This window comes from Oreochromis niloticus, linkage group LG10, assembly GCF_001858045.2.
Source record: "Oreochromis niloticus isolate F11D_XX linkage group LG10, O_niloticus_UMD_NMBU, whole genome shotgun sequence".
Classification (NCBI taxonomy): Eukaryota; Metazoa; Chordata; class Actinopteri; order Cichliformes; family Cichlidae; genus Oreochromis; species Oreochromis niloticus.
In genome coordinates this window covers 21,764,108-22,296,833 of record NC_031975.2, presented here as the reverse complement: position 1 = coordinate 22,296,833, position 532,726 = coordinate 21,764,108, and the positions used below count along the sequence as shown (strand labels likewise).

The 532,726-nt window shown below is 39.7% G+C and overlaps 17 protein-coding genes and 3 long non-coding RNA genes across 44 annotated transcripts; 9 read left to right on the top strand and 11 right to left on the bottom strand.

Annotated features, from left to right (window-relative positions):
• Nucleotides 1-123,013: 123,013 nt before the first annotated feature.
• LOC112848053 (uncharacterized) lies at nucleotides 123,014-124,674 on the top strand. Its single transcript, XR_003221958.1, has 2 exons — nucleotides 123,014-123,349; nucleotides 123,461-124,674. It is a non-coding gene; the product is annotated as an uncharacterized LOC112848053 (long non-coding RNA).
• Nucleotides 124,675-129,359: 4,685 nt separating this feature from the next.
• On the bottom strand, nucleotides 129,360-205,846 carry rapgef6 (Rap guanine nucleotide exchange factor (GEF) 6). Of its 8 annotated transcripts, XM_025910946.1 has the most exons (27): nucleotides 204,856-205,843; nucleotides 203,570-203,587; nucleotides 172,253-172,384; nucleotides 167,972-168,152; nucleotides 166,123-166,259; nucleotides 163,392-163,550; nucleotides 162,289-162,441; nucleotides 160,876-161,040; nucleotides 159,434-159,541; nucleotides 158,553-158,756; nucleotides 156,496-156,604; nucleotides 156,118-156,361; nucleotides 153,212-153,223; nucleotides 151,219-151,376; nucleotides 148,765-148,779; nucleotides 145,384-145,624; nucleotides 142,318-142,485; nucleotides 141,747-141,962; nucleotides 139,425-139,636; nucleotides 138,825-138,948; nucleotides 137,839-137,862; nucleotides 136,358-136,578; nucleotides 134,687-134,860; nucleotides 134,217-134,363; nucleotides 133,913-134,029; nucleotides 132,092-132,356; nucleotides 129,360-129,620 (listed from the first exon to the last, which is right to left on the bottom strand). In XM_025910946.1, the coding sequence occupies exons 1-27, from the start codon at nucleotides 205,426-205,428 to the stop codon at nucleotides 129,371-129,373; spliced, it is 4,527 nt and encodes a 1,508-aa protein (XP_025766731.1). In that variant the 5' UTR covers nucleotides 205,429-205,843; the 3' UTR covers nucleotides 129,360-129,370. The 8 variants fall into 8 exon arrangements, with proteins under 8 accessions (XP_025766731.1, XP_025766726.1, XP_025766729.1 ...); XM_025910941.1 differs by lacking the exons at nucleotides 129,360-129,620; nucleotides 132,092-132,356 and having other exon boundaries at nucleotides 132,372-134,029; nucleotides 204,856-205,846; XM_025910944.1 differs by lacking the exons at nucleotides 129,360-129,620; nucleotides 132,092-132,356; nucleotides 137,839-137,862 and having other exon boundaries at nucleotides 132,372-134,029; nucleotides 204,856-205,845.
• A 5,023-nt stretch (nucleotides 205,847-210,869) lies between these two features.
• Nucleotides 210,870-262,017, bottom strand: LOC112848052 (rap guanine nucleotide exchange factor 6). Of its 2 annotated transcripts, XM_025910950.1 has the most exons (6): nucleotides 261,489-262,015; nucleotides 229,753-229,823; nucleotides 228,775-228,831; nucleotides 224,390-224,473; nucleotides 211,348-211,417; nucleotides 210,870-211,007 (listed from the first exon to the last, which is right to left on the bottom strand). In XM_025910950.1, the coding sequence occupies exons 1-6, from the start codon at nucleotides 261,561-261,563 to the stop codon at nucleotides 210,912-210,914; spliced, it is 453 nt and encodes a 150-aa protein (XP_025766735.1). In that variant the 5' UTR covers nucleotides 261,564-262,015; the 3' UTR covers nucleotides 210,870-210,911. The 2 variants fall into 2 exon arrangements, with proteins under 2 accessions (XP_025766735.1, XP_025766734.1); XM_025910949.1 differs by lacking the exons at nucleotides 210,870-211,007; nucleotides 211,348-211,417 and adding an exon at nucleotides 214,590-215,272 and having other exon boundaries at nucleotides 261,489-262,017.
• A 2,456-nt stretch (nucleotides 262,018-264,473) lies between these two features.
• fnip1 (folliculin interacting protein 1) lies at nucleotides 264,474-301,535 on the bottom strand. Of its 3 annotated transcripts, none has more exons than XM_005456122.4 (18): nucleotides 301,326-301,535; nucleotides 288,431-288,560; nucleotides 284,855-284,992; nucleotides 284,389-284,489; nucleotides 283,990-284,064; nucleotides 283,735-283,826; nucleotides 282,687-282,770; nucleotides 280,656-280,727; nucleotides 279,310-279,445; nucleotides 277,776-277,977; nucleotides 277,316-277,401; nucleotides 272,400-272,546; nucleotides 270,434-270,603; nucleotides 267,913-269,629; nucleotides 267,648-267,813; nucleotides 267,094-267,294; nucleotides 266,857-266,972; nucleotides 264,474-266,610 (listed from the first exon to the last, which is right to left on the bottom strand). In XM_005456122.4, the coding sequence occupies exons 1-18, from the start codon at nucleotides 301,415-301,417 to the stop codon at nucleotides 266,532-266,534; spliced, it is 3,804 nt and encodes a 1,267-aa protein (XP_005456179.1). In that variant the 5' UTR covers nucleotides 301,418-301,535; the 3' UTR covers nucleotides 264,474-266,531. The 3 variants fall into 3 exon arrangements, with proteins under 3 accessions (XP_005456179.1, XP_005456180.1, XP_005456181.1); XM_005456123.4 differs by lacking the exon at nucleotides 301,326-301,535 and adding an exon at nucleotides 292,817-292,997; XM_005456124.4 differs by lacking the exon at nucleotides 282,687-282,770.
• A 301-nt stretch (nucleotides 301,536-301,836) lies between these two features.
• Nucleotides 301,837-306,720, bottom strand: LOC102081985 (uncharacterized). Of its 2 annotated transcripts, none has more exons than XM_025911114.1 (8): nucleotides 306,386-306,720; nucleotides 305,920-306,023; nucleotides 304,753-305,053; nucleotides 304,529-304,663; nucleotides 304,197-304,236; nucleotides 304,055-304,110; nucleotides 302,924-302,955; nucleotides 301,837-302,798 (listed from the first exon to the last, which is right to left on the bottom strand). In XM_025911114.1, exons 1-8 carry the CDS (start codon nucleotides 306,480-306,482, stop codon nucleotides 302,442-302,444), a joined length of 1,122 nt encoding a protein of 373 aa, XP_025766899.1. In that variant the 5' UTR covers nucleotides 306,483-306,720; the 3' UTR covers nucleotides 301,837-302,441. The 2 variants fall into 2 exon arrangements, with proteins under 2 accessions (XP_025766899.1, XP_005456178.1); XM_005456121.4 differs by having other exon boundaries at nucleotides 304,735-305,053; nucleotides 306,386-306,712.
• Nucleotides 306,721-310,913: 4,193 nt separating this feature from the next.
• Nucleotides 310,914-346,459, bottom strand: acsl6 (acyl-CoA synthetase long chain family member 6). 2 transcript variants are annotated; one of them, XM_019364017.2, is made up of 22 exons: nucleotides 346,412-346,459; nucleotides 346,137-346,227; nucleotides 332,453-332,673; nucleotides 331,025-331,139; nucleotides 329,431-329,495; nucleotides 326,887-326,988; nucleotides 326,631-326,730; nucleotides 325,852-326,030; nucleotides 324,729-324,761; nucleotides 323,227-323,278; nucleotides 321,537-321,610; nucleotides 321,254-321,331; nucleotides 318,488-318,622; nucleotides 317,937-318,071; nucleotides 317,124-317,219; nucleotides 316,888-316,960; nucleotides 315,186-315,274; nucleotides 313,405-313,521; nucleotides 313,147-313,290; nucleotides 312,877-312,978; nucleotides 312,704-312,775; nucleotides 310,914-312,235 (listed from the first exon to the last, which is right to left on the bottom strand). In XM_019364017.2, the coding sequence occupies exons 3-22, from the start codon at nucleotides 332,654-332,656 to the stop codon at nucleotides 312,095-312,097; spliced, it is 2,106 nt and encodes a 701-aa protein (XP_019219562.1). In that variant the 5' UTR covers nucleotides 332,657-332,673; nucleotides 346,137-346,227; nucleotides 346,412-346,459; the 3' UTR covers nucleotides 310,914-312,094. The 2 variants fall into 2 exon arrangements, with proteins under 2 accessions (XP_019219562.1, XP_003451433.2); XM_003451385.5 differs by lacking the exons at nucleotides 346,137-346,227; nucleotides 346,412-346,459 and adding an exon at nucleotides 345,077-345,679.
• Nucleotides 346,460-354,992: 8,533 nt separating this feature from the next.
• On the top strand, nucleotides 354,993-358,859 carry irf1b (interferon regulatory factor 1b). Of its 2 annotated transcripts, XM_003451380.5 has the most exons (10): nucleotides 354,994-355,146; nucleotides 355,756-355,848; nucleotides 356,329-356,428; nucleotides 356,527-356,694; nucleotides 356,838-356,878; nucleotides 357,099-357,225; nucleotides 357,324-357,425; nucleotides 357,556-357,584; nucleotides 357,773-357,896; nucleotides 358,125-358,859. In XM_003451380.5, the coding sequence occupies exons 2-10, from the start codon at nucleotides 355,762-355,764 to the stop codon at nucleotides 358,232-358,234; spliced, it is 888 nt and encodes a 295-aa protein (XP_003451428.1). In that variant the 5' UTR covers nucleotides 354,994-355,146; nucleotides 355,756-355,761; the 3' UTR covers nucleotides 358,235-358,859. The 2 variants fall into 2 exon arrangements, with proteins under 2 accessions (XP_013130618.1, XP_003451428.1); XM_013275164.3 differs by lacking the exon at nucleotides 357,773-357,896 and having other exon boundaries at nucleotides 354,993-355,146.
• A 1,233-nt stretch (nucleotides 358,860-360,092) lies between these two features.
• LOC102081840 (uncharacterized) lies at nucleotides 360,093-385,899 on the bottom strand. The gene is made up of 2 exons (XR_266689.1): nucleotides 385,731-385,899; nucleotides 360,093-361,137 (listed from the first exon to the last, which is right to left on the bottom strand). It is a non-coding gene; the product is annotated as an uncharacterized LOC102081840 (long non-coding RNA).
• A 7,289-nt stretch (nucleotides 385,900-393,188) lies between these two features.
• slc22a4 (solute carrier family 22 member 4) lies at nucleotides 393,189-400,503 on the bottom strand. Of its 2 annotated transcripts, none has more exons than XM_005456119.3 (10): nucleotides 399,985-400,503; nucleotides 398,210-398,313; nucleotides 397,982-398,136; nucleotides 397,442-397,613; nucleotides 396,024-396,150; nucleotides 395,654-395,754; nucleotides 395,337-395,551; nucleotides 394,272-394,454; nucleotides 393,831-393,966; nucleotides 393,189-393,733 (listed from the first exon to the last, which is right to left on the bottom strand). In XM_005456119.3, exons 1-10 carry the CDS (start codon nucleotides 400,411-400,413, stop codon nucleotides 393,652-393,654), a joined length of 1,704 nt encoding a protein of 567 aa, XP_005456176.1. In that variant the 5' UTR covers nucleotides 400,414-400,503; the 3' UTR covers nucleotides 393,189-393,651. The 2 variants fall into 2 exon arrangements, with proteins under 2 accessions (XP_005456176.1, XP_005456177.1); XM_005456120.3 differs by having other exon boundaries at nucleotides 393,189-393,730.
• Nucleotides 400,504-400,632: 129 nt separating this feature from the next.
• On the top strand, nucleotides 400,633-403,830 carry LOC102081638 (uncharacterized). Of its 3 annotated transcripts, XR_001224975.3 has the most exons (4): nucleotides 400,829-401,266; nucleotides 401,873-401,985; nucleotides 402,360-402,553; nucleotides 402,941-403,830. It is a non-coding gene; the product is annotated as an uncharacterized LOC102081638 (long non-coding RNA). The 3 variants fall into 3 exon arrangements; XR_001224974.3 differs by having other exon boundaries at nucleotides 400,633-401,266; nucleotides 401,873-402,025; nucleotides 402,360-403,830; XR_266687.2 differs by having other exon boundaries at nucleotides 400,865-401,266; nucleotides 402,360-403,830.
• An 18-nt stretch (nucleotides 403,831-403,848) lies between these two features.
• On the bottom strand, nucleotides 403,849-409,624 carry slc22a5 (solute carrier family 22 member 5). 2 transcript variants are annotated; one of them, XM_005456118.3, is made up of 10 exons: nucleotides 408,828-409,622; nucleotides 408,632-408,735; nucleotides 407,960-408,114; nucleotides 407,690-407,861; nucleotides 407,454-407,580; nucleotides 406,323-406,411; nucleotides 405,953-406,167; nucleotides 405,684-405,866; nucleotides 405,275-405,410; nucleotides 403,849-405,015 (listed from the first exon to the last, which is right to left on the bottom strand). In XM_005456118.3, the coding sequence occupies exons 1-10, from the start codon at nucleotides 409,215-409,217 to the stop codon at nucleotides 404,910-404,912; spliced, it is 1,677 nt and encodes a 558-aa protein (XP_005456175.1). In that variant the 5' UTR covers nucleotides 409,218-409,622; the 3' UTR covers nucleotides 403,849-404,909. The 2 variants fall into 2 exon arrangements, 1 of the variants encoding a protein (XP_005456175.1); XR_003221976.1 differs by having other exon boundaries at nucleotides 405,003-405,015; nucleotides 405,275-405,413; nucleotides 405,686-405,866; nucleotides 408,828-409,624.
• Nucleotides 409,625-412,504: 2,880 nt separating this feature from the next.
• On the top strand, nucleotides 412,505-423,927 carry slc22a21 (solute carrier family 22 member 21). The gene is made up of 10 exons (XM_005456117.4): nucleotides 412,505-413,366; nucleotides 413,761-413,864; nucleotides 415,076-415,230; nucleotides 415,334-415,505; nucleotides 415,748-415,874; nucleotides 417,646-417,743; nucleotides 419,725-419,939; nucleotides 420,123-420,305; nucleotides 420,820-420,955; nucleotides 421,920-423,927. The coding sequence occupies exons 1-10, from the start codon at nucleotides 412,887-412,889 to the stop codon at nucleotides 421,981-421,983; spliced, it is 1,734 nt and encodes a 577-aa protein (XP_005456174.1). The 5' UTR covers nucleotides 412,505-412,886; the 3' UTR covers nucleotides 421,984-423,927.
• A 7-nt stretch (nucleotides 423,928-423,934) lies between these two features.
• Nucleotides 423,935-431,514, bottom strand: LOC100708369 (solute carrier family 22 member 5). Of its 3 annotated transcripts, none has more exons than XM_005456116.3 (11): nucleotides 431,111-431,514; nucleotides 428,073-428,255; nucleotides 427,854-427,957; nucleotides 427,058-427,212; nucleotides 426,791-426,962; nucleotides 426,478-426,610; nucleotides 426,176-426,270; nucleotides 425,393-425,607; nucleotides 425,015-425,197; nucleotides 424,722-424,857; nucleotides 423,935-424,446 (listed from the first exon to the last, which is right to left on the bottom strand). In XM_005456116.3, the coding sequence occupies exons 1-11, from the start codon at nucleotides 431,315-431,317 to the stop codon at nucleotides 424,377-424,379; spliced, it is 1,653 nt and encodes a 550-aa protein (XP_005456173.1). In that variant the 5' UTR covers nucleotides 431,318-431,514; the 3' UTR covers nucleotides 423,935-424,376. The 3 variants fall into 3 exon arrangements, with proteins under 3 accessions (XP_005456173.1, XP_025766737.1, XP_019219641.1); XM_025910952.1 differs by having other exon boundaries at nucleotides 431,069-431,191; XM_019364096.2 differs by lacking the exon at nucleotides 431,111-431,514 and adding an exon at nucleotides 430,015-430,033.
• Nucleotides 431,515-431,729: 215 nt separating this feature from the next.
• Nucleotides 431,730-442,329, bottom strand: LOC100708099 (solute carrier family 22 member 5). The gene is made up of 11 exons (XM_019363473.2): nucleotides 441,989-442,329; nucleotides 440,404-440,586; nucleotides 439,727-439,830; nucleotides 438,964-439,118; nucleotides 437,080-437,251; nucleotides 436,576-436,702; nucleotides 436,220-436,320; nucleotides 435,583-435,797; nucleotides 433,354-433,536; nucleotides 433,075-433,210; nucleotides 431,730-432,068 (listed from the first exon to the last, which is right to left on the bottom strand). The coding sequence occupies exons 1-11, from the start codon at nucleotides 442,193-442,195 to the stop codon at nucleotides 431,999-432,001; spliced, it is 1,653 nt and encodes a 550-aa protein (XP_019219018.1). The 5' UTR covers nucleotides 442,196-442,329; the 3' UTR covers nucleotides 431,730-431,998.
• A 3,576-nt stretch (nucleotides 442,330-445,905) lies between these two features.
• Nucleotides 445,906-482,796, top strand: LOC109203939 (uncharacterized). 2 transcript variants are annotated; one of them, XM_025910960.1, is made up of 7 exons: nucleotides 445,906-446,573; nucleotides 454,916-454,975; nucleotides 455,127-455,186; nucleotides 455,358-455,450; nucleotides 481,290-481,583; nucleotides 481,853-481,975; nucleotides 482,077-482,796. In XM_025910960.1, exons 2-7 carry the CDS (start codon nucleotides 454,921-454,923, stop codon nucleotides 482,133-482,135), a joined length of 684 nt encoding a protein of 227 aa, XP_025766745.1. In that variant the 5' UTR covers nucleotides 445,906-446,573; nucleotides 454,916-454,920; the 3' UTR covers nucleotides 482,136-482,796. The 2 variants fall into 2 exon arrangements, with proteins under 2 accessions (XP_025766745.1, XP_025766744.1); XM_025910959.1 differs by having other exon boundaries at nucleotides 455,127-455,450.
• On the top strand, nucleotides 464,850-468,337 carry LOC109203799 (uncharacterized). Its single transcript, XM_025910958.1, has 4 exons — nucleotides 464,850-465,100; nucleotides 465,308-465,413; nucleotides 466,021-466,750; nucleotides 467,744-468,337. Exons 2-4 carry the CDS (start codon nucleotides 465,311-465,313, stop codon nucleotides 468,087-468,089), a joined length of 1,179 nt encoding a protein of 392 aa, XP_025766743.1. The 5' UTR covers nucleotides 464,850-465,100; nucleotides 465,308-465,310; the 3' UTR covers nucleotides 468,090-468,337.
• On the bottom strand, nucleotides 469,777-474,779 carry LOC102080603 (uncharacterized). Of its 4 annotated transcripts, none has more exons than XM_025910957.1 (13): nucleotides 474,610-474,779; nucleotides 473,673-473,799; nucleotides 473,228-473,328; nucleotides 472,827-473,136; nucleotides 472,635-472,717; nucleotides 472,417-472,460; nucleotides 472,228-472,261; nucleotides 472,056-472,117; nucleotides 471,649-471,732; nucleotides 471,055-471,266; nucleotides 470,697-470,809; nucleotides 470,307-470,479; nucleotides 469,777-470,032 (listed from the first exon to the last, which is right to left on the bottom strand). In XM_025910957.1, the coding sequence occupies exons 2-13, from the start codon at nucleotides 473,791-473,793 to the stop codon at nucleotides 469,792-469,794; spliced, it is 1,578 nt and encodes a 525-aa protein (XP_025766742.1). In that variant the 5' UTR covers nucleotides 473,794-473,799; nucleotides 474,610-474,779; the 3' UTR covers nucleotides 469,777-469,791. The 4 variants fall into 4 exon arrangements, with proteins under 4 accessions (XP_025766742.1, XP_025766741.1, XP_019219697.1 ...); XM_025910956.1 differs by having other exon boundaries at nucleotides 470,950-471,266; nucleotides 474,610-474,778; XM_019364152.2 differs by having other exon boundaries at nucleotides 470,697-470,878; nucleotides 474,610-474,778.
• A 3,351-nt stretch (nucleotides 482,797-486,147) lies between the features above and the next one.
• Nucleotides 486,148-493,939, top strand: LOC102081016 (uncharacterized). 2 transcript variants are annotated; one of them, XM_025910969.1, is made up of 6 exons: nucleotides 489,287-489,551; nucleotides 490,510-490,567; nucleotides 491,018-491,335; nucleotides 492,153-492,419; nucleotides 492,719-492,850; nucleotides 493,093-493,939. In XM_025910969.1, exons 1-6 carry the CDS (start codon nucleotides 489,426-489,428, stop codon nucleotides 493,173-493,175), a joined length of 984 nt encoding a protein of 327 aa, XP_025766754.1. In that variant the 5' UTR covers nucleotides 489,287-489,425; the 3' UTR covers nucleotides 493,176-493,939. The 2 variants fall into 2 exon arrangements, 1 of the variants encoding a protein (XP_025766754.1); XR_266686.4 differs by lacking the exons at nucleotides 489,287-489,551; nucleotides 490,510-490,567; nucleotides 491,018-491,335; nucleotides 492,153-492,419 and adding an exon at nucleotides 486,148-486,519.
• A 17,069-nt stretch (nucleotides 493,940-511,008) lies between these two features.
• Nucleotides 511,009-513,598, top strand: LOC109203800 (relaxin receptor 2). Its single transcript, XM_019363528.2, has 3 exons — nucleotides 511,009-511,147; nucleotides 512,924-513,142; nucleotides 513,312-513,598. Exons 1-3 carry the CDS (start codon nucleotides 511,033-511,035, stop codon nucleotides 513,575-513,577), a joined length of 600 nt encoding a protein of 199 aa, XP_019219073.2. The 5' UTR covers nucleotides 511,009-511,032; the 3' UTR covers nucleotides 513,578-513,598.
• A 6,496-nt stretch (nucleotides 513,599-520,094) lies between these two features.
• Nucleotides 520,095-532,475, top strand: LOC109203783 (uncharacterized). Its single transcript, XM_019363496.2, has 6 exons — nucleotides 520,095-520,272; nucleotides 521,509-521,568; nucleotides 521,830-522,153; nucleotides 530,829-531,107; nucleotides 531,384-531,500; nucleotides 531,602-532,475. The coding sequence occupies exons 2-6, from the start codon at nucleotides 521,514-521,516 to the stop codon at nucleotides 531,658-531,660; spliced, it is 834 nt and encodes a 277-aa protein (XP_019219041.1). The 5' UTR covers nucleotides 520,095-520,272; nucleotides 521,509-521,513; the 3' UTR covers nucleotides 531,661-532,475.
• The last annotated feature ends 251 nt before the right edge of the window (nucleotides 532,476-532,726 follow it).

Sequence of the window (532,726 nt, the reverse complement as noted above, 5' to 3'; positions counted from 1 at the left end):
GGGGAAAAGAGAGAATAAAAGACTTCCTGGAGCCAAGCAACAGTGAGTTAAGTGAATCTGATCACACAATTACCATCCTGTTCACACCTGCTTCAATTTCCTATGAATCAGAAAAGAAAGGAAGACACCATCGTTTATCCGACTAAGACCACAAGAGGATTATACCTCGCACGCACATCTGCAAATAATGAGGATATGAGGGAATTTTCTTGATATTTATAATCTGATTCCAATATTGTCTGATGTCTAAAACGCATTTTTAAAAATATTTTCAGCTGCATTTAGATATCAGCAAAAGTGTAAGACTACACAAATCTAATTGGTAGCTGCATTTGATTTCACTGAAACAGCAACACTAAACTCACAGTTGCCGTTTCAAGTGACTGGTATCTGAATCCAGATAAGACTCAGCTTCCAAGCTGATTACAATCTGTTTGCAAAAGACATGAATATCAAAACAGATGACCCTAGCGCAGTCCAGAGGTTGATGTCAATGCACCTGGATCTGAATCTGACTTGTGCAAAAAAAGAAAGAAAAGAAACCAGGAGAGTAAGTTACACTGCTAATCAGTTTTGTTACAGGAATAACAGTTATACAAACACAAAAAGCCACTATTTCATTATCCAGTAAATTAAAAGGTAAAAGTAGAAATTGGTTTAGGTACATTGAAACTTCAAGACCTTTTGCTCTATAGCAGATTTCAATGCTTATTCTGTATAATTTCAGATGCCTCATCACATGGATCCCATATTTACAGCGGTATCAACAGCATAGAAAATAGACTGACAGACCATACCTGCTTATAATGAATTTCAAGGCCCTGAGGGACACTTCGAGCTCAGTTGAGTCAATATATACACTATTACTAAATGCACAGCCTATAAGTCATGATAAAATTTGTTAAATAAGCAGAAGACTGAAAAGATCACATAGCAGACTGGAGTAGTAAACTGCGTGTAAATTGGAATGACACTTCAGTGTGGATTGATCTACATTTGATCAAATGGAAAAATCTGTTCAGTGAGCTGGATGACTGACAGAGGAAAACTTGTGGGTTGCCCTTTAGGAGGAGTAAAGGTTCTAAAAATGTCTTGGAAAGATGGATGCATTTTACACCTTTCAACATCTGGTTAGGTTCTGGTCAAGCCACCTCCGTTGGTGGTTAGAGATGCAGTCTCACTGACAAAAGATATCTCAGTCTGTCCTAAATGTTTTTTGAGGCAATTCAAAGAAACTAAGTGAAAATTATAGAAGTTACAAATACTTCTACTTAAAATAATCTGTTTTTAAGCAGAAATGAGTTTATAAGAAAAATTAACTGGTGTCACAGATGTGCACTGCATATTTTTTGCACTTAAATGTTTCAAATTAAACAAATTTTAATATTAGACAATGACAACCCAAGTAAATAAAAAATGAAGTTTTTAAATGATGATTCCATTTAATAAGCGAAAAAGGTATCCAAACTTACATGGCCCTATGTGAAAAAGTCATTCCCCCTAATCACAAACTAACTGGGATTAACCACATTTTAGGAAGGCTGAGTTCAATTTTACCAGCCACACCCAGGTCTGATTACTGACAGACCTGTTAAATCAAGAAATCACTTCAGCAGAGCCTGTCTAAAAAAGTGAAGGAGGGTAAAAAGATGTCAAAAAGCAATGAAACGGGCTACAGTCTAAAGAAACACATGAAAAACAAAGTCATTGACATTACTCTGGAAAGGGTTTTAAAAAAAAGCCATTTCTAAGGCTTCTGGATGCAAGCAACTCACGGTTAGAGCCAATTTCCACAAACTGAGAAAACCTAGAGCAGTGATGAACCTTCCCAGGAGCCAGCCTACCAAAATTGCATCAACCACTCATCCAGGAGGTCACAAAAGAAACCAGAACAACATCTAAAGAACTGCAGGCCTCGCTTGTCTTGGTTAAGGTCAGTGTTCATGGTTCAACAATTGGAGAGAGACTGAGCAAAAATGGCATTCAGTGGAAGAGTTACAAGGCAAAAAACACTGCAAAAGAACACAAAGACTCATCTCGCATTTGCCAAAAAACATCTTGATGAAGACTTATGGGAAAATATTATGTGGACTGATGAGACGAAAGTTTTTTTGAACTCTTACTCGGGTTAACTTTTTCTAACATTAAAATTTGTTGGGTGATCTGAAACATAACGTGCGACAAATATGCTAAAAAATAAAAACTCTGAAAGGGGTCATGCTTTTTCACTGCACTATACACAAAACTTGCCACTCTGTTGTGTCAGTATTATAACAGATTTGACATATATCTACCATTACCTCTGGCAGTAACCTAAAACTCAGTTCAAGTAAGTTGTGGTACCATAACTTGATCTGTCTTGTATAACTAAACCCAACCATTATCCCAGTTTCAGGATCAGATTTTAAATTTTGCCTTATGGTGGTGCTGGATGAACTGTTAGGAGATCACAACAGTTATGACAATTTTTCCTAGAGCAGACATAAAGTAGCCCTACTGGGATTTGTAGGTCAGTTCAAGTTCCCAAAGCATTGGCATGTAATGGAAACTTATTTGAGTCCAGATGTGGTGCTTACATCAGTCTTCTCCAAGCAGGTGCTCATCTTAGAGCTGATGGTCCTCTCTGGGAGGACCACATTCACTGTCCAACATCTTGATGGTACTCGGCATCACAGGGACTGCAAAAAAGAAAGCATTCAAGTCCACCGTGCAGGCACAAAAGGACAAAAGATCTCTAGATGGCTTTGGATCAGGATAAATGGTCCATGTGCCAAAGCTAAAGGTTAACAAGTCAAGGCCTGATCAACCAAAGGTTCCCTGAGTAAGTATGGTGTATGATGTATGTATGTATGATGTTGCAAATCCCTAAATATCTAAAGACCTTAGGTCAAGATGTGTCTGGTCACAGCCTAGGATTTATCTTTGACTTGACTATGTTCAAAACTTTCTGGCAGCAAACAAACCCTGGAGATAAGCCCCCACTGTCAAGGCTACTGGGCAGATGGACTCATGCACAGGACTCAAGAGATCAGAGTTCACTGCAAGTATTATACAGTAAAGTAATACATATATACAACAATCACAAGGTAACAAGGGAAACTGTGCTCCAGGGAGGAAGGAAATCTACACATGCAATATTTACATTTCACACTCTCTCTCGAGTCAGGGTTAGGATATCCACAAACGGGAAGGGAATCCAGAATTCTGTGCTCAGGAAACAGACGGTAAAAATCCACAGAGGCAGAAGCAGAGAAAAAACACATAAAGAAGCAGGAGCCGGAGTTTTAACAGGCTGAGGGGGCGGTGCGGTGTGGCAGCAATTTTTCACACCAGTCTATTAATTAACGAAAGACCAAGACAGACTTTTAATTCATTTGAAAGCCTGATGCTTAGCCTCGTCCACCCCAGCTGTAAAACTCAGAAACCAGTCTTACTTGTTATCATCTATCGTCCACCTGGGCCTTACACAGAGTTTCTCTCTGATTTCTCAGACTTTTTATCTGATTTAGTGCTCAGCTCAGATAAAATAATTATTGTGGGTGATTTTAACATCCATGTAGATGCTAAAAATGACAGCCTCAACATCGCATTTAATCTGTTATTAGACTCAATTGGCTTCTCTCAAAATGTAAAAGAACCCACCCACCACTTTAATCACACTCTAGATCTTGTTTTAACATATGGCATAGAAACTGAACATTTAACAGTGTTTCCTGAAAACCCTCTGCTGTCTGATCATTTCCTGATAACATTTACATTTACAATAATTGATTACACAGCAGTGGAGAGTAGACTTTATCAAAGTAGATGTCTTTCTGAAAGTGCTGTAACTAAGTTTAAGAATATAATCCACCCACTGTTATCATCTTCAATGCCCTGTATCAACACAGAGAAGCTACCTGAACGCTACTCCAACAGAGGTCGATTATCTTGTTAATAATTTTACCTCCTCACTACGTACGACTCTGGATACTTTAGCTCCTGTGAAAACTAAGGTCTCAAATCAGAAGTACCTGACTCCGTGGTATAATTCTCAAACACGTAGCCTAAAGCAGATAACTCGTAAGCTGGAGAGGAAATGGCGTGTCACAAATTTAGAGGATCATCATTTAGCCTGGAGAAATAGTTTGCTGCTTTATAAGAAAGCCCTCCGCAAAGCCAGAACATCTTACTATTCATCACTGATTGAAGAAAATAAGAACAACCCCAGGTTTCTCTTCAGCACTGTAGCCAGGCTGACAAAAAGTCAGAGCACTGTTGAGCCAACAATCCCTTTAACGTTAACTAGTAATGACTTCATGAACTTCTTCACAAATAAAATTTTTATCATTAGAGAAAAAATTACCAATAATCATCCCACAGATGTAATATCGTCTACAGCTACTTTTAGTACCATCGATGTTGAGTTAGACTCTTTTTCTCCAATTGATCTTTCTGAGTTAACTTCAATAATTACTTCCTCCAAACCATCAACGTGTCTTTTAGACCCCATTCCTACAAAACTGCTCAAAGAAGTCCTGCCATTAATTAATGCTTCAATCTTAAATATGATCAACCTATCTCTAATAATCGGCTATGTACCACAGGCCTTCAAGGTGGCTGTAGTTAAACCTTTACTTAAAAAGCCATCTCTAGACCCAGCTGTCTTAGCTAATTATAGGCCAATCTCCAACCTTCCTTTCATATCAAAAATCCTTGAAAGAGTAGTTGTCAAACAGCTAACAGATCATCTGCAGAGGAATGGCTTATTTGAAGAGTTTCAGTCAGGTTTCAGAGCTCATCACAGCACAGAAACAGCTTTAGTGAAGGTTACAAATGATCTTCTTATGGCCTCTGACAGTGGACTCATCTCTGTGCTTGTCCTGCTAGACCTTAGTGCTGCGTTTGATACTGTTGATCATAATATCCTATTAGAGCGATTAGAACATGCTGTAGGTATTACAGGTACTGTGCTGCAGTGGTTTGTATCATATCTATCTAATAGACTCCAATTTGTTCAAGTAAATGGAGACTCCTCTTCACACACTAAGGTCAATTATGGTGTTCCACAGGGTTCAGTGCTAGGACCAATTCTGTTTACATTATACATGCTTCCCCTAGGCAGCATCATTAGAAGACATAGCATAAATTTTCACTGCTATGCAGATGACACGCAGCTCTATCTATCCATGAAGCCAGGTAACACACACCAATTAGTTAGACTGCAGGAATGTCTTAAAGACATAAAGACCTGGATGGCCGCTAACTTTCTGCTTCTTAATTCAGATAAAACTGAGGTTATTGTACTCGGCCCTGAAAATCTTAGAAATATGGTATCTAACCAGATTCTTACTCTGGATGGCATTACCTTGGCCTCCAGTAACACTGTGAGGAACCTTGGAGTCATTTTTGACCAGGACATGTCCTTCAACGCACATATTAAACAAATATGTAAGACTGCTTTCTTCCATTTGCGCAACATCTCTAAAATTAGAAATATCCTGTCTCAGAGTGACGCTGAAAAACTAGTTCATGCATTTATTACTTCCAGGCTGGACTACTGTAATTCTTTATTATCAGGATGTCCTAAAAACTCCCTGAAAAGTCTTCAGCTGATCCAAAATGCTGCAGCAAGAGTACTGACAGGGACTAGAAAGAGAGAGCATATTTCTCCTGTTTTGGCTTCCCTTCATTGGCTTCCTGTTAAATCCAGAATTGAATTCAAAATCCTGCTCCTCACATACAATTAGAGCACTTCGCTCTCGCTCTGCAGGCCTACTTGCTGTCCCTAGAGTATTTAAAAGTAGAATGGGAGGGAGAGCCTTCAGTTTTCAGGCCCCTCTTCTGTGGAACCAGCTTCCAGTTTGGATTCGGGAGACAGACACTATCTCTGCTTTTAAGATTAGGCTTAAAACTTTCCTTTTTGCTAAAGCATATAGTTAGGGCTGGACCAGGTGACCCTGAATCCTCCCTTAGTTATGCTGCAATAGACGTAGGCTGCCGGGGATTCCCATGATGCATTGAGTTTTTCCTTTCCAGTCACCTTTCTCACTCAGTATGTGTTAATAGACCTCTCTGCATCGAATTATATCTGTTATTAATCTCTGTCTCTCTTCCACAGCATGTCTTTATCCTGTTTTCCTTTTTTCACCCCAACCGGTCGCAGCAGATGGCCACCCCTCCCTGAGCCTGGTTCTGCCGGAGGTTTCTTCCTGTTAAAAGGGAGTTTTTCCTTCCCACTGTCGCCAAAGTGCTTGCTCATAGGGGGTCATATGATTGTTGGGTTTTTCTCTGTATTTATTATTGTGCTATCTACTGTACAATATAAAGCGCCTTGAGGCGACTTTTGTTGTGATTTGGCGCTATATAAATAAAATTGAATAGAATTGAATTAAAATTGAATTAACTAACTGAGTAGCTCAACGAAGACTGATCCTCAGCCAATACCTTAAGTAGTGACTTGTTGGCAAGATCATCAGAAAGCACAGGTGTGTTCGGCCTGAGGCGGGATTCGGTGAAGAGTCCCGCCCTCAAACACAGACACAAACAAACAGGTACAGAGAGACAAGAACAGAGAAAGACACAAAGAAAGAAAAACAAAACCTGGAGCTGACAGCCAAGGACAACTGAGGGACCACGACACCTACATGTATACTGAAACAATGAAACAATGTATGATAAAGATCTGCTTGAATGAATACAGTTAATTTGATATAACTCGAAAAAATGATTAAACTTAGGCTCATATTTCAGACATTTGGGATTTTTTCAATATAAACATTGCCTGAGAGTCTTTCTAATCACCCTAAGGAATAGGGAAAAGATGACTGAAATAGTCTGGGAAACTGTCCATCTTGCTACAGTATGGGAAAGATCCTGATCACATCACAAAGTCTACATCTGTTACAGTGTTACACTGTTTCACATGAGCCTCAGGAAAAAAGTAATAAAATCATTTTACTCCTGTTTATGTGCCATGCACAAGGCTAAACTAAAATCAGCATTTAAACTGTGCATGCCTCCTCAGGATTAACCGGGGCTTGATATGGGTACAGTTTAAGTATATAGTTACTATTTGCAAACAAAGAAAAGCAAATTAAAAATTTAGTTGCCAAAGCTACAAATCACTATAACATGGTGAAACAACTGTAGTGCAGATATTTACATTAATGATTTTCGATAAAGACATTTAACTTCTTTATTCTTTGTTTTAGTTGTTTTATATTAAAGTCTTGGATGTCTCTTCCTATGTGGGAAAGTCATAATCGTCAGTGTGCCTTCATGAGCTCGTGAGGGCCAGCAAAGCTTAAATTGCCTCAGCAGACTCATCTGGATGAATTTCATTCACACTAACAAGATTGCAAACGCCCCAAAGCAATCCCACAGGAAAACAGGCCTGGGTCAAATATCACTCAAATATCACCCCACTGCATGGGGTCAGATATATTTGTCTGCCAGTGAATGGTGGAATGTGGTAGATGTGAGTTAGAACAATCAGATTTTTTATTACATAGTAATGCAACTCATGTTCATTTTATGTGCAGTGAAGTTTGTCAGTAATGTCTCTCCATGATCCTCCCCCCATACTCCACAAGAATCCAGTACTCATCATCTCTTCCACCACTTGGTCCATACAACAAGATGCCAATCAAAGTTCTACCTCCAACAACAAGTGTAACTTGATTAAGCTGATCTAGCGATTATTGCAGCTTTCGAGAGAGTCCACAGTCTGAGGTTTATTTAAGCTAATGTGACAAACTCACAGTATCATCCTTAACTCCTTAAGGGTAATGCAATCCCAAAACAGATTTAGCCTTGATAAAGTAATAGACAACCGCAATGTAGAGCAATTATTTTTAAAGCAATCAAATTATATAGCAATTTTCTTCTCAATTTGTGCTCAAAGTGCTTTCTTTACCCAAGCACCATTGTGTATACCGTATTTTTCTGACTCTATTGCGCACCGGATTATAAGGCGCATTAAGTGAAACAAAACAGTCAGATAAGTCAAACTTTTTTCAACTCATTCACAATAACTCTAAACATTGCAGGTCATCTTCTTGCTTCCTCCACTTCTGTACCATTGATTCATTAATGTTGAATTCTCTTGCAGCTGCTCTATTCCTATGTTCTCCTGCGTGACTGATAGCCTTGAGTTTGAAATCCGCTTCGTAAGCATGTCTCTTAACAGGTGCCATTTTGGGGTCCTTATACACACACCATAATATTATGTTGAAGCACAGTACGTATCACTCCGCGAGGCTCCTGACTACGGTAGCCGTAATGCTCCTACAATCCATCGAGCGGTGCGGCTTTGTAGCTTACCAAAGTTTTACTAGAACATTTTGACAGATTTTTGAGCGCCATGTACTACATAGAATCGGTTCGAGGTCAGTAAGCACAACCAGAATTAACACATAAGGCGCGCCAGATTACGAGGCGCGCTGTTGATTTTTGAGAAAAAGAAAAGGATTTTAAGTGTGCCTTAGGTACCGTCTTTTTCAGAATATAAGTATCTTATGCCAAATATTTACACACACACTCTGAGGGGCATCAGAGGCAACTTAGGGATCAGTGTCTTACCTAACAACACTTTAGCATCCAGACTAGGAGAGCCAGGGATTGAACCACCAACCTTCCCAATCCACTCTACCTCCTGAGCCACAGCCCCTCCCAGTCACAGCGAGAAGAAATCAGCAGTTTCACACGTATTTTCCACAAATGACAGTGCAAGCTCAGGAAGTAAGAGTAATATATTTTCCAGCATGTCTATTCCCATTGAAGCTTTTCAGAAAAGGCAAAAAATTTTGACCAAATAAATAAATAAAGTAAATATTTATGGATAAAACTGAATTAATTTAAAAAATGTATAATAATAAACATGGTTAGGCTCATATTGCCTTAATACAGTAACAATTAAGCTAAATGTTTGCTTGATTAGATATTGACTGGTTCATTGTGCAATCAACTAGTTGTTGCAGCTCATACTTGTTAGGTGTAGGCTGTGTGCAGACAGGAAGAGGACCCAAAGTGCAGACTACGGAGACAGACGTGAACTCAAAACAGCTTTAATGCTGAACCCAAAAGTGTAACAAAACTAAGAATACAAAATACACTTACGTAGACAAAACACACAGCAAGTTAAGGGTAGATCGCGACAGAGAGCACAGGAAAACACAGGGCTTAAATACACAGAGGGAGCAATCAGGGAATGGGCAACAGGAGGGAAACACAGCTGGGGCAAATCAGGACTAACGAGACAAGGAGAGCAAAACCAGATACACTAACATGAGACATGGACTTTCAAAGTAAAACAGGAAACATAACACAGACTCACAGGCAGGCATTATAACAAAGGGAACAAAGACGTGGGACCAGGGCAGACACAGACACTGACTGGACGTGGGGATACAACAAACAGGGGAGACAGCAACTCAGAATCACAGACAGAAAACCAGAACACTAAAACTCTAACAGAACCCACCCAGAGAACCCAAACTAAGAATAATCCAAAAACCCAAAAAGCAAAACTAGAATATAATGAAATAACAAACTCAAAGAACCAAAACACAAACCACTGGGTCGATGACCCAGGGATCCTAACAATACTAGAAGTACTTGATTCTTCATCTTGGTTGTTATTCCCACACTGAACATAATCTATAAGAGATCTATAAGAGATCATAAACCCAGTTTAAGCAGAGACTCGCCTGTGATGTGAATGAATCGTTAACCCTAGAAAAACATGATGAAATTTAAGGATGCTCCCTCATAAACACCGGCAACAACGTGGGCAACATTTTCCCAAACAGTGTAATTTAACTGTCAAATAAAACTTTTTTGAGTTTGAGAAAGTTTGAACATAATATTCTCCAAAGAGCCTATAAAGTATTAATGGTTCATCTTTTTTCAGGCGTATGATATGGTACCAAGACAGGGCACAGTAAGGGAAGAAAAAGGCTTTGGGGCAATCTCTCAAAACTCTGGTGGAGGGATGGGATAGTGGAAACATATAAAAATACAGTTTTGATTGTTTTCTGAAGCGGAAAAGTACAAAGTAATGTCTATGTTTGTGGATGGATCAAATATCTAATGTTCAAAATATTGATTGTTGTCCCTTTTTACTTGTACTTAATCACCTTTATATTATTTACCTTAATTTTAAAATATTCAGTTGCTGTTCTCTTGTCTGTTGTGATTTTGTTTTCTTCAACTCTTTATCAGCTTTAATTGTGATGCAATTTATAAAACAAATTAAAATTTAAATAATGACTTATAACTTTAAATTATCACCAAAGTGGTCATTAAACCAGTCTGAAGAGGGTTTACATCCTGAAAAATTAAATTATGCAGAAAATTAAGTGGAAATTAAATTACTGTATGTTTCATAGTAACATTGTAACTTAAAATTAGTCACGTTTAGATAGGATTAGATTAACATGTAGGCTGCTAATGTGGAACACTTTTAGTTTGGGCGAAAACATGGATGAAAGAGTTATTGCTCCTGATTGTGAACATAGCCACAGAAGATCAACACTCTGTATAATTTCAATGGTGAAAGTATTTCTTGACATCAGCACAGTTTTTGATTTGGTATTATTTTGCAAACGGTAATAAACATAGAGAAAAGACTGCCAGGCCACTGTTTTCAATGTTACAACATATGCTGGGAAAGGACCTCTAGGATGTCCAGTAAAGAGTCCACAAAACACACAATAATAACATTATAGTATCCCACAGAGTACTTTACTCTCTGCACACTTACTAGTGGCTCCTGGAGTTTCTAAAACTACAATGGGAGGCAGAGCCTTCAAATATCAGGCTTCCAGTTTGAATTTAGGAGACAGACACCTTGTCTATAAAAGCAGTTGTTTTGGCAATTAGCACATCTGGAGCCTCCAGGTGTGCATTAACACAATGCCACAATGCTTCTAAGAATGGATGTTCTAGCAAATTCTGACCAAAATCAGATGCTGCTCAGATTAATTTTTAAAGCTACATCTCAGACTCTACCGCATGGAAGCGAAGAAAAATTTTGAGTTAAGTCAACTGAATTCTGGCCAACAGCCTCGGTTAGCACAACATAGATTCTGACCTGTGCTTACATAATAAAGTTCTTCTTTATACCACAACTGTTGCTGGAGCGTTAACCACTTTAGACACTGAAAGAAAAAGCCTTTTCGCAACGTTTCCAAACATGGCAGCACAGCTTAGGTTTGCAAAGCTGCACCTAAACAAACAACAAGAAAAACAATATCCTTTGGACAGACAAGGACAAAGTGGAGATGTGTAACCATAGTGCACAGCATCAAAGCTGGCAAAACCTAAACACAGCATATCAGCACAAACACCTGATACAACCATCAAGCAACATGGTGGACATGGGAACCTTGCGGTCACTGAGACAACCAGGAACTCCTCTGTGTACCAAAGTACTCTACAGGAAAATGCAAGGCCATCTGTCCAACAGCTGAGTCATGCAATAGGACAGTTATCCCAAGCACAGCAGCAAATTTACAACAGAATGGTGAAAAGGCTATTGCAATGGGCCAGTCAAAGCCCAGAACTCAACCCAAATGAAATGCTGTGGTAAGACCTTAAGAGAGCTATACACAAATGAATGCCCTCAAACCTCAATAAACTGAAGAAATGTTATAAAGAAGAGTGTGCCAAAATTCCTCCAAAACAATGTGAAAGACCGATAAAGTCATACTGAAAATGATTACTTCTATTATTGCTGCCATAGGCAGTTCTACAAGCTCCAAGTCCTGCGAAAATTTTCTTTTTCACTACTGTCTCTGTGTAACACACCAAAACATGACTTTTTTTATTCACTTTATTTCTTCAACTTTCTCATGTTTTTGACAGCAGTTAGACAGTCCTTGAATTGTGCTCTTGGATACTAGCAGTAAAAAGGTTGTTATAAATAAGTACAGAGTACTTCATTGTACTTCACTGGTGTCACCTACCACCTCTGACTGCAAGTAAACAGAGCCTTTGTCCCTCTTGTCTATTTATGTTATACTCTCATTTAAAAAATGCAAGCAGTAAGAGAATGTCACCGCAGGTCATGTTTTGCTTCAGAAAGTAAATATAATTCATTGTTTGAGCGGGCAACAGAGAGTGAGAACTCTTTTTCCAAGGGAGGACAGTCATTATCTCCACAGACGAAACAGCTCACTTGTCAGGCAACTGCAAACATTAACTGTTTGAACAAACAACAGGCACTGTTGTTCTGCTGAAGACGGTCCAAAGCAAGTGCTAAATGCCAACCAATAACTGCTACACTGAAAATCTAAGAATTGGCACTTTTTATGCAGATCAGGGAATGTCTGATCGAAGAAATACATGAGATCAAGTGTTCCCTGCCAGCTTTTGAAACTCACCCGATTGCAGTTAATATGCTAAAACATTAAATGACATATATTACACGACAAAGGTGTTTTTTTGGTTTGCGGTTGGCAAGTTGTGACCAGAGCTGAGAAGGACAGATTTTACCTACAGTCAAGGCAGCAGCAGGAGTTCGGATTCACACTCCTCCTTGATTCTGTGCTGAATAAATATTTTATCGTAGCTGAAAAAATAACTTTAGATCAGTACAGTGCAGTCAGTTTCTGTGGGCTGCTGATGCAACATGTGGCCAAATCACTAATGAGAGACACCACTGTGATACTTTCGTCACAAGTTTTGGTGCTTACGCAGCAGATAAAAGAAATCCATATTATTTCAGGTTTGCCATTAGAGTTGAAAGTAAAAAAAAGTAACGGCTATAAATGTAAATGTCACACATCTACATTTTTTTTGCAGTTTCTGTTAGTGGCTAAAGTGAAGTGCAAGCAAATTACTATCATTGCAGCAGAGGCGTAAGTAATAATGACAGGTGTTAGGGCTCATTCTGTTGCTGGTTATAATGAAGAGAGTGTCAGAAGGTATGCTCAGCAACTTATGTGCAAGAACCTAAATTATTCATCAGAAAGGAATAAAATCACTTCGTAACACTGACAACAACAAAGAATAAGAAGTGTCAAGTTTTAGCCCTGTAACCAGATAGCAATGGGTATGGCATTTAAATTCTAGATGCCTATATCACGGAAAATAATCCAGCTATTGATCTTAGTGTTTTGTGTGTTTAGTTTATTAGGCTTGTATATGTAAATATCAGCAGATTTTCTTTGCTTAAGTACAAGTAAAGATACCTGTGTTAAAAAATACTCAAGTTTCTTCAGTACTTTACTGAAGTAAAAGTGAAAAAGTAGCAGCCCTGAAATGTGCACAAAGCAAGAAAGTATACAGTAGCTCCTTGAAGGACAATTCTAGGTAATTGAACCTAGTACTATATTAATGTAATACTAAAATAATATTAGAATACATGAGAATACAATATATAGTACACCTAAACAGTAAAATGAGAACAGGCAGGAGTTAAAGCAAGAGGGGGAACACTAAGATCTGTGAGGTGCTTCTTAGTCCACATGCTGTGATCAGCTGACCTGCTGCTCTTTGTGGATTTACACAACTGAAAACAACAAGATGTCAGCAGATGTTTCACAGCTATCATGGCTGATTTCCATCCTCTACACTGACAGTACACTGTCTTTAGACTAGACTGTATACAGTTAGTATAAACTTGGAAGTGAATGAATCTAAGCAGCATCATCTTAAATGCAACTTTTCTGCTACACTTAATGTAAACCTTACTCTGAGCCTGAGCACCACAGCCACTGTGCACCAGTCGCACACAGTGCTCTAATGCAAGCTTACCTGTTTCTCCTGCACAAAACTAACCAGAATTGTCATGCAAAATTTGAATAACATAGAGTTAGTATAGTCAGTTTGTTTAGCAGGATGTCTCGTAAAAATGAAAATACGTAATATATTAGAACACATCATAGTTAGATCCAATATATGATTAAAATGATGACACATTACATTTGCAGTTTATCAAGTGTCACCCAGCTGTCCTTACCTTTAAATAAAACCTCTCTTCTTCCTCTCCTGTTCTGCCTTCCTACATCGTTCTTCGAGTGAAGTTGGCTCTCGTACTTTTCTCTCCCTGTGAAATACAGCAGCTGAGCCTTTAACTAGCAACACACTGTGAGCAAAACTGCATGCAAACAGTTTGTGTGTTTGCTGATGTTTGTTAAGCTGATAGAAAGTTTGAATATGAAATTACCTGCCACTTTAAAAAAAAACCTCACTAACTTCAGGCTTCCTCCTCTTCTGGAGTGCTAACTTGACGCTGAAGACACGTGAACAGATTGTCCACTCTTCTAAAAATGTCAGCATCATTCTCATCTCCTACCAGTTTTCACTACATAATGCTTTTTTTTCTATTCTTTTTTTTACACTTTTACACTGTCTGCCTATTATTTTTAAATTGATTTAAAATTCTTATTAATGACTCTTAAAGAACTAGATGACTTTGGTCCCTTATGTGCGAAAGTGTTTAGTTAGATTGATAAACAGGCCTCTGCTGGTTATTCCAAGATCTCCAAAATCTTACCATTGAAATCAGAATGCCAATATCTTTATTTGTTGTCTGTTCGTTTATCTGTTTGTTAGCAGTCTAGCATCCACAGTTTTCAAGATATCTTTTTCAATTTTTGTGCGATGGTAGATACCAATAATAGCTCTGGCTGATTTAATTTGTGAAAATCCGTAAAACCTGACGTGTTCATAAGTTGTCTAAGCATTTGATCTTCATTGTTAGCGCTCAAGGTCAAAGATGACCTTTAAAAAAATTTCAAGAAACCATAGGGAGTAATATATCATATGCAAGGGTATGAAGAGAGCTTTTTCAGTACAGTGCCCCGAGACATCACAATGACACCATAAATTGTGCAAAATCACACAGCAAACTTTAAACTTTAAATTCAAACTTAAACTCTAAACTTTAAAGCAATATATCAGTCATTATGAGACATAAGCACTTTCTTTATTTGAGCTCTTTAAACACAACAGTATATGAATTCACAATTACACAAAAAGATGAATATACTTCACTAGATTTCCATATTAACAATACATCAGCATAAAACGTCAACATTTGGAGTAGCTCTTGCGCTTAACAGGGAGCTTTTAATGTGTTTTTTTAATGTGTAATTAGTTCTTTCAATTAATAATATTTTTAAATTTTCTTTCTGTGAAGCACTTTATACCCTGGTTAATAAAAGTTCTATTCATGTCCAGTAACTCCAGTTCCTCTATTTGTGTTTGTGCATTACATGGCAATTATTTACAAACCTTTATCAAGCTTGCGAAGGAAAGCAGTAGCCCAGAAGTGGAGGGTGCTGCACATTCAACCTCTGGGCGACCAGTTGGTTGCCTCAATTACTTGGAACTGGTCCCAGACCAGTTTGGTGCATTGACTTACCAACCATGCCATTTTTCCTGGTTTTTGTCCTATATGCTGTGTGACTGATACCTTGTAATAGAGGAAAGGGGTTTAATCTCATCAGTCTCTTATTCACTGATGTAGTGAATAACCGAGGTGCTAACATCCTATGCACACTGTCTATTTACTGTCATGGCAAAATTTTAAATATTATATATAATTAAACAAATTATTAGAAATGGGATACTGATCTCTTATAAAGACATCATTTCAATTGAACTTTATTCTCAGGAATTGTGGTCCATTTTTCTTTTTCTTTCTGCCTCAGTTGGATACGAAAAAAGTTCCTCTTCGGCCTCCTTTCTAACTCTGATCTCATGTGTGTGATACTCCCGAGTTGGGTGGGGGTAATTGATATGTTGCCTTGTGCCATTGCATAGTCTCCATGTGAAGACATGCAACACTACAGTTCAACTAGAAATCATTCAGCAGCAGCAGCAGGCAGGGAAGAGACGACCTTCTCACGCTGCGCTCTCGAGCAGAGTGAAGGGAATAAGAATCAAATTTGCACCAATGAACCTGTGCGACCACTGAGACTGCAATCCCTCTTCCCTACATGATAACAAGAGTTTTTATGGCCCAGTAGAACGCCGTGTTATGTTTATCTTTTAGCCTGTCTTCAGAGGCATGGGTAAGTAATAGCTGTTAAATCACAAGAAAGCAGCACGTTTTGTCTTTGCCTTTTAGCAGTAGAGGCAGCAGGGGTGTTTGTCAAAGCCACCCTCCTGATGGTGTTTCACAAAGGCACAGATGATTAAACTGCAGATTTCTGTACTTAGAGCAGATATGGAGATATGATGAAAACACTGTTTACTTTTGAGGCATATACCTAATGATGCTGTCAAGAGCAATTTACAACAATTGCCAACTAAATTGCATCCATTATCCCTCATAGCATTTTCATAAGTATTTTCCAATATGTCCCTAGTTTAAAAATATCTAAGGGATATAATTTAATTTTAGTGTATCTTTTAGTGTATGCGAGTCTCTTGTGCCCATTTATACTTTCCACATGTGAGTCATTGCTTAGTCCATAGATATTAGCACTCAATATAGCATCCTACAACCTGTAAATATTCATATCTGTTTAACTGGCAGATAAATGTAGAGTGGTGGATTTTTTCATATCAACTTAAAAAAAAAAGTTTCCACATTAACTTAGGCAACGGTGAGTAACTCAAGGGAATCTTTATTAAGAAGCTCCATTACTACATTCAGGCACAGCTCAGAAACAGTTATTTCAATTTTTTCACTTGCAGATTCTCTTGGTTTTTTTCCCTAGCGGTGCTGACTTCTCTCTTTTCTGCTTTTCCCACTTCACCTTAAGCTAAAATTGTTTGCTTATATGGAGAAATGGGGGCATGGCAGTATTCAGATTACAGGTAGAATATGTTTAGAAGTTAGAAAGGTAACATACAGATGGTTCACAAAGGCCAACAAAACTGGCCAGTGCAGACATTTCATAAATGTGATGGTAATTTTGCCTGTGCACTGTTCTTCTGCAGGGTAATTATTTCTCCACACATATGGTATCAAACGATGCCTAATGTGCCTATGCCCTAAATCATCTTCCTAAACCCCTTTGCCCCATGTGGAGATATTCCAAGCTATGTTTTTATTAATTGTCTTATTGCTGTGCTACTCCTATTCCAAATTCTCAGCCTCAGCAAGAGGTCATCCAAAATTTCTGGCAACTACCCTTGACCTGTCCAGATTTGGTGTATTTATCAGGAGTTTATGCTCCTGCTGGCATAACTGTCTGGGTCACAGTGCTAAAGTACACAGGTCACCACAGCATGACTAAAAAAGGACCGAATGCTCCCACATAGCATAAACGAAAATAAGTTAAAGAAAGATGTGATTTTTAGGGTCAGGGACACGCTTGGTCAGATTTTCTGCTACACTGTATTGGCCCATCATGCAAAAAGTAATACAATGGAATATTAAATAAAAACATTTTAAAAAACAGCTCAGACCATAGACTTTAATAAATAAACTCTGTATTGGTTGGAAACACAGTCAGAGCATTAAAATCAAACAATTAGAAATGAACAAAATACTTTACAATTTCAATTTTATATATAATATGCAATTTCAGCCATTCTTTCAGCTGCAAACCAGGCAGTGTTAAATAATCTCAGAGAATATACTCTAAAAACATAATTTAAATGCATTTAAAATTCCTCGCCACCAGGAGAAAAAAAAAGCAAATTTTCTGGTGGTCCTATAGATCGTGTCATCGAAAGGCAAAGACTTTACAGTAGATGTTTACTAGAGAACCTCTTCCCATCTATGCACCAAAGCACACAGGATCATCCGATAATGATGCTGCCATTTACCAGGTGTTTCGTTACAGTGATTCTGTACATCTTGAGCTCTTATCTTAAACGTAACCTGCTTAAGAGCAGCCTCCTGAGCGGGTTAGGTGCGCAGTATAATTTACCATGATATCGTACCACAGGAAAAGTGACCCACCTGTAAATTAGTGAATTAGGTTATAAATTAGATTTTAAAAAAAGATGCTTTTATAAGGTCATAGCTGTATAAACACTACAGGTAGATCATTTTAGTCCTTTGGCGAGTGGCTATAGCAACATTATGAAACCATAGTGTGATGTAGATAAGAGCCTTCAGGAGTCTAATACGTGAGCCAAGTTTTGTTGCTAAGCTCCTGATCATGTGGAAGAAGTTTGCAGACAGACAAACAGACATAGATTTAGTGTTGTATAGTAAAATATGTTGCATACTCTACGTCACGCCTGTGTCTAATGTTTTCCTTTTAGGGAATTTTTGTTCCGTGTCATGTAAGGGTAACAGTGCACTATTGCAGAACAAACATCAGGTCAGTCTGGATAAATTGTTATATTGTTATGCACACACACATACATGTAGACAAACTGTGTCCACTGTTTCAGAGCAGGAGTTATTATCATTTTCACAGTAGCAGTACCTCAGTGGCTTTTTAAGTTCAGCGAAATGTCACTACACTTTGTCTCACTGCTCACTTCCCAATTGTGATGCCCCTCCAACAGTCTTGGAGGCAATCCAGCCCTACCTTAGAGGGACACTGCCTGACATGAGAGGGTTGTCAGCTAGTGCAGCTCACTCTGGCTCTATGATTCTCTCTCTTCCATCCACCTGGCATTAACCTTCCTTTGTGTTTGCACCTTCAACGGCCCCACAGAGCATATGACACACATCGATCGTCTGCTTGCATTGCAAATATTGTTGACCTTCACACTTCCTCTATTTAGTTTAGTTCAGTTTCACTAAATTCAATTTTATTTTTGTAAATCTCTTGTGTGCACGTCCACTTCTAACTGTTCTTGTGCCAGTTTATGACTGTAAACAGTGGAGAGATTCACAGTCAGTGATAATGCTGATTTTCTGAAGTCAGTTCAAGTTTAAGTGTTTTTTTTCTATTTGCATCTTTAGGCTACAAATATTTTTAATGCATTTTGCTATTACTGTTGCATATTTTAAAATGAAAAATGAAAATAAAATTTTAAACAGGGTATTTTAAAACTTATTATGATCATATCTTAAACTGTAAATGAATTGAGTTGTAAAGGAGCAACTCTGTGCGCGCATTATGTGTTTATAATGTCTTACCAAGACAAATCTATCCACTTTATGCATTTTAACCACAGTGTCTTTGATTTTACTCTTCCTGAGAAAAATAAATTTCCAAGTTTTTCTGCAGATGATGTAAAACAGTCTGTGTGTATCTTGCAGTTTAAGGCAAAACTCAAAAATAACAGTAACAATGCTCTGCAAACGGCATCCTGCAGACACAGAAATGTGCTTTGCAGTGGCACTGGCCCAAACCGATTTGGAACTACTGAGGCTTCTGGTTTATCCCACTTCAGTAGGCAGCCATCCAGAAAGAGAGTGCCTTTATACACAGCAGTCTACTGTGAGGTTCGTAGGCGGGAAGAAGCAGACACATTGGGTTTAATACATACACACAGAGATACTTGAAAAACCAGTAGACCCACATAAAGCATCCTAAAACCCAAAATAGGAAAAAGATGAGTCCACTATAGTTTTAAAATAATTCAAAGTGGTGATAATTCAGTTTTTAAAACTACAATACTTACATTATTCATCAGTCTATTCTGGACTTCACAGGTTTTAGAAAGCAATGTTTGAAAGGAGAAAAGCTTTACAATCCTCTGTAATGCTTCTTTAGAATCAAAGCAACCAACTGCAGTAAGAACTGTTGATTGTAAGTACTCCAAAAGTGAGTGAGTGCTAAATCCTTCTTTACTCTCTTTTACGAGTTACATTTACTACATTTATTTTTATTTCATTTTTAGTCAGAAATCAAAGCTGACTTTGATTATCACTGAGAAGAAACAAAATGCCAGATGTTTGGGTCTTTTTGGTGATAGTTTGATTTTCCCTCCATGTCACCATGGCAATGCTGTTTTAATCAAAAACTCTTTCATAATTAGTGAACTGGTTGCTGTTTGTTTTCTAGATATTTTCTAAATCAGTACCTGGCAAAGTCTGATTATGATCCAATACCTGAAAACCTGTCATCTGTGCTCTGTATTGGTTATTCATCAATGTTAGTACTATAAAATGATAACATGGTAAATGCTGTACCTGCTAGGCATCTGCATGTTATATTGTCACTCTGAACATTAAAACATCTGAGCTCAGTCACAGAGCTGCAAGCAAGTCCATGATCTTCAAATCACTGACAGTTTTTCTGTCTGTTCTATGAGTTATTTTAAGGGCAGAAAATTATCCATTTTAATATGTTAACATGTAATGTTATTTTTATCAGTGTTCTTGATTATGTCCCATACATGTGTAGACCACCTACTGACATGTTTATCAGCATGCAGCCCACATACCAAACATACCCGTGCATAATTCAACTTTTGTCACCCAGGCAAAATGATAGATATTTTTATGAACTCAACTTGTACTCGTTAATGTGATATAGAAACCAAATAAATCTGTTACATATAAATGGTCTGCACTAAAAAAAAATCACTGTTATCACGTCAGTCAATTTTCTGATTGCTTTTTGGCAATTAATGACAGAAAGATTGCACCACATTAAAGTAATGTGAGTACCACAGTGACCTTTCCTATGAATACACCCCAAAGGTAATTGCATTTTAAGAACTCCTCCACCCTTATCCTGTGGATAAGTGAGGTATGAAGAAAGTGTACCTCCTATTTTTTCCATTCTATGTCCTTGTTTACTTTAGCTAATCGACTTTGAGCTTGTTTTCTTTCATATCCTAATAAATAATATGTTAATCCAGCTGGGACAGCAGGGTGGAAATGAGCACTGAAAGAAATTAGCAAATGACATTTTAACAAGGATGTCTGTGGTGATATAATGGGGCCTAATGAAAGTAATGTTTTCATTGATGTGCTGACAGCATGGCATTCTCCCAGCTGTACCTCTGCCTTTGCCTTGTGGGATGTGTATAACAAAAAATAGAAGGGGACAGACAATGAAAACATAGACCTGTTTGTCAATATAAATTTGTGTGTGTGTATATGCGCAAACGTGCCCTTCGACTAATGGCAAGAGATGATGCAGTTTAGGCAAATTATACTACATGAATAAAGATACATATGTCAAAGCTGATTGCTAGAATTATTAGTCATACGTCAGATGCTTTCTGAGACCAAGCATTTAGTGCAACCTACTTCTTAAAACATTTTGGAGAAGTGTGTTGGAAAACAAATCCCCGTGAAGTATGTGGTCCTGATAGCTTGTTGATGCAGTGAATATTTGTGGGTGGTGAAGTGGCCACATTTGGTTGTGGCAAATTGTATTTGCAGTGAAGTGGGAAAAGCTCTATTGGCTTTACTCATTTGGCAGCTTATGTAAAACTAAACATTCTGCACTGCCAGTTTGACATCCAAACTTGCAACATTTTTTAATCTCAGTGTTCATAAAAAAAATGCCTTTTGGTGTTGCTGTTCCATCTTTTTAAGAATTTTTCAGATTGGTGATTTGGGCAGTGCCTTAGTTTTTACTGTCTTGCTGATATTTTGGTTTTTCAGCCTATTATGGCCTCCTCCACCTTCATCGATAGCACTTCGGACCTCATATTAAAAGTTCAAGTGAACAGCAAATGCAAATTCAACACTTCAAATCAACTCGAGACTTTTTATCTACTTAATCTGTCATGCAACAATGAGGGAACAGGCCTCTCATGTCCATGATACTGCTTGTCAGTCACTTGTCTAATTATTCTTGAGCCTTGGAAAATGAGGCACTTTGGTATGGAAGTGTCTGGTAAATTCTTAACAAATTGGTGAATGTACTTCAAACCGAGAATCATGAGTTAAAAATCAACCCCGAAGTTCACACTTCGATTAGTAACATTTGGCTGTACAATGGGAGTGATGGCCAGTGTTAGGTAAAACTTACAACCAGTGTTGGGTAAGTTACTTTAAATTAGTAACTTAGTTACATTGCTAGTTACTTCTCTAAAAAAGTAACTCAGTTACTTCAAGTTACTCGTTACTTTCAGAGTAACTAGTTACTAGGGAAAGTAACTTTGGTTTTACTCAGAATTCTCTTGTTAATGTGTTGCTTCCATAACTGGATACCCAGCCAGACTGCCAGTCTTCTATCTTGCCTACTTGCCACAAGTGCACTGTGCCACCTACCAATAGAAAGGAAAAAATAATGTGCACATTTCCACGAGAGAAATCCCACGCCTGGACCGTCGTTGACCACCGCCATGATTCTAGCCTGCTTTTTACATCCAACACAAAAACTGCAGTCGTGGTGCTTTTGATTGTACTCAGAACTTGGAAATTCTGCCTTCTGAATAGGAAGATGTAGGTAACACCAGACTGCAGATGAGCTGCATACAGAGCTGGACTGGGACAAAAAAAATCGTCCCGGGCATTTTGACTAGAGACCGGCCCACCATTATAGGAAAAATCATAAAGCCTTTGAATGAAAACAAACACTGTTGTGACAGTGATGTACACTGTTCTGATGGTATATATGTATCAATCTATCAATTGTTTGTTGTAAGACTCAGATAATTATTTTTTTAAAAGCTAGACATTTTAAATGAGAATAATAAAGAAAAGTATTTCCTTGTCACCCCCTTTCCCTGTTAATGCCCTACCTGGCCCCCTGGCAACACTTTGCTAGATCCGCCCCTGCACAGTTACCAGCTGTCAGCTACGTAGAAAAGAATCCTGGTGTTATTTGTCTCTCAGAAACAGTTCATAACTTCCCTTCAACTCATTCATGTCACCTAAAAGGTAAACCTGTTTCTACATCACCTGTTCAGCTCTGATGATTCAGTAAGGACATCTCCTGGTTTCATCTGCATGTTTCCCTCTCACCAGATAACCAAACTGATATCATGACCAGCAGCTTTACAGCTGTGGCTCCAGCAAACATCAGCTGATACTAGAAATTAATATTAAATAAATTCTAACAACAGCTGATCAAGCTTAAACGTGCTGCTGTTGTTTAGCGCGACATCCGCTGGTTTCCTCTTTCTGGCGCAAAGTGGGCGATAAATAAACAAGAGAGAAAAGCCGATCAGCTGATCATTGATCAGTTTCGTGATTGAAGTAGAAACGGGAGAGAATGAGAGAAGAAGAGGCAGCTGTGCAGCTTCAGCTTTGTGTCTTTTTCATTGTAGCTGAAGTCCGGGACAAACTGTGTTCCTTTTCACCTCAGTACGAAACGCGTAATATTTTCTCTGAATACCAGACGATTCTGTTTTTTACAGGACGGTTGGCAACTCTAATAATTAACCATATGAACAAAATAAAGTTCAGCATCAGTAACATAGCACCCACACAGCTGTATAGAAACTCCGTCATGCTAGCTAGCACGCAGTACGAAAATGTCAGCATACCGAAAATAAACTCCACCTAAACTTGGTTTATATCTGACTCCGATAGACTGCAGGTCATAACTTCTTACCTGAAGTTCAGTTCACCTGACACGCGGACCGGCGGCCGCTTCGGGTCTCTCCTTTTGCCTCCCCTTTCCTTCATCCACCTGCTGGCCTCCACCACTTGCTAATGTTACTGAATCTGTGGAAGCGCCGCGATATCCACCACACGAAGTAACGAGTAACGAGCCTATCTAAATCCCAGTAACGAGTAACGCGTTCCTGGTTTTGGCATAATAACTAGTTACCGTGCTCGTTACCACAATAATAACGTAGTTACTGTAACGCGTTACTTAATAACGCGTTAGTCCCAACACTGCTTACAACATACAAAGTAAAGCATTTATGTACCGTAAATCCCGGACTACAGAGCGCACCTGATTAAAAGCCGCATACTGTAATTGTAGAAAGAAAATCAATTTTGTACTTGTACAGGCCGCACCGGATTTTAAGCCGTATGCATTTCACTTGTAATATGAGATATTTACACAGAAATATTACACGTGAGGATTTTTAATGTTTAATTTAATCCAAGGTAACATAAACATGGTAACATAAACGTTATGGTAACATACAAAAATACATACTGCAAATGCTTTTTTTCCTCGAACAGCGCCTGTGGCTACCTTTAAGTATACGTACGTATTGGTAACACACAAATTACGTTGCTTATGGTTTTTTTACGGAACAGTGCACAAACAACATTACAACGTCTCTTAACAACCGATAAAAATATATACCGTATATATACTACTTTATCATTTTGATTGGTCTACTGTTACCAGGCAAAATGTTTTTGGCCGCATGAAAAAAAATATGCATTAGCCGCACGTCAGTATAAGCCGCAGTGTTCACTGTGTGGGAAAAAAGTAGCGGCTTATGACCCGAAAACTATGGTGATCACATTACATTTTCAGCAGTAATGTAATGCATTCAGTAATTACTTCACAATTACAATTATGTTGCTGCCTGCATTACAAAGGCTCTGCAGTTAGCTGCACACTGGGCAAATAGAAAGATTTTTTTTTTTAAATTAGTTTTTTTCTTCCTGTGCACTTGCACTACAATCAACTGATTTCAGCTCATGTCTATTGTGGACATTACTTTTATTTTTCTTGTACAGAAGGACACGAGTGTGACAGTAAAGTGCAAGACTGCAACCAGGACAAAAACATCTGTGTTACACTGCTAATACAACTTCAGGTTCTTGCAAGCATCTCTACATACAACACAAACAAGAACCCAGAGTGATGATAAAGCTGAGTGGAAGCCCACCCGAGCCCAGTGGCCAGATCTCAGAGTCTGATCTTCAACAGGAAACAAAGCCAGTGATGAGCAGTCAGGCCTACAGCCTCTGTTTCTACCTATTCATGTTTCTACACTCACTGTGGTGATTGCTTTAAAGTCTCTTTGGGCTGGTTTTCAATTTTGCCTTGTGTTGTCAGCTTTGTTCAAATGTAAATCCTAAAAATAAGATTGTATGTGTGTCCTCATTAAAATATAGATTTGTGGTGGTGTGTGGGACTTTAGACTTACAGGTTTATATTCTAATTATGTGCATTTTAGGTTAATTTATGGAGTAACAAGAAACTAATGTAACACGTGGTGTAAGAAATTACTTTCTCCATAAAGTAATTAAGTAACTGCATTACTTTTAAGAAAAGTAGCAAATAATGTGTAATGCTATTTTTTGAGTAACAATCCCAGCGCTGGTGATGATGAGATAGAATATTTTTTACATCCTCAATGGATTGACATCATTGTGAAGTAAATACATTAATGTACCCCATTATTCCAGTGTGCTGTAGTGATATAAAGAACCTTAATGTGATCATCTTGCTTACAGCGTAGCAGGCTCACCTGTCTCAGGACACGGGCCACCTATTGGATGATGGTATGCAGTCCTGTGATTTGGGAAAAGGCATATCTTGTTTACATAGAAGCCATGACATGGCCCTACCTGTGGCAAGGCAGAGAGAGTGCTGTAGCCGTGTGTCTCTCCAGCCTACCTGGCCAGGATAAGCAGGTCATTATAATTCCCCATATAAGCCATCTCTGGCTACGAGTTGTCTGCTATGCAGCTGGCTAGTAACCAGAGAAAGAAGCAAACCGAGGCTTCTGACCTCTGTCATCCACCCAAAGTTATGACACGCCAGCCATCGCCAACCCACCCTAACTGATTTTGTCAGGGTTAGGTGGGAACTTTTTTCACATTTAACTTAATTAAGTTAATTTAGTTAAGTAATATGCCTTTTTCTTCTTAAGACAGATTTTTCATACTCCCACAGTATGTGTTGTTTCAAAAAAGGTGTATACAGGTTGCTTAAGAAAATTAACAAATGCTTAATATGGACATTTTCACGCATTATATAAAGAATCTGGCCCTTAGCACATCATTCTTTCATCATTAGACTACTGTGATGGGTCTCTTTAATGGACTGGGTGGAAGTGTTAGAGGGTGATGAAGGGACCAAAGTGGTGATGCAGACTGAGATAAAAACAGACTGGAAGCATATATAAGGAAAGCATCAGCAGACAGATAAGAAATAAAAAGACTTATAGAAGGATATTGTGCAGAAAGCAAAAATAAATTATAACTTCTATATCGGGACTAATCGAACATAGATACAGGACTTTCTGTCTCAATGTACCTGAAATAGCAGGACATATTTTCAGATCTGCTCTCACTGGTCTGACAGAGAAACAAGGAACAACAGCCGAGAGGACAGCTGAGAAGACTGAGGCAGGGAAGATTTGTGTCCTCTAATGGATTTTATGGGAAAAAATGCATTTGGGGCACACTGAGGTATAGCACTTAGACATCCCCAAAGAGTTGCACAGTGATGCAGGTAAGTTCAGAAGGTCTGCACAAAAATTGAAACTCTTGACTTGCTCATGCTTTCTGCATCCACAAAAGATGGAGTCATGTTAGTTTTGCCAGAAAAGGAAATGAAAGAAAATTTATTTGAAATCTTACATAATTAACAGAAATAATAGTCTAATAAAAATCTATGAAATGAGCTGTAATTACTTATCTGGTTAAGTCGAAAAATATTAATATATCTTTCTACAATATTCCTAAACAATCCACTTTTTCTGCAGACTCCACGCCAAGATGCTCAGATAAATATGGTAAATTTCATATTAAATTCAACTCCCTCAACAGTGAAATGAGAAAAGAAAGCATCAAACACCCTGAGATCTCCTTGCACTTCTTTTAATCTTCTCATAAGTTCTCAAAGTGTTAAGGGGGAGGATGTCGATAATTGATGATGATGTTGTCTCTAGACAGGAACTCACCATAGCAGCTGAAACAACCATGTCTAAAAAGTGAGGATAAAGTGGTACTTAAGTACCCCTGGATTTGTCAGACACTCTCCAACAAAAGCACTCAGAGCTGCCAAAAAGAAAAGTCTTGTTCCATCTCCGCAGCAGAATTTGACTAGTTGGATGATGACTGCATAGCAGCCAAGAAAAGCTGCGACGCATCTCCCTGTCAGGATCATCACATCCACATGTTTCAGTTCTGACATTTCAGCATAAGCAGGTGTAATCTTCAAAGTGAACCCTGCTGCAATTACACCCAGCGAGTGTTTTAGCATGTCAGCAAGAAAAAGAAAGTGAAAGTTTGACTTTCAGTGCTGGCTAAAGTGTTCTGTGAAGTTTTAAGAGCATATTTTCAGCAGCTGAGCAAACTAATTACAATTTATTTTTAGCTGTTTGCTACCAAAGGTGTGACATCTACATGGTGGGTTCTAAAGAATGTGTATCACCAAGATGACAGACGGTTTACTTTGTTTATTTAATTTAGTGAAACTCCAAAACTCAACACATATGTGCGCCATAAATAGATATAACACATCACAAATGCTAATTGTTGTATCAACTGCAGTCTAGTGTTAAATGCAAAGCTTGGTGCTATGTTACAGTAAGTAGATATGACTTACATGGGCTTTATCTGCCAGCTAAGAAGCCATCTCTTCCCTACAAACCATTCTGCTGTGTTTCTTATCATGTTCTCACCTTCTGCAAAACAGAGGAACATATGCGGTATGTTTATATTTAGGTGTTATTGTAGATTGCATTTGGCAAAAGGCAAAAGGTAAAAAAGGTAACAAACCTCCACCAAGGCAGATTCTTTTCAGGGTGCAGTATTGGATGTTCTATATTTTCATTTTGCCTTCTTTGTTCTTTTGAAGCATACTTTAAGAAGTTAGTTCAGTAAAAACAGGTTTTTGTCATTTGCCCTGTTGAAAACTATTTTAATATACAGTAGTACTTAATTGCCCCTTGGGGATAAATAAAGTCTTTCTGATCTGATCTGATCTGTACAATTACTTTTAATATTTTTAACGTATAAATGTCATAAATAAAGTGGAAAAAAGTTTTCAGTGATTTACTTATGTTCACATATTGTGCATGTATTCAGATTGTTATGTATTTAAAAGGTTATAACCTGTTACTGTAATGTACCTAACAAAGCCATAATACAATAATGTATTTACAATCCCCGTATATCATTCCCTATTTACTGTAACTATATGTTGTCAATACAAACAACAGCAGTAAAACAAGATGTTTTAAAAAGCTTTATATAGCCTTATTATAACTTCAATATAAATCTACTGACCTTTAAATAGAGGTCAGAGTTTAAATGTGACATGATATTTTAAATCTTTATATCATACTTTCTTTATATTGACCAGGCACACCTCACTTGTAAGAGTCATTTATAGGTTATATCACCTTTTGTCAGTTTTTAACCCCAAAAAAACATTAAATTGACCTTGGAAACCTTAGTGGATGTAAAGCAAATGTAATATATTGTTAACATGATCCCACTCTACACCCCTACAAAGTTTCGTCAGAATTCATTCAAAATTTTTTGAACTGTCGTGTTTACAGAAAGAACTATGACACACATGCACACACACTACCAAATCATAACATCCTTGGTGAATGTAATAAATGGTATTCTCAAAAGGTTGTTGACAACAGGAGGTCACTGACAGGGATAAAACTGCATTCTTCCCAAGATATGCATGTAATACACCTTTTGTGCACCAGTGACAGAACTAAATTGGAAAAGATACAAGAGTTAGATTTGTCGGGCATATGTTAGCTATCAGTGTCAGCTGATGTTAATTCATTAAACTAGTGTTCTGTATTCAGTGCTCAACAGATGCTAAAGTGGAAATTGCATGTTAACATATAAACCTGTTCTTTAAGAGCTAACCATTCACAGGTATAGTCACATCTTGTTTCCATTTTCCATGAAATTGGATGTCAAATTCCGTATTCAAGTCTATTATTAACAGCAGGTTTGCATTAGTTGATGGACAGCATATCATATCTGCCTGAAATGACTTCATTAAATGTTGTCATGATTCATTTAGAGGACTCTGACAGGACAGACTGGACAGGTGTCATGTACAAGCAATGACATGAACACCTAATTCCGTGCTAGCGCTTGGCTGATTATACCTCAATCAGAGTATGTTTATTTGCACAATCTCATTATTTACTATCCATTTAACTGGTGTGTTATACAGTACATCCTTTTTTCTTTATTTTATGATAATTTGCTTCTATTGTAAAGTCTGTTTTGTTTGCTGCAATTCCCCCACACAAGCTTTCATTCAGCAATCTAACAATCCCCAACATTGTTTTGTCATTACCCTTCTGTAAAAGCATGAGAACCTTTGTGTTGCAGCTGGAAAAAGGACTGAATGACAGCAAGCAAGAGTGAGAGGACAATGCCCACCTCAGGAAAAGGATGCAGTTGACTGGGGAAGGACAGAGCTGCTTACCAGGGTGGTTAATGATAGAAGAAGAATGTGTGCTGACAAGATAAATAGGTAACCGAGAGTCCTGGGTTGGGGTTGCAAGTGCTACGTTGAAGACAGATTAGATGTGTCACTAGAGCCAAAGAACATTGTAGTGACAATGTCAAGAAATAACACTGACAGTGAGCAGTACTAAGCCTTAAAAGTGACAGCCCTTTAACCTCCTCACTCAGAGTTCCAGTAAAGGAGTTGGAGGAGTTAAATCATGTGTTTGAACTTTCCTCACCCAAAGTTAGTTGATCAATTTAACAATGTCTGCAAACAGCAAAGTCAGTCAGTCCGCTTTCTTGTTTGAGAATTAAATGTAGCAACACTTGATGGATAAATAAATAAATAAACATAATGGAGAGTTTACAGTTCCAGCTCTGCCTTTCACCCTTTGACAGCTAGAACAGGATATATCCCCCCTGAATTGGATAAGTAAATGCATGGATGGATCAGAGAGGATCAGGCTTATCCGTTTATGATTTCAGCTTTTTGTGCACCACCATCAGGTCAGCATTTGTGGTTTGAGTAAGACTTGTTGAGAATACGGAATATGGATAGCCCTAAAGTATCCTAGTAACATGGTAAAGAAAGAAGGTGACAAAAGTTAACATTATTTGTTTACCATGAAAAATGTGAAGGGCAACTTCCAGAGCTGAAAGACGAAGACAACATGGAAGTGCAGCTCCTCTCTGTGGCACTGGAGGCTGTCAGACCAATTTTACCATTTTTTAAAACTTCTCCACTGTAGTGGCAATGGCTGTTTTGATTGAAAGAGGCAGCTGGAGCCCATCAGTTTGCTAGACTTCACCTCCACTACGTTGAGTTATTTGCAATTTCTGTAGCCTTTTTAATCTTATATCTAACAAATAGCATGATTTGTTCTGTGTTACACGGTCTCAATTAGCGCTTAGCTTCTTACTTGGCTCTAGCTGGCCAATATGTGTGGCCGTGTGTTCCACCCCTACAGTTTGCTAACAACATAGCAAACATTAGCTGATAACTTGCTGGCAACATGGCAACATGACAAAATGCTAACATTGATTGTTATTGTAAGCATGTACCATGCTGGCCATAGCATTAAGTTTTGTTGTTTTTTAAAGCCTCAGGGCTATTTCTAAAAACCTGTTTACTGACTACTTAAAACTTATGAGTTGAATTGATCTTACTCTTCTACTCTCTAGCTTTTAATGAACTCTCTCGACCTTGTAATGAGCACAACTGTGCCATAAATATTGAGCCTAATTTTTGGTTCTTGCAAATTTGACCATAGTCCTCCTTCATAAACCTTACCAGGCCACCGCTCTGTGGGCCTAGACAAAGAAAATGTTAGCACCTTGTAAGTGGAAAAACAAAACGAAATTTGGTTTTATTGATTCGCTGATGTGAAGACAGGCAGTCAAAAGAGTACCTCAGTATAGCAAGAATGCTCAGATCAAAACGCACTGAGTGGACTACAAAAGAGTGTTGGTCATGCTCGATGCACCTTTTCTTTAGATTTGACCTCTGTAATTGAATTTGAACAAAGATAATCCATGTTGTCCAGCCTGCCATGTAATTACAACAGCTTATGATCTCTCTGGATAGTTTCCAGGAAGAGGATGTGTCAGCTTATACTCCGTTTGAATAAAGCAGTCAATAACTCATCAACAGTGGCGAGTGAACGAGTGAACACAGCAGCATGTTCTTTCTTACAGACACTCCTTACTCACAAATTATACACTGCCTCACACACACACACGCACATACACATACACACACACACACAACTAGATACATGGGAGAGGCTTCAAAATGCAGCTACTGCATTGCATGTACACAGGAAACATGAATAATCTCCGAATTATCAATATTATTATTATTATTATTATTATTATTTTACAAAGGAGTCAAAAAACAATCAGTAGCTACTTGATCCACAGACAGTAGCTCATCATCAAAAGAGTTTAGCAATGTGCTGTGTAGTACAAAAATGTCACAGCCAAAGGAGAAAAAAAATTGGTCTATTGATTTTTAATTTAAATTTACGTTAAAATACACAAAAGGTCTCTAAAAGCAGCTTTAAACAAATTTCTTTACGCACAAATTCTTTCAATGACATTTAGGAGGTAAATAATGATTTAATTCAATGCTGAAATACGTTAAATGTGTTACCTTTGTTATTCATTCATGTGAAGAATGACAACATATTCTCTTACTTTTTCACAATATTCACACTTCCTTCACCACTATTATTAATATGGAAACTGTTTTCTTTTTTCAAAAACATTTTTATAACCTGTAGCTGCATTTACATGATGGGGAGGAAAATTGATAAATGCTTTTGCTTTTTATTGGAATAACTGTGCTAAAGTCGCTGAATTATGGACCTCTGATCAGACAAAAACACACAATTTAAGGCGAGGAAACTGTTAGCTTGCAAAATATATGAATTCATCACATAAATATTCAAGAAATTAGCTGCACCACTGATCATCACTGATCCCTATTAGCCCAGTGAATTTATTCAGTGATTTATCACTGACATTTTATGTTATGTTGATAAAATGTTTATATCTTATACCTTTATAAAGTGGGTATTAGAACACCGCCATGCTCCCTGTTAAATCCTGAATTGAATTCAAAATCCTGCTCCTCACATACAAGGTCTTGAATAATCCAGCCCCATCTTATCTTAATGACCTTATAGTACCATATCACCCCATTAGAGCACTTCACTCTCCCACTGCAGGCTTACTTGTTGTTCCAAGAGTATTTAAAAGTAGATTCGGAGGCAGAGCCTTCAGTTTTCAGGCCCCTCTTCTGTGGAACCAGCTTCCAGTTTGGATTCAGGAGGCAGACACTATCTCTACTTTTAAGATTAGGCTTAAACTTTCTTTTTTGTTAAAACATATAATTAGGGCTGGATCAGGTGACCCTGAATCCTCCCTTAGTTATGCTGCAATAGGTGTAGGCTGCTGGGGGATTCCCATGATGCACTATTTCTTCTTCAGGCTCCTTTCTCACTCACTATGTGTTAATAGACCTCTCTGCATTGAATCATACTTGTTATTAATCTCTGGCTCTCTTCCACAGCATGTCTTTTATCCTGTCTTCCTTCTCTCACCCCAACCATTCACAGCAGATGGCCGCCCCTCCCTGAGCCTGGTTCTGCTGGTTTCTTTCCGTTAAAAGGGAGTTTTTCCTTCCCACTGTCGCCAAAGTGCTTGCTCAAGGGGGTCATATGATTGTTGGGCTTTTCTCTGTATGTATTATTGCAGGGTCTACCTTACAATATAAAGCTCCTTGAGGAGACTGTTGTTGTGATTTGGCGCTGTATAAATAACACTGAATTGAATTGAATTGAATTGAATTGAATTGAATAAAAACTGATAAAGCTTCTTGGCTTGATTGAAACTGATTTAAACACAGCTTTGAGATGCACACAGGACTGCTCTGAATCCTTTTACAGAAGCAACTAAACCCTTATTAAGCAAGTCCTCTTGGCCTCTTCGACAACAGAAAATCCATACAGGAACAGCCAGCCCTCATAGCTTTCCTGTAAGATGATCCTTTTTCAATCATGACAAACAGAAAAGCTCCAAATGCAGAGGGGCTTAGGTTAGGTCAATATTAGCCTATCACAAGTCACTTTTGTGACGACCATAATGAAAAGAAGATTATATCCATCTATATACATGTATATGGTATGATTTTGTTCTGTCCTGAGACCCCTCTGTTCTCACATTGTCATACTAGGGAAGCCCAACAGCAATAAGAACCATGTACAGAACAGTGAAGGCATCAGTGACAACTTATATGGCTCTAAGTTACACATATCTGAAAAGATAAGGCTAGACTGAAATTTTGGTGCAAAAGAACTGACGATGCACAACAGTTGTAGGCACCTTAAACATTTTAAACTCCTAATCCCAAAAGCCTGGATACTGTGTAAAATTTGAATGCAATGATTTGCAAATGTTATAAAAACATACTCCATTCAGAATAGAACTTAGAAAACACATAAAATGTTTAAATTGAGAAAATATATTGTTTTAAGAAAAGACAAGCTTTGATCAACACATCCCAAAAGAGTTGGGACAGGGCCGGGGTTTAGCACTCTTCTTGTAACATTCTGTCGACATCAGTGATGTGTTTTTAAGATTTTCTTTTACAAAACTGAAGCTCTACCGCACAGAGGAAGAACACAAATCAGGTTTTGAAATTCATTAATAATCTCATCCTTTGAGATTATGTCTGCGGTGAGCAACATTAAATTTGAATCATTTTCAGAAGCAGAAGCGTTTTTATTTTATTCAATCATTTTCTTTTTCTTTTTAAATTTCCCCTCCTTTCACAAAAAATAAATCAATGGCTGGGAAAAAAATCACAACAAAGACTAAATACAGGTGTCATTTACGTTGTCTAGGGGATGAATGATGAATGCAGTTCAGTTGCTATCCAATTTTCCTCCTCCGTTGGCTTCTTCGGGCATTTAACGGTTTGACTGAGTGATGTATGTCCTGAGTGTGTCACGCCAATTCCTGCTGCTGCTCACAGGATTGTCAAGACAAGGAAATGCTGCAAAAACATGGTGAAAGCAATTTGTTTATCAAAAGGCGAAGACGATTGGGAAAAACAATTCACCGCTTGTCAGACATGAAGTCGTAGATATTGTAAGACACATCATAGACAGACTGATGTAACCATGTCAATGTGTGCGTAACCTTTACAACCAGATATTTTATGGTATGCTTACCAAATCGCAAAAAAAATGCTGTCTTCCTGCTTAAAAGGAAATGTGTCAACTTTTTACTGTCATAAAGCATAAAATGAAAAGAACACACTGTTTACTCTAAAACCATAGAGTGACACATTTTCTCACAGATATTGAAACTCTTTAACTTGCACTAGTGACCTACTATGAGCCAATATAATATTTTTAAATGCAGACTAACCACATTGTGCAATTACTTTCAGACACAATACAAACATAGAGCTACACCAAAGTTTGCATCAAATTCACAATGAGTATTACTTAAAAAAAAGAAGAAGAAGAATTTGTCTTACTGTCATAATGTATTTATGTTTTCACTGTGGGTATGAATAATCTGTAAACTATTATAATTTTATTTACATTTTATAGAATCGCCACGTTTTGAAAAAATAATTCTGTAATGAATACATTGTAAGCATTCATTTTTAAAAATTACTGCATATGGAGTTCTCTTGAACTGTCACTAGTATTGTTATCATCCTTGATTGGTATTTTCTAAACTACATTTAAAATAATATATATAACATATTATAAAGTATTATCCCTTAGTAGCCTGTAGCAACAATATGCCTCACAGCTTGCTATGAATGTGAAATGATCTTTCTCTTGCAGATCTGACAGTCACTAATTCAGACCTTTTTTTTTTTAAATTATTTTCCTCTTGAGATTTATACCCACAGCCACTTTATTTGTACATATGTTGAACTCCTCATAAACACAAATGTCTAGTCAACCAATCACATGGAAGAAACTCAGTGCATTTACTCATCTAGACAGGTCAAGATCTACATCAGAATTTAAGTGGCTTTTCATGGCATGGTTGTTAGTGCCAAATGGGCTGCTGCCCTATTGGGATTTTCCAATGTAGAATACAGCCATAGAAAGATAACATTAACTAACCACTCATTACAACTAACCATTTCTGAATGCACAACATCAAAACTGAAATCTCAATTTCTGGTGACACCAATGCACGCTAGTGTCAGCATTTCCCTGTCTTACTACCAACTGAACATGATTTAAATTCCTCATCTTACCTGAGTATTGTTGCTGACCATGTCTATCCCTGTCTATCCCACTCTGTACCCATTTTCTGATGGCTGCTTCCAGCGGGATAACACGCCATGTCTCAAAAGCTCAAATAATCTCAAACTGGTTTCTTTAACATGACAATGACTTCACTGTACTCATTGGTCTCCACAGTAACCAGATCTCAATTCAACAGAGCAACTTTGGAATGTGGTCGAATGGAAGATTCACAGCATGGATACGCAGCCGATAAATCTGCAGCAACTGTGATGCTCTCATCCAGCACCTTGCTGAATCTGTGCCACAAGGAATTACGACAGTTTGAAGACAAAAGGGGGGGCTGATACTGGGAGTGTGTGCCTAATGAAGTGGCCAGTGTGTGTATATCTCATTATGGTGTACATTTAATTCAATTTTCATCTCTCGTGTTATGGGAGATGAAAGAAAAACTGTGAATATATAAAAATTAGATGTGCAATTATAATTAAAAATATAATCCCATTATAAAGGACAGCATTTTACCTGATCAACATAGAGAGCTGAAAACAGTCAATTATAATGAGTTAAAGTGGAGACATTGCAATAATCTTTACTTCATTTTTATCTTTAATTTTAATCTGTATCTTTAAAATTGTGAATAAGTTTGAAACAAACACAGTCACTTGGTTATATACCATACACTGTCCATGAAAACTACTGGCACAGTAGCTCGCTCTATATTGAATCCAATATTCAATTCAATCAATGAAAGCCACTGAAGAATTCATACAAAGGCCACTAATTACAATCAGCCTACAACAATAACTATTATACTGCAGGTCAATACTGTCAGCGCTAACAATAGTTAATGAGTGACATGTCTAGAAAGGGACAAAAGATGTTTTTAGTCAAAAGACATAAATTAACAATGAACCACACCACACTTAGAACAAGATGGATTGATTGTGATAGATTTTTTCCCCCATTCAGAAGACTCCTGTGAGGGCTTCAGGGCAGATCTTTTGGATTAACACGTCTGAAGTTTAAGGAAGCTGTCTTATTCTTATTGTTATCACTTCCACACAAGCTCAACCTTAATTGGCACAGTGCTATAAAACTCTGAATTTTGACTGTATAAATTTAGATACCAATGCTAAGTCACGGGTCTCTTGCGGCATAAAGGCACAGAGCTACTTCCTTCATGCATTTTAAGTATGTGTTGTCAGAAGGCAAAAATCAGAATTTGAACATTTTGGGGGGGTTGGTTTACTTTCTAAATAGAGAGATTGGTTGAAATCTGTCAACAGCAACAAGATTGAGAGGTCCCAGGGACAACCCACAGTCTGTGTCCAAATCCTGTGTACCACCGCCAGAACTCAGAATCCCCTCCAATTAAGCCTAGCCAACTGACAGATTTCAGTCTTCTGTCACTTTCCCTCCCTTCATCCTTTTTTGCCATTTTCATTCACTTTCCATTCCTCTAATCTTTTACTGTCCCTTCAATAATATTTACTTGTTTTTCAGTTTTAGTTAGTTTTTTTTAAATATATACCTGCTTCTCACATGGTGGCATAGTGGCATCCCCAAGCAGAAGATGTGGACATTATGACAAGAGTGAGGGGGGGAGCTTGGTGGGTCGATCTGAACTTGCACACAGCAAGCCTCACTTGGTGCCAGGGCCTTACTGGATGCCAAGTTTTCTGTGTGACTGTGTGTATATGGACTCTTGGCAATCATTGTTAGCCAAAAGCCAAAGTCTGCCTCTGTGCAGACTTCTGCATGAATCTCTCCAGGGGCTCGCAACCTTTTTTGGCAGATGAGCCCACATTGATGGCGAGAAATTACAACAACGTATAAATGACTTAAAGACTGCACTTTAATACTATCTTGGACATATTCTGTTTCTTTTCCAGCTGCAGTTACTCTTGTTATGTAGTAACTATAATGATTACTTCTCAAGCATCACATTTACATAATGACCTATGACACAAAAGAGACCACATTAAAACGGAGGAGGAAATAAAATACAAAAATTAACGTAAAATCACAAAATCAAAAAAGAGTACAAAAAACAAATATAAACACCACAAAAATGACAAATCACAACAGAGCCATATTCACTCCAGTTACCTATTTGTCCTGCCCATTTTCAGCACAATAGGCTGTTAAACACAGCACTTAAATATTTGTTATGAAAGGTCAAATTGAAAGAAGGGAGAGATAAGGATTTGGTGTACCAATGAGGACATAAAGCACCACCATAAAGCATTACCAGTATTTTAGGTAATGTTTCTGTCTTCTTCACTGCCCTCTTACAGTGTCTCCCTCATCACTTCATCGCTCTACTCTCTGTCACACAAGCACCCTCAACCACAAGTACAAACACACTCCAGAGGAGCGAAGGTCAACACTCACTCACAGATGTGCATCTGTAGATGGCGGGTGATCTGAAAACCAGTGACACAGACTGGAAGATTTGAGGCGACTGGTATAAAAATCCACAAAGCTGCAGTGGTTAATCTTTGCTTTGATCATAAACAGTGCAGCCACGCTGTTTGGATTTTCTCTTCTTTTCTTTTCCGTACAGATGCTTATTATAGAAAAGATTGCAGTCTCTGAGATTAGAGCTGAGTGAATGGAGTAAATTGAATGAAATCTCTGTGGGCTTCGTAAGTTTTCATACCTTCCCCACTGTGGATGAAAACACTTCCAGTATCAGAAAAACTTGTGTTTCTCAGAGTGGTGCAGTTTAGCTGATAATCATTACTGAATACTGTTTTACTGTTTCCACTTTTTTAGTCATGCGTATGTGTTTCATGTCATATACACGTATCAGTTGATCAGACATTTGATAAAAATGTAACAGAACAAAACGGATACAACCTTCGTGAACAAATTTTAAATTGTATTGTAGATTTTATTAACTGTTATTTTCTGTGAGTGTGATAATACACTGTAGCATTTCCACACAAAACCAACCTGCTACACTACAGCAAAAATAGAGCTGGCAGTATGGCAAGGCTCGTTACTTTATATATTGCAGAGTCTTCCTGCACCCAGTCTTCAAACACATGATCTATCTGTGGCCTTTTAAGAGGAAATGTCAAATCAGCGCCTATGATGAGGTCTGGACGAGAACAACCGATGGGGCATCACTTTACGCGGAAAAATAACAAGCGCACCTATCCTCTGCAACGCACAAAAACGTCCATCGTCAGTCATTTAGTCTGGTATTGATTCTTAAAATTGTTTTTTGAGTCAGGAGATGATAGCAGGAAGCATTATAAATCACTCCACTAGTGTCAAAAAACCTTACTAAGTAAGTTGTGGAAGTTACGGCATGGATGGTAAAAGTGTGGAAAAAATGATTTTGGGATTATTTTTAAGTACAGTTATTTCTTATTATTCACCATAAAATAACATGATGTTTAGAATCTCCAGATATCTTTCTCTGACTTTATGGAGTCAATACAAACAACGGCAGTATCTAAAAGAAACTGTTTTAAAAAGCTCTATATAGCAATATGAACGCTTTGACCTTCAGATCAATCTATTGTTATGAAGGAGAGGTCAGAGGTCAGATGTGACATGATGTTTTAAATCTTCCTATATGCTGTCAATGCACACCACACTTGTACGAATCATAGTTTCTAGGTTATGAGGCTTTTTCGTCAATTTCTGAACAATAAATCATGATGTTACCCTTGAAGACTTTGGTGGATATAAGCCAGATTTGAATGGATTGTCAACATGAACCCACTCTACACCTGGTTTTATCCAAATTCATTCAAAACCTTTTAAACTATTGTGGTTTTGACACATACACAAAACCAAAAACATAAACTCCTTGGTGGAAGTAATGATGCAATGACAGAGCCATATTTTATTCTCAATATAACACATACACACAGTGATAAACACACTATGTCCTACATGTTGCTGCCATTAAATTCAAAGAGAGCAAATATTTTTCCTAAAACAGTCTGATTTTATTTATGTTTTATAAAATATATCTACTTCTAGACGTAAGCATGTGGTGCAGCACCAGCAATAACTGTGTAAAATTATAAACATAATTAGTGTACGTAGTGTAAGTATTTGTAGTGTACGAAGGATTATTATAATTGTAGAATGATTCTGACATCCACTGTGTAAACAGAGGATAAATTGAAAAGTGTAAAAAAAAAAGAAGAAGAAGAAAGAAAGTGAATAAAGTCCAAACTTTATTAAGCCTTTCATCAAAGTGAAATTTAAAAAACTTGGCCAGCATGTCCTCTGAGCTGCTTGGGGCATCCACGCACACACACAGTGAGGCAATGTTTAGAGAAAATGATGAAGCAAGAATGAGAAGGCAACAAGCCAAGCACAGGAGAATTGGTATGGTTTACAGTACAGTGTCCTTACAAGCCACTAAACTCTTTTTAAGGTTAGGGTTTGTTTATATACTTTAGAACATATCCAAAACCTGGAATGTTTAGAGTTCAAAATAAGGTCTTTCAGGTGTATTTCCTATTTCAAACTCCACTATTATCATAAAAAACAGCAAAACACAAGTGTTCTGGCAAAGAATATTATACTGGGTAGTTATCTTTATACTTAATTTACAATTCAGCAGTTGTGTCTCTTTGCATAGGTATTTGCCAGAACAGATGAATACAACACATGTACCCAGGAGCACATAGCTTGATGTAGATGATGCCGTACATAGGTCAAATGCTGACTGGGCAAAAAAAAGTGGACTGGAACAGGGAAAGGAGCAACAATGGGACTCACCTTAAATGGGTAAAGCACTGAAAAAACCCCATTAAAGAGTGAAAAATATAGCACAATACCTACAGACAGTGGCTGAAATGTACTTGAAATGGACACTCAGTTTCATTTCAGCTCTTTCTATGTTACAATTTCACTCTTCCCTGCAGCTGGTGAGGACCGACAGTAGCACAAGCAACGTCAACCCACAGACACACTCACAGTTGTTTGTGGCACTGCCACCCCCCTAGTGACACTAAGCGGCAACAACATGTGGATGATAGTTTGCAAAGATCTCTGCAGGGTGTGAATAGAACCATATTGGAGCCCTCAGGGAGTCCCCAGGACTGTCAGGTCTGAAAGTGGATACAGAGAAACATAAAGCCATCCTAATGTAGGAACTGCTCAAATAACAAATGTGTCAGAGAAACAGCCAATTAATTCAGTTTGTTGCTTGTGGAAGTGAAATGCATTTAAGTGGCAACAAACAGCATCTGTGCATGTATACACCAAACCCTATAGCATCATCTTTTCATTTCATTCCTAAATGTTGACCTGAATAAGGCCCAAGACTTCAGTGTGAAAGAGAAGAACAGAATAGGCAAAAGTGCTTTTTCAACATACTTTCATTTATCATAAAGCGCCTTGAAGGAAAATATAAATTGCAGAAAGAGAGAGAATAGAACTGCTGTTGGTCCAACAGCCAAGCTCAACCTCATTCAATCATACCAATGTCTGTGTTTAGTTTTTCATCTCTCCTTCCCCGCACTATTTCATACTCTCTCTCAATCTCCTTGCCTGAATACCTTCTGTCTTTTTTACCTCTTCTTTTTCTGTCTATATCTCCCTTTTTCGTTTTTCAGACTACACTACTGTGTGACTGCACTTTCAAATATATCCAAATTACAGGAAGAAAAAAAAGTTTGGTTAGGTCCAACAGCCTGGAGATGTGGGGCTTTCTCCTGAATTATGCTATTTGTTTTCTCTCATTCCTGATGGCCTGGTGGGGCTTGCTTTCAACATTTTCATACATGTCCTGCAAAGGCAAGAACAGAGGGGGTGAATAAAAGAGCTTGTGATGGTTTGAGGGGAAGAGAGGGACAGATAGAGTGTGAGAGAGAGAGTATCATTTGTTTCTATCCTTATCGAGAATAAGTGTGGTCACAAAACTGAAACAAAATCCTCTAAAAAGTAAGACAATTTGGCCAGGTTGTTACTTTAGACCAGGTTTACAAGTTCGGTTAAGATTACAAAGATTCTCACTAGTTGTATTAAAGATTTTAAATGCTATCCCTCTGCCAGTGATTACAAAAAATTATAATCCAAGGCAAGAGGATATTTTGCCAAAGATTTTGGCAGAGTTTGCATCACCAAACATCCTATTTGCACCAATTTTGCACCATTTTTGTCATGTTTTTAAATTAAAGACACATTTGAAAAAGGGTATTGTTTTAGATTTTTGAATAATAATATAATATTATCATTTGATTATCTAGGGCATTTTAAAGTTCAGTAGTTATTTGAAGAATACTGTATAAATGTGGTTTGGTTAATAAGGAAACTGCCACTGTTTTTTTCTTTCAGTTTTGTAAAGATTTCACATTATTTACAAAGATTAAGGAGCACATTAAAGGCCCAATCTGTCAATAAAAAGAAAAAAGCAAGAAAAAGTGCTTTTATCCGGATGCTCAACATGAAGCTGGAGCTGGCAGCTTCAATTGGAAACAGATAGCATGGCACTGTTCAGCCGTAATCAGATTTGATTTGCCTACCAGAACCACTAGAACTCAACAGTTATCACATTGTGTTTCATTCATTTAATTCATAAAAATAAAAAATGCACGAGATGTCCAACCAAGAAGTAATCCCACATATAATCCCAAAAAATGGCACAGTGACTTTTTGGGATTTCTGCTGGTAGCCTAACACTCTCACATTAATGACATGATTCCAGGAAAGAATTAAGATAATAAGCCACCCTCTGCAGTCTATGTGTGTGTATCTGAGTGTGTTTGTGTGTTCCTATTTGTGTGTAAGTTTTACTACTTTACTATTTCCGTATTTAGTCTATGTGGAAAATCTGATTATCCTGCCTTTTATCCTCTCTTCTTTGTTTTGATTCATACATGCATTTCAAATATTGTTTTTCTGGTTGTCTAGCCTGCACTACTGAGAAGAACCTAGAAACGCAATAAAAGTAACTGAAAACAGAAAAATATCCTTGATTTTTAATGTGTTAACAGTAGTTGCAGACAAGCCAACCACCAAAAAAAGTGAAAATAGTGCCATTGTCATTCAATATCTATCCTTCAGACTGGGTGGTAATTTACTGAATGTGTGTTTATGCAGTCACCAACCAAGTTACTACGAACACCTTTTCAAATTTTGGTCAATCCAAATATCTATTCAGCCAATCTTATGGCACCAACATGTTTATGTGACCTTGAACATTGGTGTTGGTGCCAGATGGGCTGTGCTGCTGGTCTACTGGGGTTTTCCCACACAACCATCTCTAACACTTACAGAGAATGGTCCAAAAAAGATCAAATATCCAGTTTATTTATGCCAGAGGTTAGAGGACAATGGTCAGACTGCTTCAAGCTCATTGCGAGACAGCAGTAACCACTCATTACAACCAAGTTACGCTAAAGAGCTAATCTGAATGTAGGAGAGGGGCTACAGCAGCAGAAGACCACACCAGGTCCCACTCCCATCTGCAACAAGAACAGGAAACTGAGACTACTATTCACAAGGGTTTGCCAAAATGAGATAATTTGAAATTATATTTGCTGTCCTGATGAGTCTAGAATTCTGTTGTGACATTCAGATTGTAGGATCAGAAATTGGCATAAGCAACATGAAAGCATGGATCCATCCTACCTTGTATCAACAACGGAGGCTGGTCATGGTGTAATGGTATGAGGGATATTTGGGGTGCTTAATGCCAAATGCCAAAGCATTGTTTAAACACCACAGCACTATGTATTGTTGCTGGCTATGCCCACCCCTTTATGATCACAGTGTAGCAATCTACTGATGAATGTTTCTAGTAGAATTATGTGCCATGCCACAAAGCTTAACTCATTTCAAACTGGTTTCTTCAACATGATGTTGAGTTCACTGTACTCCAGTGGCCTCCCTAGTAGAATGCATCATGCATCAAAAATCTACAGCAACTGTGTGATGCTGTCGTGGGCTAATATCTCTGAGCAATGTTTCCAGCACCTTGTTGAATTTATGGCATTAAGAATCAAGGGAATTGTGAGGGCGAAACTACGTCCAACCCAGCAGAAGACAGGTATACCTAATAAAGTAGGTGATCGTACAATGACTACTGAAATCTTTAAAAACACTGCATTAAAATAAATTTCTCTCACAATTATGATTAAAGGTATTTCCATTTCCCCCGCTGTATCATTTTAAACTACACAATGAAAACAAGACAAAGAGTCAATAGGGGTGTTGAGTGTCTCTATTTTGTTACTGTCACAATCTTTCACAAAAATGGATTTTGCAGTGCTGTCATTACTGTGATAAACATACACATATGAGAAAGCAAAACTCTATTTTCCACAATACCTAGTTAACTCCCACAGGTAACACACAAACTATGTTATCCTTAGACCTCAAGCAGACAATGTTTCCTTTCTCATAGCTGCAACACATGCCCAGCTTTTTGATTTTAAGCATGGCTGCCTTGTGGGTTGCCGGTCTATAAAGGTGAAGGCTGGGTAACTAACATTAATTTATGAAGCAAATCACATTTGCTAATTAATCCAAATTATGTAGCAATGTTTCTTTTAAACCCCATGTAGGCCACTCCATTTCAGTGAGTGAAATGGAGTAGAATTATATATTTTGAGTGGTGTACCACTTTTAGTTTTGTAACAGCATGATGTAATATTGACACTGAAAAGAAAATACAGTCTATAAATTTTAATGCCACCCACTCCTAGTCAAGAGTCACACCAGCAGACTAACATTTACTAATTTGCAGTGAACAAGTGCTGAGGCTGGCAGCAATATTAATAATTTTGCAGGTACAAAGTATGTGACAAAAGTATATTTTGGCCTTACAATAGCGCTAGAAATTTATTCTAAATCTTTTTTTGGCCACATGGATGTTAAATATAAGAGAAAATACACTCATAAGCAGGAACAAGGGAATCACCAAAGTCATAAAGATCCATCCCCTGGGAACCAAGGCAAGCTGTGTCAGCTGTCATGGTGACGTCTCCGGTAGCTGCTGAGAAATTTCACTTACAAACAAAGATTTTATCTCTGATGGGATTTTTTTTTCCTAATATTATAAATAATGATTTAGTATGATCCACCATCTGCAGAATCTGTAGCTCAATATTGCAGCAAACTGTTTAAAATATGTATCTATAATCACATGATTGACCAATCTACACAGCTACCACATCCTTAAAATATCTTATTTTTATGATACTAGTCTTTTTATTCAAGCTCTACTAAAATAAACCAATGATAAAACATAAATTTGAACATCAACTGTCAGTGACAGATATAAAAATATTTTTTTAAAAGACTGTACATCTTATGACTGCGTGCATAAAATTTATGTGATTTAGTGCAAAAAAAATGCAGTATGCAGTAACTTTTTACACTGTGTCCAGAGTGTATGTAAATGTGTGTATTTATGTGCGCAAGGGCATATGCTAATGTGAAGTGTGTGTATTTTTGTGTGTGTGCTAGTCCCCACTCCTCATGCAGCGCTGTCACCCTGACTCACAGCCAGACACATATTTCATGGCTTGATGGTTTCTCTGTGTGATGCCAGGGCCAGATAGCTTATCTGTGAAATCCTCCTCACTTGCCTGGAGTTTAGTTCAATAAAATGCGGGAAAGAACAGCCATTGACAAAGAAACCCCAGAGAGGAGAGAAGATCAGATACAGGAGCCAGATACACTATTCAGGTTGGGAGACTCAGGTCAGACTAGGGCATTAAAGAGGCAAGTAAGCGATAAAAGCAACATGTAATAAGTGTACAAAGCATTCATCTACATCACGCTTTCTGTAAAGTACTGCAGTTTTGCTTTGTTTTTTTTGTAGAGAAAACAAAAAGGAACAATGATTTCTCTGTTCCTGTAATTTTCAGATTCATCTCCAATTATATTTCAAAAACAATGTTTACATTGTGTAAAAAAATAATTTCATATATCATCGATGGATGGATGGATGGATGGATGGATGTTCTGAACTATCTGAACTATTCGCTTTTTGATGATCTCACCTCCATCTTTACTTCTGAAAATCTCAGCTTAGGTTTTAGCTACACAGGTCCAGAAACTGACACATGACCCTTTGTCAACTTCCAGTTCCTTTTGAAAATGTATATTTCTCAACAAGTCGATGATAGATTGCTGGAGGCGGCTGGATGTTGCTAGGCAAAATCGGTTGCAAAGACGATGCTGCATCGTAAACCTCTGATTGCTTTGCTTGCTAGCAGATTGCCAAAGTGGCCCATAGATTGCATAGAAGATTCCAACGTGTCTGCAAACCTTCTCACTCTAATAAAAAAGAAGACAAAGTTCACCTCAAAGTAAAAGTTGTGCTTTACTGCTAAAAAGATGCAACGTTAAAGGCAAATGTTCTCCATTTCTAGTTTGTATTGCACTCTTCACAGTTTCACTACCACTTCATCAAGTAGTTTGTGAGAATTTAGAGACAAGTTGGCATCTTCCATACAAACTACAGTAAACTGCAGCAATATTCTAGCATTTTATACCTTCTGTGAACAATTTCATCTAGCAGCAGAGAGCAACTGCCTGTAACCTGTAACCACTCGACAGCCGGTCAAAATCAGTGCATACTTTGAAAACAAACCCAACCCGCTTTTTTTGTAATCTGTCATGTATGAAGACATTTCAATTAAAGTATTAGCGGCAGAGAATTGTGGAGTGGACCAGAAGTCCACCATTGACAAGGTGTTGAGGAATGTGTTTGAACAAATTTGATCTGCAGCAGATTCTCTATGCAGCTTACACAGCTTAAAGGTTCTGCTGCTAAAGGCTTTGTGCCAGATACCACAGCGCACTTTTAGAAGTCTTGTAGAGCTCATGTTTCATTGGGTCGAAGCTGTTGGCAGGATACACTGGAACAATAGCACATTAGAAAGGGATAGTCAAAATGTTTTGGCATATCAGTGTATATCTCGTGAGTTTGTAAGTAACTATGGGCAAAAATATGCAACTCTAGAAACTAAAAGCTCAAGAAGTATACTAGAAGACCAGCGGCAGGGGGATGCATTTATGTCAGTCAATGCAATCACTGTATTTATATTTTTTTAAATAAATAAAAAATTTGATCAGGACACAAGAAGTAAAAGCAGGATAGTGAAGGACAAATGAGTCATGTTTTGCAAATGAAGGGCACTGAAGAGGTATAAATGACTCTTCCTTTAATGAAAATAGATGATAAATTTGCCATAATGTACCACTTATTCTCCTATTGCCATCTATTTTGAAGGATTTTTGGGTCAACCTTATCTGTGTGTGCACACACACATACACACATACACACATACACACACAGCTGGAGCTGAATAAAACTCTGCAGCAACACACACACACACACAAACAGAGAGAGAGAGACATACAGGAATTCAATATCACTGCTTCAGTTGCTGTGAGATGCTTTCCCCACTGGTGTGCACACACACACACAAACACACACACACACACACACACACACACAAAACTCCAGCCAACTTCTCAGGGTGGCATTGTTCAAATACACAACTGCCCTAGCTATGATTAATTCATTATAAGACGAAGCATAGTATGTTGTCTGTGTGTGTGTGTGTGTGTGTGTGTGTGTGTGTGTGTGTGTGTGTGTTTGTGTGTTTGTGTGTGTGTGTGGAAGGGGACAAAGAAAAAAAACTGTAGGGGAGAAGAGAAAAAATGTGAAAAAGATGGAAAAAGAGAGGGAGGAATGGGGAGAGAGGGGAGATTCAGATATGTAAAAAGTCAGCGTATAAAAAAACAGAGACAGAAAAAAAGAGAGACAGAGGGCATGACGGGTTTGGGTTATTAGTGCTCCCTAGTGGTCAGCTGGCGGATTTATTCATTTGATTTATTACACTGTCCCTGCTCTGGGATTTCATGTTTGCTCCCACTCACATTCTTCTCATTTTGTATTTATCACGTGTGCAACTTTGAAATTGCTGCTGCCATCGACTTTGAGCCTCTTAAGTAGGCTTGATATATACCCATCCCCACTCCACCTCCATTCCCACACCCACAACAAGAGTCCTCTACACATCATCAGTTCCCCACCAGCTCCCCTCAAGCCAACTCAAACATACAAACAACCCAACAATGAATTCTGAGACAGACTAATAAAGGCAATTGCGTTGATGTATGTAGCTGTTAGGCACGGCTACTGTGCGCCAATGGACAGTATTTCGCAGACTTCTATCCCCATTGTTCCATCTGAAGCAGAGTTAGGAAAACACTCCATTTATCGTATGTCAAACAACGGCCTTGTGTTTTCATATAAATGTTAATGCTCTCTCCCCGTGCACACTGTTTAGTCCAGGGGGGTTCTCTCAATAAAAGGAAGAAGGAGCTGCAGCCAAAGGAAGAAAGACTACAAGGCAGCCGAAGAATAAAAAAGTAATCCAGCTTTTCACTAAAATCCTGTTTTTCAAAATGTCACATTGGATTAATAAAGGCCTTACATGGTCATGTAGTTTTGTTTTGTCCAGCTGAGGAAATAGGGGCGTGAATGAGAGGATTACAAACATGGCTGCACACAATTTCTTAAATAAAAAATGTATTTTTTGTAGAGTTCATAACTCTACAATTCTACCACTAATGCAAATCAAAATATATTAAATACAGGGGAAAAACATTACAATTTTGCTGTACCTGCAACTGTTATGCAGGTAATACTGGTTTGCCACAATGACGACTTAAGTTTGACTTAAGTCTAAAGGTTTACATGCTGATAACCTTTACAGCAGTCCCATTGTTTTTTATACTCACTGGCAACTTCATTAGGTAAACCTTTTTAAGTCCTTATTAAAGCAAACCTCTAATCATCCAATCATATGGAAGTAACTCAGTGCATTTAGGCATGTAGGTATATACCCATCTTCTGATGTTGCAGGGTAACAGGCAAAAAGCATCATAAAGTTCATATCTTCTCATATTGGTTTGAGTTCAATCGACTCCAGTGACCTTTACAGTAACCTGATCTTAATCAAGTAGACTGCATTGTGTATATGCAGCTGAAAAATCTGCATCTGTCATGTCAATATGAACCAAAATGTCCGATGAACATTTCTAGCACCTTGTTGAATCTATGTTATGAAGAATTAGGAAATTCTGAAGGCAAAAGCAGATCTAACATGGTACAACCAAGGTGTACCTAACAAAATGGCCAGTGAGTGTATGTAAGTCCAGACCTGTTGGGCTTCATCACTGCCTGACACAGATAAACACATCAAATTAAACTAGCACTGTGATACATCATAGTAGTTCTATTTTCTTTCTGTTGATTGGGACTAGTTCGGCTACTTGTAGTGTAGCTATGTGGGACAAAATCAATGTTTACTACAAGTGTAAATTAATAAAATTATTGCTTCAATCATCTAAAATTTCTAAAAAAAAATAAATAGTTATTAATCATTTTAAATCCATTGAGCTGGACTGTGTGGATGTCCACACCCAAAATATATTCACTGCACTGTCTTAGAAGTTTAACCACCTATTTTGATGAAAGGTATAATGTTAATTACCAATTATCAGAATAATTTGCAATCAACGTTTTGAGATTCAGTGCATTTTTCATTTCATAATTTCATTTCATTTTCCATCATTTTCCAACGTTTCCATCCATTCTGAACAATTAAGAGGAAAATAAATGCAAACTAGCGCATATTTAATAAATTTGGTGTTCGGTTTGTCAATATTATTCATAATCTGATTTATATTGAAAATTTTACTGATAAAATCATGGTCAAAATTTATTTTCTATTTTCAAAACGTTTCAAAATACCTTTATGACATCCAAAATCCCTTCTGTAAAAACTAATATACAGGGAGTGCAGAATTATTAGGCAAATGAGTATTTTGTCCACATCATCCTCTTCATGCATGTTGTCTTACTCCAAGCTGTATAGGCTCGAAAGCCTACTACCAATTAAGCATATTAGGTGATGTGCATCTCTGTAATGAGAAGGGGTGTGGTCTAATGACATCAACACCCTATATCAGGTGTGCATAATTATTAGGCAACTTCCTTTCCTTTGGCAAAATGGGTCAAAAGAAGGACTTGACAGGCTCAGAAAAGTCAAAAATAGTGAGATATCTTGCAGAGGGATGCAGCAGTCTTAAAATTGCAAAGCTTCTGAAGCGTGATCATCGAACAATTAAGCGTTTCATTCAAAATAGTCAACAGGGTCGCAAGAAGCGTGTGGAAAAACCAAGGCGCAAAATAACTGCCCATGAACTGAGAAAGGTCAAGCGTGCAGCTGCCAAGATGCCACTTGCCACCAGTTTGGCCATATTTCAGAGCTGCAACATCACTGGAGTGCCCAAAAGCACAAGGTGTGCAATACTCAGAGACATGGCCAAGGTAAGAAAGGCTGAAAGACGACCACCACTGAACAAGACACACAAGCTGAAACGTCAAGACTGGGCCAAGAAATATCTCAAGACTGATTTTTCTAAGGTTTTATGGACTGATGAAATGAGAGTGAGTCTTGATGGGCCAGATGGATGGGCCCGTGGCTGGATTGGTAAAGGGCAGTCCGACTCAGACGCCAGCAAGGTGGAGGTGGAGTACTGGTTTGGGCTGGTATCATCAAAGATGAGCTTGTGGGGCCTTTTCGGGTTGAGGATGGAGTCAAGCTCAACTCCCAGTCCTACTGCCAGTTTCTGGAAGACACCTTCTTCAAGCAGTGGTACAGGAAGAAGTCTGCATCCTTCAAGAAAAACATGATTTTCATGCAGGACAATGCTCCATCACACGCGTCCAAGTACTCCACAGCGTGGCTGGCAAGAAAGGGTATAAAAGAAGAAAAACTAATGACATGGCCTCCTTGTTCACCTGATCTGAACCCCATTGAGAACCTGTGGTCCATCATCAAATGTGAGATTTACAAGGAGGGAAAACAGTACACCTCTCTGAACAGTGTCTCGGAGGCTGTGGTTGCTGCTGCACGCAATGTTGATGGTGAACAGATCAAAACACTGACAGAATCCATGGATGGCAGGCTTTTGAGTGTCCTTGCAAAGAAAGGTGGCTATATTGGTCGCTGATTTGTTTTTGTTTTGTTTTTGAATGTCAGAAATGTATATTTGTGAATGTGGAGATGTTATATTGGTTTCACTGGTAAAAATAAATAATTGAAATGGGTATATATTTGTTTTTTATTAAGTTGCCTAATAATTATGCACAGTAATAGTCACCTGCACACACAGATATCCCCCTAAAATAGCTAAAACTAAAAACAAACTAAAAACTACTTCCAAAAACATTCAGCTTTGATATTAATGAGTTTTTTGGGTTCATTGAAAACATGGTTGTTGTTCAATAATAAAATTATTCCTCAAAAATACAACTTGCCTAATAATTCTGCACTCCCTGTAGTATTATGAAGCTGATTTTCTCCAGTTATAAATTATTTTTATAAGCACATTAGTTTAGTTTTTTTTTTATTACATCACCCATTTCTGTTTTCTTAACCACTTGGGTTAAGGCAGTAGGTGTTGTACACCCTGGACAGGTCCTAGTCTACCAGACACCTAATGCAGACAGAAAACAGACACATTCACAACTAGAGTCAATTTAGGATCACCTGCTGACCCAACCTAATGAGAGAAATGTCACATAACATTTCAGAAATCCTGTGATGCACAAAGTTATTTATTTACTCTAATCATGCAGGGAGGCTTCAAATTGATCTTTCTTTTTTGATATCCCCCTGCGTTCATTTCCCAAGTTTTGCAGCTGTCTCATTCCCTGAGTTCTTTGTTGCAGCTATGACAGCTGTTAACTCCTCTCGACAAACCATTATCACATTATTTTATACTTGTCTTTCCTGAAAATGCTGCAACAGTAACAGTCTTTAACTTAATCTTTTCATAGAGAAGAAATTTTCACCTGTAGTTGCACCTCAAACCTGTGGAGAAGCCTTAAAATTAGAAGCTGCAAACAAACTTTATAGCAAGAACACAGCCAGCGAATGTTTCTGCACATATTGAGCACAGAGATCAAGACAAGCTTGAAGAAAAACAAGCAACCAATCCACAGGGATTTCTCTCTCTGTATTTCTTTCTATCTCCTCAGTTCCATAACTCCTCTACTCATCTTGTGATCTGTTCCCTTCATTTCTTCATCCATCCCTCTATATTTCTTCCCTTTTTTCCTCCCAAAGGTGTGCAAGTAAAACTTCTCTCATTGGCACCTTGGAGACGGTCTGGCATGCTAGAATAAACATCTCATAATGGAACTATTGATTTGCTGTGGGTATTTTTTTATTGCAGGTAAAAGTATTCTCAAGGTGATGGGGTAATAATATGAAGGGCTTTTTTTTTGTTTATTTATTTATTTTATTCAATCAATGAAAGCCGGAGAAGAGGTGAGAAAAAAACAGATAAAGGAAGAATGAAAACAACAAAAACAAACATTGTCAGTGCATTTTAATTTTAAAATGACCAATAATGTCATATTAAAACCATGTGAAGAATCTTTTAATCTTAATAAGCTTAGGGTGAGTCAGTTTATATGAAAAAAATCATATAAAGATGGATAAAATAATCACTGTGAAAAATAAATCATTTGGTATGAGTCTGATTCTTTAAAATCAATTGTGGTCTGGCAATTGTTTGTTGAAAAGGAAGAAATATTTTCAACATAGCAAAAGGAAAGCATATCAAGTCACAAATAAATAAATTATATCTGTGCTGCCCTGCGCTGTTAGTGTATGTCGATTTTATTTCAAAACCTGCATCTTTAATATTTTTTTACATCAAAGGTACAGTGTGTAAAATCGCTACGTCAGTAGATTACAGTCAGCTGAATTCTGCTTTCTTAGCCCTCCCTGCTCAAGTCTATAATTCTAGTTACGGTGGCAGCTGTAGAACAAATAACTCCCACCTACACTCTAGTGAGTGTAGGCTGTCAGTTTGCTGTTTACCTCAGCTGTCAATATGTTGGGTGTCCATGTCTATTTACTCTAAAGGAGCCTATAGAACTTTATGAAAGGAGGGTGGTATGAGATGATGACTCACTGAAGCTCACTTCTCTCTGATCACAGCAACACTGAGGTGAGTTGTTGAGGATATCCTGACCTTTTAGGTTAGCTGCTGTTAGCCAATATTAGTCAAAGTTTCTTTGAAGTGGAGCTAGCATCGTGTTTATCAGACTGTTAATGAGATGGGGGGACCACATGTCAAAATGCTGCAATAAGTAATTGTGAAAATATCAGAAATACATATTATTACATATTACAATACAAGCATGTTTATGATGCTTATTTATTTCTATTGCTGATGCTTGTGTTTAAGATGATGCTTGAGATCAAGATAAAATGCACTCTAATGAACTCTTAATATTTATCCCATAGATTTATCATTTGTTATTTTATTTGTAATTTTATTTGTTTGTTTGTGTGTTATCAGAGCATTCTGGTGTATGTATGTGGTACATTAGTGGTCAGAAAACATTTGACCAATCGTAACCTTTAAATAGAACAAAGTCTTGTGTTGCTGCTGGCAACAGCAGTGCACCCAAAATATTGCCCATTGCCATCTAACGCTAAGTATTCAAAGGGCAGCAAAAAATAATACGCAACTAGAGCAGAAAATACCAAAAACTACACAATTCCAAAGATCTGCAAGTAATTATTCATCACTTAAAGTCTGGAACTCCCCACAAACTCTTCAAATCTGTAACTTATAGATTTACAGAACATTTAGTAAATGTTATTAACAACTCTTTACAGAATGGCATTTTCCCTGTTTCTCCTAAATAAATAAATAAAAAAAACAACATGTGAAGAGAATAACATGACATAGTGTTCTCTTTATTATGAGCTTTAATGATCATGGCAGACACATCTTTAGGTTTTCACTACCTTGCAATGGATAGCTTAAGTCTATGACGACAACCTCTTACAGCAGGACACACGAGACCCAGAAACCTCAAGTGGTTTGGGAGGCCACATTAAAGCCTACTAAAGAAAATGAATTCCCTTCATCTTTCTCTCACTCCTTCAAATTTTCTCTACTATCTCACTTGAAAACATGTTTCGCACTATTGCACCCCCTCACCATTTTTTTCTCTCTCTGTCTTGAAAACCCTCTTATTCTCTTTCTTATGCTTCCCAGCATTGTGCTTTGATTTTTCACCCCGCCCCACCTCTCTCTCCCTCTATTTCGTTGTGTAGTTTTACAGGCTCTCAGGGTGCTTTGTATCCCCCAGACACAATACCATCCATTCATATTACATCAAGAGACAGTGACACCAATTATTTGAAGGGTCCATTAGGCTGCACAACCCCATGATCCAGAGGATGAAGGGAGAATAGAGACAGATGGACAGAGAGCTGGGAGAAATATGAAGGAGATTTGAGCTTAGTTTAGGGTGAAATTAGATGTAGAAGGTCTGGTGAAGTTTTGAGGGAGGTAAAAACTTCAGTGGACCAGCACTTGAAACTGTCAGATCATGATAATTAATTGTCATAAAAAATAACTTTATTTGCCAGTCTGAACTCCAATTATGACTTTGATGTTTGCAGCATAAACTCGTCAATGGAAAAGCTAAAAGACAAAACCAAGACTGCTGCCTCTAAATCTTGTTTCTAGTCATTATTATTATTCTGCTCTTATATCCCGTTGCTACAGTAGGATTGCCTCAGGCTCAAAATTTTCCCTTGTTAACTCATAATTTTTAGTTTAAGTTGTGAATTGACAAGGCTTTGTTTCTAATATTATTATCTGAGCATTAAAAAAGGACTGCATACGTGTAAGTATCATTGCCAAGTGAACCTTTACAATACACTTCTTAAAGGGCATGCACAAAGCAAGCTGTCAGCTAGCACCTGCAAAACCAGCAGAGACACTGTCAAACCTTAGCACAAGAAGAGTTCCCCAACATTAGCCAGTTCACCTGATGGTTGAAGTTGACAAGTAAATTGTATGTGTTTTGCTTTAGAGTGTGTTATTATCAAAGGTTACAATTCTTTCTAAATTTACCTATAGTCTAAATTTACTGCTAACTAAGGGCAGAGGCAAGTTCTTGACTAGACATTTAAATCTAGCTGCCATTGCTGGTTGTGGACAGAATTATAGTTGGTTAAACATATTATTCTTATTGTATTAATGTGCAATGGCAAGTCCTGGTTTAAAGATGAACACTCCCCAGGCCTGTAGCCCTGTCAGACAGCTGCACCATCCTCTCTTCTTCCATTGTTTGTGAATTGAAGATGTAAACTAGCAAGCGAAGTAAGCATATGAAAGCTGTGCTAAACCGCACTATTCTGTTTTTTTAAAGCTAAAAATGTAATATAATATTTAGATTTTGTCAGAATAAACTGGAATGTAACCAAGGAACCAAAGCGTTGGGTAACAATATGCTGCATCGTGACATAAATGTTATGGAATAAAATATAAAACCTACAAAGGCAAACCAAGGCTACTGTGCTAGCACTGCTAGGATTAGCCAAAGTCTGCAAACTAAACTGACACTGTGTGTTTGGAAAGTTATACACAGTTCAAAGTGATACACATTTCAGCAACATCTAAAACATAAATTTATTGATTTTTTCATATAGCTCCAAAAGCACTGACAGTGTTTAATTTTTATTCTCTCATTTCAAAGACTAACATCCCTACTGCTAAGGAAGCTAGCCATCACATTTGACAGAGGCTAAAGTATGGCTAATGCAACAGTTTTAATGACGATTAATTTACTGTTGGCTTAATTCTGGATTAGTACTTTAATCTTGTTACTAATACTTTTGTGGAGAGGTTTAATTGCTTTATTGCTTCAATTCATGGTTCACATATCCAGCTGCAAACTGTTGTTAGACTTTTGCATTTACTATAATCAGGGTAAGTAATGATATATTGTGCAATATACATTTCCTAGATGTCCACTCCCAAAAGATGTTAAAAAAAGGTGCACACATGATTAAAGACCTACAACGCAAGGAGCGCCCAGATTACTTTCCTGCACATCTGTAATGACACTTGTGATCCATGTCGACTCAAAACTTGAGACTCAAGTTGTGCACAGGATCATCACAGCCACAAATATTAGTAATGAGGGGAGAAAGAGTAGTGTTTGTAAATCTAAAATTGAACAAAAACATATTTAAAGTAGATAAAAATATAGAGAGGTCATATGTGAATGTATGTCATCAGAACTGAAGATTATAGTTTCTGATTTCAACCCTATACTTATGGTAAATAACCAAATGAATTGTAACCATGCAAAACACTGTGTAGCCTGAGAGATTAAATAACTATTAGTTCCACTTTTGGTTTTTAACTTTCATACGGTAAGAAAAAGCTCCGCTCTTCTTAGATTGCATCATCTTAAAGAGCACACATCCTCCTCTCTTCTATCCTTTCGCAGCATATTTATCACTCAAAGTTTGTTCTCTCTCTCTGGACTTGCTGCTCCATTTCTCCCATTTTGTGTGGGCACTAAGTTTTCCTCTGAGGCCACTGTCATTGTTTTCCATTTGGGATGACTCTAAACTCTTCAGGCATCTCCACACAGCAGAGAGGGAGATGGGAAGACAGGGAAAGGGATAGAGAACAGGGGCCAAGTCTGGGAACCAAGGATCCGTAGCCAATCTACCATGATGCTTCGGTCTGCAGTTCTGGGAGCGAAGTCAATCTCCTGCTTTATAATTTCGTTACACACATTCAAGCTCAGATGTACATGGACACACACAGCCGCAAGTCCTACTTTTTATTACACATGTGTTGAAAGTACTGCGACACACGTCCACCCCCTCAACCTCAGCTGAAAATGTCAGTTTTTCTTCTCTTTTCCTTTGGAAGTTAGAGGGCTTAATCGGCTACAAGTTTGGTGGAAGTTTTAAAAAACTGCAGAAGTGAGAAAGAGGGAAAACACTGTGGCAAGAAGGTGTGACATGGGGGATGTTATCTTTGAGTTGATTTAAAGTTGGTCTAAACATAAGAAAATAAAATAACCCTCATTTGGGGCATCAAATAAATACTGTCAAACACAACAATGTTTGGAGATTTTATCTTAGAAAGTAACTGATTATCAAAACTATTAGTGATTATTTTCCTATCAGCTTTGGGGGGTAATAAATAGGGTTAAATAACAACACATACATACACACCTCCAAATACACACAGATATATATGGAGGATCCATATACACTTTAATTTCCACTTTTTTTTCACCCTTTCAAAAGCTGAGGAAATACCTATCTTTGATGTACAGTCTATGGCAAGAACAGAAGCAAGCACATACACACAGACATACACATAAATAATAGGCTACAAAAACACCCCATGCTGCAGGTGCCAATATTGTAGGTGGCAGGTAGCATGTGGTGTGCGTCTGTCAGACACTCACACAAATGACAGTGTGGGACTTTGTAGAGCAGTGCTGCTGATGCTTACAGCATCACCACACAGCATAATTATAGAGCAGACTGTCTCTAAGCTGTTGCATCTCTTCTCTCTTTTACATGCAGGTAAAAAAAAATCAGCCTTTGACAGCTTTTGTTTTACAGTCGTTTATTTTCAAAGCCAGAAGCTGCTTGACATCCCAAAAAAACTATAATATGAGGAGTTCTGTTGGAAAATCCCCCACTGTTTTGGGTTAAGTTAGATTTAACCCAGCTATTGAAAACAGTCCACCAGACAACAGACAAAAGCAGATAAAAATGATGCATCAAACACAGCTGGTATACCCCCTGCAAATACACAACCTAGTAAATCTAATAAGAGCCTATTTAATGGGTCAACCCTATGATGGGGTTCATGATGTATGGGGCAATCTTCTGCTCGTTCGCACCCTGCAGCGCTTAAGCCCTTTTGACTGCTTCCACAACATCCATAAGGACAAACTCAGCCTGAGAGCCGCTGGCCTGGATGAAGTCGGAAAGGGTGGAAGTGCGGTGGGGAAGAGGAGAAAGTTAATGAAAAGGAGGGAGAAAATTTTAGATAACATCTGTGGTTAAAGAAAATAAGTTTACGACTAGCAGTGGCAGGTATTTCCTTCTCCCTCAGTCGTTCAATAATGGATTTCTAAGGCACTAAAACGCCAGTTCTAGAGCCACCAATTTTGAGGAGCAATGCATAACACTGGAATACTGCAGCTGAACTGAATGTGGCTGGAATTAAAAAAGTATAGTTGCCTCAGGTTCAGACCGCCAGCTGTTCCATCCCCCTCACAAGTATTTGCTCAGTGATTGGTATTGATCATACACACTATCAGCCCCCTGCAGGGGTAAGTTTGACTCAACTGAGATAATTATTTAGTGTTAGAAGCAAGCAAAAATCTTTATCTTTTTCCCTCAAACTGAAAATCTATCTTTCAACCTTACAAAGTCGACTAAAGCCAAACTCAGGTGTTTACTAAGGAATTACCAGTCTGAATTCACCTCTCTACTTGTCTATGGTGTGCCACTCCTCTCACCCTATGACAACTGGCACAAGCTTTGTTTGTTGATGTATATCTTTAACATCTCCTGTTCGGCAGCATTTGCAAGCATCAATATACCCTTTAAGATGAATGTTATACACCCATTTTAGTATAACTTCAGACCAAATCATAGTTTTTAAAATGGGTCAGGGTTAAAAAAAAATTCTATCAAGTCTGTTTAATAAGGGGATTTTCTATACTAATACATCCAGGGTAAAGTCACACTGCAGCAGTTACTGCACATTGCCTCATGGTCCTTTTGGAGTTCTTCATGTTTAAAACACTCAAATCTCCATTCTAAAGCAAATCAGTTATTGATCATTAATTTAAACCTTGAGAATGAATTTTAAACAAGCCGTGGATTTTCATATTTCTGTCTCATCCAGCTTAATTTTTACTCCAGCCATACTTTTTAAACTTTTCCATGGACTGATATAAGGCAGTCTGGGTGAAGATGATGCAAGGACACCTAAGTTTAGATCTCTTTTAGTTTTCACTCAATTCTTTGGGTAGTCACTTTGTGACAAATTAATTCCACATAAAGTAGTTATTTATTTTCAATTTTATTGTTTTCATCTATCGTGTCTATTCATCTATTGCTCATCAGAAAGTATAAATACATCTCACACCGACTTAGTTAATTTTATCATGTGATCACAGGTTATATTATCCAAACAGGCAGACACTAAAGAGGATAAGTATAAAATTTTTTGAACAAACTACAAAAAAACTAATAAAAAAAATGCTTGATATCGCAACTTAGTCATCTAAATGATCTTAAATGCAGTGGTATTCTGCTGGGCAAGCAAGGCATGCAGTGATTGCCTTCTCAATTCTAAAGAGGGACATAAATTAAAATGTACCAAAGTAAAAAATTCTCTCTCCTTTCATCTCAGACAGCACTGTCATAAAGCTCCTTGCCTGTTTGTATCCGTCCTTTGAATTACTGTGGGCTTGTGGGTATTGTTGGTAAAAGCTTATTTCTGCTAATAAGAAACTGTAGCTCTCTCTGTTTTACGGGCATGTATGTCTCCTGTTAATGTAGCCTGTGTGTGTGTGTGTGTGTGTGTGTTACACTGGTTTAATGCATTGTGTTTTGGCATTAAAGCATGAGGTAGGAGACAATACTGGATCTCTGGATTCTTTAGTATCAGTCACTGCCATACAGTAATGCAGAGAACCATGAGCTGTGTGCGTTGCGCGTCTTTTAGGCCTGGCTCCCCTGATAAAAACACAGAATGAATGCCTTTAACCAAAAACACCAGAGATTTCTTTTGCTGTTAGTGATCAGGCTAACGTATCATGCTAGCATTACAGTTGTATCGCTGTTATATCACTTCGCGAACTCAGATCTCTGCAATACTCACATGATCAAGCTTTTTTTCTGCTAGTTTGTGCATATGCATAGTGGATAAACCTATGATCTTTCACAGTAAACCGATGAGAGACCAGCGTGTGAGGCAAGCTGCTGGTGGCTCTATGCACTGACATCAGTTATTGTCTGTACTTTGTTAGCAAGTGGACAAGCTTCAGTGATTTGTCAGTGTAACAGATGAGTTTCCTCTTGCTAACCACCATGGCCATGTGATGTAGAAAAGATGGAGTGTGTTAATAACTCATTTAATACTTTATCTAGGAACACTGATGATGATGATGATGATGGAGAGTGGATCACAGCTCTGACCATGTCTGGCATAATAAAACAACCAAATTGACCAGGTGCAGCCTCAGCATCACTTTCAGATTAGCATCTATGAGAATGTCCGAATGTAATATTTTTGACCAATTGTTTTGGAAACACTTCAACTTCATTTTTCATTTATATTTTTAATTTTCCCTGTAGATATTCACAGTCACAAACTGTTAAGCCTTTTAATTCAGCTAATTTTTTATATTAACACATTTTAATATCCTTTTTTTAATGAAGGCGTGGGTCACTGCAAATATTTGTTTTATAAAATATGATGTTGGATTATAGAAGAATATAAAGTATTAAAAATGAGTCCCAACTTAAACATATGCAGTAATAACATTAATCCATTTAACGCTGAAGGGAAACCGTTTTCATTGCATTTTTAATTATATTTGTTTTTGATTTTTTTTATGAAAAATCTGCCAATAACACTGTTTCAGGTGTACTGAGGTATGTGCGTGCAGGTGGATGTATGCCAGTATGTGTATTTATGTATTCATAAATCTATTGTGTGGTGCCCAAATTATACCAGCCTTGCTGAAATAAAAACTATGAGGCAATGTGGTGATGAGGACTAAAAAGCAGACCAGTAGTTTGATGTAAAATGAATACTGAGGAATGGGCAGATCACAAAAAGTAATTTACTTTCTTTATATTAAAACATTAAAACCTATTTAAAAATATTTCATTACGTAAAACTGTATGCATCACATCATCACAGTGCAACAGCATAAAAAAGAACAGACTTACTTTCCAGCTAACACAAGTAGAATCTCACTATTTCCTGCTCAGCATTGCCTTGAAAGTGATCGCACAGATATCTAAACCCACTCACTTTCACACAGTCAGACAAATCCAAGCACCTTCCTTCATGTGCTTACTCAGATACTGGCCACTCAGTGATGTATGTGAGGTCAGCGGACTAAACATTTTCACTCTGTGGCCTGCAGGCTGCAGGGGTCTGCTTGGTCAGCACAGAACTGCTCACCCTTATCAACAGACAGGGAATACCTGCAGGACTGCCTCAGTTTGAAAGTCATGATAAGTGTGTCTATATGGTTAAGTGTGTGTGTGTGTGTTTGTGTTTGTGTGCTCCTTTACCTCCAGGACAAACAGAGAGAGGAGGCTGCTGGAGTGTGGGTTGGTGTGTGTCAGAGTATTATACAGAAAAAAAAATTTCCTGCTGGTCTGGAGTTTGTTGTGTTATACAGCAAAAAATAAAATAAAATTCAAATCTTTCAAATCCAATGAAAGCAAGTCATCTTGACTATCAAAAGGGAGCTGACAAGGGATTAAGGATAATTTTAACATTGTACTGGTTACATTATCAAAATGTCATATAACAAATCCTGATTCTCTGCCTAGAACAGATCAATTTGTTGTATTAACCATGTCAGATCTGGTATAACACTAAACCCTCCTAAAGGCTTTGATACAACAGAGGCACATCACATTTATAGTAAGCGCTAAGGATATTATGGGGAAATATAATTCCTCAAATTTTTCATTTATCATTGAATATATGTGGATGATATTCTAAAGGGCCAAATAACAAGGAAATCCAACAACACCCTAATAAGTTGCTGTAAAATAATTATTAGATCAGTAATACACTTAACTTTTTAAAAAATGTCTTTTTTAATTCCTTTAATTAAATTTGGTTGTGACGCTCAGCCCCCCTCCCTTGGGACCAATTAGTCAGATCATCTAAAAAAAAACAAAAAAAAACTCAAATCACTTAAACATCTATTTCAAAAACAATTATCAATCTCGGTTTCATTTCCCATGATTAAATTATGGCTTTACAGTAAACCCAAAAAATACATCAACTGGCTGATATTATACTGGGCAATACTGACTTATCACAGCCAGGCCCATATAGGTTGTTTTCTTATATACTGTGATATAAAACCTTTTTATTTTTACAGAACATAATGCTGAAAAAGGCTGTGGTGGTTTTCAAATTGTGTTATCTCATAGTTTGTCCAGAAGAGAGGCTTCAACGACATTTTAACAGTACTCTCAGCACTGCCTGCAGCACATATAGCAGAAAACCGCTTTTTCCTTTTCATGGCAACTCTACATCAAAGTCTGCCCCACATATTGTTTCAAGACTCAGATGGGACTCTTCACCCGGGCAACCTAGAAGAGAGTGACCTGGAACTTGGAAACAAGTTGTAAAAACTGCATTTTAAACCAAATGATGATTTTTTTTTTCATAAACCTAACCAAATAGCTCAAAGTTGTGTACTGTAAACTGAGATTAAAGAGTTAGTGAGATAAGTCGAGCTTAAAGTGAGAGTTTTTAGTGTCATGAAGATGGTTCTTTCTTTATCTGTCTAGATCACCATGGTAACTTATAAATGTATAACCCATGGTCCTGAACAGGCTGTGTTCATTTTCAGTTTAAAACTGTGACCACATTTTCATTAATTATTTTATTTACAGTATGCTTTAAGTGTGATATAAATTCTTTGCTGAAGGAATGTTTTATATATGCGATCTGTTAATCCATATTTTACTAACACCACTGAATAAAGGCCAGAAAAGCTCAAACTGCATGTATTTCATTGTCACTAGAATTTGCTTTCAATCAGCTAGTGATGCAAAAAATGTGTAAATGTTTTTATGCTTGGTCTTTATCACCTGCTCTTTTACACTGCTGGAATTACAGCTACTTGAACGCACATTAGGAAATTGATCTGTTCTAGAATCATTACCACCAACAATACTTATCCATCAGTAAAATTTATTTCACTTTGATCTAGCAACAAACCAAAGTGATTTTCAAGCCTCCTTCACTGAGCTGTGAGAAAGAGTCAGACATGAAAACGCAAAGTAACCTTAAATGGTCCAATGTCTCAAAAGGTCATTATCTCAAATGTGCAGCAGTAACCCGCAGCACTGAGAGCACATAGAGTGGTATAAAGATATTTTTGTCCTGAGGTGTGTATAATATACCTGGAGATAATATTCTTTTTTGTATTAAGCACTCACAAGGTTAACATTTTTCTGCAGCATCTTATTTAATTTAGCTTCATTTTCTTTATTTACAGCAACAGTGTTGCCTTTCACAGCTATATTTTTATAGTTCTTATAGATCTCTATCACATTGTCGTCTATGTTAAACTGTCTTCACAGTGCTGGTGGCTAAACAAAACAAAACAGCACCAACAAAATTACACCTTACAGCAAATGCAACTTGAACAAGGAGGCAGTCAGGTCAATTTTAAAAACCTTTTTTCATTCATTAAAAATGTTATAATGATCGCATGTGAAAGACAAATTAGCATCATGTGTCATATTTTGATAGTGATCCTTCTTTTCTTATCCACTTAATTGTGTTTTTAATATTTCTCTAACAAGCTGGTGTTCTCTGAGTAAAGAAAATTGATTTTATCATAGTGAACACTTTAAAGGATAAACCTGTTTATATTCTCTTCTTCTTCTTGTCTTCATAATCCACAAAAACACAAAATTCTGTATTTCTTCTAATACTGTCAGGATTTGTAGTTCTTACCTGGTTTAAAAATAATAATAATAATAAAAATAATAATCCAAAAACAGCAGAAGAGTAGTCTTTATTAAATACTGTTCATACATGAGTAAATAGTGTATTTGTTGCCAATATATAAACCAAAAATTGGACATGTTTGATGGCATGGTAGATACAATATACTGTAATGTAACTGTTTCGGGTGAATAAGGCACAGACTAAAAGGATGCCCCTCTTGATTTTTGTGCAAGAAACAAACTATAGATTATCTGTGAGTCTTAAAAAGAGTTGCTAAAGAGCTGAACCGCAAGAGATTTCACCTCACTGTCGATCATATCCCTGTGGAGAAAAGCTTGTCAGACTGGAACAGGAGATATATGTAAATATTTAAACATCCACATGACACCAAAGCTGACACCTTCAAAAGCCAAGAAAAAGCGATTTTAAGATTTCCATCACAAGCACAGCTTAAAAATAACATTGAAAAGGAGCATGTGGGAGTTGTACTGCGCAACTTTGTTCTGCCTATTAACTGTGCCCTTCTGTGCTTGTTTTCTCCACCACAGAAGATTTCTCTGTCCTCCCACTGAAGATTTTATTTACTGGGTTGACAATGTCATTTATATGACAAAACCACAGTGATTTTTTTTTCCTCTCTGTGGCACACCTCCGTAAAGTTTATGGTTGTGTGAGCAATTATTCACATGTGGTTTTACTGTGAAGAAGATAACCTGGTCTGTCTCATAATATTTAGCAAAACCATAAGTAGAGTTTTAAAATGTAAATTTTATGCAGAGACTGTGGGAGAAATCATTCTGTATCAGAGAAAAACAATATTTGAGTAGACACATCTTGAAAAAAAGTTGAGGTTTGATAAAGTTTTCAGTTAACTAAAATAAAAATTTTAAAAGGAGCAGATGGCTGCTGTTTACATGAGTTTCCCAGTGAATCTCTATATAGATAAAAGAAAAACTGATATTTCCACAAGAGGAGAACTAAATATTATTTTTAGTATAATTAACTTTCAATAAGTGTTGTAATCATAGACAATTAGAAAAAATAGAAAAAATAGAATGTAGCTTTCAGGTTGGAAAAATGAAGCCAATGCTAAAGTCCCAAAAAGCCTGTTTTCTATCTGAAGGCCACTCCATGCTGACAGCGAGCTGCAAAACGATTTTCGGTCTTGCAGATTTTTTGAGGAAAACAGCTTTCTGCCTTGACTTCTATAAACCTGTACCTGCTGAGCTTCAGATCTCAGTCACCCATTCAAAAAAAAATTGAAAACGTTTTTTTATTGTTATTTTGATCATATTATGTTTCCAAATGGAAAGTTTTCTGTACTATGAAACCACATGCTCATTGCCTACCTCATCACATCTTTTATGCAATGAAGATGGGAGTGAGAAAAAAAAAAAAACAGGTGACATTACAGTAGATATGTCTTTTATACCGTCTCTGGTTGCACTGTCTAATGTGTAATCTGAGCTTCCCTGTTTTTTGTTTTAGTAGCGATTCTGGTCAAACATGCACATTAATGCAAATGATTCAAACCCTTAGAAATCCTAAGCCTTTTAAAAAGAGGATAGTTCTAATAAAAGTGAACTTCCAGACTGTAGTCTGGAGAAAAAAAACAAAGGATTTATCAAAGATTTTGTTTATGTTGTTTACTTAATTTATGTGCACATATTTTATTATAGTCTCTTTTTGCTGCTCCTTTCTGTTCTGTATTTAACCATATGTGTGTGTGCACATGTTTTTATTGATAAGATTTTCATGAAGATGAAAATTATAATAATAAAAGTTTTCCAATAGCTGTAATGCTTCTTAGGTCTTTACGTGAGGATGACCAATGAGTAGCAAAATATTTCAATTCCACCAGTTTGATATATAGAAAACAGATGGTCAATTACCAGCCATTTCCTGATTGATTATATCCCTCTTCTTGACATGTGCATAACTTCAAATTGCTCTCTCAGTTTAGAAATGCACATCCTACAGCTGCCTTTGGTATCGAACCTGCAGTTCCAGAGGTCATAATGGCTCACTGGCCCTTTTTGCCAAAAAGGGAAATAAAAAACATAACAATGACAATGAAAACATTAGTCTTTATATTCGTAACTGTTTGAATGTTTTTGTTAAAAAGGTTAGAATATATCATTAAGTAAAAATGTTTTGCTCTACATCAATTACCCGGGCTTTATTCTTTTATTTTTGCAATGAAACTGAAACTTTTTTCTCTTTTTGTGTAACTAGGTTCAATTACACAATTACACTAACTGGGTGGTCCAAAAAAAAAAAGAGGATGGCTCATTACAGGTGGCTCGAACACAGCACACGACAAAAGGGATAGCACGTACATTGGCTAGCTAAGCTAGCCAGTGTACAATGCTTTGATGTGACTGTTTTAGCACTTCACTTAAACTTAACAAACAGCTCAAAGCAGAGATTTATAGTGACTCTGTCAGGCCAGGCCTAAATGGATACATATTAAATAATCATAAATAGACTTCTGAGCAGTGGTAAATATTTTAATTATTTATGCTTATTAGGGATGTCAATACGCTATTTTATACTTACCAGGCTGTGGCTTCATTATAAGACTTAAATATGTTTTGTGTCCAAAAATGTTTGTTTTTGTTGGTAAAAAAAATCTTTCAAAAAGGGCTCTTTTCTTGGTAAAAGTTGTCAACACATTCCCTATGTGGATACAGGTATTTAACTCCTACATTTAACGCATACCAGACACAGAAAAACTGTAAACTACTTATTTTTATTGTTTTTTCGAATCCAGATAAAATTCATTATTACAGACAGGTATGTGTGTGCTCATTACGATAACAGGCATCAGGGCTCCTACAAACCACAGAGAGACTGAGAAAGGAGCAACATAATTAATTTTATTTCAAGCAATTATGCAGATCATTTTTTTTGCGTATAATGGTCTATTGTTGTTTTAAATTAGCCTTTTTTTTACATATTACATAATTCATCATTATAATTCATTATCAGTCTGTTTCAGTGCTTAATGCCCTGCACACAGCATTTTTGCTTGTTTGTATGCTACATTACCTTTCAGTTTTTATACTTCAACATAAAAGAAAGAAAACACTATTTGCCTTAAATGTTTTTAAGATAAGTTTCATTGTGTGCTTTTTAAACGCACAAGCAGTCAAATAGCCTTTGTACATATTTAAAATATCTGCATCAGTATTGCACAGACCACTGGAATCTTTGCATATCATGAATGAAACCAAATATTTCTGATCTTACCATGTTCCCATATTCACATCTCGTACCAGTGCACTTCCAGCCAAACCAGGATAAGAGAAGCATACATCTGACTAGAAAGCATCAAAACCTTGCATAATCTTGCTTTCAGAATACGAAACCTGTAAAAAATGTAGAATGACATCCCTTCTATCAGCCCTACGGTAATGCTATCGCAACCGGTGCAAATCATTAAAGGTAAAAGGTCATGAAGCAGCCTTAAGGCTATCGCCTATACTTGTATTCATTCTCACCTTTCTAGAGTGTGGATATACAGGTGAAGCTGCTAATGAGGATTTCCGCTGAGGCCAATTAGCACATGAAATGTTTTCTCATTGTGAGAACTCGAACATGCCAATTAAATTGTTTAAACATATAGATATATATTTATATATATAATACATTTTACACAAAAGTATCATAGTTTATGAGATCTTGTTAGTACATGAACCCAATGTGTTATTCATTTAACTTGATAATAAGATAACATAAAACACATATATTATTATATTAGCTATTCTCACCACCAACAACACGAGTACAAGAAAAGGGATGAGTCACGAGATGTTGGAAGGTATGAGCAAGGGTGAAAATAATGTTGGGTGATGTGGGGCACGGATGGCAGGAAGGGGCCAGCAGGACTCATTATCGAGTAGCAACTCTCCTGGCTGTATTCATATGTGTTGACAACAGTACAGAGAGGAGAGCTGAGAGGAGACAGAAAACTAAAGTATTATTGGAAAATGACAGGGTGGGGCAGAGCAAAAGATAGAGATAATAGGGAAAGGGGATGAAATAAAGTCTTTAATTAAACTTCTAGTAAGGATGATGCTAATTTCTTAAGTTAATTGTTTCCTGAAAAATCTAATTCATCACTATTTTCTACTTTTTTAATAAAATACATGGCCACTATTACATTTAAACTGGCATTCCATTGCTATAATGTTGAGATGAAATGCAACAAAAAACTGAAGCAGAACTTACTTTGAATGTGAACACTGTCTATTTCCAGCTTGCGTTGCTCTTTCCACAGTTTCCTTATAACTTACGAGTAGTTGGCGAGTGTTTGCAGCCAGCAACTGACAAAAACAGAAATTGTGGGCAACAAACTGTGGGCAACTATGTGCAACCAGCTGCCAAACCATTTGCAAGGTTTTCATACCTCTTCGCAACCAGTTTCCCATAGTGACAACAAACAATGTCAAGCAACCACTTGCCAACTGGGTGGGGAACACATTTTTCCCTAGCAACTGACCAGTCTCTAGTCCTGTGTAAATGGTGCTTTAGCAATCAGTTTCACAGTGAGGGCAAGCCACATCCAGCAGCCACTCACATCTGATCAGGGAATATTAATTTTTTTAGGGGTCCGTGGTTTCTCAAGCCTAATACAGACGATGATGCAAGCCGTCAATGGTACAATTATTCAATTCATAAAATTCTTATAAAACATAAACATACAGGATATGTAATGCTATATATCTAAAAGTATTACATACATTTCTATTTCACACTCTCACATATAGTTCTTTTGCATTTGTAGTGGAATCTATACTGTCTGACAGAGAGCTAACTGTAGAGGTTGGATTAAAGAAATTTTTGTTTTGAAACACAACTAAAGAACTGAATATCTTCAATTTAGTCGTCTTATTCAATTACAGAAATTTTAACCTTTGGAAGAAAACATATTTGCAAGTTAGGAAGGCCTATTATCACTATCAACATTCAAATGAAGCAATGCCAAGAAAGGCAAGTATGAGCAAGCAGCTCATACATCTTCTTTTCAACACCAAGAAAAACACAGGATATAACTGGAAGCACCTTTGAGGGTGAAATGAGAGAAATGGAAAAAAAGGGAGGTGCAGTAAATCAAATATGAGGATAGGGAAGGAGAGGTGATAGAGATATGAAAAGGATAAAGGAAGGAGGCAAGAGAGGTAAAATCAGGTGTTTTCTCTGCCCAGTGCTCAAGTGGAGTTTGATTATCCTCCTTCAGGGTACATTGTACATTTATTAGATTGCATTACAAAGAATAATGTTTTTTTCTGGTGTACAGTTAATCTTACAACAAACAGGTTAAAGGTCAAGGTGAATACAGTAGGTACACACAACACGGCTGTATATTTTATATTAATATTCAAATATTAATCATTTATTATATGAATTACAATATGTATTTATCATAGTGGTGGGTATGGATAATTGGCAACTCAAAATTACCTGTAGTAGTAAATTTGTGTCTGTGTTAGCCATGTGATTGATTGGCAACCCATCTAAATGACCTAATTTCTTCAGTCTTTCAACAATCCTTATTCTAAAGTGTGTATTGCTCGTGGATGGATGAATCCATTGTAGTTTTGTGTCTTGATTCAAAAAGAGAGTGACACCCTGGGGTAAAACTAGGTGTGCAGCTTCAATGATGCCTTTCTATGGGTCACTGGATGTTTTCTGAGACAAAAACCATGTTTGATATTTAGAACAGCAAATGTTGAAACCTTTGTGGAGCAGTCTAAAGGTTCAATCACCACTGTGTTTTATCAATAAGTGACAGAGGGTAGCAAAACAGGAATTAATTTATGTGAAAATGTCATAGATTATTGCTTTTGCAGGGTTGGTTGCTCAAATCATAAAACAATGCAGCTGTCACAGTGTGCATGTGTGTGGCGTGTGCCACCAAGTGACACAGATTGTTGCACAAACCCAATTATATGCTGACATCAAGAAAACACAGTTTCTACAGTACAATAAAATCAGCAGCTACAAAGTCACCAGCAGAATTATCTGAAGCAGTGACATGGAAATGGAAATAACATGGAAATAATCAATAGATTTAAAGATGTCACTGATTAAATGATTAACATTTTGCAGGAGAGAAAGAAGAGATTACAGTACATATTTAAAGCCTTGATAATACTTTTTCATGTCCATAAGTCTATTAGGGTCTGCTTTGATTAAAGCCTGTTTATTCTTTCCACTCTGTGCCTGTGACAGAGTACAATCAAGCCCTTATACACCTGGACAGCTGGAGCTCAGACGCCAAATATTCATTCCTGTTATACTTCTTTGACGTTTCCTACCTGGGGAGTCTGTATAGTCAGTGCATTGTAATGTCACAATAACAGGCATGTACGTGTATGTCCACATCCACCATCGCTCTCGCCATGATGATGAAATTTACATCACTCTTACCCGAATGGACCATAAAATTTATGGCACCACAGACACATCTGCAGAGAGCCTCAACCTGGCCTCACAGCACTGCATGCTATAGTCACAACCTTTAATCTCTTGATTTGTTTTGTAGGACATTCATTTTCCATTTTTTTCCATGTTTCTCAACACAGTTGTCCCAGTATTATTTGTATCCCTGAACATGACTTTTCATCAGTCTGCTCTTACATGTCATCATTAAAGACAAAAAAAAGAAAAAGTCAGCATTTTGATTTTATGGAACAAGGACGTCAAACTCATTTTACATCTTGGGTCACAAAAGCCCACTTTGATCGTTAGTGGGTTGGACCAGTGAAACACCTTTTTCTAGTAGTATTAACATGTTAACTGCACATTTAATCCCAGTATTAGAACAAGTAATGAAATATCAACAATATATCAATTTTTTCTGAAAAACAAAGAAATGTTGCTTTAGTACAGTAAATGAAAGAAATCAGTTACCACAACTCTTTGGGGCAGAAAAAAAAGAATTTTTTAATACAGTGGGGAAAAAACCAGGAAGTTTTCTGTCATGTAATTGTTTATCTATAACTTTCGTGTATGAATGGCATAAGGGAGGGTTATTTTTGCATAAAAATACAGTTAAAAGTCCAAAATGTATGCCCTCTTTCACATTTATTATAGCTGTCCAGTGGGCCGGATTAGAGTCTTTGCCGGTCGATCTTGGCCCCTGGGCCTTACGTCATGGAGGATTAAGTTGCATTGAGTTTAATGCCAGAGATCCATGTTTGAGTCATGCATATCAGAGATTTTCACACATCATTTTTATGATTTTTAATATGTTATTAATTACAAAAATGTCACTTGTTTAGGTTTAACCATGAACAATTATTTCAGTGAATATCAGAGTACTTTATTTAATCCCTAAGGAAATCATGTGGTTACAGTAGCTCCAAGACAATAAGAACAGTAACAGACTGAACTAAATGAAATAATGCTGTCATGGCGAGTGCTGTGTGGTAGGCAGGAAGGAGGATCCAAATGCAGGACTCACGGACGGAGGGTTAAACTTAAAGTGCAGCTTTATTGTTGGGAAACTTGAATACAGAAAACAAAAAGCGAAGCATAATAACTAGAGCTAACAAACTCAGGACTCAAGGAATAGGAAAACAAGAAATTTAATCTAGAAACTATACGCAAATAGCTCAAATGTAAATATCTATAATATTACAGAGATGAAATATCGAAGGGTCTTATATCAAACAGATATTTTGGGAGTCATTATGGACTCAGATTTTAAATGCAACAAACATGGTGTTGCAAAAAAGCTTTTTCCAGTTGAGGCAAATAGCTAAGCTAAAGCCAGTTTTGTCAAGACGTGACATGGAGAAGTTAATACATGCCTTTATTTCAACACGGCTTGACTACTGTAATGCACTTTATGTTGGAGTCAGCCAAGGGTCTCTTGCACGTCTTCAGCTCATTCAAAATGCTGCTGCCCGCCTCTTGACTGGTACCCACAGGCATGAACATGTCTTCTCTTCATTGGCTTCCTGTTCATGACAGAATTAATTTCAAAGTCCTAACGCTGGTTTATAAATGCCTTAATGGTCTTGCTCCCCCATACCTTTCCAAGTTACTTCAGCCTTATATTCCTTCACGGACCCTCAGATCAGCTGATCAGCTGCTGATGGTTTTCCCAAAATCTAGGCTAAGATGTAGAGGAGAGTGAGCCTTTTCAATTATGGCCCTCAAACTTTGGAATACGCTGCCTTTAAATATTAGACCGCCATCTTCGTTTCCTGTTTTTAAGTCGCTTTTGAACACACCTTTTCTCTATAGCGTTCAGACTGGTGTGAGTTGATATGTTTATTATATGTATTATTATGTTTTAATCTGAGTGTCAGTGGTTTTATCTTGTGTTTTACCCTTTTGTTTCTGTACAACACTTTGGGCAAACCTTCTGTTTTTAAATGTGCTATACAAATAATTTGGATTTGGAAATATATATGATTGACATTTTACTCTAAACTGTAAAACTGTAAACTGTAAAACTTTATTTGCATCAGGTTAATCATTAAAAACTGAGAAGGTAGATTTAAAGAAAATGCTGAGGTTTGCAACTGTTGCTCATCTTTTAAAATTTTGTTTTTTTGGTTTCTATAGTAACACATCCCTGCTTTCTCTACAAAAAAATACCTGCTTCTGATATGAGATCATTTAATACGGAAATGTTATTCTATTCTATTCTTAGCAATGCCAAAAAAGGAACAATTTGTGTCCATGAACACCAAGAAACATTAATTTTTTCCTGAGTGTTTCAAGAACTGCTGTGAAATCAGGCTAAGAATTTACATCAATCCGCCAACTACGCATGAACTCCAGGAGGTGGACATCGAACAGACCTCAAGAAAGTGTAACAGTGACGACTACTCGGCTGTCATGTCTCCAGCTGTCACTGTCCCTGTCCGTGACAGAGTACAATCAAAGCTTAAGAATCCATGTCACACTTTATTTATCAAAATGACAATACAGTGAAAATCAAACATACACGTATGTCTGCAAACAATTATATATTTAGGACAAAAATGTATACATCCTCCAAATCCAACAGCCTTTATTTTACAGTAAGACAGCCCGATAGCAAATGAAGTTAAAAACAGAGCTCCTGCAGTGTCTGAGATTCTAAAACCTGCAGATTAGTCGTAATCTATGACCCTAAATAATACCAATGAGAAGAATCATGAGGTCATCATAACCAAGTATAGATGCAAAATTTGCACAGGGATTCAAGGAGAAATCATCATTAGTCAGTCAGTGGTTTAATCTTTCTTTTTTTGACAAAAAAAAATGTTCCCTGCAAGATCCCAGAAGTCCAGTAATGACTAAAAATAATCAAGGGAGATGCATCCATCCATCCATCCATCTATTTTCTGCTTATCTGGGGCTGGGACATGGGGGCAGCAGCCTTAGCAAGGATATCCAGACCTCCTTCTCCCCAGCCACCTCACCCAGGTTATCCAAGGGAACCCAGAAGCATTCCCAGGGCCAGCCGAGAGATATAATCTTTCCAGTGTATCCTGAATCTGCCCCTAGGCCTCCTTCCGATGGGAACACCTCACCCAGGGGGCTTCTTTTTTGGGGACTTCAGTGGATTTCACTGCTACACTACTTGGAGCATAATATATACATGGAATATATTTGATAATACATTCAATACATTACAATACATTCTTCATTTGTCCTCTATTTTGATCATCATCACCTAATAAAATAATCCATTTTCATGCAATAAAAAAATATGAACTAATCATGAAGGCAGGAGCAGGTTTTCTCCTCTGTGCCAGAAAAAGCACTTGGCTGTGTCATTTTCTGCCATCTCCAATAGCAGTCAGCATATTTGGAAGCTTGAAACTAACAGTACATGTTTACATTTAAGGCACTTAGCTGTCACTCTTATCCAGAGCGACTTACAATGAGTGCAGCGGGGGAATAAATTATCTTGGATCAACACGATTGTAAACAACCATTTCAAAAAAGGAAAGAAAAAGAGTAAGTTGAGTATGCCTCATGCCTTACTGTACACACGATCTGTATTAATACAGTAACAGGCAGATGTTAAATATTATTATAACCTTATACCTTAACACCATTATGAAAACACTAAAACTATGTACAGAGATTCCCCACACTCCCTTAACACATGGCCTCTCCCGGGACCTTTAAATGGTGTCTGGAGCCCCAGGAAAAGATTTTGATGGCGGTAATGCACCATTTTGCTGTTTGCCAACCGCCAATAAACAATTTAAAGAAGTAAGAGGAGAAAAAGATTACCCCAAACACCCTGGAGAGGACACAGAACAGACAGGCGAGTAATCACATTTCAACAAGCAACTTCTTTGCACCAACGCTTTTAAAATAATTTTATGAAATAACTGTCATCAGAAAGCCCAACAATGTCCTCTCCTCCCAAGCAGACTAGTATCACTGTAATTTATGTTTACCTACACGTAAATTATGTCTAATTTGTTGCAACTGTTGTGACTTATCTGGACTGTTAGAGCTAAATAAGGCTATACTTTTACTTGACTTACTCTCTCAGTCGAGAATGTGCTGTGTTGCAACGTTGTTTTCAAAGCTTTGAGAGATGAAAAGGTAGCACTTTATAGTACAGCTCGTCATGGACTCACCCATTGGTAAACTGAATGTTGCCTCCCAGAGAGTTAACATTACAAAATTTTGTTAAGGTAAAGGGATTTAGACCATACAAGTTATGTAAAATTACTTGGGGAATGTCTAAAGAGGCGTTCCTTTCGCTGTACTTCATACAGTTCTATGTTTTCAGGAAGGGCTTCTTGGCATCCAGTAGAAGAGTCTCTGTATAATCCATTTTCTTTAAAATTGTTTTTAAGAATGACATGAGCAGCACACTGAATGAAATGGCAACATGATGGTTGTCCTGCACTTGACATTGCAAGGTGCGAGCACAGCGAAACAGCAAAATGCCTTGAACTACTGTAGATAATACTTTTTTTCTCACTGTAACAGTCTCGCACATGTGTTAAAAGACTTGATTGTTTAGTAATTGGAGATAAAGTATCTGAATTTCAGGAGCGGGACCACACCTCCAAACACACCCCTTCTGTTTCTTATCTATATATGATCCTCCAGTTCTACAAGCTGTCCGTTCTCATTTTCGTGCCCCAGCCTCCCTCTCCTTTTTCAATTCTTTCACTTCTTCACTTCTCATTAGTACATGGGGATCTGCCAGGCCCGGGAGCCCCTGCCAGTGCCCTCCAAGGCCTTCCCCAAACCGCAGCCAATTCATGTTTAAGCCATTCACCTTTATCTACTAAAAACGCTGTCAAACCTAAAATGAGGACGTGGGCCCAGCTAGTGAATCTATCTCTCTAGCATGTTTTTAAAAATGGTTATCAATTTTACTTTAAATGGGACCCCTGAGATAGACTTAGGGCCTTACCCATGGTATCCCTGGCTTACACTGTCTGACAGCTCCAGCCATGGATGAATGGAGTTTAAACGGGTAAGATAAACACATAAATGTAATATGTTTTGTAATTATTGCGTATATGCAATATATTATGTGATAGTCATCCATGCAATGACAAAGATTTAATTTATCAGCACTTCCTATGCAAAAAGAATTATCATGGTTCTGAACTACAAAGGGAAAGGATGAAGGAAGAGGAGAGAGCAGAAATAAGCAGAGCTCCAATTAAAGGTGCACTATTGAAAGTCACACAATACACTGCATCATTCAAGGTGTTAATGGTTTCACTATTAGAAACACAATGAATAGCAAGAATTCTGCATATTGCCTATTTATTTGCCTGCATCAGGTTTGAAATTATTTATTACAAATTGTAATGATTACAACAATTTGTTTTAAATATATAAAAATTAAAAGTCAAGCCTGTTACTTTGTTTGAAACACCAGTCAACAGTGTAGAAAACAGAGCAGGTGAGCAGGACTCTGCAGGAGTCTTGAAGGACATGAACTCCTGAACTATGGTACTAGAAACATCAATGCCACTGGAGGAGGACCAGGAGGAGTAGTGTGTCCTTGAAATGGCTTTGGCACTCTTGCCGGTGATGTCTGCACACTCCTCCTCTGTCTGTGTGTGTATCATCTTGCTCCCTATTACTTTATATTTATCCATCTCCTCTTTTATCTGTCTCTAATAGCCCATCTGTCACCTTCTGTCCTTCCCTCTATCCATCTTTCTCTTGCTTTCTCTCTCCATTAGGAACTATCCATAAAGTCTTTTGCACTAACTGACCTCTACAAACTTTTCATTAATGCCCGTGTCCCCTGATTGCTTTGAGCATGTGTGAACATTATGCCAACACAATTATACTGTATACACTGTATATGCATGACATCCATAAAATGTGTTTTTGCACAAGTGCAAATACACACTAGAGTGATAAACACAGAAACACACGTACTGCATACATTCACTTGTTGATGCACTAACATGCGTTACCATTATTTCACTGATCTGAAGAAGTGGAGCATAAAGGAGCAGAAGGTAAAGTGCTAAGGTTGGTTTGTTCTCCTCCAGCCTTGGTACAACTACTAAACATGCCTCCCGGTGAATTGTGAGCTACTAGCAAGAGAACAGCCAAAAAGGATACTAAAAATAGCACACTGGGTTGTTTTAGTCACAGGAAGTCCATCAGAGTTGAGGAGATTTTTTTCTTAAGGTAAGCTCTTCATCGTGGACTGGGTCTATTTTTCTATGACTATATATTGTTATACAGTGAGGGGAAAAAAAGATCTTGCATGTTCCTACTTTAAACAGCCTTCTACTACAAAGATCATCCCTTCGATCGCTGATGCATTAGTCTCCATCTTCTCCTCCTCACACAATCTTAGAGCTCTGCTGCACTCGTGGGAGCTGGAAGGCGGCATTATTTTTATTTATTTATTTATTTTACACATGACAAGGCCATGAAATATGACACTGACGCGCAGAAGCTGGTGCCTGTACAGATACAGAATATAGAACGGGGTTTTACAAGCCAAACCGTTCTGACGTGAAGGAACTGCTGGCCATCGCAGCTGCTGGGGAGATGTTAGGTAAAGATGCCAACTCTGTCACGCCACGCTGTATGTAAATGACAGCCCATGTCAGTCAAGCAAGGAGAGCTGAAGAGATTGAAAATGAAGGGAGGTGTGAGGGTGTAGGCAGAAGGAGAGGGGAACACTGACATACTGGTCAGTGCTTTTTAATGTCAATTAAAAAGCAGCACCATGACAGGAAACTTGCCATAAAGCCAGGGAGCTGTGACGGTGTGACTAATGGCAAGGACAGACCAATGCCTCGCCTACATCCCTCTTTGCTCCATCTTGTCTTTATGCGCTTCTCTCTCATTTTCTTTCCAACTAATTCTAATACTTTCTCTCATCTTGCAGTTACTCTCAGTTTCTTTCCTTTTCCAATTCCTTGACCTCTTTGCACTCTAATTTCTCTCCCCCACCCTCAAGGCCAAAGATGTGAAGAACATGGATATGGATGTGGCCTTCACATGAGTCATGATAATGGCTGTCCCTGCTATTGACCCCTTCACCTCACCTTTCAGGTCTGCCGAGAAAAACCAAATGCCAACTCTAATTAGCATAGAGCCCATTAGCTTTCCTCCAGTAACTCGAAGAAGAGAGACAGGCTCTGAGTCACCTTATTACACACAGAGTAATTGGGGATTTGTTTCTGGGCTTCACACCTCAAGGACCTCAGTTCTAAGGCTCACATAGCTGCCCTTGGAAATATGTTTAGCTCATATAGATCATTGTAAGTGAACAAACACACAGGTCATATCACTCAAATGTCTTTTGAAGTATTTCATGTTTATTCCTTTAAATGTCTCATTTCTTTGTTCTCCAGTGTTCCAGAAAGAATAAATAATATAAAACAGATGTGCATTAGAAAGATTTTGGCTCATTCTATAAATACTAACTAGTAGTTCTGAAACACTGAGTCTTATTTTAGAACATCCTAACTTATCAGAGATACACTGATGTTGATCTGTTTTTAAATGCTCTTGGTAATTCTAGAACACAAAGTCTTGTTTTTATAGCCATCCAAAATTATTGCTCTCACAAAGAAAAATGCACTAATCTTCCAAGATCAACAGTCAGAAGCTTGATGTCCATTTTGTTTCTGACTGAAAAATGTAAGTGGCTCAAAAGAGGAGATTTGTCTTTTTGGGAGAGGTAGCAGCATCGTTGGAAGGACAGGCTAATCATGCCCCACTATCAAAAGAAAGCGAAATACTAGGATTTGATCAAAGCTCATGTCAAAGGATTGCAAGCATCCTTAGTCCCTATTGAGAGCTAGGCTGCCGTGCTTCCCCAGCACCATAAGTGTGGTGTTATTTACAGAACAAGTTTGAAACCCAAACAGCTAGAGAAAACCACCAAGGAGATCACAAAGGCAGCAGAGATCAGCTCAAAACAATTGTAGCTGACAAGAGTCCAAAGCTGAAGTGCTGCTGGAGGTAAAAGCTAATTTAGTCTTCAGTGTCCCACTCAGGCGAGCCATACAGATGATATCTGCGGATAATGCAGAGAAATCCCATTAAGGCGAATACTCAGCCTAAGAAACATAATTAAAAGGAGGAAGTTACAAAACCATATCTTAAGTAGTAGTCCTACAAAATGTCCTAATAATTTAACTACAGTGGGACAATCTAGAACACGGGTGGCCGGGTTATATGTGGTGTAATCCCAAGGCACTGAACTGAAACTGCTTAAATACATTTACAACATTTATAATGAAATAATATGACATTAAAGGCATTAGAGTTTCAACAACTCTGCCTTAGGGGATTTTTTTAGATCAACTTTCAATCAGACAGAACTAATGCAAGTGAATTAAAGAGCCTTTCACATACAATGCAGCAGCAGCAGCACTTTGGCTTTTCTATACCATACACTGCTCAAAAATCGTGCAACACAGTGTGATGTCCCATACATCACACAGCCTATAGAAAGGCATAATAAGAGGGTGCATATAGCATATGTGAGGGACATGACTGGCCAAAAAGTGAGAGTACAGGCCACCTCAACAGAATTTTTAGGCAGTTCACTCAAACTAGCAGTCAGTGCAGCACGTGCTGCTTTCTGTATGAAAGGGTCTTAATGCTAGTAGAAGCATGAAGGACAGGAATTCAGTGGATTATAGCCACCACATTGTGAGCCAGGAAAACTGATTTATGAATGCATTTGTTTGCAAATGCAAATTTGAATCTTTACAAATGTGTCAGATAACCTGAGGAATGCAGCAACACAGAAGTAACAATCACTGTCTGCTTTTGAAGGCATGATGGCAAATAAAGTGACACAATCTTGGACAGAAAATCAGCAAAAGAGCCCCTCAGTGTTTCACAACCTCAATCAAACACAGCCACACAAGGGCTGATCTCTCAGGTTGTGGCAGAATTTATTTCACTTGGTGTTTTTCTGTTTGTTGTTTGTTTTTGTTTTGTTCTGTGTTTCAGTGTCATTTCTCCTCAGTGTAATAGGAGATATGACAACAGGTCGGCATGAAAGAAGCTCAGACAGGATGGCCCCTGCTGCCTCGCTGCTACAGAAAGCAGACAGAATGAAAAGATGATTGGTTTCTCTGAAAAATCTGAAGATGGTTCGGCGCGGTGTTCAGGTAAATATTAGATTACAAGTGAGCATTCTCAGTGGGCTTGTGTGAAATGTATCCACTTGTAAGGAAAGGGGTCATTTGCACTAGCATAAAGGAAATTTGGCGAATGAGTGGCTCTTGATACAGATGAATTTCTGACAGTTTCACAGTAGATGAAGGGACAACCAAAAATAAATCTAAGGAGGGATTGGTCTTAGGGGGTAAAATTGTAACATTCTGAATTTTCAATGAATCGATTGCTTTTACATAGTCTGTTGTATAAAAATCACATGTTGGTCAGTGAAAGAAACTAAATGAAAGTTTAAATTCTGGAAGCAGAAAAAAAGGACAAAGAAAGAATCAGGGCTGCTCTGTGCTAAACTACAGGACTGGAACATCAGCTACATGACAAATTATATATTTTCATGGGCCTGTTTTTCTATTGGCCATTGTAACAGCACTAATCAGTGCAATGCATTTGTCTTATGTACAGGTGATTCCATTTGCAGCAATATTTTATACATATACAATACATATTCAAAAACTGAGGACCAGTCAGCTGCTTGCATTGTCACATGTGCCGCAGAAGGAACTGAACAGCATAAGTTACAGTTCACATTGGCACACATCTAAAATGCACACAAGGATACTAATAATATATCCACTTCAAACCTGAATATTTTGCTGACATAGAAAGAAAAATCTTACATCAACAGATTTAGATTGATCCTCCTCCCACAGATATCCCACTCTATACTAAACAGACTACAGGAGACATTATAGGAATGAAAGCAAACCTTTGGTGTGGGCATTTGTAATGCAGAGCTACTGAATTATTAAACATATAAACTGCTTCACTAATTTTCATGTGAGCTAGATGTAAGTTTTTATTGTGGGGAGTCGTTATGTAGGAAAAATAACAGTAAACCTGCTGATATTAGACTCACATGTTCAAGCAATAAAAGCAACAGCATTTTGTTTTTAGTTGGTTTTTTTCTGTCACTTTTAGGCTTTAAAGACTGCAAGCTCGAATATCAAATTCGCGCATGGTGACATTTTCTTAAATGGTGGTTGACTATCTAAACAGTAACAGTGTCTTATGCACCAGATGGTTAGTTAAAGTGGGCAGCTGAAAGAGGGTCCTCTGGGCCAATCAGTCACATGGCCACAAACATTAACAGCATTCAATCACTTCCACAGTAGCTTAGAGAAGGAAGCCAGTTGTGAAATAAGCAGTTTGTCCAAGATTAGGCTTCCCACTCTGTTGCAGCACACATCAAAACAAAGTTTTATTGTTTCCTCTATGTTTACAACATAATTACAGTAAGATTTATGTCATGACTGTCCTCCAGCTTTGTCTTGAGTGCAGAATTTGGGGTAGTTGGGTGTCCTTGCAGAAGTGCCTTCTGCCTGCACACCTGGCAGAGCAGAAGAAACAGATTAGGACAGCATATGCACCAGTTATTGGCCAACCTCTGTAAATGTCTGTCTTGGGACGGGCAGTAAAACACTGAAGTAATCTAGTCACACACTATTACTATTTACACATGTTGCCTAAACACACACACACACACACACACACACACACACACACACACCCAAGATTCTGGCACAGATAAGAAAAAGTACTTAAAATTTACGCTAACAGTTCAAATCTTATAAAAAAAAAGGCTTTTTGGTCAAAATGATACTATTTTTGGGTAACCATCATAACCCATCCAATAGTTTTAACCATATTTGTTTTTTTTCCACTATTTCAAGATGTGCAAAATAATTTTCTATGTTTTATTATCATCATCTTTACCATTACAGTCTCCTTTGTTGTTACAGATGGATCAGACATATTTAGTGATATAAATCAGCCACAACAGCTAGTGGTATCGGCTAGTGTGAAATCTGTGGGACATGAACGTTTTTAACCACATTTAGCCCTCAGAGAATGTGCATTTTTCAAAGCTAATTTACTTAAATGACAGTAATAATGGCTAAGAAATTCCCTCCAGTTATATATAGGTATGGTGACATATACATAGTGAAAATATGGCTAAATTACCTTCGGCTCTGCCATATCACAGCCATCTAAGCCACTTAACTTTCACATGCAGCTCAGAAATACAAGCTATCTGTCCTCATCAAGAGTAATAGTCTGTTTCTTAAGTTGCCTTATGGGGTTGACCTTTTCCACTATACTGAATGAGCAAATTATTCTAGATTCTGTAACCTTTCTTTCTTTTTTTTCTCAGCTTCTTCAGAAAAGAAAACGTTCTGCAGCACACCAAAGCCCCAGTCAATTCCACGCCTGTGGAGTCATACATCATATTTTGAGTGTATGGATTTCTAATATCTCGGTACAGCAGTCAAGATGATGTAACAGATATGGACTCTGAGCACATATCAAGTAGATTCCTAGAGGATATTCAATATGGCTACTATGGAGCATTTGATTGGATTATTAAAATAGATAACCTGATATACCTAGAATTATATTGTGAAATTTTAAACATGCTACTGGGAGTAATTACAGAAGGTATGCCATTCATTAGGAATAAGGAAATAAGACTATAGGAAATAGGACTAAGGCGTTACACCTGATTTAATGAGATTATCCCACTGCTCTCTTTTGCATCCCAAATTGAGCTCAACGTTGCTTCCACCAGCAGAAGTTGGGGGGGAAGAAAAACATACGGCTGTATGAATAACCCACGGCTTAGACAGGAATGGAAAATATAATGTAACTAACAACAATGCAGAAGAAAACTTCATTTTCCCCAAATGACCTGAACAGTCCGATCTTTTAGCATCCAGTGATTTAGCCAATCCCCGTGTCTTGCTTAGAATGAGATAATATGAAACTACAAACTAAAGCATTTAAAGGGCTGCAAGTGAAACAGAAGCAGTTTGTATCTATATCTACACAACTATTATCTATCTGTGCTCAACCACCCACTATCTGTCTCCCTGAAGTTCTGGATAAGATGATCTGCCCCATAATAATCTGTCACTTGGGATGAATTTGCATAGGGAGACTTAATCTGCAATTATTGCCCCCAACAACACAACTCTGTCTTTCCTCCATCAGAAGGTGACCATTCATCCACCCTAGATGTTAATGCTTGTGTCACCCTCAACAATAAATAAACCAGTTTATTCATCATCAAAACAGCGTCCCCAAATGCACTGCAAGACCTAAGAAAACCAGGAGTTTTATTTATTAATTTATTTCATAGCTGCTTTATACTCATAGTTTTACATCCTGAGCCTCACTACAGGAAACAGCACGCTGTACCATGTTGATCCAAAAATGTATAAATGATGATTCACCACCCTGACCACAATTTCCTGCTTTGTGTGCCAGCTCAAGTCACAGTCACTGGGAGCACACACACTTACATGAATTCAAGGTGAACTAAAAAAAAAAAAAAGCCAGTGGGACATAATGGTAGGCTTGAGGAGAGTGCAAATAATCCCAGGTGGAATTTATGTAGTGGCAGGATGTGTTGCAGTGACTGTGGGACCAAGGGACAAAAGCCCAATGAGGCATATGAAAAGGAAGCACTGAGTATGCTGAGTCAGCAGTAGAGCACCAGGTTTGCTCTGTAGGAGGTATGACATTTAACTGTGTATGCACAGCCTTTTTACCCTTTGTTTTTCAAAGACAAACATTTTATTTGTGTTAGGAAAGCACTGGAGAAAGTATAATTATAACATTATATTTTATATTTTTGGTGCAGTATATTGTACATTTTAAAAAGTATATCCTGGAGCAATTTATATTGTAGTACATGCTGCTTTTATGGACCAGTATTTGTACAGTATTTCTATAGTCCACAAAAAGGTAACAAATAAAATTGTATAAAGTTATAAAATGATATATGTACATAGAATTTTTCTAGACTGAGTTTGTTCTGAACATGTGGGATCTACATTCTTGTTTTTTTGTATAATTTAAAAGTAAAAATGAATCCAGATGCTGGGCAAACAGCAGCTTTCTTTGACTGAACACACTCAAAGAGCAACAGCACATTTCCAGTCTGTTTCACAGTTCATGATGACACATATATGAACTAAAAGTCAAAGGCTCCCTCAGTAAAACTCTGCCAAACAAGTTGGGGCCAGGTGTGCTTCTGAAGCAAATGTTCCCAACAACAAATTCTAACTTTAAATCCTTTCATGGCGGAAGTGCATGTGTTAACTTTGTTTTGAGGTTTGGGGTTTTGTTTTTTTGTTTTTTGTTTTTTTCATTTTTCCTTCCTGGGTTTAATAACAGACATTTTACCTTGATGCTTTTATAGTTTTCCTGACAATGTATCTTCACCGCTCCCCACCTGGTTTTATCCGTGTGACGGCTCAACTTGGAGCACAGCAGGGGGGGTTTAGGTGTGGGTGCAGCTCACTTTTCTAAAATGCAGGCCTTTCAAATCCCATATCTGCTTCTACCTACAGTCAGCACCAGCAGGTGGGAAGGTGGAAAGACTGAATGAGAGACAGAAAAAGAAAGGGGGAGATGGTGGGAGGGCAAGAAAGATACTGCCACAGCAGAAATCCCTTCACTATGGCAATCTAAGGGAGAAGTGAGTGGTGGGATTCAGTCTTTTTTTTTGTTGTAACATTTGAAGAATGCGTTGGGGAGTGGGCGTCCTTGGTTTTTGTGAACTCAAAGTGTTTAGCTCACCTGTCATCCCTTGACTCATTTACTTTCACTCCAAATAGCCACTTCAGCATCTAATACATAGCCCCGGGGTGAGTTTGGCCTCTGCTGTGTGCAATATTGTGTTGTGTTTGCTTTTAAAAGGCAACAGAGCTGGCGCTACATTAAAAATAACAGCTACTCCTTTTCCAGTACATAATTGCTGCCCAACGAGGGGGAGGTAAAAGAGACAAGAGCAAGAGAGACAAGAAAAAAAAAAAAAGGATATGAGACTGGATATCATGAAGTGGTAGACTGGCAGAATAGGGGGGAGGAACGGGCCAAAGTCGCTCTCTAAACTCCCACTGGGTTTTTATGTTAGTTGAAACTCCATTAGCAACGATTAAAAAGCCATCGCACTAACAGCTTGTGAACCTAAATAATCACAGGGTCCTGTTTCACTGACGACTCCCTCCCATTTCCTGATGAGCCGGGAGTGTTCAACTTTTGGTCCCATAAGGACTCCAATTGCCACATGTGAGGGGGACCTGAGAGCAGATCTGGTCAAGGAGTTGAGGTGTGCATTGGCACATTTGTTTATTTATTTCACTATTTGCATGTTAAGCCTTTAGATTGTTTACATACTCACCAGTCACTTCATTGGTTACACCTTTCTAGTACTCGGGTGGATCCCTCATTAACTTCAGAACTGTCTTAATTCTTTGTGGCCATAAAGGGATGGACCACCTCACTTTACATTAATAGTAGATCCATGCTTCCATGTTGTTTACACCAAATTCATATCCCATCTCATCCTCAGACCAGGCAACATTTTTCCAATCTTCCAATGTCCAGTTTTGGAGAGCCAGTGTGAATGTAGCCTCAGTTTCCTGTAATTAGCTGAAGCCAATGTGGTCTTCTGCAGCTGTACCCCATCTGCTTCAAGCTTTGGTGATGCTCTTCTGCATACTTTGGTTGTAACAAGTGGTTATTTGAGTTTCTTCTTTGAGTTGCCTTCCCCTCACCTCATAGCAGTTTGATCGTCCTACTCTGGCATCACCAAGGCATTTTTACCCAGAGAACTGCTGCAGTATGTGTGTATATAATTGCCAGCAGTGCTTTATTTATCCAAAGCCTAGGTGCTTTGGATAAATAAAAACACTGCTTTTAACCAGGCCCAGCTTTTTACTGTTTGTTTATAACCTTGTGTAACCACGAATTTCCTCAAACCCTCACATCCATCAACACATATTTTCCAGTTAAACCACTTGGATGGCTGCAATGTCACCAAGAGATTAATTATTTCTGAGCAAGAAAACATAAAAGTACAAAAGTAACAGCCAAAACTAATAATGAGATTCCAGGAGTGAGATTTCCTGATCCTGAGCCAGATTAAACAGTTTTTACTGGCTATAACAATCTTACATTTCTGGATGTTTATTAAAATGTCATTTGGCTGATAAACTAGGTGGTCTTGTTGTTCTATCCCACTGGCATCCTATGAGTCAAAAACATTTACTAGATGCCAAAATGAAGCTATGATGCTTTGTTTTGTTGTTTTTTAATAAGCACATCCATTTGCAACATCAACCAAACGTATTTCAGCCAGTTCCGCTATAATCTGAAGAAGACTTTTTTTCCCCATCTACTGTTAGGTATACTTGGCTGTATGGCTATGTTCTGTGACCTTCCTGATATTCCACATGGATTCGAGAGTACATTTACCTGCAGCTTCCATGTGCATACACACGGAAAGCTGAAGGCAGGGAAAGCAACTAAAAGACCCCAACACCAAAGACAGCGGTCATCAGTGACAGCGGGAATGGTACTGATTAAATCATACACCACATAAAAGGAAGCCCTAAGCAGCTTGTAGATATGCAGTAACTGTGGGACAGCTAAAACAGATTAAACACCCTGCCTTAACTAAGACTTACCACTTGGATGTATGGAAGCTTTTCCATCAGCTAATGTTAACTGGCCTTGAGATCAGCTGAGCTGGCGAGATTGTAGCTGAGGCTTAACCTTATGTCCTTATTTTAAGCCTTTGCTGCTATGTTCAGTGGTTTAATATAGAAAATCACAATTTTGAATCAATAAGACAAAAATGTAAAATGTTGTCAGGAATGTGTTAGAATAAAATTCAAACAGACATAGAATACAATTTGATTTAACTGCATTCTATGTATTCATTACATTGGTTGCATGAGTAATGTGATGCAGTGAGGTGACCATTATGATCCCCATAGTTAGAGCTTAATTTCATTACTTCCATCCATGCTATGCTTTACATATTCTCATCTATATTTCCGCTGCAGTTATTTGTCACAGCTATACTTTTTTAATCACACAGATACAAATGAGTTTGATCACAAAGTTATAAACACAGCTTAGAAACACACAGAATACGTTTTTTAAAGAGTCTTCCACATGGTATGCATATTCCAGCTGTTTGCATTTTCTGTTTTTACAGCACAGTAAAGGTAAAAGCAATTTTTTAAAACCATACACCTGTGTATGCTCCTTAGTAGCTCCTCTGTCAGCCTATATCCCCTCCTCTGTTCTTCTGATGCATTGTAGGCATTGAGACAACTTTCAACACGGGGGTTGTGAGACTGATTTCCAGGTCACAGGCAAAGAGATGGACAAGAAGGCAAGAAACACTGTAAAGCATAATACAATAATTCTTTCCGTCAAAGCGTGTCCCACACAGTACACACCGATAAAATACAATCAAGAATGCTGACTCTCATTTACTTCACTTTTACCACTTAATTTTGTACCTCCCCAAATTATTAGAGGCCATTATGTTAAAGGGAAAGATTTCCACCCTGACATTAATTGGTGTTGTACTGCCCACATCAAGTGATGTAGACACCACTCACTTAGGTTGAACTGATGATGTAGACATCAAAGCAGCATGATTTTAATCCAGCAAGAGCAGATAGAAGCTAACGCACAGGCAAGAATTTTTGATACCAGAGTTCCACGCCTTTCATGGCCATCTAATCACAATCCCATTTGAATAGTTCTGATATGCCATTTATGTTCACTGGAAGAACAAGGCAAGATAAATTGTAAAAAAAAAAAATAATAATAATAATTTTAGTTTAGATCCATAATCATTCCTTAATTACTGAGAAAAATACTGAATAAAGTTGTATTTCAGTATACTTTTACTATTGTTTTCTGCCCACTGTCACATCAAAAACTGCAAATGCAAACTCTGCATATTGTATACATTCTGATTTGTATTTTGTTAATGCACGTCTATCCTAGTTATTGCATTTCTCTAGTCTCTGACTATTAACAGTTGTGTTGCTGCAAATGTTGGAAGCCTGCAATTTCTCTACAACCACAAGTGTAAACAGTTCTTTTTAGCTGTAACAGAAGATTTATGAAATGACTACTTGAACAAACACTGGTTTCTCTGGTTCCTTTTCTCCTTGGGAAAGGTATTGTTACTGCCTTGCTTAACTAGTTCAATAGCAGCGGATACAACAATCGACTCAAAAGATTATTTGATGTGAAATTATTGACTGAAAACAGATAAATGTTGCACGACTAAAAACAGCTGCCAAATGAAATTACTGAGAACAAGTGAAGTGAAGTTCTCTGTACTTAAACATCTTCTGCTCTGTTACATTTTATCTTTCTACGTTTTTCATAATGTCTTTTAAGATTGAATTTTTTATTATGTAGCATGCGGGTCTAGATGTGATCTTACTGGCAATCTATAATGCTTGTGTTTACATTTACACATGAAAAAAATCAATCTGCATTAAAGTAAATCCTTGCATATCTGGAAGAGAAACTGAACACAGGAAACATGCATGCAGCTCTCCCACTGCCTAATCCTAGCCATTAGCTAGGGTAGGAAAACATGCTGTGTGTGTTCTGGTGAAGCTTGAAATTCTCATGTATTGTATTTATCTATTCTCTGTCCCATCAGCTGCATGCACATTAGATTAACAGGAAGTGATATGACAACCATCTTTGATATTACATGATCATTTATCAGCGATGCTCTTAATTAGGTAGATGATTGGCTTTACAAAGTAAATGTAAAGACCGCTCCATTAAATAAATAAATAACCATGTTTTCCAGATTTTTTTCTACATGTTGCTACATGAATTTGTTAAATCTGAATTATAACAAAGTTTTTTGACTGGCTCTGGATCTTGGGGATGTAACTTTTTGGAAAATGGTATAGTGGACAAAAAAAGACTTGGAAGACTGGAAGATTGGCAGTAATACGGTACCATAAACCTATTAAAGAACATTTCAGAGAGCATGGAGAAAGTTTATTTTTCACACCACCTGACCTAAATAGATGTTAATAAACGTAGCATTTGTAAAGATTATAAGCAAGGTGGTAAACTTTGGAGAGGGAGATTACTTATATTGCAGTAAGCAAAAACCAAAAGATTAAGTGGCATTAGTTGCCACTGTTTACGTCACATTGTCATAAAATACTACAAATGGAAATGTTTGAAAGCCAAATACTGCCTTGGATTAAGACTTTTTCTTTCTTTCTTTCTTTCTTTCTTTCTTTCTTTCTTTCTTTCTTTTTCTTTTTTACAGGAGGTGAGAAAAATTGTGATTCCCAGAAGATCAGCTTATGATCTTTTGGCCACATTACCCACCCATAACTCACACTATTAAATGCCACCTCCAGCCACCCCAGCTTTTCTTTCCTTTTTTTTTTTTGCTTTTTTCTTTTTAAACTTCAATATTGATCTTCGATGCCAGTGCAGAAGCTTGCAGTAATTGAGTCTTATCTTGATGGCTGTAAGTTTAATGAGGATGGTTGTGGCCACAGACTCCCATGGGTTGGTGAAAGGGATGGATAAAAGGGATGCAAGCATGGAGGGAGGGAAGGGGTAAGTAATAGAACATAAGGTTCCCTGTAAGAAGCTGGCCAAACAAATGACTAACTCACACGATCAAAACGCGGTGTAAAAATCACACAAAGTATGATAATAACTCTGCTGTTATGTCATCTCTCAGTCAGCACACTGGGTTGTTATTAAACAAGTGAGAGCACAAGAAAGACACACAATTACACAGATAAGAAAATCACTTGCTTCCAATACTGACAATTATGGGCTTTTCAGACATGCATCCCTTTAATCTGACAGAATCTGAACATTTTGATCTCTTGACTGAACTCATGCCCAATATTACAATCTTACTTGTAATATCTACATATAACTTTCATCATAGCATACATCTCAATTGCATAAAGGTGAATGAATGGAGAATCATACACATGATTATGATTGCCAGCTTAATTAAATATATTTTTTGGAGAATGCACCAAATAGAAATAACATGTAGTGAAAGAAAAATGAATGCACAACTGTCCAGAACAATAAAAATGGGCTCCTTAACTTAAACAGACTGACAGAAGCACGAATGTTAATCCCTTGCCTGATTTTTAAGCATTGTTTATAATGGTAAAGTCGATACCAGCAATAATAAGGAAAGATTTGTATTCATTCTCCTTGGATGCTTAAAGTCTCACTGAAACAAATTCCATCTATATTCTAAAAAGCTCGCTAAATACCGAGGGGTTCAGTGGTTCAAAAGAAGGTCAACATCTGTTTTCATTTAGTTTATGCATAAAAATCAATTGCTCATGAGGAAAATGAATTTAATGAGTTCTGATAACAAGTGCAATCCATTTTCCCTTGATACTTCACAAATTGGCCACAAAAATGGCAAATGCTCAGTGACTTTGAGAACATTTTTTAGCTCTGTGCATTTCAATGTAAATGCAGCAACTTAGGCAAAACATGGTCAGCTCATTAGAGATCCCCCTGCTTGTTTGCAATCATCAAATGCTTGCTGAGGTAACGTGACTGAACACAAACAGGAAGTCTGTGCAGCTGACTGACAGGTGTTCAGACTGTCAACCTGCCTCTTGAGCTATCTACCTAAATCTCCATTACTGCACTGCTAAACCGAGAACACTGAGCCAGTACACATAATGAGGGGAAGTGAAGCAGCGACGCATGAAAATGCTCAAAATATCGAATACTTCTAAGAGTCAGCCATCTCTTCTGTGCTTCCCATGGACAGCCACCAAGGGGCTCAGTGTCATTTGGAGGTGAGAGCAGCATGAGCCCACCACTGAAAATATTACTTTTATTCAATGGCTGTGATATGATTGACAGCCTCGAATTGCTTTGCCCACGACCTTGGAGAACTGGTGCTCAGACTGAAGTTAGCACTTTGTGTGCATTTGAAACTGTGGGCTTTGCAGTCAAGCCTCATACTGATGGAGGTAATCGCCTCGGCTTCATGTTTTAAACTCAACAGCATATATTCAGATACAATAAATGTAACAACAGTGAGTGCTGGCATTTCTCATGATGTTCTAATGACTAGGTGAGAGACACAGCGTGATGCTGGCTCCATATAGACTATTTAAACTGATTCAATTCTATCTGCTGTTAATTATTTGGCACGTACGTTTATGCTGACTCATTAACTCGTATCATTTTATCAAATGTCTCCCCTTTTCTCTCTATGCTGTTCCTCACCATCTCAACCAGTGACAGCAGAGGCCAAAGAGGCTGGTGAGACTCATCCTGTTAAAATTGATTTTTTTTTTATTTATTTTTTTTTTTCCATCAATTGCTTGCAGTGGTCTCTTTAAAATTCTGGGGGTTTACCTTATAATATAAAGCACTTTGAGATGACCTTGTTGTGAACTAATGCTATATACACTTACTGATCATTTTATTAGGTACACCTTACTAGTACCAGCTGGGACTCCCTTTGCCTTCAGAATTGACTTAATTCTTCATGGCACAGATTCAACAAAAGGTGCTGGAAACATTCCTCATTCCTCGGTCCACATCAACATGACAGCATCACACAGTTGCTGCACATTGTTAGCTACACATCCATGATGGGAATTTGCCATTCCAACACTTACCAGTCTCAAATTGGATTGAGATCTTGAGACTGTGGAGGCCATTTGACTGCAGTGAACTTATTATCATGTTCAAATAATTCATCTGAGATTATCTGAGCTGATCTGAGATTATCCGAGCTTTGTGATTTAACACATTGTCCTTCTGGAAGGAGAGATCAGAAGATGAGTACACTGTGAACAGACTGAGGCCCAAAGTGTGCCATGAAAATAGACTCCATACCATGACGCCACCACCACAACCATGAACTGTTGATACAAGGCAGGGTGGATCCATGCTTTCATGTTTTTTACACCATATCCTAACCCTGATACCCAAATGTCACAGAAGAACTTGAGATTCATCAGAGCAGTTGACATTTTTCCTCTGCAAACTATAGCCTCGGTCTCCTGTCCTTAGCTGACAGGAGTGGCACCTAATGTGTTCTGTAGCTCATCTGCTTTGATGTTCTATGTGGTTAAATGTGTGTATTCAGAGAAACTCTTCTAATACCTTAGTTGTATTTTCAGACCATTCCCTGTAAACCATGGAGATGGTTGTGCAGGAAAATCCCAGTAGATCATCAGTGTCTGAAATACTCAGACCTGCCCATTTGGTAGCAACAACCTCTCCTCCCCACTCTGATGCTTTTTTTTTAACTTTAACAGTTCATCTTGACTACATGTCTACATCAATAAATAAACTGAGTTGGCCATTTAATTGGTGGATTATTTGGATGGATTGTAGATTATTTTATTAACGAGCAAATAAACGTGTGTCTAACAAAGCTGCAGCGGAGTGTGAATACAATTTAACAAGTTGTGCTACCATTGTGCGTAAAGTATGCTAAGGATTCTGACATTGTGTCTAGTCTGGACCCTTCAACTTACTAAATATTTTGAAATAGACGTTCATTCTGTGTCTTAAAGTTCATGTTATAATTTTACACAGCAGGGACGGTGAAACAGCTAATACAGTTCAGATTATTTTTGTAAAATGACAAGACAAAACACCAAAAGTGGCAGATTAATTATCTACCCAACTAATAGTTTCAGCTGAAAGTGGAAAATGAGAAGCAAAAACTGTCATTTAGAGATCAAAATAAAAAAAAAGCTTCTGAAAAGCTGTATTTTTGTGATAAGCGACACTTTGCAAAAGCTGTTTTGTTTGTTTTGTGATAAACATGTGATCTATGTACAACTTCAAAGAAGGACACTTTGAAAGTAAAGCTGTTAAAGACATTACTGTTTTAGGTTACAGGAGTAACCCCAAGTGTCAGTCAGCATGAAGAGCATTTTGTCTTTCCAGTTTCTCCTACAAAAGATTGTGAAGCCATCTGTAACATGATTTTATTGTCACAAGCTGGTAGAAAATCATCTGTCACAGATACCAGAGCCTGAAGCAAAAGAGCTCTCCCCTGTGTTCTTGCGCCTTGAGGCGACTTTTGTTGTGATTTGGCGCTATATAAATAAAATTGAATTGAATTGAAATTGAATTAAGCCCCGCCTACAAAACGCACACAGGTGCTAAAATGAATCAACGCTGAGCCCCAGCTTTACATGTGAATCAAGCTCTGCTCTTTCCAGGTGATGTCACTCTGCTTAATTCATGCCAGATTTTCTAAAGCCCCAAAACACAGCCCGAATAGGAGCAGGGGTCTAAAAATACTGAACCATGACTCCAAATCTGAGATCCATACCAAACTGGGACTTTTGTGTTCTGTTGTACCACTACTATGTATTTCATTATAAACTCACAACTGCAAAAGAATACGTATAAGTCTTGATGTCCGTGCTTGACTCTCTGTGTTAATGTGTATTCGGTTTCTTTTGACATTGCCTTCTTTCCTCTTCACCCTCATTTACCCTTCTCCCCTTTCTTCCTCTCTCCTTCTGATGCCACATGCAGACAAAACAAGCACTTCAAGACACGTGTGTGTGTCTGTGTTGTGAAAACATCTATCCTCATGAGAAAATGTCCCAAAGGTCTTAGCCAAGTGAATGTGGGCTGATGAGGTGAAAGTAATCTAAATGGTGCTCATAGCTGCAGAGGTGGCATGAAACCCAAACACAGACACACACACAAACGCAGTCTCTCTCTCTCTGATGGGAAATCGTATCATCTCACACCCATTGAGGCATATGGGCCTTTCCAGAGACCAGCATTGCTGCAAAGGGGGTGAAACTACCAAATGAGTTGAACCTCCACTGAGAGAAGGAGGTCGCTGCCTTTCTTTTCTTTTTTTTTTGCAATCTTCCATCCATTTGTCTCAGGGGTCAGTAATTGAGCGTCAGAAAGTGAAGAAATTGCCACAAGTATTAACAAAGTCACAAAAAAGCTTTATTTTTTTCAGTTATATATGAACTGGGGAAAAAGCCAACTGGGAACAGATGAGGAGGCCAGAAGGTGGTTTTATGTCTTTCCATGTTTGTACAAAAAGAGTGTGCGTGTGTGTGTGTGTGTGTGTGTGTGTGTGTGTGTGTGTGTGTGTGTGTGTGTGTGCAGACTGGCAGCCATTTCCCTTGTCATATGGTTGTGTTGGTAAAGATGCTCTCACTGGTCCCTGAGCTGGTTTCCAAATGTAGAGCAAAGCCTCTCCTGACACACAGCTGCTGCTTGGTGGCTAAGTGAAACTTGTTTTCAACTTCAAGGACAAGGTGACCCTGTGCCACTGACGCTAAAAGGAAAAAATTGAGAGCATCTGATCTTCTGGGGATATTACACAAGACAAACAGGCATCCTCCGATCGGCAGTGCAACAAAGAAAGGTGTGTGATGCAGTGTGAAGATATGGGAAAACCTGCAGTTGTTGATATTGTACATTGCAAGGTGACCACATTGTGCACAACGAGAAGTCGAACATTATGCAGTTTTTAAATGCATTGTTAAAATGCATTATTCTATACTCCAGCCAACACTGAGCTGGCTGCTTTGTTAGCATTCCCCGTATAAAAGGGGTTTCTGTATGTGGACGTGAAGAGTGCATCATCCAACGATGGCATTTTACGGTGGCCCTGAGGGGCCAAACTGACTGCAACTTAAGAAAACACCAGCAATAAGAAAAACCCTGCAAAAGCACACAAAACACAATGGAAATAGGAAAAACGGAAACGGAAATAGGAAAAAACAGATTTCCAAAAGCACAAGGAAAGGGTTTCTGGGGAGACAATAACCCAACGGACCAGTTGCAGGAACCAAAACATGCTAGGTAAGTGTGTTTTAATCTCATGATTCATATAATAGTGATGATGGATTTTTAGGCTAATAGTTAGGCTAACACACTTACCTCTCATCTTTTCTTTCCTCACAAAACCGATAGATCCTCCACTTCTTTTAAGTGTCTCCCAGTTCCAAGTCTCCCAATTCTTAGCATATTTTGGTTCCTTCAACTGGTCCGTCGGGTTATTGTCGGGTTATTCCGTTGTGTTTTCTGTGCTTTTGCAGCGTTTTTCTTATTGCTGGTGTTTTCTGAAGTTGCAGTCCATTTGACCTTTCAGGGCCACCGTAGCATTTCCTTGTTGTGCAGTTCTTACTAAAGTGATCCCAACCGGTGTGAAAGATTTTAAGGTTCTCCCTTTTTCCCCATTCTCTACCTCTCAACCACGTTTCATGACATTCCTCTCAGTAGTTTCTGTGTAATCTGGCCTTCATGCTTGACTAGACTTGACTTGATGCAAGTCATTTTGGAAATAGAAACAACACAACACTACAACTACTAGAATCTCTCTTTGTTCTGGCTCAAAACAAGTATAGGGGACAGAGGTGGGTGGATCAATCCAAATATCGATAGTATCGACACCTACACTGGTACTGGTATCGGATCAGTATTAGCACAATCTGATCAACACATTGTGTTATGACATGCATTGGTTCTTTCTCTTTAGCACCCTCTGCTGGTCATAGTGAGAATACTCACAAGCTTATATTTTGGTGGGGGGTTTTGTGTTCCTGTGGGTAGAGGAAACGGGAAGCTGGTTGCTTGTTAGCCTGCAGAACATGCTGTTTGTCGCCTTAGATGCTCTTTAAAGCATTTCTGCCTTGGAGAGTTATTGCTTGTGAGTATTAATGTACAACATGTTTTCAAGTTTATTTGGTGCATTTCTATTACAGAGATTTGTTTAGAAACCAGTTATTTCATCTGTTATGTTCATCTTTGAGGAAGCTGAACTCGCTAAGTTGTATTGTGATCACTACTGAGTCGCTGTTGATTACGCATACTATATAACAGTATAGTTCATATCCTAGAAGTGTGAGTTAAAGGAAAAGACATCTTGTAACATTTACTTTGTGTTTGTTTTTTGTTTTACGGGAAGAAAAGGATGTCAATCATTGAACTATTGACGAAGTAAAAAGCCTTAAACTTACTTCCGCCGCCAATGTTCATTGAAGCCGTTAGCTGTCTGTCAAGTTGGGCAAAGGGACGCACAATAAGGACATAACACATTGTTTCTATCCTCGGAGTTCAGAATTTAGCCCACTGCACTGTGTTAAAAAAATTAATTTAGAGCCACATTAACATTTCAGCTCTCTAAAATCAGTTTCAAAACACATGTAAAGCTGAAAGGTTTACATGTGTTTAGTAGTTGTGTTAACTAATTGTTGTGGAAAATAAAATTAAAAAATCAGTGATTTAGTGGTCCTTAAAATTTTTTGAAAATTTGCAGATTGATGATGATTCATCTCCCTGCACTTCCTTGGTATCAAATTGATTCCAAAATTTGCATGATTCCACACCACTAATAGGTGAACTCAGAGGTTTTGCAGCTTTTTGTGGTTCACAAACAGTAGTGACTGATGGTGCATTCTGTCAGGCCTGCTGACCAATCGGAGCAGACTGGGCATTACAGGAGGAAGGGTTTAGAAAGACGGGAGCATTCAAATTTATTTTAGCAGACTCTGAAATAAAACCATCCGCTATTAAATCAGCATAAAAGGGGAACCTTAAAACTGAGATAATCCTTTTACAGGAAGTAGTAGTAGTCATACAAATTTGTACTCTAAGAGAGAACTTGAACATTGTGATCACAGTATCAACAATTTATTATCCCTGAATCTAAGATAAAAGTTGGGAAGTAGATTTATTATGTATTTTGAATCTAGGAAAGAGATGTATTAAGATTCACCATTTTCACTTATCCATTTTTAGGAGAACGATTTCATTTTGCTTTATCCATCCCTGGGTTTGCTGATATATTCATAGAAAACAATAAGTGTTCTTTCGAATGCATACAATCTGAATCTTGGCAATTTCTTTCCTCTGGCTTTGCCGCATCTACAGAAATGTAATCTTTGTGTCTGTATTAAAATTCATGAGGAAAGATAAGAGGAGACTTTCATTAGCGTGGGATTTCAAAGCTGGTTGTTCCAGGCAAAGGCAAAACATTTCCTGTACCACTCTCTAGGATCACATATGAGGTCAGAAAAGTGGGGTCAGTAAGATTAGGGATCCTAGCACATGATTCACTGGATTACATGTTGCTCTCCACTTTTACATTTGAACATCTGTAACATGTTGCACCATTAACATTAACCATTCGTGATCATTTTTCCCAGAGAGTTTTCTCAAAGCACAAAAATGGCTCACAGCAAAAGGATAACCAAGTCAGATTTCTCGTAGATCATTCTGAAACCTGCTATCGGGTTTTAGCATAGATCGTGATCGATTCTTGTGTGCATTATTTCTATTTATAAAGCTCTTACTGCTTTGGAAACCTTAAAGCATCAGGCCCAGTGGAGCCTTCCAGAAGCATGATCATCTGGCCATCTTTGCTTTGTCATCTTCTGTTGTGCCTCTGTGGAAGCCTCAAGGACAGTCTGACTTATCTGGAGGGGAGGATAGATGTAGAAACTCTGCAAGGGTAAACAGCAGAATGAAAACGGTCTTACCTGCTGGAAGTTGTGCGCTCTCGCTTCCACTTACTATCCAGTATTTTCATATATATATTTATTTATTTATTTATTTTTTTTACATCTGTGTAGCCTGAAAGATTATTTCTGCAGGAGGAAATGTGGTCTGACAAAATTTCCATAATATGGATTTTCAGTAAAGTGAAAAAGAAAAAGGCTGGTTTAAATATGACCACAGGAATTCACAACTTTATACCACTTTAATTTTCATCATTACTATTATGCACAATATGGCCAGAATGTTGTGTTTATGTATGTGTTTATTTCTCTGGGTAATGCAGAATCTTGACAGATTACATTTTCTTCCACTGCAGCTGAGCCAGCTCGAGTTTTGCTGCTGTACGATGCTACGCTGGCACTGCACAGGAAGCTAAAGATCACTGTGGCCTTACTGCTCCAAAGTCATGTTCAGCCAGTCCTGTTATGATTTGTACACATTGCAGAGAAAACAAGCGCAGATAGCTGAGCACACATTTTGATGGAGAGAAATTGCGGTGTTAATTAGATACAAATACCGAACCCTAGGTGAAAAATAAAGCCATTAGAGTCGGACAGCAGGATACTTGTTAAACAGTTAATTGTGAAGAGCAGTTTTCTACTGTAGAATATTTTTTATAAGCTTTTCTGGCATTTCCATCAGCTCTATTGGCAAGGAACATGCACGTTCATGACAGACTTGTTGCCACATGCTCATTACCGAACAGCTGCACTTATTATCCACATTAAATTATGTATACAATGTAACAAGCATAATTGCATAAAAAACATTAAACCAAATAAAACTGGAAATAAAGTTTTGGGGGGGGTTCATAGTAATAAAGGGCAGTTTTGCCTCCTACTCTGACTATATAGATTTTCCATTGTGCAAGAAAAGAATGGCCACAGTTTGACACTTCTCCTTACCTCAATGAAAAACTAATCAGTTGCAGGTGCCTGCACTCTTTGTCAACAGTGTACACTTGTGCCTTTGACGCACCTACCGCTAATTAATAGAGAGGACAGACGTGAAGTGCCATGGTCCTCTCTGTTTTAAGTGTATCTCATGCTGTCACCAGAAATTTGTTTTGTAGCGGGGCTAGACTCTGACTGCATGTTTCCTGACAAGGCTTCAGGTGCCTGGTTTCTAAGCACCAGCTGGTCACTTATTAGCTCTGGCATGCATTGGAAGTGCTATTGATGCACAGTTAATGGAGAAAAACATCCCCAACTCCTGAGCCCATTTTCTCAGTCAATAGCCAGACCTGGCAGAGAGTTTCAACTACAGGTTACATCAGTTAAGCCTTGAAACTTATGTGGAAAATATTGGAATCTGGAATATGTGAAATAAAAAATGTAGTGAGTTATGAAAGTTCCAGTTATACCTGTGAATATGAATACATAGTTTTATTCAGAAGGGATGCTGGAAGAAAAACTATCACTCAACCGGCTGATGGTTTCTGAGGCCTCCCAGCAATTTACAATCATCAGTAAACCCCTCATGTATGGAGACAAGCCTTTGGCGGTGACTAAAAGAACAATTTCACAGACAAGCAGCCAAGATGATATTTATCGATGGGGTAGCTGGTCTAACTATGTGACAGCGTAAGAGAGTTCATTAATTTGGAAAGCCCTAGATATCAAGCCACTGCTCTTGTATAATGAGAAGGAACCAGTTAAATTTGGGTAAACACCAGGGATTCTCCCCCTGCTGCCTCCCTCTGAAAGTATTCCAGGAGGGACAATTAGGAAGGAAAACTGAGGAAGAATGGAACTCTGTGGAGTAGGAGTGTTTGGGGATCTCTCAGCAGGACTTGGAAGAAAAACATTTGGCTTACACACCACTGAATCCTAACCACAATAAGCAACTATAGGCAAATAAGCAAGAAGCACAATAATCTAATGGATGGACTAATGGTTTTGTTTGTTGTTTGTATATTCTGCAGTGTACATATGACAGAATTGTGCACTAAACTAAGAAAATACAATAAGGCCAAAATTTCATCTTTCCAAAATATCATTCCACAAGATGTGCCTCAGGATAAACTAAGGATTAAGTGTTGAACATAAAATTGATAAACTGGACACAAGTCAGATCAAAGAAGACTGTCCCCTTCTGCTCAGAAAGCAATCTATTTAAAATATATATAATATAAAATATATTTCAGGAGGACTGAAGACTTGAACTAAGAAAAACGCATTCTTGCAGATCTTAAAATGTTTTTCCAAGTATCAACAATATACAAATTTATATAAGTCTGCCAATAGGTTCCCCCTTTTTTGCTCTTCAAAGGGACACAGGGCTCAAAATATCAAGTAAACAAATAAGTCATGTGAGGATAATCATTTGTAGTGAGGACATAGGTCACGCCACAGACCAAAACAAAACAAAAAAATAAATTAAAAAAATCAGACTGCTCCTTTAATTGCACTTAAAATACAATCTGATTTATCTTGGTGTGTGGTAGGTGGGTAGATAGGTTTCCATAGGGATGTGGAATAGGCAACCCCAAGAGTGTTTTTGAATTTTCCTCATAACTAAATTTCCCACAATTAAGATGCTTCCATCTTGTACCTTTACCACTTTATTTTAGGTTTCATTTCTCCTGCAATCAAATGTAATTCCAGTTTGTAACAAGCTGCCCCTCAGGGGTTTTCACCTGACATTTTGGCTTTTAATTAGAATGACCACTTATTTTATTAGCCAAGCTTCTACTTATATTCTAGTTGAAGTTACTGAAGAAGCTTTCACATTTCACCTCTGTAAAGCTGACCTCCATCTTCCTCTGCAACACACACTAACAGATCTGTGCCCCGCTGTGATGAAGGATGACTATGACAGTAGAGCAGTGGTCTCAGGTGTTTCCTATGCTCTACTGTCGTTGAAAAAAAAAAATGCTGCAGAGATAAATAGCAGCGAAGAAAACCACAAATGTGTGCATCTGTCAGAGAACTGCAAGTTAGTTTTTTGTGCATAGCCAAGAAAGATGACAAAGGATTAAGGAAAAATACAGAATCACAATAAGGTTGAAGACCTCTGTCATTCTCCATCACCTTCTCACACAAGCTGTCCTTTCTTCTCATTGTTAGTGAGCTAAATTCTCACACAAACCTCTGATGTAACAGAACATGTAAATATACTTTTCCTTGGGAAAAAATGGTAGATCTTTTAAAAAAACTTACATTATTATTGTTATTAATCTTTTGCCGCCATATCTATCCTTCCTGTTATGTTTTTCTAGCCTCGCCTAGTTAACCTCTCCCCCCCATTACTCTCTCTTTCTTACAGTTAGACCCTCGTTTTCCTGCTGTCTTGTCTTCCTGAACACCCCGTCTCTCCCTCTCACCTCCCATTCTCTGTGTGATGACAGCAGTTTGCCAGTCGAACAGCTGTGCTCACCTGCCAAGCCGAAAACAAAGTGACAGACTTGGCACCACGAGGTGGTGGGGAAGAGACCGGGGTCTCTCACATTCTGCTTCCTCGTTATATAGGAGACCGAAACAAACATCCGTGTGTACTTAAAACTTTGTGTCTACGGATTACGTGTGTGGATTTTTAACTCCTCTCCCAAGTGTCTTTCTTCCATTTCTGCTGGTGGTGATCAGCGTTACTGTGCCCCTCTGACATTTTTTTGGGGGGATGCATACATAAGCACACATTTTTTGTGCACACAGCTGTATACAACAGTTGCATGCCATGTAGCATTTATGCACCATTTATGGTAAAGTAAGCAATTGTGCCACAGTGCAACAGTTCCCATCCTCTGTTTAGCAATATCTGTTCCTTTAAACGGAAGAAGAAGAAGAACTTTTTCTTAACTGCTGCCAAAAAGTCATCTGGACTGCCCCACTGCAAACTAGACGAGGCCTCCCACTGTTTCCGTCACACTGGCCGTCGTTTGATCTCGCCGGACCCACTTTGGCAGTGACAGGCGTATTTCAATAATGTAGGTGGTGCAGAGTGTGGAGCTGTTGCAGGGGAATGTGAACTGCACTACAGTGGTGATGGTATGATACTGTATGTGCATAATTGTGCGAAGAATTTTTCTCAGAAGTTACAACTTTGGTTTCCTAAAGGGAAAAAAATTGACAAAGGAGAGAGCGAGCCCTCTTTAATTAATTAAATGCAACCACATGGAAGGGGCAATAAAAGTGTTGCCAATTTCTATTTAAGCATCATGCTTAAATATATATCCTTGTCTCTTTTCAAATGATTTTAAGGATGAGCTTTCCTCCTCTCTATTAGATTTAGTTTTATTTTTTTCAATTTAAAAAAAAAAAAAACTCATTTTCTCCTAATTGGCAGATCTACAGTGATGTAGCACAGCCTGACCTCACCACCTGAATAGAACACAGCTATTAATCATTGTAGCACCAAATCAGAGTCAGTCAAAAAAAAAAAAAAAACTTTTATTATAAAGGTGGGGGAGCATCATAATGCAGGCTGTTTTTAATGAATAGTGGGTACTTGAAAACACACACTCCTGTAGCATCTTGTGTTTGAGTTTCAAAGTACCTCCTCCTCTGAGTGAGATTTACTGGCGGTCTATTCTGTCTGGCACAATTCATAACCTGCCAGTTAAAATTTGATTAGGGGAAGTCTGGGAAAGATGAAACCCTGCTGTGTGTTCTCTTGGTTCTGGAAAATAAACTGGCAATCAAATTATGCCGGCAGATATTTGTGAACTACTTACTCTAATATGTCTAGAAAGACATTCATTTGAATTATTCAAAGCATTTTGAATAACTTCAGTAATAAAGCCTGGGAAAATAGCTCCTACACTCTGACACATCTAAGACTCTCTTTTTTTTTGCTACTGAGAGCTGAATATTGTATTAGCTAAGGCGACAGGTAGCGCATTTATTTTTATTAAAACTTGGGATATGGCTTCAGAAATGAATTGTCGCCAAAAAAACTCTTCCCAAGGGATACCGATACAGTGCGTTCAACTGCTTCCAAGCTGTTGGGCATCAAAGACGTAATTCAAATTTTGATAAACTGTCATCTCATGTTCACATTTACACTTCTTGTTGTGTGTGAAAGAAAAAAGCTATCATAATTAAAATGAAAATAACATTTTCTATCCCACAAATGAGACAGGTGAGTTGTCACATGTCAGATATGTCACCCAAGTCTTACAATTAAATGAGTCAACCAAAGCAACTAAAAACATACTGTACTGCAAATGTTTGTAAAAATTTAATTCGAAATGAAACATAATTAACAGGTTAGGTGATCTCATTGCCAGCTGACATCATCTGATGGCTTAGCCGATACCCTTCAAAGCACCCTACTGGCAAATTGATGTGCATCTGCAAGCCACTTTGCAACCCACCTACTTCACTCTAGCTTCTCTTCTTCCCGTTTTATCTGACTTAATTAATAACATGCTTTTTTCCCAATAAGAGTAGATTTATGCTTCTGTGTTACGTCTACGCTGTGGGCACATCGTAACCTTTTCTTATACCTTATGCCATCACCTGACTTGTAGCTTCCTAGAAACTGCATATCTTATCCACACAGTCTGCACAGATAGAAATGCTGGGATTGGTGTCAGCTGCTTGTGTACATTGTAGGCTGTATGTAGATGAAGTTTTTGCTATGTGTGCTATTGCTATTTATGGAAGACTTCCTGTAGTTAGAATTACTTTAGACAGTCACTATTACATTAATCTACTTTAACTGTGGTTAAGGCTTCCCTAACTTTACATGAAGGTAAATAAAACATAAGCCAAGCAACTGAACATAAGCATACTGAAACAAACATCGAGCAACTCTGCATGCCAGGACATACAGAACTATAGTATGTGGCAGACAAGCAGATGGATGGCTTACCCTCCTTCCTATATTCCGGCATGTATTTATTAAAATAAAGAATAAATACATCCTTTGAATACAACACAACAATAAGGATTTAGTACTCCTGTCCCCAGATAAATTAACTGAGTTTTTCAATATAAAAAACAGCTCATGGCAACTTTTAAAACGGTGCCCCTTCACAATATGTTCATGCACAGTGCTCTGTCTCTGCTTTTTTATGCTGCTTAACTTTAACATCACTGCTGCGGATTAACTATTTAATGCAAAACTTCAGCTTCAAGTTTATTACTGCAGACAAAAATGTCTGCATAATTCGCAGGTTACTGTAATGTGTGAACTGTAGAAAGATACGTTTTCCTATCATTGGTTGGCTGTATGGTACAAATTAATAGGAAAAACAAACCAGACCCCAGACCTTGAGCACAATTTGGATCAATATTTGCATGGCCTTCCTTCTATTTATATAGAGCAGAAATTAAAGCTGAATATCTGCCTCACCCTATCCCTGTATCCTCTTCTGTCACACCAAACCTCTGTATGTCATCAACCACTACATCCATGAACCTCCTATGAGGTCTTACTCTTTTTCTTATTCCTGGCATCCTTTGTCCAGTGTATCCAGGACTGCTCCAAAGCTTCTCAGCCTTGACTTTGTTTGCCAAACAGCTCAAGCTGAGTTTTCCCTCTGATGTACTCATTTCTAATCATGTCCAGTCTGGTCACTTGCTTTTATTTTTTGCTGCTATCCTTCTGTCCATTGCTTTGGATGGTAGACCTGAGTACTTGTACTCCCTGCATTTATACCATGCTCAAAACGTGAAATGGACACGCATGGAAAAGTTGCATTAATGCATGGAGAAATTGCTTTACCAGCAGGGGGGAAATAATATATTTAAAGCCATGAAGTCAGTAGTGAGCAAAAAACATATGAAGTACATTCCAGGGTCTTTAATCACCAGAAACAATTAAGCTAGGTTGCTAATGTGTATATACACTTGTAAATGTGTTAATAATGTCTGTTTAAACACTTTTCCTGTGATCATTTTAGTGTTCGCTTGAAATAAAAAATCTCTCTCTGCTGTTATTGGAACTTACCTCAACTTCTGCCTGTGTGTACATTTCACAATTTGGAGAGGCAAAGTGTGAAATGGACACGGTGGACCAACGTGTCTATTACACGCTTTGCCGTGATATCAGGTTGTTTAAAAAAAAAAAACAGAAAACAGTGACAAAAATGACTAAAAATAAGAGAAATGTGACAACTTCATCAAACTGTACCTTCTTCTAACCTCCGTTCCACTCTAACATTCAATCTAGGTTTCTAATAAAGACCTCTCCTGATACAAAACATGCTTATCTCAGACCTTGTGTACTGGTAACTACCTTTGTGATTCATTTATAACAAGACTGTCAGCTCTGTGGAATACACTACGAGCCTGACAATGCCTCAACCTTTCCAATTCAAGGTCATGGTTTAATTTCCCTTTCCACGGCCCCATGAGCATTCTAGTATTTGCTTCATGGCTCCATTTTAAAAGGCTGCAAAGATTTTATTTTTTTAATTTTTTTTAAGGGAGCAGAAACGCATCTATACGAGGTGTGTAATGAGCACATGTCATCTGGAGATTTCTACAGTCTGGATCACTGGTTCAACCTTCTCTGGTACACTCTGATCAAAACCATTAAATCTACAGCCATAAGAAATTATGAACTTCTTGCAAATGTCACACACAAACAAAATATTGATTGGTTGGAAATGTCACATAAGACCAGTAGACAAGAGAGGTGGCAAAGTGGAAAAAAGTTGCTGTTATTTTTGATGTCTTTTACGAAACAGCACTATATTTCTATAGAAGATAAGCATTCACTAAAAAAAAGGGAAAAAACACAGAAGGTTTAACAAATGCAGTTTTACCAGGGTGTATGGATAAATTGGCTGAGCAACAGAGAATATAATCCTTTAGGTAGTACAGGTGGGGTTATTAATCTGATGTAGGTGAATCCAAGTAAAGCTAAACCCTTAAGAGCTCAGCCTTAATACTCCTGAGAGTTAAGGTCAGTTACTGCCTGGAAATTCAAACAGTAGAAGTGTAGGAGGATCTATCTTTGATCCCACGGTTCACAAATGTCAGATTTACAAGCAAGGAAAAACACTTTGATGAAAAATATTACAATAACAAGAGCAAGTGAAGGAGACTCGACCCAAATAGGGAGTGAAGAGGTCACTCAGATCAGAGAGCTGAAGGTCCGATAAAAGAAGGTGGATCCTAAACAGGGTCAGGGAATATTTGTAAGCTATACAGCAATTAATGCTGAAGTACCCTTGAGAAAAGTCAGTTCCTAAGTATGCTTGTACTGTATAGACCCAAGTGAAGAATTTAAGCAGGGCACTGCTAAACAACAACTTTCCTCAGCCTGAGATAAACAGGGAGGTGAACGGAAGATAAACATGTGGATGTGAGAGTTGTCTTTGCCAACCTGTCCTGGGTGGACAATGCATTTCACCCATTGTTAGCTGAGACCCTAAAAAGGTGGAAGTATTCAAATTTAAAGCCTAGTCCACTCCAGTCATTTAGTACTTTAGAGTGCGCATGAGTTTCACTACACAGTTGCTGTTGCAGTACAGACAGAGCCAGCCTCCCACAGGATTCTGGTAATTTAGCAGGTAATGAGCAGTCCAACTGTCGCACAGCAGTTCTCATAACTAGCAAAAGAAATACCCATGCATGTACATGCAGGCGCATTACAATAATCTTATTCTGTAAAACGTTCCATAAACTGTTTCTGTGTTATCTCACAGAAGTGAGACATATACTGCAGACTGTTTGTGTCCCAACACGAAAACATCTGCATGCAAAAATCCCAAAGGATTAAAATGACATTAAATCTAAAGTGTGTTTGCATTTTAATTAGCAAACCACTTCTTTAAGGCCTGAAAATACATTTAATATATTAACCAGTGGCAGCTAGTAGTGATATTGGGTGGGTGGGCATCCATTATATAGTTCACACTACTAGCAGCAGCATCACATCCTTGATACCACATTACAGCACCAAGACCTTGTCATAGCAACACTAACAAAACCAGGAGGAATACTCAGAATTTCAGTCACACACACTCTCACAGGCCTTTTGACTAGTTGTTTCTATACACATTAACACATGCCTTTTTTTTGTTTTTACAAAAACAAAAGATGCAAAAAGGAAGAATTTCAGCTGAATGATCAGAATGCCAGAAAAATCTATTCAAGTTCCGTTGATGCAGCCACGGATGTACTTAAAAATGTAAAATCTGCCAATAGACTACAATTGCAATATCACTACTATACAACATACTGACTCAAACGACACGTCACCAATAAAAGGAGTTGGTATCCACAGACAAAAATATTGATCTTTAAAGAAGAGTAACAGGTAACAGGAAAGAAGCATGTTACCTATTTTAAGGGGAGAGGGGGGTGAGCTTACCTTATTCGAAGAGAAGATCACATCGTTGAGTTTTCTGGGATGCAAACATGTTAATCACCCGGTCATTGAAGTCAAATAACACCAGGTGCTGTGCTTTCTCAAAGCGTGCTTTTGACTGCTCCATCATTATTTCATAGCACTGTGCTGCTACTGATGTTGTCAGCCCGCCACATCCTGCGCGGCCTTGCTGCAGCTTCAGCTGCATCTGCCTCTGGTAATGAAGGTCACCTCTTCAGTTCACCAATGGAGTAGGAAAACTTCTCCCGTCTGGTTCTGAAAGGATCCGTGGTTCGTTTTTGAAGATTGTTGTATAAAATATCAACAAGCATGAAAACAAGATAAGAAAAAGTGTGCATCCCCCACCAAAGCGGACGTCCAGAAACACACCTTGCTGAAGGGAAGTCGGAGATTCGTCTTATCCCCCGTAATGACCGGGTGATTAACATGTTTGCATCCCAGAAAACTCAACGATGTGATCTTCTCTTCGAATAAGGTAAGCTCACCCCCCTCTCCCCTTAAAATAGGTAACATGCTTCTTTCCTGTTACCTGTTACTCTTCTTTAAAGATCAATATTTTTTGTCTGTGGATACCAACTCCTTTTATTGGTGACGTGTCGTTTGAGTCAGTGCCCCACAAAATTACAGTCCACAATCCGTGATAGCGGATGCCTGTTTTTTTTGTTGTCGTTTGTTTTTTTACTAGCTCGTTGTGTCTCTGTATAGCAATGCCGTGTCCTTCATCCAGTTGACAGGCGATGTTAACTTTAGCAAACATTGATAGTTTTACACTATTTCCAATGTGACTTGTGCTGCACTGCTGTTTCCTAATTTAGTCAGATAAATGCTTCAAATTCACAATTCCTTGTTGAGTCCAAGTTGTGTGTCCTCCAAAAAGCAGGCCAGGGAAACAGTAAAGTGAATTCCTACTTAACACTTGCAATTAGCCAGTCCTTTCGTTGAAACCACGTAACACAAAATTTATAATTTTGTCGTTTGTCCCGTTGTGTTATTTGAACATCGTTTGGATGATGTTGTCCCATTCTCTTCACTTACACTTTTTCCTTCAAAGACATAGAAGGAAATGGACAACTAAAAGTAAATAATCCACTTCGTTGGTGCTAATGCTCACCGGTGCCGCCATATTGATTTCGCCTTCGAGACAGAAGACTCCTTCGCCAAAGTTCCTGCCTCTGGGCTGAACTAGCCCAAGCGGAGCATGGGCTGTGAAAATTAAGCTCATGTAGCTAAATCCTGTTTTTCTTTTTTTTTTCTTTAGACTATTTGGTGTTTGGTGCTGCACTTCGTTACACCAGCGTTTAAGCAATCTGTTCTAAGATGATTTTAAATATCTATACAAACATATATATATATTTATTTATTTATTATTAAAAAGGATAGGGAGGGCTTAGCCCTGTCAGCCCATTCATACCAGCCGTAACTGATATTAACAATGAATATTGCAGAGAGAAGCTATTGAATCCAGCATCAGAGCCCTCTTTGCCATAAGTGCACAGGGCAGTTCATTAGGTCCATCTCACTAGCACTAGGCAGGACCCCCTTTTCTTTCAAAGCTGCCTTAATTCTTCATAGCATAAATTCATCTAGTGCTGGAAACATTCCTCAGAGATTTTTGACGTAACTTCACACAGTTGCTGCATATTTGTTAGCTGGACATTCATAATGGGAATCACCAATTCCACCGTATCCCAAAGGTGCTCTGTTATATTAGGATTTGGTGGATATGGGAGCCATTTGAGTACAATGAACTCATTGTGATGTTCAAGAAACCAGCTCTGAGCTCTGTGACATGGTGTGTTAACTTACTGCAAATCCTCAGCAACAATACTGTGGAGTTTACGTGATGTTCAGTTCATACTAAAGAGCCCTAAATGTGTCAGGAAATATCCCACACACCATTACACATCAGCAAAAGCCTGAACCACCTATTCAAAATAGGATGGATCCATGCTTTCATGCTGTTTCAAGTTCTGATTCTACTATTCAGACTGCACAAATCACGACTAATCAGACCAGGCGATATTTTTCTGTCCAAACTGTAGCCACAGTTTCCCCCAGTGTGCTCTTCTGCTGCTGTTACTATACGCCTTACAGTATGGCCTCTTATGCATTTAGAATTACTCTTCTGCATACTTTGGTTGACCTCCTTCTCCCAGAGAGCTGCCGCTCAGTGCATATTTTCTTCCAGCAGATCAAATTTTCTGAAATACTCAGACCGGTCCATCTGAAGCTCAGTTTGACCTTAAGCAGGTTGACCCTGTCTACAGTGAGACGTTACGACAAAAAAAAAAAAACAGCACAAACATCAAAATAAAATCTAAAAATAATCGGCCTAGTGAGAAGGCTGCAATGTGTGCATGAGCCACCTGTTGAGAATTAATTTGTTAAGCTGATCTTTCACAGGCCAAGAAAAGATCGTTTTGACTTGTCACGGAGAAATCGCAGTACTAATATCGTTAATGAAGGGCTCTGTTCTCTTCAAATGTTCCAGTGAGGCCCGACATTGTGACAGTGCCCCACCATTCACAGCCATTCATTTTATTATTTACACCTAACATGACCCAAATGTCTTCTGTCTGGAAAACCTAATGAATATCCTGTGATTAATATTTCAGTGCTGATGCATTTATTATTTTTGTAATTTATTTTGCTGACAAGCCAGGACTGTGGTTTAGTCAAAGCTTTTCTATCAGAAGACTCGTTCCTTTTAATAACTCCTTAGCTCCTAACAGAGCTAAAAATTATACCTCAACCACTCAAATATTTTTGCCAACTCACAAAAACTCTGCTTATTTCTAATAACCTTTTGTATGCTGTCTTTACTGCTTCTTCCTCTCCACTGCAGAGGTGTAAATGATCTTACAGCTGTTCCAAAAATATTTCCTTCACACTTAGAAGAGAAAGGGAGAAGAATATAAGGACAGCCACTGGCATAAAAGAGAAATGAGGATGCTGAAAGAATTGTTGTTGGGTGTTAGGTTGGGTGGGTCGGGGGGACACCAGGAGAAGGAGCTAGATTACCAATCAGAAGTCAGATTGCAGAAGATTGTTTGCACCCTTAGGCGGATCAACGGCTTTTGTATCTCTGAAAAAGGAAAAAAAATATATTTTCACTGCAATTACTCCAAATAGCTGAATGCTATACACAAGCCACTGATGGGCTGTGTGTGTGCCAGCACAGAACTGTCCTAGCCACAGGCACATAGTCTGCATTCGATTAAACAGAGCAAGCCGAGGTAATCAGTCACCTCCACTTGCCCTTTTAAGGTCTCACATAAAAACATGCGCACACTTAGGAAGGGTGAAAGAAGAAACACCTATCAGAGGTGCCATTACTGACTCCTTTTTGGAAGAGCATCAAGTCTTTGATATATCACCCAATCCCCCGCGTTTTTGCCCCACCATCATGTATTCATGGCAGGTTCTGATCACAGATTGTGCTGGTGCCATGCTGAACAGCTCTTTAGCATCAGGACTGCATCTGTGTAAAAATGAACTGAGATGATTAGTTTTCAAGCCTCTCTCACAGTAAAAATAACATGTAGATAAAGGTACTTTCATGGCAATAGCACCGCTACCAGGTAAATAAAGACTGTGACAGTGTGTTTTGGCATCACAATGAATGGCACAGGTCACAAGATGTCCACCAGATTCTTATTTCTTATGCCGTGCAACTATTAAAAGTTCCTAATGAGTGAATCACTGTGGTATTGAATTGATGGATGTTACTGACAGTAATCATGGTCAATTCACAAACATTACTACAACCCACTTATTAAAAGAAGCGAAATTAGAAGTGAAACAGGATGCATGTGTTGGGTAATGCTAGCAATTCATTCAATCCCAATCCCACCAAAACAGAGCAAAATAGAGATTTTTTTGTTTTGTTTTTTAAATGTATTCAAATTTTGAATTGAAAGCTGGCAACATGTTTGTAAAACTTGAAGCAGGGCACGTTTACCACTGTGTTGCATCACCTTCAAATCTTTCTAAAAGTGAAATGTTTTCTTATTCTTTGATATATCATTTCATTTGCTCAACAGTTCAGGGTCTCCTTTGCCTTTTATATACAGTGTCAAATGTTTCAAGTAGCTGACAGCGAGCTGGACTGCATCAAGCAAGTTTAGAGAGTTTACTTCTTCTACCATAAAACCGTAATATTTTGAGAATGTGGTTCGTCTCTTTTTTGACCATCTTTTTTCTTCTTTTAACTTTTGGATGAGATCGGTGTTAATAAATACCTTTGTGTACCACCTTTCTTTAGAAATGTGGATTTACATGTTAGTCTGTAGGATTCAGTGTTTGTTTTTATGTGTCGTCTATAATGCCGTAGAAAACTCTTGAGCCATTTCTTTAAATCACACTTACAAAGAGGGACGCTTGTTTTAAAGTGGGCTTGAGCAGCAGTTTTTCAGGCTTTCTGAAGGTCTTTTCATCAATTCTCAGTCTAGTCCTTGTACCTGGAATTTTAATTTTTTGTTTAATTTACTTAACACTGACCTGTGACTCATTCACACAAAAAACCCCCACTTAACTCAAGGGATGAACTAATCTTGTCTTCACACATAAAAGACAACTTATCAAGGAACTGGTTTTAAACCAGTTTTAGTTTTAGGCACTTTGTTACTAGCAGCCTAACACAGAAACTAAACCCGTTTCTTTAGCTGAATCTATAAAACATGATTCTAAGAAAATAAAACACACTTTGACAGGCATAAAATAGGATTTTTGTACCAAAGAGGTGATTCCCAAAGAACTATCGGCTTAAAACTTGGCATGTCTTGGCATGGTGTGCGGTGTATCCTTAAAAAATTCAAGAAGATGTGTCAACCCTAAAAATAAACTATCTACAGCAGATGAACAGTATCTGAAAGTCATGTCCTTAAGAAAGAAGGGGAGAAGACTGAGAGCTATCTACTGTTAACTGAAGCCTCATCAGAAATGATCTCAGTGGAAGGACGGCTGTCAAAAAGCAAATCTTAAGGAAGGGAAACAAGGAGAAAAGAATGAACAGGAACAGGACTGAAAATCAATGGCAACAGGTATCATGGAGAGATGAATCCAAATTTGAACTGTCTGATTCTTCAATATGTACAGAGGAGGTCAGGAGGGAGGTACAACAGTGTCTACAGTCATCTGTCATCTGTAAAACATGGTGGAGGGTCTGTAATGATTTGGGGCCGCTTTTATGAATGCAAAAAAGCACAGTTTGGTTTTGACCCAACATGTAATACCATCTGGAAGCATTGTTAACAGAGAACAGAACAAAAGGCACCTAACATCCAGAGAAGAGGTTTGAATGTCCAAAAGGAGAACTGGAGTAATAATAATAACACTACTAATAATAATAAGGCATTACTTGCATTAAACATTCAAAAGTCCAATATACAAACATGTAAAACTTCCCAAAGTTATCTTCCAAATGGTTTTCATCAAAGCCACAGTCTAAACCTCAGATTTATCTCACAGGGAGAAGCAAACTTTTCTGCTTGATAAGGTTTTTTTTAATCAGTTCAAGTAAATTAATTTTTCTTGATAGACTGAATTCAGAAGTAAAAGAGAGGCTTTTAATCACTCAGCAAGGTCATAACTGTTTTCACTGCTACCACCTGAGCCATCACAGAAGCACTCAAGAGCTCAAGCACTGCCTCATGAATCACATTAAGGTTTTTGCATTTCCTCCGAGCAAAGATTATGGTATCAGACAGAAAAGAGTCAACAAACAAGGAGTGGGAGGAAGAAGAAAAGACGTGGAAGAAGAGGAGGAAGAGGATGTGGTAGATGATGAGGAAATAGCATGTAAGCAGCGGCTGATCCATTGTGGCAGACAGCTCTAAGATCGTGTACAGGGCTACATCAATCACCACTGTAATCAGGACCCACTGCTACTGCATACCAACTAATACAGCCCGATAGCTAACTGAGATTCTATATGAAGAGCAGTTTTACAAACAGATGCTTACACGGACATAAAGGGCATTGAGAAAATTTGCAACATGGAGATAAATAAAGCACATCTTACCTTAAAATAAACACAGGTGGTTAAGGTATAAACAGCATACTGACCATGTCACAGTCTGCCTGCTAATGAGGTACAACATATTATACCCTCCTCACAATACTAAGGGATAGCAGAGGGGAGCTCTGCATCTCAACAACACAGGCCTGGTTCAGCTGAAAACATAATTCTTTCCCAGTGAGGGGAGCGTGTTTGAGTCAAATTAGGTTAGATACACACACCCACCCACACTGCAGTCATTGCGTATCTCTAGGAGGTCCAGCAAAAGCAGAGTGGTGGTGAAAACCAATGGAAAAAAAACCCCAAAACAAAACAAGGTTGAAGTCTCCCAGCGTCATTATGCATGTATGCACTTGTGTATGTGAGATGGTGTCTTCTTCTAAATGATAGGAAAGCTGGGTGGAGAACACAGACAGACTTGTAAGCTGAAATAGTTGCCTGCGGGCACTTTCGGGATCCATCAATCCGAAGTCACACTTATATCATACATTTATTCAGCCTTAAAGGGAAAGAGGGGGAAAGAGACAAAGAAGTAGTTTAGAGGCTGGTATCAAATAAATGAATCTAAGATCGCCGTGTCCTAATGTTGGGATCGTTTTTGTAATTGCCGATGCCAGCGTCTCCCATACCTCTTTAAATTTTCAACAAATGACTTTCCAAACTCGAAAGCACCAGAAATTGTGAAAGAAGTTCTAATCTGAAATGAAAGCTTGGGAGCTTTTAGAGCAAGCAGCATATCACAGGTTTTACCTCCATGTATTATTAAAGCTTACGTTAAACTGGCCACATGCTTTAATGAAAGGATGGAGCCATATCTGAAAGGAGAGCTAAATGAGACAGAGAGACTGCAGGGGAGGAAATAGACTGCTTTTGGTTATAATGATGAGCTATTTTTTTTAAAGTGCATGGTTACGCCAAAAGGCAGCTTAAATATTATCATCAGACTGACCTGTCAGTCCCTGCATGCAAATAAGTACAGCACAACACTGGAAAGCAAGCACAACCGCAGTATTTACGAGTCCACTATTCATCATCATAGCATGGCAGAAACACTAAACCACTTTTACCCTGGGGAAACTACACCCTGTATATATACACTTATGAAGTGCCACTAAGACTTGCATCACATCAAAAACCAAGTGCACCAACAAACAAACTTAGATGACATCGAAGGACATTATCTGCCGTCAGCGTAACTTTTCACCTGTGTACCTACAATCGAAGCAGTGGAGGCTCTCAGAAAATGCTATACTTCTATTTTACCACCACATATTTCAAATGCAGCGAGGGTTTCTACAGACAAAAGTATGAATGTGTCATGGGCTACCCAATGTGACCCATTATACCCAACCTTTACATGGAGGAACTGGAAAGTAGAGCTCTGGGCTCCTTCAAAGAGATAGACCACCTAGTGGTACAGATATGTGGATTACTCCGAGGTCAAAATCAAAACCCAATAAGTAGAAGCCTTCACTGATCAAATGAACTCAGTGGGTGCAAACGTAAAGTTCATCAGGGAGGATACCAAGGACTACAGGTTACCACTGTGGACTGTGCAGCGCTCACTGAGAAGGATGTGAGTTTCCTGGAAGCCCACACACACAGACCAGTACCTACTCTTTGACTCCCACCACCCTCTGAAACACAAACTTGGAGTGATCAGGACCCTGCAACACTGGACAGAAAAAATTGCCTGTAAGGCAGAAGGAAGGAAAAGGAATGTAAAGACTGCTCTTAAAATATGTGGTTATCCCAGTGGGGCCTTCATCAAATCAGCGGAGATGCACAGGAAAGAAGGTCAGACACCAACTAGGGAGAAACAGAATGATAAACAGAACAACAGTGTCATCCTGTATGTAGCAGGTTTGTCAGGGAAACTCTGGAGACTTTTCTTCAAGCACGACATCCCCGTGCACTTCAGACCCAGCCACACCCACAGGCAAAAACTGGTTCATCCCAAGGACAAAACTCCCAAACGCAAGCTAAGCAACACAGTGTATGCTTTGAAGTGGAGCGAGGAGTGCTCGGACCTCTGCATTGGAGAAATGAAACTGCCACTCCACAAACACACGGCACAACACTGAAGAGCTGACTTATGATGCCGCCATCCACCTACAGTGTGGCCTTGAGATCCATTCCCAGGTGCTTCAACCCCCACTCACACCTTGTCTCAGTCAACAACAACTTCCAAAGAGGGAAACCCAAACATTGGGCTCAGTACCTGAGAATCTCCACCCTTTGTTTTTATAACAGAAGAAGCCTCTTGGATGAGAGGTGAAATGTCTTTGCAAACTTAAAGACGTCCAGGTGTTCAAGCTGTTAAGACTACTATGACCTGGATGACTGCAAAGCTACAGAGACAATGCAATGTGAGTATCAAAGCTGAATGTTGCCACAACTGATACTAAGAGTCATTCTTTACTGTCCCCCAAATGGGACAATGTTTACTGACATTTTTTAATATCAAATAGCCTACGGTACAAAACAAACATAGATTATACTGACTAACATCTGTTATCACAATAATATTATCAGAGCACTCTGTGTTCTTCCTCATGGAAGCTTCTGGGCTTTTTTTGTTTGCTTTCGGGGGGGGTCCAAAGTTTGGTCAAAATAAGCTGTGACGTGACTGAAAAAGTGAAGATTTCTTTCTCTCTTGCTCACTCGTTGGCTTTCACTGTCATTATGTTCAGTCAGAGTCTTTATCCGAGATGCTAGAAGGACGCTGGTTTGGTGTAACACTCGTTGCTATGCTTACGTTAACGTAATGTGTTGTCAGCGTGATTAATTATTTCACTTCAACTGCGTCCTGTCAGTTTCACACCTGTCTGTGAGAAGGAAAAAGGAAAAATTACTGTGATAGTAAATGACAGCAGTTTGAGGCCTAATGACTCTCACTTTCATCTGTAATAAGACCGGCGCAAATAAATTAGTTGAATAACGATGACAGATTTATTTCTTCGCTGCATTTTTCCTGTTTTCATTTAATCAGTTAGTTCTTAGATGTATTTATATTTTACATTTTATGCTAACAAGCACAGAAAGTTGTTCAAGTTGTCTTAAAGGTTAACGAATGATTTAAAGTCAGGTCATTAATTTAGCACTGATGTCACTTTCTCTGTCAGATGTTTTCCAGCTGCGTTACTTCCTGTTTTATTTTGGAATTCCCTGTCATCTGTGTTTTGTTTTACTTTCTTTGAATGGATTAGCTTAATTAGACTCGCCTGTTCTTTGTTCCCCGCCTGTTTTTCTCTCTTTCATTGCCCTCTGTGCATCTATGTGTGGATATATAGTCTCAGTTTTTATTTCTTTGTTGAAACATATTTTAATCTGTCCTTGTGTGGTCCCTGTTGCCTTGTGCATCGCTTCATAAACCATTATTAAAAGAGTGCTTTGAGTTGTATCTTGCCTGTTTCTGATGCTGAATTTCGTACACATGCCTGAATTTAACATCGATACTTCATGCCAGTAGAAGCCACAGATTTTCCATCTATTAGTTGTCAAAAAAACCAACTTTTTGTACTTTCTATTTGCAAAATAAAGACTATAATAAATGTCTGATGTACCCACCCTGACATCACTCATGGGTTTGTGGATTCTTTTTTGTTTTGGTTTTTAGAACATACACATTTTAAAGTAATCTAACTATATTTTGCAATAAAAAATGTTTGTCATATACGTTTAAAAAGTCCTGATGAGTGTATTTTTTTTGTTTGTTTTTTGTCTTTCCACGCACAAAAGGACAAAAGCATTTTTGCCACATACAGCAAAGACAATTTGTCACATTTTATTCTTCTTTTATTAGTTTGTTGGAGCCTCATTATCCAGGATCACTGAGGGAAAAAGAGTATAAAAGTGCTTTAAGTGCAGTTTAAGTAATGGGAAGATTTTAGCTTGTATATGGTAATGTTCAACAGCACCAGGCAAATCTTCCTTTATTACGCCCACTGAACATGTTTGAGAAATATGAACGGCTTCTCAATGACACAGCCAGTGAGCTCGCCGAGGACTTTTATGTTGAAGTTAATCTTGTGAAAGCAAAGCTTTCTATGCCGGGTCCCTTATCGTTACTGCACCTCAAAGAAAACAAGAGTCCCTGCTGCAGAAACAATCAGAATCTGATGCCAATACATGCTGTGTATTCATGTAAGATGATTTTGATACACCGTGCTAAAAAAGAAAAAAAACATATATTCATATTAACATACATTTTACTGCACTAAATGCGAACAGTTCAATATGAAAACTATTTAAGGTTTGGGATTATTAGATATACTTTCAAGCTCAGATAAAGCAGGGGATACTTCAGAAGAATCAGGCCAGTCATCTGTGAGGACACATACGATGGGTCAGTGTAGGAGGGTAGAATTTGCTTTAAAGCTGAGGTATGTTTTGATAACCTTGATTTCTTTTTCTTTTTTTCAGTGGGATGGCTCAAGAATCAATTTGCTGTCTTCAAAGAAATGGTCAAGCAGGAGAGGAAAAAAGATGGATTTTGTGTGTTTCTCAAGAGCAGGGGAAGGTCTGAAGATGCTTAACTGTTTGTTTGCACACTGTGACCTGTCTTAGTCATTGCTGTGATTCATATACAGCGTTTCCATCTGCTGCATGCTCCATGAAAACAACACTAATGCCAGATGATGCTTCAGCTGTGTGACATGGTTTCCTATATAGATTATATTCACATAGTGATCGGCCAGCTGTGGATGTGAGAAAGTGAGCATGGTTTGAACTTCTCTTTCATGCCTCTCTGTCACTGTATCTTTAATTAATTAAGGTGCAAATGTTTAAACCTTCTGATTGGTCCACAGTAAGACCAGGTCATCTTTTGTAACCCGTCACACCTGAAGCTATTGGGAAAATGAAATAAGTAAGCTGCTCGAGTGGGAAAACTGTACGTTCATTCATTTACTTGACATGTTATATTTCTGAGGCATTTGAAAGGGGCCGGTGTATTTGTGGGCCAAACTTACCTGCCACTATCTGAACAAATAGCAAAATTTGAACATTTAAAAGTAAAGACGAAAAGAGAGCAAACACCTTCAACCGTGTTATGAGTGTTGAAGTTGCATAGTTTGTCCAGCAGAGGGAAGTTTGCAATTTCCCTGTTGGTGACACGTGTTTCGAACACCACAAAAACAACGATAAGCTGATCCAAGCAGGTACAGTGTCAATAAGTAATCCACAACATTTTGTGACTATAAAAGGAGCCTATATGTCGGATTTTCAAATCAACAAATATCGGTATTGGTCTAAAAATTCTTTTTTTTTTTCTAAATTTGTTCCACGTTTCACTTTTACGACACTTGTGAGGAACAAAGGGAGAGATGACTGTCAGTAGAGGTGAACCCAAACTCTAACCAGTAGATGTAACAGCTACTGTCATGGCCTCTTACAGGCAATGCAGGTCACTTCCAGCTGAAACTACTTGTGAATCTGTGTGAATAACAACTCCTGTGTGCAATAAATTCAGGAATGCACCTTTAATCCTGTGCATCAGACTGGGAGGGTCTCCTACAGTGGAGTTAAAATGAAGTGCAGGATCAAAGACCTGGCTGCAGCTCAGAGGCACCGGAGGAGGTTAGACCTTCAGTCTCCTCTCTTCTCCTCTCCTCTCCCATTTTTGCTGGAGTTGCAGAAGTGTCTTCTTTATATATATATATATATATTATATATCAGTCGCTACTTTCTCTCTCTCTTCTCTTTAACGCCGTTGTGATCGCTCGTCTTTAATCTGCTTTGAGATGCCTTCATGCCTCCTGTCTCTCTCCCTCGTTCCAGCTCTTTCTCTCTTGACGTAAAGTTCAAAGGAGGGGCCTCCCACTAAGTACCCCCCGTCACCCCTCTCATCCATTTCTCTGTGGCTTTTCCCCAGTTTCCTCAGTGGGGGGCATTTAGATTTTCCTTCTCAGCCTCACTTTCTCTCCATTCATCTCGCTCTCGCTCTCGATTATGTCTCTCATTCCCAATTTTCTCTCTGCTGCTTCTGCTTCTTTTACCTGTCGCTTTCCCATCTTAGGCTTAAACTATCTAAAGTCTTCAGTCACCCATTTAAAAAAAAAGGTGTTTTATTAAAAACTGGCAGTTACTCAAAACACAGTTTGATGCATCTGTTTTCATCTTATTCTTTAAGCAGATTTTTAAACAGGGAATTTTACAACTTTAGAGTAGCTGTGTTTTACTTACTCAATGAGCTGTAACTGTAAATCAGAGAGCTCACACACACATATCTCTACTCTCAGGGTTCTGCATGTGAAGCCAGCTGGTTGGTTGAAAGGTAGGTCAACCTTTTGTCTCTTCCAATTTCCTCTTTAATTACACATTTTAAATGTCAGTGCAGCTGATCACAGGTCCCTGAGGTATCCACTCTGGAGACAGCTTTTGAAAGTCTCACTCTTTTGGTGTCACAAATGCCAACCTAGTGTGTACAGAGGAGCCAAATGGAAAGAAAATGATGCATTTCCAAATGCGGCTGTCTTAAAGGGCAAGTATGCTACAACAGAGGTGCCTGCCAAATGGTCAGACTGTAGAAACATCTTTTTAAATACTTCAAGATATCTTTTCTCCTGCCTCATCCAAAAACCTTTTGGTGCAAACTAATCGCACACTGACAAGAATGATTGCAATCTTGTTCAGTCTTTACCTTTAAAAAAAAACTGCTTCTCTACCTGTCCTTTGTTTCTTTCTTCATCTATTTCTGCATCAGACGCCTCTGTCTGACCACACAGATACGCACACCCACAAATCAACTCCTATCATCTCCCCCTTCCTTCAGCATTTCCCCTCTAGTCTCTCTCCATTTCCCTTCACCCTTCACTACTCTCCACTTGCTTCCTCTAAAAGATCCATTCGAATCTGAGTTCATGTATGTGTGTTTCCGTGCACGAACATGGCAAAGTGTGAGTAACTCATGCAGAGGAAGCATCTACTTGAGAGGGGAAAGAGGCTAGAAGGCACTTTCTGATAATGAAGCGAGCCAAATGGTTGCGATGAGAAGGAGAAGGTCAAGAGTTTGGATGGGATGGTTAAACAGATCCACAATATGTTTAATATGTTTACAGTGCTGGGAAAAAATATTTGGCCTCTTCCTGTTTCATTTGAAACACTTAAATGTTTCAAATGAATTTTAAAATTACACAAAAATAACCCGTAAATGCAGCTTTAAATTGTTATTTCATTTATTAAAGAAAAAAAACATACTCAAACCTTCCTGGTCCTGTGGGACCAGGAAGTGCAATCGAGCACAAACAGTCAGGTTAAGGTCAATCTGAATTAAGTCCAGACTTTGGCCCAGCCACTACAAAACCTTCATTTTGTTTTTCGAGACATTCAGAGGTGAACTTCCTGGTGTGTTTTGGATCATTTCCCTGTTGCAAAACCCAGGTGTTCTTGAGCTTTAAGGCAAAACTGATGGTTGGACATCCTCCTTAAGGATGTGACAGCAAGCCATCCAGGTCCTGAAGCAGCCCCAGACCATCACACTACAACCACAATGTTTAACTGTTGGTATGATGTCTCTTTCTTATTGATAAATCATGAACTTTGACCTTAACTGAGGCAATAGAGTCCTGCAGTTCTAGGTTGTTGTTATTGTTGTTCTCTCTCCCCAACCAGTTGCGGCAGATGGCTGCCCCTCCATGACCCTGGTTCTGCTGGAGGTTTCTTCCTGTTAAAAGGGAGTTTTTCCTTCCCACTGTCACCAAAGTGCTTACTCATAGGGGGTCATATGATTGTAGGGTATTTCTCTGTATGTATTATTTTAGGGTGTAGCTTGCAATATAAAGCTCCTTGAGGCGACTGTTGTTGTGATTTGGTGCTGTATAAATAAAACTGAATTGAGTTGACTTGAAGTTGTTCTGTGTTCTTTTGTGGCCTCCTGGATGAGTCGTTAATGCACTCTTGGAGTAATTTTGGTAGACCGGCCACTTCTGGGAAGATTCACCTCTATTCCAAGTTTTCATTATTTGTTGATAATGTCTCTCACTGTGGTTCACAAAGCCTTAGAAATATCTTTGTAACCCAATCCAGATTGATTGATACAATTTCTTTAGATTGTGGCATGATGTGTAGCCTACTTCACTTAGTCATACAGGTGTTATTTGAGCCATTTCTTGATTCTGGCAGTAATCGGGGGTTAATCACAGCTGCGGGAGGATGCCAGAATGACATCATTTTTCCAGACTAATCCGGTGCCAACCTTGCTTAAAAAAGGACAATGGAAGATATGAACTACAGCTCACCTTCTGTTCCAGACTAATGATGTTTGCATGTGTGGAGGATGACAGGAAGAGGCACGATTTTAAATATGACCTTGTAAATTTAGAACACGGAGAAAGAGAAAGTAAGCAGCAAAGTTTATTTATGCATTTGCGTAGATGGATCACTCTGCTGGTTAAGGAGATGATGATGATGATGATGATGACGAGGCACTTATGTGCAGCGGCACAGTTAGGGAGTACAGATTACACTCCCTAAAGACTTCTCTCGCTGCCAAACAAACTCACACATGCACAAACACACAGGCCTAATCAAAGACATAGAATGACACGAATCTATTCAGACACACACTCTGCACACTCGCAATTACGTTAATGCAAATGTCCTCACACACACGTACAGCTACGTATTGAAAACAATTAAATCTCAGTATACATGTGTGAGTGTCGGGACTCTTTAGGAACCGGTACTCAGCAGCATCAGAACAAAAAGCAATAGCTATCGCCTGAACATAAGCAGGATTGATCTAATGCAGACTGTGTGTTGATAATGTTCACCTTAACAGGATAGCCACCTTTCACGACTTGTACCCATTGGTCTGAAGTTGTGCTATTGTGAAGGGAGCCTTTCCTGTAATGCAGCACTGCTCCCTCATGGCTCTCTGTGGAACAGCAGCAGAGAAAAGGATCATGGCCATCGGAGTCGGCCCTGTTGTTTGAACTCTTTTAAATATTAATGTTTTACCCGCTTTTATCTTCAGAAATATAAAACAGGGGAGACTGTATAATGCTTGTAGAGGAAAGAATACATAATAGTTACAGCTGCACTGTAATATCAGATGAAACTTGCATATTGAAATAAAATATTTAAAAGCTCCTCCTGAGGTGTTAAAGAGGCTGCAGCTGTGCGAGGGATTTAGAAAATCTTTTGTTTTAAGAAAAAAAGGGGAGGTTTTTTGGAGGATCAGTCGGACCATATGCCACATTGTTATATTCTGAATAGCTCTTTTATTTGTTGATTTGAGAAGTTTAAAAAGTGGGGCATAACAGCACCAAGTCTGAGGTGAGCATCAAGAGCGAACATTTCACCTCAGGAAGTTTCAAGTAAACCACACCAGCGCCTGAATGTCATGAAAGAGGGAAATCGGATAAGAAAAAAAGGGGTGGGGGGGCTTGACGGATTACTTCTGACCTTTTAAACACTGGGTTGCAGTCTGCGGGCTTGTCAGGTCATTTATCTGCGCTGCACTGCTGACATCGCTGAGGACAGTTAGATGCAAGGACACTGACCTTAACCCTTTTTACAAGCTGCACAATGCCTTGAGGACCGATGACAAATGGCCAAAGCGACCCTGGAGAGCGCCACCTCAAAACGTGACGCAGAGCTCCTTGAATGGCCCAGCACTGTAGACGTTTTCCCTTCTCTTTTCAAATTTGTGAAACTGTAACTGTCAGATATTTATTTTTGTGTCTTCATTATGAGACACGAGGCTTTGTTGCACAAACTTCGCTAACACACCAGTAAGTGTAGCGACTGTGTTGACATTCACAGGTCGAGGTCTCGCGAGCGATCAACGGGAGAAGCTGCTAATTAAGCAGAATCTCACCTTTGTGGGAGAAGTGGAATCAAAAGAAGAAAGGTAGCAGATGAAATACATATATCTGAAAATAAAATCGAGCATGATCCTGGCAAAAGCACAAGATTTATGAGGAATGAATTTATATACTTGATGTCTGAGCAGGTGAAGAACAAGAAGGTGAAATATGGCGACGACCCTGCTACATGTCGCCTCCATTCAGACAGAAAATTGCTGATTATTCTCTGACCTTGGATGAAATTTTACTGTAGCCCATCAAACCTCTGCAACAGTGGACCAACACATGCTAACAAGGTCCTTCACATAACAATAATATGTAGCGTGCTAAAGGGAAGTTCTGAGCCTGTGAGATGAGCTGTATAAGTTCTGGTGGTGGTGTAGGCGACTCCACCAAACTCCCTGTCACGGCAAAACCTTTCTGCAGTGACTGACTAACAATTAAGCGTCCAAGATTTCAAGCATGATGACACCGCCTGTAGCATGCTTGAGCTGTTGAAGGTCAAGGCTTCCATCCTCATGACTTCGACGTGATAACTGAAAACCAGTTTACACACATTAACCTGTGAAATGCAGTGAGCTACAAAATCCTTGACACTCTGGTTCAAAAAATTAATTACACACTATATAGACAAAAGGATTCGACATACCTCTTTTTGTATAAAAATCAAGCACCTAACTATGCAGATAGGTTTTACAACTGTGGGTCATTTTTAAAAAGCTCATTGAATTCCAGCAAACTTCCAGCAAAATGACAGTTTTCCTGTCAGGAACCATTTTTTCCCCCCAGTTGAATGATGAAACTTTTAAAGTATTGATAACAAACTAAGAATATATTAAAATGATGTAATGGTAAATGGATTTGATTGGTTGATGAGTTTTTATCATTTCCCCTGGAAAAAATGTATCTTGGACAAATGAGGGGAACATCAGATATATGATAACACATATACAAACTCATCACGTATTACCATTCAGTAATTTAATTGATAACTGCACTAAATCAACATAAAATTTTTACCTATTTAGCTTTTTCCTGAGGGCATCGACTCTGGTACTGGTTGCGTATATAGATCTGCATTGCAAACTGTTTATGATAAACTACTTTTTGCCTCTTTCGAGACAGAGGTCTTTAAAGAGGGACAGGAAGTAATCTCCTCTAAGGCCTCAAAGTTAGTAGAGATAAGGTTATTTGAAGATAATAAAAAAAAAGTTGGACATATGAACAGTTTATTTAAGCAATCATGCAGAAAAAACAAGACATGAAAGGTTGATGACTCACGAGGAAATCCAACTTATTTTTCATTTATGTATGTGAGAGAAAATGCCCGTGCACACACACACACACACACACACATATAGACATGCTCAAGGGCAGTGCTGAGACTGTACAGGTGACGGAATATTTTCCAAACTGTTTTGCTTCACAAATTTTCATTTAGACAGGAATATGCTAAAAGCCACCCCCATGTGTGCGCACAACCCTCAGGTGGTAAAGTTTCAGTTTTCCCACCTCCTGCTTTTGGCTTCCTCTGCTGACAAAGTCACAACTTCAAAGTCAAAACAGAGGAGAGGTGTGACACACACACACACACACACACCAGAGCACGTGCATGCAGGCCACACTTATTTCAAGACCCAGTATTCCCCGTTTTTCCACATTTATTTCCCTGCCTCCTTCGCCCTTTTGTGATGTATAATTGAAGCTGTGTGTAATTTTACCAGCTCATTTCCAGCTGAATCCCTCTTGAAGCTGAACTTTCACTTTTCTTGTTGTTGTGGAATATTCTCTCTGAAGTGGAGAGTTCAGCTCTTTGAACATGCTGGTTAATACGCTTTTCCTCCCGCCAGCCTAACCCCGTCTCCATTACCCATCATTCTAATTTTATCACAGAAGCAAAAGTTTACCCAGCATCACTTGAATTTGTCTTTTCTTGGTCATAAAAGTGGACCTATTTATCCTTTCTTTCTATTGAAAGAATTCACAACTTTTCACGTGTTCTTGTCATCTTACACCCTATTTCAATGGATTAACTTCATTTTTCATCTCAAAATTCTGCCCAGAATCCCCTCTAATGACAAAGTGAAAAAAGATTGCTTGAAACTCTTGTAAATTGATTAGAAATTCAAAAACAAAACTATGCAACATGTACACCAGTGTTCACAGCCTTGGCACTCAAATTGAGCATTGAGCTCAGGTGCATCCTGTTTCCACTGATCAGATGGTTCTACAGCCTGATTGGAGTCTTGATTGGAGTCCACTTTGGCAAATTCAGTTGATGAGACATGATTTGGAAAGGTGCACACCTGTCTATATAAGGGTCAGTAGTTGACAGCGCATGTCAGAGCACAAACTGAGCCATGAAGTCTGAAGTAAGTAGTTGGAAGTAAGTCTCTCGCCCATATCAAGGGGCCCTACATGACTTCTAGCCTGAACCGTTAATACAAGATAGGATGGATATATGTTGTCATAATTTATGTCAAATACTGACTATATCATTCAAATGCCACAGCAGAAATGATGCAACATTTTATAATGTACAAATGCATAATTTTGGTGAGCCTGTGGAGATCACAGCCTCAGTTTTCTGTTCTTATCTGGGAGTAGCAGCACCTGGTGTGGTCTTCTGCTGCTGTAGCCCAACTGCTTCAAGGATCACTGTGTTATGTGTTTAGAGATGCTCTTCCTCATGATGGTTTGTAACAAGTGGTTATTTTAATTAATGTTGCCTTCCTGCAGTCTGACTTCTGTCATCAAACTATTCTCACTCAGAAAATTGCTGCTCACAGGATACTTTGTTTCTCAGACCATTCTCTGTAAACACTAGAGATGGTTGTACAGGAAAATCCCAGAAGATCAGCAGATTCTGCCTGTAAGGCACCAAGAACCAGGCCATTTTCAAAGTCACGTCAATCAGCTTTTATCTCCATGTTGATGCTCTGTTTGAACTTGAGCACATCGACTTGACCATCTCTACAAGCCTAAATGTGTTGAAGTGCTGCAGTGGGATTGGCTGATTAGATGTTTGCTTTAACAAGCAGCAGACATGGCCAACGAGTGTAGATGCTGATCGTATTAAACTTAACTGAAAGGAAGTGAGGCACCACCTTGTAGTGCTTTTCAGCTACTGTGCTTTACAAGTTAATTATCTTCTGAGCTGAATTCTCAAAGACGCAGACCACTACAGTATCAAAATAAATCAATAAAAACCAGCATGCACCTCTGTGTGACACTAAACCTTTAATGAGTAATAAAAGGAACCCGACCTTGCTCTCTGCCCTGCTCACATCTGATGGAGTGCTTAACGCAGCAGAAGGCCAAGAGGTAGCAAGGACATCTCAGCAGCACTAGGAGAGGTCGGGTCAAGTACATCTCTTAGGAGATGTAAGGCAGTTTGGTGTGACTTAAGGGTGTGACTTTTCATCCAGTGCCACCATGAGGCTGACAATGATTTTGAGTGAAATATGTTGGAAGTTATTTTGTGGATTTTCAAAACATGACTTAAAGACATTCAGCCTCCCTGGAAGATACATTGTTGTTTTTGTTCATTTGTGTCCAGTTTGTGTAATGCTTCAAGGCCAAAGGTCATACACCAGCGTGACGTTATTAAACATCTGAGGTCTCTTATCCTTTATTTTTTGAGCCTAGAGGCGACAGTAGCACCAGGGCTCACTGATTCACTGCCAAAAAGAAAAAACACACAATTCTTTCTTAACATTTTATTCATTGTCCAAATTCATATTCTTCCTTTTTTAAACATTCTCTTAAACAAAAATAGAACAACTATTTACACTTGTAAAAAATACATAAAAAGCGTACAAGCCAAATCAAGTTGTCTTTCTAAAAGACATAAGTTCCAACAGCTATTAAGTGTGAGACAAAAGCAAACTTTAAGCCACAGACCGAGTTAATACCTCTTTGTACAGATTGTGCAGCTCACTCACCACATTTAAGCTTATTGTTGTGCATTTCTGCTGTAATGCCAAAAGACGTCGACATAAAACACATTCACATCTCTTATTGCATTCCACAGCAGGAGACGAGGTGGGGGGGCTAAAACGAGGAGAGGCATTTCCAGGTGAAGGAGGTGGCATCTGCCTTCCTCCAGTTTTATGCAATTAGGAGCACTGAGATGCTTTTTTTTTTTTTTTTTAAATCTAGCTCTTCGTATCATTTTGGAAAACTATTGGCAGTAATACAAGCTGCTGCTGTGATTTAAAAAAAAAAAAAATCAACGGTGAACAATAATAACAATAATACTGATTTGTGGTTAAGAATCTCAGGGATCTTGTGCAGGGAAAAAAAAAAAGGGGAAAAAAGAGAGCTGTCAGTTTCTGACAGTCTGTTTCAAAGTTTCAAAGAAAAAGGAACCCGGGTGAGGGTCACAGTGGATGCTCTTGAGCAGTGGAGGGAAATCCATTAGAGGAGCCGAGTGAGTAAAGTGAGGAGGGAGGTTAAAAGTTTAAAGTCCTGCTGAGCTGATGGGGCTGAGAGACCCTACACCACACAAGGCATCGTAGCAGAGCTTGTTCAGTTCAATTCAAACAGAGAGGAATATAATAACAAAAAAAAACCTCATTTCAATCATCGTGTCTGAGAGGGAACGAACTCGCCTCGTGTCGTGAAACTGGCAGCGAGAGGCTCACAAGGGGGCCACCTTTCTGCAGGCAGAAGCAATCAAAGCAAAACCGCAAACTAAGAAGGGCTTTTGTTGCGTTTGTCCTTATGTGCAGCATCCCCAGACTGAATGGAAATGGGATTTAAAAAAAAAAGTTGATCCCAGCCTCACAAATATATAATTCCACAACACACACACACACACACACTCACACACACTGCCATATCCCAAAACACAGCAGCAATTAAACTGAAAGAGCAGAAATGGCACTTAAAAAAAAACAGAGGGGAGAAAATAACAAAAATTCCTTGAAAGACTCCTGCCCTCCAGAAAAAAAAATAAAAAGCAGGGCAATCACCACCTTGTGTTATTTCTCATAACAAAATATTCAAAAATAGCCTTTACAGAGGACTCTCTTCTGTCATCATAACATTAATTTATGGCAAAGAAACAACAAAAATATATATATATGTATACTTTCGTATGTATATGCCGTGTGTGTGTGTATATATATATATATATATATTAGCATCAATCATTTCAAGTCTTTGTGTGGCAAAAACAAAAGAAGCGTCACAGAGCGCGCGACAAACAGCCGAAGGAGAAGAGCATCTAATTCCAGTTACACCCCTGCCGAACTGCGAAGAAAAAAATCAAAGTACAAATGGAAAAAAATCAAAACATTTTTCGTTTGCATGTACAAATTTGCTTCTTGTTTTCAATACAAATAGACAATTTTCAAGCACATCCTCTTTAAATAGTCTACAAAACACACTATGGACAGAATGGAGGTGCGAGCTACGCCTTAAAATATCCGCCGACTTGTTTGTGACGCTCGCGCTTTTAAATAGGAAGAAAACAAAAAAACAAAACAAAGAGATGAGAGGTACACTGTGAGCACATAATCCAAATTTATGCTGCATCTGCATATTCCTGCTGCATTATTAACACATTTACAAGGTCGGCCGAACCTGGAGTGTTTGCACTGACACTCAGCGTGTAATTCAATAGACAACTAGTCTAATAAACACTGTAAACAAAATGTGTAAGCACTGGTGTAAACACTGTCTTTATGCACACCAGCGTGATTTTGGTGTGTGTGTGTGTGTGTGTGTGTGTGTGTATATATATATATATATGTATATATATGCATGCACATCGTGTGACCACACAGTGCTAATTTATCATTTTATTATAGCTGCTGCAATTAAATAACAACACATTTTTATTATTCTACGGTAAGCAGCAAGTCATTTGTTCTTCAGCTCATTAAAATCAAGTTATGATACAGTTTTTATAGAACATCCAGGAGGCAGCATGCCGCTAAAGTACCTCGCGACAGACTAAACAAGCAGTAAGAGAAGCGGCTGGCGGTGGGGAGCGCAACACGGAGCCACGGGGAACTGCCTGAGATCTGCAGTTTGTCTTTTTTTTCCCCCTGTAAAGCTCAGCAAACTACAATAAGCGCTAAACATAAACAGACGTGCCTTCTGTTGTTCCGCGGGTTTGATTTCTCATTTGTCACCACCTAAGGAGGGAGCGTGGGAAAGAAAAAGGCAACGGGCTCCTGAGGGGCTTTTCTGACCTCCGATGCAGTCGAAGTTTAAGTACTGCAACTGTTCTGTGTATTTTTTTCGGTTTTTTTGTGCATTTGCTTTGTTCGCGTGGGATCTGGTGTCACCTGTGTAAATTAATATCATCAGTGCCAGGGCTTGTCTCTTTGTTTCACATTCATCTCCATTGGAGCGGACGACAATCTTGCAAACGTCAAAATAAAATGAGAAGACCCACACAAAAAAAAAAGAAAAAGAAAGAAAACACCCCCGTGAGTTCATGTTTGTCCACGATGCTGCTGACTACTTTCCATCCCTTTTTGTCCTCACCATCCTCACATAAAAGCTCAGAGATGCAACTGAAAGAAGAAAAATTAACACTTTTACAAAAAAAATTAATATAAACCACTGTACAAGATTTTAATTTAAAGAAAAAACAACAACAACAACACGAAAAGTGAGCTTGAAGCGCAAAATGGAGGTACACGGTCTGTTTCTGAGGAGGCTGACTTCTTCGCATGACGCGTCCTTATTGTCGCTCTTTCCTTCTTTTATTTTGTTGGGTTTTTTTAAGTCTATCTACGGCGGCGTGATCCCATCACAGCGCCTTTCTGCTTTGTACAGAGTTTTTAAAAAGTATCCAAAGTCTCTGTTTTCTTCTTTCGATTTCTGAAACGAGTTTAAAAAGAGGTGCTTGTGTGAGTCCCGGGAGTTGGACAGGGGTCACCTGAGTGACTGGCCAGGTTCACGAGTGGTCTGCGGTGATGCCACAAGGGGCCTTGGGAGGGGCTCGGACAATGTGCTCTGACAGTTGACGGCAACCAGCTGACTGGCTTAGTCCAAAGCCAGATCAACACGACAACAACACCGTTACACCGCTGAGACTTGCTCATCTGGAAAAGAGAAGATAAATATATATACCTCATGTTCACATTGTAGAGTAAAATTTATCTCTATCACGTCTTTGCAATTCTTTCCTACATATGGGAATCAAATCTGATTAGTTTCCTACCATCCTCACTGTCAGCCAGATCCTGTGGCGGGTGGCAGATGCTTGGCGGTCTGGAGTGGCCCGGCGTGGACCCGGCTGTCCGTGCGTCTTGGTGTTGGAGGTGAAGGTTACTCGCCAGCCTGCGCGCCTCAGCCAGACTGCCGGCAGCTCCGGGGCTCTGCAGGAGTTTGCTCCTCTGCAACGCCACGCTGTAGTCCGGAGGTTTGAGGTGAGGAGGCCTGGGGACGTGCCCTCCTGGCCCACCTATTACTCCGTCTGCGAGGCCGAGGTCCCCCAGGGCCAGGCCCTGGTAGCCTGGAGGGGTGGGAGGGGGAGCTCGGTAACGCTCATCCTTGGCAGGGAGGTGACACAATACACTGGATGCAGGTGGAGATCAAAAAGAAAAAGGGTGGGGATGGAGCGAAGAAAAGAGGGGGGGACGAGGGATGAGGAGTGAGGGGAGGGGGCGAAAAGGTCGCCGGGGAGAGGGGGAGGGTGTGCAGAGGGTAGAAACGAAAGAAAAAAAAATTAATGGGAAAATTAAATCAATGCGATGTCACCAACACAACAGGCAGCTACACATGCACCACAATGTGTCAAAAATGAAAAGAAAAACACAACAGATGAGATGGATGACTGCAGAATACAGACAGAACTGGAACTGCAACTGAGAACTGATTTCAGCACTGATTAGTTTGCCGGTTATTCCCAGATCAATCGATTAATCGCTTGGTTCTTAAAACAGTGAAAATGCCCATCGTGATGATCTGATATTTATTGTGAGCTAAGAAAAGAAATAGCAAATTCTCACATTTGAGGTGATGCAGGCGAGAGTGGCCGACTAGAGCGATTAATCGATTGTCACAGTTGCTGTCAATTAAAATCCACACCAACGACTCAAAATCTGTCCTAAAAATTGCTTTAAAAAAAAGACGTTTTGCTATCCTTATGATAGTAAACTGCTATCGTGTTAGCACAGCAGGAGATCCAAAAAGAGGAATTGACTCTTGGCAGGATAGAAAGCTAACAGTGAGAAGAATGAGCTCGGACTCATTCTTATCAAAGTGCAGCAAATTCAAGCTGTTTACTGGAGTTTAAATCAAAATATGGTTTGGCGCCAAGAAAGATTTTTGGGGAAAAAATCAAAGTCTATAGCCTCACAAGCAAATCTAGGATGGCAGAGCGTATTTTCTTCTTTTTCTCAACTTTTTCTCCTGACCACTGCTACTCTGTGCTGTGCTTACAGGGAATCAAACTCGCAAGCTGTTCCCTCACCTATCAGGCCCTTCTCTGTGCTTGATGTCACCGTTTTGTAGGCAGGGTCTGTGCTTTGCCCTCCTTCCTCTTTGGCTGGTGAGGAGGGGTGCTCCGAAGTGTTTCGCCGCTTTATCGTCCCGTAATTCCCCTCGTAGGTGTCCGAGAGCGAGCCGGACGACGCCCAGCTCTGCCGGCACTGATTGGACAGATCTGAACTCGAGTCTCTGGAGTGCTGCCTGGCACCGCCGTCGCTCGCCCACATGGGCCCGGCAGCCTCGGCCTCCGCTATGGGCCGGGTCATCTGCGTGTGCTTGAAGTGGGACAGAGCAAGCGGGTGGCCGTGGATGCCGTGGTCCCAGGGCCGGCAGGAGGAGGGGGGAGGCTCTGGAAGGAGTCGTGGGAGTTGGAGGAGCAGGACGTCCAGCTGCCGCGCCCGCTGTCGGCCACCGAGTCCAGAGAGGTGTGGTCGTGGGTCAGCTCCTCTGTCGAGATGGAAGAGGTGAAGGTGGAGACTCGCGTTGGGTATCCCCGAGCTGACGAGGAACCGCTGTAGATGAACGAGAGTAATACACAGATGAAAATCAGCACAAATACCAGCTCTGATTGATGTTTAGTGCCCCCGTGAATAACAGTACCTTTCTTCTGATAGAACAGTAATTATGTCTGCATGTCATTTTTTAAAACTATCCACCTCCTATTACCAGTTCAAATTCACGTGTTTTACATAATAAAATACATTTATATAAATGTGTAACTTCACATGTTATTTCAAACCGCATTTCCAGAACGCCTGCGTAGCAATCACGATTACAGTGTAAAAAACTGGCCTGTTAAAAATAGTCAATAAAATATAGTCTGTTGCGCAGGACTGTTCAGCGGTGGTAAAGGTGGAGGTAAGTCATAATGAAATGAAGCGACAAGAAAGCAAGAGGGAAGAAGGGAGGGGCGACAGGAGAGGACAAAGGAGCTTCATCAACCATAAAACACTGCTGAAGGACACCTCGGTCAGAGGATCACCAGCACGAAAGACAAATGGACAAAGGATGAAGTTCAATGTTACACAGATCACAAAATAAACCGCACTCTTTGTTTTTATAATGATTTCAGTACCTGTAAAATCAGCTACTTTGATTCTGCACACGTAAAAATCACAAAGAAAATATGACAACGTTTCCCTGCAGCCTGGCTTAAAGCGAAACATAAACTTTTCCTCTTCACCTACTTTGTTTGTTTTTATTCACTGACACTGTTTTACTGGACAAAACAAGCCACTCAATGAAACCAAGCCATATTTCATAAAACAGGTGCGTGTTATACAATGAGGCTGCCGAGGTAATATATGATCAGAGCGGGGACACGGGTTATTGAGTCTCCTCTTTATGAGACACAATGGCCTGATCATGGAGGAATAATAAACAAACAGCAGACAATAAAAAGAAAGCCGTGTTGTTAACTCGGCCAGATTAAAAAGCCGCCCGCGTAGAAACCGATACGCTGTTAATAGAGAAGAGGAGGAGAGAGGAGGTCAGTAAATGTGGGATGCTAATAAAAACCCGCTGTGTTTTAGAGCTTCCTGTTTAATGAGGGAAGGACGTTATTGGAATCCAGCTTGCTGAAAAGGTGGCAGCAGACAGCGTGTGTCTGTGCGTGTGTGTCGAAAGGCGAGGTTTCTGACATGTGCCTTATAAAAAGACTTGCTTGCATTTCGGTTGCCTGGTGGAAAATGTTCCTGTTCAAAAAGCCGGCTCCAAAAACGAGTCAGGCTGCCCGTAGACCCCCATGTTAACTCTTTCCTCATAAAGATGACATTTAGCGACCGCCCCGTACCTTTAATGGCGAGTTTTGACACCTCAGCATAGCTCAATCAATATGGTTTTACAACCATTTCCGGGTTTTCCAAGAGTAGCTGCAGAGGCAGAGACCACTCTCACTAACGTCTGATGCAAGCCCGGTCGTTTTGTTCTATAATAAGGCTTAAAATGTGACAGAAACCTCTCAGTTCAGAAAAGAGCTTCAGGTGTTGCTCCTAGTAGGCTGAACAGGAATAAACATGCTCACAGCCTCATCTCTATATCTACTGTTCTCTGTGCATCACTAATATAGAGCGCATGCTTTTTTAATTAGATTTAACCCATTTAAATGTTATTAAAGCCGTAAGTTTTAACTATTGCACATTGGCTGTTTGAGTACCAGGTGGTGTGTGCAAGACTCCTCAGCTTCACATCAGCTAATTGGAGTCACTGAACTGGACCTCTTAACCATGTTTGCCGTGTTGATGCTTTTTAAGGTAATTATCTGGCAAATGAGATGGCGTGCTGAGTGGTTAATTGTACTAACAGCTTTGGTGAGTTGCTTTCTGTGTCTGTGCAAAACACCCAAACAATCTACAGATGCATCCAGCTAATGAAGCTGGCCAGAATTAGGTCTTGTGCTCAGATACGGTCTCTTCTGGCTACAGCTGAGACGGCAATAGCATAATGCTAACTCGAGGCTTCAAAAGCCACACAAGCCTCGAGACCCGTCTGTGATTCCAGGCAACACAATTTGATAGGAAAAAATATGTATTTCAACACTGTTTGGTGAGTGGTTATAAACACCTGCAAACTACTTGTTAAGCTGTGGTTTGGGAGTCACCTCAAGCAAGTTTCACTACTGCTCAGCAAGTAGTTGGCGGGTGTTTACAGACAAGTTGCCATCTTGTCTATCAACCTGCTAGCAACCAAAGCAGTCACAGAGAAGTTTTTTGGTGCACTGTATAGCTCCTTGCAACCAATTTGACCTATCCATTACCAGCAGCCTCCAGCAACTACTTGGAGAATATACATGTTTCCCTAGCAACCAGAGATTGCTAGGGGGGTTGCTCACGGGTCTCTAGGCCTGTGTTACTGAGGCCTTATAAAACATCCAAAACAACAAAACTATCTTGTCAATCTATATTATCAAAATAAAAGCACTTCTTAAATGTAATCTAAAGAATTAATCAGACAGATTAGACAAACTAAACTGAAGGCAAATTACCTTGTGCTGGGCTGGCTGTAATCAGCATTTACGTGGGAATGCATTCCTGCTGTGCTCTCAGGAACCGCAGTAGCTATTGCAGGAGACGTCGTAGTAGCAATAGTGGCAGTAGTAGTGGTACAGGTCCTGTTGCTGCTATTACATCGGTCATCAGGCCCAGGAGCAGGCACAGAGTCGACCGAACAGATACTGGAGCGGGAGGAGATCTCGCTGTGACTCGAGTCCGACAGGTTGTCAGCTTTACCGGGCGGTAGGAGGGCATAACCTGGACAGAGGAACATTTCAGATATTTACATTTTGGAGGTTAAGCTAAATTTTTATTAAAAATGAACAGAGACTTTTAAACAAAAGCTGAGTGCAGTGGTACAAATGCAGATCATTTTACTGGGTTGCAATGATGATTACTGTAGCCAAAGTACGGCAGTGTTAATGTGCACTGTACACAAATGATACTCTCTTTAGTGAGTGACTGCATCCTGATGAAGACAAAGAGTAAGTAAAATTAAACTATGAAGAGACGACTTTAAAATTTCGGTGACGCCGAAATCACAAACACTATCAGAAAGCGTGAGGCTGTTGTTTGTGTTATTTGTAGACTGAGACTATGAATTGTGTAGAAATTACTGTGAAACACACACCTGTGGGAGGGGGTGGGTTCATAGTTTAAACTTTATATCACAAAAAAACAAATAAACTGACTGTCAGGAAACTAAATGAACATTACAATTAAAATGCTGCATGCCACAGAAGAAATCCATATACCAAAAACAGAGCCTACAACCAAAAACGAACAATAAATTTAATCATTTTAAAATTCAAATTCGGGAACGAAGAATGTTTCACAGCGACAAACGTGACTGTCGGCTGCTCGGTGACATCCAAACAGCTTTAACACAATAATTCATAGCTTTAACCCATGAATAAAAAATGTCGAGAGAGCTGCGAGAACACACTGAAATGCTTTTCCATCTGCTGTTACAGCCTCAGATGTACTCTTCTCCTATCTGTGTCGCATCATCTTCTTCAAGTATTCACAGCGAAAAACTCTCAGGCGTCACATCTCTGTGACTCACGGTGGATCTGAAGCTCTCAAGCAACAAGCAGAAAATGCATTTTTTTTTTAATGTGATGGACTCTTAATAAATGCAAATCATCAACAACAAAAAAGTCTCTCTCAAATACCACTGTGTCCCTTCTCTTTATTGTTTTTGCTATAACTGTCTCAACGTGATGTCTGTTAGAGGGTCTTTCTCCTGGAGTCTCTGTCCCTGCACAGCCAGAGGAAGGGGTTAGGGCTGACTGATCTCCTGGCTCTCTGCTCTGTCTGCCTTCGTGTCTCATCCTGAGGTGAGGAGGACATACGCTCTGCTGTTTCCTCCCTACTGTTCAGGTGTAGGCTGACTGCTGCTGGCCTCTCCCTGGACTGACTCCTTTTCCTCAGTATCCTGAACGGTGACATGAGCCTCCTCCTTATGGGGGACTCTGGGGGTGTGGGTCTCATTAAAGGAGAGTGGGAAAATGGAGTTGGAAAACTGTATGGAGAGTCACTTTGGACCACAGGATGATCTCCATCAATCCTTTTCCTTTTTGGGGCTGGACTTCCTCCTCTTACCCTCAGTGACGTTTGCCCTGCATCTGCCTGTGCACCCTGGCTGCTCTGCTGCCTGGATCTCCCTTTCCTTTGCTCTGATGAGGGGAACAAGCCTCTCTGAACTGCCTCTGTCTCTTCCTGCATCTTCTCCTCTTTTTCTCTCTCCCTCCAACTCTCTTGGCTACTCTGCCTGGTCATCAATAGGATCCTCTTTTGGAGGAGGGTCCCACCTATGCCGTAGCTGCGCAGACTGACGGTGGCCTTTGAGCTAGCTTCGCTGGTCAGCGACGATGAAGATCCTGACAAGTTCATCTGGCTGGAGTTCTGGGACTTTGCCACACCTCCCACTATTAAAAAAAGGCAATGATAGAAGAGATGAAACCCAGAAAACACAAATTTTATCATTCATGCATGGTAAGTCTAATCCCACCACACTAATATCTCAAATCAGTAAGATTATCATTTGTATTTTACAGCTCTATCCTTCAGGTGAGTGTTTCACTATATCTACTCAAACCAGTTTTGGTTGCAAACCTTTGCGCGGGGAGCCCTGAGGCGACACCGTGGGGCTCGAGTGAAGAGAGGAGATGGTGGAAACTGTGTCGTCACATGTTCTCTTTGTGCTCCACTCCTCTGACGAGTTCACTGGTGGTTTCTTAACCACCTGAGGTGAGTTGGAATCTGAAGAAAAGAAAAAAATAAAAGGTCACGAAAGTCGCCAAACCAGGGATCTGGTTACACTTCGTATAATACAGAACACAGAAATGTAACATTTCTTTCTGTCTTTGCTTTAAATAAATAAGACGACAACCCCGACTGTTTTCTCAGAAACAAGTTTGAAATCATTTTGAATTTTGTGCACGACTGCAACTTTACAGTAACCATAAAACTAGTTACTTATTAATCTTTGAAACACAAAAGTCTATTAAAAAGTTAAGTTCCTACATGACGATAAAAAGTTACATTACATGGCCTAATGAGAAATAAAACAGGCGTGTACTCACTAAGTGAGGCTATGTCCTTGGCAGTGCTCTTCTTTCGTAGAGGGTTCAGTGGGACCTGGACCTGTAGGACTTGTGACACCCTGTTTTGTGTTTTTCCGGAGGGCAGAGTTGACCGCAGCGAGACTGGAGACATATCCGACTTAGTGGATCGCCTCTCATTCAAATTCTTAGACACTAAAATCACAAGAAGGCGACAAAAATAATGTTATAAACAGTATATATGTAAAATAATAATAAGTGTACATTTTATAGTTGCAATTGGCAGGAAATATCACAGTCATTAAGGCAAAACTGCATCCAACATGAAGCCAGTGTAATAAAGCAATAATAATGTTTAGATCAACATCCGATGTGGGCTTTTTATTTGAACCTTTAGTTACCTATACCAAGAAAATTCCCAAAATAGATGATACTGACTAATAATCCTGCTATTTTTGACAACATTACCAAAATCCACTAGATGGCAGTGCAGGACATCTATTTTTATTTATTTATTTTTTACATTATTGAACAGGACAGTGGTGGAGAGTAAATAAATAATAAATAATAAATAAATAAATGTTTATTTATATAGCACCTTTCTAGACAGAATCACAAAGTGCTGCACATAAGATAACAAGTCATAAAAAGATTTTTTTTTAAAAAGACAATATAAAACAGGCAAAAATTAACCAAAAGCAGTTTTAAAAAGGTGAGTTTTGAGTTGTTTTTTTAAAAACAGCTATTGAGTCCACAGTTCTTAATGTTAACCTAGGGGACACGGAACCTGCAGACGATCCAGAGAACCTTTGCTTAGACACATAAACAGCGAGTTACAATATTTCAAGCGTGAGGAAATAAATGCATGTATAGCAATCTCCAGTTCAGAGCGAGATAAAATCGGGCTTAACTTAGCTACATTTCTTAAATGATAAAAACAAGACCGAACCAGAGATTTCACATTACCATCCAATGTGAGAGTCGAGATAAACAGTAAAGTAGGGAGAAAGCGAGAGGCAGGGAGACACAGGAAACAGTCCAGGGCGGAATCAAACCCGAGCCCCTGCTTCCTTTCAGCATGTAGGTTGCCGGCTTGACCAATGAGCGGCACGTGGTGCATAAAAGGCTGACGGTGCCATTGCTTGAATAAACTCAAATCCCATCAAACAACCCTGTCTTTTACTTCTTTAAATTCTTTTAAAAATCCAGCATAACTTCCATAACTTCTCTGAGCCTCACATATCTAACAGTGTAATAAAACATGCGTTAATCTTCTCCACATTAGTCACATTTCCCAGTATGGCTTTTCCTTGTTGAGCCAGCTATGTGGGTCCACAGTGGATAGCTGTGGGTAAACTGTGGGGGTGTGCGGACGGAGCAAAGCCACAGTTATCTAGTGCAGGGATGCAAGGTTGACCCACAGGCGGGGCCAGCGAGAGTTTCCTGTGGGTAAGACAGCTATTGGTTGCCCACAGAGTTCCCTTTTGGGACCCCAAAGCACAAAACTGCTGAGGGCCCTGTGTGGGTACACCCACTTGGGCCTCCATGGGAAAAGTGTGGGTTTGCCCTGCCCACACAGCTCCTGTGAATCTGCATGGGCATGCTTGCTGGGATAATAGCACCCTAAATACTTTTTCTAATTAAAACAAAAAACTCAAATAGCGAATCCTTCTCAGTTTTTGATTTACTCACAAGTGTTGTAAGACGGCTCGCACTGCAGGGACATGATCTGGTGTTTCTCCTCATCTGTCTCCACTGTGAGGTTGGAGAGGTACTGCTTCACCTTTCTGGCCATCTGAGCGTCTTCATACAGCTTCTTAGCATTGAGGAGCGAGCTTCGGCGTACTCTCTTCTTGTGCGCTCCGCCTTGCACGTCCAGCATATTGGAATTAGTGCTGCCCTGACTCAAAGACCTAAAAGATGACAGGAGAGAGGCAGAAAGAGGAAGGAAGAAAAGGTAGAGGAATAATAAAGACAGTGAGAGGAAGAAGAGATGGAAGAAGTGTGTTGAATTGAACAGAAGTAACAGGAAAAGGTGGAGGAGGATGGAGCCGCAAAGAATAAGAAAGAAGGAAAGGAAGATAAATGTGTAAGAGAAGAAAAAGGACATGCAACACAGTCAATTTAATCACCAATAAAACACGAAGGTCTTCCGTCTTATCAAATACAGCTTTTACTACAAAATCTGTACATCTGCCTCTGTTTTGGAGCATAGCATTTTAAAAAAAGGACCATGCAACTGGGAGGGAGGCAGCACTCCCTGGTGTGCCATGCTATCACAGTACAGAACAGCAGAACATTTTGTCAGATGGAGGCAAAAAGGGTTAAGAAACAAACAACGCACAATATTCGATACTGGGAATATTATGCCATGATGCAGATATGAACAAACGCCAAACCTGAGTCAAATAGTATCACTAAAATGCACATTGGTGCGTTTTACGTTGCCTTTTTTTGCAGCGAGGTGGAGTTTGTTCTGTAGGATTGTGAGCTGAGGTACAAAGGTGATAAACTGATCCACCCTTAAGTGCTATTTTGTTGCTGTCCTTATGTTTTCGATCGTACTACAAGAGCCACATCAGCAGATGGAGTTTGTAGTTGCTATGGAAGCGTAGCAGTTTTTTCCAGTTGATTTCAGCTGTTGTGCATTGTTATGGAAATGTTACTGAACAAACTTCACCTGCTGATGAAGACAATCAGATATAAATGAATGCTGCAGGACAGGAACTTAATGGAACAATGAGGTCTAATTACTCTCCTGCTGTTTCCAGGCAAGGCAACCCTGGCAAGAAGCTGTGCATTATAACTATCTACTTAAATTCCACTTAAACTTGAATCTGCAGTTGAATGGCTGCAATACATCATTTAGCCAATTTTCACTGGTAGCTGCGAATGTGTTAAGAAACGCTGGGCACCATTTCAAGCTACTATATGACTCAACATACACTCTCGTCAGTAGGGTAGACAATTAATGGGTCAATAAGGGACTTTAGTGTGGTTCATGTGATGCAAACAGAAGGGTTAATCATGAACAAGCACAGGCAGACACATGAACGCTCATATAAAGCATGGCGAGACATGCAGAGTTTATGATGACAGGGATGCAGGGAGGATTCAAACTTTTGCCGGCCCAGACCGAAACAGGATGAATCTGGTACGCAGGACAAACTTACCCTAAACTCTTCCACCTCTTCTTCCTGCAAGCAAGAGGCGTGAAGATTGAAGCGTGACTCAAAGACAAGTTCAAGGGTCAGGGGAGAGGAGGAGACAAGACTATGTAGAGGTCATGCCGCAAAAAACAAACAAACGAACAGGAAATGACCGGAGATGGGAGGACACCAAACAGTGGACATCTCCCCATGTCAACCTGAAGAGTGTGTGTTATGACTTTGTATATGATGCATTTGGCACATTGTGTTGTGTTTTTTTTTAAATATGTGACTTATGTATAGAAATGAAGTTTGCTCTATATTTTGGATTTGCAGTATGAAGGGAGTGTCTGCAGGGGGCAGTCATGCACCGTAGCAGTGACAGACTGTGATTAAACACACACACACAAACCGAGTGATAACAACTACACACTGCGGCTGGCATCAATTCTACCTTCATTTCCATTCAGTCCATAACTTGGGTCATTGTGTGCTTACATTCCAGCAGAGGAATGCAATCCAAACACAGAGAGCCATGAACCGGACAGGAAGTGAACGGGAATTGATTGAACCAGACCTTCAGTGCGTGCCTGATCCTGTTGGGTGAAGGATCCAGGTTGGCTGGTGGAAGTATGGTGGTGCGGTTCCCTTTTTGCCAACATTGTAGCCTTCGGTGGGAAAGTCTTTTTACACGTTTCTGCTTCAGTTTTGAAGAAATATGAGGGAAGTTGTGGATTCCGTACCACTTGTAAAAGCACATTAGCTGAAGGTTATCACACTAAGCAGTTTGGCTTGTTATTGTGCACTAGGATGCTTTTTTTCCTAATACAAAATTCAATCAGATGCTCCCCTGATGAGGATGTTTTTTTAAGTAAGAAATTCTACAATCTAATGTATGAAAAGAATAGCCATATGCAAATACATATAAAACTGCACAAACAGGCTTGTCATTTCATCACAGACCCGGCTCCTAAAATGGTTAATCGTGCTGCAGTGTCAAACCAACCGACCTTTGCCTAAACATGAGGGCAGGGTCCATGTTGGCTGAGGTCATCCGCACCACATGTCTGATCTCCTTCGCGATCATCCTCAGCTTCTCAAAGTTCACAAGGCCATCAACACTTGAGTCATTGCCTGAGAGGACAAACAGAAGTAGAAAGTGAGAAGTCGCCCGTCAGCAATGTGGTGGAAGGAAATGATTGACGTTGTGGACATTTGTAGCAACTGATGTACAACGGTTTTTCCATATCACATTAGTAAAATCTGAAATTCCCTCTATGTAATTTTTTGCTATTACTAGTCACACTGCTTAGTTTGAGGACACAATGAGGGCAACTTTTCATTTTACACAAACACTTTTAAGAAGAAGCCTTTGAGTAGAAGTTGGGCCAGTTTTTAGTCAGTTTTAGGTTAAAAAAACTGAAAGAAGAGGAAGCCTTTAGCAGAAGTAAACCTCGTCAGTGAGTGTGACATGACCTTTGGCACAACACAGAGGAAGCTGGGAGATTAAATTAAACTTCAAGAAACGGAAACAGTCTTGTAGCGTATTTAAGAAACACGAGAGTGAGGATGCAAGTAGATAATCTGCGAAGGCACACAAAGTCTTCTACCTTCATGTAAGAAGGTGAGGTCCTTCTTGACCACTGGGAATAGCGGGATGATGGGCGGCTGCATGCTCTGGCTGCTCAGCACGTTTCGGTACTTGGCCATGTTCCTGGATGGGTCGAAGAGATCTTGCAGGTCCCCAAAGAGCTTCTCGTACTTACTGGGCAATTTTTCCCAGGAACTCCGCAGTCGAGCCACCGGTGCCAGGTTCAGTCCGCTGCGCGAGAGAGGAAAGAGGTGCAAAGAGGGCGGGGGGGAAGAGAGGGAGCGAGGCAGAGATAAATAGGTTACGGCAGACAGAAGAGGGTGGGGGAGAGGGGAGAGGTAAAAATGAGGATAGATGAAACAAGGGTAGAGAAGAAAAGGAAAGGAGGTTAGGTTTAATGTGAATGTTTCATGCTGTACTCTTCCTACTCTTTGAGCTAACTAACTTCAGTGAGTGGGGTCATCTTTTCCCACAGCTGAAAACCCCATGAGGTGATGTCAGCTCTGACCAGACAGCTGATAACAATGAATGACACAGCATTTCTTTTCTTCTCTCCTCTTACATTGATTTGTTCATGCAGCTGGCACAGTTTTCTTTGTCATACTAGATCATGTGATTCAAACACTACACTACTGGATAGATGGCTTGGCTTTCTCCATATTTCGCAATCCTGCATGTCTAACACCTTCCCCTTTTTTGCTATTTGCACATGGCAGCAGCCGCCACCACCGCCGTGTCCCTGTCAGCAGGCAGGTTGTGCATCCATATGTGTGCAGACGCCCTGCTGTGAGCAGGAATGTAAAGGGGCGAGAAGGTCCGGCACTTGGGCTTTAAAGCGCCTTTTACAGCGGCAAACAGAGCGTCTCCATACGGCTGAGCTCTTTTAACACGAGTCCAGATCAGGGAGTGGACACGGGTGCTGCTCGTCACACTGAGCAGGCAGCGTACTGCTGTATAAGAAGGGTGCTAACATTTATTCTTAGCTCAGCAACACAGAGCAAAAAACTGTATTTAGTTCAAGTCATCAAATTTATGCGACATCTACATCAGTATTGAGCTCAGTGCAACTTCTTCCTGCACTGATATTTAAATTTATGCCACATTAACAATGCAGGCAGTTCCTCTTATTATTTATCACGTTGTTTACCGTTTCACACCGCAGTGTGCTTGTTCAAAAGTTTCAAAGCTAAAAAAGGACTTTAAAACCAACATGGAGTGAGAATTTGGAGTGGTCCGGTGTTATTTCACCTGCAGGTTCGGACACAGTGTGACAGTGAAGACACCATGATGCCCCATTTTTTGCCTCCTTTCTTATCTTAGTAAAGGAAGCTACTTTCGACTGCTCCCTTAATCACAAGGAGTTGCCACATCACGTAGCTCTGCATGTGTGATCTGGCAGATTTTTAAAAATAAATGCCTGATGCAACTCCCCAAAAATGACTTGTGTCTTCTCTTGGGATTGAACTGGGGACGAGTAAAACCAGATTAAAATGAGCAGGAGCATTTTGGGAAATCTTGAAAAAATGACTTGGTCTTAGAGTTGAAAATGCTTAAGCTTCAAAATGGTGTCATCTGCATGAAAATGAAACTCAGAAATGAGAAAAAAATACGGAGAAATCCAAAGTGTTCCAGGAAACAAACGCTGCAGAATGTTAAACGGGCACATTTTTCAGCCACATGACACCAGATCCTCCGGGGCTGGGGAGGAAATTAAATCTACAATAGTAAATGCTCTGGGGTGGCCATTGCGATTTTCTGATCATGGGGAAACAGACAGTCCTGTGCATCTTTGTTTTAAGAGGGTAAACACATTATGTGGGACTGCATTTTCTTTGAATAAATGTCATTATTTCATGGACCTTAGGCTTGTGTTTTCAACCTGAAAAGTTCTTATTAGATCTTAGTTAAAAGTATTAAGGATAAATCCTACACAGACAAGCTTCTGTGCAGAAGCTAATATGCTTAAACATGAAAATACTGGTGGATTCAAACTTACGTCCATCCTTAAACTAAAATACACTGACGCTATGTTTAATACTCCATAAAAGCTCAGCTAGAGCCAAACCACATAGGCCAGAGGGACTCAATCATTGTAGCAGACAATAAGCATAACTACTGCTGTGAGACTTGTTTTAAATGCTGTGCAGTTTCTGTGCGCTCTGGGAGAATCAGGGCTGATTACAGGAAGGAACAGAAGGGGAAGAGGGGAGGGGGTTAGACTGGTTCTCCTGACGATGTGGGGAATGGAGACCCACCATCAAAGCTCATCTGCCAGCAGAGGTGGAGTAAATGCAGAATAAAGGGTACAAACAGTCGAGGGGAGGTGCTACACTGAGCCAACCTGATAATAGCGAACATGGAGTTGAAGTTCTTGCACTCTCTGCAGTGAAGGGCGATCTTGATGAAGTGTTTGATGGTTTTCATCCTTTTCAGAGTGTTGGGCTCCTTCAAGATCTCTGTGGCCACCCAGAAGGTCTCCTGGTTTATCACCTCCTCAAACTGTTTCAGATTGCCACTTCCCACAGAGGAGTCTAGTTTAAACAAGTCATCCACGTACCTGAAACACGTGACAGAAGAGTTCAAAACTGGGTTAAAAGGCAGGATATTATCATCTCAACAAATTGTATTTCAAAAAACTGTTACTGTAACTAATATTCAATCATAAAAATATGGATATCCTCTAGTAATATGCTTCAACCACCTATCTGGCACTTTCTGGGTTCATAATTCCATCAAGTTTAACAAGATTTCCACACCAATGGCTGAAAGCCTCAGGCCACGAGAGAGCCTCCACCACGTTTCTAGACGAATGGCTTCTTGACAGCCACCCCTCCACTAAGACCATTTCTGATGAGGCAATATTCCATCCAGTAGTTGTTTTATGAAGTGCTGCTAAATTAAAATCTACATACTCTGTGGACTCGATGTTCCTGAAGAGCTCAAAGTCTCTCATGGAGAGCTGGGCCGCAACCTCCATGGTGCTCAGCTGCAGAAGTGAGATTTGACTTTCTCTGAGGAGATCCTGGGCGTCCTCGTCTGAACACAGCGTCTCCGTCTCCATGTTGTTCTTCAGGTAATACCTAAAGAAGAGGGAGCAGGTGGAAGATGGATAAGTTTAATAATAACTTTGTTATTTTATTGAAATATTTTTTTAAGCTTTTTAAAGCTGCGTTACACTTGAGAAACAAAAAAGAAAAGAGGAGTTAAGTCTCAGCCTCTGAATCTAAAAACCTGGAGAGAAATTAACTGACAGTAATTATATTTAGTGCGAGAAATGCACGATGCAAAACACTTTATTGGTGACAGCTTACTTAGCATAGTATGCACTAGACTGCAGTTCCCTCCGATGCTTTAATATAGGCAGACAAGTGGGTGGACAAGATCAATTTTTCCAGGCTGATAAAACTTTCTGGACCTGATAAATTAAATGTTCCTTTCAGTCTTATTTCATTTTTAAATGGGCAAATTTTCTCTCTGAGAGCAGAAATTAGTTTCAGGAAAAGGCAAAAAAAATGCTCTGATGCTGCTGAAAGATTATGTACGTATTTTACCTCAAGGTAAAGAAGGGGAGAGAAAGAGCGAAAGCAGGGCTCTTGGCAAAGAGAGGTTAAAGAAAGATGACAGGTGCCTGAGTAAGAGGAAACAGGAGCCATTTCTCTTTAAGATTAGTCTCTAAATGTTTTCTGGGAGACTCTTTCACGCTAATGGAGCTGTAATGTGGTCATCTAGGAATGCTGAACCACAAATCAGAGCATTATAGGCCAAGAGAGGGCAACCCTCCGGGGTAAAGTGTTGGCATGGATGTACCTCTAAACCACGCTCAATTACTCTGTCAGACAAGCTCAGACAGGAGCAAAGATAGGCTGTGAGATCAAGCTGAATTTATATTTAGGATAAAACCTGAGACCTGTTTCACATTTAGAAGAGACAGAGAAAAACTCCCTCAACATATTTAGATTCAACACATTTTAGGAATCTAATCATTTATGAGAATCTGCACACGCTGAAAACACAGAGGAGGTGATAAGATAAAGCACTCGTGTAATGCCTCTGAAACAGAAGGAGGCATTAGAGGAGCAAAGACGACATAAAGCGAGAGAGGAGTCGGAACGAGTGCAGATGAAAGAAGAAGAGAGAGGAAGAGGAACACGAAGGGAGAGGAGTAAAAGGAAGTCCAGATGAAAGGAGACGAGAAGGGACGAGAGGAGCGAAGGAGAGGACGCGGGACTAAATGATGTCAGAGGAGAGAAAGGGACAAGAAGATGGGAGGGAAGGAGTGAGGGGAAGGAGATGAGCTGTGAGCAGGGTACTTAAGGGGAAGAGAGGAGAGGAGTCTAAATTAATGATGGACAAAGTGCTGCTTAATAGAACTGGGAGAGGGAACGTCACTGGAACCAAGCCATCGTAAACAGCTACGGGCGGTGTTTGGGTGTGCGATCTGTGCTTAAGCGCTCAAGATCCCCTCAACGCATCTATATGTATATTTTGGCAGCATGATTAAGGCTTTGTGTTGGCTTAGCCTGGACCCCCCCGACCATCCCCCCTTCCCTTGGACCTGCTGTCAATCAGCAGCTGCAGAGAGGAAGAGACGGAGGAGGCGAGATATGGTGACAGAGAACCCAGGTGGAGATATATTTGCCTACTGCTCCAGATAAAAAAAAACTACTGCAATGTGGACTGCCGATTGCCCTCTTACATATGTATACAGGTTGAAAAAAAAGACAGCCACGCTAACAGGAATAGCAAGTACAGGGAAAAGATTTACTCAAGAAACAGGAAAGCATAAGAGATTATATACACACACATATATATTCGATTTCAGTTGTTTAACCAGCATAAAAAAGGTCTATATCTGCACAGCTACATACCTATATCTTGCTATGTGTCTGTATGTGCGTGCGAGTGTGCGTATGAATAATTCCAGCCGCGGCATGCTGTCTGCAGAGGCCTCCGCCCCTGACAGAGGATGAAAAATTCATGCTAGGCTAGCTGGGAGGAGACCGATGAGGGACCACAGGAGACGAGAAGAGAAGAGGGAGAAAACTGTGGAGAAAGTCACTGCAGGGCAGACTTAACGGCTGCAGTCCAATTATCCTTCACGTCTTAATTTCATCTTGAAAGGGAAAGTGACTAGCACAGAACTGTGATACAAAACAACAACAAACTGGGGGAAAAACCCTACACAGACACAAAAATATACTCAGTAAAAGAAAGAAAACGCAACATCCACAAAATGATGTTGGAACTTCTTCAAATAAGTGGAAAAGTTGCCGTTTTCTTCAGAAAAAGGAAAAGCCTCGACTCTTTGGGTGTGCTGCATATCACTACTGCATTTTCTCAGCACTTTACTAGAAACTGTTGTTTAAGTCATGCATGCCAGGCTGTGTTAAGTGAATTAACTACATCACAGAAATACTACCCCGTATCTCCAAGCAGGACTGAGGAGTACTTCTTTAGTAGGATATTCAAGCTTTTCTCAGTGCTGATTTAGAAAACATGTGACACTCGATGGATTAAACCGTTGTACTTAGCAAGCCTAGAAATTATTTGAGAGGATAATAATTGGTGCAGTTGTACAAAACGGTGAGAAATGTGTGAACATTCACAAACTGGAACCCAGAAATAATCAGAAAAAAGAAAAAGGAGGAAAATCCCTCAGTTTCTGCATTCTGGGTTTGGAGTCTAATAACTACAGGCTGGATAATTCAAGATTTAAGTAGATATCCTTTTTGTTTTTGACAACAACAAACTCCCTGGACCTGCAAGTGTTGTTTCTGGCTTTATTCTGGGTTGTGTTTGTGTACTTTATGTTGCAGAGAGAGAAAAACACTCAACTGCTGAAGTTACCTATAAGAAAATAGCACTGATAACCATTATGTAAGATGGGATGGGTCAAATGGGTCATAAAACACAAATGCAGGCTGAGTATTAGATTTTTCCACAGCAATCAACACCAGCGTAACAGTTGTGATTCTTACCTTCCGTTAAGCTGAATTCGATCAGCCAGTTTGGAGAGCTGATCAGGCAGGCGGCGCTGTTTTATGACTCCCTCTGGGCTAATCGATACCTCGCACAGGGAGTAGGTCTCGGGTGCCGCGACGAGTCCAAACTCATTGACAGTGTGCGCGACGACATCCTTGGCAGTAGTGTCCTTACTGATGATTATGTAGCAGCTCTGCTGGTCGGCCTTGAACACTCGAATTACCTGGTCTGGGATGTCTGAGTGGAAGAGAAAGGAAACAGACGAATTGTGTGATGTTTTGGAAAAAGTCGGCTTGGCCAGTAAAGACAGGAAATTACTTTTATTATTAACAAGTTTAAGTTGGAAAGACTCTGCAAGAAACTTCCAGGAGAGACTAACTCTTCTGCCTACCTCAATACCTTGAGTGTAAAATCCGAATTCAATTTTATGTATCGCCCCAAATCACAATACATTCGCCTCAAGGAGCTTTATATTGCAAGGCATGAACATTACAATAACAAAGAGAAATGAGTAAAACAATCTGACCATCCTCTATGAACAAGCACTTGACAACAGTGGGAAGGAAAAACTCCCTTTTAACAGGAAGAAGCCTCCAGCAGAACGAAACTCAGACAGGGACGGCCACCTGTTGGTGGTGAGGGGAGGAAGACTGGATGAAAAACCCACTGTGGTGAAATCTAAAAGGGATAAGGGTTTACGTGACTGTGCTTTTAATGTTGCAGTATGTCACAGGGCTCTCTGACAGTGCACAAAGGCAGATACTTTTAGCACATGACACGTTTATTCTGACTCTGTTCATCAAAAACAAATAACATAAGAGATATGCATATATACAAGCTGGATCTTCAAATAGACTACAGTCTATTTGAAATACAGCCTCAAATAACACTTAAAAAGTGAACAACAGACGGGGAAAAAAGAAGAGGACGAAGCATGTGGAAAAACATGCATGCATGCAATGCAAGGGCAGCAGAAATGACTGCAGAACACTTTCATTTCTTGGCAGATATATTGGGCTCAGGCTGCCCTGCATTGACCTTGGATATGCACATATTCATCTTGAATCATCTCTAAATTTATCTCTGTGATGTGTCCTGCTTGTAAGTTTGTTCTTATATCGTCATATTTTCTGGGTTAAGCGTCTTCTTTTCACCTTAGCACTCTATTTCCCACAGCATGACAGAACTCTGTAATTTTAGATCGCTGCTGATGAGACTGAAAATCCAGTAATTTATTATTTAAACCTAAATGGTTTATAGAAACATTTTACATGGAGTAAAAGATGAAGCCACTTCCGCGTCTGTTATTTGTTGTTAAATAGTCCATTATAAAAGCTTTAAATGTTGGTGATTACAACAGATTCCCGAGGCTGCTGATACTGGAGCAGCTGCACGCGACTTACATGGTGTGCTCTGTGTGTGTGTTAAATAATGGAAATGTTCCCCCTGAGTGAAATCCTGCATTAACGATCCCTGTGTTTGAGTAAGGAAGAGGGTACGGCCCATTAGCCACAGGCGGGCAAAGAACTTTAAAAGAATGAATTATGAACGCTGCACAGTGACAACTGGGAAGAGAGTCCGACAACCAGATGAAGCTGTCACACAGCTGCAACATGAACCTCAGCGTGTGCAGGTTCGTGCAATCTTTGCGTTTTACCTTGCTGGAAACAGACGGGGATCGTGAGTGATGACTTTCTTGTGCACACACACACACAGATACACACCGGCTTCTTTTTGTTTATCAAGCAGGTACAGGGCAAAACACAAGGCCAGCCCTTATTTGCATGGATATCTGATCGGTCTGTGGCTGTGGGTGTGTGTGAATGGTGTTATCTGTACACAAGTCAGTGTGCGTACTTTGGATTCAGAGCTCCAAATTCAACATAAAAAGTTGGTTCTCTGTATGCATCTGATGCAATGCTGTGGTCGCAGTCACGGTGGGTTTAGGCTGAGGGATTCAGTTTCCCCTTTTTAAGTTTAATTTATGCGTAGCATTTTGATAAGTCATTTTTCTTTTTTGCTTGTTTTGTTTTTTGTCACCACGTTTGTTTCTAAAAGCGACCAATTCTTTTCTATTTCCTGTAATTTCTACTTGCTGATTCGGCTGAACTGTACCTGCCACCGAGCGTTACTCGTGGACATCGAGTGCTTATTTATAGTCTATTCATGAATCATTGCTTAATTTGAAAACAGGTTCCAGATGTTTCCCTGCACTGTTTCACAGATTTTTAGCCAGCTTTTTTTGTTGTTGTTATTTTCCATTGAACCGTATCGACATATTAATGTTTTGATGTTAGCACCCCTTCTTGACCTCTTTACTGACTGTGCGTTCATCGAGTGTAAACACGTACATAGACACTTTTATACTCATTCAGATGATTGCTGACTTTTATGCTGAAGATGGAGCTATGTACGCTGACGCTCTGCTGGCAAAGACTGCATTAGAGAGTTTTAAAGTGCAGCTTTTCCTCCTCCCTCTGTGGTGCTGCAGCAGAAGAGAGCTTCTCTGTTTATGTGCAGCACGGTGTTGAGAGAAGGCTGACTGGAGGCTAAATGCTTTGTGTCTCATTAGCTGTAATTTGTGATTAGAGTGTGGAAAGCCCTCAGATAAATTGCTGGCTATCATATCCAGGGGGCCTAATCGTGTTTAATCCTCTTGATGAGCTATGACCTGGCCTGCCACACAGGAGGACAATAGTGCCCACCCGGCCGGACATCCAATCAATTACCATCTTTAATAAAGTATTGTTCATTTACATAAACAGCAAGAAGCCAAAGAGGGTTTCTACACAAGAAGGAAAGGCGTGGGATTTCGCAAACACAGCACTTCCCGCAAGTCTGCGCCTCCTCCTCCTCTTCAGCCTCCTTTCTACTGTTTGCCAAAGCTTTTCCAAGTCCCTCCATCATACAGTCGGAAGTCATAAATCACAAGATAGCAGAAGAAAATTTGCAAAGATTGCTCAGGTTCCTGAGAGGAGAGCAGACTAGCTAAGGTCAAACACAACTGTTTTATGCCCAAATATCCTCCCAATCACACACCTTTTCTATTTTTTGCTGTTCAACAATATGACTACTTGGTTTTGGATTTAAACCAAGAGTAACTGTCAACTGAGGCCAGCATTTCTCATTAAGGCTGAATTTCAGTATCTTACGAACATGCGTCCTTCACCCCAAAGGTAACTGCTTAAAAACAGACTGACGTGTCCTTCCTCAGACACTCGGAAGGTTTCACAACAACAAACCAAAAGAAGAAGAAGAAGCAGCAACACGCAACAGAGTCCAGACGCTGGAGAGCGCCATTCATGGATACAAAGACACGTGTGTGTGTGTGTGTGTGTGTGTGTGTGTGTGTGGCAATGAAAAATCCTTATACTTACAGTAGAGTCCCAAAGCTTGGCAAGCAGAAAGGAAAAAGAGAAAACACAAGTAATTACAAGCACAAGAGAGTGTGGGAGGAGCACAAAGAGACACAGCAGTTGGAAACATGATGACAGAAGAAGAAGAAAAAAAGAAAAAAGAAAAGGAGGGAAGACCAGCTGAGTTTCTAGTGTATCCTGAATCTGCTCATGGGAAACCAGAGAGGCAGAGTATGACTCAACATGTCGACACCAGAACATCTGTTTAAAATCACAGCAAGAGACACGCGAGAGGAGAGAGAGACAGTAAAGGACTGAAGAAGTGGAGGGAAAAAAAGAAAAAGAGAGACCGAGAGCGGCACAAAGACACAGAAGAAACTGAGCATCTGTGGGTTTAGCTTCACGCAGAGCTGTACATCAGACACGCAGACACAATGCCACTTTGCGAAATGAGACAAGACATAAACAGCAGCCACCAGAGAAAACACTCGTACTCTACCTCTAAAGCAATTCAGGCTCTGCCTCTCTAACCGATTCAGCCTGTGATGTCTGAAGCAGGGATGTATGGGCAACATGAAGTGCGGTAAAAGTTAAACAAATACCTGGCAAAAGCAGGGCTGTAGTTCATCTCCATTATGATTATTGCCTGCTTTTGTTTACTAACTATTGATTATTAATAATGATATTTGTTTTAAACTCCAAAAAAGCCTCTCACATAAAAATGGGCGGTGACTTACAGGGCAAAATGGCACAAAATGAATTTAAAATAGCTTTTCTATTACAAAGAAACATTTCTAGTAAAGAAATTCTATAAGTGCAACTTAAATGGTGCTATAAAATAAGCCAAGAAAAGTCTAAAACCATCAAATTGAAAACCGTTCTGAAACTTAATGAGACAAAACAGATGAAAAAAATTACAAATTTTCCTAAACACTGGCAGCCAGCACTTTCCATTAGACCTACTGCCCAGTATGGACTTGGGGAAAGAAATATTAGTGCATAGGCAGGGCATTGTTGGGGGTATTACAAGCTCTGCAGAGCATCTGGAAAAGGAGGTTTTTATTTCTGCAAGCTGTTCTTCATTCTACGATTAGAGCTAATGGGAGGCCGCAGGACCGAAGGAAATTTGATCTAATGGCGGATGATTAATGTGGCACATTGTGTGTTTGTACTCTAGTATAACACAACCCCATGTGATGTATAGGTCTGCAAACTACAGCGCGTGTGCACGTGTGTCTGTCCGAGTGTGTGCGGCTCACTGACAAATGGCTAGTGAAATAAATCAAGACCATATTCTGTCTCGGCCTCTTTCCGCTTTCCCCTTCTTGTTTCCCCTTCGATCTTTCATTGAATGTACACATAAATAACACACAAATCCACGGGGAGCGCTGCGTGTTAGTTTAAATAATTATGGGCTCAGGAACTCGTCTGAGTCAAGCAGAGGTCAGGTCTTGTCAAACAGCCACAATTCTGCATGTACATCTCAGGATGTGTGTGTTTGCTTTAAAACTCCTTTGTCAGCACAAGAAAATGTTTTGAGGAGTTTGCCTGTTTCTCAAGGTGAACAAATAAGAGGAAAGGCTTAAAATGAACCCACCCTCAAAGTGCACTCGACAACACTACACTTGGCAGATAGATGCTTGATGCGTTCAAGGGTGACAGGCTGTTTGCTCAGTACTCAGCAAGCACCCAAGTCCTTCAACTCCACAAGCGGCTTATACGGTTCAAAAAGGCCAGGGTCACGGGTCAAGCCTCCTCATACAAGCAGCCGCGAACTCCGGCCGAGACAACTGAAATTCTAAGTGGCGTCTCAGGCTGCAAATATATGACAATACTTTTCTTTTATGAGTTAAAGTTTTGTAGCGAGACGTTAACTTTTCTGTTTCCCTTTAAGTGAACGGCCAGACATGTTTTTCCTCGAGATATATGCACATCATCAAATGAATTTAGTAGGACGGCACACCCTCCCACAGCTTTCTCTCTGAGACAATACAGAAAGCTTGTTTTGAAAGATGGCTTTTTTTTGTTTCTCTCCACATTATCGCCATCGCCACTTTCATTTATGCTTTTATTGAGAAAGATGAGAAAAGCAGAACTTTTACAACACAACAGAACTTTGATATAAGTTGTAAATCAAAACAAAAAGTGAGTGAAACTGACATGTCAGTAATAATCCATCACTGGAAAGTAAAAGAAAAAGTTAGCTATGTGACAGTCCCAAATTACGCACTCATTTGAGTATGTGGTGTCTTCATTACTGTATCATAGTGAGTTGCATAAAGCATTTAGAGGAACCGCTCACAGCTGGAGACTATTACAGCTAAATGTGAATGGTGGGAAAATGGTTTCATAAACACCCAGAAAATCCCAGGAAAAACATTTTGCTAAGGATTAACTGTGATGGGCATTTACCGTGGAATCATTTTATTGATTTTATTCAAGAAAATGTTTTTATTTTTTATGTGTTTTTCTTACCTGCAGGGATGGAGAAGTCCAGGACGCTGGTTGCTGGCTGCAGCAGGTCTGGGCTACTTGACGATAGGTTGCCAGGAATGGGCATGATGGCCACGCTGTGACGGCACTGCTTTGTACCCACAATGCTGTCATCTTGAGACTGAACTAAGCCACCATCACTGGAGACAAAATTCAGGAGCGGTGCAGAGTGGGAGAAAAAGGTTGTAGGGAAAGGAGAAGGAAATTAAGCAAAAGGGGGGAAAGAGAGAAACATAAAATTAGACTTAGTCCATTAAAGACAAAACTATAATTAAAATATAATTATAACAAAAGTAAAGTTTTATTTTGCTCAGCAGGCATTTAAAAAAAAATGTTATGAGTTGTAAGCATAGGTACTAGTGCATTCCCCGTCATCTTCAGGGTATATTAAAAAAAAAAAAAATCATAACTCATACACCGTGGAATACAACACAGATTTAATCAAAATGTTTACTCTTGCAAAATGAAAACACAAAACATCAATATCATTACGTCCACGAGGAGATTTTATGAATGGCAGGAACTGATAAGGAGCATTCACGGAGAGCGAGAGACGCACAGCAAATGTTAAAACACACAGACGCACAGAGAGAACAGTGACAGATAGCTGGCACAGATAGGAACATTTCAGAGGAGCACATTTGAAAGTCGTGGGGATTTTTTGGTCAGTTATATAATTACCGTTACTTTGCATGTGTGTAGGTTGCTCTGCTTTTGCAGACAAGTGTTAGGATTTGGCTTCTTTAACTCCTCCTATGTGTGTTGGGTTGGACAGATTGCAACCCTGCACTGAGTCTGAGAGACTTTACACTTTGCTCCTCAGCTACACTCTGGGATAAGCGAACTTTAACCTTTATATTAACAACCTCATTCTGGCCTTTCTTGATTGGGAAGCATGTGATGGAGATGGTAACTCTTCAGACACTAAAACAGAGGTTGGGTTTTGGGTTTCTGGAGGCTAAATCCAACCTCAAATGAAAAACGTGTCATCTGAAGCTTTGAAGAAAACCTGTACACAGCTGTGGAAGCTTCGACTGAAAGCAGCAAATTTTAAAATGCCGCATGCTAAAAATAAGAACCAAAGCAGGGATTGAACATCGTGCAGATGACAAATGGATCTTTCTGACTTTGAGAAACTGTAGTGTCTGACAGCGAGAGTTCACCCCAGTCTGCCTGCATACTAATCGCAGCTTCCCTCTAGGTGTGAGTGTCTGTACAGCATGTACGGAACACGGTGCAGTAATGCAGAGCTTCCACTAACACAGCTGCACGCTGCTGTAGCAAAGCCTCTGTAATCTTTGGATCACCCAGCCGACAGGCACTGCACCGACACGACGGAACAAAGGAGAGTCGAGACGGAGAGACGGGCACAGGTGGACGAAGAACAAGCAAGAAAAGGACAAAAAGATTTAGGCGGACAACGGTGACATTGAGACAGGCAGTGATAGGATTGGGTTTAAAAGACTAGACTAAGACTTTGATGGCTCTTTAGTTGATTACAAGTGTAGTTGTGACAAGCACCAATATACAGAAATCTAAATTATTTTTGGCCTGAGATGATGATTACAAAGTTACAAAATTAAGAAGTTCATTAGTTTATAGCACAAATACTCATCTGCTGTATTTAGATGGCAGCTGTTCTGACTGTTAAATGGACCAAAACAGTTTGTAGCCATTAACGTGTCTGTTTGTAACAACCCTAAAAAATACATTTGGCTGTATAACATATTGTAACTGAGTTCAATATGTTAAAGCCCTGAACATAAATGTAGCTGCAGAGTTTGTTTGATTAGGAAAATTAAGCGAAGGCTGGCATTCATGCATTTAAGGAATTAAACCTACAAATGTAGTCCTCTAGTCATGTTGCTGAAGGTCAGCAGTGCCGGTGAAAATGCGGCTGCCTGCTGTGCGCAGGTCTACAGATGGATACTGAATAAAATGGTTGGAGGATGGGGAGTTACGCAAGAGGTCTTACCCAAACAGGCCCCTGAAGCAGCGGAGGCAAACGGGAGAGAGACAACATTGAAAAGTGTGAAAAAGTAAAAAACAAACAAACAAACAAAACAAAACAGATTTCTGCTGAAGTGATTCAGCAATGTCAGTGTAGCAGTGAGACAATGCCTGTGTATGACAAGGCTGCTTTCTTCACACAAACACACGGCGCAAACAAACATGTAGGCTGACGGGACACACAACAGCTGAAGTTTAGACACTGACAGGTTTGCTGAAATAAATAAGCAGAAAAATGTCAACAGCAACTTTCATAACGCCAGCACAGATTTATCCACAACATGAGACGTTAGCAAGCAGCAGGACACACGAGGACCACTCATATGTCAACCAGGTTTGATATCAGGCTAAATAATAGGATCACCCCTCTATCTGATGTAATGCAGTTTAACAGCAACATAAACGACACATAGTTTGACATAATTTAAAAGAAAGGTAAAGAAAACTAATTTTGGAGACTCATTTTTATTGTTGCCATCCATTTCTTTACCAGATGAGCACAACATGTATTAGCACAATGTATGCTAATGTATGAGCACAATATGCATTACTGTAAAGCACTTTGGTGTACCGCTGGTTTTAAATGTGCTATACAAATAAAGTTGTATTGTATTGTAACATCACTGCTACCAGCATGTGTTTAACTGCTCAGCAGTGGTAGAGCCGGCCTCCTCACGTCCTCAGTCTTTAAATGATGTAAATACTAAACAAATGATACACTAGCACCACTTTTCACTGAATCCAAAAGTGCAGTCCCAAAAATCAACGGTCAGTCAACCAAACCGCACACCTAAATATCCATCCAATCCAAAAAAAATCAGGAAGTTTAGATTAGATTAGATTAGATGAAGCACTAGTTTACTAGTTGTTAACAGTCTGGCAACAAAAGCTAATTCTCTAACTAGTCCAAAACATTCTTCCTATTGTTTAATCTGCTGTAAAGGTAAATCAGTATCTGTGAGAGTAATAATGTCCTGGACAATTTACAGTAAAGCCCTAACTGCAAAAGTGGATGTCATGGCAGGCACAATCGTTAAAAAACACGCTCATTGTTGTGGTCATATCATATGTTAGCAAATGTAAGTGTAACAAAAAGAAAGGGGGATGCAAATAGCAAAGACTTGAAAGACAAATTGAATAGAGGCTAGAGGCTAAAACCTCCGTGTATTGCTTTCCAATCTAAGCAATGTAAATCATCTGGGGTGAATAATATGGGATGTGTATAAAGGCAAAAGGCTGGACATCTTCATTTGGCAGAGAGACAACGTGTTTACTGCCTGCGTCCCCTTGTCATATAAAAATCTACTCTGCAGTGGAGTACAATGACGTCCAAGATCAGAAGAAGCAGCCGCCGTGACGATCACTTCGTAAATAACCCAGTTTGGCCAGAGCACCGTTGAGTCTTAAAACACAAGGTTGTCTGACTTAACTGTAATTTGTAAGAGTGTGTGCGTACTTGTAACTGCACATTATAAATTGCACTGTCCTCGGAACAGCCCGTACCTTTCTTATATAGGCATACAAACAGACACACAAAATGTAGACAACTTCACATGATGGCCTCCCCTCAAATTTTCATCCCACAACAGGCATTGATGAATCATGATTGACCCAAATCACCAGTCTCATCTCCATTCTCATCTCCACTCCCTTTAATCATCCATCTATTCCCTTGAACCAAAGGCTCTTTTGAATGGTGCCAACTTGCATAGAAAAAAAACATAAAAGAGGAAGCAATGAAAGTCCTTTTTTGCTTTGATAGCACAAAGTCGGTTCAATAGCCGTGTGATAGAGTGTTGCGTCATGAGACAGAGCACGTTTACTTTTCGTGCGAACTCTGTGGCTTTGTGGACATCACTGCGTAGATGGAAACTGATAGAGCGGAGACAGCGAGACAGAAAAGTTGAGTGAGCCGGCTCTGTAATTAACAGAGAACAGCGTTCCTGTCTACACAGTCACAGTACGGATTTAAATGAGGCCTGGAGAGGCATGAAATGATCAAATGAAATCAAGCCTGTTACGGGAGGAGTACTGAATGTGAGCCTCATCCGCGCGATTGCCGCAGATGCTTGCCAGTACAATGGCTGGTTATGGATTGGCAATGCTTATGAGATAGTAATTTTTTTTTTGCGTTCTTGTGATTTGCCTGGAAAAGATCTGCATCACACCGGCAGTAAATACGTGAAAGATTAGGCTGATTAGACTGAGGCTAAACCGCCAGGCTTCTCAAGCTTGTGAAACTTCCAGAAATGTAAATTCCATGTAAATACCCAACAGTACCTGGAAGTTTTCTGTGCTGGTCCTGTGAAAGGCTGTACACTTCCACAGAAAATTCAGATGAAAATCTGACGTTTCATGCAGCTAAGGTATCTTTTCAGGAAGAGGTTCCTGTAGTTTGTGTTGAATTGGTTGGACTCTGAACCACCACTTATCTATAAATGTGTGCAGGCATTTTAGTCGTCATCAATTTCCTACTGTCACGAGCTGAAAGAAGAGGGTAAAATGTGCTACGCTGATGCTTTCTGATGAGCACCGAGAAACGTCACAATTCCACACCTGCTGAAGGAAATGATGTACAAATAAAACCACCAATGGAAAGGAAGTGGACTGATGCAATCACACCCTGTCTGAAGCTGTCAAGGAAAACCACCTTAGCTCACCAATGTGCTAACACTCTCCCATAAACCATTCGATTCATGGCATGCTATTTTTGTGACAAATTACTACACTTTTTTGCAAACATCAAAAAATCCTCTCCCCATTTTTGCTATTACAGCCTTACAGCATTTTCTTCTATACTTAATTTTACTTTAACCTTAAACAGGCAGCAGTTCTTCTCCATTTTTCTTTTGTACACACGTGTACGCCTACCTGAACGGTTTAGGTGGCAGTATACTGAATCGCGTCTTCTCCAGCATCTTCCTGATCTTGTTTCGTCCTCCAGACACAGTGTTGGCTTTCATTTTCCGGGTGGCCTTGTGGTCAGTGGGGAACTCCATGTCTCCGGGAAGGTCGGCGATGGAGAAACGATTGCCTTTTTTCTCTTGGATCTTGGGAATGTGAAGGCCGCCATTCTTCTTCTCGTGCGCGATCCTGCTAAGGAGCTCTTTGAAGACTGAATGGGTGGAGGAACAGAGAGAAACGTAGCTTTGTTTTATTTTTATTTTTTTTCACGTTCGTGGGTTTTCTACCATCTTTTACAGCTCGTGATAGGATGTCAAAAACTGGCGTGCAACCAAATGTACTCACCAAAGATGTTGGTTTTAACTGTGAGGGATAGGTGCGTGTTATTTCTAAGGATGTCTGCAGCTTTGGAGAGGGAGATGTTCTCAAAGTTCTGACCATTGATCTCCATGATCTGAAGCAAGATAGATTAAAAAATGAAAAACATGGCAGCAAAGAATCCAAACTGCCTGAAGCACAGCAGGGGTGACCACTAGTCTCCTAAGCACAAATCAAATTACTGTGACAAAAAATATAATGTAGATCTTGGACTCAAATCTGAAACACAGCTGGTATTATTTTTATTTCTCTTAACTCGGCGTATCTCTTAATAAGGTGGCTCTGGTCCTCTCTAAATGACTCAGAGCAGGAAGAAACGGTTGAGAGTTCATTTCATGTCACCTTTAGAGGAGGGGAATCTGCTTCAAGTGAATACTGTGCAGTTTATTTTTAAAATGCAGTAAGTCAATCAAAAAAATGTGAAAGCAGTTCACCTGCATCAAGTATAAGAGTCCTTACAGTGAGGTTGTGAAAAAAAAAAAAATACAAAAGATAGCGCTTTCATAAACCACAAACTATTCCAGTCTCATTCACTGCGTCCCTGACAGCAACATGAACAGTAAAGGGTCCCAGATTAAAATAGCTCAGGGCTAACTGTTTTCTCACTGTGACATGTTCAGCATAAGAATATCTGATCTGTAACTGTTTCAACAACAAGCACACAGGCTAGCGACACAAATACAGAGAAAATGAGTCATTATGAAGTTCTTCTGATGTGCAGCTACAGGAAGCCAGACCTTCACTTTAACCACAGTTGCAACAGAACTGTCTTCTTCAAATACCTTCATTAGTTATACTGCGAAACTAAATTCCAGCTGGTAATGATATCTTTTTGAATGACAGTTGATGGCTTTAACACTCAGATCATCTTAATCTAATCTAGTAATTATTGCCATTTAAGCTTCAACTCCCAGCTGAGTTGATGAATAAATTTACATTTGGCCCTCAAAGCCACTCGACTTCCGTTTTAATGAATGACTCTTTGTCCAGGTTTGAGGTAACGAGAGCTGAAGGGGAGATACATGTAAGGACTTGGCTTTATTGTTTCAAGTTCCTTTTTCCGTTCCCTAAATACTGACCAGCCTCCAAGCTCCTGCTTGTTATGCTGAGAAATAAATCTTTACTCCAGTTTGACTGACTATAAGGATAGCACTACTGTTTTTACTTCCCCCTTTCATTCCCTGAATGCTGACCAGCCTTTAAGAAGAAATGCATGATTCTGTCAACACTGAGATGATTTTTCAAAGTCACGATTTGCATTTTTTTGCCTGATCAGACCAGACAAAGAGCTTCTTAACATCCACTCTACATTAACGATGTCCACTACGTGCACCTTTGTCTCTGAGGTCTCAAAATACCTTGTTTCCCCTCCCCCCCCGGAAACCTTAGTAGACATCAAATAGCATCTTAACAATTTAGAGAAGTCACTAAACATGATCCGACTTTCTAATTAACGGGCTGCAGTGTGTTGACGAAAGGCTCATTACGCACCGGCAATGGGAAAAATCTGTGACAGACCACAGTACAGTAACCACACTGTCACATTAGATCCTCTAAATAAGACTGCTGACCTTGTAACCGCTGGACAAACCAGATCATGAGACTATGCTGAAGTGATATACTGTGGTAAAAGATCAGTACTCCTGCTGGGAAGAGCTAAAACTTGAACGATTATAATAAACATATATTTATTATGATTTTTAAGTTGATCGGGGTGGATGAGATCACACAGAACATTTAATTATGTGACTGCATGCCATACAGTCCATAATCATCTGGGAACTAGTTGACTGAAGCGCTGTGATGGTCCTCGTTATAACTGTTTAATTAGGGACTAATTAACATCTAGGGATGCATTTAAATGGAATAAAGTACTTGCCAGGATTGCAAAGTAAAAGTAATTAGACCTATATATGTACCGCTCATGTTTTCCTACATATATAAACTATAAAAACATTAAGATTGTTCATTTCCTGCAGCGGTGTATGTATATTTCACCACACTATTCCTTACTGTCCTCTTACCTGATCCCCCCTTTTGAGTCCTGCTTCTGCAGCTTTGCTTCCTTCTTCCACCGACTCGACAAAGATGCCAAATCCTCTCTCACTGCCGCCCTGCACGCTGAAGTGGAGCGGTGATTCCCTAGATGCCTTCTGCAGAGTGATCTGTCTCCACTTAGCCTTGGCTGCACATGCTATGTTCAGCAGCCTCAAATGGCCCTTCATTTTCTGACGATGAGGTAAAAATGAGAAAATTATGAACTGAAACAGACCTGCATTTACATGTGCGCTCGCATCCTTAGGCTTGCAAGTAGTTTTGGATAAGAATAATAATTTTTTTAAAGAGAGGTAGAATATAAATACTGATACATTAACTGTTTGACCTTATCTAGCATTCTGCTCCAGGGAATCTAGACCATAAAGAGTTATCATAATACACCAATAAAACTAGAGTGTGAGGCTTAGCTATGGCCATGATGATTTTATTATTTGAAATATATTTTACATTTTCAGCAATAAAAGCTGAGGAAAAAGTGCATAAATAATTTAATGAGTTCACAGAGACAGACTTGTTACTTTCAAGAACTTGTTGTTCTGAATTAGCATTTAAATAATTATTGATGTCTTTGTTATTGCATGCGATGAAGGATTTCTGCTAGAGGGCAGGGAGGTGTTGAGTGTTTATGAAAAGGCTAATCCGAGAACTTTGATGGAGAAAATCAACGAGCACATCAAAACAAGACATTGTGCCAAAACGTGGCCAATTACACAAGCGTGCAGCTGAGGTAAATAAAAGCTAACATCACTATTACTATTCGAGAAAACGCTGATGGCTGTTTAACACAATTTCTGAGCTTAAATGCACTGAATTGGAAAATAAGTTATCAGTCTTTATTTGATCTTACTGTGGCTTCTAGATGTTTCTCGAAGTCCTCCAAGAAGCGTGTCATAGCCGGGTCGCCCTCGAAGTCGTTGAAGTGGTTGTTGACCCACAGCAGCACTATTCTCGTTACCTGTGAAACAGCGAGGCAAAGCACACAAAGGTAGGTCTTGTGAATGTGTTTTCACATTTCACGTTCTCCAAAGTCCTTCAGCTGAGCTTTGACAGGAAATGTGACTGATAAGTATGCTGCTTGCTAAGGTCAGAGATCATCTTTAATAGACTTTCAAGGACACATTGGGAGGCGAAATGCTTGGAAATGTGAGTCCGTTAATTACAACCTATAGCTTCAGATTAAAAATATGACTGTTACCATAACAAAATGCAAACTCAGTTAATTCTTCAGTCCAATTATAGAGGTATCTATCTTTAGCTTCTGAGGAAAGAAAGAAAAACCATAGTAATTAGTAACGCATAAGAAACGGAGGCTGTATAATAACCGGCATATGGCTGCAGAGAAAAGCTGTTAAATACTAGTTGACGGCTTAATTTCTGCCACAATAATTAGAAGGGGAAAAAACGGCAGTGGGAAATAATAACATCTGTAAATTTACACGGGTGGGAACATTGTTCTAACCTTTGCAAAAGGTCAGAGTAGAACACAATGCATCAATAAAGAGGATCGATGTACACACTCCGCTTTTCACTCGCCTTTGTGCGAGTGTTTGTGTGTGTGCGTGTCTCCACGGCAACTTATGCTCATGCTCTCTTTTCTTCGTCTTCCATATTCTCTCTCTCTCTCACTCTGTGTTCGTTCTCTACAAGATTAGTTCCTCTTTAAGGGGGCTGAAGATTATAAGCCTGAATGACAACCACATAAAGACTATCGACTGTACAAGGCTAATCTTAGGTTAACGTAGCCGTGGACAACGGCAGTGTCAGGCACGCCCGAATCGCTACAGTGCTCAGACAGCTGAGCTTGCTGAACTTGTATTGATCGGCGCGCCAGTGGCACAACACGCGGATTTCCATCAACATGCATGGATGCAAAACATCAAGAGGGCTAATATAAGCACGGGACCACCATTTAGAGAACCACTGCATAATGAATGATTAATGTAGACCATTTTAACTGTATAAGCATTTTCACCTTTGCAGCGTCTACACATGCTAATGCTTTGCCATTTCCATTAAAGTAAACCAGACTTTGTGGCTTTTTACATTTTTCACACCGACTGATACTGTGTGAAAGCATTCACACATCTCTCCACACACCATGCGAAAGTATGAGAAAGCTCCTTACCCACATCGTAACCATCCCAATTACAACTGCCCAACGCAACCCCAACGGGCACAGGATACCATCCTTTCAAGTGATCGTGCTCATATAGAAATCTGAAGGTGCGCGAGAAAGTGACCACCGGCCACAAGATAGTCGTACATGCCTGCGCACATACACACACTCACCGTGTCACGAAGGCTGTCCATCTGGAACCACTCCAGCAGCTTCTTGCCAACCTCCATGGGACTTGAAAGGAATGTCCTGTAGGTCAGGAGGAAGTCTTCGATGTAGGTGGGGTCGACCACTGACGGTTCCTCCACCAGGTGCATGATCAGACGCTCGGGTGTTCCCTGGGGTGAAAAATACACACACACACACACAAATATATATACATAAGGATGAGCTAAGAAAAACATAGATACACATGTAAGACAGTTAAAGTCCAAGGGCATGAAGGAGCTGAGCGGCAAGCACACACCAATTTGAATAAGCTGTGTCGATATCAATCAGAATAGTGACAAGGACATAAACTATAAAGGTGCAGGTATTGAACAGAGCTGTCAGTGTCCCATCAATAAAAAAGACACACACACAGAACAAGTATTTTACAAGTGCAAATGCTTTTTTTGCAGAATTACTGATAATTTAGATTTGTATATCCGAGGCTACATTCCTGATTTCAGTGTCTAGGGGAATTTTTTTTCCCTAAGCAGCAGACTTAATGACGTATAAACGCCACTGTTCTTGTTTCTGTGAGTTTGTTATTGTTAATGCCACCATAGCAGAGGTTTCTCGGGGGGGGATGTTTCATCTGACAGGGAACAGAAACTAGAAAAGAATCCACTTTTGTCAGACACAAAAAGAACAAAGCCAAAAACAGAAGCAGAAATGCTAACACTTGTGAATCGACTCTTATCCGCTGGACGTGATTCAGAGCCAGCAGCTTTTCCTTGGAGCAGCAGCCAAGAGAATCGTTCGGGCCCATTATCCGATCAATACCTTGGGCTGCCTCTGGAGATTCAGGGAAAGGATCAAAAGGCTTTAGGAAGGCATTACAATGTAGCGTAAAAAAAAAAAATGCTCTGGCAAACACTAATAGTGCTAACGCTGTCTCTTAACAATCACTGAACAACACCGAGCTGCAACACTCGTGTTTTTGCAAGATGATGCATGTGAGGGGGATGGTCAATTTGTAATGATGATGTACTCAAATCAATCACGAGGCATTTGAGTATTTGTTTAGCAGATGATAATGTGTGAAACCTTGACTTTCTGGTTTCAGAAGCAAGTCATGTTACATGTTACATGCTCAGGGTGAGATTAAACGTGCTTATTAGCTTCTGGCATAATTATAAGCTTAACCTTGACCTTGAGTGTTAATCCTTCAGCGTGTCTCTGCCTGTCTCATCTTTATTAGAGTATTTTCTTGCAAAAGGTTAATTGTATTTTGGCACCGAGTCAGTTAAAGAAAAACAAAAGTGCCACTCTGTCTTGAACCTCAAACATCTTTTGGGGTTGAGGTTGGGTTCACACAAAAAGCAAAGCAGGCTCTTGCTCTGGGACCCCTCTGCTGCTCTTTAACATTTTAAATCACTAACCTTGATGACAATGTGCCCTTTCCTGGTCCCGCTGCGGTCCAGCTCCCGGTGTTCCTTCACCATCACAATCTCCCCCTCTTCTTCCACCTTGTGCGTATTCCTCTCCACATGGTTGAGGATGCGCCAGTAGTCCTCCTGGGCGATGCAGACAAACTGGTCGAGGATAACATGAGGACAGCGGGTGAACTTGTAGTAGAGCAAAATACTGCTCTGCACCACATTCGGGTACTCAAACAACAGCACAGAAGTAGAATTACGGATGGTAGAGAGAGGCATGGGAGGGACAAACGGATGAAGGTAGGAACGTCCAACACTAAGAAAACTAAACCCGATACTATGGCTAAATTTAAAGTACCTATGGTGGTCCAAAATCATCTCAGCTAGCCATTTTGCAGAAGCATCCTTTGCTATAAATTAGACACCAACTAAACTAACCTCCCATTATACCACGCTGACAAGACGGCGCGAGTCTTTACTACTCTAAAGCATCGTCTCTAGCTATGCTTTCCCTTGAGTAAATCATCAGTTTCTGCATTTGCCTAACCAAGCCCTACCTCTGCAACTTCCTTTGCATATAAAGACAGGAAATGATGTGTGCAGCAGAGGAACTGGCCAGTGTGGACAGAGGCAATGTTACTGAGAGTACACGCTAGGTTTCTTCTACCTTTCGGGTTCCTGCTCTATATTAAGACCACGTTTCTCTGTGAAACCCACAAGGCTGTTAGAAAGGCTGCTAGTGTATGTGATGTGAAAGATATGACGCAAGCTACGCCTGTGTCTTCACAACTAAAATGCTGTATTAAATTTGAACTCTTTTTATTTACTTATTCCACCTTTTTATAAGAAGATTATGAAAGAAGGGAAAGCGTAGTTTTGACACGTAGATTTCGCTGTGATTGCAAACCACTACTGGGCGCTTGAAAGAAGAAATGAAAGCAGGACTTCACTTTGTGATTCTTGCACTGTGACACACATTTTCCACAAAATGCTTAAACACAGCAAGATTTTAAAGAAAACACAAACCCCTCACAGAGTTTCTCTTAGTGTATAAAAGCAATGATAAAAAGTGTAATTATAACAGTGTAAAAATCAGTTATTTTTACCTGGCAATCATCCCCTTTGGTGCGAACCTCTCCATTCATGTACTGCTTATCCAGTGTGGGTGAGATGCCGAAGCTGTTGCCCATACAAAGAGTCTCCATTCTCCCATCGTGATGGCTAATTTCGACTGCTCCGTTCAGAATGACATACCAGTGGTCCAGCTACAGACGGAGGGGTAGAAATAATAGAAATAATTTTTAAAATGACCAAAAAATAAACAATGTCATACTGTTCTTTTAACAAAACAGGGTAAAATGGGTGCATCTGTTAAAACCAGTGTTAAATACATACTGGCTCGGCTGCAGACGAGCAAAAAGGAATCATCATAGTCGCTTGGCATGGATTTATCTTGAATCATTAGATCTACAGACCTTTACAGCTTCACTAGAACGTCTATTAAAATGGCAATATATTACTAAATGACATGTAGTAAATTGTGAGCATAATGTGCTTTGTGTGAGGTATGAGTAGGCTGGTGAAGAGGTATTGTGTCTCTAGTGGTGGCTTTTGAAAAGGAAATGCTGGCAGGCATAATATAACAAGCCATTCTTCCTGAGTGTGAGCGGACAGAGGGCGGGTGAATGAGCCCTGGGCTCCCTCTGCAGCAATAACTGATATTTCCTCCTCATTGCCTTTTCATTCTCTTGCTGTTTCTCACCTAGCAAATCTCTGATTCTACCCTCTGTGCTTCACAGTTTGGCTCCTGCATCGCTTTCTTTCTCTACCAGTGAGCCTGTCAATCTCCTTCTCAGCCATCAGAAAATGCTAATAAGGTGGGCTACGATGATCCGCCACACATGCACTGTGAACAAAAGTTGTCTTTTAAATAAACTTTACACAAATATAATGCTTCTTGTAGGATAGACCCTCTGAATTTATTGCTATGAGTAATGAAGCCTGCACGGGTAGGGAAAATGTTCTTATTTCCTATTATCAATCTGGAGTGGCGTTCTAACACCTCCAGGGAATGAGTAATTAAATCTGAAATGCGGGCTAATACATATTACTGTGGGATGAGTTAAAATTTTATTGCTTCCAGTGACCGCACAGACACATGCTACGACCCGCTTATACCTTCAACACCTCTCTTTTACCTTTGCATCCCTGTGATGCGTTCATGGTGCAGATGTCAAGTCGCGCTTGCAGGTATAAAGTATCTAGCAAGCCCTACTGAAGAGGAGCGTGCATAAACAGAGGAACATCTTTTTAAACAGCTCATCAAAAATCGCCAAACACGCACGTTGGTTCCGTGCAGTTTGTCACACAATGTGTCTGTTAGCTAAAGGTACAGTTCACCCAGCAAGAGAAAAGATACAATGTAACCAAGTAGTTGGGTAGGTTGCAAGAATGGAGCTCATTGTGTTTGTTAGCAGTTAACTCATTCTATGAAGAAATATAGAAGTGTACTATAAGAAGTTTACTTATTTTGTGTTATTCAGAGGTAGCATGTAGCAGTACAGCTAATTACAGTCTGTACACAAAGAAAAATCTACTGAAGCTCCCATAACAAATGAATATGCAACGTATTTTCTAAGTCACTCTTTTCCTCGAGCTGCACTGAGGTTTCTCGCGTGCAAAATCCCACTTTAACCCCTGATCATAAGGACAAATTCTCCTTCTTCAAAAGCGTCTTTCCATGTGACAGTCTCTCGACTCCCTCATTGTCCATTTTCTCTTCCTTTCCGGCATATGGAGCACTTTCTCTCTCTTTTCTACATCTGTAATACCACTTTAGACTCTTTATTTTCCTTTCCCTCTTCACACTCGCTTAGCAAAGTCATGCTCACTTCCGAGAAGGGCCAAGTGCTTCTCTTTGACCTTCAACACCGAGTCCACAGAGAGGCAGTGGAGTGGAGGAAAAATGCCCATCAACTGCCTCGACACAGACGGTACGGAGTTAGTTATACAGACGCACATCACATTTTCGTGTATTCTTTCCACTAAAGTGCGTGTTTATGGTTTTGCCCTGCTGATGTGTGTTCCCGTCCTCCTCCGAGCTCGGCGGCTGGCAGTTCATTGCCATTTATCACCCTGTCAGTTCTAATGCTGCTGCATGTAACCAAACAGCCATGACAGGGCCCCCGTTTCTCAGGCATGTAACTTAATTAATTAGCTGTGTAGCAGCTCGAGTGATTGACGGGGCTTATATGCTGCGGTGACTTTGCACATACCAGTTTTGCCTCGTGAATTAGGATGGTGAGGATGTGTGTGCACCTGTGCACGGGAAAACACACGTTGCTCCGTATGTGTTCTTCTTTGGTATGTGTGAAGGGCTTTATATGCTTCCACGTCTACATCACTACTTTCCATAATGGGTACGTTGGCGTGTTTGCAACTGTTTAATACTTGTGCAAACTTATGTATGTCTTTTCAAAGATTACGCCACTGTTCTGCTCGATAACAAAAGGCAAAGTTAAGATTTTTTTTTTCTACTGTGATTACATTAATTGCCCAATTAAGATTCAGCAACTCAGCAAACAGACCTTGTGTCAGACTGAGTAAAGATAAACACTCATTTAACTGTTAAGGGAATTTAGTGTGTTATTGAAGCAGATATAATAAAAACATATTTTGCATGCCGTAATTACACTGGAAGCAATTAATCTAAGTCAGTAAAGTGGCAAAAGAGGACGGTGAAAAATGAATACCACTAGTTGTTGTTGAAGAATTGAATTCTGAAGGTTAAATAGAACTTGTTCAGTTTCTGTGTGTCCCTTTTCACCCTGTTCATACCTCCTGTTTGTCGTGCAGTATGACTGTACCGGCCTGCTCCACCACTTCGAACATCATGACGCTACACAAGTCCCTCCGCACGGACATGGTCATGTTGGCAAAGGCAGGCAGCTGGTGCATGAACTCCAGCAGTTGCTCTGTGTTGCACAAAAAGAAAGCAGCAGAGAGAAGAAGTCAAATGAAAAAGAAGGAGGAACAAGCATGAAAAGACCGTGCACTGACTAAAGCAATGTGTCTCAGGTGTTCAGGGCAAAATGCACATTGATTTTTTTTTCTTCCCCCACAGACAAACTGCAACATTTCCAAAACGATCTATAGATTTTTAAATGGTCCTTTCTGCAAGAAAATGTTACTCATATACTTCACCAGAGCAACTGTCAATTTCAATACAAACACAAAACATTTTAGGATACTTGTCATCTCAGGCCTTGTGCTCAGAAATGCTGCAAAAACTCATGATTAAAAAAAAGAAAAAATCATAACTAGAAGAGGGCTCGCAGAACTCCAAGGACAATGCTGCATTGCGCACCAAAATTTTAATCTCTAAATCTTATTAAATTGGGCTTGAGCGTTAGCACACTGCTGCTGACAAACAAACAGCAAACATGCCTCCACATCAGCTCTTAAGTCTTAAATCTAACCCCTCCAAGCAGAAGTGGATCAGCGCGTACTACTAGTTTTTATGATTCCTCAGAAACATTTACAATTTCTACCTTTCCTGCTCATCTTCCCTCTGCCTCCTCTGCACTGTAGCTGAGAACACAGTGACCCAGCTCCAACCTGCAAACTATGCTGCTTGGCTCAGTAGGTCCTTTTTATTCCTCTTGGTGTTAACACCTCGTTCAAATCTTCACTTTTCTTAGTAAAGAAAAGTAGCTTAAAGTGCAATGGGTATAGAGTTTTCCATGGGAGGAAAACAATCATAAAATGTAGATTAATCACATTTAAAAAAAAAAAAAAATAGGAGTTAAGCACCAAAACTCTAAAGGGTACCAGAGGGTACCACAACCTTATCATTAACATTTTGATGACTGCTAATGGTCCTTAAATCTGGTTTACAGACTTTCTATCTTGTGATACACTCAAAAAAAAAAAAAAAGAAGATTATATCAGTTATCCCTTTATCGTAATTTATTACATTTTTAGGGGCCAACAGAGGTGAAAAATGTAAAACAAGTTCAAAAAAAGAGAGAAAAAAACAAAAATCCTGATTTTAGAAACTATAAGTGCCCTCTCCTTCTTTATTTTGCTTTTAACCATCTCATCAGCCCCAAGGATGTATTCATCAACCGCCTGGGAAAAATGTCTTTTTAAACCCCTGAAAGCCCAGCGAAAATATTTTTGTCTGTTTATTCAGGAAAATTCTTTCAGAGAGTTTCTGGAGAGCATTAAAAAAGTAGCTAATGACGTGAAATAGAATAATAAAAGTTGGTTGAATTTGGGTTCAGCCTGTCATCCCTTCAGTTGCTCTCTATGTCAGGTATTTCCTCTCAATGAGCTGTGCTTGTAATGCTGAAGGCCATGAGAAGGCCAGCCTCCCAGCAGGCACGCAGCAGGCCAGGTCTTTGCTTCTCTCAGCTCTCTGATGCAAGCACCTCCTTTAGGACCCCACTGGGTTCTGTTAATGAGGTTGCCTCTGATTGCCTGCTTGAAAATACAGACTGGAAGGGCACTGGTGTTTGGGGACAGCTGCAAGGGGTCTTTTTGAGAGAGGGACATTTGTATATCACTCATCTCTCATTTCTGTACTCAATGAGTCTAAAAATAGCAACTGAGAAAGCCTGAATCTGTCAGTTTATTTTAGGTCACTTTTATCCCAATTCAATCAAATCAAAGTTGTCAAACTGACCGATGTCGTCGTCATTGCGGTCGACAGGATCTTTTTCTAGACACTCTCGGACCAGATCTCGGCCTAGGAGAGTGTCTGAAGCTCTCTCCAGGTCCTCATCTTCCTCCTCCTCCTCTTCACTGTCCACTGCAGCCTCTGGAAGTCCAGATAGGTCGACATCCCCCAAATCACTCTCTGTGGCCTGGGAGCAAAACACAGAACAAAAAACTGAATATTGGCCAGTTAGTAACATAAAAAAAGGAAGGAAGAAGTCTTTGAAGTCCATCATGTCTCATTTAAATGACAAATGAATTGAACATTTTACATATTAAATGTGAAGGCTCCTTTCTTATGGGTTATGAAAAAGATTAAATTATGAAATTCAGTCGCTTTTGATGGGGCTGAAATTGCCTCAGTGTTAAATGGCTCGACTCTCACATCAATCTCGAACTACTAATTCCCAAAATAACGTGACCTAGAAATTCAAATTGAGGGTATTGATATTTACAATGACAAGAGTCCTCTCAGGCCTTGTACGGAGGACAGTTTAGAAAGTACAACACGGTGACCAATTATTTGCAATTACTGAAAAAATGAAGAGCATGAGAGACGTGCGACTGTGACAACATAAAGACTTTTAAAAAAAGCCTTATTGTTCATAATTTCTAGCATTCATGGCTTTTTAGTAACAATTTACTCGCACGAAACATAAAAAAGGATAACCTTGGAAAAAGCAGCTGTAGCTGCGACCTAGAGCTGCACCCAGACACCAAGTGCCAGACTACAAAAAACCAGGCCAACAGCCAAATATTTAAATCCATTCACTAATAATTCATATTTCACAGCATTTCCCTGTGCGAGGCAGACAGATGGTTGGAAGAGTATGGATCTAAAAGGGCATAAGGCTATTCATGTCAGTTGGGAATTGAACCGTCACCTAAAGGTGAATCGAGGAGCTCTCTGGTGGTAGTGGCAGCGTTACCGGCCGTCTGTTAGCTTTTTCAGGTGGGCCTAAAAAGTCTGGAGAGCTAAGCCTGATTTTACCCCTGCTTCTGTCTGCTTTCCAAAATAATGTGAATGCATGTGCTTATTTAGGCACATAATTCACTTAGACCTCCAGCATTTATCCTGTTTACTGAAAAAGAGATATTTTGTTAAATAACCACTCGTTACAACTAAGGTATGCAGAAGAGCACCTCTGAACACATGCTGAACCTTGAAGCAGATGGACTACAGATGAATGCAATTTCTGCGGCGACGTTAACATGTCAGAGTCAGAATTTGGTGTAAATGTCATGAACGCATGAATCTATCCTGCCTTGTGCACACTTTGGTCCCCGTAGTATCTGATCTTTATATCCATATTCTAATTGATGCTTCTAACAGAATAGCGCTTGAACGTGACAGTGAGAACACTTTACTCAAATAGCTTCCATAGTCACCAGACAGAGAGCCCCTTGGGGGTGTGGTGGAATGGGAATTGCATCATGGATGTGCAAGCGACAAATCTGCAGCAACTCTGTGATACAACCAATTCAACATGGACAAAATCTCTGAGCAACATTTGCACCTTGTTGAATTTGAGGCAGTTCTGACGGCCAAAGTGGTCATACAAAACTAAATGTAAAGTGTACCTAATAAAGTGGCCAGCAAAATACATATTAATTAGCCTTTGCTAATCCCAACAATACTACTCTAAATTTATCAGTAACTATTGTGCTTTTATGTCTTCATTTGCTCAGCCACATTATTCGTTTTCTCTTCATCTTCATTCTTTCTACATTTTGGATTTACAGTTGAAAAGACAGGCAGAGATATATTAGCTGTTGATATCTGGTGGGGAAAAGTGAATTTCCTAGTCTATAGCTTGTAAGATGGCCTCGCCAGCTAGCAATACAATCAAGCTCTTAGGCTCTATGGATAGTTGGGACATGGCCAAAGTGTTTTTTATGTTTTTCCAACCCAAGGGTATTGAGCTAATAGTCCATTCAAAGTTCAGGCCCGCTGTTGTTTTTCTAAATTAGGTTGAAGAAGCCATTTAGAGGACTTTTAAAACACACCTGCTCCTCAGACCTTTCCTGTTCCCGGATAGTAGATGAATTTAATCTTGTTGAATATAAGATGGGAAAAAAACAAGCCAGGAAACATATGCGAACATAAGGTGTGCAGCCGAACTTTTAAAAACATGCTTTCCTCCTCTTGTAATAGTTAAATGAAACGGCAGTATATGGAGCATCTTCAACACATTGAACTGTCGAAAGGCTGATTTTTTAAAATTAGATCCAACATAGAAAACGTTATTTCACTTCTAATTATTAGTCCATGCAGTTAATATGCCTCACAATGTCATTGTAGACACTAAGAAAAAATGCAAAAAGCCTTTTAACAGAAATATTCTAGGAAATGTGGGAGAAAAGGGGTAAAAAGAGACAAAAACTCATTCTCGTCCTCCTCACCAACTATCAGTCAGTGCTTCTGAGAGCCCAGTTCATTCAGAATGCATCGTCTGCCCTTTCAGGCCAATACCCCTGGTCTCAGAGCAAGTCTCAGGCAGGAGGACATTTTTTAGAAATCAGTGGCATCAGATCTACACGAACCACTGCATTTTACCACGTCCCAACCCCAGAAAGGAGGCACAAAGGTTCAGGATATACCACGGCCAGGAGACGAACAAGCATAAGAGAGGATTACGAGGAGTTAAAGAAAGTGATGAAAAGATGAGGAGAAAGAGGGACGTGAGCTGCTGAGTGTTAAGCCAAGATAAAAGAGGGAGTGGAAGGAGGAAAAACAAAAAGAACGTGTAAGAGAAAACCCACAACAGATAGCGTTTGCTGCACTGACAGCTGAGGATCACAGCTGAGTGAAGGGTCAGCACTTTAAGACAGCTGTAAACAAACACAGAGCCGGGTCAGCGACAAGTGATGGGATCAGATGCGTGTGATAAATATCTAATCTGAGGATGAACAGAGTGGGTCTCTGTGTTAAACGTTTGACCCGGGCCGACCTGACTTACATCAATCTGCAGTCACTCACAGACAGCCTGAGAAGGAAAGGGGTAGGATTTCATTTTATTTATTTTTTTAATTCAGCAAGTCTCCCCCCCCTGCTCACAGTAATTTGTGGCGATTTCCTCAGTTTGTCTGCTTTGATCACTCTCCCATGTTACCTAACCTTATCGTTCACCAACGTTATCTTGTTGGCGAAAGTTTCGTTATGCGTTGTTGTAACATTTACAGTATGTACTGGAACCTGGAAAAAACATAAGATGCATTAACATTCCTGAGTGAAACAAACAAATTAGTTTTGTGGCCAGCAGAGCCCACAGATCGCACCAGCACATCAACTAGCTCATTAGTGTGTGGCAAACAGGCCACGCTGGTTCCCATTAAAGCCAGCAGAGCTAACAAGCCAGCGTCAAAAAGGACGTCTATACACATATTCACAGACGTGTGCAGAATATAGCGTGTAGGTTGTAAAGTGGGGGGAAGATAAAAGAACAGTCACAGCTGAAAGACAGTGCTGAAATGTTACATTTAGTGCAACTTTCTGTGTAAAGAGGGGGGATTAGGAGAGCTAAGGGATTAAAATGATTAGATGGAAAGCTTATGTTTGCTTTTATGGGTTACTGATTTGCAATCACTCATACAGTCTACACTTAAAAGCTTGCTCAACTGCCAAAAATGTTGCAGAAATGTTAGACAGATACAAAGACAAAGGCTCTTCTTTGGCTATTTTACTTTTACATGTAGGAATTTACCTTTTGTAGATTGAGCTGTTCTACCTGCTGTAGCTCAGTTAAAGATGAAGCTATAAGTGTTAGGTTCATTTTCTACACGTGACCTTTAATCTGCTGCAGGAAGTACAGAGGGAGACGAGTCACCAGGACGCACAATAATTAGAGAGACAAAAAGGATCAGAAGGAAGGTGGGTGGAGGGTTGATTGATAAACTGAGAACACGTGAAGATGGAGAGAATTCACCTTTCAGCAAAACACACGACCAGAAACAGTAGACAGGGTTTTGTCAAAGCATGAGGATATTTCAAGTAATTTGTGAGACAAGAGTAGTTTTAACTGACTGGCTGGATCCTATTTTACATAATACTGACTTTGTATAATGAATTTGAACAATTAAAGGAAAGAGAAAAGGAATTTGGCAAAATGAAAGGAAAAAACAACTCAGCTTTGTGGAAATTCGTATCCATAAATCCATATTTATTTACTGGGAAAATGTACCATTTTAAGTGTGGGTTTATTTGCAAATAAATACAATAAACTTTTACCATAAACAGGGAGGTACCCACCTGGTAAATATCTGAAAGGCTGCTGCTACCCGAGTCACTGGCGATGCTGCATCCTGACTGGCTGGGCGGCATGTGCATCACCTGCTGGTGGGCATGGTCTGTTAGGTGCATCTTATTGAGATCGGCAGGAAGCTGCTCAGACAGAGAGGAAGTAGGAGATACAGAAGAAGACAAACAGAGAGGGTGAAGAGGATATGAGTTCAGCTGAGGCAAACATGCACAGGGTTCAAAAGAGGCAAACACACACACGCGCAGACACAGTTAACAGTGACAAACACACACAGCTGTTTCATCAGGCTGAAAGCCACAGCTGGTTTCACATGCTCCGGGCTAATTAACCTGAAGACGACGGAGCTCAGGATATTTCACATTGCAGTGAATTATGAGCCGGGGTGCAGACAGATACGATATCTGGTACACTGTGAAGGTTTGGAGGTTGCTTTGATATTTTTGGAGTGACCTTAACAAAACAATTAAACAGTAAATCCTGGTTTCCTCGTTGCACAGACAGCTTACACATGTACAGAGTACACACAAGGACACAGATGTATACTCAAACTTCAACAGATGGAAATGTATTTATCCCCCCAAAAAAGAAAGAAAGAAGCACAAAAGCACATGCATGAAACTCCAAGTTAATCAGTTAAATCAGAAAATACATCTAGCAGCAAAAAAGACAGTAAATAAAGTCTCCTAAATAAATAAATGTGTCTACTTCCAGAGAAAAAGATAATTTCTGCAAAGATGTTTGAGCTTTGATGCAAACAAAATCCATTTGTTTTTATTTCGTTATCACGTTCGCTGAAAATTGCCCACATACACTCAAAATCTGAGCTGCTAAGAGCTCGCTCTCCAATAACACTAAATCCAGATGCAGAACGAGGTAAAGCTGTCAGTCAAACAGTCAAGAGGCTTCCAAAGGCAAGAGCATCAAAGTGCTGTAGTGTTAACTGAGTGCAAAGGTGCAGAACCAGCAGCCACACCGGTGTAACCTAGAAACATTTGCGTAGCCTTCAGTTTGCACTGAACCGAGACGCTTCACATACCACAGAGCCACAGAGGGGGACGAGTCACGAGTATCCATATTGTGAATTCCAATTCTCTTTAGAGAAATTGCATTAACTGGACGCCAAAGAACTACCAAATACACATGACAGTACACATCAGTAGGAAACCTGCTTCAAAAACAACAAAATGCCCCTCAATGTAGAGATTTTCAGGGAAAATAAAATAGAAAAAGTTCTTAGTGAAGTTGAGAGTGGCGCCACTCTTTGATCAAAGACCGTGGAGCTCGGCAAGACTGGAAACAAACTCCAGTGTCTGAAATGTCAGGTGCTGATTTTACTACAAATCTATTAACTCAAGGTTGGAGAGGCTCAGAATTAGAAAACAAGTGTTGCATCTACTAAACAGCTGTGGAAAAAAAGACCTACTCTAAACTCAGATAAGGGTGACAGAGTGTGAGTCTGAGGAATTAAAACATTTAGTTAAACCTGTTTAACCTCAATTTGATGTGCAGGTGGACCAATGTGCATGCTCCCCTCTCTGCTCCAGGAGTAACCCAGCAATCTTTAAAATCTCAAGCCTTACCAGTTTGGGCCGGGACAGTGTCAGGGTGAGGGAGGACGTCCTCCTGCGATACTTGGCGAACCTACAGCACACCTCCTCCATCGGCACATCAGACAGCACTTGCCTTCCAAAGGCACACATAAACACTCATTTTAAGTCTGCGCGTATAACCTATGGTGGGAAAAGACTCACCAAGCCAAACTGAAGCTAGGCGAGGCTGCACGGAGTCATGGTGCCAACATGCAATATTAAAGACGTTGAGTCTGGGGGTACGCCACCCCCCACCTCTTCTAATAGGCCTGCTGGCCTGTACAACCACTTTCATATAGAGGGGTGGAGTTTAAAAAGGCTTGTTCTTAACTATTTTTTGAGGGCTTTTATTCTGAAATTTCTTGTTTTATCTGGATGCTTTTTAAAATGCCATTTTGTGAAATATGTTTGCTATATTGTGAACTTAAAAATCAAACACTCATATGTTTCACTAGAGCACTACACTGTTTTGTTTTTTTACAATGAGAAACCGTTCTCGCAGAAAACAGTAGGTACATCGTAAAATCACAGTGTCTTGCAGACAAATCTACCTGCCAGTTCTTTACTGCATTTTAACAGGCAAATTAGTTTCAAGTGCGCTTATTATTCTGCATTGCACTCCACACAGTGTGCCAGCCTGTGCACAGCCACCTTTTTCCCTGAACCTGGAATGAGAAAGAGCTCATCCTCAAAAACTAGAGCTACAGATGGTAGTGAAGCAAAAGCGATTTAGGAAATTATTTATTATTTATGCATGAATTCTTGGACTAAAACCTGGCCATGAGAGGAAATCAGCCCAATTAGGTCCAGTATTAATCCATTCACTTTTGTTTAACCCTGTTAGCTTTGCCCTACAGATTCCGTCTCCCTCACAGACACTTAAAAAGAATCTGACAACACTCGACTGAAGCACTGTCTAAAACTACAGAACCATAATAAATTTGTCGCAGAGCGTTAATAGTCCTATTAGTGACACTTAAATAGCAGGATTCTAATTACAAAGTGTGCTTTTGTATCATTCACATGCACATAATGAGTCAGGCCTGAGGTTTAAGTCGTGACTAAAGGAGCATTTAAGTGAAATCCATTTCCTATTAAGTACAGCTATATAAGCATATTGACCCGTAGGCAACATGTATTCCATGTATTAAGTCTGTTTTGATGCTATTGACTAAATTCCACACAATCATCCATAAACAGAAGGAGAATTCGCCAATCTTATTGTTCAGCAACAGTCTTTGCTGTTTGTTGTGCTTCTTTGTGAATAAGAAGGAAGAGAAAAAGTGAGAGGGAGGACAGAGAGCGATTGCTAATTTCATTACAGATAAATACTTATTGATTTCTGTGTGATGGAGCAGTTATCAGCCAGTGACGATGAAACTCCCACCCTCATTCATTCAACAGATTTCACACAGAGGTAGAAACTAATGTATCAAACTGCTCACCGGATCGAGACTCACAAACACACCCTAAGAGGATATTAATGAGGAAAAATGTTGATCGCGATCGATTAGCTGGTTAAGTTCAAAGGGGTCCAACAAAAAAAAAAAATTGATAAAGTAAGTTGTGACAGCAAAAACTTGAGAAAACTCAAGACTTGGCTGTGACTTTTAATTAATCACCTTTCAGAAACATCAAATCAGAATCGATACCTGTCCTTCTGAACTGCACAGTTTCACAGCTTGAGAGGAAATGTTGGCTACTTTAATTATTTTGGCCTCGACTGTCTTCAGTTCATCAAAAATGTTGCATTTTTTTCCCAAGAATGCTTTAATATGGCATACTGTATATGCTGAAAAAAGTTACCGGTCACCATGGTTTAATCCTTCTACAATTCAAATTAAACTTAACTTGGAGTTTAAGGTGTTTGTCGTGGCTATTTGTCGTGCAATAATTTAGTACATTTCCCTCTCGATGACGCTACCCTTTCAACCACAAAAAGACCCTGTAACTTTCTGCAGTGCTCACTTAAAGAACATCAGCACAGAATCTTTGGCATCTTTGGCACAGAACTGCAAGCTACTACAGTAGCTATTAGAGTAGCTGAAGTTAAATGTCACCACACTAATGCACTGGAATGACCGACTAATCTCTATAAACAAATTCATTACTTGAACATGAAGAACCTGTCAACAAGGAGGTCAATTTTTAGTACTGCAAATTCTCCACTTCCTGTCTTGTAGCACAAGAACCAATGACAAATCGCATTTGAGCAACCTTTGGCTGCATACGACCAAAGAAGGGAAATACATTAGCCGAAATGTAATATCAAAACCATAGGCCGTTGTTTGGCAATGATCTGCTTTTTATTAGCTTTCAAAAATGTTATCTGCAATTGTAATCAACGGCCAGTACAAGGAAAAATGCTGGCTGCTCCAGAAGCCCTCACGCATTGGCTGGTGTCCCACAGCTGAAGGATGCCCAGACTATAACCTATTGACTCTCTATATCAAGGATGCAAAGAAAGACGGATGATTCAATCATTATCTGATAACACGCAACTTAATCTGCAGGTGAAATTATTCACCGAATAAACTTTTACAGGCAAAAAGTTTAAATTCTCAGTAAAAAGTTCAAACTCATCCTTTGGTTCTGATGTGTTTTAGAACGTACAAAAACACGAACACGTGTCTTTGAAGGTTTTGCAGAGAGACTAAACGGTTAGACGGGGGAAAGTTGACTGATGGTGGAAGTGAATAATTGTGGAGGTCTCGTGGCTCCCATTCACACAGACTTAATCCTGCTCTAATCCCCCTCCTTTCCTCTCCCAACAGGCCAAACCACGAGTTAGGGGGATGGGGTGTCGGGGTCTCCCATTCTCCTCATGCATTAAGGATGAGAGTTGGGAGATTAAATATAAATGTGAAAGGTTCCTTCAGCTGTACAATTCTATCATGTCAACGAGCGGGCACAATCACAGGAGGCTCGAGCAGACTCTATACATTACCAAACAAGCCGAGCTTTCACATCAGAAATTATTTATAGAGCCCGATTAACTTGAGAGAAATAATGGGTGTAACGCAGACGTAGTCTAAGTAAGAAGCAGTGGCCAAAGATGCTGAGAATTCATGAGGAGCTCCCAGATCACCAGCACGTTGTAGATGACCAACAAGCCAACAGAATTCACCCGAGTTGACCACTTCATTCGTGCATGAGTTATACTTATGATGACGTTCCAACATTATCTCCATTTAAAACTTTCAGTAAATGTACAGTGTTGTTGTTTTACTTCTCATAAAATCACCCAGTAAGCCATAATAAAGACTTTGTGGGTAGAAACTAATATAACTAGACTGCATTTGAATAAAAGCCAGTGGTTACATAAAATCATAGCTCATTGCAGTCTAACCACCTAAATAAGGGCATTTCCTCCAAAAGGGAGAAAAATACATGATCAACATTGAAATTATACCTCTGCATCTTAAGCCGTCTTTATAACTACATTTGTCTTTCTGGAGACCCACTTAAGTCCCCGAAAGCAAAATAAAGCATTCAGAATATATTATGATGGTTTCTTCTTTCCCATCTTCTAGAGACCCCCCCCCCCCTTTACTTATTGCATCCAGTTTTAACAATGAGATTAACTGTTTGTGAGCATGACTGCTCTGTTCCACCTATTACCTCAGTGGTAAAGTGGGCTATAAAGCTCAGACTAGCCATTTGCCAGCAGAGACCAGAGACTGGCTTTCTTAAAAAGCATTTTAGTGCTGGAATTATCTTTGCTAGGTTGAGTTTGAGAGATATGTTGGGGTCTCGATGGTTTTTGGAAATCCTGAAGACATCAACGAGTGACATGGGCTATTTAGCATAGTGCACTGGTTGATTTGAAATATCATAAAAGCGCCAGAGAATATGCTGCTTATGTTTTGCTCTAATAAACTTGTGATTTTTGAACTCAACATTGTTTATTTCAGAGTACGCAAACGCACCGTATATGACAACTGAATGGCAGAAGACTCCTGAAACTTCAGTAAACCACTGATAATCAGAGACTCCTACACACAATCAGATACCTCAACAACAACAACAGAAAGAAACAGAGCAAAGATCAAAAGAAATGCACCACAGAATGAGGCAGAGAAGCAGAGGTGAATATATGAGAACATTACACTGAGATGAACAATGTAGAGGACGAGTAAGCAATTAAAGAAAGTGTGATGAGGCTCATGAATCTTGATGAGGGTGACAATTAAAGTGGGTCCAAATAACAATGACACAAACAAAGCTCGATGAATATTTAATGACATGTGATGTGTTTGCAATGAGAAAACAGAAAGACAGCTTTTTGCTAAAGATCAATGGCAAATCCTTATTTTAGCCAAGTCGTATGCATAGTCTAGGCTGCAGAAAAGAAATGAGGCAGGAGCAATCAGTATATTCATGTCTCACTAAACTCGAAGAGAGAGGCAAAGAGTTGCCCAAACCGCCTTTGCAAATACAGTGACACAAGCACCATTTAATGCCTAACGTTTGTCACTGTCCTCGTTATTAATAATACCTGAATAAACCAGCCAAAACCACACGTAAAAGTTTATAACTCACTGCTGTAACATCCAAAAATATACAACAAAAACAGGCCATGATGGTTCTTAATATAGACGGAGAGGGCTGAGCCTGACCGAAGTCAAGACTCAAGTGCCATTAATCATCCAGGCAGCCAGGCTGCCAGCTCATTTCTACCACCATGCAGAGCTCAAAGTGCCAGCTATACACTACTCATAACCTCGGAGCTGACTAAATACAGCATGGCGACGCATAGTGAGGTCACCCGTGGGGTATCTGACACTTAACGTGGTTGGCCTGTAGGTGTCAGCAGTGGCAAACAGCCTTGACATGACCCGAGGTGTAGAGCCAAGCTTGACATACCAAATGTATATAAAACTATACTAGTACTTTAATCACCTAAAAATGACTTTTATGAGACTTATACACTTAGAAATAAACTCGTAGGTGTTTATATGTGTAGGTGCTCTTCAGCTGCATCACAAGTGCAAAAATCATGTAAGTTCACCAAAGTAAATCAAGACGAGTTTAGCAATATCTTGCTGAACAGAAGCTTTAGAAACCTTCATAATTCTTCCCCCTTACTATTTAGTGCACAATCCTTTAAAACAGGGAGCCTTGGTGACAGCGTGTCTTTGACAGATAACAGCTATAACCGTGCAGACTTTGGTGTCAGAGAAGGCTGTTAAACCAGAAACCACATCAGAGACGACAGCAGTGCATCTCCGCACCGAGAAACAATGCTGCTGTCACGCAGCACAAACGGCTTATAATTTCTTTGATGTAACATTTAACGCAAACCCCGAATCAGATTTCCACCGCTTTTCTGCTTTCTCCGCTTCTTTTTCGCCGTTTATCACCACCGGCTCGCGTCTTCGTCTTGTGGTTTACACCCTCATTACAAGAGCCGCTGTCTAGTCTCCCTTGTCGTAGTTTCTCACACCTTCTTTTCTGGCCTGAACCCATTTGCTGCCTAGTTTTTGAAGACTCTCTCCAGTCTTGCCTTTTTTTCCCCTCTGCTGGTTCAAAAACCCACATTCAAATCAGCTTCAAAGGGAGCAAGGAGGAGTAAAAAGGCTGCGAGTAGCCTCATCAGACTAGCTAGGTGAGAACATTGCCTCTGATGTCTGGACAGGGACACAGACACACAAGTACACACATACATTTTGAAGCTGTGGATTTCGCCCTGTAGTGCCGAAGAAAGCTTTGATCAATTGAGGCCACTGTTAGCTCTAAAGCTGTAACTGGTGGACAGACAGATGGAAAGAGAAAAATACACGCACATATATTTATGCATTTATTTATGTACACTCAGACAGAGTTTACGATACGCAAACGGCATGCACCTATAGGCTTCATTTAGGAGAACTAAGATTACCGAATGGGCTCAGCACACAGCCATGCTCTACTCCATTACTAGCAAACCCACAGACGACTGGATTAAGACACAGTGGAGGAAGACAGACTGAGACGTGGAGAAAATAGAGGGACCTTAACTGAATGCGAGCGACAGAGACAAAGGGAGACCGGGTCAAAAGACAGAAGTGCAAGCGAGAGTGAGAAAGGCAGAGTGCAGAATATGATTGAAACTGAAATGAGTGTGTATATGTGCCTTTGTGAAAGAGAGAGATAGAGCAAAGGTAGCAGAGTGTGAGGCAGAGAGTATAAGATAAGACTGACAGTGTGGGGTAGAATGAGGATGAAGTCAAAGAGTGGGAACTGATGGAGATAAAAAGTCTCCAATATTCTCTTAAGAATCCAATTCTACCTCAGTGCAGACTTCCATATCTCTGGCTATGTGTGTGTGTGTGTGTACACATATGCGTGAGACAGTGTCTGCACCAGCTGGAGCAAGGGAAGATTTAATGAATTGAAGTTGAAATTAGAGGTGACAACTGCAAAGAAAAGCATGTAACATTGAGAGAAAGAGAGTGTGTGTGTAGTTATGGACCAGATGAGGAGATGAGGACTCGAAGACTACATGTGAATGGATGGATTCCCTCTCGCTCACACACAAACACACTGTCCTGCCTGTCTACGTTATCTCCATTCAGCTTTACTTTCTAAAAGCTCTTACTTGTGGCAAGATAAACCCTGAAATTAATGTCCAGATTGAAAGTGTGTGTTGCTGCCGGACCATATTATTCCCGCCGCACCACAATTTAACATTAAACTCCTGGAAAAAGATAAACTAATCATCCCAGGGAGAATAAAAAGGGATAGTAGTTTTGAAGCCAACATGCATCATCTTAAACTTAATGTGATTAGACACAATATACTGTTTAGGGAAAGAGGAGGGATAATGTTTTCCTTATATAATTATACATCATTTATGCGGTGGTTAGCTCAAGCTGCACAATCTTTACAAACACGATCTTACGGATGCAAAAAACATTCTTCATTTTCTGTCAGAAACGTATGCTAAAAATGTTCTGGAAAGAGAAACTGGGCACTAATCGCTGGAAACTGAAAGTGGGACAACATGAAGGACTTTTTTTTTCTCTCTGAAATTGAGCTGGGAATTCTGCATCCATCCAAAACTCTCTGAAATCCATTAATTCTCAGTTGAGCAAAAAGAAACTGCATCCTGTGATTTGGCAGGCATAGTTTGCGAGGTACAAGGTTCAACAATCATTGGTTGGCAAGTTCTTAGCTTGGGCAGACATTGGCTGGCAAGTTTCTGCGGTGGATAAACAGCCATTAGCTGGCAGTTTCCACAGCGTGTGCTGCCAGCATTGTGACAGACGGGAAGCGGAATGGCACCAGCGCTGCCAAAGGCCCGTGACTTTTGCCCCTGTAGTCCCTCGAAAGAAAGAGACATAGAGAGCATGATGACAAGAGAAAGGAAAGATAAACAGGGTAGAAAGTGTTCGCGCGTGTAATGTCGTCATTTATTAGATAAATCATCCGCAGAGTCGAAAATCCTGAACACATTACTGTATTGCCAAAACAAAGAGATTAACCTCTGAACAATAGAAAGTAGGTTTTGTGTATGCGTGTCAGAGGGCTTTGTGAGTGTGCGTGACTATTAAGTACGGTGGTGGCAGAACCACCTTCAAATAAAATTCAAATAAAATCTTGCCTTGGAATTCCTCTGCCAAGGCGAGAGCTGACCACTTTCATTAAAGCTGCAAAGGAGGAAAAAAAGGCCTTGGCAGAGGGTGTTCTGTTTAAAGGCTTTCAAATAAGTCCACACAATAATGACAAATCTAAAAATCACCAGGGGGAATGGAGTCATTGTTTTGGCTCTGAAATCCTAAGCACCACTCCAAAGCCTAAGCGCTAGTTTCTTTTGCAATATTCGTGACTTTTAGGGGATAACATGAGCTATTAGGAGTGATAATAACAAATTACTTATCCGCCTTCCTCCCTTGATTAGTGTGAACCTCAGCAGTCTGGATTTTCTTGGAATGAGATGGCTCTACATGCTAAGTCATCCTACACAACTTTTACTAGACACAGTCATCTGGTGGCTTACACAGTGAAGGAGATAATTAGCATGGGTCGGCATCCCCGCAGTCACTTTCTCTGGCGGACTGGAAGTATTACAACCAGGCTTTAGTGGAAATTCCTTCCAGCTGGCATCTAGCGTGTCGTGTGTGTGTTGCGCGAGCGCGTGCGTATGTGTGGCAGCGGGTAGCAGACGGCAGTCGCTGCCCAAGAGCTGGTTGCTCCTGAAAGGACAGCTCAGCCCAGCGCAACCCATCTACCTCCCTCCTCCACCTGCTCCGATACCTGGGTGGAGGGCGCATGAGGAATCAGAAGCTGTGTGGATTACTGTTTTTCCCTGATTAGGCGACCAGGATGAAATTATTTGGGTAAAGCCTAGATCTTCCAGGTATCACTGGATTATCTGACTTTTCCCACCTTGGAGAGAGAGTTATTTTAAGCCTTTTCTTTGTCATCTTTCATTATATTCCTTTCTTTCTGCTATAGTTCAAATACCTGTACCAAAATAAAAGTTACAAAAGGAACATTTAGTCTGTAGATTTGGTATAAATGAGTTAAATGGCACTGATATTTACTGTCTGAGAAGCATTTTCACTGGTGCTACTAAAGTTTGTATGCATTCTGCAGGCTTTGTACAGTATATGCAACTCATATCTCTCAAATGGATGCTATGAGGGATTATTTTCCCTATCTGTTGGTCAACAAAGTCTTTCAGGGCGAAACACTACCTCTCTTTGGTTTCGTTTGAGCACGCGTATCTGTGTGTGTGCGTGTGTGTGTGTGTGTGCAAGCGCACAAAGTTATGTGTGTCACAGGAAGCTACAAGGCTTCTCTGTCTGAGCCCCTGAGGAAGGTGGGCCATGGCCAGGTCTGCCGGATACAGGAGGGAAGGCAAAACACTGGGCTTTAATACTGATACAAACACACGTGCACTTAAACATACACGCGCACAAAAATATACCATACTACCTCCTGGCCCTCCTGAATTAACAGATGCTTCCTGCCCAGCAGCCAAATCCACAGAGCTTCACACACACACAAACACACACATACAGCATGGCCCTGGCACCCCTACAGGTTGACCCAGAGGCCACTCTAAGGGGGCAGCTCCACCCGTGGTTCTCTTTTGGTGTTTTTGTTAATGTTGGATCCCGTTCCACTCTGTTGGCTCGCACACACCTCAGCCAGACAAACAGAACTAACTGCAGTTTTAGTACCGCAGGAAATTTATTCTACCTCACAAAAACAATGCTTAACAGTAAAGCAAGTACATGCAAGGACCTGCACTTAACGTCTGAAAAAGTTATTCCCGTTTTTATATAAATCTAAAATCATTTGACTCCATTCTCCTGCCACAACGCAGGCTACAGATGTGGATTTGTATTTTAGAAAAGGGTTTTTACATTTGTTTAAATATTCAGTGCCGAAATGTTAATGTGCAAGGTGGCTGTAACAATGCCTGAAAGCAGAGGGTGGGGAGAGAAAAAAAGAAAAACCTTAATAATTCAACTGAAGTTAAAAGAAATTAAATGCACAAATGTCAAGTGTTACTGTAGTTTTAAACAATTTAACTCCTACAAATTAGAAATGCACAAAGGAGGAGAAAATCTTCCATGATCGGCCTCATCATATTTTTTTTTCCCCATTCAGGGTTCCCATTTCCTAATGCTTCCCTGCACTCTCCCCCCTCACAAATTCACAAAACAACCAACAGCACATAAAAACCAGCCACATGGCAATCACCCATTTACCCCGTGTTGCATTTACAAATGCCCTTGAAAATTATCCAGTAAAGGCTCTCTGGATCGGCAGGCGGACGAGGGGGATGTGGATCAATAGCAGTGAAATAATGGGAGCAAGTGAAATTGAGTGGGTGGGGGCCATGAGTGGCTGAAATATCAGCACTAGAGTGTGTCGTGTGTGTGTGCTGAGGGTGTGTAGTCTGGCAGTTGTAGTTCTGGTAGGTGGAGTCTGTATATATAAAATGAATGTTTTTGCATATCTATTGTATGCGTGTGGCTACTGTTCTATGCATTTGCGGGTGTTAAAATGCATACAAGAGTGCAAATCTGCTAAGTTCAAAGGTCACATGCACAGCTGTAGATGAGGACACGTGATAAGTGTGTGCGCGTGTGTCTCTGTGTGTGGATTTTATGCACAAAGTGTCTCACTTTCACTCCTTTTAATGCTGTAATGTTGACCAGCTTGGGCCAGTGAATGCAAACAGGGCCTGAGTGGGCTTTTCACTCTAAAATTTCAGCCTATCAAAGCTAATGGACAATAATTACACCATTCAGGATACAACACAGGCCCTTTTATGCCACTAACTACTAAAACATTCAATCCCAGCGCGCGCCCCCGCCCCGCTTACTATTACATGAAAAAGAAAAGTGTGGTAAACTACTAAGAAAGCAAGTGCTTTATCTTTAAGCTGCTTCACAACAGCTTCAACTTTAACACCACACTGTGGGGTGTCGTCATAACCATATCCTGCAGTGCCAAAAGGTAAACAGCAGCGACAGTGTGGTTAAAAGCAAATCAGTAAATTGTGAAAACTTGACAAGAACAACCTACCAACCAAATCCGACTTTAAAATAGCATATAAGTGCAGGCGAGCAATCACGCCCTCGTCAGTTGTTTCTGAGTGAAAAGCTATAAAGATGTCAAACTCAACGAGCATGCTTAGAGTGTCAGTTTGTACCTGGGAGGTACAAAGTCCTTTAATGTTCCATTGGAACAAGTCGGAGCTGGTCCTCAGATACACCAGCTTCACAGCTTTAATGACAGTGAACAAGGCACATGAATGACACATCCAACTGCCTACGAGTCCTCGCAGTGTACGTCAATGCAGAGATAAGAGTCCATTTGAACTCTTGCAGTGACACTGGTGTCGATGGGAATGCCACATTATCAACCAAAACATCTATTTTTTGCAGAGAAACAGAAGCAGACTGAGTGCAAGTGTGCAGCCTATCTAAATATCCACAGAGTCCACATACGGCTCAAGCTGAGTGACCATTCTGACCAACCGAGTAATAAAACATGTCATTTTTATCTAATCTCAAAAAAAGCCAAGAGATCCAAATGCAACCTGAAACCTTCATTTTTCACATAGAGGATGATTCAACAGCATGATGAGGTAATAACACTGTACAGTGCCTGCAACTGCTGCTTGATGACGTTTTAGTTTTAAGAAATCTTCTAGATTTCTATGAGGCACGCTCATGGAAATGAGAAAGAAGCAATGCGTGTTTTTGTTTACAAAGGACTGAAGAGTAATTTATGGCTTATGGGAGGTGAGTAGGGCATGGCTTGGCTTAATGCAATCCATATTGATCTTTATCACCCCTACTTCCTGTGCATATGATATTCTAGACCTCCCCTGGTATGCTAAAAGCTGACTCTCTCTCTATTGTTGTCTCTGACTCCAATTCTCCCTCTCCCTCTGCCTTTGTCCCATCGTCTCTCGCGCTCTCTCTCTGTATGCCCCTCCTCCCCATCTATTAAGGCCACATTACCTTGACGGCCTGTGTGAATTCTGTCAGTTCGTCTATTAGCCTGTCTGCGGGGCGGAGGTCAGGGTAAATCTGTCAAGGCCAATGTGAAGAGGCAATGGCATTACCTCACCTGGCAAAGGTCATCCTCTGAGAGCACAAAAATGGTTTTGTCAACATATTCATGTACCAAGGGAGCCATGGCGCATCTATCGAATGCTTAATATTTCATCTGCTGATCTCATGATGCAGAGGACCGCAGTACAAAGAGCTTTTTAATCATCGACGGCCATTCTGACTTCAACATGTGGGCTGGAGGATTTACTAAAAATCAAATATTTATTTAGAAGATGCTGAAATTTTGGTCAAAAGTCATTAAAGTCAAGTCATTATGGGAAGTCTTTAGAAACTCGTCTCTGCAAAGCATTTTTATTTCGAATATGACACTAAAAACGGTGTTAAACTGATTTTCCAAGTTCATATTGATACAGGGTGGTAGAAGTGCTGGAGCCCATCCTGGCAGTCACAGGACAAAGGGGAGGACGCACCTCCAAAAGGCCATGAGTCTATCACATGGCTAACAGCGAGACGAACAACATTCACACTCATCCCACCTAAAAACAATTTTGAATCACAAATATATCCAACAAGCATGTCACTGGGCTGTACGTAGAAACCAAACCCAGAAAGAAGCCACACAGGGTGAAGATGGGAACAGGGGAGAGCAGGACCTTTTTGTTTTTGGGGACTGTGCTAACCACTGCATTTCTGTTTGTTAAGAATTCATACCGTATTTTTGGCCCTCGAAGCAACACGTGCTGCACCTTTAACAAAAAAAGGAAAAAAAAAGAGGAAAGAAAAATGTTGGAGGTGCTCAGTTCCTAATCAGCCTTGCACGGATGTCTGGGCATGAAGCCACAGCACTAAGCAAAGGGTCAATAGACTGCACTGAAGAATAATTAATCTCCGCATTCCACTCAATAGAGTTTCAGCAGTTTAATATAGCCATCTATCCAGTCTGATCTGATGGTGACGGCAGATCAGTAACTGTAGCTAAAACATATATCATATAAATCTTACACAACCTGCAAAGTATTTTGGAAGGTCTATTTACATCAGTTTAAGGTCTTTCAAATCTAATTTGGACCCTGTTAAATTCTACTAAACCAGCCATTCACTTGATCAGTCCCATCTTGCGTGATAACGAGTTAGTGCAGTTTTCCTGTTATTGCTGCAAGTAAAGTATGCCAGATGCTTTGTCTCCCTACCTGTCCATCTCCCTGACCTGCCTCGCCTGGGTCTGCCTGCTCTGGCACTAAATCCATCATCCCACGCTGGCTCTCCCCTACCAATGCTTCTACAGCCCCATTACTATTCGACCCAGCATGGGTCCATACAAGCTGATTATGTCAATGTTCAGCAAGATCCACTGATTGCTGAGTGAAGCAAATGCAGCAGTCTGGGTCAGCCACGAGTCTGGACCTGGTGGCCTATGCCAGAGAAATCTGCAGCTGAGGGGGAAATTACTTTCAACCTAAGTTATGCGCTTGTTTTGAGCATGAATCCTCTTATCAGACATTTCCTGTTTCAATAAGAAAACTTATCTCATCTAGTACAAGTAAAAGAAGAAATATATATATATTAACTTAGACACGTGGAAAGAACTCTTAAAAATAAGTGCCTCTTATAAATAATTCGTAAAGAAAGAAAAACCAATTAAACACCAACCTGAGGTTCCTTTAAAGCAGCTAAGACATACAGACCAAGTCCATTTTATGAAGCACACTTGCCACCATGCAAAACTGCAAACTATAAAATACATTTAAATAACAATACTTGAACCAAATTCACATATTTTAAAGATTTTTAACATTTCAATTTGGTTAAAGAAAAAGCAGACATTTCATTCTTAGGCACACAGCACCTATTCCACAAATCCGAAGGTGAACCCCTAACTATCTCCGATGCAGTCATCGCAGTGTGAGTGAGCGCATGATAGTTAGAAAGCGCTTAAAAGCACAGAATAAAGTGCTGTATGAATGTGCTTGTGAATGGGTGAATGTGACTTACAGTAAGAAGTGCTTTGAGTGCTCAGTTAGAGCAGAAAAGCACCGTGTAAGTGCCAGTCCATTTACCACAGAGATGATAACTCCAAAACTGGGGAAATCACACCACAACCATCCAGATGGGTAAAACGGCACTAGTTGGAGGAAGCATGAGTGAATCTGATTTTGAGCGACGGCAAAAAGGAGTCGAAAGGAACTACGAGGCATCTGGAAGGTTAATAAGTCATGGGTGGGATTTGGTGCAGAAACAGAGAGCAGAGGTTGGTTTTGGAAGGAGTTGGTGTGATTTATAAGACACGGAGGTGCATGTGAGTGAGGATAAAACCCAGCATGGTAGCAACAGAAGTGGCAGCGGCAGCATCAGGATGACAACAACAACAACGGGCCCCGTTATTGACGTTTTAATAATAGATGCAGGTAGAGGGAGAAGAAGAGGTGGACAGGCAGAAGAGGATCGAGTCCCTGAGAAAGAAATGAAAGGGGCAAGAGGAAGACATCAGGAAGTCCTCTCGCTAACAGAAATGAGATTTAAAGATACAGTGAGAGAAAACACAAGAGACGAAAAAAACAACAACAAAAAAAACAGAGGAAGCTGAGAAAGCCCAACAGAGAACTCATGTAAGCAGCAGGGAGGTTCAGAGAGTTCAGCAGCAGAACATTTTGACAAGTCTTCCAGCATCGGGAGGATGTAGACTGAGGTTGTGTTCCGCTGGGATGAGCAGGATGTGATTTAAAGGGACAGTTCATCCAGAAACACCGTACAATAAAACTATAAAATCCAAGCAAGACTTTGAAAGCCTCTTATAAAGCATACAACTAACTGCCTTCTAAAGGCGACTATGCCCCCCCCCCCCAAAAAAAGACCTCAAGTTTAATGTTCAGGGTGTTTATTGGAGTAAGTAAATAAATCTAGGCCTTGATCCCTCAGAAGAGAAACCCTCCTGGCACCACAGAACAGCTCCACTGGCCTACATTTGGCTGCCTGTCATCTGATGCCAAATTTCCAGCCACTCAGTCAATATTTCAATAACTAACCCTCTGATGTTAGAAGCTGGAGTAAGTGAGCATGGTAAGAGCTGCTGTTTGGAATAATACTGAAAAAAAAAGACACCTAACATGGCAAAATAAGCTGCTTAGTTTTCATTGTAGCTCATTCACAGGGGTTCTTCTCCAAGTCTGTAGTAATCTAAGCTGGAGACTGTAAAAGCCAGCTGGCAGCTAAGTAAACCAAAGTGATTTGTTTGAATTAAATAACCTACGCTATGTTTTTGGTCTCTTAGATCTTTCGTGGCAGCCCAGCTTGTTCAGCTTTCGGGGCTGTAATTGTGTTTAGGCAAATTAAAATAGGGACTCGCCGTAATTCACTGCAAAGCTGCATGGACTGCACTGGTGCTGTAGAGGCCGGTGAATCATTCGAGATGAATCCGAGATCACAGCAAGGAAGGAAATCGCCAATCCCAGCCTGTTCAATCAAGCCAAAACTTTTCAAAAAGAGGCTCGCTTCCAGAGAAAAATAATTGGCCGCCTTTCTGAGAAGGACGTCAATTATAAAATTGTGAAACCCTCTTGTGGACCAAAATTACTTTCTTATACTCACTGAGTTATTCTCCTATCGCTCTCTCTCTTTCTTGCCTTCTTTCTTTCTTTTCTGGCTGTCTTCTTTATCTTCAAATCAAGCCCTGCCCCTTTCCTCATCCCGTCCTCCCTGAGATCTCACGATGAATGAAATTACACTGTCATAAGGAGAGGAAAAAAAACCCCCCACTGGAGTCCACGCTAACACTTTTGATTTGCTTCTGTTTCCTTTAAACCCCACACGGCCGTGTCTGTGCACTGCAACTGCACCTTCAGAAAGAGCAGTAGTAATAAGAGGAACCAGGGAAATTTAATTAACCTTTGCAAAAGGTGGGCTCATCACAGACGCCGACCAATTAAGTACGGACTTCAAACGGGCCACGCTGGATGAAACCTTAACAGCTGTAGATGGAGGATAAATTAGCTCTGCATGTGCAGCCCGTAGAAGGAACAGTAATAACATCCAGATAAACAAGCTCAAGCTAAGCTGCTGCGAAAACAATGATAATGAATCCCTAAAATGCTAATTAACAAATATTTGATTAAAGCAAGAACCCAATCAGTGGTTTGAATGAGTAAATAAACTTCAAAAAAAAAAAAAAATCACCTTAAGCGTGATGAATTTGTTACACTTACTACTGATTCATTAATTGTGACTAAAGTTTAACGACTATATTTGACTGATCAGAAACAGACTTGGCAGGATACCTGACATTAGACTGAAAAATCCCATTTGTTCAATTCTCATATAATACAACCTAATGCACAGAAAACTATGGGAAATTTGAAAGTGAATACGATGCTGCCATTAAATAGTGTTTACATGGCTGCGGGGGTTGAGCTATCATAATGTGAAAGGAGCAAAAAAGGAAAAAAAACCCCTCCAGAATTAGATTTTAGGTTTATATTCAGCAGAAGATACATTATACCTTGTAATCAGCGAGCACTCCGTGTAAAATTTGGAACACACAAGGAAGGAAAGGCAATAAAGAAGGGTAACAAGGTATTTAAGAGTTTGTTCTGTACTATGTGTGGTTCAGATTTAATGTGTTCTCTTAGACTTAACATCTTCTCTCTTTATCCCCTTTCATCTCCAGGGACCTAATTATTACTCATCCAACTGAAAGCATCTACACACACACATGCACACACACACACACACACACAATGAAGACAAACATCGCTGAGGCTTTCAGCACCTAGACTGTTGCTCCCAAAGAGACAGACATATAAGGTAGAAGGTACAGTCATTCTGCTGTGAACAGAGACATCAGATGACCCTCCATGTTCTTTTTTCAATTATTCAAATAAAAAAGAGAAGAGAGAAACAAACAGTAGAACAGAATTGGTACTAACGCTCCTCACCAAGAAGTTCACCAGGAACAACCTCCAGCCAATTATCTTAAGAACTTCAAACTAGTACATGTAATTGTTAACTATACAAACAGCGACATCATTATGAGTTCAATGCTGACATCAGGGAGGCAACATACAGACCAGACATGTCAGATCAGATGGCTAACAGGTATGCCCCAACTGAAAGAAAAGCACCAATGAATGTCATTTTGCACAAACCAAGGACTCGACTGCTTGTAACTTTACACGGAGAGTTTTTCGCCATAAAGACAAACAGTTCAAGGTTTTACAAATAGTGCATGTGCACTTTCATGTTTTAAATAGTGCAGTCTAGCTCAACACCTTTGCCCCAACACCTGCAATTATGACATAAGCAAAAGTTTAAAAAAAAAAAAAAAAAAAAAAAAAAAAAAAAAAAAAAGTGGTATCAAAACACATAATTCATAGCAGCATATTTTGGAAGCCCCTCTGATCAGTTTGCTCTTGTTGTTGCAGCTGCCGAGAACAATTCAATATTTGGTGCAAAGCCAGAAAAAAAGCCTCCAACAGATCAAAGCATCAAATGTAGATTAACATCAGGTTCATTCTCCTGGCTGACTGAACACTGTCCAAGCAAAAGGAGGCATATTCCCACATAGACACAAAATCGTCTTATTTTTTGAACTACTGACACATTTTTTTGCTTTATTCTGTGCATATTATTAGCTTTTAAATTCCTCCTTGAAAAAGCTTTGGCATGGTGCCAGCAGTTGTGGCTATCAGTCATTTTCAGTGCAGAACACTGGTTAAAATTCAAATTACAGCCACATGCACAGCATGCAAGCGTCTCTAAACAGATAAAATGCATATGCATATGAATCGAGCTCAGTTTCTCTCATCCACACCCCATCTTTCTCTCAGTAACACACACACACACACACACACACACACACACAGACGCACATGCACACACAGAGGCGGCAGCATCCTAAGCCAGAGGCACTGGCCAAAAAAGGGATTACGACATCGCTTACTTTGGAGGACCACGGCTGCAAGCAGTTGGCATAGCAACGGACCAGGAAAGCCATTTCCACAGGAGGGAGGGTGCCAGCGAGGGGAAGTTTCCCCTCGTTCACCAAGAGATGAAGAAAAAAAATGAATAAGTAAAAGAGAAGGGCAAAGGCTGACGCCACGCTCTTTGCTGCAAGGGGAGAACTGTCCAGAAGGAGGTTTATTTAAAAAAAAAAAAAAAAACCCTTCCTTGATTTGGCCGTAAAAAAAACAACAACAAAAAAACGGAAGCCTCGCTGGATGACTGTCAGATATCACTACAGAAAGAGACTTTAAGTCAACACAGATCCATTCATGTGTCACGCTTTCTCCCTCCCTCTCTCTCTCTCTGTCAAGAGACTGCAACAGAGACACTGATAAACCTCAACGAAGAAGAAAAAAAATCTGCTGAATACACAAAACTGAATCCAAAGGAGAAGAAAGTTGCATGGCCAAAGATAAAGCCATCCAGTTCAACATGCAAGTTTAGCAGATTTTTCTGTCAAAAGTTCAGAGCAAAAACTCATTAAGTCAACTCTTCAAGATTTCTTTTACTTCTTTAAGAAGCTCAGATTTCCCTCCTCAGTAGATGAGCCAGTGTTGAATTTAAGGAAAAAAATGTGAAAAAACGGGAGGGGGGGCTTGTTTGTGCATCTGCAGCCCCCTGGGAAGGAGCCTCTTGCCCGGCTTCAAGTCATCCAAACAATGCCCCCTTCACCTCCCAAAAGCCAGGACCGATGCCTGCAGCTCTCACTGATCTTCATTCACTGCCTGTCAAACTCCTCTCTCTGCCCCTTGCAACTCTTTCCTGCCTATAAAGCTCCAGCGGTGTAAGTGTGTGCCCAGCAGTGCAGCTCCATGGCATGGGGCCAGTGATCCTGCTCCTTGTACCCCAGCTTTAAGCTCTCCTCCCGGGTTAGCGCTCACACCTCACACCGGCATTCCTCATCCCCCTCCCACTCGTGGAAAAGAAGCTACTGTGGATAGATGCTGCGCTTTGGAGAGCCAGACGCTAATGGGGAACGGAGGAGAGAGCGAGCGCGAGGGGAGGGAGGGAGAAGGGAGGAGAATCCAGCTGGAAAAGAATGACATCACCTGTGCAGCGAGGGAGGGAGGGAAAGGGAGAGAAAGGGATGGGATGGGAGGTGGCAGGGATGAAGATAGCAGAGGGAAACTGCATTAGATGTATTGGCTGCTGAGCACATGTGGATGAGAAAGAGAGAGAGAGATGGACAGAGAGGGAGAATGGGAAAGACAGATAGAGAGGAAAGCGAGGGAGCATCTTTATTGATCTGCTGGTAACATAAAGCTGAGTGTATTGAGGCAACCCCCTCCCCTTTGTGAGCATGCCGCATAAATTACACAAAAAAAAAAGAGGGGGGTGGGTATAAATCACAGAGTCCCTATCAGATACAACAGACAGGCACTGGCTGTATTTTGCCGAATGTGACACAATAGCACGAGGCGATAATAGTTGGGGTTTTTTTTTCTTTTACCCCCTTTAAAAAGCCCCCGCATCTAGAAGATTTGTGATACAGTAGAAAGAATTTGAGTACAAGGAAAGACACATTAATCACAGATAACTCACTCTAATACAGTACACTGCTGGCCAAATATACTGAGGTAATAAAGGCATTAGACTGAGCAGAACCGCAGCTGTAAACAATTTGAAGCAGACCTGGTTCTGACAGGAACTACAAATAATCCTGAGTGGGGTTTATTCTACTATGCATCAGATGTGGGATACCACCCAAGAAAGTTGGACTGACACAAGTATTTTTTCAGGTTCTAATCCAAAGGCGTACAATACATGCAACCGCAACAACTGGAAGCCTTTTTTTTTTCTCCAAATCACCAAATCAGCTCCTAATTAGAATAACAATGCTTTTAATGACAGCAAATGAGGTGGAAACTTAAGAAAAACAAATTGAAAACCCACGTCATGAAACGGCGCTTTGTTTATTTTGCGGGTTTTTTCCTTTTCATATTTCAATAGTTATGACCCAACACCTCAGGGGTACAAAATCCTGGTTTTCTCTGGATTCTGAAATGTTTGCATTGAGTTTCTATTTCTATTTTCCTAAAGGACACAGTTCAAAATCTCATGATCTAGTTTTCTTTTCATATTTACATGCATCTCCTAAGGAAGCTGCAACAAGTTTAAGTGCCCCGAGCATAATTTTTAATAGTCAGAAAATTTAAATAAGTTCAATTTTTGAAAAATAAAGGTCCATACAAATTCAAAAATACAAACTCTTTCTTTCTACTCCAATTTATTTATTTTTTTGAACCTTTTAAACTATCCTATAAAGACACTTTTTTAAATGGTTTTAAAGAGCAACCGCATGTTCTGCAGGATCAAAGATGTCAATAATTTCACATGCAACATTTGTTTCTCTGAGATCTGTGTGTTTATCTGTGTTTTTCCACACCGCTTTTCTTCTCTTTGCTCGTATTTCTCCTGCAATATCAGCGTGTATACTGTACTGTTTCTGATGCACAAACAACGATGAGCCAGCGGAGGGAAGATTTGAAAGCAGGAGACAATAGGAGCTGTCTGGCTGTCTGAATGGCCGATTCTCCTCGAGCACAGGAGAGATGCCAGCTTGCATCAGACACATCAGAGAGCTGAGAATCTTTCTCACCATTTCTTCCTGTCTTTCTGACCTTCCTCCCTTCATTATGCTGTTTGTTTGTTTTTTTATGTCTGTCTACATCACCCACTCACTCCCTCTCCAGGCTCCTATTTTTTGCTCCCTCTGCTCGCTGCTGTGAACCAGGATTTCTACCCTCAATTCTCCCTCCTCTGTGGGTGTGCATAGGAGGCGAAACACACCTCCCAACTAGGAATGACATCATCGTTTTACTCGGCAGCCAATCGGATGGGAGCACATGGAGCCCAGCCTTCAGAGGAGCGTTATGTACACAAGAGAGACAGAAAGGAGAGGGGGAAAAAAGAAAGCTTGAAATGGATAAGTGGGCAAACAGAGGCATATACCGGGACAGAGGGATAAAGACAAAGAGACAGAATTAAGCCTGAAGTGGACTAAAAAGATGAAATACACAAAGAGACACAGAAACGCACAAATAGACACACACCCTTTAACCTCCACCTCTCCACATGAATGAAATTACCGAACACTGAATGGATTAAAGACTCTGGGACTAATGGAGGGCTCTGTCAGTGAGTGTTTACAGTGTGTGTGTGTGTGTGTGTGTGTGCGAGCAAGAGAAAGCCATGATCCGACAGCATGTGTGTCTCAGTGTGTACGAGCTGCAGTCTATCCCCTTTTGAAGGGTAGCATGTGCAGCACTACATCATCTTCTTAGCTTGGCCTCAAAAAGACCGAGCACTAATTAACACACACACACACACACAGCTGCAGTTATTGGTGTGTGTGATGAAATATAAATTTTCTTTGTTTAAGCTCTCGTGGGTGTGACGGGACACCGTGAAGACAGTTTCAGACAACAGTTAGAAGCAGTTAGCACTGTTGCCTCACAGCAAAAAGGTCCCTGGGTCAAACCCCAGCTGGAGGCTTTCTCTTTGGAGTTCGCATGTTCTTCCCCACACCTGTGTGGGTTTCCCTCCGGCTTCTCCTCATAGTCCAAAGACATGCATGTTAGAATAACTGGTGAGGTAGATAAAGTGTTGAACATCTACAGAATAAAGAACTGTTTGACGGTAGGTTAACATTTTTGTTAGGAGCCACCGGGTGGGACAGGACTAGAAGTAAGTATATCATAGCGAAACCTCAGATAGAGACAGTTTGGACACGTGCAGAAGGGGGAAAGGATAAAGGATGCTGAAGAAGGAGCTGCCAGGCAAGAGGAAAAATGGAAGACCACAGAGGAGATTCATGGATGCAGAGAAGGAGGACATGCAGAAGGTGGATGTGAGAGAGAGGAAGATAACCTGCTTAGAGGGAGCGGCCAAAAGGAGAAGAAGCAGAAGAAGAAGAAGTAGAGAAAGAAGAGGAGGAGGAACAGTTTAACGTGGCTTGTAGTCTGAAGTGGTTTGAGTGGTCAGTACAATAAGAAAAATACTACACAAATGCCAGTCTAGTCCACATTTAGAGCAGAAATACAGATTCATTAATAATCATTAGCTAAGTCGCAACTAAACTTTTGATGATGTGTTTATCAATAATTGAGGGAACACATTAATTCTTATTAATAAGTTTATCTATTCCATGTAAGTCAGGAGAGGAAAAAAAATCTCTGCTGCTCACTGAAAAATATCAGATCAATCTTACAGATGTGGGTGTGGCAGTTGTGGTGTGTGTGGTGTGTTAGATGACACAATGGCAGGAAAATTAAAAAAAAAGTATACATAAATGACAGTAGCATGCAATAAAATTCAAAAAGAAACTTTCCATGAAGGATGCAAGAACCTGGAAACTGCACATAAGTCCTACAAGTCAAAGGATGCAAGCTGAATGTAGTAAAGTAATACTCGCTATTCTGGAGATTTGATAACCTGGTGGGTTTGTGAATGAAGATAAATAAAAATACATCCACACGTTTGGAAAGACTTTCATAAAACTTTCATAACAAGAAAAAGTCCCACACTGCAGAAGCACACCATTACGCACTTTCAAAACAACACAAGTTCAGAGGAGTCATTCGTCTCGCCGTGTGACTAATTCAGTTCAAACTGAAAAAGAAAAAGTGAAGACACGCGCTGTAGTCTGAGCACGGCTTCTCAGACGGCCGTTTACTGTAACTGTACATAGATGTGGAATGTGTCTTCAAAACACGGAGCAGGAAACACGTCACACAGGAAACGCTTCCTGGAACAGTCGGCCTGCGACTGAGTGTCTGTGCGTGTGTGTGCAACTGTCTGGTAAGGTAAGTGCTTTATGGACGAGGCCCAGAGAGAAAAGTGAGACAGAAAACAAATAATGGGATGGATCTAAAGAGGCTGAAGATGAATGAGTGAAGACTAGAGAACGATGCAGAAGGATAGGGGGGGGGGAAGCAACACGGAGAAAATGAGAAAATAAGAGATCAAAGATAGGAAAATAGTTCTATATCTGGAACATATGAGTAACTCAAGCACTGACTAAACACACTCACAGAGGCGCCGCATGGATCAGTGATTACCGAGCAGGGCCCTGTATCTGTTTTATCATTCAGTGTGATGCTACTGAGAAAAATGCCCCCGTGGGACACCACACACTAATTTGTTTACACACGCATCCTAACACAGAGCGGTCATCTGCATATATTGTCTCCAGCTAGCTTGTGCTCACAGCCAATCAGTTCTGCCAGTCTAATTAAAAGGAATCCATTGACTAAAGCTCCTACAGCTCTTTAACACACAGACGTGTTCACAAAGAAGTGCTGAGATATTGAAAATTATTGGTCGGTGCAACCAATCAACACTGCACAGAAACATCAGCGATTAGTTCACATTGACTCTGTGCCTTTAGTTGTTATTATAATGCCCCCTCACACCAGCTAACAGGGCTGCGCCACTGCTCGAAATCAAATCTGATCCCTTGCTCGTATTCAGCAGGACACAAAGCACAGCAAGTCGCTTGCAGACAAACAGACACACGCATTCAAGTATGCTACACAGAGACTCAATTAAGAGAATCTGCCTGCTGCAGTCATGCGATCATGTGTGTGTTGCCATGCGTGAGCACTCAGCCCCGTGTTTGCGTGCCTGTCAGAAAGACGGGACAGGAATTCCTGCTATTTAAACCGGCCCTTCCCTTTCCGACTTCTCCCTGCAGAGAGAGGGCCGACGGCGATTGCAGTGTAGAAAGCCTAGGTGCAAAAAAAGAAATACCAATAAAAGGACAAAAACTGGAGTGAAATCATAGAAAGTAACTGCAAGAGGTAAACTTACAAATGTGCCAGATAAACACACACACTTTGTTTTGACCTTTAGGTTCACTGGGGCTGTGAAACCTTGAAGCGGAGGCTGATGCGACGTACACAATAGGCAAGCATCATCATCATCATACAAAGTAGGAAACGGAAAAAAAATAAGAACTCGAAGGTCAGTACTAGAGACATACTGACAGCAACCAAGAGGAGACAGTGAGTCAGAGAATAGGACGCGAGAGGAAAAAAAATGTTTGAGTGTGGGTGAAAGATTTAGACAAACAGGAGCGTACAGAGGAGAAGGAAAAAGGAGTTGCCAAAAAGACTTCACGAGATTAAAAAAAAAAGAACTGAGGAAGAGTGAAGCCTTTGTTTTTCCTCCAGAATGTAGGTTGTGTTTTATTTTAGTGCTCGGCACCAATTTATTTCTACTGCCAGGACACTTTGATTCTGTTCCCCTGCTCTGGCGGGGAACCTTTTAGACAAAATGAACTGTAGAGAGGCTCAAATGTCCTTCAGCTCACACTGCCTACCTTTACACATTAGGATTAAATTATAAACACTCAGATCTAGTGAGAGCTGATGAAAATCGAAAGTGTAGCTTGTGTTTAATTTATAGGAAAGCATAAAAAAAGGGAAAGGCCCCCAGAAAACATACACAGTAAGGTTAGATGGGGCGAGGACGAGCAAGCAGGAAAGATGATGGAAGTACGAGGGGAACAGGTAAGAAGAGAAGAGAGAAAGGAAAGGAAGGGAGGGAGGAGAGCTGGAAGGAGGAGGAGGAGAGATGAAGCAGAGAGAAATACAGCGAGAGAGTTCAACAAGGTTGTCATCTTAGTGCTGCTGATGTAATCCCTAAAATTAGCAGCAACAACAGCCGCAGACAGTGCCCCACTGGTACACTGTGCTGCCCAGCATACTGTACTCCGCATGCACACGATCACGATGTCCGCCGACGTTCGAAAGCCAGCTGAAATAAATGCTTTGTATTTTTTGTGTCATGCTAAGAAAGCGGGCAAGCAGCTCACAGAAAACCCGTGTATTCGTGTGTGCTCTGTGCATAACAATGAGTGCAGCAGGACTCCAGCAGCAGCAGGAGGGCCGGGGCACCATTCAGCTCGTCCAACAGTTAAGTGAGTATTTTGAGCCGGAGTCAGATTTTGAGGACGTAAACACAGGACTGCTGCACCCCGACGGCTATTTGTGTGAAAATATGTCACTCATTAACACTTAAATAACTTTGTCACAAATCATGTTTACCATTTAACCCAGTTAGTCTTCTGTCATCCTCTAGCTCTCACTCCTTTGGTGTCTTGTAAAACCCCCACTTCTGACCTTGCTTTCCCCTCACCCCATCCTCCCACTTTCTTCACTCCCATGTGACCTTCCCACAACCTTACCTTTCTGCCTCAGCTCTCCATCCCCACAACTTACCGCTCCACCTTCAGCTGCAAACCCATTCATCTTTTCCATAACCCGTCAACCCCTGTTTTCACATTCCTTGTTCCCTCCTTAACCCCTCTGCTTCATTTCAGCCAACTTCTCATGCATATATACAAGATCTCACAACATCTTGTTTTAGTCCCTGTTAACTTATCATTCCATTTGCTTTTCACCACTTCATGCTTGTCATCTTCTGCCTACTTCTATTTTCCCATTCTGCTCCATCCTACCTGCCCTCCCCTTTCCCCTCCCTCTTAGGTATTTTTTAAGGTTGCTGTTATGGCATCTCTGCCTTACAAAATGTGCGAGAGTGAGAAGACATTTGACATCAAAATAAAGCTGTCACTCCTCTCGTCAGGAGGATTCTCTTTCCTTGGCTGCTGAATGCCAACAGGATTTTCGCTTGCCCTTTACAATCCTGTCCTGCCGATTATTTATTTTTTGATACTTTACTAAAGGGAAAAATGAGGAGCAAATGTAATGTGGCAATTATCTGAATTATTACAAATAATTTGGCATAAGAGAATGCAGGTATCGTGTATTTTTATGCCTCATTGATATGTAAATGGAAAAATATGTCAGCATATCAAGCTAAATAGTTTGCATTGCAAATATGCTCTAGATAAGAAATCCATGAAAGTGCCATAACGAAAGTATTCACATTTAAATCCACAGATGTGAAGCAAAACTGAAAAGCCAGACATCCCCGAAACATTATGAATTAAGCATACACATGGCACATGTGTGCTTTGCGAAACCACGCACGCAAGCACACTAATGACAACGAAAACCAAGCCAGGAATATTATCGGAAATTTAACAACTTCATCGGTGTGCGATGCCAAGCAAAACTCTCCTTGGTGAGCTAAAACCAGTCTGTTGGAAGTTAGAGAAAGTTTCACCAGCCAAAGAGAAAAATCAGAGAAACTCCCAGGCCTGGTTAGCAGACTCGTCTGATCAAAAACAGCAACCAAACATGAGAAAGCATCTTTCTGTCGCCTCATCTTAGTGATTTTCCAATCTCAGGGGAAGGTGAAGGATGATGCAGAGTAATACTTCTCACATCCCCAGGTTGACTCTGCTATGACAAAGCATGCGTATGAGTCACACCTAGTCACCGCATGAGGAATGCAACCTTAGATTTAACCTGATTCTAAGCAGTGAGGTAACCTAAGTAATGCAGCTGCATGACAAGCACAAGCTCATCAAATTGAGTTAAAATGATACAGCAGAAGACGACATCACCGCGATAAAGTCACTCCTAATGGACCCTTAAACGGAAACTCTATAATATAATGTAAGTGTTAAATGGGTAATACAATACAAACAATTTAATCAAGCTTTTAAGCAATGGGAGGTGTGTTTGTAAGAGACAAAATTTGTTTTCCTTACGGACAAATCACACAATCACCAATAAATTTAATAAAAATTAAAAAAAATAAGGCCAAGCAGTCAAAACTGCATCTGTAATTTTGTATGACACAAAATACTGATAGAGGTGTACAGTCCCAAGTGGTGCTTGTAGTCCACTCAACCAGTTAACAGTGTAAGAAGAGGAAATAAATAACATTCATTCATGTCTAGCTACACGTCACGCTCAGCGTGGGTTGCTGCAGTTCAGGAACAAGACTGGTGCGATTTGCTCCTTCCTGTGTGCAGCGCCTTCCAGTAAAGGCAACCTGACAGTGGAACGTGACTACAATAGTCTTAAATACAACTTTAGGCTTCAGGAAGCTTTCAGTCTTACCCCCCATCTAGAGGAATTAACAGTAATAGATCAGTGCACTATGTTTCTCATTAGTAATGCCGTTTTGCGTACTTGGCTCATTTTTAGTGTGAGATTAAAAACAAATGCTAAAGTGTTTTGTAGAGTGGAAAGAAAAGGAAAAAAAGAAGAAAAAGCAGCAGACGTCAGACGTTTTGCCTCCAGGATGTTAAGTAACCACAGCCGTTGCAAGAGACAAGTGTTTCCGATCTGTTGTGTAGCGACACTCAGCAGCTGAGAGGATGCTGCTTCATGCTCCGAAAGCATGGTCACAAATTCACACATGTACACACTGACAAACGAGCCCCATAACAAAATGTTCAAAACAAAGATTTTGAAAGCAAATCTAATGTGCAAAACACCTGCACATAGCAACCTGCTTTTATTTTTTCTGAAAAATCATGAGTTAAAGTGATAAAGTGGCTCAACTGGTGAGGAGAAAAGAAAAAAAGCATAACAACACTCTCCTGATTTTATTCTAGTGGTGAACTGTGCAGATGGCTGAACCTGCATCATGTTAAATTAATGATCCCGGGGTTACATGGAGTAGCCTGGCAGTAAAAAGCCCATAGAGCAGGTTTCCCCTGCAAGGCAAATGAGGTGATGGGTTCATCTATCTATCCTGCCCGGCAGGAGAAAGGCAGTAACCCGGTGAAGCATCTGATGTCTAAATGAAGTGACTCTGTATCTCTGCAGCATGTGAATATGTGTGTGTACACGTGTGTGTGTGTGTGTGTGTGTGTGGGGGGGTGTGAATCTGAGTCATCAGTAAATCCCAGTGGTCTGTTATAGTAATAAGAGTGCGCAGGAGCTTCTGTCTAGCACCTCGCTGGCAGAGAGGAGTCAGGTTTCTGGATCAATCGCAGCCGTATCAGTCATCACACAGAATAAAAGAAGTAACAGTGGGTAATAAAATAAACATCGATCTCACAGACATTTATCTTTCTCTGCCTCTGAAACTTTAAAATTTAAAGCCAGCAGACCAACTCATTGGTTTGATTTATAATAATTACTGTAATTATTGTGTTGTATTCTCCGTTTAGGAGAAATACCCCTTTTGGGTTTTTTTTTGTGAATCATCTTTTTGGGCTCCTCATAATTCATAGCTTCAGGAACTTCATTCACTCCAACAGAAGCTATTAAGAGCGAGCAAGACACACCAGACACCAGCACAGAGCAGCGATAATGGATTACTGATGTTATTATGGTTCAATAAGGCCTCTAAACAACATCCTCTGATCCACTGCCAGAACCACAGCGCTGCTTTGAGCGTGTGTATGCGTGCATGTACAATATGCATTTACAGAAAGGGGTTTTATCCTCATGCTGTCACTATATCATCGCAAATGGGAAACCAGAAAAAAACGGAAAACAAACAAAAAGAAACGGAATCCCTGTCTCGCATTTGTAAGCAGCCACCAACTAATCAAGTTAGAGTATATATCCATGTCTGTCACGGCTTGACCTTTGACCTTTTAGATAAATAGTGTCAGCAGTTTATCAAGTTTCCCTGTGAGAACAGGCGTTGGCAAGCTTTTAACACTTAAAAGAGGCACTTTTGAGCAAATTTTGACAAGAATACTAAAATACCAAAATAAAAATCCTAACAGACCAGCTGCAGATAAAGCATATCGACGAGCGTCGTCACAGCGTTGGCAGTGAAAGCAAAGAAAGCTGTCCACACATTTTTAAACTCTCTATTTACCTCTTCAAACCTCTTAGGACTTTTTGGAGTTCAAAGTCAGCTGAATTTCGGACGAGCTATTTAAGTGAATACATCTATGTTAGCTGCTGCTATTGAGGTTCAGCAAACTTAAAAGGCATCAACTGATGGATGTGGGCTATGATGCAAATAATAAGTGTGAAAATATAAATATCAAAACCTTTTTTTTGTTTTTTGTTTGTAAACTAAAGAGCTTTACAATTTCAGATTGTAGAGAATTACTTACAATGCTAATTACAAATGATCAATATCGACCTTTGTTTACGTCTTTGTTTATCTGTCAGTGCCACACAAAGTCACTGGAGATGGGCCAAAGAGGCACGTGCATGTTCGAGACCCCTGTTATAGACAGTTGTATGCTAGCATGTGATTTGATTTGTGGCCACAAATGTGTTGACATTATCATCATTCTAACCAGTAAGGCTCAAATCCAAGTGGATGTTTGTGCCCTCGTAAAAGGAATCCCTGTTGTATCATATACATAACAATAGGAATGACTTGAGGTCACAGTTACTCTGACCTTTGAAAACCAAAATGTACCCTGAAGGTGTTGCTGAGATGATGTGTTCGCACAAACGGAGTGCACGGAAAGACAGATGGATGGACAGACCACATGAAAACATTACTCCTCCGGCAACGGACATCACCAGCGGAGACGCATTAACATTACACTGTGTGCGTCTCACAGGAAAACCATGGAGGATTTTTTCCTATTAGCCCAGCTGCTTTATGAAGGGAAAAGTATCACCTTTAAATCCTGACCCAATGATCAATCAGCAAATCAATAAACCTTGTTCTCCACAGCAGCAGACACAGAACTTAAGCTAGGAAAAAAAGAATTTAAAAAAATTAAAAACATCTCTGGACGACTTTAAGTCAGAGTCAGAGACGTGTCTGTTTCATCTGAAGCCAAGTAGAAGCTCAGCACACAAAGCAACTCCTTTATGTGACAAATGATGACCGATTTGATCGGACTATGGGGGCATAATAAGCAGGGATTTTTATTTTTATTATGTGGGGTAATGTGTGGAAATTTACAACTTGTGCCACCAACAGCCCTCATCGCACAAAACAAATCACAAGTTTCCACTTTTGAGGGATATGTGCCGATGATGTGACTTCCATCTGAGGGGGAATCTGAAACTTGCACTATTACATTAAACCCATCACTGCCTAGCAAGGCAATGTTGTTCCCGGCATGCATCTGTTAATTCCTCTGTCTGTTTATTGCTATCTGCCACCCACAGTCACAGCAGACAGCGGAGTGTGCATGTGTGTGGCAGCCTCTAAATATGACGACAACCACCCCCCCACAGGACTGCCGCTTTCTAAACAGGTGCCTGAACCCAAAGTGACTCATATAAACAACCATGCATGCTCAAGCACACTGATCACATGCATGACAGAGACACGAACACAAAACACCTGACACAGACAGACACACAGGCAGAAAAGTTTCATGTCTTGTATTTCATCCTACCTGGTTGTTGACATAATCCTGAGCGGATGCATGAAAAGGGAAGAGAAACAAGAAATAGTCACAACAGCAAAATATGCAAACTACGTCTTGTCAAAGTGAAATTAGCACAACATAAGACATCATTGTATTCTTAATGAACAAAGGCAAGCGTGCCACTCAAGCCAAGTGCCACACAGTCACCTCACAGCAAACAGTGCAACACATGTCAAAGAACAACAATCTCTTGTGTCAGTTGAGTCTTTGCTGTCCAATATTGCTCCAATTCCATGGACTCCTAAAGTAATTCTCTATATTTCTCATCTGTTTTAGTCCTGCTTCTCTGGAGCAGCGCTGTGCTAGCACATCTGAGCAGATAGCCTTTACATAATAAAAGGCAGTCACAGAAAAGAATGGTGTGGGATTCGGCGACGCTGAGGGCCAGAAATGTAATTTTAAAAAGTGGAACAATCACCGTGAGACCACAGAGGCAGGTAGGGTCGACAGAGGACGCTTTAAACTTTGCATTAAGCCCCATCGCAATGCTCCGGGGAGCTTTGCATGAGCTGGGAAAAGTGTGCATATGACCTGAGTGTGGAAGTTTGTTTGTGTGTGCGCGCCTTTGTGACTGTGTGTGGCAAAGCGTGGCTTCTAGTGATTAGTTAAAACTGTAACTGACACACTTCTGGCCATAGTGATGCTATCGCAGAGGGGGAAGTTCCTACACGCTCAGCTTTAATACTTTTCCTACACAACTTTGGTTCAACAGACCTTCAGAGAAACGTTGTTTTTCCTAACAAAATTCAGCTTTATGCACGTTAGATAGCGATGCCTCAGGCATTTGTTTTCTCTGTGGCATTGACAAATAAGTTAAATACCAGAGCAATGCATGCAAGCTGCGAAACAGTGTTTCCCCATACGCTTTACCATCCCCCTCTAGCTTTTTGGTGCTTTTGTTATCTTATTCTTTAATTCATTAAACCAAAACTTTATTGAGAATGAACTGCTCTCTGCACACTGTGCACATCACAAGATACTTTAAAACTGAAACTAATGATTATAGTTGGGATGTCAGCAAGCTTCAGAGAACCAAATGTGTGAACATCTTTAAAGGACCCTCAAAAGACAGTAATTGTTTAAACATATGAAACCCAACCAGCCATGTCTGCTCAGTGTAAGCGATCTACTGGAAAGAGGCAAAGAGTATGTTTTGATTCCATTTCCACTTACACAGAAGCAACATGTCAATACTGTAAATACTGAGGGTGGTTAGCATTAGCCTTTGCTGTTAGTAAAGCTTTTATTCTTACCGTGTTGTAGCTGGCGGGGTCTTGGCCGTCTGTGATCAGTTCCCGCTCTCCCCTGGGGTTGACCCTTCTGAAGCGTCGTCTGGACCGCCGTTGGGAACCCTCCCTCTGCAAGAAGCTGTCGTCCCCCTCGCTGCCGTTATCCACCTGCAATATACAGGGAACACTCTGCTCAGAGCAGAAACTTTGACGGGACTTGTCCCCACAACCTTCAGGTGTCTGGGGGTAGCTGGAAGATCGATCCTCAGCGTATGTGACCTGAGAGCACGGCTCAGAACAGCTACGTTTCAACAGTTCAGACTTCTGGATCTTAGGGAGTGTGTTCAGATTGTTATATTCCACATTCTGGCTGTCAGATTCGGATCTCTGCTTCTTATAACCCAAACTTTGGGTCTTAGATTCTGTGACGCTCTCCAAGTCTGAGTTGTGATCCTTGAATGTGTTCCCTTTCTCCCTCCGTGGCTCTGCTTCAGGCCCTAGGGCTTCTGGGATCTGGTCCTGCTCTTCTGCTGGCTCCTGGTTGAACATCCAGTTCTTCCAGAGCGCAGAGAGCCGGTGCCAGCGGAGCACACTCATCTGGACTCAAGGAGGGGACCAGAACAACACATAAAAGCAGGAAATACCACGAGGGGGAGAAGGGAAGAAGAAGAAAAAACAGCGGGGAAACCCTTTTATACAAAAGATGAATAGAAGTGCAGCGTCCAAAATTTAACACAAAGTCCAAAATCCTGGGGGATCCCACGACATTTCATCCTCTGGGTCACTCCTCCAGAATAAGAGAGAAAACAACGCAAGTGTATCAAATGAAGAAACAAACAAATCGACGACGAGGGCAGAAGAACGAGCGCCGCATCTCCTCCTTTCTCAAACTTGGCGAGAGTAGTCCTCCTCGAGACAGAGTTCATCTGCTCGACATGTTGCATACTGACAGGCTTGCTCACATGGTCGCTCGCTCGCTCTCTGACTCTGTTTGACACGCGCACACAGCACACACTGAGCCACCAGTTTCCTCCAGGAAACCGTAAATACACAAATATCCTCATCAGGCAGGAAGAAAAAAAAAAAGAAAAACAGCAGAGCACACAGATTCCGGCCATACAATTCATTCCCCTTAGACTTTTTGTGCGGGTCTGTTGTTGTAAGAGGAATTTGTTTTCTTTCTTCGTTGCATAATGCTAAGTGAAGTCAACAACCTTATTATCCCAGCAATGAACGGATTTTTTCAATAAATAAATGATGTAACCCAGCTCCTCTGCCTTCATTTTTTTCCCAAGGCTCTTGGATCTGTTTTTAAATTAGCTTTTTAAACGTTTTTTTTTTTTTTAATTATCTTGTATTTAAGTATTAGTTTTGTGCTAGGTGCTCCGAGTCTGACACTCTCTGGTTATATAACAATGTCCAAGTCATGGCAGCTCATGGATCAGAGAAAATTATAGTGTTTTCGATTTTTTCCTTGTCAAAATGTGTGGTCATGTGTGGTCCTGCCATACTAATATTAGCCTGAAGTCAGGACAGATCACTTCCCGCACCTAAAGATTTAAGATTTAAGTTTTAGCACCCCCTAAAGTGGGCAGCCAGAAGCAAAAGAAGCTCAACAGTAGCTTTGTTTACTATGTTTTCATGCGCTCAAGCATAAAAAACATTTGTCAGAGCATGCTGGCAAATACAGTAACATCAATCCATTGCCTTTACTGTGCATGGATAGAGTGCTCAGACCAACAGTCCCCAAACAAAGTCCTAATTCCTGGCTTTAGGTTTTGTTGTGACTTTGTCATCCTGTTACCACCATTTTTTTTCCCCACTTTATCCTGACTAAATATTATGACACCTTTAAACATGTGTAATGTCCTACTGTCAGCAAACCTGCCCATCTAAGAAATCAAGTGTAAGATGACGTTTTAATGTGTTTAAGTGTGACCTTCTTTCCATCCATCCCCCCTTAATCCTAATCTTTAATATTTCACTTCCTTATTTGTAACTTTTAACAGACATCCCCCCCTGCACGATTTTTTTTCCCCGGGTAGGATTACATAATAATCTGAAGGACTGTTAACTCGTAAGTGCTGCACATGCATGTTTGCATGCATTCTCGGACTACACGTGACAGACAACCTAGCAGACAACCAAACTAACTTTAATTTATATCTTCAGGCCTGTCAGAAAAAAACGAGAACAGGGAGAACAGAAGAGAAGGATGGATGATTTATCATTTTGTTACTTAAATTTTTAACTTCTATTTGAGTGGTTGTCATGAATTTTCCAACAGCGTGCATCATTCATAATGAACGGCACGACGCGCTACACTTTTTGGATGTTAATTTGTCATATTTTAGTAACAAGGGAGAGATTTTGACATTTAAAAGTTTGCAAATTTAACTTGATATCTGAGTGTTTCTTCGTTTTAGACGAGTCAGTTAGTCACATTTTTTCCCATTTTAGTTGACTATGAAATCCCTATTTTCAAGCCCATTAGAGCTGTATAGGCTCTGCTATTATTTCTGTATTTACTAGAAATAATTTCCATTTAGGTTTACATGTTTCAATAAATGTTTCAGTCTTTCATCTCGCAATAATAATACAATCAGAGATTTCACCATAGCGTATGTACACCACAAATGGCGTCTTTGTATGTGACCACTGTGTGTGTGTGTTTTTTTCTCCCTCTTCAGGTCAGTCATGTGTCAGTCACTGATACAGGTCTTAATACAGACCCATGATCGACCGCAAAGAGCGCCGGGGATGACTACAGCTTCTGTGCTGAGAAAAGTGGAAGAGAGTTAAAGAACAGCCTTAAGCGACTGCCGTTTGTGCTGTTAGCCTTCATGTAGTCACATAGAATAAAAACTATGACACCTCAAAACTCTGAAGGGAAACGCCACAGAGCAGTTTGAGTTTTGACAATCTTGTAAAACAATAAGAACACTTAAAAGACTACTCAAATAGAAACAAAGCGAAGACTGACCCAAAGATTTTCTGTCACAGTAGAAAAGAGACTCAACAGCTGCTCTGGGTTGTAACACACAGAAGAAAAACCTTGTCTCAGGGAGTTCTGCTCAGATATACTGAGTAAAAACTGGGTTGTGGGTAGTTTAGCTGTCATGGTCTCTAAAACAACTGCGTGAAGGATAGTTCAGCAATAAAATACCAAATAACAGTTGTAAAAGGAGCCTGGATTGGTATCAATGTGCCCCTTCTCACGGTGAAAAATGTCATCTCGCCTCATTTTAATGAGGCTCATGAGACAGACAGCCTGAAGGTTATACACAAAAAATTCTGGAGGGGAAGGTTACACTTTCACATTCATCCTGTGAGCCTGTAATACACATGGCTCTCTGTCTCCTCGACTGATTATAACCCATTCTGTCCCATGACCACCAGTTATGTTTCTGACCGACAGTCACTTCTATATTAAGTTTCCCGCTTCCTCTAAACATTTTAATATGCCTGTGTGACTAACTTCATGTCTACTCATCTCCCGGTTTACATTCCACTCCGTCTATCTGATCATTTGCCTGGCAGCATGCATCACCAGCTTTTTTTTCCCTCCACTTTTTCATTCCTTACTCTCTTTTTCCCGCTGCGTGCTTCTTTTTAATTTCATCTATTCCCCCCAACCAGACACAAACACACACACAAACAACCCCACCCTGTCAGTCTTTGAATGTCAGTCCCTGTCATCCTGTGACCAGAGTCATGACGAAAGCTACAGATTATATTCTCTCTACTATTCCCATGGTCCTAATTAGCTGATTGGCTGCAATGCAGTGTGACTGGACCGCAGTCCTTCTGCCCACTTGTGTATTTACCCATGTGTGCATAAAAGTGTGTGTTTCGATTAGCATTTCTTGTTATTTTCAATACAAAAAAGTGGTTATTCAATAATTTTTAGTTTTAACTTACTGAGGTCCTTTTGAACAATGCTTTCTATATATTATATGTCAATCACTGTAAAAATGGTCTTGTTTTTTTTTTTAAATTTCTCTTTGAATTGGCATACAGACATACGTTCTTTCTATGAATGCACTGGGCCGCCAACAAATTAAACCTATAGTAGCTGTTTAGCCTTGGAAACCCATGTCACGAAGCTCACAGCACACAGTTTTTTGTGCTGATGTTAAAGTCAGAGAAAGGTTGGAACTCTACAGTTATCAAGTGAAATGACCCCACTCTGTGACTTCATGTGGTCTGACACTTCACGGCTGAGTTCCTGTGGTTCTTAAAAGCTTCCACTTTATCATGGAATATCTAGGAGAGAAGGAATCTGGCATGCTATTAAAGCACCAAGCTCGAATTCAGCGAGCTCACTGATTCACAAATGTTTGTAAAGGCAGACTGCGTGGCTAGGCGCTTGACTAAACAAACCTAAATTCAAAGGTTAAGAGGTAAGGCCAGATTCTTTTGTCTATATAGCTTTTTTTTTTCCAAGGCAGTGCTGTTTGTAACTTAAAAACAGTCATATACAAAGAAGCAAGAAAACTTGTATCCTTTCTAAGGTTCTGATAAGCTGGTTCATTTGGTCTCTTTCTAACCCTCACCCACCTCTCTTCACACACACAGTGAACTGTTTAATTCAGTGATTTAATTCAAAGGCCAGTTTAATTCAAACCAATTTTATTCCCTCAGCCACAAACTCTTCTTTTCACAATTAAATTGAATTTGAATTTATTTCTCGTGCCCCGGGCAAATGAGTGGACTAAATTCACAGGCTCCTCTTCACAAACTATCACACAATCATACCTGGAAGACTGTCAGTATCGCTGCTCTCTGTTACCGTAGCAATCACCTCTGAATGGGCCCATGGGTGTAGTTCAAGATTAAGCGTCTTGCTGAAAGAGCACCTTACTATTGTAATCTTTTTTCAATGCAGAACATTTCCAGGAAAGTTCTGATGTCCCTGAAACTATTGGGGCAGGGTTTCCAAAAGCCACAAAGAACATGTGAGTGCTGAAAGCTTTTTTTGTCATATGATAATACCCTTCCCACCACTCTTAAAAGAGCCGAGGAGATAAAGAGAGCCACTGGGTGAAGCCGAGGAAGGGCAACTATGGGAAAAAAACCAAAGTGGCACAGTTGCTGCTTTGTCACTGTTGCACAATTGTTCTGTTCTTTATCTCTGCAAAACACAACAGGTACTTAAACTTCTCGATTGTAGTTGCTGAAGGGCTAGTTAGCTGAACTAGGGGCTGGCTAAAGCTTTGTTTTGCACCATTATTTAATATACAACATCCACCAGTTTTTACATGTTCTTTCTTTAGAAACACCACACACAATCAAAGCATAACTGTGTGTTAGCATTAGCTTAATTGGCTTGATAATTATTTGCTACTTACTTAAATCAACTGATTTCTAGTCTGAAATAATCCAGTGTGTTCTCTGCACATCCACCACTGTAAGGCTTGGATTAAACACCAAAAAGGACAAGAACAGACTAAAATGGAAAGACTGCAAAAAAAAAAAAATAAGTGCCCAATTACTCTCTTTTCAGTAATTGTAAATCAGGAAATAGACAGGTATCATGACTGCAGACCCATCACACCCTGGAGACAACCTGTTCCAACTCTGCTACAGAACACTGTGCACCAAAACAACCAAATATCTGTGGGTTATCTGGGGTTAAATTTATTTAGTTTATTTCTTTATTTCCTGTTCAATAGCATCAGTGGAACTGGTGTTACCTGTCCTCTTTTTGTATAAAACTTTGCAGCTTTTCTCATCCCATCGTATCCTTCTAGTCCCTCAGACAAAGCTCAGGCAAAAGAGGAAAATGACAGCAGGAAGAACAATTAGGTAGGAAGCGGACAGAAATTTGTACGCACTGCAACCTTGTGGAGGCAAACAAAAACAACATTCTTATATACTAAATGTTACGGCAAACTTGACCTGAATGAAGTCTTTGTGATATTGTCAGACACTAAATTAAAACCACAGACAGGTGAAGTAAACAGCATGGATCCTGGTGATGCACAACATGCAATGGAGTGCTGGGTAAACCAAAATTAACTGGACAAACTTAAATTGTTTTAAATATAAGAAATCTTTTTAATACTGCCTTGGATACTTCAGTATCTCTTTGCCTTGAGAATCTCTTGGGTTGCTTCTGCAGGATGCTTAGTCTCATTATCCATTTGCACTGTTAAGCGCTGTCCAATACGAGTCTGAACAGAGAGTGTATAACCTTCTAGATGTAATATCAATTAAAAATATGGTCCTTTATAATACTGAAGATGTAGATAATGCTTATGCTATAAGAAAATGCAGAGAACAGAGAAGGAAGAACAGAAATGGGCAAAAAGAAGATGAAAAGGTTGATCAGGACAATGACAATGGAGGGGGGGAAAGGTACTGCAGACATCAAATAAAGACAGAAAAATAGAAATATTATCAAAGCCCAGAGATGGGAGAGTGCATGGGAGGATAAAAGGGCTTGGAAGAGGGACAAAAGACAGACCGAGTCTAAAACAGAGAGGGAGAACAAGAGACTGTGTCTCTACTCACCACGATCATTTCCGATGGCTCCAAAGTGATGCATTCACAGCCTCGTCTACCTCCCAGCTGCTTACCAAAACTGTGGGGAAAGGGCAGCGACACACAAAAAGTGAGTGTTAAAACAGAAATATACACACTGCAGAGATGACACAAATATCACAAGTGAGAGTAGAAACAGATGCAGTTGATCATGTCTGCCCAACCACAGACAGTACCAGGAATACAGGCCGATGAATTTACAACAGCAACTTTGTACAAGACCCGGCTTATGGTTAAGCTTTGCTCTGACCTTAGATCAATCCAATACAACTTTTATACACAAATAAAAGAAACAAGTAGGCAGAAGAATGTGCAGTGACAATGTGTGCACCTCACACATACTTCAAACCAGATAAACTCAAGTGTACCAGAAATAGCTGTGGACAACACGAGATGTAAAAGGAAATAGTGTGAGAGATCGAATGTCAAATTATAGCTTAGGGTAGTGACCGGTTTTACAGTTTGTTTTCACATGTTTAAAGAGAAAGCAAATAATACAATTCTTTGTTGCAAAGGATGATTTTTAAAAAATTATAATAATTTTACCATTTTTATTGATATCTGATCAATCCCTTCCATGTGTGAATATTCTTTATACATAATTTTGAAGCATTTTTCTCGGTGAGTACCAGCTCCGGACATTAAATAAAAACAACTTCCAATGCAGTTTTCAAGGGCAGCCACAGCTTTGTGTAATTTTATGTGTAATGACAGTTGCTCAGTAGACGCTAGCTGGCAACCCCACTGATAGGGCGCCTTTGGTGAGACTCTTTTGCATCTCACTTCACTGCGTGTGGTAGAAGAGCTAAAATTAGTTATAATGACAGCATAATAATAGAAAACATTAAGCTCTACCCCAGTGGGTGTTTGTCAGCAGCAATGCAAGCTTTGAAAAACAGCTTTCCAGTTTGATTTATCCATTTTATCTGGGTTTGGTCTGTGGGTGTAGCAGAGAGACGTAATCTCTCAAGCATGTCCCGTATCTGCCCTGAGGTTTCTCCCCAGGTGGACATCACATCCACCGCTTTTACAACCACACCTCATGTTTATAGGTGAGCGCAGGAACGTGCATTGACCAGTAAATGTTCGGCGTCACAACAGATGCAGCACCAACCCGTCTGTCTGTCAATCTCCTACTCCGTTCTCCCCCAACTCTTTAATAAGACCCCAAGATACTCAAAATCTTTGACTTCAGGAAGTAACAGCTGGAGTGCTACTAGGTATTTCAACTGCAGTTAGAAGGAAAATGTAAAAGCTAGTCTCACTACTCTGTGAGATGGGTTTTAGCAGTTCAGTTGTGTCAGTGGTTTGTGGCAAAAGTTCAACCGCTGAGAGAAAAGAGAAAGTCGCTAAATAAGCATTTGTGTTATACATTTAAAGGTACAGAGAGACTAAAAAGAAATAAATAAGACTCTGTTTACGCTTCTTAGAAAAGTACAAGGACATCCTGCATTGATGGTATTTTTTTTGTTATATCTGGCCAAATTTGTACCAGGCCACATTGCAGAGTGGTTACACAGATCAAATTACTTCGGATCTTGGTGGTTGTTTACACTTGTACTGAGTGATGTGACCACACAGGACAAGTGTAAACACAGTGTATGTTAATGAAAAAGCATACAGACTGCTTACATCTCTTATAATGGACGCAGAACTTTTGTGCTTCTCTGTCAATTAGGAAAAAAAAAAAGAGCTAAATGCAGAAGATCAATCTGGATCAGGCCAACCACACCGTTACAAGTAAACAGTCTCTCTGCAGTCAGCTGGGTCATTTTGTCCACTGACAAGCAGGAGTGGAGCAGCTGATGCTGTGGCGAGACCACGTGGGTGAGTTTGGCCTTTTCTTCTCCATGGAGATGACTAAGGATATGTTTGGTACAATGAAACCTTTGTTACAAATAAACTCTGCTTGACTTTGATGTTATAACATTGTAACATGTCAGCCGCCATTTACATTCTACGTGCAGCTGATGCATCTTCATGCTGACATCTAGACTGAATTGATGATTAAATGAATTCATCATTATGATCACATGGATGTTGAAAGCTTCCTGTTGGCACATATGCTCTGTAAGTGTGTGAACAGTGTGTGAGCTTAATCCTGAGAACACGCTGCGCTGAGAACACGTCTCCATGCTAAAAGTGGTGCCTCAGCATTGTTTGAGGACCAGGGGGGAAGAGGCTGGTTTTAATCATGGAAGCGTGCTGAGCTGGGACAGAACAAACTTTCACTCCTCTCCGATTTCATTCTCACACTGTCACACGGTGGCGCCCATCTGGTTTGCAGCTTTTTGCTTTCCTCACTCATATCCTTCTTGTTTCCATAATACGTCTCTCTTTGTGCTTCACCTCCACCCCCTTTCCCTTCTGATCATCTTCACCCTTCCAATGACTCCATTTTTTCTTTTTTCCTGTATCCATATTATACCACTTGTAAATAATTCCCTTTAACTTCATGTTTCTCTTCCTGTTTTTATTCATTTGCTTCCTTTCCAAAGCCAAATCCATCTCAAAGCATCTCTCTCTTTTCTATATCATTTTTTTTGCTTTTGCCATTTTCCTCCCTTCTCTCCTCATCTCATTCTGTATTCCCTTTCATCATTTCCTTCACTCCTTTTACTGCCGGTCTTTGCTTCCTCTAGGTCAAAAAAACAAAACAAAAAAAGAAAACTTTCATCTAGTCACATCTTAAATAACAGCTTCTTACTGACACAAACAACACTCTGAATTTAGGCCTCACATAAAAGTCTGTCTTTGTAATGCGTTCTAATGATAGAAACAATGATGAAAGTCTTCCATTTTTTAATCATGCTTTTCTTCTAATAAACAGATTTTTCCAGGATATATTAGCTGAAGCCATTGTGAAGAGGATGTGAAATCAAAACTTTAGTGCCTAAAACTGAGAGAGGAAATAAACCTACAGCCACAAAAGATGGAGGAAGCTGTCACTTCCATGGAAACCTCTCTTTTAGCAGCTAAAAAAGGCCAAAATAGTGGTGTGTGAATTTATTTGGCACGTACCTGTCGCATACACTCAGGCCACTTTTATCTTTTGGTAGCACAATTAAAGCACAAAAGCATTACATTAGGTTTTCCATAGAAAACTAAATTATTCACTAAGCCTAGAAAATATGAGGCACTTCTTGTTTTCATAAAGTGCTCTGTTCAGGTGAGTCTGGGGACAGTAAAACCCATTATCAGTTCTATTGATTTTCTCATTTTAATACCATTTATATAGCGCTGACAGTTGGAGAAGGGCTTTAAAGTTCAAAGCATGCCTTGAAAAGGTGCACGTTGCATCTTTGTTTACTGGATTTGGATCAATTAATAATAGAAAACTTTCTTGTTCATCTCTCGTGATTTTGAGCCGTTTCGTGCATCCCTGCAGGTAAGCGGCACAAATCTGCTGCAGAAAGCATTTCTACAGCTGCAGAGTGTTTGCCCTCGTCCATCAATGCCACGCAACACATGGGCCTGACCACTGGGTCCAGTTTACATTCCCCAAATTGTTTCACACCACAGACTGTTCTTTTTTTTCACATCTGCAAGTCTGTATTGTTTCTTTAGATGTTCTGAACTGATTTTCTTATAAAAACAAAAACTGACACGCACAAGGGAATAAGCAAACAAACAGAAATGATCAAAATCATAGACTATCTATACAGTCGCTCCCGGCAGAGCATAAACTCAATTGTTCCCAATGAGGAATGCAGTCAGCTGGGCAGGGAGTTTGTTCAGAGCCCTTAGCCTGGAGGTCAGTCTGACTCTGACAGGATCTCTCCACACTCCACTGAGGCGAGACGCCTGGTCCCTGTCAGCGCTACACAAAGCCTGCCAAGCCTGTCTCCTCACTGTGTGTGGGTGGGTGCGCGCAGGGCAGAGAGACAGGTTGTGCCTGAGAAATACAGGAGAGATGCAGTTTGATGCTAAAGGAGAAAAGATGTCAGCCTTTCACATCCACAGCATTATACTGTATGTGCTTTATGTGTTTGTGTTGGCTTGCTCAATATTTTTTCTTCTGTTTTGACCTTACTGCATTTCCACAAAGAGCACAAGAGCCAAATAAACTTGAGTCAACTGTAAGTGAGTTTACGAGGTTATGTGTGGGCGCACATATTTGTACCCACCAAATGATGCTGCTGCCCTCACTGAACTGAAATGTGATAACAGTCTGTTGTCATTTGGTGTGAATCTGTGCCTCAGAGGAAATTAGACAGCCTTCTAAAACCACACTATGGCCAAACATTAGCCTTCAGCCTTACGAGGTAAAAGTGGATTTTAAGTTTCATGAACTTAAAATCCAAAAAACATGCTGACAAACACTGCTGCACCGAACATTTATCCATACAATGCTAGTGTGCGTGGGGCTGTTTAGGTCTAGCTGCACTCTAATTCTTGGGTAGTTACTCTTATGTCTGTATGAATAGAAGCTGATGGTTTGCATTGAAGATGCTGAGCGGTGGTGAAACCTAAACAAGTGCAAAGTAAAGGAGAAATGGAGAAGATTCGCCTCCAAAATAAAAACTGTCTTACCGCTGCAACAAATACATTTCTAAGGGCGCAACTTTTACTTTGAAAGCAAACAGTTCGAGTCTGCTTTGAGTCTCACTTTTCATTGTTCTCCTCAGCAAGCAGTTGTTGAGTGTTTGCAAACAAGTTGGCAAACTAAGGGCGATCGCGGCAACCTGCTAGCAACCAAAGCAAATTTAGACTGAGGTCTAAACTAAACACCTAGAACTAGTTTTTAACAAGTGAAAATTTCTTGGCTATTTTGGCTTAAGTAATGCAGCGGTTATAAGAAAACGTGTACAGCACTGTCCAAGTAAGTAGAGGAAGTGCAAGATGATTGGCAAACTAGGCAGATACTAGCAAGCTAACAGATTTCTCAGTATTGGTTATAGTTACTACAGACATAACTGCTAAGTGTAAATTTCTTGTAACAATAATAATCTCTATATTACCAAAAATAGAATTGTGGTGTAGCCTATTGATTTTAGAGGTGTTAACAGATGGATCTCATTCAGATCTCCATAAAATATATCAGACTGACATTGACTGATGATGTCATGACAGGAAATTACCTTTCAGATGCATTCCTGCAATTACGGAGCAGAAGCATCAATAATGTATGCTGTATTAATGTATGATGTATGCTGTTCTAAAGATAATACTACACACAGCACAAACCCTTATCTGCCTCAATTTATCACGACAGGCTTCAATGCTCCATCCATCCATTCATCCATTTGTCCACAGACACCAACTGCTTATGCACGTTGTTAAAGAAATCACCATTAGTATAACCAACCTGTATGGTATTTTAAAGGCTGGAAATTTATTATGTCTGCGATGCACTTGCTTCAATAAATTCCTCTCGCGTTAGTAAGTGAGGAGTGCTTCTACAATAAATCAACTTTAATCCCCATCATCTCTTTCATCTTTTAGGAAGGGAAATCTCGTCCCTTCGAACTTTGCTGGATTTCAGCAGGTGATGATTTCTCTCCCGTCCTTTTCCAGCAAAAACAAGTTGTCGGCAGAGCTGAGAACAGGTTCAGTGCCGGTTCAGTGACAGCTGCAGTGCCCTGGGCAATAAACCATGACAGCTGGTATAGAAACTGACCACACACACACACACACACACACACACCCTGAGGTGTCTATTGTCTGAAGCGTGGAAAAACCGACAACATTCTCAATAGTGGAAAAAAATATTAATTAAATAGCAAATAGCTCTCTTTTAGTTTTACTGAGCACTTCAAGTATATTTACAGTGCTCTAACCTACCATGCACACACACTCACATGCTCATGGATGCATCAGGGGAAGGTTGGTTCAGTATCTTGTCAAAGGACACTTTGACACACAGACTCGAGGAGCACAGGATTGAACCAGTGACCTCCCGATTAGTAAACGATCCGCTCTACCTTTTGAGCCTACGTTAAAGTTGCGGTTTGAGATGATGAGACGATTAACTACATGATGCACTTGCGCAGTTTGCAAAGATTGATTGGCATGTTGTGTACCATCATTTTCTCCATGCTGGCGACGGCGTCGGCCAGTCTCGTAGTCTACATCACAAGCTTTGAGAAGATTCAACACAGAACGATAAATCAAGCTCAAGTTGTTGTGTAATGCAGAGAATTCCGACAAGATTCAAATCTGTGTTTGATAACAATGTAGGATGTGCCAGGCTTGACCTGCTGCATTTTTTTCCACGCGGTGTTATTGCCTCCGAAGAATGCCAAAAATGATCTGCTCCCTCCAAAGTATGCAAGTATTCAAAAAATGAGTGCAGGACAAAAAGCAACAAGTCTTTCCATGTTACGTGTATTCTCACTAGTGGAAATGTTCTTGCTTAGACGAAGGTTGGTGCCTGGGTACGGCATATACGGAGGGTAGGAAGGGCAGGACATGACGCACATTCTCTCACTGTGAACTACCTGTGCTATTCAGTCATTGGGCTCTGAGATTAAACAGACCCATAGCTGGCAGAGGCCCGCTGATTATCCAGTTCGACTGATTCATACATTTGCAGTCTCACATACAACTTTGCCACATGTGAAAATGAATCCAGAAAAGTTTCCACAAACTTCCAAACTGACAACCTAAAGTCTGAAAGAAATGCATTAATTAAACCCCAACAGAGGTCAATGGCCATTTGGCGCCCAAGCTTCCATGGTAATAATGACAAGCAGTAAAGACACAGTTTACCATACTTAGAAATCTACTTCTCAGTCTCCCTGACCATTCGTCTTCTCATTTTTAGTGCTTGGTTGGCCAACACTGACAGCTCTGACTCATATTCAAAGAAGACTGAGGAGCTGACCAGCAGCGAGACCACCAGCACACAAAAAGACTGCCAGACAGACTCCAAGTACTCCAAGTAATGATCCAGTAGGTCATTCAGAAAAACATCACAACACATTCATGTGGAAATCAGCAATCAGTTAAAAGGGTGACCTCAAATGTATCCATATCAGATTTTAAAAATTACAATTAAATAAGCACCATTAACAGCCACTGCTCAACTCCAATGCAGTGATTGACTTTTTTCCCTCCACATCTTAGGGAATGACAAAACTAACATTCATTCATTCCTCTGCTGCGTGTGATGTCGTTGTCGTTCACTTCCTCCTAGGACAGCAATGTTCCAGAAAACATAGGGAAGTGAGCAGTTTTGTTTGAACTCAAGGAGAAGAAGTACAAGAAAAATAGGAAATCTTGCAATAATCTCACCAATAATTTTGAATATTTTACTTGGATGTTTCACTTTTGAATGGGGACAATCTTTCCTCCGTATCTTTAGTTTTATATATGACGAGTTTAGTAACAAACTGAATTTTCTGCTTTTTTCCTTTGCGTTGGTCAAATGTATTAAAAAAGAAGCACTACATATTCTATTTTAGTCAACATACTTGTTTAAAGGTGTTGGCAATGTGAGAATAGAGGACTGCCTGTCTTTAAAAAAGCCATTGTAAATATGTATGAAAACACACAGGACTCAGTAGCGTGTTTTTTAGAGCAGTGCTAAGCCACAGTGCTCTAGGGAGAGCCTGGTTGTCCAGCTGGTTAAACTATGGCAGGCAGGCAGGAAATGAAGCGTGCTGGGCTGAAGAATGCGTAAAGAAATAGCGAGGGAGTTTTGAAAAAGAAAAAAAAAAAAAAACTCCAGAATTACCCCGAAATCCCCGTCGCCTTTTAGCAAGTGTGTAACGAAAAGCTTTAACACTACTAACCAGGATCAGGAACACAGGGGGTCCACTCCTTTGGATTCCTTGTATGTGAAATATTATCCAACATATTATCCGCAATGAGGAGGGGAGAAAAGTTCATTATTTAGATAATCCAGGATTAGATCCAAGTGTGTTTGTTTTGTACTCCAGAGTGTGAACTAGTGAGAAGTTTCCGCAGAAAGAAAGCAGAAGAGGCTTTTAGTTAAACTGAAGGAGAAGTGTGTTCTCTCTGTGTTCACTTCTGTCTGTCTGTCCGCTGGCTCCAGTGAGGTTTCTATTTGTCAGTGTGTGTGCGCGCGCGCGTGTGTGTGTGCGTGTGTGTAGTCTGCTCATTTCCTGCCTGGATGTGCTTTTGGGCTCCAGGCAGGCAGGCTGCTCAGGAACACATGGCCATCCACTGCTCTGCCAGGGGTTCCGCATTCTTCGCTCTCTTACACACACACACACACACACACACACACACACACACACACACACACGCACGCTCTCTCTCACTCACACACACACACACACACACACACACACACACCCTATTAGCTCTCTCAGTGACCCCTTCCAAGCCCCCTGCTGCTGCTGCTGCTGCTCGTACTCCAACACACAGACACACCCTCCAGTCCTTTCCAGTCAACCAACCTACCCCCCATCCTACCCTTCACTATGTTATCAACTGGGTCACAATGGAATGACACACACACACACACACACACACACACACACACACACGTTATTGATACTAGTCCAACAATTCTCTCTGTCACAGTTGGTCACTTGGCGCTTTGTGTTACAATTAAAAGAAAGTCTCCACAACTAGAAACTGCACCAACTGTTGAATTGAGGTTTCAGTTCTGCTTACTATGCCAACACTCTGATCAAGAGTAACAGTCAGCCAACAAAAATTGCTGGAGCTAGTGATTGCTATTTTTTTTTTTTTGACCTTATGCCATGCAAAGGCTGCAACATTTACTTGATGGAAAAATGACCTGTAAGCATTTTAATATTTGTTAACAGGACTTTTCTAAGACCAGCTGTGTGGTTTAGTAATTTCATTTCCTAATTTTTAATCACATTTTTGTGTCTGACTTTGACTCACGTGCATATTAAGGTTCTCTTAGCTGTTAACTTATTTTTATGCCTTTATTTCATCAGCGCGGTGGCGCAATACCCAGTATAAAACATGGACCTAGCGTTTTGGGTTGAAGCCAATGCAGAAATACCTTAAGTAGGCATTCAATCTCAAGGTCATCAGATGACAAAAGACTGACAGTATTATTCTGGTTTTGCAGACATGATTGCTACCTACGGAACATTAACTTATCAGCAATTTGGGATGTGTGATAATCATAACGACAATGTGGGATCAAGTGCATAAGGGCCCAGTCACACAGACTTGGATACCAGTCTGAGACCATCTAGCAATCACCAGCCGTCAGGAAAAAATAAGTATTCCCCAACCGTGGTTTCTGGAGGTTGACAGCAGTTGCTAGAAAAATGATTGCTAAAGATTCACTTGTCAAGTCAAGTCAAGTCAAGTTTATTTATAAAGCACATTTAAAAACAACCGAGGCTGACCAAAGTGCTGTACAATAAAATTCAAATATAAAATACTATAAAACACAGGTACATAAAATGCCTCACAAATAAAACAGTAAATTAAAAACAATAGGTTAAACCTTGCTAAAAGCCAGTGAAAATAGGTGAGTTTTAAGAGCAGTTTTAAAAGTTCCTAGGCTTGTGGAGAATCTGATATGAGGGGGTAGACTGTTCCACAGTCTGGGTGCAGCCACAGCAAAAGCCCTCTCTCCCCTAGTCTTTAATCTGTACCTGGGAACATCTAAAAGCATCAAGTCTGCTGACCTCAAAGATCTCCTGGGGCAGTAAATGCTAAGAAGCTCTGCCAGGTAAGGAGGTGCAGTGCCGTTAAGAACCTTAAACCAGCAGTAAAATTTTAAAATCAATCCTAAAAGCAACTGGGAGCCAGTGGAGAGAGCAGAGGACCGGAGTGATGTGGACTCTCTTTTTGGAACCGGTCAGCATGCGAGCAGCAGCGTTCTGCACCAGTTGGAGGCGATGCAAACAGGAACGATCTAAACCAGCATAAAGGGAGTTACAGTAGTCCAGCCGTGAAGTGATAAAAGCATGGACCACCCTTTCTAGATCGTTCCTGCACAGATAGGACTTGACTTTAGCTAAAATCCGTAGGTGATAAAAAGATCCCTTGACTACGGAGCTGATTTGTTTATCAAATTTAAAAGCACTGTCAAAAGTAACACCGAGGCTCTTAATAGAGGAAGTACATTCAGAAGTTAGGGGTCCCATAAAATCAAAAGAAGAGTTAGGGTCTTTAGGAAGCCCAAACACAATGACTTCAGTTTTACTTTCATTTAGATGTAGAAAGTTAAGAGCCATCCAAGTCTTAACGTCCAACAGACAGGAGAATAACGGCTGCAAAGAGTCCTTACAGTCTAACCTCAGTGGGAGGTAGATCTGAATGTCATCAGCAAAAAAGTGAAAGGACACATTATGTTTGCGCAGCACATCGCCCAGAGGGAGCAAATACAAAATAAACAGCAGGGGACCTAGAATGGACCCCTGAGGTACACCACAAGTTAAAGGAGCTCTGGGAGATGACAGTTCACCGAGGTGAACAGAGAAACTCCTGTTATCCAGGTAGGACTGGAAAAACTTTAAAACAGTACCTTTCAGACCGACACAGTGTTCTAGGCGGGATAACAGTATGTTGTGATCGACAGCGTCGAAGGCTGCTGTCAGGTCTAAGGTTACTAGGACAGCAGCACGACCAGAGTCTACAGTTAAAAGCAAATCATTAAAAACTCTCAGTAAGGCGGTTTCAGTGCTATGACGAGCTCTAAAACCAGACTGAAACTTCTCATAGAGACTGTTGTTGTCTAAAAATGACTGGAGCTGCCTGAAGACAACTCGTTCCAATACTTTGGACAGAAAGGGCAGATTGGAGATGGGCCTATAATTAGAGAGTATAGATGGATCCAGATTAGGCTTTTTGAGGAGAGGTTGAACAACAGCATGCTTAAAAAGTGTTGGGAAACAACCAGAGCTGAGACAGGCATTGATCAGGACCAGAAGGAAAGGTCCAACTGAGTCCAGGACCTGTTTCAGAAGACGAGAGGGAATAGCGTCAGTGGAACAGTTGGTGGACTTGACCTTACAGACTGTTTCATGCAGCTGAGAAAGAGAAATTAGCTCAAACTGATTAAAGGCAGATTGGCATGGGAGAGAAACACAGGGATTTAAAGGTGGAGGTGGAATGACAGACTGCAGAAGGGAAATCTTATTAACAAAGAAACATAAAAGTCATTGCAAAGGGTGATAGAAGGTGTGAGGCAAGTGGACGTATGAGGATCAACAATGGAGTTTAAAACACGAAACAAAGTCATGCTGTTCAATTATTTATTTTTTTTGCCCCACAAACTTGTATTACATTGACATATCAGTCAATGTAATACACTTGTCACTACGAAAAAAATGTGTATTTCCCAAACAGCTGGCAAAAGCCTCCTTGTGATTGCTTTGGTTGCTAGTATATTGCTGTGGTTGCATTTTTATTCATTGGACCATGGACCATTTAAAAACCACCGGCCAGTTGGTCTCCGAGCTGTATCAGGGTTAGTGAAAAGTGCAACATAAAAAGTAAATGTGGACCATTTGCCTGCAGGCAAAACTGAAGGCAACTGCGGAACTGCTAGTAAGTACCAGCAACCTCCAAGAGCCACTGTCAACTAGTTAGGAAACTAGCAACCAGTGGCTGTATCCAATCCAATATGGTGGACAAATTTTTAGAAGTATGCGCAGCATATCACACAAGAAAGCTATTAATACCTGTAAACAATGTCCTCATGTGCTTATATGCTCATTCACATATTCTTGATGATACTGAATAAAGAATTATATTGATTTTTAAAAATCTTGGTCATACTATTATTCGTCGGATTATCCATGGTATGAGGGTTTTACAGTCAGACTCCTTGTCACATCCATTTATTTCTTTTTTTTGGTGACAGAAGAAATGGTCAGAGGATGGAAGATGTGCTTTTGAATGGAATCCTTACAGTTTTCATCCAAGTCTGAAATGTTCTCACATTGTAAATAATCATTAGAACTGCAGGGAATTGCTTGGAAAACTACAGACTGATGCCAAAGGTGCAAGAAACATATGAATGTATGATCCCATTTAAGTGCTGTGATTGTCAGTTTGTTTAGCCTAGTCTAAGAGATAAAGCAGTCAACCAAAAGTCAGACTTTGTTTCGTTTTGTTTTGGGGGTTTTGGAGGGGTTAGATATTGCTGTCCTCTCCTTTTCATTTCTGGCATGTGTTGCTTCTGTTTCAGTCCAACTACAACAGCAGAGGGAAAGGTAAACATGGAGCGAAGGCTCGGCCTCCAGCAACTGCTGTCACAGCTTTTTCTATTACCATCAGTTCCAGTGTTTAAACAGGTGCAACGGCTCTGTGTAAAGAACTGCAATTTATTTTGGCAGTTTGGCTGCTCTAAAGACGAGGAGGACTTGACATTTTTATATGATATGGGCTTATTAAATCGCAAATGTTACTGATGAATCTCCGCCCAGATATAAAACCTAATCTCTCACTGATGGACTACCGGCAAGCTTTCTTTCTTATATTTGGCTCTGTACTTAGGTCAGCTTGAATAGATTCAAAATGATTTTTCAGCACTTTCCCATTTGATTTCACATAATGCCCATTATGGATGTACATTACTATAATATGTGTAACACACATGAGCAACTCCCTGCCAAAGAGCAGCAATTTAGAACTGTACAATTATGATAGATATCCGAGTGGAAAATCTGAAATCCCTGTGTCCGGGCACGACAACACAACAACCATCCATAAAATTGTTTTTTCCACAGATAAAATAGAGAAAACATATTAGCGTCTACAGAGTTGTAACTGCATGAGCAGGGGGCTTGGAAAAAGGAATCTGCTCTGTGTTGTTTAACATAGAATTACAAGCATGATATACAAGTATGTGTCTTTGTGCGTGCACAAATACACAAACAATCCCTTATATATCAGTAGGCGCCATCTTTTCATAAATCACAGCTCTGCCATTTCTATTTTCTAGCGTAAAGATGGAGGCGCATATATACAGACATCTTGGCGGCAGTCATATGGAGTGCGGCTGTGTAATATCTAATCCCACCTCATCTCCCCTAGACTGATCGCCACCTTGTCTCACCCCCATCATATTGTTTTTCTCTTTTCTTCTGTGAGTGATACATACCAGCACCTTGCCAGGTACATGTGCTCCTTGACGAAGACTGATCCTGAGAGCAGGATGTACCAACAGGTAGCAATGGTGTCTGGGCTGCAAGAGAGAGAAAGAGCACATGTGTCAAACCCAGTGGAAATGGTTTATTATTGAAGGCTGAAGTGTACACCATGTGAACCTTCAACATCATTTCAGAGGTTTTGTTACATTTCATGAATATGAATTCATTAAATTGGTGCTTTTTGAAGGTAAGTGGATTGGTTTTCCCTGGACTCTTCAAATGGACTCGGCAGTTTTTGGTTTCTTTTAACGTTGGTTTTCTAGGTTCTTTCTTCAGTTAAGGGCAGAGGCTCCTGGCGCAACTTCATGCACTTCACAGTGAAGAGCATAAAGTCTGAAGGTTTTTAAACCTCTGTCAACATGTAGAATTTGAATGACCTGTTTCGGCTTGTGGCCTTCACCACATAAGACATCACAGAAACCATTTGAATAGTGTAGAGACACTTCATTATTTATCACATAGAAAGGAGAAGCTTTAAAAAAAAAGTTATTGGGTGAGCTCAGACAACTTGTATATTTATGGCTAAAAAGAACAATTTGAAACAAGTCATGACACTTGAGGAACTTTTTTTCCCCTCTCAAGACTTTGAAAACTGCGGGAGTGTTGTCTACAGAACTCAAGAGTGAGAGCATATAAAGCACAGTTGCACTTTGAATGCTAAACGCTGAATTTTGCATTAGCATCAATGTATTCTTAGGAAGTCAAGCGTTATAGAATCATAATAATGAGACATTGCTGTGAGATGGAGATAATCCATTAACATCAGGACTGGCAAGTCTGACAATCTTGTCTGCCATTTACAAAAGCTGCAATATAGAGTTATTTCACCTAAGAATAAACACATCTCAAATATGTGCTATGTGACTTTCCATGCTGTTGCACGCACACTGTATATATATGATATCCAATAACGCCAAACACAAGTCTAATTAACTCCGCAATAACAGGGTGCTCATGTCAGCAGCAAGCGTAGATGCAGTCATACATGAAGAGGGGAGCCAGGGGATAAAACACAGTATCTGTGCCTGTGGGTGTGAATGTGAAAGAAGAGGGTAGAAAAAAAGAGAGAGAGAAAGCACTGTTTGAAGAGTGCAGATGAAAAGATGCACCACTGAGTGAAGAATTATAAGAACATATTATAAAACACATGACAGTCTGATGTACAATATACATTTAAAACAAGAATTTCTGCAAATTTCTTTGATTATATTTATTTATAACATTAGACATTTTTCATCTGCAAGTGGTGACTATGGAAAATTAATAAGCTGGAGTTTATATTCAAAAACTAAACTGCTATAAAAAAAAGTAATTTATACAGAAAACTCAGCTTAACAAAAAAAAAAATGGTTAGATAAAAATTGCAGGCTGGCTAGATCGAGTTTTTTTTTTTTTCAATGATAAAAGAATTTTAAAATGTCCTACTCTGTGGCCTAAAATTTATTTACATAATAAGAGCATGGATCATGTGTTCACTGTAATTCTCTATCTCAGCACCTTGGTACAAATGCATGCAGTCAGGTTTTCAGCATTAATTAGCCAAATTTATCATGCCAGCTTCTGTCTGAACCAAGTGAATTTAGATATGAGCAATACCCTCAACCAATAAGTGATCACTTTCAGTTGCAAGCAGATTACACAGATCCCTTGGAGGAAGGCAACTTGTCTCCAAACAACTGTGATCAGACTTTGACTGGCTACAATCAGTCTCAGACAGGTTGCTGAAGTTTGCAAATAAATGCTGCTTAACTTATAAACGCAGACACACTGCCAACACATTGTAGCTATTGTGGGTCAGTCAGTCTGCAGAGGTTAAAAATAATTCCACATCTACACTGTGTGTGTTTGCAATAGGAGACTCGACGCAACTGGTTGCCAACTGATTGTATTCTAGTTATATTAATATGTAAAAGTGAAGGTTGCCAAGCAATTTTGCAGTGAAATCCCTACCCTGCAGCAACTACGTCATTACGGCTCTGTTTCATATGTATGAGGTTTTGGGTTGACTCTAAATTTCTGTTTATGTAGATGGCAACATTGGCAATTCTCACATTCTCATATTATCAGAAACAGACTGCATGCAATTGCCAACTTGACTCCATTCAATGCTATATTGATAACACAATAACTCGGTTTTGTTGCAGTTTTAGGGCCATCTTGTTGTCTTCAAAGCCACTTTGAAGACAGGGATTGGCTGTCCCAGACCTGCTCCCTGTCTTTGAAGCAACCATTTCAAAAGTAACAAGACTGCAAGTTCATTGAACACGTTTGCAATAATTCTGGCCATGCCACCGTTTCCCCTACTGTAACTGTTGCATTAGTCTTTCTGAACAACCTTGGATTCAACTTTCACTTGAATCCACACAGGGCCTGAAAATTATTATTATCGATCTGCCTTTATGTGTTTTCTTTTTATTATGCACGGCTCATCATCTTCATGAGCCTCACTATTTCCCCAACACAAGCTTGGGGAGATCTGATGGGAGAAACATGATTTCAGGTTGGCCTTCACATGATGTATTCAAGTGAGATTCTACGATAAATATTGTATTAAAGTAGTAATTTCTGTAGTGAATGTGTGTTCATTCGGCCTGAAAGTGGTTCAAAGCCTTCACATTTGTTGCAAACACACAGTCTTGGGAACAAGACTTAACAAATGCTAGGACATGCTATTGGAGGTGGTACATTTGATCCATTTTGTGTAACTGGAGCGGATCTCTTTGTACTACAGAGGAAGCAAGAATGGCCAATTCGGTGAAAAAAAAAACAAAAAACAAGGAGAGAGTGTGACACAGAAGCTTAGAAAACAACAGTGGTTCAAATTGTTTGCTTTATTTCATGGTAAATTGAGTTTTGTCCCCTGAAGAAACCTCGAGCATTTTTAATAATTTTCTGGCCCTGTTGATTTAATTCGAGAGACATTCGGCAAATTGGACAAAAAGAATCATTTGGTGCAGCCTTAATCTCATCTGCATCATATCCATTCCTCCGCAGGTCGTTCATTTGATGCTTTTGGTATTTTTCAATCAATTTTCATTGAGTGTGGCACAAGAAAGCAGGTATCCTAAAAATAATTATGTTTAAAAAGCAGACAGAGGAGATTCATTTTTGCATTGCTGGGTTTAATAGAGTTTAGCATTAGTAACTTTTATTGCGGTTTCATTGCAGCGACCTTGATTGCTTTCATCTGCAGCCTTTTTAGCGCATGTGTGTGCGTGTGTGTAACAGAAGACTAATTGGACATGGTCTGGGTTAAGGCACTTACGACAAGCCTCTGGTAGAGAGGCAATGGAGTGTATCAGAGAGAGAGAGAGAGAGAGAGAGAGAGTTTTGTGTATTTATTTGATGCTAAATGAAACCACAGAGTGCTTAATGTGATTCCAGTGAGCATGATAATACATTAATAACAGGTGAAGGTTATCCCTCATCCTTTCATTTGTCTCTGTCCTCCCTCCATCTTTCACACTTCCTCTACATTCCTCTCCTGCTTTGTGCTCATTCACTCCTGCCTTCAATTCATTTGTCATCTCCCTTCCCTCTTGACATTGCTATCCCTTCCTCCTTCTTCCTCTTTAGCATATTTACCTCTTGTTTTCTTGCCTTCTCAGCATGCACTCCTCAAATTTTAATATAGCTCCTTAAACCTTTTTGTTTACTTTTTGCTACTCCCTCCTCTTCTCATCACCTCTGTTCATTACGCTGTGAACTCTGTCCTCATTTAATCATCCTATTACCTCTGCTTTCACGAGCCTCTTGTTCATCTCATTTGTTTTCTCTCCTCCTACCTCTCCAGCTTTCCCATAAATCCACCTTGTATATGATGCTCAAGTCGTATTAACCATCAGCCTCAACCATTTCAGTATTTATTTCTACACAACGCCATGACAGGAAATAAAAAATGTTTAAAAAATGAAAGAGGGCAGGCTGTCAGCGATTGGTGCTTTAAATCTGGATAATAAAAAACTAGAAAAAAGGAGGAGAAGCATTTAGCTTTTTGTTCATATAATGTTTATGTGCTGTGCTAATGGGCCCCAGTGCACCTGTTTAAAGGAATTGTTATTCTAGGCCAGTGGTTTTCAGCAGTTGAACCAAAACCTTGAAACTGAGATGTGCAAACACTGCCTACCACCACCAGCATCTTTACACTGAAAACCCTTTTTCTAGGGAGCCATTAAGTGTAAATGTTAAGGATTCTATAACTGTGAAACACAGTAGAAGACAATCACATAGAAAAGTGCATGAACTCAGCAGATCATAGCTCTTGATAGTCACGTGAGAGCAAAGATGGAGAGGTAAATAACAGCATTTCCTGCTAAGAGCGAGAACATGTACTTACTAGAACAGGACGTGGTTAGCCTCATGTTTTTCATACCTGGCAGACGTGCACATCGACCTGAGAGAGAGAGAGAAAGAAACAGGTGTAAACATTTTCTCCATTTAAAACCTCAGCTTACACTTTTCTGGCTCTTCCAATCCATCGTTGCATCCACATGTATTTCTCAGGCAGCAACAAGTTCCCAGATTTCAGGCACAATTACTACTGGCCGCCAGCGTAAAATGTTAAGGTGACCCGCTTCTCTAAAGCACAAACTTTGCACCTGGTCAGTGAAACTTGGTGTTTATACATTCAAGTCACATATGCCTTATCTTGAAAACTGGATAGTCTCTTAGATGGCTATGTGAGTCTCTGCATGTCCCTGAAACTCACACACTTACAAGCTGCCCCAGAAAGTGATTTTAACCACAGCCAACCTAAAATCCCTAGAAGGGAAATGAAATTATGTTTAATCTTTTTTTCTTAAAGTTTGGGATTTTCATTTACTTTAGCATAACAGACATTTATCAGGATCAACTGCTCAATTTCTGTCAATTAACACAGATCCATTGCCTTTTACATTACATGGGCCGATCGTGTGGGTACGTGGATGTCTTCCTCTTCAAAGGACCATCGTGAATTAGGTTAAGGAGTTGAGGAATCAGAATCACTTTTCAATGCACTTCCTGCTGAACCTGTATCGAACTAGCAAGAATAACATTTAAGCTTGTTTGGTATCAGTAAAGGAAGCTTGACTTGAAGTTGGTATGAACGGTGGCCAGGATGGGGAAAACCCATCTTGGGAAAAAAACAAAGACATTTGCAGAAACAATGTGTAAAAACCTGTTTGGGTAAGGTGTGCTTAATATAACAATTCAATGCAACTGACGTAAAACGCAATGTTATATTCTGAAACTGGGACGGGCTCGTCGCCTGTCAGCGTTGAGTGAAACTTGATGTTATTTATTTAAGTTTGGAGGTAAAATGGAAGTGGCTCACCTTAGCTGGTGTTCTCTAAGGTGTGAGAGAACATCCATGTGGTAGAGGTGGCAGTAGATGGTATGCAGGTCCTGGAAGATGGAAATGAAACCATTACTGAGGATTATCTCACATTTCAGAATACACAAGAGTTCAAAACTATTTCTGCAGACTATGACGTGGCACATGCGATCTAGTGACAAAGAAGTTTATACTGTATTTTCAAATGATTTACAGTGTATTAACGAACGAGTCTGTGTAAACTGCAAACTGCAGGGACGATGCTTGAGAATCGAAAGCTTTTTAAAAGATTAGCTCATTGTTTAGAGTGAGCATAAATTGTGTAAATCACATCTAGTGCTGTGATTTGACAAAAGCCACTTGAACTACGCCGAACGCTGTCCGTCAAACTGACACTCTGCAACCAAACAGACAGGCGTAATACTTGTGTTTGCACATGACAGCACTGAGACACCCAGATATATCTTACCACAGCCTAAAAATAGAACTCCATCAGACCAGCTGACAAAACATTAAGAGTGTGTGTGTGTGTGTGAGTGTGTGTGTGTAGGAGCAGCTTCTGTGGGTCAGGACACAGGTTTCTGGTTAGATACACACAGTCACACACACATTGTCAATCAGCACGTTGACTTGTGTGAAAATACACTTTGCCTGAATGCCTAAACTTAGACTAGAGGACTACCCTGCTGTCACCCTGATGTTGGAACAAAGCCTGAAAACAACTGGAAACAGCCTTTCTAGTAACAATATCTGCCTACTAGATATACATATACTTTTATTGAGAACCCTGAATAGAAATCTATGGAAGAGTTATGCAACGGCAAAGGTTAGTAAGATTTCAGCTGTATACTGACAAACATGCAGGCTTGTAAATAGTAAAAAAAATGCACATAAGTGTACTTATTGTGCTTCCTGACTTACTTTTATCCAAAACATCAATTAGCATGGAATATACTTGCTGCTCTGGGTGGATGAGCAAAATAAGCAGAGATGTTGATGATGTTTGGACTGAGGTTTCAATAAACCTGTAATGTTGTACAACTTTATTAGTAGAAGTAGAAGTACAGGGGGGAAATGCCTAAAGCCTATTTTCGGTAACATTTCCACACTCAGTTGAATTCTGTTCATTTCAATTCTATTGTATTTATATAGCGGCAAATCCCAACACTCACCGCAAGACACTTTGTATTTTAAGGTAAAGGCCCTACAATAATACAGAGAAAACCCCAACAACCAGACGTCCCCCTATGGTGACAGTGGGAAGGAAAAACTCCCTTTTAACAGGAAGAAACCTCCAGCAGAACAAGGTTTAGAGAGGGGGAGTCAGACAAAAGACATACAGTGGAAGAAAGGCAGCTTTTTACTCATTTTATCAGGTTTGACTGCAGATTTTATATCCATGTGACCATTAAATGAAAAAAAAAAAAAAGTTTTATCCCAATCATTTGGTTGGTCTTGTTAGCCTAAATCCCAAATGACTCCTCAGTCATTGGTACTCGCCAGTACCAAGACAATTCCTAGCAGCATAAATGGTTCTACAAGGAATTTGTGTACAAGCACCTCTAAATTTCACCACTAAACAATAGGACACACAAAAACAGTGTAAAAATGATAGCTCATCGCTACCTCAGGGCAAAGCTAAAACACAGCTGCAGTTCAGTGAGGATACTCACTCACACACACACACACACACACACACACACAAAAAACTGGGACAGCTTCAAAGCCACAATCTAATCTACAGTAATAATCTAACAGGTCTACAGAGAACAAAAAACTAACGCACTGTGTTGTCTCACTCCTGTTTTTTTTTTCTCCAGTCAGTGATGTACTGTAAAGCAAAACTTTTATGCATGCATCTTAAAGTAAATCCTCTCCAAAATAAATGCAGATATGATGTTTTACAATGTAAAGATCTGAACACTGAAAGGTGTTTATGTTACATCAAATAGTGAAATCTGAGCAGACTGAACATTACAGTTTTGTGAGCAGATTAACAGACAGTGCTGAAGCATCATAGTAGCAACACAACAGAGACGGAGACCAAAAGAGGAAGGAGTATAGTTTTTTGAAAGAATACTGTAGTCTCTGGTGTGTGCCGGTAAATTGAGTCAAGCAGTGGGAGCCAGCGGAAGCACGGAACAACACTGGGGAATGGGGAGGCTTCAATGCGATGGACCAAAACACTGCTGATGTGTTGTTAGCTCAGTCTATCACAGGAAGGAAGGAAGGTCTGGGTGAAAGAGATGGAAGAGGAGAAAGAAAGCAAGCAAAAGGAGGAAGGGAGAGAAGGGGTGCCAGACAAAAGGAAAAGACCAGCAGAGGAAGGCTGAAACAAGCGGGGGCAGGTAATGTGATAAACTGTATCAGGTGAATCCCCGTCTGCAAGCTTTGTCCCATACACGTTCTGAAATATTGTGGTAAAACCCAATCAATAACTTGTCACCAGTAATGTCTGAAATAAATATAATACAGTCTGCTTCCTCTACTTCTTACTGTGTGAATGTATTGAGCCTGACATCTGGAAATGTCTCAAGGTTGTTAGGAAACCTCTGCCTAACCTGGGGCAATCCCAGGGCTTAAATCGGGTACCTACATTTGATCCATAATATGATGTCATCAAATCATGTCGACTGCTGCTCTCAGGATGGTTTTAGCAACATCAGACAGACGAACCTAGCAGAATTCATCCTCCGGCCAAATGACCTTCAAATAAGAGTTGCCCAGTTCTGCAACACCCATTCATTAAATATGATATATATTTACTGGCATGCAAGCTTAAATTTTGGTAAAAAAGTAGACCCATCAGCTGCATGTTTGCCATTTTGGCTATCACTGGTTGATTAACTGTGCTTAAATACTCATGAGTCAAAACCTGGCATTCACAATCTCCCCTGAGGAAAAGCACAGTTATCTCCATCTGAGAGGTAAATTCTGATGGACAGAGGGCTTGACCTGGAAAGCCATTTACAGGGAGAGATGAAAACCTCCATTTACTGAGAGACAGTGAGCGGAGAGCAGACATGGAAAAGCCTAGATCACAGCGGTGAGAAAGTGGAACTGTATTGACTTCAAATCACAGTTAACTGGGTTAGTGAGCACAACAAACTGCTGCAGTAAGCACTGCTGTCATGCTGTTGAGTGTGCGTGTGTGTACGTACAGCAGGAGTGTGTACGTTAGGACATACAGCCCTGAGGCGATAGCTACGAGCCAAGCCTCAGTACCCACCTCACCCCTGCTTGATAATGAGTTCCTGGGTTACGCCTAATACCTATAAATGCATAATAATGTGCCCTGCATATTAATTTGGGAATATTTTTGCTATTGCAGATGAACCCACCCGGGTTCTACTGTTCTACTGGAAGGATTTTTCCCCATTTATCTGTAAGGAAGGTACAAGTACAAAAAAGTATTTTTATATATAATGGATAGCGTTTGGTAGATTTTACAAGGTAAGATAAGAAGCTGAATTAAATTCAGAGATGTGCAAACTTTGTGGAAGAGCTGTTAGATTTTCTTCTAAGTCTTACTGAATGCTGGTAGAATTCCAGAGACAAAGGCTTACAGCTCAGCAAAATGTAGTCCCTGACCCTGGGTCACCGGAAGATTCAGTTAAATCCATCGAAACTCCGTAATGATAAATGCTCTGGGTTAGTTTTCTGTTGTAAAGCTCATCTGGACACCTCACATTTATTTACAAACAGCCTTATTACACTGGACACTGAATCTTCTACTACTACTACTACTAGTACTACTCACAGCCATGAAACTAAATGCCCTTGATTCATTCATGATTGTATTGATTAGTGTAAACCAGGTCATCAATAGACCCAGACAGATAGATAGCAGTCATCCGCATGTCTGAGGATGCGATCTCCGCTTTGTAGTTTTAGCCTGTGGACTCCCAGAGAGACAAAAGTAATGTGATTACTGGCAATCTCTCTCCATGCTCTCAGTATGCACATACACTGCATTCATCTGAACTCAGGATGTGGTGGTTATGATGTGCCTGAACAACACAACAAAAAACAACAAACTCTCCATTTTAAATTGATGGTTACAGCAGATGGCTCCCCCTCCCTGAGCTTGGTTCTGCTGGAGGTTTCTTCCTGTTTAAGTTTTTCCTTTCCTCAGTCGCCAAGTGCTTTATCAACGAGGGTTGTTTGATTTTTGGTGTTTTCTCTGTAATATTGTAGGCCCTTTACCTTACAATGTAAAGCACATTGAGGCAGCTGCTGTTGTGATTTGGGACTATATTAATAAAACCGAATTCAATTGAACATTCAAAACTATTACAAAAGCCCCCTTTGAAAAAAATCTTGTTTAATATGCAAAAGATTCAAGTTCAGCAACTGTTCTTTTTTTCATGCAACTGGGATCAGCCCACAGTAATTGTTCTAATAATATTGGCTTTTCCTTACCAATTAATCGGTTTTCACGTGCAACCCTAAAAGCTATATCCCAAGTGGCTTGTAGCTTTACTGTTTTTGCTCCCACATGACACCACAGAGCAGCGGTGCAACCCTCATCAGTGACTTCTGACCTCTGTCCTGGCCTCCCTAGAGGCTCCTACATTGTGGCCTGATGACCCCATCTGTGATTAAGACATCGCCATCTCAGTGGAAACATCCATTAACTCATCACCAGCTGAGACTGCAATCTTTCATTCAAACCTGCCTGACATAGTCAGAATAAGATGCTGGAAAACACGGAAACCATCCGAGTTCCTGTGGATTATACACCATCTGAATTACGTGACAGGCTCAAATCACTTTTTTAATCAAAACGATGCTGTGATTATACATGTGTTGTCTAATATTCCCATTCATTCATGTTCCATAATGTCCACCTTCTCACTACATTTACGTGACCAGGCACCTTGCCCACGTCTACATACCTAAATTCATCGAGTTGCTTTTGTGTGACTGGCTGATTTAACATTTGTGTTTAAAAGCAGCTGAACAGGTCCACTTAAACACTAGAATTGTATTAGATGTTCAAAGGAAAGATTTTAATGCACAGCTGTAATGGGAAGTCCATTTTCCATATTTTATTTGACACTTTGCATGCCTTCAAAGCACTTATTAAGAATCAGTCAAGAGGAGAAAAAGCTGTTTTTCAAAGACACTAAAAATCCACTCTTTGATGATGCAAGCTCTCCAACTGGCTGCAGAAATGAGCAGCTGTATCACTTTTAAACTAACAATAGGATAAACAGAGCTGATCCACAGAGCTAATCACTGATGCACGGCACTCTGCACTTGACCTGCTGTGTAAGGGTGTGCACAGACGCGTTTCAATCAGGTATCTACAGTGCTGCTGCTGCCACCTTCTGGCAGAACGCCTCAGCACTGAATAGACTTGGTTCAACAGATATTGCACATCTCCCTATTGGCAACTGAAACTAGTCTGAGAAGGATTAGTTAGATCCTCCCAGATGTCAAAAGAGCTGTTTGATGTTAATGAAGATGTTGCTTGATTATTTCATTATATTGCTGTAGAGCAGTAGAGAATAAGTGAAACCAGCTTGTTCTTATGTGTAACACCGGCAGAGATAGACCCCGACTATCTGCTCAAATCTTTTGAGGCTATTTAAACCACACATTACAGTAACAGTAGGTATTTGTAACCCAGACAGGAAATTAACATTTTGACATGCGGCTGAATAAAGTATGTCTCACACATGAACAAGCTGCGACAGAACTGGAGCCAGTCATACAAAAGCAAGTTGTTGCAGGACTCTGCAGAGGCCCTGTGTCCAACCCACCGCGTTTCTCCTTTCTTATCAACAGATGGCCCATTAACACAGAATCCATTATATGCATTCACTCCCACACGGCAAAGAAAATGCAGGCAATATATAAAAAAAAAAAAAGCTTCAGACTCTTTCCTGATGAGGCGTGTTTTATATGCCTAAAGCTGAAAAAAAAAACCTGATAACATGCAAAGTAGCTGGTGTGACTGTGTGGGGGTAAGTAAACTATTCCAAACATTTTGCTGAGGTTAAGATTCTTTCGCTAAATGTCATTTTTCAGGGGGAAGCGGGTCTTTGCTTCCAGCAGCGGCTGCCTCTGTAAAGGATTCAATCAGCCACCAGCCCACCCTCGCCTCCACCAGAATGTACAGTATGCCGGTCGCGTCTGTCACCGACACAGAGAGGATGGTGTAGACGATACAACGCTTCCATTCAAGCTGCAAGAACAAACAGCTTAGCTAACTTTGTGCATTCAAAACCAGCCCTGAGCATTTACATTACACAGAACTCCCCAAGACTCTGTGTCAACACTGCACCCAGATAAGGCATAACAGTTAGAAACTAGGAGCACAAAGACGTTAGTGGGGGGTGGAATTTAATTTAATTTTTTTACGTGTTTCAACACTTGAAACGGGTCAAGTCTAGTATTCAGATGCAAGTACTCCATTTCAGTGACAGTAACGAACAAAAGCACTTCAAACAGGCCTTAGCAGAATTGTCAGGAGCTGCATGAGATGGTCGTTTCATCCGAGTGCTCTCCTGTCAGCTACCGTGCTATCCAAAAGCTTTAAGCTACCCATCATTTCTCTATATTTTGCCAGGAAAATGGGAAACAAGTGCAGTAATTTATTGCCTTTCGTTTTGTTCACTGTCAGAAACTTCCTACTTGCACCAAAAGAGCAGCTCCCATTCACTGTCAGTCCTGTTCTTGTGTAATTTGGATACCTCAGCTTTTTTCCCCACATTTCCCTTCCTAAAGAATGGCTTCTGACAGCCAACCGTCCACTAGGACCGATTCTGATGAGGCTTCAGTGAACAGTAGATGGATCAACTCACGGGCCAAATGCCTCTCAGAGGTCCCGTGTCATGTTTTTGCTGGACTTTTTCCCTCCTCTTTTCAAAGGACACGACTTTCAGATGCTGTTCATCTGCTGTAGATGTTTTTTAAGCCTAACACTGCTTCTTTTGTCCTTCACTTGTCTAGTTTCTTCAAAATTCTTTTCGTAAATAGGGACACCATGCTAAGATACGCCAAGTTTTTTTGGCCATCTTAGCATGGGGAATCCCCTTGTTGGTGCAAAATTACTACATTATGCCTGTCAAACTGTTATCTTTGGCATTTTTCATACATTTGACTAAAGACATGTGAACAAAAGGGTTTCTTTGACAAGGTGCTAGAAACTAAGTCCCTTAAGATGCCAAGTTGTCTGTTATGTAAAGACAAAACTTCAACCTTTTATGTCTTAAAGCAAACTTGTGACAAGTAGGTCTACTAGTTCCATTTCAGCAGATCAGTAATATCCAACATTAGGGATTACCAAAAACGTCATGTGTCCTAACCAAAAAGCAGATGATCCAAGTCATTTTTCAAGTACCCTGATTTTACAATACAAAAATTGCGCTGCTGATTATGATTCAGACGTATAACAGTTGTCATTGTAAGATACTGGAGAAAGACACGATTATTCTCGATAAAACATCAGCACTTGGAATCAAATCAAACACCCGAAGCGGAGAAACTAACAAAACCTCATCCGTTGACAAATGTTTACATAGCTGCGCAATCTCCTTAGAACAAATTTAAAGGCTCAAGGAGTTAATGTTGCTAAAGCTCTGATGGTTTAAACCTGAGTGCCTGTAAGGTCAACTGTAATCCCATGGTTATGATACCAGACTCCACGCAGGATGGATCATGATTCATACAATGCAGAAGCTCCCCTATAATCCCAGGCTGCACTGTGCGGTGCGCCCTTATCACTGCCAGAATTGGTGCGAGGTTTCAAGCACACTTGCTCCAATTAGATCTCAAATCCCCTCTTTCTGCTCACGGCTCAGCCTCTCCTCGACTTAACAAAAGAAACTATTTTCAGGAACAAAGCCCAGTCGGAGAGGAGGGCTTGACACAGCTGGCACAAAAACAGTCAAATACCTTTTTTTTTCTTTTTAAAGCTTTCTCTACAGTGTGAATCTCCAGAATTAAAACTCATACGAATCTGAAGTAAATCACTTAATGCACGAAGCGAGCGTGAGCGCTGAAAACAAATACGGTGAGAGTCCTGGATCGGGAGAGTTTCCACACTATGAAAACTGAGGACTTGGGTTCATAAAAAGCCTGGTGACGACAGTCGTGGTGTTGCTGACGGAGCGGGCTATGGAAACAGGCGTACGATGGGAGGAAACGGGGACGGCGGCAGTGGAGGTTACACTATGTGTCGAATCAACAGCAAAACCTGTGGACTAAAAACAAAACGCACAAAGTAGATACACAGTGGGTTAAGTATCCCACTTTGCAGAATGGTTCACTCCGTGCCTCCTTGTAAGGATGCCACATGAGCAGCAATGCATGACCACTTTGTGCAAAAACAAGTTCACTCTGACACTTTCCAAGCACTGCACCAATAAGTTGTGACTCTGTATCAGGCTCTGTATCTCCCTCTCTTTACTCCTCCTAGAAAAGCAAGAGGTTGGATTGAGAGTCTAACCCAGAAAGCACCGCACCAGCTGCCATTTTTTCCACTTACCAGCCAAGCCAAACAGCCACACACAAAACTGCTGCCACACACAGGAATGGAAAATCTGAGCCTTTATTATAATCTTAGCTGCAGTTCTTTTTCCTTTTTTTGAAATGCTGAAATGAATGAAGTAGTCAGAGGAAGTTTCTTCCATGCCTGAAAAGGACTGGTTTTTTTTTAGTCTTTTTAATTTTTTTTATTCTGCTCATGCTGTATTTATCATTTTTACATTTCTACCCTGTCACTACACAATCCCTTTTTTTTAAATGATTTTTCCTCTTGGGTTCCGATCTGGGAAATATTACCTTGGAAAAAAAAAGGCGGGGGAAGGGGGTATGTGTGCATCAACTTGATCAATTTTTTGTTTTTGTTTTTTTGTTAAGCACATTTTATGGTTTTGTTCATTACAAATTATAATTCCCTACCTAGCCTTTGGGTTAGCAAAATTTCAAAGGCATCTTAAAACACCATTAAAAAAAGGAAAAGAAAAAGAAATGTTTTCCACTCCCCTCGGCTACCTCTCGCTCCATCTCATTACCAGCTCATTTTGCTCTCATCTATCATTTCCCTGTGTCGACAACAGTACAGTCTGCACCTTTGTTAAAGGCTCCCATTTACTCAGCTGTAACCATTACTCCTTGGTTAATCCTAATTGCTGGACCTATAAGTTTTCAAGAGTTTGACGCTTACAGCTAAGGAGCTCTTCGTCACCTGTGGTTTTCAACCCATTTGTCTTTTAACCCCTCTCAGAGATGGCCGACGCTGCAGCCGGGCAGAGAGGTTCGGGTCTGTTCAAAGCAGCAGATGTTAGAGAGCGAGCACACGGTAGTAAGCTGAACTCTGCTGCTGAAGGTTCCTGCCAGACAACAGCCCAGCTGGCAGGCAAAGGTTTGGGGGGAGGGTGGGTCGCTAAGTTTAGACAGGCGCACAAACAGATATGTGCAAACATGAACATGACGAAGCACGTAAATGAACACTGCACCTCCGGTTTTCTGTGGTAGTCGGTGTAAACTAGACAGCCACCTGGCCTAAGCGTAGCTGTCATCTGCATGGCCTTACAGCCACAGGCGGGCTGTCATGTAGCCAAGATATGGAACCGATAGCCCAGTCTGTTCAGACAGGCAGCTCTGCTCTACTTCTCACACTCTCACTGCAGCGCCATAAATCATAAACGGAACCATGCAAGCAAAGCCCGGCGCCTTCTCCCTATTTTGGACTGCAAAGACAAATAGCGCAGAGTGTCCCACAGCTCGGCTCGCTAGCTTCAGCTGGCCTGTGGGGCTTGAAAAATGTATTTCTTTTTTTGGTAGGTTTGGTTTCAAACAAGCCTCCGGGGTCGTCTACAAACCAGGTGAAATGTCAGCAAAATTTAACCACTACTAACACTCAGAAAATAGAGGTTCTTGCTTGTTTTGCTCCTGAAAGCTTTGATTCAACAGTGTTTCAACCCAATGTCAGAAATCTAGGTGCTACATATGACTAGGCTCTTAAATCTGCATTTCTTTTTTCAACCCTCCATGCCCACGTCGGGCGGTGTTCAAATCAGAATTAGAATTAGAAATGCCTTCATTTCCTCCCGACTGGACTATTGTAATTCACTGGACATTGGCCTCAGTATGTCATCTTTGGATCACCATCTATGCATTGGCTCCCCATGAAGTCCAGACTTCAGTTTAAGGTCTTGGTGATCACTTTCGGAGCTCCGTATGCATTCCTGATCACATTAGCGATTTCTTCCATCCATATACAATGTACAGGTCACTGATGTTCTGACCAAACCTGCTGGTGGTTCTTCGTCCTAGACTGAAAATGTGCATTGGAGGTCATGGCTTCTAAACTATAGACTAGAAACTTTTAAAGACCCTGAGACTTACATGTATATGCTTGATTTTAACTAAGGGCAGCACGGTGGCATGGAGATTAGCACTGCTGCCACACAGCAGTTTATGGCAGATTGTACAATAAGCTACTGCAAGGTTCCCTAACAGATCCTCCAAGCGCTCTCACTTCACACCTCTGCTAGAATCACTGCACTGGCTCCCTGTTAAATTTAAAATTCTGGTATTCACCTTTAGGTCACTGCCTGGTGAAGCCCCCTCCTACAGTACATCAGTGAACTTTTACAGTCATGCATCATCAGCAGGACTCGCACGTCTTCTGATTATCCGTCTCCAAATTAGACCAGCTGTAGACTAAACTGGAATTTGGGTAGCATTTGTAACTTAAAAAGGTAGCATATATATGTTTTTCTGTACTTATTTAACTTAAAATAAATAGCTATGCAGGATGATAATATCCCAGTGGATGAACTTGCGGCCACATTCACATATACAGTGGTTTGAATATATTTGCATGGAAGATAGTCATGTGTAAATCACATCAAAAGCCGTATCACCATAGTTACACAATCAGACCACCATCTGACTTACAGGAACACACACAAACCCCTGCCAGTCAATGGTTTTATGTCTGTATATACATAACCTGATTGACACAGTGGACTAACTGGACTAAGCTATTTCAATGAGCACAGCGACCGCAGAGGTTGGCGGGGAAAAGCTTTCTCTCACATACTCAACTCCATGTACTTCAAACTTTCTCAGGCCTTGGACAAATATGTTTTCTGCCTTAAAATCCAGGCAAGTGGGGGGTGGGGGGAATCAGTTCAGACCACCCCGCTTACAATAAAAATCTCACCACAACACATCTGGCTTTGGTGTAACCAATATCAAGACAAGACAGAAAAAGAATCAATCCAGCAGCATTTCAAGCACAACTAAGAACTGAAGATCAAACACTTAGAGCAGGATCTCCTGGTGGAAGTGGAAAATGACTTCATTTGCTTTTTTTTCCATCTGGCAACAAACAAATATGGGGCGATCGTGGCTCAAGAGTTGCCTGTTCGCCTTGTAATTGGAAGGTTGCCGGTTCGAGACCCGGCTCCGACAGTCTCGGCCGTTGTGTCCTTGGGCAAGACACTTCACCCGTTGCCTACTGGTGGTGGTCAGAGGGCCCGGTGGCACCAGTGTCCGGCAGCCTCGCCTCTGTCAGTGCGCCCCAGGGCAGCTGTGGCTACAATGTAGCTTGCCATCACCAGTGTGTGAATGTGAATGGGTGAATGACTGAATGTAGTGTAAAGTGCTTTGGGGTCCATAGGGACTAAGTAAAGTGCTATACAAATACAGGCCATATAATTAAAATATTCTTTAAGACTTTTTAAAAGTGGCTTTAGTAGAGAAAACTTTATTTTTGGGGTAAATTGGCAAGTCTGGAGGAGTGTGTATTAACATTACATGTCACATGCTAATGAAAACAGATGCCACGTCATACTTTCAAACCCTTCAGCATCAGGCGGCACCACGCACACTCATCAGATTTTTTTGATAATGGAACTTACTGTAAGCGATCAGTGAGATCACCAAAGCCTAACCTCACTTTAACAGTCTCAAAAGATTTGTTTCCATGTGTAGAGATCAATCTGTCTCTCTCTGCCTCTAACATGCCTACTTAACTACTCTGTTTGCTCTCAGCTGCTGAGTCAATAGTCCTCTCCCTCCTTTTTTGAAGCACATTCCTCTAATCCTCCCTCCTCTGAACACACTTGTGGACATTAAGGCTGATACGATCCTTATCAATGAGCTGGACTGGGTGGATACCTACAGTTTTAACTGGAAGTTAGTTCTTTTGCCATCTGGAGAAACCAGTTAGAGAGAGTTCACTGGTTACAAATTAGAGGCTACAAGTTACTATTATGGACTCTGCAAACATGTTGTTATTATCAGCCTCTGTCTGGATAATATATGTGTTTAAGACTGTAACCTTTAGAAGCCACCTGATACTGTTCCCCCCATGAGAGCTTGAATACTGACATTTAAATGTCACACTTTACCCCACTTACCTCATTGTAATAATATGTTAAGGATGACTGATTCTATGACATGATGTTAAAGTACAGTCAAATCATTAGAATCATATGCAAAGTTAGTTCCTGTAAAATCTAAATAAAATTATTTAGAAAAATCTAAAAGGTTTGATTAAATGTAAATTTGTATATGATGTCCTCAAATGACTTGTGAACACCAAACATGTCACATTGCGTGCAGATTTTTCCCAGTGCCCTGTGCACACACATTTGCACCTACCTGATGAACATTAATGTGTCTGTTATGGTTCAAACTGCACTACTGTCTGATAAGAATTGAATGAGCAGCTAATATTTTATCTGACAGGGGTGTGAGGTAACTGCCGACTGCACGACTGCGGGTGAGAAACAGCAGCTCGTACAACCTCCAGGGCAAAACTGGGGTTTAAAGTATTTACAGAATTGCACAGCGAGGTCAAAAACACCCCTATTTTCGCTTTTGTTTTAAAAACACGTTTCCCAGATTTAACAGGTTTCTCGTTGACTCAAAAATGTGTTTTCAGAACCTGATTACTGCAATACTGAAGTATCACTTCCTTATACAGTGTAAGAGATTCAATCGAGAGAAAAAAAAAAAATGGGAACATCTATTTGAACAATATCAACGCTTTAACGCCAGATTTCAAAGAAATTTACGAAATTTCAAAATTAGTAATGACACACAGAAGATCAGCACCAATATGTCCAATATACACAACCCAAAGTGCAATAAAGGACGAGGGCACACAGAACAAGCATTCATTCACAGAGGCGTGATCTATTGTAACATATACCACCTTTAATGGTTTATAAGCACATTATTAATACTGTAAATTCTGATACTTTGATAGCATTTTTTTGTTAAACGACCATGCCATCAAAGCCCTTTGAACTGTATATATATTTTTTATATATATTTAATGCTACAAAAAAAGAAGAAAAAAAGCTCCCTTTCATATGACTTGCATTCTGATCTTTGGTGATGACGAACCTGCAAGTGTCAACAGCAGCGGACACGCTGATCCTAATCTGTTCTTACTTACATTGTTGCCTGAGAACTTCTCAGCAGGGTTTTTTTTATTTTTTAGTGCAGGCAAATTAGCTGATTGTTTACCGATTTGAAAACATGCAGTTGTGTCATACCCTCTTCAGTTTCGCATGCTTTCGGTAAAACACCTTCACTGGCAGCGTGTTTAGCTCGCGGCACTGCATACACGTGTAAAGTAAGGGCAGAAGGGTAAAATATTGTTGGGTGCAAGAACGCTTACATGCGTCTGCAGGGAAAAGCTAAATTCAAATGTTTTTTTAAAGCAGTTTTCAACTTAGCTTCATTCGCCATTCCCCACCTCACTCCTCAAACCCAACCACTTGTATCAAATAATTCTATTAACAGACGCACGTTGCAAAGTTACTATCAACTAATAGGTTTAATATGAAATACTTCAAAAAGCCGCGAAGGTGTCGTATTACGTCACAGGTGAGCAGGCCTTCTTTGTCTTGACTGGGTTCATGCCATGCTCGTGAGGCAGATGTGAAGTTCAGGGAACCCAAGCTTTCACATTCCCAGCATTCCAGAGGTGAGCGCCCTGCATTCTTTTTCAAATGTGTCAGCAAACGAGGTGACCGAGCAAGTAAGTCAGATAATGACTTGGTGAATAAATTTGCAGGTGACTGAAAACACTTACTGGAAGTGAAAGGCTGGCAAGATAATCGAGGCAAAGGTGACGTGAACAGGTGACAATTCCAAACAAACAACAACAACAATAAAAAAAGAAAGACGAAAAACTTCCCATTTAAAGCTTCACAAGAGTAGAAATTTGGGGATTTGTCACACACGAAATTGAGTAAAAACTGCATGAGTCACAATGATAGTTGAACCATCAGATTGAGACACATGGGTTAAGCAACACACAACTAACAAAACCAAACCACGCGTCATTATGTTTGCTTACATTTTATCATCACTTTCGACTTGTCCTCACAAGTCTCTGCAAACGCAGTGTAGCGTACCCGGCACACCATGATGTGTAAGTGGTCTGGTTTACAAACTATTGCATCAACTCCCCCTCTTCTTAATCGCATGTTGCTCAAACGCTTGCTGGAGTCTCATCTCCAGGTGCGTTACCGCCGAATTCCATGTGGGCTGCATTTTCAGGAAGTCGAATTTCAGTCGCTGTGCAAACTTGCAGAAATTGTAAAGACAAGATTTATATGAGCTTATATTCCTGCAGCATATCTTTAAAACATCCCCCAAACAGTGTATTCAATCAACTGGTATTCTAATATAAGTGACCGTGAGAACAAGCGCACAAAGACCTGCGTGACGGGCAGTGTCGTTCCAGCCCGGCTTCATTCTTTTAATGCCTTTAAAGAAGGGGAAAGCAGGAATGTTGTCAGTACAAGCCCTTGTAGCTCGTGTCTTTTGCTTTCACTTAACAGAAACACTGTGCCCGATTCCTGATATCTTCGGAGTGGCCAAATCTCTGCTTTGAATATTAAAATATCAGGTGAGCAGTTGCACCTGGTGTGCACGGCCCGTGTTAAAGACAAAGAGACCGTGTGAGGAGAAAAACATCTTTGTGAAGTAGTGGTTTTCAAATGTTTTCATGCACAACAGTGGCCAAGCTGAAATTCCCAGCCACGACAGGACAGCTCCTGTGTCATCTGTTCCTTTAACATTTCCCAGCACCCACCTAGACCTCACACCTGCAGTTTTTCTGCAAGAGGGTCACCGCTTCACTAGCATATATCCTGCCTCCATGACTTTATCAGATACAGCCACACAATCCTACAAATGCTATTGTTGCCTGTGGTCTGGATCCAGAGCTCTTTTGAAGTGGGACGAGTTCCTCTTCAAAGTGATGTTTGGTTTCCAAAGCTCGCCATGTTAGCATCAGCTTCACCCGATGAATGACGTCCTCTTGACTCGCGTTCACTGGTGGTTAGTTGTGGTTTCCACCACACAAGAAAGTGACTCATCCCCCTCCCCATTATCCCCCTTACTGTCGAACGTGGCCTTTGATGCGTCGCACTCTCGTAATCCCGCCATCCAGCCGCTGGGTAAACACACTGAAGTTCCCTTTCACTTTTTTAGTGGGAATGAGTGCGTGCAATGTACAGATGCTGTAAATGAACAATTCATTCATAGTTTGTTTTTTTTTGCGGTTTATTGCAGTAACAATCTATGTCATATGAACCCCAGAAGAAAGTAGCTCTGGCTCAAGAAACACACGCACACGACTTGGTAACAACCAATCTAACATTTTTAAGATGTAGGAAAAGAGGGGTACAATACAAACCCACTGCTGCTTACAACACTTCAAGGACTCATTGATCTGTATTTGTTTTCAGTCTGTGAAACGTGATGCTAAAAAATTAGCATCCCGATTTTGTTTAGAATTAAGGCAGAGGTTTGGGTCAGAGGGCTGAATGGGAAGCAGAGGGGAGAGGGCAGACAGTCAGCAGCCTGGGGTTTGTGTTGTGATGTGGACAGTGACTCAATGTTTCCACAGTGGGATCTGCCAAAAAAGAGGCCTCCCACAACACCGCTTCTGTCAGCACTCCAGACTTCATCCCACTCAATAGGAACGGCTGGCAGCCAGTCCATCTCAAATGTATGGGATGAGACAGTTCATGCCGACTATCAGAATCTGCTAATTACAGCTGGGCAGGAAATTCTTCTTGTGATCCTCAAGGCTGATGGATTTCTAAACATTTTGTGTTACATGAATATGACTTTCTTTTTTTCTTTTTCTTCTTAAATGGGAAGAAAACTCCAGGGCACGGCAGAAACAACCACAAATTACCAAACTCTGCTGTTCAGCTGCTCTTTTCTACAGTGTTGGAAACTTTTCTATTATTCTTAATTATACAATACAAAAAAACTCCCAAAGTTGTAACTGATCTAGAGGAGCTTCAAACACACAAATACAAAAAAAAGGTTTTCAAAGGTCTGTATAGAAAATCTCAACATTGCTGCCAATATAAAAATCTGCTGTTTGTTTGTAACTATATTGGTTAAAGGGGACTAAGTGATGCTTTTCCTTGTTTTCTGTCATAAGAGTGCTTGACGAATTTATTAGACCACCGGTGATAAAAATAAGAAAATGCAAATATTTTATTACCATTACAGAAAACAAAAAAATGACTGTTAATTTAGGGCAGTAAATTAGCAGTGTTGGTAATACTTGATAAGCACTGTCAAACCCCAAATCCCTTTGGGGAACGGATAATGCATCTCTAGTATAAAAGATCTAAGTAGTCACTGTAATAACGATCGTTGGTTTTATTTACGAGGCATTTGCTCGCTTCACGACTCTGCTGTTTAAACCTTCTGATTATGAGGGAAAGCCAATCAGAAGAAAGCAGGCTTTGAGGGCTCGATTCAAACAGTGGATAACCTGAAGGGCTACACAAAGACACCAAGTATAAGATAAACGAAGATTATTTTGACAACTTTAGTAAGGGTTCAAGTCCAGATTTTCTTTTTTAGCTTCCACCAAATAAGGATTGTTAAACATCCAAAAAGCTCTTTGCGTTCTTTGCTTTTTGTATGCTGTGTTTCAAGGTGAGAAACAGTTCACGGGGTGCTAACACTCTACAATCAGACCGCTAAATAAGAACAACAGTAATGGAGCTGGACTCTTAGTGAGACCCACTATGGTCCCAGCCTGAAAAAGTTAAAAATGATATACAACATCTGGAAGGACGTGGAGCAGGTGTGCCTCCTTGTATAACATTCTGCCTGAACACTCTGCCAAGAACCATAAAGTGACTCTAAAAAAATAAAATAAAATCCATGAAAGAAAAAAAAACCCTGAGGGGGGAAAAAAAAGGACTCAAACTAAGTGAAAGCACTTCTGTCCCACTGACTCGTTACTCACACATGATTCAGTTTCTAGGAATTTTAGCATATACCACGACCATGCAAGAAAAAAAGATGGCTACTTTTTATTTTTGCAGCATTTACTGGTTACTTTGTGTCACCTAAGTAACAGATATTTGGTTACTCTATATTCTTCATGCCTCATGAAATGGCGAAGAGCCTCAGTGGCTGCACACAGTGTACTGACGCAAATCTGAAAATAGTTAGTCTGGGAGCTACTGGAGTTTTATTTAGTAGATCTGAATTGTTCGTGGCCGTAAATCCATTCGTGAGATTGCATTTCTAATCTTCAGTCTTCAAAAAGCTCTGACTCATCTCAGCAGATTGCATAGCTCACTGTCAACAGCTCAGACCTCTAGAGATAATGCGTGCACTAACCTTCGATTGGCTATTTTGTGTTCACGGGCAAAACAAAAGCTGCAGATACACGTTTAATTCCCTCGTGTATCTGTACTGCCTGGCTACTGCAAGGAATGCTGCTGCTGTTGACTACAGCCCAGTCTCTGAGGAATTTACAGGGCAGGGTGCTTGAAACCAGCAAACTGGGTGTGCTTTACAGAGTCCACCACAAAAGGGGAACATGATTTATTACTGTGGCAACAAACATTACAAAAAAAAAAAAGACAAAAAGAGGTCAAAAATGCAACAAGCTGTGACATTTACTACTTTGCGTTTTTTTCACCCATTGTTTACTAGGTGACAAACATGGGCACTTGGGCTGGAAATAGCCATTTGTTTCCCTCAGAGTCCTTTATGAATTGTGTCCGATTGAAACTGATGTCTCAGTGTTGTCTGGGAGAGAGTGATGTAGATTCAGGCAATGCTGCAAAGTACAGATGACTAAAGTGGGCAGATCAATAATTAGATTTGTGTTGTGATGTGTTAATAACTGCAGGGAGCCTGTTTTAATATTGCTGGAGTGGTGCTTTACAATTTGTGGCTGTACGCGTCCAGAGACCGCTGTGATATGGGGAACGATGTCTGCATCTTCTAGCCATCTGCGGCTCCATATTCAAGCAGTCCAACACCGCAAGCATCAAAGCTGCATGTTCTGGTCCCGCAAAAAGGCTGATTAAAGTGCATACTCTGAGTGAGTCTGGGAACCCATCCACCAGTCTCATGGCTTCGCCTCTGGGGGGCAGGATCCACGTTTTCAAGAGCTTCCAGTGCAGCCAGTGGATACCCTGTCCAAGATTTGCATTTCCATCTGGCAGGGACCATTTTTGTATTAAGATCAATTTTAAAAAGCTAACGGAAAGCTAGCGTATCAATAGATGGCTGATGACGATTACCCAATGCATTTCAGGAAATGAAATTCCTCGCCTGCTCTCCATATCGGTCAGAATTACTGCAGCTTGTTTTCCTCGTGTTGTTGGTGATGCCTGGCGGACGGACTGGTGCTCTAGTCCCTGCTCCAAACGAGCGGCATCATCAATCACACCACATGCTTAAATGGGCAGCAAAGCAGTCGGTCAGCTGATTTTGACTGAACAGTCTGCCGTCATGCCTCTCAGTACCATAAACCTTGTTAGTGTTGGCTTGAAACATTGAAATGTGACTGTTGTACTCTGCTGGTACGTTAACATTTTGTGGCTTTAAATACACACACTGTTAGTTGCTTAATTTCTCTTCCACTTCCTACATGTGTGTAGGTCGCTTTATTTTTATTCAGAAATATTAAGTTTTAAGAGAGTTATGTGCTTTTTTCTTTAAATTACTAACCTGTAATCATGAACTGGTACTTATATAGCACCTTTCTACTCAATTTGAACCCTCACAGCACTTTTACTACAAGCCTCATTCACTCATTTACAAACACACATTTTTGTTTTGTTTTTGTTTTTTAAGTCACACACACTCACACTCCAGTGGACCCATCAGGGGTAACTCAGTTCAATATCTTTCCCAAGGATACTTGGATGTCGGGATCAAATCCACTGGCTATCCGCTCTACCTCGTGGGCTGCAGCTATGATACTCCCACTGACATCGAAGGTTAGGACTCTTGTTTATTTCTTGGCCTCGCGAGCTGCTTAGTTCTGCAATTTTCGTTATGGTGAAAACTGTCATTCATTAAAAGACCATGCTTTAGCCTTCACCTGTTTCCACTTGGTCATCAATTTTACTCCCCTTGCCCCTAGAGAGCTAGTGACGGGGAATCTTAAGATTTAGTTCACTAGATTTGGAAGACCAACAAAAATGCAAAACATTTGCCTAGCCGTTTATCAATAAGATATAGTTTTGGAAATAAACCAACGATAAGTAAAAAATAAATAATTAAATTAATAGGAGAAAACAAAAGAAGCACTGCAACAAAAATTCGCCATCTCATTAGAGGCCTCACCTTCTCTACTTAAAGCAAATGCATTATATCTTTATGCAGAGAAGCATAATGGATGTCAGGAAACTTTGAGCTGACAGAGGAGAGGGAGTTTTAAATGTCCAGTAAGTCAAAGTTGATTTGACATAAATGGGAAATCTCAGCCAGATTCTGCCAGTTCTTCAAGCCTTAATGCCTCTTTGTACTGGGAGGAGAAAGGATCATTTTTGCAGAGTATAATGTCAGGCTTTACAAAAATACAGTCTACAGGGTTTCCTGCATGCCAGGCGCAGTCAGCCTACTTGGAGGGCTGCTGACATCAGCCGGCTCTCTGTTGGCAGAACTGCCAGAAGGGTATTTGTATACACTGGTGTTCTGTCCAGCCTCATTCCAGTTTTAAGCTACGCTCACATTTGGCATTTTCACTGCAAAAACTTAGCTGGGATTCCCCAAACTAGAAATAGAAGAAGAAGAACATAAACTAATTGCTGCCACAAGAAACAACAGCTTCCATAAAAAGGAGTGACCCTCCATGAATCATTACATTATTGTGGTGTTGATGGGGAGGGGTTTGTGTGTCCCCATCATCCCAGCAATTATGTTGTTTGCCCCTGGTAGGGTGCCCCCAGAATTACACGGGCCCGACCACCTGTGGATCCACCTCTCATGGGATGGGTCATAGGGATTTGGTGTTTTGTGGATCAGGCAGCAGTCGGGGCAAGAGGAAAATTAGCAATAGGAAGATGGAAGTATCTCAGGGTCTTGTCCACGATTGAGGGCAGAATGGGCAGAATGTTTTGAGCATGTCCCACTGGGAGGAGGTCCCAGGTCAGGTCCAGGACATGTAGGATGGTTGGATGGATGAAATTTAGTACAGTTTAAGTCATGGCCATATTTAAAGATGAAATACAGTTGATTGAGAAAACAATCTGAAGGTGAATTCCAAAAGAAAGTTATTTGCAGTACTGGCACCTACAGCACTACAGGGATGCAAGGAGAATTGCTTTGCTATGATATTCTGATTGGTACGCCTGTAAACTGAATTTTATTGGATTGTTTTATTGTCAAGGAAAACAGCTACATGCTGCCAACAGACCTAAGATACAAAGTCTGCCAAATAAAGAAAATACTTCAGGGTAGAACAATTTAACTTTGCCACAAATCATTACACTGCAAAGAAACACTCAAATCGTGACCCAGATCCTGACCGGGCATGATCAGTAAGGCAGACTCGTACGCAAACATACAGCTGTAAGTCTCTGCTGATTTCCTTTTCTAACACACATTCCAGACCAGTTTTGCAAGCTCATAAAACTGCTTTAATAAGAGTACTGCGGCAACAGGTTCCTACACAGGCTGCTTCTTGGCCTGCTTTTGCTCAGAGAGAAAGAACCAAAACAGTAAAGCCTGAATAAAGTCTGACAGATTTCTGGTACCTCCGAGTACCACACCCTTCATGCTAAAATTAGTTGGTTAACTGGAAATAAACGTGAGTCATTTTAAAGTCTAAATTATCCAGAAAGTAATGTTTACAAAGGAGAAAAATCAATGCATCTCTATTACAGATCATTGACAGGCATAAGTAAATAAACAAATGTTGTTAGTGAAAATATTAAGCAGATGCACAGATTTTATCAATCTACTTTTCTTTTTGTCATTCCTTAAAGCATAGCTACTTCCTGCTTTAGTACATGGTCACCCCATGGTCACAGGAGCATCTCCTTACTGCTCATTATCACAAATAAAGCTGTCACGCATTAGTGGCAGGTCACTCTCAATAACCGCACCAACAAGATGGCTAACATAGCATTAACAAGCAAAGTGCATTCCAGGACACTGTGTCATCCCGGGGATATTTTTATGTTTAAGAATTTAAGCCCTTAACCCCATGCCCCACCTTTTTTTTTAATATCTACCAAGTTTAGTAATAATCATTTTGCAATTAGGCATTGCACACCAGCTTTTGGCAGAGCAACACAGCAAATGATCAACTCATGCATGCTGAGTATGTCAAGGTAACCCCGTCAGCTAAACTATGCAATATGAGTCCCTGTGTAGCCTTGATCTGCATTCCCTACAAACCCAACAGCACAGAGCTGACGATATCTGCCTGTTCACGCCTGCTGTCCTGTGTGGAATGTAGTTACGCTTCCCACCGCTTGCACACACACACACATACGCACAGCAGCAGTGACGTGCTATACCGTTTGCACTATGCATTGCATTCGCATATGCTGGGAACCTTGGGCTTGTGGGCGGTGTGGTTGGTGGCACCCACAGGAAAAGCTGACATGTTTACATTCAAACAATACCCCGCTCGACAAAGCCCCGCTGTTGTTGTCGACTGCTGTGTGAATGAGGGACTTCAAAACAGGCTTTAAACAGCCAAGCTATTAGGGACTTAGTATTACAAGTGGTTCTGTTTCAACACAAGCTTATAATGAATGTGTAAAGTGAAATGTGGGATTACAGAGTGATTAAGGCAGTAAACACGGGCTATGGCTAGATTAGTTTCTTAGAAGGATTAAGTGAGTAAACACAGCAGAAAAGGGTGAAAGCAGCATTTCAGATACATTTATGTAACAATTAGTATTTTTATCAATGGGGGGGGGGGATTGAAACTAATGTAGCCTTATGAAACTAAGTGAAAAACCTTTGAAAATTCTGTGTTGTTCTAGTATTTCATCATATCCCTATTTAGATGACACAGTGTCATAAATTGCTTTCATTATTACACTACTCTGCATTTTTTTTTAAAGCGCTAACTTTACCCTGGTGCCATTTCTCAGGCTTTACCTGCCTGCAGTAGCATATATATATATATAAGGCTAAACTAAAACCAACAACCACAAACTATATAGAGGAGAAAAAGTCACTCACTAAAACTTGAGTCACTACCAGTTTTTCAGCATCTGCCTGCCTCCCTCCCAGTCCACAGGCCCTTAAGCTCAGTTAGGAGGGGCCTTTATTGGATCCACAAGGAGAGCTTTCAGTGTCCCGGGTCAGGGGAAGGCTGTGTTTATTCACCCAGTTAAACACACAGATGCACACAGCTTCGCCACTCATACACAGACTGCTCTGTGCCCGTTTAATTTCAGAGTTCCTGTCGTCTCGGCGGTTCTTCTGGCACAGTCGGGTTTGTTGATGTCGTTGCAGGTAACTGTGGGAGTATCCCCTGCAGATGCGAGTTAAGTTGCGCTGTGTTTACATCAGGCTGGATAAAAAGACCCTCACGTCTGACGCTTTGGGGCAGAGACTGATGAAATGTGATGATGTTGCAAGTATAGTCGCTGATATGACATGAGACTGTATATTCAAGTCATTCGTGACTGTCACAATAAAGAACCTTAATAAAGAATCAAGAGCCACAAGTGGAACTTTAAAAACCTGGTTCGACAGGCTCGTGGTTGTTATGGGATTGCTTAGGTGTAAGGAAATGAAACCCAATGATTACCCAAGTCAAACCACGGTTAAATTAATCTAAGGGAGCAGGGTGGCCTCTCGGGTCTGTGTGTCAAAACAGTTCAATTTTATTTTATTTCTGTAGCGCCAAATCACAACAACAGTTGCCTCAAGGGGCTTGAATTCAGGTTACATAATGGGGCAGCCTCACAGCAAGAAGGTTCCTGGTTCAAACCCTGGGTGAGGCCTTTCTGTGTGGAGACTGCATGTTCTCCTCTTTGCCTGCAAGGGTTTCCTCCAGGTACTTCCTCAGCTTCCTCCCACAAAAGTGTTACACAAATGCCAGTCGGTTCCTTTCCACATTTAGTGTCCTGTTAAAATACATTGATTAAACACTGATGAAAGGTTTCTGCCAGAAAATTCAATAGGCCCGGCAGCTGCAACCAGCCGGCATCCACCCACGAGGATGCCAGCTGTGCGGGACAGACGGATCGCTGCCCTGTGTAGGTGCAGCTCTGCACACAGAGACAATCACAGACAAAAGACAACATCCAGCATGAAGACAAAGTCACTGTTAATCTTTAAAAAACTAGAAAGGGTAACAGTAGGGCAACAAGGATGCTTGCTATCTTAACAATTTTAACTATTGTCTGCTTTTTCTGTGACCAACACAACCACACTGGCTGACTTGTGACAAATGCTGGTTGAAGAGTGAGATGCCATCCCACAATGTGTGACCAAGCTGGTGACCAGCACGAGTAGGAGGTGCCAGGCTGTTACAGTTTGTAAAACCAATAAATAAATGCACTTTCCTTACAAATGTGGCACCAGTTAGGGAGAAATAAACAAGCAGTATAAGATTTTTTGCCAAGAGGAATTGTTATAACAATGATATAAAGACCAAAGACAAAATTTCGTACTTTTAGTGCTACGTTTATATACCCCAGTTGACCAGTATATCAACAGGTTTTTCTTGGAGACCTTACACACCTCACTCCTTCTCATTTAAATGCAAACACCGCATTGAACACATGGTGCTTCAGCAAAGGGTTCATCCCAGCTCATCTGTTGTTGTAGCAACAGATGAGCTGGGATGAACCTTTTATTGTCAGCTGACAACAAACAGTTATTGGGCAATTCAAAGTGGACTTGCGTCACATTGCATTTTGTCACCAGTACCTGAAGCAACACACCAAAACGTAAGCAAGATCTAATTTAATTTGATGTGCACATTACTGTGGATAAAAAGGCTCAAGTAAATTCTTCTTAATAGGAACTTTTGTGTCATATCTTTAGCAATCAGACAGCACTATTTTATTTCCTCTATGAGCATTTATCATTGTGAGATGTTTTCTCCCTATTCTGGCATGAAAGTTCACGTCAAAACATTGGACAAAAACTTCATCTGAAGTTTTCTTTATGCATCCACACATATCTGTCTAGCATTGCCTATCTGACTTTCTCAATGTAAAAAACCCATATCTTCCCCCTGCCACCTCTGAGAAGGACCTTCTTGTATAACCTTCCAGTAACTTTGTCTCTTACTTTCCCCTTCCTGCCTTCTGTGTCACCTCTTCAATAACCCATCTATACCTCATAAAAACTTTCTTATCAACGAGTGCATCTCTCTGGCTCTCTCTCCCGCTTTCTGTATCATAAAAACTTCCTCAGTTTCCCTTCTGTTGTCGTCTATCTATTCTGTTGCAACTCTTTTTTATGACTCATCTGACTGTTCCCTCACCTTTCATCTCCTTACACTGTTCTAATCTTTTGATTTTTCCACTATCCCACTTATTTTCACCCATTTTCTCCCTTTGCGTTACTGATCCAGTGTTTGCCTAGCACGCCAGTTTATAACTGGCATAATAGTCAGTCTGACACTGTGAAAGGAAGTCTCACAAATGCAGTTTCTCTTCAACAGATGTCTAAACCACAGGCCAACCTGTGGTTTAGAAACCAATAGTAAATGCTGAGAAATTTTCTGCCGTGTATTTATGCTTGAAAGCTTCGCAGAAAATTAAGAAAATATACCCATTTCTCATGCTAAGTGGGCCAGCAATGTACAATAGGCAGTTTTAATATGGAAACCACCTGCATTACACCATGTAGGTCGCCCTTCTTCCACCAAAACAGTTCCGACTCGTCAAAGCAAAGACCTCTAAAGACAGCCTGTGCTATCAGGCAGGAGGACAGAAGCTATAGGTTCTGTAAGTCTCTTCCTCAGACTTTGTCACATTCATTAAAACACTGCAGAATGATGTACTATCCTGTTGAAAGGGGGGTGAAGGGAGTCTGCACCAGTGTTTGGCACATGTCAAAGTGGCAGGGCCAACTTTTCTCAGCAGAACGAGAAGAGCTTTCTTTCCATAGTGCATGGACTCATCTTTTCTCCAGGTGAACAGTAGACGTGCGCCTGGTGAAGGAAGAGAAAAGCTGATTCATCGGAGCAGACCACTTTCTTTCACTTCACCACAGTCCAACTCTGATGCACAGCCAGCTACGAGTCCATGTGAGTTACTATTAAGTCACACTACAGATCATAGCCAGCATTAAGGTTTTCAGCGATTTATGCCACAACCAGTGAGTACTAGGCACCCATGACCCTGTTGAGAGTTCACTGGCTGTCTGTCCTTGGACTGCTTCTTGTACTAATCACTGAATACTGGAAACACCCCACAAGACCTTCCTTTTAGGAAACACTGTGAGAAACTCTGTGCAGCCAACACAACTTGGCTCATATCAAATTGATTCTTATGCTGCCCGTTTTTCCGCTTCAAAAAAGTGACAGTCCACATGATGCCAAATACATCCCGCAACTTGACAAACGCAACTGCAACAAGAAAATCAGTGTCATTTACCTCACTTCAGCTGGCAGTGTGCAGCGTTCGCCTTCAAAGACGCTGCATCCAAAAATTTGGCTTTGAAAGGTTAATTCACTGGTCTAAAACATCACTTCCTATCCACTTCATTCACCTCGATGTTGCCCCACGATGACAGAATAATGTCTCGCTCACTATATTTTATAAACTGGCAAAAAAAAAATCAAACAAATTGCTTGGCTCATCAAAAATGTCAGTGTGTTCAAAAGCTGCTGATCTGAGATTTGATTCAATTTCTTGACTGAAAACTAGAAAAAAAGGTTTTCACAGCGGCCGTTTAACAATGACTGTTATTCTTGTTCTTCACAGGAAGAACAAGAAGGTGAAAGGAGAGACTGGTGGTCAGTTTATTTCCCACTTTATGTGTAGAACAGCAGTAGAGCAAGGAATCATGGCTATTCTTGCACTCATACATTATAAATGACCAGGCCTATTGTCATTAGTGCAGATAAGTGGAGCCAAGCTGTACAGGTCTATTAAGTCATGAGATTTGACTGGTTCTTTATAACATTTTTTATATAATTTTTAGGGTGGTTTGTTGAAACAGATTAACTGTTATAGAAAAACCAATCTCTACTAATAGGGTCTTGCAATGCACTGGCAGAAACCCTGAAGTTGTATTCTGCAAAGCGACCAAATCCATTCATCCATTTTCTTTTGCTCATCCAATTCAGGAGGGTCACTGGGGGTGGTGGTGGTGTGGGGGGTATTGAGCCTATCCCAACTGCCACAGGGTGAGGGTTGGGGACAGGTCGCCAGTCTGTCACAGGGCTAACAAAAAAGACTGACAACCAGTCACGCTCACATCAGATCCACCGCCAGTTGGTGGATTTGAACCCAGGACCCTCTGCTTTCAGGGAACAGTGTTAACCAACACGTGCCACCGTGCTCCCTTAAATATGAAAAATGTCTGCAACCCACACAGTTCTCTGTAAAATGATGCATGTGTCAAACTGGTTTTCACTTTGGTTTGTTTTACGGGAGTACTTTCCTAATTTTGCAATAATTACGGTTAAAACAGCAACTGGGAAGCAGATTGCATAGTCTGAGGTACTTTATGGGTAATAAAATATCCTGTAGTAAAGTAGGCTGGGTTAATTACTGAAGCCTAAAGATATAGCTCAAACTGCAATATCAGTACAGCTAGAAGACGCCAGCCTTGTCTAGCAACATGTCTAGCCATGTTCGGTGGTAATTAGCTGGAAACTACATCGAACCAATTGGACGCTGCAAATATCTGAGAATATCAGTTTTACAGTTACTGGTGTCACGCATGTTTGGCGTCTTCACTTCCTGCTGTCTTTATCGCCGAAAGTCACCAGAAGCGTATTTTGAGCAGACTCTGTCAGCTGCGCAGTGATGCCCGTGCAACACCGAAGAGAAAAATAAAGTAACAATGAAAGCAAGCAGGAAACAAGAAGACTATATATGCCCACATGCAGTTTCAGATACTAAATTATTTGTGTGCACTTTGCACAGAAGCACATGTGGAGGCTTTCTTTTAATGTCATTCCCCTTAAGTGTTCTGTCATTTACATCACAGCACTTAAACGATCAGTATCACAGAGAGCCGTTTTACCATCTTACTTCGCTTTCTAGAAAGATGCAACTGAGGTGTCGTGCAGAGCAAAGTATATTCCATATGAAATTGGAATTAGAATGCAATTTCCTGTCAGAGCCTCACGCACATTTGGCTCGTTCTATGACTTTAACTATACCATATATACGCGACTCTGCATTTCCACGGTGTGTTGCTTGTCCTGCCTCTCTCCCTCACGCTCAACCGGCATCGGCAGATGACTGCCCCTCCCTAAACCTGGTTCTGCCAGAGGTTTCTTCCTGTTTAAAGGGAGTTTTTCTTTACCACTGTTGCCAAGTGCTTGCTTATTGTTGGGGTGTCTGTATATTATTGTAGGGTCTTTACAATATAAAGTAACTTGAGGCAATTGTTGTGATTTTGCGCTAAATAAACTGAATTGAATTTACAGTTACATGAGCCTCTCTGATGCAGTGACATTTTGAAAAAAATAAAGAAAATCAGAACACTTGGTACCATTTCCACTGTTGGAAATCATCTAGCCTAGGCTGCCATCAGCTGTGAGGCCAGTTTTAAAGAATGAATGGGAGCCAAAGGCCTCTAAAGAGAGGAAAATGACAAATGCTGACATTTCTGTGCTGACTAGACAGTACCAGGGCCCGTGGATGGAGGCCTTCAACCTGGGCAACAATTTTTTAAATCAACATCCCAGTGTTATCCTTTACTTAACCCTAATTTGTTGAGCTGTGTCAGCGCTGAGCAAACCACTGTCTTCGGTAGCTCCTGCTGAAACACACGGCCTCTTTTGAAACATTTCTCTGCGAGCACTCCAAGAACAAGGCTTCGACCACACACCGATATGCTCCTCTGCTCTGTTCATGCTTGCTCAGAGAGCAAAGAGTCACCACCAAAAAGTCTGTGTTTCTCTTTCTCTCCTTTACTTGCACCTTTCCCTCGGGAGCCTGTGGCTTTGTGATGACTGGAATTCCCATAAATGTCCGATGTGTACTGGGAGAAGCCCAAACCACCGTAAATCACCCCGGCATGATTTGTCGTCCGTTACCACCAGGGCGTCTGGATGGCAGCGAGAAAGGTAGGCAGGGAGGTAAAAGACCCACAAAACTAGGGAGGGTTGGCGAGGAATTAAACGTGCGGTGGGAGAGATTTCCCACTCAGCCAAACATCTGTACAGGAGACAGGAGTACCTACAGCACATCCAGAAAATTCAGATGACAGGTTTCCAGTAGAGTATGATTTAAGCACAAAGACTTCTTAGCATCTTACATATTCAATAATAAAAAAACAAAAATGCTGGAGTTCAAGGGTTTAAATCTATTTTTTAGCATCTTGATAACCATTCTTGATTCCAACTCCTTCCAATGCAATGTGACCCACACACAATGCTCATCAGTCCCGAGCCGAAAGAAGTTCTCCTCACACAGAACCAGGAAGTGTTTGAGAGTTTTCTCAAAAGACTCATTATCGAAACAGTGACTTTTTTTTTTACCCAACCAGGAAGTAAAACCTTTGAGATAAGACCCTCTTTTGCGAGTGTGTCCTGATAGCACCTCCAGAAAACATGCACAAGCACACAAACAGGGAGATTTACAAACACCACCACCCCACACCCCACCCCACCCACCAATCTGAGCCATGATCTGAGTAACGTTCATCGCTCTGGCCACTCACACACGGACTCTTTCCACACCAAGTCTTTTCTTTGCACCAACTCTGAGCACTTTGCAACTATTTTGTTTTCCAATATATCTCTTTCTCTTATTTTTGTATATATTTCTCTTCTTTTGTATACATCCTTGATTGTATATAACTCTTCTGTTTGCTATTTATTCCTGCTGTTTACCATTTGTATTTTATTTTGGCACAGTTGATGTGGAGAACCTACAATTTAGTTGTACGTGTACAATGACAATAAAGGGCTAGTCTATTCTATTCTCTCATGCAAACTCCATGCTGGCCACTAAGCCACCGTGCTACATACTCAATTGCTTGTGTTGTACCATCTTTTCCTTGCCCCGAACTCATACAACATTGAACCTGGCATGCTGACACAAGAAGGGACATGCTACTTTGCAAAGCAAAACCCTTGGGTTCGAAGCAACTGACCAGCTGTGGCCTTCCTGTGTGAACTTTGTATGTTCTCTCCGGGTACTTTGGCTTCCTTCAACAGTCCAAAAACATGCACTGGGTTAGATTAACATAGGATTTGAAATTCTCCGTAGATCCGAACAAGAGCATGAATGATCGCCTGTCTCGTTGTGTTAGCTCTGTGATAGACTGCCGTCCTGTCCAGAGTGTACCATGCCCTTTCACATTACAGCAGCCGCGACAGGATCCAGACCCTGAACTGGATAAGCTGAAGAAAATGGATGATAAATAGATGGATGGATGATATGACACTATCTACATCACTTAGCGTCAGTCTGCACACTTAATCATGACCAACTGGCTCAGCTGTAGACCACACCATGGCTACTTGTGAGTTTTAGACCAGGGGTGTCACACATAAGGCCCTCAGGCCAAATCCACCCCAGCAAAGACTTTGGGAGATGCAAACGAGGGTCTAAATTTTGGACCCAACTGTATTCTCAAAATTTACAGCTACTTAATTACAGCAAAAAGTAATTAAGTAAGAAATAAACAATTAGATGACTGAAAAGTGAGCTACTGCAGATTTATTTCTTACAATTTAAGCTTAAAAAGTCATTCTGACAGATTTCTTTGATTTACTACAGAATGTTTTCTTTATCATGTAGAAAAACTGAGATGCTCTGTTGAAACTGCATTTTGTTTTCCTATGCTAAAATATCTCAGGGACTGAGATGCAGTTAAACTCCTTTACACATACAGAAAAAGGAGTTTTGCTGGTTTCACAATGTAAAATGAGACCTAACTCTTCTTATTGAGCGTCTGACCTCGGCTGCACACCAGGTGTCTTACAAATGCAGGCACAGCTACTCACCCATGTACAAATATGATCAATAAAGTCAAAAAGGAGTTACTTTGTAAGTATCACACACAAATAATCACAGACCCACGTCGTTGCCATCACTGTGTCATATTTATGGACTAAACAAGGTTGTTTTGGTTTGTTGGAGTCTGCACAAAAGCGCTCTATGAAGGTGTGAAAGAGGCTTTTTACCTTCCATACACCCCACAAGCAAACAGGAAATTGGAGCTTTTAAAAAAGAGCAGGGGCGCCTCCAGAATTTTTTCATTGGGGTGACCGTATGAGGTAGCACACCAAAAACAGAATTTCCAGTTTTATTATGCTGTTGTCTAATATAGACTATTTAAAAATGTGGAAAACGAGAGAAAGAAAAGAATTATATGCCTAGTTAATTTCCCGCAATTAAAGTTGATAACACTGAAAATGGCTAAATATGAAAACCAAATTAGAGTTTAAAATTCATAATAGTCGGTTTAAAATAACAAGTTAATGTTTCATCTCATCATAGGGTGTCTTCCTCTCTCTTGCGCTCACCTTTATTAAAATTACTACCAACATAGTAAAGTCTTGCCAGGGGTGGCAGCAAATTCGACCAGTGTGACCAGTGTCCCCCCTTGGCCCCCCCTTGGTGGCGCCCCTGAAAAAGGAGCCTTTCCAAAAGAAGAAAAACACAATATTCTGGAGTCTGATTTGAAATGTGCCTACAACTTCAAAACTATCACCAGGAACTGAACACGGAGGGGCTATACTCTCTGAGCTATTTTGGGTGGGTGGGGGGCAGAGAGTGTAACTAAAGCAATGACAAACCAGCTGTGTTTCCATAGCTTCACACAGGGAGGAGGCAGAGGAGGGATGAGAAAGGAGCAGCAGCTATTAAACTTAACTGGCCTCGATCGGGATGAGGTTTGCACAAACTCACTCCCAGGCTTATGCATTTATCCATCTGATGGGAAGCTGCGAGGTTAGGGTTTGTTTTGTAAGACAGGATGTGGGAAAAAAAATTAAATTTAAAACAAAAAAAAGGGTTTACCCAACCTCGGCCTTGAAACCCCGGCAACCTCTCAATGAACCACTCCAGAACCATCAGAAGCTATGACACTAAAGCCTGCTAATCTAAAAACTAGCTAAATATCTATTTTTCCCCCCTTTCTATATAACAGACTGTTATTTAAGTCATGTACACTTTCCACTAACGAGCATGTGACTTCACTGAAAAGTCTCAATTAGATCGTTATACCACAAGCAAGCCACTGCTGGCTCAATCAAGTCAAACTCCAAACACCAAGAGGCGCAAACGTCTGATTTTAGCAAACATTAGCGAGGCAATGCTAATTAAAGAAACGCTGGTTTTGTTTACCTCCGCCGTCCGCAGCGAGGGCGGCTTCTTCAAAGCCTGCTTAAAGGAAGTTTCCATAGCGCCGGTCATTTTCATAACTTCGGCTCAAATCCACCGTAGGACTTTTTACTCCGTCTGACTCTCACTTCACGTCTCCTAGCTGCTCTTAGTCGACCCGGGATGAACAAATCCCCGTGGATCCTCTCCTCGCCAAGCCGAGCATGGATGGAGTTTACTCCAAACGGACCGACCGAGAACTCCTTCTTCTCCAGGAGAAGAGAAAGGGGAAAAAAACTTCGCTCTCAAATAGCTCCTCGTTACTGTGCGTCTGAGAGAGAGCAGGCACCGCCAAAGTGTGACAGAAAGTTACGTCTGTTGGACCTGCTGCCTTGATTTCTGTACATCTTTGGTAAAGGAAATATCCACTTCGGTAGTCAGCGTCATTTAGATCCAGGAGTTCAGATTTAGATCCCTCCTCCCGCGAATCCGACGGTGGAGAGTTGACGACATCTGTCTGCCTGATCGGGGTGCTGCGTTTACGTTCTGTCGAAAATTACACTTCATCATGATAGTAGCTACACATGTGCGCCACAAGTGGTAGCTACAGTTGTGTTCATAGTTTTACACACATTCATCGCTGGCATTAGTGTCATGGTGATTCTGGGCGTTTAATGATATCTGTTAACTGTTTTTGTTTTCCCTCAGGCTGAAATGACTGTACAGCAGGTTTGACACAACACCCACTGGATTGACCGATACTCAGAACAGTGAGAAATTCAGAGACATTAGTGATCTAGAGAATTGTAGATTTACATAAGTTGTCAAGGTCTCTTACAGCCACAGTTGTTTGCCAGTTGTTTCTAAACAACTACAGATTTCAAGATCAACCATTTAAACAACTATTTAAACAAAACTATTCAGACACAAGCATAACCTGAATTAGAAATGGCTGAAACACCAGCGTCAGTGTCCACAGTGAAGCAAGTTTTACATCACCATGAACTGAGAGGGTGTTGATAAAGAAATAAGACAAGCCCCTGCTCCAAAATCAGTTTGATCAAGCTCAACTGAAATGTGCTGCTGCCCACGTGGACAAGCCAAACGTCTTCTGGAGAAAGGTTTTATAGTCGGACAGGCAAAAATTGAGTTATCTGACCACAGCGACAAGAGGCATGTTTGGAGCCTTTCCAGCCTAAGCACACTGTACCAGCTATCAAGCGTGGTGGTGGTAGCATCATGATCTGGGGTTGATTTGCTGCTAGTCCTACTGGTACATTGCACAAAGCGTGTGGAATAATGGAGGGGGTCAATCTCCAAATTCTTTATCTTCACTTCAAATCAGCAGTTACCTGAAACATGGACAAAACTGACCCGAATGGCCTTCCCAAAGCCACAACCTCAACCCTATTAAAAATACAAGGAAACCACCCAATTTAAATTACCTCTACCAGTTATCCTAAGAGCTATCCCAGAAATTTGCTATAAGCTACTAAACATGTCTGATCAAGGTGCAAATTGTTAAGGGGTATTTAACCAAATATTAGCTGGGGTGTATGTGTACTTTAACCATGTGTGGATTTGAAAAAACCCTAAAAATTTTAAAACCTTTTTATTTTAAGTCAGTGTACAATAATTCTATCATGAGAAAAGAACAGTTCAAAGAAATAATTAAAAACCCAAAAATATGGCATTCAGGCCCATGATGAGTGTATGGAAACTTCGAATAACACAATCCATCCACTATTCATACATACCTGTATTGTCTGTCAGTACATTACCATACGCTATTTACAACAAAGACATGCAAATCGTTATGGCACAGGGACTTTTCCAAACAACCACAGTCATAAATGAGAATACAGATAAAGGCTGAATGCAGTGCAGCAGAAGGGAAGGGTCAGGCGGTCTTTCACTGTAGGAATTATGAAAGGAGTACTTAAACGCAGCATAGATCCTCCCTCTGCCTTCGGACACATGTGAAGGCAAAGTGCAACCCGAGTTTTGCTCTGCTTGCGGAATATTGAGATTACCCTAACGTGTGTGAACGCAACACCTGACTGGAGGGATTATATTGAAGTCGATTTCTGCCACCTGAAGAATACAAATGGCATTACAAAGCATATTATAGTTAGTTTCTCAGAATTTGGAGTTGGTGTGTTATAATTATGGATTCCAACCTCACAATTATGACTTACTGACTTTTCCAGGTGGCAAAAATCAGTTTTCTTTAGCTCCTTATATTTCATAATTAAACCCGTGCCCTTAGAGAATGAGCTGCAAAGCCGAGTTAGATCCAATAAACCACTCCGTTAATCTGCACATGCCTTGACTTCTACTGATTCTTGTTACCCTGTGTTAATAAATTACCATTCACATAAGGCAGCAGTGTTGCTACCGTGGGGAAACATAGCTTCCACCAGTGTATTTGCTTTGAGTCAGGACACTCCTTCATTTATTGCATAACTGCGGTGTGTGTGTACGTGCTGGGTTCATTTAACCTCGTGCACTGGGAGGAGGGTTGGGTGGAGTGGCAGACAGCTTCAGGGTGGGAAATTCAAAGGTGGGTACAATGTGTAAGCCAGATGGTGACTGCTGACAGCCAAACTTTACAAAAGTGCTGTTTTTGTACAGTCTGCCCTGATTTACATCCACTGTCCAGTCTGTGTAAGACAAACAAACAAACAAAAAAGACGCATAATTTGTATTGCTTATAAGATAAGAAAGAGAAAATGAAAGACGGCTTTCCTTAAAAGCTAAAACCAGTTTACACATAATTATGCAGTCATGGAATAGTTTATTATGTAGTGTTTGTGGGGAAGGAGAGAAGAAACCACAATATAAGGATGTGATGAAACGTGAAGCTGGAGCTGCGCCAGTGACTCAAAGGCTTGTGGCAGACAGAAAGCCACTTTGTAATGTCTTGTAAACCAACCCAAAACACGGGGTCATGTCAACTAACTGTCCGTTAAATTCGGAGACAGAAAACCTTTCCCAGAGAGGCACAGGAATTTTCATCATCAGCATCTTTATTGCACAACGTTCCCATAAAATTGGGAAAAGAATAAATTCGAGGAGACAATTATTTAAAAGACATTCTGTACAAATACATGGAAATAAACTTGAGTATGTACAGTTTACACAAACCGTTACGCTTAAACACGGGCAACTAAATAATTTATCCATATACAAAGAGGGAAAAGGAGATATAAATCCATACCCTTTAAACATAATGGCTGGCTTGTACAAAAAAAAAAAAAAAAAAGTAGGCTGATATAGCGGAGTATCTTCAAATACAGTAACAAGCATATATGTATATATCAATTATAACAGCAAAAACGAGCTCTCCAGAAGCCTGCGACACATTTATGCCACTTTTCCGTTAAGACTTGGGTTATACCCAGGGTGCGATTTGGGCTGAACAAACACACACACACAAACACTGTGCAATTCCCAGGGTTAGAGTGCCACTTTCAGAGAGTGCAGTTAGACTGCGCTTCCATTAACAAGCTCAAACAATATTTTCATCTTAGAGATTTGCAGAAGTTCAAAAATTGTCCCACTGCCTCCAAGGTGCTGGATAAAAAGTACGCTATAGTTAGAAAATATGTGGCGCTCTCTCTGATTTGGGCAGTTTGTGAACGTGTTAAATTTTTCCCATCAATTCAAGATTTATTTTCAAAAAAAAAAAAAGAAGAAGAGTGTCCCAGATTCCACAAAATCTAAACCTGCATTTTTACCCTCAACAAATCGCACCCTGCTTATATTGCATAACAACCAAAATCTGCCAATGCCAAGAAAACAAAAGGAAAACGTGTCCTACTATAGTTTTGTATTTTGTGAGTCTAACTGTAATAGAAACAAGCTTGAGAATAGTGTCAGCTGATATATACATATCCACTATAAGGCCTACTGTGTTCCTCTATTCCTCTTGTTGCAGCAAACATCAACGCCGTAAACATCGTATAAAGGTGGCAAAGCTATAAAAGTGTGAAAATATTTCAGCATTTTTTCTTTTTTGGTTGTAAAATAGATGCAGATAATGCATGGTTTAGCTTTTCCACAGTATAAAGGGACCCCATTTAATCACATTCTGACGCAAAAATAAGTTTATCTTCCTTTTTTGTGTGAATCAATCATCTTAAGGAATTACACAGCCTTTCCCTTTTTAAAATTTTTTTTTATGAGAACACAGCATAGAGTCTGCACAGTTGACATTCCTCTGATTAAAATAGCTTAGAAAGTACCTCAGGGTTTTCTATGGGGCGGCTGTACATGGTTAGCCACATGCCCATATGAAGATCTGAGGTAGTGCTGTACCTGTGATAAGAATGTCAAAGCCACTTAATTCCCCGTTTCAAAACAAGTTTGCAAAAACAAAACAAAAAGTCAGGTGGGCACTGCAGTTTGACAAAAAGCAAGATCTTTTGATCTAACTCAGGGAAATTTGGCCTGTAAACAAAGTCCTGATGATAAACAAAAAGACTTAATTGGCATGAGATTGATAAAGTGATATTTACCTCAAAGTAAAGTTTAAAATCATCTGTCTGCTTCATTTAAACATGTTATTCATCACTTCGTATGACCAGGTTTAAGATTGTACAGGGGGAAAAAAAGCAGATGAAGAAACAAAATCCATTGTTATTACACTATAGACACCCTTAGATTTCCATTTTCAGCTGAAAAATAAAATTAAAGTCTTTGGCTTTTGTGTCCTAAAATGAAAGAGTCCTATTTAAAAACATTCAAACAACGACAGGAGAAGGTCATCTCAGGGATGTTTCCATTCATCCGCAGTGCCTCGCTCCATCTCTGGGTCTGTGGTCTCTAACTCCACCCTGTGGTTCAACATCATCATTGCTCCGAAATAGCAGCAATGAGTTTAAGTGTCAGCTCTGGCTGTGGTCCATAAAGACCCACGCCACACAGACACGCGGGTCAGGAAACCATATCAAGAGTCAGCAGCAGAGTGTGGACGGCCCGTTTCTGGGGCCGGGGTGGCACCACACAGCTCTGACCGGCCTCCCCAGGAAGCAAACTGTTGGAGACCTCAGTGTCAGTACTGTTTCATAGTAAGATCTGGGCAACATAGGGGGAGTGAGTGCTGGCCACAGCAGCTAGCAAGGGGAGGTCGCTGGACTCGATTCTGCAAAGATACCAAATAAAATAATAAATAAAAGTTAGATTAAAGGTTTACACTTTTGTTCACCTGGGAAATTTATTCAAGACCTGTTTTTTTGGGTTTTTTTTTAAAGATGGGAGTAGCCAAGTCACTAGCTGTAATGATGAAAACAACTGGCTGAAATGGGTGCAGATGAACCTTTACAGTTAACGTTACAGTAAACGTTAACATTTCAAAGTCGGAATAAGTAAGAAAAGGTAAAGGGCTTACCCTAAAACCATGCCCAGTTCTTTCACATGGACTCTGGTCTGGCCCTTCAAATACTCAGCAAGCATCTTACTCTTAAAGTAGATCTCCTGCAGACGGTCCTCAAGGTGCATTATACACTAAAGAGGAGAGGAACAACACATGGAGCATGACTTATAAGCAACAATATAAGTGGTATTTACTGTATACACACAAATTATTAGGGGACAACATGATCTTGACTCTAAAGACTTAACGTACAAAGTTGGGGGACACGTTGAGTTTGTAAAGCTGGTGAGTGGACTGCAATAAGCTGGAAACCAGGCTGGACACCAGGACCTCCTTCCCCAGCTTGTTGACATCGGTGGCTCGTCTCTGACTGCTCGCCACCTGCACTGTCCACTTGTCTGTGTCTGCTATAATGCAGACGGCCTCGGCTATGGGCTCATCCAATACTGGATGCTACAGAAGGATAAGGATGGCCATTTAAACCAATGAAATACACATAGAATGCACAAAAAGCACAAATATCCATAACGTGACCCAGTCTTCTATTTTATTACTTCTCAAACATGCATAAGTTAACTCAATTTTTTTCTTAATTTCTGAGTGACTTCCTGCTGGATTTAATTGTGTGCTTAGGATCATTTTCCAGTTGAAAAGTAAAGTTCAAGTTTAACTACTGGCATGACCTCAGGCTGCCCACTCCCTGATGCTGCAAAGCCTCCCTTTTGGGTATGACACCACCATTCTGCATTTTGTTTATGCAGGGAAAAAGTGTGGCTCCTTAAAGAGTAAGTCCTTCCAGTCTTTACCTGAACTGCATGGGTTAATTCAGTCATGAGGTTCTGCCGTAGCTTCTCGTCACCAGGCATCCCATGCAGTACAAAGTCTGGCACATAGGTGGGGCAGTAGCCTCCAAAGAGAGACCGGCCAAAATTAGCAATGCTTGGCTTAGAGTAGTTCTCCACCAGCTTTGACCTGTCGATGAAATGTAACATGAGAAATTTGTTTATTTCATTTCATATTTTGGGGATAGATTTAGTTTTTATTCCCCAACAACTAATCAGTTCTACTCACCCAGGAAAAGGCACCAGAACTTCCTCCTGCCAGTCCTCGGTCTCTTCACTCTCACTGTCTCCCAGCGCACTGTCTGAGCTTTCGTTGCGTGGTATTTCCCAGTCATTGATGGGCGCTGATTTGTGCTTTTGGTCCTCTTTGTTGTTACTCCTTGCATCCTGGGGAACGGGGACTGATAACACAAGATCTTTGTCCTGCTCAGCAGGACAGCCCCTGCAGACGCAGATGTCAGAAGAGTCTGTAGATTCACACCTGCACCTCCTCTCCATATCCAACAACCTCTCTCCCTTCCTGCATGACTGTATCTCTCCACTACTTGGACCTAAACAAAGGCCCAAACCCTGCACCCTGGCCTTACTGTGAAAGCCATGATCCCCTAGTTCATGATAGCGAGAAGCAGCTGAAAAGTCCACCGAGTCCTTGTTCCTACTGGCCTCATGTTGTTTGGCAACATTATCTATAGTCCTAGTTTCCCCAGGGTTGAAATAAACATCAAAATCATCTCTACAGTTCAGGTCCCACTGGGAGATCTTGCTAGGTACCCGCTGCAGGGTGGAAACTGCCTTGGTCTGTTTGGTTTGGTCCTCTGACATTCTGGTGCAGCTGGTCTTTAGCTCGGCTCCCATCTGCAGCTGCTGCGGTTGTTGCTGATAATGCTGTCCTCGTTGATGCTGTGATGGCTGCTGCAGCTGCTGCATGTGTTTCTTGTAGTCCTCCTCCACCTTCCTTCCGCGACTCTCTGTGTCTGATTCAGGAGACAAGGAGTCTCCAATGAGAAAAGTCACTTTTGTTGTTGGCTCTTCATCTTCTGGTAGAGTCAAAGCCATGGGCCCTGTCACAGAGTTTCCCGGTATCACTGATGCTCCAGCAATCAGGTTCTTATCTGGAGGCTTCTTCTCCAAAGGCATCCCCAAATGCCGAGCAGCCAGCACTTTAGTGGTCTGGTTTCCAGATGCTGCATTAATTAAAGCATCTAACCCACAGTTTTTACCTTCTGTGGGGGCAGGTATGGATGGATCTGATCCAAGGGTTGTGGGGATGGATGGATCAATAGGTTTCAGGTCACCCTTGGTCTCTGTATCCAGCACACAGACCCGCTCCCTGGTGGAAGCCAAGCCGACGTGCAGCACCGTCTCCACTCGAGCCTCTGTGAACAGTCGGCTGCTAGATTCCTTGCACACATCCTTAGCTTCTGCCACTTCTGCAGTCCTGTTAATGGGAATTGTGCCCTGGCCGTGTCCTGCCTGAAGCACACTGCTCCTCGATCCCTGGCTCTCGCTGCTGTCTTCCTCATCCTCGTCATCTTCGTCATCCTCCTCTTCCTCGTTGGGCGCATCTCCAGCACTGTGCTCCACTTCATTGTCTGTGAATGTGCTGCTCTGCAGGCTGTTGTCTGATGGATAGATGCTGTCTTCTGTCTCAGTCTGCTGACTGTGGGCCCCTTGGGACAGGTAGTCTCCGCTGGGTTTATGGACGGTAACCAGGACATAATCCGACTCCTCCACCTCGCCCTTTCTAAGGGAGGTAGTTATGAGAGAGCCGGGCATGACAATGGCCTCGTCCTCAGCACTGTCCAGCATGTGCGTCTCCAGCAGCTCAGAGCAGCGAATGAAGTAGGTAAGGACATAAAGGAGTCTCTGGACAAGCTCCTGTCTGCGGCCAACTACTACAGTCTTTGACAGCCGAACTGGGGAGCCAATGGCCCCATACAGGTCCCCTACAACAAAAATAAAAGAACAGTAATTTTTTACAAATATGTTAATTAATTCCATATTTTCTTGGCTTTATAATTTTATTTTTTTCCCCTAATCTCAGACAGGAAATGTATATTTTGAATACAAAGTTTTATTGGAGAGTAAAAAATACACACCCATACACACCAACTATACTGTACTTGGTTATCGCTTTCACTCTTCTCTTTACATATGACACATCTGTTTGCAGCTCTCAGCTGTTAACACTAGGTGTCAGTGTTAACTCACTTTCCAATTACATTCCATGTCACATGAGTAAAAATGAGGAGCCATTAAGACTTCTGTTTAAAATTTATTATAGGATTTTACCTAATAGCCAACTACTAATAAATCTCAGTACTCCAATTAGTTCAACTTCTGTAAAACAACGCAGTGCTTTTTACATGAATCAGGGAGAGTTTAACAGTATACCCAGTTTTCACTTTGAGTTATTACAATTTTAAACAGCATTTATATTACACATGCAATGTGGACTGGAATGACCGCTGCTTCTGAGATGACTTAAACGACAATGTCTGCATTACACCTCTTAGGATGATGCACAGACATCTAGCTTACTCAGATTTATTAAAGCTGCAGGTAGTGAACATAGTCTAGTCCTAACTTGTCTTCATGTTGTAATGATTAACAATGGCAACAATGTTCCAGTGAAAATAAAGAGCAAACACAGGTGTTACGTTTTACTTCCACTCCACCCAGGTGCTTTAACAACAAGCAAAGGCACATCTCACTCTCTCTGCCTGTGTGTTTGTCTTCGACCGTCTCACCTAGCTGTGCCCAGAGAGGATTGTAGGGGTGCGTCTTTGCCAGCATGTCGACGCTCTGGGAGGAGTGCTTTTCAAGAAAGATCTTGATTGGAGGCTGCCCATTTGGCATGACGGTGGGCACCCAAGCCAGATGATTGGTCAGAATCGCTGTCAATAATGCAGGAAGGAATCTAAGGGGGGAAAAATAAATCAAGAGAGAATCAGTGTGTGATCACGATCCATCCATCCATTTTCTTCCACTTATCCAATTCAGGGTTGCGGGGGCAGTTGCCATAGGGCGGGAAGCAGGGTAACACAGAGAGACAGACAACCATTTACATTCAAATTCACATTTACAGGCAATTTAGATTTCCTACTTAACCTAACGCTACTGCATGTTTTTGGACTGTGGGAAGAAGCCAGACTACCCAGAGAGAACCCACGCAGACATTAGGAGAACATTTAAACTCAACACATTTAAACCCCGGACCTTCTTGATGTGAGGCAACAGTGCTAACCACCATGCCGCCATGCTATGAGCACAGCTTACGGCCATACCGCCCTGATCACCCTCGATGATTACCATCTGTCCAGAAATGGCCTCTCTCTCTCTCTCAGTCTCCCTCCTGACCAACTTTGGTAAGGTCAAATGTTCTGTCATTACATGGAAAACCTTGGTCATTTCTTTCTTGTTGAACTGGACACCACAAACACAAATCCGTTGTTTGAAACATACCCAGCTATACACATTAAGCGAAACACTCATACACACACACACATATACACACACACTCCATAAGCATGATTCACTTCTCAGTTCTGACCACAAGTGTCTACTTCCCTTCCTGTCTCATGACTCAACTCTGTCATGTTAGCAGAGTTCAATCGCGTGCCGGGACTGCTAGAGTTATCAGAACTATCAGTCATGGGAACACTGATGAGATGCCTCATAAAAGATGTGATGTGATACAGTAAATGCACTGGTTCCCAGGGAAACATAACGCTTCGCTCAAGAGTCAACAGCACTTAGAGGTAGTTGCAGTAGTGGTGGAAACACTGACTTCGGCTAAGTGGTGATGCTGATACAGAAACTGGTTACTTAGGGGAAAAAACTTCTATTTAAGTTCAGTGAGCATGCAAGAAATTAGAGAACACGAGAAAAGTCCCAAATGTCTTAAAATCCATGTCTCATGTAGTACAGTAATGATAATCTGTCTTTATCTATGTTCTCTCATTGGTCTAATATGTATAAATGACTGAATGTAAAAAATATACGTAAAAATAAAATATAGTTTGGTTTTCAACAAAATGAGTGACGTTGTAGATGTCGAATTTTGATATGGAGCTTATAGTCGATAAAAGGACAAATGAATGAATAAAAAAGAAAGTTATATATAAAAAAACAAAAACTCTCAAGCACAGTTTTAATATTTTCAACTGTGTGAACGCTTCCACTGTGGTGTTACTCCCTAATTAAGATCTGATAAAACACATCTTAAGCCATTTTTACTATCTTACTAAACATTATGCAACACCTCAGTTCAGTGCAGTGAATGATACTTTAATTAACTCTGCTGAATATGGGTGCTATGTTCAATAAAGGCCCTGCAACCAATTCATACATGCACAATTAGCAGTGGTTTGACATGGCTTTGTAATAGCAACAATAAGCAATTAGAGACTGGCAGGGATCTTCTCATTCACAGCACTTTTTAAAGCGGACAAATAGATGCAAAAAGGGTGAAACATTCAGTGTCTGTGTGTGCGATTAAACATAACAAAGGAGTATGAGGGAGAGAGAATGAATAGTTAAGTGTGTGTGAGAATCTGCATGTTCCCCATTTCTGTTGATAAGAAAAGAAAGATGCGACATGTATATACATTTTGTGCACCTTGCATCTTTGTCTTAGTCTAGGACACTGTGTGCCATCTATAGAAATTCCTTGACTAATAGTGAAGTAGGTGGAAGAATAGGGAGACACTCAACTGGTTCTTGGAGGCCTGCTCCATCAGCAGAGAAAGCTCCCTCATGAATTGACCACAGAGCTGGTTCTTCTCTGATGCTCCAGACATCATAGTCAACCAGACGGGTTCGGCCACTCGGGGCATGGTGTAGAGGTCACAGATGGTCATCCTGGGGATGAGGTACAGCGAGGGAGGGAGCGATGAAAGAGGGGGAGGCCATGGAGAGTCCAAATGAAAGGGAACAAGGGGAAAGAGAGAAAACAGACAGAGAGAAAACAGGGACGTTATTGTCTCTTGGGGTAAACAAAAGAGATCTCAGTTCACAGAGCTTCGCTGTCTACACTGAGGCCATGGGAGACCCTTGCTGTGTATGTGTTTGTAACAGTCTGACGACCTTGCGTGCACCCTCTCTCTCGCCCTCACACACACCCGCACCCACACACACCCAACTTTGTCTCTTGGTCTGTACAGTGTGTGGGTGTATATGCATCTGTATGTGGCTCGGCTGGGACATTTGTCCATTGAGAAGGACAGGAGTCTCCATGGAGCGTGGGGTGAATTGGTGAGCATGTCTCGGCCAGAGGCCAAGCTTTGACACAGAGGCAGAAGGGAATCTCTGCAGACGTAGGAATGTGGACAATCAGGAATTTTTAGTCATGGTTAAAATATGGACTGCAGATCATTGCTTTAGGGTTTGAAAATGCAAATCCATTTTTCCCCATATTAAAAGAGCAGTTTTCAGTAGACAAGAAAACAAAAAGTGCTGTCATTTTCTATCAGGTGATAAGGTGCTCTGTAGAAAGTTGTCTGCTTACTTTAACTCTGCTGCAAACAAATTACCCGAATCTATAATACAATTACAATCTTCAGCTAACACAGCAGCATAGTCAAGGAAACTGAAATGGATTTAACCAGCTGCCATCAGCTTGGCTGATCTGTCACAAGACTTGTAGCTTCTACTGATAAGCAATAAAACCCCGCCCTGATTTCTTGATTTAGTCTTACTGGAAGCTTCGGGACAGCTGTAAACACGGTTAATTCTGCAGTAAACTCACAACCTCTCTGACCTATCATGAACCCGGCGACAGGAGCGATACAGACAGGCTGTGAGAAAACACAGGTGTCACACAGTGGAAGTGACATTCACTTCAGGTCAAGTATTCTGGTGATCAAGCTATTTTAGGATTGCGTATTTTTCCGAAGAAAACAACTTAACGCCTCACTGTTTCTAGGTGAATTTAACAGCACTGCCACGCAGATCTATTTTTAAGTAAGATGTTTAATAAATCTATCCCTAAACCCAAGCTCAGAGGGACAAACAGCCACTTTCCTACATGTGGATTATGACTAATCCTCAACTAAAAGAAAAACTCAGTGCAGACCTCCCAGCTTAATCCACGTCTATAAAACTAAGTTTCAAGAGTACATAATGTTAAAATAGAAAGATGCCGAATATCTAGTTGTTATAAACAAAACAAAAAGAGCGAAGCGTTGCTGTAGATGATCTTTAGTGTTATCGATTTCATTTTAACTGCTGGCAGTCTTGCTTTGTCACTAACTGAACCAACATAACGAGTCTTTATCAGTGTACTAGCGCGGAAACAAATCGTGCTAAACTAGAACATCGCAGCGTTAGGTAACAGTCTGACAGATAAAATGTGTGATAATAGCAAGAAGATCAGCGATCAATCGGTGAAGCAGAATGAACTTGGAATAAATCAGATACACATCTCCAGATCTCATTATGTCTTCTTGTTTGCAGGGCAGCAGAGATCATCCATCATTTGACTGTGGCATCAAATGAACTAATAATACTTTATTCACTCCTGTATTATAAACGGGTTGACTTTTTCCTGCGGCCTCTCCTAAGCCCCACTTGTTCCTGGTGTCTGGTGTACATTACTGAAAGCCTGCCACTGGAAAGAGGTCCCAGGCCAAGCCGGCACTAGACGAGTGGGGAAATCTAGCCTCAGCCTCCACGCATCAGCTGTTTAGGTGAACATTAAAAGAGCACGACTGTGATGTGGAATTAAACTGTTGTGTCGGGATGAGGACCCAGATATAAATTACCTCACTATGGTGAGTGACAGTCCAAGCATTTGCCCTCATTGGCTTGAATAAGTTGGTTTCATAAGCTGACTTTAAGAGGCATCATAAATACTGTCAGTTAAGCTGTTTATAGAGACTAACATGTTATAATTCCAATTAATAAGATTTTTGGGAACACTCTGTTTTGCCACCATTATTCAAATGCTTAAGGCTAAACTAGAATGGAGGCAGGGTAGATTTTAAGAGCACTGCTTGCCCTTTTGCTGTCATGTCAGGTCACTTTGTCAATATCATCTACGGAACCAATCTACCGACTTTAAATTTCAGTTTCTGGGGCAGTTTTACCCAACTGCCTCAAGGAACTTCTTACTTATTTATGCATTTTTTGTTTAGAAAGTTTCAGGGACATACAGCTTTATGTTTGACACTCAATTTCAGTGTCTAAAAAAAACTTCCCAACTTCACTGTATGTGTGCCCGAATGAGAATTAAGAGTCCAGTGTGTTAGGTGTTTTGCTTTGCACAGAAATCCTGTTCGAACTTAACCCCCAAATTCTGGCATAACCCCAATATAGGCTGGTGTGACATTTATGTCCAGATGCTTCTACTAAACCTTATCTTTGCCAACATGCAGGGTGTGTGCGCGTGCCCACCCTCCAGCTATGCTGAAGCCACGTCAGCGTCACAGAAAGGCATTTCTTCCAGTTACGTCTTGCAATGTTCCATTAAGTCAAAACCACTTAATGGCAAAAGTGGCTACTGTTATATTTAGCGTATATCTGAAGGTGATTTTACAGCTATTTAGTGAGTCCAGGGCATCAGCATTCCTCCTCCTGGCACTTGCATATTATTTACTATTCTGGTGCTCATGACTAGTTGTCTGAGACAGATAGGGCTGACACTCAGGAGGCTTGGGTTGCTGAGGCCGGCTGTCAGCAAGGCATATGACTGCAGCAATGAGGGGGACCTCAAACAGGGAACTGCGTGCCAGTGTGTATATGGAGAGTGAAAGTGGTGGCAGAGACAAGCAGGTGGGCACACGCACGCACATTATATAAGTTGGCGCGTTTTACGAGTCACACAATAATGGCAAGCATGTCTCAACCACACACAGACAGACATACCGAACAATCCTGCAGGCCAATCATCACAAATTTATGATTTCATATCTCATGTCATCACAAATAAAGACCGAATCCTTCTTGGAACCGATGTTTCTAAGAGGTCTAAAGAAATAATTCTCGACAAAGTATGCACTGAGGCAGAATTTCAGTTGTAGCTTCTAAAACCATGATCAGATAAGCCTGCCTAAAATTAGTCAAAGCCCCAAAGCAAAGGCCTCCTGTGTGCGCGCCAGTAACAAAGTAACAACTTTGATTTGGTCAAGGCAGAAACAGGAAACAGTGTTTTTACTTAACATTTCTTGCTGGTCTGAGTAATACACATGCCATTTCTTTTAACAATAAAATAAACACATAAGGAGAAGCGGTGTTTGTATATCAGTTCTCAGCTGGCTTAAAGTTGCACCCCTACATGCCTGTTGACCACTTGTGATCAGATCTCACGTCTCCACTTTATATGCAAATAAATGCAGATTTAAGTTTACAAACACTTAACAAATGACCTTTGACCCATTTCCCGCTACATTCGTGGCCCCCAGAACTTTATTTTTTCCAAGGAGATTGCATAAACAAAGACTCACAAGGTAAAACTATGACACTCGCTGTTGCAGCCAGTAAATATTAAATGTCACATGTATTGTCTTTTGAACATCATCAATAAACAAGTTATTTCTTCTCAACGCAAGCCAGCCTAGCTGGTAAACCCCAGGTCTCACACTCACATTCACTGCCTGCTTGGTGTTGAAAGAGGACCCTAGTAACCCACTAGCTTAACAAACCAAGCTTGGAATGAAAGACGCGTATAAAATACTTCTCAGGTAATTAAAGCTGACCAAATGTCGGCACCAGCATAAAAATGGATACTTGGTGACCCACTTTGCAAAGCATCGTGACTTTGCCAACAGCAGCTTTGGATAAAAAAACACTCTGATAAACTATTTTGATATAAATCTGTGTCATCTGACTCCTTGAAAATGTGAGTCTCTGCAGAATATATAACAATGGCTGCCTCTTTTATAGAGTACCTTCCTTCATCAGTGCAGCAGTTCCTTGTCTCCTAGACAGAGGAATATGTTACCCCTCTTTTTCCATTCCTTCACAGCTACTTTCCTACAGCCTATCATGCCTACATGGCCTCAATAACAGAAAACAAAATAAGTGGTGCTCAATGCCAGCAAGTTTGACCAAGTCCAGATCTCCTCTGTCAGTATTCATGTAGGGCTGAACCTCGAAGTGGAGCTGGGTCAGTGGCTCTGCAGTGTGCAGCCTCCAAAATAAAATGCTTTAAATAAGTTTAAATAAGATGTGCCAAGTCCCGTGATGTGTAGATGGATGCAAGATTCAGAGCATCCTTTTGTGTCCAGTTTTATTTTGCAGAAGTTGAAAAATTCAAGAAAATCATCAGTTTCCCAAATACACTTTTTAATGTATAGTAAATGACTGAAACTGAATAACACTGCTGACTTTGGTCAACAGAAAGAGCCTACAGTGTCAATGCAACCATTTTGTTTTAAGAAAGCTATGAGCAATTGTGTACATTGTTTTTGTCACTCAAAGTTATTACTAGGGTTTATGTTACAGGATAAGTTCTGCCTTAGAAGGTTATGTAACATCCCTTATTGCATGGATAAACACTTCCTAAAAAAAAAGTGGCTTTGTTTTAAGAAGTGTTCAAAACAAAAGCTTGAAATTTTAAAAAAAGTGAGAGAAATTACACTCTGTAAGATCACTTATATATTTAAGTGAGTAAATAGAATCTGTTGTCCAACCTGAACTCGTTGAGTCCCTCCACCATTCGGCTGTAAGCCAGAGCCCTCTGGCTGGCATCAGCTGACCGCCGACTCATCTTCATGGCCTTGAGAGTGACACAACACACATGAACTTTTAGATATTTGGCAACAAAGCTGTCAAACTAAAGAACTTGTAAAGGAGAAGACGGGTTAACACTGGAAATCTACCAGAGCTCTTACAGTGCCAACAACAGACACCAGTAAACAGAACCGCAGATATAAAAAGGCATGACTATTGACCGGTCAATCTGACAGCAGCTCTGCCCATTACAGCAGCAAACAGTGCAAGGTTTGTATTTTTTGTTCCATTCATGTCATTGTTAATGCATTAGATTTTGCAGGCAAACTTATCTCTACATCATCATTCAGGAAGGTGAACAGGAGCTTAAAACTGCAATAAAAAGTTGGCCTCAAATTAAATTCCATCTCTTTAATTTACCTGCTCAATTGCACTCTTTAGTTTGTTCATGTGGCTTTCAAAGAGTGGAAAGTGAGAGAAGAAGAAATCTTGGAAGCGGCTGTTTTCCTCAGCGTTGGGGGACAGCGTGAAGATGACACCTATGGCTATCTTCTTCTTCCGAATCACACCCAGACTTGGACCGCCACTTTCATCCGACATGTTGAAGCTCTCCTCCACCGACCTAAGAAGGACAGGATTCACATGGAGTCAACTTTACAGCAAGGATAGAGGAGGAAATGCATATATAACACCTCATCTGGTGAATCCAAATCCTACTACATTTGTTACATCTCACCTTGCATAAAACAATCCATACATTACTGGCACCCCTCCCAAAAAAAACACCCCATTAGCATTTCTTTATATTTACCTATATTTAGTTATATTTAATGACTTCAGAGTGAGTAAATTATCTGCAGCAACTTAAATCAGAGAACACAGAACATGTTTAGGAGGTTAGAGATTATTCAGTTCAGAATAACTGAAAAGTCAATGTAAACAATCCCTACAGGTGCCCCAAGTTTTATTGATTATTTACAACCCTGTGTCTGTACAAAGGTAGTGCTGGAGCAAAATGTTTTAACTATATACTCTTATGCATCATTAGTACAGTATAGGTAATTCTATATACTACCACTAACAAGGAGGAAAAAAAACTTGAAGAGAACACGAAGAGACTGAATCTGAGGATTGTTGGTGGTCCTGGTGAACCAGAGCGCAACCAGAGGCTGACAGCTACTTTGATTGCAGCAGACCAATACCGCATCCCGTCTAGTCACGGCGTTGTGAGTATCTACTAACAGCAGCAGTGTGTGCGTTTTTCCCAGCTGCCTGCTGGATTCGGAGGAAGTCCTAGTAGGATAAACTTTACAAAAGCCAGACAGGGGCCCTGTATAGGGGTGAAAGACCACTGGGCGCTTGTGATTGGGAGGAGAGACTCTGAGTGTGACTTCTGGGAAAGCTGACTTGTGTATTTGGATTAGAGTGAAACCTTATCAATCAGCTGGCAAATCCACAAAACAAACAATCAACTAGTAAATAATTAATTCAGAAACTGTTTCTGATAATCTTTTTTTCCTTCTAGCTTTCAAGTTTGTTTCTTTTGTTTGTTTGTTTTTATAATCGTTAGAATTTTCTGTGTTTTGTGTGATAATGTGTGTAAGCATATCCAAGTTGGTCAGAAACATAATTTTCAGCCTTAGAACTCTGTGACGGGCATTTTCATTTCCTTTAAGTGTTTTATAACTTTACAAATGTTGAAGTGAAATCAAATGAAGTCTCAAATTTTTGAAATATGGAGAAGTCATCAGCTGATACCCTAATGTTTTTGTGTACTTGCTTGCTTGTCTAGACAACAGTTTGTGTTTGTTTTTCTACTGCAAAACTGCCCTGCTTTATTTTCTGTTGTGTCTTTCCTCATTTACACAGTTTTTATTGACTGGAATATTTATTTATTTTTATTAATTATTATTATTTTTTTTTTTTTACAGATGTATGTCTGCATGCATCTCACCATCGGGGGAAGACGCCGTTTTCTAGGCTGGTTGTTTGACTGCGGAGCCATCGGCGCTGGTAACTGGACGCACAGCTGCTGGTCAAGGACGAGCTCGGGGATGGGAAGGGAGTGATCAACAGGCTGCTCAAGGAAGCTACAAGGAAAGATGAGGAGGAGGAGGAGCACAGAAAGGAGTAGGGAACAGATAGAGGGAATGGTTGGAGACAGAAGAGTAAAAAAGGCACAAGTTAGTCAGACAACAAGTGTGTAGAGTACTTAGTTTCAATGACACATCATACACACAAACACAGACACGCCTACACACAGCCAGACAGACTTGAAAACAGTGCTCTCAATGTAAGATAGAAGGAGAAAAAGAAAAAGACAAAGAAAAATTTTTGTTCTTCGTTTCCACAAACGCAGACTATAATTACTGAATACCTTTGATATGAGCGCTAATGTCAGCAAGCTTGCTCATAGTCACATGCTGCAGTTGTTGGACAAACTGGCTTTACACCAGGCTTGGCATGATAATGACACACACACACACACACACACACACACACACACACACACACACACACACACACACACACACACACACACACACACACACACACACACACACACACACACACACACACACACACACACACACACACACACACACACACACACTCTCTCTCTACAGGCCCTGATCACAGGGTTATTTACAGCCCTGACAGGAGGCAGTGATCACTGGTCACATGAACCATTTAGTTGGTGTGTGATCTTGTGTGTTTGTGTTAAGAGATAAAGAGAGATAACTGAATGAATGTGTGCATCTTGTAAGGAGAAAACTGATAAGAGTGTTGCAGCAGCAAAAAAAACCTCTGAAAGCCTAACCCCAGTACAGAGGTGGAGAAAGTCAAGAAAAGACACCAAGTTCTTAAATTAGAACTTTATCAGCTAGTATCGAGCGACGATATATTTAACTCTCAGCACGAGACCCATGTTTAAGCAGAATGCACAGTTCTCCTCGTACCAGTCATTCCAATAGGACATGATGATGTTTGAAGGGGTGGGGGTAATGGAGAGCCTGGGAGACAGGGGTCAGTTTCCACAGGACAAACTTTTCCAGACTTCAGAAGCTATGTATTCACCTCAACACCATCTTCCAACATGCTTTCATTTCTTTCTGTGTGGTTTTATGTAGAGTGTAACAACCCAGTATCTTCCTGACATACTCTCAATGTTCTCTGTTCCTTGACCTCTTTAGTCTTGACCAGATTTAATGTAGGCATAATTCAAAGCTCAGCTGTGGGACCGAAAGTGGTGTGAGTGTAGGTCAATCCGGGCTTTGGCGCCTAGTCTCATTAACGTACCAGACCTGGCGATGCCACTGTCCCTCTCGTCGTACAGCCCTCGGCCAGGCATGTCCATAGGGTGACTGTGGCCTGGAGGAAAAAACAGGAAAGAGAGAGAAAGGGAAAAGTTAAGGGTGAGAGTGGGTGAAGAGAAAGTAGGGCAGAAAAGGGACATTTAAAAAAATAAATAAATAAAAAAAGAGAAAATAATGACCTGTGAGAACAAGAAAAATGTTATTAACGAACTGGAGCACCAGACATTTTGAAGATGCTCGTATCGCCACTATGTTAGAGATTTACAATGTTGTATTATAATACAAGAGATGCTAATGCTTTTAGATGTGTAACAAACTCTTGGACTAGCAACCACGAAGCAGAAGAGGTGTTTTTCTTGGTTAGAATCAAAATAATGAGTGCAATGAGCCAATACAGCAGAGATGGGGTTGAAATATCATAAAATAGCCAACGGAGCAGTACTCAGAACTCCATAAAAAAAGGCTTTAACCTCCAGCAGGTGCTGAACTACTCTCTGCTGGGTAGTGGCCGCTCCTGATTGATTCTCATGTCATTAGTTAGCAACCTTTGTTTTCCAACTCCAAAAACAGGAAGTGTCACAAGGAAGACAAATAAGGTGAAAAGCACCACTGTTGTAATAGACTGTTACTCAACAGCTCACTCGGTGTCACTATCAACATCATCTGCTGCAGCGCCGACTTCCCTCTACAACAACCCCGTAACACAGATATCACAGAGTGTGTCTGCACTTAATGTCAACATACTGAAGGAAAGAAAATAAGAAAAATGAGAGGTGAAACACCCAAACCCAAATGGCTGAAATGATCTTGGTGCTCTTTGATCACTGCAATATTGCATGCTAGTGCAATGTCTTTAAAGGGATGTGTATGAAGCTTATTGCATGCCAAGTAAAACACTCTTTTTATAACTCTTACCAGATTACCACGGAAAAAGGTTGCCCAACCCCAAATGGAAAACATGGAGGTAGTGATAACCACTATTGAAGTGTGGCAAAGGTATTGATTACAATGTAAACATACAGCAATGTTTGGAGATTTGATTTCCATGGTTATACACGTTTCAATACAATCAAGGAAGTATCTGATCGGTCCCAAACCTAATCAGCAGCATATCAAGCTTAACAAAGCCCCCAAACAAGCCCTATTCAGTGAGGAACAGCTTCAAGTTGCATATTAAGCGTGTGTGATAGACACAGATGGTAGAGAATTCTTCACTATGGCTATTTTACTCTGCACAGCAGTCAGGAAGTGAGACTGTTGCTACAATTTCACTGGTGTAAATGCCTGGGACAGGCTGAGAAAAGATTGTGAAAGGGGAAAAAAGAACTTAAAAACAGCCCACTGCACATCAAGCCTAAAAGCATTGCCCAAGTATGACAGGCACTGTCAAAGGCAACATGTTAGTAAAAGTATGTGAGTACATAACACAAACAGAAGGAGATGAAACTGTAAAAATAACTAATACTACAGCCACCGACACCAGCGAACCCACATGCATTTCTGTGTGTTATCCACCTGCAGACATGGGTCAGATAAAGTATATACATGATTTTAGACAGCTTTATGGCTCATGAGTCAAGTTCTTGTTTGTGAGGCATCCATTAACAAAATGAAATAAAGATGCCTGAAGGAATACACATTCCCTCCACCGTTTCCTAGTTTCCTTGTGGTTTATGTGGTTTATACGAAGAAGCAGAGATGAAGCTTAAGGGCATGAGGTGTCTTTGAGTATGGCTCCAAGACACCTCGATCCTCATTTAAAGAACTGCCTTTTCATTTATTCAGTGCCACTTGACTTTAAATTTTTTGCACTTCCTATCTGACCCAAGTTATTTGCAGATGCTTAGTGCCATTGCAAGCTATGTCTCGAATACTATCACTGCTAATGCAAGAATCACTACCCAGGCATGCAGTTGCTGAGAGGCATCCAATGCAACCACCATTACTTAAACTTCAGTCTACAGATACGCATGCAACTGACACACAGCAATCATGGTCAGTTTTGAGCGCCAACCTGAAAAGAAAGAAGCGCTCTTGATGAGGCGTAGAGGGCCCTGTTCAGAGAAGGCCCGTCGAGGGCTGCAGAGCTGAGAAAATCCTGCGCAGCACAAACAAAAACATGGAAAAGAAGAAAGGGAGGAAGAGAAGAAAAAAAAAAGGACAAAAAACACGAACCATGATTAGTGAATGAGTTAGGAGGAAATATCACTGCCTCCTATTGTTTGAAAGTCTCATTAGTTACAGGAAATTTTTAGTTTGAAATAAACAACCAAGCAGACAAGAAAGGTGGCATCGCTCACAGAAAATGCACCCTATACGTAATTTTTTTAAAATTTATTTATTTTTTTGGTTAAAGCAGGTTTCATAATTGGTTAGATTTTCAGCTCTGATGTATGTAACTAGATGTATTTTCTGTGAGGATGACAGAGAATCTGCACAAATTAAAAACTTCGCCAACAGTTCTTCATTTGAGCTTTTTAAAAATCAGGCTTTTATGCTCATCTTTATAGCAGAAGCATTTCACAGCCTAAGCCTAAATCAACACTTGACCATCAAAAACCGACACTCAAATTTCACCACCTGTAACATAGTCGGTCATCATGAGGATCCGTGAAGCATGAGCAAGCATACTAGAATGCCTTAAGTGTTTGATAGAATGGCCGATTCGGTTTACCAACTGAGAAATCTTGTGTCAGTTTAGGGTAGACGTTGCTGTAAAGAAAAGCTGTTGGCAAAGAGCGCCCTGGGAGACCGCAAAGGTGAAAAACTTCAGATAAAATAAATAAGCAACAAAATTCATTCAGCACAGAGCTGAGCCTTCCAAACAAAATGCTGTGATGGGAAAATTAAATATCCATTTGTATATTTAACAAGTCCAAAAAATGAACATAAAACCCCCCAAAATAAACACATTACATAAACATATAGAGCAAGTTCTGTCTAAGATTAAATAAAAAAATAAAGTACTGGTAATCTACTTGTAATTTGTACAGAAGAAGAGAAACGATCACTGATGGCACAAAAATAAAGGGTTTGGCACAGCACTACGTTGCCATGGTTACCTATGTTCCCTAGCAGATTGTTGGGCCCAGTGTTTTGATCAGGCTTTAGGGTGTTGTTGTCCTGTCCAATGAACTCCAGGCTGTCCTGTAACCTGTGTGGGACGAACAGGGAAAGCCAGCAGAACATTTATAAGATTTATTGCCAACAACACTTGTATTGCGGATTGGAGAATACTCTCATCTTTTGGTATATGAAAGAGTTCTGCATAGGAGTCATAGCGAGACATGTGTGTTGATAAGCTTGTGAATGCTTACGTGTTCAGGCTGCCGTACACGCTGCCTCCCGTCCTGGCGGTGAAGACTTTACTCAGCATCAGCTGAGGTGGTGATCTGATATGACGATAGTGCAGGAACAAAGATCATCAGTATATGTGCTTTGTTCATATTTATGGTTGTGTGTTTCTTCTTCTACCTAATCAATTCACAACTTATTATGTTCTTCCTGGATCCCATTATTGCCTTCACTTCACCTTAAAACTGTTTGGCCTCAGAAAACTTAAGGATCTGATATCCCATAGTTTCAACAAGTTTTTAAAAGTCCCTTTATTCAGAACTAGAATATTTAATGTTTGCTTTTTTAACTCAAGAAACAGCAGTGAGGAGAAAGTCATTCATGCATTCATTTTCTTTTCTTCCTTTTTTTTTATTTTTTACCTGATCTGGTGGATTTTAAGCGTAGAGCCTTTGTAGCTCATGGCCACAGAGCCAAACATCATTTCACCCAGCATAACCACATCTGATGAACACCTTGAACCCTGGAAATGACAGAAATATTTTGATATTGTAACCTCTAGGCATTAGACACCGACACAATCACATTGTGCAAATTCTTAAGGCATCATAACAGTTATTCATTTAGCACTTAATATGACCTTAGATGGCTGTGACCGACTTGGTCATATAAAACGGGGGTGATTGCACACAATTTACTTCAGCAGTTTGATCTCAAATGATACCAGCAAATCAAAGCTCGTGACTGAAACATGCAACAAACGTCAAACTAAATTGAAGAGTGCTCCTCAAGGACCATAAGGTATACAAACACAGTTTACATTTGTAGGTTTATGGATATGTCTTTGTAGAGGAGTACTTCATTTAAATAGTCTTAGTCCTGTGTTACCTGGAAGCGGAGGCCTTGCTCCTTGGATTCCTTGGTTTCCGAGGTGCAGGAAGAGGAGCTGTCCAGGGAACTGCTGCTGCCTCCTGTAGGACGAAGCTGGCAGCATTTTCCAAACATCTTCACCTGGGACTCAGCGCTCTGCAAGATAAAAATCAAAATATAGAATATTATAGACCCAACTGCCAAGAACGCAGACTTATTTACCTCTAAAATTAGTTGTTGATTTTTGTTTTGCATCTTTTTATCCTTGTGACTAATTAGAGACCAAACAAAAAAACAAAAGCAGCATAAATATGAAGCATCTACTGCAAATGACCTACAACCCTGAGTTGAAATCACAAGACAGGAGGGTTGAACATATTTGGTTCTTAATGACATTCATGTAGCAACAAATGGCACAGGTGGAAATAGAGACAAGGTCATTAAGATTGTATTGTGGGGTGTTTATCAATTATACAGACCACTATTAACGTAAGCATAAAGAGAGTACATATCCAAGAGTGTTCTTCATCCGTTTTATACCAAGTTTCAAATTGGACCCTTGACTTTTTACAATCAAAAATCATCATAAGTAGTAAAGCTTTTAGTTGAGAAACATAAATACAGTTAAACTATAGGTCAAAAGCCACAGAAACCCAATCTAGAGGTACTTGGATAAACAGCTAGCTAAAAGCAATGTGATCTCAATCAGCCTGTGTCATGTGCCTTCTTAACTTGGCAGCCTATTCAAGAGGAATGCATTAGGGAGGGTGGAAGGGGAGGGAGAGGGTGTGTGTGAGGTTTCTTTTTAGTGACTAGGCTCTGGTAATGGCTCACTTGAAACCACTGTTGCTGTCAGTGAAAAAGAGAAGAACACAGAGGGAATATGAGAGGCTGTGAGAGAAAAACAGCATGAGAGAAGGAGAGAAAGAAAACAGGCAAAGAAGTAGAAAGATGGTTTTTGCTTCATTACGTCATCCTGCTGCATACAGCTTATGTTTTCTTTCACTTATAAAGGTCATTTTGCAGCAAATACACGGTTATGAAGACACTACGAACATGCATGTGTCAAACAGGCACACGGATGTGTGTGTATGTGTGTGTGTGTGTGTGTGTGTGTCTGCTGCAGTGCAGTGTGAGGTATGTACACAGACTCCAGCAGCATGTGACTGCCAGTCATATGACTCTTTCGAAAACTCGTGACTGAGCAGCACTGCAATCATTCCCTCCCTCCCCCTTCCACTCTCCACTCCCTCAACTGCTCTAACTTCATCCCTCTCCAATTCCTGCAGCTTTTTTCCTCTCCTTTAAAAATCTATTTCTATTTCAGAACAAGTGCCATCTTCCATTTTTTTCCTCTCCATTTTCTTGCAGTTTCCTCTTCCCCACTATCTCCCCTCTTTCTCTTCATTCCTGACTCTTGCTGACCCCATCACATACATCTCCCCTTGTCCAGCTTGTCTTGCTTGGTCCCTTGTTTCTACATTTGTCATTCTGTTTTTCTGTGCTTTGCAGCTGTAATCTCTTCTCAAAAATAAATTCATCTGAATTGCCAAAAACCTGTCATGTGAGAAAAGAGTAACTGGCAAAGGCCTAATGCTGCAGAATGCGCCAAAAATATTGACTCAAGCACAAGCAACAAACACATAATGCAGTAAGCAGGGTCAGTGCAGTATCTATGTCCTCACTGCAAACAAATGTCACTCTCCAAGACATGTAAACATACACACAACATAACTCTTGCTATTGTTACTGTATACAGTACATGGCCCAGGTCAAATTTAAATGCAACGCTTCAATAAGTTGAGGTGAATGAGTTCAGGAAGTTAAGCAAATATACCATCCTAATTTCAATGTCAGGTGGCCATATAGCAAAGCAGGAAGTGAACGTGTGCCTGCAATATGTCAAACTTATAGACATGATAATGAGACAAGTGGATGAGTCACGCAAGAGAAGGTATGGCAAAGCAAAGGAAACCTGGTCCGCAGACAAAGAGACAAACCCAAGGGGAAGCAAAACACAGTCCTAAAATATGGAGGCAACAGAAGAGATAGTAAAGTGAGAGGAGAAGGAACAGGGAAGTGTATAATGAGAAGCCAAATGACATGAAAGACAGGAGGAAGGGAGGCAGGGTATATTATAGAGGACACAAGGACCAAAAGAAAGACAGCTGAGGTACAGAGAAAGATTAGGCAGGTTAAGACAGATGTGTGAAGCAATGGCTGAGAAAAGTCATTTTCTCACATGCAAGTGCAAGTGAGAACAGGTGAACATGAGAACAGTAATGGATGATCCAGTGAGATTTGATATTAAAACAATCTTTAAATGCCAGTAAGTGCACGTGTGTGTATATATCATCTGACTGCAGCTAACCGTTGTAAAGATAGAGTGTGCCTTATAAATATATATAACTGTTACACGGATAATGTAAAGGACAAAAACAACCAGATTATTTTAGAAAAGGAGAGGACGCTAATGAGGTCATCACAGTGATATAGATTAAAAGGAGGCAGCTAGAGAAGGCGGAGATGACACATTTAGGTAAATACAAAGAAAGACACGAAAATTAAAATGCTTGAAACAAAATAAGATAAATACAAAGGAAAGAGAGAAGGAAAAACAAAACAAAGAGTGAGTGACATGGCTGTCATGTGAGGATGAAAGAATGCTGCTTACACATGGGCTGTCAGCTGACACTATTATTATTATTATTGGAGATAACAGCACCAGAACAAACCGGTCAGGGTCAGAAAGGAACAAAGAGCAGCAGTATAAAAATATTAGGCATGTTACAAAGGAAAAAAAAAAAAAAAAAAAAAGCAGTGACTGTCACCATCTCAAAAATATACCCAAAGCTGGTAGTTATATGGCATAAGTTAGATAGTTTCCATCTTCAAGTCTCACTAGATGGGTGTGCTGGCAATTAAGTCTGAATCTAGGCTTAGTGACACAAACAAAGACACTTCTTGTTTGAAGAGTTTTCAGGTAATAATGGCCTTTGCGGCATTCTTGCCCTAGAATGCTGACTATAAGAGTACTTGTAAGTATTCATTCAGCAGGTTTTTTGTGAAAAAGAAATTCCTTATCTTAAACAAAAAGACAAACTCACAAACACTCCAACCAGGTGCACTCCCTAGCTTTTAACTTTCTGTGGGGAAGTGAGGTGTAGTACAGGTTAAGGTGTAGCTTGTGTCCTCTGGACTTTGTGAATCAGGCACATGACTTTCTGTATGTCACAGCAGCGTGACTGGTTTCTGTTTTGTGCCTGCGTATGTCTCATTGCTCTTATCTTTTTTCATCTACAATAACTTTCTTTGAGCTTTGGAGGTCAAAGTTTACGGTCTTAAAAAAAAAAAGTTAGTAGTTGTAAATACATAAATTTTTACAAAGATTTTAGACTTTGCAACAGCATCTGTAGCTATTTTAGTGCATCACCTGTTCCTGTGGGAACCTGTTTATTTATTTATTTTTTGTTTTAAAATCAGCAATTAGGAAACAGCCCAAATGTCAGCAGCTCACAAGCACATACAGACGAAGGGAGAAACAAAAACAACAACAAACAAACAACAACAAACAAACAACAACATATGACTTACGGGAATGGGGGTTTCCTCCGTAGCCCTTTTTTTGGCGGCGGAGTCAAACAGGACATTTCTGCCACGCCTCTCGCAGTCCTGGTACACTATCAGCCTGATCTGACTGGGCTCCAACTGGGGAAGTGGCCAGCTAAATGGGAGGAATAATGGACAGAGAAAAGTGGGATCACATGGGAGTGAATTAACACTGAGAAAGCAGTAGAAAGCATTTCGCACACATCTTTTACATATATGATGGTATATGTGCCATATCCAAGAAACCTGTACATTAGTAACAACATCACAATATGGTAACAAAATACCTTCTGAAACAATCTGGCGCAGAAACTACGACGCAGAGCAAAAACATAATTTTGTGGATTATAAAATCAAAATCAGAACATACACGTGCAAGATGCAGTGCTGCTCTAATGTTTTGAATAACAAACATGGGAGACATTACAGCATTACTGTAAAGGTTGCAAAGAACATTTGCAGTAATGCAACTTGAACATTGACATTGTGGATCCTAAGCATATCCTTGAAGCTGATGTTTTGGAGTTGTACTTGATTTTGTTGCAAAGCACAATTCTCATTTGCAGAAAACTGGAAGAGCTCAGTGCATAAGGGAAAATGTAAATCTGACATGCTTGCAACCTAGTAATAAGCACAGTTTAAGCCGTCACTCATCCCACGGCTATGGCAGAGCCAGCGTTCTCCATGCCACAGCTGTCTTTCACCCATGTCATACAAAGTATGCCATGAGAACCTACTACCAGTCTAACCCTAACAGTTTCATGGTGTACCTTGATAGCAAGAAGTCACCCAAGACAGTCAGTTATGTAACTGAATTAAAGAAAGCAAACACATTAACAATATAGGGGTATGCCTTTTCTTTCCAGCACGTACCTTCACAGATACACATGTAACTAATCAGCCTGTGTGACCACTTTGCAATTCAACTAGATGACTTGATTTATCACTGACCAAGTCACTAAGCCATCATCCACTGCCATGACTAAAGAACTGTGAGCACAAATACAACTTTTGGCTTTCTTTAAATGAAAAGTCATTTTCACAAATGTAAATTCTTAAAATCATTACATTACACAAATAGTTAATAAGACTTTGAGCCATATTGGAAATATGGAGTATCTGTAAACTGCTGTGAAATTTCATGCCAGTACTCTTCTTCTGGCAGGAAACGTTGGACAGCTGTTAAGTAACAGCTAAGCCATTTACAGGCAGCCAGAGCTCCATGGTTGTTGCTAAGTAACCTGTGGTTTCACTCAGCTCATCTCATTAATGATGGCCATCTCAGGTAATACTTGAAGGATGATGTTGTATATTTACAACTCACTGTGACTACTAGCAGCCATTCATTAGGCTCCCAGAGTCCTCATGTGCTTTTGGGGAAACTCAGCCCCCTGGTTGATTTAGTGACAGCTATAAAGATGACAGGATATTGGATCGACTGAATGACGGTAGGGGATTTCTTTCTGATCTGAAGGATAGATGGGTCATGCAGATGGGCACAGAGCTTGACCTAAATATAGCCTTTTATTGGGGAGCAGGGAGTGTCCCTAAACACAAGTGTTTATAGTAAATGGGCTGACGGGGAGGGGTGGAAAAAGAACTGTTAAGTCCATCAATCTTGCCATCAAAATAGCACACACACATTCAAAAGCAGGGTTACAATTTTTGTAGGAAGTGAACTTCAACGGGGCAGGGAATACCTGTGTTGTCATGCATGGTCATGTGACCAAGAGAAAAGGTCTATGCCTTGTATGTGAGCTACTATTTACCAAACACTAATGTCAAAATATGACCAGCATTCTTGCAGGCTAACTTATTCAGTCCTGCAGAGGAGCAAGAGGGAGGAGGGGGGTTTATGATGCAGCCTTAGTGTTAACTTGTCAAACCAAAGTCATGTGGTGCTTTGAGAAGTAGAAATAGAGGAGGGAGACCATTACCAGAGACATATGGTCGGCACTAAACAATGAAATGCATCACCAGCATTCAGCATTTTTTTTTTTTAAAAGATATGATTTTATCTAAGGCTGCAATGACTCACTGGGTAACTCGGAAAACGCAATTATTTTTAAAAAAAAGTCCTTAAAATAAAAATCATTTGCTTTGATGCTTCCAAGTGCTCAAGAAAAGTGAACTCCCATCCACTGCTGTTTGTTTTACACAGCGAAAAACTAAAGCTAAGCTACAGAAGTTAAAATAAAACATGCAGATGAACTGTTTACTTGGTCTGAGAGACAGTGCTTAAATTAGGCAGCCTGATGAAGGCTGTCGGCAGCCACCCTAATTTATATTCCAGCAATACCTGGAACAAGTAGGGGCGAGACTAAAGGGGGCCATGGGGTGTAGAAGAACATTGTTATTTCAAGGCTTTAGTAACATTTATTTACATGAATATACAAATGAACACAAAACAAATCTACCCCATCTAGGAGACAATACTGTGAGAACTCTTTTTTTTGTCTGCTATTAAAAAAGCCTTCCAAAAAAAGACAGTAACAGCTATTTTAGTTACTTTATCATTTTAATTTGCATGTATACCCTGACAATTCTGTCCTTGTGATTGTTTAAGAAAATCTTAATATGGCCATAATTTACACATAAAAACATCGACATAAAAAGGTTTAGTCTTCATTCAGCTATCATAAGAAGTTAAACTATTAAAAACATTGCAATTTCTAAAATGGAAACCAATGAGCAGTTCATTCTGACAGACCTGTGTTTTTCCTTTTTAATACTTGTTATTACTCCTTAATAAGACAAAAGTACTTCTTATCTGATTGTTCCATCAATCAATTGAGTAATCGATAGGATACTTAAATACTAGAATAAATGAATAGCTGCACCTCCGATTTTATCCAAGGGAAAAAAAACAAAACAATTATTTGTTCAGTCTACGTGCCAAACTGGTGGCATAATTCCTCTATGGCTTACATAATGGCCTCAAATTGCATAGTATCAATATTTAGCTCATCTAAGTATCACATATGTCTTTGGACCACTGGTTTTCATGTGTGGTTACTTTATTAATAAGACAACAGTTTATAATTTAGATCAATTTGGTTGACACCACTACATAAGAGGCACTAACAGTAATATCTAAGATGTGAATTTTCAGCTCTCACAAACTGCTTTAACAAACGGATATCTTTCCAGAGCTTAAATAGCTAACACAGCTAACAAGGAAGAAATTACAGCAATTACCCGTTAAATAACATGGGTACGACATTTACAAAATAAGATGACGTGCTGTTTACAGATCAACCCAGAATGAATCTGCATAATTTGACGCCAGGCTCAGTGCTCCCTTTGTTTTAAGAATAACAGTGAAGAAGACAAGAGAAGCAAAGAAAAAATAAAGACAGGACAGAAAGCAAGAAGATGTAAAAAGGCCAAAGCTTTTTATAAGCACCGGCAAAAACAACAAAGAATAAACTCAAAAGAGGAGATAAGAAACAGCTAAAGACCAAAGATGCACTTAACAATAAGAGCAGGCATGAAAGACAAAGAACAAAAGCCAAGCAGTTCACAATAAGAAAACAGACCTAGAAAAAAAAATCCAGAAATCTAAAGAGATAAAGAAAGATATCTGACAAAGACAAAACAAAAAAAAACAAAAAAGACAACACTCTGAACGAACGACAAGGCCGAATCAGAGCGAAGGAGGAAGTATCCCATCAGTGAGCTTGTGACAGTCACAGCACTGACTGAGGAGAGAGGGGAGTCATTCATAAAAGCAGCACATGACTTCATGACTGTTACATGCTTGTACTGCTGTGACCGCGATTGTCTGAACCAAAAGTGACTCAAATTCTGAGCACCACAGGTATACAAAGGTTTCATTTCCCTGAGCAACCTGTTGACAGAAAAAAAATCATCCCCAAAAAACATTCCACCCATGAATGTTTTCTGCATATTTCATTCAAAAACAAAAAAAAAAACAACAAAAAAAAGCCAAGATGGAAACAATCAGGATGTAAAATGAGTGAATCGCCTTCTTTTGTGGCAACAGTTACCAATTTGACAACACATAGATATAAAACAGAAACTCCACCCAAATACATGAGCAGTGTTTTTTCCCCTCACCCAAAACCAAAAGGCATGCTTCACCACAAACTCAGTAATCCATATTATGTAACTTGACCTCAACAGATAGAATCAATCTTGTTCAATGCCACTGAAGCTGACGGTTAAAAAGCGACTGCCTTTCTTACGGTCTGCTTGTAACGTCCAGCTGGCACATTGTAGCTCCCAACACTCAGGCAGAAAACAAACCTAAGGGTAACAGCGCAAGCATTGTACACAAACCTCCTTTAACGAACACCACCGTGCCCACTTGGATGCATAAAAGCCAGGTTAAATATTACCGACTCCTACCTGGGCATCATTGCGAGTCTGCCAGTCTTTCCCCAGCCCTCTCCCCTCTCTCTATTCCTCTCTTGCTTCTCCTCTCCAAGTCAAACCAGGTTCTAAGAATAGCGGTGAACTAAATTCACACAACAACATGAGACTATCAGGTGATCGCAGGAACACTGTGTGTGCTGGACAGTACCGAGGCGGCAACAGCACTGAGTCTGGACCGCTGACAGCCAGAAAGAGCTGTGATAAGAGAGTGACAGTAGGGACTTGTTTGTCTGTTGTTTCTGAATCCCGCTCTTTTTTTTTTTCCTCTCTCCCTTATTCATCGGCTTTCTCTTTCTTTCTCCAATTAATTTAAACATGCAGTTTTTTCTCTTGTAGAACAAACTGCATGTAAAAAACATTTGGGGTAAGAAAGAGCATAAAGCTGCCAAACCTTGTCAATAAAGTTCCCCACAACTTGAACTTCAGAGAAATGGACCAGTTTATTTTGGCTGCTCACAACCTAAAAATGGTCAATGTCCCATTCTTAAATACTAAACTACATTCCTTGTCACATATTCTCCACTCATATTAACTTGATATAACTGCAACGCTGACGCAAAACCTTCCACGGCTGCTCCACAGAAGGTGTAAAGTGATAAAGGTCAAAATGTGGCAGCCTTGTTACCTAGACTGTACTGAATCAAACATCAGCCTATACTGACCTCGAAGAGCCCTAGCTTTCTCGCTCTCTCATGCCACTAGAATGTGTGTGTGTGTGTGTGTGTGTGTGTGTGTGTGTGTGTTCGAGACAGTTACATAAACATCCCCTCTGCCTAAGCTGTGTGACGTTCTTCCGGCTGTGTGTGACAGAGGGTTCTGATAGGTGCAGCAGCTTGTGTTTTAAAAAGACATTTCTGCAGCCAGCAACCGCAAGAGGGTCAACAGTGTCATAAAACTAGACAATTCCTACAATGAAAAACAAAACAAACAAAAACCTCCCCATCATACAGCATTTTGTCATTTAACTGAAAGCCCAAGTTCAAGTTAGTTGGAATTTCACTGCATGTGCTTGAATCCTGATGACTAATTTACTTGTCATTTAAAAACAATGAGAGGAAAGAAAAAAGAAATTGGACTAATTGACTCACCTAAAAGTAAGAAAACACTCAGGAAACTTTTAAAATTGATCACAATCTGATAGCCCAGGTAAAACTTACAAATATGGCATGTGAACTTAAAATTAACATTAAATTATGAGCTGAAATGTGTAGCATAAGATGACATCACACACACACACACACACACACACACACACACGTTTGTTCAGTTTAGCTAATGTTAGCAGAAACAGCCTTCCTTCCTTAATGTGGTTACACACTGGTTCTGTGTGGTTATAGGTTTACTCGAAGACTGCGGACACACAACCATTAATTTTCTACATGAACGTAAGGCACGACTGCTTTTGTTCATTCAGCTTTCATCTGCTTCCACCTCACTTTTTTTTTTTTTTTTTTTACAGCTTCCCATCAGAGGGCCGTCTGTGGAGGCTACAGCACTGGGTAATATTGGATGGTGTCATAGCATCTTAAAATCAACAGGTGCTCAACTGTCTTGAAAAGGCAGCTACAGTGAACATACTGCACACTATTTGCACAAATCCCTTCTTGAAATTTTAGAGCACAAAGTGCATTTGGGCAAATATTGAACAGAAACAGGGAAGTAAAGCGGCAACATATGACCAAAGTCAGGCGTAAAGACTGAAACCGCTGACCCCAAGGTTGGGTGTAATAGCAAGCAAACCACACCAAGAAGAATCTAGATAAAGTAAAGAGAGCTTTCCATGCGGGAAGCCTGCTCAGTGATGACTTTAGAGATCATTACACAGGAGTACTACTGAAGTCATATATCAACATGCATGTACTGACAGCATAGCAAAGCTGTATATCGCTCCTACCACAGCTCCTGCACCTTCACAAACCCCCTGATGTAAAACATGTATGAGTACCAGCTGAACCGCTAGTTGTGGGCTATAGGTCATTCTGTGCCATAATGCTACTTTCCAGCATGGCACATATGCAATACAAACAACTATAAATACATAAATCACTATGTGACCCTGAAACGCAGTTAACACATCTAATCTTTCAGACATATCTAACCTTTCATCAGCTCATATTGTATACATATGTTCTCAGAAACTCCGACAAGTGCTAATACTTCCCAAGAAGTAGAAGATACTTCTGCCTAGTTGTCAAATTTGAAACCTTCCCTGTAGAAATTGGTGTATCTGTGAAATGGTATACAGTCTGAAAATTAACACACAACAGAAACAACACTCCTCTGCTGCTGGAGAAAGCCAACAGAAACCTCCATGGAAAAAAGGTTCATTAATCAACTGATTAAGTCATCCTATTATTGGTAAACAAGTTGTTTATTCATTATTAAATAATTAGTCTACTGAAAATAATCTGAAGGTCCAAGTTTTTTACGAGGGGAGGGGAACTACCATCACAATACAGTGAACATATTGTCATACACGCCAGAACACTTGCTAAACTATTAATTGTTTTGTTGTGACTATGGTCTAGTAAACAACAATTGCCTTAAGGAACAGGTCCACATTGCTCTGAAAACACCTGACTACCTGCATATCAGCTAGTTTCTGTGCTGATTATGTAGCATTGAGGACGTCTGCATTCCAGCAGTCACATGATACTGAGAGCATTTCTGGAACACCCTGAGATGACGGTTCACACCTACAATATAGTCACACAGAGACTAGCTGATTGAAGTAGGCAGATATAATAGATAATCAATTAGCTGTAAACACCATATCTGAATAAAAGGTCGCAAGTAAAGCAATAAGCAGAGCCCAGTCTAAGTGTATTTCTCTGACAACACTCGTGTTTTATGTGGACGGTTTTTCCAGTGGGAACACATTTTTTTATTTATTTTAATTTATTTATTTACTTCTTCTAACTTTTCTTACTATACACATCCTCTGCATTTATCTTTACCCAGTGAGGTTGTGTACACTCTGGATTAACTCTGTGTGACAACTTCTGAATCAGCAACACATGACAGAAAATGAGTGACAGCTGAGTTGGGAGTATCGAGTGTATGACTATTTCTCACAAATAATCACATGAATGGAACATCAAGCTGAAGAGTACTGGTGGAAGTCACGTAGAAATTGGTGCAAACAGTCAGTGCTGCACATGAAAATCAAATTCCGGTCAGCAAAAAGAGAGATCATATGATACAGATATTGAGTTTCGCCTCAAAAAGCAAATATCATTTCACTGCATCAAAACACCTCCCTCATCACGCTTCCTGTCATTTCTTCCTTTCTACACTCTTCTCATTTAGAAATTGAAAGTAGGCTAATTAGTTAATGTGAATTTTCTGATTTTCAAAATTCCAATAAATTACTCCCACTGCTTGGTAACTGCGAATATTCAGTCTCATCAATACCTTTGCTATGTGGCGATAAGTTAATGATTTATTTTAGTTCACTTATGTGTAAGCTTAAGCTTAAATATACATTTAGTATAAATTACAAAAAAAATAAATAATTGTTTATCCAAATAAAAAAGACTTTTGGTCAATACTCAAAAGTGTGTTTCTGCATCAGCCCCAAGCATTCAGTGGATAACAAAAAGTAAAATGTAATTTTCTCTGATCTTCTCAGGTACATCTGTAATGTATTGGTAAGATCACGTGCAAACTTGCTATACAGTAGAAATGTCAAACAACAAATCAGTCATAGCAAATAAACTAATAACTCCTCTCATCACTGTACCATGCAAATAACATAGCGAGTTCCTTAATGCGTATACTTCACAGGATAAGCAGGCGTGCCTAAATGTAAAGTCATCATCCTAGCATTCATTTGGAAATGTCAGTGACTCGGTAACCAGAAACCATAAAAGCCTTATCTTCAAGCAACCACAGACAAAACAACTACTGGTGACGCAATTTGAGCAAGCATTATATAAAACTTTGAGGCTAGGGATACCAGCGAGGCGATTACCAATGACAACAAAGGATAGTGTTGATTGACATACGACAGAGAACCAAAGACATCAGATGGTTACCTAAGCAAGTGGAGCCTTAAATGTCCATTAGAGACAAGCTGTTAACTATAAACTACAGCCGACAGGTGAACTGCTTTCAGTATGGATGCTCCTTTAGGTCCTTAAACTCAGTATGAGCTTCACAAAGCAGACGGCTTATTGATCCATACAGCGTTTGCAGGGAGGTCTCATGTTCTGGTCACACCAAGGCCAATTAAAACTCCTAATTCAACCTGTGGTTTGAGTTATCACATTCTAACTGGTAAATTATCTTTCTTCTCTTCGATCCATGGGTTACCATGGATCATCTGCCTCCACCTCACCCTCTCCGTTGCATCCTCTTTTGTCACACCAACCATCTGCATGTCCCCCTTTAATATACCGGTATATATATCCACAAGCCTCCTCTGTGGTCTTCTTCTTTTCGACCTGCTGGGCCCCTCCATCTTGATCATCTTTTGTCTAATATTTCCACTACCCACCCTCTGCACATATTCATTCCATCTGAAACTTGCCTTTCTACCTTTGTCTCTAGTACATGTTTAATAGCCCTGCTTAGATTTCATGGCTGAACCTGCTAGGATGCTAAAGGTAATGTAGAACAGCTATTTCACTGCCAAAAACATTTTGGTACAACCTCTGGTGCTATAATTTTCATTCTGGTAGCACATGTAGACATAATTACACTGTGCTTAAATAGTAGAATAGACACTAACCCTCTGGCTCAAAGAGCGTAATAGAAATTTAATATCTAGCTAAAGGTCACATACTGAAAAGTTTGTGACGAATACAAACGTGTCTGCACACCGCTGTGAGCGTGTGATGCCCCTGCAGCTTTAACATCAAATTATATCTTTACTATGACCCTGCAGTTCTGAGAAGCCTGAGTGTGGCCACTTCAAATAGCCCCGATAGGAACCCGATGACAGCCGCTGTCTTTACAGAACCTTGGCACGCCTGCAGCATTCACACAAGCATGCACTGAGGGAAGAAAGCAGCCCTGCAAAATAAAGCTATAACATTCACAGTAATCCATGTCAGTTTGTGCTTTAAATATATACAAATACTATTCAAATGTTGCGGTGTAACTGAGTGTATATTATACGACAATATAGAGTAACTTTAGCGACAGTGAGTGCTTAACAGAAAGTAATCAAACAGAGAGCAGAGCAGAACAACCATACATAAAAATGCTGTGATGGGTTTTTCATTTTAGAGTCAAGCTGGGAATTTTTTAAGATAGTAATGCGATAAAAGGGTTGAGATAGTACGAGTGATCACATGTTGATTCATAACTTCAGATAAACAGCAACAGGATACAAGAGAAGAGAGCATTACTTAAAAGAAAAAAAATACAAAGTGTGCATCTTTATCAACACTTGCAAAGGTTTCTTTATTTATCCTGTGCTTAGTTTTTTTTTTGCCAGCGACTTTGGCAATCATGTGATCATCCAACAAACATGACAGCCTGAGATTGATGAAAGCCTCACATGACACACCGAGTTATGAAAGTACGCAATGGAGGAAGGATGCCTTGCCAATCAGGAACCTGAGACACGACTTCTCCCAAACTATAAATAAAACATTTTTAAAGATAAATTCCACGGTGTGAAAAAAAAGAAAAAGAAAAGTAGTACTCCAGCAAATGCAATGTCATGCATTTTCACAGGCTGTAATGAATAAGCTTGTCAAACATGATTTACTAAATCTACATTACACAGTACTAATTTAATTTATTTTAAATTTTATTATAAGTTTTATAAGTTAAGTTTTATTATATTTTCTAGACTTATGACCATTTTATATCAACTTGAAAAGGAAACAGGTGAGTCCTGGTTTACCATAGAAAAAGTTTTTAATTCCACAAATCTATATAGTAAACAGAAAACTTCAAACTTGAGTAAATCTGCTTTTACTCTCTTATTCGTATATTGTCTGTTGGTGCAGGTCATGTAGGATGTTTCCTCAGCAGGCTGCCAGGACAAGCAGTTTGGGTGTGAGTGGGAGGACAAAGCTACTGGCTAATGATCAGGTCTCAGACTGGCTACAGGATGAGCCAAAGGCTTTTGGTGTAATGTACAGTATGCCATCCCCAGTCAGGTGCCACAGCCTGGGAAACAGGAGTCTTTTTAGGCTTTCCTCTCAGGGTCAGCCAACCTGCTGCCCTCTATGGTATTCTGGAGGGCACAGTGGAGTGGTGTGGCAGAGCATGGTGTGGGTGATGCATTAGGCAGGCCAGAGGTTTGCAAAACAGGAAAGACTTCATCTCTTCTGGATTTTAAAAAAAATACACTGAAAAATGCTAATAATAAGCCTGATGTACAAACTAAAAAAAAAGCTATTTCTGGTGTCACATTGTGGTTGCTTATCCCCCCCAACCTGTCAGAGGTTTTTAAGGTCATTTTCTTTTAATGTCTTGATTGAAATTGACTGCAGCATGCTACCCAGCCAGCTTTATTCGTGGTATAGTTCTCACACAGTGCTTTTTAAAAAAAATACTTCAGAATACTATTAACGTCAGCATTTCTGCAGGCCACCTCTGTCAGTAGACTGCAGTCACGTTATATTCTCTGTTCTGTCCATCTTTTAATGTTGCATGCTCAGTTCCTAACCACTTCATCCTCCAACTTATTTGTTCCACCCTGTGCCATTAGATTCCCCTCCCTTAGACCCTCTATTGAATGTTTTCTTCTTCCTTTTCGCCATTTTTCTTTTATGCAGAAACTCCTACTGCTGCATCTTAGCCTATTCTTGCTACCACACAAGTGTCCCTCTCCAACCATGTCTCCACACAGTTCTGTCCTCTCTAGAGCATTTCATGCTTGATGAATGGGAAGCTTATGCCAGAGGTATGAAGAGCACAGCTGACCACTGAGCTAACAGAAAAGCCTGCTGCCTGCCTGTTTGCTCTGGGATTGATGCCAGAAAGCCCCCCGCCCCTCCACGCACACACACACACAGATTGCATTTATATCACTGGGTGCAGGGCACCTTTATGGCAGTGGAACGTGCTCTGGCTCAGGCATGGACCAAAGTGCAAGCAGCACCACAAGGAGGTGCGTGTTCAGGTAAATATCTTCCCCATGAGTGACAAGGTGGGAGAAACATTTTGCAATGCCAGTGTATTTAAAGCTTTAGAGCACGTTTTTCCAATGGTGGCAGACCTGACCCTGAGTGTGTGAGAGAAAATACACAGGGAGACTGCAAATCAACTCCCATTCAGCTCAATGATTCACTGCCATGTCAAGCTGAATGTTACCTTAGAGTTCTTATGCAGCTTACATCGGTTTTGTACTCCATAAATAAATAAGACTTTGTTTTAAGATTATGAGTGGAAACATTATATATGCTAAGGATGCCCAGTTGCAAGCCTGACAGCATTGGGCAACATGTCGCAGCAATACTGCGTTAATTTGCCTTTAATTTTTAAAATACATGACCAGATCGTTAAAGGGTAAATATCAAAGAGCACTGGTGTTTGGAAATGATAAATGTTTTCTATATCTACATGAGAAATGACACGATTATCTGCTTTAGTGGATGTGGAACACAAGCAACGCGTGCAGGAAATACTATAATCACTACAAGCCATCTTGCATTTGTTCTAAGCATCGGTTTTCTAAGTAAACTTCAGCTACTTGTCTATTTAACATCACTGCAATGTTAGGTGATATTCAGACGCCAAGTAGCGCTATTTCAGTAAAATTAACACTGTGCATCAACAGTCTACCGACACAGCAGCACGGTATGGCATACATCAGCGGCCGACTGAAGCGATCACATGTGCTTCCATTAAGAGCACACGGTGTCCTGCTCTGTTGTCTGGTGGAGAGTACAGTAACAGAGGCGAAGCCGAGGGATGCTACTTCTATTTAGCTCCAAGTTATCAGGATGCAGCTAAAGATAAGCTACAAAAGACCGCGACAATACTGTCACGTGCGTTTTCTTGCCACAATGCTGTTACCACAGAAACACAAAGGGGAAAGAGGAGGGGGGAGCAAGGGGGAGACAAAGAGAAAGCAAGATACTTCTACTGTAACTTGCAAGCACCATTTGACTATCTTCGGGATGACAATAAAGCGTTTTTTCACTTATAAGCTGACATAAACAATTATTTATATGAGCAAAAAAGTGATGGCTAACGAGCTGAATCAAGTCCCACCAAGACAGCGCGTGCAGCAGCCTCGCTAGCGTCCAACAGCTAGCATTAGCATGTAGCTAATCGCACCAACAAGGCACAACACGTCTCTCACGTCGCTCTACACTTTCCAACACTGATGTCAAATCAGCCAAACTACACAACGCTCATCTGCTGAGTGCCTCGAGTTGAAAATAAGCGTTGCTCCAAAAACACTGTCATTCCTTTCAGACGTCAAAGCGAAAGCCATAGATATTATTAACGTACACACGCACAGCCCTACACACAAACCACAGGCGGACACACACTCACGCACACAATAAGCTACCTGAAAGCTGGGTCCTCTTTGCTACACCTCGGGGGCGGCGACGAAAACGCATTTCTCTTGTTAAAAAGTTTCTGAAAGAGAGTCGGAGGCATCTTGTACCAAAATGAATTCGGTACAGAAAGTCTCTTTCCTTTTTCAAATCCACGACCAAATCTTGTTCCTTGTAACTGTCTCCATGGGTGTCACAGTCATATGACACGCATTAGTCACAGGAGCAGCTTGGTAACCCACTACATTATTCTGATTGGCTCACGGGACGCCAATGCTGCTACAACAAATTACCCGATTGGCTGATATTTTTGGTATAAGTACCACGTGGTGAGTGGATTTGCTGTGTTGATGTTTTGTCGGCAATCGTGACTGCATGAAATTTATTCACACTAAAAAAAAAAAGTATCTAAGTGCGACTGCTGAACGGCTTGACACACACACACCCACACACACTTCAGATATTATCGAAAGACACAGTTAAGAAAATAATTAACTGTAAGAAACGCGTCAAACACAGAACGAGTGATCGCCCCAACAGGCATTTTATTGTATTTTTATTTGCTTTAGACACTTTCTGAATCAAATACATATGCAGATTTTGAGGACAAAGACAAATATACATAAATATGGAAAGAGTATACCTAAAATACATATCTTATACATTTAAACTTTGCTTTTAAATCATTCTTCATTTAGAAAGTCTATAGTAACACATGTTACGAGAATAAATACAAATATAGACAAGCACAACAAGCAAAAAACATATATATACACACACACATATACATATATATCATATTTAAAGGTGGAAAAGCTCACTGTATGGACAAGACAGACAATGTTTTTTCAAGGTAAATGCATATGTGCCATCTAGTGGTCATTTCACATCACACTTTTTTCATATTAACCTAAACGCCAGTCTAGCATGTCTCTTTAATTAGTACTTAAATGTTATTTAAAGTTTGTTCCATCGATTCTTCTCTCCTTCTTTTAAATACTAACAGACCATTTTTATATAGGACTTTTTACAATTAGACTAATCTAATCCAGATGAGGGGGTAAAGCCGGAGTTTTATGCATGCGATATTCTAGCTTTAAATGTGGCAGGAAAGATGGTTCGGTGCACTAAACAGCTGTGAAGGGAAATAAAGTAACACTTCTGAGTTTCACACATCTTTCTCTCATGACCTGAAAGAGAGTATCTCTCTCCTTGTCAGTGGCAAAGTCAAAGAGCTTGGGTTCCCTGTGGCTAGTTTTCACAGACCTTTTTAGCAACATGGTCAGAGGTAAGGTTTCCTCTTCCGAGCCGATCTCTGCATCAGGCTTCAAATCCTCAGGTGGGCTGGACATTTGCAATGGCTTGTTGAGACTGTGAGTCATTAACTTTGAGGCTGGGATGCATTTTCCATCAAAGGTCTCAGCAATTACAGGGCTTTTGAATGAAACCTTCTTCTTACACAAGATAGGTCTTCTGTAGCTGAGCTGTGGAGTAAAAATCATTTCAATCATGGCCGTGATCCCCCTTACTTTTGTTTCTAACAAAATAAAATGATCTACATCATATCAAATTTAAACAGATGTAAATAAATGGGCAGATGACTTCTTACTCTTGGTGGGGTTTTCCTCTTCAAGGCTTTGTCTGCAAATTTAAGACAGAAACCACAAAAGTAGTCGTAATAATTATACAATAATTTTTTTGTGGAGTAGATATTAAAAATACACATGAAATATATGCACTTGCCAGCCACTTCATTAGGTACACCTTGCTAGTACAGTGGTGGGCCCCTTTTTGGTTCCAGAACTGCCCGAATTCCTTGGCTTCAACAAGGGGCTGGAAACATTCTTCAAAGAATTTGCCCCATATTGACATGATAGCATCACAGAGTTGCTGCAGATTTGTTGGCTACATATTAATAATGTGAAGCACCTGTTTCACCACATTCCAGAGCTGCTCTATTAGACTGAAATCTGGTATTTAATTGTGGTATTTAAATGATGCTCAGTTGGTACTAAGGGGCCCACATATGCCAGGAAAATATTCTCCATGCCATTACACCACCCCCACCACCAGCAGCCTGAACTGCTGCTAAAAAGGCATGGTTGATCCATGCTTTTATTTTGTTAACACCAAAATCTGACTCTAGCCTGTGAATACTGCAAAAGAACTCGAGGCTCATCAGACCAGGCAACATTGTTCCAATCTTCTCTTACTCAGTGTTGGTGAGCCCTGCATTTAGAGATCCTCTTGCTTGCAATGCTCTGATTATTTGAGTTACTGTTGCCTTCCCATCAGTTGAAAGCAGTCTGGCCATTTTTCTCTGACCTCTGGCATCAAAGCATTTTCTCCAAGAGAACTGCTGCTCACTGGATATTTCCTATTTGTTTTAGACAATTTCCTGTGAACCCTCAAGATGGATGTGTGGGAAAATCCCAGTAGATCAGCAATTTATAAAATACTCACACCAGCCTGTCTGGCACCAACAACCAAGCTACGTTCAAAGTCACCTTTCTTCTCCATTCTGATGCTTGGTTTAAACTTCGGCAGGTCATCATGATCATGTCTACATGCCTAAATGCACATAGCTGATGCTATGTGATCGGTTGATTATACATTTGCTTTAATAAGGAGTTGAACAAGCATTCCTAATAAAGTGGTCGGCAAGTGTAGTTTGTAATAATAGTCATGCTCCAAATACTACTTGAGGAAGATGTGTTTCTCATGAAATGAGAGCCTTTACCTGATTTCAACAAGTCATTTTGTATTTTAGCATCAGATCCGGCTTCTCTGTTGTTGCTTGATAAAGAAATAACAAGGAATGAAGCAGTTAAATTGCGTGAGCCACAAGTACTAAACACTGAGATTCAACTGAGAAGACTTACCTGATCTCACAGGTCTTTTCAGCAAGAATAGTGGAGGCATCTGCAGACAGAGTTACTCCTTTTCAGACACACGGCTATGGTTTGGGTACGCATATAAATAACACTGTATTTAATTGAATCATATGTTAATTTGATTGCTCCTTCTAAAAGAGAAACATTTTAAATGTAAATATCAGATGGAGTCTAAGGAGCTTGCAAAAAAAGACGTACCAAACATGACTGAGTATGACTAAAGTTATATGTTTAACACATTTGTTCAATTAAGTGGAATTTATTGAATTGAAAAAAAGAGAGAAAATTAAAGTGTGACTAAGATTTTCTCCCAGTATTACCCAGGATGGTAGAAAGGTTAGGGGGATGATGCATGTGTATGCTCTCAGCGTGGCTGACATCCAACAAAGTGGAGTTTTTTATGTGATGATGGAGACCCAGCAGGTCTTCCCCAATGGAGAAATTGAAGGTTTCCACTATCAAGACAAAAAAAAAAGTGAGAAATGACACCAAGTGTGCCTGTGGATATACAAAAATGTACACATACAAATGCACTCAGACACATCCTGGTTTTCTCTTCTGAAGATCTCTGGAGAGGGAAGATTGTTAGAAGTTGCGGAGGTCAAAAAGTCCTCATCCTCTGTGTCACCAGAGCTGAAAGTTGTGTCAGTCTCCATGCTAGATAATGTGAAGCTTTCCGGAGTCACTGCCAAGCTTTGCTCGTCTTCTTTACCCGACATTTCATCACCTTCATGAGCCTCTACTACAGTCACCTGAACGGCAGGTAAGGTTGCTTTGTGTCCGGTAGTTTCAGTAAGTGCAGGTGTGCTTAAGCTAAAAGTAGATTTGGGGTGTACAGTGTTGGCCTGTGTGAAAAGAATAAGCATAGAAAGGGGGAGTAAATAAAACTAATCTGGTGACTGAAGGTTATAGCACATGATTCTAATGCTGTTTTATACTTATTAAACTATTCAGTGAAGTTTGTCTTTGGTTGCTGATTTTTTTGCTGTAATAATTCTTCTTGGCAATAAATCTTATACAGCTGGAAAGCACACAGTAGTGTGCGACCAAGCTGGTGTCTGTGGTTCTTCCACAGGCTACTGAGCCCCCTGTCTGTTAAAAGAATACACTGTTAAATTGTCAATATGCATTTTTTATTCAGACTTCAATCATCCAATCCAATAAGAGACACCAAACAAGAATCAATAACAGAATAAGCTGTCTGGCACTGGCAGAGAAATTTGGCAGGTTGTTCACCCACATACTCAACTCCTCAATGCACCATTAAGGGGAAATACAGAGTATAAGACTTATCGCCAAGAAGCGTTGTTACAACAAACAAATCATCAACCAAACATTAATTTCCTTATTTTTCTGAATAATTGCTCTTCATTCTTTTCTCACATAATCTGATGTATGACCACTGTGACCAGATTTGCTAATGTGTTCTATAGAACAAAATGCACATGTCACTTTAACTTCTTGCCAGTTTATTGGGGGACTCGTTGTGGCTTCAGCATCAACATTCACTTGTTTTTTTTCTCTACGTAGATTCCTTCATATTTTCTTCTTGTCACCCATATATGTACAGTCGGCAAGGTATCATTTATCTTAATTGCCCCTTGGGGATAAATAAAGTGTCTCTGACTCTGATAATTGTGAGCTAGTAAATATTAACGGACATCAGTGACTGTTAGTCTTACATGAATACAAAATATCTGGGCACACTTACAGATACTGGGCTCTTTGGTTTGACAGTGGAGTCATTCGTGACTTCCCTCTCAGGTTCTTCTGGAAAAGCTTCATAATGCTTGCGGAATAGAAGTTTCCTGTGCTCTTAAAGTTTGAAAGCATGGATGCAGAGAACAATTTAATGAGAACAGACAGTGGCTTTACTTTATTTACACTTTAACAAAGTGTACAATGAATAGATATATTAGAGCTCCTCTTAGGTTTACACTAAGTAGATTTAACAGATTTAGAAAAGCAGTTAAAATCTGAGATAAGAAAAATGAAGGTGTTCATAATATATTTCCCAACACCTTTTTGTGCTCACAATGAGAACTAGACTAAGACCAAGATTAAAACTTTTTCTTTTAAAAACATCCTGCAGTTAACTTTTAAAAAAACAATTACCTGAAGTTTAATGTATTTAAATGTAGACTGCGTTAAAATGTGTATTACAGTGTTTTTCTTACTGTCTCGTCTGGTCAGCGCTGGTTTCACGGGTGTATCTCGTTTGATAGGTAATCCACGGTCACAACGGAGTCTAATCTGGCGCTTGTATCGATCCATTTCCAATTAACATATTTTTTCAGACCAAATCACATACCATTCAGTGAACTGCTACACTATAAACCTGCTTCAGCTGATGCGTTACTAGTAAAAAATTATAATTAGGAGAGAGTATCTTTAATCTAATGCTTCAAGTTCTGCCTTTATCGTCCCCCGACCATTCTGTGCGTTACTTAGCAACGAAGCACACCTGCAGAATATGTGATCAGCTGCCAATCACCACTTATAACGCACGACCGAAACGATTTATTCTCATTTGTATGCTATTTAGAAACTCTGGAAAGATTTGGTAAGCGCTTATGTCGACCATCATGCTTGCCATGCCTTGACAGGTGCGATAAAAGTGAAATCACTGCCCTGCCGTAGTAAAAGTGAAGTGGGTCAGTTTTAAAGACGTTCGTTAGCCGAAATGGACACAAACAAAGAACTTAGCCTAGCTTAACATAGCATAGATAGACTTTATTAGTTATAGCCCCCTAGCTTGGCATAGATTCCGCAAGGTGCTGGAAAGTATTTGAGTACAGTGATTAAAGCTTTGTGACATACTGTAGCGTGTTTATGCAAAGAGCCATCAGAAGACCGGTACACTGGTCATAAAGGGATGGACATTGTCAGCAATACTGATGTATGCTGTGGCATTTAAATTATGGTACTAAGGAGCTCACATGTGCTAAGAACATGCCCCTAATATTACACCAGCAGAGGCAGGATGGATGCATGCTTTCATCTTGTTCATGCCAAAGTCTGACCCTACCATCCAAATGTCTCATCAGAGCAGGCAACATTTTTCCAATCTACTATTGTTCCGGTTTTGGTGAGACTGTGCAAATTTTAGCGTCTGTTTTCTGTTCTTAGCTGACAAGAGTGAGAACACTTGTGGTCCTCTGCTAGTGTAGCAATTTGGATCAAGGTTTGGTGTGTTGCACATTCAGAGATGATCTTCTGCATACCTTGGTTGTAGTGAGTGGTTATTTGAGTTACTGTTACCTTCCTATCAGCTCAAAGCAATTTCGCCATTCTTTTCTGACCTCTGGCATCAACAAGTCATTTTCCCAAGATAACTGCTGCTCACAGGATATTTTCTGTTTTTCAGGCCAGTCTCTGTAAACCCTAGAGGCGGTTCTGTGGGAAAATCCCAGTAAGGGAACAGTTTCTGACATTCTTAAACCTGGCACCAATAACCAAGCCATGTTCAAAGCCATTTAAATGATCTTTCATCCTCATTGTGATGCTAAGTTTGAACTTTGGCAGGATATTCTGACCACTATTCCAGGTGCTAGTTTAGCTCATTGGGTTGGTGCATTTCCCCCCTGCTCTCTCTCCCAGCTTTCCTTTCAACTGTTCTTTAAGAGTCTCCAAAAGTTGAATCTGTTCATCTGGACGTAGCGTTTTGTGGGAGAAACGTTTCGTCACTCATCCAAGTGACTTCTTCAGTCTCAGCTGACTGCAGGTTTCCCCAAACCTTATAAACAGTACATTTGCATAATGACTGAAACCAGCCCACAGAAGGAACAATGGGCTGTGAGGTCAAACCTGCAGTCAGCTGAGACTGAAGAAGTCACTTGGATGAGTGACGAAACGTTTCTCCCACAAAACGCTACGTCCAGATGAACAGATTCAACTTTTGGAGATTTACTTTCCTGGATGATTGAGAATGCATCAAGATGTTCTTTAAGAGCCTTTCTCATCACATGTTAAGATTGATTGTGTGACAAAGGGCTTTCTCGCATCTAAAAACAATATTACTTACCTTTTAGAAAATAAAATAATGTTTTGATATGAGTGTAAATAGATTTGTGAAGTGCATTAAGCTTAAAATACTCCTATTCCTTTACTTAATGGAGTATTTTCATACTGTGGTTAATAATAATAATAATAATGATAATACATTTTATTTGAAAGCGCCTTTCAAAACACTCAAGGTCGCTGTACACAGTAGAGTAAAAAGCAACATAAAAGCAAAGAGTTTACACAATCATAAAACATAAACAAATTTAAAATAGTCGAATGGAGAGGTTATGTGGGATAAGCTATTTTGAACAAGTGGGTTTTGAGTTGGGACTTAAAGAGAGAGAAGGTAGAGATATTTCTTAAATCAGGAGGTAGGGAATTCCAGAGTCGAGGAGCAGAGCAGCTGAAAGCCCTGCTCCCCATGGTGACAAGACGGGGGGAGGGGACGGAGAGTGAAAGGGAAGAAGAAGATCTGAGACAACGAGATGGGGCGGTGATGTTAACCAGATCAGAGAGATATGGAGGAGAGAGATGATGAATAGCTTTAAATGCGTACAAGAGTATTTTGAAATTGATACGATACTTGACCGGGAGCCAATGAAGCTGCTGCAGAACAGGAGTGATGTGGTGGACAGAAGGGGTCCTGGTGATGATACGGGCAGCAGAATTCTGGATGCGTTGAAGCTTATGGATGGATTTTTGAGTAAGACCAAAAAGAAGTGAATTACAATAATCAATCCGGGAAGTAACAAGGCTATGGACAAGAATGGCAGTGGCATGTGAGGTGAGAAAAGGACGGAGACGATTAATGTTGCGCAATTGAAAATATGCAGACCGAGTGACATTATTAATGTGTGAATTGAAAGATAGAGTACTGTCGAGGATGACACCCAAACTTTTCACAGAGGAAGAAATGGAGACCGGCGAGTTATTGATAGTAATAGAGAAACTGTTGGTTCTGGATAATGTTGATTTAGTGCCTACTAAGAGGAGTTCGGATTTATTACTATTGAGTTTAAGAAGATTAGAAGAGAACCATGAATTTAGTTCAGCTAAGCAGAGGGTGAGGGAGGATGGGGGAAGAGCAGAATCAGGTTTAGTGGACAGATAAAGCTGGGTGTCATCGGCATAACAGTGAAAATGGATATTGTATTTACGGAAAATATGTCCAAGCAGTAGAAGGTAGATAATAAAAAGAAGGGGCCCCAGGACAGATCCCTGGGGCACGCCAGTGGTCAGAGGAAAGGGCTGAGAAGTAAAGGATTTGAGTTGAATGAACTGAGTGCGATCAGACAGGTATGATTTAAACCAGGCTAGTGGAGTATGGGAGAGACCGATGGAGGCTAGCCTACTGAGAAGAATGGAGTGAGAAATAGTGTCGAAGGCAGCGCTCAGATCGAGGAGGATAAGAATGGAAAGTAAACCGGAGTCAGCTGCCATAAGAAGATCATTGGTTATTTTTATAAGTGCTGTTTCAGTGCAATACTGGTTGGTACTGTACCTTATGAGTTCCTCTCATCACTGCTAATCTGGGGAATAGTTCAAAGTCTTTTTTCATGTTACCATCCTGACATAAAAAAAATGCATTCAACATCATTAAAAAAGGACCAAGACACTAGTTGAAAATCATTCCAGAACATTTTTATTTCACTGCCCTTGTCCTATTCCCCAGCCTCCCTCATCCCGATTGCTGCACTCGATCATTACAAGGATATGGTGCTTATTCCATTTTTACAGCAGAATAGATAAATAAATAAGTACAGTTCATCTCACTACACGCAATAAGAGAGAAAAAAAAATCCATTCAAACCATTGATTCAATAAATATGCTTACATCTAACTGTCTTCATTTATGTACATCCGCATTGTTTATGCTTTGGGACGGTAATCAACTTAAAAAGCGAATACATTACTTCTACGTGTAAACCTTTTTAAAAAACATGGTATCGTTTGTTTAAAAGGTGATGTTTGTTCTAGCGGAATTCGTCATTGGCTCTTCTAAGTGAAACAGCCCTGTACCTGCACTGTACAGCAGCTAGATACAACCGGCTCCTAATGACCACAAAGAAATGCTTGTCTTTTTTCTCGTTAAATGCCAATGGTCCCAGCATTACAGGGCAAATTGCATGCATTGCCCCGAGGCCTGGTGTTGCATTAGATATTTTGTTTTTTTTTAACCTGACATTCTCTTTGTGCAAAGACGAGTGAAAAAGAAGTCTGAACCTCGATGAGCGTTACAGATCGCCGGCCCTTACATAAACAAGGAGCATGCATGCTAAACCTCTGACTGCAGCCATGTTGAACTGACATAATGAATGAGTGTGCGAATACATGACACAAAGTGTAATTTGGGTGTGGCTCAGACATTGAGATGCTTTACATGGGACAGTGTGGACAGCGATGATTTGAAAGGCAAGAGCTGCTACTCTCTTAACCTTATTATCGTAAATCTGCCTTCAAACAGAAGGGTGTTATTTCGTCTAATTGCACCATATTTGGGTTATACCCAACTTTTATTCTTGTATCAGTTCGGGGTGGTGTATCAGCCGCCTTACTAGCGCCGTTTTTTATTCAAAGAAAATCTAACTTTTTCCACTGGGGATGAAATCCATTACAATTCTACAAGGTGTCAGCATTAATGTACATTTTGAGATCTCCTGGAGCTACACTATAGACTAAAACATCACACTTGCTGTCGTATGACTGTATTACTCTTGTAAAACAGATGGGTTTTGTTTGGCTGGTAGGTTTAAAGAGGAAAGAAGAGCTGAGGAAGTGGGAATGATGATGCTGAGTTTCTGATGCTGGGGAGTGGGTGTATTTGTTTTTGGGTCAATAGCAGGTAGCAATGTAAATGCCTCAATTAAAACAAAGAAAACAAAAATACATCGTACAATACACACCGTTTCATGTACGTTATTACCTTTTTTTGTATACACTGACGGTGTCAATCATGTGAGAAGCCAATGTTAAAAACTAAACTCTATAATAACTTAATGGAAAGTTTTTCGGTGACATGAGTTTCCATCTAACATTAAAATTAATGGGCGTAAATCAAACTGACTGACACATTGGTTATGAATTTAATCAGTTGATATTTGTATTAGTGATGTACTAATAAGATAATTGGCTAACTACCTACCATGGGGGCAACTGCTAGCATTAGCTTGTTGTCCTCTTTTAAATCATTGTTTTTTGTAAGCACACAAAAATCAGCTATCAGCACATCACGTGAATTGTGCCAAGACGTTCTCCCCCAGATTTTTAACCTGTCCCTTAAAAAACTGACAGTTGATAAATGGAATTTAATTCACAGTAAGTAGCAGTATCCCTACAGCTAATGTTAGCTAATAAAGTCAACATTTCATTCCCCCCTAAATAATCGGAGTGTTTTGGCATTTATGATGCATCTCCATTTCTAGTAAGAACAAGTTTCCTTTCACCCCTTTATAAAATCCCAGTAACCATTCTTTACATTCATTATGGGTAACTCCATGCTGCCCTCTGCTGGCTACCCCTGAAATTGCTTTTGTTTTGTGATGGAAATTCATGTCACACGAAAAAAGAAATAAGTTCCTTTATATGAACTAAAAATTTTAAGTGTCGATTTAAAATATGTTTTTCAATTAATTATTAAACAGTGAATGCGTACATAAAAAAGGAAATACATATGACAATGTGCATTGTATTTCGCTTTATTGATTTCTTTAATTTGTTTTTATCTAGGCATTTTTAATCATCTACCGTTGGGCCAGTTTTGCTTTGCTTTCCGAAAGCACGTTAAGCGCCAGGTGACACATCTTTGTCCCACTGCAGGTCGCTGGACAAGGCGTCTGTTGTTGTTGTTTGGTTGCTTTAAGAAAACTCAGGTCCGCCAGCCTTCACATAGAGATGCTGTTGTAGAGCTCATCAATCTTCGCCTTAAAAAACTCCTTCAGCTCTGGTCTCTTAGCCTTTAGCGTCGGAGTCAGCAGGCCATTTTGAATGGAGAACATCTCATTGTGAATGTAGATGTTCTTCACCTTTAGAAAGATAAAACAAAAGGAAAAAAACAAGATGGTGAATTAGATAAATACTGCTCCTAAATTTACTTTATCTTATAGCCACAAATGCATTGTTAGGCAATATTCTTACAGGAATCACAAGACCAATCCCTGATAGTATATAAATGTAACATATAACTTATCAAACAGCACAAGAATTTATGTCAGTAGCATTCTTGTTTCACTTGGCTTAATCTCCTTTGAAATAATTTTAAACAATCTATATATTTTTATTAATCACAGCTGTATCTGCAGTGTTTCATTAATTAAGATATTGTGGTATTGTTTGGAGGGATTTAAGTACTGGATTACTTAAAGACATTAAAATATAATCTAAAAGATGTTACTTCAGGCACATACTGTTTATGGAGATACTGTAAAATGTTATCTTACATGTCTTAAGGTATCAAAAAAAATACACTTACAAACAGATAAGTTCCTACTTACCTGCTCGAAAGAATGGAGGCCACTGGCTTTTCCAAGACGCACCAAATCTTCAAGGATTCCCTTCTTTAACTCCTGTTAAACAAAGAAGAGAGGGAACTTTGTTAAATTTCTAAATTACTTCCAGTAGGTTTTAATAATATTAACTATAAGTGTTACAACCATATGCCACTTACAGTGTTTTTACATAGGTCCTCGTAGGTGCCCAAGATACCTCTCTTCTTGGCCCATTCGGGCATGGTTTCAGGGTCAGGAACAACTATTCCTACCAAACAGGACTGGAAAAAAACACAGGGTGTATTGGATACTGATGCAAACAGAAAATCAGCACTAAGTAAGACATAGCCCAGATGTACTTGCAGGCTCTTAGGAGCCAAAGATGACATAAATCTGAGCAGGAGTTCTACTTCACATTACACTTCCTGTAACCGATTAAGTGTCCTTACCTGCAGACTATCTCCATGAACATATAGCTGTGCCACAGGTTCGCTCCTAATGTAGATATTCTCGATCTTCTCAGGGGAGATGTACTCACCCTGCGCCAGCTTGAAAATGTGCTTTTTCCTGTCAATGATCTTCAACGTGCCATTCTACGGAAAACGAGAAATGTAATTTAAAAACAATATTATGGACAGTTCTCATATAAACACAAGGGATTTTTCAAAATCTATGACTAGTCTCAAATGTAAGCTGCGTATACGCACAGGTAGCCATTTCCCGATATCTCCCGTGTGGAGCCAGCCATCGGCATCCAGTGTCTCCGCTGTTCTCTCTGGGTCTTTGAGGTAGCCCTTAAACACGTTTGGTCCTTTTACACAAACCTGGTTGACAGATTAGAAAAGTCATAAAGGGTCAGGGTTAGAGGTTAAGCACATGTCTACAAACACATGCAACGTTGTTTTTTAAAGTCCGAAAATTTTATACGTTACCCTTCCTATAAACATGTACAGTCACATGAAAAAAAGTACATCTTTCTAAGATTTTACATATCAGGACATAATAAAAAAATTATCAATTCTTGTCAGATTCCAAAATTAAGTGTGAACAGTGTAATAAGTCATGTGTGGTTCTCCATCTGAGGTGCATTTACCTAATCTCAGAACCTGGCGAGGTTATATGCAGATATGTAAAACTTTAGAAATGTGTACTTTCTTGTTCACTTTACTGTATTTGTCCTCTGTGTCAACCCCTGTATGCTAATATGCTAGTGATCATTTTTAAATTCTGATCTTTATAAAAAATCTGCCCTCATTTCCTGACATTTCAAAATGCTCACGTCAAAGCTGTAAAAACTACTCTCTGACATACAGTGAAAACACACCTACAGACCTACACACATCCTTACAAATGCACGTATGTTACTTATTTCTACCACAAAAGTGGTTACGTTTTTGGTTGCATTTGCATGCATACGTGTCATTCTGTCTATAAACACGATGAATTCAATGAATTCTCGTAAAACGTTGTAGAGGTGTAGAGCGGCGTCATGCTAACGAGCCACTGAAATGTGCCTTGCATGCACCAAGGTCATGAAGGTCAAATTAATAATTCATTGGTTGAAAATGGACAAAAAGCCTTAATACTTAAAACTATGATTCTTATAAGTGTGGTGTATATTGTCAACAGATAGAAAGTGCCATATAAATATTTAAAATATCATGTCACATTTGACCTCTGACCTCTCCTTCAAGGCCAGTAGATTGATCTACAGGCCAAAGTGATAAAAGTAATAATAGAGCTATTTAAAGCTATGTTTCTTACTGCTATTGTTTTTTTTTTGGACAACATATAAGCATATAGGAAGCAAAATATGGGGATTCTAAATATCACGTTTCTTTGGACCTCTGGCAACTTCTTCAAGGTCAGTTAAGGTCAAACTTTTATAAAATTGATTAAATCATTAAAGCAGTTCTTAAAATTTTAGTGCTTTTGTTTGTTTTGACAAAATTTAGGATGATGATACTGGTGTATGGGGATTCAAGATATTAGATTATATTGCATTTGCATCCAAACATTAAGTCATTGGACTTTGGACTTTACCTTTACATTTCACATCTGTCTTTCTTTTAAGTTCCCTCCAAAATGCGTTCTCTATCTTTAATTAAAGTATTGTCAAGAGAAAGTGAATGAGCTGCCTAGTTAGTTATAATAAATTATAGTATAATTTTATAATAAGTAATAATAACCTCATGCTGTTTATCTTCAGTTATTTACAAATCAGTACCTACTATCCATTATCACCTATTATATAATGGTTGTGTAGTCAAAGTAAGCTTCTGTCACGCCGCCCCTTATGTGATTTTTATTTATTTATTTTATTTATATTGCACTACAAACTTCTTAAAGTACGTTTAAAAAGAACAAAGAAGAGAAAGTGAATATATAAAAGATACAATACTATTTCCTTAAAAGTAAATGCTGCTTTTAAGGTAGGTTTGTGCTCTCTGAGTGCATCTTGTGTTTCTCTTGAAATCGCTTTGCTTACCTCTCCCTCTCCCTTAGAGGCAAAGTAGTTCTTCTCGGGTACATCCACCAGTTTAATGAGGTTGCATGGCAGCGGAGCCCCAACGTGGCCTGTTGGTCAGTGCAAGAAGAAACATTAGAAACACAGCAACTTAATTTCCTTCCTCACTTTCCACTGTTGGACAAAAAGGAGGACTATAAATTGATAAAATGCTCAATACTGAGCATAAATCCTATGTGAGGAGGTAAGGTGGTTTAATTAACAATATTTTTACTGAATAATTAAATCTAAAGGAAAACCAGTCGTCATCATTTGGGACAGCATTATATCTGTGAATTATCAGAAGTGAACAGCAGGGGGTGATGCTTGACTGTATTATGAGCTCTATCTCACGCTGCCTCACAATAGGTTGACACTTGTAGTACATGTGTTTGCTTGAGACCTTCATTTATGCAATACAATCAATTCCCTCACTCAAAAAAATATGTGGCTATAAACACAAGGAAAGCTTTTACTTTTAAAAAGGAGGTTTTGAGTCGATTAGTTTAACATAATGTAGTAATAATAATATAAGCCTATTTTTCTGTGCTTCATGTTCAGTTCATTAGCTGTAAAAACATTTTAAATTTAGTATAATTTAGATTTTTTTTTTTTTTTAGCAGTTTTTAACATCATTTTAAATAATATTAGTCTTTAATTTTTTCTTTGACTTTTGTGTTACCCTTTATTTTTGTTCTGTTAGCAAACCCACCCACCGATCCAGACGCGCACACCTGCATAACACCTGCCCATGGCTTCATGCATTCATGCATTCATGCACATGTGCTTTTTTTCCGCCTTCTTTTTCTATTGTTAACTTGTCACTTTTGTTGTTTGTACAGTCTTGTTGTTGTTCTGCATTTGTGTTGTACTGTTAAAAGGGAACAGTGTATATTTTTTATATCTATGAAAAACATCCAATTACTTTTGAACTAGGAAAACAAAATGAATAATTAAAATGAAAATCAACACTTTATTTCGCTTCAACTGTCTCTTAACTGCCTGCAGCAAATATATTTCTCTCTCAGAGAAAGATTCACATTATACTGAAGGAGACAGCCAATCAGAACAGAGCTTCACGCATATATGAATGCATAGAGTTTACTTGGAAAATACCTGCAATGCCTGGCTGCTGAAAATAACACAGCCACAATACACCCAATCTGGTGGGTAAAAACAGGTCTTTATAGGAGATATTGGGGTTTTATTTGAGCTTGTTGTTGTTGGAAATCACCTAAACTGGCAGTGTTAACCACTGCAATATGACCTAACATCTATTTCCTCCCTGTCTTGCTCGCAATTCCAGACTTGTTTTTTTTTTTTACCAGTACTGTCCTTGGCCGTTTCTTCCTCAGCCTCCCACACACTTTCAGCCTATGGTTTTTTTCACCTGAGTGCAAAACAGATACTCCTTGAGGGTCTGTGCCATCACATCAGCTCAAAACTGCACGCTCCCTCACAAAGTTTTAAGCTTTTTAACAGTGCCAAATAGTTGTGAAAGACTTGTAATTAGGGATCTATTTAGGCGTGGTTGTTGGTCGTTCTTTAAAATCATAACCCATTTTTAACACTTTAAGACCTTTGACCTGAGTCACGTAAACAGGTTTAGTGTTACAAAGACAGATAAGGATACATCTGTCTTGTGATCTGTCTTCTACATGCTTGCACAATCACTGTCGCCTACCTGGGGTCCAGTCTCCAGGTGTTGTGAAGGTGCAGCCAGCTGTGCACTCTGTCTGGCCATATGCCTCATACACCTGCACGCAGACACGTGATGTTGAAGCAAATGTAGATGTTAATTTGTGAATCAAAATCTGTAAAATTGCTGACAGCTAACAACTTGAGAGTTGTAAAGTTATGATTAGGGTTAAGGGTTAAGACCTACTCTCATATCACAGGGGCACAGTTAATGGGTCTGACCTGACATCCTAGAGCTGCTCTGAGAAATCCCAGGACAGTGGGTGAGGTAGGAGCTGCTCCTGTTATAATCATCCTCAGCCTTCCTCCCAAGCTAGCCTGCAGAAACACATTGTAAATACAGAAGGGTCATTATTTTCTGTGTTAAAAATAAAACACAAAGCTTCACTGCACCAGTCCGGATGTGGTCACATTGACCTTCACACATGACCTGCGAAGAATGTGAGGACAAGAAGTCGGGACAAAGTTAGCCTTACTCCCATGTGCCACTTTGGACTTTTTACTTTTAAATTCACAGGAGTGTTACTTGCACACCTCAATAAACTGAGATTAAATCACTAGTGAGCTGGCAGGACAAAGACTGTTTGATTAAGTGCATGGCTAATGAAATGCAAACACAATCTCACCAACACACCTGAAGAAGCAGATTAGTTGAGATTTTAAGAGATTTTAATCAAGGACAGTTAAAATAAGTAGTAACAATAAGGGGAATGATTGACATTCAAGGTAAGTTGCATAACTAACACAAACACCAAGAGGCTTAAACGCAACAATGAAGTACGTCTGGATGTAAACCAGTCCTTCACTGCTACTTGTCCTGTTAACCTACTTGTTTATGATAGTTATGTAACTGATTTTTTCTTTAAAAACACACAGGAACATATATATAAATGTAGCTTTGATTTCAAAATGGATCATAATTCATTTTTTCACCACCACACTTATCATGTATAATGTGATGTAGCATGGCTATAAGAACAGCTGTAGAGTCTGTCCATAGTAGCACAGAGCTTAGGGGCAGGAAACACTGTTTACCTGAATCTTACTGAAGAAGATTTTGTCCCAGACGCTGTCACTGCGAATGATCCCGCTGCTGACTTCAGCACCTTTTCTCTTGGCAGCAAAGTTGAGCAGCCAACGCTTTAACGGGGTGTTTGCCTGGCTGAAAATCTGGTAACAAAGAGAAAACACACATTTCTTAGTGGAAGACAGGTCTGTCTCAGCTGATATAGCGGTTAAAACATGTCCAGCTATTTATGTAGATAATTAGCAAAATTATCTGCTAGCAAGAAATACCAACAACTGTACAATAGCCACCACTCACATTATTCCCCCTAATGGCTCTCTTTGAAATTTAGAGGTTCTAGGGTTGACCAGACTTGATTAACAGGTATATGCTGGAGAGTTAAAGGAAACTACATTTACATTTAAACTGTAAAATTTGCCACTTTAGGAGTTTGTTTTCCTGTTACAGGACCAAACATCTTTTCTAATTCTAAGTGGAATGGACAGGCTTTATTGCTTCAACACAATCAGAACTAAAGACAGCTTCAAACAAAAGCAGTCTTGGTATCTATTCATCTCACCTTGTCATACATGCGATTGAGCAGTCGAGGCACCACGGGGAAAATGGTCGGCCGCAGGGCCTTCATGTCATCTGGGAGGAGACGGATGTCGCCCTGATAAAACCCAATCCGTCCTCCATGACAGTACACCACAGACTGCAGACAGACATATATAACACTAAAACTGAGCAATGAACACTCCTAACTTTCTGATATCATTGCAGACAAAATACCAGCACTGAAAGTGGAGCCTTTAAATCATGAAATATTAAAAATAAAGTCACATTATTACCAATAAATAATGTTGGCAAACACTCATAAGGGAGATTTCTATAACATTTAATACTTCATTCGCCTAACTGTAATACAGATGATAACAGAAGCATCACTAATGGGTAAATTCTGATAAAAAAAACAACAAAAAAACTGGCCCTTGATGGGCACCCGTGTGAAATACTGGCTGTATCAGTCATCATACGTGTCGGAAGGCTCGTTTTTCCCACAGTCGCAACTCATTTAATGTCATTTAGCAAAAAGAGGAACCTCATAGCTTGCACGTTTATTTCGGTAGTGTTTTTACATTGTCATGCGCATGACCTTGCTCTCATTATGTCAGAACCTACGCGCAAACAAAGATCTACACACGTTGTATGATAAATATAATGTAGTAAAGACTGTAGTCGTGGAAGATTTTCATTTAGCTGAGTAAAAAAAAAAAAAATGCAAAATGGGTCCAAGGCATGTTCAGGCAACACCTCTGCAGAGGTCTTATCAGATAAATGTGTCTGAAGTATTAATGAAAAAGTGGTTGGTTGGGGGGAAAAATCGCACCCACGACTCACTTATGATTAGTCAGTGCTTACACAGCATCTTGCAGTTATAGTTGGTCTAAGTGGAGTTTTATCTTTTTTTTTCTGGCAGCTGCTCATTGTGAGTGAAATAGAAGTGTCACGCGTGATGTCATCGTTCCAGTAACTATGAGTCCAGATTGGACGAGGCGTGGAGAGATGATGGACAGCCTTGTTTTGTTTTATTTTGTTTCAAGTGGCTTTAAATAACTCGAGTTAATTTATTGTTATGTAACATTACAATCTGTATTAGTGCAGGTATGACTTCTTTGTGTTATCTCTAATATGTAATTAATTATAGTTAGCAGCAGAGAAAGTGACTCATTATGTAGTGAGGATTCACCTTTGGGTTCCAGAACTGTTCCTGAAGTGTTTGACAGAGAATTACTAAATGCTCAAGTTCATTTCGCAGTTCTTGTTCTCATGCGGCTACACCACCGCATGCTTCTTTCTAGATCATATGCAGATTGTGACACTTCCACAAACTGACTATCAACTCAGCGCGCCTCCTTTTGTTGTCAAACTGAAAAAAAAAAAGGGCACCACAAGTGGCTGCCTTCCGGTTTCTAAAGCCATCTAAGGACATGCAAAACACGGGGACCGCCTTGTGTTCTCTCTTTGACTGAGACTTCGCCAGCATCAGATATAGAGTTGTGTGTTTGTGTTTGTCTGCGACTGTTGAACTTGAGCTCTATTTTGTGATCTGATGCATTTGCTCTCTGGGAAGATTAGGTGGTTTCCTGTGTCTGAGTCTCACGCTGTCTACAAACATGCTGCTAGCAGCAGTTTACCAGACAGGTTCAACCTGATGCAACCTAACCGCTCACACATATGTGTAGCACAAAAATGATCTGAATTGAATCTACACATTTATTGCCCAACTTAATTTAGATTTGATCACCTTTTAATATTTGCTGTGAGGCTTAAAGATGGATCCAGAGTTACTAATGAGCAGCAGAGTTACTAATGAGCACACACTCAGAGCTTCTTAGTAAAGGGCCACACGTTACTGCCACTTTAACTCACTGAGGTCTACACTGTAAGTGCTCTCTTCGCTGTCAGCTTTTAGTTAGGGCCTGAACATAACATCTGGCAAATAACTGAAAGAGATGGCATAGAGAGCATAAAGGAAGCTATAGAGATTCTTGTAAGTAACATGTAAACCAACACCTAATTAAAAAAACACTCCTCATTTCTTGGCAGCAACATGCCCAAGGTTTCTTGTGGGAGATGTTCCTATTAAAAGCAAACCTCTAGACAGAGAAAGTATCCCAGTGGAAGGATGGGTGGAGATTCTTGGAAGGTATCTATACAAAAACTGTGACTAAAAATGAAAATGAAACTCTGTTTTTTCCACAGGCAGGAGACAGTGGGCTCTTTGTAAAGTTTACTGCAATACCCCACAGTGTTTGCCAGTCCTAACATTCTACAGAAACTCAGGTTTTGGGCTGCAACAACACAAATTCTGCCAAATATACCAGCTTATTTTGAAAATCTGCTCAGCTGTAGGGCAAAGGAGAAATGCCTGCAGGCTGCAGGGAAGCACTGCTTTTATAGTAAATCAGCTGTTTGACACATGCAGATGTTGTCTTTGAGTAACCTAACCTGATTACTGATTATCGAACCTTTTACAAATACAAATGAAGATTATCATCTGTGTGTGTGTGTTTCACTGGGCTAGGAAATGATGCAACGTGCCATCACTTGCCATAAAGTGCAGGAATGCCAATTTTTTTTGTAGAGATGGAAAGCAAAACTGATGACAGGGAAGGAAAAGTTAGGGTGGTTTCTTTCTCTTTTTTCCCCCTCCTACAGTAATTAGTGCCCACCTTCAGTGTCATACTTCCTACAGGACGTTCCCACCTCCTCCCCCACAAACATCCTTCAGCTCATTACTATCCCATTAGTGTGATTGCAAATGACAGTTTGGCAAATTTACCTCAATAAGTCTCTCAAACATGTGAGCCAGTGGCAGGAAGGAAATGAGGCAGTCGTCTTGGTTGGGGAAAATGACTTTCTGCAGGACACACAAGAGACACAGACAAATGAGTTAAAGATGCTATTTCGACACAGAAACTCGGATCTTCGAGAATTTGCGTGGACGAGAAAATGAACACATTGCAACCAGGCTAATAAATCACTGGGCAAAAGACCATACATGACTGGGGGATAGGTGTGAAACATTTCCTGAGCATAGGTTAAGAGACGAGAGGGTGACTCACATCTGTTACTTTAAGGAAGCCTGAGAAATCGGCTACCACGTTTCCATGGGTGAGCATGACTCCTTTTGGGTTTCCTGTGTAAGCAGAAGGAAAACAATCTATAATGAAATTGCCCAACAGATTTCACAACACATTTCCTCACTAAACTTTGGAGCACACAGTCATTCAAGTGAACACCAAAGGAATTCGACTTGGAAAGACAGACCTGGTTCAGCAGAATTTTATTCATGACTTGGAAGCCAGAAATGAGTCGTGTTAACACAGCATCTTTTACATTATGTTTTTAAACAGAATCCAGTATTATGAATATTGCAAAAACACGTGCCAGTCTGCACAAACCATGCATTTGCAATAAATTGCATGGTTTATTTCTAAAGCATATAGAAACAATTACATCACAGTTTCAACCTCAACTTCTCCTATTTTTTTCCTCCTGTCTTGGCAGTTCCTAACAAACACTGAAATAACAGTACTCTCTGTTACTGTAATGCCCTCTTAATCTTATTCTCATTCCCTGTCCTTCCTTCACGATTTTAAACTGAGTGGTTATTAGAAACTAAGGTTCCTCTTTCTGAGATGTCAGCTGACTCAAACAGCTGTTAGCAATCTTGTAGGCTCAATGCAGACTAGATGTCGCAACAGCGCGGGAGGGAATTCTCAAGAAATGGAGGGTGATGTGAGGAAAACGAATCCTCTGCTGGACTGCCTGCATGTGTTTGTCCTTATCGCCAGCAGGAGGCAGGATTTTCAACAGACCGTGAATGTGGGAGCTGCAACTTGCAATCTGACACTAGTGGGTCCTCACATGACCCTGTTTTTGTTCCCTCCTACTGTTGGTTTAAGTGGTCGATGGTGCTGTGGGGTGAAGCTTCTGAAAACGGAGCATTGTGGCCTAAGCCATGACATTTATGTAATGAAGGAGGTTGAGGAGGGGAACGAGTTAATGATTCTCTCACTACTGGATTATTGTGCTGCAGTGAAGAACCTGGGTTTACAGTAAATGATACAGTTCAAAGTAAAGTATGTAGAAATTGCACAACACGAGTTACAATAAACTGCACTGTGGACTGACTGTTTAATAACTTACCAGCATCATGTCTCCTGTACACCTTTCTCTTTAAGGCTTTGAAAACATCCCTGCTTTGAATAATTTTAGTGCTTAAAGTGTTTAAACAATACTCTGTGAAAGCATATGTTAAACATCTAAAGTTAGTTAGTTTAGGCATTTTGAAAGGCGAACACGGTTTTATTTTTATTATTATTATCCACGTGGCTTATAAGCAGCACCTAGCACTGTGAGTGCTTTTAATGTAAGCATTCTTGATCCCAGTTGGAACTGTCACACTCCTTATATTCACTAGAAGCAGTGGCATATGCTTTGCACTCAGTCAACATGGGATCGCTCTTAGAAAACACAAGACTTGTGGTTTATGTGTGAAAAACCTCCCTGCCGTGAAATAAGTCCAGACAGATGAACCTTGTTTGTTTGTTTTTTAACGGGAATGTTCGAAAAAGCGCTACATGTGACCTGCTGCTGCTTCTGGAGTCACTGGCCAACACAGTTTGGTGAGAATACAAATCCTATGTACTTCTTACTTAATAATGGAGTATTTTTTATATCACAAATTGCAAAAGTGACACATATCATGATATGATGTCATATTTCTGTAACATTAGAAACATTTACTACCTGTGGTTCCACTGGTGAAACACACAATAGACAAGTCATCTGGGGATGGTGGCTGTGAAGAAAAAAAAAAACACAACACTGTCAGATGACATGCAGGTTGTCATGAGATCAACTTCTACCTCTTGCAGCTTCCTCAACAGCAAGCTGAACCAATGCATGTGAGTCTAGAGAACAAAGATTTCCATATGTTTATCCTTTTTTTGTTTGGGTGGGGGGCTTTTTTGCCTTTGTGCACCCGGTAATTGCCCTCGGGGTGGATTCAAAGCCAGGTGCCCAGCCCTTTACGGCATCTGATTTGAATAGTCAACCCAGTTGAGCCGTCACTCTCTCTCATTTTGAACAAAAGGCAAAAACTAGCTTGACTGGTCAATACCTTTTAGCCAGAGGGCTGGTGCTTGCGTGTCAGTGTTCAAATTTTTACCTGTCAACACTAAGTAAATGAAAAGCTGTCAGAGCTGTTATGATACAGACACAGACACATCCAACAAAAATAGGTTGCTTTCTTCTTGTGTTCATATGTGAACATCTGACAGGCTCAAGTACAGTTAATCCAAAGGAGATCACGTGATATTTTGTGGTTCCACTCAACCCAGTTGCGCCCTCACTCTCTCTGACAGTTATATATTATACTAAAAACAGGCATGAACTTCACTTGTAATCAAAATAATTTTAGCCTCAGTTTCGTTTAAGTTACATAAAACGAGATGCTTGAACAACGCAGAAGGTGATTAAAAACAATTCATGCTGTTTGGAAGTTCTTTGTTTTTGTTTTTTAAGCAGTTCCTGGTCACTGCAGGTTTTTAGGCAGCTTTGGTAGAGGCTGGTGAGCTGCCAACTTTGTTTTTGGGGAATTCAGAGTTGTTTTGATTGGGGAAAGTGTTAATTTGGCATAATGTTTGTACATTTAAGAATACTGGCTAACGAGACTTCGATAACAATATTTACTGTGCTCACAAGGCCTTGGGAAGTGAACTGGGCTGATACGGCCATAGCGCGCAATCATCATGTGATGCTCGCCAAGCTTCTTAAAAGTTGAAGGAGCTTGGAAAGAAAAGTGTCTGGACTTCTTTAAGTTGCTTGAAGACGTTTCACCTCTCATCTGGAAGCTTCTTCAGTTCTAGGGTCAAATTCACACACTGGTGGAGGCAAGCTACATTGTAGCCATAGCCACCCTGGGGCGCACTGACAGAGGCGAGGCTGCCGAACACTGGTGCCACCGGGCCCTCTGACCACCACCAGTAGGCAACGGGTGAAGTGTCTTGCCCAAGGACACAAGGAAACTTCTTCAGTTCTAGGGTCAAAATGGTGGAGAGCCCCAGATTTAAGCCCTGTGGGAGTGTCCCCCCAAGAGGGACAAAGGACCCCCTAATGATCCTCTACCTAAGCACATGAGCCAAGGTGTGAAAACGGGTGTAGGCCACAATCAGCGAAGGTTTCGGGTGTACTCGCTATGTAACCTAGTCCCTCCCTATCATGTAAGTTATTGAAATAGTTGTACTTACTATAGGTTTTCTGTAGTGATCTCGACCCAGGGCCTGTAAATAAAAAATGTGAAAACAACTTTACATCACTGTATAATGCTCTTAAACATTATAGCTTTATTGTAATTCCTATAATATGGAATAATGTCTTTTGAGTTCTGTTGAGGAATTTTCTAAATCCAGGTTGCTACACTGTAAAAGAGCCTGCAGCAGTTATCACAATTAGGCTTAAGCCCCAAGCATTTGCAGCTGTGCATGGCTGAAAAGAAGGAAGTAATAATCATTGTGGGTCATACTGGTGTCAGGATATTTAAAACTATAGGTCATAGCTGTCAACCCTTATGCATTTCTATATGCTTTGTTGCTGAGTTTGTGATTGATACCATCAGCAGACTAGCTGCCATTCAGCCTTTTCGTTTCTTGTCACGCACCTAGTAAACCAGATCTGCTGGATGAGGACGACACAAACATTCGTGCTCTACATGAGACTGAGAATGAGATTACATTTTCAGAGACTGCGCTAACCTTCTGCAGCTCACGTACTGCATATTTTGCATGATTTATCATCTTGACAAAGCAAGGAATACAGCATCTATGATAAAATTCTCTTTGAGATTGACACCTTTGCTGTGCAGGATCTGTTTAACATGTCTGTTTATTATGGTTGAGCTAATGACACCAAGACTAAGGCAGAATGAGGAGAGCAGTCAAATTATTGTTTGTGCACATATCACACCCATCACACTGATAACAGCACACGACAGTCCATTTAACTATAGAGCTGTGTAATTTCCAGTTGATCCGTAGAATGTGTGCAAAAGATGAGCAGATAAACACATTGCCCAGTGTGTGTTGACTACATCTAAACATCAGTTTGCTTTGATTGTTGGCACATGACATTTCTGACATTACAGTGACTATGTGGCTGAGACCTATGACTGTTACCAATATATATATATATATATATATATATATATATATATATATATGTATATATATATATATATATATATATATATATATATATATATATATATATATATATATATGATGGATATATAATAGATCAGCACTATTCAGCCTAAAACTTGACATACATATGGTGTGCTGTCTCACAGGCATACCAAAGTCCTACATGTCTTACCTCCACTTCTTTCATGGCCTGCACATGGACACCGCAGCCCTTGCCTTGCTCCACGAGGTCAGAGTCAAAGGCGTCCATCAGGATGACTCTTCGCAGGCCGGGGGTCTCCTTCCGCTCCACATTCTCTAAAAGCACCCGAGCTTTGTCCATTTTGTCACAGATGACTGTGGAGATGTCAGCTGAAATGACACAAGCACACAAGAGCACACGCTCCCTTGTGTGAACATCATCAAAGTAAGAAATAAAAAGGAACACAAACAAATGTGGAGTTGGAAATCAGTTGGAATTTGGTCACATTTCGAATTTACAAGGGTTTAAAGTAAAATAATCCCGTTAATCGATTTTAGAGCTATCATTTGGGTCGCTGTAAAATCTTGAATACATATGTTATTTTTAAAGTTACGATGATTTTACTGTTCGATACATTCTTTTCTTTTTCCAAGCACTAGCTTTTACACCACATGAAATTCCTATCATCTGTTCCTTTGCAACAGAATTACTTATTGTTACAATTACCAAATGTTTTAATGACACATTAGCTTAAATCCAGGAAGCAGCACTGTGCATGAAGGTGACAAAGATGCAGTCAGCCACCAGTGAGGGGAGCTCTACGGCTTACACTGATACAAGTTCCTGTTTAAAAAATCCACACACACATGCTCTAATATGTCTCACAATGCCCCACAATTATTAACCTGCAGACTGACAGCTGTTAAATTTACATTTCCTGCTCAAAGCTTGGGAAGTCATTACAGTCTTTGTCATGTTTGTGTTCTTACCAGTGTTTATGATGAACCGTATAGCATCTTGGCCAAGCGTGTCATAAAGGGGAACCACCACCATAGAGTATGTGTAGCAAGCCAGCTCTGAGATGATCCACTACAGTCAAACAGAACAAAAATACAAATAAATGAATAAAATCTGAGGTCGGACTTTATCCTGCACTTGAAAACCTCAATAACTTTAAGTTCATATACTTAAAATTAGGGCTACATGCATATTAGACAAAGATTGAGCAAAAAGAGTGCTGGTTACCTCGGGTCTGTTCTGAGCGAACACCCCTATGAACTGGTTTGGATTGGGCTGGCAACCCTGGTGCAGAAGGCCTGAGCCCAGATGCTCTGCCCGGGCTGTCACCTATTCAGTCGAAGAAAAAAAAATGTGAGAACTGATTGAACCAAGTGGAAAAAAAACATACAAATCCTGAGCTAATCTCCCAAGTGAAGAAAAAAACAACAACTTTAGATTTTTGAAAAACCTTTGCTCAGTTTCTGGTAGTATTGTGCAATTTAGCTAAATAAAAGGACCTCTAATTTTGGATAAAAGGGAGACCCAACCTTGTGTTAGTCATCTTTTTTTTAAACTTTCTTCAGTTTGAGAGATTTAAGCCCATTTTAGAAACATTTTAAAGAAATATTCTGCTGTGTATTCTGATGATTCACATTGTACAAATTACTGTGATTGTGAAAGACATCACAGAAAACTGGGATTAATACAGCTGTGGAAACTTGCATAATAACACACATGATTTCATGTTTCAGCAAAGGTCTAAGGCAAACCTAATTTTCCATTCTGGAAAAAAAAAAAAAATCACAGTGCTTTTTAAGTCTCTCAATGAGTCTGTAAGACAAGTCCAGATTTGCCTGGCTGACTTCCTGGGAATTGGAGTGAATGAAAAAAAAAGAAAGAAAAAAATTCCACCCACTTTTCTCTTGTACAATACGATGATGTCACAGATAAACAGGGTGTCGTATATCTCATGCCTGTTGTAAATTTTGACATCGCTTTTAATAGAAAATTCCCTCCAGCTACCAGCATTACTTCAGTGACTTTCCAAGAGAGTGTCAGTTTGTCTCTTGTGCTCACAGATTTGTTGGAACCTGAAACTGGTTTACTGGGTGATGGGAAGTTTTCAGTTATTCTGCATTTAATAACTATTTCCACATGTCTCGCCAACTGTGCTGCAATCATTGGCATATCTAAGACACACACAAACACACACATAGAAGCGCAGAAGGTGGTGGAACTGTAATTATTATATACAAACCAGTGCTCATACATGGCCCTGAAGATCCGGCTGAAATCAGCCAGTATAATACAAGTGACCAAGACTTTGTAGTTAATACATTCCCTTTTTCCCCCAGTCAGTTGGTTGATTTTATATTTATAATAAATAATATCATACCCTTGTATAGCTATCTATATCCATCTTGGTCCGCAGTCATGACATAAGTGATTATATCTCCCACTCTTGGAACTATCATGTGGCATGGGAGACTGAAATTTTACAATATACAGGACTGGCTGTGGAAAAACGTCTCTACTGCTTACATAAACATGGAATAAATAGAGGAATGTAATTTTTTTGTTGTTTATGAAAGAAATTAATGAGTAGAATAAAAACTGATTAACTGGTAACCTTGTATCTAATTTTACTGGCAAAAAACAAAGATCCAAAACACAACTCCCAGTCGTATTCTTCTTTGTTAGTGTCATGACAAAGTGGGACAAAAATAGTTTAGTTATTTAATTTTTCATATATGTATATATATATATATATATATATATATAAGTTAAAGCTGTGTATCCAGTTAGCAAGCAGTCAGAGTATAAGAAGTCAATAAAGCGACGTGCTGCTTTTGAAGTGGTGAGCTATTTCACATCGGCGGCCAATCACACCTTACACCCCAGCCAATAATGTACTCTGCATTTCAGGTCTTCCGGATATAATCATACTTGTATTTTTAGATTGTTTCTGTGTGTCTGCATTAAGTATGTGAATTGAAACCTCACCTTCAGAGACAAAGTCTTTAGCTGTGTTGAACAGTAATATTCTTATTCAGCAACTCATACAAACAACAATAGCACCTCTGCAAAGTAGCTTGCAGTTTTCATGTGTGCTGTGCAACTCTTGCAGGATGGAAGGTGAACGGCAGTTATAGAGTCAGTCCGCTCTAGCAGGATAGCATCAGTCCTTTCTCTTAACCACTTAGCCAACTTAGGGTGGCAGACATGATAGTGATCTGATCTGAAAAATGCCAGTTAACATCAGACGAAGTAAGTCACAGTGCGGGATCTATTCTTCGATTTATAGCAGTACTTGCCTATAGCACATATAAAGTAGAAGTGTTGTTTAGCCCAGACATTATCTATATATAGCAATGTTTGCAGACTGCAGTTATTTAGTAGCGCTCTTGATGGTGCCAAATTTGGTTTTAAGGCAGAGCGGGTGCTACAGAGTCTCTGCAGTGCAAATGCTGCAAACGTCATCTGACTGTAGTCTTACACTGGCACATGACAGACTAGTCTGCACAGTTTATACTGTAGTCAATCAAATGCCATTACAAAGACTGTAATGATTATGTTTGGCATTTATCAGAAGTGTGAGATGCAGAAAATCATGTTTGAGCAGCTATAATATATGAAATAGTTCCTATAAATGTTGCTTTATCAGAAGTCTGGAAGCATTTTGTAGCATAAGGATTTGGTACTTTTCTCCTTTGAAGGGTCACCCTGTTTTATTCTCCTCTCAGCTGTTGTTGTTACAGGGAAAAAACATGTCCCCTGAAAGGCACAAACCTCCTTATAGGACATCCATTTGTAAGGTTGGTTGGGGAGTCGTGAGCCTAAGCAAGGTCCATCACCTGTTGGACGCAGAAAGGAGACAAAAAAATGATTAACTTATGTGACTGGACGCAAACGTCATTAAGAATTTTAAATCTAATAGTAATTTACACACCTCAGGTTCACACCAAGGTGAAAATAACCCTTTCTTATGCAGAAATAATTTCGAGCACACACATTCTGTAGACATAGATATATATATGAAAACCTGATGATTTTTAAGTTTTGTTTTTTCTCTTGTTATTTCAATTACATTTGCATGTTCGAAATAAAATTCTATCTAATTCTCTAATCTCTGAAATAGTTGTGAAATACACAGACTGCTTGACTATCACTGCCTTAGACAAACTAAAACAATTCATTTCTACTTCAGCCCAACTGATGTCATTTTGTTGTGGCTGTACGATCTGGCAGGTGTGGTTTGAGCAATATCTCTGCATTGTGAGTCACTCACTTATGTGTCTTAAACTTGCTGGCCATGAGCTGTGACACTGTTACCGTTAGCAACGCTAGCCATCACCTTGGCAACCAGAGGATTCATTTTATCTCCAGTAGTAGAGAAACACTATGATTGGAGGTTTTACAATCAGACCACTGCATTGTCACGCTGTGCTGTCTGTATCACACCTCTGTGTGTTCGCTGGTGTGGGAAATTTTTACTGCAAGTCTAGCAGCTTGAAAACTGTTTGAGTTCAGACGAGATAACTGTATTTCTATTCTTACATTTATAGCCTGCTTTATGTTGTACTGTAGTATGCTACAGATGTTTATTTCATCAGGGTCTCTGGAAGGCTAAAACCCCAAACCAGGTTTTGTATATTGGGCAAATGGAAATCTAATATTGTAATAAGATTAGATAATTTAAAATTATGTTGTAATCAATGTGAAAACAGTGCCAAAACAAAACATCTATTTCCTTGTGAGAGCTGTGAGAGCTCATTGCTCTGCTTTGAGGTTTTAAATATTCATTAACGTCTCACAGTCACAGCTCGTGTTTAGGTTTATTATGTTTTTGTTTAAAGTAACACGATACTAATAACACAAAAATAGGGAGACTTTTTGGGCAGTGTGAAAATCTGAGATTATGACAGTCTGTGTTACACACTGTGAAATGCATATGGACATATTCTTCATAGTCTTTTTAAAGAGTCCTTGGGTATTTGAAAGACACTTTACAAATTTTATAGGATTAGTAAATACAAGTACAACAGAAAGGGATGAATGACACTAATATAGCTACATGTGGTATTTAGGGAGATTACATGTTTTAACCGTTTTAACCACTTCTATCATCTGCATTACTTGTTATTAAACCCGTGGTTTATAAAATGTACATGAGAACATGAATGAAAAAAAGACGTATGACTCTTTATGAGAAAAGCTGAGCAACTCTAGAGGAACAGAGGCTACATTGAAGTCTGAAGCACTTTGAGTGGTCATTAAGGGTACAAAACCTTTATGTAAAGGCCAATCTGCAAGTGCCAGTCCAGTAACGCTCCAGCTCTCTCCAGCTTTGTGTATTAATTTTTCCACTTCACATCCTACCCACCAGATATATGCAGGCCTCTCTGGAAAACCTCATACATGGTCTTGGCGTCATCATGGTAATGAGTCAGCAGCTTGGAGGGGTCACCCATCATAGACCTGCGACCCCCATCTTCATGCTGATGCACAGAGAAAGAGCGACAGACAAAGAAAACAGTGCAACACCATCAGTCATTTTTATGGCTTTTTCTTCCCTCTAAATTCTGAGGGTATAAGATCTAATTTTTCTCCCTTGTAAAAACACTGTCAAATAGATACCCGAGCGTGGAGGAGTTTAGGAAGAAATTTGTCTAACTTTCCCTCTAAGTGGTAATCCATCTCTTTTGTCAGCTAACAAATGCCTTTAAAAATATGCGAGCTGCTAAGCTTCCTCTGTGTTTAGACTGCAGACACATTCTGGATGAATAGAGCTCATTCCCATAAAGAAAACAACCGTAGATGCAAATTCCACTTTGTAAATGAGTCATTTAGGCTGAAAGGACTGAGCAGATTAGGCAGCCAGCACTCAAGACATACTGTACACTACATGCTTGTACTGTGGTTTGTGTCACGTATACATACATATATCTAGCTAGCTAGCTAGCTATATATATATACATATATATATATATGTCTATGTAAAAAGAGAAAACAAGCCTCTTGAGGTTTCACATTACACTACAACATGATGCCGCCGGGTAAGGCTGGTATTCGGAGGCCTGTGGTGCAAAGTATGGGTGAAAAACCAAGTGTTTGGTTTCACTGGTATGGTGGTTAGTTTAAACCAGTAAAAGGGTTTAAATTAAGGGCACAATTTTCCCATAGCGCCTCAGTATTAACTAAAAGTCAAGTAGAAGTAGAATTTGTTGGTTGCTCTGTCTTTTAGCTCTCTATTTCCCAAATACAGGAAGTTGCGTAGTGTATGCTTGTGAGGGATTGTGTTTCAATCAAAACAATAAAAACCACACATCTGCTAAAAGCTACAATACGAGAGAATTTGGCATATTATGGAAACTGTTACAGTAACAAGGCATGAAAGGCTACTTTCGATGTTTGATTTTGCTTACATTTGTACTACTGTGGTGTCCATTACTGCCTGTTATTAGAAAAGAAGAGGAGGAGATCAGATGGGCATCTGTCGTAACGAGCTTCGGATGCTTAGAATAACCTGACAGGTATAAGCTAGGGCAAAGAAAACAAAAATACTAGGCTTTATTGTTGCACATAAAGCCTAGTGTCATCACTGCCTGCTAACAATTGAAGGTGACCTACATGAGTGCATTAAAAAAAAACAAAAGAAAATCCACAAAGAGTACTGATTGACCCCATTTTACTGTGAAGGACTAGACTAACATGAAAAATACCTACTTCTTGTGCCTGAATGTCCAAACATGTCTGTGTCACGAATGCGAGTCCAGCACTTAATGCTTTTATGCATCTGTGATTATCTCACCGGCACTTCCTCAGACTGGTGCAGAAGGCTGCAGGGGGGTTTGATGGGACGGGGTCTGGTGGCTAACCAGTACGCCAGCACAGCTGTCAGAGCGCCGATGCCCACAAGCGTGGAGGTCGGCAGGGAGCGGAAGAACTGACCGAGCTCGTCCATCTCCGGTATCCTCAGGCCACTCATCATCTCCTGGGCCTGCATCTTCTCCATCAGGGTGGAACTCAGCTCTGCAGAGGGGACAAGGCAGTCTTTTACTAATGATTTCTTACGATGCCTTTCAAACCATTATTCATTTTTCTTAAATACTACTTGCTAAGGAGGAGGGTAAATCAATACTTTACTCAATGTTTGGTGGGATAGATTCAACTAGATTTGGCAAGAGGTGTAGTTCCCCTGGAATCAAAGTAATTTTACTGTATTTTAGCTGAAATTATGTATAATTACCTACAAATCCTTGCTGGTCGATATATTAAGTAATAATTAAAGAAAAATAAGTACGAAGAAATAATTATATTGTAAGTAGTAGCGTAATAGCGTGTAACTTCTGGTATTTTACAGGAAAGGTATAATTATACTGTAACTTTACGTAGTGTTTCACTTCCTGGAAGCGTTTGCAGTTAAATATAATTACATGCAATTTTAGGTAAAACACATTGAGATTGCCTGTAATCCTAGAGGAATCATACCCCTAATTATGGGCCATATAATAAAGTGCTACTGATTGTTTTCTTTATATGACATAAAATCATTGACAAATCATCAATCCTTAAAGCTGGATCTGGTGTTCTAGTGAAGGTTTATAAGAACTTAGAGGCTTTACTACTACTGCTGATAAATAACACATATTCTGACACTACATAAATCTTATTTATCAATGAATTACATTCTAAATCTCACTAATAAATCAAAAATGTTTGTATGTTTCATCCATCAATATCAGATTTGACAGGTGTATTGCTTTCAGAAAATCACATTTTTGGGCACTAATCCTTGTTGCTTGCTGGACTTTACCCATAAATTAGTGAAAAAGGCAAACAACACGCCAGCATGACCTCATATTTCTGTCTCAAGTCTCTTTCTTCTGCGTCCTCATAAAGATGTCAGCAGTTAATGTTGCTTATAGATAAACCTCCACTGACTGCAGTATCTCCTTGTCACATATAATAAAATATGCAAGCCGCTTTTTTAGTTTTTTGATTTTTTTTAAAGAAGGGATGGCACTTATGCTTTTTTTTTCATTGCATGTGAGGGAAACCCACATGTGCACTTTGCACACAGAATCTCTGTGCTTCAAGGAAAAAAGGAAGAAGGATTAAAGCAGACAAAACCACTGTCTGGTAGCTGTTAGCAGTCTGCAGCAACAAGCATAAAAATTAAAGACGTGTAAAATACTTAATCTTTCACTTCCACAGTCAAGCTCTGAAGCTAAATATATATTTTTTTCATTTTGCTTTGTTTCTTCTTATTATTCGTCTTCTCCATGTCTCTATGGTCTTTTTGAAACATTAAAACCCCTGTTGCCATAAAAAACAAATTTTTGGAAAATTTCCCGTGTTTAAGTATACTCTCGGGCTTAATGTGAGGTCAAATGCCAGTTTATTAATGAATCTCTATATAATATCTATTCAGTTACCTGAGACCAAATAGGAGTATTTATTTTTCAGATTAAATAAAGGTCTTGTGAATCACAGCCTTTCAAGCACGCATAAAACTACAAATTTTATTGAGTGCTAGGTCTAGACTTTTTCCTATTTCACATAACAGTTCACATTTCATGCCGCTGAAAAGAAAGCCTTGCTCAGGAGGTGATCATGTAAGCTCTTTAACAACTTTACATGTGAACCAGCTTCCTAAGATGAAGACTGAGACATTTAAAACACAACTAGAAAATTAATCCCTCCCACTAATTTCTCAGACTTATTTCCATCACTTTATGACAGGTCGTTGTGGGTATACGTGGGCATATTTGACCTCGCTACTCCTTCACCAAAGCGAAATGACCTGAAACACTTAATTTATACTCAAAAGCTGGTGTTTGAGGGGTCTCACCCCCACATTTCTCATTTTTACTGTAAAAGAAGGCCAGCAGAGATTATCTATACTGATGACTAGAAAGGACAGCGGTTAAACCGTAGTGGAATAGTAGCACAGTCATACACACACACACACACACATATCAAGAAATGCATAATGTATCCAAGGGGGCGTCTGGCTGTAGTGCTGAGTGGGGTGGGGGTTTCCTTCCCCTGGGACATGAGTCAGAGACAGCACCATCTGATCTAATGAACTGTCGGAGCAGTGCCACAATTCACAGCCAATCAGACTCACTTCCTGTCTCCTCTCACTGTCTGTCTGTCTGTCTCTCTCATGCATGTCTCTCTCCCGACATGCATGCACAGACGCAAACACCAACAGACATTGAAGCTGATAAGTATAAATACATCAGGTCGTGGGAACGCGGACTTCCTCATTCACCTGTCATTTTAGAGCGGAACCACTATTCTGTGCACTAAACTACTAAAGTGAGGCAGAATCACATGAACCCACGCCAGGCTTTAAAACTTTCCAAAAATTAGCTGAATTTAGAAGACATAAAATAACTACCATCTTTTTCTATTTATCCAAAATAGTGAAAATACAAAGGGAGAAAAGTAAATAATGGGCTTATTGTATCTGGCCACATGATCCTGACACTATCCCCTGAATAGCCTGACTTGAGAGTGCTTTTTAAAAACCTCGTCTACACTGGAGGGTACACAGTACAGATTAGGAAGCAATTAATCTTTTATCTATTTCCGTAAATTTAAATGTAAGAAAAAAAATGCATGAATCAGCCAAATATCCACTTAGTGTTTGCATTACTGCATAATGCACATTTCCATTGGGTTGCTAAATTCCCATCAAAGAGATATCATCTATAGGTGTTGCACCCGATGAGTCACGCTGGCTGCAATCATTTCAAAAGGCCAATGACGGAAAACAAAACTGACAGTCAAAATGTCATTATTATGATGAAAAAGTAACACCTAATAACCGTTGTGAGTCTCCTCAACTGACAGTGTTTAAGTGTAAAATAGTCTTCTGGTGCTTAAAGATGGAGAAACAGGTGCTGCGTGTGTTAACGTAAAGAAACATGTGCACTGCTTCCTGCACTCATAAGTTTCTCTTACGAAGCTTAAATTCAAAATACACCTCATCCAGGGTCATGCATGCAGCTGTATTGCTACTAAACGTTTAAATGATATACTTTACCGTCACAAAGTCATCACAAACTCGACCTTTTTAGTCTTGCTATATATGAATACATACTCACAGATATTATTACAACCCCGTGATCACACTTTCACCCTACAGTATCATTTTTCAGTTGATACAACCGCAAAAACACACCGACACAGGGATGCTAACAGCAGTCAGTTGCTACAGTCATTTGTAAAGCCCCACTGACATATGACAGCATGTTAAGATACAGTAAGGTGGTACTCATCACTTCCTCTGCTTTAATTCAGGCCTGTTGCGCAATGTCTTCATCTCTTCTGACACTGCCATCCCAGTTTTTATTTTTTTTTTTTGGCTTGAGTCCTCTAAATTGAGTCCAGTTTCTGCTCACACAGAAACTGTCACCTGTAAGTGAGAAACCGCAGCATCCCTCTCGTGTCTGAAAACAGTACCGGCCCTGTAATAACACAGTTGTCCGTAGTTCTTCTTTTTCTGCCGCACTTCTCAAATATTTTCTCTCTTTCTGTTGGCCTTTTTTCAAATCTGTGGCGTTCCAGTAATAATGAGGGGGGAAATTAAAGCAGCTCAACTGCCGGGAAAAATTTAGCACAATAAGTAAAAGCTGCCACTTCATAATGGCTCTAAATCACACTGCACTGATTGCTCGCATTTGTGTGTTTGGGAAAGCAGTTAGATTGTCAGAGCTAATTCTATAATTAAATGTCCAGAGCCACTGAGCTGCCTGTTGTGCGCAGCTGGATTCAGTAAGACTGGATCTTAGTGAAGACAGGAAAAGTTGATCGAAAAATCAAGACAGACAGAAGATTTTAAAAGTTAAAAAGATATGAAGAGATATGGAGGTAAAATTATAAAACAAATGCTTACATGTCAAAAAGAAAGAAGGTTTTTCTTTATGTTTGGGTAAAGATTAACCATTAGGGGAAATATATTTTGGGAAATACTCCTATTTACGTCTGTGAAGGTCCTCAGTCATCCAGGTCATCGTAGTCAAAGGAATTTGCAAAGAAAAGCGTCTGGACTTCTTTGAGTTGCTTGAAGACGTTTCACCTCTCATCCGAGAAGCTTCTTCAGTTCTAAGGTCAAATGGCCGAGAGTCCCAGATTTAAACCCAGTGGGAGTATCCCCCCAAGGAGGGACAAAGGACCCCCTGGTGATCCTCTAATCACATGCGCCCAGGTGTGAAAGCGGGTGTGGTACCTAATCAGCCAGGGTTTTGGGTGAGCTCATTGTGAAACCTGGCCCCACCTTGTCATGTGAATTCCTGAGGTCAGATGGCCCCGGATGTGAGTGGGCGTTAAGGCGTCTGGGGAGGGAACTCAAAACTGGATTATAGATGGCAGACAGTTGGTGTCGTAAACCACCGACTGTTGGTGTCGTAAACCACCAACTGTTGGTGTCGTAAACCACCGATCAGCGAAACCTTCGCTGATTGTGACCTACACCCGCTTTCACACCTTGGCTCATGTGATTAGAGGATCACCAGGGGGTCCTTTGTCCCTCCTCGGGGGGATACTCCCACTGGGTTTAAATCTGGGACTCTCGGCCATTTGACCTTAGAACTGAAGAAGCTTCTCGGATGAGAGGTGAAACGTCTTCAAGCAACTCAAAGAAGTCCAGACGCTTTTCTTTGCAAATTCCTTTGACTACTCCTATTTACGTTCTTCCTAAGAACTACATGTGTACACTGACACCATTCATATCTGTTAAGCATTACTCTGAGCTTCACTGGGGGGGTGGGAAACAAACAGAAACATGCAATTTATGTCTGCCAGCACCTGTAAATCACAAAGTACAGAGGCAAACGTTTCATTATGAAACAGTCTGATCTCTTTCTTCTGTAATCTTAAATGAAGGCTGGAAGTTTTAAACTGGTCCAAATCTGGTTGAAATTTAATGGCTGTTAAACAACATCTGGGGGACTGAGATGTGTCATGTGACTGAACGCTTGTTGACAGATTTTGTAACCAAAGTCCAGAAGACCTCCGTAAACATTTACAGACCGCCAAGGCAGTAATTAGATCAAACTGCGGCTGTATCACGAATGAATTGTTTTGTGTCCTGTGACTAATGTGGTTTGGCTGCAGCGAAGAGTCGCAGTGGATTGGTGGAGCGGCGTTTCCAAAGAGAGGCAGCGGAGGGGGAACAGCATTCGACCTGCTCTAAATATAGACAGACTTCATAACCCACTGACACCACTGTGCAGCTAGCTGGAATAAAGGAGGCCGAAAAGAGAGAGTGGCTGGTTATAAAAGCATCACTGTGCAGATGTCTTCTTCTTCGGTCTCAGCTAACTGTAGGTTTCCCCAACTTTTTAAACAGTATATTTGCATAATGACTGAAACTAGCACCAGTGATGAATAATGGGCTGTGAGTTGAGTTTCTTGATCATTAATATGCAAATTGCCATGACCACTGATCAGCAATCACAGCCTTGTAAGATGGCGAAAGAAATACCCTTAGGCCTACTCTGGGATTCAGAGATGGTCTTTCCCTTTTCACGTAAAAGCGCTCCTTGACTCCCCGCTCAAACCAGCGTTTCTCCCTGTCCAGGATGTGTACATCCTCATCATTGAAAGCGTGGTCACTGGCCTGTAGGTCTAGCCTGAGACTGAAGAAGTCACCTGGATGAGTGAAGAAATGTTTCTCGCACTAAGAAAGCTAAGTCTAGATGAACAGAATCAACTTTTTGGGATCAATGATGCAGAAATACAGACGCACAGATATGCGCCGTCTCAATCTGGAGACAATAAAGAAGACTAGACAGAACTGGGAACCCTGAGGGTGGATGAATATTACTAAAAATACGACTTCATAAATCTAAAATTAACGGTCTTTATCAGATTTCTTTTTACTCTTCTACACATCAGATCTAAAAAGACTCAGGATGAGGAAAAGTCTCTCGTTACAGGCTAGTTGAAGCTTAAAGAGGTGCAGTTCCATCTTAGTCCACTTAAACTAGAAGGCGCTTAAAGATTATCAAGGTTATTTTGTCCGGTGCAGGTTTGAAAATACTGTTAATAGCAAGTCAAGCAAGGATTTGAAAACAAAGGGGGGTAGGGTACATCTGCAAATAATCCACATCTGCTTATCATTTATGGGCACCCACTGTTGGCATCTGTTTACTGAGGCCACTCATGCAGACTTTAAGCAAAGCAACGAATGCTTTAGTACACATGTTATCACGCCACGTCATCTTGTCCTGAAATAGCCCGACAGCTGCAGGTGACTCACAACCTGCCGGATATCTAATTGGCCTCAAGCAAACATGCAAACATTTAACTGACCATTGTTATTTCTTGCTTTATTATATTCTGCTCTCTTCTGTATATTCCTTTTTGACTGCCAATGAAAAAAAGTTCCAGTTTTCTCACAATATGAAAGAGACAATAAAAACAAAGTATAGCAGGACATCTTTAGAGCTGAAACCTGTCCTACAAAAACTTTATTTGTAAGTTTTCATGACAATGTCGGATAATTAAAAGTGATACCAGACTACAGAGCAACAGAAGAGGTTTGAGAGGCAGCAAGAGGTCTGACAAGTCCTTATACAATAAACTTGGGCAGCCAATCATTCAGGAGGCTCCTTCACTACATGCTGTCTTCTTCAGTTTTTATCCAGATAACAAGCAGCATCCGTCACTCAAGGTGAATTATTGGTACACTTTTCCAAATGGTGGAGGAGAAGCACTCTTATGACAGCTACAAGCTCCAGAAGCATTTAATCTCAGTAGCAAATTAAATTTTAAAATAATTTTTCGTAGTTAAGATCAGGCTGTGCACTTTGGTTTGCATGACACTTTTATATAAAGGGTCACGTCTTCACTATAGGATGTCCTGTGGTGACCTCAATGAAACACCACCAAACCACCTGCTCCCTACACACTTACACACATATAGACATACAAATAAACACATCCCCATACAAGCCTTTAAGTTCATCCCTGCTGCCTCTTACAAAGAGTGTTGCTTCAGCTGTCGTGACAGGAGAACAGCAGGTCGGCAGAGACCCCATCAGCAACAGCAGTGACCTTCAGCATCAGCATTTGAACTCAAAGGCCTCTCTGTTTAATTTGTACAATGGCAAACACATCGCACCATCAAAAACCCAAGGAAGTCATCCTCCAACTCTGTTGCATTTACAGCTCGGGCTTCCGGCTGCTTGACAAGCATTGTCATTTGAATCTTACAGTTAGCAGGTTGCAAAAACCTTCATTCTCCCGAGCCACTGCAAGGGAAGTCTGTGGACAGATGTCTGCAATAAAATGGTGATAAGGGTTTATTGCAACTGAGATGCTGTAAAGCTGTGGCTGAGCTTTCAACAGTCGTGGAGATAGCGTAGCTGTTTCTGAGTTTTATAATCAGGTTATACTGTATTACAAAAAGCTGAGCAAAGTGTCCCACTGCTGTACATGGTTGCAGAGCTTATGATATACATGTGCCTTCTATTTTCTCTGGTTTTCTCAGCATTTTGTTGATGACTTCTTGGGATTTTCCATATGAAACAGATTCAGTAACCATCAAGTGACCATAAGTCATTTTTAAAACGCAGGACTTCAGATCTGTACCAGTGATCGACCCTGCAATCTGAACTAAAGTGAGAAAGTGAGGCAAGCACCCTAATTTATCAGGTAAAACAGATTGAATAGAGAGTGTGAAAAATATGCTTGGAGGAAAAAGAAAATGAGAAGACATGAGCAGACATACACTTGGCTGCAAGCCTGACAGATGTGCACAGTCAGAGAACTGAAAGAAGATAACACTGACTGCAAAGTATCTGTTACAAAACGTCTAGTGCACATGCTGTGCATGAACAGCTGGGTTACAAAAATAAACATTTTGATTTTTCATACTCACTTGGATATACTGAAGTACACATTTTTAAGCAAAAAAAAATAAAAATAAAAAATTGAACGGAACTGCGATTCATTGATTTGAAGATGAATTACATGGAGCAAAGGGGATTCGCAACTGCAGCCTCCCTCGCATAGTTTCTTTAAAGAGTTCCTTTAAATAGGGAAGGAAAACAGAAATGCGAAGGAGTCCTGCTGCTTTATTTAACCATTTAGATTAGTGAAATTGCATGAAACGTTGGCTCCTTATCGTGCCACCTCTGCCCCAGAGGTTCCTTCCCTCCCTTCCTGTCTCAGGAAGATTCCACTTAGCAAAGATTTTGGTGCAGGGGTACAGCAATCTATGCAGTGATCAGGGGAAGTGAATGGGTCAGTCAGACTTCCTTTGACCTCTGAGGCTTAAAGTGAAGGAAACACAACCCTTTGTCCTTAAGTCCCGCCCCATCGGCCCATCTGAGGGCCATCACCAATGATTAGAGTCCAACGTGGTGAGATTACAGCCTATTAGCACAGAGACAGATGACCAGCAGTAACCTCACTACAGTATTCTATTTAAAGACATCCTGCTCAGCTTTCTCTTATTCTTCAAATTCCCCTCCTTCTCTTTGTAGCGTCACTCGCATCAGTGCACGGTATCGCTCTTCTTGCTCATGCTTTTCTTTTTTTCTTTAAAAAAAAAAAATCATCAGTGCTTAATCATCCCAGAACACCACCTACCCTTGCTTACAGTCACTCTCTTTTAGCCACTCATTCATATCTCTTTCTGCCATTCCTCCGCTTAGCCCACACCTCATGACTTAAAGCACAACTTTTTCCTGTCACCCTCAATAAGGAATACTTGCAGAGATTCTGTAATATCCGGTGCAGAAGAATGATCCCCCCCCCCTCCTGCATCTCAGTCAAGGAGGGGTAGAGCAGGTATTACTCATGCAAGAACATTTAAAGATATAAGGTGCAGAATAAATAAGTAATATGGATATACTGAACAGAAGGGACTGGAATATACAACATATACAGAATATGTTAAAAAAAAATGCAGCACTGTAATAAAAAAGAGAAATATAGAGCAAACAAAGCAGGCAGCAGATTTAAACTATAACTGCATTACCTAAGGGTTAAAGCAGATGTGGTCTAGTCAGCGGCACTTACAAAGGCGTCGGGGGAAGCCAGGCAGCCGGTGAGGTGTGATGTGTGTCTGTGTAGGTGTGTATGTGGGTGTGTGTGCAGGTGATGTGTGTCAAGGGGTACCGGGTGGATATCACATTGCTCGGTGCAAACTAGTGATTACCTTCCTGGTGCCAACAGCCAGATTAAGCTGAGGCAAGCAAGAGGAGGGAAGCGAGAAGTGTTTTGGCCTCGTTTGAGCCTGACTGGCTTCCGTATCACACCACCCTCGGCTCAACAGACGCTGCACACTCTCACCACACCCACCCACCCCTCCTCCCTGATGCTGTGTGTGTGTATCTCTTTGTGCCTCTCGCTGCCTAAACATGCAGACTCAACTTCTCCTTCAGTAAGTGGAAATGACACACACAAACACACACACACTGGCCTACACACACACGTGTATGCACCTATATGCAAAGAAACCTGTGCGTATAAACAAATCACACACACAAACATCAACTGATGCTGCTCAGTTTAATTTGACTATCAAAGTGAGAGGGAAAGCAGACTTTTAGATTTCAAGCTGGAGGGTTAGGATCATTAACAAGTCACTATGTGTGTGTGTGTGTATATATGTATATATATATATGATTTTTAAAAAATAGAGTTACACCCTTTAACTGTTCTACCAGTTCTACCAGGAAGATAGAACCCCCCCCCCAAACCAACACGTTTGCACAAGTGTTAACCACAGTGTACACACATAGTGTCTTGTTTCTACAGCTTCATTTTAGAGGCTGTGACCTCCAGGCAAAGACAACCGTCTTCACTCCTTTATAGAGAGGGTGTTCTCCTTGCACACTTACAGCTTTAGAGGAACGAGGAAACATAGGTACATTCTAAAAGATGTTCTAGCTCAATTGCTGTTATTTTGTTTTAGAACACTTTCTTACTGACCAGCATGCATAATAACTTCCTCTTAATATTGTGCATTATAAAAATTTGCTGTAGATGCTCACTAATTTTTTTTAAGTCTCTAATCAGGAAGGGAGTTGATTCGTTTAAGGCTCATGACCGACAATATCCAGTCAACCAAGATGGAGCATTTTAGAATTCGGTACAGCACTGCACCATTTAAAAAACATAAATGTATATGAGGAAGAGGGAGGCAGACAGCCGGCACAGGACTTAATGCTGAACCATCACCCATCATCCCACAATATGTGGAAGAGTGTGCACAGACTGCTGAAACAGCAAAAATCCATGCTGACATATGGCCCTGAGAACACCCAGACTGTCTAATTTTATTATTACTGTCTTCGGGGATATGTACTTAAGGTGTTGCATTTGTTTAATATATCTTCTATGCACCGCTTTAAGGTCATGCTTGTTAGCAAATTTCCAGCCACCGCTCCAAAGAAAATGACCTTTCCTGGAATTCGCCTCACTCCTAGGATTCAGTGAAAGTGGTCAGTAACAGGCAGTTATTATTGCACAGCAGGAATTACTTAACCATCAAGATTTGTCTTATAATATTGCCCAGTCATGCAGTTCTTCTTTAATTAGAGGAATTTCATTTCAGCATTTTCACAGTGCACAACTTCCTTCTTGTTTTAGTTTCTAATTTAAGAGGAAAAAAATTCTCAGTGTGAATAAAAAAAAGAGCATGATGATGTACTGGATAGTCATCCAATTACAAGTCAGCAGTCCCCTGGTGTGCACAAGGCTTGTGTTACGTTAAACAGAGGAGCTGCTCTGCTTGGATACTAAAACACCATTGGCTGTTTCTTGGCAAAGGGCGGGGAGAAACCGCCCCTATCCATTTAATTAAATATTAAGGGAGGAAAAAGAATAGGCTTACACCATGTGTAGGGCTGCACTAGCCGTTGATTAAAATGCATTATTTATTCTAAGGAGCAGCAGGGCGTCGGGATGTGGTGACAGGTGAGAGGTGCATTGAGTGCTCCCAAGGGGACCTTTCTTTTTCAAGCGAACAATTAATTTCATCTTAAATTTGGATTACAGACTCCAAGTGATTGCGTACAAAGCATATTCAAACCTGTAACTGCAACATGGAATATTAATGCGCACCAGTCAAAACGCCAGCTGTTACCACATGTTCGTCGCCGGCGATGCGACCTGTTCTTTGGAGGATTAATAATCTCCGCCTATTTGCCATTAAACCTACCGAGCTGGCACAAAATCTACCGCCACAATCCTTTAAAAACAAACAAACAAAAAAACAAACAACCTTCACTACCTGCAGTTTCTTTCATCATATGAGAATCCCTCAGTTTTTAACATCACAGCTCGAAACTGATCTTTTTGTTTAGTACTTTATTTATTTTGATATTATATATTCAGATGTCAAGCAATCGTGTCTCTGCTCAGCTCCAACACCCCTAAGAATTGATGCGTAAAACAGGGGTGGGGGTGGTGTCGGTGAAAGCGAGCACGCCGTGCTCGGTAGTTTGCCGGTAGGCCGCAGGATTTCAGCACCGCTCGCTCATGGACAGCTCCGTCCAATCAGCGGCAGCCATTCGAAGCGCGTCATCGGTCTTCATCCTTCCTCATCCCCTCTTCCTCCATCACAGAAGCATGGCGGACGACATCATGATCGAAATGCTGACTTTTAAAACCGGCTTTCTGCCCATCTGATGTGTTTGATATGAGATTATTGAAGGCGAGGTTGAAGTAGAGACGCACAGCAGACGCCAGGGTGTGAATGGCCGGTTGTTGGGAGACGTGAGCTAACAGGGGGTGGGGTGGGGGGTGTAAATGACGTGTGTCCGGGTTCCACGCACAATGTCATACGACCTTAGCGGCGGTCCAACCTTAAATGTACCCCTTTCATCTCTTCCAGCTTCCAGCCTTGTCTTTAATAGTTGGATTTAAGCACAAAGCACACACTTTTACATTAAAACCCTGATATCCGGAACAGCCGCGCGGACTCAGCCGCATGGCAACCAGTCGTCCATCCCACTCCATACCTGATTAGAGGTAGCTAATGCCCACCTGAATGCATCCCTCGATGATGTTGGCCTGTTATTCTCGGAGTTCTTGACCCGAAATCCGAGCCCTGCGCTTCCCTGGAGCTAGAGCCCGCTACGGTGAAATGCTAACGCCTGCCCCCGGGCTGACTTAACACACGTGTAGCCTGAGAAAATGAAAAAATGTCACCCGCGTCCTGCGGTGCAGGCAAAACGCCAAATGCAGCAATGGATCGCGACTAAAGCTTCTTGCAGTGTCGTCTGTGAAAACGGAAATATTCAAGCACAGCCTCAGAAAAATAAAAAAGCCGGTAATGAATGAGACACGAATGCGCCTCGGCCCACTGCGCGGCAGGTGCATCCGCTTTTTTTCTTGGCCTCCAGCCCAGCGACGCTAAATCGTTCAAATGAATCAAAATGACAAAGAGGCATTCACGACTCACCTAATATAATCCAGAGAGACCCAGAGACCAAAACGAATGCGAGCATGTCTTTCTCATTGAGTCAGCTGTCCCGGCGCAGGAGCGGTTCAGAACTGCAGCATCGACTGCAGCAAGTCGCCGACAATCTGGGAGATTAAGGAGGCAGAGAGGAGGAGGGGTGGGGGGGTTGACAGTATAACTGAGACAGACCACAGTGGGGGAGCCGGGCAGGGGATGGCGATTTCCAGCAGTGTAAATTTCGCCTGTAAAAACTGAAAATGTTGACTGAAGAAATAAACCCGGACTGCCTATAGAAGCATCCTCGCTCTTAGTGGATTTCCCACCTTCACCCAGTTGGCTGCTGCGCAATGGCAGACTCTCCTGCTGAATATGAGGGGCTTGTAGGTCGTGCGGGAAGATCCGATCGACATCAAGGTTATTGGGGATGAACTATCCGTTCTCGCTGCATGCGCATACGCATTAAGTGGTCCGCTATTTCTCTCATTTGTCGCAAAATAACCACGCAAGTGTCTAAAGCTGAATCTGCATCGTGATGCATTTCGGTCATTCACATTTTTTAGATTTCCCGATTAAATAAATTCAGCTAAAGCGTATATCTTTTTTCTCCCACTGTTTATTTATTTATTTTATATATTGATTAATTTCTAGGGGGGGTATCATTTGGTACATCACGCCATCCCTGCAGCTGAACACAGCTTTGACACAGAGTAACTTTGCATCAGGATCACGTGGTCCAAATAAGACACTCCCATTGAACTAAAGTAACCTTGAGAAAAGGCTGACAAAGAGATGATCAGACAGCGACAGAGAGAGAGAATGAACGAATCGCTATCTTAAGCATCTTCATATGTAACTACACCACAGATTATTTTTGGAGGCTCTTACTTTTATTTGACCATTTCTTTGTGTGTTTAGTTAACACTGAAACCCTCATAAGTGTCTCTGGTAACATAGTGGCCTACATGCTATTAATTCATCTTCACACATAACTCCTCAGTGAGCAGGCTGGTCACTACTGGAGTGACCAACAGGCTTATGGTGTTGCCATCATGTGACTGACCTTATTAAGTGGGTCACTCCTCTCGACCAGTAATCTGTCACTCCCAGCAGTGCCACTCACCACCTTCTCCTTTTCTCTTCCTCCTTTTAACCTGCTACGAAGAAGACACTGATGAGGCAAAGAGCAGGCGAGCCTTCAGAAGAAAAATTAGCCGGGTCCATTTATTCAAAGTGAATGAATGAACAAGCAGACCCACAAACAGAGGATGAAATCAAATTTAAGACTGTGAATGTCTTTTTAATCTCAGTGTGGTCTGTAAAAACTAATCATGTTACCTGTGGTGTATCAGCTGCAGGACACGAGGAGGGCGAATGGAGTTTTTGGTGAGGTCACTGGAATTGAGTTTATTTATTTTGCAATGGGATCAAAGTACACACATGAGGAAAAAATAAGGGAAAAAACAGTTCAGTAGCTAAAAGATATCACTGCAAAATCATCAAAAGTTAGCATATACTATTATGGAATATAATTATATTATACTTACAGAAACATGGGGTGTATGTTTTATATATTAATAAGACAAATATGTAGCCATGAAAACTGTATTTCTGTTATTTATTTTCATAAATGTCTAAAGCTTTTAATTTGAAATTTGGATAGACAGGAAACGGGAAGTGTAGAAAACAGTGGGAAAAGCATGGCTACACCTTTTAGGCAATTTATGTTAAATGCAAAACAATCCGTCAGATGAGTCCTTCAGAAAGCAATGGCTGTAAGTTCTATCAGTATTTTGTATATCTAAAAATTAATAACAGTGTGTTTTGTGACATTTTTAGCCTGTAAGCTAATGATACAAGTGTATGTTTACCCGTTGCTAGCTTGTTGTCCGTTATATTAATATCAGATTGCATATCAATAGGATACTGATTTTGTACTCTACTGTGTTATTGGATAACTATACTTATGTGCAGATTATATGATAGTCTATTAAGAGTTGTTTTATATGTCTTTCTAGTTTCACTCCAGTTCATTGATGTCAATTCACTGTGATTGCTGTGTATCATGTCATTAAAGGATTAAACACACTCACTTTCCTGACTATTGAAAAGGAGTTTGGCTGGCTGTTTATTAATGTTCATGCTCAAGGAGTTCAACACATAGAGAAAACAGTACATGGGGTGATTAGTAAGGAGTAGAGGGAATAAAAAGCCAATATAGAGAGGGGAAAGGGCTCTCTAAAGGAATAGAAATCTTTATTTTAAGATTTAAAAAATCTTTCAGCCTCTCCTTCCATTATCTAGGCATATATTTAATTTACAGCAATAAAGTTAATAACTCCCTTCATGATTCTGCTGCGCTTTTTATCATCTGTTGCTTTATCAATAAGAGCAGAGGTGAACGTGTTTCTGCTGAATGACCAGATGGGATACTTTTATGTCATGTAATCAAGTGGAATTAGTTTATGGATATTATTTCCTTTTATTGATACAACTGAGTCTGATGGGCCTGCATGCATTCTTATTATTTAGTATCTTTTATTATCATTCATCAGTCATAGTTATTATTATTAGTAGTAGTATTATACAGGTTTCCCCAAACGCCCTAGCAGAATGGCCCAGATGCAAAATGGGGCAATGATCATGGATGCTGGGATAGATAAACCAGAAATGATGTAAGTGGAGGGATAAATTAGGGGTGGCGGTGGGGCGGAGATCTTTTATGGCTCCAGAAGAAAACAAACCTTAGTACTAAGTGTAGAAACCCTTGTTGGCAACCACACACAGGTAAAATGTTTCTTGTAGTTGGTCACCAGGTTTGTACATATCTCAGGCGATATTTTGGCCCACTCCTCTTCTTTTTGGCTGCGGTCTGCAGACTTCTGCCAGGCTCACAGGTGTTAACTGGCAAACTCACGTTGAGCAGGGTGACCTTGCAGGCGCTGCTCGATTTCGCTCCATTCGAGCATAGTGTGTTACCAATGGTGTACCTGGTGACTATGGTCACAGCTGCCTTCAGATCATTAGCAAACTCCTCCCTGTAGTTTTGGACATCTTTCTTATGGTCATCCTCACCTCATGAAGCAAGACCTTGCATGGATCTGCCGACTGATAGTCATTTTATGTTTCTTCCTTTTCACAACAGGAAGCTTGGCATCAAGCTTCTTGTTGAACCCGTCATTCTGTCTCTCCATCAAGATGAAACTACTATAAAAATTAGACTGTTCTGATTTTCCTTTTTGGAAATGAGAAAACTTACAAATTCAGCAGGGATTCAAATAATGAATCCCTGCACCCGCCCCCATTGTGACTATTCAGGAGGTGTCTTTGGAACCATATTTTGATGACACACATAAATGGATGCATACAATGTAAAAACAATAATAGTCAACTGTAACGGGTAGAAAATGAGGCATAATACAGGATAAAACATGGCTTATTTCCATAGTGGTACTATATTGTTTTAGGGTTGGGAATGTTACATATTCTTTTTATCTTTTAACTAACCTTATCATTCTAACTTTCTCTATTACCGTAGTTTTTAGACTATAAAGCGCACTTAAAATCCTTTGATTTTATCAAAAATCGACAGTACACCTTATAATCCTGAGTGGCTTATGTATAAATTCTGGTTGTGCTTACTGACCTCGAACCGATTTTATGTGGTACATGGCGCTCAAAAATCTATCAAAAGTGTTTTAGTACGACTTTGGTAAGCTACGAAGCTGCACCACTTGATGGATTGTTGAACGGTTACCGTAGTCAGCTTCGTGGCGTAATCTGGGTCCAAAACTCCGTCCGCTTCAGGTTCCAAAGTCAAACGAACACTGCGGCATCACTGAGAGTTAAAAACTGTCTAAATCCTTTCATCTTTAATAAAATGATCAGCGTTGCTGCTTTACCAGGTGTAACAATTAAATTTAACATCCAGGTGTTCATGAAAACAGAATTCATTAAATTTAACAGAGTTAGAAGTTAGCAGGAAGTTCGCTCGCTAGTTTCCACCTAAACATGATATAGCATGTTCTGACTGAGAGATTTCTGAAAAAATTAAAACCTACAGCTCTGCTATCACTTTCAACATAAATGAAGACAGAAAACTAAACAGCAGTGACGTTTGTAGGGTTACTGAAGTTGGGCTAGCTGGTATATATAATGATGTGCTACGTGATCACTAGTGACACAGCTTTGTTAGCATATCATAAACACAGTGACGCTGGAGGATGAACCCTAACCCTTTTCCACTCGATAAAAGTTAACACGAGAGTTCCCGATGGTTAGGGACAAATGCAATTGCATGGCAGGATGCTGTAAACGAACCAAACTTCAGTCAGGAGAGCAACTGAGACAATCAATCCACAGTAGGAGGTTAGTCATTAATATACTGCAACAACATGGGAATAGAGCAGCTGCGAGAGAATTCAACAGAAATGAATCAATGATACGGAAATGGAGGAAGCAAGAAGAATGAGTTGAGTAAAATTGGACTTTTCTGACTGTTTTGTTTCACTTAATGCGCCTTATAATCTGGTGCGCCTTATGTATGAAAACAGACCCGTTCATCGACGGTGTGCCTTATGGTCCGAAAAAATACGGTAAGTGTCACTATATTTAAGAACACAGAACATGAGACAAAAAGTCCTTAAATTTGACAAGCTGAAAAGTTAGGAAACTGTTTGCACTTTTGCTTAAATAATGAAAGAAATGAGCCTGCTTATTTATTTTCTGCTAATGGTGGCAATCAGCTAATGAAGTATTTGGTTGGCCATTTTACTTTAAGAATGTTTCTTCTTCTTCTTTTATCCTCTTCACAGTAGCTTTAAACACTCTTGCCTACTTGAATTTTTAATATCTTAAAATGGAGTATTTACTTTTTGTGCATAACTTAACATAACCTAAAATTCTTTACAATTCAGTGGGAAGTAACAGCTTCAATTGGTAGTTTCTTTTCAGATGAATGTTAGCATAACAAAAACCATTATTCGCTTCAGTTTTATCTATATAGTGCCATATGCCCAAAACAGTCGCCTCAAGACGCTCTATGAAGAGGTAAAGATCCTAAAATATTACAGAGAAACCCCCAATAGGAAGGAAAAGCTCCCTTTAAACAGGAGAAAACCTTCAGTTTAACCGGGCTTAGTAAAGGGCAATCACTTGTCACTAAGGGTTGGGAGTGAGGGGAATAAGAAGAGAGAGCATAAACTCAACTATGGCAGCAAGAAGAGAAGAAAAGATTTAATTACATGCAGTGGTGGCATAAAAACACATGAGTAGTGAAAAGAGATGAGAGGAGAATTGCTCAGTGCATCACTGGAAGTTCCCCAGCAGTCTGAGCATTTAGCCACATAACTAATGGATAGTTCAGGGTCACCTGATTCAGCCCCAACCAGAAGCTTTAAAATAAAAGAGTTAGGTTTATTCATAAAAGCAGACAGGGTGTCTGCCTCCCAATTCTGGACTGAATTCTGGAGTTTACAGGGAGTCAATGGTAAAAAGTTAATATGGGAGACAGATGATCTCCCTTTCTGCCAGTACGCTCTGTGATTCATGCTTTGGATTAACTGAAGGCTTTCGAGGGATAATTCAGAATAGAAATAATGAATGCATGAACTAACTTGTCACCATTACTCTAAGGCAGGACATTCTAACTTTGGCAATACCATTCAGAAAGAAATAAAGAAGAAAGAAGGGAGTCCTATATATTTGTTTGCACATTGAACAACATATCGTGATCAAAATTGGCTCCAAGGTTCCTCACATTGCTGCTGGAGGCCAAGGTGATGCCATCCAGACAAAGCATCTGGGTAGAAAACACGTTTCTATGTTTTTTAGGGCTAACCTGAGCTTTATCACAATCAAGAAAACAGAATTATCAGCATTTAACGCTGCACTGGGGTCTAGCGGTACAAGCACAGACACAAGTACAATGTCAGACACCATAAGAATATTATTACCGTCCTTCACTAGTGCTGTTTCTGTGCAATAATAACCTCTAAATCTTGAGTGAAACTCTTCTAATAATCAGTTCCTCAGCAAATGATTTTGGAAACTAAAGGAAACTAAAGGTTGGAAACAATGGACAAAGAAGGGCAAGAGGTCTAGGCAGGGTGGCACATACCTCTTCGGTGAAGTACGGTGTGTGAAAATCCCCCAAATGTAAATGAAGTCAACAAAATATCAACAAAAAATTGTTTATTGTATCTCTTCTAAGAAAACAAAGGCTATAAGAGGCTTTTTGAATAAAAAACAATTAGTTTTTACCAGGGGGGGCCCTACAGCAGGGGGGTAGTTGCCCCCCTTGCCCCCCTATAGATCCACCCCTGGTTGGAAATCAGTCTGGAGTTGGCTATGATGGCTGAATTAAGTACAGAATTTTAAAGTAATGGTTTATTTACAGCCACTTTCAAAACCTGTGGTATATAACCTATGTTAGAAGATTATTACATAGATAATACACAGCAAAAAAAAGTCTAGTGGGGCTCCCTTGTCATGTTTCTGAAAATGATCAAGTTTGGATCAGCTCAACATGAGAGTGGCCTCCCAACACAAATCTTAAGAATGTTTAGTTCATGTAACTGTTGGAGGCCCTGAAAGGCAAAACTTTTGACTATTTCACAAAAAGGGAAGGACTAGAGAAAAGTCTGAACAATGAATCCAGTGTGTCGCATAAAGACAGCTTTTCTTTCTTCCTGTCATATGACTCATAGCCCTCAAATTAATTTTGAAACATTTTAGGATGACTTGATGTCAAAAATAGGAATTCCTAGGAATTTACAGAATATACAACATTTGAAGCAGTAATATTGGGGACACCTCTGTAAGTACACTGCATTGCCAACAGAGCAAAGGCTCTGAGTACTGCTTGCATCACTTCTTATTCATTGATTTATTTTTATACCTAAACTATAATTTGAAATTCCAATTCAACTGTTGAATGGCTGCAAAGTATGATGTAACCTGTTTCTTTCAAGCAGTACAGTGACTGGCCTGATGGGGGTGCTAAACTCTATAAAGCTCCACTGTGTAAAATAGATTCAGGAGGCCTGTTTGGGTGAAACTTGAGTAGATATCCAACTTGTGTGTGACTGACCCGAGGGCTGAATTTTGGGCAGATCTTGAAAAGCCAACATGCTTCCTCATGTCTGCTGGTATAAACTGATCCTCCCTTACCAAATTGTGGCAAGATTTCTTCTTCTTATTTTCTCCCCCACTTTGATTGCCTTCTATTATATGCCTATAATACTTTAATTTGCAGGTGCTTACTAAAGTACGCAGGTGTTATCCCACTAAAAAGAACTGTGATCTGCAGGTCCTTTGGAAGGTGACTATTGGGAGTATTTGACATGAAGATTACTCATGTGAGAAAAGAAGCAGAAGAAAACAATCGCCTGAGACAAAACAGTCTTCACAGTTAAATCTTTTGACTGCAGTCAAAAGACAAGCAAACTGGATTTGCCAGTGAAACAAACACAATTATAAAAGCTGAAGGTATATAAAAAAAACTTGCACCCTCAGTTTAACATTGTGGCTAAAATTGAAGGAAGGCTTTGAATAGCTCCAGTGCAGGTAAGCTGTCAAAAGGCAAGATTAGTGACTCAAGCCTTAAGTTACATTTTCTTGCTGCATGTAGGTGACCTTAATGTCTAGACTAGCCTGGGGTAAGCACAGAGTGCAATATACTTTAGAGGAATTTGGTCAGTTGGGAGTGAAATCACACTGGATGCAGTTTGAAAGAGACAGTCAAGTGTTATAATCAGTCACTGGTGTTCGCTGAAAGCCTGTTTCAGAATTAAGGTGAGGTATAGGGGCTAGGTTGATGAACCAGGTAACTGTCACGTTGTAGTTATGTATTTTCGGATATAATGGATTTTAAATAGGAACGCACACACACGCACACACACACACACACATAAATATATACGGTTAGAAAAAATGGTTCACATCAATTGCATAATACCACTGCACAATTTTAAAGAGGATCTTTAAAAACGTAACAGTTTTTTAAAAAAATTTGTTTTCAAAGGGATTCTTTTCACTAAACTATAATGATCCTGGTGCTGGTTTTGTTTCATGCCAGCTGCAGTGAATTCCTATAATTCACCCGTTTCTTTGCACACTGGCACAAAGGCTGCCAGCCTTCGATTAAAAAAAAAGAGAAGAAGAATCGGTGGGAAAAACGGGATGATTTTCCCTCTTCCAATCCAGATCTTTGTATTCGTTTGGGAAATCCCACAGACCCCCGCTACCGGTGAAAACTCCGCGGGAAAAACTCCCTGCAATTCCCTCTCGGCTACGCGCAGGCGAGCGTCACGTCAAGCATGCGCGAGCACGCGAACTCGCCACACCACGCGGGAAGCCCCTAAATGGACAGATACATTATCTGAGCCAGACTTGATGTGTGGGATTTCCCAATTTTCCTCCAAGTGAACTCACCCCGTTACATAAAAAGACCTGCGGGGTGTAATCAGGTGCAGTTACGCTATTTTTAAGCGCCGAAATTCAGGATACAGGTTATGACTAATGATCACATTTCTATTCACTCTTTGCCAAATTTCCCTCGAAGTGCACTCACACTATTATAACTACAATGCCCTTCTGCGTGTATTTTATGCAATCAAGCTAAGAGACTGAGTGTCGATATTTACGACACACAATATGAATGATCGCCATATTTCTATTCACCCCCGCAGTTTTGTGCCCAGTGTTTCATTACGTCGAATTTCACAAATGCTTGATATGATATTACTACACACACGCGCGCGCGCGCGCACACATGCAGGATGTCTGGAAAAAAACGCTCCGCGGGTCCTGTATTTGCGGATAAACAGCTGCTGCTGCTTCCGCATCGTCCGATGCTACTCTCTTTTCCCGCTGTCAAGACAGTACAAGAGTTCACTCAGCATGACCCATATCCATGCACCCAGCAAGCCGGTATCACACTGCCCCCAGCGGCCATTGAAAATTACTACACCATTTCTTGTAAATGCCTGACTTCTCAGGCAGATCGCTGTTTATACTAAAGGGTTGGTCCCATGCACATGTTTGTCATGCCAGACTGTGGGGGAAGACTTTTGGCTTGTGGAAGACGAAAGCGTGCGCGTGTGCTTTGGAAATGAATGCACGCGCTCTCAGACCTGTTATAAGAGGCCTTTCAGTCAATTCAATAATAAACCTTCAAATGGTATTTTTCTTTTAGTTATAACAGGGTGGTAATGCGCAAATATGCAGATATGACATGTTAACTTTGCACAACCTCCAAAGCAACGTTATTATAAGAATGTGATATTATGATCAGTATAACCGTAATGCGGTGCATAACAGGACGCGATAGTATAACAAGTCGGCTGTTACGGTTTAATGTCAAATCTTAATGTGAGTAAAATATAATTTGCCATTTGCAAATATTTGCACTTTTTGCACAAAGCACTATCTGTAAGGTGAATTGCTTAAAAAGGAGGGAGTGGGGAAACAAACTCGAGTGACACATGAGTTGGGTCATTTAGTTTGATGATCTAGTCTACGTGCAGCAATCAACTGTATTCCACGCGTGTTGTTTTTAACTTCCTTCTAGCTCTCAACAGCGTGATTTCTCGGAAACGGTTCTTTTGCTGAAGCAGAGGATCACAGCGCATGCTCCAAACACACTGTAAAAAATGTCAGTCCTATTATAAGAGGACTTTCAGTCAATTCAATAAAAAAAACCTTCAAATGGTATTTTTTTTAGTTACAACAGGGTGGTAATGCGCAAATATGCAGATATGACATTAATAAAGTAGCTACTGTAAGAAACTACGAGATTATCGTCAAATAACCAATACATTTTCAAAGGCTTGATAAACACACCTCTCACTTCTTTTGTCTTCTGAGGACATTTTTTATAGCACCAAGCCTCCTGCCGGGGAATACCCGCTACTGAGCTTACAGTATATAAGTGTGCAGAGAAAGCTGTCAGTACTCACTTGTACTCAGAAAACGTTTGCAAGTGGAACACTTAAAGACGAGACGAAGCTTTTCTTAAATCAACGGGATTATTGTTGCATTCTTTTCCTCCTGGAATCAAAGCAAATTAATCTGTAAGTATAGTGATATCAATTTAACATCGCTGCTGTATTTTTTAAAGGCTAAATGATGCTATTGGGATGATTTCTTTTTAAAATAGTATCTATTATTACTGTGGGAGTCTTTCTCTCACGCTGTGTGTTTGCATCTATTTGCATGTTATTTAATTCAATGCTCACTTTCAAAGGTTTTTTATGCACATTTCAAACTCGAATTTTTAATTCTGTGACATTTTTGCTCAGCCTATGTTGAGTTGCGCTCTTTTGCTCTAAGGAATTAAGAAACTTTTTTTTAGGTGGGGAATATTCGCTTACCATTTCAGATTTTTAAACTTTTGCGCTCCAGGATTAATAAAATCACTGCATAACTGCACGAGTTATTTTCAGTTATTTTTTTACTTTTTGTTCCTTCCAACCGTTCTAAACTAAAGTTGACTGCTACACGTAAACGCCTCCCTGTGCGCGCTGATTGCCCTGGCCATGAACTCTTATGTCCCGCGCAGCCAAGAAGCAGTAGTAAATCTAAGCCGGGGCTGAGATGCGAGAGTTTATTTCCTCTTACCGCTGTGCTTCACACGCTGCATTACAGCATTTCTCTAAACACTTTCTTCTGGATTTTTTTAGGCAAACATGCCAGTGTCAAGAATGAGGATGAGGCCATGGCTGGAGAAGATGATCGACTCCAATACAATTTGGGGCCTGGCTTGGATTGACAAGGTGAGAAGCTTTCTTATCCTATTATAATACGCTGAACTGGTTCATGTAAATAGGAACTGCCTGCAAATAAGTAATGACAATTCAGAGTACAGGAATAGATATTTGGAAATCTATTTGTTGTAAGATTGACACATCTCCCCATGAGACAGGGAAGTTATTTCTGCAAAGCTGCACATGTTTTTTTTGACACTGAGTTGTCCCCTTGCTGTGCATACAGTATTTGCGTGTTACAAACATTGACCTGGTTTGAAGCACTAGCTTGGGCTGGGTCTTAGTATTGCAGTGTTACTTTGAGGCGTACTATAGTTAAAGCCACTTTGCAGCTATGCCTGTGGCACTTCAAACTGGTGAAAATAACCACGATGAGGTAGCTGAACGGAAGCTTGGTTTCTGCTTGGGAGATAACACATTGCATTCTCTCAGTAAGCGCAATTACCCACAATCCAACTTAATATATATTGATTTTTTTATATTTCTTAGGAGAAAACAATGTTTTCCATCCCCTGGAAGCATGCAGCTCGACATGGCTGGGAGGTGGACAAAGACGCATGTCTGTTCAAAGAGTGGGCCAAACACACAGGTGAGCAAACTTGAATAAGCCTGCCACCTGTTCAGAACAATTCTTCTTTACAGGCTGACAAAGTGTACTAAACTATCATGTGCCAATGCATTTTACAGGGAAATATGTGGAGGGCCAAGTTTGTGACCCCAAGACATGGAAAGCCAACTTTCGCTGTGCAATGAACTCACTGCCTGACATCGAGGAGGTGAAAGACAAAAGTATTAACAAAGGCCACCAAGCTATGCGTGTCTTCAGGATGCTGCCTGCTAGTCAAAAATCTAAAGGTGAGAAAACTGACAGGAAATGAACGTTTGTTGGGTTTTCTTTGCAAATTAACATTGGCGCTCAGTATCTTCAATTCATGTGCTCTAAAGTCTCAGTGGTGAAGAAAGTAAGTGACCATAATGTTTTTCTTTCCTCTGCACAGATAAACGGACTAAATCAAGGGAGTCAAAGGGAAGGAAGAAGGTAAATGCTATCACTGTTACTATAGCTCTAGTGACACTTGTTTTTAAATAGCATACTCAAAATATTCCTCATTTACACTGATCCAGATACTGAATGTATAGCTTTCTAAAATAATTCTACTTTGTAGCTGTGCAGGAAACAGACATACACATATGGATTTGAATGTCTCGATTTTCATTTCAAACATCCCACTTAATTTCTCTTTGATTTGTTCTTGCAGAGTTCAGTGGTTAAGATGGAAGAGAGGGAAGACAGCTACAGTGACACTCAGTCTCCCATCCCTGCACTGATGCCAGAAAGCACACAAGAAAACAGAGTTGACAGCACAGTGCAGACAGACCAGCCAGGTGAGCAAGTTTGAAAAATCTGTACTGAAAATGATAAACATTGCATTTGAATCTAAAAGTCCAAGTGTACTCAATGTGTTTGTTTGCCATTTTTGCAGATTTCTTCTTTCCATCTGACGTTCCTGAATGGTCTTCAACAGTCGAGATTGGCCCTGACTCCTTCGTCAACAGATTTCAGGTTTCACCTGATCACAGCTCCGGTAAGATGACAACACATAGCTCATACTTGCTAGACTTTGGCTTAGCTTGGAATAATTAAACTTACATAGAAACTTAAATACTCATGTGTCTTTCTGTTTCTCTCCCCTTCTCATTGCTGTGATCGTGCAGACTACGACTATCCAGAAGATATTATTGAGGTAAGCATAAGCTACAGGTCTTACCCTAGCTAGAAAGTAATATTTCATTGACAGGAATACCCATGTTTGTCTTATTCTGCTTGGTTTGGCTCATGCAATAATACCCAAAACACTAATAAGCATGTTTTGTGTTGGAAAAACTAGTTGGGCCAAATATAGCCATACTCAATCCAGTGTTACTCTTTCAGATTTGCAGAAAACTGGAGAAAGAAACTTCACACTGGATGACAACAAGCAGTTTAGACGACAGGGGGTTCCTGAGCAATGAACCATGCACCAGTCCAGGGAGCCAGTGGAGTGAGTCTTCATCAGGTAAATGTTGCTAGTTGGAGGCTGTCATGTAGCTGCTGCTTAAACACCACAGTCCATGCCAGCAATTTAAGAATTCAGTAGAATTTAGTCAACATCAATAAATATGTATAGATTTTGTTGTAGATTACATTAGCAATCAGAATAGTGCTATCAGTTTTAAGTCACATTACTCCAAAATATATTCTTTGTTGGCTTAACTGACCTTGGATTTCGCTCTTTGTTTTGCAGTCGACGAAGTAGACGACACACGGCCACAGTACACAACTCTTGCAGACATCCCAAATTCCACAGATGAATTCTGGAACAGCTTTTGCCAACAGATTCCACTTTTGCTTTAAAAAAGTAAAGGACATGACAGGACAATTCTTTTACACTGGACTTTTAAGCTCCTGAAATCTTCTCCCATCAGAGCCTTCCTCCCAGCTAAGTCACCCCTTGGCTAGGACAGCATCCCAACATCCGGACTTCTACTGTGTGTTTGATGTTTGGAAGCAGTTTGCAGAGCTACCCTCATCTCTCTCATCCCATATGTGAAGTTGTGAACAGAAGTTATAAAGTGCACTGCTGTGTAAAAGGAATTCACATGCTCAACATTGTTTATAGTTTTGGCTGGTTCAAGGCACCACGCTGCACATGTTTTCTCTGTTAAGCTCAGGCATGGTAATTCCATTATCTTAAACAACCTCTGACAATTACATGGTAGTTGTCATTAACCTCATCTTGCAGATATGCTCGCACTCAGTGCTTGTGAAAGATAGTTAATGTATAGTGTAAAAAAAAAAAATCACATATTTTTTTCTGTTTTTCCGTTATATCTACCAGTGAATTATAGTTTAAGTGACCAAAAACTGCATCTTTACATCTTGTCGACAAACATCCCAACAACAGGTGAAAGCTTTTCTATATTGTAAATAGTTTGTTGTGAGTGTGTTTTTTAATAAAACAAACAAAATATGAAACATATAAAAGAATTTTTGTTCTTTATTTCTAAACCAAGTGGTTTTAAATGGTGTCCTGTAATGAAACTGATCATTTGTGGGCCTTTTTCTGCGTAAAAAACCTATCTATTTGTAACGTCTCTTTGAGCAAATTAATAAACCTAAATTAGAACTACCAAACATAAACTCTTTATAACACAAAATATTATGAAAAATTCTAATCACGTTGGTCTGAATGATCACAGCATGCAGTTAATGATGTATTTCTTCATTTTAAATCATTGAGTCTTAAGAGCAGAAAAAAGTTGTGGTATGTGGTACTGTGAATAGTTGCATCAGTTTTTTTTTCTTCCTCATCTCGGGTTCCCCCGATAATCCCCAAACAGTTTGAGGAAATAGTGTCATTGCAAAATATACTGACATGCACGCTATACATACTTTAAACTGGCTCGCCGACAAGGAACTGTTACTGCAGGAGACCCCACAGATGGGATTCTTTACATTTATCTCATGCATGTTTTCAGGTTAGTCCAGACTGTTGAAGTAGACTTGTCAAACATCTTTAGAGATAAAAACGAGATAATAGCCATACTTTTGTTTGGGACCTGAAAAGCCTTGCTTTACAGTAAGTCATGTGACTTCATTTGAGGCAGGCGAAGCCTTTTCAATGAGAAACCTCATTTGGATAAATGTAAAAACTATGAGATAAGGTTTGAAGTGTTTATGTTTTTGAATTCAAAATAACTTTCAAAAATACACTTAATGTATTCAAACTTTTTTTGTAGTTTTTGACTTTTCTGTGAATAATAGTGAGATTTTCTCAGCGCCTGCTTTCAATGCAGTTTCCAGATTTAATAGAGGTTACGCAACAATCAAAGGGAAAAGAAGTAATTTAGTCTTTATGTGTATTGTAAATTACTTCATGTCATTCATTATGATGTGCATATGTTTTTTTTAATAAAAATAATGCTTTGATCTTATTTTTGATGAAGGTTCTTGTGACGTGATTACCCTCCTTTCCTGAGGCACCACGAACACAAAAGGAATTCAAAACATTGTGTTTACAGCTTAAGCATCAATAATGATGCCTTTCAAATGATTCACTGAAGTTTCGTCCAAACAACTGAAGAAATACCAACACAATTATTCACTTTCAAAAAAACAGTCAAGGTAGCTTTATCTGCAGAGAGGCAGAGACAGCTATATCCACAAACAGCATCTCACAAGTCACAATATAAAAAACTGAATCTCACAAGACTCCAGTATGTGTTTTTATTCCACTTTATTACAAAAAATGTATAAAATGAACATTTATGTTAACACTCACCTGCTTCTAATGTGCAATCAATTATAAACTTACAGTTATCTTAAAAGCTTCTGACAGTTTTGTACCCCACCTCTCACCCTGTGACGGCTGCTATAGTCTTATAGCGTGCTTATAAACTTATAAAAGTGTACTTCAATGGGAGTTCGAAAATACAACGTTTCCTTAGTCCTTTGAGATCAAACACCTGTGAAAATGACCTGCAGCTGTTAGTGCAGTTACCGACATTAATGACTAGATAAAGTATAGGAAATTTCCCGACCAGTGTAATATAATAAAAAAAGCACAAAATAACTTTATGTAGTGATGCTGTCCAAAACATAGTAGAAGAACATGATTGGTTTCACTGACACAAAGAAGCTTTGAGTTACACGTTAGCGAGTTCTTTTGCATACAGCTTTTTTTTGTCTTTTTAAAAAAATGGCTGCACATGGCAACGTGAGGTGTCACGCAACAACTTGACTACATAATAAACAAATAATAATTAACTAATCAAAAAGAGGTTAGGTTGATGTCACCCCCCGATGACAGCTGCTCATAAATAACACCTTTTGTTCGGTTTACGATGTTGTAGTTCATGACTTTTTGTGAGTACAAAGTCCCGTGACAATACGGCATCAGCAGCAGGAGTTTGAACACATCGTGTTTTAAACAGTCAAAAGCTACACCATGAAGATACACAGACGGTGTGCGAGCTTCTGTGGTTTCAAACTCGAGACTGGAATACCATCTGGGAAACAAACCACGCACACACATACACGCAAAACAAGATGTGAAACTATAAGCACAGACTGCAAACTTCATTTTTCTGTATGTCGAAATAAACATATATTTTTCTAGACATATCCTTGTTGGTTTCCCTCTTTGCTGAAGACATAGTTCTTTTGTAGACAGACAACCATCAGACTCTGTCCTTTGTCTGCTCTTTGATGTAGAGGTGAACCATGCCAGGGCTACTTTTGATCCACTGAAGATTATCCTTTGAAAAAAACCAAGACCAAAACAAAACAAAGAAAATGAACAAATAAAAGGGGGAGAGAGAGAACAAAGAATAATGATTAAATACATTTCCAGCTTATCTTAAGGCAAACTTCCAACATAAACGGCATATATTTTCTCTATTTAACTTAATGTATAAAAACCCGACAACACAAAGAATCTTTTCCATGTTGCCAGTTATGTCATGCAGGCAATATTCATGTTAAATCATGTCCACGTGAATTTAACTGCTATCGTTGTGTTCAGTCTCTAAATGATGAAAAGATGATTGGAACCAGCAGGAACTGCAAAAAAGAAATAATGGCACCTGCTTAGTACCAACATAAACCTTGTAATGGCAAAACAAACACTTAGAGGTCAAAGATGGAGAAATAGCACTTCAAGGCAAAAAAGAAAAAGCATTTAGCAAGCGGCAAATGTGGTGTAAGTAATGCGTTGTTATGCATTTGAAACTAGATTTTCTGCTGGGACTCCTGACACTATTAGCTCCCTAGTACAATAAGGAGCAGTATCTATGTTGCATTCAGTCCAATTCACACAAGCTGGTAAGCTAAACTGCCTTTGCAATAAGTTAGCATTTAACCAACAAACGTCAGGGTCACTGGTTATGTAAGTGCAAGATTTGTACCCTTTTTATTCAGGTTTCCTACCCACAAAATTTCCAGTTTCAGTGCAGACACATAATTTAAGGAATCACTTTATAATGTATCAAGAACTGAAAGGTTTCAGTAAGAAAGTGGTGAATCTAATGCTGATTATACAGGCAAAAAGTTACATATTACTACAGTGTAGAAACCTGTTTAGAATGGACTAATTATCATTAGTTGAATATTATTTCCAAACTCTGAATGTACCAAATATTCATTTATTTATTTACAATTTGGTAAACTGAACTGAATAGGTGCTGGTTTTATCAGGACACCCATGCTGAACGTTAAGTTTGCTGTTTTTGAAGCACACAAACAAGACGCACTACCTTCTAACAAACACAAACCTACACCACAGCAGCTCACTCTCTTGGCTGTATTTACTTTTAAGGGGATTTATTTGTATTTTCTATATATTATTTTGTCCCCTTTGTTCTTTTTAAATACATTTTAACAAGTGTAAAGTGCAGGATTTGTTATTTGACTGGTTGAAACTCATCCATCCATCCATTCCCGCTTATCCTTTCCAGGGTCGCGGGGGGCGCTGGAGCCTATCCCAGCTGTCATAGGGCGAGAGGCGGGGTACACCCTGGACAAGTCGCCAGTCTGTCGCAGGGCCAACACACAGGGACAGACAACCATTCACGCTCACATTCACACCTAGTGACAATTTGGATTATCCAATTAACCTGTCCCCTCAAACTGCATGTCTTTGGACGGTGGGAGGAAGCCGGAGTACCCGGAGGGAACCCACGCAAACACGGGGAGAACATGCAAACTCCACACAGAAAGACCCCGGCCTGATGGTAGAATTGAACTCAGGACCTTCTTGCTGTGTGGCAACAGTGCTAACCACCGTGCCACCGCATAATTATTTTTTTTATTTACGCAGATAGAGTACGTGTGAAGCATACATTGCATTGTTTGGTAACATTTTTTTTAATTTTTAATAATAAATATCAGGTGAAAAAAGTTTTGATCATGTTTATTTTGTTTAAAAAAATATACTTATTCAGGAACATTGTACATGCATTATTTAAACGGTTATAACAAGAATCATAGTTTCTTTTGGAAGGATGTTGCTGCTTCATTTCACAAACCCTGCGTATCTCTGTTAGCACGAGCGTCTATATCTACATCTCGGGTATATCCCAGAAAGTATGGATAAATATGAAGCCTACCTTCTGAAAGTGTTGGCTTTTTATTAACATAATTAAACATCAGCAAATGACTTAATCCATCCCTCTACAAAACGATTTGGGAGAAAGGCAATGGAAAAAATGGCGTTTTTATCTTGCCAGTATGACAGACCATTAACAACTCTTACTTGTTATATATGAGTGCAATGACATAATCCACCTGGTGCTATCGCAACACATGACCTCTTGTTTGTTCTGTTAGTTCTTATATACTTTGTTTACGTAATAAAAGTGGAAAATGTGAAACTTTCTGTCAATTGTTGACCAATACATCATGTTGACCTTGATGATCTTGGTGAATATAAGACAAATCTTAATGGATTGTTAACATGACCCCGATCTAAACATAGTTTTACCAGAATTCATTGAAAGTGCATCGTGCATACAAAGAGGAAAAAAACAGTAGTGAATCACCAGGTGGGAAGGTTGTGCATTTTTAGGTTAGTTCCTGTTACATGACACCATTGTGATTTTGTCTAAAGCATGCGGTTCTCTTTATTGTCTGCAGTTCTTAAATAAATGCATTTTCGCTTTGTTATCCCTTTACAAAAGCTTAAATATGTCACAGAAGCACACTTAGTTTCAATAAAATGTTGATACCACTGACTGTCAAGGGTATGGAAGCCTGTTTCTGCCACTGAAAAACATTTTTTTCAACACATAAGACCAAATTTTCAGCTTATTATCTTGAAATTTTGACATCTGAGAAAATGACTCAAAATTGAAGAGCTAACTTGAAATTTTTGTGATCTAACCTTAAATTTTGACACACGGATGGCAAAAATGTTTTTATTCAAGACAACTCTAGAAGCACCAGATGGCAGATATTTTAATTAATTAATTAAATTGGTTTAAATTTAACAATTTTAAGGCGGAGCACTGTGGCACAGTTATAAGCTTTTTATTCATGCAGACAACGTTTTGTAGAATGTGTATTATATGTGATCAGATTACGTAGAAATCAATCAAATGATGCTCATTTTTGATAACCTGTCCCAGAAGACCTCAGACCCTCCTTAAACACCATGATGATTCAGACCAGTGAAAGGCAGCTGAAGGAGAATGGATATGCTTTTGAAAGAAGGCTGAAAAAATTGCTTGTGACTGTTCGGATGAATGTGTGGAATCATTGGATAAATATGAGAGTTCAGGAGAAACTCCAGCCTAATCTAAAACGTGGCTGATTTATTACAAAGTATATAAAATCTCTGTGTAAAAAGTGACGAATAAGATGTGCAAAAAATTAACACAGATCATGTTTCACTTCTGTTTTAAGCTGCACAAATGTAGATAAAGTTAATAAAACATTAATCTAACATATATCAGATTGACGCCACACACTGTCTGTTGAAAAAAGCAAACTGGTGCCATGGCTGGCTGTAATACCCTAAAATTTCAGGCGATGACTCACTGCCAACCATAAGAGCCACATCAGGTGCAAAATAAGATATCAAATAAGCTCTTTGGTCCACCTTTGGAGAGCACATTGGAACTGTGTTTGCCAAGAGAAAATGGTTTGTGTTGGGATGTGAAACAACAGATAACTTTAAAGAAGAAACACTAAAATGTGCTTAAAATTTCGATCACGTGCTGAAGAAATACAGGCGTTAACACTATCCCATGGCCAGGAAAGGGCGTAGCACTCAGGGAGGGATGCAGACGATGCAAAACTCTTCCTCCCTACATAGATGACACGGCCACGAAGAGATCTAACATGCAAAACCCACAAGAGAGGGCCGAGGGGGGGAGGGGACCGTGTGTGTTGGTAATGCACTTGGTGAATCTCTGGTGCTTTCCACCTAACAAGCACAACCATTAGACTTGTTTTGTGCTAATTTTAATGATGCTTCATTCTGAACCACTTTAGAGTGAAGCTCAACCAAAGTTGTTTTTTCTCTTTTCTTTCTTTCTTTTTTTTTAACGACACAGCTATGCTTGTGAAGTTACTTCCTCTAAGTGCTTCTAGACACATACATACCACAATAACCAGCAGGGTAAAATCAAGCTGGCTTGGCATTTCCCTAGGATTTTCAGTCTTGTGACAAAGACTAATATGACTCAAAAATTAAAAGTTATTAATATTACAGCGAAGCAGGAGTTGTTGTGAAATCAATAAAAATAAACCGATTCTTAGCAGGTTCTAAAATGATTTAACTGAAACCTCAGATGAACTAAAAAGCATGCGGTATAACATACTGTCAAGCCAAAATGCAGAAGCAGTGTGTGAAAAACTAGAACTATAGAACCAAAGAGGGCAAGTCGCAGCCTAGTGCTGCTAGTCGAATGCGCTTGATTAATTGATTAAAGTTGTGGCATTTTGCTGGTCTGGAGTAATTAGGTGTGTTTCAAGATGTCAAGAAGGAAAGACGTCAATGTTTAAGTTTGTGACAGTTAAAATTTAATAAAGGCTGAACAAGTATGGCTTGTTTGGAAAGGCTGCCAGGCGAAGATGTCTTCTCTTTAAAAAGAACCTGGGAGCACAGCTTAAGTTTGCAAAGCTGCATCTGAACAAACGTTTTTTGGACAGACGAGACCAACGTGGAGATGTTTGGCGCTAATGTACAGTGCCATAGTTGGAAAATACGAAGCTTATCAGCAGAAAAACACTTCATAGCACACCTCACGGCTTGACGAGGGGTGATCATTTGGGTTTGGTTTGCAGCCACAGAAATTGGCCACGTTGCAATCCGTGATTCTGTAGGCAAATGTTATGCAAACAGCAAAAGTCTGGCCGAAAACTGGCTCATAAAACAGGAAAATGGTGCCAAGCACACCATCAAATCTACAATATGACAGCTGAGAAAGAAAATAATCAAGATGTTGCATTGCTTCAGGTAAAATCCAGACGTTGGTTGGACTGCAATGCTGTGGCGGGACGTTAAGAGAGCTTGTAAAGAAGAGCGGGCCAAAATTATTCCATAATGATGTGAAACACTGATAAGATTGCACCGAAAGCAATTACTTCAAAATAAATTATTTTCTGCAAGCTACTGAACCATGTGCTGTGCTTAGTTTTTCACACACTATGTCTGCACGTTGGCTTCGCTGTTGTGAAACAATGGCATGATGTAATATGTCATGTCTTATTGTTAATCCGAGTTTGTATTTAAAATAATTTAAATTTGGTAAGGACCTGATGAATTTTTACTGTCTCCTGATTGACTCCTGAATTTAAAAGGGTGTCCATTCTTTTTACTATGACTGTATAGTAAGAGTAAAATCCAGATATTTTGGATTAGTTTCATTAGTACAGTATAAAATAGAATAGAAAATAGAATATGAAATATTCTAATTTTAGAATATTTAATGTTATGGCAATAATGAACACAAGGAAAAGCAAACACAGGAACTCACATTGCACAAGCATGACAAGTCACTGATAGTGAATTATATGAAACAATTATTGATCTCCAGGTTTCCTTCATTGCAGCAAATTCTCCAAGATTTTTTAGTGGTCGATGAACAAACTCTATCTGTCCCAGCTCAAAGTTCAAATGTGTACAGTGCAAGTTTTTAGGAGACTGTCTTGCAAATAGGGTTTGTAAAAAAACAAATAAGAGACACAATTATCCCTGTTTCAGAAGGATATACTACGACAGCGTGTAGAAACTTGTTTTGTCATCTATAACCCATTGTGAGGAATTTAGGCAATGTTCGATCATTATCTCTTTTTCTCTTACTGATTTCTGCTTTTCCAGTTTTGTAGTATTCGTATTCATATGAATAGAGATAAATAAATGTGTGACTTTGTGTCTTTCTTTTCAAAAATCTGCTTAATACACATAAAAACAAATAAATAGAAAGATTGACAAAATGCTTTTTTGGGGCTCAGGATGGAAGGCAATCTGAAAAATATTTCCAGATTAATGCCTGTGCTGTACCACTCACTCACTCACTCACTCACTCACCGAGGCTCAGAAAGCTTGTGGTGTATTTTTCAAACTGACCATTATCCGGTTAACTCCCAAAGCTAAGTTTGATCAAATCTGAGTAAAATGAGACCAGAAAATAAATTCTTTTATTTTGCTTGAGAGACTTTTAAGATGGTTTGACCGCAAGTCGAGTGCAAACATTGTAGGTTATGCAGGTTATTGACATTTTCCTAGTACTTTTCCCTAAGTGGGTGAAGTCAGTAATATCCTCCCAACCAAATTCGTATAAGTTTTTTCACCACCACTCATAACATCAAGCTGCAAACTGGGGCAGATAAATGAAGCCAATGTAGACTTAATCAAAATCACAGCTGCTCAGATGGTCATTTGAAGCTTGCTTTAAAAATAATCCACTCTTATGTTAAAACTTAACATATTCCTAACTTAGGAGCAGAATAGAACTTTTAATAAATATTTACACCGGCCATAGAGACTAAAACATTTTTTATGTTTAATCACTATAGCCTGTAAGGCCCTACAGGTGGTGAATGCTTACATAAATTGCATAAATTGTAGCCATGTTTTAAATTATGGATACAGAGCAAATATAAAACCTGCAGGTTTTAGATGTGTCCTTGATCCAACACAGCAGATTTAAATGGCTAAATGACCTCCTCAACATGTCTTGAAGTTCTCCAGAGGCCTGGGAATGAACTGATCATCAGGTGTGTTGACCCAGAGTGATATCTAAAACCTGCAGGACACTGGACCTTGAGGTCTGGCATTCCCCATCCCTGGTGTAACTATTGGGGGCGCACTAGACTCCTTGGTTAAGTATCATGCCAGATACCATGAATCAAAGGGTGAATCATTGATGCTTGTAAGGTTGGCGCCTTTTAGAGCATTTCTACTTCGTATTTTTAAAAAAAATAAATGGCTTGAGGTGAGATTTTTTTGTGCTACCATTCTTTAAAGATGTGCTAAAACGTATTTGTTCCATTCAACAGTTTGGATGAACATCCATTAGGTGATGACGGTCTACACAGCTGATGGTAAATACATTATAAAGATAACAAACCCCCATAATGTCACTAACTGAATTATATTTTCTGGATTAAACCTCACAGAAAAATTACTAAAAGAAATTTAAAACTCATTCTTATCAACGGATCAACCAGTGCTGCTGAATGTGCCACTGAACCAACTGTTGTGGCTGAGAGAGAAATAATGAGAGAAATAACATTATGGAAACATGTTCACCAGCTTTGTCCATGGCCACTGTCAGAGCTGTGATTACATCAGACCATACAGATGCACCTAACAGCTTTCTCTGAAACTCTGACTGTAACTGTTTTGATTGTGGGTGTGACCCAGCAGCTAGACAGTATAACACTGACTGCGTGTAGCATTTGTGTGGGTGCACTGCTGGCTCAGCGTAATGCTATATGTTGTTTACACTGATAAAATGGCATGTGAAATTCATTGCAAAGGATGCAGAAATAATCCAGGATAAACCTCCAAACTATGGCCTTTTGTGGGCTCTGTAGAATTACACTACACAAAAACAGCATTAGCATTACTGCAGTTCAAGCCATCTTGTGTTGGTTTCCTTTGATTGCACAATACAACCTTTTCCATAATTCTTCTATTCTGGTTTTCAAATTTATCAAAAGATAAATAAAGTAATTCCTAATAAAAAACCCAAACAAAGAGCAAATCATAAGTAAATAAGGCTTGACTGTATCAACAGGAGGTAAAGTGCTGCAGTGTTTGCAGCTTTTTATACTCCACCTATTAAGTCACTCTTTGCCCTGTGTTTGTTACTCTCTAACAGGAAACTGCATCATTCAACCGTCAGTCAGACCTTTCCCTCAGCGTCTAGGTTGAATGTCTTAGTTTGTTTTTTTGTTTTTTTCAATTCTCATTACATCGTGCCTCTGAAAATTTGCCTACTTCTGTTAGAGCTATTCAGACATGTAATGATGAGCTCCATGCATATTTTGCTTAATTAACTGCCACAGTTCTGTTACCTTTTCTTTCAACTCATCAGCCGTGATTCATATGAAAGACATAGTGATTAGAATCACAGAGATAATACGGAGTTTCTGTAAAGGACGACTGTTTTGAACATTCTTTGCGTCACACAACCCACACCGTACACCAAAAAATTTGCAGAGTTGCCTCAGGGAAAAGTCGTGTGCTTTTTCTCATAATCTGGATCAAGTTGTTACATAAAATAAGTTTTGTATTCACATAATCAGGCCGCAATATTTTCATTCGGAGAATTAGGTTACTGTAGCCGTTGAGGAAGTCCAACATTAGCATCTGTGGTTGCTGCACAGTTGTTATTTGATCCGCCTCTCAGCAGTGTAGATTCTCACCAGAAAACGTAATGTTTGGTCTCATAAAGACTACTGTAACTGCTGTAAAATCACCACCATGCTTTGCATGCCTTTACAGAAAATAGAGGTTGCATGTTGCAGATAGATGAATTCTACTTCTGTATTGCTTTGATTTAAAATGACAGTGATTTAGTACAAATACCTACATACATGTACACTCCATAGTGATTAGCCTACTAACGAAATCATTCACTTGCATTTTACCCCACCCTGTACTATGCATGTTCTGCACTATAAAAAAAGGCGCCAGATTAGAATGAGTTATAAGTCTATTTATTTAAACCAGGAAGTGAAACTCTTGAGAGTAAGAATCTCTCTTGCATGTTTTCCACTATGGGAATAACAGGCAAAGAGCACGAAAGTTTTAAAATCGTGACCCTTTTGCTGTTATGCAACAGTGTTGGTCATGAGCCACCTTACTGCCAGTGTGCACAAAATTTGCCCTTATTAATCACATTTTAGAAATATTAGAAATAATAAATGAACTTTTAATTAAACAGGGGTGTGGTATTCCTGGATTAATTAAATCTTTAGTACCTGAAGCCTGAGGACAAAAGGAGAAAAGCCAAACATCTGTAACATGGAACGAACCAGAGCGGGTGGATTTTCAGGTTTGACGATCTCAGCTTGTGTGATTTAAAGTCAGGATTAAGCTCTAAGGCTGGACGAATGCGTAACATGCATACCAGCCCGAAGAGAAAACACAAATGGATGATGGTAGAACCGTCATAAAAGCTGAAATGATTGACGTGGCATTTGCAATTAAACTTGTCCTTACATGAGTTTAATTACTTACCTTATGCTAAGATATGTAACTGAACTTATCCTTGCAGGTGTCCTTTCTATTTTAAACTACAATTCCTCAACAACGACAAAGTGTTTCTTGAGAACAACAAACTGCTCTTATAAATGGGCGAATGTAAAAATGTATTTCGTTGATGCTTTAAATGTGAACACACTCTTCACACAAGTGGATTCGTTTATTTAACAAAAAAGACGCAAATTAAAAGAAATATTTGTCGCTGATCAGACATCTTGAGCTACAGGCTGGACCGTGTCTGATTTTTAAAAGGCCGTCACCTCTCGCTCCCAGTCGGTGTCTTTTCAATTTGGGTTCCAACTCTTAGTCAGACTCTAAAGCCACCAAAAGAAACGAGTTTTCAGCAGTTAGCCATTAGTTTCACAGTGAGTCACACTTGAAGGCTCTGCTGTCTCATTACATGATACTGATAAGTCACACACATTCCAAAACGATCGCCACTCATACTTGGAGTATCCTCTGGAAACATTTGCTCCACCTAATTTTTGTATGAAACCAGTGAAACCAGATGCAGAACAAAAATATACTGAGGATCAAAAATAATTTTAAGGTGCTCGATTTCAGCTCTATGTAGGCTTTGGGGTGTTTTTATGAATACATTAACATTGTTTGTTACATTAACCCAAAAAGCCAATATTCCCTGCAGCAGAACTGCTTACAATACATAATCTAGAAGACAATTTGGAGGAACTATATTGACATAACTTCTGTATCCCAGCACTCGTTTGGCAGAAGTTGTTACTTTCATTCTGAGCAGCTGAAAACAATAGCAGGAAGCAGAATGAGTAGAAGGCCAATTGGGGGGCTTATCTTTGTGATCCATGCTCCATGTTTCAACATCCGCTCCTAAAAAATAGCTTGGTAGAATAGATTTTGTTTTCATCATGCGCTGGATTAAGATGATTTTTTAGATGATTTAATGTTCTGGTGTAGGATTAGAGAAATCACAGCTAAGAGGTATTTCCTGACACTTTCGGGACATAGAGCTAATAAAAACTGAGTGTATGTAGTTATGGAAGTACAATCTCCATTTGGGGTCATTTGATTAACAATGGACTTGAGTTCATCCTAACCGTTTATGTATATAGACTACTTTATTACACTTTAGTACACCTTTTCAGCTGTTCATTAACGTACACATCTAATCAGCCAATCACATAGCAACAGTTGTTGGTCCGAAGATTGGGATCTACTGGGTTTTTCTCACACAACCGTCTTTCGAGTTGACAAAGAATGGTCCAAAAAAGAGAACAACAGAGGTCAAAGGTAAGAGGATAACGACCAGACTGCTTCACGTTGAAAGGAAGGCAACAGTCACTCAATTAACCACTCATCACAACCAAGCTATGCATAAGAGCAACACCAAACCTTGATACAGATGGGTTACAGCAGCAGAAGACCTCACTGTGTGGATCACCTGTCAGTTAAGAGCAAGAATCTGAGGCTACAATTTATACAGGCTCGCCAAAATTTCAAAACCATTAAAAAAATGTGTCTGATGAGTCCGGATTTGTTCGGCAACATTGGGCTGGCAGGGTCAGAACTTAAACAACGAAAGCATGGATTGTCCTGTCTTGTATCAGTGGTTCACACTGCTTTGTGATGGCACAAAGCTCATAGTTATCTCAAACTGTTTTTTTGAACATGACAAGTTCCCTTGCATTCAAATAGCCTTGTCAGATCTCAGTCCAATAAAACACCTTTGGGAGTGGTGGACCAGGAAATTTGCATGTGCCGCTGAGAGATTTGCAGCAACTGTGTGATCATGTAACCAGTACCAGTATCTGTTGAATCTATGTGATGAAGATTTAAGGCAGCTCTGAAGACAAAATGGGGTCCAACCTGGTACATGCAAGGTCCCAAATACACATTGGATATAGAGGCTCATATATGTCAAACTACATTTAGTAATATGAGCTAAATGTAATTAGCTCATATTACTAATTATCTGATTCCAAGACAATTTTGAAGTAATTTAATTTGCCCACCAAATTGTAGGCTTAAAGAGAAATAAAAAAAATAACTAAAATAAAAACACAGCCGCTTCATCTACTGTTGTCTAACATAACTAGAGACCATATATTGTGAATAACATTCTCCAACAACAAGCAACAAAGGAAAAAGTAACTGCTGGTGATGTAAAGCGGGCACGTTGCAAGTTAATACTAAATGTTTAGAGGGCTTCTTAGACATCTGGACTGTGGGATTTCTCCCAGTAGCGATGCCTGTTTAAACATTGCCAAAGTGCCTGACCTGACCTGTTTGAACAGTTGCGAACTCTAACATATTGCGTTTTGCACCTTTTAACAGCACAGATGGTGACTGATGTATATGTCTTAAAAGGTTAATTCAAGCCTGTATGCTGAAGTACAGACTACTGTGTAACTTTGGGCTCAAGGCAGACTCAAAGTACCTAACGCTGGTTGCTCTTTAGACTGTTGAGTTTGTGGCAACTACCCCAGATTCTTATTGTCTGTGAGCTACAGAGACAAGTGGTGCTGCATTTTGCTCACATAAATATTTGGTTTTTGTTATTAACTGTTTTTCCTTTAATGCAATTTCTTTTCTTCCACCATTTTCAGTTAACATGTTTTCATCCTGTCACATGAATCCTCAGTTTTTAATGATTTTATATATTGTAAACTTGTCTCATTGACTTGACGCATAGTTTCTTTGTCTCTTCTTCTATGTATGCATGTATGTTGTATGTATGTGCGGGGTGACCTCCAATGTTTTGAAATGCACCTAAAATAAACAATATTTCTAATTATTACTATTATTAACATGCAAAATAGAGTTTTGTTAACCAACTGCAAAAATGCACAATTAAGATAGTAAACTTTTTAAAAGTTTCTCAAAGTACACTTGCTATGATAATGAATGCCAAAATATGTAGGTTTCTCCCTAACCTAATTCAAAACCTCCAAAGCGGTTCAATACATCAATATGTACATGAAGATGAACTGATGAATGAACGTTCACCTATAAAATGTTTATTATTACTTTGTTTATTGTCTCCTTTGTCTTTTTTATTGCCCTTTCTTCTCTCTTTACATTCCCTTTACCTTAACTGCTAGTTGACCTTCCCGAGCTTGGCTCTGCTGCAGGTTTCATTCTATTAAAACATGTTTTAATGCCTCGATACAGGCAGTCATTTGATTTCTATCTTTATTATTCTAAGATGTTTACCGTAAAATGAAGATAATAATAACAAAGTGCCCCGAGATAACTGCTGCAAATTGGTGACGTATGACAAAAAACTGAACTTTGGTAGCTGGTCACATACGCAGAGGAAGAAAGACTGCTTTAACTGAGACTGATTTATGCACGCTGTGGGTATGCAGGTGTCTGTGAGTGAGTGGATGTGGGTGTGTGTCTGATAGAGATAAGGAGAGGGAGTGAAAGAGTGACTGTGTGTTAGAGAGAGTGAAATATTGGTCGGCTGATTTACTGGAAACACCAGAACTGCCTGTGGTTTCAAACAAAAGATGATTGCAGTAAACTTTCAGGATACGACACCCTGTAAAACAAAATACGAGCCGTATCATCTCCCAGGGTTTAATCTAAATCAGACAAGGCTTTACATTTTTATAATATCCAGTTTAACCTTTAACCAATCAAGTGGGTCAAGTGTGATCACGACAGAGTGGAAAAAGGAGTGCATGTGTCCTTCACTTATATCAGCTAGGGCTAGTGAAAAGTTGCTAAAAACTGCTGCTTCAATTAAGGATATTATTAAACGACTATGGCTACTAAGCGGAAAAAAGCGGAAAAATCTCTAACTTCTGCAATTCTGTTTTTTTAAAAGATATATTCTTAGTGTATATTTTTGAGGTAAATCAAAGACTAGGTGGTGCACAGCCATGGTGGTGAGCAGGTGGCCTCTGTCATGTCACAGGAAGAAGGCTGTGGGTTTACACTTGTTAGCCGGTTGGTGCCATTTTGTGTGATGGTTGTAGGTGTAATGTAAGCAATGTAAGGTGCAAAGGTGTACTCCACCTCTTGCCAAGTGTTAAATGGGATAAAGCTTGGTGTGACAGAGTTTACAGATATATGGGAGCGCTCTACACATTTATGAGGTGCGAAACAGCTAAAAAAACCCTTTTAACTCTGAATCTGTCTTCTGTGCATCCTTGGCCTCAACACAATGCACGGATCAAAAAAAAGTGCAGGTGTTTAAAGGAAATTTGCATTTACCTGGACTTTGAACCAAACGATGCACACACAGATAAGATTACATACATAAAGACTACAGGTGCATCTCAGAAAAATTAGAATATCATGAAAAATGTTTGATCAAGAAGGGGAAACTTCCTTGCATTTTGTAAGTGTTATATGTAAAGTGAAAGATTTCAGGTGTTTTTGTTTTAATTTGAATGATTATGTCATATAACTCATGAAAGTCACAAATATGGTACCGATAAATAATAGAATATTTAATAGTACGTATAAGTTAATTACTGTTCAAACAGTATAAATGCTGTTTATCTCTCAGTCTAGTTCATTAGAGGCAACCACAATCCAACCACAAACTGCTGACTAGACAGTTTTCTAGAAGATGATCATCTACACCATCCATAAAGATTATAAGTCCCAGAAGTAAGTGAAGTCCATTTATATAGCACTTATAAAAAACAAGTGTAACACAGTATAAGCTATAACAATTAAAACCATAACAATGGATAAAACAAGGTAAAAAAACAATCCTGCACAGCTATGTCTTCTTTTTAAAGCTGTGAACAGTGTCCACATATCTTAATTCCAATGGAGGTGAGTTCCACAACTTGGGAGCCACAACCTCAAAAGCACAGCCCCTACCTGAGTCGAGTTACCGGCAACAAGCACTGATCAGCTGTCCCTGCACTTACGAATGGATGTAGTAGATATGGGGAGGAATCTGACCATGAAGCGCGCTGAAAGTAATCACTAAATGCTAAACTGGACCCTAATTTTACGGGAGCTGGTGTAAAGAAGACAGAATTGGTGTTACATGGGACCTCGTGAGCAGCTTTCAGTAGCGGTCTGGACTGTTTGCAGTTGATCTCGGGATGATCTCGGCACGGATAACAGCCAACAACAAATGACAATAACCAAGGAGTCATAAAACAAACCACTGCATCATCACTTCCATTTCACATTGAGGCGCAATATATTTAACCTTGCCATGCTTCACAAATGATAAAAAACAAGTTTGTACAAGACGGTCAGTGCATTTAGCAAAATAAACTCTTGACTTAAACACCAAGTTGTCAGGGGCACAGATAAGAACTTCATTTCTTTCAGGCATGTAAAGACAAGACAATTGTCTCCCATCCAGTTCTTTGTAACATTAACGTACTCCTGGGGGACAGATAGTCTGGCACCATTCTGGGGTTTGAATGACACGCACAACTGAATATCATTTGCGTAACAAAAACACGAAGGGTCGTTGCTGAAAAAAGTCAGCTAAGGTGCATCGTTGATTTGCAAAATAGAAATGTGTTCATTTAACGTGACAATCTGTTGGTTGAACACAATTTAATCAATTTAGTCATGGCAATGTGTGGCGTGATTAAATAGTGACTAAGGTTGACGTCAGTGCATGAAGAGCCACCATCGTTTCTAATAAAAACGGAAATCCTGAGCCAGAGACAATGCCAAAAGCATCTAACCTAAACAGAAGAGGAACTGGACTGTTGGTCAGCGGTTCTAAGTCCTCTTTTCAGGTGAGAGTATGTTTTGTATGTAATTTGAAAATCAAGTTCCTAGAGCGTGGAGAAAGGGTGGAGAAGCATATCGCAAGTCCAGTGTGAAGCTTCCCCACTCTGTGATAATTTGGGGTGCTATATCATAAAACATAGTGGTGGTTCGTCCACTGTTTTATCAAGCCACAAGCCAAAGCATCCATCTACCAGGAGACTCTAGAGCACTTTATGCTTCCATCTGTTTCCCTATCCACCAGTACTTAGCACCTCCCTACAAGGTCAAAACCATGACTAAAGGTTTGCTGTTCGTGTTATTACCGCACTTGACTGGCTAGCCAACTCACCTGACATACAACCCACAGAGAATCTTTGAAGTATTGTCAAGAGTAAGCGGGAAACACCCAGCTCAAAAATACGCACAAGCTAAAGGCTGGTATGAAAACAACCTGGACTTCAAAAACATCTTAACCTAGCCTCCATGCCACATCGCACTGATGTGGTATTTTGCAGTAAAGGAGTAACCACCAAGTGTAGAACAAATACTGTCAAACTGGGATTTGAAGTTCAAATTTTTTGAAATTAGTATCTTGGTTAGATGCTTAGGTTTGTAGTTCTTTAAAGATTTCTAATGCGTGTGTGTATTTGTTCCCACTGAAAAAAGCTGATAAACACTCACGAGAAGGCTGCCCTCTTTTACACTGGTTCCAGAGAACAACAACACAATAATTAATTGGCTTCCTATGCTTACAGAATACAGCAAACTTCCACTTCTGCATGTTTTATTGTTATCATGACACTATATTTGTCTGCTGATTCGTCCTTGTGTGTTCAGAAACGTAAAAATGACATCCATTAATTAAAACGTTTTCTGATTTGAAGTAATCTAAAACCCTGAGCAACTGTTGTCACAGTGACGTATCAAATTTCAACTGATGCCATTTCTAAGGTTGAATGAAGGTTCAATTGGATGGCATTCAAAATGAAATAAAAAAGTTTCAATCACGGTCTTCATTCATGTCAATGGTTGTTTACATATTTACTAATGTTTCTCAGTGCCGCAGTCTTTTGAACAAAGCGGTAAAAAGGGAAACTCTTTCTTCATCTGTTTTCATTTTGGCATTAAAATTCAAACACGTTCATGCGTGAATATGAAATATTCCTGTTTTTAATTCTTGATGATCAACTTTTGATTTTTTGTTTTTTGCAGATTTACACTCCTTATGCTTACTAGTCGTAGCTATTTATATAGTTATTTAACCTACTGCAAGCTGGATAATTTACAATAGTAAAATAAAAGGCAGATTACACATAATTGCACTTATAATAACCCAATAATATGATACATAACACGATAATAAAGGTGAGTTAGTTGCGTTTCAATCATTTTAGTCTGGTTAATTTAAGTATTAAAGGTACTAATACTCTCCACATGCTCACAAGTTAGATTTTCAAAGATGCAAAGTTTGCATTGGAGTGCTTTTTATATGCCAGTAGTTTTAATTTCTAATAATTCATATTGTTTCTTAGTTTTTTTTCTTTTCTTTCTTCACTATTATCTAATCCCAAACAGTCAGGGTAGAAGGACTGTCTTTCTGAGTCAGGTTTGGATAAACGTTTGTTTCCCTTACTGTTGCCGAGGACTTGCACGAAATGGATTTTTGGATTATTTGGGTCTTTCTCCACGCAGCTGGGTCTTTACTGACAAAGTGCCTTGAAATAAAATAAAATAAAATTCAATTTAATTATACATAACACAGAGAGAGAAGTCACGCAAGCATTCATATTAAGTAAAATCACATCCTGTTTGACTGTCATACCTTTGTAAACAGGAGTTACCTGTATGCCAAAAAAGTTGACGATGTGCAAAAGCAATCAAGTGTGCATGTGGGTGTACAGGAGTGGGAGCATTATAGGCGTGGGTGACAGAGATAAAGAGATTTGGATGGAGTGAGGAAGGGTAAGACAGTGTGATAAGCCAAGGCTGCTGACATGGTTTTGGCTGTTTTCTGGCCACATATTGGTTCGATGCTTTATAAGCTGTGTGTGTGTGTGTGTGTGTGTGTGTGTGTATGCGCATGCATGTTGTTTTTTGGTTGGGAGGGTAGCTAAATGAGTGAAAGAGATGACACCAAGGAGAAGGCAGTTTACTAGAGTTGGCTCATTTACTGGAAAGAACAAAATCCTTTCTGTTGCTTTTCTCTGTCTCTTGCTCTCTCACACAGACGCACAAAGGAAGTGGATGTCATTTAGTGGCAGGATGATATAGCACCCATATTTTACCACATTATGTTGCAAAATAAATGCTGCTATGCCCAGTCAACAGGTGGATATTAATCACTAGTCACATGTGGTTACCATAAGTGAAAAACATCCTGAGGACTTCTTTTATTAGGAGAGCACCTCACAATCAACAGTGCAATAAAAATAGTAATGTTATATCACAACTCAAACAAGTCATCTTTCATGAATGACTTATCTTTCTGAGACTACCATCATCTAAAGGCTTACTATGCCATGTGGGTATTCTCAACAAAGTTATATATATTCCTTCTACAAGAAAATGCATGTTTTTCCTGCAATCATTTCTGATGAAGTCACACAGGTAAACAGAAACACTGCTGTGCTAAACAAAACAAGAGCAAAATGTGGTTTACTTTGTTAGTTAACTTAAAACAATAAAGGCCTGGGAGCAGTGACAGCTGGTGATGTCCAGAGGAGCAATACCTTCTTACTGTAATTTGTCTGTTTAAAGTAATGATACCAGCCCAACCTGCATCATCACAGATTTTGTGTGTGTAATGCCAACAATTCTCCATTAAGGTGGCATGCAAACAGAGAAAAAAATATCTTTTGTTTTATGAGCCAGTGAATGATGTTATAATCCAGCCTGCCAAACTGCTTTAACAAACAGGCATGTGCATTATAGTGATTGGCACAGTAAAGCTGATAAACAATCTATGCGGCTGTAACAGGGTGTAAACTGTTTTGGACAATTTTGGCATTCCTGAGCATGAAGACGTGACAGCTCCCAAGGAATGTGTTACTTAAGAAGTCAAAGTGTCTTCCTCACTATTCCTCGAGAACATAAAGTCTTCCGCACACTTTTGGATCCATTACACACACTAACCACCGCCCCAGTGACTGCCTGAACTTTTTCCCTATTTTTGCAGTCCAGTTTCCAATGTCTCTAGATCCCTGTTCGTGATATCAAATCTACTGCTGATAAAAATAATAGTAGTAAAATAAATAAATAAAAAAATGTGTCAACATGAGAATGAGGTCAAGAATACTTTGACGTGATGTGCCAACGCTGAGGCCTTGGTGTCAGCAATACACTCTTTATTTGTCTGTGTGTGTACAATAAATATCCTGTTTACCCGAAATCACCCATCATTCGAAATGTCTTTGTGCTGCCGTGCCATCTGGTGTGTGGGTGTGGCCACAGGTGAACAAAGTTGTTGCTATGAAGCCAAAACAGCAACAACAAAGATAGCAAACAGAGTTAAAGATAAATATGGAGGTTTAAAAAACAAACCTCATAGTTTTGTTTGTTTGGACATAGCAGACATATGTGTTATTCTTTGACCTGTATGCCGTTAATGTTAGCCTAGGGCTGGATGTCCCTAGCCCTATATCTGGTTGTGCTGCAAGAGAAACTCTACACATGCAGCTACACATACGTATGTGATTGAATAAACCCCAATAAGAGCATCTAGTTTTAAAAAATACGTCCCCTCATTATAACACTGTTGCCTGTCGATGTCACGACATACTGAACCCAAAACTGCCATCTGTGGCAGATGTCAAATAATTTCAGAGCTAAAAGTTGAAAATATGCACTGCATAATTCATATAAATGGTCAGATAAGCGAAATAAAAGTGGACAAACACCCAATGCAATAAAAAAAAAGCACCTGCTGAGTCAAGCCCTTTTCACGGTCTGTGTAACTGTCAGCCTCAATGTGACCTGCTCTAAACTGGAGGCTCGATTTCTCTTAAATCACGTGACTTGAGAGAAGCAGACGCTTTGCATTTTTGTCCTTTGGCCAGTAGATGGTGCTGCTCAGAGGGAAGACGAGGCATTTCTAATAAATCTGCCTGGAGTTGGGAAGTCAGGCTTCACCTTTCACGCTTTCATTTGAGCCGTGGTTTAGCCGCAGTGGAATGTTTTTTTTTTTTGTTTTGCTTTTTTGCACCAGGCTTTAAAGTTTCAGCTTTGTAAGAAGAAGCCGCAGCAACCACAGCATCAAAACAAAAACTCATCTCAAAGCATTTTTTGCAGGAGAGTTGCTTTTTTGGGGGGGAAATGAATGCTATTTTTTCTCTTTCTTTCTTTCTTTCTTCTTCTTTTTTTTAATAAACCACTTCTTTTATGAATTATCATCTTTAGTGAGGATGAGAGGAGCTCACAGACACAAGTTTACTCTCTGCTCATCAGATATGGGTTACATTATACTTGCAAACGACTCTCTGCATTTGAGTGTCCAAACCTGGCATCACTACACCTAGCCTAGCCTATAAGATAAGGTCTATAAGATATCACAGAAAAATTACACAAAACAGAAGGAGAGTATGATTTTTCTATCATTCCATTACAGCAAACTGAAAAAAAGCAATTAAAAAACCCACATAAGAAACAGTGCAAAACAAATTCTACCCGAGGGAGTTACTGGCCTATTTGAGTTTGCGGTCCTTATCTTATAGTGGAAGGAGATGTATCACCAAATGTTGAGACCTGAGAGTTGATGCACATGTGTTTTTTACTGTAAGAGTCATAGTATTCATGACTATTTGCACACACACTGCCAGTTAGCAAGATCATAAATGATTAGATAACATGTTGTTTGTGGTTTACTACTTCTAGGTGAATGCCACCCACTCACTGCCAGCTGTTTGTAAGTCGTGCAGTCATGGTTTTACTAAACGAGTAATGATCAGCGTAAACCCTTGAATTTGCGACCCTACTGGGATTTAAAATCATGGCATGCAACACACTCACTCATTTGTGGTGTGTCTCTGAGTTAAGGTGTCATACCACTTAGCAGTGAGCATAAACATCAAAGAGAACTTAAAACTTCTAGGGTTCAAAAAGTCACTCAATACTGACATTTACTTGGGTTAAGCATGCTGCACCTTCACAGTTAAATAATGGCTAAACTTTTGGATTGTTACCACGATGACTTATTCAGCCCTCCTAGGTGTCACAAACTTAACATGCAAAACCCCCCAAAACAAAACACAATTGCTTTGCTTCTGATAACTTAAAAGCTGTCTGTTGGTATCGATGGCTGCCTGTTATCTACATGCATTCTCTGATGATAAGTGATGAAGGAAGCATTCCACTTCAAATCAGATTATATGGAAACCAGACAAAAGCATACCTAAAGCTTAAGCATTCTTATGCCATGACACGGATACACATTTTAAATATATTTTGCCTACTTTGAATGCTTTTGAAAGGCTTTCAGAGCAGAGCTTTTGCCTGGTGACAGCATGGAGAAGTTTGCTTCATCTTATGTTTTTGCTACAAGAGTTCCTGTAACTCTGTTATGTAAAGGTCGCTGCTGGCAGGCTGGGTTCAAAGTAACACATCTATCACTGCTCCAGTTCAGACAATTCATTTCCTGTTTTTAATGTAGGACACTCATCACGCTGCTCTGCAGACTGATTGTAATAAAACAAAGAAAACTGTATGCTCTAAGACTGCTTTTATGTGGCGAATTGTTGTGCCCTGCTGTCTTGTACATGTTAGCAGACATGCAAAATATAAACGTCAGATGATTAGCAAACGAGGGCAAGTACTCAGCCCATCATTAACACTCAAACCACAAAACTTCCTTTTCACATGCCATATAGAGAACACAGTCATCAAAGCCATTTTAACAAGGTCTCTAGTGCCACCTACTGGTTATTAGTGATGCTGTGGTTCTTTAAGTCTTGACCAATGGTGACATCTGGTGTTCATTTATTAAATTGCATGTTTGGCCTGTGTGGTTGATAAGTGGTACAAAAACCCCCCAAGAATTTAGAATAAATGTATCAGCATGTTTTGTTATTGAAAGTTATGCTAATGCTCATTAAATTACTTTAGTGTTAATAAGTGTTGGAATACAAATATAAATAGAATGTTATGTTTATAGAAAACATAACCTATCAAAATAATTAAAGGAAAATAATTGAATTCCGATGTTTTGTGCATTTATGTGTCATCAGTTACTTTGTGGCAAACCTCATAAAGGGGGGGATATACACTTTTTTTGGCTTGTAGCTTTTCTTTCAAGAAATGATTAAAAATATTTAATTTTTCTTTATGTGTTTTTAAATTTTTTTAATTTGTCTGCATCACAGTCATTAAAGTTCCAAGGTACTAAGTTATAAAATCGATGTAATGGAATAAAAGGAGTAAAAAGTAGAGTGGTACATTGCGGCAGTTATTTGCACTTTTATGCCACAGCAAAAAGGTCCTGTGTTCAAATCCACTGACCTTGGTCAACCCAAGCATGTTAGGTTGACTGGTGATTCTAAACTGGGTGCTGGTGTTAATGGTGCTCTGTCTCTCTCTGTGTTAGCAAGTTACACAACCAACCTGTCAAGGCTATACCCCAGTTTTTCCCTGTTTACAGCTGGCATAGGCTCCAGCTGCACCCCGACCTTGAACTGGATAAGCGGGAAAAAATGGGTGAGCAGTGTAGAAAGTGTCAAAAGTGTCAAATACGCAAGTAAAAATACTTCACAGTAAAATACTTCTATACCTGGAAGTAAGACGGTAGTATTATTTTGAAGCTTCAAAAGCTTTTGTAAGTGATAGAATTAATCTAAGTAAGTAAGTACAATGTAATGAAAGTTCCTGTCTAAGTCCAGAATGGAAAAGCACTCAAATGGCATACCACCTAACTAAGAAAAAATCATCCATCAACTGTCTCAGTGCGAGAGGCAGGGTACACTCTGGACAGGTTGCCAGTTTGTCGCAGGGCTAAACAATCCAGGAAAAAAAAATCAGTGAATAACAATCTATGTCTGTGAAGGTTCTCAGTCATCCAGGTCATCGTAGTCAAAGGAGTTTGCAAAGAAAAGCGTCTGGACTTCTTTAAGTTGCTTGAAGATGTTTCACCTCTCATCCGAGAAGCTTCTTCAGTTCTAAGGTCAAATGGCCGAGAGTCCCAGATTTAAACCCAGTGGGAGTATCCCCCCAAGGAGGGACAAAGGACCCCCTGGTGATCCTCTAATCACATGCGCCCAGGTGTGAAAGCGGGTGTGGGACCTAATCAGCCAGGGTTTCGGGTGAGCCCATTGTGAAACCTGGCCCCACCTTGTCATGTGAATTCCTGAGGTCAGATGGCCCAGGATGTGAGTGGGCGTTAAGGCGTCTGGGGAGGGAACTCAAAACTGGATTATAGATGGCAGACAGTTGGTGTCGTAAACCACCGCCTCTGTTCAAAGATGGTCGCTCACAGTGGACATAGATGGCCTCTTTCACTCCTCTTTCAAACCATCTGTCCTCTCTGTCCAATATGTGAACATTGGCATCCTCAAAAGAGTGACCTTTATCCTTAAGATGCAGATGGACTGCTGAGTCTTGTCCTGTGGAGGTGGCTCTTCTATGTTGTGCCATGCGCTTGTGAAGTGGCTGTTTGGTCTCGCCAATGTAGAGGTCTGGGCATTCCTCGCTGCACTGTACAGCATACACCACGTTGTTAAGTCTGTGTTTTGGAGTTTTGTCTTTCGGGTGAACCAGTTTGTGTCCGAGTGTGTTGCTGGGTCTGAAGTACACTGGGATGTCATGCTTGGAGAAAACTCTCCTGAGTTTCTCTGATACACCGGCTACATAGGGGATGACAACGTTGTTGCGTCTGTCTTTCTTATCCTCCCTCGCTGGTGTCTGATCTTCTTTTCTGTGCCTCTTTGCTGACTTTATGAACGCCCAGTTAGGATAACCGCATGTTTTCAGTGCTTCCTTTACATGTGTGTGTTCCTTCTTTTTCCCTTCAGGCTTAGAGGGAACAAGTTCTGCCCGGTGGTGTAGGGTCCTAATTACTCCAAGTTTGTGTTAACAATCTATCTTCCACTTTTAGACTGCAAGAGCTCATCAGCTAGCAATCTATGAATTTTAAACCGAAAAACAAACAAAAGATTTTATCTCTATTTTCCACATTTCCTGGCCAAGCTACATAGCCCTGTAGTGGAGCGAGCAGCCAAAATATTAAACTCACTCTGTTATGTACAAGTTACAAAATGTAAGACTCAGTTATAAATGTGTTATAATTCAGTGCAGCATCCTAGTTTGTTTTGACAACAGTCTGTAAGTGTCTGGGAACTGTAGAGACCAGCTGCTGGACTTCTGGGAGAAGAATTCTTGTCTGTTATGGGATTCCAGTTGCGTAACTGTCCAGGGTCTTTGTAATACTTTTCATTTCATAATGGTCCAAATGTTTTCAGCTGGTGAAAGGCAGGTCAGTACCCAGATTTTTCTACAAAGACATACTATTGTGATAAAAAAAGACTTCATCTGGAAGGGAACATATGTTGCTCTAAAAGCGCTAAAATATAGCTTTCAGCACAGCTGGGGCCTTACAAGGAATACAAGCTGCCAATTTCATGTATCCGCATACCATCAGTTATGCATTTAATGTTACATTTTGTATTAAACGTGGGACATTGTCTAACTTTAGACATATGATATGTTTTCTATTCTGTTCTATTGAGGATAAAATATAGGTTAATGAGGTTTTTTTTTGCAAATCATTAGAATCTGTTTTTACATTTTGCAGCGTCCTATTTTGTAGATGTTCTGTATATGTATCAAATTACATTTAACTGGGTTTTTCACATGGTGCCAAAAACTGTGTACTTTAGTAAACACTATATGCAAAAGCTATGAAAGCTATGAAAGCTCGTCCACACAAGTATGTCGACACCTTGTGTGGACGAGGTGTCGACCACCTCGTCCACACAAAATATTATATCTAATATAATATGAAATACACAGTTGTATATTTTATTGTTATGTTGTTATTGTATATATTGTTCTTAATTATTTGTAACTGTTTGGTATTTTTTTTTATTGCAAAACAGTAAAAATTTGACTAACTCTAACCACTAAGCTAAAATTAAAATGCGGAAGTTAAACACATTGAATATTTTTGACATATTACAAAAACAATTTTTTAAAAAAAAGAAATAGTTGACTTTGGCGACAACCAGTGGTGAAGTATATATAGTACAGCTGTAGAAGAAGTATTATCCAAATAGGGGACTGCCTGTGAGCAGCCATTTAAACAGTCACAGCTATAGAAGATTTACAATACAAACCCAGAGGCTTTTTTTTTTTTTGGAAACTGAAAGAAATCTATGAAATATTCTTAACGTATTGCTAAAACCCCTTAAGATCAGCATTGTAATGAAGGAATAGTTTGATTCAGCGGTTTAGCTGCTTAAGGGCCTAGAAAGCAATTTTCCGTCTTTCCGAGAATCTAAAGAGTCATAATGAAAACAGATGCCACTGCACAGATGTATGTGTCAGTCAAGATGTACATAAAAGGCACAAATGTTTTCATTTAGGCTTTTGAGCATTAAAATGTCAAAGTGGAATTAAATACTGAGAACAGTCAAGAGTAACGAATAAATACACTTTAAGATTCATCACCGAGGGGAAAAGATGGGGCAGGAAAAAAGATAATTCACATTCTGTCTGTGAAGCATCACGATGCCTATTTTTTGGTGTTCCTCGATTCATGTTTTGTTTTCTGTGCATATCACGTTTCTTTATAATTTCCTCATTAATAGCACGCCAAGAATTGACAGAGAAAGTTGCATTGAATACCGATTTCATATCAGTGAAGTGATGTAAGCTACAGCTATTCCAGTTACATCAAGGCTGAAAAACCAGAACTGCCGCCATCTGGGGCGAAAGGATACGAGTATGCAGATTTAAAGAAAAAGAAAAACTCACCTTAACATGTGCCTCCATCAATATATTCCGCATAAAAGATGAAAAAACCCATCCATATATGAATTAAAGCTCGAGTGGATTTGAGCAAAGAATGAAACATTTAGCTTGTGTTCTCCATTCGGTTTCACTTTTGCTTTGCTCAGCCCTTCAGGCAAAATTCCTACGCAAGCCTTACCAGTAACTCCCATTTGCGTGCTTCGTCGCTGTGGTCAGTTTTGTTCTTACAGCTTCCTGAATCCAGCTTCTTATATACAAACAGTCCGATCGATATTAAATATTTTAAAGTTTTGTAATAAAATATAAAACAATTACACTGGTTTACATTTAAATCGTGCCGTCGCATCTGGATTGAAAGTGAAATGCTGGCGGACTTTCCCCGGAAACTGATGACGCTTCTTTTTTTAAATAAAAAAAAAAACCCAAGAAAACAACACTAATTTAAAAAAAAACGCATAAAACTGTAGCCAACACCGTGGCCTTTTAATCGACGACATGCAAGGATTAATTAATTAGCAGTTAACTAATTATTGCATGTCACCGATGAAATGTGTAAATAAAAATATGTACACGCATCTTACGTCACACACTGTGTCCTCACACAGCCCCACGTAGGCTAAAGGCGTCCCTTTGTCGCGGTAATAATAGCCTACCGCTGCGACACCATGGTTCCCTTGTTAGGATCTTTTGTTTTTGTTCGTTGCCTCCAAGCACTGGTGAAAGCATTTTTTTTTATGTCTTATTCAGAGCAACCTATGTTTTATCTGGTTATATTGAGGGTGAATTAAAATTATATTTTATAAAATATCCCTGTCCCTGTTCACACTGCTCTCCACGTGGAACCTAAAGTCATAGGCTCATCTAAGTCTTGGTGGCGTTATCTTAAAGTAGCAAAAAATCAATCAATTATCTCACCCACTTGCCACAATTAAATACCGCTGTACAGTTTGTACAGGGTTATTAGCACTATTTTTCGGTCATCAAAAAACGAATTGAAAGAAAAATCTTACAGAAGTTGGGAAAATATTTAAATATTTATTACATCACAGAAAGCTTTTTTTGTGCAGATGTAAAACGCAGTGAAATTTTTTTTTTTTTCTTAAAAAGGGTGCACCAGTGATGCTTTGTGTTCAAGCTTTCGCTTCTGCATCCTCCTACATTACCAGATCTACCCAGCAGAAGTCCTCCAAGTCACCTGTTCTCTCTGCCAAGCTAAGGTTCAGCTGTCTAGATACAGCTTTTGGCACCACAACAGCACCTTAAGTAATGTTTTACTGACCAGAGCACTCAGCTGTACAGTAGGAGGATTTAAGCCCTGGCAAAAGACATTTTAGAGTGATTAAAATCAGGAAACTCAAAGGATAGAAGCAGCTGGAAGAATTTCAGTAGGTGATTAGTAGGGATGGGTATTGATAAGATTTTCACGATTCCGATTCCATTTTCGATTCTGTATAACGATTCGATTCTTTATCGATTCTCTTATCGATTCTTTAAAAAAAAAAAGAGAACACTAAGGTCGATTAGCTTAGAACTTTGTTTTATATCTTCTCTTTGAACAAGATAGAAATTTAGGAGTAACATGGCCTTATAAACCCAACAGTGAGATCTTAAGAGATCCACAGCCTATGGCTCTTCAATGGGGTGTCACAGGGTCCCCAGGAAAAAAAATTGTAAATGTAAAATAATAAAATAAATATTCTTCTGTAGCAATAACAAAGTATAGCATAACTTATTCTGTAGCAATTACACAAGAATATCCAGTAATGTCCCTGCCTACAATTAAACACATTCACTTACCGAAAATTGGGGCAAACGGGTGCAAGCTTTTTACCACAAACTTAGTCACTGCTCAGTGACATTCGTCTATCCTGGCCTGAAAGGAGACGCTAACGGTAGACTGCAGCAAGAACTGCCAGCCAGACTCTGTCTGTCTCTCTCATCATGGTCACCTAAATGCAGCGCACAGTAATGGCAGGTTTTGTAATAAGGCAGATCGCGCTAACATAATATGCACTGTTAGTTGATTATTTACCTGCCGCATTAACGGGAGAGGACGTGCAAACGTTACTGCTGCTGCTGGGTTGAGATTCACGAGTCCGGAGCGGAATTAAAAACATGACATTCATTTAAGGTTTTGTGAGCAAATGCTTTTGCATATTCGTAGTGTTTCCTCCCTTAAATGAAATATCTACTTTGCAAGTATTGCAAGTTGCCCTGTTGTCATCCGTTCTTGTAAAGTATAACCAAACTTTTTAGCGTTTGAGCCGCTTAGGCGCCCTGCCAGGTAAATGACGCTCTGCAACGTGGTGACGTCATTCGGGGCGACTGGAATCGATAAGGGAATCATTTGCAAAAATGGCAAACAATTCCAAGGAATTGAAACAGTGGGAATCGGTTCTCAACAAGAACCATTTTCGATACCCATCCCTAGTGATTAGTGTTACCTGTCAGCAATACTACTGTCAGGGTTCCTGGGTCGTTGACCCAGTGCTTTCAGTTTTGTTCATGTTCAGTTTATTTTGCCACTTCCATGTTCTCACTTCCTGCTTTTCCTGTGTCAGCTCGTCTCGTGTCATTAGCCAGATTATGTTCAGCTGTGTACTCACCGGTTTCTAATCACTCATCATTCAGCCTGTGTATTTATGTTCCTCAGTTCAACCAGTCCAGTGTCGTGTCATTGATGTTCCTGTGATGTTAATGTTATGTTGTCGTTTCCGCCTGCATTCAGTCAGCTAGCCTTTCAGTCAGTCAGTCCATTCATTCCTTCATTCAGTCAGTCGTCCAGCCAGCCAGCCCTATCCTACTTCTGGTCTGTTTGTTCACTCCGCTGACAATAAACATCAACCTTCACCAACCTACCAGTGAGTCCAGCGTTTGGGTCATCCTTTCCTCGCCTCCACAACACAGATCCTGACAGAATGACACGACCCGCTTTTGACCCAGCGGACTCGGTCCTTTTTGAGCGGCAGGAGGCAGCGCTCTCCATCTGGACGGAGAAGCTCAAGGGGAAACAGCGGCTCTTCGCGGAGCAAGAGCACCTCTTCGAGGGAACTCGCCTGGCTCTGGGCGGGCCTCGGAGACGCCGCGTTCCCCCACCTGCTGCCTCACCTACACCGGAGCATTCGCCGCGGAGAGCGGACGTTTCACGCCGCGCTGCGGCCGTTCCCTCTCTCGCGGGTCCGCTCCTCGCTCACACGCCATCCGCCTCATTCACCGGAGCTTCCACTTCGCCACGGCACAGCTGCTACGCCTCCCACCTCGGCTCAACAGAGGCTACCGCGCCAGGGGCTCATCTGTTTACCCCACCCGCTTCCTCTTCCCAGAGAAAGCGGCGTTCACGCCGTCATAAAACGGACTATTCCCAGCAACTCCCGGCGGTGAGTCCCAGTGACTGTTTGCCACTTTCCTCATTTGATCCGTCACATAAAGTAAATAATAGACTCATCTCCGATCCATGGGGAACTTCCCTTTTAGACGATGATGTGGACTGGGAAGACTTTTTCTGCTCTGCTTCCCCAAAGACAGCTCAGTTAAAGACTGTAAATAGTGGTGGCGGAAGGACCAGACTTAATCCCGATAGACATGTCAATATCACTCACCCCGTCAGTATTTCCACTCCTATCAGCCAGCCTACACCCACACCTGTGCCAGCTCCCAGGAGGAGGGCAGCTGCGACCCAGTCTACCTCCGCACCCGCTCCTGTTTCTCGGGTGGGGTGACTGGTGTCCAGCCACCTCCCGTGCCTGTCCCAGCGCCTAGGCTGAAGGCAGCTAGAACCCAGCCTGACCTCCCTAGAGTCTCGGAAGAGCTAGCCTCTCCGTCTGCTACTTCACCTCCTCATCCACCTCCTGATCCAGCCTTTCACGCCCTCGCATTATCACTGGTTAAGCTAGCTGAGGTTTCTCCTGCTCAGGCACCAGCGTTACTAGCCCAGGCTATAGCTTTATCTCCCTCACTAGCACAGTCTATAGCTCAGCCACCAGCCACACCAACCACAGCTCCGTCGTCAGCCTCACCCACCTCTATTCATCCCTTAGCATCCCCACTCCAGTCAGTTCACTCACCGGCTGTTCAGCTTCCAGCCCAGTCAGTCCACTCACCTGCTGTTCAGCTTCTAGCCCAGTCAGTCCACTCACCTGCTGTTCAGCTTCTAGCCCAGTCAGTCCACTCACCTGCTGTTCAGCCTCCAGCCCTGCCAGTTCACTCTCCTGCTGTTCATCTCCCGGTCCAGCCAGTTCACTCCCCTGTAGTTCAGTCACCTGCTCTCGTCCAGTCACCTGTAGCCCAGTCACCTGCTCTCGTCCAGTCTCCTGTAGCTCAGTCACCTGCTCTCGTCCAGTCTCCTGTAGCTCAGTCACCTGCTCTCGTCCAGTCACCTGTAGCTCAGTCACCTGCTCTCGTCCAGTCACCTGTAGCCCAGTCACCTGCTCTCGTCCAGTCTCCTGTAGCTCAGTCACCTGCTCTCGTCCAGTCTCCTGTAGCTCAGTCACCTGCTCTCGTCCAGTCTCCTGTAGCCCAGTCACCTGCTCTCGTCCAGTCTCCTGTAGCTCAGTCACCTGCTCTCGTCCAGTCTCCTGTAGCTCAGTCACCTGCTCTCGTCCAGTCACCTGTAGCTCAGTCGCCTGCTCCACTCCAGTCAGTAGTACAGCCTGCTCCACTCCAGTCAGTAGTACAGCCTGCTCCACTCCAGTCAGCCCCTGTCCAGTCAGCCCCTGTCCAGTCAGCCCCTGTCCAGTCAGCCCCTGTCCAGTCAGCCCCTGTCCAGTCAGCCCCTGTAGCTCAGTCTGTCCAACCGCCTCCAGCCCAGTCTGTAGTCCAGTCCTCTCCAGCCCAGTTTGTAGTCCAGTCCTCTCCAGCCCAGTCTGTAGTCCAGTCCTCTCCAGCCCAGTCTGTAGTCCAGTCCTCTCCAGCCCAGTCGGTAGTCCAGTCCTCTCCTGTAGTTCAGTCTCCTCCTGTCCTCCAGTCCCCCGTTCTCCAGTCGCCTCCTGTCCAGTCAGTCCAGTCGCCCCCCGTAGCTCAGTGCCCTGCTCCCCGGTTGCCTGCTGTCACCCAGTCACCTGTCCTCCAGCCTGTCCAGTCAGTACAGTCTGTCATCCAGCATCCTGTTATTCAGTCATCCGTTCTCTCACCGTCTGTAGTCCACTCTCCTGTTCAGTCCCCAGACCAGCAGCCACAGCATCCAGAGCCAGCTGTGAGCTCTCCCGCACCTCAGCCAGGGGTTTCCGCACCCGCTGGCCCGGCCGCACCTCAGCCAGGGGTTTCCGCACCCGCTGGCCCGGCCGCACCTCAGCCAGGGGTTTCCGCACCCGCTGGCCCGGCCGCACCTCAGCCAGGGGTTTCCGCACCCGCTGGCCCGGCCGCACCTCAGCCAGGGTTTCCGCACCCGCTGGCCCGGCCTGTCTCCAGCCAGAGGCCTCCGCGCCTCCTGGCCCAGCCTGTCTCCAGCCAGAGGCCTCCGCGCCTCCTGGCCCAGCCTGTCTCCAGCCAGAGGCCTCCGCGCCTCCTGGCCCAGCCTGTCTCCAGCCAGAGGCCTCCGCGCCGCCTGGCCCAGCCTGTCTCCAGCCAGAGGCCTCCGCGCCGCCTGGCCCAGCCTGTCTCCAGCCAGAGGCCTCCGCGCCGCCTGGCCCAGCCTGTCTCCAGCCAGAGGCCTCCGCGCCGCCTGGCCCGGCCTCGGCCTCAGCTTCACCCTCGCCTGGCCCGGCCTCGGCCTCAGCTTCACCCTCGCCTGGCCCGGCCTCGGCCTCAGCTTCACCCTCGCCTGGCCCGGCCTCGGCCTCAGCTTCACCCTCGCCTGGCCCGGCCTCGCCCCCCCTCGCCTCGGCCTCAGCTTCACCCTCGCCTGGCCCGGCCTCGGCCTCAGCTTCACCCTCGCCTGGCCCGGCCTCGGCCTCAGCTTCACCCTCGCCTGGCCCGGCCTCGGCCTCAGCTTCACCCTCGCCTGGCCCGGCCTCGGCCTCAGCTTCATCTGCTCCATCACTGCCGGCTCCCATGCAGTCGCCTGGCACAGCCTTGGCCTCGGCTTCCGCTCCGCCTGGTCCAGACTCAGCTTCGCCTGGTCCTGCGGCTGCCACGCCGCCGCCCGAGCCTGCACCTCGGAATCACTGGCCACTTTCCAGGCCAACAGCTGGACGTCATCGCCAGCGTGGTCGACCACCGGACCTCCTCAGTGGCCACCGCCGCCTTCCTCGCGGCCGCCCACCGGATCACCTCCTCAGTGGCCGTCGCCGCCTTCCTCGCGGCCGCCCACCGGATCACCTCCTCAGTGGCCGTCGCCGCCTTCCTCGCGGCCGCCACCGGATCACCTCCTCAGTGGCCGTCGCCGCCTTCCTCGCGGCCGCCCGCCGGACCGACTTCAGCGTCGCCGCCTTCCTCGCGGCCGCCCACCTGAACTGTCCGGGCTCAGCCACTGGCCGCGTGGCCGCCCACCTGAACTGTCCGGGCTCAGCCACTGGCCGCGTGGCCGCCCACCTGACCTGTTTTTGTTGTGGACTCCGTCCCTCCGTCCTGGGCCCCCTCCGCCCGCCCTGTTCTGGTTTTCTTTCTTTTGGCCGTCGGGTGCCGGCCTTTGAAGGGGGGGTACTGTCAGGGTTCCTGGGTCGTTGACCCAGTGCTTTCAGTTTTGTTCATGTTCAGTTTATTTTGCCACTTCCATGTTCTCACTTCCTGCTTTTCCTGTGTCAGCTCGTCTCGTGTCATTAGCCAGATTATGTTCAGCTGTGTACTCACCGGTTTCTAATCACTCATCATTCAGCCTGTGTATTTATGTTCCTCAGTTCAACCAGTCCAGTGTCGTGTCATTGATGTTCCTGTGATGTTAATGTTATGTTGTCGTTTCCGCCTGCATTCAGTCAGCTAGCCTTTCAGTCAGTCAGTCCATTCATTCCTTCATTCAGTCAGTCGTCCAGCCAGCCAGCCCTATCCTACTTCTGGTCTGTTTGTTCACTCCGCTGACAATAAACATCAACCTTCACCAACCTACCAGTGAGTCCAGCGTTTGGGTCATCCTTTCCTCGCCTCCACAACACAGATCCTGACAACTACATTGTATTTAAAGCATTGCTTTAAATAAGGTTTGTGCGCATTCATTTATGCAGAGCTCTCTTTTAGATCCAGAAGCAGCATTTTAATCAGATGGCGGTCTGGACATTGACCCGGTAATTGCAACACCTTGATTCTTTTGATGTGTTACTAAATAGAAGAAGCTTTCTCCTGGCAGCCCTTTCCAGGGCCTCCACATGGGGGAGTAATGAGGTGATGAAGGGCTGTATATATGTATACTAAATCACTTTTTTCTGTATCAGTTGACTTGTTTCCAGGACAAATAAACAGACTGAACCTTTGGCTCAGGCTTAGCTGTCCCCATACTGACACTCCTAACACTCAACCCCACTGATATCTAAAGGAGGGGAGTTCTTTTATGTCAAAAATGTGTGTAACTGTAGAAACCACACCCCCAGGAAATGTATTTTGATTCGAAACTATTTATTTTGTAATAACACATTACCATTATTTCCCACATAGACAGAGGATTTTGGAGAAGCGTGCAATGTGCTGCATATATTCTGCACGCTGCCTGTTGCAGGTGATGAGAGATGTATTTGAGGTCCAGTGGGACTCAGGATGGAGACATATCTGAATGCTTCACACCAGCAAATTTCCTAAATTTCTAGAGGTGGCTACATCTGCTGATGACAAGAAACATCACAATAACACAAGTAAGCTGAACAAACAAATACAGCATGTAACAGGTACCGTTACAAAATAGTTCAAAATAAAAGACATAAAACACAAAAATAATAAAAAGAAGCTTTAAAATGTATAACATGTTGTTTAGCTGCAGAACGTCATGCTGCTTCATGACAGAGCAATTAAATATCTGAAAAACAAAAAACAAACCAAAAAATAAAAACATAGAGAAGCCAAACTATAATTTAGATTCTTTGAGCTGGCAAACAGATGGAGTCGATTCATTTTCAGCCTCCTTTTCCTTTTCTCCTTTTCTCCTGCTTGAACAACAAGGTGTCATTTAGCATTAAATTTTTAACTGTGACAAAAATAGGTATTAAACATAAAGCTTGTAGGTATATTAATGCATAAACATACCTGCATATCTGCGGCATTTGTGATATAGTCTCTGGCAAGATTTTTCCATTCGTTTCAGGCAACAACAAACATAAGACAGCTCCACATATTGCTAGAACTCCCATTAGTATGTAGGGGAGTGCCTTGAATTCTTGTCCTGCAAATGGAAAATGCAAAATAAAATAAGGGCATCAAAGCAAAAACAGAGTATCTGTTGCTAGTAAACAAAAGAAGAAGAAATAAGCAAAAGTAATTCTTTTCTTGTTAAAGAAAATAAACCTTGACCTCAAGGTTTACATTTAATAAAACTTCAAGTCTGAAAAACAAAAATATCAATAAATACATAAATAAATTACTATGTAGTAAAAGGTTAACAGATCCAGCTAATTTTAAATACTTTGGTAAAAATAGTCCTGGTAAAAGCCAAATGCCTGAAGAAGTAAACAAACAAAAAAACCCTACCTAAGTAAATAATAAACGGGGAGATGATGGTCCCAATCCGTGCAGCCATGGAGCAAATCCCCATTGCTGTGTTTCTGATAACCGTTGGGAAGAGCTCTGATGTGACAGCATACACCACACAGAATGCTGATGTGATGCCAAACTTTCCCAACATCTCGAGAAAAACAGCCACACCAGGTAAACCTATGGAAGAAAAAAACATTTAACATTACAGCACAACCTAAAAAGTCAAACGAGATGTACATAACTAGGGTTGTTTCGAATTTCCTCAGGTAGCTAAGTATACCTTACTTAATCATTCTAGCTGTGCTAGTGCTAAATATTCATGATCAGTCGATTGATATGAATTTTTAAACAGTGCAGCCATGCTAAACAGATTGCACTTAAGGCCTTTACACACGGTGCATTAGATCCGTGCAAATATTTTGCACGTTAAAATATCTGTTCTAATTCAAACCGACTGCAGAACTTCACTTGATGATTTGCCAGGATTTATTTTAATGAACCAAAAATTGCTTTTTAGTTCCAAATAAATAGTTCTGACCAGTCAGGCCACTGCATCTGGCAACAGGTGCAACTGTAACTTAAAATGGACACTGGTACCAAGTATACAAATGCAAAAAAAATATCATTTTACATCAGATGAACAGCTACAGTAGACACTGCTCCAGGTCAATGGCCGTCTGAAATTATTTCTCTGCCTCCTTAGATGTGGTTCCAACTCTGCCAGTAAGTGCTAAAACTACTCAACTGCCCTATTTTTGTCTCAGTGCAATTTCTGGTGAAAATGCATTTGGAAAATTTGGAACTTCGTGTTGCTTTTTTGCACGCGTTCAGTGTGTAATGCCCTTTAGACCCATGTCAGATTTGGTCACAGTGGAAGCTAAAGGTATTCAACTTGGTCAAATAACATGTCACATGCATTCTGAATACATTCTTATTTTATCCAGGTAAGTAAATAGGGTTTTGTTCCTGTTACATTTTTGAGGACGAAGTGCAAACATTTGTTCATCCACAGTGTGAACTCATTAACAAGTGACGTGCTTGAAACGCTTTAATCATTACCTATTGGAATGAGGTGGACACAGAGGATCATGACACCTCCGAGAAAGAGCGTGGAAGACTGGCAGAAGCGCCTGGCGCAGTACTTAAGCAGTACCAAGGCAATTATGTAAGCTGGAACTTCTACGACAGCGGACAAGAAGCTGTTTATGTAAGGGTCACCGTTCAGGTTGGAAGTGTTGAGGACTAAAGCATAGTAGCTGATGGTGATGATGATCCTGCACAGAAATTCAGAGCAAAACTTAATTTGACATAAAAAGCAATTATTTTGGTTTAAATCTTTTAATCTCTTAAGTGATATGAGCAAAGTCTAGATGTACCACAGAAGTGAACATATCAGTGTAATAGAGAAAATATTGCAGCTTTTCACAATGACCAAAATGTTTTGCTTCTCCTCCTTCATTGTCAGTGCATCTTCAATCTGTGGCAAAAAACAGACAAAGTGTTACTTCGGTTACACTTTGGATCCTGGACCTGCAGACTTCTGCATATGTGGTATGAAGCCATATAATGAATTTTTATAAAAAATAGGCTAACTTGAAATGCAAACCTAAGCCAAGAGACAAGCATAATCATGGTACAAATGTCAAAGGTTTTAGTTTTATTCTAACCTAATGCACATATTAGGACTTTTTCACATTTCTCTAAACACATTCTGATTTAAAATCACCAACTTGCTCATGCACTTACCTCAGCTTGTGTAAAAATTGCCTGCGGGGGCTCTACTTTGTTCAGCTTGGCAGCACGCTTCAGGATTGCTTCAGCCTCGTTTACTCTTCCCTGAGAGAGCAGCCAGCGAGGAGACTCTGGGACTATCCTGAGCAGACAAACACAGTGGCAACACAATATTTTCAGAGAAACACAAACTTTATCATTTATCTGATAGTGAAGCAAAACATTGGCAACATCCCTGCCAAAACATCTTGTTGAGTTAGCTGCTTGTTGGTTGAAGTTGAATAGTCGTTTTTGTTTAGGAAGGATACTAAAGTAGTGAAATGACCCAGTATCTGAATGGCAGCCATGACAAGAGCTGATTGAACTGTATAAATGTTCAGGAAAAGTGCTTCAGTGCTTTCTCTGTTTGCTCCTTTAGTGTAGAATATGCTGGACTATCCTTCACAAAAAGAAAGGAGAGGATGATGTCCCATAGTTCAAAGCAGCAGACCATCCAACCATTCATAAAAAACAAAACAAGTGATCAACATGACTGACAAGGGATTAAGATCACGTTGCAAATTATGGGTCTGTTTACCATATAAGGCTGTAAATTTCTAATATGCTGACATGTTTTGGAGTCAGAGTTTAACAAACTAACCGGAGAGAGTGGACATCAGGCTGCTGCTTGGGCTACTACTTGGAGGATGTTTTCAGCTGTGTTGATATTTTACTTAACCTTAAACAAACAAAACTATGAAGTAAAATCTGGTGTTTTGCTATCTTGAACAATAAATTAATGTATTACCTACCTGCACGTTCCCTTCAATAAGAAATTATATCTTTTTCTTGAGTTGAAAACAACTTTCAGGACACAAGCTATAATGCAACCAGTATTGGGTAAGTTACTTTAAAAAAGTAATTAATTACTAATTACTTAGTCAATATTGTATTTAAAAATACTTATCTAATTGCTGTGTGAGAAAAGTAACTTAATTACTAAATAAGTAATTTAACTAAATACTTCTTAAAAATCCCAATAAACCTTGAGTGGGCAAACAATAGAAACTAAACTCTTTAAATAATAAATCATTTTTTTAAAAGACGTAGACTCTACAGTACGCAGCGGTAGCATCTCTTCCACAATGTAGCCTGCAGTATGCAGCAAACTGGCGCGAAATGACGTGCAGCTGCACTACAGCGATGTTAAAGCGGCAGAGTTTACGTCTACGTTTAGAAGATAAATTATTGAAATTAAATAATGATATTCAGCGAGTTTAATTATTTTACAATGTAACGCAAGTACATTGTAAGTAACTGTAATTAAAATACCTAAAAATGAACAGTAATTAGTTACTCCACTTTTTCAGTGGAAAAGTATTTTAATTACAGTAACGCGTTACATAGTAACGCATTACACCCAACACTGAATGCAACAAATGAAAAAGTCTCACCACCACAGAGGGACGTAGATCAATCCACAGGCAGCCATTGGAATCAGCAGCAACCGCCATTCCCGGAGGAAGTACGCTGCTCCAGGCATTGCCATGTACCCCAGTGCTGAGCCCATAAAGACTCCAAGAGAACAAAACGTCACTCTGGTTTTTGGGCTTAGAATTTCTGAACCTGTAAATGTCAAAAACAACATTTTGGAAAATTTGTAATATCGTTATAATGAAACTGACCATTAGTGTAGTCTGTCTTACTGTCTTACTTATCAAATCAGATAAACCATTGGTCTGGCATGAAGCAAATTTCATATGTAGTTTTTGAGGTTATAACAAGAGCTGTGCAAAAGTGATACATAGTATGTCTATATAACAGTTATGAATGTTTGCTTATTTCTTGATTTCTTTATTCTTTCATTTAGGGCTTCCTACATTTTTATTGTACATTCTAGCAATTGACTTATGCTTCATGCACAGACAAAATTACTTAATGCCTGTGTATATTAAGCAGCATCAAATATCACATTCCTTATCAGGAAAACATACCTAGCACAAATGCAATGATGTAGTTGGAGAATCCCCCAGCACCCACCAAAAAGAAGATAAAGGTGAAAATCTCCCAGCTCGGGGAGAATATCTGTGCTGTGATTGATACAGTTTGAAGCAGCATCATGATAAAGAGTATTGGTCTCCTTCCGTATCTGTAAGGAAACACAGTCTAGTAGACTAGATCAACACAAATACTGTTCAAACATTGTTGTGTGAAGTACAGACCTGTCGGACACCAGACCTGAGATCAACGCTCCCAGTAGTACACCAACATAATAAATGGAGCTGGTGAGTGGAAGTTTGTATGCATTCTCACAAACCAAGTCCCACTGCAAAATCAGTACATCATTTTCACTCACTTACAATTTGTTGTATACATCTGCAAATCTGTCAACTAATAAAGAAATGACAGGTGACTCAGATCACAGTTTAAATTACTTGTAGGTTTTAAATCTAAGGTAATATGGTGATAGGTTTTGGAGTTCCACTGTAGACAACAGGGTCCTGCATGGGCTACATCGTGGAGGATGTTTTCATGATATGCTGATATTTTACTGAGGATGTTTTCATGATATGCTGATATTTTACTGACTGGAATTCTCAGTAACTAGTTGAAGACAAGAATAGAATAGAATAAGAACTCACACTATCTATGATTTCTGAATATGTAAAGTAAGAGTAACTTTCCCACAGGTAGAACACCGTTTATTTTTTAATAGTTCCAGGTAATTATTTGTGCAACAACACCAATAACTTTATTAATTTTTCATAATAACTATCAGTTAGTCTCCACAGCTTGGGGAGAATTTAATCACACTTACAATTTGTAACACCTAATTTTAACTCATATAGACATATACTGATAGAAAGTGAGAAAAAATCAGTTTATGTTAGGATAGTTGTTGTTTTATTCTTTTTATTTGCATGATGTAGAGGAAACATTATGGTTTGATGTTGTTTTGATGCTTGGATGCTTTGCAATCACTGGGGAAAACAAGGAACTTTATAAAAAAAAAAGACAATGGGAATGCAAGCTCGCCCTTTGCAATGGCTTAGTCAAAATCCTCACCTGTGGCATGAGAGAGATGTTTGAATAAGATGAAAAGGACTAATAAACTAAAAATGATTTTCGGAGCATTAATCTGAAATCCATTGTAACTGTAATGCAACTTTAATTGACAGTAACATTAAAAACATGATGCACGGTTGCTGAGTAAATTCAAGGGTTGTGTGACTTCTTTCAGTCTGCATAATTCTTGCAACACTCATCTTTAAGCAAGATTATATTTTAACATGCATTTGGTTTTCTTTTACAGCACTAATGTACAAATAGTTACTTTAGTTGTTGCTGCTTAATTAATTAATATTACACACCATGAATACTGTGTATAAGAGTAGTAAATGAAAGTTTGGCATTTTGACCTGTTGTTGTTGTACCTGGTGGGCTGCCATAGTTTAGTAATTTACATGAACTGGTTTTGACTCTGCATAATAGCTTCATGTAAAAGTCTATGTAAAACTATCTTGTCTGTAATTTTTCACATCCAGCTCCATGCCAGGCACTTCATTTAAAAGCGTATCTGATACGGGCGATTCAAGAGTTGGCAGTTTGTCTTGTAATCGGAAGGTTGCTGGTTCGAGCCCCGGCTCGGACAGTCTTGGTCGTTGTGTCCTTGAGTAAGACACTTCACCTACCGTCTACTGGTGTTGGCCAGAGGGGCCGATGGCGCAATATGGCAGCCTCACTTCTGTCAGTGTGCCCCAGGGCAGCTGTGGCTACAACTGTAGCTTGCCTCCACCAGTGTGTGAATGTGAGAGTGAATGAATAGTGGAATTGTGAAGTGCTTTGAGGGTCTTGAAAAGCGCTATATAAATGCAGTCTATTATTATTGATAACACTGATAAGATGGTTACTAGATTGGCAGATCAATGCAATACCTTGTGCATGCATGTTCTAGATAAATCTATGATGCTAAATAAAATTATGACAAATTTCTCACCTCGGTAACAATAGTCGACTGGTAGATGCTTTTGCTGTGTAACCACCCATCTATACAGCTCTCCCAAGGTATTTCACTAACGTTCACATCGACATTTGGGATAATATTGTTCTGAGAGTAGTTCCTGACCACATCCAAGTTAAGCCTTGAGCAGGAACTCCGCTTTGCATTGCCACTAACAGTTTCCAATGGGATTGTCACATTTTTCCACATGTCGCTGATGTTGTAGTTTTCAGGAATATAGCATTCATGAGATGGAATAGCACCTATGAATACTATATAACCACCAATAAATCCATTTGGGAGAATGCTTATGGCCAGTGCTAAAAAAATCCTGAGCTGAAAGGGTCCCCAAGATCCAAGAAAAGCTGTGATGGTGTCATAGTCTCTGATTTTTACCGTATCCGTTACTTCACCAAAATCCTTCATACTTAAAAGAGTCAGTGTTGAATAGTCACAAGTTAGGATGAGCTCTATTGGTCTAAGAGATTTCAGAGCTTGTGAACTGTAAAACTGAGCTCAGGTTTTATATGCCTCACCTGATATGGGAGGTTACACAGTTACATAAAGTTCTTTTTTTCTTTACAACACTATTTGAGCTTTAGCACAAGTGACAATCCTGTAGCTGAGGAGACTAGTGCATTATGAGCATAGCTACACAAGGTTTTAAAAAGTATTTTATTTAGATTTTAATATTTTCAATGACTTTGATGTTTTCTTCACAGTAGGTTAGGTAAATTAGACATACCAAATACTGTACACAGAATAAAATTTCAGAACAAAAACAAGTAAAATAGAACTTTTGAAACAGAAGAGATACCATGACTTAATAAGTTGGATTATTTCAGAATATTTCAGAATTATTTATTTTCATTACAAAGAGAATATTGCAAAGGTGATTGATGTGGGACCTTGTCTTTGAATGCCCAAAAACCTGTGAACCGTGTAACCAGGTTTATTGTCCACTACCTGGGCGGGTGCATGCTGATGTGCCAGCATGCAAAAAGGGCTGGAAGAAAAGGTTTAATTTGGGAAACATAAAAAGTAGGCTGGATCTTGAAAGATGTTGGAAGCTTGAGATAGACAGCTGATGTGTTAATGGTGCATTCAGTCTCAAAAGCTAGTTTTTGATGCAGGGGATGTTGTAAAGAGAGCACCACAGTCTCCCCCTCCTGGACTGGAAGCAAAGACGGTTGACATCCCAATGAAGCTTCAAATGGTGAGGGGGTTAGTGAGCATACTTAACCCAAGGACGATGAGGCCTTCAGGAGGAGGGATTGAGGTAGTGATACAGCAGAGGGCAGCTTTAAGCTCCCGATTAGCCCTTTCTTTTTGATTGTTGAACTAGAATCCTGAGAATAAGCTAACCTTTGTGCCTAGTACTTCACGCAAAAACAATATATAAATTGGGAATGTCTGTCTGAGAAAATGTGTGAGGGAATGCAGTTGGAATACAGAGCTGGCTGACAGGAGTGATTGCAAGAGAGCTGAAGGCAGGAACAAGCCTTACTTTTGAAGCAAATTGAACAGGTTGCACATACTCTCTCTGTAGAGGGGACTACCAAAAGTTGGTGCCACTTTAACCGGGGCACCAAGCAAATCTGATAATGTTCACCCAAGGCATCACATGCCTGCGAACGAAGGAAGGCACGAATATATGGTTGGGGAACAGATATACCTAATGATGCGGCTAGTGTATATATCTTCAGATTTGTATTCAGTCCTGCTAAAAACAGTATTTTATCAATAATATCATAATTCTGTATAAATCACATTCATAGTTGAATCGGAGTAAAATCACAATGCAAGCCAAGAGTGACTATGCTGTTTATTAAGTTAAGAAAATAGGGTCTTGGTGACATGATGATCTAGCAATGTATTTCTCAAGTTAAAGCATTACCTCTTGGGATGGTGTGGACACAGAGGATCAGGATGGAGGGGGAGAGCTGAAGACTGGGAGAAGGTTCTGGAGCAATACTGAAGCAGTACCAAGACACATCTGTAAGCTGGAACCTCACACAGCAGACAAGAAGCAGCTTAAGTAATGGTTTACATGCTGGTTTGATGTGTAGTAGTTAATGATGATGACAGCGATCCTGCTGAGACAGAGTACTCAAAAATTTATTTTATATATAAAATATATAAAATGTATTTTTCCAATAATATTGGAAATGCAAAATACACAACCAAATATCAAACGAATTAGGTGCAGTTTGGGTACTTAAATAACCAAACGTTTTGTACTGCATCTAGCTTATGCATATGACTATAGATGTTAAGTTACTTAAATTTCCATCTCTTGGTTTTAATACTTTTCATATTATATGAGGAAACTGTACACATACCACAGAAATGTATTTTTTTTTTCTTTATAGAAAACAAATCTTCAAGGTGTGGGGAGGAACAAAACAAGATGAAGCTGTAGTTAAACTTTGGATCCAAGATCTGTAAATGAAACACAACTTCAGCGCACATGGTACAAAGTGATATAATGAGTGACCTAACACAAACAGGCTAACCTGAAATGCAAAACTGAGCCAAAAGACAACAGGAACTCGAGTCTCTTGGTGTAAGCAAGTCTTAACCAAATACTTTTCATATTCACCGGTAACAAAAATATTTATTTAATATTTATTTATAGAAATATTTGTTTAACCAAAAAAACCATTCCTGGAAGTCACAAAGCCCTCCTACAGCGTCTGTTTTTTCACTACATCAAACTGCATTTTCAAGCTTCTTCTGCTATCTTACTTCCAGATGATAAAAAGGTCAAGCCAATAAAACTTCATCATAATTAAATTATCTTTCAACTAGTTTTTAGAACCTTTGACCTTTTTAGCACCTTTGCAGATTGTGAAGATCACATATTGAAACAAACAACATATTTCCAAGACTCTTACTTCAGCTTGGGTCAAAATAGCCTCTGAGGGGCCTCTTACTTTATTCTTCTTAACAGCTTCTTCCAGAATGGCCTTTACTCTTCCCCGAGAGAGCGGCCAATGAGGAGACTACAATACTAAGTATAACTACAACGATGACCTGGACACGTCAAAGAAAAACTGGATGTTAAAGTTTACTTTAAAATGACTTTAACAGTCACAAATTAAGCCATTACCATCGCTTATTAATTTCATATGATGGTGTTACTTTTATATAGTAAATGGAAAAGGGTCTGGGTATTATACAGTATTCCTGTTCTACTGGAGCGTCAAAGTGCTTTATACAACATGTCTCATTCACACGTTGACACATATTCAAACAAGCACTTTTTATTTTCTACAACTAAATGCTTTCTATTGAACTTTAACACTTCAGAGGCCAACTTGGGGTTCATTAACTTGCCCAAAGATGCTTTGACATCAAAACTTTGAGCTCAAACTACCAGCCTTCCAGTTACTGGATGACCAGTTCGACCTCCTGAGTTATAGCCACCACCATACACGTTGATTTTTTAAATATTATTCAACCATCTTGTTGCTGATTGACTTCAGTGTAACTGACTTGTTGCATCATCCAACCTTCTTAAGCATCAAGTCACCACCAGTTTCCCTGTAAAATATCTTGATGCTACCTTGACAATTATAGTTTCTCTCAGTGATTAAAATGTCCTTAAGCCCTGAGAGAAGGAATGAGATGTGTTAATGAGTTAATGCTAAGAAGTTAGACATTTAAGTTAGAATTTCTAGTTATTAGATCAGTAATATACATTGTACAATCATTCAATTACATAAAATAAAAATTGCCAAAATATCTGTTCAGGAGGATGCTGATGGCCAGTTGTGAAGGTGTCATGATTTTTCTGCTGTCCATTTTGTGAATAAATTTCTTGACATTTAAACCAAAAAAGACAAGTTTTCTTAGTACTTACAGCTCAGAATTTAAACATTCTTCTATTTGTGTTTCATACAGGTTTTTAATACATTTTACATAATTACAGCTGAGACGTTTTCCAAAGCTAAAGCCTAATGTAGGACAGCAACTCAGGAGGAATTTATCTTGATACAGTTATGACAGAATTCACTAAATAGGCTTGGAGTATATCACAATTTAGAGAGACGCCATTGTTAACAGCATTGTTTAAGGTTCCATCTCCCGTTAACCTCTGATTTCTTCACTGCATTTTATAGCAATTCATAATCACAGTATTGTAGAACAAGTGATACATATCAATATGTGGTTAATATTTCTCATTTCAAAACAGCTTGAAGTGGCCCAACAAATTAATAGTGAGCATATATTTAAAATGACATAAAAATAAACAACATTTAACAACAAATATTCAATGACAATTTATTTGAAAAAACAATAAAACAAACATGTAATCTAATAACATCTTGAGCACTGATTCAGTCAAAGATTTGTAACACTTAAATGGTTTCAAGTCTCCCCATTTCAATCTTGGGGGTTGGGGTATCCCAGAACTCCTTGCTCTGTCTTGTCTTAAACAAACAAGATATTACAAGTTAATTAGTAAGCTTCAGATATGCTGGCAGGTGAAGTTTGCTACCTTTGGACAGAAACAAGCAAACTGCTATCCGTTTCCAGATTTTATGCTAACTAAGCTTAAGACCTGCTGACTTTACCCTTTTCTTTATTAGTATGGCAGCATGATGCTTTTCATTACAGTAAATCAAACTTTTCACTGGCAGTAAAAACAATAAAATAGACAATGATGTTAAATTACGATGTGGTATTAACTGTTAAAACACAAAAGCTGAACTGTGCGCTAATAGGGTTCAGATGTTAATTTTTTACTTGAATTTTGTGAACATTCAATTCCATAAAAAATGAATAATGTTTTTATTTGCAATATGTCTAAATACCTAAAGGAATTCTTGAATTCACAATCTTAGCGTGCTTGTGGGATTTTATTTTGGGATTTCAGATGGCCACTTTCACGCAAAAGACGCTTAACATCAAATAAACTAAAGAGAAAGAGCTTGCCCATCAGAATGGGCCTCACATGGTATGGGTGGGTTAACCACTGCTGCATTTGTTATGCATTTCTTCTTCTTTGGTCCACTGCAAAGCCTGAAATTACAAAAAAAAGTGAAAAAAAGAGAAAAAATGCATTTTCTATTTCTTCACATTTGAAGGTATGTAGCATAAAAAAATATATTGCCTTTTTACAACATGCACATCACCTTATCAGGAAGCCAATCAATCTAAGTGTTCTCAGAAATTATGCATTGACAAATAGTAAAATCAGTTTCTGACATGTTCTGCAGCCCACATGTGAGACACTTAGCACTTTGAGCTTATCTACATGTGATACGTGAACTGCCCTCACCCCTGACATTTTTGCATCTGCTCCACGGTTTCCGGAAGATCTTTATGAAGGGTCTCCGGAAGGAAGAGGTTAACCACAGAGGAGGCAATTGTGAGACTTCCCATTAAAATATAAGGCAGAACTTTATTATACGTACCTAGAAATAATAAAGGAACAAAAGCCAACTTTAGAAAAAGGCATACTTTTAGATACCTACAGTATATCGATGTATGACCTCATGAAATGTTAAGCATCTACAAATCTGTGTTTACTTCAAGTTTACATGAGATGCTGCAAGACATACTTTTACCTGACTATTTAAACCCAAAGGATATTTTTACATACCACTGCTGTTATTCTGTGCCTACGCCATATCATTGTATGACTATGCCAATGCAGTGTCTGTGTGAGATATCTAACATCTGTGTACCTAAAAAAATGACATAAGGTGCCGTGATACTGCCAACACGTGCAGCTGAAGAGCACATCCCCATGCCAATGTTCCTGAGTACTGTGGGGTAAATCTCAGCAGTGTAGATGTACACGATGCTGAAGGCCATGGTGAAGCCAAACTTTCCAGTCATTTCTAATGCCAGAGCAACATTGTGAAGGGCTGAGGAGAGAAGAAATAGAGAGAGACTTAATAGTTTTTTGGCTTCATGATATTACAGTTTTACTCTGTAAGAAGGGAAGCCTTACTGTCTGGGATGAACTGGATGAGCAGAAGAACTCCTCCTCCAATGATAAGGAACAATGAAAGCAGCACTCTTCTGGGACATGTTTTTAGCAGCCATGTAGAAACTATGTAGGCGGGGACTTCGGTTGTAGCAGACAAAAAGCAGTTCACAAATGGGTTGCCACTGAGGTTGGAGGTGTTCAGCGATAAACCAAAATACCCAATGTTTATTGCCATCCTGAAAATACAAAAAGAAAAGCACAGTGTCATTATTTACCAATATTTGTATTATTATATAAAGGTCAAGTCAGGCATCTGTTCCCACTGACTATTTTTGCTGAATTACAAAAACCTAAAATGTCAGAAAAAGGTGAAAGCAACCATAAAACGTACCATAAAAGAAGACACATCAGTGTGATACATCTCAGATTCTTGGATTTCAGAATATCAAGCATGGTATATGTCTTGAAAAGAGGCAATTCCTGGGTGTTAAATGGAGACAGAAGACGATTTATGTGATTTGAACTTCTACTCTTGTACATAGACTATTGTCAGTATATCATAAGCAGATTATATGTGGGCTTTGTCCAAGGAAAAAGCATCATGCAGATATGAATGGGTGAGATTGTACTGTATTTTAATCTCATAGTAATCTGAGGAATGATTCTTAATTCCAAACACTAGCACTAGATTTCTATTCAATAGTGCATTCGCACGCTATCCACATAGCTTTTACTCAGGTTTTTACTCAGGCTATGGAGAACAAAAATAAAATAAACAGACATGTACTGGAAGAGGAAACCTCCAGCAAGACAAAACACAAACTTCCCCAGCTGCCCTCTCCAGGGGCAAAAAAATATAAATGACTAAAATATTCAATGTGGTCACTGGAGTCACATTTTTACATTTAGTCTGTGAATATTAAAACTACCAGCATACACCTGTCAGCCACAACATTGAAACCACCTATGTAGCATTGTGCAGCTCTGACCCTTGAAGGCCTGGATGTGATGTCTGGCACTGGGACGTTAGCAGTGGATCCTTTGGGTTCCAGGGTTGGACATCGGTAGTTCTGGCTTGTTCCGCTGCATCCCACAAATGCCTGATCGGACTCAGATCTGGGTCAACACTTTGGGCTCTTTGTGGTGCCCCCCTAAGCAGGTTTGGCAGTGTGGCATGGTGCACTATCCTGCAGAGGGAGGCCGGTGCCGTCGGAGAGTGTTGTTACGATGTGGGGAGTGGGTCTGCAACAGCGTTTAGGTGGGTGATACATGTTAAAGTAACATGCGCAAGAATGCCAAGACCCAAGGTTTTCCAGCAGAATAATGCATTGGAATGAGAAGACAAATGCTATTTGTTTCACCTGTCAGTGGTTTTAATGTTGTGGCTCATTCTGTATGTCAAATTTCTAGAAATGTAACCCTAAATTTATTTTTCCATTTTTAGAAAATACTAGATGTGGACCTGAATGTTAGACAAATGCATATATTAATACTAATATTAATAACAATGAATGAACCTCACCTCAGATTCTTTAAAGATTACAGGTGGTGCCTGAACTTTATTTTTACTTGCAGCTTCTCTGACAATGGCCTCTGCCTCCTTGACTCTCCCCTGAGCCATCAGCCATCGAGGAGACTCTGGGATAAACCTGCCCAACCAACATAGTTTTAGAGTCTGTTTTCTTCATAGTTATTGACTTTGCATTTATGCATGATTATTGGAGTAAAAATCACTGGATGTTATTAAAAAAAACATACCACCACAGTGGAAAGTTTATCAGAGAGGTTGTTGACAGAACTGCAACCAGAGTCCTCCATTCTCTGATGCCGTATGCAATCCAAGGAAGTGTCATGTACCCAATGCAGTAGAAAAGGAAGGCTCCGAGAGTTGTGAACAGCACACGCATAGTTTTACTCAAAACCTCAGTTCCTATCCAAGATGAAATCATAAAATCGTTAGTGACAAGCGTGTTACTGAAGGCAGACAGAGAAATCATACCAAACACATGTTTAAATTATATTTCAAACCTAGAACAAATGCAGAAATGTAGAGAGATATCTGAGAGGCTCCAACCCAGAGGTACATGATGCAGAACATCCTCCATGAATGAGAAAAGGACTGAAGCAGGACGGAGAGACACTGGACCCCAAGAGACATAAAAACAACCTTCTTCCTTCCAAACCTGATTAGAAAGGAATCATATATATCGCAGATATTTATCCACAGATACAGAGCGTTTATAAATGCATGTGGTTTGTTTTCTTTTGGTGAGGAAATGCAATCAAACAGCTACAGTTAAGGTTTTAAGAAAACATCACAGCTAAATGAACAAACCCTCTCTGGAAATGAAGTGAAATTGGAAACATTAGAAACTGAATAAGGAAATAAAATTTAATGTTAAATACAAAACTATATTAACCCGTGTGTTAGCACCATCCCTGTTATAACAGCAGATGGGGCTGCTGTCATTAATTCCACTATATAGTGTGGCTATAGGGTTTTTTTTTTTAAGTGTTCCTAAATCAGTGTCATTACAGTGACACTACTGTAACCAGCACTGTATGAACAGACTTGATTTAGAGAAACTAACAGACTTGTAGTATATAGTAAATGACAGAAAATGTCTTGTAATTAAGTCAGTATAATTATACTGGGTGGATTCAGGGTAAGTAGAAAAAGGATAATTAGGAGTAAAATACCTGTCTGAAAGCTGTCCTGAGACTAGGGACCCAACAAGATATCCCACAAACAGACTCGAGGATGCAAATGGAACTTTCCATTGGTTGTCACAAACAAGGTCCCACTGTGAAAGATGTGAATTACATAATGAAAAGACAGCTTAAAGCTTCCAAAACTGGAATTTCATGTTAGTAATCATAATAATATAGTACTGACCTCAGTGACTATAGTGGATTGGTAGATTTCTTTGCTGTAATTCCATCCATCTAAGCATCCCTCCTGCTCCAGGGTTGTCAGGTTAACATCCCTTCCAGGAATATATCCTTGTGCAGAAAGATTTCTAACCACGTCTATCTTATATCTGCTGCACTGGCTCTGAACTTCCTCACCATCCACTGTCGTAAAGGGAATTATGGCATCTCTCCACTCCTCAGTCAGGTTGATGTCTGGAATCAAACAGTGGTGTTTCGGAGCTGCTCCAACAAAGACAATGTAAAGCCCGTTGAATCCGGTTGACACAAAAACAACATTTAGGAGAAAGAATGTGGTCCAGAAGTAAGGACCGCTCTGTCCAAGAAATGCTGTATCGTCATCATAATCTCCCATTCTTTATATATATCTATATCACAAAAAATACCTCCCTGCTCTGAAGGGAGAAAGGCAAAGTCTTGTAAAATTCTTCAGAGCTGGCTTTCTTCTTAAACTCTTCAGCTTAGTGTCAGAGTGTTAGAGCTGAGCTCTTTGTCAGGCAGAGTGAGCCGGTCTCTTGGTGGGACGGAGTTACAACGGAAAAACTTTAAATTTAAGTGCCGAGAGTGCTGAGAGTTTTAAACCTCCTTTCTAAAGGATCAATTTTCATCTCAATGTGAAACTTCTTGTTGATCCTCTATTCTTATAAGCAGTCAAGGGAGAAAATTAATCGGATATTAAAGAATGACAGACAGGTTGTGCGGTAATTTGATTGGATTTGATTTACTGTAAGTAAAAATAACCAGAAGCTTCATAGTTACCCAGCCCCCTCACCCAGCCCCCTCACTACTGTGGAAATTTCCTCTAAACAACATTCCACTCTATTAAATACTCCCAAGAAGTCCACGTGCCTGTACTCTAAATGTTGCTAAGAAGAATTAGGTCTCTCATTGGACTATTTTAAGAAACTCCGTTAAGGCAGACATGACTTTATATGTGGATTAAAGATTTTTTGTATGCACAAATTCATCACGCTTTTGTAAATTCACTACAGATTTTTATATTTAGCCTCTTTTACATATCTACATGGTTTGGAGACTGATTGGGGTCCTGTATTGCAGCATAAAGTCAATTGCATTTTTAATAAGATATTATATAAATATAATATAAATTATATAAATTAAGGTTTTACTGGAGACAAATCTTATAAATAAATAAAGAGGAATGATTTAAGTAAAAAATTACAAAAATTACAAAAAATACACGCAAAATCTTTATGCTCTAAGAACAAAAACCCAGATACTGCACTCACTTTTAAACAGCTTTTTAGTGATGAATTTTGTCTGTTTTTAGCTCATCTAAGAATAACACACTGGATAACGTGCTCAAAGCTCAAATCATTTCAAACTGGTTTCACCGTACTCCAGTGGCCTCCACAGTCACCAGATCTCAATCCAATAGAGTACCTTTGAGATGTTGTTGAATAGGACATGTGTATTATGGTTGTGCAGCCAACGATTCTGCAGCCACTGTGTGACACAGGGGCGTAATTTCCAGGGGGGTTAGGTTAGGTTAGGTTAGGTTAGGTTAGGTTAGGGGGGTTATGGTTATTCAGCATGTTGTTGAGTCATTGCATTCAGAAATTGAGTCAGTAATGAACGCAAAAGGGGGTCCAGCCCAGTATTTGCAAGGTGTATATAACAAAGTGGCCAGTGAGTGTATATGCACCCTTCAGAGGCCCTTATAGTGCTTTAGATAAGAGATCTTAAACCTGTTTTTGTTCATAGGCCACACACAACCCAGTTTGATCCTGAGCGGGTCAGACTGTTAAAACTGCTGCATAACCAGCACCTCGCCTCATCCTTAACCATCCTTGATGTGGCATGGAACCAACATCCTTATTATTTTTCAGCAGCGAGTCTGAAAATTAACAATGATATAGACTTTGAGTTTGGATAAAAATATAGCCAATATAGCATGTGCATCCATCAGACAGCCAGCCAGGACAGCATGATCCTATTGGACAAATCATTACTGACTGTGAAGTTCATTGAAAAAACCTGCAGTTCCACACTTTGCTTAGTCATCCAGTGGGCTGGACTGGATCTTTTGATTGTCTAGCTCTGTACCAAATGCTGTGTATTTGACACACATAGAAACAAAACTAAGATGTAAAACAATATATTCAGAAGATAGTAATAGTAAATAAAGTATAAGAAAACAATAATGCATATTCCAGCTGGGATATTGAAGGTTTTTTGTGGTCTTTATTCAATATGACAAAAAAGAAATGATCAACGATAAACAGATAAATCTTTTCCCAGAGTGAAAATACTCATCTATAGATAAAGATTTAAAGCTGAAGTTATTTACTGTCTACAGACAAGGTTTCTTCTAAGTGCATAACAACATTTAAAAACGTATTAAGTTGTAACAATCACATGAGAGTCCAGCAGCAGTTGGAATAAAGAGTCTTGCTTAACAACTCTAACAAAGGGACTTACAGCTCCTCAGGTGACACATGTCGAAAAGACCACATAGATTTTACAGCAACATGCATTTGAATCATTGCAATGAACAGTTATGTTTCTACTTAATAAAACCTGGAAAACACAAACACTTATGTAACATCAAATAAGGCTTTTAAAACATGTATCATATCCTGCATAATGGTGAATATACTGCCGGCTTTTTCCAATCTATTTCATAAATAATTAATGCCACCGAAGTTAATCAAGAACATGTGTCTCCAGTGTCAGCCTGCCTGATTTCCTTGTTAATCCTTGGGTGAAAAACAGCATGTTCCTTGTCTTTTTTTTTTTTTTTTTTTACAACAAATGTGTAAAGCAGTGTACACAATCATTAACTCAAGCTTTACCAGCAAGCAGGTTTTCATAGCCTAGCACCGAGGAGATCACATTTTACACAATCAATAAATGCAGAGGCTGGGGTTACATGCATGTGACAGTTCTTTCATGATAAAGGTTTGTATAAAGATTAGATATGGCGGTAAAACTGTCCTACTCTTTGAGCAGAAGGAAAATTACAAGAGCAATGCACTCTCTCTCCCCCCTCTCACTCGCTCTCTATCTAGCTGTATTTTTTTCATTTAATTTTAATAATCGACAGACATGCACAGTGTTCATTCTTCATTGGTTTTTGGTACTAACGTAGAACAATGTGGACAGTTTAAGCTGGCATGTAAGTGAGTGGTGGCTGGAGCTGTATTTACTGATCTAGTGGTATCCAACGCTTACATAATTAACTGTTTAGGAAATTATGAGAGTGTTCGACTTCATGGTCTTTTTATGGCAGTTTGATTCAGGAGAAAGACACAGTATAACAAAAAAGGTATCTGGTCTTTGGGGAGGGAAGACTTTAGGGAATTATAACCAAAGAGAACACCGCGCATCGTTATCTGGCCTTGGACCAAAGATAATTTCTCATAGGTGTCATTACGATAATAAACGAGTCCAGAGTGCATTTGGTATGGCAAGACTAAAGTAAGGAATTTGGAAATACAACTTCCAGTGCAGGGGTAAGACGCTGTCCTTTCTGGACTCTCCCTAATGATGGACTTTTCCATCACAGTGATTTTCATGCTTGCTCTCTGAAACAGCTGTCTTAGCAGATAAACCCAGTGCACACTTTCTTGTTATAACTTAGGAACAAAGCTTTGACTCACATGTCAAGTGATGCAAATCAGCATAGGTGATGGCAGCTAAATTAAAGCATATACAGAAGGACACTTGTGTAAATGGAATCAAGTATTTTGCTATCGTTATTACGTTAAAATTCTTTTAAAATCAGTAATGGTTTATTTATGTTTTTGAGTATTAGGAAATAGAAATGATAGAGATAATGTAGCTGCCATAATGCACGTGCACTAAAATGCACTAAAAATCGATATTTTAACACTTAACACTGTTTACTTTGGGGGCTTAACAATGCATTATTGCGTCATGCAGTTTAAATCACGGATTGTCCCTTTAAAGACAAGTTAATTTGAGAAACTTGGCCAATAATTAAAACGTCGCGAGGTGGGAGGGATGGTTTAGTAGTTGAAACAAAAGCTCTGCTTAAGAAATGCCCACTCCAGTCATCATTTCATTTTTCTTAACTCTGGCCCACTGTGTGCACCCTGAGCCGTCAGAAACCAGTAAGATGACGGACTATGAAACTTCAACGGCTTTCCTCGGAGAGTGGGGACGTTTCCAGCAGCAGGTGTTTTTCCTCCTTTCTTTGACCGTCATCCCTAACGGTTTCACTGCCCTTTCCACGGTGTTCCTCGCCGACACGCCGTCCCACCACTGCCTCATACCAGCGCATCTCAACCTCACCCCCGCGTGGAGGAACAGCAGCATCCCGTTGGAGCAAGAGAGCAGCCAAGGTGGCGCGTTAGTGCGCAGCAGGTGTTCCAGATACAAACTTGTTGATATCCTGAGTTTCTCTGAAAAAGGCTTGCTGCCCGACGTTGATGTGAATCTGTCTACTGTGCCGAAAGAAAGCTGCTTGGACGGATGGGAGTATGACCAGAGCATCTACATTTCTACTATCATATCGGAGGTATGTACACGCCTTTTTTCTAAATGCGGAGAAGGCTGATTCTGCTTTTATGCTGAGGTAGATCTAGGCGACTGTGTATAGCCTATAGATAGGTTAAATGTTGTGATATACAGGAAGTGTGTTAGCTAAACTCTTGTTATTATGGGAATTCATCACAAAGTCAAACAAGATGTGGCAACAATTTCTCAAATAACACAAAATCTCTAATTTGTGGAAAACTGGCCCTAGGTTGTGTGGTTTACATGAACAATGCTGTTTTATGCTTTTAGATTGTTGTTTAACATCTGGAACACACTGAGCTCTTTGGTTTTTCTTGAAGAGAAAACAAAACTAAAAAAAGCAAACCTTTTTGAGTGTGATCTGCACTGTATATATCTCCTATGTGTTTTTTCAGTGGGACCTGGTTTGTGATGAAAGCTGGAAGAAACCGCTGACTTCTTCTTTCTTCTTCTGTGGAGTTCTCACTGGTTCCTTCATTTCAGGACAGCTCTCTGACAGGTTATGGACAAGATAGCTTAATTCAGTTAAATTCTACTTATTATTAATTGTTAAATTCTAGTCCCATGGGTAACAATTGATAAGCATATTCCGGACATATGGACCTATGCTTAACAATTGTTAAGCATAGGTCAAATCAGTTGAGTTGAGTACTGTTGATCTACTGAATGAACACATGTGTAGTAATGTGACCTTTAGTCCAATATTCACTGAGGAATAGTTTTTAAAAAATTGTTAAGCCCAGCTGCTAATCCTACCACACTATATTTTAGATATGATATAGAAATAAATGCCCTTTAACTCATATCTATTGCTACAGAAGTAAGCTGTTAAACAAATGTCACTGCATACGGTAGGCTAATCAGTATGCTCAAGTTAATTATACACTTTTCATTCCACAACTCAGTGTGTTCTTTCCACCATAGTCTGTCACAGCATCAGTGAATCACAAAATGATATAAATTTGTGTTTTTAAAAACACATTAATTTATATTTATTAGCAAAACAGTGCCAAACCACATTTTACAAATGTTTTACCAAGTGTCCTGATACTAAACTGGTCAGCTTCCAGTCGAAACCAGTTATCTATAGCTCTGCTATAAATAAAACAAGAAAGTACCCTATGCAAGGCAAGATATCTCTCTTTTCAAACTATTGCAACTTTAGCGTTCTTAAAAAAAGAAAAAAAAGATGAAAAACAGGCCTCAGAACAAATTTAGATGATTCATAGCTCATTGCATTTTGTTTTTATTGAAAACAGTTCTTGCATAATCCCTCACAAAGTCTAAACAGATTTCGAGCACAACTCAGAAGCCAAGTTAGGTTAAAGGGAAAATCCATTGTTACTCATTAGAGTAAGATTTTGGGGGGCAAACTTAAATAATTAATTGTTATTGGTTATGTCTCAGAAAACCACACAATTTCAGACTATTTCATTTGTTCTGGATGGAAGCTAACGGCAGGGGCGAGAGTGAACTATCCAGTAAAGTTGCTGTAAAACAAAATTGTAATTAAAAAGAAGCAAAGAGATGAGGTATCAGGGGATTGGTCAGTCTTTATGGTATTGTTAGTCATTGAGTGCACATGTTGTCTCATTGAAGTACATGCAGAAAAAAGAATATATGAGACATTATTGTTGTCGTGAATTTGACTGACTCTCCCACTTTATAAAACATGCTGATTTGTTCAGTCCTGCCTTCTGTCAATTTCAGGTATGGGAGAAAAATAGTGCTGTTTGTTACTCAGGCAATTCAGACGGTATTCACATTGATTCAGGTCTTCTCTCCATCTTGGACGGCGTTCTGCGCCCTGTTCTTTGTCGTTGGGGTGGGCCACATTTCCAACTATGTGGCTGCGTTTGTGTTAGGTACTCTATTCAAAAGTTTTCAGATATGTTTTTTTTGTAATACAAAACTTTTATGTAATTTAACTTGTATTTTGAATGTTTTTTTTAATCATCATTTTCCAAGGAGCGGAGATATTAAGCCCATATGTGCGGACTGTTTATACCACGGCGGGTGTGAATCTGTTCTTTGCTGGGGGCTACATGCTTTTGCCGTTCTTTGGTTTCTTCATCAGGGACTGGAGGATGCTCCTTCTAGGCCTTTCCCTGCCTGGCTTCTTCTTTGTGCCTCTCTGGTGGTAGGTAGGTGTGTGTTTGTGTGTGACTGTACATGTTGTTATGGTAACTGATAATGCACAGCTGTATATCTGGGGAGTGTTAGGATTTTTTTTAGTGTAATCAAATTATTTTCTCTTGGATCCTTTTTAATGAAGCCAGTAAAAAAATATTGACAAAACATTTACATGATGTCCTGACTGCGCTCTATTTGGTTTGAAAAGGTTGAGCCTCTGTTTCTGCCCTCTTTTGTTTAATGAAAAAGGTTTATCCCAGAGTCTCCTCGGTGGCTGCTCTCTCAGGGAAGGATAGAAGAAGCTGAGGCCATAATCAGAGACGCTGCTAAGAAGAACAAGGTTGAGCCTCCATCAGTCATCTTTAGTCCCTTGCAGGTGAGACCTTTTTGGGTGCTGTGCTAGAGAAGCGGCAGTTCTTTTAAAATATTTAGGGAACACAAAAATGCCTTATCTGTCAGTGTTTTCTCTGTAACTGTGAAAATCTGTTACTGTCACTACACAAATAATTTAGAAAGAAGGCTATTTTACTGGAGGTATGATTGCTGTTTTTCATTTGTTTTCAGAAATCACTTAGACACTATAATATTAATGACTGAACAAGATAGTAAGACAGTAAATATTTATTCTTTTTCAGGAAAATTAGAATGCATACACCTACAATTAAACCATGTGACTATCTGTTTTAATATTCCAACTGAATTTTCAGTATTTCTAGGTGAAAGGGCAAGAAGCATGAACCTTTTAGGGTTCACTGCTCAGTGTGCATTGTGATGTAATCATTTGCTGTTTTCCTGTTTTCCGCATGAATGAACGTTAATCTGGCGGCTAGCAGACAGACACGTTGTCAAGGTTTATTTAACACCTTTCCTTCTTGCACTCTTGCACTGGATAATGTGCCTTTTAACTATTAAAGGAAGTCGACTTTAATCGACAAGGAGTTTTCAACGTGCTGAAAAGAACACCAAGCACCGTTATATTGTGCCTTAGTACAGCTGTACATGTGTTATGAGCCTAAATGTGTACAGGTTAGATTAGCTGGTAAATGGTTGAGTATATGGTTAAACCTGAAAGGCCTGAACTTTAACAGCAGTAAGAACTGATTAAACCTGTAACTGCAAATAAAGGTAAGTTTATGAAAGAAGCTGTGAAGACGTCATGTTTCTTAATATTACCTTGGTTTTTGTCTACTTCAGTTCAATCCATATACAACTGTCTATCAAAAAACGAAAGACACCTAAAATCCAGAAAAATGGTAAATTTCCGAGATTGAAACATGAAATAAATCAAACTGTTAATTGCAGTAATTGTGTTCATTGTTAAAAAAAAGGATCACATGCTTAATAATGGAAAATTACTAGCTGAACTCTACGAAAGAACTTTAAAAAGTGGGTCTGTTTTTTTCCACAATGCATTCCTCCATTCAGATGACCTCTGTGTTATTTTTTTCAACTTTGGTTTCTTGAACTCTATTCAAGAAACCAAATTGCCACATTCATGAACTTTATCCTGTGCAGACAATATCTCCCCCTTAGAGATAATGCACCCTTAGCATGGGCTACAAAATGTTGGGTTTTTTTTCTCTATCAGTTTATTGTAACTAGGTCTAGAACAATACAGGTGTCTGATGTTTTTATGGAGACACATTTTTTATATTTTTGAGAACAGATCTGCTAAAAAATGTGTAGAGTTAACATTTATTTGGTGTCATTTCTGGAAACTGGGAGTAGATTATGGTGGTTTTTGTGGGATTGTTTTTTTGGGGGGGAATAAAAAGCTGAATACTTGACTGCTGTCTGTTTCTAATTATAAACATCTGTCTCAAGCAATCCATGGGGATATAATTAGCTTACAAATGTGGTATTACAGCAAATGGCAGTATAATATGCGGTTTAGGGGATATAAATGCATTTCCCCCCCAACTTTATTATTATACACTGAAATATTTGCTCATTTAAATTAAAATCCTCACAATTGAATATACTGTACACACACACACACACACACACACACACACACACACACATATATACATATATATGGAAAATCTGACCCTGAACCCACAAGCTTCTCTCCAGTTACATTATTTCCAGACTGATGGCTCTGCTTGTTAAGTGTTTGTTATTCCACATGCATCGATGCCCCACAGGAACAACTTAAGCCTGAGAAGAGAAGGGCCCACAACATCTGTGACCTGCTTCGTTCTCGAAACATCCGCTGGATCTCTGTCACGCTGTGGCTGATCTGGTGAGTCCCTGCTGTCCCACCTGACCCTCGCATTTGGTACCGTGACCCTACATACACACAGCTACACACATCCAAGCACTCACATGTGGGCATAAACACACACGACTGCTTACATTCACATAAAAAGTTTTAACCTGTTCATGCATCACTTTGACCACATGTCAGGCTGTTTCACTAACAACAAATAATGACCTGTCGGGTGCTGTGAAGCCTGCAACTAAGATCAAAATCAGGTTTTGCATAACTGCACAGTATGCCTGTATTCGTCCTGTCCACGCTTTCTTGCTGAGTCCGAAAACAGATGCAGCTGCATTTCTGTTTGATCAGGAAACAATTCGATTTAGCTTTACACAGTTAAGTCTTCGCTAGTGGATAAGATGATATTTTTTCTTAACTTCTGAAGTTAAAAATATTAATATGAAAATATTTTTAGGATGCATATCCTGAAAATATCAATTGTAATAAATATGTAATCACACATTGCATATTTATTACAATTAACTGACTTAAATAAAACTCAAATTTTTCATTTCTCTTTCTATTAAAAACTTGTTTTGAGTGCTTTAGGGTTCCTATAGGGGAATAAGGTTGAGTTGTGGTTCTCGTTTGGCTTGCTTTTGTAATTTTTAGCTAGTCACCTTGTATATAATCTAAAAAATGGACAAAGACAGCATGACATCACCCACTGGTTTCTTAACTGCTTTGAAGTTTGGTTTTATGTGTTGCAGTCTTATTATTTTAGCCAAAATGGTCAATTTTTGGACTTTGATGTGCTAACCAAGCTAGCTAGCATTGCTAGCTTGGTTATCAAGGCGTATCCATACACAGTATAGATGCATTGCACACACAAAGATACCTGCCAGTTAGCACTGACATACTAAAAAATTGAATTTCAGTTCAGTGTCTTTAATTAGCTTAAATGAAACCTAGCAAAGAGCTGGGAACGTAGTCAGCACCTACCTGTCACCACAGTGAGTTTAAAACATAGATGTAGCTTGGAAAAATGTTGCCAATACAAAAGTGACTGAAGCCTGCATTATTTCTTAGTGCCACCAGATGGTGATGGTTGTGATCACAAAAACCTTCCTAGTCCTATAAAAAACACGATTTAAAAAAAACCCCAAGATGGTGAAAATTCTAATGTAGAGACTAGACTTAAAAACAGGACTTCAGAAACCAGTGCATGACGTTGCAGTAGCTACAGCCATCTTAAAACTGTCTATGCTGCTCACTCAGTGCAACCATGTTCCTTATCTGCCATAACTTTGAGGCTTAAGGCAACTTTTGAAAAAAGACAAAAATAAAACGAAGTCCCCTATCAATATAAAAGGAAAAAATAGCTCTAGGTTTATCTTGTTTCTAGGCATAAGTACTGTAAAGAGCTGTCACCCAGGCAAAAGAACGAACTGCCAACTCTTGAGACGAACTGCCAACTCTTGAGCCACGATCGCCCCATACCCTTATTTTTCTATTGTTAGAAAAACAAAACTTTTCACGTTATAACGTGATCTAGCTCTATTTTTCTTTTGCCTGGGTGGCAGCTCAGTAGTAAAGTACTTCAGGGCTTTTGATGCCATTATCAAATGACCATAGGAAATTTCATTTTGGCTTTGTTTTTCAGCACTTGAAGGAACCACTTGGACAGTCACTAACTGTGTTTATCTGCACTTTTAAATGTTAAACAAAATTCTAAAATAGATGTTCTTAAAACATTAAGCTCTACAAAGCTAGATCTATGACAAACTTATGTTACACCACCTAAAATACTAGATTTAGCTTTTCATCTATAACGTACCACATTTCTCACTTTTAGTGGAGGTTTTGTAGATGTTGCCGTCACAACATCTACAGTATCAAACCACCAAAAAACTAAAATATTTTGTTGATACAATGTTTTGTTATGTTTCTGACTACTTTGTAGTGCCATACTATTGAGATGTACAGAATAAGGATACAAAAAGGACACCTTATATCCTCACAGGAACACCTTGACCATTGCCTACTTTGCTGTTTCCCTGAACACGGCAAACCTTCATGGGAATGTGCACTTCAACTGTTTCCTGTCAGCTCTGGTGGAGATACCAGCCTACATTTTGTCATGGACTATGTTTCGCTGGTGTTCCAGACGGCTGACTCTGTCCTCATCATTGTCCATGGGAGGGTTGTTTCTGCTGCTCATTCAGCTTATTCCAACACGTATGGCACTTCAATGTTTTGTTCAAAACTGATTCATTATAGCTGTAATTTCTGGTAATCTTTAATTTTTTTTAAAAATATAATTATATATTATGTTCACATGTTCTATTTTGAGTGTTGTTCTCATATTTATTGATTAAGTACAGTCATTTTCAATCGTTTGCAATGTTTTTTCCCCCGTAGATCTGTTCTCTCTGGCGATAGCACTGGAGATGATAGGGAAGTTTGCAGTGACAACAGCATATTCTTTGGTCTACGCCTTCACAGCTGAACTCTACCCAACTGTGCTGAGAAATACAGCTGTTGGTGCCTGTTCTATGGCCTCCAGAATAGGAAGCATTACTGCTCCGTTCTTCATTTACTTAAGTAAGGATCTTCTGTCCTCTCCCTAAAGTTGTGTTAATCACTGGTTACAAGCATGAAAAATAAACACATGTTTAAAGTGAGGAGAACATATGCTAAGCATCCTGCCATTACATCTAGCTTATTCTTAGTTTCTCGTTAAATGAAGGTGTGTTTATGCATTTCTTTTCATCTATTTTAGTAAATACTCTGTCACAAGGCTTGAACATTTAGACGTTCAAAGTCAGATAACTTGGCATTTTGAAGTTTGGAGTTAAACTAACTTGTACTCCTCAAGGAAACCAGACCACACACGTCCAAGGAGAACATAACAACTTAGAAATGTCCCAACTAGAACTAAACAACAAGAAATACCACTAGTTGAAGTGTAATAGAAGACTTGATTAGCAATCAGAAAGGAAACAACAGCCTTCAGTTAAAATTTACAAGTTTCTTACCATTTAAGGGATTTTTTTTGTAACCATTGTAGGCAAGGTTGTTTTTCACTTTCTTCACTTCCTTTGATGTGTTGCCACAGGAAGCTATTCCGTTTCACTGCCTTACATCCTTATGGGAAGCCTTACAGCCTTAGCAGGGTTGCTGAGTCTCCTGCTGCCTGAGAGCTTTGGAATGCCTTTGCCTGAGACCATTGATCACATGCAGCACTTCCCCGGGTAAAGAAAGAGTTTCATTATAGAGTGAGATTAGGTAAAAAGATTATTTTACTCTTTTTTTCAGTGTAGTTTAAATTTACAATCGTTGTGCGTTTGGTAGTTTCACGTTCCGGTGTTATAAGGAGAGGCCAATCTTTCAATTTTAAATAGTTTTAAACATAAAGTTTAATTTTTTTTTTCTTGTATCACAATTTTATACCATTATATTTTTTTTTTTCAAAAAATGTGTTTGCTTAAATTTTAAACTTAAAAAGAAAGAAGAAAGATAGAAAAATATAGATCTCTTTTACCCAACTCTGTTAATTTTTGGTGTGTTGGTGAGTTCACAAGCTCAAACACATTTGCCCTTTGATTATTTTTCTCAACAGCTAAACCAAATGTGCAAAGATTAGATTCCCGCTTGTTAATAAGTAACGTTTGTTTGCATATATAGAAAACACCCTCATCTACCATGCGACTTGCCTACATGGAGTATCAGGGATTATCATCATGTAATATATATTTCTCAATATATTTGTCATAGCTACAATTGTGTTTAATCAGATAAAGGTAAAGAAAAAACTATGATAAAAAGCTCACTGCATAAAAGACTGACTGTGCTTTGCTGTCATCTTGACCATGTCTATATGCCTAAATGCACTGAGTTGCTTAGATATATGTGTTCATGAGCAGTTGAACCTATTGAAGCGGACAGTGAGTGTATGCAATATACTGAACTCATAAGCAAAACAAATGTACCACAGTTTACAATATTTTATTGGTGTCGCTATTATTTAGTAACTCGGAAATTTACCCAGATTCACCCAGTCAGGTCAGCTGATCCCATATAACAGATATTAAAATACATAGTGGGAATCAGATAAGTGTTTCCACTTCCTCTTTAGTCCAGGACAGTTCACATACAGAAATGTAAAAAAACAGAAAACGCTTGATTATGACTTTATTTTTTCTTCCTTCTCTGTAGATGCTGTCAGAGAAAGCCTTACACTGTCACACACATGAGAGAAGAGGAAAATGCTCCTGAATGAAAGACTCCATAAACAAGGAGAAAAGTGAAAATCTGACTTGATTCGAATCACTGGATGAGCAGAGATTGTGTACACATTTCCACTAAGTGACCTCTTTATAGACATAGGTAAAATTATTGCTGTGTTGACACTGGATGTATAAAATTATATCAGTTCAAGGGGACCGGAGAGCTAATTTCCTTACAAAACTCTAAAATATTACTTTTATATTATAGCAAAAAAATATTATAAAAGGAAGCTTATACTCACCACCAATTTGACAACATTAGGATGTACAATAGGAAACTTGAAAGACTAACTTGCAGAAAATTTGTAGAAATTCAATACTTTGCTTAGAATATAGTGGGAATACATAATGCATTTAATGCATTATTTAATGGAAGATTTATTCATTAATTGCTTACCATGAAGCATGATCTGACCATGATCTGCCACTCTGAATGACATCATACATGAGTATGCCATAAAATACCCAGATACCACAAAGTAATTCTGATTGTGATGATAAGACACCAGGAAGTAGATCGGCTAGTAGTAGACTGATAGTAGAAAATAGTAGATCAGCTCTAGGCCACAACTTAAGGGGGACTTATAAAAACAAACACACAAACAAGTAACCATTATAATCTAATGTAATAAAAATAATGTTTTCTTTGGATTCAGCTGTTAATCAGATGCAACCAATTACATGGTTCTGCATATCAGAAGTTCTATAGGCTAACTAATTACTCAGTCACACTAGAGCAGGGGTGTCGAACTCCAGGCCTCAAGGGCTGGTGTCCTGCAGGTTTAGATATCACCCTGGGTCAACAAACCTGAATCAAAAGATTAGTTCATTACCAGGCCTCTGGAGAACTGCAAGACATGTTGAGGAGTTAATTCAGCCATTTAAATCAGCTGTGTTGGATCAAGGACACATCTAAAACCTGCAGGACACCGGCCCTTGAGGCCTGGAGTTCAAACACGTGTGCACTAGAGTAAAAATAGGGCAGCAATTTGACTGTGACTAGGAAAAATGTTTGGTTTTCTGGTGATTGCACTGATTTTTTATTATTTCTTTTTAATTTGAGAACTGACTGCAAGTAGCTGCGACAGCCAGCTTTTAACCTCTGGGCGGCCACTTTCAATAGTAAGGTGAATGCACAGCTTGCCTACAAGCCAACCTGTCATGAACAATCACCATCTGACTCAGACTGACTGCAGTCCCTCTCAGATGAACTGGTGAAGGTTTGAAAATAATTGCTGTCTAATTTAGGAATCCGATTCATTCACCAAATAATAACAAAGTGATAGACTGGCTCTGTCTTATTTTTGTTTTTTCACCCTCCTGATGCACCAAGGTCCCTTTGAAGGCAACTGAATGTGAGTGGTTGCAGACCTGGTTCCTGGTCTTTAACCCTTTCACGTATAGTTGTCACTACAGTGGACAGCTATTCAAAGGCTGTTTTCTTGTATTTGTGTCAGCGTTGATGGTATACTTGCACATAAACCACTACATTGGACACTGATGTGTCACTCCATACCCTGCCACCCACTGGTCATTTAATGTTACCATAGATGTATGACGTGTTTCATTGTAATTATTGTTATTTAACCCTGTCATGCATAAATCAGACAACCTCAATCTGGATTTTTTTCTTAAGTATTTTAATTCATCTTTTCATGCCTAAAGATGAATAAAAATATTTAAGAAAAAAATCCCAATTGAGGTTGTCATAATTCATGCATGAAAGGGTTAAAGCAACCATTTAAATGAAGTGAAATGAAGTTTATTGCACATGGTTGCAGTAACTTTGTTTGTGCCGCAGTTTCCAATCACAGTTGTGCTTTCTGTGGCTGTAACATAATAAATGAAGAAAGGGTAGGTAGAAGAGATAGATTTTCTGTCATTACTAAATCATTATTTCAGTACTTACTCTTTACACACAACAACAAATTCACTAATTCTTCATAAATTATGACTTCAGTTACAGTTAGATGAAAAATATGTACAATTAAGTAAAGTTACAGAAAATTTTTCATTAAGTAATTATGAGTTTGTCAAACGTGTCCTATTGAAAATATTGCATATTAAACAAATACAAACATGTAATAAAATAATGCTTTATTCTTCAAGATTAACCAAATTATATAGAAAAATTGCTGGCAGCCTGTTCTGCTAACGAACAAGGACATTCAAGCTGCTGCTCCAACAATATTGGTTACATTAAATTTACCTTCAGTCATACACACTATTAAAACAACATCGTCTGGATTAAAATTTTGTAATTAATTCAATTACTTCACCTTTATTACCATGTTATTACTGACTCCAATGCAAAGAACAGCAAAACGTAGCAGTGAGACACAAGAAGTAAAACAATATATTCGTGACTCATCGGTGTTGGAAAAAATCATAGTCGACTTTCAAAAATCTTCACGTGTTTTGATTGTCCTTTTCTAGTAATGAAGGGACATTTCATTCTGTCAGGGACAAAAGACAAAGAAAACACAGTTTTGTTTTTGCAGGAAGGACGTGAAGTGTCACCATCTTTGTGTTTACTGCCAAATTAGTTATTGTCATTTTGGTGCTTTTAAAACACTTAAATTAAGAGTCAATTTTTGTAGTTGCACAGTGACTACGTTATCACGTTATCACAAGTCTGAGATCTACGTCTGAGGTCTTTGGAAACAAACAAGATTTTATGACAAGTTTCACATTCAATAAATATTACATATGTTCTTCCAACTGATCTCACCTTTCTCTTTTATGAATCTGTTCAATAGTTTGAGGCAAAGGCCGTCCGAAACTCTCTGGTAGGAACACAGTAGCGAAGGCAGACACAACAGCAAGACTCCCCAGTGTAATATAAGGCAGATATTTAAAGTACTGACCTGCACAAAGACAAGGAGCAATTAGGATTGATGAAAGGCCTTGGTCTTGTGTTTATGGAATGTAATGTAGTGTGGGAATTTGGAGTCCATACAGACCACTAGATATACTTGATAAAATGCTTATTTATGAAGATTTGAGAAACATTCCTTCACTCACTCAGCTTTAACAAAAATGGTGCAATACAGCTTCCCACTCTGGATGCAGTAGTACACATTCCTGTTGCAGTATTCCTGAGTACTGTTGGGAACAGCTCTGCTGTATATACAAACATCAGGGCAGTACCGGTAGTAATACCAAATTTGCCCACCATCTCTAGAGTAATAGACAGATATGATAGACCTGAAGGGAAAAAAAAAAAAAAAAGATTTGTATAAGGCTGTATACTAATTTGCTTCAGTACCTACTTCTAGTGTCGGTATTTGAGATAAGATATGCCTGAAAAACCTCAGCCATATAAATAAATAAGTAAATAAATAAATAAATAAAACCTCTGACACTCCCATGGACACAATATGGTGCATTTTTTCTGCTTACCATGAGGCACAAGTTGAATGAAATACAGTGATACTCCTCCAAGGAGCAAGATGCTTATGACAGCAAGTCGTCGTGGAAGGTATTGCAAAGCCAGCCAGCTGGTAATGTATGCTGGAACCTCCACGGCTGCTGAGATGAAACAGCTGATAAACGGATCGGCATGGAGTCGAGATGTATTTAGAGATAAACCAAAGTAGCCAGTACTTAGAGTGAACCTGGAAACATATGTCAAATAAAACATGGTAGCAATCTGAAAAGGAATCTGCTTGGAAGAAGCAGTAGTGCATTTATATTATCTATTCATGCAATTGAAAGATGAGGTTTTTGTTATTAATCATATTACTACTGCACTTCTCATTACCAAAATAAATAATCGCATCTCTGTAATGTGTTACGTTACAATGCATTACACTCTGACTCTTCCCAGTGACTTACCAGTAAGGAGCTTTTCTGGGAGACTATTGGGATTGCATTGAAAAGGACCTTCAAAGGCTTGTCACCAGTGAACACTGCTAGTTGTGTTCACTGAGTGCCAAACCAGCAGGAATTATGTGTCTGCAAGACCAGTGCAGCCAGCTCTCTGGTGATTATGGGCTTGCAGTGGGTGATGGTGCTTCAAGTGCTTGTAAAAATATAATGTGAAAAAATATGGCTTAGAGCAAAACACTGCTCTTCTAAACTAAACTGGCTTTTTTCCTGTTCTCTCATCATTCATGGGAATTCAGATAAACATAGGATATTCTATTCATCCCCCAAATATAAGTGCTTTGAATTACTACTCACCACACAAGGCAAAGAATGATCGATGTGTTTCTGATGTTTGCAGTCCTCAGCAGGCTGAAGATACTGTGATGTTCATTAGCCTGAGTCTTATCTGCCTAAAAGATACAAAATCCCAGTCTCAGCAGCTGTACTCTGGACTCTGAGCATACGGTAATATCTGTTGCTCCAGGGTTCGATCCTTTTTTGGTAACAGTTATATTTCTGATCATTTGGGTATTGTCGTGTGTAGTGCGAGAGACATTTATGTGTCTTCCACAGATTCTCTTTACGTGCCTGAATGATTTAATTCAAAGCCAACTTACTGGTGAATCGTAATCATCAAAGATGGCCTGTGGAGCCTCTACTTTGTTCTTCTTGGCGGCATATTTCACTATGTTCTCTGCCTCCTCCACTCTTCCCTGTGAAAGCAGCCACCGAGGAGACTCTGGAATTAACCTGCATCAGTATTCAACACAAAGAAACCAAAAGATTTAGCCTGGATCAGGTGGAACAGAAGTTATAGTATTGCCTATTACTCTCTTTGACTCTTGGCCAGAGGTTATATACTCTATAATGAATTCATGGGAAGATAAACTTAACAGGAATGCAGCTATATTTTTTTCAAGAACAACCTACCACCAGAGAGGAAGGTAGAGAAGGCCAGGGAGAGATATACCTAACAGGAGAGATGTCCAGTCCCTTAAAAAGTAGGCAAAGAGAGGAAGCATCATAAAGCCAAAGGCAAAGGCAAGACAAACACCCATGGATGAGAAAAGGACGCGCACATTGCCGGTGAAGATTTCAGTGCCTGCACACAAAGAGAATATCAACAGAACTTTTGAGGTAATGGAGGTTAATGGATGCATTGCTGCAGTAACCAAAGAACAAAAAATATGCCTTTACCGAGCACAAAAGCAGAAACATAGTTAGAGATTTGTCCCAAACCGCTGATGAACAGGAGGATGCAGAACACTGTCCAAGACGATGAGAAGATTTGAACAAAAGTGAAAAGAGTCTGAAGTGCCATGGTCAGAAAGAGAACTGGCTTTCTTCCAAATCTACAGCGAAAAGTCAAAAGATGAAATAAGAAAAAACAAATAAGACATACTGCTTATCATAAAGTATTTATTATAAAGTATACTTGTGTGTTTAGTGGTAATAGCAATATAATACTCAGCAATAAAGAAGTTACATAATGTAATAACGACTTTTATTACATGCTAAACAAAGCAATTGTAGAAATAAAAACACTTTATAATACGATAAAAACTACTGTAAGAGTGTAATTCACCTTTAATTAAATGGAATTTAAACACATTTTATTTGAAATTATAAGAATTAAAATATTAAAAAATATATATTTTTAAAGAATTACATTGACTTACAGTCAGGAAAAAAAGAATTAAGACATAAATAACAAATAAATACAAAATTACATTGTATTTTGTAAAATTACATTACTTAGAATTACTTATTACTGTTTTGTGTAAGAATTGTACTTGTATTTATTCTAGTGTACCTAACCTAAGTATTTGTAGGTAAATATAAGTACATTATAATTACAAATAAAATAAATTGAAATTCAGTCTAATTACAGGAGGCCATATTATAAAGTATTAATATGTAATGATTGCCAGAAAGAATTTAAAAGATCAATATACAGTTTGTGCTGCTTAAAAGGGGAAAAAAGTATTTTTACCTGTCTGACAACTGTCCTGAAAAAAAGGATCCAACTAAAACTCCCATGAAGTAAACTGTGGAAGTAAACGGCTGCTTCCACTCTTCGCTGCATACCAGGTCAAACTGAAATGTCCGTGCATAAAAAATTGAAAAGAACAATACAAAGGCTTCAGGTGCTGTTTATGCTTGGACAACTTATTTTTTCATGGTTCAAATATCTTCTGTATTACACACTTACCTCAGAGACTATAGTGGATTTATAGATGTCTTTGCTGTAGCTCCACCCATCAACACACCCCTCTTGCTCCAGGTTAGTGAGATTAACATCCTGGCCTGGAATATATCCCTGAGCTGAAAGATTTCTGACCACATCCAGCCTGTATCTCCGACATCTGCTCAGCTCCAGCTTCCCATTCACCATCTTGCAGTTAAATAAATACATTAATTTATTTACTTTTCTGTGAAATTGTCTTTGTGTTGAATACCATATTATAAAAGAAATACTACCCTCTATAAAGATCAAGAAAAACAAATCTAAAATAACTGCAACAACAACAACAACAACAACAAAACAAACAAACATGCAGAAACAAACCAACCAAGAAATACTGAAATATTAGGTTATTGACAAAAGAGGAAATCAAACTAAACTAAACAAGAAACAAAATACTTTCAAAATAAAACAGGAAGTAACCTAGCGGGGAACGTAACAAAGACAGGGGCACAGATCAGATCAAAGTAAAACACAAGCGATCACAATACAATTCAAAAACCAATAGAAACCAGATCACAAAGTTTCAACAACTAAAGATTAGACACAGAGGCATTACTATTGTAAAGATAATCTTAAAAGCTGTAAAAACTCTAAACAACACAATTCAAAACTAGAGCTAAAATAAAGAATGGTTAAAAATAAACAAGAACGCAAAGTACAAAAACATAAAACCCAAAACCATGACCATATTTTGATGGCGTAGTGCTCATAATAACCCTTCACACACATATAAATATATACCCTGTCATAAAATATGGCCATTCTACTTTATTGAGCTTAAAGCTAAAGTTGGCTTTGCAGAATGCAAAGAAAATACTAGAGATGGCACGATACCACTTTTTTATGTCCGATACCGATATCATAAATTTGGATATCTGCCGATACCGATATGAATCCGATATAGTGTGTTTTTTAATCAATAAAACTGTTTTTAATATCTTGCTGCATTTTGTATAAGTTCATACTCAAGTTTAAATAAACAACAACACTAAAGCTATTCTGTTATACCTGTATGTAAAAAAAAATACACTGCGCCCAAAATATTTCATAGTTCAGCAATACTGATCAATCTAATAAACTTAAACCTGCACCATCCTCCCTGTTCTGGTATTTTAAAGAGTATTTAGCAGAAATATTAAGCAAACTAACAAATAGGGTTGCAAACTCCCAGCAAAAAAAAATAGGGAACCACCCCCCACCCTCCACCTCATGATGCTTAATCGACGTAATCAACTTTTATTTGATGCAGTGTGAACAAAAATGCACAGAATTAAATTATTTTTCAAGAATAATTAAATAGATTCAACATCTTTCTTCAACAGAATTGCAGAATTCACAGATGGTACCTTCCCAAAGGAAAAAGTACTATAGCTTACTAGGGTATATTAGACTTAATAGTTACTATATACAGTAATGGACTTCTATACATTTTACATCAGATTAAAACTTTGGGTGTAAGATTCAGATAATTATTTATTAAAAGCTAGACATTTTAAATGAGAATAAGAAAGAAAAGTATGTCTCTGTGCCCCCTTTTCCCTGTTAATGCCCTATCGGCCCCCCTGGCTAAACTTTGCTAGATCCGCCCCTGCACAGTTACCAGCCGTCAGCTACGTAGAAAAGGATCCTGGTCTAGAAAGTAATATTAAATAAATTCTAACAACAGCTTATCAAGCTTAAACGTGCTGCTGTTGTTCAGCCGCTGGTTTCCTCTTTCTGGTGCAAAGTGGGCCAAAAACAAACAAGAGAGATGGGACTCGCGACAGAAAAGCCGATCAGCTGATCATTGATCAGTTTCATGAAGTAGCGGCAGGAGAGGGAGAGAGAGAGAAGAGGCAGTCGCTCCATATATCGGTTGTTAAGCTTAACGTGGGAATGCTTTACAAACATTCAGAGATGAACTTACACACTTGCTTTACTTCTCTCTGGGATAACTTCCTCGTAGATGAAATGCTGGTTTGGTAGCGAGGCTACAAATACACACAGCGACTCTATCACGTGAGCACACTGCTCCGACGTGCTACGGTTATGAGCCGAGTTACGCCGTGTCGCCAGTTTTGTGAGGTGCTTTTTTGATATTTAATGGATCGGATTACATTTTTTTTTATTTCTCTCCGATATCCGATCCAGTAATTTAGGTCAGTATCGGACCAATACCGATATGTAATATCTGATGTTCCATCTCTAGAAAATACATCTACAAAGCTGCAAATATGATCATTAAAAAAGTAAATTTCAGACGGACACATTTAAACATTTGCACATCCTCCAACATTAACATATAACTCAAACATACATGTTGTCTTTAGAAAAAAAGTAGGTAATTACAGGTAATTGTGAATTCGCTTTAACTGTCCTGCCCACTAAATTGGTCTGAATGTGAATATAAATAATATATAATTGTGTGTTACTGTATATGCCTTTTAAAGTGTTGGTATTGGGCTGGTATTGGATTTGACTAACTCTGTTTCTAAAGATGGAAGCTATTTCAAATGTAGCTTTCATTTATGCTGTGCTGGCTGACTGACTGAGTGACATTCACAGACTTTTAGTGGGAACGATCATTCCTTCCAACCATGCAGCGTTTCCTTTGCCACTGACTGTCACACAAATCCAAAGCAGATTTCGGCCTACCTTAAATGATTCATATTTTCAAATATAAATTTTGTTACCATGACTCATCTGTCAAAACGACTTAGCTGCAGAACGCCTTGTCTAGAAGTCATCTTGCACATGCCAGACTTTTATAATGATGTTCCAGTTTGTGTATCATAGCTGCAGAGTGAAAATACTATTTCTCTTTCAGCTAAATTTTGCTTTATGTGAAGGATTTCTTTGTCTTGTGGTTATGTACTTCACAACTCAAATTTCATACTGACATTTCAGACTAAATACATTAAATAACTTTGAAGAAAAATATTAGATTTAGAGGATTTGATTGCAACACTGACACAACTTACATGCAGCTCTTCTTGTTTCTTTTAATGAATAAACTTCTTTACCTCCATTGGAATGATAGCTTGGTGCCAGTCTTCTGTCAAGTTAATATCAGGAACCAGGCAGTGGTGACTGGGAATGTCAGTAAGGAAGATGAGGGAAAAAGCACCAAATCCATTTGGCAGCACGCTGGCACAAAGTAGGAAGAAAACACTTTGCTGGAAATGTCCCCAATGACCAAGAAATGCTGTGACTTCATCATAATCCTGCATACTCTCAGATTTCTGTCTTTTAAATCACTTAAATAAAAAGTAAAAAAAAGTAAAAAAATACTCTTCAAAGCAAAAGTTGCATAAATAAATAAGTAATACGCTGAAAGTGAGGACTCCAGAAACTCTGCAGAGCTTTTACGTTGTGTGCATTCTTAAAGGTATCAACTCCAAATTTGACTTTTGATAGTCATCACTGGGTTATAGATTACAAAGGCAATAACAAAATGCTCAGATGGTGAAAGATGATCTTTGACCGTCACTTGCATAATAGGTTTCCAAGAAATATGGGAAAACTTCCAACTTGTGTAAGACAGCATTTATTATTAACCCTCTATTGAGGATTTATGGGTGTGTGAAGAATATCATATCTAGCTGACGTAGTAAATAAATGCACAAACAAGCTTAATGCGATCATGTAGTTTAATGTGGGTTAAATGAGGTATTTGTAACTTTAAGTATCAAATGAACATTTGCAAATTGATGTAAAAAACACTGTAAATTGTTTTATTAAAAATATCAAAATGAAACAAAAAATGAAAATTATTGGTCTATCTTTGTTATGAGACTTTTTATATATAATACAGCTTTCAGTAATTTAACAGACAACAGAGCCAAACAAAACTTAAATATAAAGGACTGTAAACAATAACAACATCTGTCTAGACCAGGACACACAAATAATCATAGTGGACTGTCCAGTGGTACCACGGGTACAGGGGTCATACTTCTAGTAAGACATGGGCACTCCATCCTGTTTTAAAGAGGAAAGACAAAGACGAGTTTTATTTTCCGCGATAACCTTCATTATCAGCACAATACTACGATGCACATGTCTTTTTACTATTTTAAAACTGAAGACAAACCAAAGGAAGGGAGAGGTCTGTGATTATAATCAGGAACTTGTTCTTATAAGATGTAACCTGCCTTAACACTTATTTTTTGTACTGTTGGATAAGGGCTTTCATTCAATCTGCAAAAAAACATTTGGCCACTTGGTGGCAGCCAAGTTCACTTGGAAATAAACAGCAATCTCACCTCTTAAGTCACAGATTTTTCTATTTACATACCCAACATTTAGTTATAGAGAACATAATGATACATTTAGAGTCAGACTGAAACTGGAATAAAAGAAGAGCTGCAGATTCTGGTAATAACTGTTTGCAGTTTTGAGTCTGTAGCGTACCGCTACAAATATTGTTATTAAAAGTAGGCTAACAAAGTATGTACTTTGTAGTTAGTTGTCCCCAACGGAGATTAAAAAACATAAGAAAAAAAAATAAGAAAAAATCATCAGAGGGAGGGATTTGTAGACCCAAGACTGTGGGAAATGGCCTCATCAATCCTATGAAATCGTACCCAGGATGTCAATATTACAATCTGACTTTGTATGTTTATTGAAATAGTTACTGTATTTTTCCAAAAGGGTAATTCTAAACCTGACCAAATTTCAAAGGTGTTTCCACAATTCCTTGGAAACTAGTATTTTTCCATCAGTAAGCAAATACATGCAGATAATAGGTGCGCTAAAATCTAATCAGATGATCTACGCCATGAACATGCTTCTACTCAGTTACTTTCAATGACTGCCTAAATGACAAATACTTGCCTGACAACATACTTTTCTGCATACTGTGAACCATGTTTAAAGAACTTGCTGTATAAGAATGTAAAATTACAATTGCTTTTAACTGGGAACCTATTTTTAAGTTATTTTAACATGTTTTTAGTAAAATGAACTATGAATGAAAGTAGCTTACCTTTCTCGTCTGTGCATTTGTTCAATAGTTTCAGGAAGAGGTTTCTTAAAACTCTCCGGAAGGAAAAGAGCCGCAAAGGCAGCCACAACAGCCAGAGTCCCCAATATAATATGAGGTAGATACTTATAATACATACCTGAAGACACAGAGGGGGAAGTTAGGATGAGAGAAAACTCCTTTATGAGTGTGCATAAAATATACAAATTTAATCAAATGATGTAAAATGCTCAGGCAGAAAACAGCAAATGATTAAAAATGAATATTAATCAGTGCACTCACCCAGACTTAACAATAAAGGGGCAATGCAACTTCCAATTCTGGAAACAGTATTGCTTATCCCCGTTGCTGTGTTTCTGAGCACTGTTGGGTAAAGCTCTGCGGTGTAGGCGAACATCAGGGAGGAACCAGTCGTGATTGAATACTTACCCAGCATTTCCAGTGCAAGAGACAGATTTGATAGATCTAAAGAATAATACATTTGTTTAGTTTGTGGATATAAGTAAACAGTAAGAGACAAAACTCTAATCAAGTATGTGAAACTTGTTTTATATAAGATGATAATCCTGCATATACCTATCATGTAGTCACTTCCTGCCTAGTAACACGAAAAGATCGCAAAAACAAATTCTATTCTTCTATTATGATCATTTACATGTTCATACTTTTGTTGGTTCACATGCTATAATGTTAAATAACGCATCACATTTCACACAATGCACACTGATGCTTTGGGGTTTTTTTCGTCCTTTTTCAACCTCTGTTCCTTTAAGGGCCCCACCTCCAGAAAAGCCTGACTCATGTGAGTGTCAGCTGATCAAAGGCAACTTTGGCATAGTCTCCTGAAAGCTATCTTCCCTTAACATACACCTGTAGTTTTCTGATACATAATGAACCAGAAGAGACTGTGGATTCCAGCAGAAAGTCTGAAAGAAATGCATTCATGCATTCTCTGGGCCTATAGATACTGTACTAATCAGCCCCCAGTCAGTACTAGTACTAATGTAAACAACAATAGCCATGGACAATGCTAGAACTAAAGATACAGGAAGCTACCTTTTTCCATGTGTACATTACATGAAAAAAAAAAAAAGTAATCCTAAACTTTTGTAATGCTTTGAGACATTTTAGAGTTAGCAGAAGTGGGTCTAATGCGAAAATATTATCAGACTCTAAGGCAGCTGTTTGCATCTGGATTGAGTCAATTTCTTGTTCTTTGTAGAAAATGTTGCCAAACAGCTGCTCTGCAGACACAATGTCGCTGCATCAAATAGAGCTGCAGATAACTAATGATAGATGAGTTATCTCGGGCAAAGAAAGGGGCAGTGTTTTATATGTATGAAAGAATAACTGTCTTTGCCAGAGGCTTTATAATTTGTAACTGGAAGAACTTTTATGTGCAAAATAGCTACAGTGCTTTCCAAAGATAATTTTTTGGGACTTTTGGTCCTCTTTTTCTCTAGATGTTGCCTGGAAGATGGGAAACAGGTGCAGTGATTTATTAGAATATGTGCAAACCCATATGGAAATATAGGTTTCTTTGTATAGTACAAAGAAGCTTAAAGTCAATATTTGGTTCCAGATATTCAAAAGCACATCTTTGTCTGTTGCCTGCCTTTTGTTCAGTTCTCTGTCAAGACAATCCCAGACAAACGGTCTGGGATTGTCTTAATAATGTCTCAATAATGTTGAGGCCCAGGCTGTTAGGAGGCCAATCCATGACTGAATGTTCGCCGTTGCGTGTTTTTCTATATAGGTATGTTTTTACTATATTGGCGTGCTAAAAGTTGAAGCTGTTGTCATTCAGATAATAGGTACTTTTAAACCAAAAGTTTAAAAAATTATTTTTGTTCCAGTTCTTGAGGATTTTGGTATATCTCAGCCTTTTTTATTTATTTTAATTATTTACCTTCCTTAGGAATGTTTTTTTGACAGCTATACATTGCACACCATGCCAGCTTATGCTGCATTTTCAGCTAACATCACTCTTTGCACCTTGTTGTTGTAAAAATATAATTTCATCCTTGTCAAACTGTTATATTTGACATTTTTATAGATTCCACTGAAGAAATGAGAACACATTATGTGTTTAATGGCAGGCTTCTAGTAACAAATGCCTAAAGCAATACATTAGAACTGGATCTTTGTTGTGAGTTATAGGTAGACACGACAGTGGTTCATGCCTTGAGCTAGCTGCCTTGTTATGCTTGAATGATTCATAAATCAGTGCTTAACAGTGGCTTAACAACATTTTTTCCCCAAAAATGGACACGTACAAGGACTGGACTGAAATTTAGAAGACCAAGACAAAATACAAATAAACAACAAGAAAGTCTGGCTCCTTGGAATGACATTATAGAAAAAAAAATCACAGTAGTGTGTATCACACATCAAAGGAAAAGGAAGAACCCAAAAATTATAGTATGGACACTTTAAGCAATAAGTAACTTATATATGACTGATCGATTGTTCTAATGTGAATTCTTGCAGCTTGCTTTTAAGAAATTTTACCGTCTGGAACAAGTTGAATCAGGTAGAGTGGCACCGCTCCAAAGACCAACGTAAGGATCACAGACAGCCGTCGTGGAAGGTATAGCAGAGCCAACCAGCTGGAAATGTATGCTGGAATCTCTACAACTGCTGAGATGAAGCAACTGATGTAGGGGTTTTCATGGAGTTGTGCTGTATTGAAAGACAGGCTATAGTAGCCAACAATCATAGTGAACCTGGGAAAATCAAAGGGAAATGAAAGCGTTTTTTTCATCTAAGTGAACTTTCCCAAGATTTTTCTGCATGCATTCATTTTTTTCAAATGCAAATCGTGATTGTTTTTTCTATCGCAGATCTTATATCATGGAAAACACAAATACATGAAAAAACAAAAGAAAAATGAATTTTCTTTTAGTAAAAAATCATTTTTAGTTAAGAGACAGGTCATTTTTAGCTGTTTATCTGCTAAATCTGCTTTTGATTTCCATGAGGAATCCGGCAAATTCATTGTTTGGTAATTTTCTTGTTGTTTCATTATTTTCTCTATCTGAGGATGTCTCATTAAGCCGCTATGTGCCACACTGTCTTCACTGCTGTATTAGTGACACTAGTGAAATGTCACAAAAACGTTTATGGAAAACGGAAACTGTTTACTCACAACACAAAGCAGAGGATGAGTGTTGTGGCTCTGATGCTGCTCTGCCTCAGCAGGTCAAAGACATTGTAATGCTCCTTTGAGTGTGTCTGCATCTTTTCTGTCTGGAAGACTCATAAAATTAGTTTGACTGTGTGAGCAGGGCTTTTTCAAAAAATATTAAAACACAAAAATGTTTAAGATTTCTCTTTTTTCATGCATTTTTATACTAATAATATCAGTCAAATGTCAAATATAAAAAAATATTTGTAATTTTTATTTATGTATTTATTTGTAAAACTTGAACTTGTTTCAAATGATAACAACTGTGTTCTGCATCTTGGATTAATCCAGTAATGTGTAAGTGAAAGTTTACTTACACCACAATCTTCAAAGATGATCCTCGGAGCTTGAACTTTGTTCCACTTAGCAGCAGTTCTTATAATGGCCTCGGCTTCCTCAACTCTGCCTTGAGAAAGCAACCACCGGGGAGACTCTGGCATAAGCCTGGCTTAATATTTAACACAAACAAAAGGATGCAGACTTGATCAGAGGGATTTTGGAGACAAAGCAAAAAAGACAGTGAAATAAAGTCAATAAACTTGTTATTTGGAACAGTTTCTTCTTTTTCTTTCAGCTGCTCCCTTTAGGGGTTGTGACAGAGGATCATCTTCCTCCATTGTACATCTTCCTACACTGTACTCTGTCTTTAGATAACAATATCATCTGTGTATGTCACAGTCTATGGAAACTCCCCCCTGACTTCATCTGCTAATGTCCACCACAGTTTCAAGCAAGTCATTACATTTGATTCAGTTCCTACAGGGAATGCTATATATAGATAAATGTAGACAGATAGATATGCTAGAGCGAGTGCCACCTACCACCAAAAGGGGATGTAGGCCACACAAGGCAAAGATAAAGCCAATGACAGTGATTTCCAGTCCCTTAAAAAGTATGCTAAGAGTGGAAGTATCATGTATCCAATAGCAAAGCCTAGACATGTGCCCAAAGATGAGTAAAGGACACGCACTTTGCCAGTTAAGACCTCAGAACCTGCAAAAAAAAGAGGGGGTAATGATGAATAAAAACATAAGTGCACAAAAAACTCTGTTTGCATATTATCAACACCATGCAGAGTGCCACACCACAATAAATAAGCTTTCATGTATATTTTTTTGACATCTGTATTTGTTTATGGCAGTGAGGTGTGGTTTGTGGCTCAGCTGCAAAGGGACACGTGGGACAGAGTGCTTCTAGAAGCAGTGTCCACTGAGAGGGTTCACGCATCTGCAGCAAATTTGCCAATCACTGCCTATGTTTTTTAATGTAAAAGTGTGCTGAGCCCCCTGGAGAGAGTGAAAGTGCCGGAGGCAGCAGGGCCATGCCAGTGAAGACTTGTCAAAAGGTGTTTTTAGAGTGATTTTTGTGATAATTAAATGCACTTTGCCATTGGGTATATAAGGCACACAGACTAAACTCACACAGTGTGCATTAAGAAACTGAATAAAAGCATAGAGGCTGCACAAACTGCTCAGAAATATGTGAGTGATGTGACACCTGACAGGTTAGCTGTGAGAGTTACAGCAGAATGATCTGGAATAAAGCAGCTGTCTTCTGAATGACTCCTTCACTCCATTTGAGCTGTCACCTGACTTCAGTTTCGGACTAATTTTGCACTTACATCAAAACATCTGCTGCTCTTTTTGCTGTACAAAGCACACGTGTAAAACCTGCACTTAGACATTCCTCTGGTGTTTTCTATTCTTGGCTCCCTAATTTATGCTCCTTGTGTTAGATTGCATCAAAATGCATCTTTCAAACTGCATCATTTATCAATTGGCATGATGTTTGTAGATCAGCAGTAGAACCTGACGCTCCCATTGGCCCTTTTTAGGATTGTGGTGTCATGGCTGCGGCAGCGGTCATGTGGTGTGTGAGAGTAAGGACCCAAGATGCAGGTACAGGCTGAGATGCGAGTTAGCTTTATTTACAGGAGTAGCAAAAAACAGGAAATGCAGAATGGGGAGCTACCAAAACTAACCTGAAACCATAACTACACGGGATGATGAGCAGGGAGCCGCAGAGATACACCAAGTAACACAGACAGTCCGACAGTGAGCAAAGACAACCCCACACTATAAATACACACACAAAGGGAACAAGGGATGGCAAACGGGAGGGAGGCACAGCTGATCCGAATTAACATGACGAGACAAGAGACACAGACCTTCAAAGTAAAACAGGAAACACAGAACACAGGAAGCCATATAACAAAACCTAAAACTAGAACTCAAGAAATACTAAAGGGCTAAGGAGCTAGAGTGAGCAAGAAACCAAAAACTAAAAGTACAAAACTCAAAAACACTGGGTCACTGACACAGGACCATGACACCCTCTTATAAATCTGGCCCTTAGTTTTGCATCATGGTAAAAATGGTAAATGGCCTGTATTTGTATAGCGCTTTACTAGTCCCTAAGGACCCCAAAGCACTTTACACAACCAGTCATCCACCCATTCACACACTGGTGATGGCAGGCTACATTGTAGCCACAGCCACCCTGACAGAGGTGAGGCTGCCGGACACTGGCGCCACCGGGCCCTCTGACCACCACCAGTAGGCAACGGGCGAAGTGTCTTGCCCAAGGACACAACGACCGAGACTGTCGGAGCCGGGGCTCGAACCGGCAACCTTCCGATTACAGAGCAAACGCCCAACTCTTGAGCCACAATCGCCTATCATAGCTAAATAAATGTTCTATCCTACCCAACACAAGAGCAGCCACAAAGTTGGACATCTGTCCCAAACCGTTGATGAAGAGGATGATGAGGAACATAATCCATGAACCAGAAAAGACTTGAGCAAAGGTGAAAACTGTCTGTAGTGCCAAAGCTGCAAAAAGAATGGGTTTTCTGCCATATCTAGACAGAGAAGATAAATATATTAGTAAACATATACATGCATAAAAAGTGTTGTATTTTCTATACAATTGTGTGAATTGCATCTAAAAATCTGGACTTTTAAAAATGTATAATCCAGGGTGGTGCTGTACACAGACAAAATAACAAAATAAGTGCATTGTCCCAGAAATGATGGACCTAACGGTATTCAAAATATTGCGGGGTAGAAGGAGCACAAATTGAAAATAAATAAGTAAATATCTCAAAATAATAACTGTGTTCTACCACTGTACTCTATTTCTTATTATAATGATAAAAATACAACTCCATTATAAATGAAAATCGCAGAAAAGTTCATCTGGATGTAGCATTTTCAGCGGGAGAAACATCTTAAAAGTATTACAAAGCTCAATAAAAGCTGTCAACAACAGCATAATACATGTCTTTTATATTATTGACTATTATAAGCGTATACTGTAACATGATCTTTTTTAAATGACTTTCATTTTTATTTCTTTTTACAATAAAGACAACCTTCATATCAAAACACTGAAGCCTTTCAGTTGTATAATGACCTTTAAAGAATGGTGTGGTGTTTGGTCTCTTTCACATGAATCTCATGTCAGTACCTGTCTGACAGCTGGCCTGAGAAGAATGATCCAAGGAGCACTCCCACGAAGAAAACAGTGGATGTGAACGGCTGCTTCCATTGGTTACTGCACACCAAGTCAAACTGGAAAATTAGATATTAACAGTTGAATGACTGAATATGTGCAAAATAAATAACCACGTTAAAGTTAGTGTGATATGTGCTGACTGTTGCTGGGTGTATTCAAATGTCTTTTCACTCTAAGTAGAAAGAAAAAGGGTGTGTCTCTCCTGGTGTGCAGAAAATAAATCCCCATAGAGCACGTTGAATTTTAAGCACTGACAGGATGATGACAAGTTGAGGATAAAATTAATTTGCTTTGACTCAAAGATCAACAAGATTACAAGAAGATAATGAGAAATAAGCCATATTGATAACTTCACATTAACAACACATATAGAAAGAGTTTTCCACAGGAATTTATATCACGTTCCTATACTGACTGACTGCAGCTACTGTATGTTCACAGGTGTGTTCTGTCCTAACTGTTGAACAAATGGATGGGCTGAAATCCCCTGCCTTGGATAAGGTAGGAGGAAAGGAGCCACATAGACTAAGAAGTTAATGATATATCTGCAACATCAAGAAAAAACAGCCAATGCTGCAAAAAAATACTACATGAAAAATAAGTAGAGGTAGAACAAGGATTGACCATACCTCAGAAACTATAGTGGATTCATAGATGTCTTTGCTATAGCTCCACCCATCTACACAGCCCTCCTCCTCCAGGTCCGTAAGGTTGACATCCATGCCAGGAATATATCCCTGAGCAGAGAGATTTCTAACCACATCCAACCTGTATCTGCTGCATCTGCTCAGCTCCTGTTTCCCATCCACCTCCTCATAGTCACAAGGATACAAACACTTTTAATGTTATTAGTATTAAGACATTTAAGACAAACTCGGTAGGATGTCATAGTGTTTACAAAAATATGTAATACTGAGGCAACAAAGGGCCCATACGGTGGCCCTGAGAGGCCAAACGGACTGCAACTTAAGAAAACACCAGCAATAACACTGCAAAAGCACACAAAATACAACGGAAATAGGAAAAATGAAAACAGGAATAGGAAAAAAACAGATTTCCAAAAGCACAAGGGAAGTGTTTCTGGGGAGACAATAACCCGACGGACCAGTTGCAGGAACCAAAATAGGCTAAGAAGTGGAGGATCTATGGTTTTGTGAGGAAAGAAAAGAAGAGAGGTAAGTGTGTTAGCCTAACTACTAGCCTAAAAATCCATCATCACTATTATATGAATCATGATAAAACACACCTATTATGTTTTGGATTCCTGCAACTGGTCTGTCGGGTTTTTGTCTTCCCCAGAAACCCTTCCCTTGTGCTTTTTCCTATTTCTGTTTTCTTTTTTCCTATTTCCATTGTGTTTTGTGTGCTTTTGCAGCGTTTTTCTTATTGCTGGTGTTTTCTTAAGTTGCAATTCGTTTGGCCTCTCAGGGCCACCGTAGACCCAACCAAAACCCCACTACCTGGATCTCTGAGCTTGAGATCTGTGGGCTCAGTAGTCTATTTAAAAAAAACAACTTAAAACGCATCTTTTTGGAATTGCGTCTGGCTAATTTTTTGTCTGTTTTATTTTTTAATGCCCCGGTATTTATTTGTGAAGCACTTTGTGATTGTTGTCTTGAACAGTACTATATGACTACAATTTTACTTACTTGCTTTACTACAACACATTTTAGTTGGTTGCATAGCAGTCTTGTGATAGGTTATGACATAAACTCCAGCCCAAAGAGCAGACAGTTCCTGACACTTCTTCTTGGTAATAACAGAACTTAAAACCAGCATACTGAAATACATTACTAACTTTTCTGGCCATTTATAAAGAGAGTGTCCTTTACATACAGATGTGTAGACAATTCAGTTTATCTAAGTATATCAGTTTGTGTAGACAAACTGGCAATCACATCTACACCTGTACAAACCAGATACCAATGACTACTATCCCAATTTATGACTTTCTTAAATATTTTATTGCATTTCATGAAGATTTAATGGTTTTCAGTTAAATGTATTGTTTACACTGCTTTTTTAAACTTTCAACCACTTAAACTTTTATTTAAACTTCTCTCTGGATTGTACAGCGATGTAAAACTCATTTAGTTCCAAAAAGTAGTTTTCTATTTCTCCCAAGCATGTTTTTCACTGAAAAACTGCATCAGTAGTTTAAATGTTTTCTTTGATGTGCTGTTTCACAGAGTTGGGGCTCTCGCAGTCACTTACTCTGATTGGGATGACACTTTTACGCCAGTCTTCAGTGAGGTTGATGCCAGATACCAGGCAGTGATGACTTGGTGTATCAGTCAGAAAAACGAGAGTGAAAGCACCAAATCCATTTGGCATGATGGTGGCAATGAGCGAGAAGAAGACAATTTGCTGGAAACGTCCCCACTGCCCCAGAAAGCCAATGGTTTCAGTATAATCTTTCATAGTCAAATAATTATAACCCTTTTTCGAGGTAAGCTGCTGACTCTTGTGTCTTCCTCAAACTGCATTGTGCCTAGTCACGCCACACCTTGTATGTAGGCTGTGCTTACATGTACTCCACCCAAACACACACGGTTCCCGGCTCCTATTACCTCTTTTGTACTGTTCAAAATAACCTTCTAAACTTTTATTTATATATTTTTTAACTGTTACTTTCACAAGCTGCTGTGTTTCCATGAGTGACTAATGTTAACGATTTTGAGATTAACACATTAGCTTAATATGTATTGCATGCCATTTTTTCACAGCCTCCTTCTTTACAGATTATTTCTAATAGATGTGATAACTGTATCAATAAGCTCTAAACTGTAAAAATATTAAATAAATATTTCAGTCTTTCATATATCAGTCCTCCTTTTTCTTATGTATTTGTTAAACAGACTCTTGGACTGTGCTAAATATATGACACTATGAGAGTACCAGACTTCAAATCAGTGTTACATGTTAACCTACATGTAAGATAACACAAAACAGGTTTGATGAGTTTAAAAGTTAATGAGTGTGAAAGTTGTGTGCACATCATTATAAAAAAATACCCACCTGACAACTGAGTATCTAGTTTTTGGCTCCTGTTTCTTTTCTTTTGTTCATGTCATTAATAACAAAACATATGTAGATAAATAAGCCAAGCTACATAAATTGCAAGCCAAATGCAAATGTGATCAGACTATTCAGTTTTGTAATATCACAACATATTCCAAAGAATTTCAAACATTTGCAAACCTTTTGAGTTATAAACTTTGGCATGAAAAAGGTCTTAACAATTGTGTTTGAAGCTTTAACTGAGATTTATTTTTTCAGTTAACCTTTCACTGTATATGTGAACATACACATTTAATAACATACTTGTACAGAATATAACTGAGATTTGGACAATGAGTATACATAAGTAACTATATCATTGTGGCTGGTGTATGGTTTTGCCTTAGCTGCAGTAGGAAGAGTGGGTCAGTGCAGGGCAGAAAGCAGCGCCTGGTGAAGTTAATATGTCCAAATCTTGGACATATTTAGGATTAATCTAAAATTCACTAATCTAAAATTCACTGAGGTGTAAAATATAAATGTTCTCTCTGCTATTTGTAAATCATAATTTTGTAGCTCCATTACAGTTAATATAAACTAATGTTGCATTATTATTCCACAGCAGGTTGGAAAGAATGAAAAAGCTGTCATGCCAATGAGACTGAGAAAAAGACCAAAAATAAAATAAAACAAAAACAGAATTTGCTCTAAAGTAGTGAAGTCAATTTGAAAACTGCCCCCTCTAGCTTTTCACAGTGTGCATTACACTGTATATTCATATTTAAGTGACACAAATACCCTGCCATACTCAATAGTAACGACATAATGCCCTAGCTTAAACAAAGAAAAAAATGGAAGTAATAATCATTAACATTATTAAACATATTTAACATTATGAAATGGCTTAATAATGTCAGTTATAACTTTACAATATGCTCTTCTTTGTTTAGCTGGATCAGTCAGTCATTGCAGCAGTTGTTGAAGGAGACAAAAGTGTGAGAAACAAGAGTCTGGTGAAGCACTGGTTTCATGTCACAGTCATGTAGGTGCAGCTAAAATATCAATAATAACACAGAACCTGTCCTGCCAGGTTTCTTCTTAGTTACTCAGCATAGGGGCTAAGGCCCTTTATAATTGTGCAGACTCTGGAAACATGCTAATTATAGTACAGTCATTTTAAAAATGCTCAACAACTGAGCATTTCCATTTAAACATTGAATCGTTTATGTCAGTTCTTTTGAGGAAGTAGTGATTCGTTCATTTCTTTCTTCTTTCTGCTATGCATGACCTGAAGGATTTGTGTGATTAGTACTAAAAGATCATGCTGTTTGATCCTTGGGTCTTATATGTACTGGTATGTTTTAAGTGCATTCCTGGGTGTAAGCTAATTCTGACAGTTAAAATTAATTGCATGATCCTCACATTTGAAAAAATTGAAAGAATTAAGTGTAAACTCTCAGGCAGGTTGTGTGAAGACATGTCTGAAAGAAAACTACTCATGTTACATTTTCCTGAGAAAATACCCTATGTTGTTTCAGTTGCACAGGTTTTACTTGTTTGCTACTTTCCCTCTAATTTGTCTCCTTGTCCACATTCTCTCAGTGGTCTCTTTTATTGTTACACATATATTTGTTTTTCTTTAACCTCACTGGTATCCTGTTGTGGTATTCCATACCAGTCACTAAGACAAAAACAAATCCTACTCAGGTACCACTGGTTTGCCCTCTTGTACCTCCTCTTCTGCTTTCTGCTACTGCATTCCCTCTTGTTTGCTCTCTCTATTGCTAACTGGAAGGCGATTACAGGGATTGGGGAACCAGTCATTACGATGATTATATTCGTTGCAAAATTTAACATTTTTCGGTTACGCAGACCTGACAGTTTGCCAGTTAGAATACCAAACATGACTGGATAACCTCATCACGAATTCAATTCAATTTAATTTCAATTCAATTCAATTCAGTGTAATTTATACAGTGCCAAATCACAACAACAGTTGCCTCAAGGCTCTATATTGTAAGGTAGACCCTACAATAATAGCACCAGAATGACTTTGTGGTGCAGGCAATGGATAGGAAAATATATCTGCAACTACTATCATCTTACTATCATCTTACTATCATCTTAACTCTATTACTCTCAGTTTCAGCCAGTCCTTCATTGTTTATGTGAACATTTTTTCTGTTCTTATTTTTGCTTCTAGGCTGCATTTAAAAAGAAATGATAGTCCAGTTACATCACTGGAGAGAATTATGGAAAACCCTGAGACGAGATAAACTGAAGCAGAACTGCAAGAATCCAGAGATTGATGAAAGCTGTACAAAACAAAGAGGACTGAGCAATTTTGAGTGTTCTGACTTAGAATGTAATGAGGAAAATGATAGAAATGAAATAATAAGCAACATGTCAGTCTCTGAATAATGTGGATAAGTTGGTTGCAAAGTGGCCTAAACAAAAACATAAATTTAAGCAACCAGAGCATTAACATGTTTGACACATGTAAAACAAGTTAGCTTTTGTTTAATCAAGCTGAAATAGAAAGGACTCTGAATGCTAAGTGTGGTAATGAGTAAATTATATGCAGTGAGGTATGACCAATGCCGACATTAGATCTTATGAAAAAGATTAAAGAGAATAAATGGCTGAAATCATTGACAGTCGTGGGATTGAATTAAATACTTGTTTTTTTTCTTTGATAAAGAGTGCTAAAGGACATCCATTTTTTCATCTGCTTATCCAATGAAGTGTTGCAGGAGGTGGAACCTATATCTGACTTTGGGAAAGAGGCAGCATACATGTATCCGTCACAGCAGAGTAACATATAGACAGAGACACACACAGCCTGTGGGTTGGACTCGACCTGGGTTCGAGTCCAACCCATGGCCCTATGCCGCATGGCTTCCCCACTCTCTTTCCTATCAATCTTCACTGTATCTGTCCAATAAAGCCAGTTAAAAGACCAAAAAATATATATTTAAAAGTAATACTAAATAAAAAATGTTTGCTTTCTTGTGAGGTCAAATGCAAAGTACTTCTTAAAAGTCCTGTCTATCTGGTTTTACACCAGAGGTTAGAGAAGTTTCCCCTGAGAGTTTCACATTAAACGCTATAGATGAGACAGTGACTGTTAAAGGAAATTTATATTCTTCTACTACTGCCTGTACTTTTATAGTGTTTAGCTTCATTTAAACTTAGTGTGTGTGTGTATGACATGAGGAGTATGATTGAAACCATAAAGAGGAAGTTGCACAAATGAAAGTAGAAATGTTCAAGGCCACATCCTGATATGGCTAACGAACTCACCGAACTCACATATCTTCAGTCTCCATATCTTAAGTCTCCATATAGGGAGTTGTTTTTATACTTTGTATGCTCCTCCTAAGAATATGATACAAGCTGTTTGCCTATATAATAAAGAACAAGCTGATGCCCCAGCGCGATCCTCCGTGACATGTCTTGTACACGTTGCTGTGTGGAGACTGTGTCGGGGCACCGCCCATGTACATGCAAATAGCGCTGAGTCTGTGTTTCTTGCCTCCTGAGTTTTCTCTTAACATTTCTGGTCCTTCGAGCACAGGAGGGAAATACCGAATAGATTGTTCGTGACTCCCTAACCAGAGGTCCACACTGCATCCTGACGTCGTGGGAACCTGGCACCGTAAGACTGTCGACAGCCCTCCGAGAGGAGGATGAAAAGCCTAGGACGTGAAATTCGGGTCTAGGTGGGTGACTTTAGCCCCAGGCCACGGCGGTGGGATCCAGTGAGTGACCTCAACACTAGCCAGAGAATCCAGGAGGGGTAAGAAACGACTCCATTGTGAAATGTCTATGCGATTAGACAGAATAAAATAGGCCTGAAATAGATAAAAAGAGTCTGGGCACATTCACCCAAAAACTGAATGAATTGGATTGGTTGTTGAGATAGCCATAAAGTATCTCTGGAAAATTCTGGTGGATTGACTCTCCACAAATAATAAGTACTTAGGATGAGAAATAGCCGTGAAATAATAGGAAGTTAAATAACAGCTGCGCGTTCAAAACTATGTGTGTGTTTACTTTGGAGAACTAAGTCACGTTGTGGTCTTAGTGGACCAGACTAGTTCTGTGTCACACTTTTCAGTTCACGACTTGGCGACAAAGGAAACGGGTTGAGTTTCATCTCATAAAAGTCACATCGCTTCTGTTTAGCAGAAGTTGAAGGGCATGTGACCATCCCCTCCCGAGTCGAGCATGCCAAGGGATTGAAAACTGTATTTGTTGTACTTTGTGTATAAAACTATATAAAATAAGAAAATAACAAGTGACTAAATAAATTTATTAACAACAAAATAATAATCAAAATACAAAAATGGGAAATCAGCCCAAAAAGACTCACTGCTGACGAGCAGTGGCTAGAAAAGAAATGTCCAGGCGCCGAACAAAATTAGTGTTTGTATTTGGAGAAATCCTAGAGGGACAACAAACCAGAGTAGGACTAATCCAAAAGAAAGATAGAGGAATGCATAGTGGATCGACAAAAGGTAGAGGCAGACCTAAACAAACACCAAAAAGTGACTCTAGTACTGCATGCTGGAGGTGTGGAAAAGAGGGACATTTTGTACGTGACTGTAAGAAACAAAGAAGCAGTTCAGACAAGGAAGAACATAATAATCCCTTGTCAAATAAAAGATTAGAGATCAAAGTTTAAAAAGGGCTGGATACAGACCCAACTGAATACATATAAATACAAGCGAAATAAAGTGTAATAAACAAAAGGTTAAATTAAATTGGAGCTTCTCTTTAGGGTATTCAAACTAATAATAGGAAGAATAACACCCTGTAAATTGGCAACAACAAAAAAAACAAAATTGAGTAGACAACCAAGCTGAATGAATAGAATAAATGAAAGCAGATAATTCACACAAAACATATTAAAAAAATTAGAGAGATGCATAAGGTATACTAAGGCTGTGTTATTGTTCAGCCAAGGGAAATGTGTGAAAAGGAAAATGTCTCCAGCTTGGGAAAGGGTGAGACTGCAGCTCACCCTCAGCCCTTGGTGGACACAAATAAAGAAAATATCTAAACTAATTAAGTGCATAGAGGCACTTGACCTGCTTGAAAACCTGTCATCCTAGATGAGACATTGCTGAAATATAGAGCACACCTATACTAACAACTAACAAGCTAAACCCTGTATACAGCAGCTAAAGCTGCACATTTGAGAAGCTGAATTAAATATATGGTCACTGCTAAGCTGATGAGCAATGTTACGGGTCCGAAATTGAGGACGAGAGTAAAACAATCATGGTCCAGAAGAGGTCGATTGAACAATTGATTTTTAATGAATACACGCAGCGTGGGGAGACGTACACTGGAAACCATCAGTTGTAAATCCCCACCCAAAAATACACTTCAGATTGCTTTTATAACATCAGGGTATTATGACGCCCCCTCTTGCGTTTACAAGCACATAATTTGCATCTTAAGAACATTATTTGCCTCTTCTACAGACAATGATCAATTTTAAGAGATAACTACAGAGACAGGAGTTCCCCTTTCTGGCATCCTTTTCCAAATATGGTGATGAGGTCCCCATGGACTTGTCCTCCTCTTTGGCCCATCTTCTGTCACCTGTTACTAGGCAAACTCAAATGCAACAAGAAGCTGAATACATTCAGGCCTTTGCTCAGCTACTATTTTACTGTAACAATATACTCAGCATATAAGCTTTTAAGATTATAGATTTAACTCAACGATTTAAGTGGTTCTAACTGCACCTGTAATAAACATGTTAATATGTGATTATGATAACACCTGTAATACAAATTATAACATAATGCCAGCAACTTCAATAAATGCTTGGATGAAATGATAATTAATACAATGATAAAGATGATGGTTATGAACAGTAACCATAAAATAATTCCTATAATTCTACAATTCCCTCTCTTGACGTCTCTTCCAGAGACGTCACTCCTCGACCCACTCTGTCACCTCTAGATCCATTAATGGCATCATGGGCCCCGAAACCACCATTCCCAGGTCCACCGCCTTCGCTCTGACCCTCTCTAGCCGTCCCGTGACTCAGCAAATCAGACAATAACCTCATGTCATCTAGGTGGTCCAGTAATAAAACCCCAGCTCCCACTTGGAAACACTTCATGCTTAAGTGGTCTCTGCTCCTTTCCTGGGTCCCTCTCTAGTGGAAATCTAGTGGAATGGACCCTCATCATCAATCACTAAGTAAACTGAATTGGCGCAGGTCTCAAATAAGAAGTAGAAGACACTTGGGCCCTCGCTCAGGCCTGCTACTAGATTTATGTGTATTGTAAGCATGCATGCAATTAACCTGCTATGTTCTCATCTTCCCTCAACATGTATCACCTGGACACTCTCACCAGTGAAGCTTAAAACCCTCTTGGATAGAACATCAACTCTAAACGAGCACAGATATGCAATGTGTATAAAATGAACTAAACCTGTGAATAGAATGAATGTGATGACAAACATATTCAATGCAGTATGAACCCTGTAAACAATATTACTGATAAACAATGCTGTAAAACATGTTCTTAATGCAATCATAATAATGCAGATTATATAGTAGGAATAAAAGAATTTCTGAATCCCCACATTCCCTCAGTGCCCACTGTAAAGTGTAAAAGATACAATTAGCTTTCTCCTGGTAAAAGGTCCTACATTATTTTCTCAACCTTTGGAAACATCCTCTATCGAGTTAACCCATTTCATTTTTCAAACTTAGGCCTGATTTCTTCGCCCCCTTTAACGGGTAGCGCATATCCGGTCTGAACACTGTGTTTGGGCAATTTACGAATTGTCACAGGATTTCTATGTTATGTAAATTTCCTCTCATCCCTTTTATGCTTCCATTATAACCTATGTCTAACAAGCTTTTGATCTTCTTTGTAACATAAACAACTAGGTGTATTTGTGCTCTGTTTTTCTCCTTTCTCTGGTTGGTTCCATTCGGTCTGAGGCTTCCAGGATTCTCGCCCCCCTGTGGTCGCTGTGGTCCTGAAATCTTCTCCTGTAAAAGATAGAAAACAAAAAGCCTCTCTCTGCTACACCTCACTAATCTACTGTGTTCATCCAATGTTCCTTTAATCATTCAAAGTTGGTTCACAATATCATGTTCTGGGCTTTATCCTTTTTATTAACTTTACTTAATCTCAATACTCTTTATGTGTGTGAGCAACACTTTTAGTTCTATTAAACACACCCCGGGTAAAATATACACCATCCCCATGTCAGCCTAAATCTGCGCTGGAAAGCACACTTCAAAATTTCTATCAGGATTTACGCCTCTTTTTGCTTCAGGCATATACATAACATGCAAAAGTTACTGTTAATGCCAGTTAGACAAGTTTCCATTATCTACAACCTTTTGTTTCACCCGTCTCACCCTCACATGTTTCCTGTTCACTTATTACATACTTATCTTTAACACCGTCTGCCTCACTAGTTACTAAGCAGAAACAAAGAAATTAGAAAGAAATCAAACATTTTCTACTCCTAAAATCTTCACTAGTTTTCCCCAAAGCATATCTTTTATTCAAAAATGTCCCGCAATTTCCCTTTAAATTTGGTGTACCGCTTCTCATGAACACCAGCCTTTTATCTTCTAAACAGGATTCAGTTCATTTTACTTTAAATTAAATTATCAACAAAATGATCCTAGAACCCATTTCAAAGAACCCATTACAAATTACCTCTTAAATTCCCCCTTTATATTTGGACACACCAGATGTGTCCAAATAAATAAAAACTCAAAAAACTCAAAATGCATCACCCGGGCTTAAGAAATTAAAGGAAAAAGGTTAGTCATATCATCTCTCAGAACAGCTCAGCAATCCTCCTCTCCGGTAGATCTGCTCCAGCCCTGTAAACCTGTGCTTAAGGAATAAAATCAATTTAATCATCATGTCAAATCTTCTCAAACTCCTTGCTCCATGCAAAAGTCTGGATCCTTGGAATTTCCTGGAAACAAAACCTATACTTTACATTTCATACTCAACTCTCCCCATTTATGATCCAATCTGTGTTACAACAAAGAAAACTTAAAACAGAACAGTTATCAATCATGTGTTTCTTCAGTTAATGGTAACATGTGTTATATCAAACAATGTTTCCCTTTTAGCGTTTAGCATTTCATACTGTAATAACATAATCCAACCCCAATAAATAAAGCAAAGATTCCCTCCAAGCAAACATCAGCATCCCCAGAATTAAATCTTCCACTTGTCCTGCTCATGGCAAAAGCAAAACAAAGCATCCCCTTTCTTTTCCTCACATGGTAAATTGTCTGTCCACATTTACTCGTTCCCACCTTAGTCCAGTCATTCACATTCACTCACATGCATTCACACATGATATTTTTTGCTGATCTGTAGCCTTCCGCGCACGTCATCAGATGCTCCACATCAGCAAAATGAGCTCAATCATTTGTTTTATTTCATTTTCCTTTTTAGGAAAATAGTTCTCTATGCTTTTGACTGGATTGACTCGCTGCAATCCTTACTTGGTAATTTGTCCGCGCCGTCAGTTCACTCTCTTCCAGGCCTGCTTAGAGCAAAAATGAGAAAAAAGAGAGCTGATTATTAGCTCATCAAAGTACAAAACAAAATCACCTGACAGGTTCTTTAAGTGCACTGTTACAAAAACTATGGGCCCTTTTAGACATGTCCATGTTTATCAAAACTCCCTCTATTAAAATGAAAAACAACAGCCCCCAAAAATCTTAAACCATCTTAAATTTCACCCATTCAACGCACTGAAAACCTTGTCAAAACTGCACCGTTTTACACACAACCATATCCCCCTTTAAGCACTTTACCATACTCAGATTCAACTTAAGATATAAACACGTTATAACAATGTGTCAACACTAATTTATAAACCTCTTAATCAAATTTGCACCTCTGAACAGTCAACTTCTCCTTTAAGGCCTCAATCACACACACAGCAAGCTCCTCTATCCGCACTCACATGAGCTCCCGAACTAATTTGCATACTGAGCCACATCTCAACAACTTAACTTGGCAAAATAAATACATGTTTAAACTTTATCACATTATTCAATTATTTCCATTTTCTTTCTATACTAATCACTGGTTTTGATCACTCAGCATGGGAGCACTCCTAAGTCACTCCTATAAACACTTTTCTTTTGTTTTTTCCATCTATTTTATTAAATATCCACACCATTCTCTCACTCATACAAGCCGCAAACTGATCTTCATTGCATATGCTTGTGTTCTTAGCCAGGTTTTAGTCACTATCTATGCATTAATCTTCATCAAGTTATCTCTGTACGGTTAGTACATTTTCTGTTTGTATGTGTGATTTTTATAAATGTTTCTTTTGCAGTGTTTCAGACTCCTTTTGACAGGGTGTGTTTTCTCTCTCTGGCTCATCACTGGTCATTGTTAATGACATTTCCCCTCCGCCTGTGCCCAGCGGCTGTACCCTTCAAGTCCCGTCTCCTCCAGTGACTCCAAGGTCACTCCGGGACTTAGGTTCAAGCAATCGTGACTGCGCCTTGCCTTAGGTTGTCCCAGGGTTTCGAGGTGGGATCTTACCCGTCATGGGCTGTCCAGCCTTCCATGCTCTCCTGTTACGGGGGCCAACTGGGCAAGGGTGTTATCAGGTCTAGGGGACACACTGGTTCTGGAAATTAAAGGAGTGTAAACTGCTTTCTTTATTTCATGTGTGTATTAAACTTCCCAACAATAATTGTTATTATTTCACATGTAACAGTTTGTGTACGTGCGTTTTCAATTCATTAATGTAATTGTTAGTTCATGTATTTATTTCTCTCGGTCTGTCTCTTTTCTAAACCCTGTAATTAATATAATTTATTACTTTATTACTTTTCTTAAAACATGCATTCGCTTCATCTTTTTAGAATTTAACTCGTCTGTCTATTTCTCTGGGTGCTCCCCTGACATCATCAGTCACACACACACCTTCCTGTTACACACACAGTATTTCCTGTTTCTCTTTCCTATTTCTACAAATTAATCAAACACTTGTTTTTTCATATTTACAGTCTATAAACCCTCTTTTAGTTTGACTAAGTCTTGGTCTAAAAACAATACACCCTCTTCTCACACACACTTTTAAATATACTAAGTTTTTGCATTTGTCATTTTTTGTGACATCATTCACACAATACTTTCATAATCGTCTCACACACACACTGCCTTTTCTCTCAAACTTCCACTTTTTCACTCATTCTACTATAAACCTCCCTAGTGTTGTTATTACTTATTTACTATTTGGTACAAATCACACAGAGTCACTCAGATCAAATACTGACAGCATTCACACCGTTAAAATCACTCAAAATACACTTTCCTAAAAGTATTTTACAGGCATGCTTTTCAAACTCCGAAGGAGCAAATGAAATAAGAACAATTGAAACCTCTAATCCTTCTCACAGCACACGCTTAACTGGAAAAATAAAACACCACAGCCTTTATTTCTGAAGAGAGATTACTACTGAAAGTAATATGTTACTCTTAAGTATATACAATGGACTCCATATATATATATATATATAACTCAAAACTCCGTCAATTACTATACATCCACTACAGCAACTCAAAACTTTATTTATAACCCTCTAATAAACATAAATGGCGTCTTAAACACACGCATTCAACACTGTTTGCAGCAGTACTTGTGAAACCAACTGTGGTTTAAGCAGTTCACAGCTTGCTAATTTGCATTTTATTCCCTTCTAGGACATTCTAGTCTCTAATTCCTCTGTTTTCATGTTATCTCCCGTTTGACACACACAAACACCACAAACACACACTCCCCCTAAAAACCCACAAAAAACTATCCCTAAAAAACACACAAGAACCCTTAAGAAACTTCATTCATTTATTTATTATTATTTTAAACCCTTAAGATGTTGTACTGTGTTTCCTCTGTGCCCGTTGCAACCTATATTAACATAAAGCCAAAGTGTAAACAAGTCTGTCAAATCTAACTACTTATATATTATCGGACTAAAAAAACCACTTACAATCTTCTAAAGTCCTCCTCTGCCCAACAATAGTCAAATGACTTACACCTATATTTATCACTCAAAGTCAACCACAATACCTGAGAAACACCAAATGTAACTGTGTATATCATCTCAAACTTAACCAAAACCCATCTAAAAATCCTAAAACATCCTACTTGAACACACCAAAAGAGACATCACTTACAGACATATTTATTAATGAAATTATTTCAAAGTCAATTTCAGTTTTCAAACCCCAAATAGCGGTCCTAAGTTTCAACAGTTTATGTATCCTATCTCAAAACCCAGCAAACAGTCATACAGTCATGGCAAGAAATAAAAACTTTACTTACAATATTGTAATAAACAAAACCCAGCGTCTTAAATGCAGAAACTCTAGGGACCTCGCAGCTGCCTCATTTGCATTTTCACACACACACACACAGTCTAAAAATAATACCAGCCTGACTCACAGACTCCGACAAGTCTCTTAATATATTTACACAGACGTCCTATGATTACAACTGCACAGATTTTAGGCCTCTCATTTCAAAACCTACACAATTTAGACAATTTTAAATTAACCCTCCAAGGGACAAACTCCAAGTTTTTTATGATCAATTAACCAGTATCGGCCCCGGACCGTGGTCACATATCTAATGCCCTAACACAATTTAAAAGCTGAAAAGCTCTATTTTGGGGCATTTCACATCCCAGGCTTCCCCGAAGTTTTAAGTTAAAGTTACACGCCCGAAACCCGGTTTCTACTGACCAAAAAAGTGCAAACCACCGCCCCGGACGGTAAACTGACCTAGTCAGTAGCTATTTTGGAGCGTCGTTGTTCTCCACACTTGCCAAGTGAACTATCCTATGAAGTATGATTTTACTAACTCATCTACACAAGGCATTTTATAGAGGGTATAGGGGGTATAGGTTTGTCTTAATCTCCACATTTATTTATTTATTTTCTCAAAATAGGATTTCGACTTTTATCTAGGAATTTTGACTTTATTCTCAAAGTGATCAAAAGAATAAGTAGAAGTAGAATCAGTAGAATAAACTAGGGCAGGCATACCTTCCAAAAAAGTGTGACATGATTCCAAATGTTGACCTCTGTGTTACAGAAACAATGATTTTCATCTACATCAGCATCACAATTCTGGTAACAACAGCCCTGGCAAAAGGTATTTAATTTTATAGTATATTGTACTGTTTTCAATACAGAAAATGTTGATTGAATTTGTAAATTTGTACCAGTTTTGTTTATAGAATCTGTTTCATTTTATTCCATATTTTACATAAAAATTTTTTGTCTTTATTTCTTGCTTCTTTTAGGGTCAGTTGAGTGCATTTTCTCAGAATCTCCTGGAAGCCATTATTGTTTTGGAGCCGTAGGTCAGTCGTTAATTTTTCATCTGTCACATAAAACTGATACTTCAATTGTAGTCATGAAGGATATCAAATACTGGGTTGTAAAAACTGCCATTAATGGGACTATGTCTTTAAATCATGAATATGTAAATCAACCAAATGGCGTAAATAATGGAACACTGAAACTGGGTAAAGCCATGAAGAAACACTCTGGATATTACCAGTTGGAAGAACATGACTCTAAAGGAAAGTTACTGAAAAAAGCGAATGTATCTCTAAAAATATATGGTAAGTTTTTATTTTATTCGGTTGTTTGCTTCAAACTCAAGCTAATCGTTATTATTGATTTATATGAATGGTTATGTTTTATTAAAGGAGTTTTAAAAAAACAGATGTTGTAAACCAAGTACATTAATTGTATAGTTGTTTTTTTATTGAATATTACATATATACATATAAATGAGACTAAATTAAATGTTAATTCCATAAAAAAACCTCATTGCTTTAATCTTCAAATCTGCAAAAGCAAAAATATTTTACTGCTTTATACTTTACTGTGCAAATTTAAAAAGTAATGTAAATGTACATGCAATGTACAGTAAAACAAATATTTGAGAGAAAACCTGAATACTAAATCAAAATTTGAGAATGGTCTGCTATACTGAATATGAGGGGAGCAAAGGCTGCAGGTTCATATTTGAGTTCTGTCTTTACAAAATTTTAGTTCATGTTATTCAAAAGAAATTTAAATCTAAATTAATACTGATTCAAAAAAGTGTAAATGTCAGAGGCATCAGAGAATACTACTGGTATTATTTTGCCATTTGATCCCAGTCAAAAAATACAAAAGGATTTGTGATTAAATCAAGCTGTCAAAATCCTTTGTTTATTTTATTGTCAACAAATTCAATGAACTTGAATGCTAAAGCTCGTGGGTAGTGAAGTAAAGGACCACGACCTTACAGGACCTTACTCACGAGCCGAATTTATTAAGGCTGATGTCCAGAGCGAAACTTAGGCAATCACACAAGAGCAAAGGGAACTAGGAAAACACTAACAAAAATAAACTGGAACTAGAAAGCGAAAATTTCAGAAGAAATTTTATGTGTGCCTATGCCGCTGCTATTCAGTGTAATTTGCCATTCATACAGCTACAGAGAGCAAAACTCAGAAGAGCACCCATTCTCCACCATGAACTATGGTAAAAACAAACACCGCTCACGCTTCACAGATAACAGCTTACAGTTTTGTGTAAAGATGAAGTTACTTCGTACAGCGCCGATTTGCAGACGCTGTGCACACAGGTTCATGAGCAGAAGTCCCATTGTACCACGGCAGATCCGACAATGTTTGCATGAACACGCTTTGAAGCATTACGTTATGGACCACTTTTCACACATGGTTGCGGTACCCAAACAGCTGGCTGTAGCTTTTCAACTCACAGCCCGACACACACCCACAAAACAGCCGAGAGAGCACAGACTACGCCCGAGAGGCGTGATTGCAGGTGCCGCTCAGGTGGGTCCACCTCCCCTGCAGCGGCACTGCAGACCACGCCCCGCCACACACATCAAACACGTAAAATAAATATTTATGCACTTTTGCATTCACTTTCTGTTTTTTGTTATTTTTACACAGTGTTCTGAATGATTAACAATGGTCTACAGCCAATCTTGTGTATTATTATACAAACTGTGGTTGTAAGATGCAGATAACTATTTAATAAAAAGCTAAATATTTTATATGAGAGCAAGAAAGAAAAGTATATCTTTGTGTCCACCTTTCCCTGTTAATGCCCTACCTGGCCCCCTGGCAAAAGCTTTGCTAGATCCGCCCCTGCACAGTTACCAGCTGTCAGCTACACAAAAAAAGGAGCTTGGTGTTTACAGGGAGTGCAGAATTATTAGGCAAATGAGTATTTTGTCCACATCATCCTCTTCATGCATGTTGTCTTACTCCAAGCTGTATAGGCTCGAAAGCCTACTACCAATTAAGCATATTAGGTGATGTGCATCTCTGTAATGAGAAGGGGTGTGGTCTAATGACATCAACACCCTATATCAGGTGTGCATAATTATTAGGCAACTTCCTTTCCTTTGGCAAAATGGGTCAAAAGAAGGACTTGACAGGCTCAGAAAAGTCAAAAATAGTGAGATATCTTGCAGAGGGATGCAGCAGTCTTAAAATTGCAAAGCTTCTGAAGCGTGATCATCGAACAATCAAGCGTTTCATTCAAAATAGTCAACAGGGTCGCAAGAAGCGTGTGGAAAAACCAAGGCGCAAAATAACTGCCCATGAACTGAGAAAAGTCAAGCGTGCAGCTGCCAAGATGCCACTTGCCACCAGTTTGGCCATATTTCAGAGCTGCAACATCACTGGAGTGCCCAAAAGCACAAGGTGTGCAATACTCAGAGACACGGCCAAGGTAAGAAAGGCTGAAAGACGACCACCACTGAACAAGACACACAAGCTGAAACGTCAAGACTGGGCCAAGAAATATCTCAAGACTGATTTTTCTAAGGTTTTATGGACTGATGAAATGAGAGTGAGTCTTGATGGGCCAGATGGATGGGCCCGTGGCTGGATTGGTAAAGGGCAGAGAGCTCCAGTCCCACTCAGACGCCAGCAAGGTGGAGGTGGAGTACTGGTTTGGGCTGGTATCATCAAAGGTGAGCTTGTGGGGCCTTTTCGGGTTGAGGATGGCGTCAAGCTCAACTCCCAGTCCTACTGCAAGTTTCTGGAAGACACCTTCTTCAAGCAGTGGTACAGGAAGAAGTCTGCATCCTTCAAGAAAAACATGATTTTCATGCAGGACAATGCTCCATCACATGCGTCCAAGTACTCCACAGCGTGGCTGGCAAGAAAGGGTTTAAAAGAAGAAAAACTAATGACATGGCCTCCTTGTTCACCTGATCTGAACCCCATTGAGAACCTGTGGTCCATCATCAAATGTGAGATTTACAAGGAGGGAAAACAGTACACCTCTCTGAACAGTGTCTGGGAGGCTGTGGTTGCTGCTGCACGCAATGTTGATGGTGAACAGATCAAAACACTGACAGAATCCATGGATGGCAGGCTTTTGAGTGTCCTTGCAAAGAAAGGTGGCTATATTGGTCGCTGATTTGTTTTTGTTTTGTTTTTGAATGTCAGAAATGTATATTTGTGAATGTGGAGATGTTATATTGGTTTCACTGGTAAAAATAAATAATTGAAATGGGTATATATTTGTTTTTTGTTAAGTTGCCTAATAATTATGCACAGTAATAGTCACCTGCACACACAGATATCCCCCTAAAATAGCTAAAACTAAACACAAACTAAAAACTACTTCCGAAAACATTCAGCTTTGATATTAATGTGTTTTTTGGGTTCATTGAGAACATGGTTGTTGTTCAATAATAAAATTATTCCTCAAAAATACAACTTGCCTAATAATTCTGCACTCCCTGTATGAGAGTAAGAAAGAAAAGTATATCTTTGTGTCCACCTTTCTCTGTTAATGCCCTACCTGGCCCCCTGGCAAAAGCTTTGCTAGATCCGCCCCTGCACAGTTACCAGCTGTCAGCTAAATAAAAAAAGGAGCTTGGTGTTTATTTCTCTCAGAAACAGTTCATAACTTCCCTTCAACTCATTCATGTCACCTAAAAAAAAGGTAAACCTGTTTCTCCACCACCAGTTCAGCTCTGATGATTCAGTAAGGTCATCTCCTGGTTTCGACCAGCCGCTTCTACAGCTGTGGCTCCAGCAAACATCAGCTGATACTAGAAATTAAAATCAAATGAATTCTAACAACAGCTGATCAAGCTTAAACGTGCTGCTGTTGTTTAGCGCGATAAACAAACAAGAGAGAAAAGCCGATCATTGATCAGTTTCATGACTGAAGTTTGAACAGGCGAGAGAATGACAGGGGAGGCTGTCATAAAGTTCAACATCAGTAACTTAGCGGGCACACAGCTGTATAGAAACTCCATCGTGCTAGCTACCACGCAGTACGAGTTATTATAACTGATTGTAAAAAGTCAGCACAACGAAAATAAACTACACCTAAACTCGGTTTATATCTGACCCAAATAGAGTGCAGGTCATAACTTCTTACCTGAAATTCAGTTCACCTCACGCTCCGACCGGCAGCCGCCTGCTTCTCCTGCCTTCGGTTTCCCTGATCCACGATCTACCACCGGTCGATCGGCGGTCGCCTCGCCGCCTCGTTCCCCGCATGTTCTTTCTGACACACACCGGTGGATAGCTGCCCTCGGTTGTAGCTCCGCGTCAGCGACTACCAAACAACTCAGTTATTTTTTCCACATCGACCAGCATCTGGACAATCCACCGCCTTTCACTGTTTGTACCGTTACTAAAAAAAAACCCTCATCGGCTCATAAAAACGAAAAATAAGTCCAGCTATGACCCTGAGTCAAAAAGACAGCCAGCTCGGGTTAGCTAGCTACCTGTCTAGCTCTTTGCAGGCACCGAAAACATCAGAGCTAATATGGGATGTCTTGGTAACACGAGCAGATATTTGAAGTTTACATCTGGCCAATCCACCACCTTTCACTGTTTATACCGTTACTAAAATGAATAAATAAATAAATCATCGGTCCATATAAACGAAAAATAAGTCCAGCTAAAACACATACTGTCGGCGAGCGACCGGGTGCTGACACGAGTTTCACCCGCCTCAATATAAGCCAAGCCTGGGTGCTTTTTCACGAAGGGTCGCTAGCGGTGCTAGCTAACTATGCTAGCGGCGCTAGCTAGCTAGCCGGCTATCAGCAACACATAAGAGAACTGCTGCTAAATAAACTACACCTAAACTCGGTTTATATCTGACCCAAATAGAGTGCAGGTCATAACTTCTTACCTGAAATTCAGTTCACCTCATGCTCCTGCCTTCGCTTTCCCTGATCCACGATTGACCTCCGCGTTAGCAAACACCTGTCGATCGGCGGTCGCGGCATGTCCTTTCTGTCATACACCGGTGGATAGCTGCCCACTGTTGTAGCTCCGCGTTATAGCACCACCAAACAACTCAGTTATTTTTTCCACATCCAGCTGTAACTCCGATTCTATGCGAGCATTTGCGAGAGACCGGGGAGGTGAAACGACAGAGAGAGTCCCCTCGCTATCCATTTGCAGCCAAGTGCGGCAGCTAGCTAGGTAGCCGGCTAGCTGTCAGGCAGGACCGATGTCGTCAGAGCACTGTCGCTAAATATGGGATGTCTTGATAAAACAAGCAGATATTTGAAGTTTACACACCTACATTCTCGCCTGAAAATATCTTAAAAGTTTATTTTGTGACCTAGAAACACGAATAAAAGACATATAAAACGAAGTGGTGGCCGCCATTGTTCACTCTGTAGAGGCGTGCTATGAATTGTGGGATATGGAGTTTTCAACACAAGGATAAAATCTTTTCGGCTGTACTACTCCCGGTATACCACTAGAGAGAGCCAAGACACCACAAATGAAGTCTGTTTCTATGGTGCCAAAAGCAGAATCTTTCTCAGGAGCCTAGAAATTGGCCTAAATTTGCACTAAAATCTAAATATTTCAAAAACTATAAAAGTTATAAACACCAAAAGTCACACCATACTAGCCCAGCTCCAGCCGCACAAAATGATGTAACATATGTACCCCTATTGTCAAAACTGTTTGGCAGAGGAGCGCGGGAAAATTTTCACTAAAATATTAATATTTAAAAAACTATAATAGTCATAAACACCAAAAGTCATAGCACACCATTCCAGATCCAGCCGCACAAAATGAGGTAACATATATGAAGCTTTTCTCAAAACTGCGGGGCGTGATACGTGCCGAAATTTAGGCGGAAGATGGAGAATAATAATAATAATAATAATAAGAATAACTAGAAAAATTTGCATTTCCTGCGAAAATGCAGTGTGGATGCTTTAAAGCTGAAGCTGTCTGCTGAAACTAGCTGAAAAAGCTGAAAAGTTGCAGAAATTGTAAAAACTTTGCAGAAGCAAAGGAACTTTGCTAAAATGCAGTAACTTAGCAGAACTGTAATATCTTAGAGGAAACATAATACTTGGCAGAAATACAATAGCATAGCAGAACTTAGCAGAAATATTGTAACTTACCAGAAACACGATAACTTCTCAAAAATACAAGAATTTAGGAGAAATAGTATAAGATAACAGAAAGAATATATTTAGCCAAACATTCTTGAACATTACAGAAATACTATGATTTAGAAAAACAGTACAACATAGAAGAAATGCTGTGATTTACCAGAGACACTGTAATATACTATGAATATTGTAATTTTATATAAATACTATGTTTTAGCAAAAATACTCCAATTTAGCACAAATATTATAACATAGCAGAAATACTGTTCTATAGCAGAAATGCTATATTTAGAAAGAAAAATATAATATAGTAGAAATACTATGATTTAGCAGAAATCCTACAATATAGCTTAATAACAATGATTTAGAACAGATACTATGATTGAGCAGAATAGTAATAACTTAAGTGAAAATATTGGGAAGGTAAAATGACAAGCTGAATAAAAAGGAACATGGTTAAGTTTGCTCAAAACTCATTTTTGTTTACCTCTGAAAAAATAAAATAAAAATACATTTAGAAAAAAAACAAATAAGAACAGCCAACAGATACATGCAAAATCAAATATGGATATACAAATCAACAGATACACACAAAATCAAATATGGATACAAAAATGTACAGAGAGAGACACACAGAATGGGTCTATGCCAGTCAACCAGTCTGAATATATTATATTTTTATCCAACAATGAGATGCTGCCCTAAAAAGGGTCTTTGTGTGTGTGTGTGTGTGTGTGTGTCTCTCTCTCTCACTCACACACACACACACACACACACACACACACACACACACACACAGCAGCAGCAGCAGCAAGTGAATAGGGGCTGTTAACAGCATGTTTCTAGGTCAGTCAAACAGCTGTGAGCTTCTCAATTTGAATCCACCAATCAGAGAGGCTGTGTGCTTTTTCCCGCCAAAACAGGTGCACCTGTTTTTACACACACGCAGCACAGAGACAGGATTTTTGCAGTCTATTTCTCATAGTCAGGATTCCCCTCAAACAAACAGCCATAAATTCCTAACCGTAGGGGCTAAAACGGTCATTCTTAGACCGTTTTGTTCAGAAGACATGGGGGAATCTTGAAATGTTGACCATTTAAAATAAAAATATGAAATATTATAGATATATGACATAGATGATTGGTTGGCTTAGAAGCCACGAAGGCCCCAATATGCAAATTGAATGTGCCAGCCCTCAGATATGATTGGCTGGCTGGGAAGCCATGAAGGCAACAATAGTTGGGTTGCGGTCACGTGGTTCTGATGACGTGCGGAGGCAGCGCGATTTTTGAGTGGAGGGCGGAAGTAAACACGGAGGACACTGTGGAGAGTCAGGAGAGCAGCTATTGTGCAACTTTAGACCCCGTTTCTCGGGAGAGATATAAACAGATAGTTAAAAAATATATCGGACGTGATCCGTATTCTTTGAAAATGTCCGAATACACCACAGAAGTAAAGGATTTGCCTACTATCGAGGCTGTGGATATCACCAACTACTTGGTCCTCCAGACTTCTTACTACACTAGGCAGCAAATGAAAGCTTTCAAGAGTCTGGAGGCGTACAATTTTTTTGTCAGCGGGTGGGTCCACAACCTTGGAACAAAACGTCTCCGTGATGGATACAGTTTGGTGTTTGCAAGGGTGAGTGTTTGTTCTTATATTGCTTTATCTTAAACACGCTAACAGTTAGCGGTAGCGGCTTTAACGTCAACAAACATGCCACATCCTTAGGACTTCGTTAGAGTGACAGTTGTTTGTTTCAAGGTAAACCATTCCCAGAGGTCTAACGAGACACCTCTGAAGACTTGGGTAATTGCAAAGGAGGATGGAGAAGTGATTGGCATCTTTTTCTCTTTGACATGATTATTGTTTGTTTTACATCTCAGCACAATATCTTACCTGGATAAGTGAATGTCTCATTCACACTGAAGTCTTCTGGTTGTGGATTCTCAGCTGGAAGCTGCAGTTCGGGGTTCTCCACTGTCACTAGGCTCAAATCCGGGCTCTCAGCCGTCTGTTGCATATTCAAAATCGCCTCTGCACATTGATGCTGTTCTGCCTTAAGCTTCATTCTTTTCTCTCGTTTGAGAACTGATTCCGATCTGGGTTTTCGTTCGTAGCCGAGATTGACCGTCGGAGCCCAGTCCTCCGACTCTTCGTCATCCAAAGCACTTGGGCAGCCTATAGTCCCAATCAAGTCAATATTAGACTACTAACTTAAAAGCACTAAGTAAACGAGAATTTAACGACAACCTAATGCTAATAAGTTCGTTTGCAAACATAACATTACCTCTGACGAAGTGGTCGCTGCAGACACGGGCATTGGCAGACTCTGCTCCTCCCGACTGTAAACGTAAATTTAAAATCCATTTTTTCCTACGTTTTTCGGTTAGAATTTTCCATTTTTCTCCTCTTCGTTGGGCTATTTTTGGTACCCTAAAATACCGTTTATCGGTTTCTCTGGTCGACCTACTGGAGCATCCGTAAACACAACAGGACATAGGCATTTTGCGTACTGTCTGTCTGTGATTTTGCGCTTATCTTTTTCACTTCCGACCGCCAGTCAAATTTCGCGCTTTACGTCGACGTCACGTCTACGTCAAATGAAACCTAGCTATATGCAAATTTGAATGTGCCAACCCTCAGATATGATTGGTTGTCTTAGAAGCCATGAATGCCCCAATATGCAAATTTGAATGTGCCAGCCCTCAGATATGATTGGCTGGCTGGGAAGCCATGAAGGTAAAAATGTGCAAATTTGAATGTGTAAGCCCTCAGATATGATTGGTTGGCTTAGAAGCCATATAAAAAGCAGTAAAACTATACTATGATTTGGTAGAAAAACTATAATTAATCAAAAATACTATATTTGGCAGAAATACTATTTTTTTTTTAGCAGAAACACTATATTTAGCACAAATCTTATGAAATAGCAGAAATAGTATTATTTAGGAGAAATGCTGTATTTAGCACAAATACTGAAAAGCAGCAGAAATGCTATGACTTAGCACAATAGTAATAACTTAAATAGAAAAATTGGAAAAGCAAAATGAACACCTGAAAAAATGCTGAACATGCTAAGGGTCCCTCAAATGTAATTGTTAAATGAAAAAGAAATCGGAAAAAAAAAGTATAACAGTCACACAATCACAAATATGGACACATATGGAAACACACAAGCACAGAGAGACACACACAGGATCAAATTCAGTCAACCAGTCTAAATATATTGAATTTAAATCATACAATAAGATGCTCCCATAAAAACTCTCTCTCGTACGGTGGCCCTGAGAGGCCAAACGGACTGCAACTTCAGAAAACACTTGCAAAAAGAAAAATGCTGCAAAAAGGAAAATGCTGCAAACACAAAAACGCTGCACTGCAACTTCAAGAAAAACGCTGCACTGCAAGAGAGGCCAAACGGACTGCAACTTCAGAAAACACTTGCAAAAAGAAAAATGCTGCAAAAAGGAAAACGCTGCAAAAACAAAAACGCTGCACTGCAACTTCAAGAAAAACGCTGCACTGCAACTTCAGAAAACACCTGCAAAAAGAAAAATGCTGCAAAAAGAAAAACACCTGCAAAAAGAAAAGCGCTGCAAAAAGAAAAAATGCTGCAAAAAGAAAAACGCTGCAAAAGCACACAAAGCACAACGGAAATAGGAAAAGACACAACGGAAATAGGAAAAGACACAACGGAAATAGGAAAAGACACAACGGAAACAGGAAACGACACAACGGAAATGTTCCTGGGGAGACAATAAACCGACGGACCAGTTGCACGAACCAAAACATGCTAGCCAGTGCGCTGGGACTGCGAGACACTTCAAAGAAGTGGAGGAGAGGTAAATGTGTTTTAATCTCATGATTCTAATAATACTACAGATATCTGGAATATACATTCAAAGATAATTCTAACAAAGATAATGTTTAATGTAGCCTTAGAAATTAAGCTTTTTTAAACTCGAGAACAAATACTAATAAGTCAAAGTCATTAAGGAGTGTTGCAGTCAATGTGTTCAGGTTTTAATTTGGCATTGTGTCTTCATCAGGCAATGTATTGTCCATATTGTGGAATCCAGCTAGTGGGGCAAATTGGAGTTTTTTGTGGGTCCTGTGGAACTAACATTCAAGTTTTAGCACCTTTTATAGAGAATGGTAAGCACTTCACTTTCCTAAGTTCTAGTATTTATTGCTCACCTTTTAATTGCTTCATAACGACTGATATACACCACAGTAGCTTCAGTAGTGCGTGTTAAACTTTTTTTTTTGGGGGGGGATTATTATTCATGTGCCATTCCAAAAGTACTATATTCATTTCCTTATTCTAAGGTTTTTGTATTGTTAAAGACTCTGTATGCAAAGATAAATCAGAATTCTAAAAACGCAAAGGCATGAACTGGTAGGTACTAAGAACTGTATTCTGGTTTAAGCCTACCACCGGTTCTATGGCATATTTTTAAAAAATTGTTTATGACTTGTCTATAGCAATAGGGCATATGTACACAGTGATGAAATTCTTCTAACTTCTCTAATTTTGCTCATTTTGAGTTGTCAGCATAGAGGTCTAAGTCCTGAATCCTGGTCCATGTTCTTTGAGCTTTCACTGGCCTTTATTTAAGCACACATCAAGAAGATTAAATACTTGAGTCATGTTTATTGAGAGTTGTTTCAGATGTGGTATTTTTTTAAAAAACACTTATTAAGTGCATTTGTGGATTCCTGCGGTCGTAATTATCTTTTCACGTTTTCTCTTCAACCTTAGGCCCAGTCTCAGTCACAGACATCATCAATAAGTATTTCTCTGAGGGCCATACATATGAAGTGATCCTGGACTTTCTTGAAAACAAGCATAATATTTGTATGAGTCTGAGAACATTAAAGAAGAGGCTAAAAGATGCTGGAATGACTAGAAGGACTGACTTTACTCCCACTGACATTGTCATTTCCACTGTTACACAAGAACTGAGAGGCTCAGGTCAGCTTCTGGGTTACAGATCCATGTGTCAGACACTGCGACAAAAGTATAATCTGACAGTTAAAAGAAATGATGTAATGCACATACTCTCAAGACTAGATCCATATGGTGTTAAGCGTCGCTGTAAACGCCGGTTTGTTCGAAGAGGATATTTTTCAGAAGGACCAAATCAAGTGTGGCATGTGGATGGATATGATAAGCTGAAACCCTTTGGTGTTGCTATTAGTGCATGTGTCGATGGATTTTCAAGGAAAGTTATGTGGCTCAACTGTGGCAGCTCAAATAATGACCCAGGTGTTATTGCAAAATATTATATGGAGTGCGTGACACGGTTTGGTCAACTTCCAGCATGCCTTCGTACAGACTGTGGCACAGAAAATGGCACAATGGCAGCCATTCACTGTGCTTTAAGATCAGACCATGGAGATGAACTTGCAGGAGCCCACAGTCATATGTATGGCACCTCAACTACAAATCAACGGATTGAAAGTTGGTGGTCTTCGTTCAGAAAGCAAAGGTACATGGCTTTTAAAATATATTCTGAAACTAAAATTGAATGGTTCTGAAGGTGTTTCGTGGTCAGCGATATACTTTTTTTTGTGGGTGGGGTTTTATACTCAAATATTAAATTACAGTCACAAACACACAAACAAAAACATAGTCACCTACACATTTTAATCATGTGATGCAAGACTGCTTCAAAAACTATAATAAATGGTTTGGTATACCAGTGACATTTGTTTCTATTAAAACGACACACTCAGAAAGAAAATCCGACTTACACATTCCACAAAAGTCCTAAAAAGGCACTATGAAAAACAACAAACAAACTGACATTCAACATTTTGATAAATTATTATAAATCCTATAGGCAATGGCATCAGTAAAGATTGATCTATTTAAAAATGAGTAAAATTTATTCAATTTTGTGTGCCTACGTAGTACCAAACTAACATCTAGATCAAATAGTTTACCTGTAGGGAGTCATATAAATAAAAGAACAAGGGATTCTTCAAATTTGAGAACTGTAATAGGAGTAATATAAGAACACTGATCCAACATGACAGAAATCCATTTGTTATAGGAGGTCATTTGTTTCAGACATTTCTTCGACGTTGTGTGCCAAAAAAAAAAATACTGATGTTTTCACTAGCTTTTGGATTTCTGTGTGGTATCTAACAAGTGATAACAGCTTCAGTGTTCATGTAGAAACAAAATAGTACATTTATATGGACAGACCTGTATATTACAACTTTTCTTAAGTTCAGCCGCCAAATGCAGGAATAACTGAAGGATTAATCATTTTGTTAAATTTTGTTATTTGTGGGAAGTTGCTTTTTTTTTCCTGCAGTGCATTGATGAAACACTTCAGAACATGTGAATAAGCTTTTCTTTGAACGAAATTGCGCACAGTTCAATATTCTTAAGATTACAACTTTTTTTAAAGTGGACAATTACAGTTAATTACTTGTGTTATTAAATTTTATATGCCTTGTCATTCCACCATTAGAACTCAGTTCTGGATTGAACTCTTCAGTGACCTGAGGGAGAGGCATCTTTTCAACGGCAGTCATGAACATAAATGCCTTCTACGATATGTCTTCCTCAATGTCTTGCAAAAAGAGCTTGACGAGTACAGAGATCTCTGGAACACTCACACCATCCGACCTGTGCGCCAATCTTGTTGTCCATCTGGTAAACCAGAAGCCATGTATCACCTACCTCATAGGTATGTATTTAGTCCATGTATTTTATTTCATAGTTTTACTAAAATTTTTCTTCCTCAGTATAGTGTATTGTATGTGCAGGATACCTGTCCAGCTTGCTGTTATTCCACCTTTTGTTCATTTATATAATTGTTCAGGAACAGTCCATCCCTTATGTGCACTCTTTTCTTTCTTGACCTAACCACTTGAGTTAAGTAAGCAGTATGTCATTTAGGTTTAACAATTTACACTAACTGTTACTCACTTTACCAATTGAATAGTGTGTTTTTTTGTTTTCACCTTTTTGCTGAATAAAAATTAAAGCTGCCACTTGTGTTTTGCCATTAGTTCTGTTCTCTGACTTCATGCACATACGTTTTATTTTTATATTTTTTTCCCCCCCAAAAAACAAAAAAAACATGTTACACAATCCTATTTTAACTTTGGATCACATCTTGGCTAAAAACGACAAATGTAGATATATGCATAATTAAGATTCTTTAAAATCACAATTTCCAGAACTGACTTTTAATTATAAGATTGACTTTGCGCTTTTGCTGTAACCTTGAAGGATAGTACCTGGAGAAGTGACTGAATTTGTTCATTTTTCTGACTGACCTAAGGTATGGTGGAAGACAGTGTGGATTCCAAGTGCCTCAAGAAATCCTGCACCAGTTTGATGACATTCTACCTGCTCAGTACAGTCTATGTGGGGACGACAATCTCCAGGTTCATTTCACAAACTTGGAAAGACAGAGTGAGCTCCCTCGACCAGTCAACTGGACTACTGCAGTTGAAAATTATATAACACTCAAAATATGACTGGACTTTAGAAGTCAATGTAAAATCATCTGCTAGATGTGGGTACAATTACCACTGACACTAATTGTCACAAACCAACTTTAATGAGCATTTAGGTAAAAAAAATAGTACCATAGTTTTTATATAAATAGTTTCACTACCGTCAACTTTACAGTGTGTACACTTTCTACCTGAAGAAATCAAAAGACCATACTGTACAAAATAACTTGTTCCTTTTAATTAGGTACTGTAACAAACACGTTGATTAATTTGGAGATCTGTTTTACAAACAAAGGTTTACAAAAGCATTCTGCAATACCTGTAATTATGTGGGGGGTTTTTTTAACTCAAAGAACAACTTGCATATCTTACAAAAAATGGAATCAAAGTGTTTGATTAAATAAAGCCTTTTAACTGAATTTATCAGATTTTTTTCCCTGTGTTATTATACTAGCGTGTCTCAGTACATTAGAATACTTCAGAAATGTTTTATTTTGTTACTTTCGCAATTTCTTAACACAGTGAAATATGTCTAACTTTTTCAATTGTCCCACTATGATATTATGCTTTTGAAATTCCAAAACCTGATTGAACTTTCTGCGATGCATTAAACTTTATGTGATTTACAGAAATTATTAGAAACAAAATTTTCAGATTTTAAAATCACAAACTTCAAATGTTTACTAAAACCATAAATGTGTCTTAAAAGCAAAAGGACTTGGACCTTAGGGAAGCCCAAACCCAGGAGAGTTCTGGATGCCATAATCCATGGCTTCTTGGAAGTCCTCATAACTGTGTAACACTGGGATCTTGATAGTATTTGCACAGACATCTGCTACAGGGAAGCGTGAAGTGGTCTGGAAAAGAAGCCGTGGCTTTGGCTGAATTGCTGCAGGAGGAATTTCCCTCAGTCCAGTTGCAAACATAAGAATGTCTTCAAGAGACAGACTTCCATTTCTCTCTGAAAATGTAAAGAGAATAAAAGTTATTTCTAATGATATTAAACAGGAAAAAGGGGCCATTACACTTTGCTGACATAAATGTACTCATTTCAACATTTCCAACCAAATTTAATACAGTCTACAGAAAGCAGATAGTCTTGCCAGTAGCTTATTACTCTTGTCTCCTCTTGACGCCTAGAGCTGCCAGGTGGACCAAACTGCACATGAAAGATGTTCTCCAGAAGATCAGCTGTCAGCCTGGTCTCAGTGTAGCACATGAATGAGAAGAAGAGTGAAGGATGCTGTTCCAGGGCGTTTAGAAAATCCAGTGTTGCTAGACCCTCTCTGAAACTAGAAAACAGTCTAATTTTTAATAAAATGTTTAATGTTATTTGTGCAAGAAAGCAAAACTTCACATCCGAAACTACTGTGTTAAGAAAGTAACCAACATTCTTATCTAGCTAAGATACTCATCCTGCTACAAAAAAGAAGTCCTCCTGAAAAGGTCTTGCATTTAGAATATATTTTTTCCGTCCTTTAAATTTCACGGGAATAAAAAAAACTAACAATTTATTCTTCTGAAAAGATTTTGTTAAATGGGCACATAATAGTCTGAATTCTATACCTTTGGATGGAAAGATGGTTTCGGTAGATGAAGTACCACTGAATGTAATCCGCTACTACCTTCTTCTTATCCTCCAGTGTCCTCATGAATCGATAGCATCCTGCTGTCTGGAGCATGCTTGAGTGTTTTTCTGAGATTACTCGGAGCTCACTTAGAGATGTTGCATTCTTTATCTAAAGAGAAAAATATATATTACACACACACATACACATGCACAAGTGACATCCTTCGCATGCTGTCTATTAATGTGCAATTTAACACAGTCTTGGATTACACAATCAGTAATCATTTCAGGCATCAGTTAGTTACCAAGATTATGTTAAGTGGATAACTAAAACTAAAAATTTGCATTTATTGGCGTTTGTCATAATCATAACATCACAAATTTACCTCTAGTAGAGCCTTCTTGATTTCTTCATCTGTTATATCATCAATTGGTGCCTCGAATGTCTTGTCTTTTCCAACAAGGTACATAAAGAAGTTTGGAGATAAACAACATGGCCCTGGACCACCATGGACAATGGAAACTGCAATCATTCTTCCAATGTAGAAATATTCATTTTCATCTGCAGCTAAAGATAAAGACAAGTCATTATAATAAAGTAATTTTGACCATGGAAAAAAATGTGAAAAAAATAGATACCTTTACTATGAAATGTGAGATATTTGGCATAGTCTTTTCCTTCGAATATTCTTCTCGTCCTTATGGCTTCCATCAAAAGGGTGAGAAATTCTCGAGTAGGCCCACCTGTGTCTATTGCCTCTTCAGCCAGCCCCACGTCATCAGAGAATTTCACCATCATGCCAGAGTTGGGACTATATGAAGACCTTCTGAAGCCTCGGTAGGCACCATCCCAGACATTGGCTCTGTTAATGTTGAATCTGCTACAGGAGGTTTTGTTGATCTTCAGAGCCAGATTTGAGATGACATCTGCAGCCGTCAATCCATCAGGTTCATCACTGTAGAATGAGTCAGTGAAAAGCAACAAAATATTTACACTATTTACACTTTATGTATTTTTTTTGTTTAATATCTTTTAAGTAACTTTTCTTGCTTTATCAATTGGCCTTTTTCTGTTAATTAATTTGAAAAAGCAAAATAGTAATATGAAGAACAATCATCAGCAACCAAATAATTTTAAGAATCTTTTTTTTCTTAATACAATCATCAGCAGAATAACTTCACAGGAACAGTTAAGCTATGTTTGCTCCTGTAAAAGGTTAGGATCAAAAATAGCAGCAGTAACCAGCACTATTTATAGTAAAGAAATATTTTATAAATAGGTTAACTGCAAGTCACACACTATGGGTTTATTGTTCTTATTCAAGATATGAAAGTTACCAGTTTTCCTTTTGCAACTCCTCTCCCTCAGCATCTGAAGAACTGCTGTCAATAACGACAGGTGCATAGATATTGGTATAGATACTGTGAAAGAAGAGTAAAAACGGAAGATTAAAATACATTTTATGTAATAGTAATTCTGGCTCTACATTTGGCTGGGTTGGGTCTGAAGTACTTCACAGTGACTGAATTTGCTCAAGTTATGGATTAGATAGAGAACCTCTAGAATTAAAAAAAACAACAACAACAACAACAACAACAAAAAACGGTTTCACTGAGCTTATTACTTTATAATTATTTACAAGATATATCATTTTATATTTTTAAAATTTTAGAATCACAATCAGAATCATAATGCTTCATTGATCCCTAGGGGAAATCATGTAATTTTATAATGTCAGACTAACTTGTAACTTGTAGTATGTTCTCCTGATGTGGATGCCATTTGAGATTCTGTACCACACTGAACCTTCAGCATAAACACAAACACAATACCATAACAACTGCAGATATAATGGCATGCAAATGAAACTTAACAATTAAATATGCAACATTGTTATACAAAAGAGTATTATGTACTTGCACATCAGATGTTTGGGATATTGAAGGTGACCTATAAAATATAGATCCAATGATAAAAAGAAAATGTTATAAAACATAACATGCTTTTGTGGCCATCGAATACTAACATTAAAGTGTTAAGAACATTAGATGTTTATATACCTGCCACAGAGGCCAGATCAATGTGCTAGAAGGTAGCCAACTTACCGACGTATAGGCTCTGGTGTACTGCTTTCTGGACTTGACCAAAGCTGTCAGATAAAATCATCAAACACCAAACTCGTTGATTATGGCTGCTCAGATTCTTACCACTATATATACACAACGATAGAATGATATTAGTCTTATATTCAGACATTGAATGCATTATGCCGGAACTGAGAGCACTAACATCTCGAACTAATGAATCCTTGAGATTTACATACCACTGTGTCAGAGAGGGGTGACGTAACGGGTGGTACCCTAACGATAACTTCATCATCCTCCTCATCTTCTGAAGCACTAACATCTGTGGGAACGTATGAAATACTTTGGTTAAAATCTTCAACACAGTAATCACAAGATTCTTTAACAATATGACTATAAAAAAGAATTAATGGCAATTCTATTTAACTCACATTCTGACAAAAAGTCCTCAAGTGTGCAGACAAATAGTGTAATTCTTTGGTAAGACTTGCCAACGGCCTCTTTGTAGAGTTCAATCGTAAAGGGTGTGTCAGTTCCTGGAATATTTTTTATTTGAGAGCCATCAGGGTAGAGCAGGATGTATTCTACATCTTTCATATCTTGGTTGAAATCTTTCAGTTTTTTAATGGCAGCACCCAACAGCCTCTCAGATGACCAGCTTGGGTCAACATGTAATGGTAGTGATTTCCCTCTTATGGGTCTCATGCCAGTCTTTTGTTTGTTCATGATCCCAACAGAAATCTAGATTACATTTTAGGAAAAAAAAGTGGTCACATATTAGAAAAGTGTTGTCAGACAACAGATTAACATTTAAAAAACTTTTTATTTATACCTTCACTGTTTTCATTGATTTCTTTTTGGATTTTGAGAACATCCTCCTTTCTGCCTCTTTACCTTCACGGTACTTGAAGAACTGCTGAACAACTGTCTTGGCTGAACAGGAAAAAAGGGTGAAAGACAGAGAGACTCTTTATTGGTCTATCGTTGTTTATAATTCAAAAGCAAACATGAAAAAGTAATTATTCAAAAAACTTATGAACATAATGCACAAAAAAATCTACGTCTTCCCCACAGTCACATCCAGCAGAAAAATGTCTTTGCTTTCAGAAATGCAGATTTATTAGTCACATGACACCTGATGTCTATAATTTTCCTTTTTTTTTTTTTTTCATTTATGACACTATCTGTAAATTACAAACACCTGAACAAATCTTACCCTTTTAAGTTTTTTTCCGTATAGAACGAGTTACAATAGCAGGAAGTTCAGAAAAAATTACCTCTTGAGTGTTCTTGTTCTGTGGAAGCATCTTTAGCTGGTACAAAACTTATGTCTTTTCCACAGGAACAGCAAAATTTTGTCAAGTTCTCAAACTGGAATCCACAGAATGGACAATACATCTTAACCTGAAAAACATGAGTTGTATGATTTTAGCAATATATATATATATACATATATATATATATATGTATCCGCAGCTCCGAACTGTTGTAAAGGGACCTCTGGCTAATACGTCGGGTTCAGTGTCTGGCTCGCACCTGTAACTAGCTTTACAGTTTTGGTCAACTTTGCTAGCGAGAGACAGAGAGAGGCGTTGAAAGCCTGCTCCAACCGAACTTATTGTTTCGGAGGAAAACACGAACACAGTGTACAGTCGAGTCTAAACAGTGTACTTACATCTGGACTCGTCAGGCACTGTTTTTGGCTGCAGTGGTTATTATTATATTTACATGCTTCCATCTCCCTTTTCTGCTACGTGAGAACTCATACTTTTCCACTTTCCTTTTTCTCCCTCCCTCGCTCACAGAAACTTAACGTGTATGGCAGTCCATTCTCCCTGCAGCACAGACTACACTGCCCATGAGGGCACATTCTTTATCGCTATGCCTGTAACACTCTGCCTATTGCCTTCATATTAAATAATTTTTTGAACAATAATTATTGAACATATTTTGTCATGTCATTATACTGCCGCAAGTAGAGGTGGCATGGGCCGCGAAACTGAGACACAGGGATTAGAGCCTCTTAATGCGTGTTTTGTTTGGGTTTCCACCAGAGTGGAATTAAAAAAAAAATAGAGAGGGCATAACCTAACATACGAAATAGGAAAAGAATGATGTGTAATCTATTTATTTCAACAAAGTAACTGTATTCTGAATACCACCTATCTGTATATCTGTAGTATTATTAGAATCATGAGATTAAAACACATTTACCTCTCCTCCACTTCTTTGAAGTGTCTCGCAGTCCCAGCGCACTGGCTAGCATGTTTTGGTTCGTGCAAATGGTCCGTCGGGTTATTGTCTCCCCAGGAACATTTCCGTTGTGTCTTTTCCTATTTCCGTTGTGTCTTTTCCTATTTCCGTTGTGTCTTTTCCTATTTCCGTTGTGCTTTGTGTGCTTTTGCAGCGTTTTTCTTTTTGCAGCATTTTTTCTTTTTGCAGCGTTTTTCTTTTTGCAGGTGTTTTCTGAAGTTGCAGTGCAGCGTTTTTCTTGAAGTTGCAGTGCAGCGTTTTTGTTTTTGCAGCGTTTTCCTTTTTGCAGCATTTTTCTTTTTGCAAGTGTTTTCTGAAGTTGCAGTCCGTTTGGCCTCTCAGGGCCACCGTACTCTCACCCTCTCTTTCTCTCTCTCTCTGTCACACACACACACACACACACACACACACACACACACACACACACAAACTAGCAGCAGCAGCAGCCAAACAGCCTGGGAGCTGCTGAATTTGAATCCACCAATCAGAGAGGCTGTGTACTTTTTCCCGCCAAAACAGGTGCACCTGTTTTTACACACATGCAGCACAGAGACAGGATTTGTGCTGTCTATTTTTCATAGTGAGGATTCCCCTCAAACAAATGGCTATAATTTCCTAACCGTAGGGGCTAGAACAGTCATTCTTACACCGTTTTGTTCAGGAGAGATGGGGGAATCTTCAAGTGTTGACAATTTATCTTGAAAATATGAATTATTGAAGATATTTGACTTCTAATGCACCATAACTGAGTAGAGGCAAAGCGAAAACTGTCTTGACTTGCCCTCAAATAATGCTTTGTAACTCAAAATCTATTTGGAGTATCGATATCATTCTTTCACCGTAAGAGACAGCAGGCTTTGGTGAACAGTCATGGAAATTTTCAGGTCTCTGTGGAAATCCATCAAAAAGATATGACGAGAGAAAAAAGTGGTTCATTTCCAGAGTTTGAAAGCTGAAGAAATCTGAGCGAGGGACGAATTTCCTACCCTCAAACAAACCCAATTCATGGCCAAATGGTAATAGGTGAGAAAGAAATTCTTGAATTGTGAGCGTCAGGATTGTCTGAAGATATATTGGCACAAGCCTCATGTCTTAACTTTGCTGCGTTAAGGAGATATGACGATTTGAAAATGCCTCTCATTAAAGAAATCAAGCGGTGATTGTGAACAAGCTCTCCATTGACTTTCTATGCAGAGTTTCCAGACTTTGTGTTGGTCTGAGGAGATTTGCCAAAATTCTATTATACAGAAATACTGTAATCAGCACATATACTGTAACATGACAGAAATTCCTCCACTTAGTAGTAATACTATAACATAACACAAATATTATGATTTGGCACAAAAACCATGATTTGGCAAAATACTATGATTGAGCAGAAGTACTAAGATGTAGTAAAAGTACTTTGATTTAACAGAAATACAATTATAGAGGAGTAATACTTTAAAATGGGAGAAATATTGATACACACACACATACACAGAGCCTAAAGGGAACAGTATTTGTGCCATGGAGTGTTAACAAGAATCTGAGGTCAATATTAGAAAAGCTGCTAAAATCATAAAAGTTTGCAGAATTGTAGTAAATGATCAATATGAATTAGTGGTCTGTGACAGTGTATTAATTTGTAGGGAAAAAAACATGTTGACCAAGGTGGAATTGAACCCACGACCTTTGGGTTGCAGACCTGAGTCATTACAAACTGTGCCACTGGGAAAGAGAGCGAGCGCCTGGAAAACAGGGTGATGAGCAGTCAGAATCAGATTGCGGTGAGAGGCGAAAAACGCCGTTTTTTGCAGTTACAAAACGTCGTGTAACTCAAAAACTAGGTGGACTAGAAGCATAATTCTTGTACTGGGTGAATCAGCGTACTTTCGTGTACTTTGACTGTGATTTGCATTGCTCTTTGTACATCTGTCGCTGAGATATGACGAGAGAAGAAAGGGCAGACCCCAGATATGATTGGCTGGCTGGGAAGCCGTGCAGGCCCTGATATGTATTTGTATGTATCAGTCCTCACAGAGGATTAGCTGCCTGGGGACCTGGCAGAAATATATAGAAATAGTATGATTAAGCATAAATACTACATTTTTTAGAAAAACTATATTAAGCACAAATCCTATAAAAAGCAGAAATACTATATTAAGCAATATAAATATCCTCTAAAAATCCTATAAAAAGCAGTAAAACTGTACTATGATTTGGTAGAAAAACCCTAATTAATCAAAAATACTAAATTTGGCAGAAATAGCAGAAACACTATATTTAGCACAAATCTTATGAAATAGCAGAAAGAGTATGATTTAGCAGAAATGCTGTATTTAGCACAAATCTCATAAAATAGCAGACATAGTATGATTTTGCAGAAATGCTGTATTTAGCACAAATACTGAAAAGCAGCAGAAATGCTATGACTCAACACAATAGTAATAACTTAAATAGAAAAATTGGAAAAGCAAAATGGACAGCTGAAAGAATCCTGAACATGCTAAGGGTCCCTCAAATGTAATTGTTAAATGAAAAAAATCAGCAAAAAAAAGTATAACAGTGACACAATCACAAATATGGACACATATGGAAACACACATGCACAGAGAGACACACACAGGATCAAATTCAGTCAACCAGTCTAAATATATTGAATTTAAATCATATAATAAGATGCTCCCATAAAAACTCTCTCTCGCCCTCCCTTTCTCTCTCTCTCTGTCACACACACACACAAACACACACACACACACACATACACACACAAGCACACACACACACACACACAGAGGGACAGAGAAGAAACTTTCTAGGTCAGTCAAGCAGCCTGGGAGCTGCTAAATTTGAATCCACCAATCAGAGAGGATGTGTACTTTTTCCCGCCAAAACAGGTGCAGCCCTTTGTACACACACTCAGCACAGACAGAGACAGGATTTCTGCAGTGTATTTCTCATAGTGAGGATTCCTCTCAAACAAATGACCATAATTTCCTAACCGTAGGGGCTAGAACAGTCATTCTTACACCGTTTTGTTCAGAAGAGATGGGGGAATCTTCAAGTGTTGACAATTTATCATTAAAATATGAATTATTAAAGATATTTGACTTGTAATGCACCATAACTGAGTAGAGGCAAGCGAAAACTGCCTTGACTTGCCCTCAAACAACGCTTTCTAACTCTAAATCTATTTGGAGTATCGATATCATTCTTTCACCGTAAGAGACAGCAGGCTTTGGTGAACAGTCATGGAAATTTTCAGGTCTCTGTGGAAATCCAAAAAAAAGATATGACGAGAGAAAAAAGTGGTTCATTTCCAGAGTTTGAAATCTGAAGAAATCTAAGCGAAGGACGAATTTCCTACCCTCAAACAAGTCTAACTCATTTCAGAACGGTAATAGGTGAGAAAAAAATTCTTGAATTGTGAGCGTCAGGAGTGTCTGAAGATATACGGGGACAAGCCTCATGTTTTAACTTCGCTTCGTTAAGGAGATATGACGATTCGAATATGCCTGTCATTACAGAAATCAAGCGATGATTTTGAACAAACTCTCCATTGACTTTCTATGGAGAGTTTTCCGACTTTGTGTTGGTCTGAGGAGATTTGCCAAAATTCTATGAATCTCACAACAATGATGGTGACATTTTCTGAAAGCCAGCAAAAATACCTACGTTTTGATGTATAATTTGTGGAAGTTGAGTGAAAATTGAGCAAGTAGCAAGAAGTTGTTCGGACATGAAGAGAAGACTGCGAAACCTACAGTGGCACACTGGAAGCCAAGTGCATAGCAACCATAACAACGCATGTATTTTCTGAAAAATCACAAAAATGAAACTCAAAACTTAAAGAGGGATAAGATGAAAACAGTAACAGATATGAAAAAGCTGAATCATTAATGAATAGCCCAATAATTTGTGAACATTTTAAAGTTTGAATGGTTGTTCTAGGCGAAAGTATGAGAATGTAGTTAAGTTTCAAAAACAAGCAATTTTTAGCAGAATTGTGGAAGTTTCCCATTCATTTCAATGGGACAAATTAAAGGAAAAAAGCTTAATATTTTAAAAAGTATAATAGCATAAAATACCAAAAGTCATAGCCATCATTAGCAGAAATAGCAGAATAGTTTAAAATTTGAACGGTGAAAATCGGCTGAAAATTGTTAAAGTAGTTAAGTGCCAAAAAACGTACAAAAAGTGGCAACTAGAATAATAAAGTATAAAGAATAAAGAGAAACAGGAACTCAATAGTGTGGATGCATAAAGCATCCACACAATAAATCCGACGAATAGTAATATGTGTGCCTCTTGGCATAGGCACACATAACTAAAACTAGAGCTAGCAGAAAACAAGAAGACAGGTCCTAGCAGTAGCGGTTTTAGATACGGGCGACACGGGCAGTTGCCCGGGGCGACATCGTGGTGGGGGCGGCATCACGGGCATCGGCAAAAAAAATAAAAAATTGCTCGTACTCATGCTGCCCCGACATCATGCCAGCGCATATTGGGGATGGCATAGGCACCGATCAGTTTTCTATCGCCCATTTGCTGGGAGTAAGGGCGCCCTCCGTTTGCGAGGTGCGCCTGCTGCTTGCGGCACAGGGAGGAGAGGGCGGGGCGGTGGGGGATTCTCTGGCTGGCTGGAGCAGCATCTAATAACCAACTCGCAAAATAAAACAAAATAAAAACAAAACAACAACCACGAAAACACCAGACATTATGATACAGACTTATAATTTGCACCGATGTTTTTCTATATTTCCCTCGGGATGAATAAAGCATAATCAATCAATCAATCAATCAATACACGAAAAGTGAGCGAGAGCCCTCGGTGCGCCTGCTCGCTGCTGAAGTCAAAGTAAACTTTATTGTCATCTCTGCTACATACAGTGCAGTATATAGAGAGACGAGACGACGAGGCTCCAGTTACAGCAGTGCAAGTAAACAAACAATAAATAGTTAAGAGTAAAAACGTTAATGTACACTTTAGGACTCGGGGTAAAGGGCTCAATAACAATTTAAAATGTATATTTTATATTTTGTTGATTTAAAGTCTCACACACAACCCGTTTTTAAAGTTTAAAAAAAGAGAAAGAGGAGGAGTGTAGCGACTTCCACAGTCGCTAGAGGCCGGGGACTGAGCCTGCCTATTTGCCTGACGTGCTGTCAACTTTACAATAATGCGACAGGTGGAATTGCTTGCTTGTTTATTAAAGTGCTTGAAAAGTTTACAGAGCAATGTGATCGGCTCGCGATTCAAACTCTTAAAACATCACAGGCTCTAATGCAACAAGGGGAAACTCGTTGTGCTGCGGTCAACAAAAAATACAGCTACCCAGTCCTCATCTCTGTCAAAATCAAACCAGTGAAAGACAGACTGACTCTTAATGTCACCGCTAGCACCCACGTGACTCCAGTTACACATCACCATAGCAACCAAACAAATAAAAACCCAGTGATCATTAAAATTCAATACATTTAATTATGCCTCCTACAAGGAGAAACGAGCAAAAGATACAGGTAAGCACATGTGTCATTGGATAATGGCAGGTCATGTATCCTAAAACTTTCAGAATACTTTCTTAATTATGTGGGTTACAGCTCCTCCAAGAAGAAATGGTAAAAATAGCTAAAGTAACAGACTAAACTCCAAACAATATATACAATAATATAATATTAATATAATAGTAATTAGTCAGTGTCAATTGTTGATTTGTCCTGTTCTCATTGTATGTCTAATTATGATGTCTGCGTGTGTGTGTGTGTGGGGGGGGGCGCCAGAGGGAGTGTTCGCCCAGGGCGCCAAATAGGCTAGGACCGCCACTGGGTGCTAGAAGAAAAAGAGAAAGTGACTCAATGATTCGACAAGACATGAGGGGAGACTGAGCCAATATATACACAAGGGTGATACAGAGAAGTGCATGGGAACACAACTGGAGCAAACTAGACTCAACAAGACATTACAAGAAGCAAAACTAAACATAATGCACACGGGACAAGAGACTATCAGAGTGACACTAAACACATTCAAAAACAGATATGATAGACTACACCCTGGCAATGCAGGGGAGGACGCACCGAGGAAAGCCCAAGAGACTAGACATAAAAGGATACTAAATTAAACAATAACTAAAAACTAGAACTTAAGTAACAAAACACAGAGGCTCTCTAAACTGAACATCAGAATCTCAATATTCTCGGAAATTAAATCAAGTCTAACAACCTCAAAAACCTGGGTCAAAGACCCAGGAGCATGACAAAACCCTTATGGCACTGAAATATCTGAAACTGAAACATCTCTTTGCATTATTATATTAAAGTCTTTACCTTACAATATAAAGCAACTTGAGGCAACTGCTGTTGTGATTTGATGCTGTATACATATAACTAAATTAAACCTGGAAATCCAAAATTGTAACCCTTGAATGTTATTCATCTATTATTATTATTATTATTATTATTATTATTATTAGTCAAATTGCTGTTTAAAAAAATATTTCCCCAAATGTGGGACAAATTAAATGTATATTTCTCTTAATACTTGGTGATATTTCCATAGAAACCTTTTTTGTGACTTAAAAAATACAGTGCAAATTAACTTAAACTATATTTTATTTGTCTTCTACACTGCTTACATGATATGATTACATGTCTTCCAGCTCCAGTGTCAAAGCCAACACTGTCTCAGACGTGTTTGTCACCAGAACAGATAAAGGTCAACTGCTTCTCTGAGGAAGATGGAGTGCAAATAATTTTGAGTTTGGATGGTCAGATACTCATACAAAGCAATGACCACAACCAGTCCCTAAACATTTGGACAGCCGAGTTTCCAAATGTTACCATCATCTTAGATGGAAACCTGACTGGAAACCTTATGTGCCAAGTTTGGAATAATATCAGCAGAGATGAAACCGTTATTCCCCTGGCAGCCTGCAGTGGTAGAGTATTTAAACGTAAGATTTTCTGAGACAACACTACATATTTTCTTTCAATGGGATTTGAATTTATATGCAGTAAAAGAAATTATTTAGCATATGGTTTGGGTCGCTTGTGAATTCTTGTGGGAAAAAGTTAGTATACATCTCCTGTGACTTCAGATATTACTGTATGTTGAAGAGATGGATGGGAAAAGCTACTATTTGGAAATATTTAAGAAGCATTTTGGTATTTCTAAATTCGTCATGATATTCAATATTGTTTGACATTTGCTTTTGCATTCTAGGTTCTGTTACAACATTGACAGTGGCTGTGATAACCAGTGTCATCATGCTGTTTTTTATTGTAGTTTTGATTGTGGTTGTAAAACGTTTTTCCAAGAAAACAAGACCAACAACAGTTGATGAAGGTAAGTAAAGTATTTAAAGCCTTGCTGGGATTGTTTTTCTTTTTAAACAACATAGCTTCATCCAAAGCACAATACACTTTTTTTTATTATTTCCCCTCTAGGTAACTTTGGCAGTGATGTTATCTACACAGATGTTAGAGTGATTAGAAATAACAAATGAAATAAAACCAACTCAGGAAAATCAGCTGGGAAAGGATCCAACTCTGACCCTGAAGTGGTTAAGTAGATGCATGGATGGGTTTTTTCCAAATTTTGTTTTGTTATTGGTAATTACTCTAATATTTAGCAATTTAAACAACTAAAATGGGTAACAAGGATGAATAATGTTTATTGTTGTGGAGATGTATTAGGATATTGCAATCAATTTACAATATTCATTTGCAACAAACAGTGTAATCTTTGACACCTCCAGCTTGCACATAACTTCACACAACACAGCTATAGACAGAAACAGCTCCTGTCCTCACTAACAGCTGAAATAGTTAATGTTCATAACTGTTAATATTCTGTAAAGCTTCTGTTTCAAACAAATGAAATGATCAAAATAATTAGTAAAAAGAATTAGTAAAAGAATAAAACCTTTATAAACTTTATCCCAAATCCTTATTTGGTTAATTCTAATTTGTAAACTGAAAATTACCAAATGTTTCAAGAAATTACTTCTTTGTTATAAGTTCTGTTTTTGCAGAATGGTATAACAATCTTTGGTATCAGTATTGTACTATCATCACTACATACGTATATACATATATATATACATATGTCAAAGCATATATCCAGTGAATATATATATATATATATATATATATATATATATATATATATATATGTATGTAGATAGATAGATAGATAGATAGATAGATAGATAGATAGATATATGTGTATATATGTACCCATGTATATACATGTATATACATGAGGAAGACTATTTAGGAAGTTCTTTTTCCACGTATGCATGTATATAGCTTCTATAAATTTGCTAAACCTTCATTTGTATTTTTGAAACAAAAAGAGTGTTTTTATACCTGAAAAAAAGGGGATTCTACATGTTGCTAGATGACAGGCTGATCTTGTATTAATAAAAGGCATTTTTGTGAATTTACAGCACTTTGCTTCATTTTACTGTTGTGTTCTTATGTTTGCATCCCTAGTCTAACTGTCCATAACATGAGGAGCGTTAATGTTCAAAAGTAAACTCTGCACATGCTTTTTAATTTTTTTAATCATTCAGACTTAGTAGATCTGTGCTGTATTGTATCTTCAGAGATAAAAAATAAACACCCATGTCATTCCTGTTTCTGAAGCAGAGATAGTGAGAATGGAACAAGTTGTGGCTTAAGCACACAAACACGTCTATGGTTTTCATGTCTAATGTGAAACTTCCTGTTAGCATGTTCTACCAAACTTTGATGTACTATGCATGACTTAGGAGAAAAAAGCTTTAATGGTACTGTATGCCACATAGTTTTGTAAGTTTATGGTCTGAATTCATTTAGTAATGCTCCACTGTGGGCATATCACAGGTCCTACTTGCACATGCTTTCTACATTTACTGAAAAGACAGTGTATTTATAATCCTATGAACGCGAGCAGTCAAGTTTTGATTTCTGTTTACTCTCAGTTAGCTGATTTTAAACTTACGATAGATTGATTCTGAACAGTTTTTTGACATTCAGGGGTGAACTGGTAATCTGGCATGCCGGGTGTTTTCCTGGTGGACTAACAAACTTTCGGGCTCCTTTGTGCTGGCCATACAAGCACTGACAGCATCCCATTGGTTCATTTTCATTATTGACTAGTGATAGGGATTCCAGCTCTTTTAAGAGAACCGACTCTTTCGGCTTGACTCACTACACAGATCTGGCTCTTTCGGCTCCCAACCGGCTCTTCAGGTTGTTTTGTTGCTTTAATTAATTTATTATCAACAACAATATAAAATTATGCAGAAAATGAAGTACTAATGTAAAAAAAAATTGTTTTTTATTTATATATGTTTATTATATAAATATGCTTTTATTTATTCACTCCACATAAAATTAAAAAAATAAATTATAAAATACAAAAACCAACTATTTACAATTCTACTTTTAACTATTTAAATTTTCAGCTTTTTCCTTTTAAGCAAATTTAAAATGAAACAACACAAAACACTGCCATCCACAACACAATAAAATATAAATTAATATTCAAAACAAAAAGAAGATGCATGTTCTCTGTCATGTAGGCCTGGGATGATTTTTTGGGAGACTGTTTTCCTGCTTGGAATTGCATACATAGGATTCAGTGCATGAATAAACTATCTGAACCCTTTAACATCCACAACTGAAAATAGTTGGAAATCAAGTGCAATCATTTTTGCCAGGTGTTTATCAATTGAGTTCTGTCTTGCTGGGGTCACAGACTTCTGCAAAAACTGTCTAATAGAGCTCTGGGTTGGTTTAGGTGGTTGTGGTGATATACTGCAAGATGCTGTAGATGCAGCAGCAGCAGCAACAGTTGCAGTAGACACACTGGCATCTTCATTAATATCACACTCAACTGACTGTGTTTTATCTTCCCATTGCACTGATGGGTGGACAGTTCTCAGGTGCCTGTGCATGTTGTTTGTGGAGCCCGCGCTATATGATATCCTTTTCTTGCAGACTCTACACTCTGTCTATGTATTGTCAATAAAATTGAAATGGTTCCAGATTTTGGTTCTTTTCTTGGTGTCACTCATTTTCATTACTATACCTTTCTAATGTGATGATGTTTTCTCTTGTTGTTGCCCCTGGCTCTCTTTCTCTCCCTCTCCCTCCTGTTCTGCTCCTGTGCCACTGCGAGTGTAACTACCGCCCCTCCCCCCTCTGCTCAGTGCAAGCACAAGGCTCATCTGTGGGGTGAAGCGAAAAAAAGTGTGAGAGAGAGGGTGAGAGAAAGAAAAAAAAGAAAAACAGCTCCCAATAAGGAGACGGCTCCCGTCATTTACTTCAAAGATCTGGCTCTAAGAGCCGTTTCGTTCGCGACCGACACATCACTATTACTGACACCGGATTGCCCAGTCAAATCTCTTAATACGACCGGCCCCTCCCCTATCTTCAGTGTGCAGTTGATCAGCTTGTAGAAAAGTTTAGCATGGAAGAAAAAGTGAAGGTGGAGCTGAACAGCTAAGAGAAAAAAATAAGAAACTAATTATAGATGCAGTAAATGTGTCATAGTAACTGACATGTTAGCTGAACAGTAGTGCCAGCAACAACTAATAACAGCTAGTAACAGTTAGTAACCAGGCCTCACACTCACAGGAGGCTACTGCTGCTAGCACCAGCTGTGGAGTAGTGAGTAAGAGATGAGGAAGATGAACTATTTAGGAAACTGAGCCATTGACCTGGTAAGAAAATAGAAGGAGTGTTATAATTAGGAAGGGAGAGATTCGAGGATTAAGGTAAAATGAATGGCTACTTGGTCCATGATCCACTTCGAACAGCTAAGGTATAGCTTTTAATTATTGTCACATGGTACAGTGCAACGTGTTTTATGTATACACACACACGTGTATAGCAATCATGGCGACATTCCATGTTTCTATAAAAATATGCGATTTCTGACCACATGGGCCTCTGCCCCTGACAGGTGCAAAAAAGCACTGAAGACCGACATTCTCTTCTGTGACTGAAGGCTTAGAGTAGGGCTTGCCACTTTCATGTTGGGCCCAGCCTGGCTCAAAGACCTAAGGCCAGGCCACAAGCACTCTCAGTGTAGTAGAGGAAATTTTTTCATTGTCTCATTATACTCATTCCATGTCTGTCATGTGCATTTATGTATGTTCTCCCCAGCCCGTCTTTTCTCTCTCCCTATTTCTCTCCCTCCCTCCATGTCTCATCTTCTTTAATGTGTTTACCTCTCTGTGTTTCCTCCCATTGTCTCCCCAGCCTGTCTTGTTCCCCTGTGCATGCCTTTTTCCCGGCCCCATGTCACTGGGTATTTTAGTCTGCGTCTTAGTGTTTCTAGTTTTACATTGACAGCGTCATGCCCTATGTTCATTGTGTTCAGTTTTGTTTCCTCCTGTCTCGTCTCCCCTAATTCATTTCTGCCGTGTTGCCCATGTGTTTCCACTTCCCTTGTCACCCCTCTGTGTATTTATTATGTGAGTTTACCCTTGTTCATTATCGGGTTGTCTCTTCTTCATATCGTGTCGTCTGTTCTTCATGCATTATGTTCAGGTATTTACGTTTAAGTGTTCCATGTCCAGGCTTCATGTTTCAGTATTTGTTTAGGTTTACTTTTCCCAGTGTAGTCCAGTTTGTCTACCAACAATTGACAACTAGGGTGTCCTGGGGCCACATATATACTAGCTATCATAGAGCATGATCTTGTAATAATAAAACAAGGGCATTTTTGTGAATTTACACTCTATTTCCCCTTTTGATAATGGTGTTTTTGTTCCTTTAGATACTAGACTTGTAAATAGCATTGCTTCAAAGTTAAAAGTCAGTATCGCCAGTGCCTACCCTGACAGTCTGTCCACCACATAAGGAACTTGCGTGCTAAAAAGTATTCCATATAAGGTACTGTAACCACATCTCTTTCTCTTTCATTCTGTGTAGCTCTTGTGTTGTTTTGTGTCTATGTAGTTAAAAATACACACCCTAGTTTGCTACTGTGTGAGGACAGTGAGAATGGAACAAGTTGTGGCTTAAATAGATTCTATCATGCATTGTTTTTTGTCTACTGTGAAACTTCCTGTTTGTTTCTTTTAACAGACTTTGTTAATGCAGGCTATGTTGCTGAGTGTACATGCAGGACATGAACCCCCTCTTATACTCCTAGGGCGTAAGACAACTCTTACTGCACAACACATAGCTGATGCTTTGTTGGTTCAATGTATTTTAAGAATTTTGTTGTCACTGCATAGGTAGAATAATAAATGTACAATATTTCATTAATGTAGGTTTTTAAACTATGATTCACAATTGATAGGAGTCTTTCAAGTACAATTTCAGAAGTCACCAATTTTAGTTTATATTTTCATTAATGTCCCGCCGTGGGCATATTGTATGTGATGTAGGAATTTCAGAAGGTAAATGCCAGAAGTATAACACAGTATAACCACAAATAGTTTGGTTCATAATTTGTTAGATAGTTTGTTGTTTTTGCAATTTTGTTGGTACACCACAACATTAGATTTCAAATCAAAAAATAATATGCAATCAATCACAGACTCTGAGCAGAAAGATCTGACAGGGTAGCATTGTTTGGATTATCTTTTCTCTACATACCTTTCTCTTCTTCTAAGTTAATATTGGTTTCTGTCCCAAGAATTTGTGTTAGTAAATCTATGTCCAGTTGGTTAGTGATCACCTGTTTTTCTGTCTGTATCTGGAAGTCCCCAATCCCACAGGATCTTAGATGGGTGTTCTCAACCACCCCAAGGGGTGCATCCCATTTTGACCTCTGGTCTTCTAGGCCATACTCTAGTAGAAAGTAAGCAAGCAAAATTTATTTATATAGCACTTGTTAAGACAGGAAGCTATTACAAAGCGCTTCACATGAGAAGGAATATAAAAGCATATTAAACGAAACAATATATTACACACGAACATTACCCAAATGCTTGTCTAAACAGATGTTTTTTTTAAGAAGCCACAGAGTCTATGGTGCGTAGCTGGGGAGGTCAACTGACAGGGGATTTCTTTAAATCACCCTGCCGTTCTTTCTTCAGCTGAGACACCTGAGTTAGAAAACACCAACACTGCAGATTTTCTTTAACTCACGAGGGCAGCCATGGAACGCAGGATCTGCGTCTCATCACTGTCTGCGTGCTTTATTTATACTTTTCTGTGTGTCTGTATGTGTGTGTGTGTGCGTGTGCGCAAAGATAACAAAGTTATTCTCAGAACTCAGAGCTAAGGTTCCCCTTTTCTAAGTCTGTATGTTCCAGAAGAGAAAGAGGAAGCTGTAAGTTGTTTATCACAGAAGAGTTCATGTCAAAAGTTTAGGTAAAAAGTCATGTAGAAATCTGCTTAATGACAAATAATGAAAGGATACATTTTGTGCAGCTGATCACATATATACAATATTCTCTTGACAGCTTCACATGAACAGCGGGCAGAGTGTCACATGTAAAGGAGAGATCAAATAAAAGATATCAGAAGCAGCGTGGCATGAACTGTCATCGACATGGAAATTAAAACCAATAATTACAAAAACTTATTACAAATAAGTAGTTATAAAAGCTTACTTAACACACTTTCAACACAATCTCAATTAAGTCACTTAAGTCAATTAAGTTTTGTTAAACTGCTATATATGAGATTGTTAAACAATATTAAACCATTTATATCCATCTTTATAAAAATATACTAATGATAAATAATGCTTTAGTATTAACTAATACTTTATTGATGCTTAATAATGTGTAGTTATGATGAAGTGTTACAGTACCAACTCTTTTCTTCCATTAACTACATATTGTTTTGTCTGCTGAGGATGACGCTGGGATTTTTTGTGTCTAGATCAGTTAAACTAGTTTGTATTTTCTAGGATATCTTCCGTAAGTAAAGGAGGAATAAATGCTAATTCCTTACATTAGAAACTTTTCCTTCTTTAATTTCTTCTTTTCTTAATTTCAGTAACTCAGACTAAGAACAAGTAAATATAAATAAGATACGTCCCTCAGTAATACTTGTTGTGTGTAATGATTCTAAATATTTGCCTCCACAATTCTGTCTAAAGCCACAACCACCACCCTACAACCACTGAGAAGAACGCTGATCGCAGGTGAGTGATGCTAAACTTGCAACTAAAAATGCAATAAGTTTACTGTAGCTCTCATCTAAGTTGTTTAAACTGTTGGAAATGGAAACATGGTATGCTACAAAGTTTTTGTAAAGAATTAGCTGAAGGTGGAAAGACAAAATAAGAAAGGCAAAATAAGTTAACACAAGAACACAAAAAGAATTCCCAAGTCATTCCTTGCAGAAAAAAAGCATGCGAATGGAATTAATGTTGAACAATGTGATTATAATTTTAATCTGATGTAAAAAAGTTGGTATTTACAGCTAGAAGTGCTTGTTAAGTGCATTACTTGTTCATCCAGTCGTTCCCTTGTGTCTGTGTTTTGTAAATACATGCTAGCAACATTATGTCAAGTTGAATTCCCAGTAAAAACAAGAATGGACATGATCTTGTTTCAGAAATATCTTTGATAACCATATCAGGCATATCTTACTATCTGATTTGGATGTCTGATTTTTTTCTCATCTGCTTGTAGACTTTGGCTATTTTTGCTGTTGGAAAATAACGTTTTTAATAATAAATTTGTAAAACTGATAATAAAGAGAGAGAACCATTTCATAGGGCTTTTGTAAAGTTGTGATACTATAGAATGATTGCCCATTGTTTCTGAATACTACATGAATATTACAACAGCCCACTGTCACCATAATGTCAGCAACACATCCAGTAGAACTGCATGAAAATAGCTGCTTCCTCAATTCTCTCTACACAAGACAGTGAGAAGAGATATAGATCACCCAGCTGTCAGTGGGAAATTCACTGTTCATTCAAGCAACAAAAAGGACCTCGTACTTTAAATATGGTGAGTACCTTTTACAGTTTTGACTGTTCCAATTGTAACATCAATTAACAAACAAACAAGCATATTTTAAAGTCTAAATGATATAAAATCCGATCTCTGAAGCTGTCTGCTAATTAGGGCGATCGTGGCTCAAGAGTTGGCAGTTTGTCTTGTAATTGGAAGGTTGCCGGTTCGGGCCCCGGCTTGGACAGTCTCGGTTGTTGTGTCCTTGGGCAAGACACTTCACCCGTTGCCTACTGGTGGTGGTCAGAGGGCCCGGTACCGGGCGCCAGTGTCTGGCAGCCTCGCCTCTGTCAGTGCACCCCAGGGTTGCTGTGGCTACAATGTAGCTTGCTATCACCAGTGTGTGAATGGGTGGATGACTGGTTGTGTAAAGCGCTTTGGGGTCCTTAGGGACTAGTAAAAGCGCTATACAAATACAGGCCATTTACCATTTTTTATTTACCATATTATTATTGCAAATATGAAAGTGTGTTTTAATACAAAAGTAAACCTGAATCTGGTTGACTGAGTATTAGGGCCACATTAAGAAAAAAAATGTATTGATCGTTCTGAGAATAAAGTTGAAATGTCAAGAAAAAAGTCACAGTAGTATATTGAGAAAAAAAAGTTGAAATACTAAGAAGGAAAAAAATACAAATGTGGAAGAGTTGGCTGGAAAATGACCAAGGATGTATGTTATATCACAAGACACGATAAATTGGCTGATCAATTTGTTTCAAACTCATCTACAAGATGTTTGTAGAGGTATGGCAGCTGTGGCAATTTGTCTTGAAAAACAAGTTTTCTCCACATTTTGACTTTTTTCTCAAAATAGTATTTTGACTCTTTAATCAAAACAGAATTACAAATTATTCTCAATATATCAGTAATATTTTTCTCTTAATGTGGTCCTAACACTTGTAGGTTGTCCGATATACATGTCACTATTGTTAAGAGTTTGATTCTGCCACAACAGAAAATGATATTGACCAGCATGATCATTGCAGCTCTGACAACTGCTCCTCTGGCACAAGGTATGCTTCAACAATTACAAACTACTATGTTGTTTAGCAGCAATTACTATAAACAAACAAAAAAAAGATATTTAAATTTCAAGTCATTCCAAAAATATTTTACCATATTATTAATTGGATCAATATTTAATACAGTGCTGTATTATGTACTGCCAGGTCTCTATGTCTTTAATACTGATACTCACACAGCATTGCCTCAGACATTTAAAATATAAATGAATGAATGAACTATGAATCTGCAAAAATGAATACATAAATAAATAAAAAATGAATAACACAAACTGCAAACGAAAATAAGTTAAAATTTATTCAAAGTATCTGGTTTTCAATTTAGTCAGTAGTTGGTGGGATTCATAAGGTACATCACAAGTAACTGAAAACAACAATTTTCCCTTTTTGTGTTTTTAGTTTTTAGTTTTCTTTAACATTTTTTCTTTTTTCTCTCTATAGGGTTATCAGAGTGTAATCTAACTCAACCTAGATCCCATAAGTGTTTTGGAATATTGGGACAACCACTCATTTTTTACTTACCTACTAGTCTAAACACAAAGACCAGATTGGAGAAGAATACAGATGTTATTTTAAAGTTAGCAAATTACTCCTTACTAAATATAAATGAAAAATACAGGAGTCGTTCTACATTCTTCACAAATGGAACATTTATGCTGAGAAGTGCAACAAAAAATGATTCTGGAGGGTACAAGATGGAAAAACACACACCTGATGGTGTGTTATTGCACACAATAATTGTAGAATTGGACATACTAGGTAAGACAACAATTCCTATTTTCTTCGGAAAATATATGTGTAACAGCAATAATGCATATGATATGGATTTACTGTAAAGGAGAAAATAAACAACTTACATTACAAATCTTTTTAAACCTTTCATACCTAGATTAAAAATGTTTGTTTTTTGAGCAGTTTGTCTTAGAGTCATAATTTGCCACATTCATTTTCTTTAGTAAGTTTTGAAGGTACCTGGAAGCAGAGTTTCTATAGCATTTTTATATAAATTATTTTGATGTAATTATACTCTTTATTTTTTTATATACACTTATATAACCAGTTGCATAGATCAGCGGTCCCAAACCCCTGGGCCACGGGCCGGTACTGGTCCGTGAGTCGTTTGGTACCGGGCTGCAAGAGTTAACGCTAGGGTGTGAAATTCATGGTTTTCAGGGTTTTTAGCGTTATTTTTTTAATCGTTTTTATCATTAACTTGGTTTCCCTGGGTCTTTTCCCATGTTTCAATAATAAATATTTTTTTTGGTACCGGTACCGGTTTTATTTTGTTGTATTTATCTGCGACACCTTAAAGGCTGTCGGACATAAACCGGTCCGTGGCACAAAAAAGTTTGGGGACCGCTGGCATTGATGACATATACAACTGCTGTGTTGCATGGTCTTTTTACTGTAGACGCCTCTCAAACCTACTTTGTTAGGTTTATTAGCTAATGTCTCTAAAGAAGTAATTTGTTTAAGAGTTTCTTTTACTGGAAATTAAATACAACTGAAATAAATATATAGCCAACAGTTTCCAGTTGGCATCACATTTTTAAGTGACTATATATCTGTTTTTCAGCCCCTGTGTCAGAACCAGCTGTATCACAGACGTGTTTGTCACCAGAACAGATGACAGTGAGCTGCTTCTCTGAAGGAGATGAAGTAGAGTTCACTTTGTCGTTGCATGATAACTCACTGATACAGACCAGACCCATGAAAACTGACAAACACAACGTTTTAAACATTGCCATCAGCTTACATGGTCAGATGATGGGAAACTTGACATGTATTGTTCAAAACAATGTCAGCAGAGCACAAACAGTCGTCCGCCTTAGAAACTGTACAGGTAGAGTCATGACATTTTATTTTATCTGAATATCTTTAAAAATATATTTTTGGGGGTCGTGTATTTTGTTGTAACTATCGGGTACGTGTGTGTGCTTTGATTTGTTTTACAGAAAAAAGAAAGAAAATGATCTTTCAACTCCATGGATAGCTTGCATTTTTAGTTTATAGTAGTTTACAGTATTATGCACCAAATTCAAGTATGCATCCCGGGTTTGAGGTCACTTGAGGTCATGTAGCCCTGTAAATGAGAGTGCATTATCTCAGTTCCTTATTAATGTTGTTTTTTATATCTTCTAGATACAATTTCTCACCTCTCTGCCTTGAATGTGGTTGTTGTGGCAAGCATTTCTATTCTACTTCTGGATTTGGCCCTGCTTCTTGGTATCAAATATTTCAATAGGACAACTAACCCTATCACCGTTAATGAAGGTAAAAGATACATATTCACTTAATGTTCTTGACTTAATAAACTAGTATAAAAACCTGGACAGTTTTGTTGACATTTCTGAAAATCTTTTGAAAAAACTAGAAATTGGAAAGCGTGAATTTATGTATTGGGAATATGTACCTTATTTTACCATTCTGTATAATGTAAAAAAAAAGATACAATATTATTATCCTTTAACTGCGCAAGACACAGTTAAAATGTCTTTTTTTAAAACTTCTTTCAGTTCATGCTGGTGTAGTCTACTCTGTCAGAGTGAAGCAACACACAAGGAAAACACCAACCACTTCACACCAAAATGCAAATTAATTTTCTAATGAAACATGAGAAAATTAAATTACATATATTTGCTATGTCGGTCATAGTTCTTTGTCATTTGTCCCACCCTTTTGAGGTCATGGTGTTTGGGTTTTCTATTTTTTTAGTATTGAGTTCTCTTTATTGTTTAGTTGTATTTCCGTTTCCCCGTTGTCTTGTCAAGATGTCTCATCTCCCCTTCCTGTGTGTCATTCCATGTCTCCCCTGTTCATGTTCATTAAATGTTCTCCCCAGCCTGTCATGTCTCTGTTTCTTGTGGTCTCTCGTCTCCTCTCTCTCGTCTTCCCTGGCTCCCTCTCTCACATCTGCCTTTCCTCCTGTTTCTAGCTCACGTGTCAGACTATGTTACTATGTTTCCTGTTTTATTTTGATAGTCTTGTGGTCCATGTTCACTGTATTTAGTTTTGCTTCCCCTGTGGCGTCATGTTAATTTGCTTCAGCTGTGTTTTCCATGTGTTTCCACTTCCCTCGTCTCCTCTCTGTGTATTTAGTGTGTGTTTTCTGTCATCCATTGTTAGGTTGTCTGTTGTGTTCACGTTGTGTTTCCTGGCTTCCATGTTTCCTGTTTTTAAAGGTTTCTACATTTTGGTTATCCCATGTTCAGGTTTTTATCATGTTCATTTGATGTTCTTTGTCCCTTGAGTTTAGCATTTAGTTTCTCCCAGTTTAGTTCTAGTTAAGTTTTGCTTTAGTATCTGCCTGACTTTTGTCAAGTGCTACATAATAACCAGTACATTTACCTTGTTTGTTTTTTACTATTTTTTTTTTTTTTTTTTTGCTATCTACAATAGAAATTTCTGTGAGTGTGTGTGTTTTTTTTTAACAATGTGTCCACAGTAAAGTGAATAAATAAATAAATAACACAGGACATTTTTGTCTGTTTTTTGAAAAAAAAAAAACAAAACAAGAAAAACTTTGTGATTATACCACCAGGAGGCAGCAGTACCAAGTAGTTTAAGCTTGATGTAAGCTACCAGCTGGACATAATTTGTAGACTCTCAGCTTTCAGTTGAGGGTATCCACATTCAAATTGGATGAAGGGTTTAGGAATTTTGGCTTCTTAATATGTGCCATGTTGGACAGTTGATCCAAAGTCATTTTCAATTATATACATTCGCTGTGTAGGTACCTCTTAAACTTAAGTGTATTTTATCTTCTTCTCCAATCCTAAAAGAATCTGCATGTAAATGTACATGCTGCCAACAGATAGATGCCAAACTGTGCTTCATTGTTCTTGTAACAGTGACAATAAAGATCTATTCTATTCCAAAAAGGAATTGAGTCTTTTTGAGGTGATGTGCTTGCATTTGGGAGATTTTGCTGTGAGCAGGCAACATGCGGTCAAAGGAGTCCTCTGTGCAGATGAAAAAAGCCATCGTTAAGCTGCAAAAACAGAAAAAAACCATCAGAGAAATTGAGACAACCAAACCAACCAAGTAATAATATATAGGGTTCACTGCAAAATGCAAGCGACTCAAAAGCCTCAAGACTAGAAAGGCTAGATTGGACGTTGCTAAAAAAACATAAAGAACCCCAGCACAGTCAAAAAACATTTGACCAGGGTTTCTATAAATATACAAACAGAGGTTGTGCACACTACACAAACAAGACACGGCAGAAAACAAGTGACGAAGGATGGCACTGCAATGTCTTTTTATTTAAAAAATAAAAATTGAAATTTAAACACAAATTGATTATCAGTTGTTTCTGTCAGAGAACAGTGTATTTTAGATGAGATACAAAAGGGCAAGTCAGACAGAGAGCAGCATGACAGCAACAACAATATATGTGCTGTCTGCTCAAATCCAACTAAATGCAATCAAATCGATTGGCTGGTGTTTCATAATGCAATGAACAATTTATTAAAGCAAAGAAGTAGAATATTCTAAATGGCCAAGTCAGTCACCTGACATTAACCCAATTGAGTATTTCACTTGTTGAAGACTAAATTTCAGACAGAAAGGCCCACAAACAAACCGCAACTGAAAGCCGCTACAGTAAAGACCAGGCAGACCGTTAAAAACGAGGAAACCGAGCATCTGGTGACGTCCATGAGTTCAAGACTTTATGCTGTTATTGCCAGCAAAGGGTTATCAACCAAGTATTAGAAATTAGCATTTTATTTTCAGTTATTTAATTTGTTCAATTGCTTTGACCTCCTGAAATGAAGGCATTGTGGTAAATATGGTTTAGTTCCTCACATTTTTATGCAATCTTTTTTGGTTAACACACTGAATTAAAGCTGAAAGTCTGCACATCAGTTGTTTCATTTAAAATATATTGTGGTAAAATTACCAAAAAAGTTGTCTCTGTCTCTCCCTCAAGATACTTGGCCAGGCTTTTGTTTTAGATTCCTTCAGTTGCTGCTACTTTGCAGTATTTCTGCATTCAGTTGTGTATTTAATAACTGTACTGGGTTGAGATCAGATGATTAACTTGGCCATTGAATAATATTATCTCTTTTCCTTGAGAAATTCTTGGGTTTCTTTTGTGGTATGTTATGGGTACATTTGAACTGTGAAGGACTGTCCAATCAATTTAGCAGCATTTGGCTGGATCTGAGCAGAGGGCTTCGCCCTGTAGACTTCAGAATTCATCCTACTATTTCTATCTGGTCACATCATCGATCAACGCTAGTGATCTGGTTTGACTGGGAGCCAAATACACCCGTTTTTTTGGCAAAGTTTTTTTTTTTTTCTGCCTGTCCTGTCCACCTCTGTAGCAATCAGAATTATTGTCTGAAGGCCAAGAAAAATGCCCAACAGATTTACTTTCTAAAGTGGACCTTTTGCTATACTCGTCCACTTGATTGTCATAGTTTATTCAGTCTTTATTATTTATTTTTATTTTACGTTATTACAATCTGAACAGACAGAACCCAGGGACAGGAAAGACAAATAAGGAGAAAAGAGAAGTCGGGAAGAGAATTAACAATCTGTCAGGACCATCATTTTTATTGAAGCGACCCTTCCCATGAGCGATATGGGTAGAGATTTCCATCTAGCCAGATCATCTTCTACTTTCTTTAAAAGTGGGAAGCCCAGCAAAAATATACACAGAAATTAATAACAGTGCTCCCATCCTTTCAATGTTCTTTGCTGGAGCTGACCTCAAAGCAGCCTTCAGACTTTCAAGAACAAGCATCAACATGCTTGTGCAAATGCTCCCCCAGGAAAAAAAAAACACGGTTGGAACCACGAAATTGAAAATGGGAGATGGAGGATACCCATGCAATAATGACCCCATATCGAATATCTTTTATAAACCTCTTGTGTGTTCATGGTTGTACAGGTTGAATCCAATGTTAAATGTTATTGTTAAGTGTACACTTCTTTAAATGATTTGTTTTACTTTGAGTAAAGAGATTCCCTGTTACACGTGCACCAAAAATGTCACTTCATTTTTGACATTTAAAGTGCTTTATTTAAAATTTGTCAACAACTTTTTTGAATAGTGACAGATATTGCTCTGCCCAGTGTTGGGGAGTAACAGAATACATGTACCGGCGTTACGTATTTAAAATACAAAATATGAGTAACTGTATTCCATTACAGTTACCGTTTAAAAAGGTGTTTAACATTTATAACATTTATTTGTCCTTGTTTATAATGTTGTATGACTTTATTGGTCATAGGAAATGTTTACTGATGCACCTTCCATCCTCTCTCTCTCTTCAGAAATGTGTATATGTCATTTGCCTCTGCAAATGTAGAAGGTGTAGGAACTGCATTTCTGTTCAGGGCAGTCGTGAATTCTTGGACTAGCATGAGGTATTCAACAAGGCAACCATCAGGTGTGCATGGAAACTCACAGTTTTCTAAAATGTTCTGGCACATGTCTCTGAATTCCTGGTTTGTTACCAGTGAAGGCTGTTCCCTCTCACAGATGGATTGCTTAGCGTAGTCTAAGAGGTCTGGGTCAACCAGGGGCGATTCTAGGATCAGAGCTTTGGGGATGCTGAGCACCCAGAGAGCTGCCCATCCAGGCAAGGTAAACTTTAGTCGTCACGATGAGATGTCTTTCCTGTCTCTGTCAGTCCCTGCATCCTTAAATGTCTCCAGTTGTCCTGAGTTCCCTCTGACTGTCTCCTTGGTGCATTTAAACCCCTGTTCCTCCCTGTCCTCGTCATCTGTTGTCTTACTCTCCATTATCAGTCATCATAATTGTAGCCTCTCTGTGCAAGTCTGCAAATTTCTTTATGAAATCATAAGATTCTTAAATTCACCAAGTCTCTCTGTCCCTGGGTCCTCGTCACAAAACATGACATCACTGTTTTGTACATTTTAACACAATTTAATCCCCACATTTGTGAAAGAAAAGCAAAACACTTTTTTTGAAAAGTTTGTAACAAAACGATCTGATAAAGGTTATTTAAATGCTGCTAAAGAAGAATGAATTAGAATTTTAAAAAATACATATTCTACCCTTAATTACTGTGGGAGAATAATGAATGATGCTCACAGTGAGTAAAAAATAAACTGAGCACATTTTTGGGACAGAGATTCACTTTTAATGTGTATGTATAATATAATACAGATACATAAAAATACACTTGAAATGTACAAAATATTATTAAAAAATTAGAAAAATGGAGACACCTTGGCCTATGGTACAATATATACAATGTATGAAAAGATCTTTACTGCAGATTCTACTATGGCTCTGGAGAGTTTCTCTTTTCTTTTATCCTGTCTCCTCACCTTGAGGTTGGCAAATCTGTCTATCACATTTTGGTGGTCAAGTCTCTCAAGCATCTTTCTCAACTGACATCACAGCCAGGTGCTGGAGTCTGCTTTGACCCATGGTCCATCTCAGCCAGGTATGGAGCTGACTCAAGACACTAAAAGACCTTTCACAGCTACAGCTGCTAACTGGGTTTGTTAGGGCAACCTGAATAACAGTTTTCAGTGTGGGGAAGAGCCGATTATCCAGAAGATTCTACAGTGTTAACATATCTGGAATGGTACCAGCCTCACTCTTGAGCTTCAAAAAGTTTTTGGCAACCGTGACTTCCTCTGACTGAAGCTCAATATAGCAGTGCCAGGGCTGACCACCCAGTTTGTTTTGCAGATTCTGTACAGCAGCTTTAATATACGGAGAACACAACTTCCAGATTGTATGAGTAAAATTAGTTGGGGGGGGGTTTCTTTGCCAGTTTAACAGTTTCTGTTTTGCCTGTTAGTATTCCCTGTCTGTTTTCTTACCTGGTGCTTCCTGATCTTGTACTTTCTCCTTATGTTCCCCTCTTTCCTCTCTCCCTCTTTGGACTGACAATCACACACAAATAGATTGTATTCAATTAGATTTTAAAAAAAATATTATTAAGATCACTAATAAAAAAAAAGTCCTCTCTCAGTGTACTTTCAAAGGGCAAATAACCAAACCACATGTACATCTAATAAAGGATATAAATATTGAAACACTGATCCAACATTATCCTTTATTGATGGATCATTTGATCTTACACTTTTACCTGAATGTGGCTCCTGTTTTTGAAAAAACTTCCTCATATCCAATATGGTAAATATGAACCTGGCTGTCTCTCTGTACACACAGACACACACACACAACAGGAGTTATAAGGTTAATGCGCATCCAGTCAGTTAGCTAGTTAGTACCTTGGGTTCAATATGCAGATATGATAAAATAACCAGTTTCTCTCATTACATTTCAAACAGGACAGTGGTAACAGCAGCAGGCTACGGATAATGTTAAGTTTTACATTTTAAATAGGTTATATAAATTTCAATGGGAGCAACAGGACGGTCAAATATCGCTGAATTTACTACAGAGTAGGACGGATTGTAGGGTAGCAAACATAGTCGGGAAACACGTTTTCAACACAGCAGGTTACCTGGTGTAATGTTTTTCAGCTAAAAACAAACATGGTCTGACTCCTACCTAACTATATAAAGAGTAACTGAAGGTTAAATGCAGCTAATATGTTTTAAGGCAGGTACTTATGCCTCCGCTCCGCTGCGTCTCAGCCACTCTGGCAGCAACGGTGCAAGAGCCAGAGCAGGGGGGAGGCGAGCTGGAACAAACCATTTTGGGGGGGGGGGTTATCTATACTTTTGTTGTTAAAATGTTCCATCTCAATTAAGTACTGTATGCTTTTTATATTTTTAGTATTGTGTCACGCAAACAGCAAATATTGTCAAAAAAAGGTAAGAAATCTTTGGGGGTGCTTTGATTCATGGGCTAATGGGCTAAAATCGCCCCTGGGGTCAACTATGTACAGCACATCTCCATATCCTCCAAGTGGAAGATAAACATATTGGAAACATGTTCACTTTGAATGATAAAAATATGTCAATAATCACAAAGCTCTTCCAGAACCCATATAATAAACAAATATCAGGGTTTACAGATGTTATTGCAGAAATTTAAAAAGATGGATATGTCACTCATAAACATTAAGTATTTGGAAAAACTATTTAGAACACTTTTTAGTTAAAGGTGCCAATATGAAGCAAGTTTTGTAATGACAGTAGAAATTCAGAACTCTCTTATTGTACTTGAACTAAGGAAAGTAAACAAATCAGACTTTCAAATGACATACCAGGAGGAGGTGAGGTAAAGAGAAGGTCGGGTTTCCCAAATAGACCTTCCAAACTGTTTTTAAATCACTTTGAAGCAGTGGCAAGTGTGAGTACTGAAAGCAGTTGCTATGAAATAGGAAAATTAAAAAAAACTCTTAATATGTTCCTCTGCTTCTTTGAGGTTGGGTTGTAGAATAAGGAAGAGCTCCATTTTTAACCAGTAATCAAGAACCAAAGGCATTCCTAGACCACATACCTTCATACTGCTGTTTTGCTTTTCTAGTCAATAATTTAGTTGCAATGTTCAGACTGAATCAAATACCAGCTGCACTGCTAAAGTTTAGGTAAGAGATGCTTCATCAAGCAAAGCAGACTAAAATCTCTTAAGCTGGGTTAAGCAAAGGGAGCTGACTGCTTTGCTTCGATTTGACTTTTCACACCATGACTCTGTATCTTCTCATTACACACTCAAAACAGCAGAGATACCTCGTTTGCAAAAAAAAAAAAGAGCAAAGAATCAAGCTCACATTTGCCACATTAAATATTTATTGTCTGGAAACGATATCCAGCGGCACCAAGGCACCTGAAATGATCACAAAACATTCACTGAAATGTCTCGCTGTTAATTATGTGATCAAATTTGTAAAGCATGAACATTGCATCTAAATTATTGACAGGTTAATTTCCCATGTGCCACATGAGTCATTTAAATTCTGCCAGAGGTGTGAAGCAGTTGTACCAGCTGATAAGTCAGGAATAAGTCAGACTTCATTATCAGTGTCAGTGCCTAGCACTACCTAAAAACAACACATTTAATTTAAATCTCTATTCATCTAAAGGGTATAAGAAAAAGGTTAAAAAAGAATTTTTTTGCTTGATTTAATGAATAAAAATCACTTCAAGCAAACTAGTGACAAAGATGATGATGAATCATGGAGGGAACACGAATGTCTGCACCCGATGTCACTTGCACGTGTATTGAATGGTGTTAAAACTATCCATTAAAAAGCCAGACAACTTCCAGGGTCTATGGGCTTCAATTATATCTTGATGCCATACATGCAGTGCTGTGCGAAAGTCTCATTACTTTGGAACTGAGTGGACTTATATTGATCAGAGAGTTAGAACTACTAAAAGAAACTTAGATTGACCTGAAAGGTACTAATATAGGTTAACTGGTAGTTGATGTAAATCAGGAATTAAAACCAAAACTGACCTGGAAAGAAAGAGGAATATATTTTTGTTTTATTTTTGTTTATTTTTTTGTCTTCTTCTTCTTGCTTCTGGGATTTGGAAACAACAAGTAAAGTATGCATATTATACACAAAAACACACTATTACCCATTTCTTGTTTTTATACTTAAGATGAATTATTCTTAAATGAAGACACTGATCTGCCACATGTAAAATGTAGCAAATTGTGTTTATTGTTATCATCCTATTATCATCTCTCTACCCTGTGTTCTCAAAAGTGAACACAGGGTCGGGAGATGATAGAGGAAATGAAAAGGGGGGGGGAAGAAGGGATGGATAGAAAGAAGGAAAGAGACAGGGCAGAGAAAACTCCAACAATAATCCCCTCTGAGCAAGCACTAGGGCGACAGTGGGGAGGAAAAACTGCCTTTAAACAGGCAGAAACTTCCAGCAGAACCAGGCTCAGGAGGGGGCAGTCAACTGCCGGGACTGGCTGGGGGTGAAGAAGGGAGGGGAGAGGTGTTAGGAGAGAAAGGGGGAGAGGGGAGGAAGAGGGGAGAGGAGAGGAGAGGTGAAAATTAAGATGGAACAGTGGTGGAGGAAGACAAAGCTGCATCAGGTGAGGAAGCAGCAATGTCCCTCCACCACAACAAGCGGAAACACTTTTTCTTCTTTTTCAGGTGCTGCTCCACAAGGGCCTTTTTCTCCAGGATGAGGGCTCTCAACTCATCAATTGTTTCTGCATTTTGCTTCTCCAGTTTCTGGCATCTTTGCTTCACTTCTTCTAATGTTGCTTGTGTTTCTCCAAGCTCTTCTTTCAGTTCTTTAGCTGATGCCTCCTGTAGTAGATTTGCCTTGAGCATGTCTCTGTTCCTCTCTTGTGCTTTGTTGTGCAGGTCTTCTAAGTGCTCATTTCTTCTCTGGATTTGTTGAAGCGTACGCTGCAGGTCTTCATGTATTTTCTCTTGTTGTTCCTTTTCCGCCTGCATTTCAGTGTTCTGTCGCCTCAAGTTGTTGAAGTTCAACAAGATCCCATTAATGAGCTCGGAGTTGTTTTTTGCCATTCCATTGATCCTACACTGCATCTCCGAGCATCGCTTTTCCACTTTTTCCTTTTCTCCTTCCAGTTGAGTTGTTTTTTCCTTCATTTCATTACAAAATTCTTGGAGTTGTACATTTTTCCTCTCAAGGTCCTGGAGAATTAGCTTTTCTTGTTTCTGTTGTTCTTTCTGTTCCTCTTTTTCTTAAAGAAGCACTTTATTTTTGCACTCTGTTTCATCAAGCTTTACTTTGAGCATTTGGTATTGTTCCTCCATGCCTTTCAGTTTGCGCTGCATTTCTCTCCGCTTTATGTCCCGTCCTTCCTTTTCTTGGAGGATTTCTTTAATTTTTTCCAGCGCTTCATCAAGTTTTGCTTGGAGCTCCTGATTTTTTTGGCCCATGTCTTGGAGATCCCACTCCATCACCTCAATAGTAGCGTTCCTGTCTTGAAGCTGGGCAGGCATGTCTTTTAATTCGGCGCTCTTTTTCTTGTTCTCTTTAATCAGGAACGCAATCTGCTCTTTTGCTTGACTAAACATTATTCCCCAGCCCTCATTAATAATGTTTATGTCAGGTTGGCGTTGTTGGCGTTCTTCAAGGTGTTTATTTTGTGCTTCTATTTGTCTGCACTTCTCTTGGAGTTGAAGCTTCTCTTCTTCAAGGTGTTTCATTTTGTTTTGTAGGTCGTAGTTTTCCTTCCTACTTTCCTCTAATGCCCTTTGAATGAATAAGGTGCCATCAGGGGAAATTGGCTGGCCACACCAGGAAGGAGAAGCGGCGTAATCCTTTTTTCTTTCTTGGTATTTTCTTGGATACATGTTGAAATCTGTGCACAGTTACTCAGAAAAGGTTTCCAAATGTATCTCTAGTCGAACGTTTGAAGACTGCCAACACAACTGCTGCGAACAAACTGACTAAAAATTGCTGCTTCTCACTTCTATTTATGGAAAATCAATCATCAAAGGACTTATGGAGTGATGATGTCACTCCATAAGCCAATGAGATTGTGACATAGCAGTTTAGAGTGGGGATATTTTTTTAAACCCTTTTCAAAATTAACTTAATATTTGAGTCTTTCTTAGTTTTAGTCTACCCCCCTCCCCATTTAGTTGGTTAAGAAATTAATTGCCACGAACATCCCTAGTGTTATTTTTTTCAATGTGTTATTGCACTAACAGACAACAGAAAAAAAAGATTGTTTTTTTTTTCTACATAATAGAGTTATAATAAATGTTTGGTTTTTTTTAAGTACAGAAATCAGCTGCTAAAATATTTTTCTTGACTTTTGGTGTTGGAAATGCTTTACAGTCTGTTTTGTAGGAATGCTGAATTAATATATTGACTGTCTGGCCCCTTCTGGCTACTTAATAGTTGCTTAAGGAGATTTTGTTCATCCCCAGCTGATCTCCATCCATATTTATATAAAATCTAGCATACTCCACACCACACAAAGTCAGAAGCCAGTTAAAATCTGTACCTGGTACCTGGTACCTGAGGCGGTGCTGCACTGACCAGTTGTTTCTGGCTATCCGGTTGTTCAGTGATGACGTGACGAATCCTACTTCCGGGCCTAAAGTAGTCTGCGTTTAATATGGCTTTTGTGTTGTTAACATGTTTAATGTTTTGTATTTTCTTCTATTTAATCTCAAAAAGCTCCTAAAACAGTCAGTGATCACTGTTGACCTCCCTCAGCTTTTATTACTGCTAATCATTTATTTAAGCTCAGTTTTTAAAACCTTACGATGTAACTACAGCACAGCCCATGCAGCAGTATATGAATGACTAACCTCGTATTGTGGATGGATTATCTCAGTTGTTCTCCTGGCTGAAGTTTAGTCCTTTTACAGCATCCTGCCATGCGATTACATTTGTTCCTGACCACCGAGAACACTCACGTTAACTTTTATCGAGTGGAAAAAAAGTTAGCTTGTTTATGTTATGCTAACATAGCTGTGTCGCTAGCGGTCACGTAGCACATCATTATATACCAGCTAGCCAAACTTCAGTAACCCTACAAACGTCACTGCTGTTTAGTTTTCTGTTTTCATTTATGTTGGAAGTTATTGCAGAGCTGTACGTTTGAATTTTTTTCCAAAACCCCGCAGTCAGGACATGCTATATTGTATTTAGATAGAAGCTAGCGAGCTAACTTCCTGCTAACTTCTAACGCCGTTAAATGTCATAAATTCCATTTTCATAGATGCCTGGATGTTAAACTCAATTGTTACACCTGGTAGAGCAGAACACTGATCATTTTATAAAAGATGAAAGACTTTAGACAGTTTTTCAACTCTCAGTAATGCCACAGTGATCGTTTGATATATGCACCTGCAGCGGAGTTTAGGCCCAGACACGGCCAGTGACGTCACACTGAACAACCGGATTTGCTGGTTCAACCTGCCTATTACTGCTACTCTTGGCTCTCATTGGTCAGTGCAGGCCGCGACATGCTCACTCAGCACAATATGAAACAGAACAGGGCAACAATAGGTCTGCTCCTTTTCATTGTCACTCACTCACTAGTTTTCACCTTCCCAGTTTTTCACCCTCTATTTTCAGCATACCCCCTATGTAGCACTATCTGGTGTGTGTATTTTAAAGACTTGATTCCCACAGTCCAAGTCAGGGTTTTAAAATGCGTTGCTGTCTCCATCCAGCATCAAAACGGCAGTGAAATTTCCTTCAATGGAATTTTGGCTCAAAGAAAAACAGTGTTGTTATTGTCAATTCTCAATTAATATTTGGAATTTATTGAAAAGTGTAATTAAACCAAGGCAGACTTGTATTGACTGGACATGGTAGAATTCTGCTGAATTATGCATTTTATTGCTGAGCCATGCAAATAGTCTACAGATGGTCACAGGAAGTGACCATCTGATCAAGCACAAGCTTGTACATCACTGTGTTTCACTGAGCAGTTGTAATAGATTATCTCAGTTTGAGACCACCTTCTATTGTATTGTGTATGAGTGTGTGTGTTTCAGTGTATTTAATTATGTCTTTGTACTCATGTGTCTGCAGTTGTGTATGAGTAGGGGTCAGTGGGAGTGGTGTGTATGTAAAAGAGTGACCACCAGCAGTCTACATATAGCACCTCCCTCCGCCCCTCGGCTCGCTCTCGGAGCAGTGTTGAAATTCCAGCCTAACTCTTCTGGTCAGATCTCCACAAAGAGCAGACTTTACTGAACTGCTATTGGCTACTTAAGGACAGCCCTTAACCATTTTCAAAGAAGCGCTTAGTTTCAGTACTTCTTTCCAAAGGGCTTCAAGGAATTCAAGGTCACAGGAATTGTTGTGCAGTGTTGGCAGGTCGGAGGCGGAGCAGAAGCAAAAGTAGAAACTGATAGCTGGCCTGTAGGCTCATATAGCTCTCGAGCACGAGGCCCTACGCAGCCTCTACTCTACTCAAACCTCTCCTGGAGCAGGACACTGGAAAGGTTTTTTGATCCCTGTTGGTAAATTGCCCTTATAACAGAATGAATGGTTGTTGGTTGTCTCTACTTTTATTTTAAGAAGACACGTCTGCTCCTGCTCTTCAACTTTCAACTGGAGCTCTCTTGGCTCTGAAGCATCGAGGCATCTTCACTTGGGCGGATTTGCTCTGGCTATGACTCCTCCAGTGTGTGGATGCAGCTCATCAACCTGTTTGATTTGGACTGAATGTGGGAAAGAGCTGTAATGCTGCTGTCATGACAGTTTTCTTTTTGACCTCAGGCTCGTGTGTTTCGCTTTTTCTGTCGTTCATTTTCTTAAGGATGTAGATTTACACTTTTAGCTTTGGTTAAACCGGCCTGGTGCCAAAGCTGGACATCAAAGGGACTTCTGTAGTATTTTTCACAATGGTGGAGTAGACAAACGTCCTCTGTGACTTTAACCTTTTTGCAAGGAATTGCTTTTGTTATAAATCATGGCCGTTGTATTTCACAGCCTGTAAAATCCCACCGTTTTTTCCCATTTCACCCACTGTGTCCTTGTAAGGCTGTCTGCACCATGGAGGTACCAACGAAATGGAGCAGGGCTAGTGTGATCATCTTCATCAAGGGCCTTGGTAAGCGTAAAGGCTTGCACATTCATATGGACACCTGTTTGCAAAGAGTGAGTGCTCAGGTTTAACTCAGACTGCTTTGCAGGCCAAGGGGCCTGTCATGTCCATGAGTTAGTATTTACATTTCACCTCTCCAGTGAGGTCAGGTCACATGGTCATGAAAGGTCAGTTTGGTCTGGCATCACTCTTAATGCAAACAAATTAGACACATCTGTGGTAATTGTTGCTTTGTTTTGTTTGGGGGGTGGGGGGAGTACTTAACACATGTTTTTTCCTCCAGCATATTCTGGGAATCAAACCTGCAAATGTTTCATTCTGTGCATTACTGGATGCACAGAATGAAACCTGTGTAACTGGATGAAAGGAGCCAATCAGCTCCTTTCATCCAGTTACATTAGAGACCCTGGATTTTCTAAGACCATTAGCGTTTTCCTGCTCATCATGTGCCTGAGAGCAAAGATAATTTTTGGATAAGAAGCTGCTGGGAAATCAAGCCCTCTGATCTTTGAGACCAGCCAGTGTTGCTGCTTCTCCAGTCTATATGATGCATCTTTTAAGCTGGTGTGATCACTCTGCTGCCCTCTACTGTTAGGAGTGGGATCAGCATGATGCAGACGGACAGGAGACGCATTAATTAGCGCTCAGCAGTATTACTTACTAGCACTATTATTAAAGGTCTGACCATATTCTTGACATTGGTAAGCGTAGGCTGCAGGGTTGAGAATGAATACACGATCAGTGTAGGATCAAACATGACACTGTTTTTACTTTTTGTGTTTGTTTTTTAAAGAGATTAAATGTAGAGTTTAATGTCATTTGCACATGTTCTTCTGAAAGGTGAACCTAAGGACTTTTCTGTACACAACTTCTTATTTTACTTCCAACACCATTCCTTTGACTTTGATTCTTTTTTTTTTTTTTTTTTTTTTTTATACAGCACTTGAAAAGGTGAATTGAGCTGTTTAAAACACACACTTGGTTTTCGCCATGGCGCATTTCCACTGTGTCCAGCATTGAGATCACCTGTAAGATGAAATGTGACGTGACACCCCACAAGGGCGATAGCAGTCAGTGACAGCTGTATGTGAATTTTGCATTTCAGTATTAAATGATGAATACAAGATGCTTGTCAGCTGTTGATTCCTCAAGTATTTGCTCGGTTATTCCTCCAAGTTGGAGAAGTTGCAGTTTCTCTTTTCAGGCTATGAACTGTGGCTTTATTTTTTCATACTGTCTGGGACAGTTTTACATCAAATTATTAGCACGTAATAAGCACAGTGTTGTGCTCAATAGTCATCTGATTAATATAAAGTACATGCAAACAGTGAAGCTTTTTTTTAAAAAAAAAAAAATGCAATCTTTAATGCATTATTTACATCCTGTGATTTGTGTTTTTTTTTTTTTATCTTTATCTTTTTTAGTTGCTCCTAATTGACTTGCTCCATAATCATAATTTCAGGATGTATTTTGTCTACTTAACTAGAACTGCTGTTCTAGTTATATTTGTGTTGTGCTGTTAGACTTTCATATTTGATGATTTTAATTGAATGCGACTAAAAACCCAGAGACAGAAAAATATTTTGGACCAGTGTGACAGCAAAGTTAGCCTAGCAGATGTTTCCACTTTTCACGATTCTTTGTAAAAATCACAATTTTTCAAGTGTGAGCAAATACAGAAATGGAATCTATAGCTGCCACAGAGTGAGAGCTCTGTAAATACTTTTTACTGTGTTTGCCGAATGCGTTCTTAAAACTGCTGTTCGATACTGTTGCCTCTGACTGACAGATGTGTAGAGATGAATTGTAGTTGTGGGGCTGCTCTCCCCGACACTCCCTGCAGATTTTTGTTTAAGATGAACTGTTTTTTCCATTGAGTTTGAGTTTGTCCAAACACAGCTTTAGGACCTGCTCTGTTTAATCTGGCTCTCAGTGCCATTTCTTTTCTGTTAAAGTGCTTCATGCTTGTTTTTGGACTTCATGCCTGGCATTGCATTGGTTATTTTACCAAAACTGAATGTCAAATAAAATGAAATAAAATGTTCTTACTAATGCTTTGATCAAGTGTAAGGAAAATAACAAAATAAAGATCATTGTTTTGGAAAAGGTAAGTGACTGAAAAGTGAGTATGATACCACCTGCTGAAATTAAAATGAATAAAAATTAAATACCACAAAATAATGTTAATCAAATAATAATGGGTGTAGTTTCTAAGGTCAAGAGCAGTCAAAGAATGTATTACAAAAGCTGTAACAATCAGTTTCTTTGAAAAGTCTCATTTATATGTACATTTTGGAGACAGTGCATCACGTGACTGAACCGTTGCGTCTGACTGTGAGGTACTGCAACAGCAGAGGGCAGCAATACTGTAGAAAACATGCTCCCCAAAAATGAAGCCAAAGGTCTCTATCGCCGCCTGGTGTCTGGCTGCAGTATAGGTCATAAACAACCCCTCCTCTATGTTAGCGGATGGGACTGGGGTCAGACTAAAATAAAACAAAAAAACTTCTCCTCAGATCATTTTTTTCCAAAGTTGCTTTCTGTCATTATCTGTAGTTCTCATCAGGCTGATTTATGTTCATTGGGTCTCCTTTCTTAGAATTTTGATTCTAATTACGAACACAAAGCTGTTAAATTGGGATGAAACGTCATCATGACAGCTTTGACTGGCAGCTGCAGTCACGGAGAAACTTAGCTTATCTCAAACAACTATCACTTCAGTATTGCTGTCATCAGCTTCACTGGCTCATCGACTCATATCGGACTCATTTCACAAAGTTTTGCAGCCTCCTAGGGATTGAATAGACATCAAACAAACTGACATCTGAGGTAAACAGCAGACTGACAGCCTACACGCCCTACAGATGAACAGACACCAGAGCTGTTTGTCCTAAAATCTACTGACATCTAGTGGTGAGATTTTACACACAGTTTTAGTTTAAACCCAACGCTTACCTAATTTCTTTCCAACCCCCCCATCTGCATATAGCAAGATCCATCCATGCTTGTGGTTCCATTACTCTTGCCTGTTGTGGTGACTTAAAAAATATTATGATACTGTTTTTGGGAAGGGTGTAGCTGACAGATGGGCTTATAATCACACAGGGCACATCTGCCTGTAAATAGACTCATAGATGTCATCCTTATCATCCAGGTTCTGACTGCCTCATGGGTGTGTGCCTGTTTTTCGTTGGCGTATCTGATGTAAAATTCTGCGGTCAGTACAACCGTAACGCCCTGCTGTGGCGCCCTGCTAGCTTCAAGATTAAAATCATCTTTTGTTCCGCTCACTGAGCGTTTCAGCTTGTTTTGGCTCTGCATTATATAAGTATCATGTTTTCAGAGTAAAGTACTCAAATTATGCCCTCCTTTACTTTAAAAACATGTTTATAATTCGCTCTCATTGCATTTAGCTGTTGTAGATGGAGACATAACAAGCCTCAGCTGGAGTTATTCAACCTGTCTCAAATCATCATTACACTGCATTAGCGGCAATTCAGAAAATTGACTTTATAAATGATCTGAACCCAGTTTCCATCCTCTGCATGTTGATTCCTCTATCATAATAGGGGTTCTACTAATAACAGTGCAGTCAGTATTCAAAGCAGTGTTACAGTTTGTAAGTGAAATTTTTTTTTTTTTTTAATTTGCAGTGCATGTTTTTCCTCAGGTGTCTGATCTCCTGACCTACCTGACTCTGGAGAAGTTCCTTGTCATCGTTTTCCCTTTTAGTGCGCCCAGGCAAACTTCAGAGAGGGGTAAGTTGCACTATTCATAATAATGTGCCTGATGAAGGTCATCCAACTGTTGTCTTTGTCTACAAAGTAACTATCGCTCTGATTTTGAAGAAAAAATGGGTTTGTGCTGCTGTAATATAATCTTTAGACTGGTGTTTAGGTGCATCAGAAAGTGTGGAACGACCTTTAAGAATTCAGTCAGAGAATTTGTCTTTAAAGCACAAAAAACAACACATATTCAAGTTACATTAACCTGACTTTTGGTCCATATGCCACTGTTTTTTTTATTGTTTATATAATGTCTATGTCATCTGTATGAATTAAAAATGTGCACTATATGGCCAAAAGCACCGGGCCACACAGCCTCTTAATCTTTTAAATTCACATGTTTTTAGTCCCATTGCCACAAAGCACCTAGCCATGTAGTCTGCATTTACAAACATCTGTGCAAGAAGTAGACACTGAATTTGAGCTTATACTATATAAGGACACATTGTCAGTTTGTAAAATTTCTTCCCTTCTACATACTTGACAGTCAACTGTAAGTAATATTATTGTAAAATGGAACCACATCAACTCATCCAGAGTTGCAGAGCGAGCAGAGTCGATGAATGCTGAAGAACACACTGCGCAAAAGTCCTCAACGCTCACTGACTCAGTAACTGCAGAGCTCCAAACCTTCTCTGGCATTAACATCAGCACAAAAACTGTTTGCTGGGAGCTTCATGCCTTCAGTAGGTGTAAAGTGCAGGTAGCTCATTTTAGTCCACTAGTAATCTGAGCTGTAAGGGAAAACAGTTTGTGTGGAGAACAAAAGAGGGATATCCTTTGTTCTACTGGTATGGTAGGAAGTATAAAGTAACCCCTGAATATCACCAGAAGCCCCCAAAATATTGACCATTTCCAGATTTACTACAGTCTAATATTCATTTTACTGCTTTGAACCAAGTCTAAGAGTCAGCCAGTTACTGTAAATACGCCTCCACCCACCTCACATCCACCAGTAAAGAATTAAAAGACCTACTGTTTGTTCTCCCAGATTGTCCACACAGGGGCAGAACATGAAGTGACTCATCAGTCAGCAGGGGGAAACTTGACTGAACCAAATGTTTGGAGTGTGATTAAATAAATGTCAACTAGAGTTTGGAAACCCAGGCAGTCATAGCTTTTCTTATTTGGGGAATTTGAAGAGTACTTTGTGTGAAGTCCTGACAGCATGTATGTTGTCCCGCTTTAAGGTGATCCTGGCTTCGATCTGGCTACTGGGGTTTATTATTGCGGCCGTGCCCCTTATGAATGAGGACGTCTTTGGGAACTACTATGGACGTAATGGGGTCTGCTTTCCCCTGCACTCTCACAGGCAAGAAAAACCTACTGCCAAAGGATATTCCACAGGGATTTTTCTGGGTAAATAGAAGATTATTTTTTTCATGAATTTTCATTCCATATTTTATACTTACATACGTAAGAGACAGCACTCAGGAGTGGGAATAATTCTTAGTATTATTGTAGGGTCTTTACCTTACAACAAAAAACGCCTTGAGGCAACTGTTGCTGTGATTTGGTGATGTAAAAATTAGGGATGCAACGATACCAATTTTTTCAAACCGATCCGATACCGATACTTGGATCTGAGTACTTGCCGATACCGAGTACAAAATCCGATACTTCTACCACACACAAGTTAAACTTAACCAGTAGTAAAGAAACGACCCCAGACAACTCTTTAACACAAACAAAACGTTTACTGAACGTAAGGGCAGAGACAAATACTGTACAACACATCCCTTTTTTAAACTCAAATGATATTCCAATTCCTTAACCAAATGAAATACACTGTATAAATGACATAATTCCCTTTCAAATTATATTAAACAACCCAACTTATGTTATCACCTTTTGGTAAGTTACTCACTAATATACACTCCAAAACACGTTATATAACTCCACTAAACATACAATATTCACACATGGGCCCCACACACACTCACATTCACACTTGTTGCAGGCCTGTTTGCTGCTCACGCTGGACGATGGAGAAAAATCCTCTTCTCCCCAGTAAGAGCACAAAAGTCTGACTTACAGTTCCGTTGCTCGGTAGGTCGCCGTTCACCAGTCCCACACTTAATCCACTCCCTGCGGACCCGATGCTGTCTCTGCTACAGCGCGTTAGCCCGTCACTGTCCAGCTCTCCGACAGTCCATAGCGGCTGCCTCCGTGGTGCAGCCAAGCAGTCCGGGCTAGCCTTTAGCCTCGGCGATCGTAGCTGGAAACACAGTTTTCCACGGTGGTGCGACCGTTGAAACAAAAAGTCACTTCACCCACACTCTGTTGCGAAGCTCCCACACGGTTAGCTTTCTAGTTACACACTCTTTTGTGCTAGTTAATCTCAGTAAAACTAGCCGAGTCTCTCACTTTGGTTCAGCTAACCTCGTGCATCTCTCCATGCCGTTCTCTTCTCCTCCTCCATTGCAACAGATACACAGGTCCCGTTTTATGCTACCTTCACGGGCCTCCAGAAAATTAGAACTCTGAACAATATTTTAACTCCCTTCAGAGTTACATACCATAAAATAATACTTTTATGATTAACATAACAGTTTGATTGCTCTAATTACCTGTATTTACCTTGTGACATATTACAGGGCAAATTAAATTCAGGGTACAGTTACATCACATAACTGTGAACACCTTATGTTACCGTGGCGTTCAAGTCCATGGGAATTATGAGTATCTACTCCCAAATTCGGGCTACATTAGTATCGGTTCATGGTATCGGTTAACTTTTACGAGTACGAGTACGGACACATTTTACAGTATCGGCCCCGATACCCGATACCAGTATCGGTATCGGTGCATCCCTAGTAAAAATGAAACTGAATTGAATTGAATTGAAGTGGAGTTCAGTAAAAATCTTTTTTAAAAATAGCATTTCCAGAAAAAAAGACAATCTTCCATTTAAACTTTAAACACCCAAAGAAATGCAAAATTGTTCAGTATCACAAAATATACAGAGTTTAAAATACAAAATCTGCGCAGTACAAATCTGTGAAGCAGAAGTGTCGGCTTGCACACTTTTCCTGAGTTCAACACCACTTAAATACTGTATTTAATACCGTATGAACTGCATAACTGTGTTTGATATAGTCCCAGCCAGCATGAAAAGCATTTGCATCTCTTTAGGTCTAAACCTGGTGGCTTTCCTGGTGATTGTATTCTCCTACTCCAGTATGTTCTGCTCCATCTATAAAACCAGCATCAATGCCACCGACCTGAGGAGCAGACTGCACAGAGATGAGGCTGTGGCCAACAGGTTTTTCTTCATAGTGTTCTCTGATGCCCTCTGCTGGATTCCTATATTTTTGGTGAAAGTCCTCTCACTGCTGGAGGTGGAGATACCTGGTAAGAAATAAAACAGCTGCCTTATAGTACTTATAGTATCTTAGAAGTTTTACATGTATTTGTTTTTATTTAGGTCACTGTGTTACTTTATAGAATAGTTTGCTAAAAAGGATCAACACAATTATATTTCTCTAAATTTCAATCACTTGTGAAATGTTTCCTTCCTTAGGCACTATCTCCAGCTGGGTTGTCATCTTCATCCTTCCCATCAACAGTGCCTTGAACCCCATCCTGTACACCTTGACCACCAGCTTCTTCAGAGAGCAGGTGGAAGTTTTACTCTGTCACTGGCAGAGGAGACATACATTGAAGAAAGACAGCAAAAGCCTTACCTCGTCCACAATCTTTATGGAGACGTCACGGGGTCTGTGCTACCAGCCATCCGTTTACCTCCAGCAGGTGTCACTTATAAGCGCAGATCCTCGCTATGCCTGATGATGCATTTGTAGAGATACAGCATTTTGTAAGCTACTAGTCCTTTTTTATTGTTTTACTCCATCTTTAAGAACAAATTGTGCTTCAACAAGTCACTGCGCTGTCTCATCACACTCTGACATTTATAAAATGTGATGACAACCCCAGCAACACACGGCAGCCACCATCAGCAAATGACTGTCTCTTCATGACATTCAAGCTACTTGTTGACTTTACACCATGACGCCTCTGCCTTTCTAAATGGAGGGACAGTAACTGTGTGTGTATATGTAAGCGTGTAAAAACTGCAGATAGTCAGTAAGATTTTCTTGTAAAAGAAAGGGGTCCTAGGAAAAAAAGTTTGGGAACCACTGTCTTAAAGCAACTTTATACTATCACTGAATGTAATACATTAAGCAGTAAATGCCATATTCAGGCCTTCTCTCTGTCTGATAGCTTGTGTTTTGAGACCTGAGTTTTTTTTTCTGAGACTTGAGACCTGACAGCTTTTTTCCTGAGATTGCAGGTGTTGTTTTCCTGTAGTTGCTGATGGCCTGGATGCCCTGCCACATGCGCCGCGTGTCACCGCTGTCCTGGAAGTGGCTGTGGATTCTTCTGCCATGCACGCACTTCGCTGCTCTGATGGCACGAGGCAGTTTGGTCCTCGCTGTTCCCAGGGCCGCCTTGTTGACTGCTCTGAAGGTGGAGTCTTGAATCTTTAGCAGCTGACGTACTTCTGCAGTCATCCACTGTTTCTGGTTGGAGTGTGTTATGATAGTCTTGGAGTCAGTGACGTCATCGATGCACTTGCTGATGTAGCTGATGTGCGGTCGCCATTTGTTGCAGCCTCCCTGAACATGTCCCAGTCAATGTGCTCAAAACAGTCCTGAAGCACAGAGAAAGCTCCTGCAGGCCAAGTTCTCACCAGTCTCAGAACTGGTTTGCAGCGTCTGATGAGCGGTCTGTATGCTGTAACAGACAAGTAGACTGTGTGTCCGAGGTGGGGGTGGGGCTTCGCTCTCTACGCGCTGGGAATGTTTGTGTACACAAGATCCAGCACGTTTTTCCCCCTCTTCGCATAGTCCACGTGTTGATGGAATTTTGGAAGCACTGACTTGAGTTTTGCATGATTGAAATCTCTGGCGATAATAAACAGTCCATCAGGGTGTGAGTTCTGGAGCTCACTGATCGCCCCATACAGCTCGCAGAGCGCCTCCTTAGTATTAGCGTTGGGTGGGATGTACACTGCTGTAATGAGCACAGTGGTGAATTCCCGAGGTAGATAAAAAGGTCTGCATCTGACAGTCATAAACTCTACCATTGATGAGCAGTAATTAGAAACAAGCACAGATTTCTTTGCACTATTCCAAGCTGATGTAGACACACAAGCCACCACCGCGAGTCTTACCGCACAGAGTTGCATTTCTGTCGGCACGAAATGCAGTGAGCCCATGTAGCTGAATGGCAGTGTCCGGGACTCTGTCACTGAGCCATATTTCTGTGAAAACAAAGACACTTCCTTAATTCTTATCAGAGAAAAGGCAAGGAGGATAACCATTAGTGCTTTGTGATACTTCAAATTTTGATATCGATGAGATACCAAGGAAATGTGGGGCCAGTATTCCCTACACGATGCAAAAACAACACTTACAAACATAGTTCATGTAGAGGAGAGCAGTGTGTCATGATGTACGTTACGAGGTTAATCATCAATTTGCAAATTCTGAACACATTTCAATGATCACTAAATCAAAGTGACTTTTACTATTCACAATAATTGGTTATACTTTTGAAATTGGGTTTTGTTGGGCAATTTCTAAACAACTCTTCTGTTGTCCACATGTGCTATAGGCCATAAATCAAATTGAGGTCACAGTCAGTACAAAGAGGTCTACACATTTTTCATAGTGGATGTTTTAGGCATATTTCTTTTCATTTCCCCATAAATAATTTATGCAGTTGAGTGGGCTACATACTGAACCTAGAGGATAGAAACAAAGTATTGATTCTATCATGCTAGTAACCATCCAATACCAGCATTGGTATCAATACTATTGATATTTAGATTGATCCGCCCATATGTAATGACCATAAACCAACCTTCTGCTTGTAAAACATTCACTGTGCTGTCTTACACTGCCATAGAAATAGGGTGACCATATTTTGATTTCCAAAAATGAGGACACTTGGCCCAGTCATGAAAAAATTTTAATAACCCTGTTTGCTTAAATAAAATTGTAACATATTTAAAGAATGCCTTCTCTGTGCGGTTAATGAATGGTGAAATAAAAAATGTCATATAGGCTTTTACAAGTCAACAAGTGCAAAACAATAACTTAAAAACCTCTGGAATTAAATAATGTTACAGAAATAATGCCTCATCTGTATAAGAAAAATTACCAGTGAGGTACCATTGAGGTATTGTGCAATGGTTTCTGCGGTCTCATTTGGCATTTCTAACCTCAGTTTTGTTTGCACGCCAACATTCTGCCAGTCAAAGTACTGAATTATGATTGGGAATATTTTATCTACTCCATGGTTACTTCCATCTGAGAAATGCCACAGTAGTGGATTTCATTAAGAGCTTCACGAGTGACTTCCACTGAATGTGGATGTGGAAGCAGAGTTCACCAACAGGGAACACTGGTGCTCAGAAAACAGCTCAAAACAAACAAAAACAAGTCCATGAAAGGTTCAGGAACCCAGGAAACAGTTCTGAAAAGGTTCAGGGGGCGGGCCTGGAGGTCGACAGCTCAAGAGTCCAGAATATAGTTCAGGAGGTCGACCACGAAACCAGTGACTGCGCCGGACGTGCGGAATGCAAAGCATGGCGGCATGGCAGCCGCAGGCGATGGAGTTGGTGGTTGCACTGCAGGCAGCTGTGTGGAAACCACTGGCAGTGGAGCAGGTGTTGGTGCTGCAGTTGATGGTGTGGAAACTGCAGGTGGTGGCGCTGCAGGCGATGGCGTGGAAACCGTAGGTGGTGGCTGAACAGATTCACTAGAGTGTCAGCAGAGCTGAGGAGGTGCTGGCTGGGCTCACCAAAGCCACCAGCCTACCCTCCCATGGAGACAGATGACTGAAGAGGCTCCTCGGACCCTCCAGTGGAGACAGAAGACTGGACAGGCCCCTCAGACCTTTCAGCGGGAACAGACGAAGGCTGGCGCGGTTCTCCAGAACCCCCAGCGGAAACAGATAGGCTGGCGCGGTTCTTCAGAACCCCCAGCAGGACCAGACGGCTGAACGGGCCCCTCGGACCCTCCAGCGGAGACAGACATAGGGCCTGCAGGTGCACAGACCCCTGGCTGAACAGGCGGCTGATCAGATGACTGAGCAGGTGGCAGAGCAGATGACTGAGCAGGTGGCAGAGCAGATGACTGAGGAGGTAACTGAGCTGAAGACTGAGCAGGTGAAAAATAGTCTTTAAAATCCAGAGAGCTGGAAATGATAGGCTCAGAAATTATAACAGTCTGGGATTGAGATTCCACAGAAATCTTAACAGACTCTGTGCGACAGCATGAGTAACAGTCTCAGCATTTGAAGGAAGAGGAAAAGTGCTCTCGTGACTCAACACTGGGTGCTGCTCTGTAATCCCAGGAACAGGCTGTGAAGAGGAGCGCTGGCGGCGAGGGCACCGTTTCCTCCTGGACGAGGGAACTGGAAATGGTGGAGAAATGGAACCTGCTCCTCATCCTCCGACCACATTGCCACCAAGCATGAGGCAGGTGAGGGGTGGTCAGAACAGGACGTGAAGGCAGAGGAATTCTGATGCTGCGACTGCACCTGCTGCAGCGGTGCCGTGGAAAGGTCCATGTGCTGCGGCAGTGGCGAAGAAGTGGAGGTGAAGATAGAGAGAGCAAGCTCGAAAGCCCTGATTTGCTCCCTCCAGGCAGCTATGGAGCTGCTCAGCACAGTGTCTGTAGAAAACCGAGTTAGCAGAGTGTTGCTCTGAATGACAGCATCTACTGCGCTCAGCCCAACTGCCATGGTCCTAAAGTACTTGGCCTGGGCAATGCGGTCTAGAAACTTAATCATCTGCTCCATCTCAGTGTTAAACTTCTTCTGTCATGTGAAGGCTGTGTGCAGGCAGGCAGTATGGATAGGGTGACCATATTTTGATTTCCAAAAAAGAGGACACTTAGCTCAGTCATGAAGAACTTGCTTAAAGAAACATATTTAACATATTTAAACGATGCCTTCTCTGTGCGATTAATGAATTATGAAATAAAATATGTCATATAGGCTTTTACAAGTCAACAAGTGCAAAAAAAACAACTTAAAAACCTCTGGAATTAAATAATGGTACAGAAATAATGCCTCATCTGCATAAAAAAAAAAAAAAAAAAATTACCAGTACTGGGTCGGTATGAGGGCTGGACTGGGACAAAAAATCGGCCCGGGCATTTTGACTAGAGACCGGCCCACCAGGTATTATAGGAAAAGCCGTAAAGCCTTTGAATGAAAACAAACGCTGTTGTGACAGTGATGTACACTGTCTTGTTGTATGATTTCTATACATTTTACATCAGATGAAAACTTTGGTTGTAAGATTCAGATAATTATTTATTAAAAACTAGACATTTTAAATGAGAATAAGAAAGACAAGTATTTCTTTGTGCCCCCCTTTCCCTGTTAATGCCCCACCTGGCCCCCTGGCAAAGCTTTGCTAGACCCGCCCCTGCACAGTTACCAGCTGTCAGCTACTTAGAAAAGGATCCTGGTGTTATTTGTCTCTCAGAAACAGTTCATAACTTGCCTTCAACTCATTCATGTCACCTAAAAGGTAAACCTGTTTCTCCATCACCTGTTCAGCTCTGATGATTCAGTAAGGACATCTCCTAGTTTCATCTTCATGTTTCCCTCTCACCACATATCCAAACCGATATCATATCACTATCAGTAACATCATAGCACACGCCCAGCTGTATAGAAACTCCGTCATGGCCGCTAGTATGCAGTACGAGTTATTGTAACTGACTGTAAAAAGTCAGCACAGCAAAAATAAACTACACCTAAAGTTGGTTTATATCTGACCCAGATAGACTGCAGGTCATAACTTCAAAACCATCGGCCCGTAAAAACGAAAAATCACCCGGTATGTCCAATGGCCAGTCCAGCTATGGTCGGTACGAGGGAAATTTCTTTTCCAGTTCGCCTGAAAAGATGCACTTGCGCTTTGAGATCTTTTAAACATCATTAGGCGCATTGCTGCGCTCTGTCAGTCCCGTCTGTGAACGCAGAACAAGCGCTTACAAAACAGCAGTTTGGGGATGACGTCTCACACATGGGTCCTCTGTCGGAATATAGGAAAACCCGGACATTTTTATCAATCTTGAAAATCCCCCCGGACGCCCAGGACAGAACGTGAAAAGTGGACATGTCCGGGAAAAAGAGGACGGTTGGTCACCTTAAGTATGGAGGACCCAAAATGCAGACACTCGGAGGCAAAAATGTGAACTCAAAACCAGCTTTAATTTTGAACTTAAAGTAACAAAACTGAAAATTACAAAATAAACTTACGCAGGCAGACAGAACACATAGTATAAGATGAGGGATGATGGAGATCAGACAAAGGAAAACACAGGGCTTAAAATACACAGAGGGAGCAATAAGGGAAGGGAAACAGGAGGGAAACACGGCTGAGACAAATCAGGGCTAACGAGACAAGGGAAGCAAAACCAGATACATTAACATGAGACACGGACTTTCAAAGTAAAACAGGAAACATAACACAGAGACGCGGACTTGACAAGGGGATACAGCAGACAGGGGGAAAAGAGCAACTATGGAACACAGAACAGAAACCAGAAGGCAGAACTCTGACAAAGAAACCAAAAGACTAGAAATGATAAATAAAGGCAAAATCAAAGTACAGTAATAATGAAAACTCAAAAATCTGGGTCAACGACCCAGGTCTCCTAACAGAAACTAGCCCACTGAATGAACAATGGGCTGAGAGGTCAGTTTCTTGATCATTAATATGCAAACTGTCATGACCACTGATCAACAACCACTGATATAGTGGTTGTTGATATAGTGATAGTGGGTGAAAAATTTGTCTGACAGACAACTCACCCAAGCAGAGAAAAACATCCTTGCAAAAGGGTTAACTTTGCTGTGACGCTGAGACAAACCCTGCTAGTGGAACTGATGACAGCCACAGAAACAGCGATTCAAACAACAACATTGCAGACGTAGAAGCAGAGCAAGTACAGAAGAAATTTTCGGCCTGCCTCAGCAATGCAAAGCTCCCAGAATCCAACATCAGCATGGAGGAGAGGAAGGCACTCACATCACTTAGTAATGACAATAACATTATCATCCTTCCAGCAGACAAGGGTAGGTGTATGGTTTTGCTAAACCAGAAAGACTATCAAGAGAAAATTTTGTCACTGCTCAGTGACAAAAATACTTATGAGCCCCTGAAACGAGACCCAGGAAGTGGTTACAGGAAGAGGGTGATAGACTGTCTGAAGCAGTTAGAAGAAGACAATGCTATTGACCGGACCTCATACCACAGGCTATATCTAGGGGAATCTACAGCAAGTCTGTTTGGTTTACCGAAGATACATAAACAAGGTGCACCTTTAAGACCAATTGTGTCTACGATCAACTTGGTCGCCTATAACATCTCAAAGTTTCTGGCTTCGATCCTCAACCCGTTGGTAGGCAGCTCTGAACATCACTTCAAGAACACCTTGGAATTTATTAAGAAGGTGAGATATGTTATTATGGAGGCAGATGAAACAATGGTCAGTCTCTCTTCACTTGTGTTCCAGTCACTGAAGCAGTGGAGGTAGTTTGTAAGAGATTACAGGATGACCCAACCTCAGCAACAGGGCCACTCTCAGCACTGACCAAGTGTGTTTGCTTTTGAAACCGTGTCTTAATACCACCTATTTTACATACAGTGGTCAGTACTACAGGCAGAAACATGGGATGTGCCATGGGTTCCCCAGCTTCACCCATTGAGGCCAACTTGTATATGGAAGAAGTGGACAGAGGGCTTTGATATCCTACCCTGGGACACCACCAAGTCATTGGTTCAGTCACTGAATGGCACAACACAGAAGAGCTAACTTGTCAGGCCAGGACTCTGCAGTCTATTTACACTTATAGGCCAGTGGACAGGGAGGAACGCTGGTTTGAACGGGGAGTCAAGGAGGCCATTTATGTGAAAAGGGAAAGACCATCTCTGAATTGAGGAGGTTGCCTAAGGGTACATCTTTCATTATGTTACAATGCTGTGATTGCAGCCAATTCCCAACTCTCTGTGGTACTAATGGACCTTGATCAATGGTCTTTGATCAGTGGTCTTTGATCAGTGATTGTTGATCAATGGTCATGACAATTTGCATATTAATGATCAAGAAACTGACCTCACAGCCCATTGTTCATTCAGTGGACTAGTTTCAGTCATTGTGTAAAATGTAATGTTTACAAGGTTGGGGAAACCTGCAGTCAGCTAAGACTAAAGAAGTCACTTGGATGAGTGACGAAACATGTCTCCTAATGTAAACACTACGTCCAGATGAACAGAATCAACATTTTGGGATTTACTTACCTGGATGACTGTGCATGTATCAAGATGTTCAACTCTTCCATGTTTGTGTTTTTTTGGCTTCTGATCACATGCAGCTTTTTGCTAAATCTTTTCAGCGTCCTTATACTTATCACCACACTGTGTTTATGTGCTAAAAGAAAATTTTATTGTAATGAAAACAGATAATGAAGTATCTTTAGCAGGCATAGCAGTTTGTCTTAAAACAACTGCAATCTCCACATTTCATCTTTTTTCTCAAAACAGAATTTCGACTTTGAGAATAAAGTGTAAATTTCTAGATTAAAGTGATCAATAGAATAAGTAGAAGTAGAATCAGTAGAATAAACTAGGGCAGGCATACCTTCCAAAAAGTGTGACATGCTTCCAAATGTTGACATCTGTGTTACAGAAACAATGATTTTCATCTACATCAGCATCACAATTCTGGGAACAACAGCCCTGGCAAAAGGTATTCAATTTTATAGTATATTGCACTCTGTTTTGAATACAGAAATACTGACTGAATTTGTAAACATCACCGAAAAAATTTTATTTATATTTAAGGTTTTAAAAGAATAAAACTTTAACTGTAAAGTTAAAAGTTTACAATTATTAATGAGCCTGGGTTATTGTAGTATTAGTATGTATCAGGTTTGTTTATGTAATCAGTTTCATTTTAATTTAAAAGTTTACATAAAAAATTCTTGTGTTTATTTTTTGTTTCTTTTAGGGTCAGTTGAATGCATTTTCTCGGAATCTCCTGGAACCCATTACTGTTTTGGAGCCGTAGGACAGTCGCTAATTTTTCATCTGTCACATAAAATTGATACTTCAATTGTAGTCATGAAGGATAACAAACACAGGGTTTTAAAAGCTGAAAATCATGAGACTGTGTTTTTAGATCATGAATATGTAAATCAACCAAATAGCATAAATAATGGAACACTGAAACTGGGTAAAGCCATGAAGAAACACTCCGGATATTACCAGTTGGAAGAACATGACTCTAAAGGAAAATTACTGAAAAAAGCGAATATATGTCTGAAAATACATGGTAAGTTTTTATTTTATTCGGTTGTTTGCTTCAAACACAAGCTAATCGTTATTATTAATTTATATGAATGGCTATGTTTTATTAAAACTCAAAAAAATACAGATATGCCAAACCTAGTTCATATAGTCATTTTTAGTGAATATTACTTTAAAAGTAACATGTATAATAATACATAATAATATAATATAATAATAATATAATGTTAGACATGCACTATACAGTATTACTGACTGAACAATACAGCGATGTGCTTAACACGGGCTTATTCATTGAATAATTAATACATTAATTCATGTTCTAAATTAATGGATTAATTTAGAACCAAAAAGCCAATTTAGGTTTATGCTTGTAAAATGACATGTGTGACCTTGGAAATTCAGCACAATTTGGTTGAAGTCCCATAAGGAGATTGTTTTGTGCAAAATGTGACCTTCAGAGTGAAGACCCATTAGGTGATCACTATTTGACTAAATTATTACAAATACTGTAGGAGAACTAGCGATTCTTGGGAGTTGTGGATGGATGGAGTGATGCTGGGCACACTATCATGGCAGAAGCTCATGGGCTCTTGGGATGAATGGGCTAATTATTTAGCTAGTTAATTATAAGTAGTTAATCATATATATATATATAAAAATAAGATAATAAAATAATCCTTTTTGGATTTTTTTGATAATTGAATTAAAATTCTTTGCAGTAAAGAATACTACGGTTGTCCCTTGCTATAACACGGTTCAGCTTTCGCGGCCTCGCTGTTTCGCAGATTTTTTTGAGTGCAATTTTGCTTTTTTTTTGCTTTTTTTTTCTTACAGTGCATTGTGTTCTGCATCCTGATCGGCTGTAGACCATTGTCAATCAATCTCCTCCATGCTGTGTCCCCAGTACAGTACAGAATTCGTTCAGCATGTAAAATTTACATAAATCTTCTATCGCTAGCAGTGTGACTCTGAAGTGCTGTACTGTATGTACGTAAGTTTTCTCCCCAACAAACACAACAGTGTCGACGAAACATTGTGCACCGGTGCCTTTGGTTTCATTCTATAATACTAGACTTATTTTCCTACGAAGGTTTGAACTAGTGATGTGCGATACCACTGATTTCCTTTCCGATCCGATACTGTTACGACCCGGCTCGAAATGACCGTAACCAGAGCGGGATGTCACGCAACTTCCCACGCCCAAACAGACACAGCCACAGCATTGGACTTTTAACAATAATTTATTCACACTAATGGCACAATGGGGGAGTGTATACTTTCGGGGTGAGCCAAGGCCAACACAACAAACAAAACTCAACCTAGGCTTCGGTTCCCCTCTGACCTGTTCATGGAAAAGAAAACAAAGAAACAACACAGACTGACTCCCCTGGTCTAAAAACACAGGAGAAATCCCAAAATATATCCCAAAATAATCGGCAGCTCACCCCTACTTACTCCGCACCTCACACACATGCCCGACTTTTTAACTAAGAGACTATAGCTGCGGCCGCTCCGTCTGGAACAAAGGCAGGTGCATGGGAAGTCTGCCACACATCCCCAGCGCAGCTCTTCAGACGCCCTTTTGTAGTTCACGTCCACCGCAGGAACCAGTCACATCAGGCCGTTCATTAGGTCCACCAATCACAGCCGAGCCCCTGCACAGGTGAATTTACATACACATATCAAGAAACAGACAAACCAACAGCACACGTAACACCCCCCACCATAAGAATTAAATAATTCCTTGCTTATTTAATTCCTATCCGCTTACACTGCTCTAGATAGGGCATCAGCGAAGACATTATCGAGGCCCTTTTTATGACTAATCTGTAGGTTGAAGTCTTGTAACAGGAGGGACCAGCGCATGAGTCGCTGATTGGAATTTTGCATTCGCGAAAGAAACACAAGTGGGTTGTGATCTGTGAAAACTTGAACGGGCACAGCGCTAGACCCCAGGTAGACCTCAAAGTGTTGCAAGGCTAGCAACAATGCAAGCACTTCCTTTTCGATGGTGCTATAGTTCATTTGGTGCTTATTGAATTTCTTCGAGAAATAGCAGATCGGATGGTCCACTCCGTGTTGACCTGCCTGCAGCAGAACCGCACCCGCTGCAGTTGCGCTGGCATCCACCTCCAACTTGAAAGGAGATTCAAAGTTAGGGGCTGCCAAAACTGGGGCACTGCACAGTAAAGTCTTCACTGACTCAAAAGCAGTTTGGCACGCCGCAGTGCATGTGAAGGGTTTGGTTGGACTGACCAAGTCAGTCAGGGGAGCGACTATGGAGGCAAAGTTTTTACACAAACCGCGGTAGTAACCACACATTCCCAAGAAGCGGCGTAACGCCCTCCTTGTTTGTGGAATCGGAAACTCAATAATAGCCTCCACCTTTGCGGTTACAGGGCACACTCGCCCGTGACCCACCTGCTTTCCGAGGTAGGTGATGGTGGCTTTTCCAAACTCACATTTAGTCAGGTTTACAGTGAGCGATGCTTCCTCGAAACGCTTAAAAACAGTTGAGAGAGTTTGGAGATGACTGCTCCAGGAAGCAGAATAAATGACCACATCATCTAAGTAGGCATCACAGTTTGGGACCCCGGCCAAAACCTTAGCCATCAGGTGCTGAAAAGTCGCTGGCGCATTACGCAAGCCAAAGGGCATCACAGTATACTGAAGGAAGTGATCGGGGGTAACGAATGCAGAGATCTCAGACGCTCTTGCAGTTAAAGGAACCTGCCAATATCCCTTCAATAAATCCAATTTGGTCACATAAGTAGCGGACCCCACCCGATAAACACAGTCATCCATCCTAGGGTAATGGGAAAGAGTCTGCTTTAGTGGCCGCATTCACCTTTTGATAATCCGTGCAGAATCGAGGAGTATTGTCTGACTTGGGCACTAACACGCATGGTGAGCTCCACGCGCTAGCACTTGGAACGGCCAAGCCATGCTCTAGAAGATAATTAACTTCTCTCTGCATTATTTCCCTTTTTACTGGGTTCACCCGGTACGCATGTTGTTTAATTGGCTTATGCCCCTCCACATCAATGTCATGACATAAGACAGTCGTTTGGCGCGGGTGATTAGAGAAAAGTGACAAGTTGTCCTTTATCAGGGTAATGATGTCAGTTTGAGCAGATTCAGGTAAATCGGCAACAAATGATTCAAGATCATTTAGAATTACTGAATTTTTCAGCCCACTACCTAAGGCATCTTCCTTCCCAGATAACCCGTCATCCGACGGTTTGTAAGCGGTAAGGGTGGCAACAGCGCACACCGGGGGCGCTGTTGTATTTTGCTTACGGGGATAGAACAGTTTCAAGGTATTCACATGGCAAACCCTGGTTTTTCGCCGCCGATTTGGAGTGCGTATCACATAATGGTTGTTGTCGAGTTTACATTCAACACTGTAAGGACCAGCGAACTGTGTTGATAAACTGGACCCCACTACGGGCAACAACATCAGCACCTTCTCCCCTGGTTGAAAGCTCCTATCCACCGCTTTTTTGTCGAAACGAGCTTTCATTTTAGTTTGCACTTGCTTCAGGTTTTCCCCGGCTATTTTCCATGCCAGGCGAAGCCTGTCTCGAAGCCGACTTACGTAGTCGAGTACACTACACGGCTCCTCCGGAGTCTCCGACAGCCATTTTTCCCTCAAAAGTCGGAGAGGGCCTTGGACCACATGTCCGAAAACCAACTCCGCGGGGCTAAAACCCAGCGACTCCTGTCTAGCCTCTCTAATGGCAAACAACAGCAGGGGCAACCCCTCATCCCATTCTTTACCAGACTCCAAACAAAACTTACGTAACATAACTTTGAGAGTTTGGTGGAACCTTTCCAAAGCACCTTGACTTTCGGGGTGATATGGACTGGATGTAACATGCTTAGCATGTAGTTCATCAACAACCTGCGCAAAGACTCTGGACATGAAGTTGGTGCCTTGGTCCGTTTGAATGATTTTCGGCAACCCAAACACAGAAAAGAATTTAATCAAAGCTTTAATGACCGCTTTGGCTTTTACCGTACGCAGCAGAATAGCTTCCGGAAATCTCGTTGCTGAGCACATTATGGTAAGAATGTACTGATTACCGGCTTTTGTTCTCGGCAATGGTCCCACACAGTCCAGTATTACCTTTTCAAAAGGTTCACTCATTACTGGGATAGGCGTTAACGGCGCAGGTGGAATGGGCTTGTTAGGTTTGCCCACCAACTGGCAGGTGGCACAAGACCAACAGAAAGCAGCCACATGTTTTTTTAAGCCAGGCCAAAAGAAATTACGCAGCACTCGGTAATAAGTTTTATTTACTCCGAGATGCCCAGCCATGCCGGCATCATGTGCTAGGCTTAGCACCTGATCACGATGTTGAGATGGTACCACCACCTGTGTAACACTTGATGCGCCACTCTGATCAGAGGACCACCGCCTCATTAACACGCCATCCTGCAGGAAAAAACGGGGAAGGATGCTTTCCCCAGCCGTGGCAACGGCTGCAAAACAGGGACTCAAAGACCTGTCATTTTCCTGAGCGCTTACCAAAGCTTCTCTATTCACATCTCCACTTAATGCCGGTGTTAAATTTAGCACACTGCATTTATCCCCCACACTCTCTCTCTCCCCAACACAAAGTTTGTGCTCCCCAGCCACAAACGTATCTGCGATACTAACGACGTCCGCAAATTTACGCGCTTGTGCCCGCGTAACAGCGCAAACGGGAAAAACTGTCGCTTTTGGATCAGTAACATCTGAGGCAGCCACAGGGGTATCCATCACCTCAGGCGGTGGAAACACTTTCCCCCTGGCCAGATCGTTGCCCAAGATAAATGACACACCTTTAAACGGCAACTGTCGTCTTATGGCAACCTTCACAGGTCCAGTTGTGATAGGTGAGTGTAAATACACTCTGTGGAGGGGGCCCGAAGAACACTCATTTCAATTCCCCACACTAACACATCCGTGTGGCAGGCGGTTTTATCCGACAGTGGCAACACATCATCTAACATAAAAGATTGGTGCGCCCCGGTGTCTCGGAGAATAGTGATGGGAACCCTGTCCTCCTCTTTTCCTGCCACCGAAACGAAGCCTTGGGAAAGGAATGGTTTAAAACGTGACTCTACCTCCCTTTCTGGGTCACACCCCTGCATCTGATCAGGACAGATAGGTGGGGAGACTACTTTAATGAGCCCCACAGGTCCCTTAGACCCTCTGCGCTGCTCTTTCTTCCGCAGCGCAGGACAACTGGCGATCAGGTGACCAGACTCACGGCAATAAAAACATTCCCGCCTTTCAGTTTCCTCCTGCCTCGCCCTTTGGGTCTGTTTAGGGAATTTGTCTCTTTTCCTGCACTCCCCTCACTTCTCGTGCCGCCCCGGTTGAAAAAATGACTTTATGTGTGAGGATGAACTCATCCGCTAAAACTGCTGCTTTTGCCAGGGACGTCACCTTCTCCTCATTTAAATACACTACCAACTGATCCGGGAGACACTTTTTAAATTCTTCCAAAAGAACCAACTCCTTCAATCCCTCAATATCCTTCACATTGCTGGCTTGCATCCAGCGTTCAAACAAGCGAAATTTCTCACGGGCAAACTCCACAAAGGTTTTTTCAGCGGTCTTTTCACTCTTACGGAATTTCTGTCGATAAGCCTCAGGAACTAATTCATACGCGTGCAAAATTGATTTCTTCACAATATCATATTGGAGGCTGTCGTTAACGGAAAGGCTAGTACATACTTCCTGAGCCTTGCCGATTAACTTAACTGGAGTAGCAGCGCCCAAAACTCCTTAGGCCAACTCAATGCAGCTGCTATACGCTCAAAAGCGCTAAAATAGGTATCAACCTCAGCCTCCCGAAACGGAGGCACTAGTCTAACGTGTTTGGTGATATCAAAACTTGGTGAAGAAACTGTGGATGTGTCAGGGTGACTTGAGATGGGCGTGGAGGCAGCGGCCACAGGTGTTAAGACAACGGCGGGCTTGCGCTCCAGCTCCAAAGCTCTAACACGGAGGTGCATAGCCTGCACTTCAAGCTCCTTAGCGCGCACCTCCGCCTCCCTAATACGGAGGGTCAAACGGAGGTCCGCCGTAGACCCTGCTGCCTGAGGCTCCACCTCAGCCGCATCAGACTCCACCTCAGCCGCATCCGACTCCACCTCAGCCGCATCCGACTCCACCTCAGCCGGAAACACATTAGCAGGCCGTTCGGTAGCCGGCTCCATTACAGTCGCCGAAGCCACCTCCACGCCGCCCCCGCCAGGCTGCTTTACAGCTGCCTTCAGGGAAGGGAGAATGCCCCGCTCCACCAAACCCGCACACAAAGCAGCCTTCACCTCCGCTTTACGGGCATTGTAGGACACTTTGATATCAAAAAAACTCGCTATAATAAGCAAATCCGCCTTTCGACACAACTCTATCTTATCCCAGGAAGGCGCGGTAACAAAATCATCTAAAGAAAACTCCATCCTCCCATACACACACACCACACGCTCCCCCACACACAAAAGAAAAGCCGACCGAACAAACCACAGACCACAAAACGGGACAAAACGGACGAGCCCCCAAAATGTTACGACCCGGCTCGAAATGACCGTAACCAGAGCGGGATGTCACGCGACTTCCCACGCCCAAACAGACACAGCCACAGCATTGGACTTTTAACAATAATTTATTCACACTAATGGCACAATGGGGGGAGTGTATACTCTCGGGGTGAGCCAAGGCCAACACAACAAACAAAACTCAACCTAGGCTTCAGTTCCCCTCTGACCTGTTCATGGAAAAGAAAACAAAGAAACAACACAGACTGACCTCCCGGGTCTAAAAACACAGGTGAAAAGAAGGTATCCCAAAATAATCGGCAGCTCACCCCTACTTACTCCGCACCTCATACACATGCCCGACTTTTTAACTAAGAGACTATAGCTGCGGCCGCTCCGTCTGGAACAAAGGCAGGTGCATGGGAAGTCTGCCACACATCCCCAGCGCAGCTCTTCAGACGCCCTTTTGTAGTTCACGTCCACCGCAGGAACCAGTCACATCAGGCCGTTCATTAGGTCCACCAATCACAGCCGACCCCCTGCACAGGTGAATTTACATACACATATCAAGAAACAGACAAACCAACAGCACACGTAACAGATACCAAGTAAAATTCAGGGTGGTATCTGCGATACTGATCCGATACGATACTCTGTACAAAAACTTATTTTTTCTACTGTATCTTTTATTGTATCTCAAATTATAGCTTAAGATTACTTCTTCGTATCACTTAATAATGCAGAATGATCATATAGAAATAAAAAAAACTGAAGTTGTGCGCTATTTGAACACCTTGCCTGGCTGCAGCACTAAAGGACTCCATGAGAGACGTCTGTCTCGCCCTAGCAGCACCTGTCCCTCTTCTCCTCTTCAGTTTGCCTCAACGTACGCTCGACATATTCTGTGATATGATTTACAGTGAGGTGTTTGACGAGGTCAGTGGTGTTGCTACAACACCTCACTGTCTGTCTGCACATGACTCCATTTACGCCCAGCCATTGTTGTGAGTGCGCACGCCACGGGCTGCAACGCATTTATACAGCCATATTTCGCACGTAACTATGAAAGGCGGAAGAGGAAGTAGTTCCTTCCAATGTAGACAATCCAAATGATATAGTTTCTTTCCACTCTGTTCCCTTTAATGATAAACTACAAATTTACCCTAAATTACTAAAATATCAATATTTCAATATGAGAATCGATTCTAGAAGATAAATGACTGGTATCGGAGGAATCGATATTTCAGTATTCGATCCACACATCACTAGTTTGAACTTTGAGAGTGTTTAAACAAGAGAGAAAAGTGTGAAAATGTTCATGCCTGTCTGAAAAAAATGTATAAAGTGTGTAGTGAGGGGTTTTACAGCCTTAAAGCATCGATAATAATTGTAAAAAATGAAGTTGGCTACTTCGCGGATTTCACCTATCGCGGGTTATTTTTAGAACGTAACTCCTGCGATAAACGAGGGACCACTGTACTGGTATTCTTTTGGCATTTGATCCCAGTCAAGCAACAAAATTTAATGACATTGAACGCTAAAGCTTAATGAAGAAGCTCAGGTCATTTATTATTTATTAAGGCTGATGCCCAGAATGAAAGCTAGGCAATCGCACAAAAGAAAGGGAACTAGGAAACCACTGTTACGGCAAACTACGGGACTCAAATGCGGGATTCCAAAGCTTGAAGAAAGAACAAGGAGTTTATTAACAATCGCCAGGTGATATGTACAACAGTGAAACAGGTGCTATATACAATTGTGCAAGGGTCAGGTCTCTGGGGAATCCAAGAGACAGGGACGGGAAAAACACTCTCAATCCTCCTTTGGCACACACAACGCTTTGCCTGCCACTCTCCACTCGCTCACACTTGAGTTTCCACAAGAAACAGGAACAGGTCCGGGATATCTATAAACAAATGAAGGCAAATTTAGAACAAACGCAAAATCCAAGCAAGTTAAGCAAACAGTCTCTAGGGGCTTCACTGACGCAAGTCAAACTTACAATCCAGCGATGAATAACCTCGTATATTTTTCTTAATACTTGAGGATATTTCCCCAGAAACTTTTTTTTGTGACTTAAAAAATACAATGCAAATTAATTTAACATACATGCTTTTTATTTTTCTTGTACACTGCTTGTACATGATATTATTACATGTTTTCCAGCTCCAGTGTCAAAGCCAACACTGTCTCAGACGTGTTTGTCACCAAAACAGATAAAGGTCAACTGCTTCTCTGAGGAAGATGGAGTGCAAATAATTTTGAGTTTGGATGGTCAGATACTCATACAAAGCAATGACCACAACCAGTCCCTAACCATTTGCACAGCCGAGTTTTCAAATGTTACCATCATCTTAGATGGAAACCTGACTGGAAACCTTATATGCCAGATTTGGAATAATATCAGCAGAGATGAAACTGTTATTCCCCTGGCAGCCTGCAGAGGTAGAGTATTTAAATGTAAGATTTTCTGAGACATGGCTACATATTTTCTTTGAAAGGGATTTGAATTTATATGCAGTAAAAGAAATTATTTAGCATATGGTTTTGGTTGTCGCTTGTGAATTCTTGTGGGAAAAAGTTAGTACACATCTCCTGTGACTTCAGATGTTACAGTATGTTGAAGAGATGGATGGCAAATGGAACTATTTGGAAGCATTTTAGTATTTTGGAATTTGTCATGATATTCAATATTGTTTGACATTTGCTTTTGCATTCTAGGTTCTGTTACAACCTTGACAATACCTTTGGTAACCAATGTCATCATGCTGTTTGTGGTTCTGATTCTGGTTATAGAACATTTTTGTAAGAAAGCAAGACCGACAACTGTTAATGAAGGTAAGTGAAGTATTTAAAACTTTGCTTCGAAAAATGTGTTATTTTAAACAACATAGCTTCATCCAAAGCACAATACACTTTTTGTTTATTTTCCCCCGCAGGTAACTTTGGCACTGATGTTATCTACACAGATGTTAGAGTGATTACAAATAACAAATGAAATAAAACCAACGCAGGAAAATCAGCTGGGAAGGGATCCAACTCTGACCCTGAAGTGGTTAAGTAGTTGTATGGATGGGGTTTTTTTTCTAAATTTTGTTTTGTTATTGGTAATTGCTCTAAAATTTAGCAATTTAAACAACTAAAATGGGTAACAAGGATGAATAATATTTATTGTTGTGGACATGTATTAGGAGATTACCATCAATTTACAATATTCATTTGCAACAAACACAAATGTTAGCTTAATTAATCAATACTATTAATGTGCAATATTCATTTGCAACAAACAGTGTAATCTTTTGCCACCTCCACCGTTTGTCACCGTTGTAGACAGACACACAGCTCCTCTCTTCAATAACAGCTGAAATAGTTAATGTTCATAATAGTTAATGTTCCTGTAAAGCTTCTGTTTCATCAACACTGAAGTATTAAACAGTTATCATGAATGTCAACCTGGCGGCAACATTAACATTAGCTATTAGCAGTTATCAGATAGCCACATGGGCCAAATGTTATTAATGCAGTGGGTAGTGGACTGGAGGTCATGGAAAGAATATTGAGCCGTGGCAGTGCAGATTATGCTATGTCCAGAGCAGATTATGCTCTGCCACGGCATGCTCAGCTGGTTCTACATACATGGAAAACTGGCTAGCTGCTGGTCGCTGGCTGTGCAGATTAGCACTGTAGCCGATCTGAGCAGACAGTCCAGACTGTGCCGAACTGTTCCAAGCAAATAAATGGTAAGCTCTGGAGCAGTGCAGTGGCATTTCTTATCTTGTTTTGGACAGCTGTGTCGTCCATTTTAAAATTCATACAGTGACAGAATGAGTGTTCATTTTTTTCAAACACGTTTTTTTATTTTAATTCATTTTAACAAGTAATACCACACTTTATCCAAATTTTATTTACAAAATTTTCCATAATGTTCTCCTTCATTAATAAATGATTAAGATACTAGATAGTGTTATTTGTTACACCCTTTGTTTATTAGTAGGCTCTAAAGTATATTTTCTTTCACTAGCTCTAATAAAATAATCTAAATAATTTGTAAAAAGAACTAAAGA

Excerpts from the sequence above, each read along its gene's own strand:
- rapgef6 (XM_025910941.1), bottom strand. The coding sequence starts at position 205,428 with ATGAGTGTGCTCCGCTGGCACCGGCTCTCTGCGCTCTGGAAGAACTGG. Across the intron at positions 158,757-159,433 it reads AGAAACATCTAGAAGCCACA|AAAATGAAGGGCCATTTGAG; the intron begins GTAAGATCAAAT and ends CCTCATCGTCAG. Across the intron at positions 138,949-139,424 it reads CCTCACCTTCTTACATGAAG|GCAATGACTCAAGTGTTGAT; the intron begins GTAGAAGACTTT and ends TTGTCCTCTCAG.
- LOC112848052 (XM_025910949.1), bottom strand. The coding sequence starts at position 261,563 with ATGAAAATGACCGGCGCTATGGAAACTTCCTTTAAGCAGGCTTTGAAG. Across the intron at positions 229,824-261,488 it reads CCTCGCTGCGGACGGCGGAG|GACCTGCATACCATCTACTG; the intron begins GTAAACAAAACC and ends TCCATCTTCCAG. Across the intron at positions 215,273-224,389 it reads ATGTACCTGGCAAGGTGCTG|GCACAACCTGTCTCTCTGCC; the intron begins GTATGTATCACT and ends TGTATTTCTCAG.
- fnip1 (XM_005456122.4), bottom strand. The coding sequence starts at position 301,417 with ATGCCTCCGACTCTCTTTCAGAAACTTTTTAACAAGAGAAATGCGTTT. Across the intron at positions 283,827-283,989 it reads GTGTACGGCAGCCTGAACAC|GTTACAGGACAGCCTGGAGT; the intron begins GTAAGCATTCAC and ends CGTCCCACACAG. Across the intron at positions 277,402-277,775 it reads TAAAGAGTGCAATTGAGCAG|GCCATGAAGATGAGTCGGCG; the intron begins GTAAATTAAAGA and ends GTCACTCTCAAG.
- LOC102081985 (XM_005456121.4), bottom strand. The coding sequence starts at position 306,482 with ATGGATCGATACAAGCGCCAGATTAGACTCCGTTGTGACCGTGGATTA. Across the intron at positions 304,664-304,734 it reads GGATGTGTCTGAGTGCATTT|TGGAAACCTTCAATTTCTCC; the intron begins GTATGTGTACAT and ends TTGTCTTGATAG. Across the intron at positions 304,111-304,196 it reads GAAAAGACCTGTGAGATCAG|CAACAACAGAGAAGCCGGAT; the intron begins GTAAGTCTTCTC and ends TTCTTTATCAAG.
- acsl6 (XM_003451385.5), bottom strand. The coding sequence starts at position 345,122 with ATGCTCGCATTCGTTTTGGTCTCTGGGTCTCTCTGGATTATATTAG. Across the intron at positions 316,961-317,123 it reads GAGCAGCTCTAGGATGTCAG|GTGTATGAGGCATATGGCCA; the intron begins GTCAGACCCATT and ends GTCTGCGTGCAG. Across the intron at positions 313,522-315,185 it reads CCTCTAAGGGAGAGGGAGAG|GTTTGTGTAAAAGGACCAAA; the intron begins GTAAGCAAAGCG and ends TCTGTCAACCAG.
- irf1b (XM_003451380.5), top strand. The coding sequence starts at position 355,762 with ATGCCAGTGTCAAGAATGAGGATGAGGCCATGGCTGGAGAAGATGATC. Across the intron at positions 357,226-357,323 it reads AGTGCAGACAGACCAGCCAG|ATTTCTTCTTTCCATCTGAC; the intron begins GTGAGCAAGTTT and ends CCATTTTTGCAG. Across the intron at positions 357,585-357,772 it reads ATCCAGAAGATATTATTGAG|ATTTGCAGAAAACTGGAGAA; the intron begins GTAAGCATAAGC and ends TTACTCTTTCAG.
- slc22a4 (XM_005456119.3), bottom strand. The coding sequence starts at position 400,413 with ATGAAGGATTTTGGTGAAGTAACGGATACGGTAAAAATCAGAGACTAT. Across the intron at positions 398,314-399,984 it reads AGTCGACTATTGTTACCGAG|TGGGACTTGGTTTGTGAGAA; the intron begins GTGAGAAATTTG and ends CTGATTTTGCAG. Across the intron at positions 398,137-398,209 it reads TCAGGTCTGGTGTCCGACAG|ATACGGAAGGAGACCAATAC; the intron begins GTCTGTACTTCA and ends GTTTCCTTACAG.
- slc22a5 (XM_005456118.3), bottom strand. The coding sequence starts at position 409,217 with ATGGGAGATTATGATGACGATACAGCATTTCTTGGACAGAGCGGTCCT. Across the intron at positions 408,736-408,827 it reads AATCCACTATAGTCACTGAG|TGGGACCTTGTTTGTGACAA; the intron begins GTCAGTACTATA and ends CATCTTTCACAG. Across the intron at positions 405,411-405,683 it reads ACCTTATGTCATTTTTTTAG|GTACGTATAATAAAGTTCTG; the intron begins GTACACAGATGT and ends TATTATTTCTAG.
- slc22a21 (XM_005456117.4), top strand. The coding sequence starts at position 412,887 with ATGCCCACTCCAGTCATCATTTCATTTTTCTTAACTCTGGCCCACTGT. Across the intron at positions 420,306-420,819 it reads TCCGTTCTTCATTTACTTAA|GAAGCTATTCCGTTTCACTG; the intron begins GTAAGGATCTTC and ends GTGTTGCCACAG. Across the intron at positions 420,956-421,919 it reads CACATGCAGCACTTCCCCGG|ATGCTGTCAGAGAAAGCCTT; the intron begins GTAAAGAAAGAG and ends CCTTCTCTGTAG.
- LOC100708369 (XM_005456116.3), bottom strand. The coding sequence starts at position 431,317 with ATGCAGGATTATGATGAAGTCACAGCATTTCTTGGTCATTGGGGACAT. Across the intron at positions 428,256-431,110 it reads AAGCTATCATTCCAATGGAG|ATGGTGAATGGGAAGCTGGA; the intron begins GTAAAGAAGTTT and ends TTTAACTGCAAG. Across the intron at positions 427,958-428,072 it reads AATCCACTATAGTCTCTGAG|TTTGACCTGGTATGCAGCGA; the intron begins GTAAGTGTGTAA and ends CGGACATTTCAG.
- LOC100708099 (XM_019363473.2), bottom strand. The coding sequence starts at position 442,195 with ATGAAAGATTATACTGAAACCATTGGCTTTCTGGGGCAGTGGGGACGT. Across the intron at positions 439,119-439,726 it reads TCAGGCCAGCTGTCAGACAG|ATATGGCAGAAAACCCATTC; the intron begins GTACTGACATGA and ends TTCTCTGTCTAG. Across the intron at positions 433,537-435,582 it reads GATTCAACTTGTTCCAGACG|ATCTATCAAATCTGTCTCTT; the intron begins GTAAAATTTCTT and ends ATTATTCTTTAG.
- LOC109203939 (XM_025910959.1), top strand. The coding sequence starts at position 454,921 with ATGATTTTCATCTACATCAGCATCACAATTCTGGTAACAACAGCCCTG. Across the intron at positions 481,584-481,852 it reads CAGTGGTAGAGTATTTAAAC|GTTCTGTTACAACATTGACA; the intron begins GTAAGATTTTCT and ends TTTGCATTCTAG. Across the intron at positions 481,976-482,076 it reads ACCAACAACAGTTGATGAAG|GTAACTTTGGCAGTGATGTT; the intron begins GTAAGTAAAGTA and ends TTTCCCCTCTAG.
- LOC109203799 (XM_025910958.1), top strand. The coding sequence starts at position 465,311 with ATGTATTGTCCATATTGTGGAATCCAGCTAGTGGGGCAAATTGGAGTT. Across the intron at positions 465,414-466,020 it reads AGCACCTTTTATAGAGAATG|GCCCAGTCTCAGTCACAGAC; the intron begins GTAAGCACTTCA and ends CTTCAACCTTAG. Across the intron at positions 466,751-467,743 it reads TCTTCGTTCAGAAAGCAAAG|AACTCAGTTCTGGATTGAAC; the intron begins GTACATGGCTTT and ends TTCCACCATTAG.
- LOC102080603 (XM_019364151.2), bottom strand. The coding sequence starts at position 473,793 with ATGTATTGTCCATTCTGTGGATTCCAGTTTGAGAACTTGACAAAATTT. Across the intron at positions 472,718-472,826 it reads TGAGGACTTTTTGTCAGAAT|ATGTTAGTGCTTCAGAAGAT; the intron begins GTGAGTTAAATA and ends ACGTTCCCACAG. Across the intron at positions 472,262-472,416 it reads ACACCAGAGCCTATACGTCG|GTCACCTTCAATATCCCAAA; the intron begins GTAAGTTGGCTA and ends TATATTTTATAG.
- LOC102081016 (XM_025910969.1), top strand. The coding sequence starts at position 489,426 with ATGAAAATAGCTGCTTCCTCAATTCTCTCTACACAAGACAGTGAGAAG. Across the intron at positions 489,552-490,509 it reads GACCTCGTACTTTAAATATG|AAAATGATATTGACCAGCAT; the intron begins GTGAGTACCTTT and ends CTGCCACAACAG. Across the intron at positions 492,420-492,718 it reads CCGCCTTAGAAACTGTACAG|ATACAATTTCTCACCTCTCT; the intron begins GTAGAGTCATGA and ends TATATCTTCTAG.
- LOC109203800 (XM_019363528.2), top strand. The coding sequence starts at position 511,033 with ATGAATGAGGACGTCTTTGGGAACTACTATGGACGTAATGGGGTCTGC. Across the intron at positions 511,148-512,923 it reads TTCCACAGGGATTTTTCTGG|GTCTAAACCTGGTGGCTTTC; the intron begins GTAAATAGAAGA and ends GCATCTCTTTAG. Across the intron at positions 513,143-513,311 it reads GCTGGAGGTGGAGATACCTG|GCACTATCTCCAGCTGGGTT; the intron begins GTAAGAAATAAA and ends TTCCTTCCTTAG.
- LOC109203783 (XM_019363496.2), top strand. The coding sequence starts at position 521,514 with ATGATTTTCATCTACATCAGCATCACAATTCTGGGAACAACAGCCCTG. Across the intron at positions 531,108-531,383 it reads TCCCCTGGCAGCCTGCAGAG|GTTCTGTTACAACCTTGACA; the intron begins GTAGAGTATTTA and ends TTTGCATTCTAG. Across the intron at positions 531,501-531,601 it reads ACCGACAACTGTTAATGAAG|GTAACTTTGGCACTGATGTT; the intron begins GTAAGTGAAGTA and ends TTTCCCCCGCAG.